At 35.8% G+C, this 570,207-nt stretch overlaps 15 protein-coding genes, 2 long non-coding RNA genes and 1 pseudogene across 22 annotated transcripts; 11 read left to right on the plus strand and 7 right to left on the minus strand.

The window, feature by feature from the left end:
• Positions 1-6,102: 6,102 nt before the first annotated feature.
• LOC128998354 (uncharacterized) lies at positions 6,103-14,556 on the plus strand. Its single transcript, XM_054424458.1, has 4 exons — positions 6,103-6,122; positions 7,940-8,130; positions 11,315-11,498; positions 11,821-14,556. The coding sequence occupies exons 2-4, from the start codon at positions 7,980-7,982 to the stop codon at positions 11,969-11,971; spliced, it is 486 nt and encodes a 161-aa protein (XP_054280433.1). The 5' UTR covers positions 6,103-6,122; positions 7,940-7,979; the 3' UTR covers positions 11,972-14,556.
• A 2,022-nt stretch (positions 14,557-16,578) lies between these two features.
• Positions 16,579-27,345, minus strand: LOC128998117 (procathepsin L-like). The gene is made up of 8 exons (XM_054424117.1): positions 27,218-27,345; positions 26,536-26,725; positions 25,576-25,725; positions 24,559-24,669; positions 24,040-24,173; positions 19,211-19,343; positions 18,804-18,964; positions 16,579-17,278 (listed from the first exon to the last, which is right to left on the minus strand). The coding sequence occupies exons 1-8, from the start codon at positions 27,343-27,345 to the stop codon at positions 17,083-17,085; spliced, it is 1,203 nt and encodes a 400-aa protein (XP_054280092.1). The 3' UTR covers positions 16,579-17,082.
• Positions 27,346-35,945: 8,600 nt separating this feature from the next.
• On the plus strand, positions 35,946-63,551 carry LOC128997922 (max-binding protein MNT-like). The gene is made up of 9 exons (XM_054423756.1): positions 35,946-36,537; positions 44,641-44,740; positions 48,030-48,186; positions 48,824-48,998; positions 49,615-49,766; positions 50,053-50,176; positions 51,334-51,405; positions 55,135-55,244; positions 57,023-63,551. The coding sequence occupies exons 1-9, from the start codon at positions 36,411-36,413 to the stop codon at positions 57,137-57,139; spliced, it is 1,134 nt and encodes a 377-aa protein (XP_054279731.1). The 5' UTR covers positions 35,946-36,410; the 3' UTR covers positions 57,140-63,551.
• Positions 63,552-65,031: 1,480 nt separating this feature from the next.
• LOC128997751 (flotillin-2) lies at positions 65,032-374,560 on the minus strand. Its single transcript, XM_054423408.1, has 9 exons — positions 374,325-374,560; positions 76,076-76,170; positions 74,268-74,469; positions 73,097-73,329; positions 71,770-71,889; positions 71,436-71,650; positions 70,704-70,887; positions 69,444-69,590; positions 65,032-67,141 (listed from the first exon to the last, which is right to left on the minus strand). The coding sequence occupies exons 1-9, from the start codon at positions 374,371-374,373 to the stop codon at positions 67,112-67,114; spliced, it is 1,275 nt and encodes a 424-aa protein (XP_054279383.1). The 5' UTR covers positions 374,374-374,560; the 3' UTR covers positions 65,032-67,111.
• Positions 78,268-106,631, plus strand: LOC128998087 (uncharacterized). Its single transcript, XM_054424080.1, has 13 exons — positions 78,268-78,337; positions 91,629-91,837; positions 92,294-92,464; positions 92,755-94,252; positions 98,749-99,004; positions 99,862-100,117; positions 100,651-100,826; positions 101,332-101,613; positions 102,197-102,474; positions 103,051-103,333; positions 105,347-105,481; positions 105,740-106,045; positions 106,242-106,631. Exons 1-13 carry the CDS (start codon positions 78,285-78,287, stop codon positions 106,590-106,592), a joined length of 4,254 nt encoding a protein of 1,417 aa, XP_054280055.1. The 5' UTR covers positions 78,268-78,284; the 3' UTR covers positions 106,593-106,631.
• On the plus strand, positions 123,543-127,023 carry LOC128997747 (glucose dehydrogenase [FAD, quinone]-like). The gene is made up of 2 exons (XM_054423403.1): positions 123,543-123,620; positions 124,978-127,023. Exon 2 carries the CDS (start codon positions 124,978-124,980, stop codon positions 126,892-126,894), a length of 1,917 nt encoding a protein of 638 aa, XP_054279378.1. The 5' UTR covers positions 123,543-123,620; the 3' UTR covers positions 126,895-127,023.
• Positions 164,547-180,006, plus strand: LOC128997752 (glucose dehydrogenase [FAD, quinone]-like). Its single transcript, XM_054423409.1, has 5 exons — positions 164,547-164,824; positions 166,238-166,427; positions 166,802-167,030; positions 168,902-169,234; positions 178,148-180,006. The coding sequence occupies exons 1-5, from the start codon at positions 164,595-164,597 to the stop codon at positions 179,083-179,085; spliced, it is 1,920 nt and encodes a 639-aa protein (XP_054279384.1). The 5' UTR covers positions 164,547-164,594; the 3' UTR covers positions 179,086-180,006.
• On the plus strand, positions 193,772-211,168 carry LOC128997749 (glucose dehydrogenase [FAD, quinone]-like). The gene is made up of 3 exons (XM_054423405.1): positions 193,772-193,820; positions 204,654-204,830; positions 207,984-211,168. The coding sequence occupies exons 2-3, from the start codon at positions 204,675-204,677 to the stop codon at positions 209,706-209,708; spliced, it is 1,881 nt and encodes a 626-aa protein (XP_054279380.1). The 5' UTR covers positions 193,772-193,820; positions 204,654-204,674; the 3' UTR covers positions 209,709-211,168.
• Positions 231,528-279,833, plus strand: LOC128997748 (glucose dehydrogenase [FAD, quinone]-like). The gene is made up of 9 exons (XM_054423404.1): positions 231,528-231,640; positions 256,664-256,839; positions 259,134-259,427; positions 259,938-260,098; positions 261,373-261,579; positions 271,580-271,771; positions 274,290-274,490; positions 275,793-276,194; positions 277,464-279,833. Exons 2-9 carry the CDS (start codon positions 256,776-256,778, stop codon positions 277,827-277,829), a joined length of 1,887 nt encoding a protein of 628 aa, XP_054279379.1. The 5' UTR covers positions 231,528-231,640; positions 256,664-256,775; the 3' UTR covers positions 277,830-279,833.
• LOC128997750 (glucose dehydrogenase [FAD, quinone]-like) lies at positions 345,652-371,913 on the plus strand. Its single transcript, XM_054423407.1, has 5 exons — positions 345,652-345,730; positions 366,503-366,716; positions 367,083-367,224; positions 368,350-368,705; positions 369,103-371,913. Exons 2-5 carry the CDS (start codon positions 366,504-366,506, stop codon positions 370,243-370,245), a joined length of 1,854 nt encoding a protein of 617 aa, XP_054279382.1. The 5' UTR covers positions 345,652-345,730; position 366,503; the 3' UTR covers positions 370,246-371,913.
• Positions 374,561-380,064: 5,504 nt separating the features above from the next.
• Positions 380,065-394,193, minus strand: LOC128998489 (nuclear cap-binding protein subunit 2-like). Of its 2 annotated transcripts, none has more exons than XM_054424641.1 (4): positions 393,833-394,193; positions 389,798-389,979; positions 386,525-386,663; positions 380,065-382,300 (listed from the first exon to the last, which is right to left on the minus strand). In XM_054424641.1, exons 1-4 carry the CDS (start codon positions 393,890-393,892, stop codon positions 382,199-382,201), a joined length of 483 nt encoding a protein of 160 aa, XP_054280616.1. In that variant the 5' UTR covers positions 393,893-394,193; the 3' UTR covers positions 380,065-382,198. The 2 variants fall into 2 exon arrangements, with proteins under 2 accessions (XP_054280616.1, XP_054280617.1); XM_054424642.1 differs by lacking the exon at positions 386,525-386,663 and adding an exon at positions 387,752-387,890.
• An 8,378-nt stretch (positions 394,194-402,571) lies between these two features.
• On the minus strand, positions 402,572-412,615 carry LOC128998380 (uncharacterized). Of its 2 annotated transcripts, XR_008491197.1 has the most exons (5): positions 412,020-412,615; positions 410,828-410,949; positions 409,516-409,589; positions 404,071-404,215; positions 402,572-402,717 (listed from the first exon to the last, which is right to left on the minus strand). It is a non-coding gene; the product is annotated as an uncharacterized LOC128998380 (long non-coding RNA). The 2 variants fall into 2 exon arrangements; XR_008491198.1 differs by lacking the exons at positions 409,516-409,589; positions 410,828-410,949 and having other exon boundaries at positions 412,020-412,572.
• On the plus strand, positions 412,062-423,258 carry LOC128998379 (uncharacterized). Of its 3 annotated transcripts, none has more exons than XM_054424490.1 (5): positions 412,062-412,400; positions 419,369-419,561; positions 420,373-420,591; positions 421,731-421,865; positions 423,072-423,258. In XM_054424490.1, the coding sequence occupies exons 1-5, from the start codon at positions 412,096-412,098 to the stop codon at positions 423,117-423,119; spliced, it is 900 nt and encodes a 299-aa protein (XP_054280465.1). In that variant the 5' UTR covers positions 412,062-412,095; the 3' UTR covers positions 423,120-423,258. The 3 variants fall into 3 exon arrangements, with proteins under 3 accessions (XP_054280465.1, XP_054280466.1, XP_054280468.1); XM_054424491.1 differs by lacking the exon at positions 412,062-412,400 and adding an exon at positions 415,397-415,697; XM_054424493.1 differs by lacking the exon at positions 412,062-412,400 and adding an exon at positions 415,739-417,825.
• Positions 423,259-476,916: 53,658 nt separating this feature from the next.
• Positions 476,917-493,536, plus strand: LOC128998119 (sodium channel protein 60E-like; annotated as a pseudogene).
• LOC128998267 (uncharacterized) lies at positions 481,553-485,578 on the minus strand. Its single transcript, XM_054424323.1, has 2 exons — positions 484,639-485,578; positions 481,553-481,586 (listed from the first exon to the last, which is right to left on the minus strand). Exon 1 carries the CDS (start codon positions 485,530-485,532, stop codon positions 484,753-484,755), a length of 780 nt encoding a protein of 259 aa, XP_054280298.1. The 5' UTR covers positions 485,533-485,578; the 3' UTR covers positions 481,553-481,586; positions 484,639-484,752.
• A 7,517-nt stretch (positions 493,537-501,053) lies between the features above and the next one.
• LOC128998048 (uncharacterized) lies at positions 501,054-522,842 on the minus strand. Of its 2 annotated transcripts, none has more exons than XM_054424006.1 (9): positions 522,307-522,842; positions 521,052-521,284; positions 516,795-517,069; positions 516,052-516,169; positions 514,453-514,587; positions 513,210-513,335; positions 508,169-508,291; positions 507,095-507,258; positions 501,054-506,112 (listed from the first exon to the last, which is right to left on the minus strand). In XM_054424006.1, exons 1-9 carry the CDS (start codon positions 522,443-522,445, stop codon positions 505,983-505,985), a joined length of 1,443 nt encoding a protein of 480 aa, XP_054279981.1. In that variant the 5' UTR covers positions 522,446-522,842; the 3' UTR covers positions 501,054-505,982. The 2 variants fall into 2 exon arrangements, with proteins under 2 accessions (XP_054279981.1, XP_054279980.1); XM_054424005.1 differs by having other exon boundaries at positions 501,054-506,124.
• A 3,354-nt stretch (positions 522,843-526,196) lies between these two features.
• On the plus strand, positions 526,197-527,748 carry LOC128998622 (uncharacterized). Its single transcript, XR_008491226.1, has 2 exons — positions 526,197-526,382; positions 527,592-527,748. It is a non-coding gene; the product is annotated as an uncharacterized LOC128998622 (long non-coding RNA).
• Positions 527,749-534,002: 6,254 nt separating this feature from the next.
• On the minus strand, positions 534,003-558,086 carry LOC128998246 (chaoptin-like). Its single transcript, XM_054424297.1, has 14 exons — positions 557,991-558,086; positions 556,480-556,718; positions 555,737-555,906; positions 554,031-554,386; positions 552,588-552,834; positions 550,065-550,319; positions 548,336-548,947; positions 547,254-547,437; positions 546,399-546,499; positions 545,820-546,015; positions 544,931-545,194; positions 539,921-540,155; positions 539,086-539,272; positions 534,003-534,486 (listed from the first exon to the last, which is right to left on the minus strand). Exons 1-14 carry the CDS (start codon positions 558,008-558,010, stop codon positions 534,313-534,315), a joined length of 3,240 nt encoding a protein of 1,079 aa, XP_054280272.1. The 5' UTR covers positions 558,011-558,086; the 3' UTR covers positions 534,003-534,312.
• Positions 558,087-570,207: the final 12,121 nt, after the last annotated feature.

A 570,207-nucleotide genomic window follows, 5' to 3' on the forward strand; every position in this document is an offset into this window, starting at 1 on the left:
GTTAAGGTGATAAACCTAATTAAAGCAGACTTTGATTACATACAGCAACATGCTGTTGTGCAATTTTTCAGAAGTGATAAGGAATACAAATTTATGTTAAATTTAGACGGCCTAACCAGGATTTGAAAAGAACCTCACCATTAAATTTGTATGATTACAATTACTGTAGGCTTAGACACCATAAGGTAGGCCTAAGACTAACTATTTACACCTAAACATATCCTAACATTATTTTAAAGTAAAATAAAAGCTACGGTAGGTTGGTCATATCAGACTATTTTTTTTAAATTGTAAATTAGGCTTCATTATAATTGTAAGAACTAAGTTAAGTTAGATAGGGTACTAAGTTAGCTAACCTTAGGCCTACCCTATTGAATTTTTAGGATCGCCGGATTTCTACCCCCGGATATTTACTCCCATGAAAAAACGCCTACGTCATTTTGACGTCACGAGGGGCAGGGCCTATACACGGTCGAGAAACAGCCCGCGACTGGAAATCTACCCCCGGACATCTACCCCCAGACAAGAGACATCTACCCCCGGACATCTACCCCCGAAAATCTACCCCCGGACATCTACCCCCGGACATCTACCCCCAGACATCTACCCCCTGAAATCTACCCCCAGAAATCTACCCCCGGACATCTACCCCCGTGGTCAGCTCTGTCACGTATCGGCCAATATTCATTGTTGTAATTGATTCTATTGACTGTTTTATGTAAATCAACGGCTCTTCGGTTAGTAAGTTAATTGCCCTCTAATATCTAGTACCGGTATTACGCATGTGATATGTCATTGTCTTGTTTTAACATTATCTATCTTCCAAATGAAATAGGCTGTAACAGCCCTTTTTCACCCGAACTACTTCTTTAAATCTTAAGATCTAGCGCAACGCAAAATGGTAATTAAAACGATATTTTGATAAAGGGCTTCAAAAGTTTGACCTTTAAGCATTTGATTTATTTCCAGACAGTGATTTAAATGTTTGGCCAACTTTCACATACAGTAACAGCTAACGGCGATGCACGAGCACAGATCGTGAAATTTTATACATATCATTGAAAGAGGCTATTTTCTGATTACTAGAGGTAAGAATACAGTGCAATCAAATGTTGATAAAAAGCCCGCCACTGGTTGATCAATTTCATTATTTTCATTATTATTCATGATTTCATTATTAATTCCTCTCTAGTAATATAGTTTTAATTACCATTTTGCGTTGCGCTAGATCTTAAGATTTAAAATTACACCTCGATCATAAAGATCTGTGAAGTAGTTCGGGTGAAAAAGGGCTGTTACAGCCTATTTCATTTGGAAGATAGATAATGTTAAACAAAACAATGACATATCACATGCGTAATACTATATATTAGAGGGCAATTACTAACCGTCAATAGAATCAATTACAACAATGAATATTGGCCGATACGTGACAGAGCTGACCACGGGGGTAGATGTCCGGGGGTAGATGTCCGGGGGTAGATGTCTGGGGGTAGATGTCCGGGGGTAGATTTCCAGTCTCGGACTGTTTCTCGACCGTGTATAGGCCCCGCCCCTCGTGACATCAAAATGACGTAGGCGTTTTTTCATGGGGGTAAATATCCGGGGTAAATTTAATACATTTCTCTGGGTACGCTAGGTGTAAGTTGGCTCTGGGGAGTGGGAATTTTTGACAGGACTTTTTTCCCTAATCGTTGCATTTCACTTATTTTCAGGGTAGCCTAAGACATTCCAAACCTTGTAACTTACACCCTCTATTTTTGGGGCGAGGAATTCAATTGAACCATCACCGTCCCCCTATGACCCCCCTGTTTCAGTTGCAATGGGGGGAAATGCCCCCTAAAAATTAGGGATGTAAAATTGGCACCAAAAATAGGGGGTGTACGTGGTTTGGAATGTCTTATCCTGAAAATAGGTGAAATAACAATGATTAGGGAGAAAGTCCCTGTCAAAAATACCTACTTCCCAGAGCCATACACCTACGGTACCGGACTCTGTTAGATGCCCTACATGTAGGCCTAACACGGACCACTGAACGTTTTACATTTATTTTGACTTTGGACTAGAAGGGGCTATTTTAACCCTAGAGTTGGCAGTCATTTTACTCTGTAGTGGCAAGGGTTTTTTAGACGCTGCGCACCCATTTTTTAAAACCCTTAAAAAATTATATAAACAACCCTGAAAAGATATTACCTATATTATATATAATTTCTTTCAGCAAAAAACAAGGAATAATACTTGATACTTGATACTTACTTGATACTTGATGTCTTCGTCTTTGACCCAGCTTGTGGGATTGACTGCGTCAAATGCCTTTCGGCTATTTCTTTCCCTTGAATAGTGGGATTCCTTCTGCATCGTTCAGGTTGTATACTGGCCATTCTAAAAGTTCATGTTTGATGTGGTTCTTGAAATTTGAGGTTGTGAGGCTTTTCACATCGGCTGGGAGGCTGTTGAATAGTTTTATGGCTGCAATTGGAAAGGATTTTTGTGTTTTGCTCAGCCTGCATCTTTGTACTTCCAGATTTTGAGCTTTACAAGTTCGATGTTGGTGTATGGTAGTTCTGTCATTAAAAAGATTGATATTCTGTTTGATGTAGTTGAGAGAGTTGAAAATATACTGGTTATATACTGTGAGGATTCTAAATTCTTTAAAAAGAGGTTTACAGTGTTCAAGGTCATGAGTCGATGCCATAACTCTTAGCGCCTTCTTCTGCAGAATAAGAGCACCACTGCAGGCAGCCGAGTGTCCCCAGTTCAAATGACTGTGGATGGAACAAGGCATGATTAATTCCTAGAAGGTGATCCACAGTTAAAGCCTTTGTCAATTTCCGTAGAAGGCAAATTACTCTTGATAATTTTGAACAGACCTTGGCCACATGAAAGTTCCAATCAAGCCTGTTATCTAGCCAGAAGCCTAGAATCTTGACTGGTTCATTGTTCCCCGCTGGAATTTCTCTTTTTAGAGACAATAATATTCTTTGAGTCTTATCTTCGTTAATTTTTAACTTATTGCTCTGAAACCAGTTTTTAGCAGAGGTGAATAGGTACTATAGGCCTATACATTTTTGATATGAAATTTAAATTTACAAAAAAGATTTTTTTGTATAATACTAAGCGGAAACCTTTTTTATTCATATGTACAGTATATGTAATTCCGTATTATAACACAAATCCATGAACTCAAAATAATTTTTAAAAATATACAAATTATTGTGCAGAGTTCTATAAGGAAAAGAATGATATATAATACAAGTAGGCCTACCTTGTTTCTAAAAAAATACATATATGTAACAATTTTTATTACCATGTACATATTCGGTGTTCAACCTACACTAGGCCTACCACATTTACCATAGATGTCTTCTCCCCCGTCCTCGTAGACAGCTGGGAATCGTCAATTTCTTGCGAAAGTGTATGTGTGTGAGAGTGTACTTGAGCATTGTTTTCCTATTTATTGTTTAGGCTATATTTGTGTTTGTTAATAAAGTCAGTTAATTTATAATATGGTCATTCAATTAGGTATTGTTTGAGTTGTTTTTTAAAAGTTTTATTTTCACTTATTTCTTTGAGTTTTTTGGAAAGATATTAAACATTTTGATCCCCATGTTGTTTGGAGTTTTGCTGGTTTTTTTAGCCTATGGTATCCTATGTCTAGGTTTGTTTTGTTTCTAATGTTGTAGTTGTGGCATTGGATTCTGAGTTAGGGAGAATTTGATTTGATTGAGGTAATACTTCAAAAAGGTAAACGGAGATTACAGTTAGGATTCAGTTTTCGATAAAAAGAGGTTTGCAGTGGGCTTGTGGTTCATCTTGATCGATTTGTTCTATTATTCGAATTGCTTTCTTCTGTAAGGTTATTATTTCCTTGATGTGGATTTCATTTGCAGAGCCCCAGGCTATGATGCCATATCTGATATACCCTAATGATGAAAAAATTGTATGATATGCAGTTATAGTGATTTCTTTGTTTGTTAGGCTTCTAATTCATCTTAACGCATATACAACTTGTGACAACTTTCCACCTAGTTTTGAAAGGTGATCATGCCATGTTAGGTCTTTGTCCAATATTATCCCAAGAAACTTAGTTAGTTTTCGTCTGCAGTTGAAATTTCATTGTTACGGTTTGTAGGTTTGAAGTTTATTACTATTGTGTTCTGTTTATTTATTGTTAAGTTTATTTTGTTGCAAGTAGCTGTAGAGATTTGCAGGGTTTTGTTAGTGTTGGATTTTTTAAATTCTGGACTTTTACTATCTGTTAGTGTGAAGATTGTTGTGTCGTCTGCAAACATTATACAGGCGCTGTCTTCTGTAAAATTGGTGGGAAATGAATTTATTAATGAATTTAGAAAAGCAGGGGGCCTAGTATGGAGCCCTGTGGAATACCTTGAACTTCCTGGAACAACCTACACTAGGGCAATACTTGAATTGATTTTCTCCTCGCTACTTAGAATTGGAACTCACTAGATCGGGCACAGTAGTTACAATCAGACATCATGAAGTGAAATCAACTCGCATTTCAATAAAAAATAAAACTTATAACGACAAAACACCAAAAATAACCAAACACAACGCGAAATAAACAACACAGACACTGGTAATAAGCGATTGCGTCACCATGACAATGTCGTCAGCTGATGCTTTATTTTCATTGAGTTTTAAGTTTTCCCAAAAGCGTTCAAATAGTTGAAATGCACATCAATTGAAGCCTAAGCTAATGTGGTCTAAGTACTCCCTTCAATGAGCAATAGGTTCTACCAACGAGCCAGGAATGAATTTTGGCCTTGAAACTAATGTCATCCAGGCATTTTATTACAGCTGGAAGCCTATTGAATATCTTGAGGTCGAGCAGCCTTGAGGACACGATAAAACGCCCCTTGTTTAAAAAAGACATTAACTTAATTACCACCGAAAAGTTCTTAGTCACTAAGAAGACTACAAGATTGCACCACTCATCTCCATTCATACTTGACTTAAAATACTACTTTGTATGGTCGCCATTTTATTGAAAAGTATTAAAGGGAGTAGGCAAGGCTATCATCTGCAATATATTGAGCACAATTACATTTAATTCCATAGACATCTGGGCTAAGTGAGTTCTTAAAAGATTTGATGACCGTCAATAGATGAGATAGACTAACATGTCTCCATTTGGTGAACTGATTGTTTGCATTAAATGCTTCCCCAAAGTTCAGATAGTAATTACTATCAACTAATGTATAGTAATTACTATACAATAATAGGTATGTAGGATTAACAATCCGATCCACTTCTCCAAAAATGAACTGTTTGAAGACATCAGGACTGGACTCGCTGGGCACTTCTTCCGCTGACCTTACTAGTCCTAATTACAAACTCCCAAGCTGCCTTAAATTTGTTTGTAGCCTTTTGGATTTGTTTAGTATTAGCCTGCCTTTTTGTATAATCAAATTGTTGCCTATTAAATTTTTACTGCTCTCGCAGAGTACAATATCTTGTTACGTCCTCAGCAGACTTGTGTGCCCTTTATTGTATATCGTATGGTGGATACTTACGAGCGAGATTTTGGCATTTAAAAAATACCAAAGTCCACAGCTAACTATGTTTTTCAGTTTTAGCTAAATTTCCATAGGGAATACAGTATTAGCAAATTGACTATATAGGGAATAAGCTATTATAGGTCTCATGGTAAGACCAATACTGGTGACCGATTTACTTTTTGTTTTGATGTAGGCCTATCCAGAGGCCATAAATACCAACCGTTCAAAAATTCTTGTAGGCTCCAGTATATACAAGAAAAATCTAACGTGTATGGACAAAGTTTTTAAATGCTTTGATGTCACAAAGATGCATGTGAGAGGTTGGCTGCTGACAAACAATTTGCGATTTAGCTTAATTTCACCGTGTCATCTAGTCATAATCAGACCTGGACTGGTCAGGACGCAGAGGGCGCCAGCATAAAGGTTGTTGTCTTGTTAGAAGTTATTTTGCGTTTGTAATTTGTTTTAAGGCTGTCTTAACTGGTATTTTATCTAAGTAGCCTAACTTATGTTTGGCCTATTAATTTTACACTATTTTAATTATTGAACGTTGTGTTCTCTCAGACATGGGCAACGAGGCTCATATCAGCAATACTCTAATGGGTATGTTCAAAATAATTCATGCGTAAAAAGTGTTGTGACTTTTGCTTGTACAGTTCACTCGTGATTATTCGAGCCTCGGTTATAATCCCCTGAGGCTATTATGCCTCGTCTTAGGACACTCTGGTTATCTGAAGTCGTTATAGACCTAAATAAGTTATATATTTTTCATTTTTAGTCGGAAACAATAATTACTTTATTATGGTAGATTCCAATCAAAACAATCTCATTGTTATCAGAGATCTTCGGTAACTGAGGTAATCTCTGTCCCAACAACCTCGGTTAATTGGGAGTGTTCTGTTCTGTGAGTGTTCAGAGCTTTTTATGTCTACTCAGCACCATTTTTTTAAAATTTATTATTAGTGCTTAAAGCTATTACTGTTTTGCTTTAATAGCTGTTGTATAGTCTGTTAATAGCTAGTTATTTCCTACCGTACACAAAAGCACCACTGTCACATGCTTGGTTAGTTTGTCTAGTGATGCACTTTTGTAACAATAAATTTGTAAGAAAAACAATTTCACACGTTGCATGGTATCCGTCACAAATATTACCTCACTAAAAATACATTTTATAACATAACTAATACCTATAACATGAATGACTAATACTTAACATAAAATCAATGATTACAACGGTAACCTGTTTAAATGGATCCAGAAACCCAGAGCAGCCAAACACGCTTCCTGTCCATTGGTATTAAGGAACTCACCCACAATGTAAATTTTGTTGGCAGGGCCGTATTCAGCATTTTGGCGTCCGTAGGCCCAAACATCTGCCCCTTAGTCTGGCTTAGGTTACTTAAGGCTGCTTGGGATTTCTTTTGAGCCAACCTATACAGTTCTCTGCCCCTTCAAATTCAAATAGTTTATTGCCATTAAGTATACATGTCATACAATAGGCCAGCTCAATGGAGATAATATACAATTCAAAGTACAATGTCGGGTATGAGTGTTGTCCTGGCATGGGTTGAGGCTGCATTTAAGTTAGGAAAACTTAACTACTTTCAGGAGATACAGGCAAGAGTAAGTAGACCCAATACCCTGAAGATGGAACTACAAGACTCATCCGCTCATTGCTTCAAGACGGAACACCCCTTGGAAGTCCATTTTTGCACATTCAACCCCCACATACCATGTTTTTGATTTTAAGTGTACATTTTGTTTTGTGGATTAGGCTCCCTATCTATTTATTTTATTATAAATAATTCTTTCAACCAATTTTAGTTGTATTGAGTCAAGTGATTTCTGAATAAGCCAGATCCAACCTAACTTAACGTCACAAAATATTAAATATCAAAATCTGGTATCATATATCAAATTAATACAAATTATTACAAATATTAAATATCAAAAGCTGACCTACTCTTAGTTCTTATTGACATTGCGTAAGTGTAGTAATGCTGGTGCAGAAAAAATGTAAACACTCAACTTACTGCAAACAAGAACTACCTAAAGTTTAACGAGTAAGTTTTACAGTTGTGCTCCACGTACATGTGTCGTCTTTGATTCCACTATTAATGTAATATGTTATTACCTATAAGTTGTCATTTGGCTTGATTTGTGTTTTAACCATCTCACCCGCTCCAACCTTGTTTATTTACAACTGGAACACATTTTATTAGCCTATCACCCCCCTCTCCAAAACTTCTCTACCCCACCAAACAGTTTTTGTTTTTGTTTTTTTTTCTTGTTGGTTCTTCTACCAAAATTGAACATTTTTATTGAAACTGTCTTTTAATGTGTTAGCTTTGTAAAAACATTTAGTTTAGTAATTCAAGTACGGTGCCTATAAGTAGCTGTCAATAATTTTTGTTATTTAGAGACCAGGATACTGACGCACCTAAATCAAGGTTTGGAGAGATGGACAGGAACGACAGCGGGAGCGGGTTTGGCAGGAGACCCAACAACTTCAACCAGCAGAGACCAGACCGCAGAAATGATGGCGGCGGAGACGGAGGTTTTGCTGGTGCGAGTAGGCCTTCAGCTAGAAGACCTCCTAAACTGGTACCATGTAAGGACATCATTTTTTTGTGTATGGTACCATAGTAGACTAACAAACACAAGTAGCCTTCTCATCCCATTGTAAATTTTGAAGCTTCTTTTTCGTGTCTAGTTCATGTACGGTGACATTGGGCGCTAGTGTCGACGAAATTCTGTTTCTAGTATTTTAAGGTTGAATTCATGATTGAGCTTTAATGTTTGTTGATATAACTAGGGAACACATTATCATTTATGATTAGATTGTATTATTTTGTTAAACAAGGTTTTAAATGACTGAAATAACAACAAATTGTAAACAAAACTCGACCTCTACAGTGCACCGTACAGAACTAGCAATAAAATTGGCTTCAGCTGTTCCATAAGGATGAGAAATCTACTAAGGGAGTATGTTATATCTATGGCGGTACTGATATTAGATATTATAAAACGTTATGTGCCACTGATAGTAAAAGCATATTTTTCTTTTCTTCTAGTAAAGGCTTTGTTATACAATGGTCATTCCTTAATGAAAAAACCTTTATATTATAAACTCACAATACTTATAAGAACCATAATACTCTTAGCAAATTCAAACTACAAATAAATTTCCTGTTGTGTTGTTTATTCTGTATCACGTTGGCAAATCGCAAATCTTGCAAATAGGTTTAAAGGCAGTGCCAAGGGTTTTAATCTATTTACAATACAAATTTTACTAATAAATATAGGATTTTTTACCAGCCAACCATAGATTTTCTTCTTAAAAACCTTGCCTTCAGTTCTAGCATATTCAATGGAAGTTTATTAACACAGTTATTTTGTGATATGACCAAGTTATAGCTAATCCGTGCATTGGGGTAACCTCTTGTGTTGTGGTTGTGTATATGCTCTCTTTTTTGATAAATAGGCCTACTGTAGGTTAATTTTAATTTTCATTAATGGACAGAAAATGTACAAATCAACAACAGTGAATACGGCATTTCAAGTCTACTCACATAACAACACAATTTCTGTCATAAGATCATGTTTTCATATCAGTAGCCTACTTCAACAAGCTTGGAGTGAAAAACTATTATTTATTTTAAATATGAAAGTTAATAATGACGAGCTGTTAGCCCATCCTACGTATGGGAATTGAGTAGTCAACTAAAACTCAATATTTAGAATATAGAATATAGAAAGTCATCTCTAATCCATGCAAAGTTTAAGTGGTTAAATATTTATTGTAACCAACAGCTGCCAAGATGAATTAAAAGTAAACATTGTTATTTTCCTGTTCTTTCCTCAAAAAGTTGAACAGAAAAATAATTTGCGTAACCTTTCCTTTGAAGACTCCTGGGCAGAGCCTCAATTTGTATACATCGGTGGTTATAGAATCATTTTCATTTCCTTTAATCAATGGCAAAATCACAGAATAATAAACTAACCTGATAGTTCTATAGAATATTTTTATATTCAACCAGCTTTTAGTTAAAACAAATTATATTGCACTAAAACAAACTTAAAATTGTAAAGACTGATCTAAAAATAAATTAGAACATCTAGCATTTCACCATGTTTATTTAAATAGTCTGTCATCCTCTTACCAAATAAATTAACGTTTTAATGAGTATAGCATTACACATAGTATAAATAAGTCAACCCTATGCATGTCGTTATTATCCAAATGCTGAATTTGTGTCACACATGCTTAATGTTTACAGCTGTTACGTTAAGCAAATGGTTAATACCCAAAGCTAGTGTAAAATGTTAGCGTCGGCTGCTATACTTTTTAATTTTAAACTTATTTTCTAAAAAAAACTGAAACCCTTAACTAAAATTATAGCTTCGGCATTTCCTAATTCTCGAAATTATCTTTCTTTCAACACAAAAATCATGAAAATCCGTCAAGTGGTTGATTCAGAATCATAAAATTAAAAAACCCTGTCACGTTTTAATATAGATGATGATAAACAACATGGCACATTTGATTAACATAAAAAAAACTAGGTTGTTAGGTTAGGGTGGTCTTGATCTTAATATTGAGAATTTAATTTTTAACTTAAGCACCTGGTTTAAAGAAAATGGATTAAAATTAAATGAAAACAAAACTGAAATAATCAAATTCAAAACTTGTGAACTTTTACAAAATTCAAGTAAAACCGAAAATATTTTTATAAATTTTTAAGGACAACCATCCATGCGAAATTAGAATTTTCTTTACATATTGATACTTTAAGTAAAAAATTAAATTCTTCTTGTTTTGCTCTTAAAGTACTATCAAACTCAGTTAATAAAAACATTTTAAAAACTGTTTACTTTGCAACTAGTCAATCTAGATTAACTTATGGATTGGTAATTTGGGCTAGTACTTCACGTGAAAATTTTAATAGAATATTCCGAATTCAGAAAAGGGCCATTAGAATTTTGCATCATATTCCTGTTGATGAGCACTGTCAACAAATATTTCAAGAATCAAAATTATTAACTTTACCTTGTCTTTATATTTATGAATTATGTAAATACTTCATGAAAAATAGAATCCTTTTTGAAAATCACACAAATGCGTATAATACAAGACATAATTTCATAATATATCCCTCGCACTCAACAGCAAAATTTGAAAAATCTCCTGATTATATGACTTGTAGGGTAATTAATAAATTCTTATTATTAGAAAAAGACACAGACTTTAACAAATTTTTTTTGAAGAAGGTCAGGCAATATACTTTGAATGACTTTTTTTAACAGTATTGCTAAGTTAGTTTAATCTTTGAAATGACATTGTACTTACTCATCATCAATGTATGACTATTCTCTATATACTACATATTTTTATATTTATGGAAAAATAAAACTCTTTCTTTCTTTTCTTTCTTTTATTGCCATTATTGGCCTCCATGGTAATGAAAAAGGGAAACCACACTACTTATTTTAATTTTTACTAACTTATTAATTATTGCATTACCGTATGTCAAACAGCTTGTGTTTTGACTCAAAGCAACAAGGGAATTTCAAGATAATTCAAATATGCAATCGAGTTTCTACTGTCTGGTGTCTAACTAAACTATTAGCCTATTCTTTTTCATGATCTCATCCTTAGGGCAAAAAGCTTTCCCATATAACTTTCTGCTTTAGTATCTTCACTTATAAATACTAAGTTAATTTAAATTAAATAAACAATCAATATATTTTGTAAAATTCTAGTTTTGTTTTAAATACTTACGGACGTGTTTCAGTCCCAGCACCACAGCCTACTGCTGATAAAAATGCTCCGCCTCCTCCTTCAGCAAAGGTGGCAGTAATCGGGAACCTTCACCCAAAGCTCATGCAAAGCAACATCTATGATCTTTGCAAGAAGGCGAAAGTTCACCCGCTAGAAGTATCCATGAAAAACTATGATAGGCCACCGTACCCAAAGCTGTGAGTATAAGTCGCTAAACAAATTATGATTGAAAATATTTCAGATTGTAATGTATCTTATAACTGGTTAAAATTTAAGTTTTTCAGCCTACTTTAGAACATGGCTGGTTTTCATAAAGTATAACCTCAATAACAAGTCCCTCATGGGAGCATCATTAGTAAATGGGCCAAAGGATTCAGGTTTGTTGGGAGTGCAAGGAAGATGAAAATCCCTCACAAATAAGGGGAAGGGGGCACAAATCTCTAAATATAAATAAATATCTAAATTTATAACTAAATATACTTGTATTAGTTATGAGTGCTTTGCGAACATTTGTTGCAGGCATTATGCGTTGGTGTACGTAAGGAACCAAGAAGAAGTCAAAGAGATAGTCATCTCACTGAAAGGCTTACAACTGAATGGTTATACGCTGATTGTGGGATCAGCAGATGAGTTGTTGGAAGAAGGACAGTTGTTAAAACAAACAAAGTAATTAAGTCATGACTTACGGTAATTACTTTGGTAATATTGTTGTTTGAGAAAACACAACCCAAAATTTTAATGATAATGATAATGATAATGAGTGGTGTGGATAAACCAGTAAATTTTTATTTCTTGTGTTGTAATGGTGTTGGGTTTTCTCAGTTGAGTACCATGTTAGGTTGTTCTTTACGTGGTTTAAAGTTTCATAAATATAAATACTTGGTACTGTAAGGATTTTCAAATTTCTAAATAGATTTTTGCATGTAGAACCTGGCCATGTTAAAGTCATTATTCTCAAGATTTTCTTTTGTGCTGTTAGTACTTCTTTAGAAAATTCAGTATTACCCCATAACACTATCCCATATTTTATTAATGAATAAAAATATCCGTAGTAGAGTGTCATTTTAGTTTCAATACTTGTGCAATGAGTTAGACAGCTCATGTTGTGACATATACTATTTAACTTCTTGCATAGCTGTGTCGTATGTTCCCGCCAATTTAAGTTCTGGTCACACACAACACCTAATAACTTTACTAAACTCTGGCATTTCACATCATTACCACTAATTCTTAGCTTCAACTCTCCTTCCCTACTCTGTAAGTTTCTAAAATGAACTAAACTCGTCTTACTAGTATTTAAATGAAGGCCATTAATAACAAACCAATGCTCTAGATCTTGTATCGTAGCCTCTGCGTTCTCCTTTATATCTAATAAATGCTTCCCTTTTATGAGTGCTGTTGTGTCATCAGCAAACATGATTATTTTGGCATTTACATTCTCTGGGAGGTCGTTGGTGTATATAGTAAATAAAACTGGGCCTAAAATTGAGCCTTGTGGCACTCCTGTTACAACTGTGTCATACTCAGATCATATTTATTGTTTTCTATTATTATTGATACTTTTTGCCTTCTTCCTGTTAGGTATGATTCAAACCACTTCCAACTCGACCCTCTGATCCCATATTTAGTTATTTTTTTTAAAAGGACTGCATGGTCTACACAGTCAAAAGCCTTTGATAGATCACAGCAAACTGCAAGAGTCGACTGTGATCCATCCATGGCCTTATATATATCATCTGTTAGTGATATTAGTGCTGAGTTTGTTGAGTGTGACTTCCTAAAACCATGCTGACTGTTTGTAATTAATCTGTTTGATTCTAAATATTCTTGTAGTTGTGTGTGTACCACCTTTTCAATTATTTTAGAAAACACAGGTAATAGTGAGACAGGGCGATAGTTTTCAATTAAATTTCTATTTCCTTTCTTAAAAATTGGCCTTACGATTGAAGTTTTAAGGTTTGTTGGAAATTCACCAGTTTTTAATGATTGATTTATTATTTTTGTAAGTGGTGCAGCTATGTACTCTTTACAGTCCTTAATTAATCTAACTGGAATTTCATCCCAACCTGTTGATCTCTTGTTCGATATTGACTTAATAATCTTTAATACATCTATCTCTTTTACTTCTTTAAATGTAAATTCTGTATTCTCTGGGATGGCTACCTTACTACAGCACTCAATTGCTCTATGTGGCAAACTTTGAACTTTCAGTTGTTGTTTTATTTTTAGGTAATGGTTGTTAAAGTAATTAGGAATAACTATGGGATTGTTGATAGTTTTTCCGTCAATTAATATTTCTTTTATGTCATTATTATTCTTTTGTATCATTCCCAACTCATTCTTTATTACCCTCCATGATGCTCTACTCTTACATTTAGATCTTGTAATAAAGTCATCATTTGCCTTACGTTTAGCTGCCCTTACAACTTTTCTAAATATTCGTCTATATATCTTGTAGTAATTTTGCAACTTGGCACTTTTATTAATCTTTATTTCACTGTGGAGAAGTCTTTTTTTCTTACTTGAAATTCTTATACCTTCTGTTATCCATTTTATTACTTTACCATTTTCTTGCCTCAAAGGTTTTACAGGACTCATTCATATTTAACATGAACTCTCTTAAAAAGTTATCATAATTTTCATTTGCTGACTTGTTTGATTCTACCTTCCAATCTGTTTGCTTTATTGACTCTTTAAATTCGTGAATAGCCTCTGGTGTAAATCTTCTCTTTAAGGTATACTTTTTTTTTTTACTACGCTTTTATGTTTCTTATGAGAAATAAAAATATTTGGGTTGTGTTTTCTAAGTTTTACACAACAGAGTTCTTAATCAAAGTGATTATAGATGTTTCAAAGTAGAATATCCACCTTGATTTGAAAATACATTTCTTGAAATCAGATTCCGTTGCATAAATATGTAGGTATTAGTGATGGTCGAAACCAGAAATCTCGAATCTCAAAACGTAAACGCAACTTGTTAACTTAAACTTGTTTACTTAGCTTTTACAAAAGCCAAAGTTACAAAAAATACAGGTACATTAATAATTAAATTTATAGGTAATGATTAAATTTTTAATGCAATCAAAACTGAAAGAGATTGAACCCTTATCCTGACATAATAACATAAAAATGTTATTAACTATGAATTAACTATGATTAAAATGTTATGTGATAAACTTGAAACCCAAAACATTTTTTTTTTAAACAACCAACATACAAATAAATTAAAATCCGGACACCAATATAAACATGTATATTAAATCAATTAAAACATTTAGTGGTCAATATTATCTTTGTGTTTCTGTTTATTAAATATTGTTATGAAACTGAATTGTATGTCGTTCCAGTTATAGTATTTTAAAATGCCTTTTGAAGTTCAGAATATAATTAACATGTTTCATTACTGTTCATTACTGTCTTCATTACTGTGTGATCTGTTTGCTCTATTGCTACCATCTTGTGTGAAAATAGTGTTAATAACAATGATAATGGGGCAAAAAATATCAGCAGTTTCAGAAATAAAACTGCCTAAATCCTCAATTTCGAAACTTTTGAATCTCAAAATTCACTGATCGAATCTCGAAACCGAAACATTTCCGAAGTTTTGATGGATTTGAGATTTAGTTTCTACACATCACTAGTAGCTTATTTTGCTTTCACAACTTATCTACCTCAATGATTGTACAAGTGTTCTCTCGTTTTTTTATTACTTGTTGTAAGATATGTTTAGTGTTATTTTTAAGAATTGTGCAATATTAGCCCTTAATTGCAGTATTTTTAGGTTTCTGCCTCTATAAAAGTAATGTATATTTGATTTATTTTACCAAGCTTCAATATTAGCAAACACTCTTAAAGTAAATTTAATTCTTGTATCTCTTCCATTTCATATTGTCATTTACATTTAGATATTAAACTGTTTTAGCTATGAAAGAAACAATTGATTTAAGTTACAGGTGCAGTTTTGAATTGATATAGATTCAGTGAATCACTATTCCTTTTTTATCTCTTAACTACCAGTAAAAAGAGATTAAACAGTTTTTTGGCGTTTTAGAAAAAAAACATTATCTATGGATTATATACGGTACAGTTTGCTGATGTATAGTACTAGAACAGTGTTAAACGTTTCTCTGTTAAATATAAAATTTTCTACGTTTATTTACTCTGTGTTTAAATGTTTCCCTCCTAATATTTTTTTTTTTCAAAATTTGATTACCAAGTAAAAACATTATAATATTCACCTCACTAACTAATGAGTTAGAGGACATAATAATATTCACCTGGTTGTCAGTTTCATCTAAACAGAAAGGGGTGATACTATACAGTTTGTAGGTATACAAAGCTGCATAAAACATTTCACTTCATTCTAAACCCCCTCAAAATTGTTTCCCTTCAATTGTGTTCAGGTTTAACACGCTCAGTTATCAATCAATCAAATTCTTTATTTCATAAAATGTACAGATTGGTACATGAAATTGTATCAACATAAGTTTTCTAATCTAGATCGCTAAAACTAGGGATTTTACAGCAGTCAAAACAGAATATATATAACAATTAATGACCTTCAAATTGATTTTCCTTTCTTGAAATAATAATAAGTCCAGCTGATTAATACATCAAATGCAAATTAAAGTAACAGAAAACAAACATAGAACAAATCAATTGAGATACTTAAATGTTTTAGTTTTTTAGTGATTTTCAATTACAAAAAAAAATCTTGAATGGAGTAAAATGCCGATTCAATTAAAAATCTTTTTAATGATTATAAAATTTTATTTGGATTTTTCTCCAATTTTAAAGTTTCTGGAAGGTGATGTAAAAATTTGTTTCCTAAATAACTAGTTTTTTTTCTTATAAAATTCCAAATTGTGCTGCTCTACCAATCGGTGTGATCTTATGTTATATTTATGAATATGGTTACCTATTGCAATTTTATCATTCATCAAAACAAATTTAATTGTCTCATAAATGAAAAGACTGTAGTCTGTGAATATTTTATGTATACAAAAGATTTGCCTTATTGAGGCTGTTGATCTTAAATTCAACATTATCCTCGATGCCCTTTTTTGCTGGAGCAAAACTCTGTCCATATTTTTTTTTGTGGTAGATCCATAGACACAGACGCCATAGGCAATATGTGAATGAATTAATGCATAATAGACTGCTTTAACGTTTCAATATTACATGATGTAGCAATTTTTCTCAATGTGTAAAGGCTGACGGATGTTATTCAAATAAGATTGTTAATATGAATATCCCATGCCAGATTTTCATCTATGATTAAACCTAAATATTTTGAGTGGTCTAATTGGGTCAATACATGATATCAACAAATATTGTAGGCTTTATTTTGTTCCTAGTTTGTTTTGTTGAAAATGATACAAAATTGGATTTTTCTGAATTTAGAAGGACATTTCTGCTATCTAAAAAGTCTTTAAATAATGATAAGCCAATATGGGATGATATTTCAATATTATTTTCAGTGTCAGCAGAGACAACCACACCTGTGTCATCTGCATAAAGACATACTCGTATTTTTGTATCTCTGTCCCAAGTGACAGTTGGGCTTCCATCCCAACAACACAACTTTAAGGCAACTCCCAAACAATAAGGCAACTTTAAAACAAAACTTAAACAATTCTATAAAAATATTTACTATGTAGATTAGCAACAAAATTTTTCATTATAAAGTTTCATATAGTGAATTTGTGCTTTTATAAGTTAAATATTATCATAAATCAGGTTACAGGTACAGTAGTTGTAGATGAGCCATTGTTTGATCTGTCAGATAACAGCGTAGGCAGCAAAGTTAGCGACTCCGCATCGGTTGGTCCCTCGCTCCAAGTACATGTAACCTTCCATTCCCCAGTGCTCACTCCACCAGTTCTTCAGTATCCAATACTGTGGAGTGTAGCCGACCAGCAGCATGGCGTGGTTCAATGCATCGGAGGAACACTCGGGATCGTGATATATGCCGCTGCTGTAACATGTACAAGTCCTGAGTCACGTCATCACGGGTAATTAAGCTTCGACAAGATTCAATTTGAATGTTTAGTTTCTGCTTGTAAAAGTAAACAAGTTAGTTTAGTTGATGGGTGGTTCTATACATTCGGTTGCACTTAACGTATGGCAAACGGATGTGTTAAACAGTGTATTTTAATCTGTGATATCGTTTATGTATGTTTTTTACTGTACAGTATTAGATTGTTTTCCGGGTGAAAGTTATGAGTAAGTGTGAGTTCTGTATGCGGGTTCACTGTTAGAAAAATGTTTTCTAAACTGAGTGAAAAAAGTAAGCTGCTGACATTGGAATTAAGATTCAGCATTATGGAGTATCTCGATAGGGCTGAATTAGTCCATTGTTGCAAAAACATATCTTTAAGTGGAGACAAGATAATGCAGAATGAGATCTCAAAAGGTAATTTTGGTAAGTTATGTTGTAAAAGGATGTTATTTGTTGATTTTTAGCATTGGTAATTAATTTATTAAGGTTATTTTAACCTTTGACAATACGTCTGTTTAGTCCAGGTATTTTGTAGTCTGGCTGGTGGTCTGGTACCCTACTGAGGTGGCCAAACTAGAGGAAGTCTACTTGAGGTTTTAAAGTGTTGTTTTAAAAAGTTAAGGTTCTTACTGATTAACTTAAAGCACTCAAATGAAGGATGAACTTGGAAAAAGATTTATAATCCAGTGAATTCTGGTTTAACTCTTACACCAAGTATGTTGTAGAATTTCGCCCCACAGGAGCCCAGCTGATAGCTTACGAGGGGTTGAATAATTTTTTGAGTTTAACCAGCGAGCGCTAGTGTGACATTTAGGCTTCAGAGGTACTCGTCCTGTCCGGCTAATGGTGCTACACAGTGGTTGAACTGCCACTGCGTTGCACTGACGAGTGTAGTTCTGCGATCTTTTACATGCACAGGTTCGATTACTATACATATGAAATTTGTATTGAGCTTACTGATGTGTGGCTCAGCCATTGGGAAAGCCCATCTTAATAAACAGTATCCAGCTTTGGTGGATGTTGAAGGTATTAGTGAGTTTAAAAGGGATCGCTCACAACACCTTTTTTGCTTCTTTTTATACAGTATAGAGGAGGAATAGGATCCTTTTTGGCTTTTATTTTGGTTAAATATGGACATTGATGATGTAAACATGATGCATTCCTATATCAATGATCTAATACTTCCACCTGACTAAGCTAATCCAATATTATGGTGCAAAGGTAAAATAAAACAACTATCCAAAGTACCGTAACTGAAGTAGACATTAGTTGGATTGCAATAGTTTTCTAATATAGATATTGCATTGTGAGGGGAGATTACTCTTAAACTGACTTCAAGTAAATTAGACTTCAATGAGCATAAAATATACCTATATATTTTAGAATACTTCAGCATTTAGATAAAAAAATAAATATTTTCCCGTCATAGAACACCCTATAACTTTGACAACTCAGATTCATAGATGAATTTTATTAGTATTTCATGTTACACATTACTTACTGGTAGAGCATGAAGGTGTGTGGGCTAGCGTTGACTGAGACAGCCACTGGTCCGATAGTTGCCACTGCCACCTTGAGCGCCTCTTCGTCCTTCGGAGGCAAAGTCCGCCAGTCTGTGATGTTAACGAGTGCAAGACTTGGACTGTACTTGCAAGATTTTTGCTATAAAATACATGAAATGGCCTTACACTCCAGTGTTACAGTGTTAATTTCAGTTTTATTTATTCCTAAAGGAAAGAATGGGACTGTATTGCCTGCATCCTTAAAAACTTTTGTTACAATCTTTAGATAGTGTGGTGTCCTATTTTCATCATAATTAGATTTGAATACCTCTTACTTTTAAACATTCCTGGATCCATGGAGTAGGACCTCCAAGGCATCCTTGACCATGAGTATAGCTGCATTTACCTGTGATATATAAGGGTAATCGTCATACTTCATAAGTCCGTGTTCCTTGACGTAACGCATCGTGTTGCGTAGAGATCCTCCTCTACAACCAAGATTCCCAGTGCGAACAGAACAATCCACTATTTGCTGCTCACTGACATAAAAAACAAGAAAATTATGAATAATGTGTTGAGATCTGGTGAGATAGTACCTATAACACAAATAAATTAACTGAAAAAACAATATAAAAATGGTTTATTTTACCTTTTTGCCTCAAACGATCCGTGTGTAGTTAGTGCAACTACAGCTGTTTCATACCACTAGGGTACATCTTCAGGTTGTTGGTAGAACATTAGATAAAACAGCATTCATTCATAAATGAACTTGTCGAAATAAATATGTCTAAATACACAAAATACACAAAATACCCTGCCGCAGCAAACCTGCCGACTAAGCGAATTTCCTTGTCTGAATTGATATTCAGTTAAATATATTTTAATAACATTAGGTTTAACGAGTACCTAGGTTTGCTGCTACAAGGAAACTAATAAAGTGTGTTTTTGAGTAAAATATTGATAGCTTAGTACAAAATAAATAAATTTGCCAAGTTTGATCAAAATATATCCATAAACAAGCAAACTACAACATTTGACAATATTCTCCATAAGACATGGATTAAATTTAGACATGGGAATTTTAAATTTACAATTTTTTTAATTTTCTCCGTTACTAGTAATCGAAGAAAAATACTTTTATATACTTAATTATTTGTTTTTTAAGCTCTTTAAAAAGGTCTAAAGAGAAATCGGGAAATTTTGTGTTTTGAGGGTCAAAAGTGAGAAAAACCAATTTTTACCCCATAAAACCCCCCGTAAAGCCCCGTTCCCATGGTCCGATCGTGCTGGTTCGCGAACTCATTCAAGTTTATCCCGCTTTACACCTTTAAACCAAATTTCATCAAAATCGGACAAAAATTACTCAAGTTAATGTTAATGACATATATATATATATACGTCCGTGAACGCGATAACTTGAGTAATTTTTGTCCGATTTTGATGAAATTTGGTTTAAAGGTGTAAAGCGGGATAAACTTGAATGAGTTCGCGAACCAGCACGATCAAACCATGGGAACGGGGCTTTACGGGGGGTTTTATGGGGTAAAAATTGGTTTTTCTCACTTTTGACCCTATGAGTGACCCTATATATATATATATGATATATATATATATATGTCTATATATATATACAGGGTTATTACAAATGATGTTCATGATTTCATACATACGTGAAATATAGTTTTATTTGTTATACAAAGAAATAAAATGGTTACAACTTTTGAAAAACTCAAAAAGTTTTGACACAGATACACAGAACTGTAAATACTCGACAGGGGAACCCCTTGTGGTACGATAGATGTCAATAATCGTCTAGCTCTTGCTAGACTTTGAAAAGTGTGTCTAGGTCTATTGTTTCGATAGCGTTGTTAATCCGTTGCTGGACCTCAAGTATGCTATCTGATAATGGTGGTGTGCACGCCTTATCTTTCTTGTACCCCCACAAGAAAAAAATCAGGGGGTGATGTCCGGAGATCTTGTAGGCCAGTTCAGGGGTGTGTCATTATTCGGACCACCGAGCTCGTTCCGAATCTCAGGCAGCACATTGTTAAGTTCAGCCCTACTACAAGTAACATTCAAATGCAGCCATTTCTCTTAAATTTCAAGTGTCACTTGCCAATATAGTGGTTACTAGGAGGATAATCGTTAAACCTGGTTCTAAAATGTCGTTGCACACTAATACCAGATTGGTTAATGTAATATTCCAACTGGCAAAAAGCTTTCCTGCCTCAAATTCAGCCATTACACAACACTTACAACAATTGCTTTACAAACAGCTAATATGCACCCAAACCAATGTAAATGAAACTTTATGAGTTTTTCTTTCCAATGGTACCAACTAAAATAGTCTTGAAACAAATTAACCCAGTAATATTTATAATCAAAACCAGGAACATCATTTGTAATAACCCTGTATATACATATATAAAAATTTGAACGAATGGTGTTTTTGGCCTCTGGGGACATCAAAATGAAAAAGTAAATCGGTCCCGGGTCTAGGTCTTACCGTGCCACCTACGGTAATAGCTACTTCCCTATAGGGAAATTCGCTAAAACATTTAAATAACACGAATTTACGAACTTGGCCAAGTGACGAACACACGAGACCAAGTTAATTGAGACCTTGGCCAAGATCGTAAATTCGTGTTATTTAAATGTTTTTTGTGTATTTCGTGTACATAGACATGCATGTGTGTTATTTCGACAAGTTCATCTATGAATGAATGCTGTTTTATCTAACGTACTACCAATAACCTGAAGATGTACCCTAGTGGTATGAAACAGCTGTAGTTGCACTAGCTACACACGGATCGTTTGACGCAAAAAGGTAAAATAAACTATTTTTATATTGAAATTTACGATCCAGAGGCTTACCCACCATGAAATAAAAAAAAAAACAGACATGATAAAAGCAAGGCACAGCATATTTTGTGGTTAGGAAATATATTAAAATAAATAATCACTAACGGATAATTATGCAAAGTACTCAATACAGTGGGATGAGTTAATGTACTTTCTATGAGCACCTCTATTCAATCAATAGGTTTGTCAGATTTGTCCTGTCAGGATGCAAAGCGTTCTGTCAAACCCTTGTTAAAATTCCATCGCTCAACCACTGGTGGCCCTAAAGGGAATTAGGGATAGGTAAGGTCAAGATGGGGAATCTGTTTCACCCTTTGAGAGACATGTTTTCCTTGACCCCACCCATTAGAACTTTTAAGGCGGTTTCACACTGGCGTCCGCGGACGATAATTTCGTCCGCGGACGGATGAAATGGTTCGGATGGATGTTACGCGCCCCCTTCACATTGCGAGCTACGTTTCAAACGTCCACTCATTCGCGCATGCGCATAGGGAAGTGGCCATTCCTACTAAAATCATAGATTAAACATACTTCCTCTTACAACTCAGTGAAGGTGTGCAAAATGTCTGAGCCTTCTGTCCCATGGTGTCAACCCGGATTCTCTGTTCCGTGGCTTGATTCAAGTAGTGATGATAGTGACGACGAGGTTGTACTTTTGTACTCATTATTGTAAACATAACCTCTCCTAGAGGTTATGACTAGTGATTTTTAGTCCTTTACTTAGTGGTAATATATAAGGATTTGGACAGATTTAGTAGTATAGCGTAAACTATCGTACGTAACTCGTGTGCAAAATGCAAAATGTGCAAAATGTGTTTAAAGGACTCGTATGGTACCTAATCCACACTTGTCCGGTAAACACTTAATTTCAGGACTAGTAACGTAGGCCTAATATAGGCTACTAATACCCTACAAATCATTTTAACAATGATTTACTGTACAGTAATTCGTATAAATATACATGGTTATTGGTTAGGATATCTATCTTTTTTATCTTTCTCTTGTTGATCCCTATAAATTTCTATAGTTGTATCCCAGATAACTGGGTAGGCACGGACAGCCTCAATTAATTCAGCCAACTATGACTGTAAACACAAACTACTAAACACTGTGATGCGAGTGACACATGCCTCGCTGAGAGCTACACGTGGTTTGGTGCTCAGTCTGCGCATGCGCGAGGGCGTGATCGTCCGCGGACGTTTTAGAAAAATCGCTCCCAGAGCGATTCTACCAAATCGTCCACGGACGAATTTCTGCATCCGCGGATGGACGCTACGTTTCAATGGGCGGTGTGAACGGTCCCATCTGATAACATGGGCAGCGATTTATTTTCGCATCCGTCCGCGGACGAAGAAATCGTCCGCGGATGCCAGTGTGAAACCGCCTTTACCCTATGACATTCCTGGCCGCTGGTTACAAAGCAAATATGAATGATCCAATTATTTAAGAGTAAGTTCGGACTCTGTGTCTATTCAATTCAGAACATCTTTATTCAATCATATTCATAAGCTCAGGGGTAGGCCCCACTTTGTATATGACTGAACTGTAGCCCAGGGCCCCCGAATTTTTATAGGAATAGAATTTTGGAAATAAATTTTACAATATTGTTTTAATTAGTTCGCAAAGAAATAATTTTAAAGACACAAATTTCCTCCAGTATTTTAGCTCCAAACAACGTTATAACTCTTTTTCAACTACTTTAATCTCAAAATCTTCCTGGACTAAAGCTATATTTTCAGCCCTAAACCAAGAGACTGTAAAATTCCCAAAAGAAACTCAGTAGCAAGCAAAGTTCAAAGGAAGCTGTCCACTATTTTTATATTCAAAGAGATTAAAGTGTTTCTTGAATTTATATACGTTCATCGACTCGTCAGGGCTCCAGCCTGTGCTTATAAATATTAGTGGCAAATCACTGCCATGGATTCACATTTTCTCATCAGGAGTACGGTAAAAAGTGTTTCACTGTGAGAACCAGTGGCGGATCTAGAACAGTCACAAGAGGGGGGGGGGGGGGGGGGCGAACCAGCGGGTCTGGGGTGTTCAGGGGCACCCTCCCTGAAGAATTTGTATAAAATAAGTCTCCAAAATGGCAGTTTTATAAAATTTCTTTGTCCAAAGTTATTGCGACAAATTATTTTACGCAATGTGTATGCACTACTGTATTACGTGGAGTAAAAAAATATGTATATGTATGTCCGAGGGGTTCCTACCACCTGGATCCACCACTGGTGAGAACGCTCACGATAGTTAAAAAAACAGGGGTCGCCTATCAACAGTTAGATATAGCTTTGGGAACAGGAGAGTGGGGACGGCATTATGCGTTGCCCCACTATACACGTGTTTGTCACACCTCCAGCTAATCTAACAGTTTACCTCAAAGGAATTAGTTTTCCAGTATATTTGAATATCTGAGCCTGAATCAAGGTTCCGATACTGAAGGCGTAGCAAGCACCGCAGTCCTCTTGGTTCATGGGAGGAGTAATGAATCCTTTCAGTCTCCAGTCCAGCTGAAACATGAATCTTTGGTTGGTATTTGACAACTACAGCTTATTGGGGGTTGCACTTGATTATGTAAACTATGATGACATTTAATGGCCTGTGTAGCAGAGTAATATTATAAAATCTAGATGATTCAAACTTCTCAATAAACAATTCTTAAGACTTTTTATCTTTTTATACAAAACTTTTAAGATGAGTTAGATTTGGGGATTTTTACTACCTGTTTCTTCAATTTTTACACAGTCAATGGGGCATGTTAAAAATATTGTAAGCCATAAGAGTGTACATAATAAAATCTTATATGCAGCTATACAAAGTATTGTAAGCAACTACTACTACTGCTGCTGACACACACAAAAATAGAAAAACTATGCAAGGGCAGATTATTGTTACCTCTTCAGGTATGGCCATTGGGTTGGCAGCCATTAGAATGTCAGAATCATCGCATTTCCTCCGTCGACTGAGTGTTAGTCTCACCATCTCTCTGATGTAGTCCTCTAAAGTCTGTGGTAAAAAACAAACTCACTTCAATTACATTTCATCGCTATAATCCCGTTTCACTTAAATAAATTCACGCTGTAATTAGTAGAAAGCTAAAATGAAATGTTTGATAAAAATGTAATCTACTGTATATTAGTTTTAGTTTCAAACATAATTTATAGTGCGATGTAGCCAGCACTAATAATACGTTTGGTTACCCGGAGAAACTTTCACATGTATAAATCGTAAAATAGGCTACCTTTACTAATAAAATTGTCTTAGCATCAAGAGCATCATATAAAATTGAATTATATATTAGTTAAGTACCTAATTTGTTATAGTTGTTGGTTTATTATCTATATCTATGTTATTCTGGTTCTAGTATTTCACTTTGTATTACATTACCTTCACACTGATTTTGTTTGTTTCTACATTATGCATTGGTAATAACAATAACTGTTAATATGCTAAGTAGTTTAACTTCTATTTACACTGTATACATTTTGCATCAATTCAAAACTTTTTTGTGCTCTTGAAAATGTTTACATTATGAGCCATCCTGAGTTTTGTACTATTTGATTATATATTTGTAATACATGGAGATGTCCGTTGAAATAAATAAATAAATAAAAGAGCAATACTGTAATGGCTGTTCAACAAAATGAGTCAAGACCTATTTGGAATTTACATTTATTGATGTCAGAGGTAGAAAATCAGTAAGTAAGCGTACATATGTGTATAAATACGGTATGGGCTAGAGGGAGATGTTAAGGATGGATCCAAAAACCAGAAATTGTTTCCAAAAACCCCAATTGTTTGGGGAGAAACTGAAGGATATATGGATCTAAAATACAGTGGCCAACCAGGCTCCTCTGGACAAATTTGAAGATTTAGGTACTCCTAGTAGGTATGGTGTATTTATGAACCTACCAGATCGGCCAAGTGGTTTTCTCTCAAGGTGTAGTTGTGCATTCCTCTAGCAGCCTCTTCATTATGCAGGTGGACCTTCAGTAAGTTCTCTTCCCAAGCCAGTCTCCTTAGAGGCTCAGACCGCGAAGAGTATGTTTTGTTGAACATATTCTGTTGTGACATGGAGGAGAAAGTTAAAAATGAAAAATCTCAACTGATAGAGATTTATAAATGGAAATGTCTACCAACACTTTAAACTATGTGAAAACTAAGAATTTGAATAACAGTAAAAATGGTGGTAAATAGTAATAGCTTCAATTGGCTTAAGAAAAGGCATAGCCATGAATGGAGGTGGAGGTGGACTTTTTTAATGAGTCAAAAACAAAGTGGATACTAATATCATCATCTTGAATACCTGATGCTTAAGTAATGAGGTTTATAAGTATCAGGCTAGAGATAAGATGTAGTTAGGGAAAATATTCATTATAAAGTGTGATGTTAATAGCTATGTAATTAATAAATAAATTTACCAAATACATCCAAACAACAAAACTACAACAGTTTATTTATTCTTTTAAGAATAACATAAGAATTTTCAGTTTAGAGTTTTTTGAAATGTTCTCTGCAACCATTTGGCATACAACAACGCCTTGAAAATACTAAATTATTTATTTCTTCTTAAGCTCTAGAAAATTATTTGGAAAGAAGTTGTCAAACTAAGTTTTTAAGTCAAAAATGTGGAAAGCCAAAGTTTTACCCACATGACCCCCCCCCCCCCCCCCCCTCCCCCAAAACCCCCCAATAATATGGTCTAATCGTACTGGTTAAAATAAATTTAGTTTTATACGTTTGTACTAAATTTAATCAATATCACATGATTTGTATTCAAGTTATCGTGCTAACAGAAAACATTTATTACAGTTAGGTGGGACAAAGTGGAATATCTGTCATAGGTGTTTGTGAAGTGGTAGGGAGATTTACCTTGAAGTCATCCCAGATATCATCCAACACCGCAGCATGCTCAGCATCGTAAACACTGGCCAGGAGATGGTCCTCCTCAGCATCCTGTACGAGATGATGGAAAGTGCTAAAGCAACAACGGCTCAGCATAAGGCACAACAGTAGTCTCAGCAACATAGTGACATAGCCACGACTGAGTGCTGATATAGCTCTATGTGTATAGATCAGCAACGGTTATGAAACTTGGCAACATGCTGATCCAACAATCAACATCCTACCTGTTTAGAGGTAGCGCACATTCTACACCTAAAAGATAACACTACCAGCTGTAAAAAAGTTCAGATGTGTTAAGAGTTGAATGATGTAATTTGCTTTGATTCTTTTTTACATACCACCATTACTCTGAATTAAAACAATAAAATAAATGTGTCTGTTTAAAACTAATCGCTAGAATTACCAAAGTAAATTGTCTTTTACTTGATCAAAAATGTTCATCAGTTTCATTTCAATGACTCATTCAGGGTAAAAGCACAGGAACTGGGAAAAATTAGGCATGACAGAATAAAGTTTGTAAAAATTTCTGTTAAAAGTATTATATTTGCCTTACAGAAACGCTGCACACATAATGCAAATTAAAGATAATTGTATACACCTAACCCACAGCCTGATACGTAAAGCTATAGAGCACGGCCAGGGTGAGTACCTGTGTGAGAGACTTCTCTCTCGTCGAGATGTCTCTGTCCGCAGCACGAGGCAGGACAAGTTGTTGCACTTTCCTAGAGTCAAACATGAAGTGGGGAGGCGCGCCTTCTCATACTTCGGCCCTACCATGTATAATGTTCTCTCTGATCAATGGCCAACTCTTTGAACGCGTTTAAAAAAGGTTAAAGAAATATTTGTTTGGTAAAAGTAGCAGTATCTAAAGTAAATGTATGTTTTTTATTGTTAATTGTCTGGTCTAGTCCTAGTATTACAGTGTCTGGTTGTTTTAGGTAATGTTTGTTATAGATTTTTTATTGTTATAGATTTTAGAATTATTAAATAGATTGTTGGTATGGATTGTTTTACATTGTTTTCATAGATTGTTTATATATTGTTTTATAGTTAGTTTTATGGATATTTTATTAGTATTAAGGACAAGAGAGTTGTTTTGAAAAGCAGAATGAATTATTGTAACTGAAAAACACTCGCTAAATAAGGACCTTTTTATTTATTTATTATTTATATATTATAGATATATATTTGCATGATACTAAATCTATATTTGAGTTAGGAAATAATAGTTTTATGATAACTTAGATTACAATTACATTTTATTTATTTACAAACTTTCCCTCCTCCATTTCACCCAAAAGTCAGGGAGGAGTCAATGTGGTATTTGGTGCAACCCCTAGTGGACACAATAGTGTCATATGGTTGAGCTTTGATTTTTATCAAATTTGGCACAAAAAAGTAAAACTACATTTATTCGAGAGTTAGCAAACCAGCATGATTGTACAATAGAAACGGGCTGTTATGGGGGGAATAAAAATAAAACATGGCAATTTCTTTCTTAATTAGATTTAAATTACCTGGTTTGGTTTTGGTTATTGTCAAAACGATCCTGTGTAGTTTAAACGACTACAGCTGTTTCGTGCTGCGAATTGAGAACATCAGAATGTCAGCTGATATGTACAAATTTGTGGTGGAGTTCGTCAGAAGTTTTAAATAACAAAGGTAATCTAATACAATAAGGTACAATCGAAACACGTGGTGCCTGTTAGGGTTAGTTGCGTCTGAACGATATTTCTAAAGTATCCAGTAGAGCTTAAAAAACAAATCATTTTGTAAAATGAAGCGTTACTCTACCATTGTTGCGGATAAAATCCCCAAAAATTATAGTAGTTTACGCAAAGATTGCTTAAAGATAGTGTTGATACGAGTAAAAAGTTTATGGAAAAAAACTACTTCTATGAGTGCCGTTTAACACTAATTACGCGAGTTGCGTACACTACTTTACCTACGACAGTGTTTTAATTACTAAAAATCACCTCTCATAACTTCTTTCTAAGAGAGGTTACCTTTTCGTTTATATTCTCATTGCCACTGACAGTGATGCAACGAAATATTGTACCAAACACTGCACCAATCAACAATTTAATTAGCCTGAACAGCTGATTAGTTGAAGTTAGAATCATTACAATTTTACTTCTTCTCTCTCAATCCTTTAACCTCATTGGTCCGTTACCCGTATTGTTATGAGTAAAACTATGCTGTTATGAGAAACTTTTGAATAATAAGAACTGAACTGAAACGGCTACTTTACAAAACGGTCGTAGGTAAAAATTGTAAAGTTATTTCTATCCATAAATCAACTGTTTGCTTGTTTAGGGATAAATTTGAATCATATTCGTCACATTTGTTTATTTAATATTTAGCTATTAACAGTATTAACACAATAAAAACATTATATTACCTTCCCTGAGGCAGCAACCCTGCCGATGATAAGTGCTCATTATAAATTAATGTTATTTAAATTGAAAATAAATCTCACAATTTAAAGAGAACATTTTTATAGATCCAGCAAAGTAGGATATTCGATAATGCGGATTTGCCGCGAAGGGTATGTCGTTCATTTATATTGTTTATGTATTCACATTGTTCATGCAGTCAGGTCGGAAAACGTGTCCGCTTCATGTGAGGTGGATGAACTGTTGGACAAAAGTCAAAGTCACTATGTCCTTCGCCGAAACTAGCACAATCCACCAAACTAGGCGGACAGTGGCGGTTCTAGGACCTTGTCAAGGAGGGGGCTCCCGGGGGGCTTGGAGCACGCCCCAATAAAGTAGGGGGTTCGGGGGTCCTCCCCTAACACATAAAACTGTGCCCAATTGTACATAAACTCCCATTTCACCTTTTGTTTCTCATGAGCAAGTAGACATTTTAAAAATTAAACTATAACGAACTATTCATGAATTTCAAAACATATGCCTATACCCTAGACTACGAAGCCATATTATCTTTAAAAAGCCATTCTTAACGTCTAGAATTGTGTCAAATTGTCCAAAAACGTCCTATTTCACCTGTTATATGTCATGCAAGCAAGAAGACGCATTTTTTAAACCTTACGTTTTCTCCATTTCATAGATCTGTCTATCAAATTCAGTAATAGCATTGGCTATGCTATATCAAGTATCAACTTAAAAACTAGTGTTTATATAGTCGATGAGGATACTGGTGCAACCGCTGATGGCTGATTCCTGTGTAAGTTAGTAATTAGCACTTAGCAGACAATTTGACAACTAGGAACATGAAATCAGCTGTTTCCCCGTCCTCGCCGTCGCGCTCGCTCGCGTCAGCTCACTGCTGTAAAAATCGGATGATGCGTACAACTTCCAATCCATAGCATATTGTTTTATTCGTCTTTGTCGTGCTATTGCCCCACAAAGTTTATCTATGTGGAACTTAATACCAACTTCTGCCAACGCTTATTTAGTTTAATAAAAACTATATTGATGTCTGTTTTATAGCATTGTGTGTTTTAAGGACGAAATGTGTGTTTAAATTTATTTTTCCAGAGTCCAAGGGGGGGCTTTAGCCCCTGTAGGCGCGCGGAGTACAATCACAACAAGTAGGCCTATATTCTGTGGACTTTTACGCTCTCATTGCTGGAATTTTCACAGTCCACAATATTTTACGTAAATGAGACTAATTCACGTTGTCATCAATTAAATTGTCACAATCCACAAAGATTTCACGAGTCGTACAATTTTCGGTTTCGTTCAACTGTCCACTCATCCTCATGGTCTACATTCCCCAGCACCTGAGTATGACACGTGACTAGGGTTGTCTTGACTGCAGCTGCGCATGCGCTGGTTGGGGAGTCTTCACTTCATGTATGACGTACAGTAACAGTACCTTTACCTTGAACTGTCGATTTCTGATTTAGCGTAGCCAAGACTAGCGGTGACACACTATTGATATTTTATCCGATCAAGACCGCGAACCGAGCAGGGTGAAGGGAGGTAAATATCAGCAAAATGTCAATCCGAACAAAACCAAGACCAGACGAGTTCTACCAAGCGCGGCAAAAGGGAGTTTAGAGAGAGATGGAGAGCGTGTGTGAGGAAGAGCGCTGATACAGAAAAAATAAAACATGAAATAACATGTTACGGAATCATCATTTTAATTGCCTTTAATAATATTAATGTTTTTATTCATTTTAAAAGAATTTAAGTATAACATCATTCAAGTTTAACATTATTGATATCATTGATTTAACGGTTTTAACTTAACTTTATAGGACGGTTGTAACGGGCTTTATAGGGGTTAATTGGGGTAAAATATAGATTTTCAATATCGAACCCTCAAAAATTTTACAATTTCTTTCAAAAGTATTCTGTGGAGCTCAAAATAATGATTTCGTGCCTTGAAGCGTTGTTGGACGATTATTGATAATTATGTTGGTGGTAAAAGAAAATAATAAAAACTGCGAATTTAAATTCTTACATTATTTTTTGGCGGGTAAATTAATTGTTGCAGTTAACTTGTTTATGAGAATACTTTAATCAAATAAGTCAATTTTATTTATTTAATAATGTACGAAGCTATTAACATTTCACTTAAATCCTACATTATTGAATCTTTTATTAGCAGCAAACCTAAGTACTTGTTAAAATCCATTGTTATTTAAAATGGAAATAAATCTGACATGTTTTAGGACTTATTTTAGTGAAAATCCATTCAGGGAAATGGAAAATTCACTTATGCTGCAGGTTTGCTGCGGTGGGGGTGTTTTACTTTATTTTATTGAAATTTTAAATGGAATCATGATAATGTATATTATTTGATATAATATTATAATACACGATACTTGTTCTTTAAGCGATTAAACCACGAATACTAGAACAATACCGGTATGGATCATAAACATAAACAAATGACGATTTTGGTCCGAAAGTAAACAAAACCATGTCAATTAATGGTTTTGTTTACTTTCTGGCTAAAAACGTAATTTGTTTATGTTTATGATCCATTCCGGTAGTGATAGTATTCGTGTATTAAACTTGGTCTTATGTGATCGTTGATTAAACCCATTGTTAAATTAACGCCCAACTGACACAACGCTATAAACACTTCAAATATTATTCGTATCGTAAAAGTAACATTCACATATGAAAATAAATTATTTGTATAAGGCTGTCATTATTTTACATCACTAAAAGTCTGCCGACTTCGAATTTTGGCGACCAATCCATATTTATTTAGGTTTAGGTTATGTTACTGATAGTTACTGTTAAATTGTATTTCGTTATCAGAAAAAAATTGAACAAATGAATGAAAATACTCATTTAATTAGACGAGAATTAGGACTACAGGGTACTACTATCTTACAGTTATACTCTTATATACAAAATATATACTAAACAATACGTTTGATTTATAACTAATTTTAAAACTCTAAACAAAATGAATAATTCACTATATGCATACGCAGCGGTTTCATTCCCAAACTTTTGGCCAAGTCTTGGATTTTTTTAGCGAATCATCTGTTAAATAATATTGCTACAAAATGTACTATTTATTACTATTTGTATTATCAGTCTAGTTCGATGTTATTTACGGCGAAGTGGTGGATTCCATCTTACAAATACGCCATTACCAATCCAACTACTGTACCTCTTTACAATACAACTGAATTAATACACGCACTAGGGCACATGGACAATGGTTATTCCATTGTTTAAAAAGGGCTCCAAATCTGATTATGCCAACTATCGTCCGATAACAATCGTACCAGTGATCTCAAAGGTTTTAGAAATGGTGCTAAACAAGCAGGTAGGTATTTTATTACTTTGAGGACAATTCAATGTTCACCCCCAAACAATATATGGTTTTAGGCCCAAGCTTGGAACGAAAGGCGCCATTGTTAATTTTATGAAAGAAGGAGTCGAGGAAATCAGCTGTAGGCCTATATTATTTTTATAGCTTACACGAAATTCATCCGCTTATTTTGCCGAAGAAACCAGATCGGATTAACAAATTCAGGTATCATGGTTGAATTGGTTATGTTTTGATCACAGTAATACATTATACGCTATAAATACGCTATAAATATTTTTTGTAAACTGGCATGTACCGTTTGGAAGAATAAATTAATTTGTATGCTCTGGAACTATTATTTTGTACAATGTTATTAAACCATATTCTTAAATAAGCTTTGCTCGGGGAATATCATTTATTGGTATACTTTATACTCTGAGAGCAGCTAGTCTTGCAATTGTAATTGACTTTATATATTATGTAAGCAGCAGTTACGATTTTTGTGTACGTTATACATTTTGTTGAATCTATTTATAAAAATAGTAGGTAAATGATAAAAATGTTTGGCACAGTAACGGCAATAGTTAAACATGCCATGAGACTCTTTTGGAGCTTATTCTAAAATACAAATACAATACAACGCAAAGTTAACATCCCAAAGACGAGTCAGAGTTCTACAAAGTGCAGCACATAAAGGTCATTGTGCCTTAATTTGGTTGTTAAAAATGAAATGAAAATCCTTCTTTATTGAGGTGAACTTAGGACCTCATTGTCCTTTCTTACAGTTAACCTCTAAAAAACTAATGATAACAACAAAATATTAACAAAAAAAGCGTTAAGTTAAGTAATTGTTAAGTTGTTTATAGCGTTTTAAGAAAATTCCAATAACATGAATTCAACAGTTTTACAGTTACATATGTAAATAATGTTTCCGTATTAAATAAATAAATATAAACACTTCTGACAGGTGATTTGATTTCCAAAATATTTTTGACCCTCAAAACAAAATAGTTTGCAGTTTAAATTGTGTTTCTGGCAAGTTAAAGCTATGACAAATGTTGTCTTCACAACGAAACGCTTAAACTACTGAACGTACAATCCTATCTCTAGTTATAGTTGATAGGCTACAATTTGATGGAGGATGTAAAATCTATTATTGGCTGAACCAAATTGTCCAGAAACGAAATAAGTTAGACATGTAGAGCAACAACCTTGCTAATATTTGGTAGGAGATCAGTGGTTGCGCAGAAAATTAGAATCTTTGTTTATTATGTGGTAGGCCCTAGTCGACAATTGTGCGATACAATGTTCTCTATGTTGTGGAGATGCAGGCCCCGAACTCTATCGGTCGAACAAGGCAACTAAGATTGTGTCGGTAATGCAGATTTTATACAAATAAACCCAGATTATTTGGGCATATTGAAGGAAAATAATATCACCAAGTCGTGTAGAAAAGTGTAAATATCAAAGGAATCATACTTTGCATGGTCTCTTGTAGGTGGTTGACGAGAAAAACGATGATCAAAGTGTTGGTTCTCGCACGGAAGAGTGTTTCTGTTCACTGCATATATACAACGGAGAGCCATTGGTTAAATGGGTGGATCCGATACTTGTGTCATTTGCTCGATTAAGGTGTTCTGTATGTGATAATGTCCGAGTTCAAGTCCAAGTTAGAATGACTGTGGCGACTAGCGCCTCTTCTCTCGAAGTTAACCGGTGTTTATCATGGGTATCGTGATCCACTTTTTGTAAAATTTTGCAAAAATTTCAGTTTAATTTTATACCATAACATGTACATACTTGCTGGCAAAGAAGTTGTGTTCTTTGTAAACTAAATTTTCACCACAAGATTCACGATCAGAGGTCTCCACGTCTGAACGCGATTCCCTTTTATCTCTTTTCTTTTCGATGGGTTAATTTTTATGAAGTTTTGAGTTTACGTGCCCCATAACAGTGCCTAATAAGTCATAACAGTCCATAATAGTTTCTACCCCTGGTTTCCTGGGATTGCTCTGTGACTGCTCGACTGCTGTCAGCTGAATCTTTGTACTTAGGCTACTGCACTGCACTATATACCGTACTTTCAAACCGGAGAATTTTATTGCCAAGCGTTGTTTTTGAAGAGCGTCAGTTGACCCACTTAAATCCCCTGTATCCGATTGTTTATTAATTTTTCCAGCTACTTCGTTCGAATTGATGAGGGATGGCATTATAGCTGGTATTTTCCTCTATTTCCCATAAGTTATCTTTTTTATAGATCTCAAATTTCTTCCCCGGACTGCTGAGAAGGAGCCAATAAAATCAAGTTAACGGTTTAAACTAATTAATTTTGTAAAACAATCTGTCCATTTTAAGAAGTTATGTTATGTTGATTTGTTGTTTTTTATTTAATGAAAAATTAAAATGTCCACACTATTAAATTCATAATGTAAATAATAACAAATACATGTTACATGTATAAAGATTTTCTCAATGTTTGCTTAGGGTATTCCTCACTGTCCTTATTAGGTTACGAGGTTAAGTATTTATTTGTGGAAAAAAAATACAAGTAAACCAAACCACATTTAATGGCAAAACTTTGTCGTTCTTCAACCACTTTTGAAAAGACAACACTTTAATGGATTTTGTTCGAGTTCACTGTCCAGTCAATAGTCAAATCATAGTTCCGCTGATCCTACATGAACTCATAGGCAACAAAAACAAAGTTAATAATCAAAGTATTATAGTTCTTCAAATTAATTTCAAGTCATTGTAAAAGAACATTCCAAAAATGTACATATAACTTTTTTCACCCTAATTCTTTTGGAGAATTGAGAAAATGTTGTGTTAGTTTGCTTGTTTTTGCCTTGCCAAATATATGATATGGCAAAAATATAATACATTTTTGATTTCATCCTAGTTAGTATTGACATTCAATCAAAAAATACCTTTTACCTGCCCCAACAGCAAACCTAAGTACTCGTCACATCTAATGTTATTAAATCAAATAGTGAATCAATTAATTAATTACTTATATACGTTTTTAAGAATACTATCACCATTATCAAACAAAGTTCAAATAGGGAACACATAAAATGACTTCTACTGGATTATACAAATATTTTAGTATAAATTCAATCAGACAAATTGAATTTGATTTTTAGTATCCTATAGTAATACTAGTAGCAGAATAAATGCAGGTTTGCTGCGGCGGGGATAATAGGTCTAAATGAATCTTTCAATCTTTGTGAATAAGTTTTTAAAATCTCCTCCTACAGGTTAAAAGCGTTCGATTTTATTTAGAGGTATACAGTTCAAATTTAGCGGTATACAGAAGTTAATCGGACTGTAGTAGACACAGTTAAACATGACAATGTGATAATGAAACAATACTGTAATCTGTAATAATAAGTTTAATCTGACGTACTGGACAGTCTTTCTTTTGACTTCAGTTGTCATTTTGACACGTCACATGCGATAGACATGATTCTCGCAATGGGGAGTATGTGCATTCTCGGGAACAGCTGTGGCAAAATGGTTGACGCCCTCGGGCATCACATGGTGCACTCCTATTGGTGGATTTCCTCCGTCTAGGCCACGTGATAGAGCCAACAACACGAGCACCGAGCAGACCACTGACCAACTGAGCAGATCACTACTTACACTTACAACACGACTCTACTCTACTCGCTATATCAGGGTGACAGGGTGTAGAACTTGGCTCCGCTATGTGATTGCAACTCAGTTTATCAGACATACGGTCTGTTATTAGTGCATTATAGGCACAATACGGGTTTCATGATTTTATAGGGGCAGTGGAAATGATTCAAAACGCGAGTCTTTGCAGTGGTGTTAAAATATGACAGAAGATCTAGTCGTGCGAAACGAAATTCGCCACCGTTTTACACCTAGACCTATATTGTCTCTGTCGAGTGCAGTTCTAGAACGATTACATAGGTTTAGCAATGTACCTATGACATTGGACGTTAATTCGACGAGTTAATGCGGTTTTTCGTGATGGTGGAACATTTAGCGATGCTATGGATAAGATAGCTGCTAATGAAAGTGGACGGTATTACTGGAGGACAATCAATCAGTGCACAAGAAGGTGAAGGATGAGTGGTAGTGGTAGTATTTTGACTAACGGAGGAGGTCTGGAAGCTTTATTGAAGGCAGCGAAATTTGTTGAAGAGCAGGAAAAACAAAAGCTCAGAAGACAATCGGTTACGCCGAGATTCAGTGGTAAGATAAACAATCAAAACTCATGAATTAATTATACCTAAGTTAGGGACTCTGGCCTCTAGGGTATGGCCTATCCTACTGATTTCATAATATTAAGAAATATAGCCCTTATTATGAACTCCATCAATACAATTAGCCTAATTTAGGTAGGCCTAAAGCACAAAGTCATGCAAAAATAAATTGGGTAGGCTATCTGACTTAGCCTAGTCATGTGTTTTATTTATCAAAGATTGCTTGAAGAATTCTAGTTACATTTTTCTTGACACTGAGAAGTGAGGAGAAAACTTATGCTGTCTTTATCTACTGTAGGAGATAACTTGGGCCTAAAACACATCATTAGCTAACTTAGGAGGTCTATTTAGCTGAATTTTGACATAAGGAAGCAAGTTTACGCCCTACTGTACAGGAATGACTTTGTGATCCCCAGTCTTTATAATATCCCAGGATTCCTGCTCATTAAAAATAGGCAGAGGATACGCGTCCGGTAACCGGACGTGGATTAGACGTCCGGCAATTACTGTCATAACCTAACCTAACCAACCAAACTTGCTGATAGTGAAAAAATCGAATTAAGGTGAAATTCTTTCTCTATAAAAAAAATTATAAATGCCAAAAATTCTAATAAAAGATGTACAGTTAAGAATAAATGGTATTCAATGCAAAACTCTTCGACAAAAAGTTAAAGTCATCAATGGGATTCGAACCCTGGACCTCTTGCATATCAGCCGAGCACCTTATCCACTACACCACGAACACCGATGGCTGGTCATTGTATTGTTGTGGTAAAGGCGTTCCAGGCTCCCGCAACCCCATGACGTCATTGCCGTACGCCTTATCCACGTCCGGTTACCGGACGCGTATCCTCTATGTTAAAAATAACTTAAAAGTAGCAAACTTTTAACTTACACACTGTTAGGTTAACTTGTAACATGATTCCTGAAGCCCCCAAATCCAAACTTACTGTTGACCTTGTAGGCCCTAAGCCCGATGGACAGTAAACTTACTGTAACCCTTTACTGTTCAAATTCAAATGTTGAATACCATCTGGGCAAATATTTACCGTATTTACACTGGGATATGATGTATTTTTTATATGTCTACTTACAGTATTTTTAACGCTGAATCCAAAAATGCAATCAGTTTTGGTCGGAGAGATTCCTAAGTGGCGGTAGCGGCCGTAAAACGAAGGTTAGGTTTACGAATCTAACAAGGAAAATTTAGCGGTACTGAAGGTAATGGTAATATGGCGCGGTCTGGACGGGTCCGTACTGAGTGAAGAGTGGAGGAGTGAGGACTGAGTGAGAAGAGCAAACATTTGTTTATACTTGATCTAATGCGGAATGAAATCAAATCAATTCGTTTTGAAACCAAATGATCAGTTCTTATTTAGGCATGTGAGGAAGGTAGGTCGGGTTTTATGCGGATTCGTGACTGTATTAAGTGTTTTGAAGTGAGTTTAGATTAGGAAGGTAAAGGTTAGGTTATAATGAACCGACTCATTAATTTATGCAACTTCCAGACTGTTTTTGCACAATTAAATAGTGGGTGAAACACAATGAAATAACGATATCAAAAATGCGCCAGCACTCAAATGATTTTGCACTCATGGCGTCGTCTGTGGTTTTGTCTGTTTAGTATAGAATGTAAACAACTGACAGCTGTTTCCACTCCACAAACCTTCCACCCCTTTTAGTTTAGTCGCCACTAGATTTTGGACTCGTCCATACCACAAATATGTTAATAAATCAACAAAACTGAAGCTTAATATTAATTATATAACTGTACGGCCACTTAGGAATCTCTCCGACCAAAACTGATTGCATTTTTGGATTCAGCGTTAAAAATACTGTAAGTAGACATATAAAAATTACATAAAATCCCAGTGTAAATAGGGTAAATAATTACCATAATCTGTTACATCTGAATTCAGAACTTTACAACTGTACTATTAATATGAAGTCTGGCACAGTAGCGTAGCCAGGATTATGTCAAGGGAGGGGGTTTCACAAAGCTGATCTGGAGGGGGGGGGGTTTGAGGGCCACAGCCGTAACCTAAGAAAAGAAATAATAAGGTTTGTTTAGGGCCATTTACAAAATAGCTTATGGCCGTAAAAAAACAAGTGTATGGTTATTTTATGGGCAAAATCCTTTTGTCAAGGGGGGGGGGTTATGACCCCCAAACCCCCCCCCCCTTGGCTACGCCACTAGTCTGGCAAAATATCACATACTAGGCCTAATCACATTGTTTAGCTGTTTAGGTTGGTTAATACATGTTGTTAAGGATAGGCTAGTCATTGCAAGACTACACACAGATTTTTATTAGTCATCCAGCAGGGGTTGGCAGAGCATTGTGCATTTGTCATCGAAGTGTGACCTTAATAAGTTAAGTTAAGTTAGTTAATTCCTGTTCAGCAAAAGTTTCAAAAGTCTTTTCAATGAGAAGCATCTGAACTGCTATTGTCAGCGTCCCAATTTAATAAACCTTTTAGGTCCAATTTGCGTACGGTAATTGTTTTTCATAAGTTAGGCGTTGTTTATTTAGTTATTGTACAATTCAGTACGGTACGGTACAGTAGACTCTCGCTCATCCGGATCGGCCTTGTCCGGACTCCCGGTAGTCCGGATCGGCAATCGTGATTTTTTTTAGTGGCTCAGTACAGTAGAAGTCCGATTATCTGAGCGAAACGGGACCGAGACTACCTCGAATGATGAAAAAACTCGGATAACACGGCGGTAAAAATTATTAGCGGTGGAAGTGCACATGCCCGGGCTACAATTACTGTGGACCTGGAACAAATTTCGGCCGAAAAAATTATTATTGGTTGAAGTGCATATGCCCGGGTTATAATTACTGTGGACCTGGAACAAATTTCGGCCGGAAAAATTATTACCGGTTGAAGTGCATATGCCCGGGTTATAATTAATGTGGACCTGGAACAAATATCGGCCGAAAAAATTATACCGGTGGAAGTGCATATGCCCGGGCTACAATTACTGTGGCCCTGGAACAAATTTCGGCCGAAAAAATTATTACCGGTTGAAGTGCATATGCCCGGGTTATAATTACTGTGGACCTGGAACAAATTTCGGCCGAAAAAATTATTACCGGTTGAAGTGCATATGCCCGGGTTATATATTTATTGTGGACCTGGAACGAAATTCGGCCGAAAAAATTATTACCGGTGGAAGTGCATATGCCCGGCTATCATTACTGTGGACCTGGAACAAAATTGAAAAAACGGCTATATACAGTGTAATTCCTCGACTCTCGATAGTCCGGATTTTTCGTAATCCGGACCGGACGTCCGCCACATTAGTCCGGATGAGCGAGAGTCTACTGTACCTATATTAGTTTAGACCGTTACTGCAGATAATGTGAACCTAACTTAATTGGCGCTGAAGTACAGTAGCTCTTTGAATATCATCTGAGTGCTCTTAGTTAGTGTTTCATTCAGTCTTTAAGTTATTCCACTTGACCCAGCCGGCTGAGTAACCAGTGACCGATGATATTGCAAGCAAAGTACGATGACCTATTGCTTTCGGTATCATCTGTCTGCCAGTGATAAGTCCATGGGTGCGTTCTGGAAACATCTACTGGTGCACCGGTGCAGATTAACCGCTGACTTACTCACCGGTACCGCCCCGGGGCAAGAGTCTTGGTATCCCAGAACGGTTAGTCACCGGTTTACGGTACACATCGGATTATAATTTACACATCCACCTTCTATTTGCTTCATAATATTTAAATCAAACAAACAGACTTACCCTCACGGAATAAATTATTTAAAAATTATTCGTTTATTACGTAATATAACCCCATTGAAATAATTGAACATTGAACAAATTATTCACTCATTACGCAACACAACCAATAAAACTAATGAACATTATTCAATGGACCCGCCATCTTGCCGTAGCTGCATGCTGTTGTCCAAGAAACTGACCAATCAGAGGCCGCCGGTGTATTATGCACCGTACAATTTCTCCGGAGGAAAAAAGAGGAAATAGCTGTCTGCTAGGTTAACTCACCAGTCTCCTAGAACGACACATTTTTTTGCATCGATGCATTGGTACATGTTCCCAGAACGCGCTCATTGTGGAACATAATAACGCGTGTAAGGTAACTTACACTTACTTTTCCAGACGTTAATTCTTTTCTCATTGATTTTTAAAGTTAGACATTGAGTTATTATAACTATTAAATCTAAAATAAATTAAATATTTACATTTTTTAATATTTCCTGATTTTGATCAGTCAATATTGATAAACTGGAAAACCTGGAAGAGTCAGGGAATTTTATTTTCCAAATTTAGTACCAACCCTGATATTGTTTATACCTATAACATACTTATCCCACAAAAGTCATCAAATTAATTAGGCTTAGGCCTATTTCATTTGATTTTTTTAAAGTTCGGTAGGGCCTAACCTAAAATTTACACACATTGAAAAAGAATCATAAAACTTAACCCGTCAATTGGTGTAATAAACAATGTCCACCAATGTATTTAAGTACCGGTACCTAGTCTAAATCTAACCATCTAACCAATTGGGACCAGCTGTCACCAATTTTTGTATTACCTAGTTTAGTTTAGTTTGGTGTGCCAGTCACAGAATGTGCTAGTGGACCTTATGCTGAGATAGTTGATGGGTCAACAGTTGCTATAGCTTATAATAAGTCTTTCATCAGTTTGACTTGGTAAAAACCGTTGTGTATTTGACAGAACTTAGGTAAGTACTAAGTTTATTTAGATCAGGGCAATTTGTCGGTGGTTCACTTCAACTACGACAAATTTGATGAAAAAGCTCATGACAATTTTAACACGGGGATGAAATGTCAAAGATCGTTTTAACTGAACCCAGGTTTTATACGTTGGTCTGCTGTCATAAAGGGCACTAACCTAATTGTTTTGTTTTATACCTACTAGAATCCTTTAAAATAAGAAGTCTTTGAATTTGTTGAATATAACCTATTTAAGTAACCAAGAACTTAAACTTATTGTTATGTTATTCAACAACATTTACAAGGCATTTACTAACTACAAGGTAGATGTCATCATCTTAAAAGCCAAATTTCTCTTCATCCCAATATGTTATCTCTTGTATGAAATTCAGATTATGAATCACTTTATCAATGCTCACCTATTGATGGCTATTTGTGGTAGAATACCCAATCTTTTTATTTGAAGTGAAGCTGAAATTCAATGGTTAGCATTGTTAAGGGGGATGGTGTTTTTGTTTTGTTTCAAAGTTGTAATTAGGAAAGACGTACTGACATACATCTTAGTATATTGAGTTGAAGTATTTTTGCAACTTAAATCACCTCACCGATTGACAGAAGGATTCATACGACATGTAGGCATATTCATATCTAAAATAAAGTGCTTTTAATCAGGCCCATTTTAAAAAGTTTATAAATTGGTAATTTTAAGAGAGTAAAGTGACATTATAAAAGGGAACCGGTGGAAGCATGCACTTTTGTTTCTGTCCTATATAGGCCTATATTGTTTTATCCTAAACTAACTTAATTGATAAATGATTAGGCGTATGAAAAAAATGTTACGTTGTCACGCCATTAGTTAAGTAGGCCTATTGGCCTATATATTATTTTAGTGTTAGCCTTGTGGTATGCCACGTTCTTCCTTTAGTACACCTATAGAGTAACATGCCAGCCCTTATTAAGTAAATTAAACCTTAAAAACATACCTTTGCAAAAAGGTAAATTACAAGTTTTTCCACAATTCACTGTTTTTACCACTTTAGGTTGAACATGTAAAACATGTTAATTTTTTTTGCTGTAATCTTGAGAGGTTGGTTTTTGAAGAATCATTTCCCACAGGCCTAAGAAAAAATTTCTTATTAGGCTAAATAAATTGGGCCAGTGCAGACGTACTGACAGTTTTAAGATTAAATCCTTATTGTTGGTTAAATAAGTTTTTAGAGAATGCAATATGACTTATGCAATTTAAGTAGCTAACAATAACTGTTTTGAACACCAATCCTTGCAGTTAAAATTTAAAGTTTTAAATTGCCTTTGCTGAAATGTAGGCCTATTAAATAAACCAGTTTAAAGTACTTATAAAAAGATTTAAGTAATTTTGCAAAAAAGGCTTCATCTACTGGGGTTCCTCCTGAGGTAGTTGTTGACCTTGGTTTCTTTCTGCAACAAAAGAAAGAGTCGGAGACCTGTGAAAGACACTTGCCAAACAATCTGAAACAATCACTACACATACTGAAACCAACAAATTTACATTAGGCATAGTACATTAACTGTCATGTAGGCCTATATTTCTATAAATGTACATACTAAACTATTATCCTTGTTTTAATAGTATTGACCTTTAGGATTTCATTTACAAACTTAATTTTTAATGACATCAAAAGTTTAAGTTTGTAGAACATATTTTAAATAAAACTCTACAGTAGCCTATATCTGATGACAAAACTAATTTATTTGTAATATGCTGAGAGTAAATTTTGTACATCTAAATTATGTTTAAAAAAATCATTTAATAGGTAGCTGAAATGTATTTTTTGTATTATATACAAAAGTTATGAAACCCTTGGCGAAAATTCCTTCCTTCAGCTTGAAATCTAAAAAGAAATCCTCACAGGCCTATGTAGATTAGAATTGCATTGTTTGATTGATATTTAATAGTTAGTAGGCCTAGTAAATTTCAAATCTGTTTAATAGGGATTTGAAATTTTTCCTCTGCTTATGAACGATCAATTAACAAGTCTCTAAAATACCTAAGCCATATCGAATCTATAAAATTACACAACGAGGATAAGTGGGGTTTCTACATTATTGTTGAGTTTTGTGTATTTTTGTAAAATAATTGTGTATTTTCTAAAATGAAATTCAATTTTAGAGGTGAAATACAGTTTTAAATGAACTTATTTCCTATTCTAAGTAAAATATACAATTAAAATATATCTTTTAAACTAAATCACTATTCTATAGGCCTAAACAATAATTAATTTATTTATTGATTCGGAAATTAAACCAATATTGATTGTGTAAGGCAATGGACAAATAATATTGGGACCATTACCTTTTCCTGTACGCCTAAAAGGTTAACGTACATTAAAAAAAAATGTCTACTCAGCTTAAATGTTGTGCAGTAATTTAAAATTTGATTTGTCAAATGAATTCCTGAAATCTGGGTGATATTAATAAATAACAGATGGTACGATATTGTTGGCAATGAGATTACAAACAAGCTTCTGGCAAAGGCACCGGCCAGCTTGCTAGCCTAAAAATATATTCACTAACATTCCTCAAACTTAGATAACTATCCACAAGCTGGAATACTCACAATTAATATTTAATTTTTTAAGCTTATGTTATCAAATATAATTTTTTAAGCTTATGTTATCAAATACAATTCCCTTGAGAAAATATATTTAAGCCTACATTCCCATTGAAGAATAACAACTAGTTTGGCTTTCAAATTTTCTAATTTTTATGTGTTATTTTTATTTTCAGTATTTAATAGTAGTAGGGTAAAACAAAAATAATTTTTAATATAAATAATATTTGTCTTTTAATAAATCTTTTGATATATAATAGTGGTACAGTATTTTATCAAATTTTCACACAGTAGGTGCCAGTAAGTTTATGTGGAGACAATATCACCGATAGCTAGTTTTTACCTCTTAATCTAAACAGAGCGCTAGGTTTAAAAACTAGGCCTGATGACTTAATCGTGTGTGTATAAGTTATTTTTTATATTCAACTAGCTAACAGCCAAGTAGGCCTGATAAACATTTATTATCTATTCTACCATACAATACATTTACATCTACAGCTGGTCACACACACAGAGCCATAATGTCAAACCTTGCAACGCTTCTACCTGAACATATGAGGGAGTTGAATTTATTCTTTTAGAAGGTTGGTTGGTTGGTTACCTTTTTACCACGATTCATTAAGTCTATACATTATTTTAGGATATAAGAAATCTAAAGAGAATGTTAGTGTGGTTTTGTCAAATAGATGTGTTTGCAATAACCGAAGTAAAGTTTTAGGAAATAATAAGCTAAAAAAACTACCTTAATGCACTCAAATTGATTAAACTGTTGGTTATTTGATTTTTTTTCAGAAGAATCAAATGAGCTGAAAGAAGTACCAGTTCATAATGGAGTTCACCCTCAAATCAATTCCAGCCGGATCCCTACTCCTCCCAATCTGCCAAAACATGGGTAAGGTTTACGTACAAAATATAAAATAAATAAATAAATAAGGTCTTTATTCATGAGCGAATTTCAGTAACAATACTGTTTTACAAATTGACTCAAGTCAGGATTAAAACTAAACAAAAATTCTTAACACTACAAAACAAAATAAAAATGTAATTACAAATTCTTCAGGCGAGTTTTAAATTGTTTGTAAGACAGTGCTTTTAGTGTACAAGGAAGTGCATTGTAGGGCAATTCCATAAAATGGTCAACCTCTATACTTTTTTGCCAACTTTATCAAACCCATTACTGTTATACATTTTTGGAAAGCTCGTTAGTGTAGCTTTCCACTCATAACATTGGTTACAAAAAAAATAAATAAATAAAAAATATATACATGTTTTTTTATGGACTACCGTTTTTTTTTTTTTCACTCCGATTTACAACCATGTTGGTTATTTTCATAACCAACAAACAAAATTTACTCAAATAAGCCTTATGAATTATTTTTTTGATAGTTTAAGAGTAAAGCTAAATATTAATGCAATTTAGAATTAAGAAAAAGGTTTTCTGTCCTCCCTACAGATGTTTAACATTAAGAAAGATTAAATTCTACGTCCGACACCAAAAATGTACGTTTAGTTTTACTGTGGCTAGAGGGATTTTTTTTAAAGCTTGAAAACTAGTATGCAAAGCAAGTTTACATAGGTCTAAATGATCCATGTTTGGAAAAAAATCTATCATGTATGGTTTTTTTTTAATCATGGTGTCGGACGTAGAAAATATTTCCTACGTCCGACTCTACGTCCGACACCAAAGTACTAAAATTGGGTAGTGTATGTTAAATACCGTAACATGCTGCATATACTATAAAACCATAAGTTGAGTTTTTATCATAGTACTCAATTAACCTGCACTAAGGAACCTTTCAGTTTAGTTAGATGTAAAATTTATCCCACACCCCCATTGTTAAACATAAATAAAAACATATCACCCAAATTTATAAGTTTTTGTAAGCTTCAAAAGTAAAAAAAAATACATAACATTTGCTAACTGTTGGTTATTAAATCTCTTAAATCTTCTTTAAATCTTCTTAATTGTAGGCGACACAAGCGACGATTTAGTAAAAAGAAAAGTAAAAATTGTTCAAAATCCGGAGTCTTCGGACAGTGATGACTCAGAACAGGAGTATGGCGAGCGTAGAAATAGAGAGAAATTACCTAAACCTTCAGGATTTAGTGCCTCAAAAAGACTGGGTTGTGGTTAAATACGATAATGATTACTATCCAGGTGAAGTACAGTGTGTTGAACAAAATGAAGCCAAAGTGAAAGTAATGCATTGCTCCAAGTCAGGTGCATACTATTTCTGGCCAACTGATGAAGACTGTATTATGTACAAAGCCAAAGACATTGTGAAGAAAATTGAGCCTCCTGAACCTTACGGAGGAACAAGAGACCACTATAAATTTAAAAGTATCATCGGTCCACTTCCAGATGTGCTCCCTTGAACACATTTTCTCATGTCTTACTTTTAGGCATATAACCCAAAGTGCCCATGAATTTTTCATTTCATTATTTTTTTTAAAGAGACTAATTTGTAGAGAATGGGTAATTTGTAGGAATTAAGAAGCTGTAACTTTTTTAAGTTAAATAAGCAAAATATCTAATAAAAGATGTAAAGTGTTTATCAGTCTTTTACTTTTTCCCTGAAGGTAAAATGTCAAACCATATTGTGCAACGTAAATGTTCGAAATTTAAATATTTTAAACCCAGGTATAGAGGATTTTAGTAATTTTATTTGCTCAGGCTCATTTAAATGCATGAATAAATGTTTAAAAGGGTTCATATAAAATTGTGAACGTTTTTTTACATTTAATTACTACCTATTATTTGTAAATCTAAAAAAAAATCACACAACCTACGTCCGACACCAAAAATTCTACGTCCGACACCGTAGGAGATTTTTTTTTGTGTCAAAACTATTGAACCAAAAAACTTGAACCTAGGCTCTTTTTAAAGCTAATAAGTTTCTTTACATCCATGATTTTTTCTGTTGTTTTATCTCTTTAAAATTCACAGATTTTTAAAGTCAAATAAGGAAAAAAGAAATATCGATTTTGTGCACTCTACGTCCGACACCGCAGAAAAAATTTTTTTTAGCCATTAAAGATTTTAAAATTTAAAAAATGTTACATATGAAAATGTTCTTAAAGAACTGTTCTTTCAAATAAAAATACTAAAGATTAAGGTTTTTTACAAAAAGTAATTTTAAAGCATTAAAATAGCAGAAAAATGTGTCTGAAATCTACGTCCGACACCGTGGAATTGCCCAGTACTGAGCCGGCCCGAAGTAAGAAAACCCCCTTCTACCAGCATCAAGAACAACCCTTGGTATGTCAAGCAACAAGTCCTGTCTAGTTCTGCGCTCTCTCACGGCCGACCTCGCTTTCAGTTTTCCCTTTAAATATTGCGGTGCCTCAGTGATAAGTGTCTTGTGGACGATACAGACAACCTGCTTATCACAGCTCTCCTGGACGGAAATTGTATTCGACATACTACGGTGACTTGTGATATGGTCATACTTTTTAAGGTTGTATACGAACCTTAGAGAGCAATTCTGTAGCCTGTGTAGTATAGTGATCTGTTCCTGTGATAAACTGTATCCAAAAACAGGTAGGCAGTAATTTAAGGTAGGGAAAATCAGGGATTTGACCAACCTCAACTTGATGTTTGCTGGGAGCAATGTTCTAAACCTATTAATAACTTTTAATTTTCCAACAACACTTTTGCTTATCTGTTTAACAATAACACACCGGGTGGTTTGCATCTGGCAAGGTGACAGGTTCGATCCCAGCTCATCTACAATAGTCAGAGGGGTTTATCTTATCTCATGTGGAAGGAGCCAGCTTGTTGCGCACCCCTCTTTCTGCGTTAGTTTGAACTATTTTCTTTTTAAATTTGTCATATCTCTAAAACATTTTAGTTGTAGGAAATAGACATTTTAATGAAAATTACTGGTTGCATCCCAATCAAAATGTTAGGTCCTTTGTGGCAGTTTCTAACTAGATCCCAGGTCTTTGATTTAAAAAAATCATAAAACATCAGCAATGATAACAATCTACAAATGCAGGTCTAAGACAAAGCATTACAAGGCATCTCGCTAGTTTTATACCTGTGATCGATATTTAATCTTTTATTGTTTGTATGAAATCTAAATCCTTTGAATGGCAAGCTGGATTTCATCTCTATTGTTGCAATTAGATGCAAGTTAATTTGAACATAAACTCTTATGGTTGTTGTTTTTGTGTTTTAGGTCAGTCATTAGAGAGGTTCACAACAAGTTGGAGAAGAACCGCAGAGCTCACCTCAAGGAATGCTTCGAGACTCTCAAGAAGCAACTCCCTCCCTCACCCGACGAGAAAAAAACTTCCAATCTTAGCATTCTACACAATGCCATTAGATACATCGCTGTAAGATTATTTATATTTATGGTTAAACTCCGTTTTACAACCTTTTTCTTTCTGGGATGTGATAAGAATCGTTACAAACAGGGTTCCTAAAATACTAGCTGCTCTTATATCCAGTTGTTTCAAGTATTCAATGTTTTTATCCGAACACTCAGCCTATTCTGGCCCTTCTGCGAATGTTCCTTTTAACAAACACACACACACAGGGATTCCCGCTTGTTCCTCTATGATTAAAGCTCACGCACACAAGTCACTACTTCTCTTTCCTCCCTGTTGAGGTCTGCTCCAAACCTTAAGATGAAGAATTTAAATATTGAGAATATTCAAACTATGCAGACTTTTATTTTAAGAGCTTTAGCTTGATTTATGGTTTGATGCTGGATCACTCTTGAGCTTTTAGCCGCTAGTATCTTAAATTAGCCAAAAATCACATCCGATCTGACTGGAACATTGTTGTGGTATCCCTACACTGTCTGAGGTCTGCTATGATACACTGTGATTCCACATTGCCTATGACCTTTGACCCTTATTAACAGCACAAAAAATATAAATTTGACTGTGACAACCCGTATACAACTGAGAATTATACTTAAACAACTTAGTGGGGATCTAGGGTAACTTTCAACTTGTGGATGTTCAGGTTCTGAAGAGGAAGGAGAGGGAGTTTGAGCATGAGATGGAGAGATTAGCTCGGGAGAAGATCGCTTATCAGCAGAAACTAGCGACCCTCAAAAAGGAACTGACAGCTCAGTGGGAGCACATTGATCTCAACACACTCCTGCCTGAGGTGGTGGAACCTGAGCCTAGGAGAGCTAGTGAGTATAATAACACAGGGAAGCCAAAAAACAGTAATATCCAAACAAAGTTATCGTATTTTAATCACGGCAACAGAGTGATTGTGGTGCACAGTCTCGCTCTTACTACATGTCTATGTACTAACAGAAAGCTGTTAATAAATTAATGCTCTTTCCTTGTCTAATTTCAAACCAATCACGGACACTGGTTTAAAAATTCATATAAGATTCTCAGTTTTTCTTGTCAGCTAACATTTCAAAAGCCTAGTTTTGTTTTCAATTTCAATACAGTAAACTTTTGTATTAGCCTGAAATCCAGACTAGCGGAACTGTAGGGTAGACTATTGGCTATACAACCTCAATACGTATACTATTGGCTTTGAAAACACACCAGAATAACACTTCTAAAACAGTAAATTTGCCATTAGGCATATACAAAGGTGATATATTGGACATTGTAAATTTATTAAATATATCGAAAAATGTTTAATTTGTATGTATTACAACACTATTTTTGCTATAATATAAATTTAGGATCATACATCCACACAAATATTGTTTAGGTGTTATTTTATGGGAACTGGAACTAGTTGTCATTGCAGCCGTGTTGGATTATTGATACTACCTGTCTGTGTAGGTGAACTGATGAACAGTCGGATGACGGAGACAGGCAGTGAAGATGAGTTGGTGAGAACCAGCACCATGTACAGTAGCACTTCGTCTCTGTCTAGTGCTTCTCCCCTCCACTCCGCAGTCCCTGAGATGCAATCTCATGTTCATCACCCACAGGTATGATCTAGACCGGCTACATAACTTATGCCAATGTCCTTCAATGCATTTTGTGTAAAATTATTTTTGTACCTCTTAGAATAATTATTGGGCAAACCCGGTCAGGTCAAGCCGAGCTCTTTTTGTGTTCTCAGAAAGCGCCTGTGAAGATTCCCTATCTAAAATTGACGATTCCTCCATGATTGTGTATGATGTAAGAGACGATGATGATGAAGCCGTGCCCCCAGAAGCTGTGTAGCTGACGTTTTCAGCTATGAGATGTCTTATGATTTTTGTTATGTTGTAGGTGATGAACAGTCCAGGACCTCCAAACCTCCTGATGAGTCCTATCCAGCAACTACTGCCTTCCACCACCATCCGTATGCTGCCAGCTGACACCCACTTTGTACATTCTCACATCCCCACTACCGGTAAACTCTCATAATCTGTTTAAAGTTATTCTCTTTTGGGTTGTATGAGTGACGGTTTTGGTCAAACCAATAAAAAAAAATAAAAAATATTTAACAAGGGTAGTTTAAAGGGTCCAAGCCTCCAGATTTAACGTAAAGAGGAAATCTGCTCTTAACTACTTCCGTTTAAATCACCTTATGAAAACTTAACGGTAAGGGATTCTCTGCTTATGTCTGTGTCAACTTTAGGGCTGTGAAGTCTTAGGGCGGTAAGACTCCCATTGCCACCCCTAGTAGCCCTTTGACCTCCTGATGAATTCTGATATTTCTATAGTTTCACTCAATAATAATCCATGCCTCCTTAATTGGTTTTTCCTTTCATTTTAATTTTTTTAACTAATGCTGGTCCCTATGAATTTGTTGTTACTTTATTTGACCAGCTAGTTTCCAAACAAACTCAACGAATATAGTTGTAGAATAATACAGCTGGTAGACATAAGTCTAATGCAAGCTGGTACCATCAGCTAACTAACTATTACTCTTTAAGCTGATGTATTGCACACCATCAATAGTGTTTTCAAAAACTAGATATTTTTTATAATACTTGGGTCGTGTAAATAAGCAGAAGTAAATTTTAAAAAACACTTTATTTTTTGTACATTATCTCATATCTGATAAAAGTCTGATCATCTACATAATTTTACAAGACAGTGAAATACAGTCAATCCAAATGTCAGTGTTATTTGGCTACTCCAAATGTAACTTTAACGGAGCTTATGAATTTTGTCAGTATTGATTGTAAAAAATCACTATAGAACCTTATGAATACAAGTAGAAGCCATGTTTAGTGAAATCAAACGTTTACAGATGTTTCTATTGAATTATTCCAATGCTAATGAAGCTCATGAATGTATAATTTCTTATGAAGCGTTAAAACTTTAATCCACCAGTAGGTTCTTCTCTTTCGTTGATTAAACAAATTATGAAAAGTTTCCAAATAAGTAAATTGGCTGAATAGATTAGGAGGAGTTGTGTAAAATATCAAATAATGGATACCTACCAATCATGTCTTTCATTTTATGGGAATTCCATATGCGTATTTTAGTTAATTTGTATTCATCTAATTTACATATACAAACTTTCTTTAAATTGATTAATATAGAATTTGTACATTTTAGGTATCACAATACAAAATGGAGTGATAAACCACAGCACAGTAACTCTGGCTGCCAAACACTCTGTCAGTTCAGGTATGGAGTAGCGACTATAATAATTAGTAGTAACTATAACATGTGAAACCCACATGAAGCTCTATGTACACCTCAGAAACAAAAATGATAGGAAATAGTGTTGTAATAATATTTAAAAATAGTATTTCTTTCTCCGCAAAGCTCTTCCAAATAATATTGAAGAATTTTTAAAAAGGAATAAAACTCAGCTAACTTATCAGAAGTTTGAGTCCAGGGGCTAATTTTAGTGAGTCGGTGGCTAAGTCGGTAGCGTCTTTTGGTAAGCTAGCTGCAATCCTCCTTTTTTTACAATTCAAAATCCTAGAGTCTTTCCTTGAACAAAACTAAACATAACACTGATATTTCGTTCTTATAAAGCCCTTCTAATATAATTTCTCTTCATTTTTCTTCAACCTGCTCTCTAAATAAGACTTACACAGAGTGAAAGTGAAATATCAGTGTTATGTTTTGTGACATTATATGTGTATCTATTTGCTCCTAGACTCCTAATCTTCTCAGGTTCGGTAGCTGAACTATATTCCTTAAAAAATCCCTAACTAGCCGCTTGGCCTTTTCTTTTGAGATTTTTAAGCATAATGATTTAAACTAGATAGTGAATTGTAAAACAGTACAAAGGTAACCAATTCAAATTGTATTAGCCTAAAACATCTTTTACCATCACCTATTTTTGTAGTAAGTTCAGGGGTAATTTAGTCTATTTCAGTATTATTTTTTTAATACAAGGGCTATTCGTAGACCAACATTGTGTTCCTTACCTAACCCAATACTATTTTAACCCCAATTTGAGGAAACTCTGTTTGCGATTAACACCTGAGACCATCAGAATCTAATCGCAGAATACGGTTAAACTCGGGGGGAGCGTTAATTTTGTTCTGCAAAGTTTTTAAATATAGTAGACTTCCGATTATTAGCGAGAGGAATAACCACGATCACTAATGATCAAAATAAAAAATGTATTGTGCAAGTTCAATGTACGTCACACAGTGCTGAACATGATGTTTAGCATGAGGAGGCCAATAGGGACTATAGAGATGTAGTTGTTTACTTCACTGACCACCAACAATTGATCGATTAATTACAACAAATAAAGTTACATTTTGTGTGCGTTTTGATTTTTGTCATTATCTTTACACATAGGATCTCCAGTATTACATTAGAACCTCAATTATAAGTCAAAGTTTCTAAATATTTAACCTCAATTAGTCAAATTTTAACTTTTGAACAGCAAAACTTTCTACCTCTGTAACTCGAATTTTCCCGTCATCGAGCCTCAGTAACTTGAAGTTTACCTTTATAGGTTGAAGTTCCCACGAATGTGTGTTTTTGATTCCTGTCGAGATGTGAAAATCCAACTTCCTGTGTCTGTTTGGCTAGGTACTGTAGTCAGTGTAGTCTGCCAGTTTTTGAGATAGTTTTGTGAGCGTCGGACGTCAGTAACATCACTGTCAGACCCCAACACCTCAGTATCTCAAACTTTTTCAAATGGAACCTTCGTAACTCGTACTTCACTAACTTGAAAAACTTGATAACTCGAATTTTTCTTCATAAAAAAATTTACGATACAAATTATTATTATTTATTATTCAATTTATAATTATTTATGATTCAAATTTTTATGATAAAATTTTATAATTATTTTGAGATTCGAGATATTGAGGTCCTACTGTATTTGCAAAAAATATAAGAGTGTGTGAAACTAAGTTACTTATATAAAGGTATCTAATCTAAATTGCAGTTAAATAGTTTTATTACTTAAACCTGTATTAAAGTTTGTTCAATTATTCATTCTAAGTCAATGCTAGTAATTTCTAATTTCCTTAGCATTTCAGGTACCGGTAATGTTTGCACTATCCACGTTTTTGATTATTCATGATCAGTCAGCCACTTATTATTGTTGATAATCGGAAGTCTACTGTACTATGATGAGACAAACTGTCCTGTTGGGTGGGAACTGACCAGAAAGGTGGATAAAGTAAGGGATATGACTTTTTAGCGAATTTCCCTATAGGGAAGTAGCTATTACCGTAGGTGGCACGGTAAGACCTAGACCCGGGACCGATTTACTTTTTCATTTTGATGTCCCCAGAGGCCAAAAACACCATTCGTTCAAATTTTTATATATGTATATATATATATATATACGTCCGTGAACGCGATAACTTGAGTAATTTTTGTCCGATTTTGATGAAATTTAGTTTAAAGGTGTAAAGCGGGATAAACTTGAATGAGTTCGCGAACCAGCACGATCGGACCATGGGAACGGGGCTTTACAAGGGGTTTTATGGGGTAAAAATTGGTTTTTCTCACTTTTGACCCTCAAAACACAAAATTTCCCGATTTCTCTTTAGACCTTTTTAAAGAGCTTAAAAAAACAAATAATTTAGTATGTAAAAGTATTTTTGTTCGATTGTTAGTAACGGAGAAAATTAAAAAAATTGTAAATTTAAAATTCCCATGTTATTCTTATGGAGAATATTGTCAAATGTTGTAGTTTGCTTGTTTATGGATATATTTTGATCAAACTTGGCAAATTTATTTATTTTGTACTAAGCTATCAATATTTTACTCAAAAACACACTTTATTAGTTTCCTTGTAGCAGCAAACCTAGGTACTCGTTAAACCTAATGTTATTAAAATATATTTAACTGAAAATCAATTCAGACAAATGGAAATTCGCTTAGTCGGCAGGTTTGCTGCGGCGGGGGTATTTATTTAATTCTTCATTTGAACTAGACTGCTTGGCTGAAACGGGAGTACGATGGAGACCTTAATTTAGAGACAGGACAACACTGTTAATAGCTCTAAATTCTAATTGGACCTTGTGGCACTGGGTTTATAATTTCAGACGTCATGATGTTTGCACTGTAGCCTATATTGAGCAGGATGTCTAGTAGTCGGGAAAAACAGGAATGTCGGGAATTAGTATTGCATTTCAAAATGGTCTTGAAAAGTCGGGAAAAGTTGGGAATTTTCATGATTTTACCGCGATCGCGAAAGACGACGATGACGTTTATGTGACCGCGAAAGACAATAATGTCTACACGGCCACCGAAAATGTTAAGGTTTTTGCCGCAATTGTGGACTGCGACGATGACGTTTCTGTGACTGCGGGAGATGACGGTGATGTCTACACAGCCGCGGGAAATGCTCATTCTTTTGCCGCGATTGCGGACGACGACAGTGACGTCTCCGTGAGTGTGGGAAATGACAATGATGTCTAAATGGCAGCGGAAAAAGGTTCATGATTTCGCCACGATTGTGGACGACGATGATAACGTTTCCGTGACCGCGGGAGATGACCGTGATGTCTTCACAGCCGTGGGAAATGCTCATGCTTTTGCCGCGATCAAGGACGACGACAGTGACGTTTCCGTGACCGCCGCAGTCAATGATGATGTCTACACGTCAGCAGAAGATTTCATGACCCAAAAAACCCCAAATTGGCTTGTTGGAATTTTTTCACTGCTGCATTTTTCTTTACTTGAAAACATCATATTATATTAATAATACTTTATGACCTAAAGACAGGGTTGTGTGTTGTATAACCAAATTGTATAGTTAATTTGGTTAAACTATAAATATTGGTATCGGTATCAAGAATTGAGAATCGATACACTTTGGTATCGACACTCACAAATTGTTAAAAACTAGTCTTGAAAAGTCTGGAATTAGTCTTGAATTTTAAAATGGAAATAAATTAGACACCCTGATTGAGTGTGGTGTTACAGAAAGCAGTAGTGGTACACTGGTAGCTCCAGGCATCCTGAACCATTCCCTGGTCATGCCCCAGTCCAGTGGTTCATTCCTCTTGGCTGCACCAACCCACCTGAGTGACAAGGTAAGATACTTAAATATTTATCAACTAGCTCAATAACTGGTGGTTTGCGAGTAAAAAACAATGTCAAACCTGGTTTGAGGCCAACAATCGGGTCTGCCAAAGTTGGGTTGCTTTGAAAAGTATCGATAAAAAAAAAAAATACTAATTGTAATGCTATTTGTACATAATATTTTACCTTAGCTCCCCATATCGTGGTGATATCATTAACAACTTCCGCGGTCACATCAAATCTCTGATCCTAGCAAAGTCATGAACATCTTTCACAGTCTCAGGCAAATCATGAACATCTTCCATGTTCACGGTAAAATAGAGAACATCTTCTACAGTTAATGGTAAAATCAAGAACATCTGCAGTTATCAGTAAAAACGAGAACCTCTTCTGCAGTTATCAGTAAAATCGAGAAAATCTTTAGCAGTTAACGGTGAAATTGAGAATATCTTCTGCAGTTAAGGGTGAAATCAAGAACATCTTCAGCAGTTAACAGTAATATCAATAACATTCCTTTAGTTGTCTTCTTATGACTAACATCTACTGCAGTTATTAGTAAAATCGAGAACCTTTTCTGCAGTCTTCCACAGCCTCGACGAAAATTGTGGGCATCCTTTGATATTATGGCAAAATCCTGAATCATCTTTCTTGGTTACACAGAGTAATAGTGAACATCCTTCGAGACTACGGCAAAGTCGTGAACAGACGTGTTCAGTGGGGAGACCCCACGATCGTCACTACACCGTACACCTCTGTTTTCATTGGGCATCTTAGCTGACGCTTCCTACAACCACAAAAATAAAATGTTGATTTAGCTCGACCTAACCCGAGAGACCTAACCTGCAGATCATTTCCAGTCCTAACCGATCCCCCGAGCCAATGCAATTGCATTTCAGCTGCGATGCAATCCCATGGTCTACTTATAAGCCTGGCCCAACCCACAGACCCTGCAGCACATACAATGCTCTCATATTGTGTTGTTTGTGAAGGTAATGGCAGCTCCTATACTCAATGTTCTCTTATTGTGTTGTTTGTGTAGGTGATGGCAGCTCCTATACTCAATGTTCTCTTATTGTGTTGTTTGTGTAGGTGATGGCAGCTCCTATACTCAATGTTCTCTTATTGTGTTGTTTGTGTAGGTGATGGCAGCTCCTATACTCAATGTTCTCTTATTGTGTTGTTTGTGTAGGTGATGGCAGCTCCTATACTCAATGTTCTCTTATTGTGTTGTTTGTGTAGGTGATGGCAGCTCCTATACTCAATGCTCTCATATTGTGTTGTTTGTGAAGGTAATGGCAGCTCCTATACTCAATGTTCTCTTATTGTGTTGTTTGTGTAGGTGATGGCAGCTCCTATACTCAATGTTCTCTTATTGTGTTGTTTGTGTAGGTGATGGCAGCTCCTATACTCAATGCTCTCATATTGTGTTGTTTGTGAAGGTAATGGCAGCTCCTATACTCAATGTTCTCTTATTGTGTTGTTTGTGTAGGTGATGGCAGCTCCTATACTCAATGTTCTCTTATTGTGTTGTTTGTGTAGGTGATGGCAGCTCCTATACTCAATGCTCTCATATTGTGTTGTTTGTGAAGGTAATGGCAGCTCCTATACTCAATGTTCTCTTATTGTGTTGTTTGTGTAGGTGATGGCAGCTCCTATACTCAATGTTCTCTTATTGTGTTGTTTGTGTAGGTGATGGCAGCTCCTATACTCAATGTTCTCTTATTGTGTTGTTTGTGTAGGTGATGGCAGCTCCTATACTCAATGTTCTCTTATTGTGTTGTTTGTGTAGGTGATGGCAGCTCCTATACTCAAGAGCATCAGTCAAGTCCCCCCAGTGATACAACCACAGTTTCTGGTAAAGCCTACCATGGTCGTAGTAAGCGCTGCTACCAATACTCCAAAGTGATATCACCGAACGTGTGCGGATTCCAAATATTTATATCGTCTTATTTATTAAACGTGGAGAGTCTTATGTAAATACCGACTCATAGAGTTTTTAAGTGTATCAAAATCTAGATTTGAGAATATTTTAAAATGTTTTACCAGTTATTATTGTTGTTGATCGTATCGTTAAGTGACACGTTCCCTTTTGTCCCGTTTTCTGCAAGATCGAGACAGGAGGGATCAAGTCTTATCTTTTTATTACCCGTCCAAATATTTTATTTTTTACTTTCGCTGTTCTAAACAGTTATAAGTCTGAAATTTTACCTTAGGTATTTGTATATTTGAATTCGTAAATAATTTAATGTGTATTACTTTAAGTAACGGACGGATCGGTCAGTCGGTGGAGAGAAGAGTCTTGTGCAATAACAGTAACGTAATTTGTAATGTACATAGTCGTTCTGTGTCGCGTAGCCTGATAGGACAATCACAGCGCCGCCTTACACGTCGTTTCATGTTTGCTCAATTTCTACTTCATTTTCACAATATTAATGCAATAAAACATTCATCATCCTACCGATTGTTTAGGTCAATATTGACTATCGGGTTCGTGGAGGAATTAACGGAGGACCCTGTAAAATTGAAATTAGTTACCACAGTAAAACTGAATGATAATAGAACAATTTACTCTCGCTCTTTTAGGCAAAACAGGGAAGTGTTTACATGTATTTGTTTTGTTGTGATTGTGTTGTATTGTAGATGGTTGATTCTCAAGTCCAATTATTTTAAAATTAGAAATGGAATTGAGAATAAATTTCCTTAAGTTAGGTCTGTTACCTCACCGCAAACAGTCACTATGTTAATTCGTTCTGTTGGATCAAATCTAAATAACCCTTAGAACTATGTTTATGAATCAGAATGTTTTAAAATGTTTAATTATTTATATTAATTCTGATTTAGCCTTTACGTTAAGATTGTTATTCCCTAGAACCTTTGTATAACACATTTAAAAAATATTAATCATTTAATATATGTAAACATTTATTTTTTATTTTATTTATAAACTGCTAGTGTAAAACACTACTAATACAATTTAGTTATGTGTATTAATGGTTGGATTTTAAAAATTCAGTCAAGTCTATTGTATATGTCAAACATAAAAAATCTAGTATTAGTTAAACGCTACCATTATACATTTGATTTCTTTCTTTGTCTTCTCTCTGATGTAATTGAATATTGTTGACTTTTCCCCCAATTCTCTAAAAAAATATTGTTTTTAAGCCCATCAGAAAGTTGATTAAGTCTTCTATAGTTTACTAACAGTAAAAATAAATTATTTGAGGTACTAAACTATCTCTAGGCCTATGCCAGCCAGTATCCAAAAACTTATGTCAGTGGTGGTTTTTATCCCATTAATCAAATAATTATGTATGTTATGTATGTTATGTATGACAATTTTTCCGTAAACTTTATGCCTTAGCTATTAGAAGAATGTCATAATAAATACAGCTTTAAGGACATTTAAATAAGGTAATATATTAGTCTAAATTGTAGTCTAAAAATAGCTTAACCATGGCAACTTCTTGGAAATTAACTCATAAACCCAATTAGTATTAAGTGTTCTTTTGAGTTTGTGGCAATGTGTCTTTTGTAAACATATTTCAAACTGTTTGGTTTGTTCAATTCCACCCTCAATATTAACTTGAACTATCACTTTGTATGGTAAAAATTAAAAACTGTATTCCATCCATAAATAAGCCAGCTAAAACAGGAAACTTATAAGTCTTCCAACTAGTACAATCTGCACACTGTCCCTCATAATATTTAGTTTTATAGAACGATTTATTATTATTGTAATAATTTTTTTACTCTGCATAATTTTGTTCGCCTAAAGACAAATCAAAATCTTAAACTGATAAAAGACAAATTTACATCCTTTGTAGGCTCATAATTCAAATATTCAAATGAATTATTTTATCTTATAAACATGATAGATTTGCTTTGTTACTTTTTAAGTGTTCGAGTGCTTGTTATTATTCAGGATGATTGGAGTTAAATTTTGACGCACATCACTAAACATGACACATACGCACATCTTGCCTTTACAACTGCGCACATTTAGAAGAGGCTTAATAGATTTGGGTCATTTGGGGTATTGTACCATGCTTGATGGCAAAACAATAAAATCAGACGCATGTATGAGTTACTACAAATTACTATTTATTGAAAACCTTGAACATTAATTAATCAAGCTCTATAATGTATAGTTATTTGTGCTACTAGTGAGCAAAGGGAGCAATTGACTCACTCGAGAGAAATACTCACGAGCCGTTGGCGAGTGAGGAATAATTTATCGAGTGAGGCAATTGCACTTTGCACTCGAGTTGCACATTATATTTTTCCTACAGTTACCATAAAACAAATAAATTAGTAGAGAAACGTGACATATTTTTACACAGAAGTGAACTTGTAATATTACATTTAATGATACAAGAGTACAACCAGCTGACCAGTTGATTTACAACCAGTGCTGCCAACGTATTTCGCGCGCATAAGACCTTGTCTGCATGTTACGCGCTCACTATTTCGTGCCTTCACGTTGCAAATCTGGAGTGAGTGAGACAAAGTAATATAGAGTGAGACAATGTTAACATTGTCTCACTGATGAGCGAATTGGCCACTTTGCTTTCTTAAATCAGTGAGAGAACATGTACATTGTTAGGTAACTGTATGAAAAAAATATTCAACTAATCAAAATGTAATGAAGCATTTTTAATACTCAAGCCTACAGCATTTTCCACCATTATTGGCCATCTTAATTATGTATATGTAACTCTCACTAATGCTAAATAAACAAAATCTCATTCATTTTGTAAACGTAGGACGAATATACCAATAGAAGAGAAATAGTTGTGAAATGGCACTCTGTAATTGTAACCCAAATTTCCTGGTCAACTTGGTATTTTAGGTGATCACAATTATTTTAGCCCTCCGAGTGTCCCTAGTTTTGGCCTTAATGTCTGCCTATTTTTTGCGCATTTGCAAGGTTTTATTAAAACGGATCTGAGAAGCTTAAAAACCATGTTAATTATACTGTTCTATATACCATTTTGTTTGGAAAATCATGGGCTTAAATATTATACATAAAACATAAGGAACATTTGTTAAAAAAAAAAAAAATTTAGGTAAAAAAATATATTTTGGAAAATTAAAAAAAAAAAATAAGTTTGCGCTCAATGAAATTGTATAAATTATAGGCCTATAAATATTTGAAAATAGCCACTTTGTTCTAAATTTTATGAGGATTCCAAAAATATAGTAATATAAGGAAGTAGATTTGCAAATAAATAAGTTATGGGCAAAAAACAGATTTCGGTACATAGCGTTTAGCTAAGAATGCATAGCCTAACCATAGCTAGGAATCTGGGTGATAATTTACATCAATATCACTACCTACTTCTTCAGGATCATCAACCAGCCCTTCAAAATCACTTAAATCTTCTTCTTATAATGCACCACGTATATCACCACTTTTGATTTTTAACACTAAAACAATGATAAACGTAATAAAACACATCAGTCATCGGTGCGAGGTTAACCAAGCTGTTTACGCACGTCAGCTGTCTGCTACAATTAAGATCGGCTCGAGAGAAAAAAGCGCTTAGTCTGCCAAATAAAACGATATCTAACTCGATCCAGTTCAATCCGATTTTGTCAGTCATAGAGCCTTCGCCGTAAACAGTGTTTGTGAGTCGAAAAATCGACACAAAACACTAAGAGGGTTAAGTTGCTCCATTACTGGAACAAAACAGCTTCTGCTCGATCGATCAGTTTTAATGCTTTTTAAACTGAATGAACACACCATCAGTTGATTTCATTTGTAACCACACATTCGTATTGTTTTATCTATTCTTTCTCTATGGTTGGAATTCTTTTGTCTTCATTTAGAACTTAAGCTCAATGTTAAACGTTTATACACATGATCCAGTAAATGAAGCACCATTGAAGCTAATTTGTTTGCTCACTGTATTAGAACATATAGTTCCCACGGATCTGTAAAGTCAGGGAAACATGTGTAGGGCCAGTGAAAGTTTTTAAAACAGACCGCAACTCAGGGTAAATTTTTGAAAGTAATGTCAAGGCAGGGAAATTTCATAAAACTTAAATGGATTGTGTTAATTTTTTTAATGATTTGTTATGTAGAAATGAGATAATCGCTGCAGAGATTACTTAAGTTCTGAAAAATATATGCCGTGGGCAGCAAGGGATTCACTATATATTTTATTGTGGGAACCCTGTAGATATGATATTTCAAAACTGTCATGAAAAACAGAATCAGTAAGCCCTATAAATGTTATACTCCGAACTGACATTTATTCCTGTATGTTGTTTTAATCGTAAGAAAATTCAAAAGACACATTGCTCAAACTTCTCAGTTCTCACCATATGTTATGTATCCTTTGCTTTTAACTTGCACTGTTTTATTTGTTGTTTATTAATTTTATTTACGGCATCTATTGGCCTATGTATATTGAACCTAATTATAATCCATGGAAAAGGGGTAAATTACTTTAAGACTTAATTTTGTTTAACAGTGTGGCTATGTCCTAAAGTGGTTCTAAGAATTAATTTATGTTCATCATTGTTCACTAAGAAATCATACAAAATCAGAATATTTGACAAAAACCCATAAAGATTGTTACTCTGTAAGACATCTAAGTAAATATTGTATTTGATTTATTTGTTAAGTTAGGACTGGATCTAAAGACGGATAAAAAAGTTGGAGTGGGTTAGGAGCAGAGATTTTTACATACGATAACAATATTGAGTGGTTGTTTGTAAATGTATTTTGTTGCTGTTTGGTTTTTCAGTAAATTTCCCATATAGGGAATAAGCAATTACTGTAGCTCTCATGGTAAGACCTGGACCCGGACCGATTTGCAGAGGCCAAAAACATCATCCGAAATTCAAACAGAGGTTCATAGTCTGGTTGTGGAGTTTGTTGTCTTCATTGCAATAGAGACAAGATTCCCAAGCTTGAATCTTTTTTCTCATTGTGTACGCCATTGTGGTTCTAGCAGTTTCTAGAACCTTGAGTGATATGCTACACAAACCTTCATTCACGTTATGCAGCCTGTGTCCACGACGCCTTCATGTCCCTCAGTCTCGATGATGGCTGTGTTTCCGAGTTGCCATAGTAGAACGTAGTACCAGATATCATCATCGGTGAAACAACCGAGAAGCACTAGACCACTAGCAACCCACCAACCTCCTCTTCAATATAATTTTTCATTTGTTGGAATCTGGTTATGTATCCCATAACCTCTGGATCATTTGAGCAAAAGACAAAGCACTTGAACTGGAAACTCCACCATCTGTCTGGCAGAATCAAGAATTTTGCATATTGGACATCGTACAAAGATGGGTGCTTCCTTTTTTTACTGGGAGAAAAGTTAACTAACATGGTCCTGACAAAGGAGGGGGTTGTCTGCCCCTTCTGTGCCAATACCACGTTAGTTTAGTTCCAATTCTACGTTATTCAGTGACGAACAAACGTTGATGATTTTCTCAGCCAAAACTCTAGATTGTGTTTGCTCGCCTACGGCTCGTGAGTAAGGATTTCTCTCGAGTGAGTCAATTGCTTAATTTGCTCACTAGTTGCACAAATAACTATTTAACTAATCTTTCAGTGTCAATAAAGTAATTAATAACTATCCAACAACGCTTCAATATACTAAATTATTTGTTTTTTTAACTTTAAGAAATAGTTTGGAAAGAAATTGTAAATATTTGAAGGTAAAATGCAAGAAAACCTATTGTTACCCCCATTAACCCTACCCATGGTAGTCTAGAAAACGAGGCCTACGCTAATACAATATTCCCCGTATGAGAAATCAGCTAAAAAGTAAATTTCAGAACCAATTCCGAACCCTAATATGAATAATTTAAATTTTACTTGAAAACTCAAAATCTTTAGACCCAGTCCTGCTTCTAGCTAAAAGTTGTACTAATCATAAGATCACCTGTGTACCAATCAATGTGTTTTATTATTTATTTGTCTCATCCTTAATTTATAAATGCTTCCTTGAAATGCCTACGAACAGCACCTAAACCGAGAGCCTTGAGGTCAAAAATAGATTTATTGTTCCGAGCAATGCCTTTTCTGTGCTCAAGTAGACGAAGGTGGAAAACCTATCTTTCTCTCTTCCTCATTGTACAAGTCGGTGTGTTATAGCTTGCAAAAATGGGGCATGCATGGAATATATGTATTTATTTATATCATAAATACAATTAATAGTATTAACTTTATTTATGAATTGGAGTTTAAAACATAGTCGATGTATACATTATTTCAAACTATTTTGTAATGATAATAGAGATTGTAAATTTTAATGTTTTAATTTAATAAATGTCAAATAAATTTATTTTAGTAATAACTACCTATGCCTCTTTTTACCTTTGCATACACTTTTGAAACTCTTACCCTCAACTTATTTAGTAATAGGCAAATAGTTTTCAGGGATAGAATTTATCACTAAAGAGATTAGTATATTGAGGGTTAGTTGTAGTTTCACTATGTTATTAGGTCACATTATGGGATCACAATTGTGAAATATTCTGCGTGCATTTTTATACCTTTAATTCCGTTATATTGTGGTATTTCTATAACAAAATATTTCCCAAGATTCAACCCCATTCATGTTGACCTGATGAAATCCTCTTGTAACTGTAATAGTAACTTTGACTAACCATTTTGAATAACTAACCGTACGATGCATGAACCTATCTAGGAATTGACCGCTTGCAAAATATATGGGTTGAAAACAGTTTTTGTATCATCTTAACTATGATGGCTAATACTAAGACAGCTGGAGAGTGAAGCTCGAGACAGAGTACAGGCACTAGCCACTCGTATGACGGAACTGTGTATAACATAGTAATTCCAACCTGGGCAAGTTGAATTACAGCTTGCGGGCGTGGGCTGCCGGCGGCTACGTAAGCTTAGTGTAGGCCTACCTTCCCATGCTTTCGTTCGTTACTATGCAGCGGCGCGTATGACATCTGTAATATGGACATACGGTACTGATGTAAATCAAGAGATGCAGGTGATCGATCTCTTCACTTATCAGATGTTGAAGATAGCTTCTTTTATGATGTTGTACACTAAATCCTGTATCGAAAGTGTCAAGACGAGACTTAAAAAATAAAGAAAACACCAGCTAAGATGAAAACCAAAACTGATATCAAACTCTTGAAGCCAAATGTTCAAGTTCAAAAACCTAACAAAATCACTCCGCTGAGGCTTTTGAAGGAAACCAGAGAAGAAGATCCATAAGATTTTCCAAATGTAGTTATAGCCAAAGCCATAGTGTTGAGGATATTTGCAAACACTAGTCAGATCTACTTACTTTTTTCTTTTGATTCATTCAGTTTTAAAATAAAACAGTTGCGTAAATAAACATATTTGTGTTTGTAATCTGACTAAAATTGTTCAATGAAAAGCGTTATAAGAAAACTTCTATGCTGACTTGTTTTCGAGCCGCAAAACGCGTTTATACAAAGTGATTGTGATCTAAATGTCTAGTTAAATGTGCGATTAGAAATATTCTTTGACAACCAAACAACTGCTTCGAAACTAGTCGCCTGAGACTAAACTAGGATAGACGACATAAACCTATTTTATATTGTCATATTTAGAGATTTTCCCACACTAAGTTTTCATCTACTATGGCCAGACTAATGATAATACATAGGATATTACCTTGACCTGAATTTACAAACAACCCTCGTCCTGGCTTGTAGGGCAGGGCAGTGTTAAAACTACTTTGTGATGGTCCATTCAAGAGGCTATATTTATATCGTATTGGTATATTCACAAGATACAGCTGGAAAGGGATTAAAAAAAGGTAAAAGTCAAAAAGATTATACCTTTATTAGAAAAACTGTACCAGATACTAAGGTATGAACACCATGATTGATTTACATCCTGTGTTGTCACAAACTATCACAACGTTACATTCAAGCTAAGATGAACACACATCGTAATCTTAATCGTGATGGTAGAGACATTTCTGTGCAGCTCTAGGCTTGGATCTGGTAAACTACAAACCGTACGATTATTGCAGTGGAGTATTATGGACCAAACTGCGTATAACTTTCACTTAACCTAAGGTAAAGAACAAAATTACACCACTCTCCCCTATTAACACGACATTAAACGAATGGCAGTGAATAAATTCATAGCGGTAGATGAAAAACACAAAACTTAAAGCAAATCAATTACATGGACGTGAGACATTTTTTATAAAGTGTTGAAAATGCTAATAAAAAAATACAAATCTTGAAATAAAAAAACTATGAACAAATTATGCAACCTATGCAAGGCAAATGATTTTGTTATCAGACTATGTAATTTTGTCTTCATTAAAATAAAGTTAGTTTCAAGAAATAGCCTACATTAGAGATGAGTGGTATAAACACTCCTAAGGTAACCAAAGTTTTGTTCACATGCCTAAAACAAAATGTCTTGTTGCATAATATTTAAGAAGAAATGAATACAAAATGAATGAATTGTTGACAATCTACAACATATTTACAGATAGTAAAATCCTCCAAAATATCTACTAGCGTATAAGAGAATTTATAAATCTGCAACTACAGAAAAATAGATGGGTGATTTGAAGAAACATTTAGAACAAGAATGACTCGTTTGTTTCCTCATGAACATTGTAAGGGAATACTTGTAATTTTCTTTTCCACCGCTGAATCTATCCTTAACTGTGAGTGAATATTAATGGGAGTTGTGAAGTTTGGTGTATCATTCCCGTGCTGTTTTTATTTTTATTTTTGTACAATAAGAACATTGTCTTCCTTTGGGCCCAAGCACAAACAAATTAATTTTATGTTACTTCATATTAGAATTAACTCCTTGCTAAGTTTTATGAGAATATATCAATAAGCAACCGTTAAGATAAATAGTAGGTGCTTTTTTGGGTATTTTGGTCTTGAGTAAAAAGAAGACACGTTCAACCAATGCTACATACACTAATGTTTTATACAAATGCACATAAAATAAGAGACAGCCATAAAATACTTAGCAGGATATTCCTTTGACATGTTTCCTGACTAGATTCATCTGTAATAACATGTACAAACACAGATCTATGTCGCTAGAGGCAAAAGATAATATGTGTTTGCAAGAAATTTATTAGTAAACTAATAGAAAATTATGACATTAGGTTTAAGAAGGGCTGTTGTTCTCATTTAAACTTGAAACACATTTTCACTAATATCAATTTAAGAATCAAAAGAACAAGAATCATTTACATTTAACAGCATTGCTTTATAAATTGTCCTGCCTCGTCAACATGAAATTGTACTCGAGTTCTAATGACACATATTTGTACATAATTTTAGTAACTATGTAAAAAGGCTAATGTTACTACGACATCTTCCAGGAAAAATCAATGATTTACAGTAAGGGGAAGAACATAAAAAAATTACATTGTCATGGCTTATTTCTAATAATATTTTGATACATACCTAAACCTTAATTGATAAAAATGCAGATTTCAGCATGTATGAAACAAAGACTGTTCTAGACAATACTTTACAATCAAATGTTTTTCTAAAATGTTTTAGATCAAGTTTACGAGTAAACATAGATTGTTATTTTAAGAGTTTCAATAAGAACTTTCAAACATTTTTCGACCTTAATAAGCTTTGTTGTGGTACAACAGCCAGGTATGAACAATTTTATAATCATTTCAACTACCATATTTATATTGTAGTGTTTTTGTGGCCTGTAATTTATGCATGATAAGTAAGATACACTTAAACTAAGGTTATTTTCTCTTTAGATAAAAGTAGCTCATATGGCAACAAAGCATATCCACTTAATATAACTATAGTAAGAAATATAAAAATAACTAATAGAAAAGGATAGTACTGGGTAAATGGTGAGAGAATTTGCTCTAAGCGCTATTGGTGAACTGCATTATTTCGCTCCTGGGACTTTGCTAAGGACCTGAAACAAAAGATTATTTTAAGTTCATGATTTCAAAGGACAATTATTTCAATGTCACAGTAAGATGGACTTATCATATTGCTAAATGTTCTGTTATGGGTTTTTCAGACTAGCTTGGTGGCTCTAAAGCCAACAACTCAGAAGTCTAAGCTGATCAGTATAGTTGTGTCCAGTTTCAGTTTCATGTTTTTTTATATCACGTATTTTGTTGTGTTATGCAGTATGTATGTAATCCATTTATAAATGAATGGTATAAATATATATCCATGTAAATATGAAAAGTAGGGATAGACGAGAATGGATTTTAAGTTCGAGATGAGATTCTTTGTTCTCAACATTAGTTTCCCTGTATCAGCAACGAACTCATTAAACCTATTGTTATTAAAAAAAGATTTTATCGAAAATCAATTCAGGCAAATGGAAATTCGCTAAGACAACAGGTTTGCTGTGGCAGGGGTATTTTTATAATCTCGTCTGGAAAAAGTCTCAGAGCAAAGAGTCAATCTCGCTGGAACTAACAAGATTATTTTAATCTCACAAATATCTAAAAAATTCCAGGCCCGTCGATCCGTAACTAAAAGAAAAGACTTCACTAGGTATGTTAAGTTAGATCGGGTATTTAGGTGAATGCAGATATTACAGTCACTTGAAAACATGAGGAGTATCTTACCTCCAGAAACAAAGTGTAGTGAAAAAAACCTAGGTATAGGAAAAGACCTACCTTAAAATTAAAACAACTATGTCAAACCAACATCAGACAAAACAACCCACTCTGGCTCCCCCTTAATATTTGTCTTACTTTTCCCACCCTGAACTTTCTAGTACAGAGTGGGGAAAGTTTCTTTTCATATTTATATGGATATATATTATTTATACCATTCATTTATAAATGGATTACATACATACTGCATTACACAAAAAAAATACAAGTGATATAAAAAAAAAAAACATTAACTGAAACTGGACACAACTATACTGATCAGCTTAGACTTTCCCCACTCTGTACTGGAAAGTACAGGGTGGGAAAGGTAAGACAAATATTTAGGAGAAGCCAGAGTGGGTTGTTTTGTCTGATGTTGGTTTGACATAGTTGTTTTAATTTTAAGGTAGGTATTTTTCTATATACCTAGGTTTTTTTCACTACACACTTTGTTTCTGGAGGTAGGATACTCCTCATGTAGCCTCATGCATGCCCTTGCAACCCCCATCACCTCACAGTTCTGGTTACTATTACCAGTTCAGTTCTCACCTTCAATTAAAGAGCTTTTGCCCTTCTTCATGGCTTATCTTCCGTAACAATCTAGTGCCAGTAGAGCCATGTGATCAGTGCCTAACAACAGGTGTAAGCAACTTAAGCTAGCAGAACCTCAGTCTTGTGGGGCTCCAATTATCGAGTCTTGCCTGAGCTTCAAGTCTTGCCTAGGATAGGAAGCTCTATCCGAGCAGTGTTACCTGGGCAATCATGCAGCCCTGCTCAGACAAGTGGGGCTGTAACTGAACAGTCCTGTATTGCCTTGATGGGTTCTACTTTAGCAGTCTTTTTGGGTTTGGGGCTCAACTCGAGCAGTCTTGACCAACTTAACATGCTCTAGGCCTAATTGAGAAGTCCTGCCCAAGCTGGAAGGTCTCTAATTGAGCATTCTTGACTTAAAGGGGCTCTCCTGGAGGCACAATTTTTATTTCAGGATTAGTTTTGCCAACAGTGTCATTTGAATGCTTCTGATTGACCGACGAAGGTTTACTACAAAAAAATAGTTTGGTTCATAAAATAAAACTATAAATTTCTTAAATTTAATTTTATAATGATGTAATTATAAAATTAAACTGTCATAACCTAACCAAACCAACCAAACTTGCTGATAATGAAAAAATTTAGACAAAAAGTTAGTGTTACTAGCGGGATTCAAACCCAGTACCTTCAGAATATCAGCACGGCACACTATCCACTAGACCACCGAGGCCAAAGTCGTACCACTGCATCGTTTTGGTAATAGTGTTCTCACAATTGATTGGCATCAGAAGCCTTCAAATGACAATGTTGGCAAAACTAATCCTGAAATAAAAATACAGCCTCCTGGAGCATACTTTTAAAATGCTCTTCTTCTTCTTCCAGGGGATAACTGATGGAAGTCATAATTATCTCCAATATAAATATACCAATTCACAATTTAGGAGACCATTTGGCAAATCTGAATCCACATATACACCTGCTATCACTTAGCACACTTAACACCTTCAGGAAGAGAGTATTTGATAGAATATGTATATTTCACATAAAGAGTCAAGAATAATGGATACTCACTTTGGAGAGGTCAACTCCGGTGAGCGCGTGGACTGAAGGCGGGATCTGACTGACCAGACGGTTCACTTCCCCGGTAATGTGATCACTGCCTCCCAGCAAGACAATCTCCTCTGTCTTGGCCAGTGGAGCACTTACTTCTGCAGCAATCTGAGACGACACAATAAAGGTTATCACTCAGTTGCAATACAAAGTGGTATTATTCATTTGACTTTATTTATAAAACAACTGATTTTTCAACATTTTATATGCTCACATTTCAAATGACAACTTAAGAACAAATTTTAGGCTTGATTTTAATAGTTTTTAAGTTGATTTTAATAAACATGAAATGGTCTGTATCTGAATTATGTTAACTCATTCAAGGTAATTACAGTATCAATGGAACAGTATGTGGACGGAGAGTATTTTGTGTTTACCGAGCAGTTTTGAGTTTGTCAATGAGCATTGCGCATCCTGACCTCTCAACAATGCAGCTCAGTTATAAAACATATTACTTCTACGATTTATTACATTGTGTTACAACTGAAATCAGATGTTTTGTTGTCACTTAACAATAAACAAAATATAATGTGCTTTTTGTGAGAAAAGTGTCTTTTTATATTTTGATCAAATTTACACACTTAGTTAGACCTGTGCATTAAACATTGTCTCTTGTTCAAAAAAGTGCCACTTGCCTCACTAGTATGCACAAATAACTATTTTACCCACATGATATTACAATAGCACTGGTGAATATACACAGTGGCGGTCCAAGGGGGGGGGATGGGAGGGATATATCCCCCCCAACATATTTTATATTTTATTAGCGAACATAAATACTATTAGCTTGAGCATATTTTAGAGCTCAAATTCATACAAAAAATCATTTTTAGGCTTTAAATTCCACATTTTCCAGGAGGGGATCTCTGGACCCCCCCTTTTTTTCTGGGGGATATTCCGGGCCCCCCCCCCAAATGAAATCCTGGGACCGCCACTGAATATACAAGACCAAAATTACTGTGGCCTAAGAAAGGGAAATTCAGCTGCAAGCACAAATAAAATCTTAAAATTTAATATTAAGTTTTATCTTAAGATGATAAAACATCTCGAAGATAAAAGATTTATCTTATTCTAATAACTGGGTTGTGTTGCTAGGACTTCGGTGCGGGAGGGACAGGTTCAATCCCCGGCACATCCACTAAACATTTATTCTCTTGTGACTCTCTCGTGAAATGCCACTAGAGTAGGAAAAAAAAACATGTAATGGAGATTGGAGCTTACCTTAGGCAGGGCGTCCAATACCAGAGACATGATGGCTGCGTCACCGTACTGTTTATACACTTGAGCCTTCACTCGCATCCTCTCGGCATCAGCTTTGCCCACACACTCGATGGCTTGGGCCTCAGCAGTTCCCAGCAACTTGATCTTCTCCCCTTCTGCCTTGGCTGCTTCCACTGCTTGCGTTCTAGGAGGAAAAGATATAAAGGTTTCAATAACAAAACCCTCCATGGCAAAAGCCTCTTGATAAGAAATTCATGTGGTAAACACTCTTGAATTTAACACATTATTTTGAATGAGTGAACCACTAAAAGAAATAAATGTTGATTATGAGTCAAATTCTTGTATATCCTTGAGACTCTTACAATAAATGTGAGCTTTAATGCATTTGGCAGTGTTAATTTTTCATCCTCTCAAGATTTTGGTAATGAGGAAAATTGACCTTGATGGTAAACATCTGATCATCCCATGGCTGGTGTTCTACAACAGTAACAATAAACAGTTTTTCCTACAACTGCATGGAATGACTATTCCCACTCGTTAAATCAGCTGATTTCACTGTTGGCGTTCCTACAAAACATAGGCATAATTGTTGCTGAGTAACTTATTGATGACAAATGGAAAAATATGTTACCCTTCGGCAGCCAAAATCTATATTTTTGAACTATTAATTGCTTGATCTGGGCATGACTGCTGATGTCAGAGAGTAAACTATATATCATTGTGTGCAATTACCTTTTACCCTCTGCGATTGTCTGAACCTTGTAACTCTCAGCCTCGGCAGGTAGTCGCACCAACGCCTTCAGTTCTCTATCCTTCCTCTGTACCTCTTGCTCTTCTACTTCGATTTGCTTTCTACGCTCGACGACTTCGATTTGTATTTCTTCGTTTCTGATCTTCTGGCGTACTTTGGCGGCTTGAAGTTCGTAAGCTAGTTGTGCTTCAGCTTTCTACAAAGTAAATGTGTTTTACATTTCCGAACCAAATACGATATATATTACACAGGCCAATGAAATCAGGTGGTGAAAAGTACTAAATTATCTATCTGATTCCTAATGATTGTACTTACCGCAGTGTTGATTTCCTTGTCGAAATTTGCCTTTTGTAGCTTGAACATTCTGGAGTTGTCTTCTATCTTGGTGTCAGTGTTGTACTTTATGTCCATTGCTGACTTCTCACATTCAGCTTCCTACAATTATAAGAAATGTATAAAAAAGTAAAAAACAACTCAAACAGATCTAACAACAAATTAAAAATTAAAATACTGAAAGAGAACTACATACGAGAATTTATCATTGTATTGTAGAATTATTTCAAGTCTATTCTATGAAGGCGTTTAGAATTTTGAGAGACTAAAAATTTATATTTTACCATAAAGTTAATTAAAAATATAAGAAGCAACCAGTCTAGTGGATAGAGCAGAGGACGTGTCTAGACATGTCCTAGAGACCAGATTTGAATCCTGCCTTTCACCTTAGGCTTTAAGGCTTTAGCAATGCCTTGATCTGGTGGATTGAAATCCCAGAAAGAAAGGATAGATATTTCATAGGTGAAGGACTGTCTCTAAAACTGGAAAACTCCTTCTACTAGGAGCAAATATGTATGCACAATCATTTAGTTAATATTCAAAACTTCATTAACAAAACAAGCCAAAACAGCCACACTCCTTTAGAAACTTTGCAAAACAGTTAGCAAGATATTTTACCATCGTGATTAAGAACTTTGTCCTTGGGTTAAACGGTTTATTTTCATTGTTAGTTTTTATTTTGATTACGCTACTGGCTACTGTACTGAAGTTCCTCTACTTGGGAAAAACTAGAAGACTTGTATTGTAGGAAGCTTTTATATAACTGCTTTGGAGCAGAACTTAAATAGAGACACACTATTGTATTGTAGCCTGTCGAGAGTGAATTTACTTTGGACAAGACAGTTAGTACACTTGTACAGTTGTAGCACACTTTTGCAGAAAATTCCTTTTAGTCCTTCATAGAAGGTCCACAGAAGCAGCCTGTTACTAAAATGGCCACACCAAATAAGTGCCTAGGATGAGAAGCTAATGTGTGGCTAAGGTGAGAGTAGTAAGAATGAGATGGTAGCTTTATGATTGGTTAAGAAAGATCAGCTGTTTCTTCGGCCATTCCCTGAAAGCCCAATGGATCAAGGACGCTAGGTTAACTTTCAAACGATAAAAAGCTACTGAATATAGGTTTTTTCCGTATTGAACCTAGTTTGTCGGTAAAGACAACATTTCCGTACTTGTCAAGATTGATGATTGTAATAGGAAATATTAAAGGTCCTGTAAAGGTTTGTGAAGATTAATATTAATGCACTAAGCTGTCACTTGTTTGTCCATCTACCAGATTAATAGATAGTACAACAAAAAATGATCTACTTACTCTAATTCCAGCGTCCCTGTTGGCCTGAGCAACACCGACGTCAGCATCACGTTTGACAGCTGCAGTCTGGGCTTTACCCAGCGAGGACAAGTATTGCACATCATCATAAACATCCTTGATGGTAAAGGACAAGATCTCAATGCCCATCCTGCCTACATCTGGGGCTGCAACTTCACGTACTAGTGCTGCAAACTGGTCTCTGTCCTTGTACACCTCTTCTACAGTCAATGTTCCTGAGACATCATAACAAACACATAATATACATCCTTGATGGTAAAGGATAAGATCTCAACGCCCATCCTGTCTCATCATACAAAATATTATATATGCCTGTGTAAATAAATGATTTTTCATTTCATTTCATTATAAGTTCTAAATGTTAAGATTTAAAATTTTGATCACTATGTAATTGTAAAGTGGTAACTAAGATCCTATGTTGAATTCCTCATACTGTATTAGGATATTACGTTATAAGGCTGTGATGTAGGTGTTTACAGTACAAGCATGATAGTTCCTGTGCAAATACTCTAAACACCTTCCTGGGTAAGTTGTGTACAACACTTTGTAGAGACTAACATAACCATAATATGTCTATAATTTTGACACTTTGTAAACATGAAGTACTCAAATTTCATACCTGTTTTTATATTTATCAGGCAGCAGATTTGAGCAAATTTCTTTCCACTTGTCTATTATTTCATGGGGAATTTCACAATATTTTCTATTGTAATGCATTTTCTATTACAGGTTAGTCAGTAAATGAGCACTCGCCAATCAAAATGATTCACACTATTGCAATTCATGCATTGTTGCGATGGAGAAGTATGTGCTGAGGAGGGGGGAGGTAGCTTTGTCAAAAGTACCTATACCATTGTTGTAGCATATTGCAAAACTGACCCGTAACTTTATTGTTGTGCTTCAGCTAACTTTACCAGTCCTTTTCTGTAAAAAAGAACTTTCTAGGCTAAAAAGAGTACAGAAATACGCTGCTTACTATTTACTGAGTCAGAAACATTTTTCATGAACAGTCAGTACCAACCTATTACACACACATATTACACAGCAATATGCAATTTTCCATATAGTATATCTTATGGTGGTTTTAATAGGGACTAAGACAAACTTCCTTGATAATAACAGGACAAGAACGGCAACAGAACAGTCAACTGACCCAGAATAGCTCTCAAGTGGCCCTCCAGTGTTTGCAGAACTGTAGACTTGATTTCCTTCACACTCTTGCCCAGGAACTGTTCAGAAGCAGTTTGCAACAGTTCGTCTGCCTTCATGATCTTACACTGGGCGACCCCAGTCACTGTGAGAGGAACACCTTGCGACGTCTCCACCATCTCACACATTGGGTTCAGCGTCATAACCTGCGACACATCAATCATTCAGTCGAATAACTAAAGCTCTTTGTAAGCTATCAAACTTGAAGTTGTAGGCCTATTTACTTCCGTCTTCAATCAACATTTTTCTCAAGTAGATGTTTTGATCTTAGGCCATCATCAGCACTCGTCGTACACTAGATTCACTTGCATTCTCTCTGTGTTGGAGTTGTAGGAGCTGTGTCGGTTGTTCTAAGCATATTTATTTTCACACATACATATAAATGACACAAATGATAAAAAAATTTACATGGCCTTGGGTCTGTGGTAGCACTCATTTGTGTCCTGAGCCCGCTCATGGCGCTCATACATGCGCATATTTTGTCCTTAATTTTTTATTGTCTGTGTTGTGTCTATATTTTCGTGCGAAAATGTGTATGAAAATACAAAGAATAGGCAACACAGCCGCTAAAACACCAACAATATTGCAACGGTATTGTCAGCCGAGATGCAAGTAAAACATCTTTGCCACCAAGACTGATAATCGAATATAATATAATAGGTTACGTACCTTATTCCGTCTTCAGTCTTAACTTAGTTCTGTCGTGTCCGCCGTGTAACCTGCGTCGGTTTGTCCCGTATTCAATGTGGCCGGCCTATCGTAATTGTTTTTGTAACTATATTTATGTAAAATGTGTAAACTTTATGTGTCGTCAACCTGCATGTATACATTGATGAAGACTTACGTCGGATATTTGACCATATTCAATTGATGTTTTAAATAAGGATTTGATAATGGGACTTTGTTCCCGAAACTAGTCATCCAGCATTGACTAAGTTAAGACTGAAGATGGAATAAGGTACGTAACCTATTATATTATATGCAAGTAAACCTAATGTAAGACAAGGAGCTGACGATGACATAAAGTTATAATAGGTACTTCTGAAAAATGTATATTGATGACACAAGTAAATACAATATTCAAGGTAGTAAATGCAATCAGTAGATAGCCTACTGCCTAATCTTTTTATTGTTTTTAAATCTTCTGAGTAACTACCCTCTATTTGTACTATCTGTTTTCCTTTATGATTTCTTGTTTCTTGTTTTGACTACTATAGTTCGGCCGCTTAGAAAACGACCTGCATTGGTTAATGCTAAACCAATGCTGGAGGAGGTCGCTTTCTAAGCGGCCGAACTATATACACTTCTATTTGAGTGGTTTTATTTTGTCATATTGCAGCTTTAGATACTGTAAGTTGTTATGTTTTAGGGGGATTTTCTCTATACCAGATCCCGATACGTAGTGAAAACCTTTTAAGAAATCTTGATGAAAAATGTCTACAATAGGCTAATCTCTTACCAGGAGTACATTAGGGCAATTAAAATGTAACTTACGATCATAATACAAACCTCACTCTCCTCATCTTTGTATCACATTTTTCCCACTATTGTTTGCCCATACAAAATATGTACAATGGAGGTTGTTGAGTTTGTTTGATTGTTCAAATTTTATAGTACAAAATTTGTCAACAGCGTTGTGCCAGTTTTACAACTTGCTTTTGCCAGGAATAGATTTCCTTCTATTATATATTTACTAAATTGTAAACAAAAAACATTTAAGCTTAAACAAACAATAAGTGTTTAGAGACTTACCTCCAATGAGAGATATTGAACATCGGTGACCAGCCACCAGGCCCAGGCCCATCCTCCAACTATGGTGGACTTCTTTTGGGACCCACAGCAACCCCCTGCAACACAGAACAAACACTTGAACTAGAAATGTGCCTTTCATACTACTTTACTTCATATTTCATCAACTTTACTTGAGATGTTACTCTAGATTTCAATCAAATCATCTGAAATATTACAAATCCTAAAACTTTATAGAATGGATAATGTGCAGAGTGCGGAACATAATGGGGGTCTATAAACTTTTTTTTAGAGTGCATTTTTGGGGATGGTATGCTCTATCTATGTGATTTTATTATTGCGGAAATGATCCATCTTGATTTCATGACTTTTTTGAATTAAAAAAAATCAAAACGTCTTAAAAACTTGCATTTTACCAATAGAAATGGAAAACTTTCCAAATAAAAGTCTATAAACTGTTACAGTATTTTAAACACTTGAACTTTTAACGATTACTTTTTTAAACAGGTCATTGATCTGGTTCACTGCCTCCCCTATCTCATCACTGCCTTGCCCATGTGATTTATACCAAGATGGTTATGGCATAGTTATATTAAAATTTATCTAATTCAACGGTACGGTTATGAATCATTTCATATTTAACGGTTATGAGAATATTGTAATTAAAAATACAACTTCTTCAAACATACATTTTGCATAGGTACACATTAAGTATCATATTGAATTCGGTCAACGCAACTCATCCACATGCTGTTGGAGGAAATAAAGTCAAAGAAATTAAAGTGTAACATATTTAAAAATATTTTATACCACCGAAGATTTACACTAACATAACAACTAGTTAAATCGCACATGAGTAAATCAACTTGACTCATTAGTTAATTTTGCACCAACTTAAAGTTCATCTATACTATAGGAAAAGCAACCTTGTTCAAAAAGTTGAGCAACAAAAATGCTGAGTTATCCCCAGACCACATATTTTCCACTAAATAAATCTGACGATACGTTTAAAATAAACCTTGGCAACCACAAAACTGCAAGATTTCTGATACCAAAAAAACATAACAGACATAAAAAATAATTGGTGAACATTAAAACTTGTGATTGCAATTTTTTCCCTTCAAAGTAATCCAAAACAAAGTAATTATAATTGAATATGTTCAAACAAATGAAAAATTTAATAGCCCAGCTGTTCTGTTACAATGATTAAGAGATTATCATTATCATACTTTAACCATATAGCAATACAGAAGTATTTATTCAGGGTGTTTCTTAGAATGTATACAGGTGCTACAGTTGTTAGTCCAAATATAAAGGGAAAGGAAAAATTAAATATATTATTTATAATTTTTGAATATTTGTTCTTAATAGTAAAATAAGAGCATAAGATTTGGATTCACATTGGTCCAGAAGTTACATACAAATTGGTGGGTTTAAAAGCTACCCACCATAAAAACATATATTCAGGTTCATCCCTCTCCAAAAAAATTTAGTATATTAATTTAAAATGCAATGGACTAGTTGTGTGATGCAGTGTTAATCATGTGATAAAAATAAAACTATAAAAAACAATTGAACCGAATTTTTCTTGCCTTAGATAGGTAAAACACTACTTAAGCATAGTGGCTTGACAAAACTAGGGCTTGTATAAACCTGAAATCCTTTATCACCGAGGAAAAATATTTCTCTGCACCTGCTACAGAAAGTAGACAAGAAGAACAAATACAGATGATTGAAAAAAATCTGTTTATATTAGACTATGTGACAAATTCACACTAAACATTCTCGGAGATTCAATTAGAATATTACAAACAATATTTGATTTTCCTTATTTCACACATAATATGTCAAATATAAACTAATTACTGACAAATAGAGAACATAATTCAAACAATAAAAAATTCATATCAGTATTCTTAAAGGTTATCTACCAATCTAACCATTTTACTACACAACTGCTCAGAACTTCATTGAAAAATTCAAATTCAATATACAGTATACACCAATAAAATCACCAAATGTATCGACTCAAATGTATAAAATGTTGGGGAGAGCAAGGTGCATAATTATATATTATATAGCAGAAAACTGGAATGAAACCTATAATCATTGGGAGGAGCTGAGATAGATGCAAGGTCAGTTACAGAGATAATCGGTTATCTGGGGCTTGTCTCAGTCAGTGTGTGTGTGTAGAGTTGAGTGTTGTACTACCATGGTTGTGTCTACAGATGCAGGACTCTACGCTAAAACTAAACACAAACTTAGGTAAAACCTGATGTAATATTAATTTTTAAATGTTGTACAATACCTCGATAACAAATCTCTAATGTATTATCTAACATATGGTTGGCTTCTTATAGGGGTTTGCAGTAGATATTTGGGGTAATATAAAATTGAAAGTATTTGAAAATGACACTTGATTGAGTTATTGAATAATGTATAGAATGTAACAACTATCACATGTGATACTTATATAATTCTATTTACTTATTTTTCTTTGTTTTAATCTTGCTAAGAAAAATGTTTATCCAAATTTTGCAAAATTAAAATTTTAAATGTAAATTTTTAAAAAATTCATTCATTCCATTAATCATACCAATGCATCAAGACTGTATTTAAATGTTATTTTCATGGATACTGTATTAGTAATTTACCTAGTTCTATTCAACAAAAAGAGGCATGTGGCATATTTACAGAAATGAATGTACATCATACCGATACATCAAAATTACATTAACACAGATAATAACTTGGGTTTATTACTATTTACATTATTGTTTCGGATTCTCCATGAATATTTCCCTAGTATAGCCTAAATAATATGCAACACAATACATAATGCCTAGTTATCTGTAATCTCTACATTTTCCATGTATGTTAAAAGTTTAAACTAGCTAAATTGTAATCAGTATTATGAGCCCGATTTAATTCACTTAATGTACCATTTAAAAGTATTAAATCCCAGCACAGAATACATTAAACCTATCTTCATGAGGAAACTAAAAGGTAGATAAGGAAATGAAATAATCTGCTTGAAAGGTTGCGACCGCATCAAATCCAATTGCATTACCTTAAAGTACATTAAAGTACTTTTAGAGTATGCCAGTTGTATTCTAGAGGTATATTTTGACTCAGGAACATAATAGTGTAACATATTAAGAGTATTCATTTCTAACTCTTAGCTAGAATGTATTAAGTGTTAAGTGAAATGTATATTATATTGACCATTCTCACTATATACAGGTTGATTGGTATAAGTGTGCCAGCTGTTTTATTTGAAAGTTATAAGATATATCAACAAATTTTAAACGGTAACTTCCTTGGATTTTAATTTTATTAATTTTGGTCAAGTTGAAAAAATAATTTTAGCCGCCATTTTTTAAATGGTCGCAAACTTTGATTTTTCTTATGGAAGACCCTATATTTTATGATTTCTTTAGGAAGTAAAGAACTGTATACAGAGTGGAAAAAAAGTCCCGACAAAGTTAAATACTTCAAAAAGTAATTAAGGTAGAGCTTTAAAAGTTGGTACACCGTTAATGGGCATTAAAATGATTTAAACACATTATTCAGTGATGTGCTAACTCCTCAGGGGGACGGCCTGCTAGGAGTCAAAAGAAAATCTCAAATGGAAGCATAAATTGATACGCACATCAAATTAATCACCCAAGTAATATAAGGATGGATGGAAAGCATTTAACTTTCACTAAGGGTTTCCATTTGACAAACAAAACATTCTATTTCCCTTCAGACTTAACGTTTTCAACATTCAGTTCATAAACGAACCAATGACTTTCATAGGGCATACAATGTTATTGATAATAAACGGGGTATTCAAAGTTTCCAATGTCAATACTAACACTATCACAATCTAATCTTAGCGTTTCAAAGAACAAACAAACAAAGTTATTCAAGAGAATTCTACGTAAACCGGTTCAATATCACAGCTGATTCTCTGTGGAATACATGATGTAGTTTGTTATCATTGGAAGTTTTAATAATTGTCACAAAAACAGCCATTACCGTAGTCTGGATATGAATTCTGTTTTGCTGCATAAAAAATTAAATAAATAAAATTATTTGCATGATCATGGTTGTTAATCATAAGGGATTAACGGGACAATAGTCCATACTTTTTATTAATTTTATGTTAACTTAAGGAGTTTTATTTGACACGTGAAAAACGCAACTGATGTGGCAAACATAGCGACAATCGGTGATTGAAGTACTTAATAATATCGTTAGCCCAAGAATATTTACTGTAAACACACGAAATGGATTACCACAACATTGATTCGCACCAATCTATCTCTAAACTAGGTCGCTAACTATGTATTACAGCCTCAAACTTCATAAACGCGTTGCTACATGAACAGATGTTTCGTTACTTGTATCTTGAATTGTTTTATTGCTGTCAATATAACATACTGCTGAAACTGATTCTTTTATAGATTCTGTCTACGAGCGCCGAGTCTCCCGAGCGCCGCGTCTCTCCAGCGCCGAGTCTCCCTAGCGCCGAGCAGGCTATCTGGCATAATCTGACAGTTTTGACAGCCGCTTTGGAATTCACAAAAGCAACGGACTGCGGTAAAGGCGTGTGACCAATTGAGCATTGTAGACAATCAGCACTGGAATGACGTGCGAATAGTCACTTCGTTAATTTTACATACATTTCATTGCAGACATAATACGTTTCCAATTCTAAATCAACATTTAATGAATATTTATTAATTCAGCTTACCGACTCTCGTACTTTTGAGATGCTCGCACTTAAACTTGAATGATTAACCTAACCTTTACTGCTTCACAGATTAAACTCATTGATACCATTTTAAAATAGAATGCAATAACCCTCGTCACTTCTGCATCACTGAGCACCCTTTGGTTATTTGTGGCCTCGGCGCTGGGGATACTCATTTGCCCTCGGCGCTGGGGAGACGCAACGCTTTTATATCCTCGTCCTCGTATTTTAGTTAACTGCAGTGAGCAGAAATTTGCATTTTGTTGTTTCCCGGCGTGACTTGACGAGTTTAGTGAAGAGCGAGGTTTACATGCGATTTTTATTATTGATCCTGGGATCCCACATTGAGACCCCTAGCTAGATGATGTGACGATACGCAGGTACGCCTCTGGTAGAAATGAAAAGTGAAAGAAAGGTGACGATGATACGGAGTGGAAGGTGGAAGGGACCGAGGACCGTTACCCGAGGCAAGGTATAAGAGGCCGTTATTCGCCGCAGCCCAGTTCCCATTGACCTCTCTAGTTCATAGTCAGTGCTTCACACACACACTAGCCGAGGATTACTACAAGGTAAGGCTAATTACTCACAACTTATACTGTAAGATCACTATGGTGGCGATAGTTGGACAATTTTAGTTTGACGTATTTTATAAGTTAGGGTCGCAGATTCCGTTTGTGATTGACATTTTGCTACTTCAATTGTTTACCTACATCCTCTAATTATCAAACCTCCTATATAAATTTTAACGCGGGGAAACATTCACAAATTGTGCATTTTAATGTGTACAACACTTGTCTCTAAAGCGTAACGTATACCCTTTTATATTTCAAAGACGACTTAAGCTAAAAAAACATTCCAACAAAAAACATTATATGAAAACCCAAATAACATAAACAGAATTCCGTTCCATTCATTGAAGAAGAATTACATTGAAGAGAATTAATAGATTATTGAACAGTTAATTAAAAATATTCTAACTACAGTATGTCGTTTGTATATCCATAACAAAATGAGTGATTTATCCCTAATCAGGCTTCAATTACTGTTTATCAATAAAAGTAGCCAATTAGGATAGTTTTATTTGAGATTTGCTTTATATAATAAAAAAAATCTTTCTTCTCTTGTGTTGAAATTTGACTGTGGTAAAAAATTCAACTGAAGGTATATTAACTGTTAAATTAAAATTAAAATCAAAACAATTTTTTAGCAACTTGATCAACAGCACCTGGACATTTGAAACCACTCTCGAGATGAGTCAAAAGCTAGGGGGCGAAGCCCTAGGGAAAATAACTATTTTAGTTGTCATTCGTCCCTTCGATGGATAATAAACTTAAAAAATGATACCTCAGTTTCAAAATTAAGTGGGACGGTTTACAAAGGGGTGTTAGAGAAGAACCCCTTATTGGATGAAGTATACAGAAAACAATACAGATTCATGTTGTGTTTGACATTGCCTAAAAATACTGTAATTGACGACGAGTTGACATTAAACCAGTTATAAACTTTTAATCACAAAATAAATACACAGGTTTAAGCAATGCTTTGAGCCAATGAGACTTTATTCATTTTTTGTAGGTTGTACAATACAGTACTGTAATTAGTATAGTTATTGTGTTACAGTCCACCCTATGGCGGTTGTTGATTAATTTAGACTGACATTACGTATGCAAATGTACGCATACAGTTATTTGAAAAATACTGTATTAGATTTGTTTAAGAGGTTAGACAATTGTTTTTTAAAGTATTTGCTCGAATAATCCCGTTGAAACAGCGTTCTTGGCTGATTAGACCGTGTATTTAGAGATAAACCTTTCATAGACAATGTATAAACTTAGTTACTTGTGATTTTCAACCAGTCTTACGTCGTATGTTGAGTTACAAACCCCTTTTCTGTCAAAGGCTCAATAACAATTAATTGCAGTTTGTGTAATGTTAGTGTGACGGACACTGCAATCAACTTATCGACCAATATTTGAAATGTTACGCCAAGCGTTTAAATACCGAAAGTATAAATTATAATCTATAATGGTAGACACAAACGCAAAATGTGAGCTCTTCCATTGAAAACGCCCCAGCGCACTAAAGGAGCATTTGGAAAAGTCTTGAAAGTTCTTTAATCTAGAATAATAACAAATTTAAAAGTTTTTAAGATCTTACAAAATAACCCAACCAATTTAGCATAACAATAGCATGAACTATTATAAGATATTTTGTACTAAACTCGTTCATAGAGTTTCTCTTTGCCAGGTAAAGACAAATTCAAAAAAATTGTAAGCAACTTAAAACGCAATAATTAAGGTTTATGCATATGATGCAATCTTTTGTTATAAGTTAGTTTTGATTGTTGTTAGCATTCTAAAATGACTTTAAATTCTACAAACCATAAAAGACTGATCCAACCCCCCCCCCTCATACCAGACCCCAACCTTACAACCCCCCCTCATACCAGACCCCAACCTTACAACCCCCCCCTCATACCAGACCCCAACCTTACAACCCCCCCCTCATACCAGACCCCAACCTTACAACCCCCCCTCATACCAGACCCCAACCTTACAACCCCCCCCCTCATACCAGACCCCAACCTTACAACCCCAACCCCCCCCCCCTCGTGATTAAATTATGCCACGATTATGACTCTCGACCGAACTAGGTAAATATTTATAACAACAACGAAGGAATTCTGATATAACGTGGCGAAAAAAACACGCCGGCAAGTGGCTCAAGACTCCATAAACTTTAATTGTTGTATTGGGAATGATGTTTGAATGAGAAGCTATAATACTACGGTGAATTCAGAGACCCCCTCTATATATCACTCATTACACATTAAAAAGCAGTACATATCGTTTCCTTCAGTTGGTTTATCATTTATGATTCTAAAATAAACATTGACTATAGATCAGATAAACGTTTGAACAATTTGGTAAGAAGGATCCACCAACGCTTTATGTCACTAGAACTTTGGTGATGTCATTATGAAATAGAAAGTAGAAACTTGCTAAACGAACGATGAGATATAAATAGAAACTTACACAAGTGTTCTAATAATACCGTTTGATAACATGGAGGCGCTAGCACGAATGAAAAGGGAAATCGTATTTCCATAAATCCTTGTTTCAGAGATGTTGCAAACGCCAAGATTAATAAACATATATTGAATCACTGGGCTCGTGAAAAAAATTCACCAAGATGTAAAGGAATATTTTTGTAATATAATTTACTACCACAAAGATAATTTATAACTTAACCCGTTAAAAAAACATGTGAGTCTTCTAGACATTTTACTGGTCAAATGTTCAAAAACTTGTTCTTTAGAAGGAAATCAGATGTATTCACGACCAAACATAAAATGACTATTGATTGCCAAACAAGTGGTTAACTGCAATATTTATAAATTATCAACAATAGCAATTATTGGTCTATGGAATAAAATAACATTTAAGATGGAAAAAACCCAGTTAACAACGACGAATGCACCACGTATAAGGAGTTAAAATGAAATAACATTGATTAAATACAACATCATTGATTAATTATCATACACAATTATAAGTAGCAAGTGAATTTTAAGCTCGAGATCAAGCGTAATACTAACAACTATACATGAAACGTTTAAAAAATTTGTAGACCGAGCAAAAAAATACAAAGATTTTTCTACCGTCTTGAACTATTTCCCATTCGATGAATTAGCGTATTTAGCTGATTTAATAAAATAAATATGACTACATTACCTTAACATGAGAATTTTGAAAGACAATAAGACAAGACCCTGTTGGCAAATTTAGTTATATTTTAGATAATAAACCTATTGAGTTGGAGATTTCATTATATACCAAATATGTCTAGTTAAATACAGTTAAAGCAACCATATAAAAGCCACCAAAAACAACCAATAAGTCTTAAAAATAGATAAATAATAATTTTGATGAGAAAGAATTAGTTTTGAAGAGTTTGGTGAATTTAATCTTAACATCGATGTAAATCAAATATACGATTATAGCTAAAATTATTTAGTATTTAGCTAAAATTCCTGTTGGACATATAGAGTTTGTTGTCAGAGAAAATTTACAATTTCTACCCACTTATTTGATCACTTAGTGTTCAGTGAAGGCTATAAAAATTTTTTAATGAATATAACGGCTCAGAAAACCAATGTCAACTCATGAAAGTTATGGGGTACTTAAAAGACACAAGTACTACAAAATGTGACTTTTGCAACCTATTCCCAGAAGATAGCCTACTAAAGGTTTTTGCGGTACGGACGTTGACAGTAAAAGACAGGACATTGACTACGGTGTTGGGTCTAAACCTAAGGAATGCCCAGACCCCTCCACTGTATAATCTGCATACAGACGAGCATAGGCTAAGTAGGGGGCAAAGAACCGTTGATGTTGATGCTTACGTCAGAGTAGCAATCATCTGAGGCGGAACATCTCATTGTTTGCAATATACACGAGGCTAGGAATTTAGAAGAAATTATTCATTTTGAAATCTATTTACTTACAAACTTCGCCATGAAAATCTGTTTAGGGCATGACTCTTAAGAGATCCACATTTCCCCATTGTATTAATACCTGATTTAAAGTAAACTTTTTCAATGAATATTATATGATTGTAACAGATATACTGCAATAAAATACTTTTTCGTACTGAAAGAATGCTGTTTTCATTACAGCGTTGTGGGGATAAAGTAGATATTTTTCTCCCTAGAGTGAAAAGAATAAGCCGTTGTAGAGGACATCAACTGTACATTTTATAGCTGTACAATTTATCCCCTGATTTTGCCAAAGAAAATAGTCAAGATTAACAAATATAATATAATCGTATGAAACATTTTTTTGTCCATTGTCATGTTATGTTGTACAATGCCCTGAAAATATACACTTTTATCAATGTTAAGACAAATAGAAATGTAAAATAATTACAGTAATGAAATAAAAATTGTTTTGGCGGACTAATACATATTGCTTTTTATTCCAAATAGCAGAGTGATATATTTTCGTTTGTAACGACAACACAAGAGGGAAATTATTATGGACGTTAATGTATTAAGCTTAAAACAATGTACAAAATTTACATTTGGTGAACTTTAGCTTAAAGATCCGGTGCAGCATGACGAAAAGTATAGTCTTTGGATAACGGACAAACACAAACAAACACACACACATGTATATGAATTTGACGGGTGGTGTTTTTGGCCTCTGGGGACATAAAAAAGTCAATCGGCGGTTCCAGGTCTTACAGTAAGAACTACGAATAGCTTATTCCCTATACAGAAATTCGCAAAAAATGTCCCAAAAAGGTAAAATCTGATGAATAAAAATCAGTAGTGAGGACAATGTACGGAGAGTAGCTTTGAGTGTCCTTGGATTTCAAGGTCCTTCACGAAGGCCACGGTCCTACCACAGAAGCCGCAGACCTACCACTACCTCACTACCAGACTACCAGTCCTGCTACCAGCATACCATGCTTCCTTTCAGGTAGGACCAGGAACATACAACATAGCCGCGATGCATAATACAACACACAACATTAGATTGAATATTAAATTTGACGCCACACTACATTATTTTGAAGAACTTCCCACGCAAGGATTTAGTCCAGAAAACAGCTGTTTGCCGCCAGCTTATTCAAATGGGGTTTCATTGCGTAATACTGTTCTGCAATGAGTTTTACCGGACACCAATCAGCTGATTATACTGTATTTTCGTGGCAATTAGTGGTTATAAACAAAAAAATAACCTCTCTCAGAGGTTATGACTAGTGATTTTTAGTCCTTTAGTTGGTGGAAATATATAAGGATTTGTACGGATTTAGTAGTATGGCGTAAACTATCGTACGTAACTCGTCCAAAATGTGTGTACCGGCCTCGTATGGTAATCCCGTACTCGACTTCGTCTCGCACGGGAACGACCACACTCGTCCGGTAAACACTTATTTTCAGGACTAGTAACGTAATATACTATTATACATTTAATATTGTACACATACAGTAATCAAAGACTTCAATAGGGATTGGTAAATAACGATTTTCATAAAATAGTCCATACAAATTCTTGTCCTTACGTATATCCAACAAAAAACAACAGACATTACATAATTTAACCCTTGTATATATTCGAATTGTCGACATAGGGAGGTGATTTCTTAGTAATTCGTATTGCAATAGAAATCAAATGCAAATGTGCCTTTTTTATAAAATACAGTCTTCTGGAGTTTCTTTTACAAACTAGAATTGAATTTGAACCATAGGTGTATAGATTTTAGATAAATAATGTTAATAATAAAACCAAAAATATGTAAAAATGTTTAGATTTTATCTTAAAACACCATTAGCTCAGTATATCAATTAGAAACTAAACACAAGAAGTGTGTCAGTGTTTTAAGACAAGTCGGGATGAAGAGGAAATTGTATGGATTGGGAAGTTATTGATGTACAAATTTACATGGAGCCGGCTGGTCTAGTAGTAGAGCGCGGGACTTAGGTCCACGAGATCCCGGGTTCAAATACCGCCCATCAACAAGGAGTTTATCTAAAGTTTAGAGTTTATCTTAAGTGGTAGTGCCGCACCTTCAAGCCTAGCCTGGAGTAACTTGAAAAGTAATTTCATAGTAGAACCTACTAAACAACTATACAAATTCAAAAATGCGTAATATATAAAACTCTTCGTTGAAGGTTTTGGACCTACGTGATATATTGCCACTACTGCATTGCTGCTGTTGAGGAGAGTGCAAACACAGACAAACTCTGTTGATAATGGATTAGACACGTTCACCACGCCAGGACTTTGCGTACGGAAACGTCTGTATTTCAACGTTCTACAGACCTCTACATAGCACGAACGAGGATTCTACAGCCAAGTTTTACACTTGTTTACTATTTTAAATCGGTTACATAATCTTTCTGAAACGTTTTTTTGCAGCAAAAACTCTTGTAGTTACTATGCGGTTGCGGTTCAGTCAAAACTCTTTTAGAGAATTTCCCATATAGGGAATAAGCTATTACCGTAGTACTCATGGTAAGACCCGGGACCGATTTATTTTTTCGTTTTGAGGTCCCTAAAAGCCCAAAACACCATCCGTTCCAATTTATGATATATACATGTCCGTTATCACGATAAATCGAGCAAAAATAATCAGATTTTGATTAAATTTCGAACAAACATGTAAAACTGCATTTGTTCGAACGAGTTCGCGAACCAGCATGATCGGACTATGGGAACCGAGGTTTACGGGGGGTTTTATGGGGTAAAAATAGGGGTTTCCCATTTTTGACCCTGAAAACACAAAATTTCGCAATTCCTTTCCAAACCATTTTGTAGAGCTTAAAGGAAAACAAATGATTTAGTATATTTAAGCGTTATTATGCGCCTAATGGTTACGGAGAAAATTCCAAAAAATTTAAATTTAAAATTCCTATGTTATTCTTATGGAGAATAAGTCAACTGTTTCATCAAATTTGGAAAATATATTCATTTCTTACTAAACTACAGTATTAACATTTTACAACAAAAAAAACACTTTTTTACCCTCCCTGTTGCAGCAAACCTAAGTACTCGTGAAACTAATTCTATTTAAATAGGGAATAAATGTGATAATTTAAAGGAGAAATTTTAGTGTAAATCCAATCAGGCAAATGGAAATTCGCTAAGTCTGCAGGTTTGTTGCTATGAAGTTCGCTTGAACGCATGATTTTAACAAGAGAAGAGACCAATGCCAAGAATCGCAACTTCCACAATCACATAACGACATACAGTATTCAGAATCGATCAATAAAAATCTCCGGACTTTAGTGTAAACACAATATCCACTCAGTCACCCATCCGAGTAACATTAAAAATCAATTTACATTACATTTATCGAAATTTAGTTCGTAGCTGGCAACGTGATTACCATGTAGAACATTTCCACTGATAGAACCATTGATTTTGACTCGAATATGAAATTCACAAATTGTATGTAATACTCATACGAGGAAATGGGGGTTTACAAACACTTAATTGTGTTTATGACGACTTAACAACGCAGGTAAACATAGGAGTCGAGTAAATAAATATCATTAACAACTTTCCACTGAATGCATTAATTTGTATGATTGGCGCGGGGAGATTATAATCAGTAATTAACATCCTAGTAAGGGTAAATTATTTATTTGAAAATAATAATTCTTATGTTTAGGAGTACGTACGGCAAATAAGCTCAAATATAACCACAATGATTGCATACATCTGTTAAAAATAGTAAAATAAGATACCTCAAAAGTCTTCCCTATACTGATCATTTATGAAATACAAATAATTTGATTCATACGAGCTAAATCTTAAAACTCCGATGCAAATAAGTTTGTATAATGTTTAAGTGGGTTTACAATTATATTATCAATGTGTATGTGATTATTTCGTTGAAAAACTTGCATTAAAAAAGAACTACAGTATCTCGAAAGTTTATTTAAAAAAAATGTTTCTCATGTTTATCGTAAAAAAAAACTCCCAAAGAACTAACATTCGTCGTCTTAGTTGTTCAAATATGAGTGTTAAATTACAATTCACAAAACATTTCTATAGATTCTAAGCTCTTGAGAAAAATAGTCCTATTATTATAATAATAATATATATAATTGAATGCCATTAAGCCATCAACAAGATGGGTCATGTGATCGACATTTCGACGTGTTATCAAGGTCGACCACCACAGTTATACGATAATATCTACTTTAACCGCTGAACACTGTTTCCTCGTTTGTTTATAATTGGTCAATTAAATTATTAACAACAGGGTGAATCAAATTAGGAAGATTTTTTTATGTTGAAAAATCACAATGCATAGTGTAAAACGTGGCTAGCACAACATTATGTAGTGTATAATTATTATGAAACTGTTAATGGTTAAATTGTAAAATTCATTGTTGGTCATAATAACACAACAAAATAATGCTGAAGGTTACGTAATATTATCAAAATAGGCATAGCTATAATATTTTTTCTTACAGTCACCTGACAAAGTGGACTTCTTTGCACAGAATATAGTACAGAAAGCCTTACTTTGGCGCACACCAGTATTCCAACCAAACAACAAAAAACAGCGTGCTTTTATTATGCATGAAATCCGTGTACGCTTGAAAATAAGTGGGCAACACTTGATATTACGACAACGATCAGCTGGTGCAGCGTTTCCTATTTCGTTCAATGTTTGGATTTAACCTAACCTAAAAATGTGTTGTACAGTGTTGGAAAGACTAATTATTTATATGATTTATATTAACTGTACGGAAAATATAATGTGTAAGACGAGTGCAAACTGCCTTTGCTGCACACGAGAAATTTTCCACACTCGCCTACGACTCGTGCGTAATTATTTATCTCCTGTGCAGCAAAGTGCCACTTCGCCCACTAGTTACACAAATAACTATACTATTTCATCAATAATATTTTTGCATCTACCACGGTGACATAAGGCGTAAGTACTTAAGGAAAATTGAATTAATCTAAAAATCAATACCATTTAATTGTTATTGACTCTGTCTTTATCTCCCAATGAATGGGTTTTTGACAATTGCCATAACAATTTATAAAATTCTGGAAGATTAGTCTTTTACATGTGAGTGTTGCTAGCCTGCTGGTCTTTGAGTTAGGTGCGAGAGAAAGACAGGTTCAATCCCAGCATGACCGCAAAACTTTAGGCGTTAGCGTATCTAATAATTGAAAATGCCGTTTTTGTACACTAGACTAAGCTAAGCTCGACTAAGCTGCACATAAAATAAACAACACCGTAAAACGACAACAAATACAAACAACAATAACAATGCGCCAACCAGTAGCATTTGGTGAGCGAGACAGACAGATATATAGAACACATTCACCTTTCTTAGCAACAGAGAAAGTATGACATGGTTTCACTGACAACTAGAGAGTCATTGGTAATTCAGAAATACCTCAACTGCAGAAAGCTACTCAGCAGAAGGCAATGGTTAAGGAAATTTGATTGTTGAGAAAACTATAGGCCAGAACACTAAGTAATGATATGGTGAGTTAAGTCCCAGCAAGTCGAGTTTCTATAAACTTTGAAGTCGTCAAAGTATTTGGACTTGTAAGTGACGAGTTAGAGTTGTATGACGTCAATAGTTACGGATCAAAACATACGTTATAAGTGTTGTAATAGCGACGAAGCAAACACATGTGAAACTAATAGAAATCTGACAAGGAACAGTTAATGGAAACATTCATTCAATCGACACCATCATCATCTTAGTCACTACTTAGAAACAATCGTTAATAAAAAAATAAGGTTTCGTTTTGGGGATTATTTAACATAATGAGATCGAGATGAATATCGAAACCGTAGAATATTTTCCATATTATCCATATTCGTAATAAATCACGGACAATACAAAGCGTAACCGTGGTGGATTATATAATGTTGACAAGTTTAAGTTGTTAAATTTATGTCACCTCTTTATTTATAATGTTCATTTAGTGCTGGATAAATTTTGGTCCATTATGTGGTTTGGATAATTCATTCCAAGCATTAGAGAACAGCCAACATTCCATTTTTTTTTTGTATTTCAACCAGTTCTTGATGCTCTATTATTTCTGTTACATGATCTCATAGCTTGTTTTTCTTTCTCTGATCTGATCTTCGTGACGTTCCAATCCAGTGAGCTGAAACCATGCTGGACTGAGGTTGTTTTAGGACTTAGTCCTCTTCAGCCGTCGTTTTTCTCCTCTAATACATTAGTCTAGTAGATCGAGCATTTTTAAGAGCAAGGAGCGTAAATTCAAGTAGTTATTGGTAAGTTTCTGATGGTTTGTGCAGGATGAGTGGTGTCGCGGCGTTGCCGGTGTCGCTAGCAGGAGCTGCAGTCAACGCCGCCTCCTCGGTCGCCTGGTTCGCTCCCCTCCTGGTCGCCGCCATGGCGTACTTCCACTACGAGATGTTAGACCCGGAGTCCAGACCCATTGACGTCCCTACGACCAACATACTTCGAGAATACGACTTTATCGTTATAGGGGGTGGTTCCGCAGGTAAGTTTATTATGTGTTGATAAGAAACTATCGATCATTATACCAATTATTTTTTTACTGTTTTTACACCTAATATTTTATTAGGGACATTAGAAGCATTTGAAACCAAACTTTAAGACACTCAGATGTTAAGCCTAAATGAAAATAATTAGACATAATTTAAAACTATTAATAAAACAAATTAAACAATAGTAATGTTAATGATATAATAACCAGTGATATTTTCCAAAATAGTAGTAATAATTCCAAAACATAGTCCAACCAAGTTATTTTATATGCAAACAACAATTAGAGATCTTTTCCAAACAACCTTTTATCGCTATGTAATGTTTACTATTAAAATCGAGAAATTTGATGTTCACAAAGTATTTTGATTCTAAAAAATGCGGTATAACAAAATTAAATTCAAGATGCACTGAGATTCACAGTGAAAGACATTTGCTTGTCCATGTGAAGGAGCGGTGTTGGCCAATAGACTGTCTGAGATGGAGGGTTGGACGGTGCTGCTACTAGAGGCTGGAGGGGATGAAACTGAGATCTCTGACGTGCCTTTGTTAGCGGCCTACCTACAACTGAGCCAACTCGACTGGAAGTACAAGACTGAGCCACAGGGCACCGCCTGCTTGGGTATGTACACTTTCGTACAGATAAATTTATTGCGTGAGTTTTAAGAGTGTCAGATGATTAGAAAAATAAGCTACACACTAGACTTGGAAAACTCAAAATGTACAAACACAACCTGGAATTGGATTAGGTCTTACCTGAAAATGAATCAAAGCCTGGATTGGAACCTGTATACAAACTTATACATAACGAATATTTGTATTGCTTGGTCTAAAATGTAAGTATTTTTATTATGTATCCATAAAGTTCAAATAAACAAATCCACAAATTAATGATTGTCTCTACTGTTCCAGGTATGAACAATCAGCGATGCAACTGGCCCAGGGGAAAAGTACTTGGAGGATCCAGTGTGCTCAATTACATGCTTTACGTACGAGGGAACAAGAAAGACTACGACATCTGGGAGTCTTTGGGCAACAAGGGATGGGGCTCAAAGGAGGCTCTCTATTACTTCAAAAAATCTGAGGACAACCGAAATCCCTACTTAGGACGGAACTATTACCACTCGACTGGAGGATACTTAACCGTGCAAGAGGCTCCGTGGCACACACCCTTGGCTGCAGCCTTCATACAAGCAGGCGTAGAGATGGGCTACGAGAACAGAGACATCAATGGAGAGTTCCAGACAGGATTTATGATTCCTCAAGGTACGATACGAAGAGGTGCGAGATGTAGTACAGGCAAGGCTTTCCTTAGATCAGCCAGACTTAGGAATAATCTACATGTAGCGATGAACTCTCAGGTGACAAGAGTCCTGATAGATCCAGTGTCAAAACTGGCTTTTGGCGTAGAGTATCTGAGGGAAGGTGAGAAAATAATCACACGAGCGAGGAAGGAAGTGATATTATCAGCAGGATCAGTGGGATCTCCTCAAATCCTCATGTTGTCAGGGATCGGTCCAAAGGAGCACTTGAGTGAACTGAACATTCCTGTCATACAGGATCTCCGAGTCGGCGAGAACTTGCAAGATCACATCGGTCTAGGAGGATTCACGTTCATGGTGAACCAAGAGGTATCCTTAGTTCAGGAGAGGTACGAGAACGTGCCGGCAGTCCTGAGGTATGCCACTATGGGAGACGGCCCACTGACGGTCCTAGGAGGTGTAGAAGGACTCGCGTTTGTCAACACCAAGTATGCCAACGCGTCCGATGACTTTCCTGACATCGAGTTCCACTTCTGTTCCGGATCTACCAGTTCTGATGGAGGAAATCAAATAAGGAAAGCTCACGGGATTACAGAGAACCTATACAACACCGTATACGAACCGATAAGCAACAAAGATGTCTGGTCAGCGATTCCGGTGCTGTTGAGACCGCGAAGTCGTGGCTTGATCAAACTGAGGAGCAAAAATCCTTTGGACTATCCTTTGATATACCCAAACTACTTCTTTGATGACTTTGACATGAAAACGTTGGTAGAAGGAGTTAAGATCATAATAGCCATGAGCCGGACAAAATCCTTCCAGAAATTTGGCAGCAGGTTGCACAATATTCCGTTCCCAGGATGCACCAAAGTACCTCTCTACACGGATGCCTACTGGGAGTGCATGATTAGGCACTACTCTGTGACCATCTACCATCCTGTAGGCACCTGCAAGATGGGACCTTATTGGGACCAGTCTGCTGTAGTAGATCCTGAACTTAAGGTGTACGGGGTGAGAGGGCTAAGAGTGATAGATGCTTCCATCATGCCCAACCTCGTCAGTGGCAACACAAACGCCCCAGTTATAATGATTGCGGAGAAAGGTGCGGATATGATCAAGGCGTATTGGGACAATCAAATACCCCTGAGGTAATATTTATTGTGATTGGAAAAGCATCCAATTTAATGCTAGCATTAAATAACACACTCGGACTGTCTGGAAAGACTTTCAAGCGATTTGCCTGTCCTGGTACCCTCCAAGGATATATGGATGATCTGAAGGAGTGCTTCTAGTTCTAGACTCCTGGAATGTCTACAACACACCAACCAAGGACAAACACATGATGATCACATCAGTCGGGCAAGAAGTAGAAACAAAAAGATGCCAGTAAATGTTTCTAAAATCCTCTTATTAAATTACAAATAAGAGATACTAAGTTCACTATTTATCATAAAAATTCAAAAAGACAGTGTCGAAACAATTTAAAAAGGTTTAGTGTCTCAAAAATATTTTCACATAACTTGAGTAATTTTATTGGGAAAATTGTAAACAATATAATTTATTATAGTTAGTGCCATTTAGTAATAAGCGTACCTCGAAATGCCAAAGGATTCTTTGACAAATGTAGATAGTATAATTTAGTTATGATCATGACATTTAGTAATTAATGCATACATGTAATGCAATTAAATGAACAATTTTATAATAATGAATGATGTACAATGTAAAAAACGGAAACGGTATGTTTTACTCAATAGAGTAGTGTAACTGGCCTTGAGTGTTTAAAGATTATTAGTCTTTGAGAAAAGCTTTGTTGTACAGAATACAGGAAATGTGACATAAGCAACTAAATAGCAAACAATAAGCAAGTTTAGATGTTAAGTTGCTGACAGACAGAGAATCCAATCAACATTGTCCATTGTAAAGACCTAAGTATGCATCTTATGTTCTCTTCTCTATTTCAGTATTTATCAGTCCTTTGTTCTCTTTGAAATCCTACTTGGTTCTTGGATACTACTTCAATCAATCAAAGGTAAATATCTCATCTGAATGAACTAATTGAGATTGAAAACATTCAATATTGTTTTGCAGCCCTAAAATTAGTGAAGTTGATTTTTTCAGTTCTATTTTGAGGTTAGGAGGTATTTTTATTTTATAGATTACTGTAAATTTTGTTTGGACAACAAATATTGTAAGAGCGTACCATTGCATTTATTGTACATAAACTGACTGGAATATTCACGTATACCAGCTCCCACACTGTGATAATTTTAAATATAGTAATATTATTGTTGCCTGTTTAATTATTGCCTCCAAAAACCTCGATAACCGATACATAACTTATATAGACTGCATAAAACGTGCTAACCATATTTGATGGACTGTGCAATGGAAATATGTGAATTTGTCGTCGAAATATTACAATACAATATCGTCAATTCCATACCGTACCTAGAACACAAAATTTCTCAGACTGAAACTTTATTTGATATCTGTAATTAACAATGTACAAAACCACAACTGATTTAAAACTTTTTATAATGTGCAAAGATTACCTATAACAAAATTGCATCATGAAAGGGACCAAATTGTGTTTGTATACAATATTTAGAACAAACACATGTCTGAGTCTAAAAAAACCTAACAATCAACACATGAATAAAATTGGAATCTTGCTTACTATTGTTTGAACACTAAAGTACCAAACTGTTCTGCTTCAGTATGGAAGCTGTTAAATTTTGTAATGCAAAAAAATTAAGTTTAGCTATGATATTAAAACAGCGCCACCTCGAAAGTAAAATCAATATTATAAAAGTACTATAATCCATTATTTAACATAACTGTGATTGCAATACTAAATAGAAGGCTTAATATGATGCTATCTGGTTTATGGGGACAAGGCCCTCAGCCCCATCTTCAAACCTGTTCACCTAGACTAAGCTGTGTTGGATTCCAATATACCTTGACAAGTGCTGAAAATAAGAGAACATAGCGAACACTGTAAGAGGTGTATGGTCTCATTCTTTTGACAATAAATAACTTGAATTCAGTAGAGATGTCGGTATGTATATAGAATTTTTAATATCCTTGGCGCTAGAACAGGAAAAAGTGGATACTAGTCACCAAGCACCAATTCAATAGCTAAGTCATTGATTGATGTGTATTGATGATAGGAAGAAAAGGGTTATTGCCATAGATTTTTGTGGCAGTGATAACAATTTTAAAAACTTGAAGAATATAAAAGTTTTAAAGCTCAATGGTAAACATCACCGCATGCTTGTGTGTGATCTTTGATTGTGTTGCATATATTTGCAAGTGTAAACTTTTTGATGTAATGTTACTTTCTATTTATGTTAGTGTCAAATCTTTGAACTCAACATTACGAAACAGCTTAACAATTTGTTTTGGACATGAAATATTCAGCCAAGAAGTAAACCAAACTTAGGTACAATACTATTTCATGTAATTTAACGTGGCGATTGTGTCATAGTCCATGAAGCGATTGAGTGGATCTTGTATATTTGGTAAAACAAATTGCCAAAACAGACAATTCAGTGTTTCTACTCACTATTCACGATGGCTGGACCATGAACAATCCAACCGTTTACTATAGACTGTCCCAAAAGCATTGTTCCATACTGAATCAGCTGTTTCCATTGTTGCATTGTTGTTTCGTTATGTTTTACAACAGTTCACTTCAGGTAGCATCTGTAGAGATCTCTACTTAAAGTGAATGTTTAATAACTCAGTATCAGGTTCTACATTATCTACATTATCTACATTGCTTTAAAATTTCTGAGACCAAACTATCCAAGTTGATACGGTAACCTAGGATATGTTCAGCATAATATGAGATAATATTTAATGTACCTCATGGTAAACAATCTCCTACTCTGGTTGAAAACACAATATCAAGGAAGACATTAATGAAGCAATCTTAAGCTAATTTTTTTACAATTCATGAAGTATGGTTAACCTAAGGTAGATGCTTTACATAACAGACTGTAGAGGGTGTTGAACTTGATATTGTTGTGATCAACATTGATATTATGAGACCGAGGCCTTGACTGAGCCAGGTAAGCGGTAATGGCTGCGGCTGTATTTGTATACAAACACGGTATGACACTACGTCAGCAATAGCTATGATGAAGCACCTCAGTCGCTGACACCCATTGGTCATTACTGCCCCGAGTGCTGATGCCATTCATGGTGAGTTGATAGTTTAAAGTTCATTTCATAGGGAAAACAGCATCAAAAGAGCAATATAATTATACTAAAGTTTAATTAATTATACTAGATTTTACTATTATATATGCTTTTATTTTTTTATTTTTTATCGTCACACTATTTGCTGCATAATTTGTTTTAATCAAACCATTTATAATTATGATTTGCAATTACGAAATAACAAGAAAATTGTTTCCCAGAATGCAGAGACCTATTGTCTTAAAAATATTGACAGTTGTGGTTTCCTTTACCAGCACTTAGATTTGCTTTGAATGCTTGTCAAGTTTCACAAACATAGCATTTTAGGACGTTTAAACAATATTAACTCATACATTGAAAATGTTTCTGGTGAGTATTCTTTAAACACTAACAAATCTTTATCTTTATTAACGACAACATACAAACAATTTTATTCACTTATAGAATTTTGTTTCTCCATAAGTCGTAAGCCCCCAAGTTCCCATGAGAAATAGACAAAACCTATAAATTATCTAGTGAGTAGAGAGAGGTCTGCAAAACCATGCCTCCATGATGGTTAACTTGGCTGTAAAAGGACTAAAATAGAAAATAAATATCAGTGTTTAAGATTGAGAAAATTGAACACAGAAAACTACCAGATTTCAAAAAAATTCTGGAAAAAAATAAACAATTGATTAGTTGAACAAAACCAGTTAATAATTGAATAAAATTACAACCTAATAAATGTTTAAGTGTTGTGTGTGTTATCAGGCTCACAAAACAGTTAGTTACCTATAGAAGTCACTGAACTCACCAAGTTCTGACTGAGTACCTGAGTTGAATTTGTTGGTATTAGGTCATCCTATGTGGATGTTTGGTATCAACACAGCACATATTTCACAATGAACACTCGATTAACTCCAATATACAAATCATAAAACATGGTTTAATGAAAACCACCATTCTATAGGTGCACCAACTTATTTAATAATCTTCAAAATTACATTTAAGTCATTAAAACCAGTTAATCTTCTAAACATAGGTTCTTCAGTTCTTTTTTAAAACTTTTCCTTCAGAACTTTTGACTTTTTAGCTGTAGTAACGGGACAGAATGTTCACAACAAGAAAACAACACATCAAAGGTACTGTGAAAATAATACTTTGGGAGTTGATGGAAAGAATACTTTTGTTTTTGTTATGTATAATTTTATTGTTTTAAGTTTTCAAATTTCTGTTTGTAATGTGATTAATAACATAGTTTTGCTAATGCTTTTCTATTGTTAAACTAAGAATACAATAATAATTGATTTTCAAGCCAATTATGTGATATGGTAATGATTAGCATTGGTGGTCCTAGAGTAGATGTATATGATGACAAAAAGTGAGCACTCTCTTCAGCTCACGAAACAAACTACTTTTGTTCAAAAACTCATTAAATCATTCGATAAAACTCTTTCAGCACCATGGACGGACAAACACTGCGAATGTACTCGACTTCGAGGATAGCAATGTCCTACGGTCCGAGCATCAGCTTTGTGATGTTGGTACGACTGACAATCTCTCTGTTCCGTCCGGACATAGAGGATACGGTAAACCGCAGACTGAGTGACCTGGGGCCTCTAACACTCAACGATGAGTATGACTTCATCATCGTAGGAGGAGGGTCAGCAGGGGCCGTCCTCGCCAACAGACTCTCCGAGAACCCGGAGTGGAAGGTGAGTTGTATAAAAAGTTTCAGGAAAATATTTACTAAGGAAAAAACGAGTATACTGATTTGGATACATACAGGTTTCCCAAATGATAGTCCCAGATGATATTTTAGTTTTGAACTGCTGCAGAGAATGTAGGGAGAATATTTATACTAAAGTATTATACCTAAAATTTACTTTTTGAATAAAATATAATATCTTTCTATCATACTGGGAAAAGATAACAAGAAGTCAGAAGGAAATCTTTAAAAAGGGCCAAGGTCGAGTAATACATTTTTAAATTAAAGGTCTCTGAGAAGAATAAAAAGTTCCGCGAATCTGTTTCATCCTAGCCGAAACAGTGACGGTTCTAAGTTAAAAAATTGAGGCTTAACAAAAAAATTATCTAGAACAACTGAAGTTTTGTCATGAAGTGACAAGCAGAAAATGTTCATAAGCTTCCTCCTTCACCGTTTTTGAATAGTGGTGTAGAGTAATTCACAATTCAGAAATGTTTTTTTTCACATGCACTATGGATTCCCAGGGTTTGACAACCAAGCTTTATTCGACACGTTAAAATTGGTCATTTTAAAATACTGCCATTTGGGCCAGGATTAATATTTTGGGGTCAGGTATCGAACTGAATTCTCCTAATACCTACTTTTTATTTACTCAAGCTATGATTTCATTCAAGATTCTTTACTAACTCCTTGTGGACTGTCCCCAGTAGGATGGAAAACTTGATAGGTTAAAATAGTAGATTTTAGGTATGATACTTGTTCGTGGACCTTCAAAGCATTATCTGCATTGGTTGAAAAAAATCAGTTCCTGTACTTCTTGGGGATGCTGTATAGTCTTTAATATAACTAACCACAACTGTCAAGGTGCTGCTGATTGAGGCTGGTGGAGAGGAGATTGTCCTGAGTGATCTTCCCTTTGCCTATCCTGCGCTGCAGCTGTCCCCACTTGACTGGCAATACAAGACAGAGCCCTCAGAGGCAGCCTGTCTAGGGATGAAGGAGCGACGCTGCAACTGGCCCAGGGGGAAGGTCATCGGAGGGTCAAGTGTGCTCAATGCTATGCTCTACATCAGAGGGAATGCCAGGGACTACGACTTGTGGGAACAGCTTGGCAATCCAGGTACAAACTCTAGAGAATGACGATTGATCCAACCGTTCAATATAAGAATAGTTTTTCTGTTATTTGAGCGATAAATTTTATGCAAATACTGTGATTTAACAATACAATTCCGAAATACTTGAGAGTGTATTTCCACAGTGTGAGAATTTAAAGAACCCTCTTTGATGTTTCAAGCCACTATAAAACAACTCCATCAAAAAATTATGGTTACATCCATTTCTAGATGAATTGATTTAATCAGCTGATCTAATTATTTAAATTATTTTTCTGATTTGCATCAATATTAATATAAAAACATTAAAAAGTACAATCAGAGAATCAAATGTTTAGTAGTTTGAATATTATTTACTTCAATATCATTATTGTATTACAAACTGAAGATTTCAGGAGCAACTTAAGGCATTTGGAAGACAAGTTTGAGAAGAATAGAATATAATTTTGATGACTGTTCAAGGTTAAAAAATATCAAAATGTTGGTGAATTTGTGTCCTTTCATTTTGACATTGTGACCAAAAGATTGATTGTTACTGCAGGATGGAGTTACCGCGATGTGCTTCCCTACTTCATGAAGTCCGAGGATATGAGAATCCCAGAGTTGAGGGACTCCTACTACCATGGCAAGGACGGCTACCTCACAGTGGAGCACTACAAGTTCTACTCACCGATCACCGATGTATTCCTAGAGGCCGGCCAGGAGATTGGCTACCAGGTAACAACTTACTTGGGCCATTAGTAATTTAATCTAGGTGCGTACCATGTGATGTCTCAAGTATCAACTTCCCTATCCTGGATTTCCCTATTTTGATACGCGATCTGTAAGAGCACTTTCAAGTCTCTTAAATTGTGTACTTAATTATACATCTTTTGATTTTTATAAAACTCGACAATAAGGTTAGGTTGGGAACAAGTGTAAACTCATCCTTTCAAAGCTCTACAATTGTTTCTATTTTTATTTTGCATATATTTAAATCATTGAAATGTGCATATTTTCAAATAATATTTTTTTTTTAAGTAATCCTTCAGACCTTCGTTTTGTTACTATCCAAGCTATCTAACATTACCCTTTTGTTAGAGAACATCATTAATTGATAGCCAAAATTGTACCTGAATCTAGAACCTACTCTGCTGGAATCAAATTAGAAATTTCAAATTTGAAAGTGAGCACTATGACCACTTGGCTAACAAGACAATTTTAGTTGTACAACCCTTTTTAGGTTCTAGACGTGAACGGCCCACGTCAGTTGGGGTTCACGCGGTCCCAGGGTACTCTGAAGGAAGGTTTACGTTGCAGCACAGCCAAGGGGTTCCTGCGACCCGTCGCTAAAAGACAAAACCTCCACATCACTCTCAACAGTCATGCGGAGAAGATAATACTGGAGGGTGAACATGAGCTGCGAGCCACGGGGGTGGTCATCAACAAGCAAGGGGTGGGAGTGGTGCGGACCAAGGCTAAGAGGGAGGTCATACTGTGTGCTGGCGCCATAGGGTCTCCTCAGGTATATGAACAATTTAAATTGAAGAAATTAAAATTACTTCCAGAAAGAGTCATGCTGCCTGTTGGTTGAATATAATAGATAACTTCTAACAGTCGTGGACATCAAATATACCCCAACAAAATGTTTAGGTTCCAAACATTTGACCTTTTGTTTGACAGAATCGTTGATTGATTGCCCAATGAAAAGTTGTATTTAAGTCTAGAATTTATCTTGTTTGGAATCAAACAACGGTGTTCAGAATTGAAGGTGAGCACTAACTACTCACTCGGCAACACAGACAAGTGCTGAGAGAAATGTTTTCAATGTAGAAACCCTAATAACTTTACCATATTAAGTACCGGTAGTCAAGGTGTACTTCTAGAAATTATGTAATCCTGTAAAATTGAAATTCTAAAACCCTAATGATGACTAATTTCTGAACAAATCCTAGTGAATGGTTGGCTGTAGCAAGGAGTAAATGCTTTTTAATATTTATCTCCTGTCTAAACCGAGGAAGTTGAAAGAACCTTGATAATTTTTTTTTCTTCTGGTCAAAAGTTCTTTATTCAGTTGCAGCTATTGATTGGCCTAGTTTTGTTACCAGCTTCTGATGCTGTCGGGTGTCGGACCAACTGAACATCTCGAGGAGAAGGACATCAAACCTCTGGTAGACCTGCCAGGGGTCGGCAGTAATCTCCAGGACCACATCGCCATGGGTGGTGCCACCTACCTCTTCGACTCCCCTGAAGACTCCAAGCCCCTCGGCTACGGCTGCGTCCTTCCCAGACTCATGACCCTAAACACCCTCCAACAGTTTCGTAACGGCACTGGCCCCTTGTATGGACTTCCGTTTGCTGAGGGGATGGCTTTTGTCAACACAGTGTAAGTAGCATTTCAGTTAGTTGGGCATCTCTCAGAGCGCATCAATTGTTTTGTTTGTGACACAACCTGATTGGTTTTATCCAAGAGATGAGAGAGTGTGCATATATTTTATTCTTGAACTAGGATTACAAAGCTTTCTCAGAAGATAAACAAGACACTTCAAATTAAAAATACAAAGTGTATAAATAAAAATAACTACATTAAAACAAATTTTGGTCCATTCAAATAGAGAAAAGTGGTAGTACATCTTGCATGACTCAAAATAATGCAACAAACTTCTTTATAATCCCTTACAAGACATTAGGTAGCATAGGTCTGAATCAAACAAAACAGAAATTAGCTACCTATCTGTTTATTTGCGATTTTTAATACAAGTGATATTACATATGATCTAAACAAAATATTCAGTTGTAAACGTATACGATCAAAAGTATAAATAAAATCGCAGATGATCTAAAGGCCTATTAAAAATAGAATAGCTGGGTGAGAAATAAAATTATAACTTAATACTGTAGATTAAAGCCAAATTATTGAAATTTTTATGCTAGCACCTAACCATTTTGGAATTTCCAAAAGGATGAACGACGCGGAGACTGAGTGGCCGGATATTCAGTTGTTCTTCGCCTCCGCGGCTGACAACACGGATGGGGGTCTGTTCAACAGACGCAACACAGGACTACAGGATGATCTTTATGCCTCAGTGTACGAGCCTATCCTGTACAAGGACGCCTTCACCATCGTGCCACTCCTGCTGAGGCCCAGAAGTAAAGGACATCTCCTGCTGAAAGACAACAGTGCCTACTCTCACCCTCTCATCCACCCTAACTATCTGGACGACCCTCACGACGTCATGACCTTGGTGAATACAGAATACCTAGAATATATTGAATGAATATACAGTATGCAAGTGTTTTGTACCATCTTCACAAAGACGTACGTTGTACACATTACTTCAGACTAGGCCCATAGGGTTTCGGCACTATCACTTGGATAAAATCCACTGGTGATTAGCGGGATTTGAACCAAAGACCTTGGATTTCCCCAGATGAAAATGTTTCTGACTTCATGGAGGAGCCATGTAACAGTTTTTGCTTGTTGCGCACTCTAAAGATATTTCTTTGGATAGAAAAAATAAGAAGTCAGAGAACCATCAAGGGCTGTCAAAGGAGCGTAAAGTAGTCCTTAATGGATAAATTAAGTTCAACAGTTGACAAAAATATGGCCACCAATCCATAGATTCCGGGATTTTAAGACGTTCCACAGTTTGCACTTAGTATTTTTGATTTTAGTGTCGGGGAAAATAGGTTCAATGAGAAGTGGGGCACTAGTTAGTTGTAACAATAGTTTAGCTCATTTTCTAGAACTCTGGGAGAGTTGGTCGAATACAATGGGACGATAGTTGTCACAAATATTTTCTCACTTCTTACACCTCTTTTAACGGTTAGTTGCGTTGCCGAAATGAAATAGGTATCTTAAATATTATCTTTGTTGTTGTTGAAAGAAAGCATTTAACTTAATCAAGACAGAACATAGAAATGTTGTTCAATCTAAAACAATGAATAAAAGTGAACTTAACTTTGTAATTAAAGTAATGAAGTGGAGCATTATTACATTGAAATTAAACTCAACATTCAATCCTCACAATTGTAAGTTGGCAAATGACATTAACGGCTATATTGGATTGCAATTATTTTAGCTAGTTGCTATGTAAGGAATGATCTTTCAACATTACCTGTACACGTATCATATAGTTTAATCAACTAGAGTAGTGGAAAAAAATATAAATCGAGAATAATAACGTTTCTTTTAGCAAAATAGTAGTTAATATCTCAGGTTTTTAACCGGGACTAATAATAATTAAAATTACTTCACTTCATCAACATTATGCAAATTCATTTATTTGATAAAAATACGAATAAAGTACTGATACAGAGTTTCAGTAGTTCTGCTGACAATACAACAATAGCGGGTACCGTGGCTGTCGGATTGTACTTGTCTAGAGTCCTTGAAGCCTAGACGTTCTAACTCATAAAACAATTAAAGAACTACAAAGAAAATTTATAATCACACTAGACATTTAAATAACAATCACTCTGGTGTTTGAAAAAATATTTTCGGACGGTAAATAACTCTTCAGAAGCTGTTTGAAATGATCCAAGATTTTTTTTTATTTATTTATTTTTTTTTTAAGAGGTTGGTGGCCTCTTTTAACCTTGTATTTGCACGTCCACATAGACTAAGCTAGCCATACATAACATACATCATGTATATAACATGTATACATAACATAGCATAAGATGGTCGCTAGCCTTCAAAGACTCGCCTGCAAACTCTTGACATATGTCCTAAGCGGGCTGCGTTCGACCAGAGGAAGGCGTACTAAACCTTCCTCCCCTCTCCTCAAGTTACAATAAAACGTATGATATGAATCATTTTAAAATATAATATACTCTAATAATATTGAGAGAAAAAACTGCAACCCAATGTAAGAAATATTCATTTTGGTAGGCCGATGGACGATAAAACGACAATTTCTATATCTAAGGTTTCAATTTAAATATCATGGCAAGTATCCATTAAAATGTTAATCTAATTTACATGTATCCTTGGAGTAACCAAACCATTTTAGTTACCCATTGTACAATGGATGGCTAAACATAATAAATGAGTAAATTGGATATTAATTTAATTTAAAGAAAATACATTATTTCCACTAGATGAGAGCACGTAGCCTATATCATACATAGATCGTGTTCACTAAACACACATTTAATGGTGGGTTTCCACTTAGCATATTGAATACTCCAGAGGACGGATTAGTATAGAACCTACTGTAATCTCAAATCAACCCATTGTATTAACCGTTTTTCAGGTGGAAGGGGCCAAGATAGGATACCGCTTGGCTCACACGAAAGCATTCCAAACTCTCAACACCCACATTCACAACATTAGTCTGCCGGCGTGTTCACATCTACCCTTCCTGTCTGACGCCTACTGGGAATGCCAGGTAAGGGCACTTACCAATAGTAATACAAGTGAAACGACTTGATAGTACGAAGAACGTTGTTCAAGTTAACAAAAACCTAAGAAAATAGGGTTGACTTATTGGCTAAGCATGTAAAAGAACTCTTAAGGGTTATACGAAATTATTTTAGACATGTTGAGACTACCTGAGTACTGTCCCAACCAACTGGAAAGCGCGAACTTTAATCGTTTCAAAGATTAGAACATCTTTCAACCCAATGACATGTTTTGTGATGTTCAGGTTCGCTTCTACACAATGACCATCTACCACCCAGTAGGGACGTGCAAGATGGGCACAGGAGAGGACCCAGAGGCCGTAGTGGACCCTGAGCTGAGGGTGTACGGAGTTCCGAACCTGAGGGTAGCAGACGCATCCATCATGCCGACCATCGTCAGTGGCAACACCAACGCTCCGGTCATCATGATAGCGGAGAAGGTGGCTGATATGATCAAGGCACATTGGGATCTCTACAAGCCAGGGTTCCTGGAGGAGAACGTGCTGGGCTCTGCTCCAGGGCCGGGTACCATGGCTTGGGACAAACAACAGGTGGGTGCCTCCACTTACAATACAAACACACCCACTTTCTCTTCAGAAAAGGTAAACAGCTTAGTTTTAACTTTAATTAATTCGAAATTAACCTTACTAGCAAGGCGTACGTATATTTATCAAGTAGGAACATTCTACCATTTCTCAAACAGAAAGTCGACGAAAAATAAAATACTAACAGTTCCTTTTTCTCCAGGAACAGACAACAAAAACAGACGAGGTGGCTGATCATATGTTCGGCGAGGTTCGTGATGAGACTTTCCACAAGCTGAACGCAGCCCTGGGGGGCGAAGACCTACACTACGCCGCGGACGACTTCCACTACAGGACCAGGCGTGAGGCTACTGAGGGTGAGGACATGGCGACCGTGGCGGACAGCATCATCAGGGACTTCATGGAGTCCAAGGAGATGGACATGAGGAACGGTTACATTCTGGACACTGAAAAGAGAAGGGCTACCGACTCGTCCTTAGAGATTCAACATTCTGAAGAATTTGAGGACGAAGATGTTTCTGTGACTGACGAAGATCAGCACAGGGACTTGTGATTTAAAGTCATACCTTTGTAAATATTATTTTAAAAAATAGTCGAGAATTTTTAATAAATTTTATACGTACTTAAGACTTAACTTTTCTTTACACCTACGTACCGACGAACAAGATTTCTAAGCTGTATTTTAGTTATTTACTAAATTTCTAAGAACATTTTCCCCTACAAAACAACCATCCAATGTCACGGAATTATTTAAAATCCCTCTGAACCGCGTACTGGGTAAATATCTAACACAATACAATGAATTTTAATAGCTCGAAACTGATGTTTCCAAAACTAAAGTTACTCAAACTTATTTAGATTTAACCACCAGACGTGGCGGCGTCCAATTGTCCATTCTGATACCATAGAAGCGTCTACTAAAATGTTAAATGTCGTATTACAAACCTCAGTGTAATTGCGAATCCATCGAGCGTACAGCAGGAAATCTTTTACTATCAATATCGCGACAGTTTCGATATCGGACACGACAAATCCATCAGGATTGCGTTGACGGTGGCGGGCGGTGTCGTGTGGCTGACATTACGTCATAGTGCCGGACCCTGCAACGTTGCGGCCACAGATGGAGGATGGGACAAATGCATGCGATGGTGGGTAGATTAGGTAAGGGATAACGAACAATTAATTAAACAATGTATATACAGATTAAATATGAAAGATGTAGTGTATATGAATGTATCAGGTTGTAGGATGTGGTAGAATGATTTAGAATGGCGAATGTATCCAGCGATAGATTATATATGAATTGAACCACAATTTATCGGATATATGAATGCCAGGAGTATATGATAGACGGGTGATGGGCCATCATGTAGGGAAGCAGGGGCAAGGGCGGCTTATCAATGTAGGCTAATGTCATTGTAATGAGGGCTCTGGATGTGCCGCAGCGTTCCCATGTTGCTAAATGTCGCTCCACGAGCCCGACACTGGCGTGCGTTGACTAGACAAGTTCGTGTAAACAAGTCACTATGGTAGAACATTTATTGGATCCGGGACTGATTCAATCTCAAATCACGCATAAAAGGAATAAAATTACTAGAGATTAGTTATTACAACCATGAAAACTAGAAAAGGTCATAATGAAAAATACTGTACTTTAGGCAATAAAAGAAGACTTTGGGATTATAAGTTTGAATGTCTGTGAAACAATACTAAACGTGAAAAAATTTAATTATAGTGAATATAAAAATGTCATTCGTCAAAGCAAACATGCAAAATAAGCGGGTTCCAGCTGTCTTGTAGGATTGTTTTGAAAAAGCTTATTAATAAATGTGAACTTAGTTCTATAGATAACTCAGGGAGTAAATGATTCAAGAAAACACGAAGATTTGATATATTGACATTTGACATTTTACGATATATTATTACCTGTAGCTGCAAGCCTGTAGAGTGTAGAATAAGCTTTGTTATGCGGTTGCTGTGTTGAGTTTATTCAAACAGATTCGTAATTAACGGGATTTGAATTTAAATCTACGCTCAGTCCAAACAATACTGTTCCAATGAATACATTAGAATGTGGAACGATACAACAAAATACAGGTTTCAGATCTAGGTCTCTCCATGGGGACTTCAGCAATACCGGTACTTCCTTTAAGCAAATTAGCTAGTAAAAGTTAAATCGAAGAGTGGTAGAGTACGCAGGTTGCTGCAGCGTGGTGTTGATCGATTACGTCAGCTCGTCTCTTCAGTTCACGGCGATGAGGAAACCACAGTTCCTACTCAGATGTCAACATATCTCGACCAGGACTAACATCTCACAGTGCAGTCTTGGATTTTGGAATATTGCGAGCAAACTTTCATCCTAATGCAAGATCTAAATCCTACTTTGTGTTTGTTCATGTCGACAATTGAGTTCACTGATGTCAACTAAATGGGTCGCTCTTATTTCAGGGTAGACTTAACGATTTCTTTTTTACTCTTTGGTAATGACATCAGAGGACGAATCGAGAAACTAATAGTATAAAAAGTTCCTCTATACCAGACAGAAATAACCTGTGAATTGTCTTCTGCTGACCCATAGCAAAATCAACAATGGAGTTTAATCTAAGTTTGTTGCTAATCTGTCTAACAATGCAATAGTATAAACTTATATTATTTAAAAAATGCTATAACACTAAAAAGCCAACTACTAAGTCAGTTGTCGGACCAGATGTAAAGACAATTTTATCTTCGTGGTACTGTAATAGCATTAATTTCCAAGTATTCATGTTTGTCAAATAATAGTAGTTTACGCAACGATTGCGTAAAGATAGTGTCGTTAACACTATTCACGCGAGTTGCGTACACTACTTTACCTACAACAGTGTTTAATTTATAAAAATCACTTCTCATAACTGCTAAGAGAGGTTATGTTTTCGTTTATAACCTCTCATTGCCACTGACAGTGATGCATCGAAGCGTTGTACCTTGTACCAAACACTAATTGCACCACTCAACAATTAAATTGGCATGAACAGCTGATTAGTTTAATTTAGAATTATTACAATTTTACTTATTCCCTCTCAATCCTTGAACCTCATTGGTCCGTTACCCGTGTTGTTATGAGTAAAACTATGCTGTTATGAGAAACTTTTAAATTCTAAGAAAACTGTATAGTCCAGGACCTGACTAGGGTTCTGTGTGCATGTCGTGTATAGTGAATTTTACTTTTGCATTTCAATATAGGTGTCTTAGGAAGTGTTTTCCACTCGGGTGTCAAGTTCGCACCTGGTACGTTTTCGAGCTATGACGTCATCAAAATGGCGGCCATTGATTTTTTTAAACTGTATATTTCGCAAACTATTTGTCGGATCGGAATGAATGTTTTTTTGTTTGAAAGATAATTTTAAATGCTACCTGTTTTACATTTACACATTTGTTGTATGTTTAGTACATTCTTCGTAATTTTGCAAAAACCTGTATTTTTAAATATTTTTGAGTTGTTTTTGTTTGTAACGTTTTATTGATACAATTTATAAAAAAGATTACGTCAAGAAACTAGATAAATCTCATAAAAACACCAATTTTGGCGCAAAAACGCCTATTAGTCCAGCATCTAGGGCAGTTCGCAAGTCTTATAAAGACAGTTTCGCCATTCAATGTTGATGTATGTGTCTAAAGAAGTGTTTTTAACTCGGGTGTCACGTCTGGACCCACTGCAGTTTCCGGTTATGATGTCTTAAAAATTGCTACATGTTACGATTTCACCAGCTATTTTACTTAAAATAAGACCATTACCCTCTTTTATGCAAATAAAAGCACAACAAATCAATGTAATTAGTCCATAGGAATGTTTCCACTATATAAATACCCCCGGTGCAGCAATCCTTTCGACTAAGCGAATTTCCATTTGCATGGATTGAGATTTATATGCGTTTTTGCGCAAAATTAGGTTGTTTTGTACGATTTTCTAGTTTCTTGACGTCATCTTTTTAGTAAATCATATCGAATTTGGTATTTTTGTAAAGCTCTTTTAACGTGCTACAACTTTGTTTTTAAGTTATTTCTGATATATTGTATCAATAAAACGTTATCGACAAAAATAACACAAAAATGTTTAAAAATATAGGTTTTTGCAAAATTACGAAAAATGTACTAAACATAAAACAAAAGTGCAAATGTAAGAAAGATAGCATGTAAACTTATCTTTCAAACAAAAAAAAGTTCATTCCGATCCAATACATGGTATGTAAAATATCGTTATTTTTAATATAGCCCTTTCCGCCATTTTAATGACGTCATAACCGGAAACTGCAGTGGGTGCAGACGTGACACCCGAGTTGAAAACCCTTATTTAGACACGTACATCAACATTGAATGGCGAAACTGTTTTTATAAGACTTGCGAACTGCCCTAGAGGCCGGACTAATAGGCGTTTTTGCGCCAAAATTGGTGTTTTTATGAGATTTATCTAGTTTCTTGACGTAATCTTTTGAGTAAAACATATCGAATTTGGTATTTTTGTAAAGATTTTTAAATGTTCTACAACTTTTTTCATTGGTGGTTTTTGATAAATTGTATCAATACAACGTTACAAACAAAAACAACTCAAAAATATTTAAAAATACAGGTTTTTGCAAAATTACGAAGAATGTACTAAACATACAACAAATGTGTAAATGTAAAACAGGTAGCATTTAAAATTATCTTTCAAACAAAAAAACATTCATTCCAATCCGACAAATAGTTTGCGAAATATACGATTTAAAAAAATCAATGGCCGCCATTTTGATGACGTCATAGCTCGAAAACGTACCAGGTGCGAACTTGACACCCGAGTGGAAAACACTTCCTAAGACACCTATATTGAAATGCAAAAGCAAAATTCACTATACACGACATGCACACAGAACCCTAGTCAGGTCCTGGACTAGTAGTAGGTAAAATAATTAGAGTAACATTGAAAAAAAACTTAATCGATTAGAAAAGATTGTCTTCTGATCAGTTTTCAAAATACATAAAACATGCGAAAATACAAAGCCAATACCTAAATTGCATACAATAACAAGTTTATAGGATATTTGATAAAAAGTACGTATGACCCAGGCTTACACCTGCACAGTCAATCATTTGTTTTCAATAAGCCAGTTACTTTATTTGTTAACACAACAGATACAATAGAATTAGGCACCAACAAAGCCACACTAAAATGGTGATGATAATACCAAACCCTTTGAACTAACATCAAAGGTAATTCCTTGTCGATGGACCTAATCATATTATACTCCCAATCAATAGTCAAACTTATGTACTTTCAGGATGAATGCTTGTATTCTTGTACCAACAAAACAAACTAAAATTTAAAGGTAACATAATTTATATCATCCGTAGAACTTCTCCTTATTTGCTTACAACATTTCAGAAACATAGTAATAATAATCTATTTTACCTGCAACCGTTTTTACAATTAGTGTTTGGTACAATGTTTCGTTGCATCACTGTCAGTGGCAATGAGAGGTTATAAACGAAAACATAACCTCTCTTAGTGAACCTATGAGTAGTGATTTTTAGTTATTTAAACACTCATAGGTAAAGTAGTGTACGCTACTCGCGTAAATAGTGTTAACGACACTCGTAGAAGATTTTTTAATTTTCTACTCGTGTCGTTTACACTATATTAACGCAATCGTTGAGTAAACTACTATAACTCCGGCCTTGCATAATTTAAAGGATAATATTATATATAATTTGTAAATAGGCCTAGTACAAAATTACTCACATTTTAAATATTTAAGACCACTGTCAAAAAAAAATTATAAATATACTTGTATGGAGGTTGTACTTGGATAAACAATAATTTGGACAAATATTTCACTAAAGTAAAAAAAAAAAAAAAAACTGTGACAATAACGATTTTTTGTTGCGCCACTGACAGATAAAAAACTAAGCAAACTTATATGTTTACAAAGGTAAAAATGTTATTAACTAAATGATTGATATAGAAATCTAACCTAGCCATATCACGATTACATACGTTGTGGTTTAATGGTACAAATAGATAAAATTAATGGAGCGAGTAGTGGAGAACATTGCCCAAGTAATGAAAACATACTGAACGGTTGAACAATCGGTGAAAGGTAAAGTTACGTCGATAGATCCGTCATGTCTCGTAGATTCCAACTTGGTTGAATATGTCCACAATTCGATATTCTCAAATACCGTATACATTCTGAGTTACATCATAATTACATTATTTTCTGAGAAACTGCGGCTATTTTTATCAATTGAGCAAAAAAGAACCGGATAGTACGGAAGACATCACCCGAACTTTATATAGCTGCAAAATCAGTCCGCTATACCGAAGAAAATAGTCCCGATAAACAAGTACATTTTCGTATCATTACTAACATTTGTTTGTGTTTATCATGGCGTTATGTTGTGTTTCACTACAATATACACTCCTTTATCAACATTTAGACAAATGGAAAATAATTTCAGTAAAGAAATAGGAATTTATTATTGTTTGCGGAGTAATTCATATTGAAAATAAATGAAGGTAACACATATTCCTGCACAACAGTAAAACAGAAACAAACCCGTTTTGGGAGCTTATTTATGAAGTAAAAATGGTCTTTTGTTGTATTTTGTTAATTCATTAGTCTTGTTTATCATTTAGCTTTAAGAATTGTGCAGTATGACAAATAAAATTAGTTCATCATACGGGCATTAAGCGTTTTTAGGCTCTCCTTTGGTAGGAAATATAGCGTACTATTATGTAAAAAATAAATGACCTACTATAAAATCCTCCTAATATACACCGAGTATGAACAGAAATCACGAATATTATAACTGAAACGGAGCATAAACATGAACAAATTACATTACTGACCCGAAAGTGTTTAGTATTTAAAGTATTTATACAAGCTTGCGTTGAAAACTGTTGCAAAGACAAAAAAATGACAGTGAAAATGTCTTGAGAAAATTAGTTAAGGTGTTTACTAAACAAGGGGAAAGTATCCAGATTCCAAGACGAATTTCTAAAAACGTCTTGAATATATGAGTAAAAAGGAGAAATATAAGAAAACAACGGTAGTCATAGCGTCGATAAGTAACTGAATTGGTGCAAAAATACAAGCAAACTCTCCACCTCAAACAGACTGGGACAAAGATGGGAACAACAGGTTGTGGAAACTAGGCGAAAACAACGTAAACAGGAGCGATTCATGTAAATTGGTTGAGACAATAAAATCTGTAATAATGCTGGGTTAAGAGGTTTTGATTAAACATGGAAAGCTCGGAAAAAACTGAATTAGCTCTTAAACCCAAGACAAACAACAATGCTTATATAAATTATTGTGGTTTAGTATACAGTGAGAAGGGTTGGGCCAAACTCAACGTCCAAAATAGTCAACGAAAAGTTTTACAATTACCTAGCTGTGAGAAGTTCCCCTAAAACCCTCACGAAATAATGGACTTCTTAGAGGAAGATGATAAGATTAATTCAAAAATTAATTTTGATTTGCAGTAATAAATTAATAAAACTACCAACTAAATATACATGTAAAAGAGTAAAATGACTAAAAATAGATTCACCAACTATCAACCAAACTTGAAGTTTAAAAACTATTTTATTCCATGAAATATTTGTTTCGAGGGAATACAAGCCTCATTATTTGGAGTCAAACTTGTCATCCCTGAAAATCCTTATCCCTTATATTGCAATAACAAGCCCTTAAGCCTCTAAACTTGAATTCATGACTTCTAAAATGGTCTTCGTAGTAGAAATCACTAGTAGAATCTCGCGTATTTCCCAACTCTTTAATTAATAGCATCTTTCGATTTTCCATAATATACAAGGTGAATCAGACCACTCGTACACATACTTAACGGGTTATAAAGCCGCTTGTGTAACTCACAGACTCACTGATCAGGTAAACAAAATGTTTACCCACGTCTAGAATAGCTTTAGGGATCTGAATTTCTTTTGGGAGGTCCGTCTCGTTCCCAGGACACCCAGGTAATCCCAAAAAGTTACATTTTCAAATTACAACCCCCCCCCCAAAAAAATCCCTTAAATACCCATTTCTTTTAGAAAAACACGTTTTTAACGGCTATAGCTTAAAACGGTAAGAGCTAAAAAAGATTTGAAAGAACTTTCATGGTCATGAAAAAAGAGAGTCTTAGGCGTTTTTCGAAAATCGAACTCCTTCACCTTTAAAAACCGCCCTACTTCTAAATTTGTAAAATGTCTTTGATTTCGACATGTTTTCAATTTTTAAAATTACTTTTCGGGCACATATTTGTTCTTTTAATGATCCCAACATTAAAAGAAAAGTGACATTTTAAAATTGTAACCCACTAAAACAATTTTTAATGGCGTATTTTTAATAAAAAGGTCGTTTTTAACGCTTGTTGGACCAAAACGTTGTGCACGGGTTTTCTGATTCACCCTGTATTACGTTCACAATAACTGGTAAATCCGAGTGTGCAGTGTTCAGGATTGCTGCAGCAGGGTAGTTTCCGTTGAGTAGATGCACCTATGGTGGAGGCCATGGCATTGATGCCTACTATTTAGTAGCTCATATGAGCTTGGCCCGCTCATGTCATTCTACACCACAGAGCTTAACAGGTAGGCCACCATAGATAAGATGCACACCCATAGACGCCCATATAGATCACCATAGAACACCGTGTAAATGTAACCTTTGGCAGTTGAATTTTGCAAATATGAAACATTTTAAGTAAATGTTCACACATGAATAATATAATATATTCTTTTGCTGAAATATTTTATTTGTTGTGTAATTTTAAGAGTTCGAGAATGAATAGCTAATGTGCACATCCTAAAACGAAATATTTTCGTAGCAGCAAACCTGCATAATAAGAGTTTTCTATACACTAAGACTTAAGTCTAAGTAACATTTTATTTAATGATTAATTATTTTTGCTTCTACAAGGATCTAAAACATTTTACGCCTACCCCTGAAACAGATAAATTTGGAAAATTTAATAATGATACTTCACTTAGTAACCATTATTAGTTAGTTTATTCACCGAATGATCAACATATGAGCCAAGTACTGCGTTCATAACTTCCTCAATAGACAAAGATTATAATTAAGATCATTGCATTGTTTGCATTGTTTGCCATAAGGCTGATTTCATTAGAGCAAAACACCCAAAAATCGGTTGCAAACCTCCTTATGGTAAAATCTGGCTAGTTCGTGATCTCGTACAACTTTTTTACACGTTAAATCTAAATTCTATCAAAATTGGAGACCTTTTACGAGAGTCACACTATTCATTTACTGGCCTAAAGGTTTTATGGACCTAGTTAATTTAATTAATATTGTTTAATTATTTGAAATGAAGAATTAGAAATTAAATATCTTTAAATAAATTTAAACAATTTCTGAGTAAAATAGGGAGCAATTCTAGTTATAAAGCCTAATTTAAAATATCACAATTCTAGTCTGAAGTACAGGGCAGTAAAGCGCAAAGAGGACTGCCCCTGACTGTTAAATTTATTACTTTTTGTTGTAAATATTCAAATTTCAATGGTTCAAATATTTCTATAACCCCTATATGACAGTTAAACTAAAATTGTGTTTTATATATACACTTTTAAACGATTGACATGGTAAAAATAACTAATTTTTGTTACTGTATGTGGATTGGTATGATTAAAGAGTATGTGGGGTTTGATAGGAAACTATATTTTAACCAAACACAAATAATGGTTTCAAAACAATATACAGGGTTAGTAAAAAGTGTGGAGACCCCCTGTCATTTTTTTAACGGCCCATACTAGAAAAACTAAACTCGGCACACCATTATGGCATGTTATGAAGTACTTTTTGGGCATAACCGCCACTTGGTGTTCATCCCCAAAATGGGGGATTTTGGGGAAAACTAAAAAATTTCAAATACAAAGACCCATCGAGTGACCCCTCATTTTGAAGGTCCTGGTAAAAGAAAACCAACAACGCAAACTAGAGGTCTCTATCTCAGTTCAGTACAAAATGGCAGCCGATTGAAATTCTCATAAGTTCCCAAACCCAAAATGGGGGATTTTGGGGGAAACTCAAAATTTTTTAATGATAAGCCCCATTGAGTGACCTCTCATTTTGAAGGTCATAATAAAAGAAAACTAACAACACAAATTATAGGTCTCTATCTTAACACAGTAAAATATGGCAGCCAGTTCAATATAAAATTGCAAGTTATTTCCGATTTTAAAGATTTCAATCACCTTCCATTTTTTACTGAATTGAAATAGAAACCTCTAGTTTGCGTTGTTAGTTTTCTTTTACCAGGACCTTCAAAATGAGGGGTCACTTGATGGGGCTTATCATTAAAAACTTTTGAGTTTCCCCCAAAATCCCCCATTTTGGGTTTGGTAAGCAAGTGGCTATTAGGCTTAAAAAGTACTTCATAACATGCCAAAAAGGTGTGTAGAGTTTAATTTTCCTAGTGTGAGCCGCTACAAAATTTACAGGGGGTCTCCAGACGGGTCGCCGGAATTTTATCCCCCTGGAATTTTACCCCCTGGGCAAAGCTGACGTCACTATGACGTAGTAACCTGAGTGGCCAAAAGTTTGTTCGCGGCCGGAATTTTACCCCCGCGGATTTAGAAGTCTAATGAAAGTAGTCAGAACGTGATTAATTAGATTAGCGATATAAACCGGAATTTTACCCCCGGATTTTTACCCCCCGGAATTTTACCCCCCGGAATTTTACCCCCCGGAATTTTACCCCCGGAATTTTGCCCCCCGGAATTTTACCCCCTGGCCGATTTTAGAAATGACATGATTGATTTCCTTATTTCTGTTTTTAATTAAATGTAAACAGTTCATTATTTAGTAGCCTATCTTTATTTATTTATTTTGTAATCTCAACTAAGTAAACAGAACTCGCTGTTTTATTTTGATCGTATTAACCAACAGTCCAGCAAGATCGAATCCTGATACTCGAATCTCATAATTAATATTATTAACATGTTCGATTTGTTAATGTTAGAAATAAATTAAGAGGCTACTTAATAATAAAATGTTTACTATTAAATTAAAACTGAATGAAGATAACTAATCATTCTCACTAATTTATACATCTGACTAGGGGGTAAAATTCCGGGGGGTAAAATTCCGGGGGGTAAAATTCCGGGGGTAAAATTCCGGGGGGTAAAAATCCGGGCCGTACATTTTAGGTTTTGATAATTTGATGTGTTCTGATTAAATTCACAACCGTGAAAATATATGTTTAATTCCATCGAGCTGATGTCGCGAAACTCAAAAGTTCGCGGCCGGAATTTTACCCCCTGGTTTGTGACGTCACGTTTGCCCAGGGGGTAAAATTCCAGGGGGATAAAAATCCGCTATCCCCTCCAGACTTGGAAAGCTGCAAGTTAAATTCAACTTCTGAGAATTTCAATTGGCTGCCATTTTTTACTGGATTGAGATAAAGACCTCTAGTTTGCGTTTTTGGTTTTCTTTTACCTAGACCTTCAAAATGAGGGGTCACTCGATAGGTCTTTGTATTTAAATTTTTTAGTTTCCCCCAAAATCCCCAATTTTGGGGATGTACACCAAGTGACGGTTATGCCCAAAAAGTACTTCATAACATGCCATAAAGGTGTGCCGAGTTTAGTTTTTCTAGTATGGGCCGTTAAAAAAATAACAGGGGGTCTCCACACTTTTTACTAACCCTGTATTTATGTCTTTGCAAATAATCGTTCCAAGGCTTATATTTATGTGTTTTGAGGATATCATTTGAAGAAAAGAGTATTATCAATTACAGTAATTGTGTATCTTAAACCCCAAAGCGACAAAGATTTTAACATTATAGATACATATTGTTCTATTTATTTGGCTTGATCAATGAAAAGTGGTGTACTGTACTGTAAATCATGAACTGATCTTAAAATAAAAACTTGCTATTGCAGATCCTAATATAATTAGACAACTCAATATAAATACATCAGGTTTAATAGTATATAATAAAGCAGAGTTTAGCTAATTAAAATTCGTCGACAGTAGACCTATTTTTGCTCTATTAAATTAAACCATAGTACTTTAAATGAATAGTTTTTAAATGAAACTTGGTCAAATTTTGTGGTCCTGGTGATTATTTTATTCTGTTTATACTGGGCAGAAAAGTAAATGTAACAAAATAGTAAAAAAAAAAGTAGGTTGATCTGAAACAATCTACGAGTAATTACCGATCTTTTTTTCAATATTAAAATAACAAATTAATATTGTTAAACATAATCCGACACACTCTGGTTTTATTATGTAACCCGTTTAAGTAACGATTTAAACGGAAAATATAAGGTAATTGATGGCTCGAACCACGAGTTGTAATAAAACAGCCAATCATACAAGGAAAGTACATTCACATTGAAACAACACGGGCCCTAATTCATCACCTTGAGGCACACCAAAACAATCCTCCGGATCAATGGTAGAGATTATCCCTGAGGACCCGAAAGTGGATCTCCAATATGTGATTGTAGAAAGTGTATGTGGCAGAGAGAATGTCGAGCACTTGTGACTGCAGCTTCGCGGACTCCTCTCATCTCGCCAACACATGTGGGGTGTCTGGGGGCTCCGCCAACCTGCCGCTGTTCATGTCTTTCGTGGACATCATGATCCGTACCCAGTGTGCCCTCGCCCAGCCCTGCTCTAGGTTCAAGGATGTCGACCTCATAGCCAAGAACGACAGAGCCTTCGACTTCATCGTCGTCGGTGGCGGAGTCGCAGGTAAATCAGTACTTCTTTTGTTACTCCCTCCATCAAGTTCACTTCCAAGGCCTTGCCCCTCCCCCAACTAAAAAAAACCAGGGGCGGCTGGGACACTTATGTTAAAGTAAATATTTTCGTATTTTAAGAGAGGAATCCCGTAGTAAATAAAATCTTAACCCGAATCTAGTAAAGAAGCAAGCTGCGTGATTCGCTTTTACAAGTATTTTTGTGTACACGTTAATTTTTTTATTGAGAAATTATTATTATAATTATTTTTTTTACTATTTGACGAAAAATTAACACCAAAGCTGTAATTTCTCGAGCTCTGGTTGCAACAATTTTTTTTCATGTCATTACTGAATTTTTTTTTTCCTCCATTAATGACCTTTTTGTAGATCAGAACATAATTAACCATAAGGGCTTTTCCAATTGAGTATAAAGGTTCGATTTTAATGTAATTTAATTATAGTTTGGTTTTAATTTAATTTAATTATTCATAGTTAAATTCACTAAACACATTAAATTGGTGTTTATGCACACATTGTTAGTACACATGGTTAATTTCAAGCAATATGCCGTCTCATTTGAGTTATTGATTTCCCTGCAATTTAGCAGCTCACTTTTTAATTCCATAAAGTTATTGCTTGACAAAGGCTTGCCAATCCATGATATTTTAACAACTAATATTAACAAGATATAATTTTACTACAGAATAGTAGTAATTAGATCACGTAGGGTGGTGTGTGAGGTCAAGAGTTTTTAAGTGTAATATTGTATACGAGTTCTTTGAACTCAGCACCCTTCGTATTGATCTCAATATATTCAGTTTTGTGCGAAGAACACAGCTCAGTTTATAAGGATGTACCAATCTGCATGTCCACTAATGATTCCTCAGCACTGACACTAAAGTAGACTGTGATGAGTTGCAGGCGCGGTGGTAGCGGGGCGGTTGAGCGAGAATCCTGCGTGGAAGGTGCTCCTCCTGGAGGCAGGACCAGAGGAGCCGACTACCTCAGCAGTGCCAGCGTTCGCCGTCAGCGCGGTAGGGACGGCCCTGGACTGGCAGTTCAGTACTGAACCTCAGCAACATGCATGTCGCAGAAGACAAGGTCTGTGTCGCTGGCCCCGCGGCAGGATGTTGGGCGGCACTGGGGCCATGACTGGTAAGTAAGATGGTCTAGTGATAGAACGCAGGATAAGTTCTCGAGGTCTCGTGTTAAAATCACGGAAATCACTTCATTTGATCAGGGATAATGCCGTAACTCTTAATGTGTAAAACGGTTTGCAGACTAGATCTTAGCGTCCTGGGACACGAAAACATAAATGCAAAAGCTGCGAGCCTCCCATGTTACAAATATGTAGGAGATTAGGCACTTGTTTTATATAGGATATTATACGTTTGGTTGTTGTTGGTTTGATGTTATTAATTGTCTATTTGTGGTACCTATGTCTTGAGAGTGATTAGATTTCACAGTGTTAATAGTTTTCACAGCGATGCGTCAATACAACTGCTAGTAAGATTTGAACATGAAAAGTTAAAACAAAAATCAAAGCTATTTTTGTGAGAAGTGCCTAGTGTACTTACTTACGGAAAGGATCAACTACAGATGTATCCATAAAACGTACCTGAAAAAGGAAAAAAATACAGTGATTAATTTTATTGAATTTGACAATAATACTGTAGTTATAGGAATTTTCTACCAAAAGATTACACATTAATTTTATGACTGATTTGTTGTATTAAAGACAATTGATAATATTCTAGGAATGATGTATACAAGAGGACACAGGGACATATTCAACGACTGGGCTCGTGCCGGCAACTCTGGCTGGAGCTATGACGAGCTTCTCCCGTACTTCATCAGGTCTGAGAACAACAAGAACCCGGAGTTTACAGAACTGAGATACCACGGATATCAAGGCCCACTTACTGTGCAGAGGTTAGTTCTAATAACTACTTAAAATATATTCAAGTCTTAATGGCTAGCAAACTAAATTGGATTGACAAAATTTTAGTCCAGGAGAAAATGAAACGATATGTGAATTTATTGAAATCCTCCTAAAATCGGGACAGATTAACAAGGTAAATTTTACCATTGATTGTATGCTCTGATTCTAGTGAGATAATTATTATTTTGCATTGTACTGGTTACAGATTCTCAAACCGACCGGCCATGTCTGAAGACATTCTAAGAGCGGCAGAAGAGCTAGGATACCGACGGGCAGACCTCAACGGCAGAAACCAGACAGGATTCTCGATCGCCCAGATGATGGTAGACTCTGGGATGCGCGCCAGCACTGCCAGGATGTACTTGAGAGCGAACAAGCACAGGAAGAATCTCGTGGTGAAGATAAACTCTCAAGTGACGAGGATAATCATAGACCCGGATAGCAAACAGGCGAGGGCTGTAGAATTCTTTGACGTGTTGGGAAGAACACAACAAGTGATTGCTTTGCGAGAGATAATTCTGTCCGCGGGCGCAGTAGGATCTCCACATCTCCTGATGCTGTCTGGGGTCGGCCCTAAGCAGGAGCTTGAACGAGTCGGAGTACCTGTGATACATGATCTTCCCGTTGGGAAAAATCTTCATAATCACGTTGCAACGTCACTGAAATTCTTCGTGAACGACAACGACGCGAGAGTGCTGACCGAGTCGACACTCAAGTGGTTCTTGGAGAAGCGTGACGGCCCCTTGGCTAGCACGGGGTTGACTCAAGTGACGGGGTTTGTCAAGAGTAAGTACGTCAAAGACGACGTTCCGGACCTTCAACTCTTCTTGGACGGCTTCTCGGCCAAGTGTTCACAAACTGGAAAAGAAGACGAATGTACCAACGGAACTGTAGGAGGGCCATGTGGAAAACGAATCATAACTATGAGGCCCACCAACATTCTAGCTAGGAGTTCGGGATATTTGACGCTAAAGAGTAAAAACCCTTTGGTCGCTCCGGCCATATTCCCGAACTATCTATCGGAGAAAATAGATGTAGACGTTTTGATAGAGGGAATCAAATTTTGCTTAAGAATGGCAAACACCAAAGCGATGAGGAAATGGGAGATGGAGTTGGATCGCACTCCGATGGAAGGATGCGAGGAGTTCATGTTTGGAACGGAGAACTACTGGAGATGTGTAATCAGAGAACACACCGGGCCGGAGAATCACCCGGCGGGGACCTGCAAGATGGGACCTGTCACTGACGAGAGTGCAGTGGTCGACCCGGAGTTGAGGGTTCACGGCATCACGAACCTGAGGGTAGCAGACGCCTCGGTGTTCCCTCTGGTACCCAACGGCAACCCCGTGGCCAGCGTGGTGATGGTCGGGGAGAAGGCAGCAGACATGATCAGAGGAGCGTGGACCGCCCCTGGAGCTGACTGGAAAACTACCAACCTGAACCTCGAGGAGAAGGATATCTATGAAACACAAGACGCAGACTACGCTGCAGACCACTCAGAAGACTAGATGGCATTCGTGAATCATTCAACGGAAACCCAACAAATCGTATCTTCTCTCGCTCAAATCAAGACTATAATTAGCATATATTCTGTACATTGTATTATATCAGTAAAAATCCAACACACCTAACTTGTGTTACAGTAACTTTTCCCCTACAACATGACAGAACAACAAACAACTGTTAGTCTTTAGATCCATGTTACAAATACTGTAAATTTATTAGATAAAGCTTGCCTGGTTAACAGTTTGTGTTTACACGTGACAATTAATGAGTGAGAAGAGATCATTAGGCGTGTAATAACGACCCTGACTGAACCAGTAACTGAGCTACCACGATCTCATCTCATTAATGCAACTCCACCTAAACCACACACTCTCGTTTTTCGAGGTCGAATTATTTTTCAAAATCTGTCAATCAATCAAAGGTGTTCAATCCATAACAAATACAGAAATTTTAAGCGACATATAATTTAGTGAGCATTACAAAGCATTTTATTCGACAGCTAACTCATTGCGCCATACATAAATTTGTACCTAATTCTCATTATGAGCCTAATACTACTCCAATAGGTCAATAAACGGATGCGAGTATGAATTTATAATATGTTAAGTGTGAAAGTGTGTGCCTTATTTTCAAAAACCTACTGCACAACATAGTAGTAAAATAATACTCTAAATACAAAATCAATGAGTCACGACGCCAACTAATGTCAATGGGACAAGTGTAACCTGCCAACTAAATCACAGAAATATGTAGACTACCTAATGGATAAAGACATCTGAACGTAGGTATTGCTGGTATTTAACGACAATCACTGTTAAGTAGTGTTTGAGATATAACACATTTCCCTTGCTAGTCCAATATTCTTCGTTTATCGATTACAGCAGTTATGACCGGCGATCATGTGGTCACATTGTATTTCATTCGTTTCAATATGTAAAACAATAAAACATTCTTCGTCGTTATTTTTGCATGTAAATAAGATCTTGACAGAAGCGAGCCTTACTTACAGGGCAGTTAGATAGATTAACAATTAGGTTTTATATCACGCTACATCTCACATAACCAATTATATAATAAAACCAATCAACCCGCCTTACATCGGCAATCTTCCTTAAATACTCATCCGGATTAACAAAAGCCATTTCAATGTTAAAACGTTTAAGACATGTCTTAAACATACTTTAAAATTTAGAATAACTATTGTTAACTTTGTGTGCTCGAAAACGATGATCAGTCATACTAAATATAAAAGTCCTCCAGAGTTTTCCTACTCAAGGTTGGTATCTGCGGTTATAAGATGTAAGATGAGATGAGATGAGCAGATTCAATGTCGAGGACATCCACTGACCGTCTGACCATTAGACATTAGACCTACAACAGTTCAACCGGTGCATCTCTCCTTGGACGTTGTAAGTATACAGCTCGATATTTGTTTGATCAAGGATCTAATTGCAAACACTGTTAACTGAGTGATTATTCTATTTCGGACTCTGTACTCTGGGTTTAAACTAACATTGAGACAAAGTGTCTTCACCATGTTTCCGCTAATGCTTACCTCGACCTTTAACTCTTGATAGTTTACTTATTTTTTACATTAGCTAAAATTCAACTTTTTTATCGTATGATTTTCAGTGCAACAAGATTTTCTCACCATTAAATACCTATATGATTGGTGGACCAACATCTTAAACTTTAAAACCATTGGGGCACGTGATTATCTAATGTATTGCTAATGGTGATAACTGTATTTGTTCTTGGTACTCACACCTAACCATCACACCAGCTTACAATAAAATCTATCCGGTCTAGGCCCGGATTTCTCTTATAAAGCTTTGTTCCTCGGTTGCGAAATCCATTTCAATTTCTTTCAAGCCTTTCAGTGTGGTAAGCTTACAAGAAATATAGACATCGAAACCTTAAACTGATAGTAGGCGTTCTGTAAAATGGTTACTGTGCAGTGGGTTTCGAAGATTTTTATCAAATAATTTTAGGAATAGAAAGTTCTTCTAAGTCTTTAAAAAAGTAATTTTTTTATCGAGTGTTATTGCTAAAAGTCTTTGTTATTCGAGATCTACCGTTTTTTGAACCTGTATCTATGATTACTAATATACTGTGGTAATATACTGTGGTGTGGTAGTAAACTGTGGATAAATCCCATGATCATGTTTATGAATATACTCAAAAAACTTTTTTGCTAAAATGTTTCAAAATCTGAAGTATTCACATCATGAGTACTCATGTACTCATAATGAACATTTCACTTTAGGAAGCCTTTAGCTTTGCTAAAAACAGTTCAGTACCGATACAAAATTCTGTATAATCATATTTTGTACATGACAGTTTCAATTTAAATAATTAAATATTTTGCCCAAAGGATGACTTAAAGAATTAATTATATTGTGCAGGAATGTAATTAAGTTACAAAAAATGCATTAGTTTGCCTGTGCTTAAGGTGGACTTGGGTTCTGGAATTTTAAATAACAAACCACCATTGGTGGTATTTCAAACAAAGATATGTCATTGCACCTTAACTGTTAGGTTAGCTATTCTCCAAGACACACGGTTTGTAAGAAGGGATTAAAAATAAAACTCGTTCTAAGGGATGTCAAATTGCTTAGAGATTACAGACAGTAATATTCAAGAACGCTTCATTAAGGCCCATCAATCATAAATAATAAAAGTAATGCAAGACTACAAGAAATAGTTTTTTCATCAGTATCCAAGGCTTTGTTTGCTCGCAACACTAAAATACGTAATACTTTACAGATGGACTACAGCGATGGGGGAGTGGTCGCGTCGTTCCCCAACCCTTGTCCCGAGTACTCCACGGTAGGGGCCACGGGTCAGCTGTTCACGGCTCTCATCACCACACTGGTGGGCTCCTACTGCAGCCTGGGAGGAACCCAGTACTACCCCCGAGACCGAGGGGATCTTCTGGACAGTGACGGTGGACCGTGGGAGTACGACTTCATCATCGTCGGTGCCGGGTCCGCGGGCTCCGTCCTGGCCAATAGACTTTCAGAGGTGCCGGACTGGAGAGTGCTTCTGCTGGAGGCGGGCGGAGACCCTACAGGGACCTCCGACATTCCAGGGGCCGCCTTCCTCATCCAGAAGGGCGAACACGACTGGGGGTACGTGGCAGAACATGATCCGACCATCTGTGGAGGTTTCATAAACGGGACATGCTACTGGCCACGAGGCAAAGGGATGGGGGGATCTACACTGATCAACTTTATGTTGTACGTGCGAGGAAACAAGAAAGACTACGACGGCTGGAAGTCCTTGGGAAATGACGGTTGGGGATATGAAGATGTTCTTCCGTACTTCAAAAAGTCCGAAGACATGAGAATGAATCGGTTGAAGGACAGTAAATACCACGGTGAAGGGGGTTATTTGAGTCTCGAGGACTTCCACGATCATTATTTCGATGGGTTGTCTCAATCCATCGTCGAAGCAGGCACGGAGCTCGGCTTCGGACCTTCCGAAGACGCAAACGGTGATGTTCAGTCAGGGTTCAACAATATACCCGGTACTCTGAACAACGGTGCGAGGATGAACATAGCTAGGGCGTTTCTCACACCAGTCAAGAACAGAGAAAACCTTCATGTAATAAAAAAGGCACACGTAACTAAGGTGCTAATTGACCAAGATAAACGCGTGTATGGCGTACAGTTTGTCAAGGACCAAAATACCTATGAAGTAAAAACCAGAAAAGAAGTAGTTCTGTCCGCTGGAACCGTTAACTCAGCACAATTATTGATGCTCTCCGGAATAGGACCTCAACAACATCTAGAAGAACTCGGAATAACGCCAGTACAAGATCTGCAAGTAGGGAAAAACCTTCAAGACCATTTCATATTTTTGGGAAACGCTTTTTCCACAGTCCCTTTACATCCCGAGGTGAAGGAACCGCTTTTGATGTTAGACGACTTATACGAGTATCTGACGCGTAGAACCGGGCAGTTTTCAAAAGTGAGGCTGGCCAATGTGGTAGCGTTTATCACCACAGATGAAACTAAGAAGACAGAGGACTATCCAGACGTAGAGTATCATCACGTATATTTCCCTGCTAACGACACACTCACGCTGCAACACGTACTCGTCATGTTCAACCTAGACTCTGAGCTGGGCGACGAGCTGTTGCGTCTAAACACTCAAAAGGACTTGATGATCATGTTCCCGCTGCTGCTAAGACCTAGGAGCCGAGGAGAAATCTTACTTAGGAGTACCGATCCTCACTCTCCTCCCAAGATCTTCCCTGGATACTTACAACACGAGGAGGACGTCGATACCGTCCTCCGTTCTGTGCGATTCACTGAGAAATTCATCGGGACAAAGGCGATGAAGAAGCACGAGCCTGAAATGTTGAGAGTCCGTTACAAAGTCTGCGAAGAGTTCCCGTGGGACGGCGATGACTACTGGAGGTGCGCCATGAGACAGGTAGGGACTACATGCTACCACGTGGTGGGGACTTGCAAGATGGGACCTGACGACGACCCAGAGGCCGTGGTCGACTCTAGGTTGAGGGTCCGAGGAGTCCAAGGTCTGAGAGTGGCTGATGCATCCATCATGCCGAGAGTGGTCAGCGGCAACACCAACGCCGCCACCATCATGATCGGGGAGAAGGCTGCGGACATGATCAAGGATGACCACATCGAGCCCAAGGGTCACAACGAACTATGATGACCTGTAGCACGGGGAGAGACTACATAAACTCATTCTCATTTCATCTGCAGCAAATATACCCGTAATTATAGATTTAGTTTACGCCTTTGTGTTCAGAAAATTTTAGCTTGAATATATTCATTCTTTGAGGAATATGACCATATATAAATTCCTTACTCCTTACGATTTATAACCTACCTTCGGATTAACCTAAAATAAATACATACTACTGCATTCCATTGTCATTCTAAAAATCAGGAGAGTATTATCATCATCCCTCTAATAACTTCTTGAACCGTATTTACATAGCTATTTGTCATCAAAGTTGAACCTGAGTTTCTAGTTACGGCGTGATGTAAAACCAAACAACTGTCATGCACGGCTTGACAGGTCTACTCGATTGTCGCCCGGATTGACGGTCGCGGCGCATTTCGTCATCACTGGCGTAAGAGCGCTGCCAAAATAAAATTGGCGCGGCCCACTTTCGCCGAAATATTGATAGAAAAAAGTGCGCTTGTTCTGTGGAATAATTACCGTCGGTGCCGGGTTGTACATCCTTCTTCCGTGGCGGAGGCATCGGACCACGACTCTGAGACACCGCGTCACTTTCACCGTTGATTGGCCAGAGTTGATTGAATCTTAATCAAAACACATGTAGTGGAATGAGTCTGAATCATCAAGCCCTGTTTTACTTAAATAGTAACTGATATAGGTTCTGCATGACCTATGAATTTCTTGAATGGGAAAATCAAAAATATAAAACCCGTTGCTACCCGTTTAATTTTTTTTCTATCAAACCACCATAACAATCTTAACCATCGTGAGATATGCACGGTAAATTGATCGCGTAAGCTTTCATTGCAAAACTATAAAATTATACAACAAATAACCAACCACAACCCAAAATATCATACGCTTTATGGTAAAAAGGTTATATACTTAGCCAACAGATAGCCACAGCACAAATAGCTGATAACTGTTGAACCTGAATAACAAAGACGCCTTTAGCAACATTCTTCGTTGACAAGATTACTACTTCAAGTTCCTTGGACTTAATATCCCATAAACTATCCGACGAAAAATACTCTTAGATAAGTTAACCATGACAACAATTTATACTAGGTGGCGTTCGCAGAGGCATCCACAAAATTGAGCGGAGTCATCAAGGGTTCATATTATATTGTTCTTGTCTTACTGCAGTAAAAACAGTATTTTTTCATGCATGCGCTGCGGGTCTAAAGTAGCATTTTTAATATTTAGGGAGTAAAAATCGTTTTTAGCCTCTATGGAGTAAAAATCAGCTGTTGTCAACTCAGTTGTAAATTTCGATTGTAAACGATTGCATGTATCGAAAATATGTATCGATTTGTGCTTCGTAATCATTTTTAACATATTACAGTCTACAGTCTCTTCCCGTAGCATTTTAGCATTGCAGATACATTAATCCATTCCCAAACTCAACACTGCTCACATTTACTACTTCCTTCACCACACTCTACGTCGTGGACCTGTTTCCCTCTCTTCCCATAGCATTTTAGGATTGCAGATACATTAATGTAATTGCCAAAGACAGTTCCCACACTCTGCGCTGTTAGCCTTACTACTTCCTTCACCATTTACTACGTCATTGGCCTGTTTCCTTCCTTTCTCATAGCATTTAAGTATTACAAATTCACTTATCCATCTGCTCAAACGGTTCCCCCACTCTGCACTGCCAGCCTTTACTACTTCCTTCACCACTTACGTCGTGGACCTGTATTCATCGCTTTCCATAGCATTTTAGTATTTTAGATACGTTAATCTAATTGCAACAAACATCCCCACTGTCCGTACTGCTAGACTTTACTACTTCTTTCACAATTTCCTATGTCTTGGGCATGCTTCCATCCCTTCTCATAGCATTTCAGCATTGCAGATACATTAAAACTGCTACAAACGGTTTCCAGTTCCCACACTCCACACTGCTCACCTTACTACTTCCTTCACCTGTTCCTACGTCGCGGACCTGTTTCCCTCTCTTCCCATAGCATTTTAAGATTGCAGATACCTGAATCTAATCGTCATAAACAGATCCCACACTCCGAACAGCTCGCCTTTACTACTTCCTTCATCACTTCCTACGTTGCGGACCTGTTTTCCTCCCTTCCCGTAGCATTTTAGGTTTGCTGATACCATAATCTAATTGTCATAAACATTTCCAACACTCCGGACAACTCGCCTAGACTACATCCTTCACCACTTCCTACGTCGCGGACCTATTTTCCTCCCTTTCCATAGCATTTTAGAATTGCAAATACCTTAATCTAATCGTCATAAACAGTTCCCACACTCCGGACAGCTCACCTTGACTACTTCCTTCATCACTTCCTACGTCGCGGACCTGTTTTCCTCCCTTCCCGTAGCATTTTAGGTTTGCTGATACCTTAATCTAATTGTCATAAACATTTCCAACACTCCGGACAACTCGCCTAGACTACTTCCTTCACCACTTCCTACGTCGCGGACCTATTTTCCTCCCTTTCCATAGCATTTTAGGATTGCAAATACCTTAATCTAATCATCATAAACAGTTCCCACGCTCCAGACAGCTCGCCTTGACTACTTCCTTCACCACTTCTTACGTCACGGACCTGTTTCCCTCCCTTCCCATAGCATTTTAGGATTGCCCATACCCTTATCTAATCGCCATAAACAGTTCCCTCACTCCTGACAGCTCGCCTTGACTACTTCCTTCACCACTTCTTACGTCGCGGACCTCTTTCCCTCCCTTCCCATAGCATTTTAGGATTGCCCATACCCTTATCTTATCGTCATAAACAGTTCCCACACTCCGGACAGCTCGCTTTGACTACTCCCTTCACCACTTCCTACGTCACGGGCCTGTTTCCCTCCCTTTCCCATAGCATTTTTGATTGCCCATACCCTTATCTAATCGTCATAATAGTTCCAACACTCCAGACAGCTCGCCTTGACTACTTCCTTCACCACTTCCTACGTCGCGGACCTGTTTCCCTCCCTTCCCATTGCACTTAAAGATTGCAGATACCTTAATCTAATCGTCATAAACAGTTCCCGCACTCCGGACTACTCGCCTTGACTACTTCCTTCACCACTACCTACGTCGCGGACCTGTTTTCCTCCCTTCCCATAGCATTTTAGGATTGCAGATACCCTAATCTAATCGTCATAAACAGTTTCCACACTCCAGACTGTTCACCTTTACTACTTCCTTAACCTCTTCATACGTCACGAACCTCAAGCTAGTGTCGTCATTTGATTATAGTACCTGGGGACCGAGCTTTGCTCGGGGGAAATCATTAGTTCACTCTGAAAGCACCGTAGTATTGGAGATACATAAATCCACACATCTACATCCTACACAATTTCCTACGTCATGGACCTGTTTCCCTCCATTCCATTGCATTTAAAGATTGCAGATACCTTAATCTAATCGTCATAAACAGTTCCCACACTCCGGACTACTCGCCTTGACTACTTCCTTCACCACTTCCTACGTCGCGGACCTGTTTCCCTCCCTTCCCATAGCATTTTAGGATTGCAAATACCTTTATCTAATCGTCATAAACAGTTCCCACACTCCGGACAGCTCACCTTGACTACTTCCTTCATCACTTCCTACGTTGCGGACCTGTTTTCCTCCCTTCCCGTAGCATTTTAGGTTTGCTGATACCATAATCTAATTGTCATAAACATTTCCAACACTCCGGACAACTCGCCTAGACTACTTCCTTCACCACTTCCTACGTCGCGGACCTATTTTCCTCCCTTTCCATAGCATTTTAGAATTGCAAATACCTTAATCTAATCGTCATAAACAGTTCCCACACTCCGGACAGCTTACCTTGACTACTTCCTTCATCACTTCCTACGTCGCGGACCTGTTTTCCTCCCTTCCCGTAGCATTTTAGGTTTGCTGATACCTTAATCTAATTGTCATAAACATTTCCAACACTCCGGACAACTCGCCTAGACTACTTCCTTCACCACGTCGCGGACCTATTTTCCTCCCTTTCCATAGCATTTTAGGATTGCAAATACCTTAATCTAATCATCATAAACAGTTCCCACGCTCCAGACAGCTCGCCTTGACTACTTCCTTCACCACTTCTTACGTCACGGACCTGTTTCCCTCCCTTCCCATAGCATTTTAGGATTGCCCATACCCTTATCTAATCGCCATAAACAGTTCCCTCACTCCTGACAGCTCGCCTTGACTACTTCCTTCACCACTTCTTACGTCGCGGACCTCTTTCCCTCCCTTCCCATAGCATTTTAGGATTGCCCATACCCTTATCTTATCGTCATAAACAGTTCCCACACTCCGGACAGCTCGCTTTGACTACTCCCTTCACCACTTCCTACGTCACGGGCCTGTTTCCCTCCCTTTCCCATAGCATTTTTGATTGCCCATACCCTTATCTAATCGTCATAATAGTTCCAACACTCCAGACAGCTCGCCTTGACTACTTCCTTCACCACTTCCTACGTCGCGGACCTGTTTCCCTCCCTTCCCATTGCACTTAAAGATTGCAGATACCTTAATCTAATCGTCATAAACAGTTCCCGCACTCCGGACTACTCGCCTTGACTACTTCCTTCACCACTACCTACGTCGCGGACCTGTTTTCCTCCCTTCCCATAGCATTTTAGGATTGCAGATACCCTAATCTTATCGTCATAAACAGTCCCCACACTCCGGACTGCTCGCATTTACTACTTCCTTCATATCACTTCCTACGTCACGGACCTGTTTCCCTCTATTCCCATAGCATTTTATGATTGCCTTTACTACTTCCTTCACTACTTCCTACGTCACGGACCTGTTTCCTTCCCTTCCCATAGCATTTTAGGATTGCAGATACCTTAATGTATTCGTCATAAACAGATCCTAGACTTCGCACTGCTACCCTTGACTACAATGTATCGAGTAATCTTAAGTATAATCTTTGCTCAATATTAACAAGTGATGTTTTTCCTTTTGTACTGTATTTGTAATTTCCTAGTATACTGTGGGTAGTTGGCTTATTATGAACACATGCTAAAACTTCAAATCTTTTGTTTACTTTTTACTTGTTATTTAATTCAGCCAACATGGTTACCTAGCAACCCATAAGACTAATGTTAAGAAAATGTGATTTTCAGTTTCATTTTTCTACGGATTCCTGAGATACTTTTTTAACGCCATATAGATGTTGGCACTCACCGATATGGTCTTTATCACCATGCAAAATTTGAAAACGATTGATTCAGCCGTCTAGGAGGAGTTTGCGTATTACGAAATGCATAAAAGTCGACGTATAAGAGCTTCGCTCGCTTCGCTCGCTCCGCTCAAAAAAAGTCATCGCCTAAGGTATCAACGTCTTTAACTAATCTAGACTAACCAAACTGAAATGCCTGGAGGAAATCGGAATTCCTTTAGCAACCGAGGAACAGAGCTCGGTTGATTAGGGAGGTCCGGGCCTAGACCTTCCTAGTCTGTGCTCCCCCTCCCCCCTCACCAGAAGGGGATGTGATTGTAGGCAGGCGCGCCGCAGTAGCGCTCGCACAGCGCAGTCGTACAACTCTGGGACGGGTGCCGTACAGTCGTGGCGTGTGGTCGAACTGGAGGTTGGAATTTATCTACCATGTGAGTTTTAATGAAAATTATAGTATGTTTACAGTCAACATATTTTGTAAGAATAGGTCATAGTATGCAACTTGATTAATTTTAAAAATCAATTCATTATATTGCATAATACTACCCGATGGTATTAAAAACTAATTACACAGCAATGGCTGTTTGAAAACAAAAACTAATAAAAAACAAAAAGTAGCCAGCGTCACTTCGTGACTTTAAAATCCGTGGTTATATTTCATATATAGTTGATAAGGGTGAAAACGATTATTTCTCAACATGTGCCTATAATTTTCATTGCGTGCGCGAACTCTTCGAGGCAACATTTTTTTCTTTGCATTTTAAACAAATGGCTTCACTAAAACTAAAACATCAATAAAACATACAATGAAAACAGAAAATCCTATTACAACACAAAATATAGCGTAAGTCATTTTCTTCTTAACATTTTATACAAATAACATAACAATATTTTACTTGAATTCACTAAAACCATTAAAACATCACCAACTGTAACGACAACCCCATTTTCGTATGTATTTAACAAAATTGTATCATGGCCATCGTTTTTGATACAAACAAATCTTAACTTTGAAGAAGTTCAGATGATTGACAACAGAATTGAGTACAAACTCTGAAATTTTTTAAGCTCTTAGGATGAAGGGCATCTTAGGATATCATACAAACCCGCAAAAGGCACATCTAGAGGATGGAGCTTTAAATTGATACCCATTATGCCTATAAATATATATATTTAGGGGCCAATTTGCTGCACACAAAAATCCAACAACCTCTTTTAATAATGTAGATGACATTTTGGGTTAAAATTGAAATTCGTGGTTCAGAGTTTCGAACAAACAAACGGTGTAGTAATTTTAATTAAATAGAAGACTTGCAAATATATTTAGACTTGCGTAAGAATGAATATCTAAACACAAGAGTCTTCAAACACATTTTAATCATTACAAATAACTTGGGGAAAACTACAAGTCTACTGACAAATCTATTCCCCGTGCGCTACCGGGTTAGAATAGCAAATCTATACATGGGTTATCTAATTTTTATTTTTAATAAAATAAACGAGCTGAGCGATGCAAGTGAATGATGAGTACGTTAATGTACACAGTATTGCAATTTATTTTGTGTGCTGATATAATGGTATTAAAGAGCTTAGTCCTGTACCAGCAAAGCCTTTAATAGGAATGTATCGTAACTAATCTCTAAAGATTGAAATTCAGTTTAAAATAAAGCTTTTTTACATTTTTGATCAAACTGAATGGATAAGGGCTTAAGGTATTTATAGAAATCACATTTCAAACTCTGCAAGCAATTAAGCTTGTTAATTTTCCACCTATGCGTTTTGATTTGATTGATTTGAACTCGGATATTAGTTTGATGGAATCTAAAGCCGAGCACAGTTATGTTATACATATTTATCCAAATAGAAAGCATACATTTTTCTTCTACAGCTATGTCACAGCCTAGTATTGATTGATGTAGTCTCTATTTTGTCACATTTCAACTATTGTAATTATTAAATTGATCCATGGCTGCAGTAAACTATCGCCACTATCGGTTATTTCTTCAACTTGCGGACGTCGATGATGCGATTGTGTGAATAAAATTATGATCATAGTCTTTAGTTTGTAAGGAGCCATGGCAATATTCTAGCATTAAACACATGGTCATGCGTTATGAACATAAAATGTTTAGAAACTACTCTAAGATAGAACCGATTGCGACGCAACGTTGTAAAATTCGCCCGAAAAGTATTTATCTGGTTCCAGACCAAGAAACACAGCCATGGCGGTGACAAAATTGAAAAATGGAATAACTAGACTATCGTGGGACAGAGTGGACAATAGATTATGTAAATCGGCAAAGTGAGCAAAGACCAAAAAATGTGGAACGGTCGCTGTAGAGTCTCGGTCTGACGGTCTGCAAGATGAAGATTGGAGGATTCGTCATGGAGTGAGGGATGTATAACACTCAGACTCAGCTTGTATATTTGGATATCTCAAAATATTGTATTTACTTCCATATAGTAAACCACGATGCAATCTATTTCCTTATCTCAGTGTCGGAGGTCGTGAAAATGCGCCAAAACAAAGTATACAGAACCATTTTAGACGTATTTTTTATATAGGGCATGGAAGTGGTGACGATGAGATTTCAAACCCTTTAGAGCATCTAAAGAATACGTTATGCAGGTTCGGGAACGGACACCGGCTGGTTTTAAACAGTAAACATTGTACATTTATAACCTACAATATAAGTTGATAAGATGAAGAAAACTATAATTCAAACTAATGTAATTATTGTCGTGCTACTTTTGCAGGAAACTTCGATTTAATTATATCGAAGTATGGAATAAATGTTTAGCGTGATGTTTAAACATGTTAAACATGTTAAGTTTGTAAAATATTCTAAATCGTAATGATGCACTAAGTGCAGAGGGAATAAATGTACTTGGTTTTTGTTGGTTATTGTGATTTTTCAATTTACGTACCTTTTAAAACAGGTTTTTGTCAATCTACTTGACATTTGTCCATTGCCTCTCATTGCTGTAAGCCTTTCGCAAAGTTAACAACGCTGTCTTAATAGATTAAAATATTTACACACGTAATGAGCTATCGTTCATAAGGCCTGTTGCAAGTTCAATAGATCAAAAGTAGGGCATGCTTAAGTAAGGAAAACGTATTAAGCAAATAATAGTGTTCATGCACTTTTCTTATTTGTATAGGTCGATTAATTTTGGTGATTGAAATTAACAATGGTAGACTGAGTGGGGTAGTTTCGTGTATGGCATTAATTCTCTGAAAGAGAATCTTTGTCAACCGCCTTCCACTGTAGTCACTTTAAATGGTATTTCTTGACATGATGAAACCTCTTGTGTTAGTTTGTATACAGAGAACAACAGAACTGAAGGTGAGAAATTAATTATTTTTTGCTATTCTACTGGTAATGCTTTTTGTTGCGAATTTGAAATATGGAGTTCGATACATAAGGTAAACACAGAGGTTCTTAATTACTGTAAAAGAAAGATGAATTCAAAAGGTTGTCACTTAATTGGCACTTAGAAGAACTAACAGGAAAGAGACTTCTACCATGGATGTCTTGGGAAAGGTATTGCTCGGGTTTGGTAGCCAAGAGCGGCTCTAGTAACACATTCGTATAAATAATTCGTTGCGTATAAGTAATAACTCGGTTCTGGGCTTTTCAGAATCTCTAAAATTAAGGAAATTGAAATTCGTTAAATGTGATCAATTAATAATATTCTTATAATAATATTATAATAATAATTCCTATCATAACATTTTCCAGAACACGCTACTCTACAGAGCCATGATAGTGTGTCAAAGGAGATGCATTGACCACTGAGGACAATCCTAGAGGAAGATGGACGAAGGAGGAGGGTCGATGATGATGGAGGTGTTCCGACCTCGGGACATGAGTGGAGCCTGCGAAGCCCATGTCCTGACTACATCTTGTACCCCAGGGTCGCTCATGTTCATGCGGCTGCTGGTGGAGATGTTTGGGTACCCACGGGACCAGGAGATCGACAAGAAGAGCTTCTCAAGGGGTCAATCCCGCAGATCCTCCCATCACCCCTACAGGTCCGGCTACTTCACGTACATCAATCACCCGGGGGACTTCTTCAGCAGGTCCTTCCAGTCACAGGAATATGGTGACTTTCCCTGGGAGGACCATTCTGGGGTCCAAAACGAGGAGGAGGAGGAGGAGGAAGAAGAAGAGTATGACTTTGTGGTCGTAGGTGCTGGATCAGCCGGGTGTGTGGTGGCTGCTAGACTATCGGAGGTGAAGAAATGGACGGTAAGAAACATTAGAGTTTAGGCTTAACTCGAGCATAGAAGTCTATATATATTTGTTACTAAACGATGCAAAGATTTGACTTTTAACCAGCTATGTTATAGGTTTTTAAATATTTCTCATTCATCGACCTCATCAATCATCATCATTAGTGGTGACCTAAAAGACAGATGTACATCAACCACTAACGCTTCTTGCACTTCCCTGAAAAGCCTTTAACTATATAATCCATTATCTACAAGCGTGATGAACTTGCATATCCCTTGATTAGATCGTCCCTATGTTTGTTGCGTAGTCAGTAGCTGGAGTCGGCCCTTACTAACTGTAGCTTTTAACAGTCAAAGAGCAGATGTGGTGGATTCTGGTGGTCTTATTCTGGAAACAGTTTTTCCATCGTAAGACCTACTAACATGAGCTCTCTAATGTGGCAACATCCTACGATAAAACCTACTCCTGTACCTTGTTGATACTTCCCCAGGTCTAAGAAAGGAGTCCTGCAGAAGTTTGTGCTGAGGAAAACTAAGTGTGATCCTAAAAGTAAGCCAATGATAGGAGGTAAAGAGTCCTGAGCAATCCATCAATCTCTTCTCATGTTCTTGTATTTGTCTTTCACGTCAAATATTTTGTTCTCGCTTATTTGATGATATATTTATGTTAACACTCCATTGCCATGGCGGTTGCAGGTGCTTCTACTAGAGGCTGGTGGTGAGGAGCCCATGTTGGCTGATGTACCCGCCTTGGCTCCCATGTTGCAGAGGAGCAGTGTAGACTGGGGCTACACCACCCAACCAGAGAAGCACGGGTGTAGGTCCAGACCCATGGGTGGCTGTAACTGGGCCAGAGGCAAGGTGATGGGTGGCTCTTCTACCATCAACTATATGATCTACACCCGAGGCAACCCTAGAGACTACGACGAGTGGGCGGAGATGGGCAACTATGGTAACTGACCAACTACCTACAAGTATTTAATATTCTACCTGAAAATGTATCTATATGTAGATAAAATAGAGGATAAATACATTAAAAGCTGCAAGGGGGAAGTGATACCTACCTTTTCCCTTTCATGCAATTTGAATTAGGTATTATAATAGAAAACAAAATATTAATTGTACGACAAGGACTAAAAATCAATTATTTTAGAATCATTTAGTTAAATAATGTATCAGTGCACATAATCTATTATGTTGAGTAGTACTGACTGCCATCCCAATTATTAATTTTATCACTCGATGTATTCACTATTAATGTTTCAAATAACTATTTATGAATGAATAATGTACTAATAATATATCTGTATCTTGACATTTTGTAGTACTTTAAAACTAAAAAGGTAAATAAACAGCTTGAGTGAGTGGTTTACTGGAATGAGAAGTTAGGTTTATTCTGGGATGACGGAAAACAACTGGAGCCCGTCAATCCCAGGATCAGACCGTGAAATGACTGCACCATGACCATGTAATCTTGGCCACACTTGACTGTTTTTACTTTGCTTCTTGTACAGTTTCATTCCTCCTTGAGTAACAAAGATTTCAATTGCCAAGATAATTAACTTATTTGAAAAGTAATTAGTATACCTTAGATGAGCGTATATTTGAGGTTTAGTAGTAAAAATTATTGATTTTATTGGTGTTGCAGGTTTATGGATTATTGAAATGGATTATCTTAAATTATTCTGGAAACTAGTTTGATTTTTAGTCAGGTCTGCTTCAGTAAATGGGCTCAATGGGCTTGTGCCGAGTGGCACAAGAGGTTTAAGGTTTTTTGAGGGCGCAAGGAGGTGAACAATTTCCCAGCCTGTTTTTTACAACATCAAATATATATTTTCAATTTGAATACTCTGAAGAGACCTTTGTTATTTGGTTTATTGTAAATTTGATTGCATTAAATTAAGTTTATATTGAGTCCTCTACAAATAATCTCTAATTACAATTAATTGAATGTTTTAACCTCTAAGAATAACTAACTTTGTTCATTAGCTATTCACTTTTTAAATCTTCAAACAAATTAAAAATAATTAAGGTTATACACCTATTCCAATTTTGTTCAGTTTCAAATTACTGGTACTGTAGTTAGCTTTTATGTGTCAAAATTAATATTTGCTTGAACTGATTAAGAGTTACTTATCTTCTACCAAATTATTGAAAATACTTTATTTAATTGCAATTAATATTTAGTAGCATACTTCCAAATTATAATCATAATTCTGTCAAAAAACCATATTCTAAAAATATTTAATCTGTGATCATATCCTTTGTTCAGGATGGGACTATGAATCTGTGCTATATTACTTCAAGAAGTCTGAAGATAATGAAGACAAAGAAGTATTGCACAAGAACCCAGAGTACCACGGTAAAGGTGGGCCTCTGACTGTAGAGTGGTTCCCTTACCTAGACCCCAACGTGCCATACATGATAAAGGCTTGGCGAGAGTTGGGATTGCCTGAGAGGGATGTCAATGCAGGGGATGAACAGATAGGTACAGTACTAAACTTTGTTGGTTTAAGTCCAGTAATGGCTAAGAAAATCATTGGATTAAGTTTTAGTATGTATTTTTAAAATACTCCTTTGCAGCAAAACTGCCGAGTATTTTGTTGCTTCGCTGAATTTAAGTCATAAAGTTTCAAGTAGGAAACTTACCCTTAGCTCCATGACCAGTGTAAATAAAATTTCTACTCTTTATTCTATGATAAAATAAACCCAATGAGTACTCACATACGTACCGTTAACACGCAAAATACAACAACACATGTATGCACCAGGGTAAAATCATTACTATTAGCTATGTGTGGATTGTATGAAACCAAAAAAATTAAAAAGTGTGGGCAGTATAAGAATGGATTTTTAGCAATTGCATCAAGGTGCCAACCCACAGTGGTCTCAAGTATTTAGTCTGTCAAACCACTAAATCCAACAAACTTAATTTAATTAAAACATGTAATTAGTCTTTCAACAGCATCAATTTACTGTAACAAACCACCCAAAGTGGAACAGACTTTCAACAACAAACATAACGAGTTGTAAATGATCAAATCAATTTCCAGGGGTGATGCATCTTCAGAGCACCGCAAGGCACGGAGAGCGCATGAGCACTAACGGAGCCTACATCCGACCCATCAGAAGGAAACGGAGGAACTTGACTGTGAGGACCAACGCTCACGTCACTCGGGTGATCCTTGACAAGAAGTACAAGGAGGCCAGGGGAGTGGAGTACCTCTGGAACAATCGGATGACTACAGTGAGGGTCCGCAAGGAAGTGATCCTGTGTGCAGGAGCTCTCAACTCTCCCAAGATCCTCATGTTGTCGGGGATAGGTCCTGCGGAGCATCTGAGGGAGAGAGGCATCAAGATCTACAAGGACTTGCCGGTGAGTGAGATAGAATATAGCTAAGTACTCACTAAACAAGAGTGGAGTTGAAATATAAGAAGCAAAATTGTGATTTCTTCTAAATATTAAGAACCGTTTTTGGTATATTTTAGAACTCAATAAGTTGGAAACTAGAGAATAGGTGTTGGATAGTTATTTGTTGGATAATGTAATAACATTTTATTTGTATTCATAACTAAAATCATTATCCTTCTAGAGGTCCACTTAAGTTGTGTATTCAAGGCTTTAGTTTTCCACAAATTGTTGAGCATAAGTCCAAAAGTCTATATTTAACATGTCTGTAGGTTTATACTATAACCAACAATTTTGCTTTGTTGGGCTTCCCAAAGATATCCTTGCTTAAGAATCTGACAAGAAAAGAGCAACAAAGATCCAATCTCTTGAAAAAGAATAAGCCTGAAGGGTCATTGTAGGATATTAAAAATAATTGTAATGTTATTGGGGGTTGTTATTATAATAGATACTTCTTTTTAACTCTGGATAGAAAATTAAATTTTGGCATAAGATATTTAAGGGTGTGAATGGTAATTCTGTAGTCCTCACTGAGAGGACTCATATTTTGCATATTTTCATTACTGAGTTTTAACATGAATGGTTTTTCCAGTTGTTAACTTTATGAAATTCAAATATAAATCTCCTACAGAGTGTTAGAATATGAAGACTCCAAAAACACAAGTTTCACTCAGAAGAATAGTTTATTGCATTTCACAGTAAGTAACTTAATATTTTAAACGCCAGGTGGGGAGAAATCTTCAAGACCATGTAACTACGGATGGGGTGGTGTTTGTCTTTAACAAGACAGCCACGGATAAACCTTGGAAAAAGAAGATCAAAGATGCCTACAAGTACAAAGAGAAGAGAAAAGGACCTTTGGCTTCCACAGGGCCGCTGCAATGTGGGGTCTTCGCACAGACTTGGTGAGTTCAAGGTGGAAGTCTGCTCAAGAGGACATACTCCTCAGTCCACAGTTCATAGTTTGGTTAAGCAAACAGAATCTACCAAAGCACTGGAGGTCGTATGAATTCCTTTCCCTTAATCTTAGTTCTTTGCATACACCCTCTGACCTGAATCATAATAAGCCGCAATCTAAAGTGAATTTCTAGATCCTTCTTGCTAGTACAGGATAAATAGGTAAAAATATGATCCTTACAGTTGCAGCAAAACAATTAAGGCATTTAAGGCTCTCTTGACATTCCATATCTTTTCTGGGAATTTTATAAATGTTTATGAAAATTGTAAGAATTCTTTAACCTTTATCCTCCCGATCAATTATTTTTGCAGACAATTTTTTAAATTGAAACTAAAGTACAATATATCTAGGAGGGAACACTCACACTCTCTGCCAGACATCCAGTACGCCTTTGATGCAGCGTCCCACCACGACTGGGTACATGCCCCAGAGAACGCCACGGCATCCAATCAGGAGCCTCTGGTGTACTACGACGCCATCAACGTTCGTCCCATCGTCCTCAAGCCCAAGAGTCGTGGGGTGATATTGCTCAACGACACAGACCCGTTGTGGGGGCAGCCACTCATATACCCAGGCTACTTCAGCGACGTGCGCGATCTGGAGGTCATCGTAGCAGGTGAGAGTATGAGGATTTTGTATTGTAAATATTGGTGGGAAAAGTGGTTAGGGGGATTATAAGATGAAGGAAGAGTGCAATCGTAAGAATTCAGAGAAGAAGTTTTAAGCTGAAGAATTTGAAGTGACAAGTTCAAAAAGAGGTTAAATTCAACAAATAGTACAAGTGCTGAAAAAAGCGTACATAAGAAAATTACTATTTACAATAACTATTAGTACTGAAAGCTTATAAAAGCTAGACTAATGATTTGGAAATAATTCAAACATCAGTGAAAGATGTACAAAACTGATTGGATGAAAAATGGTGGATTGTCAAAAAGTGTTTGAAAAAATGTCATTCTTGGTTTTCTAACTTATTTTCACCCATAGAACTATTTCCTGGGGTTCGCCTATTTACTTGTGATACTGTATTTGATTTTTTTATGGATTGTCACAATCTAAAGTTAGCTTTTTGTGTTATTTATTGGTTTGAGTCTTTTTTAATCCAAACTGTCCAGGTATCCAACTGGCGATAGAGACTCTTCACACGGAACCGATGAAGCACCTGGGAGTGATGCTGATGGACCATCCGCTGCCAGCCTGTGAGAAGTATAGGTTCGGCAGTGACGCCTACTGGGCTTGTGTGGTGATGGAGTACACTGCGACCATCTACCACCCGGTGGGCACCTGCCGCATGGGGCCCTTCTACGACGAGAGGTCCGTGGTCGACCCGAGACTACGGGTCCATGGCGTGGGCAAGCTACGAGTGGTGGACGCATCAATCATGCCAGAGATAGTCAGAGGAAACACCAACGCTCCTGTCATCATGATTGCGGAGAAGGCTTCTGACATGATCAAGGAAGACTGGCATCAGGACACACACAGCGAAGACAAGAAGAAATAAACACCCAGGACTAACAGCTGTTCAATACGGATTTTAGGATTCATATTGTATGATGGAGCCATAAAGCCAGACTCAGACGTCAGGGAATAACAGTTGTTAAGCCGCAGCTGACTCAACTCTCATGGAGTTGTTATCTCAGTTGCAATTTACAATCCTTAACAAGTGGAGAATATTACATCCATCTGTAAGATTAAATTTTATACCATTAGTGGCATAGAAGTGAATACTGAACTATTTATTTATGACATTCATAAATTTTACAATTCATTACTTTGTCTTTGTAAAAAATAAAATTATTTATTCCTAAGAGTGTCAAAGGTGACATTTCAAGCAAAAAACTTTTGATATTCTATATCAAATACTGTTTTGTCTGTTAAAAAAAATTGACCATGTAAACTTACAGACAAAAACATAGCACTTCACCAGGTAAATGTGGCATTTGAAATACATTCCGCATTTCCTCATATACCTCAGGATATAGCATTGAAATAAATAAATTGAAGCAACTTTTTTTACTGAAAGTTTAAAGAAACCCCTCATTTTTAAATAATATGGCATTTAGATAATTGTCAATCACAGTACATATTTCTATACTGTATGTATTATATTTATGTAGACATTATTAAAGTCCAAGTTTACACAAAGGTAAAAAAGAAAAGTGTAACGTTTTATCATAATTATAATCCAAAGAGAGACTTTTTCAAGGTGTTGGATTCAAAGTGTGCCAATGACATGGTTACCATTTATAGGATAATTTATCATACATTTTTTCTACAGTTTTTTTAAAATATATGAATATATTTTAGTGTTTAAAAAACTAGTCTATATGCTTTTAACGATTATTTTATATTCATTCAAGGATTTACTTTGTCAATAGTTTATTCAATATGTTTTGTTGATTACTATTGGATCATTTATTCGTCACACTTTAGTTAGTTAAAAATTGCTAATTAAGTTATAATAGTAATACAGAAATATGATTTTTACAAACATGACGCAACCGCCGCTTGCTTTAGTTTTAGTTAAAATATAGAATAAATGTAAATACTATTTAATATACTTTTCCTTCATTAATGTTACTACATTGGTGTTGTAGCTGGTTTAAAAAAAAGATTGTCATTCAATTCCAAGCTAAGTTTTAGTTGTAAATAACGTTGATTATTTATGATCAATTTCTATTTTGAAATCATATGTATTTTTGAAATCATATGTATTTATATTTCTGTAGTAAAACTAAGCCTACTTATATTCAATATAACTACTTATATTGATAGTTGTAATGAAAATTTTATTTTCTCTCCTTCATAAAAAAAATAAGTCAAAAGGAACTAAAAGATTAAATTGATTTAATGATCCCATTTTTGTAACTTTAAACATACTTTATCTACCACTTAATCTTACACTCCACAACAATGTCCACACATAATTTTGTGCTTAAATATATTCTTAATTTTTCAATTTATCCACTGAGTCTTCTTGTCCTTTAGAAACTCTTACTTTATCCACATCATAATATCAAATCTTATATTTGATCCCTTTCATAATCTTAAATTTCTGTCAAATGATATTTTTTATAATGGTATATGCAGTCCTGTACAGCACAATAACTCGCTCTTGCACGTATTGCAAAATGTCTCCACCAAAATATGTTGTAGTTTTTCTCCAAATATAATTTATTTTAATACAAAAAAGTTCAATAACCGTAACGATTGGGGCTATATACATCACAACCCAGGCACAAGAAGGAGTATTCCAACTGTATATTTTTAAGGGCTGAAAATAGACCTTTTTAACCGCGGTCGACTGACAAAAAACGGATCATCCTACAGTACAACAGGTATTTGACCTTTTTGTTTGTAAAAATGTAATCCAAAGGCTAAATATTTATTATAATTTGTAGTTGTCCTTAAAATAATATCATACATCAACCCGTACATACCCTACCCCTTCCACATTTAGGTTGCATAGAACCACAATGATTGCATACACTATACACAAGCCTGAGATGGTGTACAATGGTGGTGTATCTGCCTAATTCATTACACTTGCCCATTTCCCGCTGCCCAATCATCGGTATCGTGACGTAACCATTACCGCCATTAGCCTGATTATCACGGCCATTTGTGCGAGACGCTCCGGTGTTCCTAGGTAGACACAATGGTACACATTACACAATTACGTAGTCAGATTCACTAGAACATTACGTGTTTACACGATAAAGGCAAAGTTAGCAAATAATTACAATCACGGTCATGATATATCTTACAATTTTGATTTAAAACTATTTTCAAACGTTGAGATTATTTACTTGTGGGAAACCACTAACATACAGTTAAATTAAAAGTTGCAATAACGGTTAGATATTTGGAATTCCGGACTCTCACACTTAATTCCAACAATCTATTCCTATTATTTATGCAACGACATGTCGTTTACGTTAGCCTGAATTAAAATATTATTGAATCCAAAAAAAATAAATCCCCCCATGATGCAAAACTTTCAAATGCAAATTAACAACTAGTTTAGGCCTATTAACCTTATGTCATTTCAAAAGTGCAATGAATATACACTAGGGTACAGCATAACACCAATCCAAGATGTGTTTTATGTCAGCTATTGTTGAAAATTGTAATAGAGGAAATGTAACATCAATTCTATGTGACAGTGACGCGCCCTTGGGGCTGCATATGAATGTAGAAATGCTTTTACTGACCAAAATCAGCTGTTTCATTAGTCAGTAACTGAATTACTCTAAATTTAGCCAGATGACAATATACATGCATTAGCCAAGTCAACTTTACTAAGACTAACTATTAACTAACTTGTTGAATATAAATTAAAATAAAATTCATTAGGCCGTCAGCGAGAAATGTGCGGACACTGTAGTAGACGCGCGAGAAATGACCATCGATGTATAATAACTCCCTGTAATTATAATCGATGTAGAGTTATTATACATCGATGGAAATGACTTACATGCGCCTTTTGAGGCATTCCGGCCCCCGGGTAAAAAGCCCAATGATCAGGGACTTCTGAATCCAGATCCCGTGTAAAAGCCCACTAATCAGGGACGGCTGGGTCCAGATCCCGGGTAAAAGGCCAATGATCAGGGACAGCTGTTTCCAGTTGCGAACAATCATAAAGCTACGTTGACTTTTCACTGGATCAACCCGGCGCGGCTACCTTCTGCTAACTTATAAAACAACTCAGCTACCCAGCTATTTAAATAAATGTCTTCTTAATAATTTTAATAAATGTCCGAGAGATATTAAATTATAAAACATGTCAACAAAGTGTTAGTTGATTTATGAGTGGAATTTAATTCTGATTGCACCTACAGAAACATCTGTTGGTGAATAGTATACAATAGGGAAGCAAATTCCTCTATTCGTTTAAAGATAATAGGGTTTCCAATCGAAATCGATCACAGTTACCATTTTCATGTATATTTACTGTATTGTTTGTGCATGACATGTAACTGCGAATGTATGATTCAAGTAGTATTGGAGGCAATTAATTTACAATCTGTAAATCAAGACCAAGAAACACTATTACTTCATGACATGGCGATCTTGTAAAAAATAGTCACAGATAACTATGGGAAATTTTGTTGAATTTATTTTTTTAATGAGAATTATTAATGGTTTATACCGTACTTATAAGCAAAATGATGTAAACACAAAATACTACTTATACGTAATCTAATACTAAATATTGTTATAGAGGGTGGGGCAATGAAAGCGCCCCAATTTATAAACAGTACAAACTCAATAATATTCACCCTATGGATATAAATAGCACACCAAAACACAGCTTATCTTTTGCCATTTTAACTTAACAAAGTCATTTTTCCATTTCTTGAGAACAAAATCCTACAAGTGACTTCATTGTCCTACTTGACATTCCTTTTTAGCCACTTGAAACTCCATCAAATACTCCTCCAGCACTTCTTCAGGAATCACTTTAGTTTTTGGACTATCCTTAGCTTCGGTTCAAGCAAATCTGTGGGGTGACTTTGAAAAACCTAGAACGTCAAGTAGCTTATTAGAACAACCCCCCCCCCTCCCAAAAAAATTAGCCAACGTAAAGCTTTCAACAACAAAAGCTTCCTGGCAAATCTCTTCGGACTTTGAGTTACTGGGACTCATATTCTTTTAACATTTGCTGGTGTACAAAAAGTTTTGCGGCACCCACCGATTATTTTGTTGTTGTTGTTTAAACGATTGTCCTAACTAATTTTACCCAGTTCAACATTGTTTTCCAATCTGGAACAGCGCCATGTTGACCAAGGATGGAATACGGTCCAAACAATCTCTGGGTTTTTGCACAAGAACCACTATTTTATAAATAGGTTTCCACATCAAAATCTCAGTGTTAATAGCCTCAGGCATAATATTTACTAAAATGGCATAGTTTAATTGATGTTTTAAGCACAGCTGACCATTCATTGTTGCAACAATTAACATGTGACAGGTAAAAAAATTTTAGCGTTCTCATTGCCTCACCCTGTATAATAAACAAAAGTTAAAATCGTTAACGAATTAATCCAATGAAAATTATACAAAAACACTGTAGTGTCAAAAGATGATGTGTATATTAAAGAAAACTCCTACAATCACTTGTCCTACACAGGTACACAAGCATGTATGGCAAGAAGCATGCTGTAGTTGAAGGCACCCAACTCCTAAATTTATTATATTATTTTTCCTTTTTGATTGCGTAGGTACCAAAATTGTTTCCTTCGTGCTTTGCTATTAATACACAATCGTCTGTTACTCATATTTGCAATTTGTATCACCCCGCTAACTTAATAAAAATAGTAATTTTCTGACAAAACTAATTTAAATTTCAATTTGTTTAAATTTCGTGAAAGGGATATACTTAAAGTAAAACACAACGCTACACGATAATAAACACATATTTTTGTAATAATTCGCTTTATATTTTTTAATCGGGATTACTTTCTTTAGCGGACGAATTTTACAGCTGATGACCCTGACTCCCCAGCTGCTTCTTTTTTGCACTGAGGAAGAAATACCCATAGTAAAATAAAGAGGCTCTCTTGATTTTTTTCAGCTAAAAACTTTTATTTTTTCAGTGCCAGTGAAAAATCAGCTTGAGTCTAGTACATTAGCCGTATGATTTAACTTTTTTAAATTTCTATTGGTTTCGCCCAAGAAAATAGTCCCGGGTGATAAAGGCTCGTACCTTAAATTTTCTACTCGTGTCGTTAACACTATTTACGCGAGTTGCGTACACTACTTTACCTACGACGGTGTTTTAATTACTAAAAATCACTACTCATAACTTCTAAGGGAGGTTATGTTTTTGTTTATAACCTCGCATTGCCACTGACAGTTATGCAACGAAACATTGTATGAAATACTAATTGCACCAATCAACAATTAAATTGGCCTGAACAGCTGATTAGTTGAATTTCGAATCATTACAATTTTGCTTCTCCTCTCTCAATCCTTGAACTTCATTGGTCCGTTACTCGTGTTGTTATGAGTAAAACTATGCTGTTATGAAAGTAAACAATCCTGTTATGAGATACTTTTCAATTCTAAGAACTGTGCTGAAACAGAGACTTTAAAACACGGTCGTAGGTAAAAGTATTTTCGTATCGTTATTCAGTTCTGTGTGTGTTCATCGTCGTATTCCCTTATGGACAGCCAATCAAATTGACATGCAAATAGCAATCTGAAATTGAGTTTATTATTGTGTTGGCGGAGTAATACCTAATGCATATAGACAACGCTATCAATTGTTCGTACGTATTAGCAAAACTTGTTGGCAGCCATTTTTTAGCTGATAAACAAAGGTAAAAATGAGAAGAATTTAAGTTTTGTGAGTTGAATAGCGTAAAAAAAGTATATTATAATGATAAAATATATTTAATCACGCAGGCCGAAAACGTGTTAAACTATAGCTCGTATGGATTTGAGTCACTTTACACATACAGGATTATAAATTATTAGTAAGCAATTTTTCTGTTTGTTTCAATCGCAAAATCAAGAAACTAATTAATTTACTATTTCAACAGCTGACAACAAATTTACCATACAATGAATGAATTCGTCGGCAAGTATAATGATTTGGATATAAATGTGATGCAATTATTATTGACTTATTCGATTTTTCATTGCATACGCAAACCATTGACGTATGCATTCTGAACTCAATTTGCACGAGTTGAAACTCACACATTCACTCGGATAAAAAATAGGGTCAACGGACTGGCCCTAATCCGCATATAGAAGTTAGGTTATGTTAGGTTAGATTATATAAATATGGCCCCTGAATTTACGGCCAGTGGCCGGGACCCCTATACTCAAAAAATAGAACCTTTTTATGTTGTAGATCATTTCAGTAACTAAACCAGAAGAACGTCAACCATAGTACAAAGTAATTCTCGTTTGATTGTGTGAGACCTAAGTGTCAGGTGTCAAAGTACAGTACATTTCCATCAAACGGCAACCCTAGCCTTGTTTCTACACATCAGTTGCGACGTTGCATGCGCTACTCACTACTCACGACGTTTTGTTTCATCTCAGAGTTATATAACTACATCACGACCAGGACGACCCAGTACACCAGCCACAGTGGTAAACCCCAGTAGACAACAAAAATCTCACAATTCGTCGTAAAACCTAGACCCATCCCATACTCCAGAAAATCGTACCCACTCTCTCAATATACAGCACCCGGTTCATACACACTAGATAAATCATTCAAGACACATTTTACAAACTTGATAACAGATTCTCACGATTATTTCAGACCATCTCTCTACTCTACTCTCTTATAACAGATTCTCACGATTATTTCAGTCCATCTCTCTACTCTACTCTCTTATAACAGACTCTCACGATTATTTCAGACCATCTCTCTACTCTACTCTCTTATAACAGATTCTCACGATTATTTCAGTCCATCTCTCTACTCTACTCTCTTATAACAGATTCTCACGATTATTTCAGTCCATCTCTCCAACTGCACTTCTTCCCCATTTGATTCCATACTTGGTATAATACTAATATTAAACTGGTTTTCAACTATCGTGATTCTAACAAATGAAACATTACACCGTAAATATCCTTAAGCTCTCATGGGAACAAGCAAACTTAGGAATCTGTCATTTACTAAACTAATGTATGGAAACCAAACATTGTTGAAATGATTTGTATCATATCTTAAAGATTATACTAAACTAGTTGAATTTTGATCAGATTTGATACTGGTATGTTTAGTTTATGCGCAGAGAATTTATTTCAACGACTGACGTTTCAAATAGAACATACTTGAAGTTGAAATTGCAGCGAATTTTATAAAACAATTAAACAAAGTAAAAACGTTTCAAGTAGGCGTTGAAGCGTATTGGATTTGTAGAGGGGGGAGGGGGGGGGCAAAACAAGCAAACTCACCGCCCAATTACATCAAGTAATTAAGGTTTGTGGAGCCACAGCTGATCGCAATTAGTAATTAAACTATCGTTATAGAGGATGAATCTGAATATGTTGGATGTTTATGTCATCCTCTTGTGTCAGCACTTATGGTGAGATTGTGGCTTTCCCTTGAGTTTGTACTTTACTATTCATTACCTAATAAAAAAATGTGCTATCCCTACAACAATAGACGGTTGTGATTAATTAAATGATACCGAGCAATACTAAGCAAGTGGGGATGGACTAAACTAAACGAGCTTATTCTTGTCTATATTTATTAAAGATATTAAGAGTTTTCATCAATGGTAGCCATATTGGATTTTAGTCCTATAAGAGTAATGTTAAGTTAAATTTTACAGAAGATACCACCATTATTTGAATCAGCATGCCGGTGTTATTTATAAAAATATAGTTTTGAAAATTTATAATTAGGTTTAAAACATAGAGTATTAAGGAATAAGGAAATTATATTTCAAATATTTGTTTTCTTAATAAATTATTTAATTAAAGGCTTAATTAATTATAATTAGCTTATTAAGTGGAGGGAAACTGGCAAAACTAAAATCTTGACTCCCTAGAGGACCACTTGACCTTAATTTTAACACATCAATCATTATTTTATTACAACAGGTTTTTTAGAAATTTGGTTACAAAGTTAACATTGCTCTCTCTGGGACTACAATCCAATATGGCTACCACTGATGAAGACTCTCAAGTCATGGTCAAATTTGGGATAGCAACACTAGCTATACATCATATGATATCAAGTCATCTCTTAAGTTACGCAAACTTCGTACAGTCCCAACTTTCGCCTGGTTAGAACAACTCATGCGCGTTACAATCAACGTCATCTGCTTTAAACACGCAATGAACCTGATGGTCGTTATGCGCAACACGAGTTAAGTGATGAATCATGTGACTTTTATACTTGGAGATGGGGTTCGTCCAAAAATCCTAGTCATACTAGGCATGGTAGATGGAATTGTACAAATATTGATAATTAATACCACAGGATGTGTAGGAAGATACACTAAATAACACAAGAAGTTGATACAAAGGACCAGCACTTCATGAAAATCTTACATCCAAATTAAATGCCACACGACAAATATAGTTAAAATTAGTTCAATAGCCTTTTACTATATAAAAACCCCTTTTCTGAGTTTGACTAATATTGTTGTTTACTACCTTCATTCATTTGTTGCTATATAGAATATATTAAAAATCTTTGCTGCCAACTTTCAACACAAATCTAATTTAGGTCAAAGATTGGTTGCATAAACATCTCTTGTATATGTATTATTTTCAATCAGAGCATTAAATCAGTCAATTGCATTGCAGTCACCTCTTGGCCAAATCTGGCGAAATAAAATTTAAACACACTTTATTTTAGATAACTTACAGATGTTGCCATCCAGAATTTGAGCGCTAGTTGTGTGTAAGTAACCGGTAATGCTTTATTACTAGGATTTCCTGTTTCTTCAGTGAGGATCGTCTATTAGAAACCTAATTGAGGACAGCTGCGCACAATTTTACCCATCAAAAAGTCATATTAAACCTTTGATAAATAGTCAATAGAATGGTTATACGGGAACTCTCAACGTTTAGAGGTACATGCAGACTCGCACGTACACTTCTACACCGCTGAGCCGGTTCCCAACATAGCTACGCCAACCTCACTTCTGCTTTCAACATTGACATACGTAACATTTTTTGCTCACGACTAAGCTTCTGTTTTACCTATATCTTTCAATACAGACTCATAAAGGTAAATCTAGTAAACAGTCTGAACAATAAAAGAAAACAGAATTCGATTACGCTTTGCACTAGATTCAATTGTTGAACGCAGGAAACGTTTAAGTTAAGAACACACGAACAACACACATTTAGAACACACGTTTAGTTGTAGAACACACGAAATGAAACAATAGAAATTATAACACATTTTCAGCTAATGTATCCAATTTAAATTTTCAACGATCAATAAAATCTTGTGGGCCCCTTGAGCAGCCTTTCGTCGCAAAAGATTAAACAAGGTTTGAAAATTGACAAATGTTATCTACTGGTTGAAAGTTGAAACAATAACTTAGCACAATACCGCCACAAACAAATCGATAAAAAACTATCGAAGACCCCACAGTAAATACCTTTAGAGCACTACTGCAAGCTTCCTTTTCTAAACATGATTGTATTAAATGTATTGTACTTTATTTCAATCTCACTAAGTGGTTCGAACTGTAGCTAACGCCTTTGGACGGTTTAAATGGTACAAGTTGATTAATATAAACCTATAGCTGTAAAATATTTACATGTATTCCTTGTAAATGTATTTTGTTCGGATAAAGGTTTCACAGGACTTAAGGATAATTTATAAGTAGTGAAAAATAACACATTTCAAAACCTACAATAAAATCAAAGTGGCTGCTAAGAGTCTCAAAACTTACATCACCTCATTCTCCCTTGTCTATAGGATCATAAACCAGAGTAGCATACCTGAAAACAACAATACAAATGAATATTGCTTATAATGTACAACCGAAGAAACTTTACCTCTAAATTTACACAAAGGTAGTGATTATTTTTGTACATTTTAATACCCAAAACAATTCAACTAACTTAATCGAGATAATTAGGAAAGAAAAAAAAACACATTATATTCCATCGTGTATATGCAGACTGGAGTAAAATTACCAACTCCAGATCTTGGCCAACAAAATGACAGAAAATAACAAATTATGAATTGGTTAGATGGAAATATATTTTACAGAGTATATCATTTAGCTCAAGGCAGCTTTGCTAAACCCTAGCCCAAACGTGAGGAGCCCTGGGCTGATGAAATTGAGAAACCGTAATTGCATTCAATGGTTCTTAAACATTAAACGGAGGATAATGACTATATCCACAACATAACAGTTCTGGTTCAATAAGAATGGATTGGAATCAATCACAAGTGCTATTGCAAAATGCGGCTACCTTGAGGTAGTCTACTTTCCACAGAGTAATCTTCCAAAAGCAAGAGTCATGAACGACTTTCAATCAGCTTGCGTTCTCCGGGATGTTACAGGGAAATTGAATTGTAGTTTCCTTCAAGTTATATACATCAGTTTCAAATCACCTTTATTATCCCTTATCACCTTAATTACCCTTGTAATACTGTTACAACCACATACCTCTTCATTCTTCACGCTACACTTGTACAAAATCACCACAGCTTTACCATATACTTCCGACCACCCTTTAACCATAATCTGTCATAACCTTTAAATCCATTACACCTTAATCTACTCTTTAGACTGCGAAGTCATACAATCTACGTTCGAATCATATCTGCTCAGGATTCCCAATATCTATAACCAACTATTTTACGCAGTGAAAAGTAACTCACTTAAAACTTTGTTGTGTATCGACGTATCTTTAGTTTGTGGTATCCACCAATAACTATGCCAGGACAATGATTCAATCAGCGAAGTAATTGGCTATTATCATAGAGCTTAGTGATTAGGTATTGTCGAAGAGATAATTGGACCACCAAGTGCTATATAATTGGGTTGGTTACTAAATGTAGCCTCGGTCCCAGTACATCCCATGTTTTTAAACTAAGGTTCAATGACATAAAGTTAGTGAAGAAAATGGGCTTTAATTACCAGTGCACTCATAATGTCATTCACAAAAACCTAAACGACTACCTGGGCTTGATAAAATGTGTAAAAGTTTTAATTTTTTGGCAAGACAAAACCTGACCCTACCTGACCTATACAACCTAACATTCATTACCTAACCTTACCTAAACCCAGCCTTATACTATCTTAGCTAACACAACCAGAGCAGTTAACAAACAAACTACCACATAAATACTCCATTGTAAAAGAAATGGAAACTAAAAACTTATACAAAACTTGTGACATTCAATCTGCGTGAACTACAAAATTATAAATTCTAGTAATAAAGTTTATTAGATTTGGTATAGACTTTGTTGGTCGACGTTTAAATATTGTAAATTATAAACAGATATTATTTTTTAGTGACATGAAATACAATTAAAGTAAAAATAATATTTATTTTTAATTTGGTCACGCCATAAAACTTTCAAAACTTAAAAAGGAGGTAGATTACTTAATTTGAATAAAATCAAACGTGTATTTACATTGTTAGAATTTGTTCATGCAATACATATTGTGGTACATTTTAGAAGTACAGTGACAAAGTGAAGTTTAGTTGATAGTACAGTAAGATTACTTGGTCACTGGAGACACGGATAATACTTAAAGTAGATCAAAATGTCGCACAGGAAGCAAACTTTATCAGGAAAACTGGTTCGCTTTCTATGCTAAGCGAAGTGATGTAATGGTTCCGTCTGGTGTCAAAATTCATACTTCTGCGTCCAACCATATCATTCAATACCATTCGGACACGAGGCACGCCTGCCTTACTGGATAACCTAATTATAAAACAGTACCTGGGGCCAAACTATGGCTGCGTGTAGTTTATTGTGATTGTAAAAGCAATATAAAGGAAACTCACGTTTCATTTACAACTAATTCCGGCTTTCATTATTTCAGTTTTAGTGGAATTTAAATTTATTATGATATAAACTTTAACCAGGAAATCCACAACTCATTAATTATTTATCTTACAGTAGATGGTAAAAATCACTAGTTTATAATAGCCTAGGTACATGAACTTTGTTTTGAAATTTTGTTTAAATTAAAACAGCTGATTACTTTGGAGATTAAGCTTTGGTAGGAGAGAGCCTATTTTGTAATTTGCAAGTGTACCATGGATGACTTGTTGTTGGAACTAATTTACAGTTTTGTAACTAATTTACAAATATTTCCAAGCAATGTGCAAATAAAAAAACACTACTAATATATCTACAAAACTTGTGTAAACGAGATGAAATAAAATACTCTAGTACATTCATTATGGTATTAATTTGTAAAACTTTCTGGTACCAGTGGATATTTAACCGTTGTTATTAGGTAGTACATTGTTTTATATGGGAAATTCGTTAAACACACAATAAAAATCTACCAGCTGAGAAAATTGGTCAAAACGATTGAGCTATATTGTATTGTCTAAAATAAATATGAAAACATTTAAAATACAAGCGTTATAGCCGTTAATTTAGCCATTAAAAAGTTGGTTCTCGCAGGAATCATTGCGCGACCGCTCAGCATATAAGCAACGCGGCTCCGTAGCGCTAGTGGAGGACCGATGGCCCCAGGTGTCGAAAGCCTTCACTGGCTTAGCGAAAAGCCCTAGGCACAAAAAAATCCACAAAATTAGCTCCAAGCAAAAACTCACAAAAATAGCAGCATGAGTTGAATGAGCATTACACCTCGGGGTCAACATTTGTTCTCCAATTTTTTATTTTGTTTTGTAAATATGTTTTAAAGTGCAGTACTAAACTAGGCCAGTCCGTATCCCCCTCCACTCGGCGCTATAGTGCGTTTCCTAATAATTCGCAATATTGTATATAGTTTTTTATAGGTTTTAACCTATTATCGAACTTGTGTTCATGAGTACCCATAGCTCTTGTATTGTTTGTTATAAAGTTTGTAAAAGAATGTAAACCGTGAGTTGTATTTGGTTTTTGTTTCAAAATTGGAATATTGTGAAACCATTCATTTAGTTTCAATTGAGTAGTAATAACATTCATAAAAAACAAATTAAAATTATGTTTATGTAAAAGGTAACTGCCACAATTTTTTGTTTTTACATTTCGTAATCGTCAAAAACTGGAAATAGGTTTAAAGTGAAACGACCACTTTGATACTTTTGTCTTTTAATTTAAGAGCGTTAATTAGAGAATTACAATAAAGAATTAGGCTAATTTAAATATTGCCTACAGGTACCATACAATAACACTGCTGTGTTGGTTGTTTTCGGAACTATCTGTGCCAAAATTGAAATTTATACTTCTTTGTTTCGGAATTCTTACGTCTAATAAAACTTTGAAAATCGTTCAATCAAATAAAATTAAATATTTCACTACATTAGGTATACATAATGATTGCTGTGACCCTGTAAAATGACTAGTGGTATGCATGGAGTTTATATTTCTTGACTCTAAAGGTTAAAGTTGCGAATGTGTCGCATCAACAGAGATTATACATCCATCAGTCATAGCTATATAGCTATAGTAGTGAGCAATGAGTAATGAGCGTCATAGCTATATAGCTATAGTAGTGAGAAATGAGCAATCGCCACTGATGTATCTGTTGAGACAATGATTGATGAAGTTGCTGTATGATTACCTTTACCTAATGTAAATATTGATATGAGAAGTGGAAGTGGATTCTTCCGTGTTAATCAGTAATCATTCACTCACTGATTGCTTGTACATCATTGGACAATTAACCTTAATACTTTATAGGGTGTCAAAAGGTTTATGTATTTTAGATAAGAATAAGACGAGTTAGAACATATTCCTCGGGAAGGTATATTCTTTAACTAATGTTTGTTTCTATAACACTCCGATCAATACTGTAGCATCCTAAGGTATATTTTAGAGCAATTGTACAATTTTTTATTTTTGAATGAATACTCTGGTAAAAAACATTCGATATTCTCACTTCAAAGAAGTTCGGATCGTTTTCACGGTTCTAGTCTGGAACAATAGCTCACTTCTTCAGTGGAAACTTTTGAATCGACTGACTACTTTCTAAAGAAATGCATCTTAGAGCAATAGTATGGAAAAACCTCAGAGGAGAAAATATAAAACATTTTAAAGGTTTAAAGTTCCCAGGTACGAGTTCCTCTTTAAACAGGTTACCGATAAAAACTGTGTTTAAAGCTAAATAGGATTTTATTGGAGTGCATTTACCAGTCATAACTATGTAGCCTTTATTCAAATTGAGAGGTATGGACGCCTAACGCCAAAAACTCATTTTCAGATTACTTTATTTGCATTGTACCAGTAACAATTAACAGTTTGAAGTAAGTCACGAGTAATTTGTATTTTCCTGGAGAAGATCGAATTTAATGGAGTTTGCTGCATTATGTCGCCACCTACTTGAACCAATGATAAGTTGCGGAATGAAGAAATTAGACTCGTGACTCCCCGAGATGACCGAATATAAAACAAATCTTTGCTGGAAAATATAATTTAGGTATGCGTAACCAGTACTGGGGTTTACCAGTAATGAACAATTAAGCCCAGGACTCAACATGTACACATACAGAAATAGTTTTAAATAGTCATTTCGGCACCATTAACAAAAAGATCTGGACCAAAAATCCTTGATTAGTATACCATTTATTTTTTACACAAATTTTTCACATATTGAGTTTTAGTTTCACTGTACATGTTGTATCATACCTGACATGCTTGTTGTGAATAACCAAAACAAATCATTCAATCTGTAAATCAAAGTTTTACGAATAGAGTGCACACATCCAGTCAAAATGTTTGCAATACATCTACTATAACTATGATATTATCATAGTTATACAATTTATTTGCGCCCTGATCCTGGTTGGACTTAGGCGAACGTGGAAATATACTTAAATATTTTAACCACAACAACTAATTGATGATCAGCTGGCAAACTTCAATCGTCTTGATAGAAAGGTCACTTAAAGATGGTTGTTTCTTTGTATAAATTTTGTTTCCTTTTTTAGGAATACTAAGATTTATCTTAGAGAGTAGCGACGTTATCCCTAAACTAGCCATAGGACGGGATTCGAACCCTTGACCTCGAGGACCGAAGGCAACTCGCTAGAGTTACTTGGTAAACACGATTTGTATCAACAGTAAATATAGAATTTGTGGAAAATTTACACGACACAACTCTTTTGCGGAACATCTTGTCCGACAATGAGATAACGAGGATTAGGTGTAAGATTATCGGCCAGGTTGAAGGTTGGTAGTTACAACAGTTAAGTAACCTGCTTGACCTTGAGTCTTGGGATGGGAGATGGGTGATGCGCGGTACATGGGAAGGTAGAAAGTGGGGAGAGCTTTCACTAACACTAGCGCACCTCTGCACCGCGCCGTAGTACATTCGTGGTCCTTAGTGTGCGCGACTGCACATGCGCAGTCTGATCTGGATATACGATCAAGGTAACAATCTTATCTTAAATCTACATCTAAGACAAATTCAGTTTATAGAAGGTACGGACAGTGTGTAAATTTAATTCAGTGAATGATTTAATAGATTTTTCATGTGACAAAAATGTGTATACTGTCCATACATTTCAGAATTTTGCACACTTTATACATTACTGATACTTTACCATTTACACTATCTACAGCTAAGGCGGTAACAATTCATAACAGAAATGAATTATCAAAATATTCCTCAATAAAAAAGAGTTTAAACACGTATAAGCGCTGGTAAAATGTAAAGTTAAAGACACACTGTGAGTCAAAGTTTTTGAAATCTGTAAAACATCTACGTACATTAAAATCCATACATCAGCTGCATTGCATACTTCTATCATGAGGGTAGGGTGGACTCTAGGTACAGATACCAACCATGGCTTATTGTGCATGTCGTAATATGTGGGTCACAGACTAAATAAAGTGCTGTGAAGAATGTAATTAATCACAAGCAGGATTTAGAACATACATTTGTAATGTAATACGTAATAAGTTATAGATATTATAAGGCATTCGTGAAATGTATAAGGAAAAGCATATGTTTTCTTAAAAGATAACTTTAGTTTTCAATGATACCCAACCAGACTAAAAGAATGTCTTGAATATAATATGGACATTTTAATCGAGGAAAATTAATGATCCCGTAGTAAATAGCTAACTTACAGGGTGAAACAATTAATTGTTCCATAGCTGAAATTATAGACCAATTATTTTTCTCTTAAAAAACATGCAGTAATTTTGAATAAGGTCTTCTTATTAAACACAAAAACTGATCGGTAAATATTTATAAGGTACGTGATTGAAATAGTAAAATAGGCAGTATAAAACGCAACAATCTTGACCCGATTTGAATAGTCAAGTCTTTAAACACACCATGACAAGTGCAATAGAAACAATGGACTGTTCAATTTTTCCTAAATACTGTAACCCTAAAATAAAAAGTAATAATCTCCCTAAGAATTATATAAGAAACTTGTTAATCATCATAAACGTTAGTTCATGTTAATGAATTCATGTAATATAACAAGATATCAGTGACGAAATTCTGTTGTCTCTAATGACTAATTTAACCACTCACTGAATTTTGTTAGAATAATCAAACTTGGCTTTGGCGCTCTCCGATGATCCCGTGTAATAGTTCTCGGATGAGAAATTCTTTACAGGCCTTGCATCAGTCCTTAAACACTCCAGGCAGCAACAATAGTCAATTATCGTACGGTCGTAAAATATTCCCTACACAAAACTACAAACAGTACCGCCATCTCCATAAACGCAAGAGCGAATGACCACGGACTTGCTGGAAATGATGCATTGCAATTTTGTAGCGGTTAGGAATTTCCGAGGTTTCATAAATGAAAACCTTCAGCACTTGTACTTAAGCTTTACTTTTGATTGCTTTTCTCAAATAATTTGAGGGGACTTCATTTTCTTTAACGTGTTCCAACAAGTACAATTTCAATAAATACTTTATGTTTTTGTTGTAAGTTCCTTAACAATATTAATCGACTTAATATGGACTTAGACAAAGCTTTATTATGGAATCTCGACAGATTCAGATACATTTTTAAAACACGTATGCTGCAAGTTGATCAATGATGATCATAAATACGTCTGTTCAAATACAGTATGTTCAAAACATTAAACACCTGCCTAGGTCGTGAAATGTAGGTGATTTCAAACGATTTAGTCCCAAACTAAGAAACAAAAGCTATGATCAATACACATCAATACACATGTAATATAATAGATAAATATGTTTCAGAGAGGCAATGTCGGGTGATAGCAATTTGAGATCACATAAAAAAGACAATTCAGTTAATTATTTTAACTCGCTTTATATTATCTTACAGTGTGAAAAAATTTAATACTGGGTTAAGAAATCTTTTTTGAGCCATAATTTCAGAAGAAAAAGTGCTATTGGAATCTCTAAATCAACTGTTAAAAAATTCGTTTTGTATTATTTAATCGAAGTTAAATGTAGTCGCAGAAACCTAAGGGCTGTATTCCTAAGGGGATTCAAATATTAACATCCTAAAACAAAAGGGGTAAAGTGCAGCCCGAAGTTTTTAGAAGTTTCAGTAATAAAGATAAACTTGTGATCTGAACAATGGGTTATACTTTATATAATTTAGACTGGGTGTTATGGTCTACAGTAGCTTGGATATTTGCTTCTATGTGTTCTACATGGCGTGGTTTTATTAATTTGCTGTCCCCACACTTTACTGCATACCAGAGATGAGTGAGGACGTTATGAGAGAAAGAGAATGAGAGAGAGGGAGGGAGAGGGAGGAGAGAGAGAGAGAGAGAGAGAGAGAGAGAGAGAGAGAGAGAGAGAGAGAGAGAGAGAATGAGAGAGAGAGATGTGAGAGCCGAGAGATGTGTCAACCTCACCAACTTCCGCCATTGCAACTGTATCCGCCAACCCACGTTCACGAATACCACGTCACATGTGCCAAACTTGTTTGATCGAAAACCCTCCTTCCCAACACAAAATGCAAAACAAATTTGAAGGTAGAGAACCAACATCGGTAGTACTGCAATGGTGGGGTCTGATAGTAAATATATTCAGGGTGTTTACAAAACATTTGTCATTAATTTCCATGACTTTCCATGACCATTTACCATTGATTTCCATGACTCACGAACTTTACACGCAAATTATAATATAACATACACACGCAAATAATACTGCCTGGACATGTTATTTTGCAGAAAATACTGAAATATGTAATAATAGATAACAATGGAGTACAATAGGTACAACAATGAACTAAAACAAACCGAAAACTCATGAAATAATACAACTGTAATAAATTGAATTGTCGAACATTTGTGAAAAATCCTGAAAAATGCTACAACAGTCCGGGTTACGGCCGACTAGAGCATTGAATGGTCCCCTCAAATCTATCCATAATTTGAAATTTCTATGACTTTCCATGACTTCTTGCCTATTTCCCTGACTTTCAATGACCAAAAAATTTTTCCCATGACTTTCCAGAATGTGGACGCCCTGATATTGCTTGGACGATTAAATTGGTCCTTTAAACCAGATAAAGCTTGCTTCTGCCTAATGAGAACAATGTATTGGAGAGTATGTGTATTGAGAACCTATGTATGTATTCAATCAAACAAGTCACCATTACCTAATTCGAATACCCAAGAAACAGGATTTTGATAATGTCATTTTAAAACCTTTTTAAGAAGAGCGTTGAGACATTTTTCCCTAAAATCTAAAAAAAATCTATAGAAAACCCTAAATAGCAAAAGTATGAATAAGGGATAATGATTCTGGACTAACGTTACACTAAGTTCGTACTGAGTTGTAAATAAAGATTCCAGTTTAAGGCAAAATTCAAAAGTAACTTTAATCTACTTTCGTTGTGAAAAGGTTCCTTCAATCGAGAGTCTTTTGTCCTCAAGTTCTTTCACACTCCTTTTTAAATCACATCAAAATTATTTTCATTTTTAAAAATACGAAATATAAGAGTCAAGTTTTAACGTTTAACTGGAGTTTTAATGACTTCTCTAATATTTCTATTCACTGACATATTAGCAGCATTATCGGATCAATATTTCATAAAAAAAAGATAAAAGAACTATTACATTTGTCACACTATAGACCATAAGAAGAATATGAACTTAAAGTTAAACAAATATCTTACCCTGACCCTCGTCACTTTAATTTAAGGTTTTAAATGTAATAAACATCATTAAACATACTTTATACCAAACGTCCTTCCCTTTAAGTTAAATTTAAAAATAGACTATGCAGCCGGAAAATACACTTACAGAAAAAATGACTACTGAACCAAGAAGTATACCTGAACGATCTATCGAAAACTACGACTTAAATAAGAATCAATAAAGAAATTAAATAGAATACTTTTAAGCTACCCTTGTACGTACAGTGGTGGTCTAGAATTTAATTTAAAGGGAGGCATGTCCCTACCTTTCAACACGTAGTCCTGCCTCAATTGTACTTTAAAACATGTCTTAGAATGACATAAAACAAGATTTACAAATTCAACAGGCGTTTAAACGTTAAAACAAATCAATTGTTTACATTATAATAGCGAAAGTTATATTTTAACTTTACCCTATTATATTAGGAGAAGGGTGTAAGTAGCAAAGTAATGTTTTGTTGACAGCTCGAACTGACTTTATTTAGAGTACAGCCTCAAGCATCTGATGGTTGGCGAGGTGAAGAATCCACAAAACAACAAGATTTACATTTATTTCGGACTAACCTTGACCAAGGATGTGCGGCCAATATGAGAGAGGGGAGGTCTCTACTATTACCCCTTGTTACGGTCAAAAATGTAAAAAATAAGGGTACATTTATCGTAACAGCCTACATTAAAATGCTTATAATACGTGTCACACAGATTACCTTTTCATGCGGACTTTCAGTTAGCTTTAGTACAACATAGCTAAACACAGCCGCACATTTAAATTGTTTAATTCCGTACATTAAGAATAGGAAATAGTTTAAGTAGAATGTTTTTACAAAATTATACAGTTAGAAATGATTATTTCCGCTCGATTTCTGCACTTAGAAATGCTCATTGTTGGTAATGTTGAATTTAAAGCCTTTTTTGGTTATGTTCACTAATCACTACAGTATTAAATTGTTTATTAAGTTATTTAATCGTTTGTGAAATGTTTAGATAAAAAGCTTTAGTAGACCCAACATACAGAACACGATGCGAACATGGTGACTGAGCTGAGAGCACGATATTGTTTGTAAGACAAGGTTTACTTTCTACAAACAAGAGTTAAGCTTTGAAGGTCGACTGATGCTAGGTGATTTGTCCGAACAAGCGTGTCCTGCGCGTTGTTTGAAGTGTTTGAACTTGTTGTTTAGTGTTTGGTGTTTAGTTGGTTGTGCTTGGTCCTCCTCCCACTAGGCTGATGTAACTTTTGACATTTTCACTCTTACACCTCTTGCATTACATCATTGACCAGGCCCCAATTTACTTGGACGCTTAGGGACATTCACTCACAGATGGTTTCTGGTTCCCAACATTATAAGACGCTTACAAGTTAGGCGGTCAAGATATTTGAGCTTTTTTGCTATTTAAGCTTCCCGTGGCGCTTGTATGAGCTTCTTTATGACACTCATGCTTACTGGACCTTTGAAGCAAGAGAGTCGGTACTGAACAACAAATGATAGTGAAGATAAAATAGATTGCCCTATTGACATATTACAATGAATGATTAGATGAAGACTGGTCTCAGTATGTAAATACCCCCGTTGCAGCATACCTTCAAACCACACTTATGTATAGTTGCATTAAAGATATTCCAATAAAATTAGCAATAACGCCCGTATACTTTATAACCTATTTGACTTCGAGTACTTAACCTTTCAATGTTTTGGAAAATTTGAAGATTAAAATTAGACAACACGAATTTTCCAAAATCTAACAAAATATTTATAAACAATAGGGTCTATAGCCGAAACTATCCTACAACTAAAATAAGCGTTATTGGTAAATTAAAACGTGGTTAAAAAACTCTTGCCTTCATTCGTCACAACCTAACCAAACCACAACCAAGCAATTTGCAAGGAAACCCTAACCATTCATTTTGTTACAGGGTGTTCTATCAGGCTGCAAACACAGTAAGTACAATCAACTACAGTTGCAGAAACTACTTAGTTTCCCCGGCCAACTAATTAATTTAGAGTAATTTAAATTGCTTTACATGCGCAATTCATATTTAATAACTAGGTAACGACATTCTTTGGTCGCTTCGGCCTACTTCTCTCGTTATATAACTGAAGCAGTGGAGTAGGTTGGTAGCGGAGACAGCACGGATATACTGCTTGGACCGGCTGTCACACCTTCACTTGAAAATACTGATATTCGATCAAACTGATTGTTTTCATAGTCATTCTAGCTACGTTCAAACATACATTATGAAAGTTATTAATAAACATAAATAATCGAGCAATTTAGTGTAGTCCGATTAACGGCTAGAACAAATTCACCATTTTACATTTACAATGAACCAGGTAATACAGGGTGTACCAATCCACGTATACGGTATTTAGCCTACAATGTTTTGGCACTGTGTTACATTGGGAAGAGGTAACGTGTGGGTAGACCTATCTTGTAGTAGCTATAGTTAGTACTCCCTATGTTTTACTAGAGTTATGGTGTTTGATGGCCTAGCACGCCATACATGGGTTTCAATTACTATCCAAATTTACAGGCTAATTTCTTAAAACACTAAGAAATATATAAACATTTCTAAGGTTCCTTGTGAGAATGGTTCAAGTATCTTTACATTCATTTCAATATATGAGTTAGTTCACACATAACTAGTATATTTAACAGCTTAAGGACCCGCTTCCTCAATACGATTAATTTTTTAATAAAAGAGACCACAGGGTTTCAACAAATATCTAAAGAAAAATACCAAGAACCATAGCATCGTCTAGAATGTCGAAAATATATGGGGCTTAAAGCTAATCGTGCTGCACAAAGCATCTATTCTTGCTGTTGTACAGTTTTAATGAAAAATGAATAATTAAAATACTTGATCGACTACGAGTAGTGCTTTATTCCACAAACGTCTTCTTTCAAACAAAACATGGGTGTATGTCGTTGACCAAAATTGTTTGAAATCTACTGGTTCTTCATTATGTCCCAGTAAATTATTCTTGTAATACATGGTAGACCCTTTTTAAATGACAATTTTAGCTATGTTTGTATCTTGTATTGTATTGCCCCAGATGACACTGCGAGGTCCACCAACTACATAGAAGCAGACATGGCTCGTGGGACAGTGTTGATACACCGCTACATCACGGGGGACTGACAGTGTATAGTGTATAGTGTAGCATGGTGGACCTGAGCACAGTGGTAGTGACGTCCCTCAAGGCCGCAACAGGTCTTGTAGGCATCAACAAGCTCTGGTTCATCCCTACGTTCCTAGCGGCCCTCGCCTACTACAACTATGACTTGTACGACCCGGAGAACAGACCCATCAACATCAAGACGGCAGAGATTCGAGCCGAGTATGACTTCATCGTCATCGGCGGAGGCTCTGCAGGCTCCGTCATGGCTAACAGGTCAGTCACACCTTGACTAAGCAAGTTTTCTTTCATAGGGATTGTTTTGGCAATGGTAAACTCGTCGGTCAAGGGGTTTATATGGGGTATATACCTCAGAAGATTTGAACGATTCTTTTTCTTACATCTCTACCTTTGTCGATCCTTTTTCTTCATGGGGATTTTCCAAAGGCCACCATAAAAGCCGTATAAGAGGTCAGTCAAAATTTGATAGAACAAAATGTATACTCGAAAATACTTAAATGAATTTCGGCACCAAATAAAGCTATCAACACAATCTAGATTAAATTTTCACTGTTTAATACACTGATTAAAACACTGTTGTGTCAAATAAATAAAATTAACACAACAAGTTTAGAGGTTAATTGTAAGAAAGGGCCATGAGGTCCTAAGTTCGCCTCAATAAAGAAGTATTTTAATTTAATTTCATTAAAAAAAAGGCGCCAAATAATAATACAATTCCAATTTATGTTGAATAATGATAACCACTACATTCTAAATATTGACAAAACAGAAAATATGATTCTTCTTTCACAAAGCCTCAGTCCAAATGCTTGTTTTTTTATATCTATAGTAAAAAAATACATAGGAAACATTATAGTTGTTCGCTATATGTAATTAACTTGATTGCCCCTTATAACAATCACAATTTTAATGCGATTAAATGACGAAACTGTTAGATGGAAAGGTGTTGGTCAATGATTATACACTCTTTCTGATATGTGTGTCAGCTTTCAATAGACGAGTGTCAGTTTGCCGTCTGGACTGACAAATGGAAAATTAAACACGTCTTTGTTACTCACAGTTGCTGAGCCAAGAGCCCGGCGTAGGATGGGAATCTTACGCAACTATGTCTAATGAAGCATGGGCTGTGATTGATTTCGAAAATAATATTTTCTCTTTCAGCCAAGTCCGAGTAAAAAAGAGGCTTTACCGGAGACATAATCGTAATATCTTACACCTGAACCACTTTCTTTCGTCTTTAGAGTTTCTACAAGTCAAATTCGTTCGAAGAAAAGATAAAAACTCTTTTGATTTTAATGCAATTTGAAGGAAACATGTAAATAAAAACAATTTGATTCGGTTCACGAACTAGCCAGGCCTGACCATTGGGAGAGGGCTTGAAGGGCAATGCTGTACCTCAACAAGGAGCTTTTGACTTGAACTTTTGGATTTGGCAGATTTAAAGGGAAAGACAACTTGAACTTCACCGATGTTCAAACATCTTCACTAAAACCACATCCTGTCCCTATTTCAAAAAATGATAGTCTATGATGTGTTTATAATTATTCTACTTTCTCGAGAAGAGAAGAACGTGGATGTTAACTTTTATATAATATAACTACCAGTATGATTATTATCTCTTCTCCTCCACCAAGTGTTGTTCGCTAACCAGCTGTTTGACCTGTCCAGGTTGTCAGCGATCCCGGAGTGGAACGTCCTACTCCTGGAGGCTGGTGGACAAGAGACAGAACTGACAGACGTCCCTGCCTTGTCCCTGTATCTCCACAAGAGTCGCTTTGACTGGAAGTATCGCACACAACCCCAGCCTACAGCTTGCCAAGCCATGAAGGACCATAGGTGCTGCTGGACCAGAGGAAAGGTAAGGAGAACCAATATCAGTCGGTATGCCACACAGAATAGAAAATATATATCCTTTCATAACCATTTTTCTCATAAAGAGATCTTATGGATTGATGAAGGCTCTAAAGAAGCACAAAAAGTAAGAATCAATAAACTATATTTATAGATAATACACCTGGCGCTTTTGTAATGCTTCCCTAACAAAATTTAAATTTCCCTTCTTACTATCACAAAAGGGTTCAAAACTAGTTATTTCATGATTTACTGACGTTGTGTCTTATGGGATAGCAAAGAAGCTACTCATACATCTAAATTATTCATCTATCAACAAATATGTCATCACGCTCATTATCTTTCATTTCGAGAAATTGTTTAAATGTCTTTTGGCCCAAGGTGATCGGAGGGTCGAGTGTCCTGAACACGATGCTGTACGTCCGCGGCAACAGGAGGGACTACGACAACTGGGCAGCGATGGGCAACGAGGGATGGAGCTACGAGGAGGTGCTCCCGTACTTCATCAAGAGCGAGGACCAGAGGAACCCCTACTTGGCTCGGAACACCAAGTATCACGGGACCGGGGGATACCTGACGGTCCAGGACGCACCATGGAACACGCCTCTAGGTCAGTACCTCTAGGAAACGATGGAATAGTGTATTTCTATCTAATAAACTTTAGGAGAGAGGCATTAGAGTGTCTCTGGCTTGATAACTATAGGAGAGGATGAGAAAGCCTGTCTCTATGTCAGTAAATTATACTATCAAAGAATGCAATAGTGTATTTCTAGGCCAGTGTCAGTGTATTACTCTAGGAGAGGATGGAGTAATGTTTTCATAGGGCACTTACTGTAGGAAAAGACGCAATAGTGTGTCTCAAGGTCATTAACTCTAGGAGAGGATGCAATAGTGTGTCTCTAGATCACTAACTCTAGGAGAGGATGCGATAGCCTGTCTCTATGTCAGTAAATTATACTATTAAAGGATGCAATAGTGTATTTCTAGGCCAGTGTCAGTGTATTACTCTAGGAGAGGATGCAATAGTGTGCATCTAGGTCACTTTTCTAATATAATTTTGATTGCATTATTTCTTTACATCCAATACCGGTAGTTCACCCACGAAGATACATGGTTCTAAATCCGGAATGGCATTTGTGGCAACCCCACCAGTGAGACATTTACCACCACCGATGCCACGTAGCAGGGTTCCATATCATCAACCCAGTATAACCCCAATTACAACAAAACATGGCGAGAATGAATCTGTTGCATGATGGAAATGTAATTGCTCCGGAATTATAACGCAATTACAGCTGCAACAACATAGTTGCAACTGCATCCTAGGTGCAGGGAAAGTGTGAGGTCAATCGTTGCAGGTGTCCGTTGCAATTATTGCAATGGGAGGATCTTCTTGCAATAATAATAGGAAGAAGATTATGACACAGTGGATGCAAATAATGACACCTTCATTACGTGCATGTTACAAACAATCATCCAGGGGATTAGCAAACTTAATAATACTTTAAAGCAGGAGAGTATGGTAAATCTGAACTCATGTGTGTTTTAAAATTTTCATTATTAGAAATTGAGTCTATATTCGTGGATTTGGATGTCTTACTACCAGGGAACTTTGTGATTTGGGTGCAATGAATAATTTAAAAGTTATAGAAAATGTCCCTTAAACGCACCAACCTTTTTAAATAAACTATGCTAAACGAGTTTTAACTCCCTACACTTAAGTTGGTCAATACTATTTACAAAATTTTCCTTTACAGACCCGTTTATAAAGGTTACAATACTTTGTCGTGCTTCATTTATATCGGTCTAAATACAAAAAAATCGTATTACAACGACTTATTACACGTATTACAAATTTACTAAAAACCTAGCGAGTAAACTAAATCATCGCAAAACCACAAGGTTATCTTCACAGACTTTTGGGAGATGATTCGGTCGTTGAATCGTTGGCACTGCCACATTTTCTGTTTTCAGAGGTAGCTTCCTGCATACACAGCGTAGAAGAAATCTTCTTCTACTCTGAGCTGCATAGTGTATAGCATCCGACACACTGTCCAAGTGTTAGTATTTCATCAACGATCGTCTATCGCAGACCGATAGAGCAAGCAAACACATTCACCATTATACGTCTTGTTGCAGGCATAGCGTTTCTACAAGCCGGCGAGGAGATGGGCTACGAGATCCGTGATGTGAATGGTGAGCAACAGACAGGGTACGCGTTGTACCAGTTCACCATTATACGTCTTGTTGCAGGCATAGCGTTTCTACAAGCCGGCGAGGAGATGGGCTACGAGATCCGTGATGTGAATGGTGAGCAACAGACAGGGTACGCGTTGTACCAGTTCACCATTATACGTCTTGTTGCAGGCATAGCGTTTCTACAAGCCGGCGAGGAAATGGGCTACGAGATCCGTGATGTGAATGGTGAGCAACAGACAGGGTACGCGTTGTACCAGTTCACCATTATACGTCTTGTTGCAGGCATAGCGTTTCTACAAGCCGGCGAGGAAATGGGCTACGAGATCCGTGATGTGAATGGTGAGCAACAGACAGGGTACGCGTTGTACCAGTTCACCATGAGGCGCGGTTACCGCTGCAGCGCCGCCAAGGCCTTCATCAACCCTATCAGACTGAGGAGGAACCTCCACGTGGCGCTGTGGACCCACGTCACTCGTATCCTCATAGACCCGGACACCAAACGTGCCTACGGGGTGGAGTTTGTCCGTGAGGGTGTCAAGAGGACGGTGTTGGCCCGGCGGGAGGTCATCTTGTCTGCAGGAGCGATCAACTCTCCACAACTGCTCATGTTGTCAGGTAAGTCTGGGTTTAGGACTTCACGGTCAAAGTAGACTTGCCAAAACGGGAAATTTCTCTTATATACCTTGGTACAAATTCACCAAAAACTGATGGAGAGTTACTGAGTGATAACAACGTGACTTAGAAGTTAAGATCTCATTGGACAAAAACCACAACAATCATGGTACGGTCTGACTTGAACTGTCATCGAATGCAGTGTTCACCTAGTTTGATAGTGTATTTGTTTCATCGGTTAGTCGGTTAATATTATTATTATTCTATGATAAATGATCACTAGTTTATATCATTAAACATGTATTCCCGTCTGCAATTACGTCCTACCTTTATCGAAAGCATAAAACCTTCGGGCCCAAAACTTGTTACACTAAATTGTCTACATACAATGTAGGTTTATTTTTTTTGTTAATAACATATCCGAAAGGAGAAAACTAATTTTGTAAACCGAAATGACAGACGCCCCAGTAAATATAATTTTAAAAGACACGCTGTAATAAACACCGACAGGAAGTTATTATACACTCATTTCTATATTCCTTTGTATAAAAAGAAAGTGCGCTCACGGAACAAACGATGATAAAACGCGAAGCCCCCACCTCGGCAAACCTGCATACGAATGAAGGTATACGTACATGACTGATATTTATACAACTAATATCGCTAAACAGTTAGATTTTCATGGAATTCCCCTTCTGACGTTGGGATTCACATTTAAAACTGAGGAAGAAATATATTCTATACATAACAAATAAATAGTTAATAAGCATTTTAACGCTGTATTGAAAAGCATTAATCGTAAGCACGTTGTACAGGTCATACACCATTGTAGAGTTTATTAAACAGAGTGACAGTATCGGAAAGGTTACGGTAGTAGGCCTATAGATGAGACTAAGTGAAACATTGAAATATTTAGTAAATTTATAGATTGTTCTAAATAACACACATGTACCCAGCCATATATAAAAATAACATATTACAATTATTTTTCCCCTTAAGTTCCCTTACACATGCATAAATGCCTAGCCTTTTAAAACATGTACTTTACACTATGTCAGAAGAATTTGTTTACAATATATATCAACGGTGGAGGGGGGGGGGGGGCTTGAAATGTATTTCCTTAACATTGAGGTCAAAGTAGGGGACATACTCAAACACGAGATTTTACCAATTCTTGTGCCGTTTAAATTCTGAACGTTTAAATAATAGTATGGATGTTTTTAGAACAGCTTGAAAATCAAGTATTAAATTTACACACTGTACACCTCCCTTGGGTAGTTTAAATTCAACTGAACATTGATGAACCGCTGCCAAAACCGCAAGGGTCATTGGCGGGCAGTGAGTGGTGCCGTGGTAAAGGGAAAGTTCAGGACATCTACTAGGAGCAAGGACAAGGCCGAAGTGAAGAGTTGTTGGGAACAGACAACAAAAGATGCAAACTCACAATGCCAATGTCACCCAACCCCTGACTTGACTATCACTGTGTCTAGGATATCTACTGACATCACCGGACTAATCAGCTGACTACAATGACCCCACAGGGAGGTCGCTAATCATTTGTTTCAACTCGCTAATGATTCTTATCTACAGATTTGATCGTGAGGGATTTAATGAGAGATTACTGTCACTAGAGTTATCAAATTTAGTTTTCAAACTTTAAAAAGGCTTTTTTATCATGAAATTGGTTTCATGGAAAGTATACCTTAAAGTATCTTCAAACGCGACTAAATCCTAGAGCGTTCTAAAGGTATTATAAGACATAATCAGAGGCTATAGAAATATTTTTATAGAAAAGGTCAAATGTTTTAAATTATCAAAGAAATGTTGAAGCAAATTTAGTAATTCATATTGTGATTCATTATAGCAATAAAAGATACAAGAATCTCCAAAACTCCATCATCCATCTCTAGGTTTTATTCATCAATCCTCATACGAGACGATTTGGAAATATGACACCAATGCTATAAACTCCCATTGGAACAGTTAACCTAAAAAAATTGGAAAACCTACATGAATCAGCGGGATACCGTAACAATCTTATACGGAGTAAAGCCTTTTGGAATGAGGAACAGAAACAAACGTCCGGCTTAGTGAGGCAACGAAGGAAAGTTCGGAACAAACTGGAAATGCAAACGAGCAAACATGGTGTGTAACCTGTGACCAGCCTGGTGTGACTAATAGGTGAGTCACGGGGGGATTTGACACCTTTACTAGTGTGTCTTCTGATGGGGCTGCATCACTTTTGTTCCGCGGTTGAAGGCTAATTTCTTCACATCACTTTTGTCCGGTGGTCAGCAGGTAGATTTTGAGACCGGCCTAAACATCGCTTTTGTTCCGCGGACATCTCTCTAGTTCCGCGAGGGAGGGGTCTCTACTCCTCCTCCCCCAAATCCTCTCATTCATCCTCCTCCTAATTCTTTCTTACATACGGGATTTTAATCTCGTTAAATTATCATTTTTTCTTTAACAAAAATATCAATAATTTAAATACATAGCCTAACCTAACCTACAAAAGAAAGAATTAGGAGGAGAGCGAAAGAGAGAATTTGGGGGAGGGAGAGTGCAGCCCCCTCTCGCGGAACAAGAGAGATGTCCGCGGAATAAACTATGTTTCGGCCGGTCCCGAAATCTACGGGCCCTTTCACACGAGGCCACTGGTTTCCCGCCACAGCTTTAACATTATTTTAAATGGGACCTTTCACACGCAGCCACTGTAGTTGCCCGCCACTACACAGTGGCCGAGCAGTGTCTCCTCGCGCAACTGCTAGTCGGCAACCGCCGGCAACTCGTCGCGGGGCATTGAATTAAATGGGAGCTTTCCGAGCTTTCACACGTAGCAACCAGTGGCCGCCACCGTGGATGAGCGCGCAGCTACTATTTTGAATCAGTTCACGTGCAGACTGCAAAGACAAACGCACTATGGTAGTTGTTGATTGTTTTCGTGTTGAATTGTTTGTTTTTGAAAATGAGTGATCAGAAGAAAAATATAGAGGACGTTGCTGAAAAAGAAAAAGACTAAGGAAAACAACAGAATAAGAGAATAAACGAAATAATAGAAGACAAAGTGGATACTGACGATCTAATTTGCTAAATTGAAAAGTAACCGGCAATTTGGTATAGTACACCTGTGTCTTTGCCTTATTTTCTTTATTATAACCGCGAGAAGAAGGAGATGTTCTTTGTTCAACAGCATTTTCACAACTACCATTGTACAGTGGCTGTAGTAGAGTGGCTTGTAAGTTGCCTGTACCATCCACTGCAGTTTCCCGGCCGGTAACTGGTGGCGGACACCGGTGGCCGCCACCAGTGGCCTCGTGTGAAAGGGCCCTACCTGCTATCATAGTTTTAAAGAAATATAAAAAATTGCTTTAAAAATAATATCAAAATCACTTTGCGAAGGTACAGCAGCTGAACGCACTACTATAAAATACTAAGATTATAAAATGAAACTTTTATTCAGTACCTTCTAATCGTTAGTTAAGGACGATTTTGTACTGTTAAGCGATAAAATGAAAAATCTGAATCAATAGAATGTAAGGAATATATCTTTTCCTTATCATGACTTTTTATAAATTGTTTACATGTTGATAACAGTTGTAGGTAGCTATTAGATATACTCTTGAACTCTGGCTAGTGAGAAACAAGGGGAATATTTAGATAAGGATTGTCAGAACAAATAACTTTAGATTGTAGTATACTATAAGGATGTTAATACAAAATCCATTTAAAGTATACAAAAATTAACAACATTAAACTTAAACTATTGTACAGCAAACTTATCAATGATGCGTTATGGACCATGTTTTGAAAACGTTTAGAGATTATAGCCTTATTTTATTTAACACAACGTATTCATAAATTCACGTTTTAATGAATAATCTTAAATGATTGACAAGTAGAAACAGACAATTAACAGTGTACGAACAACGGCCCAGGGAGTTAGTTTTATAATATTCAAAATCTACAAACAAAATGTACAAAAGGTTTGATCGGCAGATGAGATGAATCGACTAATCCATCCATGTAGAACAAGATGAACACACGCACACAACACTAGATAACAGTCCCAATACACCGAGTTAAAGTAAAAGTAAAACACGTGTCCTGCGAGTGATAAAACACAATCAGAGTTTGTATACTTGAGTAGACACTAGACAAGGCTATTGACGAATTAGCAATCTCTTACAGTTATGCAACGACCTACGTGGAGACCTATGGAGTATTATGTAAAGGTCCTGGGTGAAGATAGTTGACTTCCTACAACAGTGTCCTCTTGATACCACAAGATGAACACAGCAAACCACTAAGTAGCTTTGACTTCTGCCCCGCTGGAGCTTGTAAGGACTATAGAAAGTTAAAAGAAATTACAGCATTCATGGTTCTCACTATTAGCGGTCCAATATACAGGGTGAACCAGACCACCCGTGCACAACGGTTTGGCCAAACAATCTTTTTTTTTAATCCACCATTAAACATTTTTTAGTAGGCTACTTACATTAAATTTCATAATGTCACTTTAGGCTCTTTTCTTTCAATGTTGGGATCATTAAAAGTACAAATATATGTACGAAAAGTAATATTAAGAATTAAAAACACGTCGAAAATCTAAGACATTTGACAAATTTTAGAAGTAGAGCGGATTTTGAAGGTGAATGAGTGCGATGTAAAATGCCTAAGAGTGTCTTGTAGGAAATGTAATTCTTGACCATGATAATTCTTTCAAATCTTTGATTGAAGAGGCCATTCTCTTTCCGTTTTCAAGCTAAAGCTGTTAAAACCCGTGTTTTTCTAAAAAAAAAGGGGGATTTAAGATAATTTTTTTAGGGGGGGGGGGGCTGTAGTTTAAAAATGTAACTTTTTGGAATTTTCTGGGTGGTTTGGGACCGAGATGGACTTCCATAAATAATTTCAGATCCCTAGCTATTCTAGAAGTTGGTAAACATTTGTATACAAGATCAGTGAGTTACACAAGCGTCTGTATATCCCGTAAGTATGTGCACGGGTGGTATGATTCACCCTGTATACAACGGTGCTCAAAATTTATAAAATATACATCAACAACCATAGCAGTGTGTAAAGTAAAATTACTTGTTTGAGTATCTACTGAATTTCACTTCGAAGATGACGGTTGGATTTATGATGCACGAATGTGTGAATTGGAAGACAACATGACGATCTGAAGTTATTGATGCTTGTTATTGTCATATGATGCGGACGTAACATCATATAGAAGCTGACTGGTTCCCATTCCCAGGAAAATTACTCTACATATAATAATTCAATATTTGCAGTAAAGCTCTAAAATTTTCAGAGGTACCAAGTGTAGCTGAATTTGTATACAGGGTGTTTTTTTAAAAACTTGCATCTTTATTTATGTAATAACCGCAATAGATAGAAATATGCAGTTTGCGGGAATCATCTATTGACGTAGGGGGGCCCAATTGTTTTGAATTCAACGTTACATTCACATTCCCCCCCTTTCCCCCCCTGCCTCCAACTTATTTTTTTTAAATAGCAAGGTACCGCTTGTGACATATCAAATGAAAGAGCATAAAAAAAGAAAATGTTTGATGAAAAAAAATTAAAAATCGGTTCATAAATTTGCGAGATATTTCCCCCCCCCCTTCCCCGGAACTTGATTTTTTTTAATAGCAAAGTACCCCTTGTGACATATCAAATGAAAGAGCATGAAAAAAGAAAATTTTTGGTGAAATTTATTTTTCATTTGATATGTCACAAGGGCGGGTACCTTGCTATTAAAAAACAAGTTATGGGTAGGGGTAAAAGGGGGGGGATTATCTCACAAATTCAAAAGCCGATTTTAAATTTTTTTCCACCAAAAATTTTCTTTTTTCATGCTCTTTCATTTGATACGTCACAAGGGGTACTTTGCTATTAAAAAAATAATCAAGTTCCGGGGAAGGGGGGGGGAAATATCTCGCAAATTTATGAACCGATTTTTAATTTTTTTTCATCAAACATTTTCTTTTTTCATGCTCATTCATTTGATATGTCACAAGGGGTACCTTGCTATTTAAAAAAAATAAGTTGGGGGCAGGGGGGGAAATGGGGGGGAATGTGAATGTAACGTTGAACTCAAAACAATTGGGCCCCCTACTTCAATAGATGATTCCCGCAAACTGCATATTTCTATCTATTGCGGTTTTTACATAAATAAAGATGCAAGTTTTTAAAAAAACACCCTGTATATTAGTTTCACATATTGAAGATTTTATGTGATGAAGAATTAATAATACATATTAGGTCCTCATAAACGTAAGTAAATTTGACAACGATTATATCCGTAAAATTTTTACAAAATCAGACGATTTTCATACATACTTCATTTTTTTTTATGAACAACTTAAGTAAATATCGATGACAATTATTCATTTATCATATCACAATAATAATGGTGGTTTAATGGTGTAGATGACCAGACTCATTGTAGTCACAGTCATTGATGGTGTAGATGACTAGACTCATTGTAGTCACAGTCAGAGGCAGGTGAATGACTAGACTGTGACCGGTCAGTTGAAGGAGCAGGAAGCCCGACCCCAACAAGGCCAAGCTTTCTCTCACTTACACAACGCTAACTCGTCAGCCTTGGGTACGTTTTGCACGTGCGCAGCCCATTTCACTTTCTTACTGATATCATTTTCAGTTTCGAGAAGCTTATTCATCAGAAAATCCACAAGATGTATTAATTCATGGTTTTGAAATTAAGACTGGCACAGAATCCAGTGTTATATGAAATGAAAAAGAATTTCGCAATTGAACCAGATATGAAGAGGCTGCTGTTATCAAGGAATTCATGAATGAGTTTGTACTTAAACGAACTTTTAAATCTCTGGCAGTTATATTTTGAATCAGAATAGAAAATAAAGTGTGTATCCTACTGAACGTATGGGTCGCTTTCAAGTAAGATTAAGAATATAATTCTTTTATTCTTTTTTTCGTGGTTAAATCTATATCCCTCTTAATAAAGGAATGAAGCTCTATGGAACTGAAATACATATATCCAATCAAAAATACATACGTTATGGTAAAATTGGTGTATACATCGTTAAAATTGGTGAACTTGGTATAAAATGTCATAAAAAGGTTTTAACCTCAAAATCATATCATGATTGATCAGAATAATCGAATAACGACCGTATCCACTCGTATATAAATTTAAAGGGTAAATGAAAATACTACAATGTGTAAAGTTGCCAAAGCTCTGTAGCCAATTCACACCAAACTGTGGTTGGTCGCACTGATTCTGTTTGCTTGACGGCTGAGTATTTTAATGTAAATCATCATGTAAATGTGGCTGAGTCAGCAGGTAACATTCAACTTGTAACTGCCAAACAGAACCTTCGCAAATCTCAACATTATAACATCTAACTCTTCAAGAACCATGACAATTCCCCCAAGTTAATAATGGGCTACAGTGGTAGCAAAACGGGAGTGCCGATGGAGACCTGTGGGGGTGCGTGCGTTTGAAGGTACTTGACCTGGTCTCCATCGGCACTCCCGTTTTGCTACCACTGTAAGCATGACGAAACTAGTAAAATTTGTTAATCTCCGAACAGACGAAAATATAACTGAACGAAAATAATATAATAATTTTATAGCAAACTGAGATTTTACAATCACTAAACTACGTAATTACGAGAACATACTTTTCCCCGTAAGTATGGTTAATATTTCTGACTGCTCTCCATCACAATAGGCACGGAATGCGTTTTCCAAGGTCACCGCTTATAAGTTAGAATCAACGAGTTACTTCAACTCTAGGAACACAACAAAACAAAATAAAACAGAATATAACTGTTCGTGTCCTCGGTAGGATTTGCAGATGCATGTGAACAAATTAAAATTCAGACGAACAGATATAAATAATCAAATAAATAACTGACAACCATCATAGCTTAAAGTAAAGAATTCGAAAGTCAAATCTAGTCTAAGATGTGAAATGTATTTAATGTTTTTTAATTTTAAAACTAAGACATATATATTTTTATCGACATTGTTGATTATACGAGCACTTCCGTTTTTTTTTTTTTTATCTTAGTGAATACCTAGATGTACACTCTGAAGGAATTTCGTTTGTTATAATTTTATTAGAGCGAAACAAGTCCCTATGGGAAACCGCAGGAATATAGTGTTTCTTGTGGTCGCAAGAGGTTGACAAACATTCTATACCAGGCTATATTTCACTTTGATGATTTCTTTATATCAACACTATTGCTAAATTACTGACATCTGTTTGGTTAGATAAAAAGATAGTAGATTGGTACAGTTAAAATAGAATAACAATTGCTGCCTGTAAATAATATTAAAGGCAATACAACATTTCTAACTAATTTACGAGAAAATGTTAATATATTTTGAAAGGACCGTGAACCCTGCTCTTACAATCATTGTAAGATTGTATGATTACATGTATAAGAGCAGAGCTCAGAATCAACACTTGTTATTGTTGTTCATTGGTATATTTTAGCGTGTAACTGGAAGATAAGTGTGATAAAAATCTATATGGTACAATAGAACGTTCTTTAAGAGTTTTGCGGAATAACAAAAATTCGTATTATTTTGAGCAATAGCAAGTACATTTTTAATTTACAAGTTTGTGGATTTTAAGTTAAATTCAAGTTTAGACTATTTAGGGTTGAGTTTGGGCTAAGTGTTGAATTTTCGTCGATTCATTTTTAATAGCAATAAAACATTTATATTTACAAATATAACTAACGTCAGTATTTATTCAAGAAATGTAAAATAAAGACTCTTTGTCTCTTTTGATAGACAGGTGTAAATATCGAATGTTAAAATGTGTATTATGTGTAAACTAGAATTCACTTTAAACTACGATTTGTCCAAGACAATTGAGATTAGGTTTGTAATTGGACTAAATGTTTCATCTACTTGCAGGTATCGGACCAGCAGAGCACCTGCAGTCTGTGGGCGTGCCTGTGATCCACGACTCGCCAGGAGTGGGACGCAACCTGATGGACCACATCGCCGTGGGAGGGATCATCTTCCTGGTGGACTACCCGGTGTCTCTGGTGCTGCAGAGAGTGATGAACATCAACTCTGCACTGCGCTACGCCATCACGGGGGACGGCCCTCTCACCAGCTCCGTGGGTCTGGAGACTGTGGCGTTCATCACGACCAAGTACGGCAACGTGACCGACGACTGGCCAGACATGGAGTTCATGTTGACGTCCACCAGCACCATCAGTGACGGAGGGACTGTGGCCAAGCGCGCCCACGGGCTCAGGCAGGAGTTCTTCGACGAGTACATGGGAGACATTGTCAACAAGGACGCGTTCGGAGTGTTCCCCATGATATTACGGCCTAAGAGTCGCGGATACATCAAGCTGAGGAGTAACGACCCAATGCAGTACCCTCTACTGTACCACAACTACCTGACAGACCCTGATGACGTCAGAGTGTTGCGGGAGGGAGTCAAGGCCGGGTTGGCCATCGGAGAGACTGCGGCGATGAAGAGGTTCGGAGCGAGGTTCCACCGCAGGCCTGTCCCAGGGTGTAAGCAACTCCCACTCTTCACTGACGAGTACTGGGAGTGCTTCATCAGACAATACACTATGACTATATACCACATGTCGGGTACGTGCAAGATGGGGCCGTCTAGTGACCCGGCGGCCGTCGTCGACCCCAAGCTGAGGGTGTACGGGGTCCAGGGTCTCAGAGTGATAGACGCGTCCATCATGCCACAGATCACCAGCGGCAACATCAACGCCCCTGTCATCATGATCGCGGAGAAGGGGGCGGACATGGTCGTCAACTACTGGAAGGGATACGACACCTCCAGGAAGAGGAGGGCGACTGACACCCCCGAGGACTGAGCACGGTCAAGTCTACAATTACTTGGTCAACCCCACACCCTTAAATTGACACCATCATCATATTCACTAAACAATATTATACTTTTCTCGAAAACATTATAAATGTACACGTCAATAACCTGGACATACATTTATATTGGGAAATTGTCATTCAAACTCACAACCTGTATTGTTCCATTCTATTAGTCATAAACATTTCAAATGTAATCAATGTAATTTTAACATAAACTTAGTTTACAATAACTGCCAGCACGGCACAAAACATATGCAAAGTCAGATGAGGTAGGAACAAAATTTAAAAACATATTCTTTAGTATGAGCATGACATGAACTCCTCCAACCCCTAGTCGGTCAAGTTTCATACCGTAGATGACCGTGGAAGTATATACAACGAATATGAAGAGTAAATAACTAAAAGTGACGATCATTGCGCAAAAGTGACAAAAACTCTTAAACTGACAACTTGCTCAATGTGACACCCGACAGTGGCATGTTACCATTAGAGTTAAGGGCGATTTGCGAACAACGCTTACAGATTATACAAAGTGTTTCGCGACTAGTGTTATTTAAAATATTTTTTGTAAACCATAGATAGAGCTCCGTTGTGTATATGTTCTGCGTAGATGGGAACCGTTAGTGGTTTTAGTCAGATGACCAAAGATGGGCTCAAGATTTACAAAGTTAACTTAGAACATTAATGTAAAAGAATAGAACTGTAACAACGGTTGTAAAAATGTTATAAATTATGTAACGTTTTAAAACACTCATTAAACATGAGCGTGACGTAGTGTTGGTACGAACAGCAGCTTTTTATAACGTAAGAAGTGTAATGTTATTTTTTTAAAGGAAAATAAACAAGTGTTTATTGAAAATTTCAAGGTTTTAATAATAAGATAACTGGAAGTTATAAAATGATGAACGTATTCAAACAATCAATATTGTGTTTTTTTTCTGGTCTTGAAACCCTCGACAACAATTGTGTATGCACCATCATATCATCAACATAATGTAATAACATTATAATAATCATATGATCATCAAAATTACAAAATAAACTGGTACCTCAACTGGTAAGAAGTCAACAGTTAACATAACGAAGAAATCATTACTCACTCAAATTTTAACTAGGTAATAACATGGACTAAGGTAAAAAAACTGTTGTTTCCTTAGTCTATGGTAATACAGATAAAAAATAAATTATATTAAAGAAAGGTATAGGTTTGAGTATTTCCCAACTTTCTAAATGACAAAATATGATGATGGAAAAGTATGAACACACTAGTATTTAGACTACAAACTAAGTTAATATTTGTAAGCCAAATCTGTGAAGTAGTTTTAAAAGAAAATATGATAAAAAGTTTTTTTTTACAATCCTCCTCCTGCTGAAACACCCTAATTCTAAGTCGGCTTGTGAACTCAATCGAAAAACGAAAAAGTATAGTGGTCCCAGGTTTTAGTCTTACCAAACATACTACTAATAGCTACACCCCTAGAGAAAAATTCTTTATATAATGTAAACTATCTTACTTGGATGTGTCTTCATCAATTACTTCAGTTGCGTATTGTAAAGTACTCAAAATACTTTCATACCTGAAAAATACAATTTATATCAGAAATAAGTATAAGTACGACTGTTTACCAGTAAGTTAGTGTAAAGGTGGGATTGAAATGTAATGTAAATGCCGTAAATACAACAATTATTAAACACAAAACCACCCTTGCTCATATGAAAAGTTGAAAGTTGTTGTCATATGCAAAGTTGTACATATATACAAAGTTTAATTTTTAAAGGTATTCATATGTAGTTTTCAATGTCTTAACTACTCTCTTCTATCTGACGACAAACCTAAAACAGTGTTTTATCATTCGGAATGTAGACCCTATGTTTGCGTACCAAACGATGTAACATATCCTCATTACAACTACAGTAAGGACTTGCGACCATTTGTATCGTTTGAGAGTAAAACCTTTGGTAAATAAAAGTAAAAAATCGTTAAATTCCTTCAAAATACTTCATTTCAACAATAATTTTAATGTTAAATATAAATTTATTGGTGCAACAAAAAACTAACTCTACCAAAGATACATGTACAAAATTATTATTCAGTTTATTGATATCGTTTTACTATCAATAACTTTATCGCTAGCATTCTCATTAAAAAATAATGGTTGTCCTCCATGCAAACCTTGATTTATAATAAATAATAATCATTCATTAAATACTAAATAACTATATGATAGTTTCCCACCTTGAACATTTTTTGCTGAAAATATTATTGAACTAGGAATTGAAACCAACACAATACACAGACAAAACCAAACAGTCATTCATAATAACCAAACATCAATGATGAGTTCATCGCAACAATGCTCGTGCATGCGTGTCGCTACAAGATCATCAGCTGTTGAGTGAGAGAGAGAGAGACAACATTGCTAATCAGCTGACTATATTCTGGACCTGTCATTGGTTTATACGGGAGTTTACATTATGTATTAAGAATTAATATTTTTGATTTAAATGGGTTGTAAATCACTTTTGTACACTCATTATAAAAATAATTTTACTTTACAAAGACAACAAAACACGAAATTTACCAATTTCTCTCTAGACCTTTTTAAAGAGCTTAAAAACAAACAATTTCGCATATCAAAGTGTTTTTGTACGATTATTGGTAACTGATAAAATTGAAAAAATTGTTAATTACAAATTCCCATGTTTTCCTTATGGAGAATATTGTAAAATGTTGTAGTTTGCTTGTTTATGGATATATTTTGTTAAAACTTGGCAAATTTATTTATTTTATACTAAACTATTACATTACAACTATAACATTTTACCAAAACACACTTTATTAGTTTCCTTGTAGCAGAAAACCTAGGTACTCGTTAAAACTAATGTTATTTAAATAGATTTAATTGAAAATCAATTCAGACAAATGGAAATTCGCTTAGTCGATAGGTTTGCTGTGGCGAGGGTATTATTGATATTTAGGTTAAAATGCGCTTAGTTTGTGAACACTATAAATATAATCTTTAGGACAATCTTCATCTATAACTAACCACTCAAGTAAAGACGAAAACAGATTAAACGTATATGATATGATTTTTTAAATAGTCACTAAAGTTACATTGCAATTACTTTCACTATATTATACTATTAATACTATCATTTTAATGTTTCAGATATACAGTTATTTTACAAACCTATACTGATTAATTTGACAAAGCAAGAATTATCTAAAATTATTGATAACATCAATTATATAGAATTTATTTATAATCTTATTTTACTACATTTTACGTTATATACTCAAGGGTAAACTTAGCAATTTTAGTATCAATATTTATATTACTTTGTATGGTATTTATTTGTTTGCAAAGCTTGTCACAGACAGAACACAACAGAAGAAACCCGAACTATACAGCTAGCTCAAGTCAGGAACAATCAACGATCACATAAGACCAAATTGGTCTTATGTGATCGTTGGGAACAATGAACCACTATGACAAATTAAATACCACGTTGGGAGATTTAAAAATTAAATAGAAAGGAATGCGCGATAACGGGCATTTAAACAACGATAAGCGAAGGCAGCGATAGACCAGGTAAACGTTTAAATGCCCGCCTCGCTGTGTTGTATCTCTACTAGCGTCTGTGCAATTGAAGGCGTTGGCTACGCGTACCAAATATCAGGAAATTCACGCTGCATGGTTAAAACTGAAAGCTTTCAATATTAGTTAAATACCCCCATCGCAGCAAACCTGCAGACTGAGGGAATTTCCATTTACCTGGCTGAATTTATACCAAAATATTTCCTTAAAAGTGTCAGATTTATTTCCTATTTAAATAATATAAATTTTAATGAGTACTTAGGTTTGCTACTACAGGGACTGTAGTGAGGTGTGTTTCTTATTGAGACGTTGACAGCTTAATATGTAATAAATAAAATGCCAAAATTTGATGAAGATATATCCATAAATAAGCAAACTACAACAGTTTATAATAAATATTCAGTTGTTTGCTTGTGCGAGTATAAGAATAACATGGGAATTTTAAATTAAATATATTTTTACTATCTCCGTTACCGTTAGGCATACAACAACGCTCCAATATACAAAATTATTTATTTTTTAAGCTCTACAATGGTTTGGAGAGAAATTAAAAAATTGTGTGTTTTAGAGTCAAAAATGGGGAAAACCTATTTTTACCCCATAGAACCCCCCATGAACCCCCGTTCCCATAGTCCAATCATGCTGGTTCGCGAACTCGTTCGAATAAATGTAGGTTTACACGTTGGTACCAAATTTCATAAAAATCCGATAATTTTTGCTCTAGTTATCGCGCTAACTAGATATATATGTGTATATATGAATTTAAACGGAGGGTGTTTTTGGCCTCTGGGGACCTCAAAACGAAAAAGTCAATCGGTCTCAAGTCCAGGTCTTACCAAGTCATCATGTGGTCCACGAGACCCACGGTAATAGCTTATTATCTATATGGGAATTTCGTTAAAACAAATTTAGTTAACACAGCTAGAGTAGGATCCCAATAGTCACTAATTTTCCTTGCAATAAGCCACAGAAGTATCTCAATATTTATTGCATTATCTATGACCTACAGATGAAATTCTCTTTTCCCCTGACTAACGCTTAACTATCGACCATATCACGTTACACTGTTAAGAATAAATCCACGGTGGATGCAATGTTTACTTTAACCAATAAAATAGTTGAATCATTGGATAAAGGAGAATCAGCATCAGGTATTTTCTTTGATCTTCGAAAGGCATTTGACATGGTTCCTCATAAAATTCTTTTAGATAAACGAAGAGATTTGTGTTAGAGGGGTGGCCAACAAATGGTTTCGCTCCTTTAGCTGGACGTCGTCAGACCGTTGTGGGATATTGACGAAATGTAGCCCTAATGTCAAATTGGTAAAAGCAGGTGTACCCCAGGGTTTAATTTTAGGTCCCTTATTATTTTTCATATTCATAAATGATATTCCAAAAAGTGTGTCTGATGCTGAGATATTTTTTAGTTTAACGGCAATAAACACCAATTCATTTAATTTAATTTCACCGACAAACTCGTTCCAATCTGACCCAAGGCAGTTAGTACTGAGTTCAACAAAGACAAGACCAGACAGGTATATGTCACATGGGAAGTCCAACTGTAAACCGAGCAAACCCTAAATGGAATCCGAGTTACATAAGGAGTGTCAGTTAAGGAGCGAGTATTAAAATAATTGCTGGAGCTGCTGTGAAAGCAGAACTAAGTAGTGGAGGGGAGAACTCAAAACTGGAACCTTCCTAAAAACATTGAAAAAGTCAACGTGTGACATTACAAATTAATTACGCCGCCTTAGACATCTCAAAACACCATACACTACGGAGGGTATAGAGCCACTTTCAGCACGTCATCTTAATTCATTTGTTGAAGTAAAATACTTAGTAATTTAAATTCAGTTTATCAATTTAACTTTATGAATTCAGTTTGCGTGCGATGGCATGAATACAAATATGTGACTTTAAACAGCATTACAGTATTTTAATAATTACAATACAAGTAAGTTACAAATTCGCAAACCATCGATTTTGTAGTATTCATTGAATATTAAGAAGATATTAAAGTGATGAGTTGCTAAAGTAATACTACATTTGAAAACGTAATAGTTGTTTACGCAACGATAGCGTTGAAGATGGTGTTAACGACACGAGTAGAAAATTTAAGGTATGAGCTTTGGCGAGTGCCTTAAAAACTTCTACGAGTGTCGTTAACACTATTAACGCGAGTTGCGTACAATACTTGGCTTTAAACATCATTACAGTATTTTAATAATTACAATACAAGTAAGTTACAAATTCGCAAACAATCGATTTTGTAGTATTCATTGAATATTAAGAAGATATTAAAGTGATGAGTTACTAAAGTAATACTACATTTGAAAACGTAATAGTTGTTTACGCAACGATAGCGTTAAAGATGGTGTTAACGACACGAGTAGAAAATTTTAGGTATGGGCTTTGGCAAGTGCCTTAAAAACTTCTACGAGTGTCGTTAACACTATTAACGCGAGTTGCGTACAATACTTTACCTACGACAGTGTGTTAGTAATTAAACTTAAAAAATCATTAATCATAACTTTTAAGAGACGTTATGTTTTCGTTTATAACCTCACATTGCCACTGACAGTGATGCAACGAAACAATGTACCAAACACTAATTACACCACTCAATAATTCAATTGGCCTGAACAGCTGATTAGTTGAAGTTAGAATCATTGCACATTTTACTTCTCTTTCAATCCTTGAACCACATTTTTCCGTTACCCGTGTTGATATGAGTAAAACTATGCTGTTATGAAATTAACATTCCTCTTATGGTGGGCAAATCCAAGATGGCCGTTAGCTTTCATGGAATCTTAAGAACAATTTAATTATTCATTTTTAACCATCAGCTGAGTTAATCAGTCAGTCTCTACTACGGCGACGCCTGCTTATGTGTTAACGCGCGGAGTGATACACTACTGTTCTGCTCATAGCGGACTGGACTTGCAGGCGACTATAAAATGCTCCAAACCATATTGGTATACTGGCACTGGCGAGAATTTGTAAAATTATACTTTAGAGATGATAATGGTTGTATAATATTAAATAATTGTACTGTTTGCATGTATGAATGCATCATGTTAATTCCAAATACAATACTACAAAGTGTTTTGTATTTTATTTTGATTTGTTTATGATATTATGTAAAATAAGAAAAAAATCTGAACAGACATATTCTTACACATGAATTTTATTTCGTTGCCATATAATGGTAATACAATATCTAAAACTACAAAGATTGGGAAAAATTAAAAAGTACCCATTTAAAGTTTTCCAAAATTTAGTGAGAATAGGTGAAATGCGTAGATTTTTTTCATATCGAAAATCGGAAAATAAACCGGAAAAGAACCACAACAGCCTAAAAAAGATTGCCACATAGCCATAAAGCAACACTTCTAAGCGTTTGTTAACAGCTGTTAGAAAGTATTGATCCATAATAGAATTTTTATATTATAAATTAAGCATACCTATTGGACTTGCTGGTTTTAGTTATACTAAAAGTTATACTTAAGTTATAGTTATACTTACTACCTTCATCAAGTAAAGGTTTGGTATACCTCTGCTACTTACATAGATTGATCTAACGACATCTCACAATGTTTTGAAAAGATACATTTTTGTAAGTTCATATTATGATTCCGTTTTCAAGATTTCAAGGTATAGCCCATCACCCACTGCAGGTAGATGAACATAAATTTGAAAAAGTAGAACATTTTAAGTACTTAGGGGTTATCTCATCCAGGGAAAACAAAGAAGAAAAGGAAATTGAAAATAGACTAAATCTGGCAAACAGATGTTTCTACGCTTGCAACATACTGATTTCCTCTAAGTTACTGTCTAAAAACACCAAAGTTAGAATTTACAAGACAATAATAAGCCCAGTATTATTATACGGAGCTGAAACATGGAAACCAAATAAAAAAGAAGAAAAGAAGTTAATCACATTTGAAAATAAGATTTTAAGAACAATCTATGGACCAATTTATGAAGGTGGTGAATGGAGGAAGAGACACAACAGAGAACTGAGAGAACTCTACAGAGATCCAGATGTGGTGTGTGAATTTAAGTGTAGAAGAGTTAGATGGGCTGGACATGTTTTACGAAAAGAGGAGCAAAATTAGTTTTACTAAGAAATCCCGAAGGAAGGCGACCGAGAGGAAGGCCAAAACAAAAATGGTGGAGCCAAGTAAAGAAAGACATGGAGCAACTAGGAGCAACTGAGGAGGATGCAGAGGATAGAGCAAGATGGAGAGGCTTTGTTGGTGCGGCCAAATATCTTCTTAGATATGCATGGCGCTGAGAGTAAGAGTAAGATATTATGATTCCGTACCTCAAATTCTGTCCCTTCTTCACTACAGACATCGATTTCAGGGAAAAGGGGGTGACTTTGCTTGACAGGGAAAGTACTTTTAGGTATTTCAAAGACCGTATCTCATACAAGGGTCGGCGATAGGTCCAAATCACAAGGAAATCTGACCAGTTGAAAAACTAACGTACAACGCTTTAAACATAAACAATATGAACCTAGAAACGATACACAACCCCGTATTAAACAGAGATTCTTGTTTTTCACCTGTACTAGGTTGGCCGATCCTAATCTAAAAATAGTACACGATTGTATACGTTAATCTGACCATCTAAAGTACCTGGGAACCACTTCACATGTTCACTCAAGTTTGAGAGCCACTTAAAGGCAGCTAACGATCCAGAACTAACATTGAACATTAACTCAGTTGGTTACACAAAGCTACCAGGTTACTCCATTGTCTGCCGTACGTTTTGTTGAAGTGTTTACGTTCGTGAGAGCGATTAGTGGAACTCTTGTAGTAAACCTCTCTCTCTTTACCGGCTCTTTGCTATATCGCTCTACAGTACAAAGAGTATAAAAAGATTCGTACAACCCCAAAGCTCTCTACCTCAGAAAGTTAGTCGATTGAGGTCACATAAACCCCCTTTCATGTGGCAACAGCTGAAGGAAACCAACTTTTCGTCCAAGTCGGGTTGGACTTAGTTATGCCTCTTCAAGGTTCGGTCTGAACACAGCTGCAACAGTGGTTGAAGCGAAGGTTACGACTGCCCTTACTTCTTTGCAAACAGTAGTTTATACTAAACAGTTTCCGCACTGGGGTTGGTAGATATAATTATTGGACAAGTTCAAATGGAGACATACAGGGTGAATATACAGTGTGAATCAGACCACCAGTGCACATACTTTAACGGAATAACTGTTTTAGCTTGTGAATCACTGACTAACTGATAAGGTAAATAAGTTTACCAACTTCTGGAATAGCTAGGGATCTGAAATTTTTGTGGAGGTACCCAGAAAATACAAAAAAGTTACATTTTAAAATTACAACCCCCCTCCCTTCCAAAAAATCCCTTAAATCCTTTTTTTAAACACCTTTTTTCGGCTATAGCTCGAAAACAGCAAGAGCTATCAAAGATTTGAAAGAATGTTCAAAGTCAGGAATAACATTTTCTACAAGAGACTCATAGGCATTTTTCGCAAATCGCACTCGTTCACCTTAAAAAACGCCCTACTTATAAAATGACTAGGATTTTCGACGTGTTTTTAATTATTTAAATTACTTTTCTGACACATAGTTGTACTTTTAATGATCCCAACATTGTAGTAGAGTGCCTAAAGTGACATTATAAAATTGTAACCCATAAAAAAAATTAAATGACGGATTTGCAATAAAATTGGTTCCTTATTAACGCTTGTTTGGCCAAACCGTTGTGCACGGGTGGTCTGATTCACCCTGTATAAGTGTGGCGAAGTCTTAATCATGGAGCACATTATCAAAGAGTGCTGTCACTGTTTTTCCTTCGACCTTCTTGTCAAAGGAAGCAACCAACATCCAACATAATCTAAACCCGAGTTTAAACATTTACTGGATAACCACGGAGAAATAACTTTATACGCGTAATTTAAGATTTTAAAGCCTTAAATCATGTTTACACGATTAACTTAGGCACTTGTTTTGAATTCCAACTAGGTTTTACCTACAAGACTTCATTACAACCATGTGAATTGCTGTACTTGTATAACAAACAAGACGTTAAATATTGGACCTTTATTAGAGCGCAAGGATATCAGGGCAAAATAAGTGTTGGAAGAGATAGTTGAAATCATGAAATATATTTTCCCTCCAGCAGACGACTGCAACTACGCTATTCGTAAATCTGGCAAAATTATTTTACCATATTGATCTTAATTAATCAAATAGTTCCTATCTAATAACAGCTTCAATTTAAAATTGAAACCTAACGAAACACATGATCTGTAAAGAGTTATGCAATATTTACCGTTGAGTTCATTCAATATTATTTCAAATACCGTATACTTTGATTGCATAGTCAAATTTACACTCCAATACGACACAGTTTGTATATATTCCCACGGTTGTCGAGGTCGTGACTAAGATCACGTAGACGAGTAGACGTCGTGGTGCTAAGTGACGTCACGTACACAGGTCACGCTCATGCTTCCACTTCCACTTCCGAGGATGTGATATCTTGAGAGCATCACAGTATGCAGTCCTAGACGTTTATGTAGCCAATAGCTAAGCATCGCACGGTATGAAGTATCTAACAACACTCTTGTAACTGATGAATCTGTTAATGATCGAGACATGCATTTTGTTTATTTTTTCAGTTTATAGATCCTACTGTCACTGGTGTAGGCCTTGAGTCCTCTTCGGTATCAAATAAGGTAGGAACTTTGAGAGCTATTGTTTTACGAAACAGAGGTTTTGAAGCCAGTCGAGTTACGGGCAACCTGTCGCAGCTGTTGACGAGGAAGAGGTTGTAGGATCCCGAGTTTTGGGCCGGTAATTAAACATTTAGCCGTGAATCCGTTCCATAACATTATGAATTGATGTAAAACCACACTTGAAACTCCCATACCTCTAAATAGAGCTGGGAACATTGTGCGAGGAATCAAGGAGATGACTGCGAAGTTTCCTCCTGAGTATCAAGCAATTCCCTCGAATGTGAAAGGAAAATCGTACATGAAGCTGTCCAATTTCAGAATTGGTTCGTTGCCATTTTCTGTTTAAATTTTTCTCAAATAGACTGGTATATTTCCTGTTCTCATACAAATCTTAAAACTTTTACTTCTGAAAACATTGGAGGACGCATGATGCCAACACCGTGACACGAGCGCATCATTTACACAGTAGCGCGGCTCGACTGTGCCTTAGCGTAAGCGGGTTAAAGGGTGTCATGGGATGAAAGTGGTTACTAATGTCGCCGGTTAACCTTGTCCGCGCCATAGCCGCAACAGTGAAAGCATTTGTTATGAAACGTCTCAGCATTAAAAAGAAAGTAGCCCCATCGTGCCCGCGTGCTCAGGCGGCGGGCCTTTGGGTGATCAGTGCTAGGACTTGGAGTTTGTGGATTATATGTGCCAAGGGCAGGGGTTTGTGGACTATCCATGCCAGAACCAGGAGTTTGTTGGTTATCTGTGCCAAGGACAGGGGTTTGTGTATTATCTATGACAGAACTTGAGGTTTGTGGATTATCCTTGCCAGGATTAGGGGTTTGTGGGATTATTTGTGCCAAGGGCAGGGGTTTGTGGATTATCTGTGCCAAGGGCAGGAGTTTGTGGATTATCTATGACAGAACTTGGGGTTTGTGGATTATCATTGCCAGGATTAGGGGTTTGCGGATTATCTGTGCCATGGACAGGGGTTTGTGGGATTATCTGAGCCATGGGCAGGGGTTTGTTGTTTATCTGTGCCAAGGGCAGGAGTTTGTGGATTATCTATGACAGAACTTGGGGTTTGTGGATTATCCTTGCCAGGATTAGGGGTTTGTGGATTATCTGTGCCATGGGCAGGGGTTTGTGGGATTATCTGTGCCATGGGCAGGGGTTTGTGGATTATCTGTGCCAAGGGCAGGAGTTTGTGGATTATCTATGACAGAACTTGGGGTTTGTGGATTATCCTTGCCAGGATTAGGGGTTTGTGGGATTATCTGTGCCATGGGCAGGAATTGTGGATTATCCGTGACAGGATCAAGGGTTTGTTGGTTATATGTGCCAGAACAATGGTTTGTGGTGTATCTGTTGCAGAAAGATCGGGTTTGTGGAAAATCAGTGAAAAATTACGGGTTCGTTGTTATCATCGTACATCATAGAGCTTGGAACGTATTACACACAGACCCAATCAATTTTCCTTTAAACAGAGTTTTAGTATTTTGACATGAGTTGAAGTGATGTGGCAGTGAGTAGTGACACTAGAGGCGTCGAGTAACATGTGTAAGCAGGCGACACTCGCGTGTCAGTAATGTGGCGGAAATACACAACTCAGGAAGTGGATTTAGAGACTAGACATGAGTGCAGTTGCATTGTTCTAATGACTTATCCCTAAGGATTATAATTTAACATCAAATAATCATTAACCATTCATAAACATAAATTAAATATTTAAGTACCAGAACCAAATATTGGCCCTGAATACATAAACTATCACTCAAGATTGTTGATCCATAATTCTTGATTTAGGATTTAGTGTAAAATGTTTGATGGCAAGAATTCAAGAGCCAATTCTCTAGATATAGGATATAATACAAGATCAAATCACCCTGACAACTGAATCGCGTGTCTTAGTGAACGAACATTCAATTTTCAAATTTAAATCTACCAGTTGTGTCCTAAAATGCATTTGATCCAGTTTACACCCATACGTCTAAATGTCCGAAGAAGATGTACAATCCCGTAATAAGCAAATCACTCTATTATGCGAATACAAGTAGTAACTTCACAACATAACTACGTACGTTACGGATATAGTAGGAAAATTATCGATTTACACGATTGTTAGACAATTTCGTTCTACTTCTGATTATCTAAATCTCCAGGAATGGTGGCAAGTCTGACCCACAAACGATTCCTCTTCCACTGGTGTTCTCTCCGATTAGCAATCTAACTCCGCCATCGACCTCGTTGTACGTTCACTGCTTCGATCTCTCCTTATCTCCATTCTGTCACACATCCCCAGCCGGACCAACTACATCCGGGCGAATGTTTATGTAGAGGAAACTATGCACCGAGATGAATCTATATCCATTTGAAAAATCAATAATTATTAGAAAATTAATACATCCATGCAATGTGTAAGGGTAGAAATCCGTTTTCTGAAAGGAGACAAACATCGAAGTATTGGAGACAAACAACAATGATTACATTAAGGTCGATTCACAGTTCCAGTTCCGTCACCTTCAGATTCCAGTCACAGTTCCGTTACAGTCTAGTCACAGTTTAGTCTCAGTTGCATCCGAAATTTCTCAGTCAACTTTCCGTCAATTGGTTTCAGTCAGTCTTCCGTCCCTAATATTTACAGTGATGTTACAGTCAAAAATTTTAAATTATCCCTATATTCTATCAAATTATCATAGTCCATCTTGTTGATTGTTACAAACATTACTCAAAATATAAACATAATCATTTATAAATAACAAAAACGGTATTTTCTAACCTCAAACATATCCGTCAGGCGTCCGAACAATCCAAAAATGTACACAATAGTAAATACATTAAAGAATATTTTTCTAAAATTTTCAGTTGAATAGTTTAACAGAGTTCCAGTTTTAGAACACTATAATTTACTTTTGAGTTTTTTTTTCGATTAGCTAACAAAACTGGGTCTTAAATATGATTGTATTAATAAAACAACAAACTGGTAGCATACTGTGAGAATCAATGTTTAAAGTTTGAATGTATGGACTGGTTAAATAAAAGTGAAAAGCTATATTTTTAGGAGTCAAATCTAACATTTTTTTAATATATTTTCCAGTTTTTAACTAAAAATAATTTTTTATTTAAAATACTATTTGTTAATTTAAAATATCAAAAATGTTTATCTCCGCTGAAACGAGGAAATAAATGTTTTAATGTAAAAATTTGTTTTCTGAAGAAAGGCCAGACACCTCATGATCTACATAAAAATTAATAAAATGGATGTTAAGGTATTTAACTGATTGATTGGGTCACCGGAAGACTGCCCCCGGACAACTACCCCCAAGTTTCGTTGTCAAACTATTCTAAACTAACCTAACCTAACCAACCAAACTTGCTGTAACATTTCAAAATTCTGTGTGATATTCCCCACATGCCTTTTCTGTTATCCAACGGAATTACTCAAATTAAATTACAATTACATAGCATCACATTTTGCTAGGGGGGAGATAATATTCCAGTCGCGGACACGGCTCTCATATTGGTTATTTGGCAGATTTCGTGACGTCACGTTTCACCTGGGGGTGGTTTTCCGGGGATAGTATCTCACATCCCCGATTGATTGACCTTGAATCATTTTAAGAACGTGTTTATTTTACAGCTATCGTATCTCTAGAAACAAATAAGAGTAAGCAAAAGGTACATTTTTAAACAGCACACAACAAAAATGAAAAGCAATATTATTATATAAACAACAATACCGACTTGAAAAGCTCTTGAACTTAATTAGCTTTTTGCAAATGAGGAAAGTCTTTGTTATTCATGGCTGTTACTTCCAAAATCTCGTTAAGACTTTCAAATTTAAATACAAAATACATATATTGTAATAGGTTTACAGTAACTTAAACAATTAGTAAACATCTAATTAGTAGTAATTAATTAATTGGTAGTTAGTAATTAGTAGTTCATATTTACCGCTTGAATGATATTCACAACTATCTAAAATAGTTCAAACAATGTTGTTGAGTAAAGTTTTTAGCGTAACATTGCACATGTCAAAATTATTATTGCTCAGAAATTCCTCGTTTCAACAACTTCCTCCAAGGCAAGTGACATTATATACCCTCCAGAAAGTTAATCCTAATTTCTTCAGGCGCGTGAGAATCTGCGAAGTATTTGGGAGCTCTAGAAATTGACAAGATTATTATTCAAGCGGTCACCCTTTAGTCAGGCGTCCCTAAGAGGGTAATTTGGCAGACACAAAAGGCTTTAGAAAAGTCTTGATGGGAGGTTGAGCCGTTGAGGTTGACGATGAAAACGAAAGCAGAGTCGAAGGAGTCGCTGGAGTGGGGTGGCCTTGAGTGAAAGTGTTGAGTTCAGTGGTGTTCTTCTGACTGAAGGATCAGGACATGATGGGTACAGTCGGTGCTGCTCATGAGAACATAGTAAGTACACTCTGGTTAGATAACTGTAGACCATGGGATGAATGCGAGGAATAAATCAAAAATAGGTGTAGGAAAAACTAGCACAAGAGCTGGAACTCATATTTAGTTTAAACTCAAAATCTAGGGGAAAGCCTCCAATTCGTATGTAATGGTAAAGCATGTAATAACAGTATCATAAATATTTCCAGCTAAACGTCTAGCCGAGATTAAAGTTACCAAGAATATTATAAAACAGTAAAAGTTGTTGTCCTCTCAACCAGTTTATAAAGACATTTCATATCCTTTAAACTCATTCATGAAACATTCATAGAAACATTAAGAAATTATTTTACGATACCCTGTTTGATGAATCAAAGACTTCCCCTGCCCCTAACCTCTTTATTGCTGCAACCATCAAAAATTTAATAATCGTTCTAATCAAATGTTTGGGTCTTAATGACTCACATGTTTCCCTAGTCAAATTACCTGTACTTTTAAGTGTCCTCTTCTAGGTTCATCTGTTAAATATGATTTATACCATCAGGAAGTTGTTGTAAACATTTAGTACCCTACACAGTAAGTTTAACTTGATGTGGGTATTATGAAGTTGCGTTCAGTTTCATCAATGTTAAACGATTAGTGGCCGACCGCCTTGGTGAACCAATCTCTTACCATAGTAAATCAAAATAGTTCATACAGTGTTATTCGTACGGAAACAAAACAAAACATATAACAGAACAGATTAAACCCACCCATTATACAGAGTGTACAGAGAGTATTGACTTGAGAACATTGAGGAAGAAGTCTCCTACACGGACCAGCTGTAAGGCTGTAAATATAATGATTAAAGAACATAGTCAAATAATCATTTCATAGATCTCGCCACTGTTTCCATTTTACTTTAATCCTTAATTTATAATACTTCAATAGTTAAATATTACATGAAGTTGAAGTTTCGTTTGGCTAGGTTAAAAAGTTGAAGCAGGCTATCCGACAAAATCGGTGATACATCAACGATCATTTTCACACTAAGGAATCGGACGTATATTTTTATCATTGGGCTAAGGTAATCTCGATGGTGTATAAAATAGTACCACTAGTACATAGAGTGATACTAACAACGCATAGAGTAATATCGTCAGATTGCACTACAAGAGTAAGGAAAGTTGCACAGTACTTCCGATGGTGATAACAACTTAACCATTACGCCAGCCAGCGTCATGGCCGCCGTTGCATCACATAGTGATGCGCTCACACAACATAACAAATAACTTTCTAGTAATCCAAATGTTAGCTAACGACTCACTAACTTGTTACACTTCGGACATGCAATGTGTTGGGTCACCTTGTGTCCACTCATGTTTGCGTTTACGTTATTTTCAACAATGCACGGCAGGGAATGCACGGATTAAAAATTCTGCTTTATGTTTAATGTAAAATCAACGTTAATATCTAGACTCCTAAGCAGGGCCAAGTTTTTGAACAATTAAAACCTAGGATACATTCATTCTACTACGGAATGAAATGTTTCACCTTCCAAGCACTATTAAAAACGCTCAAAGTAAAAAATTAAAAAAAATATCAAATAGTGTTTTTGTATTCAACCATCCCCCAAATGATAACATTATATGTTGTAAAAAAAATACTCTATGAAGTTTAAGCTGTTCTTCGTTTTGACATGCATTTGTAGTATTCGTGACTGGATGGTTTCCACAAAATAAAAATTCTGTTAGTCATAGTGTAGCGATAACGGCGGGTTTCAATACATACACTGAAGTCGTAAAGAAGTATTTCCATGGGCGATAAAGAATCAGTAGTACGTATCTGACATTAAAATTCGTCCACCAATTTAGCGGGAGAAAATAGTCCCGATTGGTAAAAATATCATTTTGTCGTAAAATGTGTTATTATTATCTTCTCATATTGCTTGTTTCACTCAAATAACTTAAAACATTTTCCCTTCAACTAAAAATAGGCTAATGTAACGAATTTGAGTAGATTGGTGTGTTGGCAGAGTAATACAAGTTACTTATAAATAACGGTAACAACTGTTTGCATACAGTAACGAAACAAGATTTAAATAGTTTGGTGGGCAATTTTAAAACGTAAATAATGTACGCAATCATTGTTTTGTGATTTACTTAGCTTAAATAATCAATCCCGGGAGCAAGACATTTTACATGATTATTTGATTGACACGAACTCAGCGCAACAATTTTGGTCGTATTCAAAACCGGAATATCCAAATTGCTTAACATTTTTTATTGATATAGTTAGGGAAACAAAAATATTATTAGAAATGGGTTGAACATAACTAAAAAATTACCAAACCGTCAACTCAAATAAACTATACTAAAAATAAAATAACGCATTTACGGAGTGACCAGTTTCGGAGTAATGCAGTAGCTAATATTTCGAAGTAACGCATTTTCGGAGCGACAAAGTGTCGGAGCTGTGCAGTAGTTATTGGTGTTGAGGTGTTCGTTAGAGAATCATTGTACAGAAGCCTAACGACTGTACTAACTAGCTTGTCACTTGCCACTATAACTGAACTACTGAACGTCCAGGCTGGACATTTGTCAAACAAGACGTCACCTCAATGGTTGCTGACCGTTTGTTCAGCGGCGGACCCTAACCTAACCTAACCTAACGACTGTACTAACTAGCTTGTCACTTGCCACTATAACTGAACTACTGAACGTCCAGGCTGGACATTTGTCAAACAAGACGTCACCTCAATGGTTGCTGACCGTTTGTTCAGCGGCGAACCCTAACCTAACCTAACCTAACGACTGTACTAACTAGCTTGTCACTTGCCACTATAACTGAACTACTGAACGTCCAGGCTGGACGTTTGTCAAACAAGACGTCACCTCAATGGTTACTGACCGTTTGTTCAGCGGCGGACCCCAACCTAACCTAACCTAACGACTGTACTAACTAGCTTGTCACTTGCCACTATAACTGAACTACTGAACGTCCAGGCTGGACATTTGTCAAACAAGACGTCACCTCAATGGTTGCTGACCGTTTGTTCAGCGGCGAACCCTAACCTAACCTAACCTAACGACTGTACTAACTAGCTTGTCACTTGCCACTATAACTGAACTACTGAACGTCCAGGCTGGACGTTTGTCAAACAAGACGTCACCTCAATGGTTACTGACCGTTTGTTCAGCGGCGGACCCTAACCTAACCTAACCTAACGACTGTACTAACTAGCTTGTCACTTGCCACTATAACTGAACTACTGAACGTCCAGGCTGGACATTTGTCAAACAAGACGTCACCTCAATGGTTGCTGACCGTTTGTTCAGCGGCGGACCCTAACCTAACCTAACCTAACGACTGTACTAACTAGCTTGTCACTTGCCACTATAACTGAACTACTGAACGTCCAGGCTGGTCATTTGTCAAACAAGACGTCACCTCAATGGTTACTGACCGTTTGTTCAGCGGCGGACAGTGATTTTACTGTGTAAAACATATACCAATCTCCAGTGACTATTTAGAGCATTAATCTTGTTTGTAATAATTCTAATACACAACTTAAGAAGTGCATTTTTGTGTATAACATCTGATTGATTGGTGATTTTCGTGCATTCGTCAGGTTCTTCTGACAAAAATGAATATAGTACTCTCCGTTTAAAGTAATTTTGTCGTTAATGAAACTGACTTTAATATCAGCAGCGTTTTGCCGATTGTTATTTTCCTCCTGGAGGTATTTTAAGTCCAGTACAATTAGACTACACAAAATCGATATGGTTTCATCGTCTGCGTATCTATTACTATTTAAAGTATTTCAATCATTTGTACAACATTGCCTAAGTACGGTAAAGTACATATATCACCTTGAAACAATGCTTTTACAATTATTTTATGTTAATACAAAATTCACATAAACTTATTAGGTGCAACGGTCAAAATCGTAATGAACATTGCAATTTTCTTAAAATTAAACTCACAAAAATGCAATATAGTTAAATAATTAAATAGATAAATAAAACATATAATTTCAACAGCTAAACCTTTCTAACGTCGAGGTCAAATTAAATATTAAAAAATTGAGCGAACCATTTTTTAACCAGATATTTAAATAACTGTTTATCTTCATGTAAACAACCTTTATTTTCCTGTATATCTAAATCCTAACAGACCATTCATAATGGTCGATTGTTCTGCTCAAGTGTAGGAACATGAATGACAATTAATTTTAAGGCCGTTGTCGATAGCAGCGACGCACGCGCCGTCGCCTCAGCCCCATCCTTCCCTTCACATCATTCACTTTTCCTCTTCATTAACAGTGAAAGTGTTTAACACTATTCGTGCTATCGACATGTTTGAACATAAAAGTTGCATTTATTTCAATGTTAAGCAATTGCGGGAATTCCCGTCATCAGCACCCAACGTGTTAATCAGCTGTTAGTCGCGGCACACGGGATATTCCGTATTTTAGGATCCACAATTTGCCGTTCTTTCATATATTTGGGGTTTGCAGACATTAAGTAATCAGCTGTATTTGTAGTTTTGTCCGTTCTGACGACAATTCCTACTGTAATCAATATATTTCTAAACAACTACAAACAGGGGTCAGCTGTCGCCAAACGCTTTTTTCAAAAATGCCTGAAATGGGCGATTTAAAGTTATCGCACCCTGCAACATAGCACCGAAATAAATGAAATTCCAATGAAATTAGGCACGTTAAGGGTCTATTTTTAAACTATTAGAATGTCCGTGGAATATATTCAAATAACTAGTGAATATGTAGATTTAAACCCCCTTAGGAGGCACTAAGTGCTAATTTGGTTGTTACTATGTTCATATGTAGTATTAATAATGGTTTTTTTAATTCTCGATATGACTAGCCTCACCAAAGAAAGTTTATCTTATTTCTTCCTATTCTCGATAGCTCCGTGCCGCGATTCGATTGTTAAGTAGATTAGTAATGAATCTTTCCATGTAGTTATTCACATACCAAATTACTTTCATAGAGTTAGACAAATTTAATTCGTCCATTAATTATTTTAATTAATACAGAGAACAAAACAAGTTGCAAATATTCCAAATTGTGACATGACGTGATTGAACTCGCCGCAACCGCAAGATTATCATTGGTCAATCGTCGACCATCTAGCTCGGCCTAGTTTGTCTGGCTATCATAAAGATCTGTTAAAAAAACTTTGTACAAGCATTTTATAGTTTTGTTAAACGTGAATATGAGATTGATCGAGACTTTAATTAACCTTAAGGTATTATGTAAAAACATTTGGAAATAATTAAGTACGTGTATAGGATATACGTCATGGGAGATCATTTAAAATATTTAATGAGCCTTAAGGCGTTGCATGTGAATACTAAATTTAAGTTTAAATAAAACTTTAATGTGTTATTAGGTTTTATAAAAAATAACAATAGATAGGAAATAGTAGTTCAAGCAAATTTGTTTTGAAAATAAAATAAAAATGACCTCGTAATAAGAAGATAAGTTCTCTGCTAGTTTACATTCTAAAAGGCTATCTTACTTCAAACTAGCCTACATAAAGAAAACTTTAGACTGAATGAGCCAAAATAGTTTTAGGATGCAGCGATCCAAATCCAAGGGACGGGAATGAAACGCGTCATTTTCCGTGAATTTCAAAACTGACAAATCTCAGGTGTGTTCGCTAAAACATGTTTTAAATATTTTTAACTCGGACCCAAACTGTTGAAATGTGTATTTGACCCTTTCATCATCAGCGATCGCACAAACCTATTCCACCTTGATTACACCATTACACCATATTACACCCATCAAACATTACACAATCTGGAATTGTCTGCCAGACAATGTGATGAAGTCTGCCAGTAGTCATTGTCTATTACGACCTCATCACCAGTCACCACTACCTAACCTAACCTAACCTAACATAACCTACAGTCCAGAATACTGTTCAACATATCCATAAAACTAGGAGAGCGGTCTGCGATTGCGAGAAAGCTTTACCTGTTCAAGTAAAATAATTACTACAATTGCTCAACAGACATTTCAACACAGAATTACTCACTCGACAGCTAATACACTGTTATACCACAAGTGGTAGGCTTTGCCTTGCTTTAGGACATACTTCATAGCTAAAACACCCTAATACTCTTTTACAGGCTTTACCTTTCTTTGTGTTAAAATGGTCTTAGGGTCTCTTAAATATTTATTACTGTGTTCATCAAGTATCAACTACAATAGACGATTACCTCAGATAACCGATAGACTACAGATTTGGATAATTTACATTGACTAAATACTGCTCTCAGATATACTAATGATTTTACCTGAGCATAGCTCGGTCCCCTGGTACTGTGATATAAAAATTATAATAAAGGAGTTATGTTCCAGAGGTCTTGGATTCCAGCGTGTAATATTCTACCCGATAACTTTAAACACGTGAAATGCCACTAACTAGTGGTTCTGAGCCTAAGATGAATCTATTTTCAAAAAGATTTTCTTCCGGTAGGACAATTTTTTTCGAAATTCAAGAATATTCTCCACCAATGGCCATACACAATGCAGACCGCTCCTAGAAAACACCTTTATTCCACCTGCGCCATATCCTTGTTGGCTCGTACAGCGATTATGTAGGATTCTAAACACAAAACCGATAAAAGCTATTGCAATTCTGTTGCCGTCCCGCATAGCAATGGTCTTCCGTTCTCCTTGGTTGTGGTTGCTACTCGGGCACTTCACTTCTATACAGGTTGAATATGTATTATTCTGTGGATGGAATGTACCTTCAAGTTTTATAATTTGCTTATTAGGACGGACTATGCCACCGGCGCTGCCATATACCATCATTGACTACAGGTTGCTGATGTGTCCACAGGTAGAGTCAAGGTGATGAGGGATGCCGCCTATGCCACCGGCGCTGCCATATACCATCATTGACTACAGATTGCTGATGTGTCCACAGGTAGAGTCAAGGTGATGAGGGATGCCGCCTATGCCACCGGCTCTGCCATATACCATCATTGACTACAGATTGCTGATGTGTCCACAGGTAGAGTCAAGGTGATGAGGGATGCCGCCTATGCCACCGGCTCTGCCATATACCGTCATTGACTACAGATTACTGATGTATCCACAGGTAGAGTCAAGGTGATGAGGGATGCCGCCTATGCCACCGGCGCTGCCATATACCATCATTGACTACAGGTTGCTGATGTGTCCACAGGTAGAGTCAAGGTGATGAGGGATGCCGCCTATGCCACCAGCTCTGCCATCTACCATCATTGACTACAGATTACGGTTGTGTCCACAGGAAGAGTCAAGGTGATGAGGGATGCCGCCTATGCCACCAGCTCTGCCATCTACCATCATTGACTACAGATTACGGTTGTGTCCACAGGAAGAGTCAAGGTGATGAGGGATGCCGCCTATGCCACCAGCTCTGCCATCTACCATCATTGACTACAGATTACGGTTGTGTCCACAGGAAGAGTCAAGGTGATGAGGGATGCCGCCTATGCCACCAGCTCTGCCATCTACCATCATTGACTACAGATTGTTGCTGTGTCCACAGGTAGAGTCAAGGTGATGAGGGATGCCGCCTATGCCACCAGCGCTGCCATATACCATCATTGACTACAGATTACTGTTGTGTCCACAGGTAGAGTCAAGGTGATGAGGGATGCCGCCTATGCCACCAGCTCTGCCATCTACCATCATTGACTACAGATTACGGTTGTGTCCACAGGTAGAGTCAAGGTGATGAGGTATGCCGCCTATGCCACCGGCGCTGCCATATACCGTCATTGACTACAGATTGCTGATGTGTCCACAGGTAGAGTCAAGGTGATGAGGGATGCCGCCTATGCCACCGGCGCTGCCATATACCATCATTGACTACAGATTGCTGATGTGTCCACAGGTAGAGTCAAGGTGATCAGGGATGCCGCCTATGCCACCGGCGCTGCCATCTACCATCATTGACTACAGATTACTGATGTGTCCACAGGTAGAGTCAAGGTGATGAGGGATGCCGCCTATGCCACCGGCGCTACCATCTACCATCATTGACTACAGATTACTGTTGTGTCCACAGGTAGAGTCAAGGTGATGAGGGATGCCGCCTATGCCACCGGCGCTGCCATCTACCATCATTGACTACAGATTACTGTTGTGTCCACAGGTAGAGTCAAGGTGATGAGGGATGCCGCCTATGCCACCGGCGCTGCCATCTACCATCATTGACTACAGATTACTGTTGTGTCCACAGGTAGAGTCAAGGTGATGAGGGATGCCGCCTATGCCACCGGCGCTGCCATATACCGTCATTGACTACAGATTGCTGATGTGTCCACAGGTAGAGTCAAGGTGATGAGGGATGCCGCCTATGCCACCAGCTCTGCCATATACCATCATTGACTACATATTGCTGCTGTGTCCACAGGTAGAGTCAAGGTGATGAGGGATGCCGCCTATGCCACCGGCTCTGCCATATACCATCATTGACTACAGATTGCTGATGTGTCCACAGGTAGAGTCAAGGTGATGAGGGATGCCGCCTATGCCACCAGCTCTGCCATCTACCATCATTGACTACAGATTGCTGATGTGTCCACAGGTAGAGTCAAGGTGATGAGGGATGCCGCCTATGCCACCAGCTCTGCCATATACCATCATTGACTACAGATTGCTGATGTGTCCACAGGTAGAGTCAAGGTGATGAGGGATGCCGCCTATGCCACCAGCTCTGCCATATACCATCATTGACTACAGATTGCTGATGTGTCCACAGGTAGAGTCAAGGTGATGAGGGATGCCGCCTATGCCACCGGCGCTGCCATATACCGTCATTGACTACAGATTGCTGATGTCTCCACAGGTAGAGTCAAGGTGATGAGGGATGCCGCCTATGCCACCTGCGCTGCCATCTACCATCATTGACTACAGATTACTGATGTGTCCACAGGTAGAGTCAAGGTGATGAGGGATGCCGCCTATGCCACCGGCGCTGCCATCTAACATCATTGACTACAGGTTGCTGATGTGTCCACAGGTAGAGTCAAGGTGATGAGGGATGCCGCCTATGCCACCGGCTCTGCCATATACCATCATTGACTACAGGTTGCTGATGTGTCCACAGGTAGAGTCAAGGTGATGAGGGATGCCGCCTATGCCACCGGCGCTGCCATATACCATCATTGACTACAGATTGCTGATGTGTCCACAGGTAGAGTCAAGGTGATGAGGGATGCCGCCTATGCCACCGGCGCTGCCATCTACCACCATTGACTACAGATTACTGATGTGTCCACAGGTAGAGTCAAGGTGATGAGGGATGCCGCCTAAGTCACCAGCTCTGCCATATACCATCATTGACTACAGGTTGCTGATGTGTCCACAGGTAGAGTCAAGGTGATGAGGGATGCCGCCTATGCCACCGGCTCTGCCATATACCATCATTGACTACAGATTGCTGATGTGTCCACAGGTAGAGTCAAGGTGATGAGGGATGCCGCCTATGCCACCGGCGCTGCCATATACCATCATTGACTACAGATTGCTGATGTGTCCACAGGTAGAGTCAAGGTGATGAGGGATGCCGCCTATGCCACCGGCTCTGCCATATACCATCATTGACTACAGGTTGCTGATGTGTCCACAGGTAGAGTCAAGGTGATGAGGGATGCCGCCTATGCCACCGGCGCTGCCATATACCATCATTGACTACAGGTTGCTGATGTGTCCACAGGTAGAGTTAAGGTGATGAGGGATGCCGCCTATGCCACCGGCGCTGCCATATATCATCATTGACTACGGGTTGCTGATGTGTCCACAGGTAGAGTCAAGATGATGAGGGATGCCGCCTAGGCCACCGGCGCTGCCATATACCATCATTGACTACAGATTACGGTTGTGTCCACAGGTAGAGTCAAGGTGATGAAGATGCCGCCTATGCCACCGGCGCTGCCATATACCATCATTGACTACGGGTTGCTGATGTGTCCACAGGTAGAGTCAAGGTGATGAGGGATGCCGCCTATGCACCGGCGCTGCTATACACCTTCATTGACTACAGGTTGCTGATGTGTCCACAGGTAGAGTCAAGGTGATGAGGGATGCCGCCTATGCCACCGGCGCTGCTATACACCATCATTGACTACAGATTGCTGCTGTGTCCACAGGTAGAGTCAAGGTGATGAGGGATGCCGCCTATGCCACCGGCGCTGCTATACACCATCATTGACTACAGGTTGCTGATGTGTCCACAGGTAGAGTCAAGGTGATGAGGGATGCCGCCTATGCCACCGGCGCTGCTATACACCATCATTGACTACAGATTGCTGCTGTGTCCACAGGTAGAGTCAAGGTGATGAGGGATGCCGCCTATGCCACCGGCGCTGCTATACACCGTCATTGACTACAGATTGCTGCTGTGTCCACAGGTAGAGTCAAGGTGATGAGGGATGCCGCCTATGCCACCGGCGCTGCCATATACCATCATTGACTACAGGTTGCTGATGTGTCCACAGGTAGAGTCAAGGTGATGAGGGATGCCGCCTATGCCACCGGCTCTGCCATATACCATCATTGACTACAGGTTGCTGATGTGTCCACAGGTAGAGTCAAGGTGATGAGGGATGCCGCCTATGCCACCGGCGCTGCTATACACCATCATTGACTACAGATTACTGATGTGTCCACAGGTAGAGTCAAGGTGATGAGGGATGCCGCCTATGCCACCGGCGCTGCTATACACCATCATTGACTACAGGTTGCTGATGTGTCCACAGGTAGAGTCAAGGTGATGAGGGATGCCGCCTATGCCACCGGCGCTGCTATACACCATCATTGACTACAGGTTACTGATGTGTCCACAGGTAGAGTCAAGGTGATGAGGGATGCCGCCTATGCCACCGGCTCTGCCCTCGCTGGGCTCCTTGGTCAGTGGCTCGGGTCTGTTGGGTCTTGGGCTCATCCCCCTCTTCGTCATGGGCCTCACGTTTTTCCGGTACAGTGCTGTGGACCCGGAGTCTAGACCGATCGATACGAAACAGGTTTGTTGAGCAATAAATACTGGTTGTACCTGTTTAGAAAATTATTGAGCAACAAATCATTGAGTTGGATTTGCTTGAAGAAGAAAATCGATAACAGTATTTTAGTACTATTTTAGGGTGGAATCCTTTCTTGTGTATGTATGAACTCGTTTATGACTACTCTAGGATTTGTTGGTTAGGTACAGGTAATTGATTTAATGTGCTACTACGATAACTTCAATTATATACAGTTTGTGGAAAGCAACACTTTTCGATATAACAGTTCTCTGTATTAAACAGTTTAACCTATTCACATTACACAAGAATCACACTCACTTTACACAGTCGTCATGAACTTCCCACTCCGTTCTCTTACCTGAAAATAAAAAAGATTTACAATATCATAAAACATATCCGCCAAAGGATGTAGAACTACACTGATTGTGCAAAATCTATTGCTAAACTACAACCCTCAAACGTCAAATGGCTTTTCAAAGATATTTTCTTATCATTAATTTTTCACATTTTACAAAGTCAGTAAATTTTCAAGGCACTGATAATGTAAAATGTGTTGTTATGAGACAAAGCTGTGAGCCTCATAAATTCACTAATGAAATATAGAATCTAAATCCAAGTACGAATGCGTTTGATAAACTCCAATTTAATAAGTAATTACTAAATACATCTTGGTATGATTTCAACTTATAGTGTGAAAGATTGTTCAATTCTCAATTAAAGGTTAGCCATGGGATAGTTCTGCTGAAATGAAATGAATTATTAAAAAGGATTTAATTTAACAGGCAAACCGGCAGAGCTGACAGTTCTGCTGAGTCATCTCATGTTATTATACAGTGTGATTGAAAAGTCCGGGAACGGTGTAATATATATATTTTTTTAATTACAAACCCGAACTCAAACGGACAAGCAAGTAAAAAAAGGGTGTCCGGACAGTTGCTGACACGGACAATTGGGGACACCTCTTAAAAGCGGACAATTGCGGACACTAGGGATTAATGTTATTATTATACTGTGTGATTGAAAAGTCCGGGAACGATGTAATATATCTTTTTTATGTTAGGTTAGGTTAGTTTAGTGCGAAAAGTGTGATGGAAATCAGTCTTAAATCATATATCATGTATGTATCTGTTCTTTTGGTGGAAATCAAATTCTTTCCAGAACATGTGTGTCCGCAGTTGTCCGGTAGTGATATATTTTTAGAGACATGTCAAACCCTTGTCAGTGTCCGCAATTGTCCGCTTTTAAGAGGTGTCCCCAATTGTCCGTGTCCAAAATTGTCCGGTATTCAAAAAATGGTAGCCGTTAAAATATTTCTTTAATATGCCATTTTGAATCTTAGAACGGCTGCCATTTTTTTACCCAGCTGTTAATTTGAGCTCAATTTTGGGGCATGGTATTATAATTGTGATTTGCATATCGACCTATGCATAAGTTAATGATATTCTTCTAGAGGGCGCCCCACAGTATAATATCCCTTCCAAATTCAAGGAATCTTTGAACAGCTGTCATTTTTTACTCCACTGTCCATTGAGTTCGGGTCTGTGGCATTGTGTTTTACCTACGGAGATCTTTAATTTAATACCAAATTCGACCTATGCTGCTATTTACGAATGTCTGAATCCTCGTAGGCCACCCCCCTTATGGATAAAAAAGCAATAACAGCTTAAAAGAGTACACATTTATGGCAATAATTGATTAACCAAGTTTCATTCCTTTATCCATAAAAGTATAAAATATATTACACTGTTTCGGGACTATTCAATCACACTGTATAATTATTGTAGTTAGATATAATTTTTTTATCGGGGAGAGGGGAGGTAAATTAGCTAGGTTAACATGAGAAATAGGTTAATATAGCTTATTCCTTGTGTAGGAAATTTACTAAAACGGTTACCAAGGTTACACTGAATAAAAGGCATCGAGGGACTAAAATTAGGGATAAAAATATAAACACGCGTTTGGGATTAATCATCATAGTTATTTAAGAGTGGGCTGTTACACCAAAGCTTAAACGTATACAATTACTAGCCCTTTAAGCTAAAGGTTAAATGTCTATGTTAATTTATTGAGATAAACTCTCTGTTAAACAATTCACAAATTAACAAAACTCATAACTTTAATTTTTTACAACACTAAAAAGGATATTATGATTGCAAATATAAAATACATTGTAAGATTTTGGATGAAGAAAAATATTACAAGGTTATATACTAAGATTAAATGTAATATATTATTGCGACGAACCGCCTGCATCTTGCAGAATACCAACCGCACAACAGATATGTCCCGCTGTGGGCAGGCCTACCAACACGGGCGAAACAGAACTTTATTTCTCGCTCTTACGGTAATAACGTAATAAATAGTAGGCCTGATTATATTTTTTTATATATTTATCAACCTTTTGACCATGTATTTCGTAAAAAATATATATAGCCAACGAATGTCGCATTAATTTGAAGAAAAATCTGTATTGTAATAATCGCTTGGATACCAAATTATGTTTGTATAGTGACCACAGTTTTAAATTGGTTTGATATTAATTTAACCATTTTAAAAAGGACGCAAACAACTTTGTACTATTTTTTTTTTACTATTTTTTTAAAATACCGGATGTACTTATTGTACTTCGACTATATTGAGCCTTCATAGCAGGAATATTTGAGTTGAAATATTATACAGAATATTATTAGTAATATTATATCTTAATTGAATTAATATTTATAAATTATAAATTTAGTCAATAGCCTTTTGGTGTAGACAGTCATTACATAAGAGAATACAATCAAAAAGATCAATCAAATCCTAAAATCACACATCATAAAACATAGTAGCCTATAAACCATTCTACAACCTCTAACATTTCAAATCTTTGATAGAGATGAAGTCAAGCTCCGATAGGTAGTGGTTACAAGTATAATCGCAGACAATCGAAGCAATTCTCATGGGTCAATCACAGAGTAGGAACCTCGCAGTTGTAAGAATGCCGGTCACGATCCCAAGTGTATATAACATCGCTTCCTATCCTAGTTTACCGTAGCCTACATTTCTCATCGTACATTATGAACAAAACATTACTAATCATAAAATAACATTGTCGAGTTTTAAATTCATACCCTCGTAATCTGTAACGATGATTAACGGAGAATTAAATTGCAGGTGCTGCCGGAGTACGACTTCATCGTGGTCGGCGCTGGGTCTGCGGGCGCGGTGGTCGCCAACCGTCTGTCCGAGGTACGCAACTGGACTGTGTTGCTGATAGAGGCCGGGGGAGACGAAACTGAGATATCCGACGTACCTTCCCTGGCTGGGTATCTACAACTGACCAACCTGGACTGGCAGTACCGGACCTCGCCTCCGCCCCCCGAGACATCCTACTGTCTCGCTATGAACGGCGACCGCTGCTTCTGGCCCAGAGGCAAGGTACTGGGCGGCTCCAGCGTTCTCAACGCCATGATCTACGTCCGAGGGAACAAGAGAGACTACGACCAATGGGCCGCTCTAGGCAACCCCGGCTGGAGCTACGACGACGTTCTTCCGTACTTCAAGAAGTCTGAAGACAACCGTAACCCTTACCTGACTAAGACGCCGTACCACAGTCGAGGAGGTTATCTCACCGTGCAAGAGTCTCCTTGGAGAACTCCATTAGCCGTAGCGTTCGTCAAGGCCGGAGAAGAGCTGGGCTATCTGAACCGAGATATCAACGGAGAAGAACAGACGGGATTCATGATCGCCCAAGGTACCATCAGAAGAGGTTCTCGCTGCAGCACTTCCAAGGCGTTCCTCAGGCCGATACGGTTGAGGAAGAACCTTCACATCAGCATGCACAGCCAGGCCACTCAGGTGATGTTCGACAACGCTCGTGACGACGAGCCGATGGCGACCGGTGTGCGCTTCGTGCGAGAGGGACGTGTACACACGGTGAAGGCGAGGAAGGAGGTGATTCTGTCGTCGGGGGCGATAGGGTCGCCGCAGATACTGATGTTGTCTGGAGTAGGACCTGCTGATGACCTGGCACAACACGACATCCCAGTAGTCCGCGACCTCAAGGTGGGACATCACCTCCAGGACCACATCGGACTGGGAGGTCTCACCTTCCTCATCGACGACCCCGTCACCTTCAAGAAGTCCCGATATCAGACTCTGTCCGTCGCGTTGGACTACATCATCAACGAGCGAGGTCCGATGACGTCTCTCGGTGGTGTGGAAGGCCTCGCGTTCGTCAACACCAAGTACGCGGACAGTTCGGGTCTGTGGCCGGACATACAGTTCCACTTCGCGCCGAGCTCCATCAACTCCGACGGCGGCGAGCAGATCCGTCGCATCCTCAATCTACGCGACCGCGTCTACAACACCATGTACAAACCTCTGGTAGACGCAGAGACGTGGACCATCCTGCCGCTCCTACTGAGGCCGAAGAGCAGCGGCTACGTCAAATTGAAAAGTAGAAACCCTATGATACATCCGGTGATAGAACCCAACTACTTCACACATCGAGAAGACGTAGACACTCTGATAGAAGGTATCCGGATAGCGCTGAACGTGTCTGCGACCCGCGCCTTCCAGAAGTACGGCTCCAGGCCGCTGCTGACCAAGATGCCGGGGTGTCGCAAACACGCGTTCGACTCTGACGAGTACTGGGAGTGCGCCCTGAGGCACTTCACGTTCACCATATACCACCCTACGGGCACCTGCAAGATGGGACCCTCCAATGACCCAGACGCCGTCGTCGACCCGAGACTTAGGGTCCACGGCGTCAAGGGGCTCCGGGTGATTGATGCCTCCATCATGCCGGAGATCGTCAGTGGTAACCCCAACGCGCCGACCATCATGATCGGGGAGAAGGGAGCTGACATGATCAAGGAAGACTGGGGCTTCCTGTGACAGATGACAACTACTTCAATATTGCGATGGGGCGGATGACTTTCCAGGACTGTGTCATTCTATAACTGTAATGCCATTGAAATTTGTGATTGACAACTCCATGAAGTACAGGGTGTTTTTTTAAATCGGTGTTTCAATGCTTTATACTGGTAAAATTTGAGTTTTAATTTAACTTGTAGGTATATAATTGAACTCAAAGTTTTGTTTTCCCGTTGTAACAAGGCGCGCATGACAATTGCAAAATAGTTCTCCCAGAATGTCGACCAGGGACTTGGGAGTAGTTGTTGCATTACATGTTCCTTCACACCGAGCGGTGCCCTGGTAGTATAGGCACACATTTACACTTTAACCAACCTCTGAAGGTACAAACGCAATGTGTCAGATCAAACAATGACTATTTGCCTACTACTCATATCTAATTAAATTTGTATAAAGTATAAAGCATTAAAACCCAGATATTTTATACTAAACAACCTGTATAACAATAAAATAAATCATGATATGATCGTCCACAAAATTCGGTTGAATGTGCAACATTCTCTCAACGAAAGTACTTGTAGTTCATTCAAGTTCATAAAATTGAAATGTTTCTGCTAAGACGTAAGGTTACATGAATAGCATAACGCTTTTAGCTGCTCTTAAAAGTATTTATTGCTTTTAGACTACTGCAATTCTACTTGTGCTCATATAGATTGTTAATATATTTAACCTAAACGCTCAATCAGATTAGTTCATTTTTATTATTCAAATGAAAACTCGAAGATTTATTTGAGTCTAAGTACAAAAACTTAATTTCCCCCCATGTTAGTACTTTCACGCGGTTGTTAATTTGGTAAATATTGTACATATGTTATATAGTCCATACTGTAAAGATGCGATGTGCTGCCAACACAACTTCGGCAACAATTGAAAAATGAATTAATTAGAAAATCGCCACAGAGCAATAAGAGAAACCCAATTGAATGATTTTAACAACCCATTAAACACAACAATCAGTTCCACCACGGGGAATTGAGAGGCAAATGACGGTGTATTACTACTTCTGTGATCATCATGCCGTGTGTGTTACTAACCTTCATACTTGTGTTAAGATTTAGAGGAAATTCTACCATAACTTTTCACCCTATTTGTCTGGATAAAAAGTCATGGGAATGAAACGGTTTGCAATTTTAACTTAATCGATTATTGCTGGACATTGAAACTGGTTACAGTAAGATTCCCCTGCTCGGGTGTGTTTTGACATTGAGATATTTGTACGGAAAATCAACTGCAATCATGAGTCAAGGTTAAATTACTATGGAAAGTAATGCAGAGAGTTGACAATTCTATCTAAAGTGCTCCAGCTGCTCAAAAGTGATGTTATTTGCTCACCATTCAGACTGTTCGCTACCAAGGTTGTATTTTGTACTTATTTACACACTTTGTATTTATAAGTTTTATACATTATGTACATATGAAAATATTTGTAATAATAGCGTTTTATTATTCTATCCAAATCCACCTATTAAATTGAACTGAAAAACTTGCTAGTTTACAGTTGCAAAATAATAATAATAATAATAATAACAAGTAGACTTATGCTGTAATACATTTTAATTAATCATACTATTGTCCACTATTTTAATGTAACAATCTTGGGGTAGACTTCCGTATTTGTTGGTACAAACATCCGAATGAAAATATCGATCTATATATCGTTTGGTTGGTTAGGTAAGGTTAACCTAACCTAACTAACCAAACGATGTATCGAATAAAACAATCAAATAATCAAATATTTTCATTCGGTTGTTTCTTTCAACAGATATGGGAGTCTATCCCAATCGTGGAAAGAATCTCTTGCTGATTCCTAAAAGTGGAATCAGTGAAATCCCTCAAAAGATGGTTATTAGTGCAAAGTCTTCCTTTAAACACAAGTCTGACTTCAGATGATTCCCAATTGTAACAGTAATATTATTTCGAATTTAAGATCAGACAATCAATACAACATTGACTATTCACTATAACAACTGATTTCGCTTTGTATGTAGGGTCTTGGGCAAGAAACACTCAGTCCAGTGTGCATTTATAGAGAATCTGTGTATTCTTCATGCTTGATAAGTTATCAGAGTTATAGACAAGTACCAAATAAGCTGTCACAGAACAGGTAAAACTTTTGGTTGTGAAGCGTGAACAGACTTCTTGTATTTTTGGGGTACTCAACCATCTGAATTTGAACGTCCAATTCGGGATTTACTTGTAGAGGGAAGCTGGTTAATATACCAGGTTACGAACTACTAGGGTTGTCTTTCACACTGAGGTCAGATGTTTACAGGGTGTCCCGTAAATAAGAACAAACAATTCAGGAAAAGGTTTGTAAAATGAAAATCAAGAATAACATTTTTCAAAAAAATCCTCGTTAGCGAAATATCCACTATTTTGTTGTGTTTATGCCTAAATAATTATTTAAGATTTATGAAATTTAACATACACTTTTATTAAGTAAAATTTTAGTTGTGTAGGTCAGGCAAAGCAAGGCCATGCAGTAAGGATTCGCCCCATTTTGTGCAATAAATATTTGCCTCCAGGATTGATTAATTTACATAAAATGAGGTTACTAACCTGTCGTCAATCAAACCTATATGTTGTCGTGATGACTATAGTTTCGGGGTTGAAACCCCATTTACAAATCTTCAGTAGTCAAATCGTCAAAAAATGAAAATGAAAATGATTTATTTAGTCAGGCAAAGTTAGGGCCACATGGCCCTCTCTTACACTTAACCTGTTAAACATATCTGCTTGCGAAAATTGTGATTTCTAAGTTATTCAGTCTCTCAAACTTGGTGTCGTTTCATAGGGAAATGCAAATGCTAAATAAAAATGTTCTTGATTTTTTATCAGCCGTATTTTAGTAATTTAAGTTATAAAAGCTAAAATTACCGTCATTTTGAAACAAAGAAATATTCATTATTGATTATTTTCTGAGATAGATTGTGACTTGATAAAAGTGTATACTAAGTTTCATAAAGATATCTAATATAGTTTTTGAGCAAACATTAAAAACCCCAAAAGATTGCACATGTTGCTAAAAACGCATTTTTGGAAAATGTTATCCTTCGTTTTCGTTTTACAAACCTATTCCTGAATGTTACGTCACTAACGGGACGCCCCGTATATGTACCATTTATTCATAGTGCTTTATAGTTTTTCTGAGTCATGAAGTATAAAATCTGGAATTAATTAATTTACTTTTACTTGAGTTGTGTGTTTGTGGGTTAGGGAAAATGTAAAAGTCCCCCAGTTGTTGCTTGAGCAATGCTTTCTACAGTACTTGTCTTAATGACGTGTCGTTACCCTATATAATAAATATTAATTCATAAGATTAATTTATTTTGTTATTTTTAACTGAGTATACGTTATACCTCTTGTACATATCTTAAAAAGTAGTCAAATGAAAAGTATCAAAACTAGCTTAACATTTGACATTGTTGGATAATGTCAAACTGATTTTTTATAAACATCCTTAAATCTTTGTGTGTATTAATTGTTTTTTTACATTAATTTTCTGCTTTAAGGAGGCTGAACAATGAAATGGTAGCCGATAAAAAAAGGGGAAACGGAGACCGGCCACCTCTGGCCCTGTTTGGTTAGGTTGTGTAAAATATGGCCCCTGGATTTACGACCATTGGCTGGGACCCCTACACTAAAAGGATCGTTTAGTCTTAAAATGATAAAAAGCTTAATATAAGACAGATCATTCCCGTTTGTATAGTCAGTTTAAGAAGAGTTGTCAAATCTATTTTTGATGTCTATATTTACGAGAAAGTAAACAAGGACAGACTAAAACGCATACTGAACATTAATAATTTAATTTGTAATGGAAGCTTTAAATTTCAGTCACAAACATTAGTACTTTAAAGCCCGCAGTGTCTTATATGTAGAAATTATCAAAAACATCACTAATCTTGGTAGTAATGATGTTATAGTAAACCTATTGTGGATGAAAATAATGTTTAGTTTGTTTGCATTTACTCTTATTTGATAATGTTTATTTGGATTTACTGTCTAGAGTTTGCAAAAACTAAGGCTTGTGGTTCGATGTTCAAAATTTCAGATTGAGTAATTTTTAGTTGCAACCAAATACAAGTTACCAAACAGAGACGGTTGTGTAACAATGAAAAAAGGCCCGCCAAACCCATTGGCCCGCCTTTCAGAATCATTTTCTTGTTTACGATCTTTACAAGGAAAACAATGCGACAACAAACTTGCACTTTCACTTATTGTTTCGCAAACCATTTACTCTTTACTGGAGGTGTTAAATTTATAGTTCAAAACGATTTAAAAAACAAGACATTGTAACTTATAGGTAAAAGAAATTACAAAATAGAAATAAGTATGTATGTCTCTAATATTTTATTTAACAATACACCTTACTGAAGTTTCATTATTGATCAAGGATGCCATTTAAGCTATAGGGTGTGATTTGAAGCATAATCTATTTAGGCACCCATAGATCGTTTTATAAATTACCATATGATAGAGGAACTCATACAGTTTTTTCAACATGATTTGCATGTATCAGCTGTATCAATGTTGTCACTCAAAGCTTTAAACTTCAAAACATAACCTGCAATAAGTCAAACATCACACCATGAACGTGCCAGAGAAAGCTCAGTGTGTTGAATGGTACAATGAAACAAAAACATTCGTCTGGGGTTTTGTCAAAGACCAAGTCGAAAGCCCCCAATGTTCGAATTGAGATTGAGAGTCAATGCCACCTTCAACAACATCACTGATGAAATGCGACATGGAGTGTGGTCAGAGTTAGACAACCGTATTGAATGTCTTTTGCCAACAATGGAAGCCATGTTGAATTTTTAAATCACACACATATTCAGAAAAAAATTATATATGTGTGCTAATTAAAATTTGTGTAAGCCTGTTAATAAAATATTTACACTACGACAAAGTTGTTAAGTTTTTTTGGGGGGACACCCATTATAATCAAGCTATAAGGCAACATATCGTCATAAAATACTACAATGCAAATCGTGAATATATTTACAAAACATAGTGGATGTACAGAATCTTAATCTGTAGATTTTAGGGATACAAATTCATTAACATGGTACACTAAAGTAGATAGTAAAATACATATACAGCTCACCTGATATATTTGAAAATAATAAAATAAGTTATACGAAAATTAAGTACACAATACTCCTGAATAAAAACATTTTAATTTCCGCGTCAAACATTGTTTTCAAAAAGCTTATTAAGTCCATCACACACAAGAACCTCAATAAGAAAATTATTTTGTAACGCAAGCAAAGTACATCCCCTAACTTTCAGCCGGGACGTTGATATAATTTAACCTTTATAGAGAAGCGTAAATTGATAAAAAGTATAATCGTCGATACCCTCGCTATTTGGGTTCACCTGTTTTTCACTTTCATAGGATGTAGAATGGAGTGAGATGATATGTGTAGCTTTGTTACTGACCAAACAAAATCAGCTGTTCGTACTATCAGCTGTTTGTTGTTTTGGTTGTATCAGCTGTTGCATTAACCATACGAGCATACATCATTTAATAAGGCCTGTAACTCAATAACGAAACTAATTTTACCACACTATAACTACTATCAAGCTTATACATGTTGAGGTACTGTATTTTCTTGAGACAGGTTTGGTCCTGTCGAAATGTAGCAATCAACAACCGAACGACTACGAGAAGACACTTTCTCCAGTAGGACGAAGGCCGAAAGCTGCAAGGACACGGGACCTGTGTTACCAGATGATATAACACTGACCACACCACCTGAATGCTGCCTCCGTTACTTAATTCTTCAGAAGGAATTCCTAAGTTGACCACCAGACGGACCGGTCAGTAATAATAATGTGGTTCGTGGCCCAAGGTGTGTATTACGTTAGTCTATAATAAGGGCGTAGCCTATATGACGAGTGTAGGACTACGTAGTGGGGTAGTAGCTGTGTTGTGTTGTATTATTATCGTGCGGTTTTTCTCGACGATGTTTCGTAACCGGAAATATCATTGTCGATGATATTTGAAGGTCCCAAAGGTTAAATAGAGTAACAGAGTAGTTTTGGTCAGTTACAATGTTTCAATGTACCCTCTCTAGTACTCCACTTGTAAATAATTCGTTTCTAGGTCAGACGCGTTCTATTGTTGCATCCCCATCCAACATAATGGACACACTTAAGGGAAATATAATTTACTTCCTACTTTTTCTAACATAGTTTCTACTCTTTGATTTTAACCAAAAGGCCGAGAAGCGATATTAAGTATTGCTAAGTCACAAAAAATGGGAGAGCGAGCTGTTCTAGTGATTAGAGCGCGGGACTTCGGTGCCTGAGGTCCCGGGTTCAAATCCCGCCAAATCACCAATGGATTTTATATTAGTGATAATGCCGCAGCCCCTAGGTCTAGCCTGAAGTAATGTGAGAAACAATCCCGGGCTCGTGCCTAGCGTCTTAGGACAAAAAAAACATAGTTTCTACATCAAAAGTAAGCTTGTTGATGAATCGGGGCTTTTGGGGTGGTGAAATGACTATTCGTATATTACTATTACGTCTAATATAAAGGAATCTCATTTGAAATACCTTCGTCGCTCTTATCGTTCATCTTCATCTAAATACTTGAGTGTTCTATGAGGAATTGAAGTGTTAAAATGTTTTTTTACAACCCGAGCATGACTGACCTAATGAATCGATTATAATTTGAAGAACTTACAATAACTCTACATAGCTATACACTCATGACAGGTTTCAATCAGATGACTACTATTATCTGGAAACTATTATCTGAACCTATTACTAAGACTATTCACTAAAAAACTTAGTAAAACACTGGTAATGTGATACGTATGTTACACTTTGAGATGTAAAAACATTCGTTTTGGACTGCACAGAGACAAATCTTCAGCCCTCGTTGCAGGTTCAAATCACACCAATCACCAATGAATTTTGAAAAGCATAACCTAACCTAACCTATTTTAACATAACCTAACCTAACAATAGAAAAAAGAATATAAGCGAGAATATATAGCGGGATCGCTCTTCAAGAACAGAGGTACGATGGCAAATTACTTAACAGTAAATTGAGGAAATGCATGAACCAATTATTAAACTTCTTTCCAATTAAAACTGTACGATGCATTTCTGGTGTTTATTTTATTAAAGTGAGTTCTTCGATATATAGAAAAATCTCATCTGATAACCCGGTAATGGTATTATCACATATCTAAACCAATGGGTTATTAGTCTAATATGAACCAAGACCACAAATAACGAGGTAACAGTCTGTAAGAATTGCCCCATATATTATAATGCTGTACACCACGCATTGTTATATAAACGACCGCCTTACTGGGCACTGGGCACGTGTATTGGGCACGTAACCGGTGTGTTGGAACTGACCCATGCCCAGTAACTTACTGTAGTACGTAAGACAAGACACTTTTTACAAAACACTCATTAAATTTAAATTATACGAATGTTAGGGGAGTTTCATTTTTTTTATTCGGTATATACAAATTCGTAAACAACAATATTGCAAAATAATGTGATATACTTTAAATTGAAACGTATAGTCATTAAAAATAATTATGGAAAACTCGGAAAATACATAATATTCCATTCTTAAAACGCGTTTTATTTACAAGGTGTGACTGAAATTATCAAAGGACATTAAAAATTGATATAACGAAATAAATGTTTGTTCCTATATTTTCGTAAAAATACTCAACCAGTCACTAATACAACTATCAACAGTAGACCTAGAATCTCCGTTGAGTATCCTAATCGGCTTATGTACAATTTACTCACAATCCCTAATCCAACCATCGGAATGGATAAAAGGATTGTCGGGGCGCTTGCTCCTGATGGATTTTACATTGTCAATGTCCATTCCTGCACGCTTCATCCCAGTCATTTTGAGCCGCCCCGAGTAGCGAGTAGTAAATAGTAAATCAAATTGAATCTACGCTTCAGACAGCCTGAATCCTATACATTGTATGGGAGAATGTCCTTGGTGTAGTGGACACGCGACAAGATTAGGCAACTGTTGTGCAATAGGGGGTTGGGAGAAAGCGGCAGACGGCAGACGTAGGTAAGGTAGACCCTGCCGTGTAGGCCTACGTGATGTAGGACAGGTGACTCGGCTGGCTGGTGCTTCATACCTCGGGGGTTCTAGTGGCTTGGGATGCCATTGTCGTATGTAAAATAGAGGCATACGATATAAACCTTCATGAGGGAAAATTTTTTTAGTGTCGGTCTTGATTATTAATGTGTAAAATGTATAAATTATGAATTTCGATTAAAAAAAAGGGATTTCCCTCAGATCCGTCAAACTACCGCCCCATATCTTTCTTGCCTGTATTTTGTAAGGTACTTGAGACTGTAATGAAGAGGCAGCTGATTGAATATTTTGATGGAAACAACTTGCTCTAGGATGCGCCCAGCACGGCGTTCGAAGCGGGCGCTCAACTACTACAACCCTAATGAATCTGACTGACCTCATCTCAGATGCCTTCGAGTGTAATTACTCTGACATGCTGAGGTTATGTGATCTGAGTAAGGCGTTTGATGTTGTTTTCCATAACATCCTTCTAGGGTTACTGAAAAAAATATGACATTGACGGTCCAGTGTTGTGCTCCCTGCAACTATTTAGAAAATCGTAGGCAACTGGTGTCAGTGAATGGAATCTCCTCAAATGTCCAAGGTATCCCCAATGGCGATCCTCAAGGTTCGGTGTTACGTCCCATTTGTTTAGCATAACGATAAATGAATTTTGGCTGAACGGCTGCACCCTCCTTTTAGCAGATGACACCAACCATGCACCATCATGGTGACCAGAGGGAAAGACACTACCCTGTTGAGAGAAACAGATTACTTGTTGAGGCCATGTTCTTGTTTGCTGCGAGTCGCTTCAAAATAAACGAAGAAAAGACTTAATCATTTATGTGCTCCCTCAAATTGAGGGCTGATCATGAGGAAGCCGTTAAGCTGCTTGGGTTTTGGCTGGACTCTAGGTTGAACTGGTCCAACCACATTGATAAGGTATGTGTTAGGTTATCTAGAACTATCTATTTACTAAGGAATCTCTGAGATGAAATCACTAAGACTTATCTGATAACCATATACCATGCCTTATCCATAGCCGTTGTGACGTACGGGATAGTGCTCTAAACACTCCTCTGCATGCCATGAAATACTGTTTCTCCATAAAAAGGCTGTGAGGGTCAATTCGTATTCGTGTCCTCTTATTTCATATGTTTAGAACAGCGCATATAATGTAAATGGTAGGCATACCTTGTTTGTCATTAACATACTAAAATGAACCAACTTTACCTAACCTATTCTAAACGCCACACCACATCATGCAAGGATAGTGGTATATTTTTGAATAGACGCGATAATTTTCTGCCTGTTGTAAGTTTTGCAAACATTTTGTTTCAGAAATACCCAAGCTCCAAAAGGTAGCCCACATTACTGTGACAGAGGACTATCACGTTCGGACTACATACCCTCCCTAGGCGAAGTGAGACGCATGTCAATGAGGACTAATGACAGGAAATATACAGTGTGAGCCATAAGTTATGTCACTTGCTGCACCGTGCAGCCTACGTATGAACCGTTGCGTTGCGTAATAACGGAGAAAGCTCCCCACCTGGTACCGCTCTACTGCTCAGGCTCAGCGCAGGCGCACTCAGCAACGGTCACCAGATCATCACAGTCCACCGCTCTACAATTAGCACGAAGCGCGGTAACAGTGAAACTACAAGGTCATAGTTCGACTTTCTTAGTTAGCGTCTGGAGCGGTGAGCGCCAACAGTCTACACGATGTCGAGGGCTTTCACAGACTCACAACAAGGCTTGTGCGTGAGTACGAGTCTCACACGACCAGTCATTGTGTGGACTCATCACAGTCAACACGTCTCACAATGGTCTCACACTGTCGGCCTCGGCGTGTGTTGTATAACATCAACATTGTGTGAACAGGCAAATTAGAGGTTCATCACTGACAAACACGGTGTAAAAGTACACTTCTCGGTCCGTAGCAACGTTACTTATTGACCCGAACATGTAGGGTAAGAACAGTTTGAATAAAGGTCCATTAATTAAGAAAAACGTTCAATCGGCGAAACATTATCATCTTCGTCAAAGTCATAATCTTGGGAATTCAAAGGACTTTTTGATGGAAAGAAAGAATTCCTCTCTTGAATCCCAATCTAGCATTGAGAGATGGGAATTTGACAGGTAGTAAAGTGAATGTGCATTTGTTGGTTGGAATGTTGAAATAATACTCGTATTTGAAATTTTGAGGGTATTTATAAGAAGAGATTTGAGGATATTTTTAAGAAGAGGGCCGCCACTCTTATACAGTGCACTGCAGTGGTTAGGAGGTTTACGGCAAACATTTACACTTTAATTTATACTCGTCATTGATTTTCATGTTTTTAGAAAAGAGGTAAATATTTGAAATTGAATACTGTTAGTGACTATCATAAACTAAACTTGACTCCTAACCGCAACACTGTAAACGAGTAGTGGCCCTTTTCTTGAAAAGACCTCCTTTTGAAATCTTAGGAATATTTGCTAAACTCTGAGACAAAAAATATTTTTATCATGCTGAGTCAAGTTAAGACTTTTAATCAATCAACCAATCAACTTTCATAATTTTAAAAACACTAAACACTAACACCCGACACATTTGAAACACTTTTAAGATTTTTAATAAAAACAAATACAGTTAATTTGCCGTCCAAAGGGATTATTGTGTTTAACAAACTAAAACTTCATTGGATTATGTTTCAATAAAGCGTTTCTTGTAAGTCTCAGAGATAGTGTAATTTTGGCCAATGTCTTCTGAGAAGCCATGTTATGCTGGTGAGAAGTCTACATGGGCCTACTCTGGCTGACATTACCAATAAAGTCCCCGCGGAAAAGAAAGGGGTAATGGTAATGGTGCCCAAAGTGATGAGTTCTGCGTCGCAAACAGATCGCTTTCTGTGGACAATTTGCATTTCTGACCCCGGAAGCTCAACGAATATATCATTATGTCCGAAGATCTCTATTCTTGGATTGCTCAACAGAAGAAACTCGGTAAATGGACTCATCATGGTTTCACCAACAGGTCAGATTATTTTCCCGATAAATGTAGGGAATGAATGGTCTAAACATTAGTTCAACTGACATTTAAGTACAAATTACTTTAGTGTTACATTGCTTTAGTTATAGTAACAAATGTTACTACTAGTTATAAATACCGGGTGTCCCATAATAGTCCCCCATGTTTAATTTTTTAACGGCTGCATATATTTAAACGAGCTTCGATACACGTTACTAGGATAATGTGAAGTACTTTTTTGGGGTATTTAGAAATTCACCCCCCACCCCATTCCCATTCCCATGCTATTCTAATTTTCTTGTTTTTTGATATATTTTGATCAAATTTGGCAAATTTATTTTTTATTTCATACTAAGCTTTTTCGTTTTTACTAGAAACGCACTTTACTACCTTTCCTGTAGCAGCAAATTTAAGGAAATATAGTAAAAATCCGATCAGGCAAATAGAAATTCGGTTGGTTTGTAGGTTTCCTATGGTAAGGGTGTTATTTTAATCTCATATACAACTTAATTGGGTGGATAACATTCTTTCATCGGTACAACTCAACTATACACATGTATCCCATCACAAATTGATTTAATACACTGATTGAGGTCAGAAATACAATAAATGTTTCAAGCTATTTTTGGTTGCATTGGACAAAGGTATAGGCATATCTCTAGGTACTCATCTAAATAACAGAGCCTAGACAAGCTAACTCAACTAATTATAGTTGAGATTGGAAATGTTTAAAAGACAATTCGTCCAAATACTCTACCTCGTGACTCCATCTAGCATCTAAAGCTTGTTGTAAGATAATGATGTGTGATCTCGGCGACGAAGGAGGAAATTGGGTGACGAGAAAGCATGGGATTGGGTAGACCTTTACAGTGGCATGCGCGTGCGCACCTCGTTAAGCTCACGAGTAGGTAGAGATAATTCAATTACAGAGGAACCTTTGCCACTGCTGAACTGGCGAGGTGAGAAAAATGTTCTTACATTCAGATGAGTGAAATTTAAAATAACAGGGTTTTGCCTGTGAATACAGGAAGTCGTCATTGGACTATCGATAGAAGTAAGTTGGAGGAAGTTAGGCATTTGCGCAAAGAGCAAAAGAACATTTAATAATTGATACGAAAAGTCTAAGGAAAACAGCATTATTTGAAAGCTCATTGCAGTTCGCCTTTACAGACGGAAGTTTCAATGGTATCGGATCTCCACAAAAACTCAGAGAGGAAAAGACGCGAATAAATTATTTAATAAATATAACGATAATGGTATGTTTAATAAACTCCAAGAGAGGAAAAGACGTCAGGATATGTAGAAGAAACCCCTTGGAGAGGAAGAGGAATACTTAAAAAGGAAGATCTAGCTTATAGCGAAAAGTGGGTGTGTTTATGCAATCTATAAGAGAGAAAAGGGTTCAAGGATATCCTTGAAAAAGAAGATATTGCGAAGAGGTATGTTTATGAGAACCCTAAAAATCTAATAGAAAAAAGACTTACTGTAAAAGGAAGGGCACGTGCTGATTTTTTAACGTTCACAAATCACCTTAACATTAATAATACTGTTCAGCCCTTTATTTTCAAAAAGGTTGGTATAATGAGCTTACTCGGGCCACAATAATTGATGAGAAAGATAACATTGGTGATTTATTAATCTTGTTTCATTAAAATTAAACTAGCAAGGATGGTTTCTCAGAATTATAATTACAAAAGAAAAGCCGACGTGGCGCAGTTGCGGTACGTTTAGGGGAAGTTGATTTAGATGGTGGCGCAGTCCTGGTAGGCTACCTAGACCGTTTGTCACAATTCCGGGGGTCCAAATATTACACGAATGCCTCTGCATTTATTACTAGTGGTGGCAAAGATTAAATATTTTATCTACGAAAAGAACCTTTGTCTAAAGAGATGGATTCATTTTGCAGAGATAGCGGTGTTGTCTGCACAAACCCATTCCAAACATTCCTTAACAGTTCCATAGTGCTAATGAACCAAACAAGCAAAGACTTGTAAGTTTATTTGTAGGTAGAGAGTCCTTCGAACCTTTGTTAGCACAAGACACATTCTCCGGTGTAACTTTCTAATCAAATTGACCTCTTTAAAATTAAAATACTCTTCTCTTCCGAGCGACACCTAAACCTATCATGGTTATTTAGTTTAAACCCTCATCTCCAAATGGGTTAATTCACAATCTTAAAAAGATAGATTATCAAATGGAACAGAATTATGTTTTAAAGGGAATTTTGAAACCTTTCTGTGCTGCTTTTTTATTTGCTCACATTGCAAGCTTCATCAAATTAAATGCTTCAGATTTGTCTTTAAAAAAAAAACAATCCACAAGCAATTTGTTTTACAATAAAACCTTTACGAAACATTTGCAGTTTGCATGCCTAATGTACCGTATATTGTAGTTGGGGAGACGGACAGCAGACCAGACCTTTGTCTGGGTTAATCCCCTGATTTATGGCCTGAGGGTAGTGGTCACCGGAGGAGGGATGAGGAATCGAGAATTCTGAATCCCACCGGAGGCGTTAACTTTTTGTCAAAGATTTCGCTTAGAATGCGATTACTTCTTAACTGTACATCTTTTGTTAGAATTTATAATTTTATGATCAGAAATATTTTCGATCAGGAAACCTTTATTCGATTTTTTCATTATCAGCAAGTTTGGTTGGTTTGGTTAGGTTATGATAGTTTAATTTTATAATAAAAAAAATTAAAAATGGGATTTTAGGCATTTGTAATTTTATTTTATGAACAGAACTATTTTTTTATTTGTAAACCTTCATTCGATTTTTCATTATCAGCAAGTTTGGTTAGTTCGGTTAGGTTATGATAGTTAAATTTAATTTAATTAAAATTTAACCTACAACGGAAACGTTTTGACAGCGACGGTGATAGAGCTAACAATTTGCCGCGAACAGTTCGGATATGCACTGTATGATGCGGAAGCGTTCGACACGAACCTAGAACTGACAGGTCAACCGACCGTGATTAAGAGGATTACAGCCTGGGTCAAGTGCCTACACCCATTGTAGTTGGTCTTCCTTTTTAATTTAAAAGCATCTCACAATAGTTTAGCAACAGTATATTTAGATCCAAGTTTTGTTTATAGGTTACTACCTTCAATAAAGACTTGATTAGCACATGAAGTTGGAGGTACAGGTTGTACAACACGCACTAACGTCGCTTGCCTGGGCTACGTGCCTCTGACAGCGTGTGCGCATGCGTATTACTTGATTTCCTGAGTCAAAACCCTCATCGCAGAAACCGTGGGAGATTTGGCGAGAGAAATGCCAGATGAAACCTCCCAGTGAACATTTTACAACTGAATATTCGCATACTGAGCGGTTTTTTTGGAAAAATGTTGCCTTCGCACCTTTCACCGACGCTATGGGGTCCTCGTGATGTCTGCAATAAAAAGAGAAAACATTTTAAAGGTCGTCTTCGAAATTTCCTAACTGGTTATCTCAATTTTAAATAGTATATAAAACAAGGTAACTTAAATTCATGTTTAAGCTTATGTTTAATACTGTTGCTAACATGACAAGCTACAGTATATTATAAAAAAAATTTATTAAATTTCGAAGGTTAAATTTTCTGCCTTCTTTTCTACTATTGTAAGTCTCACACAGGGAGGATGGCCTCATTGGCTTTTAACGTTCTTATATTTTTGTAAAGAAGTCATCAGCTTTGAATAACCCGTATGCGGGTACAAAGGAGTTGTAGAATAATTAGAAGTCGTAAAACGAGTAGGGAATATAAGTTGAGTTAACTTTGTTGACTGCAGTTACTCAATTTTTAATTACTCGAGTAAATTTTGGCTTTAAAGTGATTTTACTCGTATTAATTAATGACCTCATGCATTAAAGGAAAAATTACGCGATAAAAATTTCCTTCCGCGACAAAACATTTCATTAAAATAAATTAAAAAGAGGAATAGCTCCGATTCACAAAACTCGCTGATTTCGTGGATTCGTCAATCATTTAATTGTCAGTAATTAATCTAGCCTTACAACAAGGTGGCGTTGGATCACCTTCGACGTGAAGGAATTAAACTGTTCCCAGAACCCTAACATATTCCTTACGGTGAAAGTGTTCCGAAGGTACTTCCGCGTCGTCCCAGGAGATGCTAGATAGCAAACACATGACTGCGACTTCCCACGAGCGTCCGATTCGTACTGGTAGTATTAAAATGGTCGAGTGGAAATCGTCAGTGACTTTCCCGAGGAGGAAAGTACCTCTGTGATAAAGTGATCCACCGTGGAACAGCTGATGTGTTGACAATAATAACCCGCTGGGCAACAACAACATACAGCTGTTGGGAATGGGATGCTATGTCGAGAACTGGAGTGGGCGACGGACGTATATTACATGATGTACGCTACAATCTAACTTGACAATGAGAAAGATTTACGAAATATTTGATCATTTATACCTAAAATAACTACGATAAAAGATGCAACTCCGTGATTTGTATTGTTTTAGAACTATTTGCCAAGGTCATACTTGTTCTAAAACATCTGACGCGTCTACGGACCATTTATACTAATTATTTCTAACTAATCACTCAATGTTAGTTTTTAATTGATGGATACTATTTTTCTTAACATATCAAATGGTGTGGTTGTTTAACACGAATCTCCGTTTATCATAAACAGGCTTCAATACTTTCCCTGATACTTCAAATCGGAAGTGACGGCAGTTTTGATGGTCACTAATATCACCAGCAGAGCGGAACTCTGGGACATTCACTTCGATTGTCCGGTCGAAAAACTAAATGATCGGATACTTTATGAGGAGGGAATGAGTGAAAGACCAAACATCCTGATAAAGTTATTATCAATAAACTAAGCCAGGCTCCGTTAAGAAAACATAGAGGCAGAGCTAAGAATACTATGTTACAGAATACTACGTCGATGAACTTTAAATTAACTGTTCGATGGTTAAAGCCTATAAGTAATAGAAAGGTGCTCAGAAATTAAGATACTTAAGAATGAACCATTAAATATTTGCCTTAAATAAAACTTTGATTCATCAAGACATTTCTTTTAGTTGAGTTATAACCTTAAGGGCGTGATCATCTGGAACTAAACATTGAGCTTCTTTAAATAACAGCTCGGATAAAATGCATCTTCCGTTAGGTGAAATTCTAGTATTGTCCAAATCCTCACTCCAAATACACATTTCACAATGTCTTCATGGTTCATCAACATACGAGAGATACAGTATATGGTAAACATGTTATTATGAGCTCAAACATTCACATGTCAAAGCAAATGTACTGTAATGACGATTCATTCCTAAAGATTCGTCAATACCATTCCGTCCCCTGGGAAAGGGTTTATTGGACAACTACAAGCAATTTTGTCTGTAGGGTTCCCTACTATGTGGGTCACAAATGGTGTTTCTAAACTCAAACTACAAAAGAGGCACCGCAGAATGAAGGAGTGCAGCTCATCAGACCTTCCACAGTTTTCCTAACAATCTTTGGACGAAGAAGAATTTCCAGAATAAAATCATCTTTACAATGATCAACTGAGGAAGAAACAAATACAAAACACAAACTGTTTCAAGCAAAATATAAGATTAGTGTTTGTGTACTGTCGTTTAGAAAACATAAATCTGACGAGTACCAACTCGAACGGCGTGACACGGGTGATGAAGAGCCACCAAACACCATTCAAGTTGTGCACGGAAGCAGGAAGCAATGACTGGCAGTCAATGAAAGGCACACGTACAATAGAGAGCGTTTATCAAGTATACATTGGGCAGCCGCAAGCCAGCAACCATGCACCGTCGCCCGTGCTTTCCATCTGTCATTTTTGCCCTGCGGTACAACTGCTTCGTGATCCGGCTGTCTTAACTCATCCGAACTTACCTATTTGGCGTGACTATGAGGATCGGCACTTCCTCATCATATGTCTGAGTGCTTTCTTCTACTGAGATATTCAGAACGATTCACACTCCTAGTCTGAACACTATCAAGTTGTGATCTTAGGAGCTGGACGAGTACAAACCTTTATTTTCGTGATGTATAGAGCACAACATAAGATAAGGTTCCATTAATGTTACACCACACTTAGTCACGCCAATCAATACGGTGTGAATCTTCACCTGCCATAAAACAATAAACCTTCAAAGTATTGCATTTCAACGGAGGAGACTTATCAAAATGTTAATGATATAAGGCAAGAATGGCTTATCAAAGATGCCGATCTGAAAAAGGTGTCCAAACATAACTTTGGAGAAAAGAAGTGAAAATCTATCGAGGAAATACCTAACGTTGTTTAACACTTGTTTAAGAGAACCTCTTAGAATTCTTTCATGGAAGTATGTGTTCTGATCACGATTGCTACAAGTATAACGGTAACCGAAATACGAGGTGGCGATCCATATGCTGACCTTCTGATAAACATAAAATTTTAATTCAATCAATCCACCTGCTCCAGAGAAACTAACAGTTCGACTCAAAAATAATCATAAAACTTTTCGGCAACCATTACTATTTGATTGGAATAACAATATTCTTTGCGAATATTTTTTGTTTGGCCAACCAAGAACACGAAATTCAAACGCCAAACGATCCAACAAATCATGATCGCTGTTTCTTTACAAGAAAGTCTTCGCTGCCAAATCATTTGAACAAGATACTAACGGGTATTTACCCTTATCATCTCCGCTACATCAGCATCTTCTAGTTGGGTGCAGTGCTGAGGACTCGCTGAAGACAGATTGATGGAACTGGAGGATTCATTAGTTAAGATATTATCTCCAGTGGTCTGCCACGACTGCTCGGGTCGTGACACCTCACCACAACTACAACTCATCATCTCAGGCCACAACGATTGGCATTTCTCTAGTATGGAATATTCCAGTTATCATAACAACAAACTTTATATCATAATTTTGATGCTAGGAACCGGCTTCTTCATTTAAGATGTACTCTATAGATGTAAGTCATTAAAAGACTTCACGGGTAGATAATTACAGAACACCGTACTTATGCACCACTTTACAAACGTAAAGTTAGGTACAATTTAAAGAAACGACAGGGTTTGAAGAATTTCTTTTAATTGTAAGTGTATAGACGGAATTATAAACAAGGGTACACCAAACTTTAGTTCTCGACCTCATCGACAAACTATAACATAATCCAATTCTTAATCTTCGAGATTATAAAAAAAATAATTACCCAACCAAGGACAAACCTAATAACTACCTACAACTCTAAAAATAATAAAACAAAGTAAATCTTCCGAGATAAAAACTAATTAAATAAAGAATACTCAACGAATTACTAGACACTGAAACAACAGCAACTTCATACACGATTCTAAATGGTTATCTGACTCATCAAACATAGACCATCAGCAATACCAAAACCAAATGAGATAAGGAATACTCAGCAACCTTATAGATGTTAAGCCCCTGCAACTTCAACATCCAACAGGTTTGATACAGTACGACGCATTCTTCAACGATTGCGCTTCAATTACAAACCACAACTGTAGGAGAAGATGCACCAAAGATGTTGAACAATCTACCACTCAAGTCTCTGTCCCTGTCGGTTAGATTCAGCTATCTAAAACTAGCTGTCTCCATGACTCAAATTCGCCTCTCTCAAGTATTTGCTCTCGAAATGTTTACACTCACAGCCACTAGCTTTTAGGGGGTCTGACTATTTCATTCAATGTTTTAACTGGCTTACTGCGAATGTTTTTATAAATACACACTGTTCCATTAGAGAGACTATCAGTAAAACCTACTGTACAGAATACTTGCGTCTTCAGGCTAAGTTTAGCATTTCTCTAATATAAAGGGTTACTATAACATATTGTAGTTGCTCATTGTAACGCTGAGGGTCAACCCTTCCGTTATAGTTAAACTAAGTTATATGATGGTATAATTCATCACTAGAGAATCGCAAAAGAAATATCGTTTTCAAGACTACTTTCAGTTAACGAACTAAGACAAGTCGAGATTGGAAAATGAATGAGGGTTGAAAATACAGTAACATCCCGTGCGATTAACTGCTACTATAGACATTTATTTTTTTAATAATTTTTTTATAAAAGTAGAGTGAAAATTGTGGAAATGTTTACTCCTGTATAATTCAAATGAAAAAAAATATTAACCATATCGATAAAAGATATGTAATGATTTATATTATATTATTGTTAAGTATGAGATTATTAAGGTAACACAGTACTCAAATATAAAATTTAAAAATTTTTTTTTTTATTATTTAGTTTTGTAGAACAGACTTTTCTGAACACGTAGATAATAAAAATTAAGGAAGAACATTTTTTTAATTTTCAACTACTTTTATAAACTATTGCAGCCTAATTTAGCATGTCCAAGGTCCTACTACTAATCAAGATGCAGAGGGTACGCCGTCAAATATTATTTTTTTTTATTATTTAGTTTTGTAGAACACACTTTCCTGAACACGTACATACCAAATATTATGGAAGAAAAAATTATTTTAAGCTATACAGTGACTTTTATACACTCTTACTTTAGCATGCCCAAGGGTCCTACTACTACCCGTGACAGGGAGTACTTTTGTCGTTTTCAGAAAGTCAAGTGGTTTTTAGTCAGGTACACTTTTCTTCCTCAATTATAATCCAATTTCAATAAAAATTGGTGTGTGTGTTCCTCATATGATAAGGAACAATAATAGGCCTACGAACCAGTTTCCATGACAACCAAAAACCTTTGAAATAAAAAATATTTTATGTTAAAAAATTACAAAATATTTTATAAAACTTTTAAACCCATACCAAACAATTTAATTTTGTTCAAAAACTTTTTTTGCTTCATATTATTGTTGTTAATAATGTGTTAAACTTAGTACAAAAATTTCAAGTTGATAGGTTAATATTTGTAAAAGTTATGTGTACCTAAAAACTGCAATTTTAACATGGACGGGATAGGGAGTACTGTGTCACCTTGATTAATTCATTGATGTAAATGATTGAGGATGAACACAAACAACAGAAAATCCTTAATGTGACTATTTATTGATTGTATTAACTTTATATGGTTTTTATTGTAAATGGCATTGTCGTGGAGTAAAAAATAAATATATTTAAATCATATTCGCATTTATTTCACCTTATTGCATTTATTGCTTGCTGTGTTGATATTGTTACGATGACATCCAAGTAATTTAAGTAGTAAACCATGTTTGATTTTTTGACCATGGCAAAGACAAACATTGCAAGAGCTACACTGAACAAATAGAACCTGAGGTATGAATGGAAATGAAAGTAAGCGAAGGTGAATGGCTTGTCAATTAATCTCTGTATTTACCAAACCACGGACGACCACAAGCTCAGTCTCTGGCGTACCGCAACATACCAACATCGTCATCACGGATACAAGTTAGATTAACAAGAGTGACAGAAAATGCCAATATTTTATGACGATAAGTAAGAATTTCTTGGACAACAATAAGGGATTTCGTCGGTAGGATTTTCTAATAAAATAGACAAAACTTGTGTTTTTATCAAAAGAGGTATTGCAGGTCAAAGGTAGATTGCAATGTTATTGTAGTGGAACATACAGGGTGAATAAAAAGGCAAGACTATCATGTAGTATTTTTCTACTTAAATATACAGAGATGTCCTTTTGGTGGTCGTGCAAACTTAGCAGGAAGTTTCTTTTTCTGATTTTGAAATTTTGAGTATCCCCCAAAAATAGGAGGTTTTGGGGGCAACTCAAAATATTTAAATGAACACCCCCTTCAAGTGACATCTAATTTTGAAGGGTTTACAAAAACTTAAGGAATGGTGAAAACCAGAGCAGGCTCTTTCCTCTATCCAAAATAGTAGCCATTATTACCATTACATTGATTATTTCTTATATTTTTAAAGTATAGACTTCAATAGATTTGACGGGCTGCCATTTTGGATAGAGGAAAGATAGCGTGTTGTGGTTTTCACCATTCTTATTTTTTTTTAACACTTCAAAATGATTTGTCACTTGAAGAGGGTTTACATCTACCCCAAAAATCCACCATTTTTGGGGGCCACTCAAAATTTTCAAAATCACAAAATGAATCTTTGTGCTAAGTTCCCACGACCACCAAAAGGATATCTCTGTATATTTAATTAGAAAAATATTAAATGGGGGTCTTGACTTTTTATTCCCCTTTTATAATGTAACTTGATAGTACATACAGAGGTATTTACATTTTGATGCAGTAAAATTGTATCAATCTGGACTTCAGCGCAACATCAGTGGAACAATTAAAATCTGAATAATTTCCAGATAACATCCTAGACTCTAGGTAATTCTTGTCTAATGGAGAAAAGGAACTACTTTTGGCCCGGAACTTAAAGTACTGAAAACAGCAGTTTTCATTGCAGTAAAGGGGAAATTATTTTCAAACCTGTAAAGTATTATCGGTAATCCAATATGGTAGCGGTGGCAATCGGATCATATTTATCGCTTCGTAGGAAAGCCGTAATATTGTCAAATAACTAAGTACACACGTAATATAAAATCATGCTATAAAGTAGCCAGTGCAACCACGGTTTGAGGTAAATCACTTTGTGAGAGTGTTTGTCCTCAATATTCGGTCTACCGCAATCTAGTTGTACACTCGTGGTCCAGTGGTATGGTGTTGTGATGTAACAAGAAGGACTGTGGTGCTAAGGTGAAGGTGAGGTAACCCGGCTATAGTCGCTAGTCGCCAGTCGTCAGTCGTCAGTGGCAGCAGTGAGAGTGTAGCTCTGTAGTCTGTAGTGTGGCTGTAGGTGTGCGCAGGACGAGTGTACAGTGAGTTACTACGCATGCGCCGCTGTGTCTCAGCCGGGTAAATACTTTCATCTATGTTTATTGTACATGCACAATACAGATTAAACATTTATGTTTTAATTCGAATCTTTGACATTTGGGTTAAGGGTAAACGAGTCACAAAACATTAAGGAACTATTTCCCCAATTCGCCAAATACTCATCCGAAAAACTACGTTTTTAAAGATTTCAATAATTGTAAATTGAGATTTAAAAATATTGAATGACTGGAAATTAGATGGATCTTACTAGGTTTTTATGTTGGGGTTATATTACAATAATAAGTTCTATGAAAAACATAAACATTAATAAATGACGTAGGTTAGTTTATGAATAAATTAAAATGTATTTATTAATGAACAAAAAAATATTGTTGGTTTAAGAATTAAGACAAAAATAATGATAGTATAATCGTAATTTAAAGCCCTACCTGTACATATTCTCCCAATAAAGTACATATAACATTTTACATAGAAATCAAACATATCAATTATATATTTATTAAATATTATAATGACATACCAAGACAACAAATAATTGAAACAAAAGTAATGGATGACGAGAAAATACTTAGAAGGGATCTTTGCAAGTAAAACTATAATTTACAAATTTAATAGAACATTTAAACGTTGTGAGACGATAGTTCGATTAAATAAAATATAATTGTATAAGGGTTTAAAATCAAATTCCATTCCGATAAGCTTGATCTCAATAATCGCGGAACATGATTTAATCAAGCGCTTAGTTTTACCATATCAATCGCAATAGCATTGAGGATAACAATCCGTTACGAAATGTGCAAAAGTATCTTACAAATCAAATCAAATATAATAATCCAGGTATCAAATTTGACGTGACATTGAAGTTAATAAACAACATAATTGGATTTGTTAAAGTATATTGTTACTCTTATCGCAATTCAAGATCACTGAAAATCAATGTGTAAAAGAAAAAAAAACAGTTTTAATCGTTTATTAGGTTTAGTATTTCCGTTGGTTTTAGTCGTTATGTTTTAATTGTCTTTGGCAAATTACAATAAAGACACCCTGTAGAGTTCCACAATTTATATAATTCTCAATTAAATTTCCACACGTAAATGGCTTCTGGATATAAAACAATTGACCAGTAGGCCAACAAATTACCATCCCCTGGATCCATATTCGTTTTTGAATGCGGTGGTGTAAAAATTAATTGCATTTGGCAATAATAAGTTGAAAATTTCCTACTCAGTTCCCTCCAAACGGTCCATAATCGTGTAGGTAAATTAAGGGCAGTAGCAGGGGTTGACACAATTTGCGGTTGCCAGGCAACTGTTAATCCGATGTTATTTGATATAGGTACTTCACATTATTTTGTCATAGTTCTAATTATTCTAATACATCTTTTGCCTAAAGTAAACGGTTACGGTATTATTACAATCTATGAATGACAAACCAATATTTTTGATTTATATTTTTCAATGTAGTGGAGCTTTTGTTCGAAACGCATAATTTCGCATTGAAATATTATATATTTCACTTAATTTAAATTTATTTGGGTGGACGAGTCAGATTAAAAATAAACTAGCCGTAATAGAATATTTATATTGAATTGAGCTAGTCTGTAACTGTTAATAAACTCATGTAAAAGCCGGGTACTTAAATGGCCTAAGTGGCCAATGGTCTTTTACAGCATTATGGTTACCTTTGAATTGGCCTATTGTATCCACTAATATCAATAGGTCAAATTTTTAATTCGTATTTCTTCGATGTATTTGTTTCTGTATTAACTTTATGTCGTCATATTTGCACTAAGGGTTGGGTATAATATAAGATCGGAATGAGATAAGTTTTGTCATTTGACCATCCAAAATTCCTCACATAAATATTGTTGACATTTGTTCATTGTGGAATATATTTCCACGATGAATGTACATGGCCATAACGATATAGTTTCAAATAGCCGCACTTAGGATACACCTTCCAGGTGTCCAGTTTCATAACCTTCGAAAGGCTTTCAAGAGAGTTGATAATCAACAGAAAACATTAAAACAAACACTTAATCCTTGCAACAGCGATAATAAATTGCCAATGGATCATCGATTTACCAACTGTACACAATATTTAAGTTATACAGGGTCATCAGTGTTACAAAACTTTTTTGGTGTAAGTACAAAGTAAGTGAAGTGTGATGCATAAGAGGTTTCGAGTCTAAAAACTAGCTTCCCAAAAAATTATTTTTAGTTTTTCAAAAATAACCATTTTTTAAACAAAATACAGAAATTTCTTAATTACCTGTAAATGGATTTGAGTAGATGATGTCAATTTTGGTGTCTTACATTAAATTTTGAATAAGAATAATATAAAATGATGGAGGATCAATAGTACAAACTCCATTGTTAATAGCTCCAAAGATTTAAATTAAAATCTATGATAAAAATTTAAAATTCATTGCTCTATTGAATTTGTCTACACCCTGTATACAAGAAGGTAGCAAAATATATAAGAAACTGCGCCATGTTATAAGCTTACCAACCATATGCCACATCACCGATGTTTAGATTATTATTGTTTTGATAATAATAATGTTTTGAGTCGTTTGAATACTAGAAAACAGAGAACTTTTTTCACAGTTTTTACTGTTGTGAAAATACAAGTTTTGCTGAATACATGCCGACTATTGTTTACAAATGTAAAAAAAAAACACCATGTTTTAGATTCTTCAAACCATCAAAGCGAACATAAGCAGATATAAAGCTCAATAGTTTAGTATATGGTTGGGAAGCTTATAAAATGGTACAGTTTTCAACATATTTTGCTACATTTTTGTTTACAGGGTGTAGAAAAATGCAATAGAGCAATGTTTTTATTTTTTATTTAATCATAGACCTAATCTTTGGTTGGTCTTCCATCATTTTATATTATTCTTATTCACAATTTAATGTAGAACTCGAAAATGACATCATCTACTCAAATCAATATACTGTACAGGTAATTGAGAAATTGATTATGCTTAAAACATGGTAATTTTTTTTTAAACTAAAAAAAATTGTTTGGGATGCATTTTTTTTTAACCTCTTATATGCATCATCACACTTCATCTACTTTGTACTTGTACCAAGATAATTTTGTAACACCGATGACCAGACACCCTGTACATAAATATTACTTTGCCGGCATTCTAATGTGGTAATCTTTATTTACAATAACATTAAGGATAAAATTATCGAATATTTAAAGGAACATAGCCTTAACGGTTGGTCTTAAAAACCCTTATTGACTGTCTTGGGGAATCGTCTCAAAAAGTATACTATTTTAGCTGCCCATATATTTTTAAAGGGTATATTAATATAATCCTGTTCGAGGAAAGCTATTTTTGAGAAGTTTAAAGCTGCATCTCTTCACCCTAAGTTCACACCTAGATATTTAGTTACAGGGAGGAAGTGTATACCAAATAGACTCTAGCCGGAAGTTTTATCTTAAGAATGATAAGAGTTAATGCACCAGGAAGACTAGGTCTATCTGAAGTACCCTGTAGGCTTCAATGATGCAATCTAAGTGCGAACCGATGTCTCGCCATTCCTCAATGATACCGTTCGAGAGCACCACGAATCGTGACAGTCCATCTTTGAATACCTCCGTGAAGAAAGGCATCAAAAACTGCCATAGCGATGTTGACAGATAACGAGAAATGAGTTCGCAGCAGGATTTGAACTTTGGTCCTCCGTGTCAGAGTTGAGCGTAACAACCTCCTCTGCCAAAAGTGAAGAGGTTAAACATGAGCTTATAGGAGGTTATTACACAATCTACAGGCCATACTTAAAGTCTTGAGGGATATTTTTATGCAACTGGTTTTGGCATTTCAAACAGATGACCTCTTACAAAACGAATTTCTCTTTAACCCCGCCTGGCCTTTCACCTATTAGGATCCTACACTTCTCGTTCGGTCTTCCATTGTTTGGATCACTGTCAGATTTGGACTCTAGAGTTTGGACAAACCTATGCTTTGAGAATACGGGCAAAAGTAGTATGTAATTTCTTAAAAAAATTTTTGCAACGTTGGGAGGTTAACGCGACAAGGTTTCTGTTTAATGTATCTTTTATTTGATTGGTGATTATATCGTTTGTCCGATTCATTATAAGTATTGCAGTTGTTCTACAAAATACTTTAGATGCCACGACTATTATAGATTAGTTATCAAAAAGGAAAAAAACAAATTCAGCTTCAGAGTGTTGTCGGATGAGCATTTCGAAGTTTTAAAAAATTAATTTAATGGTCAAGGTTAACATGCATGCGTAATTAAAACTTTGGAATAGTTTGAAGTGATTTGTTCGGATATTAATTTGCATTGCATAAGAGAAATGAAAAATAACGAGGATCTGTCATAGAAAAGTGCAGAAACTTTTAAAAGCTATATACGCTATGAAGAATCCAGGTTAGAAAGGATAATCAACCGATTCAAAGGGACAGTCATATATTATCCGATTTAGTTCAGAAGAAGGCACGCACGTCAAGCACTATACAACCTAAAGGTGATTCTAGCAAACATAAGTTTTAAAGTTAACTGGTTTCGTAATGTATTAATCTGTAAAAGGAGATTTCAAGAGTAATTTTGTTGTCATGCTTCGAACAATTAGTATTTATAGAATTACACCGACCGAGGCAATTTTGGCATGAGCATTGGATCTCTATTTTATTCTAAAAACGTGGGTCAGAATTTAATCCTCCGGTGGTTAGGGGCGTGTATATAAAGTGATATCCCACTGTACGCAGAGAACAATTCAAGCAGATTAGGCCTACTTGGAGAAGATTCACTTTCTATTTAGGGAACAGTATATAATTAATTTTAATTGTAATACATTTTTATAAGCTACACAATCAAAACAAAGAGAATGTGACTATAGCCAGATGTGTACAGTTAGGCCACATACATGCAGCGCGGTGCGCATACAACACAATAACAGGTAAAAGCACAGCCAATCTTCCCTTTGTGCCGTTGTCACAGCGACTACAGTATTGTCTTCCACTTAGAGGGCCATTCTACAGCACAAGTAGGTTAGGCCTCCACGTACCACACGTGCTCAGATAGCTTGCATAACTGTATTACAATGGATAAGTGATTGTGTTGTCAAATAGGATAAACATGCATATGCCTCGTTAACGGTCATACTAGACTAGACCCAGTCGCCAAGATAGGCGAGTAGTCTACAAGAGTGTCAGTGTAGCACAAGAACTCAACTTCGTAAGTACAATAATCTATACAGGGTGATTGGTACTCAGTGTGACAAACATTTTTTGGTGTAAGTACAAAGTAAATGAAGTGTGATGATGCATATCAAATGTTTCAAGTCTAAAAGTTAGTTTCCCAATTTATGTTTTTCCAAAATAACCATTGTTTTAAACTTAATACAGCAATTTCTCAATTACCTGTATATGGATTTGAGTAGATAATGCCATTTTCGTGTTCTAAATTAAATTTTGAACAAGAATAATAGGAAAATGACTGAGGATCAGTTGTAAAAACTACAATGTAAATAGATTCAAAGATAAAAAAAAAAAAAAAACAAAGGTCTATTGCATTTTTCACACCCTGTATACAAGAAAGTGTCGGAATATGTTAAAACTGCGGTATTTCATACGCTTTCCAACCATAAGCTACCCTATTGAGGTTTAGTTTTTTTTTTATTTGTTTTAGTGTTTTGAATACCAGAAAACATGGATGTTTTTTACTGTTTTTACTGTTCAAGCAGAGAAAAATACAACCTGTGCTTAATACATACCGACTTTCTATGTTTTAAATGTTAAAGAAGCCATGCTTTGTAGTCTTCAAACCACTAAAGCGTACATAAGCAGACATAAAGCTCAATGGTGTAGCATATGGTTGGAAAGCTTATAAAATGCCGCAGTTTTTAACATATTCCGACACTTTCTTGTATACAGGGTGTGAAAAATGCAATAGACCATTGTTTTTTAAATTTTAATCAAACATATTAATTTTTATCTTTGAATCTATTGACAATGTAGTTTTTACAACTGATTCTCCGTCATTTTCTATTATTCTTGTTCAAAATTTAATGTAGAACACGAAAATGACATTATCTACTCAAATCCATATACGGGTAATTGAGAAATCGCTGTATTAAGTTTAAAAGCGTGGTTATTTTTGAAAATCATAAAATAATTTTTTGGGAAGCTAATTTTTAGACTTGGAACATTTGATATGCATCTTCACATTTCATTGACTTTGTACTTACACCAAAAAATTGTTGTCACACTGAGTACTAATCACCCTGTATTGCGTTGCTAAACATTACGGAATCAAAGTGGGGTTTAAAATACACCCTGCCATTCAAACCTCCCGCTACATGGATGATTGAATTTATAAACTTACAAATTCATAGCTCGTAATTTCTTCTGATCACAGAATCATTAAATAGACCTGATACTAAGTACGAAACGAGTAAATAAATGTCAACCAATTCGAAGCGAGGTCTCCAATCAGCCCACAGCCAACTTTCCAGCGATGACAAGCAGGATAAATATTTCCTGTGGCATTTAACTGTGTGACATAACTGAGGCATGGCCACAGAGAAACCTGTGGGGCTCTACCGGTGCCTATGTGATAAATAGAAATTACACACGAGCAAGTCCAGCTCGCTTCCTGTTTACTAGCGGAACCGGTCCCAGTATTAACGCCCTTGACACAACTCACAACTTTCTTCCTCTACCAGAGTCCTCCAGTGCTTCTCGCGGCTCGACAATGACTGGAGGATGTTACACTTTCTCTGGTAAGTGCGCGTGTCCTGCCACTGCCAAAGGGTGCAATGACGAGTGCAGGAGTACACGCTAATAGGAAGGTATACGTTTCCCAATCCATCTGAGGAACATTGGAACCTAGTACTGATCCAACAATCCCCTATCTTACTCTCCCATGTTTTAAATGCTGATGCTAAAATCCTACCGGTTTAAGGCAACCAGATAGGTCATTCAGCCCTCTACACCCATGGGTCTGACGGAGCGAGCTGAAGCGTTTTAGAATGTACTCATATTTCTAAGCAAGCCTGAAATTGTCAAGAGGATAGAGAATATTCCTTATCTGGATTTCAGAAGCTTACTGATTTTTATTTCGTCTTCGAGGGTCTTCAATTTAGCGGGATCACACAAAAGTGGGAATCAAAACTACGGGCTATATTATGATTTTAGGCCTATTTCTATGTTGGATGTTAGTTTGAAAAGTTCACCTGATTACCAGAATTAGACGTATGCATTTCGGAATATATTTTGATAAAAAGGTTCCCACATATGCAATCCGTCACATGTCGGGCAACATCTTTAAGAGTTTTTCCCTTGCAACAGCATTTCCATCTTTAACCAACGCGCGTGTGCAAAAAGCAACACAAAGCAACAACAGTAATTCTTCGGTTTACTTGCATCAAGTCAGAAACAATGTATACTAACGAGATGGAGGGAGTTCGAGTCAGTTCCAAGTTTCACCAGGTACTATACTACTGTATCGAGGGTGGCCGGCGTGGTGTGGTGAAGGGACCAGGTGGTAGGCGGGCTCTGCTAGACGAGCCATGCACTTCCCTACCGTCGTCGATCATAGAAAGTGGAGTTTTTCTAGTGTGTTGTGTTCTACTAAATCATTAAAGATTGATAATTTCAAAACACTTTGTAGAGTAAAACAAGTATATTAAGTTAATATTCCACGGATATACGAGTAACAGGCATTACAGCCCATATAACTTACGCGTCAATAATAACTGCGAACATGGACCATGTAGTTTCAATATTTTTATACATACAGAATAAGAGTAACTTACTGATTAGGACTAGATCACTGCATTACCTGTAACAAACAAGTTTTTCATTAGGTTATATTTTGAAAGAAAATATTTCATAGTTCAGTACTTAAAGGACAATTAGGTTTGATTACTTATAATATTAAGACAGTTAATTGACATGGGCTTTACAATGACAATACACTTCATCCAAAAGTTTCTGCCTCAGTCACCTCTTCATTAAGTTTCTGGTGTACCCACTATAATATTAATATATGGTTTTTAATTTAATATGGATTAGGTTATATACTTCAATTTACTTAAACACCGATGAAATCATAAACAATTCCAGAAGTGGAGGGTGATTAATCAAGAGGGGCTGGTTACCACGTAAACATGGTCCTATAAAAAGAACGTCGTGGCAAAGTGTTTGTCAAGTTGAAATAAACTGAAAAATATTCACAAACATCCAAAGTATGTCCTGGATGAACTTAATTTCGTAAATAATTCTTTTAAGTATTTACAAAATCATTACATGTAATTTTAGCTTCTAAATAATAGTTAAACATTAATATATCCCCATCCATTGCAAGCTCTGATATGTTAAGAGCACAAAAGCACACAATCATTGGAAACAAATTAGTTTTAGAATGTTGAGAGCCTTAGAGACATGTTTAGAAACGTTAGCATGTTTAGCCGCCAACTTGAATTGACACGGTAGAACCCTCTTAACATATGTATATATACATAATGTAATCACAGTTTGGGGTAGGGGCTCTCTAAATAGACACAAGTAATCCTTTAACCTCCAACCCCCAAATTGTACCAATCTATTACGCTCGAAAGATAATACATCCATTTTATTCAAAACTAACAACAAACATTTTGACACAGGTTTTATACTAATTGTCTTATCTTCTGTATACAACCCCTTCCTCCTAAATCATTTATCTTGTATGAATCAATGATAATAATTTATTTATTAGTTTATTTGATAGTTAATTCTCTAATATAATAAATTGTTCAATTTAAAATATTATATAAGGTTCCAATAATAATGAACAATGGTATAAGGAATGAAGGGTTGTTCTTTCCATTTTAAGAATCGCTCTTTCCATAATATTATTTTATTCACTGATTATGCTCTTTTACAGTTTATGAAAATATGTGTTTATATCATTCACTATAATGGATATATTTTTACAAATCATTCTTTATTATCATTATCTTTTAAAATAAATTGTTTATGGCTACATTACTTCTATAGATCATTTTTATTCGCGGGCACTCCCTATTTTAAATTGTTTCTATTTTATTTAATCAATCCCTTCTATAAAACACCATCGACGAAGGACCACTCTCTTCCAAAAGATAATTCTCTGCTGAAAACAATTTTCCTCCACAACAAATTATGCTAGAGATAATTATCTTCCAAGAAATATTCTCTCCCAATGACCATTCTCTTCCAAGGACTATCCTCTTCCATTGACCATTCATTGTCTTCCAAGAACCGTTTTATTCCGAGGACTATTCTCTTCCAGGACCCATACTCTTTCAGGGACTACTCTAGAAAGACCATTATCCTCCAGGATCCATTATCTTCTAAAGATCATAGTCTTCCATTGACCATTCATTGTCTTCCAAGAACCGTTTTATTCCGAGGACTATTCCCTTTTAGTAACCATTCTCTTCTAGGGGCCACGCTCTTGCAATGACCATTCTCTTCAAGCATCAACACATCAAATTTGTATCGATCTCAAAATGGTACAAGCCAAATTGCTATCACAGATCTTTGACATCGGTCAATTCTTTTGTCTTCAGTGACGAACTAAGCTTGGTATTTCTTTATTCAAAAAGTACGAAGTTAAAGAAATTCAATCCTCTAGTGGTGTAACGTACCATAACTTTGGTAGAGCAGCTCTCTCCTAGCAATAGCGGGCATCATTAACACGTCCATCGTCCACCTGCTGGACTGCTGGAGCGGCTCACGTATAGATGGGCGAGGACGTGATGAAGGACATGTTTATACCCACACGTGCTTCCCTGCTCAAGTATCACTGTCCTCCTTCTTGGGTTCTCTTGTTCGGAATTCAAGATAGAAGATTTACCAATTAAGTAAGATCATACAACTTCAGATACTGACGTAGGCATTCGAACCGGATCGACCGGATGAAGCAAATACTTTATAGAAATCACAGAGAGCCTCAGTAAAAAGTCTGGCGTAGTAAAAAATGGCGTATACGACAGTAACCGGTGATTACTTTAGGACATTGTCCACTTGTCGATGGCTCTATTATCAGTATTCTGAAACCGGCTACAAAACATTTGAATGGCATGTCTGAATTGTCTTATGAGAATACTTATGAGAAAAGTGGAATACTTCAAAAGTTTTCTGGAAGATTTTAAACTTCTGATCAGTACGGAATGGATAATGCACAGAGAAGTAATATATGTTTATTTAAGCCTCTTTACTCAAATTTCAGATCTGTTTTCAAAACTAACTATAAAAAGAGATTGCGAGTTTTAAGAGAATAATAACATAGAGATATTGACTCCTTGTGCTTTTCAATTACTCTTATAAATCATTAATGACATTATTCTACATAACACTGTTTAAAATATCTTTGTAACTTTAATTATCAAGGAATATTTTAGGTGGATCTACTTTTCAAGACCAACTTGTTTACCAGAATTCATCTCAAAAAGTGTTCTAAAATTTGGCAATGATAATATATTATAAAGGGTATAATTAGCTGTTTGAGGTCTAGCCTCGGTCTTCAATATAGATAAACCCAGTAAATACTATTACTATACTACTACTATGAATACTATAACTTGGTTTAAAATAAGGAGGGTGTATCAACTGAGCTTAGCATACAACCTCTCCCCTACGCCCTTCCATTGCCTTATTAAGTATTTTACATTACATTTGTGAGGAAAGTCAAGGAAGTAAGCGTTACAGATGACGATGACAGTAGACAGTATCCTAACACAGAAGACAAGTTAGATGACAAAGAGTGTTTGTGTACGTGACTATGGTCAATGTGAACGTACAACTCTACGTGACTATACTACAAGGAAATGCCTCCAACATTGGGTTTAGCTCTCAGTAGGTCGACCTACTGCATTATTATGGGCATATCTAAATATAACAACTCTTAATTTTTAAAAGGAAATAAAATACAATTCAAACATTTTTTTAAAGTGTCTCTTTAAATAAAGCTAAGATCTCGTTTGGAGATTTGGGTGAAGAATACTTGATTATTTTTAGTAACGGAATTAAAAAGTGTTACGCTGTCTAACACAGTAGGGACTATGTAGTAAATCTGTTGAGAACAAATCACTACATATTTGAAGTAAACATTCTTATAAATAAACACCTAATGTTTTAACGCATCAAATACTGAAAGCAAAGCCACTGAAGACTGAGATTCTTCCAATAAAACACTTGCCAACGATTCACTCCTTCTTCAATTGAATATCTGATGAACTTTCATGTTTTACAAATTTAGTAGACGATTCTGCTCTAAAGAATGTGATGCAGATTACTCATTTTAACTCAACAAAATGGCAATACAGTATTAGTTCTGTTCTTTCTCCTAGACTGTATGTAAACTCAAGCATTCCTTTCCGAATAAATGTTAGTTTGAAAAGAAACCAACACCAGTTCGAAAATAACCGTGGATGGAAACTGGATTTATTTCTAGACTAAAGAAAGTGACTTAGCACGTAGTGACGTAACTGAACGTTCTCCCTCAAAATTTTGTCCCCAGAGCGGAGTAATTTTAAAATATTTTATTCTTAAACATGAACGAACACCGCTAGCATAACATATATAATTGAGTTTAAGAAAATAAGTTAACGATGACGATCAAAGATAAAATAAGGAGTAATTAGTCTACCTTTCCAGAGTCAACGGAGAATGGGATGGAAGGTCTAATTGGATGCAAATTGTGCAAGGAGAAGATCACTGAGAGAAAGATCACCGCTTGACAGATTGTGAAAGGTCACAATGACGTCATTGGAATTGGACAGAGAGAGATAGAGTAATTGTGACGTAATGTGTGAGAGAGAGAAGGCGAGAGGTGCTTACGACGACAAAGGTGTAAACTGTTGAGGTAGAAAATTATAGTCATGAGATAAGTTTATGTGGAGATAAATTATCTTGAAAGTTTTGAAAAGTGTTACGTAAATCCTCGTCTACATGATGGCTTAGTCAGCACGAGTCCTGGATTTAAAATTGTCGTTATCCGGCGCGCGTAGCTGCGCTTAATATCTATTATTTTATATCTTAATTTGTTCTTTACGATGAATAATAAAAGTGTATAACAAAAATAAAAATAGAATATTTTACTTCATTGCCAGTGGATAGACAAAGTTTTTTGTTTTTTCATTAGGCGTATAAATATATACGTTTTTAGGCGTACCTACCACCACGTGAGCACGCAACATACAGCTGTGAGTGTGAAAAGCATGAATTTTCTAAATTTAAACCGACGATAGTCAGGGATTGCCCTAGTGTCTTATAATGGTGATTGCGAAAGCAAGACACAAAGGAAATTGTAGTTGCTTAAATTCAGAGGGTAATTCGGATGAAATCATCAGTATTCTTGGAATTAAGACGATTTCTCCTTTAAACTTACCACTGATAATTTTTGCTTCAATCAATTTTGGTGTCATTTTTTATATTGTCAGTCTGGTAACGTTGCATACCTTCGGTGGATTTAAGTTTCGCATTAGTATTATTGGAGTTCCTTCTTTTAATGACAGTAATGTGGTGGGTTAATGACAAATTGAGAGTCATTTGAATACATGAGATAGCACTCACGATTATTATTCTCTTAATAATTTATGTTAGATTGTGTGGGTATAGAACAAAAGATAATAATATTAAGGCATTGCCATCCCTTTTATTGTTTATACATTACAAAATGATACATAAATACCGCATGACTTAGTTTATGAATTAATAGGTGAAGATTTTTGCAAAAAGACCACATACACATTCATTCCAACATTCATAGTGTTATAAAACTGTTCCTAAATGTGCCAAAAAAATTTTTTGACTTGGCGTAGGATGTCGGCAAGCACGATTATGTAACTTAAGGCAAACTACGCCAGAACCCTACAAAGCATGTCAAAATGTTTGAGTACATACTAGATTAGTTTAAGATAAAGTAAACTAAATCATAGTAAAAATATGATAAAGTAACCTTGTAACTAGGTCAAGTTTGTATGGCAAAGTATGATGTTTTTCTAGAAATATATTTGTACAATTTTGACAACCGTTTCCCTAAAATAATGGATAAGATAAAAAAAAGATAAAAGTAATCAATGGATAACCGATGAGATCGTTCTTAAGAAAAATGAAATTATTAGATTGGAACATAGCTTTAGGTTAAGTAAAAATGAAAATACTAAGGTACGAGTTAAAGATTTGAAGAAGGATCTGAAAAGATGTATTTTCAACGAAAAAAGTAATTTTTTTGATAGTAAAATTATGAATTAAAAAAATAAAACGAAAACCACCTGGAACGTAATTAGAACATAAGTTAAGAAAGAATCAACTTATACTTCGAATAAATCTATTGTGCAATCTGGAAAAATATTAACAGATCCAATTGAAGTTGCTAATGCTTTCAACCAATTTTTTGTCTCTGTAGTTGAAGATTCAGTTTTGCCAAAGATTCCTCAAAGTACAGAATCTACACAACTAAATAAAAATTCCGATAAACCGCGTTTTAAATTTCATCCAGTGACTGAAGAAGACGTAAAGAAAATAATTATTTCTTTTGAAAATAAATTTCCAACGGGATATGACGAAATTTCCATTGATATCATAAAAAAAAACTCTTCCTAGTATTTTAAAACCACTTGTACATTCAATAAATTCCTCTTTAATATCAAGTATTATAAACAAGGGTCAAACTAAAACCAGAAATCTATTTAGATGACAATCAATTAGACCAAGTAGAAGTTACAAAATTTCTGGGACTCTTCATTGATGCTAATCATAGCTGGGACGATCATACAAAACATGTTGTTAACAAAATGCCAACAGGTTTGTCTGCCTTGAGACAAACTACTTAATTTTGTAAATTAGAAACATTAAAAACAGTTTATTATTCTTTGAATCATTCTCACCTGTCCTACGGAATAAGCATTTACGGAGCAACAACGCAGACAAATTTAGATAAAATCTTGCGGAAACAAAAAAAACGCGTTAAGAATTATGTTTAAGTTGAAAAGGGGTAAATCTGTTAAACATTTATTTATTTCCACAAAAATCCTAACGGTTTATGCTCTCTACATTTTAGAGACTGTAATGTATGTGAAACAACTTGAAAATCAAAATTTTTTAAACAACGTTCACCCGTACAACACCAGATTAAATAGACCGGTAGAACCACATAATTTAGAATTTTTAAAAAGAAAACGAAATATATGGAACAAAATTTTTGTTTCATTTACCAAGGTAATTTCTTGGTGAACAAAACTTAAGTAAATGCAAGAATGACTTAAAGGAATATTTGGTAAAATTAGCCCCATACTCTTTAACAATTTTTTTTGAAAACCACAGAGTTTAGAGTAATTGATGAGTAACAAATCAAAATCAGTTGATAAGAAAATGTACGTTCCGTTCACATTAATTAATTTACTTTTAATTTAGACGAAATTAGTGTAACTGTTTATATATATAGGATTATTGTCATTACTATTTCTTTTTGTAAACATTGACACTATTTGTTGTACCATTGTACAAATTTATAAATAAAGTATATTTGAATTGAATTGAATTGAATTAATTAATATTAAAGCCTCAGTTTTTTGATGGGTTAAACTACTAACTCGATTATCCGCCCAAGACATCCTCTTGCTACCTTCTCTATCTGCTATTTTCTCCCATATACATTGCCCTCTACACACACGGGAATTAGTGGACCCTTCAAGATCCTAATTAAAATCGGGTTGCTTCTCCAATTTGCGCGGGTGGGCGCAAGTATTTTCTCAATTCTGTTAATTGTGCCAACTGACCTAAAGGCTAGTACTCACTAGGACACCCGGTCGCTTATCAACCGGCGATCTGGTTGACGAGCGACCAAATTGCACAAATATCGCCGTGTGTGTACGTGTCTGTCAATTTGGTTGACGGCGATTTGTAGGTTGCCAGGCAACTTTTTGGTTTTCGGACATGTATCGAAAACCTGGGGGTTTCCAATCAACCATTTTATCGCCGGGCAATCAGATTTCTCAAAAAACTAGAGTGTGTACGCTTCAGCGACCAAGTTGATCAACTAAAGACGGCTAGCGCATGCGCAGTACAACGAAAAATGAACTGACGAAACAAAACCATGCTAAAATCTCAATCTGACGTCCTTTTTTCTATGTGAAGTGTCACGGGTGTCACTGGTTGCTTAGTAATGACGGAAACTGTCATCTGACATATGTAAATAGTTTTTAAAATCCTGAGGATTTTTAAGTCGAAAAGCTCGTAGGAGTGCCGATGTGGCTGGCTGTAACTATTTCTACGTTAAAGCCACCCTTTAACCCAAAATCTTCTAAACAATTTCTTTCTTCTTCTCTACTTCCCACAGTTTTAAATATAATCAAAACTTCGGCAGCTATTTCCTCTTCGTCGGGGGCATGGTGTTGTCATTTAGGTTCACACTTTGGTAGGCTTAAGCGTGAACCAGAACAAAACAAATTGTCTATCCCCACCAAATTTTGATTGATTTCCAGCTTGGTTGAAAGTGCTAGGTATCCTAGTCTGTACCACCCATCAATAAAACGTTCAATCACCAACTTACTAGTAGTCGCTCGTCAACCAGGTCGCCGGTTGATAAGCGCCCGGGTGTCCTAGTGAGTACTAGCCTTTTACGCCAACTACTCCAGGGAGCCACCCGATACGTTCATTAACTGCACAAAGTGGCGGCCCTCTTTGACGGTATACTTGAGTAGCTTAGGTTAGGTTAGGTTTGGTTAGGATAGGTTAGGATGACACGTAAACAAGAACATCCCTTCTGCCGGGACTCACCCCTTTTTGGCTTGGGCTTGGCGCAACTAAGGAACATTTTTGCGGAATTAATGCACGACCATTTGCGCCTACACAAAGAAGGGATACATAGCCGAAAATTGACCCGTTCAGCCAGTTTTAAGATAGCAATTTCTAAGCCAAGTTTAGTAATTTAGAATTGAGATCCGTAGACTTTTAAGTTTTAAAAACGTTTAGAAACGACAATGAGAACCGTCTACGTTTTACGTCTGCAGGAAAATACTTGCGTCATGTTTACTTCATCATCATTCTTTATTGATTTTTCCCACAAGGGGTACATAAAAAAAATATATTTCTAAAATACAATTACATGCAAAAAAAACCAAGGTTGGTAAATTAGTTTTACTAATAACTAGGTAAATAAATAATTATATACACATTAACATGCAATAAATAATTCAATAAATAACCAATAAATTTATTGGTCATGTTTACTTGTAATAAATTATTTTATCACTTATCAAGTTGACTTCTTTTATCAGTATTTTGTTTGCTGATCAGAGTTGCAACTTGCATTATACGAGTGGTTCTTCCTAGTTCATCATGAAGACCCAACATGCAGTTTTGTTATTTGGTGAGTGATAATGCAGTTTTTGGTTGACAGCGGTATGCATTGATAGTTTTAACTGCATAAGTAAATATTATTAAAAATTTAAGGTGGGGACGTCTAGGTGCGTATTTTAACCCAAATACGAGTGAAAAATTAGTGTAAAATCGTTTACCATCGGATACTGAAGTGGACTTCCCATCCATCTGGACCAACTTTATTGAAAAAGAACATAGTTGTGTGAGCCAGTCTAAAATTCTATTTTGTAGCTTAAATTGTGTTGCTGACATAATGGGTCACCGTTGCTATAGCTCACAATAAGTCGTTCAACCTTGGTAAAAAAGTTCTTGTACTCAACAGAAATCAGTAATTTAGATTAGCGCTATCTGTTGGTGGCTCACATCAAATACGACGATTTTGTTTAAAAAACTGCTGACAACTTTAACATGGGGACGGAATGTGTAGTTGTATTACAACAATAAAGGAAACCAGTTCGATCCTGAGAAAATTAGCTTTTTGATAGTTCGAAACTGGACCCAGCTGTTCTTGATCACTGGGCTAGTAAATACTGGCTACATAAACAGCTGATCTTAGTCAGTAATGCTACAAAGATCCCTCCATCACCATTCTAAACACATCCTCCACTCATTTTTGGTTAAAATACGCACCTAGGTGGCGTCCCCATCTCAATCAATTGATTATTTAATTTAAACCAAGCTTATTTGATTCCAAAACAGGGATTAAACTTATCATGAGAAAACGATATACAGGTGTTTCCGTAAGTAAGTACAAAGAATTTAGGAATAAGTTTATCGGGTCAAAATAAAACGAAAATCAAGAATAACATGTTTTTTTTTTTAATGCCTCGATACCAAAATAGCCCTTTTGTTTTATTGTGTTTTACATTTATATCTCAAGAACTGTTTACGATATATTTATGAAACTACACAATTTTATTAAAACATAATGTGTTTACGAAAAACACAATTTTTGGCGCAAAATGAGGTGAATCCTGACTAGTGACTGTAAGGCCTTTTTTCTGACATGTAGCCTACATCTAAAAATCGTGATTTCTCGGCAATTTTTTTATTCGATCTTTTTCAACTTGGTATCGTTTGATAGTGCACTTTCAATGCCAAATAATAGCATATGTGAATAAAATCAGCCCTATTTTCGTAATTTAAGTTACCTATAAGAGTTAAAATGGCCGCCTTTTTTTAACAAACAAATATTTTGTGATGATTATTTTTTGTCAACACATTATGACTTGATAAATTTGTATACCAAGTTTCATTAATAAATAGTTCTTTGGATATAGAATCAAAACCCAAGAAAAACAAAACGGTCGACATCTCGCTAACGAAGCATTTTTGCAAACAATGTTATTCTTGATCTTTGTGTTATTTTGACACAATACAACTATTCCTGAATTATTTGTACTTACGGTACACCTTGTATAGTTGAAGATTAATCTAAAACGGACCCAGCTGTTCTTGATCATTGAGTATTTAACGGTCCAGGCCTAGGAAACTGCTTATTTTAGTCGGTAGCATCATCATAGCCTTTACTACAAGGCGTTGGTGTGTGGCAACGTTGCAGTGGCCGGCCTATTGCAAACGTTAAGCATAATCTTTACCCAGAAGATCCATTATGAATGAGTGCAACAGCTATTTCGGTAGGCCGGGGCTGCGACGTTGCCACTTTTGTCTCGCCACGATCTATTATTAGAGAAGGCCGTGCCATCATTCGCTAAACACTAGTCCTCCCTCCACTCAACATTGCCTTCATGATGTTTACCGTATCGGATTAGTACTGTATGTCAAATCTAATGTAAACCATGTGCATAAGTTGTAACTTGTATCTAGTCTCGAAGTATTTCCTCTGAGGTGCAAGTTCTGTTGCAGGAGTTCTGTTGGTCGTACAATGTCTAAGAGGAGTTTTAGCGGAGGCCGAGGCTGAAGCTGACGCGTCTTGGCAGGTCGCCTCTGGTCCCCTCGCTGGTAAAACCATCCACGGCCCCCGCTCCGCCCCTGCCCCCGCTGCTGCCCCCGCTGCCGCCCCCAAACCTGACGATGAAGATGACCTTCGCCTGGCTGGCGATTCTATGGACTGAATTTTAAAACCCCCAAAGTCCACATACCCATAGTGTTTGTGTTCATTATGATCATATACTAACTGTTTCCTAGTACTCATGCTGTCAAATACCAAACTTACATTATTCAAAGCATCGTTTGTTCCTACATTACATTTTAAATACTCGAATACTTCACTCAAAAGTCCTGGTGAACAATTGAATTTTTGGAGCCCTCGTCTAATTGTTGCAGGATTAGGCAAACAAATTTTAATTTTTCTTAAAAAGGTGTACGCTTTAGGCGAATAAAAGTAGAGGGTCAATGCGAATTCTTTCATTTTTTCAAAATAACGCATTTTTCCTTTAGCTACTTGGTTGTTTTTAAAATTTGAAATAAGTAATTCTAATGGTAGTCCTTAAAAATTCTCCTGTAACTTTTTAATAACAGTGTCAGTGCTATTGATCTTTTTTTTTAAGCGTAATGATGTCACTTAACTTTCTAATTTTTTCTTCTCGACGTTTCAGCCGTTGTTGCAGAATCTTTACCTTTCTTCTTAATTTCAGCTCCGTAGGTGTAACTGTAACCTGTAATAAATAAATACCAGAATGTTAGTCTAATTTTTAAGCATTTGCGTGGTTCTCGTATGACGTTATGATACAGTACAGTAGGAAATGCAGCATAGTGTTAATTCAGTTTTCTTTTTAGTTTTTCAAACTGTTCAGGCTTTCTCGTTTCTGCATAGTAATATTTATGCCAACCCAAATTCAAATTGTAAATATTTCATTTCAACCGCGTCAGTAAATGTTTGCTGCACACGTTTCCTTTAATTGAAATTGAACTGTTTGAACTGATACAACACTTTGAAACTTACCTTAAAAACACCTATAAAGATATAGGTGTTTTTTTGTTTTCACATTCTTTAGTTTTGCTTCCAAGTTTAGTTCTGCAATTCGAATGGTCTTCAATGGCGCTAATCTGCAGTAAGTTCTCTTGAATTGACGCATTTTTGATTGTTGTAATCTAAAAAAGTTTACTTTTGAATTTAATATTGTCAAAGCATTATTTTACAAATACTTTACTGCATTCAATATTTTTAAACCTTAAGCAAAATATATTGCAATTAACTTACATTTTTTAACGAACATGTCTGATTTTCGAGCTAGGACTTACTATTAAATTCTTAAAAATGTAAATAAATGTTGGTGGTCGATGGGTTCCTATATTCTATCGTTTCCCTTCAGAATGCAGGATATTAATTTAGTAAGGAGCCTAATCGATTGATGAACAGTTTTGTACGTTATATTGAGTACGAATAGGCTTGGTTATTAAAAGTATATATGTTTGGTACGTTTGAAACTTACCTTCTTTATACGTGTTTTCTTGTTTTCATGTTCTTTAGTTTTGTTTTTATTTTATTTTTCTAGAATTTGAATCGTCTTTAATGGTGCTATTCTTGCCTAAGTCCTCTTGAATTGAAGCGTCTCTGGTTGAAGGAACATAAAAAATAAGTTTTGAATTAAATCTTGTCAAACTAGTAACTGACAAATAAGTTACTTCACAGCTTTTACTAATATAATGAATGTTTCAGTTTGAATGTTTGTAAGTATTCCATATTAAGCTTCACGTGAAAACTACTGGACCAATCAAGTCGAGATTTTGCAAAAATGCTGTATAACAAAGATATCGCTGATGGACATCTGTTTTAAGTTTGAAACTCTCCCATAGTCCCGCCCAACTGGCTCCCAAAGTTACAGGCAATTAGCTTACCTCGGTTCTGAATAACACTCTTCTCACTTTTGGCTCATTTCTTTGCAAATGGGGCGGACAATTGAATTTAGTAGGTACAGCATATTGCTTCAGCTTCCTTCTAAGGAGACCAACTTCAAATTGACCCTCCTCAAAGTGTGTACTATATAAAACGGAGTGATGAGTAGGATTACAGTTTTTTTTCTTTTTGTAGCAGCAACCCATTTGCTTCTAAGAACTGGATCTTTGGGGGAACTGAAATTACGTAAGAAAAATCAGCAACAACTGTAGTAAAACTTTTGACGGGCTCTATTTGTTACTATAAAATTCTGTCAATTCAAAACATTAAAAAAGCTAAACGAACTGACTTAACTAAATACATTTTTACTTAACATTTTTATTTTGCAAAGTAGCAACATTTTTGGATCGTTAACATACTTTGCCCAGTCGTTAAACTTAGCAAATTTACTAACACATAAAGATAATGGTTTCATTTACAAATATAATCCTAAAATTAAGGTTGTTTGCCAATCGACTCGTAAAAAGATTCTCATAGAAATGTTCGAGAAACCAACGTCTAAAGTTATGATTATGCCTAGATTGTTTACATGATGCAAATAAAATACAGGGTCAGCAAACATTTGTGAACAGTCCAAAAATGTCCATGAGATGTGTGGGCAGTACACGAGTTGACCACAAAACCCTCTACCGTACACAAAATCCCCAAATTACATAAATTCCAATTCAAATTACAAACTTCAAATGTTGCTGTAACAAAATTTCTTATTCTAGTTCATGTTTGGTCCATAACTGGAATTTACACTTTATTATTTGCGTGCAAATAATGACAAACACATTTCATGGCTTTTAGATGAAAATAAAAGGTTTATTGTTGTTTAAAGTTGTAGAGTATTATATAAACACCTTGTATAAACTACAATATACAATAACCAAACAATAAGAGTGTAACTGTGATTTTGGGTTTAACGTTTATACTTATATAACTAGGTATGGTAAAAAACGCGTACCTTGTCAGACAATCCTTGACATGTTTTGTAGTGTCGAAAATGTCAAAACATGTCAAGGATTGTCTGACAAGGTACGCGTATTTTACCATAATTAGTCTTAAAACGCAATCCTGGGGCTATAAAAATGAATTATAATAAAAATGTAGTTTTAACAAGTCTTCTTAACATACACTTACCTGTGAAACGATTACGTCTTGTCCATAGAATTTGTTGTACGCCGTGCAGTATCTCGCCATAATGAAGTATTAGGCATATTGTGTTGTCAAACTGAATTGAACAGTGTTACCAACAAACCTGAGCGAAATTTCCCAAGACCATCATAATTTTCCCCCAGAATTCCCTAATGTCCTAAAATGTCCCTAAATACGTTCCTTTGATTGTGGCAATAAATTGTATAATTTCGAAAACTTAAAACTATAATTGTGACTTAACTTCACTAATCCCGGACGCTTTCGTCATTAAATCAATTTTAATCGGAAGGATTTGTTTGTAAGTACACAATTGTTTAAAATACATAAATGCGATGGCGATGAAAGATAAAATAAGGAGTAATTAGTCTACCTTTCCAGAGTCAACGGAGAATGGGATGGAAGGTCTAATTGGATGCAAATTGTGCAAGGAGAAGATCACTGAGAGAAAGATCACCGCTTGACAGATTGTGAAAGGTCACAATGACGTCATTGGAATTGGACACAGAGAGAGATAGAGTAATTGTGACGTAATGTGTGAGAGAGAGAAGGCGAGAGGTGCTTACGACGACAAAGGTGTAAACTGTTGAGGTAGAAAATTATAGTCATGAGATAAGTTTATGTGGAGATAAATTATCTTGAAAGTTTTGAAAAGTGTTACGTAAATCCTCGTCTACATGATGGCTTAGTCAGCACGAGTCCTGGATTTAAAATGCGTGATATTGAAGAGTTATTATTTAATAGGCTCTAGCTTGGGATTGTTTTTCACATTATTTCAGGCTAGGTCTAGAGTATGCGGCTTTATCACTAAGATCTACATTGGCGATTGGCGGGATTTGAACTGGGGAACCGAAATCCCGCGCTCTGCCACTAGATCAGCTCGCTCCCCAATGAAGGAACATTGGTATAGATTCATCGATCAATCTATGCAAACATATGTATCTTTTCAATATTGGTTGGCATACAAATGAGCCAACAGCTATCAGATTTTAACTGGTAAGATACGCTTCGAGTATGTAAGCTACACCTACACCTACTTACACCTAGATCCGACCACATTTGAGTAAAGAGTATTATATTTGTAAGTTAATGGTCTGTCAAGAAACCTAGCGACTTCTGTTTGCATAAATGGATTAAATCCTAGGCGGCGTTTCAGCAATAGGCTCTTATGTCCACAGATGTGTTTTTCCAAATGTCGAACTTAAGTTTATGACAAAAAAGTCGTGTTGAATGGATTTCAAATTTCTTTTCAACAAACTTACTTTCTATCCAAAGGTTGACGTAGTATTTTGAATAATATATTTTAAAAAATAATTTTTTGACGAATAAATTACAGTAGTTTAGCTCCTCAAACGCAGTATTAAGTGCTATTCTGTAATCACAAAATATCATGAGACGCGGTACACGGAAGTGGACCTTTCTTCACCAATTCTTGCTCAACACTATCTGACGAATGTATATCCATAGACTTCTATTTATGATTTCATCGTTACGCATTCGCAAGTGAGGCATTCATAGAACAAAACACAGGAAATAGAAATCTTAGAATCTTATTATTGCATGGCAGGGATATGGCTGCGTAAAGATTCGAGTTTTAATACATTAAAATAAATCCAAAACTACAAAGTAAAGTTTATGGACAAATTAATTCTACGATAGTAGATTTTGATGTCAACAAGATCAAAATAATTTATCTGTTATAAAAGATACTTAATATATATAACCTAACTTAGTTGTCTTCTGCTCCCAGGCTTAAGTAAAACCGTCTTACTAAACTAATGTTTGGTGTTGTATTGCATTTTTTTCCAAAATTGTTTAGTAAAAAGCGATTTTGTCAAAACCAGATCAATTATTCGAGGGAGCTCGTTCCTACGTCAAATATCGATTTGCATACGATTCAAGATACAAGTTTAAAATACGGCAGAGTGAAACCGTGGCACCTCAATAACAAGAACCTCCTAATAAGTTTACCTTAATAAAAAATCTCCTTGATTTTATCTTTCCCATAACATGTTGAGTGCTGATGACAGGGATTTCCACCATTGCTTAAGATCGAAATAAATGCAACTTAAGTTTAAGCACGCCAACCACAGTGGAAGTGTTAACTAAACCTCGACAAGAAGTCAACAAATGATAATAATAAGTCTTATTTGACAATCCCCATGGAGACTTGTTATCGAGGTTCTACTGTGATAGCTAATTCCTTACAGGGCAATTCTCGTAAAGAGAATCATTCGGGAAATTCAGCCTAAAAATAACTTTTTCATCTTGACTAATTAATATTTCATCAGCCCTGTCCAATCTAAATGTCCTTGCCAACGCAAAAACTGCCTTAAGCATTCAACTACAATGATTTTAATCTATTGAAATTGGGTCGTTATGACTAGCGCTCTCTTTTCATCATCTAGAGCTCTTTGTTGAGTGTCAGTCGTAACCAGTAGCACTGCCTGCAGCGGCTGCTAATACAATCCTGGACCACTTCAATCAGTCCAATCAAGTCCAGTAGCCGACCACTGGGCCAAAGCTGATTTGTGACCAGTTGAGGCTGATCGCTGATTGCTTGACTGATTGCCTTCATCAGCCTACAATTACTTCCGATCCCTTCTCTTCCGGCCAATCTACATTTTTGTCCCAGAAAACCCCTTGCATCAGGATAGTCCTGTAGTAAACATAACCTAGTGAAAGCATAGTTCTTAGGGAAATGGAATTTCGTTTTATAAATGTTACCTAATGCGAGAGAAACTTGTAACGTAGCATTTCAGAAATATGATTTGGTTTAGTAATAGTTTCTGTTGATGGTTGGATCCTTACATTGAGCATTTTATACAACACACTGTCCGGTTCAAAGGACCAAATTGAATCATAGGACGAAAGTGAAACTAATCAAGTCAATAAACCTTTTTTTCCAAAAGAAAAGACTCGATGAGATATTTTTTCTTTATCATACAATTGTTTTTTGAACATAGGTCTCAAACATTGTCCTCATCAGCATGGACCTTTGATAATTAAATGTGGTATTCATTTTCCAATGGCCATCAACATTTAACCACTAGAGCAGTACAACAGCCTCAAGACTATCCAATCATATAAAGAGGTCAACCTGGGCCGATAACACAAAAGATCCTTATAAATAGCGTTAAACGGAATATTTTTACCCACACAAGATAAATTTGACTCGTCTTAATGAATAATTAACTATTTTAGATTAAGAAAATGTCGGCAACATTCTAAAAAAACTGACGTGGCATTGAATATGAATATACCTGATTAGATTTGAAATCACCTCAGTGATTGACTCATTAGGCGCAATGAGAAATAGAACTAAGACCCAAAATTCGCTCGCTATTTCGCCGCCCGATGTCCCAATTTACGTTATACACGGTACACGTTACGTTATTTACGGTACACACAGTACCGTAATTATCTTCATTTGGGAAGTTCACCGCGGGATTGGAGTTTAAATACAGGGCGCGTGTTCATTAGAAACCTCAACCAGTCACAACTACAACTCACGGCTCTTGGAAAGGAAAATCCTACATTCGTAGATAAGAAAATTAGCATGATGTACTACGTAGTGGCAATTTTACGGTACCTGACTATCAGGTGGATGAACAAACTCATTATGATAATTAATGTATGTGTGTTACAGGAGTGAAGATGCTCAGGGTCGAAGTATAGCTGCCACACCATGGTCGTCCCATCGCTTCTGATCCCCGTCACACCCGTTCAGCTAAGATGTCCCCGCTCAAGTGCCATACACAATGATATTTACTCTGATCGCAGTCACCACAGCATTAAAAACTGGGCTGACTATCCTCGGAACAGGTAATATTTCTTCTAATTCATATTTCCTATTTCAAATTCACCAAATGATAACTACAGTAAATCATATCCTTCTGTCGGTGAAGGTAACTTAACACAACTGGAAAATGCGTATTTCATCTTTTTCATTCTACCAAGGTTTTATCCAGAGTTTGTACGAATTTCACATTTTTGAAATACAGTAATGTATTAGTTAAATATGATACTTATCATAATTTACACTGTTGTCATATCGCTTAAGATCGTCGTAACTGTATAACATACTTTGTTTTAACCAAAACCACATTTCATTACCTTCCCTGTAGCAGTAAACTTAAGTGTTTATTAAAACCTAATGTTATTTAAAGAAGGAATAAATGAAACGTGTGAAAGATTTTACTTAACATCTAATCAGCCATGTGGAAATTCGTATGGTCCGCAGGTTTGCTGTGACGGTGAAGTGGTCCACATAACTGACATCCGAAACAAACTAATATACTATATACAACTTGACCAAACTAATCAAATGCTTGAGGTCAATGTCTTCCTCCATATCGTAAAAAGCAATTTTATACGATTAGTAAAAAAGAACTGAAGGAACCAACTGCACTTAGTCACTGATAGACTGATCCACGTACGGGCGCAATGAGAACTGTCCGCATAGGTGTGGACGTGTGGATGGGCCCGGTTGGTAGTTCGTCCGGGCGCATCCGCTATTGTAGTGTGACTATGAACCCATAAGACTAAATGGTCAAAACAGTTTCGTCCGATCACGCTTGAGCCCGAAACAAACAGGAATGGAATTAGGCTGATATTTCAACTGAATCGTTTCGTCTGTTTTATTAATACAATCTGGAAATATAGAGGATCGGACACTCAAATCTGCCTGAACGTATAATTATACAATTAGCTTCTTTCATGGCCAATCATTCGTTAGTTTCACGTATCGTAAATGACATTTGTAGCCGTAAATCCAGATAATGCGAAACTATATCCATAATCTACTGTAAAGAGATCCTCTAAACATATACGGTTGTTAGACCAATCTATCTGATTACATCTTTATCGATTCTGAAGATCGTCAAGCTCTGATTCCGCATCCTCCCGTTCTCCGGAATCGGATGTACGAAGAACAGCTGTGATGCATCAGTACACCTGCATGTGTGATGAGAAAGTGGTTGTTATGAAGACTCGGTCAAAGGCATTCTCGCATAAAACTAATAAAATTATTATACTATCGTGTGATCTTGGGGCTATTATAATGTGTTTAATTACATACTTGGGCACGGATGAGTGAGCTCATGTTGGATAACGTAGTACGATTCAGTTCAGCCTTTTCTGTGTCACAGTTCAGGGATTTATTCCAGAGGACAAATTCATAGTCTATAAACACATATTTTTTTTAAATACTTATTAAGTCGTTGATATGGCCATGAACGTAAAACGGATTGCAAATATAGCGGGCAGATAGACAATGATTCTCATCTTTAGGTTAACACATTTAGATTGACATGTGTTTAATATTATTATTAATCCGTGGAAATACAAATTCTACGTTTACAATGTGCCGCTAACAAAAACAAACTATACCTAAACACAATTTAAATGAATTGTCCCAGTAAAAAACCAGTAGACTACCTGACCAACAAGCAAACGTATCTTTTCAAGAGAGAGCAACCAATGTTAATTCCCCTATGCATGTTTGGTCGGGTTTGTCTCCATAACCACTGAAACCACTGTAACATATTTACACCAACATTTACACCGCCTCCTACAGACATAGGTAGGTAAGTGATTTACCTAAATATTAATTAACAAGAAGGTCGAGTTGATGTGAGAGCAGAGCATGCCGAGATTCAATTAGAAGAGGAAACACGCATAATGATCTAAATACAATGTGTGGCACTGTCACAGTGCGCGGTGGTGATCAAACGATTAACAATGATGACCTTATGTGCTCTTGTACGCAAAATATGACACACAATAATAGATAGCTATGGCAACAATACTGGAGTAATAGAAATTCCATGATGGCTTAAAGGTTAAGACACAAAAATATGATTAGACATGTAAGTAAATCAAATATGACGCTAACTGATGTGCAAGAGAAAGATCTTCAATAGCGTATAACCTCGGTTTTAGTTTTCCGAAGGAAATGTGTTATCACATATTGACACTGAAACATTAAGTCCATTCGTGTATTTATAATTTGCCGTTTTAATTAGCTGCAGTAGATTTTTAAAGCCGTGATGTTAATGTTGTGACATAATTAAGCAAGAAAATGACTCATGATTAACAACAGTGGGAAACTGTTTCAGGCATCTGGCTGATTCCTCTGCTGTTGGCGGGTCTTGCCTACTATCGCTACGACACCTTCGACCCGGAGTCCCGACCCATCAACCAACGCCAGCTACACCGCGAGTATGACTTCATCGTGGTCGGCGCTGGGTCTGCGGGCGCGGTGGTCGCCAACCGTCTGTCCGAGGTCCCCCACTGGTCCGTGCTGCTACTGGAGGCTGGGCCAGATGAGAACGAGATCTCAGACGTGCCTTCTCTCGCAGCCTACCTGCAGCTCTCAGGGCTCGACTGGCAGTACAAGACTGAGCCGACAGGTAGGCACAACCCTAGATAATTGGTACGTTTACACGGATTTGTCAAATGATGAGATTCCAAAATGCTATTAAAATTAACTGGATCCCCTTCCCAACAACTAGTTGTAAATCCTTGTAATCCTTTCTCCTTCATGTTTGTGTTATATGTACTGAGCTTTAATACGTACGTGGATTATTATTTTGAACATACTTGAACGCGCAAGTACAAGTAGAACTAACTCGTGCTTTAAAATATTCCCCACTGATAGCTGTATTCCGTAAATAATTCCTTATACACAGTGAAACTAGGTTGAAATTATTATACCTAAAATAATCGAACACAACGTTGGCGATGACAAACCCCTCCACTAAATTACCACCTCTAATATCGAAGACATTTTAGAAGTTTTGCCAGAAAGTAGTTTGGTTGAATGTATTCGTGCTAACCTAACCAAGTAAATCTCATGTATCTGGATATATGAATTGTCTCAGAATAGAGATAGCAACTGTTATGCATGTTACTACCCTCAGGTCGAGCATGTCTGGGGATGAAGGGAGGTCGGTGCAACTGGCCGAGAGGGAAGGTGCTTGGAGGGTCGAGTGTGCTCAACTACATGTTGTACGTGAGAGGCAACCGCCAGGACTACGACAACTGGGAAGCGATGGGCAACCCGGGCTGGGGGTACAATGAGGTAAGTCAACATCACATCTTTGACCAAACAAGAAATATTATGTAGGAACTAGAATATATGGGGGGGTTACTCGTTTCTGTTCCACACGATATATCTTAGTTGATCTATTTAGTTTCTCTAATAACTTCATATAATGTAATTCGTAATGAAAAATATCAGTAGCACTTTTGTACACGTGATTAAGTTTACTGAACGCCATACTCGTAAAATAGGAATGGAAATATGTCCAAACTAAATTTCCGCATGGAACTAAAAAATGTAGCTTATAGAACTTACCACAAAATAAAGTTCAGTAATAACAAAAATAATTATCTACAAGCTCTTAACATCAATTTCAATTTCATATAAATTATACAACACTTTATAGGCGATTTGTATTAGTTTTATTAATTTACATTCTGTGGTGCTTTGGAAGAAGGGATAGGAGGGGTCGCTATTCGCTACCTACTGTGATAGCTAAAGAATGTCGTCCTCGACCACATTCCAACTAACGGCCTTATATAAATCTCCATAAAGGTCTAGGTATCTAAAATAGACACAACTGCAATCAGAATTCAATCAACGAGATGCTGATGCAACTAGGCAAAGCAAGTCCGCTAAAGAAGCGGTTACATCAGTTGTCAGAGCTGAAGAAACTACGTGTTATTGCATAACTGGAGACAAAGGGCTCTGAGAAACTCCCAATTAATTATTAAATCACCCCGCAATAAACTGCGACCATTAATTAAATCTCGCTCTCAGCGGCTTCCGGTCTTTCTCTGGCGGAAGTGAGAGAATTGTTTGTCTAGAGTCTGCGTGCGATCTCTGCTTTGTCTAGGACTCCATGACCGCTTCTGCATACGTAATGTACCTTGTACTACTGTACGTGGTGTGTACAGTTGTGACAGACTATTGTGCTGTGTAGAGTTGTGACAGACCATTGTACTACTGTACGTGGTGTGTACTAATGTACTTGGCGTGGATAGTTGTGATGGCCAAGTGCTTATAGCGTATTAGATACATACCAAAACTTGTGAGTGCGAAGTAAAAAGAACTCAGTACCTGAAAACAAAAATAATTTATTAGTAAATGTACAGTATTTAAAGGTTAGGCGATGTGTTTTGATTGTAAACTGTAAACCTCTATACAGATATAAACTGCAGGAGGAACAAAGAAAGGCATAATCAAGGTATGTACTATAAAGTACTATCAAGACCAACCTAAGAGTAATGCACGAACTGGTACAAAGGAACCTTTTCTCATCGAGGGTTTAAATTTGACTGTACGTTCCGCAGGTTCTCCATTACTTCAAGAAGTCGGAGGATAACCGTAACCCGTACTTGGCCCGTAGTCCGTACCACGGCCGTGGAGGATACATGACGGTGCAGGAAGCGCCATGGAGGACTCCACTGGTGCTGGCGTTCGTGCAGAGTGGCGAGGAACTCGGCTACCAGAACAGGGACATCAATGGAGAGATACAGGCTGGCTTCATGGTAGCTCAGGTAGGTCATTGAACCTCTGAAGCTATACTTAAGTCGATCTAAGACGCTGTTGAGATTAAAGAAATTATCAATCGTTGAGTTTCTATTTGGTCATGCTTGATGACGCCTTGATGTTGCACATCACAAACGATGTCATATCATTACGAAGTACAATACCTAATGTACCTAAATACTTTTAGCGCATAACGAATACAGTGGCATATGAAACTGTCCAAATACTCAACTACATGAAGTAAAACAGTCCTACTACTTCAAAAACTGCAAATGAGATGGTTGAAAGACCAAATAGGATACAAGTAATAAATGTAGTAAATTTTAACATTAATCAAATACCAGTACTCAAGCGTGTAAAATGTTTTGGGAATTCCATACAACAATGATCTCATCACAATTTACCAGCTAGGCTTAAAGAGAAGAATATTAATGATTTTGTTTGAGTTTTTGTATCAAAACCAAGTGAACTAAAAGATTAGAGCTGTCGTAAAGGACCCTCAACACTTTAAAAAGTTGGAGGGAATACAATTATTGTTCTATGATAGACAATATTTAATGTTTGTAGACACAACAGAGTCTTTCAAATTAAGTTCGTCTGAGTTCACTGCATCAACCACATATTTGACTAGGTAGGTTTTTTGTGTATTTGTAATATATATATTGTAATATTTTGAATATAATATGATATATTTAGTAATCATCAATGTGAATCTCAACCTATAGCTATCTCTTTTTTCTTTTCAACAGGAAAGTAATATACAGAAGTTAATAATAAACGTAATACCATTATTGTAAATAAAAACACAAGAACGTCACTAAGGTAAAACAGTTAAGGGCTGGGAGCTTCCATTTTTATATAAATTGTAGCCTAAGCTTACTAAGCGTGGCGAAGACTGATTTATTAACAAAAAAAAAAGGAAAATTAATGCAGGCTATGCGAGTCTGAAGTTGGAATTATAGTTGACATTAATTTGTGATCATGCCAAGAAGATAAACAACGTGTTGCATGTTACCGTGTTAGAACATGATAATACATAAATGGAGAATTCACGCAGGCTATGCGAGTCTGAAGAAGGAATTATAGTTGACATTTGTGATCATGCAAAAAAGATAAACAACGTGTTCCATGTTACCGTGCTAGAACATGATAATACATAAATGGAGAATTCACGCAGGCTATGCGAGTCTGAAGAAGGAATTATAGTTGACATTTGTGATCATGCCACGAAGATAAACAACGTGTTGCATGTTACTGTGCTGGAACATGATAAATGGAGAATTCACGCAGGCTATGCGAGTCTGAAGAAGGAATTATAGTTGACATTTGTGATCATGCCACGAAGATAAACAACGTGTTGCATGTTACTGTGCTAGAACATGATAATACATAAATGGAGAATTCACGCAGGCTATGCGAGTCTGAAGAAGGGATTAAAGTCGACATTTGTGATCATGCTACGAAGATAAACAACGTGTTCCATGTTACTGTGCTAGAACATGATAATACATAAATGGAGAATTCACGCAGGCTATGCGAGTCTGAAGAAGGGATTAAAGTCGACATTTGTGATCATGCCAAGAAGATAAACAACGTGTTGCATGTTACTGTGCTAGAACATGATAATACATAAATAGAGAATTCACGCAGGCTGTGCGGGTCTGAAGAAGGGATTAAAGTTGACATTCTTCGCTCAAATTAACCTAAACACAAATGAAATTGAACCAGTCGACTAATCAGTAATACTAATATCTGCAAAGACATTTGGTTGGTAACTCTGTAGAAAAAGATGGAATTTCAGTTATGCAACAAGTGGTTGGCATTTCAAAAGAAGAACCTATTGCAGTACCTATATGAGTTTTTTTGTTGATGAACAGAAGTACAAAACAAAATTTCCATTTTTTTACCAGGTGACAAACAAAATCCAATTAAAAAACATGTCCAACACAAGAAATATAATGACGCAACAGTATTATGACATTGACACAGTATGGTAATGTGTAATGGAAATAAGCTAAGCATTTATAATAATAATAGTAATAGGAATTAATATAACATTACTGCTTTGTTAAATAAATAATACGAAGATGTCATTGACGAAAAACTATACTAGTATGTTGCGTAAATTACAATATAAATATATTTAAAACGGTTGACGTATTTAATGTAGATGAAGGTAGCAAATAGAAGCCAGTAAGTATATTGAAATAAGTAATAGTAAGATAAATAATCAATATCAAATTACAAAACCCATTTTTACGAATTGATACAGCTTGATATCAGAAATTTGCTTCTGAAATTGATCAAAACTTATTTTCAACCGATTAAAGACTGATATTTCCAAAACGCTTATCGATAAAGATTCCTAAATTATAAGCATCTACTTTCACCCTTTGAAATACAAGACCAAATGATCCTCATCAAAGTTTACCGTCAGATCTACGCAATAAACCTTGATCCAATTGAGATAAGAAATACATAGAGGAACTGGAAAAGAAAGTCAAGAATCTCATGAACTGCGTGCAAAAGTATCATGCAAACAAGAAAATGACATGTCGTCCACAAAAGGAGAAAAAAATCATATGGAGATTAAGAATGCATAAAAACCAAGCCATTAGAAGGGTGGATGTGACAAATCCAGAGAGACTGGTGAGACAGGACCATTGAACGAACCATGAACCATCAGGACTGTGCCAAGGTACGAGAGTTGGATAGAGAAGACCTCACTCAAGCCTACACTAGAGACTAATAAGACAAGAACATTGAAGGAACCATTAACTATCAGGACTGTGCCAAGGTACGAGAGTTGGATAGAGAAGACTTCACTCAAGCCTACACTAGAGACTAATAAGACAATAACATTGAAGGAACCACTAACTATCAGGACTGTGCCAAGGTACGAGAGTTGGATAGAGAAGAACTCACTCAAGCCTACACTAGAGACTAATAAGACAAGAACATTGAAGGAACCATTAACCATTCCAAACCAAACAAAGCTTGTTTAATTAGTTATACGTAACTAAGTTTACAATAACCTTCAACACTAACCAGGATTAGGATGAAGAACGAGTTTGGTTTGAAGAAATTTGCTGACAGACTTCATGAATTGAAAGTTTGTTTTAATGATCACTCTAGACTCTACAATAGCAGATCAGAACAGAGAATCAACCAAGGTACGAGAGTTGGATAGAGAAGACTTCACTCAAGTCTACACCAGAGACTAATAAGACAAGAACATTGAAGGAACCATTAACCATCAGGACTGTGCCAAGGTACGAGAGTTGGATAGAGAAGACTTCACTCAAGCCTACACTAGAGACTAATAAGACAAGAACATTGAAGGAACCATTAACCATCAGGACTGTGCCAAGGTACGAGAGTTGGATAGAGAAGACTTCACTCAAGTCTACACCAGAGACTAATAAGACAAGAACATTGAAGGAACCATTAACCATCAGGACTGTGCCAAGGTACGAGAGTTGGATAGAGAACCCTTCACTCAAGCCTACACTAGAGACTAATAAGACAAGAACATTGAAGGAACCATTAACCATCAGGACTGTGCCAAGGTACGAGAGTTGGATAGAGAAGACTTCACTCAAGCCTACACTAGAGACTAATAAGACAAGAACATTGAAGGAACCATTAACCATCAGGACTGTGCCAAGGTACGAGAGTTGGATAGAGAAGACCTCACTCAAGCCTACACTAGAGACTAATAAGACAAGAACATTGAAGGAACCATTAACCATCAGGACTGTGCCAAGGTACGAGAGTTGGATAGAGAAGACTTCACTCAAGCCTACACTAGAGACTAATAAGACAAGAACATTGAAGGAACCATGAACCATCAGGACTGTGCCAAGGTACGAGAGTTGGATAGAGAAGACTTCACTCAAGCCTACACTAGAGACTAATAAGACAAGAACATTGAAGGAACCATGAACCATCAGGACTGTGCCAAGGTACGAGAGTTGGATAGAGAAGACCTCACTCAAGCCTACACTAGAGACTAATAAGACAAGAACATTGAAGGAACCATGAACCATCAGGACTGTGCCAAGGTACGAGAGTTGGATAGAGAAGACTTCACTCAAGCCTACACTAGAGACTAATAAGACAAGAACATTGAAGGAACCATGAACCATCAGGACTGTGCCAAGGTACGAGAGTTGGATAGAGAAGACTTCACTCAAGCCTACACTAGAGACTAATAAGACAAGAACATTGAAGGAACCATGAACCATCAGGACTGTGCCAAGGTACGAGAGTTGGATAGAGAAGACCTCACTCAAGCCTACACTAGAGACTAATAAGACAAGAACATTGAAGGAACCATGAACCATCAGGACTGTGCCAAGGTACGAGAGTTGGATAGAGAAGACTTCACTCAAGCCTACACTAGAGACTAATAAGACAAGAACATTGAAGGAACCATGAACCATCAGGACTGTGCCAAGGTACGAGAGTTGGATAGAGAAGACCTCACTCAAGCCTACACTAGACACTAATAAGACAAGAACATTGAAGGAACCATTAACCATCAGGACTGTGCCAAGGTACGAGTGTTGGATAGAGAAGACTTCACTCAAGCCTACACTAGAGACTAATAAGACAAGAACATTGAAGGAACCATGAACCATCAGGACTGTGCCAAGGTACGAGAGTTGGATAGAGAAGACTTCACTCAAGCCTACACTAGAGACTAATAAGACAAGAACATTGAAGGAACCATGAACCATCAGGACTGTGCCAAGGTACGAGAGTTGGATAGAGAAGACTTCACTCAAGCCTACACTAGAGACTAATAAGACAAGAACATTGAAGGAACCATTAACCATCAGGACTGTGCCAAGGTACGAGAGTTGTATAGAGAAGACCTCACTCAAGCCTACACTAGAGACTAATAAGACAAGAACATTGAAGGAACCATCAACCAAACAAAGCTTGTTTAATTAGTTATACGTAACTAAGTTTACAATAACCTTCAACACTAACCAGGATTAGGATGAAGAACGAGTTTGGTTTGAAGAAATTTGCTGACAGACTTCATGAATTGAAAGTTTGTTTTAATGATCACTCTAGACTCTACAATAGCAGATCAGAACAGAGAATCAAGGATCGTGAAGATTATAGCTGAAGAGCAAAACCTAAGACCAGATAAGAAACCAATCACAGTTTTAACATTTGATAAACATGAGTACAAAACAAAACGTGCATTGCATTCTAGAGGATCAAAACAAAAATCCATTTTAGAAACATATTCAACACAAAAGGATAAAACCAAACATGTCAGATTCAACTTCCCAAAAGATAAAGAAACTGTAATATTTTATTTATTTTTTTTTTTAATACACGTACGGAAAACGTCAATTTCAAAACAGTGTTATGGTAATGCATAGGATAAACATTTTTCAGAATAATAGTACATAAATAAATATAACATTACTGCTTTGAGGAATAAATAATACAAAGATTTATTAGGACGTAAAAAATAAACAAGTATGTTGCATGAATAAAAAAATATCAATATATGTATAACTGTGGTTGTCTTTATTGTGGATGAAGGTCGCAAATTGAAGCCAGAAACGAATAATGTGTAGGAAGAGTTTAATATCAAACCAAATAAACCAATTTTAGGGCAAATATGAGACCAAACATGAATTGATTATTTTGACGGGACCATATATGCGGTTTCTATGTGGAATGTTTGATTTAATGCAAAAAACAACTCTTGCTTAACATTTTTTGACAAATAAATGCATGTCATATAGTCAATGATAATATTAAAAAGATACTAAATAACGAGGACAAAGTGTCACATAAAGATAGCGTTAAAAGAAAAACTCCAGTTAATAAATTACAGCAACAAACTGTTCAAAAACCTTTGAACCACTATACGAATACAAATTCTATTTAGATAACATTTCAATATTTAATAAGCTTGATCGAACTATAAATAAAGAAAGTGACGACTTAAATCGGGAGAATTATAGAACAAAACACCAGAAGACCAATATCAATATGAGAAGTAACTTGCCGCCACACACACGGTGGCTACGGGTCAGGTGTTCAGTTAGCTTCTTGTTAAATCTGAACGCAAGGTTCCCTGCGAGAACCAAAGTAGCCCAGGTGTATTAGGTAAATCAACCTCTCTCTCTCTCTCTACCTTGAAATTATTCCCTGAATGAGGAAACTTTGCATAAGTTTAGTACATGCACCCAGTTAACAATATATTAAATTCAACATTTGTTGTGCCTAGGCCGCCATCTTGGAAAATGGCGGCCAATTATCACTTTTAGCGAATTTCTCGTATAGGGAATAAGCTATTACCATAGTACTCACGGTAAGACCTAGACCTGGGATCAATTAACTTTTTTTTTGAGGTTCCCAAAGGTTAAAAACACCATACACACAAATTCATATATATTAAAACATATATTTATATATATATATTTGTGTATGTGTGTATGTATATAGCCTATATGTTTGTTAGCACGATAACTCGATTAAAAATCATCCGATCTTGATGAAATTTGGTATAAACGTGTAAACCTACATTTATGTAAACGAGTTAGAGAACCAACATGATCTGACTATAGCAATTTGGGTTTATGGGGGTTTTATGGGTAAAAAAATTGACTTTCTCATTTTTACTATAAAAATATATTATTTACTCTATAAATAAAACTCATTTAACCTAATTTTGTAGAGCTTAAAAACAAATAACGTAGTATATTGAAGCTTTATTCTGCATTCTTATGGATAATAGGTAAACATATTCATATTCGCATGTTAAAGACCAAGTTTTAATCAAATTTGGAAAATGTATTCATTTAATTCTAAATTAATAACTTTAAAAAAACAAGTTTTGCGCTCCCTTTTGCAGCAAATCTAAGTATTTGTTAAGCCAATGCTATTCAAATATGGAATGCATGTGCTATTTCTAAGGAGATAAATTAGGGTAAATACAATCAGACAAACGTAAATACACTTAGTTTGCAGGTTTGCTGCGGCGGGGGGTATTTTCACCATATTTCACTTACAGTTTGAAATACAGAACTTGTGTCCAAACAAAGGTTAAAGAACACACAAAAGTACATCTTTAAGTCTTTAAACTATGTACACTATCTCTCACGGCTATTGAGAAAACCCGAAATTTATAACAAATTTAAAATCCTAATGTTATTCTTATAGAGAATAAGAAAACTTTGCATTTTGCTTGTTTATAGATATCTTTTGATCAATCTTGACAAATGTGTTTAATTTATACTTAGTTACTAACAACATTTTACTACAAACAAGCCTTGTAATTCTCCCTGTAGTAGCAAAACTTAGTACAGTACTTGTTAAACATATTGTTTTTCAAACAGGAAATCAGTCTTACGTTTTTAAGAAAATATTAAAAAATTGAAGTGAAAATCAAATCAGGAAAGTGAGCATTAATATTTTAGAAGAATAAAACCCCTTTTTGTTTATTAGTTAAAAGTTTAGAGCCACTATGTTGCCACTACTATGTAACTAGCAACGTACGTTATTAATGACGGTATAGTGTTTATTTTTTTTACAATAGCTATGTATATTTTTAATGTAGGCCTATACATTTTATATCTAAACCCTGCGCTGCAAAAATAATGTCCACGTAGTAGGGCCACTGAAAAATAGTAAAAATAATTTAAATACAAAGAGTTTATCGAAATGTTCTTTGTTTCATTCTACGCATTCTCCTGTGTAAATTTCTCGACAGTCGAATCAGAACGTAAAATACCCCTTGTTTGAGGAGTTTTATAAACCATCTTATGACTTAAAAGATTAGCACAATGTGAATTAAACGGGAGAACTACATAAAACGTAATACAATATAGACATTTAGATAATAGGTTGTAAGTGGTTTTCATACTTTTTACTTTGCCCAAAAGGTTTGTGCTGTTAATTCTGTAAATTTTGTTCGCTTGCTTTAGAGTACAGATTGTTGGTGCCAACGGCATTTTAGTTTACTGGCCAAACGTTAAAGCCCAACATCAATGTAAAAATACGCAAATATTTAAAATCGCTTCAAAAATGCAAATAACAATGTAATAAAGTGTATACAGTTAATCCTACGGCAAAAGTTAAGAATTCATCTGTCTTTACATAAGTAAACTTTATTATGGAACAAGCAGGAATAGCCAAAGTACTGGATAAGGCTGATTTATAAATTGTATACAAACCCAAATTAATATTGATAAGTTAAGCTTAAGAATGAAGAAGATTATTAGCCATTAACAAATGTTCAAACATTAAGTGAATGTACAATGTTTTGTCAAGATTAAGATCACCTAGCTAATGTTCGTTTGTTTTCAAAAGGCTAAGTTCCTAACTAAGGCTAAGTTTACACTGGATCAGTAGTTGTGATATAAAGCAATGTTTGAAGCCAGCTTGATAAGAGTTCATTGAAGTTATCGATGGGTAAATTTTAAACTTTAATTGCTATATAGGTAACTAAAGTTAAAGGTGTATACTTTTATAGGTTGTTATAGGTGTAACACTTACGGTAATTAAAGCTATTGCCGTATATAGGTAATAAGTATAACACTAATTGTGGGTAACTTTGAACCAGTTAAAAACACGAGATAATCATTTCTTTATGAACCATAAAACAAGGAATACAGAGGAAGAAAGTAATAATCGGTTCCAGACCGACGAAGTTACAAGGAACAAAATTAATATCATAACACAAAGCTTTCACTTGGCTCTGTAAAACTGTCCTGAGCTTATGTAACCGTTGCAATAAACTGTAAACAATAAACATACCTCAACAATAACACTTAAACACATTGGACTTCTAGCTGCTTTAGAAGAGTGAGGATAAAACAAAGAACGGTTGATCGTGAACCTACCATATAAAGTCTAAGTTAATAGCGAAGAACGGGAGATATGGTAATTATGATTTTCACAGGTTGTAAAACTGTTCCAAGTTCATTTTATGGTGTTCCAACTAGCTAAAACTCAACAACGGTTTTCTTCCTTCTTTAAGTAACATTAATTGATCATCTCACCTTAATGCAGTCAAAAAAGAAGAAATTAATACTTTATACTTTAATACTTTCTTATTAAATGACGACCATACTAAGTAGGTATTTTAAGCCAAGTATGAATGGAGATGAGAGTAGGATGAGTGGCGCGATCTTGTAGTAAGGCCGACATTCCTTAGACACAGCTGTTAATTAATAGCCCATACAGCTAATGGCAACTAAGGGACCAACAGTTTATAGTGGAATCCGAACCACATTTTTGCCTTGGTATATACGAATTGGTCTAATTATCAGGATAGTACTGCGGATAGTCGTAGTACTCACTAGTGCGGACGTTAATCCACACCAGGGATTACCGCATCCACAGTGCATGCCTATCCACAATTTGCGACCTCCTAGTAGCTGGATTACAGGACGACGCCACCCGTCCCAGTCGATTACAAACGACTAAATTACGACTACAAACAATTGATGAACCCTTAGACTGAAGACTGCTCATAAAATTGTAAGAAATTGAACCCATGCCAAAACAGGCCACAGCTGTAACAACCATCAAAAACTACTATGTACACAAACATCCGTCTTTGCGTCGGTTCCAAAATGTTCAATAGTTTTACTTGCTACGTGTCCCAACAAAATAATTATTTTGTTTATTCTCGTTATTATCTAGTCAACTCTTCAAAGAACGATATGATCCTAGCGTATAAAAGGTGAATATCATTAATCTATCCAAGCAAATGTATTGGTCGAGAAAACCTAGAAAAAGTAAAGAAAATTTGTAAAATATTAACTATAAAATAAAGTAGTAGTAAAGGAAGTTTGTTTATGTTGATGGATAGAGTAAAAGGAATATTAGTTAAGTTGATGGATACATACAGAAAATAATTTTGTTTTACTGAAATGTATTTCTTGCGACGACAAACCGTTTGCCATTGTACTATGATTCTATAAGTGTATTTAGAACCGTACTAAGTGTCTGCATGTTTGACCACAGGGGACGATCCGTCGCGGCAGTCGCTGCAGCACCGCCAAGGCATTCCTGAGACCCGTCAGGCGAAGACCTAACTTGCACATCGCCATGAACGCTCATGTCACCCGTATACTCATCAACCCCAAGAACAGGAAGGCGTACGGCGTGCAGTTCTACAGGGACGGCATCCTGCAGATGGCCATGGCTAGGAGAGAGGTAACGATAATCTGAGTTCTTCATTCTGTGGTTTTAGAGCATATGACACCATCAAAAAGGAGTATAAGATAGGTAAAGGCATTAGTTTATAGGCCTTCTGTAACCGGATTATATAATTAACTTATGCGGTTGTATCATTTGTACAATGACGACAGATAACGGACAAGGAGTGCGGTTTGGTGTAGAAAGTATGTTGTGTTTTATTTCGGCGGATTTAAAATGGTCCAGTTTATTACATTTATAGTTAAATAGTTTGATTAAGGGACAAGATAATTTGTTTGGTCCAAAGCACAATGTTTGGTTTATTAAATCACTGAAAATTGCCTATCCTCCACATGCAAAGCACCTCAACTCATTTTTGTACGCTTAATAATTATTGGTATGGAAAAGTTTATTTAACAAAAATATGCAATCTCTATATATTGTGTCATTTTAAAAGATTTCAAGTATTCTCTAAGTCAACATTCTTTGGTTTTATGGGGTTTGTGAACCGTAGTTTTTATGGAAATGGAATTTGTACCAATTTGTTTAAAATTTAAAGGGCCATAACACTAATAATTTTAATCGAAACCGGTTTTTGATAAATTCTGGTTTTTTATTATAATATAGGAAAATAATATAAGTAAAAATCCCATTGCATTGGGATTTGTAATACTCTAAGTCAACATTCTTTGGTTTTATGGGGTTTGTGAACCGTAGTTTTTATGGAAATGGAATTTGTACCAATTTGTTTAAAATTTAAAGGGCCATAACACTAATAATTTTAATCGAAACCGGTTTTTGATAAATTCTGGTTTTTTATTATAATATAGGAAAATAATATAAGTAAAAATCCCATTGCATTGGGATTTGTAATACATTTTGTTCAGGATTTAAAGGACTATAACATACTAAGCTTTTTATCAAAATCGTTCGGGCCATTTGTGATAAAATTATGTTTTCCGTTATTTTATGAGGGTTTATAGGTAAATAAGCATCAAAAATAAAAATTTCGAAAGAATAAAAAAAGTATGGAGATACTATGGAATAGTTCCCACATACAAAATTACATCAGAATCAGACAACAGGTATGGTCTGTGGCTCTGTGCACATCCACACACACACAGACATCACTTCGAAAACCACATTTTTGGGTTCAGGGGGGCACAAAACGTATATATCCACTCAAAACTCAAACTCGAACATTTCGATCAAAACATAATATATACTATACTATGTGGAGGAAGTAAAAAGAGGAAAAGACTCATTCAAACACAAGGAAATGTTTCAGAAAGGTATTTGTCAGTACACTTTATCTACAATTTATCAGACGAATCAACAAAACTATTCGTAATGGAACCAGTAGTTCTTCTAACTAATTTGTCAGTAACAACATTAAACCATAACATGAACATGATGTGTTATCCACTCGTACCAGTACGTGCCTAAGTAAACTTTCACAACAATCATGTTATTGTATATTCATTACACCAGCTGCACCTGCATTACAATAATAACACCTGAAATTACAGCATGCAGCGCCTACGACCTGTTCAAGTCGTTTTCTACCCTCATTAGCATCAATGATTCCTAGAGAAAACAATAATAGCGTTTGTATTTCACCCGACCGTGATTGCACTGAAAATATTGTAAACATTTTGTACGTAGAATAGTAAGATCAAATATTTCTTGCTCGAATAATTTGTAAAACAAATCTTTATAGTGTTCCAAATAAGATTGCTTCATAACAACCGACTGAGGATAGAAGAACCTCTGTTATGAATAGATAATGTAATTAGTAACAATGTCATTATCAATATTCCAAGCGTACCATCATGCTTAGATTCATTCTGGTACTTGTTCGTATTTTAACTTAAGTTAGTTATAACTTTTATTAGAATCATTAATGTTTTATTCATGTTTGATTAAAAACCTAAAAGATCCATGATTCATGCCACGAGGATAATTTATAGATACTATAATAATCTATAGATATTTATAGATAGATTTATAGATTGAGTGGTTTAAACTCGTTAAATGTGTTCTACATGTCAACATTTTGGTCAGTATTAAACTCAAAATATACCATATTTAATATTTAGCCTCTGGGTTGCATGATAAGACAAACAATGGCTTAAAAGATATCTCGTTAAATCCTTAACATTTAGTTAACTTCGCCAACGTCAGGCTACAAACAAAACATGAGTGATCTGATAAGCTTGTCTGTGGTCGGTTTTTTCTGTTAAGTGCAAACAGTTCGAGTTTAACTTATTTTTACAACTCAAGAAGGAATTAGGCCTAAGTCTTTTGTATCAAGTTTACACCCAGTACTTTTCTACATATCAATGTTTGTTTGTCAATGATTGTTTGGCAAGATATGTTTGAAGCATTATTTGTTGTCAATTTCCAAGTCAACGAGAAGAGCCAAGACTATATACCAACGGCCGTAAAACGAGCTACACTTTTGACACTTTTGAGATATTGTCGTCTCTAAAGTAATCTAGTAGAAAATATCAATACATATGATGAGTATATGCAGGTGGTGCTGTCGGCTGGTACCATCAACTCCGCGCAGATCCTGATGTTGTCTGGGGTAGGACCAAGGCCACATCTTCAGCAGATGGGAGTGCCTGTCATACATGACCTCAAGGTAGGGTACAACCTCCAGGACCACGCGGGGTTCGCCGGACTCACCTTCGTCGTGGACAAGCCAGTGGCCATCGTCCAGAACCGACTGCAGGTAAGGTTACATAACACAGCAAACAAACATCACCTTGGCAAATATTACCTTGGTATTAGCTATAGAAAAACTTACAAGTCATTACATTTACGATACCGCTTCAATTCAAAGACAAATGATTCAGAAACAATAGCTTTGGGAAATAGATTGTGGTATGTCTAGGTGTGGACGACTTTCTACTGAAGAAGTAGGGATAATAGTAGAGAATGTTATGCTGGACAAACAATAGGATATAGCGTAGTATTGGCGAGGCTTTGACCTTACAGATGGATTTCCTTATACCGATGGCCATAAAATGCAATTACACACCAAAAACAAATTAGAATGGTTACAAGTCATAACAGATTATATTTTATGCATTTGGAGTCCCTTCTTGTATTGAGCCAAAATCCTATTTTATCTCTTATAAGTAAACTGAATGGTTCATCAATTGTTTTCTTAATTACCGGTATATCATAGGTTTATATATTTGCCCGTTGGATGCTAACCTTATGATTTCTGTTGATATCTTTAGGTGGTAATGACCAAGGTATTGCCCAACATTAGCAAACTAGTGAAGTAACGGACGCAAATCATCTCTATAATGAATTTCAGTAAATATATTCTAACTGGACACGAATTGGTCTTCAGTGATACATGTATTATTGGCTATAAAAAAAAAAAAAAAAAAAAAAAAAATTGAGGTTGTAAGATATTTCACAAATTGAAGGTAGGTATACCACAAGGTTAATTGAATTTGAGGTAATTATTTACCTCAAAGAATTTATAGTATGTATTTCTTCACTTAACAAACTTAAATATTTTTTAGCTATGTAGGCAGATAGCGTTGTTCTGTTTCTCCCCTTCCGTCCTCTGATTTGCTAATCAATAAATTAAACTCATTATTAAATCTAACAATTACGAACACACACAACAATAGGTTAGAAGACACTTTCTTTTCTATTCGGCTTGGACAACTGCTACTTACAAGAGACAAATAGAAAGGAATGCAGTAGTGGTATTGAGAAAGGGAAAGTAATGATTGATTCGATCACAATCCGTGTTATTTCTTATAACTTTTGACTTGTGTTTTGTGAGATGTTTTATCTTAAGGTTCCCTGACTGCTAAATATATCGTGAATTACAATGGAAGAATAGTTTACTAACAATATTAGTCTCTTCTTAAACACCCCATGCAAAATAGATTTGGGATTTAAGTATTAAAAAATTATACATAATGCCACATATATTTCTTTATTTGTTTTCTAGAATACTCTTTTAGATATTTTGATGATTTAAGTGATGTTCCATGTCGTGTCACAGGCGGTACCGGTGACGATGGAGTACGTGATCAGAGAGAGAGGTCCCATGACAACTCTGGGAGGTGTAGAGGGCCTCGCCTTCGTCAACACTAGGTACGCCAACCGCTCAGGTCTCTACCCGGACATTCAGTTCCACATGGCTCCTGCCTCCATCAACTCTGACGCCGGTGCGAGAGTCAAGGACATTCTGGGCATTACAGACAAGATCTTCAACGTGGTCTACCGTCCTCTGGCTACGACGGACACCTGGACCATCCTACCTCTGCTACTGAGGCCAAGGTCTAGAGGGTGGGTGAGACTACGGTCCCGGAACCCCTTCCACTACCCTCTCATCGACGCCAACTACTTCGACGACCCTGCGGATATCGCCACTTTGGTGGAGGGGGTGAAAATAGCACTGAGGGTAAGAAGTGGGAATCTTATAGATTGGGCGATTAACAATAGTGATTAGGAAGTTTAGAAGTAAATTTACTAAGGGGCTATTATAGCCAATTAACACATTTTTACTGGTTCCGTCATTCAATTAATTAATACTCTACTTTATTTTGTCAACGAAATATAGCATAATCATTCCAAGCATGATTTCAAGAAGCGACAGTTGATTGGAGTTTCTAATGTAGCCTACATGGTCGTTTAAAATACTTTAACTTTATTAAAAGAGCAACTATACAGGGTGATTCAAAAAGGACTTTACAGCTTTGAAAATTCATATAAACCTTATTAAACAAGGCACAGAGCTGGTTTTGGTGTTGTTTTAAAGGAAAACACTTCAAGTTTTTTGACCTTAAACTAAAGATATTCTATGTGACTTCCGTTGGATTTGGGGAAAAATATTACTTAGGTATGAAAAAATAGTGAAAACCCGTAAAAATTTGAGAGAAATTTACAAAATTTTGAAATTAGGGCGTTTTTTGACGGTGAAGGAGTGCGATACACCCACTTCTAGATGTGCTAGGGAGTTGAAATTATTGAAATTAGTGAAGTCCACACTTGTAGTTCTTGGTCCCAAACCACCCATAAAATTCCAAAAAGTCGCATTTTCAAATTTTAACCCCCCAAAAATCCAAAATGGCGGACCTCTGAAAACGACAAAACACGTTTTTTTCAAACGGCTATGGCTCGAAAACGGTAAGAGCTAGAAAAGATTTCAGGAAAAAACGTAGGTTCGGAATTAAATTTCCTACAAGACACGTAATATGCATTTTTCGAAAATCGCACTCCTTCACCGTCAAAAAACGCCCTACTTTCAAAATTTGTAAATTTCTCTCAAATTTTTACGGGTTTTCACTATTTTTTCATACCTAAATAATTATTTTCCCCAAATCCAACGGAAGTCACATAGAACATCTTTAGTTAAGGGTAAAAAAACTTGAAGTGTTTTCCTTTAAAACAACACCAAAATCAGCTCTGTACCTTGTTTAATAAGATTTATATGAATTTTCAAAGTTGTAAAGTCCTTTTTGAATCGCCCTGTATTGCCATTTCAAAGAGATGGGCTTATGGTATTCCAAAAAGTTATCCATAAGCTGAACACAAATTTAAACAATTGTTTTGTTTTTGTGTGGGTATATAAAGATAACACTTTTTTAATATTGCTCGAATTTCAAGATGTCAATATGATCGACTGAACATAGCAAAAATCCTCGATCTAATTCTGTAATGCCTTCAACAGGTAAGCAAGGGATCAGCGTTCCGGCAATTCAACTCTCGTCTTCATCGAATTCCTCTCCCTGGCTGCAAGAAGTTTCTCTTCGGCACCGACGCCTACTGGGAGTGCGCAATCCGCCACCTGACCATGACTATCTACCATCCGGTAGGCACCTGCAAGATGGGACCCACCGGGGACCCTGAGGCCGTCGTCGACCCGAGACTCCGCGTCCACGGCATCACCAACCTCCGTGTGATCGATGCCTCCATCATGCCGGAGATCGTCAGCGGCAACACCAACGCTCCGACCATCATGATCGGGGAGAAGGGAGCTGACATGATCAAGGAAGACTGGCTCAGCGGTCGGCGCTGGGACTACAGGGGAGGTTGACAAAAACTCATTGGCTTCTCATTAAAAACCTTGAGAATGGACAAATCTTGAGATGGTTGTCCAATGTTGTCTGAAAACTAAACCGGAGCAATGTTTATGGGTAGAGTTTGATGAGATAGGAAAAACACTGTCTCATCTCGTTACGATTCGATGGCGGAAATGTTTAGCCACTGCCAATAACCTCAACCAAGGAACAAGGAAACAAGAGTATTTAGCCATCCTTATTAGGATAGTTTTAAATATTAGATCATCTGGACAGCATAGATAATGTTGTCTAAAAATGTCCTATAGGATCGTATTAAATATGAAATTGTGGCAGAAGGTTCTAATATGACAATTCAGAAATTGTTGACTACATATAATGATGTTTATTAATAATGATAAATCATTGAGAAAACTGCCATAAACCTAGCTATTGTAACCCCCATTGCCAAAAAAGGTTAATTATTTCACATAAAGCCAAATGTCTGTAAACTATACACATTCATTAATTCTCAGTTGAACTTAATCAAAACGAGACTCAGAACCTGGAAACACGTCCACTTATGCCAATATATTTTTCGTAACGGTTTTTGCCATATAACGGTTAAGTTCGATGAATTGGTGAATATATCACTACATGTGATACTGGACATTTAGTGGAAAACATAAGGAATAATATGCCAAACTACACTGAGCGGACCATACGCACAAATATGTTTTGAACGTGCCATAGCACCAAACATGTTAAAAGAATGGTGATTCATACATGAGATTAAATTAGAAATGTTCAATCGCTCCATGGTGCTGATAACATAATATACCAACAAGGTGTATGGATTTTCACGAATATTATACATTACCAGCCAAGTTTGAGTGTTGGCCACATATTGATCCATAAACAACACGACTCTTGGTTCCTACAGGAATGTATGACTCATAAAACATAACAGATTAAATATCAAATTAAAAGACTACTTGAACGAACTGGTTCTAAATAACGAATGGATAACCATAATACACGGGAATGTAATTTGTTACGTGGACTAAGTTGTCGGTATTTTCCATAGTGAGTAAAATTCAGTTTTAGATAATTGCATTACTATTACTTGGTGATCATTTTTAAACGTTCTATTCATTTTTCTCAGGGTCAATAACTTATAATATATTCTGAACAGAATTGAGAATCTAAATTAAACGAATGGACTAAATTTATTAGATAAGTAATTTGTACATTCTATGTAACTATATGTACTGTATTCAATGATAAAACAAAATAACTAGTGTTGATGTATATCTAGTCAATACTTTATGTGAAAAGTGGCGAAATTACCTTAGTAGTTCTGGATAAGGAGATTGATAGCATCTTAAATAAGATAATATTGTAATAAATGTTGTTTTAGGCTAAAAAATTGCGGGTTTTTATTTCCAACTATTGTAGTACAAAATTAAATACCCCCGCCGCAGCAAACCTGTCGTCTAAGCGAATTTCCATTTGGCCGAATTGATTTTCAATTGATCTATTTAAATAACATAGATTTAACAATACAAGGTTTAACGAGTACCTAGGTTTGCTGCTACAAGGAAACTAATAAAGTAGTGTGTTTTAGTAAAATATTTATAGCTTACTATAAAATGAATAAATTTGCCAAGTTTGATCAAAATATATCCATAAACAAGCAAACTACAACATTTTACAATATTCTCCATAAGAATAACATGGGAATTTTAAATTTACCATTTTTTTAGTTTTCTCCGTAACCAATAACCGTACAAAAACACTTTGATATACTGAATTGTTTGTTTTTTTAAGCTCTTTAAGAAGGTTTAGAGAAAAATTGGGAAATTTTGTGTTTTGAGGGTAAGAAGTGAGAAAAACCAATTTTTACCCCATAAAACCCCCCATAAAACCCTGTTCCCATAGTCCGATCATGCTGGATCGCGAACTCATTCAAGTTTATCCCGCCTTACACCTTCAAACCAAAATTCATCAAAATCGGATAAAAATTACTCAAGTTATCGTGTTCACGGACACATATATATATAAATCTATATATATATATATATATATATATATATATATATAAACATTTGAACGAATGGTGTTTTTGGCCTCTGGGGACATTAAAATGAAAAAGTAAATCGGTCCCGGGCCTAAGTCTTACCATGAGACCTACGGTAATAGCTACTTCCCTATAGGGAAATTCGCTAATACACGTTTCAACAATTCAAAAATAAAAACTATACAAGTATGTTTCGTGAAGTAAAATATGAATAAATACAGGGTGACACAAAGGAACCGGACGTTTTTTAAACAGCTGTTTTATTGTTGTTGCACGTGGTAGGAAGATTGAAGTTATGTCATTACCTTCAGTGAGGCTTGCCATTTTTGTTGAAATGGCTCAGTGGACCCTAGACCATCGCGTTTTCGCATACAATACTTTAGTCCGAAATGTTGAATCCGTCGTCAAATCCAGCGGGAATTTACAACATTCTAATATTGAACGCCATGGAACGGTTCCAAGCCGAAATACACTATTAAGATGGGTTTCAGGGTTCCGAACAACTGGGAATATAACAAGAAAGCAACCACCAGGCCTTGTTAGAACTTCGAGAACACCCGAAAACATCGCCAGAGTGAGAGCAGTATTGAATGAATGTTTCCTAACAAGGTGATTTCTCGCTTTGGTGACATGCCGTGGCCGCCAAGATCATCTGGCTTGTCCACTAGTGATTAAATCCTTTAGGGGTTTCTTAAGGAGCGTGTCCATGCTCACAAACCACGCACTCTAGAGGATTGGAAGTTTGCAATCACAGAGGATATCAATGGCATTCAACCTCCTTACCCGAGTTTCAGAAGATTTTCAGACCAGAATACACATTTGTAGATAAGTACATGGCAGCCGTATGCATGACGTCAATTTCAAAAAATGACGGTTTTGTAACAAATGGCAAATGTTTACCTCACTATGTACAGTATTAAAACCAGTTTATTCCTTTTAACTACTGTGTACTACTTATTTAAAAAACGTCCGGTTCCTTTGTGTCACCCTGTATAAACATAAATAAAGAAAATGGCGACTCAAATCAGCAGAATAATAAAACAAAAGACCAGAAGACCAATATACCCAACATCCCCAAAACGCTCATCGATGGAGATTGTAAATTATGAGCACCAACTCTCTCCCTTCGAAGTACAAGACCAAATGATCCTCAACAAAGTCTACCATTTCATCTACGCTATAAGACTTGATACAGTAGAGATAAGAAGTACATAGAGGAACTAGTAAAGAAAGTCAAGAATCTCATGAACAGAGGGTTAAATATATCTCCAAGAGAAAGGGAGAGTGTTAAATGACAGCAATTACAAACCAAACAGAGCTTGGTTTACAACAACAGCTATGCAGCAGCATATATGCATATATGTTGTAGTACTAACACCCAGTAACATATTACCCAGCATATTACCCTTTGGAGAGACTGGAGACAGGACCATTGAACGAACCATTAACCATCAGGACAGTGCCAAGGTACGAGAGTTGGATAAAGAAGACCTCACTAATTCAACACAAAAGGATGAAACCAAAAATGTCAGATTCAATTTCCCAAAAGATAAAGAAACTGTAAGATAGTTTTTTATTTATTTACTCAGTACACGTACGATAAATGGCATTTTTTTTTTTTTAAATTGGTACAGTATGGTAATGTATAAGATAAATATTTTAATAATAATAGTTGCATAAATAGATATAACAATACTGCTTTGTTGAATAAATACTACAAATATGTAATAGAACGTACCCACTATACGAGTATGCTGTGTGAATTGAATATTATATTATTAATACAGTATATATAAAGCAGTTCATGTCTTTAATGTAGATGAAGGTAGCAAATTGAAGCCAGTAAAGAATAATGCGAAGAAAGAATTCAATTTCATGTCAATCCATCGACGGATCTAAACAACTTGCAGGAGCAGCTAGTCCTCCTTGCCATACGATGATGGTACACTGCGCTCTTACACCATCCGTGGAGCAGACGGAGGGTAGAACTGTGTTTGAGAAAGGAGACAGCCAAGAACTTGCAGACAAAGAATCAATCCGAAGCAAAAACAAGCCAGATGGTACACTGCGCTCTTACACCATCCATGGAGCAGACGGAGGGTAGAACTGTGTTTGAGAAAGGAGACAGCCACGAACTTGCAGACAAAGAATCAATCCGAAGCAAAAACAAGCCAGATGGTACACTGCGCTCTTACACCATCCATGGAGCAGACAGAGGGTAGAACTGTGTTTGAGAAAGGAGACAGCCACGAACTTGCAGACAAAGAATCAATCCGAAGCAAAAACAAGCCAGATGGTACACTGCGCTCTAACACCATCCATGGAGCAGACAGAGGGTAGAACTGTGTTTGAGAAAGGAGACAACCACGAACTTGCAGACAAAGAATCAATCCGAAGCAAAAACAAGCCAGATGGTACACTGCGCTCTTACACCATCCATGGAGCAGACGGAGGGTAGAACTGTGTTTGAGAAAGGAGACAGCCACGAACTTGCAGACAAAGAATCAATCCGAAGCAAAAACAAGCCAGATGGTACACTGCGCTCTTACACCATCCATGGAGCAGACAGAGGGTAGAACTGTGTTTGAGAAAGGAGACAGCCACGAACTAGCAGACAAAGAATCAATCCGAAGCAAAAACAAGCCAGATGGTACACTGCGCTCTAACACCATCCATGGAGCAGACAGAGGGTAGAACTGTGTTTGAGAAAGGAGACAACCACGAACTTGCAGACAAATACACCATCCATGGAGCAGACAGAGGGTAGAACTGTGTTTGAGAAAGGAGACAACCACGAACTTGCAGACAAATACACCATCCATGGAGCAGACAGAGGGTAGAACTGTGTTTGAGAAAGGAGACAGCCACGAACTTGCAGACAAAGAATCAATCCGAAGCAAAAACAAGCCAGATGGTACACTGCGCTCTAACACCATCCGTGGAGCAGACGGAGGGTAGAACTGTGTTTGAGAAAGGAGACAGCCACGAACTTGCAGACAAAGAATCAATCCGAAGAAAAAACATGCCAGATGGTACACTGCGCTCTTACACCATCCATGGAGCAGACAGAGGGTAGAACTGTGTTTGAGAAAGGAGACAGCCACGAACTTGCAGACAAAGAATCAATCCGAAGCAGAAACAAGCCAGATTTACTGAATACAATAGAACATTGTTGTAAAGGAATTACGAGGAAGATCAGTGGAGAGAGGAATATTGGAAATCATGTACCAAATGTGAGACAACCAACTGCATTGAAGAATAGCACCACATTAACAAACAGTAAAGAAAAACATACAAAGTCAAGATTACCAATTCCTGCGGCAAGACAGGGATTCTTATGTAACAATAAAAAGGTAATAAAGTCTCAATATGCAAGTTACTTTCGACCGGACACTGCGCCTCTATATAAAGATAGCGTTAAAAAGAAAACTCCAGTTAATAGATTACAGCAACAAGAACAAACTCTGTTCAAAAACCTTTAAACTACTAGACGAATATAAAGGACGTCAAAATATGACGAATGAACAATCAAACAGACCCAGAATGTAGAACGTATTTGTTTCGTGAACTAAGACAAATTCTTCAGAAATGTCCAAGAAAAGCCATCATAAAGCAATACCCGACAACGAATCTGTTGATTCAGACGATGATGTTTATAACGAAACACTGTCAAAGAGCCCAGGACGTCGCAATATTACTTGAAATACGGATAATTTATAATTATAGTACAAAAATAAATATCACATACTGTTTCGTTGAAAAAATAATACAAATATGTAATAAAACATAAACACTATTCTAGTATGTTGTGTGAATTAAAAAATGAAAATATATACAATTATTGTTGATGTCTTAAATGTAGATGAAGGTAGCAAATTGACGCCAATAACGAATAATGTGAAGGAAGAATTCAATATCAAATCAAATAAACCATTTTAACGGAACGCTAATAACATTAATACTAACATTAGTTGATTATTTTGAAGATAACATATATGCAGAATTCATGTGAAATGATTCAAAGCAAATAATAACTCTTTCATAACATTTGTTTATTAACACATAAATGCTATATCCAATTGCAATATTAAAAATATACTAAATCATGCGGACAAATCGACAGATAAAGATTGCGTTGAAAGAAAAACTCTAGTTAATATAGTACAGCAACAAACCGTTCAAAAACCTTGAAACACTAGACGAATGCAAATTCTATTTAGATGATATTTAAATATTTCATACGATTGACCAAAACATAAATAAAGAAAGTGACGATTAAAATCAGCAGAATTATACAACAAAAGACCAGAAGACCAATATCAATGAAGAACAATATAAGAGATGTTTGTAATTAGCCACCCACACGGTAGCGACGACTCCGAGGTGTCAATAAGCTATATGGAAATGAGAACGCCAACATTCCTGCGAGTACCAAAGTAGCCTAGTCATATAGGTAAAAATAACACTCTCTCTATCTGGAAATAATTCCCTGAATAAGGAAACCTTGCAATGTATAGTACATGCACCCAGTAACAACTTATTAAAAATCAACATTCGTATATTTTGTGTTACGGCCGCCATCTTGGAAAATGGCGGCCAATTTTCACTTTTAGCGAATTTACCATATAGAGTTCAAGCTATTGCTGTAGTACGCATTGTAAAACTGGGACCTGGGACCGATTTACTTTTTCCCTTTTAGGTCCCCAGTAGCCAAAAACACTATACGTTCAAATTCATATATATGATTATATATACATGTACATATATACTTATATATTTATAAATATTGCATATTATAGACTAATATAAGCTAATTCCGCTCATTGAAGTCCTGGACCTGGAACCGATTTACTTTTTCCTTTTCAGATCCCAAAAGGCAAAAAACTCCATACGTTCAAATTGATATATATTAATATATATATATATAAGTGTAATTATATATGTGTGTTCGTTAGCTCAATAACTCGAGAAAAAATGGTCCGATTTTGATGAAATTCAAGACGAACGTGTAAACCAAAATTTGTTCGAACGGGTTCGCGAACCAGCATCATCGAACTATGGGTACGAGGGTTTCTGTGAGGTTTCACGGGGTAAAATAGTTTTTCCCCATTTCTGACCATTTACACATAGAATTTTTCAATATATTCTTCTCTTTGAGCTACTGAAACGGGGAATAAATAAATTATATCACTAATATTATGAAGTCTAAAAAGTCCACTCTCCAAAAAAAGTGTTCAAGCTTAATAAATGAACAAAAACACAACAGAAACAGCAATCTTACATGAGATTCTACCCTGGCAAAAAAGCACAGTTTGACAATTTTATTAATGCTGAATGAGCAATTAAAGCCATCCCAGATTAAGATAACCGCAATTCCGCTCGTGTAATAGTGACTAATAAATTAAATAGGATACATGATAATGCAAAATCAACCTCACACTCGGTTAATATACATAAGAATTAGACATTAGCTCTAAGTAGTATTGAGGAGAAGCTAAATTTATTACCGTCTTGTTATGCAAAGCTGATAAGGGCAATGCAGCAGTACTAATCTGCATAGATGATTATAATAACAAAGTCAACGATTTCATCCAGAGTAATGGTGTAATAGAATTGAAAAAAGATCCTACTAACAATTATCAGAAGACAATAAGGAAAACTATAAACAGTAGCAGGAGGAAATAAAACGCCTTCGTGTTATGAACCCCAACGCACCAATGTTACGAGGGTTGCCTAAAGTACATAAGGGAGGCACCCGAATAAGACCACTGGTCGATTACACGTCAGCCCCAACAGCCAACAAATAGTTCTACATAATAGTTACAGCCTTATCAACACCTATGATTTTATCGACAAAGCCAAAAATGTACAAGTAAACCCTCATGATTTACTAGTTTCATTCGATAGCCTATACGGAATCTCTTTAATAATGTCCCTGTCGACCAAACTCTAGACATAGTCAAAGACCACCTGAACAAAGATAACTGAATTACTAACTTTGTTAAAAGCAGTACTTAAACAATATTATTTCAAAATCATTAATAAATATTACAATCAACCAAATGGCCTAGCAATGGGCTCTCCTTTATCAAGTTTACTCGCCAACGTATATCTGAACCATATTGAAAATAAGTATATATTCTCAGACCTAAACAAACAGAAAAACTAGATAATAGAATATCACTGTTATGTTGATGACACTATTTTTATTTTCAAGGGTAACACAAGACAGCTCGACCTCTTGCACAAATTCCTCAACAATATAGCGCCTGATTTGAAGTTTACTATGGATACTGGGCAATCAAGTAAAATATATTTCCTGGACATCACAATAGAAAAGATTGATAACAGATTAGATTTTAGTATATATAGAAAGCCTACTACGTTAAACCAAACCATCCCCAGCACTTCTTACCACCCCGTATCACACAAACTAGCCGCCTACAATAGCATGGTATATCGCCTATTAAATGTACCAATGACGGAACAGAACTGCAATAGAGAACTCAAAGTCATCAAGCAAATCGCTCTATCTAATGGGTATGACATTAGAATAATCGATAACTTAGTAAAGAAGAACAAAAATAAAGAAAATCAAAATCAGAATTTAACCCAGCATAACAAAAAAATCGTCTGCGTAGATTATTCTCAACCCCTGCAACACTGCCTAAAGAATGTGTTGAAAAAGCGTGGAACTAAACTAGATTTCTGAGCAGCAATAAAGTTATAAAAACGTAAAAACCTAAGATTAATAAAAATAAAGCTAACCAATCAGTAAAGAGGTGTCTTGCAAGACTCTAGTGGCATAGACAAAACAAGAATTTTGTTTAAGTTTTTGTATCAAAACCAAATAAACTTAAACGAATGATGGCTATCATGAAATATCATCAACACTTTAAAAGGTTGAAGGAAACAATGCATTATTGTTCTATGATGGACAGGATTCAATATTTGTAGACACCACAGAGTCTTTCGAAGGATGTTTGTCGACTTCACTGCATCAAATAAGTATTAGATTAATTGTAATATTTTTAATATAGTGTATAATATGTTTATTATCAATGAACGTGCCAACTTATCTCTTTCTTGCTTTTTCTACCAGCAATAAACGTACCGAAGTTAAAAAGATATCAAATACCACTTATAGTAATAAAAACAAATAACCAACTTTAAGGTAAAAGTGTGAGGGAATGAAGGTTCCATTTTCGCTTATATAAATTATAGCCTAAGTCTACTAAGCCTGACACAGAGTTAATAAACCTTTGAGAATTAATGCAGGCTACGTGAGTCTGAAGAAGGAATAAAAGTTGACATTTGTGATCATGCTAAGAAGATTAACAACGTGTAGCATGTTACTGTGCTAGAGCAGGATTCAATCCCTGAATTCAAGGTAGAGCAAGATTATTAATTTTACATTACTTCCAGTTAAACTCAAGATAAACTACGGAATAAGGTTTCTTAGCCAACAGAAAAATAAATGTCTCTCAAGACTCTCATAATATGAATAAAAAGAATAAGATCTTCATGCAAACAATATAATTCAGTTAAATGGAGAAGATGAAGAGGATCACGCAATGTGATTGATGCTTCGCCTAATGAAGATTCTCAAATTAACATAAATAACAGCCGAAGACACACAAAAGATTTTACCACAAGAAATTGAAATTGAGTAATACTCAAATGTAGCAAATTGGTTGGTAACTCTATAGAAAAAGATGGTATATAGGGGTTGCAACAAGTGGTTGAGATTGAATATAAGCAACCCATAACAGTTGCCTTTTTATTCTCGTCAATCAGTGGTACAAAACAAAATTTCCATTTTTTACCAGGAAACAAACATAAATCCAATTTGAAAACCAAAAATGTCAGATTTAACTTTTAAAAAAATATATAAAAACTGTTATATAATAAAAAAAAAATTTTATAGATATAATGTACAGCAAAAGCTACTTTACAATAGTATTATGACATCGGAACAGTATGGTGATGTGTAATAGATATAAGCTAGGCATTTATAATAGTAATACAAATAATAACAATACTTTTTGATAAATAAATAATGGATGAGATTGGACGTAAAATACTAGTAAGTTGCGTGAATGGAATATGAATGTGAATATATAACAGATGGTGTCTTTGATGTGGATAAAGGTAGCTGATTGAAGCCAGTAACGAATAATGCGAAGGAAGAGTTCAAAATCAAATCAGATAAACCATTTTTACGAATTGAAATACAGCTTGATAGAGAAAATTTGCTACTGAAATTGATCTAAACTTATTTTCAACCAATTAAAGAGAGACATGTCCAAAACGCTCAACGAAAAAGATTTGTAAATTATGAGCATCTGACCATCGAAGAACAAGACCAAATGATCCTCGACAAAGTCTACCATCTGATCTACGCCATAAACTTTGATCCAGTTGAGTTAGAAATACATAGAGGAACTGGTAAAGAAAGTCAAGAGTCTCATGAACTGCGTGTAAAAGGAAAAGGACCTTGCCCATCAAATAAACAAATTTTACTGCAACCGGAAGACCAAAAAAATTTGTTTTTCTTTTATCTGCTTTATAGTTGATTATTTTGACGATAACATACATGCAGTTTCTATGTGGAATATAATAAAATTAAAATAAACATACAATTTTGCAATAACTTGATGCTAATCTTTTTTCTAATGCTTGATATTTTAAGATTCATAAATGGCGGTTAGTTGTGATTTTTTAAGGAGATATGTTAGATTAAACCCAATCAGGAAATGTAAATTCGCTTAGTCTGCAGGTTTGCTGCGCCGGCTGTATCTTGACCATATTTCACTAAACCTTGGAAATACAGAACTTTAGTCCAAACAATGGTAAAAGAACACACAAAAGTGCATCAGTCCATACTATATTCACGTTATCCCTCAAAGTTATTGAAAATCTTAAATCTAAATTTTATATTCTTATGTTATGACAAATGTATATATTTAATACTAAATTATTAAATATTTTTACTAAAATACACTTAATTATTTTCCCTGTTCAGCTTTACAGTCTTTATAGATACAATCTACTAGACATTGCATATTGAGTAGTTAAACTTATAAGATAGTAAATCAGGGCAAAGAAACATTATCTTTCAAAGATGTTGAAACATTAAATTTGTTAATTATTGTTTTGTTGTTAGTTCTAAAAGTCAATTGAATGTCGTGTTTCTTCAGCTCTTTCGTGAGCGCGTGTTGAATGAAATGGGAGTATTCCACACATACTATTTTTTTTTTCCTTTTGTAAATGATTATCTCCAAGCCTTTTGTTTTTCTTTTTAGTTATCAATCCACCAATCATGTTACTTTTATAACCAATAGCTACTACTGTATATGTTTAATTATATTAAGTTCCTTATTATAATTGTTGTCAGACAACGGTACATTTCACAATCTATACACCATAATGTTGTAAGCAGCAAATATTTGTGATGACGGATGATAAGACGTGTTGTGGATGGTTTGGTCGGAAGTGGTTGGTTTGTGATATATACTGAAGTCTCTAATCATCGTCTATTTTTTCAATAGTCAATTAAAAAAAAAAATATTTTATTTGCTTCTTCCGTTTCAATTGTGAATTTTAGGTTTGGCGTGATGCTGTTGGGGTATTTATGTAAGAAATCAAGTTGTCCAACATTTCCATTAAAACAAGAAAGGTGTCATCAACCAATGTTTATGGTTATACTATAATATTTTTTGTTTTCATTTGTTTTGGTCTGAGAGTATGAACTCATTTTCTATGTAGTTTAAATAAATATCAGCAAGTATACAGGATAAGGGGGAACCCATTGCTAGGCTCTTGGACTGTGAATAGTATTTATTGTCAAATTTAAAGTAGGTCTAATTCCGTTTGAGTACTTCTTTTGAAAGTGCTAAAAATTCATTGATTGCTTCTGGTAAGATGTTTGAGCTGGTTGTCAGGTGATTATTAACTAATTCTAAAGTTTTTTCAACCGAAACATTGGTTTATAAATTGACAATGTCAAATTAAATCAACAAATCATGCATCCTTACATATAAATCCTTTGTTTTATCAATAAAATCGTAGGTATTGCTTAACTGATATTATTCTAGAATTGTATCTGATTTCTTAAAATATTTTTTTCGCGACTGTGTAGGATGGTGCAGAGGTGTGGTCCACCAACGGTCTTGTAGGGAAGCCTTCCTTGTGCACTTTAGGCAATCCTCGCAACACTGGTGCAGTGGGGTTGGTAACCATCAGGCGCTTTATTTCCTCATTGCTAAAAACTACTTTACCATTAGGAACAAGTTTCCTGATTTTTCTCTGATATACTTCGGTGGAATTTTTTTTCATTTCTACAATCTTATCATTTTTATTTAACTCAATGAACTTATTGATATACTCTGATTTGCACATTATACCACTGGTATCGCATTTATCTGGTTCACATACCTTTATAAAAGCAGACGCAGAATTTTAAACGTAAAAATACAAATCCAGTTCATTTTCCTATATGTTCAGCGGCACATATAGGAAAATGTAAAGAAGTCGAAAACAATCAGAATTGCAGGATTCTTAGCTAAACATCAAACTTATGATAACATATACAACTACATATACAACTAATAATGATAACAAATGAATGACAAACAAATGAAACAAAAAATACAACAAACAACAAATGAAACAAATGAAACAAATGAATAACAAATGATAACTAATGATAACATATACAACTTATAGTGCACATTATTCGAAATCAAGGCTGGCACTTAAGATTATAGAAAAGAGAGGTTGAAAGACATCGCATTAAAATAAGAACAAGAAAACACAATATAAGGGACTCAAAACATTTACATACAAGGCTGAAATGAGGCAATTGAAACATCAAGTAGGGTAGTGGCCATAATTGTATTGAAGTTTAACAGAAATCAAACACCAGAACTCAAACGGGTAAAATTATTTTGAAAATCCATACAACAAGGATCTCATCACAATTCACTAGCCAGACATAGAGAGAAATAGATGAATACTTTTGTTTGAGGTTTTGTATGAAAACCAAATGAACCTAAACAAATGAGAGCTATCGTAAACGGTTCTAAACTCTTTAAAAAGTTGAAAAATACAATACAATTGATCTATAATAGACAGGATTGAATGTTTGTAGACACCAAAGAGTGTTTTGAAGGATGGCTATCTATGGTCCGTCTGAGTTCACTGCATCTTTGACTAAAGGTTGTTTTATATGTATTTGTATTAGATATATTCTATTATATTTAATATATATAATAAATGTTATCAGTGTGCATGCCAACTTATAGTCATAACTTTTCAACAACAATTAATGTACTGAAGATAAAAAGATATCTAGTACCATTATTGTAAATAGAAACAAAATACCATCCCAAGGTAAAAAGTATAAGGGCTGGGCGCTTCAATCTTTTCTTAAAAGATTTATAGCCTAAGCCTAAAGAGCGTGGCACAGACTGAGCAACTAACCGATTAATTTTATTAGAAAAATGGTAAATTCATTAAGGCTATGCGAGTCTGAAGAAGGAATTAAACTTGAAATTTGTGAACATGTCACGAAGATTAACAACGTGTTGCATGTTACCATGCTAGAACATGATTAGACATAAATTATAAGTTAATTAAGAGTGAAACTTAAGATATGATATGGAGTAAAGGTCCTTAGCTAAAAGACAAAAAAATGTATTGCAACACTCTCAGATATCTTCATGCAAACAATATCATTCAGATGAATGGAGCAGATGAAGAGGATAACGCAATGTGATTGATGCCTCTCCCAATCAAGATTCTACTATACAAGAAGGCACCATACTCTCCAATTGAGATTAAATTATATGGCTCAAATTAACCTAAACACAAAATAAATTGAACTAGTAGACCGATCACATCTGCACAGACAAATTCATTGATAACTCTGTAGAAAAGATGGAATCCAAGTGAAGCGGTCAGTGGTTTTAGTTAAAAACAAGGAATCTATCACAGTTGACTTATTATTCTTGATGAACAGAAGGTGCAGTTAGTGACACATACTAGAGGCAGAATATAAAACGTTCACTGATACAAATCCAGATCATTGTGGAACACGAAGAAGAGAAAGACTACTGGAGGTGAAGTTGTATGGCTCAAATTAACCTAAACATAAAAGAAATTAAACTAGTCCACCAATCAATAATACTAATATCTAAATTTGTTGTTAACTCTGTAGAAAAATATGCAATCCAAGTGAAGCAGTCAGTGTTTTTGGGTAAAAATAATGAACCAATTCCAGTTGATTTGTTATTCATAATGAACAGAAGTATAACAGAAAGTATTTTTGTATTCTCGAGGAACATAAACAAAATCCCATTAAAAACGTCTCCAAACTAAAAGGATATAAAAACAAAGCATATTCAAGTTCACAAAATATTTAGAAACTGTTAAATATATTTTTATATTTATTTAATCCATTTAATGTACGGAACACGTCATTTAACTAAAGTATTGTTTAAATTTGTACAGTATGGTGATGTATGATAGAAAATAGCTAAGCATTTATGGTAATAATAGTAACAGATTGAATAAATAATACAAAGATATAATAGCACTTAAAACTATACTAGTATGTTCCGCGAATAACAATATGAATAATATATATTTGTACGTGCCTATAGTTATCCTTTTTTTCTTTCCAACAAACAATTTTTTTTTAAGAATTACAATTAGCTTCAGTAAGTTAAAAAGAAATCTAATACCTCCATTGTAAATAGAAACAAACAATCATCCAAAAGTAAAAAGAATAAGGGCTAGAAGCTTCAATCTTTTCTTAAAAATTTTATAGCCTAGCTACTTCGTTGTAGAGACTAGATTATTAGTCGATAATTTTTATTACAAATATTTACAATTCATGCAGGTTATTTGAGTCTGAAGAAGGAATTAAAGTTGATATTTTATATGGTGCCACGAAGACTAACAACTTGTGCATGTTATCATGATTAAACATGGTTCATTCCTGACGATCCTGACGACTAGTCATTAATACGTCAGGGTAATATAATAATACATAATTGGTTTATTCTCCAATCACAATTGAAGCAGCAAATACATTGCAACATAGTAAACTTAGAGAAACAGGAGACAAATAGAGAAAATAGAAGGTATAAAACCATGCAGAATATGAGAAGTCATCTTGTGGGACACAAAAGAGAGAAAGAAAAGTGGTAGAAAACATGCAGAATAACAGAATTCATCAAAGTAAACATCAATTAATGCACAAGTCAACGCTGACACTTAAGCTTGTAGAAAAGAGAGGTTAAAGACCTTGTATTAAAAGAAGCACAAGAAATACTCAACGAAACAGACCAGTTGAACATGAATAAAATACCAGTATTAAAGCAGGTAAAATGTTCTTGGAAGTTCCAGACAACAATGACCCTATCACAATTCACAAGCCAGACATAGAGGAGAGAATATAAATGTTTAACATGAATCAAATACCAGTAATCAAGCAGGTAAAATGTTCTTGGAAGTTCCAGACAACAATGATCTTATCACAATTCACAAGCCAGACATAGAGGAGAGAATATAAATGTTTAACATGAATCAAATACCAGTAATCAAGCAGGTAACATGTTCTTGGAAGTTCCAGACAACAATGATCTTATCACAATTCACAAGCCAGACATAGAGGAGAGAATATAAATGTTTAACATGAATCAAATACCAGTAATCAAGCAGGTAAAATGTTCTTGGAAGTTCCAGACAACAATGACCTTATCACAATTCACTAGCCAGACATATAGGAGAGGATATAAATGTTTAACATGAATCAAATACCAGTAATCAAGCAGGTTAAATGTTCTTGGAAGTTCCAGACGACAATGACCTTATCACAATTCACAAGCCAGACATAGAGGAGAGAATATAAATGTTTGACATGAATCAAATACCAGTAATCAAGCAGGTAAAATGTTCTTGGAAGTTCCAGACAACAATGACCTTATCACAATTCACAAGCCAGACATAGAGGAGAGAATATAAATGTTTAACATGAATCAAATACCAGTAATCAAGCAGGTAAAATGTTCTTGGAAGTTCCAGACAACAATGACCTTATCACAATTCACTAGCCAGACATATAGGAGAGGATATTAATGTTTAACATGAATAAAATACCAGTATTAAAGCAGGTAAAATGTTCTTTGAAGTTCCAGACAACAATGACCCTATCACAATTCACAAGCCAGACATAGAGGAGAGAATATAAATGTTTAACATGAATCAAATACCAGTAATCAAGCAGGTAAAATGTTCTTGGAAGTTCCAGACAACAATGACCCTATCACAATTCACAAGCCAGACATAGAGGAGAGAATATAAATGATAAACATGAATCAAATACCAGTAATCAAGCAGGTAAAATGTTCTTGGAAGTTCCAGACAACAATGACCTTATCACAATTCACAAGCCAGACATAGAGGAGAGAATATAAATGTTTAACATGAATCAAATACCAGTAATCAAGCAGGTAAAATGTTCTTGGAAGTTCCAGACAACAATGACCTTATCACAATTCACTAGCCAGACATGGGGGAGACAATATTAATGCTTTGTTTGAGTTTTTGTAACAAAACCAAATGAACCTAAACGAATGAGAGCTATCGTACAGGATCCTCAATACTTTAAAAGGTTTATGGAAACAACGCAATTGTTCTATGATAGACAGGAATGTATGTATACACAACAGAGTCATTCGAAGGAAGGCTATAGTCTGTCTGAGTTCACTGAATCAACCAAGTATTTGACTAAAGGTGGTTTTTTGTATTTGTATTATATATATTGACATATTTGTAGTATGATATATTATTTACTATATTTATCAACAATCTGCGTATCTTATAATCATCCTTTACTGCATAATAGATCCAAGACATATACTCCCAACAGCAAAACAAAAACCACAACGAAGAGTCGAAGAGATATCACTTCATTATCTAGTTTCACCAGATATTGTGTTTCTTGGGAAAAAACTAATAAATCAATAAAGATGATCATTTAGCAACTTAAAAAATCCTTCGCTGTCCTTCCAAAGCAGAACACAATGTTGATACACATGACAGCATCGACCTCAAATAAATCTGATTCACAACGTAAAACACAGCGCATTGAACCAGTCGACCTGTCAGTAATACTAACAATTGTAGGGCCAAACATTTGCTGGCAACTCGGTAAAAAAAGTTGGAATCCAAGTGAAGCAATCAGTGTTTGAAGTTGACAATGAGAAACCTCTCAAAAATAAACATGAGTACAAAACAAAATGTTGATTGTGTTCTTGAGGTTCAAAACAGAAATCCAATTTAGAATCATCTTTAACACAAAAGGTAAAACCAAAAATGTTAGATTCAACTTCCCAAAGGATCGAGAAATTGTCAGATTTAATACGATTGGGCCAAACGCCATTTTAACAATAGTTTAATGAAATTGGTACAATATAGTAATGTTTAAAATAAATACTATTTAGATCAGGTACATAAATCAATTTAACGATACTGCGTTGTAGAATAAATAATACAAAGATGTTATAGAACATAAAAACTATACAACTATGTTTCGTGAAGTAAAATATGAATAAATATAAACATAAATAAAGAAAATGGCGACTCAAATCAGCAGAATTATAAAACAAAAGACCAGAAGACCAATATACCCAACATCCCCAAAACGCTCATCGATGGAGATTGTAAATTATGAGCACCAACTCTCTCCCTTCGAAGTACAAGACCAAATGATCCTCAACAAAGTCTACCATGTGATCTACGCTATAAGACTTGATACAGTCGAGATAAGAAGTACATAGAGGAACTAGTAAAGAAAGTCAAGAATCTCACGAACTGAGTGTTAAATATATCTGCAAGAGAAAGGGAGAGTGCTAAATGACAGCAATTACAAACCAAACAGAGCTTGGTTTACAACAGCAGCTATGCAGCAGCATATATGCATATATGTTTTATTACTAACATCCAGTAACAGCATACAGTTATAACCTTTGGAGAGACTATAGAGACAGGACCATTGAAGGAACCATTAACCATTAGGACTGTGCCAAGGTACGAGAGTTGGATAAAGAAGACCTCACTTCAATTAAGAATCATCTTCAACACAAAAGGATAAAACCAAAAATGTCAGATTCAATTTCCCAAAAGATAAAGAAACTGTAAGATTTTTTTTATTTTTTTATTTATTCAATACACGTACGGTAAATGGCATTTTTTTTATGTTATGAAATTGGTACAGTATGGTAATGTATAAGATAAATATTTTTATAGTAATAGTTGCATAAATAGATATAACAATACTGCTTTGTTGAATAAATACTACAAATATGTAATAGAACGTACACACTATACGAGTATGCAGTGTGAATTGAATATTATATTATATTATTAATACAGTATATATAAAGCAGTTCATGTCTTTAATGTAGATGAAGGTAGCGAATTGAAGCCAGTAAATAATAATGCGAAGAAAGAATTCAATGACTATCTTTCATGTCAATCCATCGACGGATCTAAACAACTTGCAGGAGCAGCTAGTCCTCCTTGCCATACGATTATGGTACACTGCGCTCTTACACCATCCATGGAGCAGACAGAGGGTAGAACTGTGTCTGAGAAAGGAGACAACCACGAACTTGCAGACAAATACACCATCCATGGAGCAGACAGAGGGTAGAACTGTGTTTGAGAAAGGAGACAACCACGAACTTGCAGACAAATACACCATCCATGGAGCAGACAGAGGGTAGAACTGTGTTTGACAAAGGAGACAACCACGAACTTGCAGACAAATACACCATCCATGGAGCAGACAGAGGGTAGAACTGTGTTTGAGAAAGGAGACAACCACGAACTTGCAGACAAATACACCATCCATGGAGCAGACGGAGGGTAGAACTGTGTTTGAGAAAGGAGACAACCACGAACTTGCAGACAAATACACCATCCATGGAGCAGACAGAGGGTAGAACTGTGTTTGAGAAAGGAGACAACCACGAACTTGCAGACAAAGAATCAATCCGAAGAAAAAACAAGCCAGATGGTACACTGCGCTCTTACACCATCCATGGAGCAGACAGAGGGTAGAACTGTGTCTGAGAAAGGAGACAGCCACGAACTTGCAGACAAAGAATCAATCCGAAGCAAAAACAAGCCAGATTTAATGAATATAATAGAACATTGTTGTAAAGGAATTACGAGGAAGATCAGAGGAAGATCAGTGGAGAGAGGAATAATGGTAATCATGTACCAAATGTGAGACAACCAACTGCATTGAAAAATGTCACCACATCAACAAACAGTAAAGAAAAACATACAAAGTCAAGATTACCAATTCCTGCGGCAAGACAGGGATTGGTACGTAACAATAAAAAGGTAATAGAGTCTCAATATGCAAGTTACTTTCGACCGGACACTACGCCTCTGTATAACGTAAACACTATTCTAGTATGTTGTGTGAATTAAAATATGAATATATATACAATTGTTGATGTCTTAAATGTAGATGAAGGTAGCAAATTGACGCCAGTAACGAATAATGTGAAGGAAGAATTCAATATCAAATCAAATAAACCATATAAAATCTATAAAATCGAATATGAAATATAAAATATACGAATATAAAATCTATTTAAATAACATGTTAATATTTAATACGCTTGTTCAACAAATAAATAAGGAAAGTGAACACTCATAACCACAGAATTATACAACAGTAGACCAGAAGACCAATATCAATGAAGTTCAATATAAGATATGTTTGTTACTAGCCACCAACACAGTAGCGACGACTCGGGGGTGTCAATAACCTATATCGAAATGAGAACGCCAACAATCCTGCGAGTACCAAACGCGTGACAGCGGGGCGGGTGTCCCATTATAGTCCCCACCGGCTAATTGTTAAACGGCTGCATATATTCAAACGAGCTTCGGTACACGTTTCTAGGGTAATGTAAAGTACTTTTTGGGGGTATTTTGAAATTAACCCCCTACCCCCAAATAGGGGTTGATGAGGGTTACTTATTTTTACTTTCTCCCCCTATACCATAGTATATGGAGAAAGTATTGTTTTCGTCAAAATTTTCGAGTTTGAGTTTTGAGAGGATATGTTCGTTTCGGGTCCCCCTGGACCCAAAAAAGTGGTTTTCGATGTGATGTCTGTGTGTGTGTTGGTGTGTCTGTGTGTGTGTCTGTTATCTGTGTGTGTGTAATAAAATGTGTACAGAGCTAGAGACTACACCTGTGGTCCGATTTCGATGAAATTTGGTATGTAAGTTCTAATCCATGGTATCTCCAGGCGTTTTTTTAATTTTTTTGAAATTTTGATTTTTAATGGGGATTTTCCCATAAAAACCGGAAAATCAGATTTTCTTAAAAATGGCCCAAACGATTTTGATAACAATTTAGTATGTTATAGTCCTTTAAATTCTGAACAAAATTGTCCAAATCCCATTTCCGTATATTTACTCCCACCGCTTACACATGATAAAGGTTGTTGACAAACTTATGGGAGAAAGTATGTGTCAGAATGCTGATACCGTTTATTTTAAATGGAAACCCCTATCAAGTAGCCCATCATTTTAAAGGTTAGTTAAATAAAAAGAATATCGGCGAAAATCAGAAGTCTCTATATCAACCCATTACAGAATGGCGGCAATTTTAGCGAATTTCCCTATAGGCCGGGATTTCTATAGTAACGGTATACACGTATACATGTATACTCAATGTCTATAGGTGTGAACGCGATAACTCGAGTAATTATTGTCCGATTTTGATGAAATTTGGCTTAAAGGTGTAGGGTGCGATAAAGTTGAATACGTTTGAAAACCAGCATAATTGGACCATGGGAACGGGGTTTTACCGGGGCTTTTATAGGGTAAAAATTGGATTTTCACATTTTTTAACAGTGAAAATACAAAATTTCCCAATTTTTCTCGATACTTTTTAAGGGCTAAAAAAAAATATAATTTTATTTATCAAAGTGTTTTTGTACAATCATTGGTAGGCCTAACAGAAAAAAATTGTAAATTTTAAAGTCCCATGTTATTCTTAAGTTGAATATTGTAAAATTTTGCAGTTTGCGTGTTATGTAGATATTTTTATCAAACTTGGCAAATTTATTTATTATATTATAACCTATTAATATTTTACTAAAAACCAGACTTAATTAGTTTTCTTATGGCAGCAAAACTAGGTACTTTAGACAAATGGAATTTAGCTTAGAGTACAGGTATGCTAGGGGGAGGGTATTTTTTATCATATTTTACTATCCGTAGGAAATACAGAACTTTTGTACAAACAAGGGTTAATAAACATTGAAATGTTCATCTTTAAGACATTACAATATTTACTCTTATCTCTCCCACGGTTATTGGGAAACCCCGAAAATAGTATTCTAATGTTATGACAAATCGATATATTTCATACCAAGTTACTAAACATTTACTATCCTGCCTGAACATCTTTATAGTCTTCGTAGATACAATATACTGGACATTGCATATTGAGAAGTTAAACTTGAAGCTAGTGAATCAGGGCAAAGAAACATTCTCTTTCAAAGATGATTGTTATGTATATTTTGGTGTGATATTATTCTTTACACACAATGTGTAACTCTGAGCACCATTATGATAAACCGTGTCGACATTTGTATAAGTATTTTACCTACGACCGTTGTTTAAAGTAGCCGTTTCAGTATAGTTCTTAAAAGTATCTCATAACAGCATTGTTTACTTTCATAACAGCATAGTTTTTCATACCAACACAGGTAACGGACCAATGAGGTTCAAGGGTTGAGAGAGAATAAGTAAAATTGTAATGATTCTAACTTCAACTAATCAGCTGTTCAGGCCAATGTCATTGTTAAGGGGTGCAATTAGTGTTTGGTACAATGTTTCGTTGTATCACTGTCAGTGGCAATGAGAGGTTATAAACGAAAACATAACCTCTCTTAGAAGTTATGAGTAGTGATTTTTAATACTTAAAACACTGTCGTAGGTAAAGTAGTGTACGCAACTCGCGTAAATAGTGTTAACGACACTCGTAGAAGTTTTTAAGGCACTCGCCAAAGCTCGTACCTTAAATTTTCTACTCGTGTCGTTAACACTACCTTTACGCAATCGTTGCGTAAACTACTATAAACAATCATTTTAGCATGCAGTCATTCTTGTAGCTTAATTTCATGTTGGTTGGACGAAGGGTGGTGTGATTAGTGTTGTCAGTATATCAATATGTTTGTTTATAATTTTAAATTCTAGTTTTATATACGTCTGGATTCTGGACGTAAAGCTAGGTCGTGAACCAAACTTTGGTCGTAAGTTAACCACTTGCCTATTTTACAGAAACCTCAAAACTTTAAAAGGGATAAGAAAACAGTGCAGTTAATGGACATGGCTTAGTGAACATTTGTGTTGTTTGTACTTCAGGGCAATGGTATTTTACCCACAATCTATTCCTATGTTCAGTTATTACTCAAATGAAACATGTATTAACATTCAAACTGCATTTAAACTACAACCCTTAAAAAAACATCAAGAGCAAAAAGAGCTAGAGACTTATTCGGTGATGCGTTAAAATGGTGCAGTAATACCGCTACAGCTAAGTAGAGTATCTATGTCTTCTACATCAGAATATAAAATGGACTTTATTCTATTCCCGGTCCACCTATAAAGGAATTTGGACCATCTACGTCTACCACATAATACGAAGAAAAAGAAAATTAATGGGAGAAAAAAGACCACAAGGACACAAATTGAGTAAGATTTTTTCTAATGGTCCAAGAAAAATCAGTAGCTTTAAAAGAATCACAAAACAATTGAAAACCAGAAAAAGTAAAACTGACTCATATAATAGTTAAAACCTGCCAATGGGTTAAAATAGAGTAGCTTTATGTGAAGATAAAGTGATTATAATACAGATAGAGGAAAAACTCTTGTTAAGGAAACCAAATGTCAATTAAATGCTGCAATAAATATTAGTGACAAATTATAGAGATCTAATGTAAGTGAGAAACCATTGCGTATTAAAGAACCTATTGATATTTCATCTACAAAAAACCGCCGATGAGACAATTTACACAACAAATAAAGGTTCGAGCAAACAGCCCAAGAAAAGCAAAATTGAAGCGGTATACCAAGAACAAACTAGAGAACACTCCAATAGTAGACACTTGGTAAAGTTAATATCTCAAGGAAACAAATCCCAAAGTAAAAATCATACACAATACGAAAAAAGCTTTTGCATAGACAAAAGTAACTTCTCGTACTACAGTCTATAATCTTGTTGGAACCAGGGAAACATTCTCTCAGAGATTAATGAGTGTCGCGCGGTCTAAAGGATGCACTCAAGGTAAAGTCAACGTTTGGATCAGATGGATACAAGAAAATGAGTTGACAGGGTATGAAAAACTCGAAGAAGTCCCATACGAGTTCCACGTATCGCTCTGGACGGCGAGATTGTTTGCAGGAATGAAAGTAGCCAACATGGCCTTAATAAACATCGTTGGATCCTCGATATTCCAAACCTTCGAGCAAACTCAATACTAAGTCAATATTGTCTGGATTCAGCCCAGAGAAATATCTTACAGAGTAAAAAATATCGTTCAAACATCTTCGTAAGGTCTCTAACAGTCATATAACCTCGAAAACCACCCTTAAGGTTTCCTTATTACTATACTGTTAATCGGAGACCAAATATCCCCATAAAATCAGATGAGTATTGATCCAAAGAAAAAAAAGAGATCAATAATCAACAAAGAACATTTAAGATATTGCAACTGGCAGATAACTAGTTTACAAAAGTAACCAAACTAACACATAGAAAAAGATGGAATTCAAGTGAAGCAGTTTGAGGTTGTAGGTAAAATTGAGGAACCAATCCCAGTTGACTTGTTATTGTTGTTATTGTCTTGTAACAGGAGTACAAAATGAAATGTTTATAGTATTGTCGACGAACATAACCAAAATGCAATTTCAAAACATCTCCAAACTAAATAAAACAATAATTCATATTCAAGTTCACAAAAGATTTAAAAGCTGTCATGAATATTTTTATTATACTATCCATTCAATGTGCGGCAAACGTCATTTAACTATAGTATTATGAAATCTGTACAGTATGGTGATGTAATCCTTTATAATAATAATAGTAACAGAATAATCCATTGTTGAATAAATAATACAAAGATATAATAGCACGTAAAAACTAAACTAATATATTCCGTGAAAAACAATATAAATAATTATATATTAGTACGTGTCTTTGATGTAGATGAAGGTAGAAAATTAAAACCATTACAGTAACAAATGATGTAAATGAATTTTTCAATATAAAATCAAATTATACATTTTAAATTTTATTATTATATATACGGAATACAGCAAAATATTAGAAATATCATTCTGAAATATTTTTAAACTTATCGTCAACCGACCAAACAATTCCATTACGCTCATCGAGGAGATTGTAAATTTTTAAATTTACTCTCTTCCTTCGAGGTACCAAATTCCTCAACAAAGTCTACCATCAAATTAACATATTTAGATAATAAAACATAGATGAGAAATACATAGAGGAACTTGTAAAGAAAGTCAAGCACAGCAGGGAAAATATGCTAAATACGTTAGCTTACTAGAAAAATAAACAACGGTAGGAGAAAGATTATATGGAGATTTAAAATGCTTAACCAAGGCACTAGAAGGGTTGATGTGACAAATGTAGACTAATGAGACAGGACCATTGAACGAACCATGAACAAGACCACAAGATTTAATGCTTGTAGACACCACAGAGTCTGTCTATATTCACTGCATAAACGTACAAGAGTTGGATAGAGAATACTTCACTCAAGTCTACACCAGATATCAGGTTGACCCTGTGGAGTAGCATTGAATTCTAGACATTGAAACATTTCAACATAGAATCTTTAGAGTTAATAGAGAATCATACATGGTAGAAAACCATGCAGAATATCAGAAGTCATCACGGCTAACAATCAAAATTACCATATGTTAACATTTGGTGTAGTCAGTGACGACACATACGAACAATCAAACCAGACCCAGAATGTAAAACGTTACATATGTAAATCCAGATCTTTGTGGCTCACAAAGAAGAGAAAGTAAAGAAGTCGAAAAACAAACAGAATTGCAGAATTCTTAGTTAAAAATCAACAAATCACATTCATCGAAAATCAAGCAGGATTCTAAGGCTTATAGAAGAGAGATGTTGAAAGACCTCGTATTCAAAGAAACACAATAAAAACACAACATAACAGATCAAAAAACATTTACATACAAAAGCTGCCAATGACACAAATGAAACACCAAATAGAGCAGTGGCCATAATTGGTTCAACATAAATCAACTAGAAGTAATCAAGCAGGTAAAATGTCTCTTGAAGTTCCAGACGACAATGATATCATCACAATTCACTTGCGAGACATAGAGGGAAGAATATAAATGCTTCTGTTTGAGTTTTTGTATCAAAACCAAATGAACCTAAACGAATGAGAGCTATCATAAAGGATTCCAAACACTTTAAAAGGTTGAAAGAAGCAATGCAATTATTGTTTTATAATGGACAGGATTCAATTTTTGTAGACACCACAGAGTCTTTCGAAGGATAGCAATGGCCTGTCTGAGTTCACTGCATCAACCAAGTATTTGACTAAAGTTTGTTTTTTGTTAATTTGTATTAGATATATTGTAATATTTTTAATATAATAAATTAATGTATCATTAATGTGCATGCCAAATTATAGTTGTATCTTTCTTTTTTTTTCAACAAACAATTAATGTTTGTAGAATTATAATTAACTTCAGTAAGTTGCAAATAAATCTAATAGCATCATTGTAAATAAAAAACTAAGAACCGTACTAGGGTAAAAAGTTAAAGGGCTGGAAGCGTCAATCTTTTCTTTAAAAATGTATATCCTAAGCCGGATAAGCGTGGCGCAGCCTAAGTTAATAGCCGATCATTTTTATTTAAACAACTGGGAATTCACGCAGGCTATGTGAGTCTGAAGAAGGAATTAAAGTTGGCATTTTTTATGGTTCCACAAGGATTAACAACGTGTAGCATGTTACCATGATAGAACATGATTCATTTCTTGAATACAATGTAGTGTGATATTATGAATTTTACACTATTTCAAGTGAAACTCAATATATGCTACGGAGTAAAGTTCCTTAGCTAAAATACAGAGAGGTGTTTAGCAACACTCGCAGATATCTTCGAGCAAACAATATCATTCAGTTAAATGAAGAAGATGAAGAGAATGACGCAATGTGAATGATGCCTCTCCCAATCAAGATTCCAATACAGAGGAAGGTACCGTACTCTCCTTTAAAGATTAAGTTGTGATAACCATACAACTTATTTCTCCTTATTATTCTCCATTCACAAGTAAAGCAGCAGAAACATTGCAAAATAGTAAAATTAGTGAATCATAAGAAAAATAGAGAAAATAGAGGGAAATAGATGAGAAAACCATGCAGAATATCAGCAGTCATCTCAACGAAGAAATTTACCATGTGTTACCAATGGTGTAGTTAGTGACAACACAAATGAACAATAAAACCAGACGCAGAATGTTAAACGTAAAAGATACGAATCCAGATCATTGTAGGACACAAAATAGAGAAAGAAAATAAACCGATACAAAACACCAGAAATATTCAAATAAAACATAAACGTGCACTCCTCTAACATCAAGGACGACAATAATACTTACAGAAAAAAAAGTTATAAGACATCGCATATAAAGAAGCTCAATAAAATGAAGAACACAACAGACTCAAGGAATTTACAGGACATTTACATTTACTCCATTATCTAGTTTCATCAGATTGTTGGAATATTGAAAAAACACTAAATCAATGAATCTGATAAAGATGATCATTAAACATCTCGTAAAATCCGTCGCTGTCCTTCCAAAGCAGACGATTATGTTGATTCATCATCAACTGCATTGACATCATAATAACCTGATTAATAACTTAAAACACAGTATATTGAACCAGTGGACCGGTCAGTAATGCCAACAACTGTGGAGGTAAAATTGGCTGGTAACTCTGCAAAAAAATATTGAATCCGAGTTAGCAACTAGTGTTTGAAGTGGAAAATGAAAAACCAATCACAGTTGTAACATAAACATGAGTACAAAACAAAACGTTCATTGCATTCTGGAGGATCAGAACAGAAATCCATTTTAGAATCATCTTCAACATGAAGAGATAAAACCAAAAATGTCAGATTCAACTTCTCAAAAGAGAAAGAAATTGTAAGATAGTTTTTATTTATTTATTTAGTACACGTATGGCAAACGTCATTTTTACAACAGTGTTCTGAAATTTGTACAGTATGGTAATGTATAAGATAAATATTTTTTATAATAACAGTTGCATAAATAAATATTGCAATACTGCTTTGTTTGATAAATGATACAAATATGTAATAGGACGAACACACTATACAAATATGTTGCGTAAGTTAAAATATCACTTTATATAATTGTTGTTGTCTTTAATGTAGATGAAGTAGCAAATTGAAGCCAGTAAAGAATTATACAATTTCAGGATTCATGCAGGCTATGCGAGTCTGAAGAAGGAATTATAGTTGACATTTGTGACCATGCCAAGAACATAAACAACGTGTTGCATGTTAGTGTGCTGGAACATGATAAATGGAGAATTCACGCAGGATATGCGAGTCTGAAGAAGGAATTATAGTTGGCATTTGTGATCATGCCAAGAAGATAAACAACGTGTTGCATGTTACTGTGCTGGAACATGATAAATGGAGAATTCACGCAGGCTATGCGAGTCTGAAGAAGGAATTATAGTTGACATTTGTGATCATGCCAAGAAGATAAACAACGTGTTGCATGTTACTGTGCTGGAACATGATAAATGGAGAATTCACGCAGGCTATGCGAGTCTGAAGAAGGAATTATAGTTGACATTTGTGATCATGCCAAGAAGATAAACAACGTGTTGCATGTTACTGTGCTGGAACATGATAAATGGAGAATTCACGCAGGCTATGCGAGTCTGAAGAAGGAATTGTAGTTGACATTTGTGATCATGCCACGAAGATAAACAACGTGTTGCATGTTACTGTGCTGGAACATGATAAATGGAGAATTCACGCAGGCTATGCGAGTCTGAAGAAGAAATTATAGTTGACATTTGTGATCATGCCAAGAAGATAAACAACGTGTTGCATGTTACTGTGCTGGAACATGATAAATGGAGAATTCACGCAGGCTATGCGAGTCTGAAGAAGGAATTATAGTTGACATTTGTGATCATGCCAAGAAGATAAACAACGTGTTGCATGTTACTGTGCTGGAACATGATAAATGGAGAATTCACGCAGGCTATGCGAGTCTGAAGAAGGAATTATAGTTGACATTTGTGATCATGCCAAGAAGATAAACAACGTGTTGCATGTTACTGTGCTGGAACATGATAAATGGAGAATTCACACAGGCTATGCGAGTCTGAAGAAGGGATTATAGTTGACATTTGTGATCATGCCAATAAGATACAAAACGTCCATTGCATTCTAGAGGGGAAAAAATCCATATTAGAAACATATTCAACACAAAAGGATAAAACCAAACATGTCAGATTCAACTTCCAAAAAGATAAAGAAACTGTAATATTTTATTTTTTATTTTTTTTAATACACGTACGGCAAACGTCAATTTTAAAACAGTGTTATGGTAATGTATAGGATAAACATTTTTTTAGAATAATAGTACATAAATAAATATAACATTACTGCTTTGTGGAATAAATAATACAATGATGTAATAGGACGTAAAAACTATACAAGTATGTTGCATAAATTAAAATATCAATATATATATATATATAACTGTGGTTGTCTTTATTGTGGATGAAGCCAGAGCTTTATCAAATTGAAGCCAGAAACGATTAATGTGAAGGAAGAGTTTAATATCAAATCAAATAAACCAATTTTATGACAACCTGAAGACCAAACATGAATTGATTATTTTCACGAGACCATATATGCAGTTTATATGTGGAATGTTTAGTTTAAGGCAAAGAACAACACTTTCATAACATTTCTTGATAACTACATTTCTGCTATATAGTCACTGGTAATATTAAAAATATACTAAATCATGAGGACAATGTGTCAAATAAAGTTTGCGTTAGAAGAAAGGAATCCAATTAATAGATTACAGCAACAAACTGTTCAAAAACCTTTATGCCACTAGACCAAGTCAAATTGTCACTATTGACGTTAAATTTTAATATTTAATAAGCTTGATCGAGCTATAAACAAAGAAAGTAACGACTATAATCAGCAGAATAATAGAGCAAAAGACCAGAAGACCAAAATCAATGTAGTTTCATATGAGGGAGAGATAACTTGCCGCCACACACACTGTGGCAACGAGTCGGGTGTTAGTTAGCTACTTGTCAAATGAGAACACGATGATCCCTGCGAGTACCAAAGTAGCCTAGTCATATTGGGTAAAATTGCACCTATCTCTGGAACCTGGAAAAATATCCCTGAATAAGACAACTTTGCATGCGTGTAATACATACACCCAGTAGCAACTTATTAAAAATCATTTTTTTTAATTTACATATTTTGTGTTACGGCCGCCATCTTGGAAAATGGCGGCCAATTTTCACTTTTAGCTAATTGCCCATAGGGTTTAAGCTATAACTGTAGTACGCATTGTAAAACTGGGACCTGGGACCGATTTACTTTTTCCTTTTGAGGTCCCCAGTAGTCAAAACACGATACGTTTAAATTCATAAATATAATTATACATATATACATATATACATACATATATAAATATTGCATATTATAGCCTAATATAAGCCAATTTCCGTAGAGCTCTTGGAAGTCCTGGACCTGGAACCGATTTACTTTTTCCTTTTCAGATCCCCAAAGGCAAAAAACACCATACGTTCAAATTGATATATATTAAAATATATACATATACAACACCCTGTTGTAAGTGTATTTATATATATGTGTTCGTTAGCTCAATAACTCGAGAAAAAATTGTCCGATTTTGATAAAATTCGGTATAAACGTGTAAACCTACATTTGTTCGAACGGGTTCGCGAACCAGCATCATCGAACTATGGGAACGAGGGTTTCTGTGAGGTTTCACGGGGTAAAACCAGTTTTTTTTTTTTTTTTTTTTTTCAATTTCTGACCATTTACACATAGAATTTTTCAATATCTTCTTCTCTTTAAGCTTCTCAAATGGGGAATGAATGTCATTTTTTTTTTTTTTTGAAATATTTTAGATTTAATCAATAATAGTCTGCAGGTATGCTGCGGCGGGGGTATTTTTACCATATTTCACTATTCGTATGAAATAGCTAGCTTTTGTCTAATCACAGGTTAAAGAACTCTCAAATGTAGACCTTTAAGTTTTTACAATATTAATGCTATCTCTTACGGTAATTGGGAAAACCCGAAATGTATATTTAATTCTCATCATGACAAATGTATGTTTTATACTAAGTTGCCAAACATTTTTTGCCTAAAAAGACACTTTATTATTCTGCATGTACTGCTTTACAGTCTTTATAGATACAATCTACTAGACATTAGATATTGAGTAGTTAAACTTAAAGGTAGTAAATCAGGGCAAATTGACATTCTCTTTCAAAGATGATTTTCATGTATATTTAGGTTGACAATATTCTTCACACACAAAGTGTAAATGTAAGCACCATAATGAAAAATCGTGTCGACATTTGTATAGGTTTTAGAACAATAATTTTAGCATCCAGTCATCCTGTAACTTGATATCATGTTGGTTGGTATTTATATATATAGGGTGTCCCACGAAGGGGTTTAAACGTTTGATTTTATATAACGGGCCCATTCTTGCACCGAACATTTTTAAACTTTACACAGTTTACGAAGTAGGTTCTAAAAATATTCTGGAAAAATTTCAACTCCCTAACCTTAGTAGAAACAAAATGGCGGTATATTAAAAAAATTACCAATTTGCTTTCTATAAAACTACTTTCATGATTTATTATCTGATATGTGTGATACGTTGTGGTTCTAACGCTCATTGTCGAAGAACAGCTGTTTGATTGTTAAGTGTAATGATTGTAATGAATAAGGTATAAGGAAAACCATATATTTTTGTGTATAAAATTGTATTAGAAGTTTATAATAGTATTTTGTTTTACAATAGTAGTAAGACATTGGAATAGTATGCGTAAAGAGAGTGTGATTGCGAAGACCTCACTCACGTCTACACCAGACATCGGTTTGACTATAGAAATTCCATTGAACAGCTGGAAAACCTTCACAACATAAATAAGGGATACTATATAACAGCTTTTTATAAAATGTGCGTCATCAATGGACAAACTATATGTGGAAAACGTAAACAGATTCCCCAAGTCATAAGAGAAGCAGCAGTAACATTGCAACATAGTAAACTTGGTGAATCAGTAAAGAAATAAAAAAGTATAACACCATGCAGAATAGCAGAAGTCTTTCAACTAACGAAAAAATTTACCATATGTTTCCTATGTTACAATTTGTAACACGGATGAACATTCAAACCAGATATGACATATAAAAATTCAGATCATTGCAGACACTAAAGCTTATTGAAAAGAGAGTTTGAAAGATCTTCAAACCTTTTAGCTCAAGAAAAACACAGCACAAGAAACCCAAAGAATTTACATACAACAGCTGCCATTGGAGACAATTAAAACACCAAAAAGGGCCCTACCAATAATTGTAGTAAAGCGACTTTAAAAAAATCAATGTAGCTGCTGAGCAATGAGAATTGGATAGAGAAGGCCTCGCTCAAGACAAAGATAGAGAGAACATACATGATTTGATTAGAGTTTTTGTATCAAAAGCAAATTATGGCTATCACACAATATCCTCATCACTTTAAATGGTTGAAGGAATCAATTCCATTGTTCTGTGATGGACAGGATTTAATGTTTGTAGATTGTAATATTTGTAATATAGTATATAATATGTTTATTATAAATGGACGTGTGTGAACATATATTTATCTCTTTCTTGTTTTTCTTACCAGCAATAAATATACTTAAGTAAAAAATATATCAAATCCCACTAATAGTAATAAAAAACAAATTCCAACTGAAGGTAAAAGGATAAGGGAAGAAAGCTTCCATTTTCGGTCAAATAAATTATAGCCTAAGTCTACTAAGCATGACACAGAGTTAATAACCTTTGAGGATTCATGCAGGCTATGCGAGTCTGAAGAAGGAATTAAAGTTGACATTTTTTATTGTGCCACGAAGATTAACAACGTGTTGCATGTTACTGTGCTAGAGCAGGATTTAATCCCTGAACGATTACAAGGTAAAGTAATATTATACATTACTGTACCTGAAGCGAAACTCAAGACATGCTAGGGAGTAAGGTTCCTTAGCTAAACGACAAAATGTGTCTTGCAAGCTTCCCAAATCAAATAATACCATTCAGTTGAGTGGAGAAGATGAAGAGGGTGACGAAATGTGATTGATGTCTCTCCCAATGAAGATTATAGTAAAGAAGAAGGTGTCATACTTTCAACAGATATGAAGTTGAACGGTTCAAGTTAACCAAAATCACAGCCGAACACACAAACAATAGAACCAGTCCGTCCCTCGTTAATACTAATATCTGCGGAGGCTAATAAAATGGTTCGTAATTCGTTAGCCTAGCAATGACCCGTAAATATAGAGGTAGAACACGATGCAGAATAGCAGAAATCATCTCGACTAACAAACAAGTTTACCATGGGTTACCAATGGTGCAGTTATAACCAGATGCAGAATATTAAACATAACAGATATAAATTCAGATCATTGTGCGACGCAAGGAAGAGAAAGTAAAGATATTGAAAAACATACAGAATCGCGGATTTCTTAGTTAAACCTTAACAAATGTAAATTAATCGAGAATCAAGCCTGACCTAAAGCTTTTAGAAAAGAGAGGTTGAAAGACTTTGTATTAAAAGGAGCACAAGAAAAACACAGCATAACAGATCAAAAACATTTACATACAAGGCTGCAAATGAGACAATTGATTCACCAAGTAGGCTAGTGGCCATAATTGAATTGAAGTTTAACAGAAATCAAACACCAGAACTCAACCGGGTAAAATTATTATGGAAGTTCCATACAACAAAGATATCATCACAATTCACTAGCCAGACATAGAGGGATGAATATAAATGCTTTTGTTTGAGTTTTTGTATCAAAACCAAATAAACCTAAACGAATGAGAGCTATCGTAAGCGATCCCCAACGCTTTAAAAGTTTGGTCAAAAAACAATACAATTATTATTCTATGGTAGACAGGATTTAATATTTGTAGACACAACAGAGTCATTCGAATAAAGGCTATGGTCTATCTGAAATCACTGGAAGGATGGCTGGAAGCTTGCATTTTTTTCTTAGAAGATTTACAACGTGTTGCAAGTTACCATGCTAGAGCAAGATTCATTCGAATTTACAATTCACAAACAATCGAATTTGTATTGCGATATAATGAATTTAACATTACTTAAAGTGAATCTCAAGATATGCTATGGAGTAAAGTTACTTAGCTAAAAGACAAAAACATGTCTTGCAAGAGACTCACATATCCTCTAGCAAACAATATCATTCAGTTGAACGGAGAAGATGAAGAGGATAACGCAATGTGATTGATGATCTCTCAATGAAGATTCTCAAATTACTATAAATCACAGCCGAAAACACAAAACAAATTGAACCACAAGATATCGTAATTGAGTAATACTAAAATCTGGCAGATTTTTTGGTAACTCTGTAGACAAAGAGGGAGTTCAAGTCATGCAACAAGTGGTTGAGATTGAAAATAAGCGACTTATCACAGGAAACAAACAAAAATCCTATTTGAAATCCAAAGATGTCAGATTTAACTTCCCAAAATATGTAAAAACTGTAATATAATTTTTAAGTTTATTTTATAGATAGATGTATAGTAAAACATAGTTTAGAGTAGTATCATGACATCTGTACAATATGGTGATGTGTAATAGATATAAGCTAGGCATTTATAATAGTAATACAAATAAATATAACAATACTGCTTTGATAAATATGTGATTAGACGTAAATCTATATTAGTATGTTTCGTGAATCAAATATGAATATGAATATATAACCGATGGTGTCTTTTATGTGGATAAAGGTAGCTAATTGAAGCTAGTAACGAATAATGTGAAGGAAGAGTTCAATATCAAAACAAAACAAACCATTTTTACGAATTCAAGTACAGCTTGATATACGAAATTTGCTTCTGAAATTGATCTCAACTTATTTTCAACCGATTACAGACAGACTTTTCCAAATCGCTCAACGATAAAGATTTGTAAATTATGAAAATCCACTTTCACCCTTTGAAGATCAAGACCAAATTATCCTTAACAAAGTCAACCGTCTGATCTACGTCATAAACCTTGATCCAGTTGAGATAAGAAGTACATAGAGGAACTGGAAAAGAAAGTCAAGAATCTCATGAACTGCATACAAAAGGACCTTACAACATACTTACAACCAAGAACATGACGTGTGGTCCAAATATGACTCACCGCAGGGAAAAGGTGCTGAATACGTTCCCTCATTAAAACCAAACCAAAAAAGGAGAAAGATTATATGGAGATAAAGAATATCTAAAAACCAAGGCATTAAAAGGGTTGATGTGACAAATGGAAAGACTAATAAGACAGGACCATTGAACGAACCATTAACCATCAGAATTGTGCCAGCGTACGAGAGCTGGATAGAGAAGAACTCACTCAAGCCTACACCAGAGACTAATAAGACAAGAACATTGAAGGAACCATGAACCATCAGGACTGTGCCAAGGTACGAGAGTTGGATAGAGAAGACTTCACTCAAGTCTACACCAGAGACTAATAAGACAAGAACATTGAAGGAACCATTAACCATCAGGACTGTGCCAAGGTACGAGAGTTGGATAGAGAAGACTTCACTCAAGCCTACACTAGAGACTAATAAGACAAGAACATTGAAGGAACCATTAACTATCAGGACTGTGCCAAGGTACGAGAGTTGGATAGAGAAGAACTCACTCAAGCCTACACTAGAGACTAATAAGACAAGAACATTGAAGGAACCATTAACTATCAGGACTGTGCCAGGGTACGAGAGTTGGAAAGAGAAGACTTCACTCAAGCCTACACTAGAGACTAATAAGACAAGAACATTGAAGGAACCATTAACTATCAGGACTGTGCCAAGGTACGAGAGTTGGAAAGAGAAGACTTCACTCAAGCCTACACTAGAGACTAATAAGACAAGAACATTGAAGGAACCATTAACTATCAGGACTGTGCCAGGGTACGAGAGTTGGATAGAGAAGACCTCACTCAAGCCTACACTAGAGACTAATAAGACAAGAACATTGAAGGAACCATGAACCATCAGGACTGTGCCAAGGTACGAGAGTTGGATAGAGAAGACCTCACTCAAGCCTACACTAGAGACTAATAAGACAAGAACATTGAAGGAACCATGAACCATCAGGACTGTGCCAAGGTACGAGAGTTGTATAGAGAAGACCTCACTCAAGCCTACACTAGAGACTAATAAGACAAGAACATTGAAGGAACCATTAACTATCAGGACTGTGCCAAGGTACGAGAGTTGGATAGAGAAGACTTCACTCAAGCCTACACTAGAGACTAATAAGACAAGAACATTGAAGGAACCATGAACCATCAGGACTGTGCCAAGGTACGAGAGTTGTATAGAGAAGACTTCACTCAAGCCTACACTAGAGACTAATAAGACAAGAACATTGAAGGAACCATGAACCATCAGGACTGTGCCAAGGTACGAGAGTTGTATAGAGAAGACCTCACTCAAGTCTACACTAGAGACTAATAAGACAAGAACATTGAAGGAACCATGAACCATCAGGACTGTGCCAAGGTACGAGAGTTGTATAGAGAAGACTTCACTCAAGCCTACACTAGAGACTAATAAGACAAGAACATTGAAGGAACCATTAACTATCAGGACTGTGCCAAGGTACGAGAGTTGTATAGAGAAGACTTCACTCAAGCCTACACTAGAGACTAATAAGACAAGAACATTGAAGGAACTATTAACTATCAGGACTGTGCCAAGGTACGAGAGTTGTATAGAGAAGACCTCACTCAAGCCTACACTAGAGACTAATAAGACAAGAACATTGAAGGAACCATTAACCATCAGGACTGTGCCAAGGTACGAGAGTTGGATAGAGAAGACTTCACTCAAGCCTACACTAGAGACTAATAAGACAAGAACATTGAAGGAACCATGAACCATCAGGACTGTGCCAAGGTACGAGAGTTGTATAGAGAAGACTTCACTCAAGCCTACACTAGAGACTAATAAGACAAGAACATTGAAGGAACCATTAACCATCAGGACTGTGCCAAGGTACGAGAGTTGGATAGAGAAGACTTCACTCAAGTCTACACCAGAGACTAATAAGACAAGAACATTGAAGGAACCATTAACCATCAGGACTGTGCCAAGGTACGAGAGTTGGATAGAGAAGACCTCACTCAAGCCTACACTAGAGACTAATAAGACAAGAACATTGAAGGAACCATTAACCATCAGGACTGTGCCAAGGTACGAGAGTTGGATAGAGAAGACTTCACTCAAGTCTACACCAGAGACTATTAAGACAAGAACATTGAAGGAACCATTAACCATCAGGACTGTGCCAAGGTACGAGAGTTGGATAGAGAAGACCTCACTCAAGTCTACACCAGAGACTAATAAGACAAGAACATTGAAGGAACCATTAACTATCAGGACTGTGCCAAGGTACGAGAGTTGTATAGAGAAGACCTCACTCAAGCCTACACTAGAGACTAATAAGACAAGAACATTGAAGGAACCATTAACCATCAGGACTGTGCCAAGGTACGAGAGTTGGATAGAGAAGACTTCACTCAAGCCTACACTAGAGACTAATAAGACAAGAACATTGAAGGAACCATGAACCATCAGGACTGTGCCAAGGTACGAGAGTTGTATAGAGAAGACCTCACTCAAGTCTACACCAGAGACTAATAAGACAAGAACATTGAAGGAACCATTAACCATCAGGACTGTGCCAAGGTACGAGAGTTGGATAGAGAAGACCTCACTCAAGTCTACACCAGAGACTAATAAGACAAGAACATTGAAGGAACCATGAACCATCAGGACTGTGCCAAGGTACGAGAGTTGTATAGAGAAGACCTCACTCAAGTCTACACTAGAGACTAATAAGACAAGAACATTGAAGGAACCATTAACCATCAGGACTGTGCCAAGGTACGAGAGTTGGATAGAGAAGACTTCACTCAAGTCTACACCAGAGACTATTAAGACAAGAACATTGAAGGAACCATTAACCATCAGGACTGTGCCAAGGTACGAGAGTTGGATAGAGAAGACCTCACTCAAGTCTACACCAGAGACTAATAAGACAAGAACATTGAAGGAACCATTAACCATCAGGACTGTGCCAAGGTACGAGAGTTGGATAGAGAAGACCTCACTCAAGCCTACACTAGAGACTAATAAGACAAGAACATTGAAGGAACCATTAACCATCAGGACTGTGCCAAGGTACGAGAGTTGGATAGAGAAGACCTCACTCAAGCCTACACTAGAGACTAATAAGACAAGAACATTGAAGGAACCATTAACCATCAGGACTGTGCCAAGGTACGAGAGTTGGATAGAGAAGACCTCACTCAAGCCTACACTAGAGACTAATAAGACAAGAACATTGAAGGAACCATTAACCATCAGGACTGTGCCAAGGTACGAGAGTTGGATAGAGAAGACTTCACTCAAGTCTACACCAGAGACTATTAAGACAAGAACATTGAAGGAACCATTAACCATCAGGACTGTGCCAAGGTACGAGAGTTGGATAGAGAAGACCTCACTCAAGCCTACACTAGAGACTAATAAGACAAGAACATTGAAGGAACCATTAACCATCAGGACTGTGCCAAGGTACGAGAGTTGGATAGAGAAGACTTCATTCAAGTCTACACCAGAGACTATTAAGACAAGAACATTGAAGGAACCATTAACCATCAGGACTGTGCCAAGGTACGAGAGTTGGATAGAGAAGACTTCACTCAAGTCTACACCAGAGACTATTAAGACAAGAACATTGAAGGAACCATTAACCATCAGGACTGTGCCAAGGTACGAGAGTTGGATAGAGAAGACCTCACTCAAGCCTACACTAGAGACTAATAAGACAGGACCATTGAAGGAACCATTAACCATCAGGACTGTGCCAAGGTACGAGAGTTGGATAGAGAAGACTTCACTCAAGCCTACACTAGAGACTAATAAGACAGGAACATTGAAGGAACCATTAACCATCAGGACTGTGCCAAGGTACGAGAGTTGGATAGAGAAGACTTCACTCAAGCCTACACCAGAGACTAATAAGACAAGAACATTGAAGGAACCATTAACCATCAGGACTGTGCCAAGGTACGAGAGTTGGATAGAGAAGACTTCACTCAAGTCTACACCAGAGACTATTAAGACAAGAACATTGAAGGAACCATTAACCATCAGGACTGTGCCAAGGTACGAGAGTTGGATAGAGAAGACCTCACTCAAGCCTACACTAGAGACTAATAAGACAGGACCATTGAAGGAACCATTAACCATCAGGACTGTGCCAAGGTATGAGAGTTGGATAGAGAAGACTTCACTCCAGCCTACACTAGAGACTAATAAGACAGGAACATTGAAGGAACCATTAACCATCAGGACTGTGCCAAGGTACGAGAGTTGGATAGAGAAGACTTCACTCAAGCCTACACCAGAGACTAATAAGACAAGAACATTGAAGGAACCATTAACCATCAGGACTGTGCCAAGGTACGAGAGTTGGATAGAGAAGACTTCACTCAAGTCTACACCAGAGACTATTAAGACAAGAACATTGAAGGAACCATTAACCATCAGGACTGTGCCAAGGTACGAGAGTTGGATAGAGAAGACCTCACTCAAGCCTACACTAGAGACTAATAAGACAGGACCATTGAAGGAACCATTAACCATCAGGACTGTGCCAAGGTATGAGAGTTGGATAGAGAAGACTTCACTCCAGCCTACACTAGAGACTAATAAGACAGGAACATTGAAGGAACCATTAACCATCAGGACTGTGCCAAGGTACGAGAGTTGGATAGAGAAGACTTCACTCAAGCCTACACCAGAGACTAATAAGACAAGAACATTGAAGGAACCATTAACCATCAGGACTGTGCCAAGGTACGAGAGTTGGATAGAGAAGACTTCACTCAAGTCTACACCAGAGACTATTAAGACAAGAACATTGAAGGAACCATTAACCATCAGGACTGTGCCAAGGTACGAGAGTTGGATAGAGAAGACCTCACTCAAGCCTACACTAGAGACTTATAAGACAGGACCATTGAACGAACCATTAACCATCAGGACTAAGTCAGGGTAACACTAATCAGGATCCAGAATGAAAAACGAGTTTGGTTTGAAGAAATTTGCTGATAGGCTTCTTCAATTCAAAGTTTGTTTCAACGAAAAATCCCCAAACTAACTCCAAGAATCAAGGATCGTGAAGATTATAGCTGATGAGCAAAACCCAAGACCAGATGCTACTGTAAAAAAGATGAATTATTTGAAAAATATATCTCAAAGAAAAACTTACAAACAAATTTACCATGGGTTACCAATGGTGCAGTTCAATCCAGATGCAGAATATAAGACTCAACCGATACAAATCCAGATCATTGTGCGACGCAAAGAAGAGAAAGAAGTCGAAACCAATAAAAAATACCAGAAATATTCAAGTAAAACATAAACATGCATTCCTCTAACATCATGGATAACAATAATGCTTATAGAAAAGAAACTTTGTAAGATATCGCGTCGTTACACTCATGAAAATAAACAACATAACAGACCCAAGATATTTACTGTCACCATAAAAAAACCACAATGAAGAGTCGAAGATATACATCAATTATCTAAAACGACAAGTCATTGAACCAGTCGACCGAGAGTAATACTAACAACTGCGGAGACAGAATTGGGTGTTAACTCTGTAAGTAAAGTTGGAATTCAAGTGAAGCAACCAGTGTTAGGAGTTGAAAATGAGAAAACAATCACAGATAAACACATGAGTAATAAACAAAACATTCATTGCATTCTAGAGGATTAAAACAAAAATCCAATTTAAAAACATCTTCAACACAAAAAGATAAAACCAAAAATATCAGATCCAACTTCCCAAAAGATAAAGAAACTGTAAGATAGTTTTTTATTTATTTAGTATACGTACGATAAACGCCAATTTGACAACAGCGTTATGAAATTGGTACTGTATGGTAATGTATAAGATAAACATATTAACAATAATTGTTACGTAAGTAAATACTGCGTTGTTAAATAAATAATAAAAATATGTAATAGGACGTAAAAAACTATACGAGTGTGTTGCGTGAATTAAAATATGAATATATATATTTACTGTTGTTCTCTTTGAATGATTAATGTAATGAAAAAGCGTAATATCAATTAAAATAAACTAATTTTATGGAGTTCTGAAGACCAAACATGAATTGATAAGTTTAACGGGAACATATATGCCGTTTCTATGTGGAATGTTTAGTTTAAGGCAAAGAACAACTATTTCTTAACATTTGTTTATAAATACATAAATGCTATATAGTCACTGGCAATATTAAAAATATACTAAATCATGCAGACAAATCGACAGATAAAGATTGCGTTAAAAGTATAACTCTATGTTAATATAGTGTAGCAACAAACAGTTCAAAAACGTTGAAACCACTATACGAATATAAATTCTATTTGGATAACATATTAATATTCAATACGCTTAATCAAAATATAAATAATGAAAGTGATTACTAAAATCAGCAGAATTAAAGAACAAAAGACCAGAAGACCAATATCCATGTAGTTCAATATGATAGATAACTTGCCGCCGCCGCCACTCACACGGCAGCGACGAGACGGGTCTTAAGCTGTGGTTTCCTAGACGCGTAATAGATGCGCTGCGTGTGCGCATCTAATACGCAGCACACTTGTCTTATGGAGTTTCGTGTAAGCGGTTTCCAAGGCTGCGTATCTAATGCGCGCGCATCTAATACGCGCGCACCAATAGCTGCGTATTTGACCGACTGCTTTCAGAGCAGTCGAATCTGAGTTACGCTGCGTTTTAGACATGTCTTGTGCAATGGATTCGGAAGTAAATGTTGTACATAAGGGGAAATTCTCCAACAACGACGAAAAATTATTTGAATTTGTATCTTATAATGATATATTATTGAAGTACTTTGTTCATACAATTAAAATTTTATAGTATTATATTTCTTTCATATCACTCGTTATGTAGTGTTAATTTCCCTATAATGTGTGATTTTATTATTGAATTCCCTTGTTACATGTTCCCTACAATTAATTTGTCCTTACATATTTTCTTATTGTTGTTATTAGTAAATAAACCTAATGTTGACAAATATTCTTTTCATATCAGCACAACACCAACTCCCAAATATAAGAGCCCCCATAATTATTTTAAGAACTCCTGAACATCTTAGTAATAAGCCAATATTAATTACTAGCATAGTACCCAAACTTCTTACGGGGTTGGCGTACTGTATAAGTATAAAATGCTTATTGCAGTTATACTTGTAAAAGGTATTTTCATCGATTCGGTAAATCCCGAATAGGTAAATATAATAACAGTAAAAGCAAAGTTGGACAGGGTGAATTAAGATTTATTGTTTACATTTTAAATTGAGATGTTTGCTTTAACACTACAGTTAAAATATCCGTGAGGGCCACACAGTTCCTAATCATGCACTTTTCCCTGCTTACGCTTCTTCAAAGCTTTTAATGCCAACATATAGATATCATTATCTAAATCATCGTATTAATCATAGTAGCCACTATTAATCTCTCCCGTGAACTTATGTTACGCACCAACCGTGTGTATTGTACGCAGTCTAGGAAACCACTCACGGCGGCTGCGTTTTGGGACCTGGATAAAAGACGCAGCGCATCTAAACCGCTGCGCATCTATTACGCGTCTAGGAAACCACAGCCTTAGTTAGCTTCTTGTTAAATCTGAACGCACAGATTACTGCGAGTACCAAGTAGCCCAGGTGTATTAGGTCAAATTGCACCTCTCTCTACCTGGAAATGATTCCGTGAAAGAGGTAACTTTGCATTTGTGTATTTCATGCACCCAATAAGAAAATATTAAAAATTAACAATAGTGCATGTTGTGCTACGGCCGCCATTTTGGAAAATGGCAGCTAATTTTCACTATATACTTATACAGGGTGTCCCATGATAGTCCGCCCCCTGGTTAACTTTTAAACGGCTGCACGTATTCAAACGAGCTTCGGTACAAGTTTTTAGGGTAACGTAAAGTACTTTATGGGGTTATTTTGAAATTCACCCCTTACCCCAAAATAGGGGTTGCTGGGGGTAACTTATTTTTTTAAAATAACAACCCCTATCAAGTAGCCCATCATTTTAAAGGCAATTAGTTAAATAGAATATCGGAGAAAACCAGAGGTCTCTATCTCAACCCATTAAAAAATGGCGGCCATTTTAGCGAATTTCCCTATAGGGAGGTTTCTATTACCGTAGGTAGCACGGTAATACCTAGGCCCGGGACGCAATAACTCGAGCAATTTTTGTCCGATTTTGATGAAATTTGGTTTAAAGGTGTTAGGCGGGATAAAACTAGAATGAGTTTGCGAACCAGCATGATCGGACCATGGGAACGGGGCTTTACGGGAGGTTTATGGAGTAAAAATTGGTTTTCCTCATTTTTGAAAATCAAAATACAAAATTTCCCAATTTCTCTCTAGACCATTTTAAAGAGTTTAAAAACACAAACAACTTTTTATATCAAAGTGTTTTTGTACAATTATTGGTACCGGATAATATAAAAAAAGATTTTAATTAAAAATGTCCATGTTATTCTATAGAGAATATTGTAAAATTTTGTAGTTTGCTTGTTTATGTAAGTTTTTTTATCGAACTTAAAGAGCCCATGTAAAAATCGACACCAAGATCCCCTAATAATAGCGTTTTATGTGTTACCAGGGCAACTAAACTCATTGTTATTGTAATAAGAAAGTAAAAAGAACTTTTTGATTAGGATGACAATTATGTTCGGGACCCCAAAACTGGGTATTTTGGTGGCAGCTAAAATTTTTAAATTTAAAGCCCCATCAACTGTCACCTTATTTTTAAGGTAATCAGTTAAAAATAATATCGGTGAAATTTATATAACCCTATCCCTGCCCAATTACAATTAACCAAACGTATTCGTACTATCAAGTTACTTGTTTAAAATTCCTTGCGTTATGTAAGTAAACTCCGTAGCCAAGCTAAAGCTGAACATGCAAAAATAGTAATCAGATGGTTAAACAATAGATTGTTGACCAGCAAGTATTGATGGTAACAACTCACCCCCTTCAATATAACTGGACATTGATTGATTATTGAGTAGTTAAACTTCCAGCTGGTGAATCAGGGCAAATTAACATTTTATTCCTAGAATGAGTTCTAATGTATATTTTCATTAAAAGCTATTCTTAACACAGATAATGTAAGTAAAATATCACAATGATGTATTTTAGCAACAGTTTTACAAGTTATAAAGCATTGCTTTTGGCTTACAGTTATTTCTGTAACTTAGTATCATATTGGTTAGTTTTCCTTGTTACTTTATCTTGACAAATATTTATATTGGACGTAAAGTTTCAAAGAACGGTATTTATTTATATAAAATTACACAAAAAGAGAACGAATTTCCTTGTTTTGGCAAACAGTAAATGATAACATTGTTACAATCGGGAATTTAAGGGTTGAAAATCTTTCCCGGATGTTTAAGGCCACAATACACGAAGTTAAGGTTTTAGATGCGCATAACAAAGTAAGCAACTCTCTATGATATTCTTCATAAGATTAACATCGAGGGGGGGTTCTAAATTTCAAGAAGGTAACAACAGAAAAATGTTACTTTTGGGGATTCAATGGGTGGTTTGGGACCAATACCTACAACCGTGCCAAATTTCAGATCTCAAACTATTCTAGTTGGTAAACATCTGTATCCGCAGTCAGTGAGTAACACATGCGACTCAGACTTGTATCCACATGTACCATACCGATGCAATAACAACATGCAACATGCAACATGCAACATGCAACATGCAACATGCAGCATGCAACATGCAACATGCAACATGCAACATGCAACATGCAACATGCAGCATGCAACATGCAACATGCAACATGCAACATGCAACATGCAGCATGCAACATGCAACATGCAACATGCAACATGCAGCATGCAGCATGCAACATGCAACATGCAACATGCAACATGCAGCATGCAGCATGCAACATGCAACATGCAACATGCAACATGCAACATGCAGCATGCAACATGCAACATGCAACATGCAACATGCAGCATGCAACATGCAACATGCAACATGCAGCATGCAACATGCAACATGCAGCATGCAACATGCAACATGCAACATGCAACATGCAACATGCAACATGCAACATGCAACATGCAACATGCAACATGCAACATGCAGCATGCAGCATGCAACATGCAACATGCAACATGCAGCATGCAACATGCAACATGCAGCATGCAACATGCAACATGCAGCATGCAACATGCAACATGATGCAAGTGAGAACCGAAACTACTTGAACATCTTTTGAGGAGACCAAATCAAAATTTTAAATACTAATCTATGTAGTATCTGTTTTTCAGACTGGGGAAGCAACTGCTGCTCCTTGTCAACAGAAATACTCTGAAATACAATTGGTTTTGAAATCAAGTCTATGTTTCCAACGAACGACTTAATTCTACTTTCACAGAAAATTAAAAAAAACTTCCCAAAATGTATGAAGCGTGGTTTAGGCGGGAAGCCGCTGGTTTCAAAGAAACCTTATTTGTGATCAGATCAATGGACGCCCCTGTCCCTGTGTTGACATCTTCTATGCTTCAGTTAATTACACGTGATGAACCTCAGCGGTCTAGTGAGGCTAATAAACTTATCAATCACATCAGTTTATATTTAGTTCAATCTCGACCAAACGTCTACAGACAACACAGTAATTTTCTTAGTAAACGAACGTAATCGTCTATTTTACAATATCCATATGCAATAGATGCAAAGTATAAGTAAGATTCAAGATCTTACTAAAGTAACAATACTTCCATTACCAAATAATACAAAAACACATTTACATGAATAATTATTTGTTACGTATTTCGTAGGAGACTTAGCTCAAATGTTGTTCTGCTATGTTATACATTAGTGACTTTCGTAACGTGTCCAACATGTATTATAATCATATAAGAGAGAATATTTGAATACAGTATTGACAAAAAAAGTAGATTGTTACTGAGTTGTCAATTTTAAACTAAGATTCAAGCGATACAAAATAAATAAAAGTAGAACCAACAATTGATGAATACGACAGAAATAGACTCTGGAAATTGCATTTAAATTATTTTAAGTTTGAAATATGTCTCCAACATTACATTATGTTGACAATGACCAATGACGCCTTCAGTAGACACAGTCTTCCGCTGTAGCGATCAACACGAGTTGGGCCTCGAAGCTTTGAAGGCACTCGTTAACTTCCCGATCCTGTCAAGTGATCCACTAAAGAACAGCAGAGGTTTAAAATACGATTTCATCTTGTTAGCATGTCTAATAATATTGTGTTTATGTTTCTACAGGGTGTTCAAAGAGTTTTTTGTTATAAAAAGGTGTAGAATAAGGCAGAAGCTAGTCATGTTTGCCCCTAGGTTCCTTAGTCAAATAGTTTCAAATTCAAGTAAAGGAATAAGGACAAAAGGGAACAGTAAACATTTATTGGAATCTGGAATGTATAATATAGACCGCTCTGACGATTGATACTCTGACTTTAGTGTGAAGTTGTGTTCCGGGATGTCTTTATCATACAACAGATGAAGTTCATGTCGAAATGTAACCTTGGATAAGCATCGCCAAGACGCCAGCATTAAAACAGCATTAGTCCGATGAAGTCACATTTCAATGGACCTTGGTCAGACATGACCGCCGAGGTCCCCGGGCTACCTAATGTTGAACCTCAGTCACCGAGTGCCGAAAACTGACAACAATATTTCGTCACTTTATTTCGGTTTATTAAAAAGTATATTTCGGCCTAAAGTGACGTCTTCATCCGAAAAAGGCTATTTTTTATTTTTTTAGCTAGTATTGAACTCTTTGTCCAATATTTGTCAATCCGCCATTATTTAAGTTAATTAACTGTCCAACATAAACTTCGTACAATGTTTACCTTCATAAATTAGTCCTCAAAAAGATTTCCTTTATGTTTTGCTATAAGGATTACATTATGAGGAACAGCTATTACCGGTATAAATATACAAAAGTAGTACTCCAACGAAATAATAAATTCATATATGATCCCTTACTATTTTACATTTGATTTTGTCTCGATAAAAGTGTATATTTGTAGTGAAACATACAGTATAACACGATGATAAACAGAATACGATAGTAGGACTATATTCAACGACAAATCAGCTGAGTTTATAACAACAATGCAGATGTGCAGCTGATTGTTTATCTCAAGACTCGCTCCGCGACGTATGTATTGAAAACACCCGAATTTGCTGCAGTATGATTACAATAATGTTAACGAGTTTCCAGTGGGTTTCATAAAAAGTGTTAATTATGTGATCGTCTCAAGCAGCACACATCTGTCAACTGCAGAAGTCGACATTAGGAACCGTTATCCCAGTTATCCCTTCTTAAATCTAAATCGTACAAGTAAATATTACTGACAAAAGAGGATGAAACTTCTAAAAATAATTGACAACTCACTCCCACAACGAATGGTTTCTTGCCAATAAAAAGTAAATAATTATTATTTAACGTTAGTGATATGTTTTGTAAGTAAGGAAAAATTTAAAATCTTGATTTTGTTACTTACTTATGTCAATATTTTAATGGAAGTCGCAATTAATAATGTAATGACCAATGACTTTCTCCAGAATTCATCTTTCGCCTTCAAATCGCCAACTGTATTAAGGACGAGCACCTATACAAATCATTACCAATTAGTTAATTTTAGAAGGATAACGATTTCTTTTGGTGTAGTTTAGTTAAAGTCTCGTATACAAATCCTCCTTTACACTTTCGTTATTTATACAGTCAGGAGGCATAAATACGCAATTAAAAATAAATTGTTTGTCTTTTAGTAGGTTCAACAATAGCTATGCCATGTAGTTGAGTGTAAAGCCCTCTGGCAATACAGGCCTTGATAATGAGTTCACTCTCCTTAAGTTTCGATAATACCTCGAGTACGGCCAAAATAGAACATTCTGTAATGATAAGTAGCCTACAACAGGAGCGTGTCCACACGACAATGAAGTGCTGTTGGTAGCTCCTGGTTGCTAAATGATTAGCATGGATGTAGAGACTCGGTGATAAAATCACTCAAACAACCATAAACTCATCTAATGACTCCTTAAACAAACCGGCTACGAAACTGGTAGTAAATCATTAGAACGCAGAGTTACTCACGTCATAATTACTAAAACTAAACAGATAACAAGTAAACAAGAGATAAAAATCGTGGACAGATTCACTATAATCTTGAAAACAATTGAAATAAACAATGATCCAATGTCCTTTTCCTTTTCCAAATAAAAAATTTCAACTACTATGACTCTATTTCGTGTATCTAAGTTTAAATGTAGTGGTTTAAAAGACACTTTGATTTATTTATAAGTAATTGTAAATATTAATGGTACTTAAATAGGAAATCTGACAATTTTAAAGTAATATAGTGGATTTCCAGCCAGGTAGATGGAAACTCGCGTAGTCTGCAGGTTTGCTGCGGGGGGTATTTCTAAAAAAATCGTTTAACAGTTACAAAGGGGAGGTAACCAAATAAAATATTCTTAAAGTGAGGACGACATAGACATTCGACAGAGTGGAGATGTGTATGCGATTTTTAAAGTGTCAATTGTACTAACATTTTGGATATTAATTAAGAAAAGTGTTGGAAACATTATAATAGGAAATGGCATAATAGTCATGTTAAGACACGAAGTTATGATAAGCTCTTGCAAAGACACAAGAGTATTTAAAATTCAATATCACGTAAATATTTGATAGCAGTGATCGTGTAAGGCACAATAACATAACGATATAATATAATGATATTTTCACTTTTCAAAAGACGATCTCGTAAGGAATCATTTAGATCAGCTGCTTTTTTGACTCTTCCCTCACTATACATCCTTGAAACTCTTTCCTTTGTAAAAAAACACCAGTCAATATTTAACACCAGCACTGACTGCAGTGCATACTCCTTACGCACATCTCACAACCTGAAAATTCCTGTCCATTCAACCTCATTTTTTCAAAAACATCTTTTGTATAATGGCATTAAACTGTTTAACCAACTTCCCCAACAGCTAAAACTTAGAGACTGATTTACTTAGGCTTGCTACAGCGTCCGCGATTTCTCAGCTGACATGTTGTCAGTCATTCCTGTTAGATTAAAGATTAACCAAAACTCAAATTGTTAGTCTTTGTACATATTATTTAGCCTACCTTGATAAGAATTTTTCAGTTTTTACTATTGTTTATTTTAATGACTTTTCCAATACAATGTGTTATTTGTTATTTTGGAATAAAGAACTTATGACTTATGACTTATGATATAATGCATGAATGAACACGCGATATCGCTGCAACATCTTTCCTAGAAACAATAAGGTAAGATTCCAAATTGTAATGAGGTATATCATTCATAGCAAGATTCACATAAAAAACAGCTGCGAGATCTTTTTGCGAAAGAAACATGTGATGGCTAGTGAATTGTCGATGACGTGAATAAACATTATCTAAAACAAAGCAAGCATGCCTCCATCGCAGATACTAAACTGGTATATCTTCCAAAGCAAGATTCTACCTTGAAATGCACACGGTGTATACCAATAATAATGACGACCCTTGTAGAATTGACAATAGAAGTCTACTTGCACTTAGTTAATGGGGTTTGCAATTCACTAATTGTTGGACGACCTTTCACCAAGTTTGCGCTCCGAGGTAGAGTCCAAACGAATGCATTGTTAGATACCCTTGAATTGTTCAAGGTCACCAATGACCTTTCCTAAGATTTCGCCCACTACGGTTTCCTGGAGTAGTCATCTGCTCGACTGACCCCAATATTAGCAGTAATAGTAACTTTTAGTTTTACAGCAGAATAAAACACCACAGGTGGATTTGTTATTCGAAACCGTGTAATTTGAGAATATAAACGTAAATGGTTGGGTCTTGGTAGGAAACATGCAAGGAGAACAATTACAACTGTTATGTAACGGTTTGATAAATTTATAGTCTCAAAACATCCGGATATTTAAGAGAAATCATAGGAATTTCAACTGACTGAGCTAAATAAATCAATGTTTATCAAGAGTTGAATGTAATTGCAATATTCAGAAACTTCCAGAACCACAGCACAGCCGCAACTGTATGACGAGCAATGAGAATAATCAAGAGTTGGTGAGTTGACTCATACTAAGGAAAAATCCAAGATTGTAATGTAGAATAGTGACTGTATAAATATCGTCTTCCAAAGATACATCTCATCTTTACTGGAGAGCATCTTTTTTGTTTAATGTGATTTGGTTTAAACTAATTACCTAAAAAAATCACATATTATAGCATCTAATAACAACTACAGACATCTATGAATAAATAACACTGCAAATTACAATCTCAAGAAATCTTGTATATCATAAGTGTATAGTATGTAAAACTTCCAACATTAAAACTGCATATGTTTGGTCCTGAAGAGATGAACATTGGATTCTTCATACGGTTCATCTATGAACACGTTTATTTGTGTGTATTGTATAGTGACTCGAGCTCGCATCTTTGGTCAAGAGGCTTCGAGTTCAAATCGTACTAATCACAAATGGGATTTCACCATTGATAATGTCCACGATCTACTATGTCTAGTGTCTGACCACGAAAGTGTTAAAGCAACGAAATTTCCCCCAAACTTAGTGTAAATTTCAGACTGAGTGTTTTCGTGAATCTTCGTAGAATGGTATGTTTGAGAATGTTACAATCTAGAATATAAATATATTGATTTATTACTGTTTGGTGTTATGAATTCATCGTCTTGTATTCTTAAACATTACTGTTACTGTCTTCAAATTATTTTATACAAAACTGAATCCTTGCAATTCTTACAAGACTGTCAATAACACCATTTCCAATAAAATCGCATTTTTTCAATTTATAAAAAAAATTGCTTCAGTAAAACTCTACAAACAATAACAAGCACATTGACCTTAACCTCGATTTAAAACTCTGCATAGTGAAATGTAAAAAAGCTAAAATCCTCAGCCAAGGATTCACAAAAACTAGCGGATAAGTGGGGTAACCGGTCCGGTGTTAGTTGTGGTTCATCTGAATTTTCAGAAACAGGTTCAGAGACAACAGTTAGGTGACCGAAGCTTTGATGAGCTTTTATCAATATTTAGAAATTATGGGCACATTTCCGCCTGTGGAAATTTCTTATTTTAACATGTAAATTTTTTTAATTTTTTTTTCATTTTCGGTACTTCTTCAAATCAAAAGATGGATAATTATGAGAATCCAATGTAATACAATTTTATCCTTATACTATTGGCGGATTTTAAAATTTTTCAATAAATGGTTCCTCAATCATATCAGTGATTCAACATACTACATAAACAATATTGTTGTTAAATGTACAATTATGAAAAGACACTCAAAATCTTCTTTAGATAACGGTCTAACAGCACTGTATTTTCTACTCTACCAACCTACTGGTATACCAGTAGTTCTACCAATCGTCCAGACTACCACAATACCAGACCACCAAACTATAAATAGCAGCCGTCCTCACCTAACCTGACCAACACTGGACCGAGTGGCTGAGTGCAGTGTGGTGCAGTTCACGCTAAACCTGTTTTGCAAGTTAAACGATTCCGGGAACATCAGAGCGTAGCGTCGTCAGTCGTCGACCGGTGTTATAGATCTGCCGCGGGTCTGTCGCGTTTTTTACCCGCCATCCTTGGCACACTTGCCCGCCAAAATCTCTCAAAAGTAAATGAAGGTCAAAAGAAAGTCGTCATTGAAATCCAGTTACAGTCAAAATGTATATCTTTGTTTTAGGATACCAAGTTGAGATTAATAAACATGTTACACCTTAAAGTTCCTTGAAATAATGTTAAAATCTACTACGTATGGCCAAGGAGAAAATTGAATAAATTTATATTCTTTCAAATCCCAAATAATGAAAACTCTTTTCATTGTGTCTATTTTCAGCAACTTCGATGGATACAATTTGTGCGACCCTCCAATTTCATTTCAACTGCGATAATCGTGGCTTACAATCATAGCGAACAGTTAACTATTTCACGTGGAAAAACATATTTGTAACAAGTTGAACAATAGATCCAGAAAAAATAAAATTCCGATGGTAAACGATTGTATTATCAAGTCAAGTGATATTAATACTGGGTGTTGACGTTTTTTTATATTTCATTCGGGCATAAATAAAGGTAGACGTAATAAAAATACGAGATGAAAATTGCTTTGAAAATAATTTCACAGTAGCTTCTAAAGTACTTGTAATTTTTTCACTCAATTCAAATTACAAGTACTGTGAGACACTGTTTAACGAGAAACTAACTGATATGTTGATATCCCTGTTTTCTTTACTTCATTGCCAATCAGCTGATATGCATTGTTGCATAGTTTTTTACGAGGTTAAGTGTTATTGAGAATGTATTGTTAATAAGACTCAACATGGGGTTTTCGCAAGTTTATACAAAATAGGTATTGTATTTGTCTACAGATCCGGTTTTCTTAAATGTTGTAAAAATCTATTTATTTGGTACTGAAATCATACCAGGAAATTTGATTTCAAACCTTTCTTGGCATAAAATCAATTATTTACTTTACATGTATTATTCTACAATAGCCTACATACCCTTTGAGCTTAGGAAAACACCATGTTTAGTCATTTAACAATATATTCCCAATAACACTAAACCTCATAGATAATCATGCAACAATGCATATCAGCTGATTGGCAATGAGGCAAACAACACAGGGATGCCAACATCACATCAGCTAGTTTTGTCGTCGAAAGGTATCTTACGGTAGTTGTAGCTTGGGTTGTGTTTAAAACAGAACACCGTGTATTACCTTATATAATAGAATTTATGTTGACATATATAACTGAACAATTATTGTTTCAGAAATATACGATGTGTTACGTAAACGGTGTATACAGTAATAAGCAAATTAATCTTTAGATTAGTCCAATAAGTCGTTTACTTTTACTAACAGATTTTTAAGCCAGTCAGTTTGCTCAGCTTTTAAAACTTACCACATAATATTCCAACTAATCACGCTTAACGAAATCTGCCAATACAAATTAAATTCAACATATAGACAGAGTCGAAGTTTCCAAACGATTTCAATGCCTCTTTATGACGTGCCTGTGTACCCGTCCCCTCTCTGTAGTACTTTTCCGAGTTTTTATAATTCACGACTCCGGATGGAAAGTCCCCGTGGGCATGAGCAGCTCTTGGCCTGGGTCGGGACACTGGGTCGGTATTCCCATTGACGTCCTTCCCCCATGACTTTGAGATTGACCTTTAGATATCCCATGAGAATCCTGCTTGACTCGTCAATAAGTCATCAGACTGCGGTGGATTGTGTAACAACTTGATGAAATTTGTCAAGGTTTGGAAATCCAATTAGGCTGCACAAACTGTTAAAAGGACTGTTTGTTGTATGTAAAAATAGATGGTATCGATTTAAAGTTAGGTATCATTTCAAGTTGAAGCGTGGTATCAAAACTGAATGACCATGCACTATAGACATCGTTAAAAATACGTGATAACGGAATCTAACGATTTAGAAGGCTCTGATTACTCAACAAATTGTTTCATCAATAAGCTTTGTACGATATCATTTTATGGTTAAAGGATATATTTGATAGAAAATTTGTGATAAAGCATAAAAATTTAACAATCTAACTACTGCAGTTGGCGAGTTAGAAAATTACACTAAATACAAAAGTAAACGTTATACTATTGTCCCTATTGATCGAATTCGAGCAATTGCTAAGTAATACATGCGTTATTTTAAAACGAATAACAGTCATAATTTCTGATGACTTTAAACGATTCGACTCAAAAATTATGGGTCTACCCAAGATGTACATAGCATGGATCGATATAATCAACATTTTTTGTAAATATAAATATTCATAATCTGATCTTGTTTTGTAAATATTTCATTTCAACCAAATAAGTAAATGTTTGTAGCAAGCTGTTAAATTGACAAACTTATTGGCTGTTTACAATTAACATATGTTCTTCTTCTCACTTTTAATTTCTGGCAACAGCTGGAGTTTCATAACAATGTTTGTTTCCCCATGTTAATCTTATGGAGAAACATATTATATTAAATAATATATTATAGTATAAAATATATAAGTATTAAATAAGTATAGATTATTTAACAGATCCGTAATTGAATTATGGTAAAGAATATTTGTAGACAACCTATACCCCAACATGACAAAACAGTAAATCAATATATATCTCAGTATCTCTTCCTGAGGAGCGAGCTGGTCTATTGGTTGGAGCGCGGACTTCGGTCCCCGAGGCCCCGGGTTCAAATCCTGCCAAATCACCAATGGGTTTTATCTAACTGATAATCTCGCAACCCCTTGGTCTAAACCTGATTAATGTGAAAAACAATCCTGAACTCGTGCCTAGCGTCCTAGGACAAAAAAGGAAAAGAAGTATCTCTTCCTACTCTTTATTATAGAATACTTGTAATATGTAAATGTACAGTATTGATAAAAACATCAAAAACACTTAAATAGACCCATAAAATATGCTCTCGTCAAAATCATGATTGAAGTGAACAAATCGACAAACTAATAACCATATGATGAAATTAATAGGATGCTAATGGGGAAAAGTGTTAGCAAAACATTATATTTCTAACCCTGATTTAATAAGGCTCATAATCAAAACTGTAGACAGTAGACAGTGCAATACCAATCAAAACCCAATTGATTTAATACTATTAAAACTAACCTCATGTGCAAGATATTTTGCTTGACTACATACTCTACAATAGTGTTACAACATGGACAACACAATAGTTCAAAAGTATGTCAAATTGAATTCTAAAGAAATTCGCGTCGTATACAGTTACCATCAACCGTGGGCGCTTGTTTTTGTATACAAAATTTCCGGAAACCGAGGTTACACTTTTTGTTCCGGTGCCGTAACAAAGGAAGGTTGAGGCCCTTTGCGGCCCAAAAGTCAAGGATTGCTTTCAATTTTTTTCGAAGGGAGTAGGCGGTAAGGATGAACATGGCAACGGTCCAAGCGATATAGGCCTAACTGTGTTTAAAAAGTCCCGGAAGGGGATATTTTTTACCATTATGGATAAGGAGTGAGATTTGATTTATCTATAATAGTTATAAAAGTGTACTATTTTAAGCTATTATTACTTTTTTATCTCTTAAAGGGGACGGCCCACGAGGAGTCATACAACATTCTTAAATAGCAGCATAGGTCAAGTTTGGTATCGAATTAAATGTCTTAGTAGAACACATTGCTGAAAATTAAAATAAAGAACCTAGCACCTACAGCTGCGGTTTAAAAAAAATAAAACTCTAGATTATGTCTCAGGATGGCTGGGTGGTTACGAAGTCGAGTATTGTGCTTATGTGCGGCTCCCTATATTGGAAATGTATTCTGAGCCTTTAGTAAAACATACGAACAAAATTTGAATTAGTTACGCAACATAAATTATACCAGAGGAAACTTTACTTCATAATTTGTCTATATGATCAACCAAGATAAATATTTATCAATTAACTAACTGAATACTAACACCTAAAATTGTACAACTTGACTACCCTATGATCTATGACTAATCAAACTTAGTATAAACAATTCCTATTTTAATAATACAAAAGCCACCAAGTCAAACAAGTAAAGTAAGATTTATACTGACGGCTAGGTAGTATTTCAAACAACATTAATTCTGCGTAAACACGGAATAAATAATAAACCAATAGATTCAAGCAATAGTTTCGAGCTAAAACTTCCTCAATGGTGGTCAAATGGAGTAATAAAGTGCAGAGCGTGAACCATGTCATTCTGTGGGTGTAGTCAATTCTGGATGCAAAAATCAAAGCGAGAACCAACCGTGTGTAGGTGTACGGCACTGCCGACATCTAACTCTATACTGGGTGACAATTGTTTCAAGATGACTTTCTAACTTTAAAACGAAAAGAGATATCACAACCAAATTTGGCATATCATTACTGGTAATACTAAGCTACTTTTTTGTGTACATGGTGATCGGAAGTCACCTATGGGGGACGGCCCATAGGGAGTAAGTTGAAAATCTTAAGGGTAAGCATAGGTCGATATGCACATCAAATTAAAGGTCTTTATTAGTAGAATACAATGCCACAAATTTTAGATCCAAAGAACGACTGAGTAAAAAATGCCGGCCGTTTAAAGATTCAAAATTGCAGATTCAATAGATCTTTGAACGGCTTCAATGTTTGACTCGGTTGTCCATTTGAGGTCCGGTTTGCGGCATTGTTTTTAGTTCAATAAGATGTTTAATTTCACGTATATATCAACATATGCTTATACTTAACATTTTCAACTTACTCCCTATGGGCCGTCCCTCATAGGTGATATACGATCACTATGTACACAAAAGCTAAAACTTCCTCAATGGTGGTCAAATGGAGTAATAAAGTGCAGAGCGTGAACCATGTCATTCTGTGGGTGTAGTCAATTCTGGATGCAAAAATCAAAGCGAGAACCAACCGTGTGTAGGTGTACGGCACTGCCGACATCTAACTCTATACTGGGTGACAATTGTTTCAAGATGACTTTCTAACTTTAAAACGTTTTGATCAGAATCTTCTGATTCTGACGTTTAATCAGAATTTTCTGATTCTGATTCTGAAAAAAAAGAGCAGCTTACTATTACTAGTAACGCAAAATTTGGTTGTGAAATCTCTTTTTGTTTTTAAGTTATAAATAGTCCTAGGACTTAATTTCCATCCTGTATATGGAGTTTGTAGCTAATTCTAAAGTAGTTAATTCAATGTTACGTGTATTTCATAGCTATTTATTGAAAGTTCAAATTTTTTGCGTTGGTTATTAAAACTCCAGATCAGATGTTAAGTATCTGGCACGTCTGAATTTTATTTGAGTAGGGGAATCGTAATAAGATACGTTTCAGAGTCAGACCTTGGTTTGAAATCAAGTCTGAAAAATAAGCAAAGTTTCAATTTCCTTGCATCCACAGAATTGGCAAACCTCATAAAACCTAGTAAAAAAATCAGATCCTGGCATTAACTTCAATTTAAAGGGTTAAGGAGTAGAGTTACGAAAAAACATGTAAGGTCCAAAATTAAAGATACGGTCATGCATGAAACGAAGACAAGTTTAATACACTAATAAGTTCAGCAAGAGAATTCTTAAGTTAGAAAAATGTTGCGAAAACTACTGAAACATAAATAAAATTTGCCAAATTATTAAAACTATTAAAGCAAATTAGTTAAAACATACCATTTCAGAATACTGGCCTTACACTCAGTAATTTGCTATAAAAGCGTGCTATGGCCAGGGCCCACGATGTATATATCTGGACAATAAATCAGGCGTAGTGATAAAGAAGCTTGTGTTGTTCCTCGTCTTAATGAACGAAAATCGTCGCAGCAATTTGAGGTAATCAGCAACATTTGACGGTCATTCAGTTTGATGTAGTTAATTACCAGCCGGTTCACACTCTGCACAACATCCACATTCTTCGGAACGTTAAAGTTTATTCATTGTTTGGCCAAGAAAACAAAAAAGATTTTTGAGATATTCGTTTAAACTGCTTGCGAAAGATTATACAGGGTGTATAGAATCTTTCACAAGAAGTCCCGCACCGGCTTAATATTTTCTAAACGACAACAGATTAATCAATAAGATTTCGGTACATCAACACCACACCTAAAAATCTACTTTTTTAAGGAACCATCAATTTTCTGTCATATCATGGGGACGTCCTGCAAGGAGTCAGAAGAAAATCTTAAATATAAGCATAGGTTGATATGTACATCAAATTAAAGACATTTACTAACAGAATATAATGCCACAAATTTGAACTCAAACGGATAACTGAGTAAAAATGTTAGCCGTTCAAAGATTTCTTGAATCAGCCATTTTGAATCTTTGAACGACTGCCATTTTTTACTCAGTCGTTCTTTTGAGCTTGAATTTGCGGCAATGTAATCCACTAATAAAGACCTTTAATTTGATGTGCACATCAACCTATGCTTACGTTAACGATTTTCTTTCGATTCCTAGGGCTGACCCCCTGAGGAGTTAGCGTATAATAGCAATGCACAGAAAATTCCTTAACGTTCCTTAAAAAAGGTAGATTTTTAGGTATGGTGTTGATGTACCAAATCTTATTGATCTGTTGTCGTTTATAAAATATTAAACCAGTGTGGGACTTTATATGCGCTCTGTATGAAAAGACAAAGTCAGTAACATTATTTACTTGTGGCATGGACTTTGGAGAGTTTACAAGTTCATATATGAGTTCTTAATGTATATTTTTAAATTCAACTGTCCACAGCAGCACTGAATGTGAGAGTATGTAATACCCAACACCTCATAGTTGTACTTATATGAGTTGCCTCATCGACACCGATGGCCGAGGAAGTCGTCGTGGAGCAACGTCCGGAACTGAACCTTGAGCCTTCGCGTTGCCTTGATACAATTCTTCAATTCGGAGAAATATTTCGGATTGGGATACTTTGTGTTGAGTGGTAATTCATTTGAAATCGATGAGTCATTAAAACTGTTCTTTTACTTGGATTGATGATTTATCATGAATCAGTTCATGTTTAATGATTATCCAATTTGAGAGTTATACAGGGTGTTTCCTAAATTTTATGGACATATTTTGTGGAATGGTTGCTTGGGCTAAGACAAACATAAAATGTCGGAGAAGTATGGGCCTAAAATGCCTAGATTTCTGTCGGTCTGTTTGTGATTTTTATAAAAACTATTTTATATCTTGGACATTTTTCAAAATACAAATTTCAAATTTGTATAAATGTGTGTGTAGTTTAGAAGGTAAAAATACACAAATGTCGTTCCAAGCCATTTCAATATGGCGGTCATTTAAAATCTGTAATGCCAAATTTCATAAAAACCGTATTATTTAAAAAATTGTTTTTATAGTAAAAAAAGATAAAAAAATTTAATCCAAATCTAATGAGACCTTGTTTGTTAAAATCGGATGACAAATAACCGAGTTATCAGGATTTTTCTACATTTGGTTACGCAATTTAAAATGACTTCCATACTGCTCATAAGTTAGGTTTTATTAAAATTTGCGTAACCAAATGAAGAAAAAAACTGATAACTCGGTTGTTTGTCATCCCATTTGGTCAAACAAGGTTTCATTTAATTCGGATTTAAAATATATATATTTTTTATTATGAAGACAGTTTTCTAAATACCTACGGTCTTCTTGAAATTTTGCATTTATGATTTTAAACGGCTGCCATATTGAAATGGCTTGAGATGTTATAACTTATAACGAACATTTTAAACTCTTCTTAACTTTTAAACTACACATTAATACAAATTTTGTACTTCATATCTAGAAAAACTCCTAAGATATACAATATTTTTTTAAAATCATAAACATACCGACAGAGAGAAATGCAGGCATTTAGAGCCATACTCATACGGTATGGCATTTTAGGTTCAAGGAACAAGTCCACAAAATATGTCCAGCCAATTTGGAAACACCCTAGTATGTTATGTCTCTTAGTAAGCTAATTGGGTGGTAACTTTTTCATTTTTTTAGTGTTATATTAAATTTTGTTAATTTTCTATTTCTATGATATTTTTGCAAGAAACTTCTTTCTGAACGCTTTTCAAAAAGCATGGTGTTTTAGCAATCTTAGAACATCAAAAAAATATATCAAAACGACCTGCGCGCTAATCCTAACCAATGCTAGAGGAGGTCGCTTTCTAAGCGGCCGAACTAAACTAATATGGTTTCGGGTGTAGCTCTTACCACGAGGCTTACGGTAACCATAGCTTTTCCCCTAAAGGAAATTCTCTAAAACTCACAGAGAAAGCAAAAATATCCTAGGAAATCAAGTTTACCAACATTTAGTGGATGTCGTGACATTGTACAGTCACCCAAACCACATTCGTGCGAAGATAGGTCAAACACAGCGACAACGGAACTAGTCAAGTAAAAAATGAAGAGCAAGGTCTCTCACACCAGGGCAAGGTCAAAGAGCTAATCCAGCTAAAGTAAATACATAACATTATGGATATTGAACTAAAACTGGTCCCATTTAATTAAATAACACTCAATTAGATCGTTTTACACTTCGTATTTCATATCAGTTTCAAATAACTTAATTATACAAGGTGTAAAAAGTAAACTTAAAAAATGATTAACTTGTTACTATAGTATTTCAAAATGTGTTTTATTATACGTAAGATTAGAAAAACGGTCCTATGAAGAAACTCAAAGAATTGATCAAATTTAATTTATATACAGGGTGTTTCTAAATTGTCTGGACTTGTTCCTTGGACTAAGACAAACATAAAATTCCACATAAGTATGGGTCTAAACATCCTAGATTTCTGTTTGTCGATATGTTTGTGGTTTTTAAGAAGTATTTTATATCTGGAGCATTTTTCACTATAGAAATTTCAAAATTTGTATAAATGTGTATTTTAGTAGGTAAAAAGAGCTTATAAAGTTTCGGTCGAATATCTCAAGCAGTTTTTTTTCGGTAATTAAAAATCTTTAGTGCCAAATTTCATGAAATCCGCAAAAATTAAAAGAATCGTTCTTCATATCAAAAATATTGAGAGTTTGAATCCAAATCAAATAAGACCTTGTTTGTTAAAATCAGATGACAAACAACCCAGTTATCAGTGTTTTTTCTACATTCGAATCACAATTGAATAGGACTTCCATATTGTTTATAATTTGTTATTTTACAGAGCAGTAATGGTAGGCCTATTAAATTGCGTATCCGAACGTAGAAAAAAACTGATAACTTTGTTGCTTGTCATCCGATTTTAACAAACAAGGTCTTATTTGATTTGGATTTAAATTCTCAATATCTTTTATTCAAAGAACGAATTTATCAATATTTACGGTTTTTATGAAATTTGGCACTAAAGATTTTAAATGACTGCCATATTAAAACGGCTTGAGATATTGGACCAAAACTTTGTAAGCTCTTTTTACCTTCTTAAATACACATTTATACTAATTTTGAAATGTTTAAAAATCAATGCCACAATCAATGCATGTTTCAAATCTCGAAAAATTCCTAAGATATCAATAATTCTTAAAAATCACAAACAGAACGACAAACATAAATCTAGGAATTTACTCATTATAAGGCATTTTATGTCTGTCTTAGCCCAAGGAACAAGTCCAGAAATTATGTCCAGACAATTTAGAAACACCCTGTATAAAAGGTTTGACCAGTTAAGTCTCTGGAAAAAGTAAAGGTATTTCCAACGGGTTGCTCCCGTGGGCGTATAAAATACCTGGCTTTCAGGGTAACTAGTTATGTCATGGTTGGCGCAAAGCCCTCAATTACTTCAGATAATCACCTTTAATGGCAGCAGTGAACTTGAGATCGAAGTCCCCAGATAACGAGTTCATCTTGGAAGTGGTTTACTCATTTACACGTGCGGTTAAACTGGACTTAACTATTACATCCGCTGGAAATGTACAGGATTTGTAAATCCGGTTCAAAAATACAAACAAATGCGCTACCATGGGTGTCTTGCAAACATATAAACAAAGTTTGTCACGTTATTCAGCATGTCAAAAGAAACGAAAAATTTAATATAACATGTGTCCTATCTCATTCCGTTTTCGGTCTATCTGTATATATGTGATTTTACAAAAACATTTATTACTTCTTAAATGCTTGATTTATAGCGTTGAAATGCTGTAAACGTGTGTTTTTATTGACCACTCTTTTTGCGCAAAATTTGAACATAAACCGTTGAAACGTTTAAAAATGGCGGCTTTTCAAAATATATCATGTCAAATTCCACGAAAACCATGAATTTAACAAAATATTTGAAGGCTATGTAGAATTTAATAAATTTTACGCAAATTACAATATCTTATAAGCTTAGTTTGAACAAAGAATAACTGAGAAATATTTTTTGCCATAGGCCTACCTTCAGTTTTCTTCATTTAAACAATGTTAAATCGATTAACCTACTTTTTAACATTGTTTATATGGAGAAAACTGAAGGTATGGTAAGAACAAAATTAATTTCTTTTAAGCTTATAAGATATCGTTGTAATTTGCATGAAAGTTACTAGATTTGACCTGCCCTGCACATATTTGGTAAAATTAACGGTTTCCATGGAATTTGGCATAACATATTTGGTAAAACCGCCATTTTTAAATGGTTCAAGGGGTTTAATTCATATTTTACACAAACATAGAGATCAATAAGATACAAATTTTACAGAATTCCCAAGCTGTAGATCAAACAGATAATGAGTTATGAATGTTTTTTAAACATCACACACATACAGATAGACCGAAAACGGATTGAGATAGGACACATGTTATGTTACATTTTTTGTTCCTTTTTGACACGCTGAATAACGTGACGAAGTTTGTTCATGTGGTTGCAAGACAACCTGTATTAGTAAGTAAATGTAATTGGTGTGAATCAAAACTTGAAAACCGAATGTCGGATTGGCCAGGTGACTGAAACCAATCCCTCATCACACAGTCATGTAAAACTAAGAGTAGAAATAGTTTATCGTCAAATCGCTCTAGGGGTAAGTCATTCCTCAATTTATAATCTATATTGGTTTGTACAACCTCCCCTGTAACACTGTCTGCATCTTTCAGGCCTAGAGGTCTAAGATTTGAAGTATAGTTTCAGAAATATCCTCATAGGCGCACTGAGAAATGACATTATATGAAATGGATTTTAATGGAACGTAAAAAAACCCTAATTATTGGTATCTGCCACATTCATTATAGTATATATTGTAACTTATTTCGATCAAACACTCAAGGCCTATGAAGTAGTTTTGATCTGCTATGGCTTATTTCCTAGGGCTTTTAATGTGACTAGGCAAGAGGTTGCGTTACTATCACTTAGACAAAATACATTCATTATTGGCAGGATTTGAACCTGGGACCTCTAGGACCGATGTCCCGCGCTCTACCACTACTAAATACCAGCTCACTCTCCCTATTTCCTAAGTAGAATTACATCTGTTAGTGACAAATATGCGGTGTGCGGAATAAATTAAAAAAACTATACTGTACTTACATGTTATACTGTACTGTGGTTCAAACATAAGTAAAGACGAATTACCTGCAAAAGAACAAATATGTAAGTAATACATTAAAAAATATATATAATATAATGACATAAGAACTGAGATCAATAATACTTAGTTGAGACTTGATATGCAGTCTCCTGATTTTATAATCATTTTACTGCGATTGCCAATTACATAATACTGTACACCTTGGATTACCTTGGTTACAGCAATTAAGATCGATATTAATTACAATACTACTTATCGGTGCAAATAATAAAAAAACCCGTAACTAATCAATTTTTTGTTGAGAAAATGAACTATCCATGTAAACTAAAACTAAACAATTTAATCGAAAAAAGTAACTAAGGACAAACGCCTTCTGACTAGGAGAAAAAAGACTTACGCAACTAGAATGAACAAATTTCCTTAGAAATCAAACAAGTCAAATGCACTTAATATTCTAGATGGCGTAACACAGATAGGACTTACTTTGTTTGTAATCCTTGAGATGAATAACAATAATGGAAACAATTATGTTCGAATTGTTATCTTATTTGAAATACTACCAAATATGGAAGGATTTTTTGTCCAAGGTCGCTAGGCACGAGCCCGGAATTATATAAATCTCTATGAGTTAGTATGTGCTTTAACAATGAGAATGAAACTGCGACTATTGGAAAAATAATGTTCATACGAGAATCACATCGTCGTATGTTGTAATTAAGATATTCCCAATTCTGTTCTATATATTTTCATAGATATTTTAATAACATGCAGCACCTATTAATGAATTGCATTTTTTTATTCTTTCTGATTGCCATCAATCAGAGAGACGAAATGGTATACAAAACTGAAGATTTTATCTGCTACAGCAATACTTGAAATCATAATTTATACACAGTCGTTTGGTAAAATATCGATGTATTCAAATATTTAGAGGAATATGTAACATATCAGTAGACATTCGTTTGTACCAAACTCATTTACATTTTGTTTTCAAATTATTTTTTAACTCCATTGATGTCGGACACTTGAAAGCACTTTTTGCAGTTTTCTCGTTTTAAGAATGTATTTGGGGATGTAAAGAGGTGGTACTCAACCACCACAACCGGCCTCCTCTCAGCTAACCACCCGAGACAGAGGATTATGAAGCCTCAGAACTGTCAAATCCACTGATGAAAACGATGTCGTCTATCAGCCTTTACACTCTCATTGATAATGTTGAATTACAACTTAAATCCACATTGCTTCCAATTCACAATCATTATAACTCAACATGAATAAAGGATAAACAACCCCCAGATAAACTATACTATAAGCTACAAGATTTTTCCTATAATTTGGAGTAAAGTAGAAAAGGTTGTCAAAACAATTGAAAAGTTTATGAAAGCTTCCAATGTTTGAAAAACTTAGCGCCACCTAAGTTAAAGAGCGTCAAAAATGAGCAATGCTGTCAATTTTACGATACAACTTCCCTTTAGTCACCGGAATCCGTCGAAAAAACATATTATGTCGTTTTCAGATGTCCGCCTTTTTGGATTTTTAAAAGGGTTAATTTTTTTTTAAGTCACTTTTAGGAATTACCTAGATTTTTCGAGATTATTTTCTACATCTTTGCCATATTGTTTGTCTTTTCACGTTCCTAAATCGTTTATATCCGCAAACCAAAGTCACTTTCCATGGGGGATTCGAAATTTCGGAGTGGTTAATAATGGAAATTGACAATGTTTGGAATATTTCAGGGGAGTTGTGACCAAGACTTGCAATAGAATCAAATTTCAAATCTCTAGCTGATCTAGAAGTGGGGTATGGAACGTGACAGGAACCCAGGACCCGGGACATCTTTCTGTGAGATCGCGCTGTTCAACTTCTGTGATCACCAAACCACTATTTAACGCCAGTTATAAACCTGATTGGATTCATACATGAAAACAAATCCATTACAGTCAAGAGTTCTGAGTTTATTCACACCCAACGGCTTTGGTTGATTACAAGTTTAAATTACACGCGACTGCCTCAGAATAAATGTTCGATGACAAGAATATCGTCGATCAGCAATATATGTATCGCTTTAGCTAAATTCACTGAAACTTTAGTTCGACCATTTAAATACCCTCGCCACAGCAAACCTGCAGACTAAGCGAATTTCCATTTACCCGGCTTGATTTCTTATAAAATATTCGCTAAAAAGTTTCAGATTTATTTCTTATTTAAATAACATTAATTTTAGTGAGTACTTAGGTTTGCTGCTACGGGGAAAATATTGAGGTGTCTTTATTTATTAAAATGTTGATAGCTTAGTATGAAATAAACAAAATGGGCCAAATTTGATTTAAATATATCCATAAGCAAGCAAACTACAACAATTTATTTACATGGGAATTTTAAATTTAAATTTTATTTTTTATTATTATCTCCGTGACCGTTGGGCATACAACGACGCTTCAATATACAAAATTATCTCTTTTTTAAGCTCTACAAAATGGTTTGAAGAGAAATCTATGAAATCTTGCGTCTTTAAGGTCAAAAATGGGAAAAACAATTTCCCCCCTATAAATCCCCCCATAAACCCCCGTTCCCATAATCCGATCATGCTGGTTCGCGAACTCGTTCGAATATACGTAGGTTCACACAATTGTACAAAATTTAATCAAAATTGGCAAATTTTTGCACGAGTTATCGCGCTAATGGACACATACATATATTTATGAATTTGAAAGAATGGTGTTTTTGGCCTCTGGTGACCTCAAAACGAAAAAGTAAAGTAAACGCTTATACCCTATATGGAAAATTCGCTAAAAGAAAGGTTTTTAATATAATTGAAAGGGTTCAGATGTGAATTTGTGGCTATGCCAGCCGGTCGTAGCAATATTTCCGTGTCCATTGGTGATTCGCTATAGATTGGTAGTAATTCGTTACAGCTTACTACGTACGTTTCTACCCCTACTGCTCTGGACGTTTTGCGCAAGAACAGAAGTGTGTACGTAGACGATCTAATGAATGAAACATGGTTAAAACTGAATGCATGATTATAATTGCGTGAATACTAGATGTGGCTTCACTTTCTCTAACGGAGACGTAATTTGAGGTCTGATCAAAGATGATGAACTTAAAGGTGATTATGACTACTGTAGTGATTGTTATATCGATACATGTGATAAAACGTAACTGGATGCTTCACAAAACTTGCAGTGACTCCGATTCCGTCACAGAAATTACACAGCCAGGGTACAGCAATCAAAATGGTAGATTGGATCTATCTACATAATTTTACCTCTATTCATCTACTAAAAGGGGTAAAATCATGCCATTTTAATTTCCCAAAAGCTATTCCCGTAATTAGCACGGTAAGACCTATGACCGGGACCGAATTACTTTTTAACTTCGGTGTTCTTGAGACTAAAAACACTTATGGTACAAGTCCGTGGGGAACAACACTTATAACTCGATGGGGACGGGATGTTTAGAGATTTTACAGGTTGGTTTTTTTTACCCTTAAAACAACAAAATGTCCAGTCTACATTACAGCCATTGTGAAGGGCTAAAGAGGAACAATTTTGAATCTCAAAGCATCGTTTTACAATTATTAAGGTTACAAGTAAAATAAAATAAACCGTAAATTTCAAATTCCAACGTTATTCTTATGGATAATTAGTACACTCTTAGGCCCGCCGCACATTGAAGCGAGGCGAGGTGCAGGCGAGATGCAGGCTAGGTGCAGGTGGGAGCGAAGACTTTTTCGTGTCACCGCACATTGAAGCGAGGCGGGACAGAGGTTTCCTAGCTTTGGTCGTACTTTCGGAAGTAGGGGAAGCTTTTTTGACATTTACTGATTCTAATTGTTAGTTGAATAATTTAGTTTTACTCTATTCGCTATCCGAAAAACGATTTGTTTTTGGAAATGTGATTACGGTAGATGAAAAAAGATTAAGTCGTGGAGATTATGTTTTAACTACTTAACTGCCATACCGGTCTTTTTACGAGCATTTTTTCGTGTGAACAAACAACAGTTTGATGATATCCATAATTTTCTTAAAAGTGCCACTAGCGAAAATGAATGCAATGCTCAACAAATATAGCCATCTGAATAAAATGCTCCTACTATATCTTTCACGAACAAAACACTAGAAAACCAACGCAGGCGCGAGCGAGGTGCAGGAAAACTGTATTCCAACCACAACGCCGCGGAGGCCTGACAGAGGCTGCAGCTGTGCTGCGCGGAGGCTGCGCGCAGCCTCTGCTCAATGTGCGGTGCTCCATATAAACACGTGTATTACAGAATCAGCCGCGCCCGCCTGCACCTCGCCTGCACCTAGCCTGCACCTCGCCTCGCTCCAATGTGCGGCGGGCCTTATAGTCTGCTTGTTTAAATGGGAAATATATCTTACATATTCGGGTAAATATTTTAATAAAACTCCAAACAGACAAATGCAAATTTCCTTAGTCTGTAGGTTTCTGCGGCCGGAGTTTTTGGGGTTCGGTCCGTCACCTTCAAGAGAGTCTACAGGGTGTCCCAGAACTCTACCAATATTGCAGGGCATTGTTCCTGAGTAAGAAATATATCTATATATCATATTTTAATTGTCCGGAAGTCCATAGTTACTTACACAGCTACCATTTTGTTTTTTTTCACTTATTACTTTGTTCCAAAGCGTGGTTAAGGATACTAAATTAAAACTTTGCAAAAACATTTATGACAAATAGAAAAGGCCACAAAACAGTTATGACAATTTTTCAAACTCATAAAATAAAATGGCGGCTATTTAAAATTTTGTTTCTTAAATAGCTCAAAAACCATAGATTTTACGTAAGTTTTAAATGGCCACCATTTTTTTGTATGAATTTGAACCACTTAAAAATATAATAAGTGAAAAAACAAAATGGCGGCTGTGTGAATAACTAAGGATATCCGGACAATTTCTATATTATATTTATATTTGTTTCTTACTCAGGAACAATACACTAAATATTGGTTGAGTTCCGATATACCCTGTATAAAACGTATGGTCCAAATTAATTATTTTACTGCCCTAAACTTGATCACGTAGAGTAAGTCGTGGCGAGTCAATGGTCCAAGGCCGCGTGCGCAATGCACTAGAGGTTCGCGCAGTCGTAGTGAGAGGGGTGGGGGGTGAAGGTTATCACTGTATCAGTTAGGTGCCGGGGTGTGAGTGCAGTGGCAACCTGACCATCATCAGCTGCTCACCTAACAACAGGTAACTTAAACTAGCATTTGTAAACAATAAACAACATAAACATTTGATATTTTACACGAAGAGCAACTTTATGTCATCTTGAAAATCACATTTTAAATTAGATGTTGACGATTTTAGTGATTTAATTTGTCTCGTGTATGCGCAGTATTTATTTCATTAGTAATAAGTTAAATACTAAATTAATTGGCCTTTTTCAGACGAGGGCCGCAACAATTTCAACAGTGGAATAACCACAGTCTAGGTTAGGTTAGGTTAGTTTGTAGCTTTACTCACACGATTGTTTCTATTTACTGAACAAAAATAATCACAAAACTAATCGTGAAGGGAAACTTTATAGTTTCAGCCCTCTACTGAAAAAATCCCAATTAATTTACAACATTTTTCGGAAGTCCAAGAATATAAATGATGTTTATTTTTGTGCTATTTATTGTTTACAGTCTTTAATAGCTCTGTTAGCTTAAACATAAAAATATGATGAATTAGAAGTTGTCCTTGTAAATTGTAAAAGTTCAATTTTGTTCAGAATTATCAATTATAACACTTATTTATCTAAATCTAAATCTTCGTAATTGTATGGGGACAACACTGGTGAGGCAAACTGAAAAAAGACACGATGACTCTTAAATTTGAAAATGGCAATGGTAATACGAGTGTTTGTACAAAATGATGGTAGTCCGTAAAATATTGAAAATGTACGTGCTACCAATATGTTTTGTTCGTTTACTGACTTTCTCCACAATTTTATGATATATTCAATAGTGAATAGTTTTTTTAACGCTCACAAGAAATACAATGAGAATACAGAACCAGCAAGAACCTATTGTATTAAACCTCTTTTAACGTTCCCTTAATCAATATTACGGTGTTATTATTTGATTCACCCCACATTTTCACACAAGAATTATATTTATATTTAGTCCCTGAATTTCACATTTACCAATTCAATGAACACAAATGTTTCCTATTATTTAGGCAGTACATCTTAAACAAATTGCATGATTAACTAGCATGACAACAAACTGGTAGCATTCTGGTTACCATATCAGTTGAAGGTCTCTATATTCCAATAGTTCAAGTGTTCCATACCAATATTCACTCAGTGATGTATTCAATACAATAATAGTTTTCTTGTTAACCCTTTTTTGGCCGTCCTACTTAACCGATTTTTACGATTAGGGCGTCATTTTAACGGAAAGTAAATAATTAGTTAGTATTGTTATTTTAAAGCTTATAATCTCGCTGAGGTCGTAACTAAAAAGGTAATATAATTTAGGGCTTCGCCCCACCGGCGTTTGATTTTTTTCTAGAGTTCCAAAGATCAGGTGATGCCTAATATCTCTATAATGGGGTTATAATATTAACTGTAATTTCGTAACGGTTAATCCTTAAGCTGAATGCTTAACCACTATCAGATTTTAGGCAATAGACGAAACAGTTTATGAAAATGGATTTTAAATGACCTAAACAAATTTGGATGATTATCGTAACCTGATTGAGATAAGTTGATAACTCGTTCTGGTATATTTATAAAACCAACAAATATAATTTCTTTTATTAGGTAGTAGTTTTTTACATAAAACAAACACAATCTTTAAGAGGTAAAAGGGTGTTGCATTATTCGGTTTGCACTAAGTTCTGAACTCTATTAAACCGCACAATATGCGCACGGGTCCCCTCGTAATATTTCAGTTATTCAATAAAATATGAACAACAAATAATTTCGTCTACACAATATACAATGTAATAGGAAAGTAATTAATTTAACGATTCCCTAACTTGGTTATGCACATACTAATAAGAGCATGATTGGATGGTTAGCAATATGAGGAAAACTGGCGCAATGGTAATGTAGTTGTGGGCGCAGCAACAGTGAAACTTGACCCTGGATACTGGGCAGATGGATGTTATCCAACAAACTCCTATACTAAACTACTCAAGTGTCACTGGCCCCGGGTACGATACGAGCGGCGAGCGGCATGGGCGGCGCCGCTCTGACATCGGGTCTCATTCTCATAGTTGCGTTTTGTTGAGGGTGGCCACGATACGTCTGAGCGGCGAGCGACGGTATAAGCGGCACCGCTCATGGTTCCAAGTCAAAACCGATTTTCGCGAAAACGCCGCTCGCCGCTCAGGTGAGTCATGCTTCAGTTCGGCCTAAAATGACAGAGAAACAGCAGCAAACATCCGATACGGGTCGATACGTGAGGTGCAGTCTAGGGAATGTTTGTGGAATGACCAGCACGGAATTTTTAAAACACTCATGTCACCCGAAAAGTATGGGACGAAGTAAAGGATAAGTTGTTTCTAAAACCAAAGTTTTTCTTTAAAGGCGAACAATTTTTAGATAGCAAGAATAGTCGCAATAAGTCTTGCTGCAGGTAAGCACTGTTTGCCATTTTCGACTAAACTGACTCCTACAATTGGGGAAATTTGATGAGCTATAAAATGTGCCCCTTGTATCGTAGCCACCACTGCCGCTTGCCGTTCACCGCTCGCCGCTCGTATCGTACCCGACGCTTTGGTACATCCAGATCCGTGTGTCTTGTTTATTGTAATAATGTAGTTAATATTGAACATTAACAGCTGTCATATAACATCTTAACTAAGCAATATTTCTAAAGAAAGGTTTGAGAGCTAATCATATCATCTTTTATAAGCAAAACGTTGAATATGTTAAGAGTTAAAATATGAAAACTAATGGGAACTTGACGTCCGTCTTCCCTGAGAGTTTTTCCACTCCATCCCTAATCTGTAAATGCTGCAGGGATATCCCTGAGGTTTAATCTTGACATAGTTGTCGAGAAACACACATTAACATGTTTGGTTTCTGTATCCACGGGGGCAAATTATATGTCATTATGTAGCCTATTATAACTACACCTTGCATTTTAAATGTCAAAAACAGCGTCATTAATACCCTTAATGTTCTAATTTGTTGACCAAGCCAAGGAACGCTTAAATGGTCACCAAGTCTGCAATTATATTTATGAAGATAATGAATTCTCGGTACTGTATTTGTGTATTACAACGACCACAGTATCGTTTACATTGAAATAACCACGTCAACAAAGATGTTACTGGCTGCTTCGATACCTCTGTATTTAAGATTAAAATTAAAATAAAATGAAATTATTATTTCAATTGTTTTCGCTCGGTTGGGTATGATCTTAATTTGCTATTTGAAAGTCTCAAAAAGCTAGCAGCTCGTATAGTAGTTGAATTTTATTATCAGCAGGTCAAAGCTGTTGATAGACAATAATTTCAAGCTATTCAGTTCTGGTTTGTGTGTACTGTATTTAGTGAAGTAATCCTAAGTGAAATCCATCTGATTTCGTATAAAATCTGAGCATCATACAATGTGAGGTCATATCTATTAGGCACCAATGTTATTCGATTCAAAAAATACATTATGTCGTGAATTTTCACAACAGCAGTGAAATATCAACCAAGGGAACACCTACTTTTCAAAACAATAACTGCTTGCGAAATCTACTAGTAGATTTTTGTTCAAAGACAACCGATTTTTATCCGATTCAGATGATAATCTTCTAAACACTCGGTTAACCAAAGACCTCGATCGTTTAGCAGTACAATAGTGATCTTGTCCCAGTCGCAGCCGAATCTACCGACGGTTATGGTGAGAGTGTTGGTAAGTGTTCCAGATACAGCGAGGCCTTCACGGTAATCAGCTGCCTTTGTCGCACTTCGCACTCGCCACTCGGGCAAAGCCCTCAGTTATAGGTCGACCCGGGTGTACCTGTACAACAGCACGTCACCATCGTCCAACCAACCAAAGGGGCAAAGCCCTCAGTTATAGGTCGACCCGGGTGTACCTGTACAACAGCACGTCACCATCGTCCAACCAACCAAAGGGGCAAAGCCCTCAGTTATAGGTCGACCCGGGTGTACCTGTACAACAGCACGTCACCGACGTCCAACCAACCAAAGGGGCAAAGCCCTCAGTTATAGGTCGACCCGGGTGTACCTGTACAACAGCACGTCACCGACGTCCAACCAACCAAAGGGGCAAAGCCCTCAGTTATAGGTCGACCCGGGTGTACCTGTACAACAGCACGTCACCATCGTCCAACCAACCAAAGGGGCAAAGCCCTCAGTTATAGGTCGACCCGGGTGCACCTGTACAACAGCACGTCACCATCGTCCAACCAACCAAAGGGGCAAAGCCCTCAGTTATAGGTCGACCCGGGTGTACCTGTACAACAGCACGTCACCATCGTCCAACCAACCAAAGGGGCAAAGCCCTCAGTTATAGGTCGACCCGGGTGCACCTGTACAACAGCACGTCACCATCGTCCAACCAACCAAAGGGGCAAAGCCCTCAGTTATAGGTCGACCCGGGTGCACCTGTACAACAGCACTTCACCATCGTCCAACCAACCAAAGGGGCAAAGCCCTCAGTTATAGGTCGACCCGGGTGTACCTGTACAACAGCACGTCACCATCGTCCAACCAACCAAAGGGGCAAAGCCCTCAGTTATAGGTCGACCCGGGTGCACCTGTACAACAGCACGTCACCATCGTCCAACCAACCAAAGGGGCAAAGCCCTCAGTTATAGGTCGACCCGGGTGTACCTGTACAACAGCACGTCACCATCGTCCAACCAACCAAAGGGGCAAAGCCCTCAGTTATAGGTCGACCCGGGTGCACCTGTACAACAGCACGTCACCATCGTCCAACCAACCAAAGGGGCAAAGCCCTCAGTTATAGGTCGACCCGGGTGTACCTGTACAACAGCACGTCACCATCGTCCAACCAACCAAAGGGGCAAAGCCCTCAGTTATAGGTCGACCCGGGTGTACCTGTACAACAGCACGTCACCGACGTCCAACCAACCAAAGGGGCAAAGCCCTCAGTTATAGGTCGACCCGGGTGTACCTGTACAACAGCACGTCACCGACGTCCAACCAACCAAAGGGGCAAAGCCCTCAGTTATAGGTCGACCCGGGTGTACCTGTACAACAGCACGTCACCATCGTCCAACCAACCAAAGGGGCAAAGCCCTCAGTTATAGGTCGACCCGGGTGTACCTGTACAACAGCACGTCACCGACGTCCAACCAACCAAAGGGGCAAAGCCCTCAGTTATAGGTCGACCCGGGTGCACCTGTACAACAGCACGTCACCATCGTCCAACCAACCAAAGGGGCAAAGCCCTCAGTTATAGGTCGACCCGGGTGCACCTGTACAACAGCACGTCACCGACGTCCAACCAACCAAAGGGGCAAAGCCCTCAGTTATAGGTCGACCCGGGTGCACCTGTACAACAGCACGTCACCATCGTCCAACCAACCAAAGGGGCAAAGCCCTCAGTCATAGGTCGACCCGGGTGCACCTGTACAACAGCACGTCACCATCGTCCAACCAACCAAAGGGGCAAAGCCCTCAGTTATAGGTCGACCCGGGTGTACCTGTACAACAGCACGTCACCATCGTCCAACCAACCAAAGGGGCAAAGCCCTCAGTCATAGGTCGACCCGGGTGCACCTGTACAACAGCACGTCACCATCGTCCAACCAACCAAAGGGGCAAAGCCCTCAGTCATAGGTCGACCCGGGTGCACCTGTACAACAGCACGTCACCGACGTCCAACCAACCAAAGGGTCAAAGCCCTCAGTCATAGGTCGACCCGGGTGCACCTGTACAACAGCACGTCACCATCGTCCAACCAACCAAAGGGGCAAAGCCCTCAGTCATAGGTCGACCCGGGTGTACCTGTACAACAGCACGTCACCGACGTCCAACCAACCAAAGGGGCAAAGCCCTCAGTTATAGGTCGACCCGGGTGCACCTGTACAACAGCACGTCACCATCGTCCAACCAACCAAAGGGGCAAAGCCCTCAGTTATAGGTCGACCCGGGTGTACCTGTACAACAGCACGTCACCGACGTCCAACCAACCAAAGGGGCAAAGCCCTCAGTTATAGGTCGACCCGGGTGCACCTGTACAACAGCACGTCACCGACGTCCAACCAACCAAAGGGGCAAAGCCTTCGAACACCCCCAGGAAGCTCATGGCTCTTCGCCCACTGCAACTTTACGATTAGTCACGCCTCAATCCCCGTAAGACGCACAGTTCCGAGTATATTAAATATACATTGATGTATTATGAGAAAGACAAAAACATAGTAATTGTATTGGAGGTGCTAGTTGGTCACGCGCCGAGGTGATATAAAGGCCGACCCGGGTAGCTGATAGACCCGTGCGCCATACCGTATTCACACCAGTCAAATGAAAGATTACTGTGTATGTAATAGCATGTGTGTATGTGTCAAAGATCCAACTGGGTGCTAAATCAACCAAAGAGACTGCTATGAATAGTAAACAATATGGAAATGTTGTCATTATAGATAAATATTGTGGCCCGGGAGCAGACGGGATAGATGGTGGCCAGCGTTTGTTGTGTACTGTTGTGTAGGTACTCTCCTGCCCAAGCTAGTGTGTGGTGTCTTGTCATTGGGTGTGGAATGCGGTTGCATTAAGTTAAAAAAAACTTCATGATCCTTCTCTATCAAGTTGCAAACGAACTCCAACTGGTTCTTCGAAAGTCTAAAATAGAGAGCGCACTAAATACACCACAGTAGCATAGACAGCAACAAACCGTTTAAGTTATTTGACAAGTTCTTTGACAATTGGCTATAAAGCGATCACTAGCCAGACGAGTCTTGGACATAGCATTACGATTTGTCTCACACCCATGTGTGGTGTTGTGTTATTTGGGATTGAGCTGGTCCACTAAGCCGCATATGTTAATATTGATTCAACAATTTATAACGAATTTAAGGAGTTAGAAACGGACTAACACACGAATTACTATGGACTGATCTATTTCCTTTTGATTTTTGCGTTTTAAATACCGTTTCAATAAATTAGTGATAGAATCAGATTTAAATAAGATTCTAAAAGCTCAAACACATAACCTACAAACAAATTGAACAGTATTTATAGGCTGCGTCCACACTTGGCGAACGTCATTTAAGCTGTTCGACGGACAAAGTAAGGTGTTCGCTCTAAACTCAGAATGTTTAGCTTTTCGAGTGAATATGGATGTACTTGCTTGTACTGTTGTTTCTGCTGATATTACATCACCAGCTATCAACGGTGTCATCGGTGGTGGCAGAGACAGTTATTAAGAAGACTATGTGAATATACTGGAGAGCACTTCAGAACGGACTTGGTAGCTGTTTGGCTACCAAAGTCTGATTTATAATTTCTGGAAAAAATTATAGGTCCTGAAACTACAAAAAGAACACGTTTTGTCGTGAAGCAATTAGTGTAATAGATTAGTTGGCCTTGAGATTTTTCGCGAATGAGGATTCTTATCATTCTCTAATGTATTTGTAAAATATCCAGGCAAAGTATATAAAATATTGTTCCGGAAGTATGTACAGCATTAGTTCGTGCATTATCTAGCTATTGTAAAGTCGATGCCTTCTGCTGAAGAACGGATTGTGGTTGCCGATGAATATCGAAGAAAGTGGGAAGTTGTGTTGCAGTCACCATCTTATAGCGAGTAGAACAGAGTTTCACAATTACAAAGGAGAATTAGGATAGTGTTAATGGCTCTTGTTGAAGACAATTAATTGTCTGTTTTTGCACGTGGGATGTCAAGACATGATGCTACTGCTGACACTGATCAAGACATCCGTCAACACTTGCTTCAGATTCATCACGACACCGGATTGTCTAAAGTTTGACCTTTGGACCATTCACTCGTCAACTTAAATAATCTGCATTTTTGTCATGGATCGTCACCTAGTAATTCTAGCAGGAAACAGTTTTTGTTAGTTAAACAACTTAATCGTTTGTTAGATATAAATAATCATGGCTTCTCTAAGCAAAAAATAAACAAAAAAATGCAATATTTTAAAATTATATACCACATGGATCATATCCCAGTTTAATTTATACTTAAATATCCTCTTTTGCTGACTACTAAATTAATCTTAAAACCTAATACACTACAAATAAATAGATTAACTGTCTTCTAAACGTATTATTAAATATGTCACACTTGCTGACTTCGAATTTGAATGATAAAGATTTATCAAACTACTTAAAAGTCCTACAAGCGTGGGTATTGTGTTAATTTCAATTGGATTCTGGTTTCCTGATACTGTATGTAATTTGTTCGTTAAGAAACGTGTTATGTTGAATTTTCATGACAATCCATTAAATAGTTAAAAAATATAAAAAAAGAAAATTAACAATAACAAGAGATCCTTTTGAACATTGTTGGCGAATTTAGTTTACAATTCCAGAAACAATGGCCCTCAAGGTTTATATCTGCATATCATTTACATTTACATTCATGACCTTGTTGTATGTTATCCCGCCAACTATTTATCTTTTGAGGTAGTCCCTTAATATTTCTACTTCGATTGTCCTTTTTTACCAACGAATCTTTTCTATGAATCCAGATCCCAAATAAAAAAATCTGTAATTTTTAGCCCTTACACTTTATATCACGTGCATCAAAAGTTCAGAACCTGAAAGGAGACCTGCTCACAGACATGGATATAGTAAAAATGAAATGAAATGAAAAAAGTAAGGATAAGACGCTCATGCCATAAAAAATAAATAATGCGCAATAGGCATGTTAATCCTACCTACTCACATATGAGGAAATAAGATATAGCAATAAATATACGTATTAAATTATCAAGGTTGGGCCAAGAAAGTAACTAAACGTAGCGTGGGTTTTGTATCCATAAAAACGGCTGTAAATATTAACTTTAATTATCGTACGACTTATCGTGCCAGATAGCAAAACAGTATTGGTGATTGGTAGAATTTGAACCCTCTACCTGAGGACAAAAACGCCGCTCTGTAGAGTAAAACAGTCGTACCCCTAGAGAGAGAAAGTGACAAAACTGATCAAGAATGGTGGAAATCATTGAAAAACTTGAGGATGGATGGACCTGCAAAATTCATATCCGCATAATATAAACAAAGGCTTATAAAATAATGGCATTGTCGAGGCTTGCGCGTGTCACGTATAAGGAGTTCCAAGGTGAACCGCCCAGCCCGAGACTCATGTAAATGAAGAGCAGTTGGAACTTACATATGGGGTCAAAGGTGCATTGTAAGAAGCTGGTAGAAAAACACTGCTTCATACAATTGACGACCGATTTGAGAAATCGGAACATTTTAATTTTTTACAATCGTTGTATAAGGTGAGAGCAGCACTGTGCAAGGGGAAGAGTTTTTTATAACCATTTTTCCAAGTTTGTTCATCAAAATTACGATTGTGACCTAAAATTAACTTTTTTGACTAGCAAATACACAACGACAAGGTTGGTAACAACTCCCCTCTTTTCCCGGCATGGCCATTGGCATTTCTCATAAGAAAAGATTCATACAGAGCAAAAGCACCGAGCAGACTATGAACTAAGAACAAAACTGATCAAGCCTTTGTCCGAAATTCCAACTAAATGTCATTTTCAGTTTAATATGATGATGATGGAAATCCTTCTTTATTGAGGCGAACTCACAAGATTGTGTAAAATGTGGTTTTATCATTTGATTGAAATCCTGGAGAAAATGCCTCAATAATTTCCTCTATTAGATCAAAAACTGATATTTTTTTGCTGGTGGGCGATGTCCTTTATTGAATTCCTGGAGAAAATGCCTCAATAATTTCCTCTCTTAAGTCAGAAACGGATGTGCCTTTTTCCTGGTGGGCGATGTCCTTTATTGACCCCGTAAAAATAAGCCAGACGGGAAATGTGTAATCTGTTGTGTCCAAACGTCGTCTATTGTATCTACTTGTCAACAACTGTATTTTTAGATCACGTCGCACGTAGCTTCAGTATGACATACTGTACTGTACTACCCTGTCGCTCCATCTACATTAGGCACAACCACGGACACAATGTTGTACGAGCCTCGCTATACAGATACACTTGACTGAACATTGAACAATGCGTCAACCAATGTTACGGAAGGAGCGTAGGTGAAGGCTTTAACTTTGAACCAAAGCCAACCGATGACATTGGCCCAGCCCGACAATCCATTGCACCTACGAAAACTATACGTGGAATGATGTATAATATTGGTAACCATTGGCTACCTTAAAAATAGCTGACTGTATGAAAACAAATTGTCTATAACACTTTTATTTAGCATTTGAAACTTACTATCAAACTACATCAAGTTCAAAAAGATCAAATAACATATAGCCGAAATATGACGATTTTAGTTTTGAAATTAGGCGCATCCTGACTGGCTTAGCCTTATTCTGTCGTTTTGTGGGAAATTGTTTAGATGGGGGTGACCAAGTGTTCTATAGTAAGTTATATATCATTGGAAACTAGATTTTCACCTGAAAATAATGGTGCAAAAATTTTTCTGCTGCCACAAAAACTGAATTTACTACGATTTTTTAAAGTTTATTACTGTAATGCATCTTGTCGGCTGGTCTCTGTCGCCATAACAGAAAATATCCTCATAACTTTACTGTGAATTGACAAAGAGGACAAGGAGGTAGAGGCATTTATAAATTTAACTGAGCGTTGATTATGAACTACTTCAGTTCTTATTTAGACATGTGAGGTGGGTAGGTTGGGTGTTATGCGGACTCGTGACTGTATTAAGTGTTTTGAAGTTAGGTTAGATTAGGAAGGTAAAGTTTAGGTTATAATGAATCGAGTTGTTGATTTATATTATCTCCAGACTGTTTATGCACTTTGTTAAAAGTACTACTAACAGAATAAATAATAATTTCATTATAACCTAAACTTTAACTTCCCTAATCTAACCTACCTTCAAAGGACTTAATACAGTCACGAGTCCACATAACATCCAACCTACCAACCTCACATGTCTTTTTCAACTAATAGAATCTTAAACTGTACGAGAAGTTTGGTTAGGTTAGGTTAGGTTAGAATAGTGTCAATTTGTTGTTTATTCATTTTATTAAAACTGCCACTACACTAAATACTTATGGGACATAACGGTTACATGGTCAAAACCTAAGCTAAGCCATTCGGTTAAGTGAAGAGAAGAACTAAATGAATTCCTTCTTCAATGTTCATAATCCAGTCCCCAGATCCAGATTAAATCAGAACTAGAGGTGTTTATTAATGTTAATTAATTTTAATCAAATAATACATAAGTTATAGCCTACTTAAATTAACATAATCACCTTTCTAAGTGTGGGTTGTGAGGGTAATATTTACATTAAAATGGCATATAATCAATCAATAAAAATGTTAATTGTGCTATTAACTTCGATTATACAGTTTAAACATTGTAGGTAGTGCAGATTCAATGTTCCTAATATAAAACATTAAAATAAACTTCAAAAAATCGTAGTAAATTCAGTTTTTGTGGCAGCAGAAAAATTTTTGCACCATTATTTTCAGGTAAAAATCTAGTTTCTAATGATATATAGCTTACTATAAAACGCTTGGTCACCCTCATCTAAATAATTACCGTTTTGTGATATTTCAGCTAATTTATATGCTATCTTTTTTAACTTGATGTGGTTTGGTAGGAAATTCTAAATCTATACTATTATAAAATTGAGATGGTGTCTATCTGTCCGGTTGCCACGACTAAAATACTAAACCGATACAGCGCAAATTAAGCACACACATTTTCCACATATCTAGGAATGTCATAGGACTATTAACTTCCCCGAGTTCCTCTCGGGCTACGCCCCTTGGGTGTCCAAAGTTTTGAGTTAATGTTTTCAAAAGTAAATTAATATTGGTCTCCATGGAATCATGAGAAAATTCACAATCTTTGTTTACCTTTGCGTTGACATTTCAATGTAAACAATCAGAACTGCTAAATGCTTATTTCACAATTTCCAACAGCTGATCCAAACAAATAAAATAAAATATTTTACACAATCATGTGGTAGGGTTATTTATGTGATTGATTATAGAAATAAAGAAAGATTCTATAATCATAAGTTATGAAAATTGTGTGATTAATATATTTTAATGTAAACATTAGAAAAATTACAGTGTAGGTCAAATTTTTCTGTAAAAATGTTGTGGCTCTTTGTTTATAAATTCGACCTATTTAACAAGAATTTGGATTAGGCGGTATAGTACATCTTCCCGTTGCGAAGCACGGGTACAGCAGCTAGTGCTAAATTAAAGTGATCTTAATTTTTTTTTATAAAATCAACCATTAGATTTCATGTGGTAATTTAAAATTAAAAATTGCACCCGCCAATTTGAAATTTTTAGTTTGACCTAGTTGTCTCTTCTATACATACCGGTACCAAGTTTCATCAAGATCAGTTGGAACGTTCCAAATATAGAAATGCTTATGTAAACAATACAAAATGGCGGATATCTGGTTAACAAAGCGATTTTGGAAAAAGTTTTATTCATGATTGTCTCTTTATTTTGACCCATAGAACCATTTCCTCAAGTTTTGCCGTTTACTTACGGGACGTTCTGTATAACGTAAATCTTTAAATAGGGGTTCTGATTCTGAAAACAAGTATTTTTAAAGCCGGAATCGCGGTAATATCTAAGGATATAAAAACTACATTGGGAAGCTTAGGTATCCTTATCATCTTCATCCTAATCTTATCTTTGATGGACCAACGTTATTTTGAAGGCTGATAGTTCTCTCGCGAGCTTAACGATGTTATCAGATGTTATCGTTAAGTAGGCCTATTATATCATCGTCAAGTCATCTTACTGACAATGATAGTAATGTTTTAAAGGCGATCTGTCAATATTGTATTAAACATATTGCATTGGTTATATTAAAAATACCATAATTAATATTACAACTACCATGCAGTAGGGAGCTTGCTAAAACTTAACATACAACTCAAATCAAGTACAAAGGCTATATGGCACTATTCAATATTATCTGCTATGAATAATCCTAAATGTGAAACTATTCATGAATAGTCATAATCGTGTAAAATGTTGTAGTTATTTAGGTAAACTCTACCACCAGTTTTCCAATTTACTACAACAAGTAAAATTAAAGGAATGTGTCTTGGACTTAGCAACCCAGAATACAGACCGAAGAGAACCAAAAACTGATTAGAAAGAGAGGTTGATCAAAATTGACTCCCTCAAAATTGATATTCTGTTAATGTTGTACCTAATAATAATTACTGTAAGCGTTAAAACAAGTCAGAGATCAATTCAAAGACATATTTCACTAAGGTAACACAAACGAATCCCAAAGAATTCATTTTTTAAACAAAAGGAAATATAACCGAGGGCCAATGTAGAGGTACTTGCCGACCGATATTTCAGGAACTGGGAATTCTGATATCACCTAGTACAAGAAGATTGAAATCCACTACACACATTGCCTACATAGTCCTAGGATCAAGAAAGTATTTTTTCCCTAGTACGCTATGCTCGGACCCGGGATTGTATTTCACATGTTCAGGCTAGACCTAGAGGTTGCGGCATTATCACTAAGATAAAATCCATTGGTGATTTGGCGGCATTAGAACCCGGCGTGTGCTTCCACTATCTCCGCGTTCCGCCATCTCCGAATTCTTGAGTGACCTTTATAATCCCGTCACTGCCTGCGTTGTTAGCTGTCATTGCATCCACGGCTACGAAGCCCCGTGGATGGAAGATTTAATGAAAATTTAACCCGTGGGTTAGGTTAGGTTAAGTTAAGTTAAGTTAGGTTAGGTTTGGACGGAAAGTCTTAACGCAGGAAGTAACCGAGGATTATAGGGGTCACTCTGAAATTCGGAGGTAGCGGTACACGGAGGTGGCGGGACGCGGAGATAGCGGGAGGTAACTGAACCCGGGACCTCAAGGGCTGATGTCTCGCGCTCTAATATTAGACCACCTTGCCCCCCATCAAGAAAGTACATAATGGTACCACACAAGAATATATGTTAAAGCTAAGTTGATGAATACCCAATGATCATAATTACAGTAGAACCGCCAACCAACCACTGTGAAGTAGGTTTACTCACTAAGCATGTATCGACTCAACATCATTATGTAACAATTCTAGGAACTTAGGGACTGGTACGCGGATCCAGTTGTTGATGGCTTGTTGACGATTTGCTCCTGCCTCTGGCTGATCTCCGGAACAGAATGGCACAGATCGCACGCCACTTTCCCCTTCTTCTCACGTGGTTGAAACAATTTCTCGCAAAGTTGAGTCAAACCATAATCTTTCTTCACCCGTAAGCTCTTCCGGCTCTTTCAGATGTTACATTTACCATACCAATCATCTGATTGTAATTTTAATTTCTAGATTCACTTTTTACCCATGAATTGCCAGTCCATAAAGTATCCCACGTTTAGATCCGAAGGAATACTATTATTATTCTTATTACGCAAACCTATTCAACACAAAACAATCGGAATTATGAAACAACGAAAACGTCAATCATAAAACAAGATAAACGTTATGATAATTACATAAACAATAACAAACCCTCGATTACGAATACAAATAGTTTGGTTTCCTAGGTGGACCTATAATTTTTTATAAATGGATTTTTCAACAATTTTGAATCTTATTGCTCGTTGGTTTAAATATTGTAAAAACGACTCGTGCACGTGCAGACGTGATAGCGGAGTTGTGGCTTATCCGTGTGTATCATTACTCAACAGGACGGACGGATAAGAGATAAGTTGAAAGTAGGTGAGGACCATAGTCTGCGGCCTCCTCGATGTAGGAGTGGCCCTCTGTCGTCCTCAGTCTTGATGAAACAATCATATTTGAGCCTAGTTCAGCCTACAGAACGGAGAGATGCTCGTACTTTATACTTTTCAATGAAATGGCGACCATACAAAGTAGGTATTTTAAGCCAAGTATGAACGGAGATAAGTGTAGGATGGGTGGCGCGATCTTGTAGTCTTGTTAGTGACTAAGGCCGTCATATTACTTAGACACAACTGTTAATTAATAGCCCATACAGCTAATGGCAACTAAGGGACCTGCAGTATATAGTGGAATCCAAACCACATTTTTGCCATTGATTTATACGAATTGGTCTAATTATAAGAATAGTACTGCGGATAGACGTAGTACTAAACCCGTGCGGACGTTAATCCACACCAGGGAGTATCGCATCCACAGTGCATGCCTATAAATATCCACAATTCGTGACTTCCAAGTAGCTGGATGTGGATTACAGGACAACGCCACAGTCCCAGACCCAGATTTAACCTATAATGTATAACGGTGTAACTCTAAAAGATTGTACCTACGCTGATATAACACTCATTGAATCTTAGTCGGTATTACAGTTGTATGGTGTGATGTAAATTCTAGTAGGCCTTAACACACCGGGAAAAGTTTAGCTAACTTATTTGAGCCACAGAATAAAAATAAACATCTCTTTAATACCATGGTTCAGCAATAAATAAAAATAAGCGGTTATTACAGCAAGCAAATTAAATCAATAGTTGACTACTATTTTGAATATACATAGACAACATTATAGTCAATAATTTATTTATTTGGGTACATGAATAAATAATTCTATTTGGTGTACAAATTATTCATGTATTCGAGCAAAAGACATTTTTACGTTATAAAGTACACATAAAATACGATGACAAGATGTGATAATACGTGTTTGACCTATACGGCGTAACTCGGATAAGGAATACAACAATAAATACATAGGACCATGTGTTCGCAACAATGTGAGCGATTAGTGATTGATAGGTCTTAGAAATTAAAGGACTGTGGAGCAATACAGTGGTATAGAGTAGGACTTAGATATCATGATTGATTGTTCACAAAACTACATTTTTAATTGAGAATTTTTCTCTAGCTCATAACATAAAACTACACGTTCGCCTAAACCAATATTTTTTAGGAGGACAGTTCAGATAGGTCAGTAGATAAAATACCAGTAATATAACACACTTTTGACTCTGAAATCCCTAAAACTCATGAGCTTGGTCAAGTCGTAGGTCATTGAAGACCTTTCGTGTAAGAAACTCACTCCATTCATTTATATTTACTTCGAGTAGGACACTAAATCGACGCAAGGTGATATGAGAAGCGAGAAGGCGACTGTTGACTGGGACGAGACAGCAGAAGTCCAAATGTAGCTATCATCCAGCTAACGAGCCGAGATCTGTTGCTGTTCTGGTGTCCGATAGTTAAGATGTCGGTGGGAAGCGAGATAAAAACCACAACCTATTTTCATGTCTCAAATTCAAATTAAATCAATAAATATTACAGTTTTTTTCCACAGACTTTTTCGTGCAGAGACTGAGATGAGTTTAACTAAATACAAAAAAAACTAAATAGAGACGAAAGTTGGCTTTCTTATGAAATAAATATTTAGATTGGATAAAAGCATACAAATGAACAAAAAAGGCGGGATTTAATACGTATCGCGGAGAATATTTCAAACCGACAGTTTAGTTTGGCCAAAACTTCAGTGCGCACGGACGGGTCGCTACTAGCCGAACAATGGAACAAAAACAAAACATACGGGTTCCGGTTTATTAGCAGTGCTGGGGGGTAGGGGTGAGTCACAAAAGTACCCCCGCCAACCCCACCCCCCCCCCCCCCACCCCCGCCAACCCCCTCGCCTAGACACGACCGGATTCGGCCGTGCGCACAGAAACTTAGGCCGAACTGTACCACATGCGTAAAACTAGACAGGTTTAGATCCAATGTGTAGTCAAAGATCATAATCACAACCTCCTTAGACAGCTATTTCCATTAAAATTCATTTGGTACACATACAGATTAATAAAACAATTCGACACACCCTCTGCCACAATTTCACCAAACGCTTTCTGTACACCTAACTTCAAAACCTTAGCCAAACACACAGTGTACGCCAATGTCTCTATAATCATTCGAGTCTCCCTATTTGTATGGCTTCCCAAAACATCATTAAACACACATTTTACTAGAACTTCGCCAAATCGTTTACCAACAAACACATTACCAAATGGATTAGTCACCTCTTCACCAAAAAACCTTCTTTTGAGCATCCATTACTCTATTATAAACCCCTCATAAAACCTCCGTTTTTAAACACCAGTCATCCAAACCTTCACCAAACCCTCCTTTTTATCGTCCGTTATTCTAAACCCCCACTAAACCTCCATAAACAACTGTCACCAATACCTTCACCAAACCCTCCTTTTGAGCGTGTGCCAACCCCTTCTTTTCAGCATCCGTTATTCTAAGTCCTTATTAAACCTCCCTTAAACAATTATCGGCCAAACCTTCGCCGAACTTTATTTTATAACGTCCGTTATTCCACACCCTATAACAACACACCGCCGTGGCTGCATCAACAGTTGCAACAGAGCGAAAGTGCCAACATGTTCGCATCGACGCATTTAAGGGTCTTTTTGAACCAAGGACAAACCCAAGTCTGGCGCAACTTGGAGGAATCATTTACCATTTAGTAGTCGACGTGTCTTCAGTCTCATAATGCCAACATGATTCAGCTAAACTGAAGCGGTCGGGGTCAAGCAACAGGGGTTCCCTGAGCCAACAGTCATAGTTGTTACATCCACATTAAGATATTAGGGTTGTTTACCAAAATCCGAAAAGATTTTATATTGATTGTAAAATTAATTGAGGGGATAAACATATAATTTTGTATCGATAAAAATCATACTAGATACAAGTTTTCCATTTAGATTCGGTTATAACATTTGATCGGGGGGGGGGGGGGTTAGATCGGGAAAACATTTGTTTCAACCATTCACTGAGTAAACATAGAACACTCATAAGTGATAATTGTAGTGTTCTTCACAACTCTAAAAACATGATATTCATGTTTCAATATATTTCGTCTATATTAACAACCATCGTCCATTAAAGGGAGGAAATGAAGGTTGCGAGTTGGAACATTCTTACACCACGACAGACTAATGGAGTTAGAAAAAAGGAAATATACAAGGCCACCAATACGCGACCTTGGGAAAAATATTTGAAATTACTACAAAATGAAATAATATGGGTAATATCCCTACTTTTTGTTTCAAAACAAATTCCCCAAAACTAATTTCCAGTTGTTATCTCTAGCTTCTGGTGGTTTGACAGAGCAACGACACAAGCAGCTCTATTGACAGCGAAGAGCCGCTAAAGAATGTATGTTTAAACTGGTTTATCAACATGCATGCATGGGAAATTGTTATTTACTTCCAACTTCAAACCCATGGGGCCTGTATCTATTATAAAACTAACTGATGGAATAACATCTCTGTGGATACACTTCATCCTTAACTCCTCGTGTTAAAAAAATTAGTATAAATAATTGGGTTTAAATATACTTCATCGGACTGTTTGGACGACATTTTTAAAAACGGGAAACCTCCTGAAAAGTTCTAATTCACTAGAAATAATCATTGCCAAATTCCCATCGGTAAAAATTTGGTAATATATATAATATTTCAATCATGTTTTTTTACTCCGTTCAAACAAACGATGCCTTCCTTCCCCTTCACCCTAACTTGGAAACAGCAGTCGACAGATGATCAGCTGATGTAGGTGATACCCTATACATTACGCTAAAAAAAGTGGTGGGGGCCCAGAAACCTTCCTCTTAAACCGCCTAAATTTTGTGAACTGACTAAAGATATGCTCTGCGTGTTCGCTCATCGTTCAAAGTATCCAAAATCCCTTAGCACGATCTAGAATTTATTTAGTAAGCAGATACCAGCGTACGGCTGCTAATAGAGAATTATCCCCCAATCTGTGACTGTGATACATAATTAAAACTGCGTGTGAAACCGTTGAAATTCTAAAAATATATTTTCAATACCATTAAATAGAGATTACAAATTGGATAAAGATATATTTTTAATGAATTGCGTTGGTCAAATAGGAAACATATCTGGAGAACAAATCATATGTCACGCATATCCTATGTCTTGTGGGAGATTAAATCAAAACCAAAACACGGAAATCGAAAAGGTTCGTGGTAATTCCTTATCCATACGAAAATCGTCAAATCATTCTTAATTATGGCTCAAAATTTAGTTATAAAAATTCTCTTTTCGGGTTTGTTTACATGAAATCCCTATAAATAAAATAATATCATTTTAGCGAGTTTCCCAAATAGGGAATAAGCTATTTTTAAAATTTCGTTCACAATGTACAACTGTTTTAGTCTAATGTTGAGCTTTGATTGTTTCGCAACATTTGTATTGAAACCGGCTTTATGTAGCAACCCAAAGATAAAGATTTGAATAATCCATCTATATCCAGACGCCAAATTAATTTTAAAACAGTTACGTCTAAAATACGGGTTACTGACTATAGGAAGAGACCGCAAACCATACTAAATACTTAGTGATACAATTAGCATGATTGTTAACAAAGCAAGAGCTCCAGCCTGCACACAGTTCGCACAGCTGTGGGTGCCGTGTTGTATCGCTAACTTGTAGGAACATACACACAACCTTTGTGTTCATTTCGTGATAACATACTACAAAAGAAGTTTTCTAAATATAAAAATCTGTATTTACAATGCATTGTTTAGCTAATACGGAAGAATTAATACAAGGCAACACATTCTATAGCACTTTAAATTGTAGTATGTATCCTCCCCTCACTCCATAGAAGCCAAAACCACGGCATAGAAGAACAAAATGATAGTCACGAAAAGTGTTTGATGACAAGGATTGTTTAAGAAGTAAAAGAAAATTGTTTGGAACAAGTTTAAACTAATAAATATAATTCCTTTAACACTTTTTTTGCTTCATAATGGAATTGGACGTTTTAGCTAATTCAGGTGGCTTTAAAATACCGCCTCTAATAGACACCATAATTGTAATTGATGTAGTTTCAAGATTTATTTCGGCCATAAGTTGTTTACAATAGGCCTTGTCTAACATGTTGAACATGTACAGAAGTCAAAATGTTTGTTGAACAACCCCATATTTACTTTTCAATAGATACTCTCACACAAAACATCTTGAACCTTATGAACCTAGTCCCTTCCACTTCAACTATGGTTCTAGCAAGCAAAAATGGACTAATGGAAGCTTGAAATAAAACTGATTAATAAACAAGTAGGCTATACAATAAAATGTAACTAGTCTAATTTTTTAGTTTGACTTTTGGAATGTAAATATCCGATTTTCGCCCCCTTGAATAAAAAAAGGTGGCTTTTGAAGTGATGTGTGGATATCTACAGAGCTACAGACTGCAAGTGTGATCAGATTTTGAATTTGGTATGTGGCTACTATTCCACCGCTGTTTGCTTTAAATGTTAAACCTAAAACTTTTTTAATGTTAATTTTCAATGGTGGACATTTTGGTCTTGATCTGAAACATTATGCCGCGTAGTTAAGTTTGATCTTTTCGAAAACACGATGCAGCACTACTGTGAACAACTCCATTAGGTGATCAGTTCTCTTGACTGTGTGTGTGAGTAGGGAGAATGGAGCTGGTCACGGGGAAACGGGAAGAAACTGATGCGGCGAGGGAAATTTCCCTCAGTCCTATTGTCGTACCCCCGAAACTATCGGCATAGCTGCCCCTGCAGACCCAAGCTCGACTGAGTCAAATTTTGTCCTGTTGTCACACCACAAAAACCCGATAAAATAACGGGAAATCTGATTTTCACAAAATCTCCTCTAACGACTTTGATTGAAATTTAGTATGTTACAGTCCTTTGAACTCCAAACAATACTGCACAGCCCCCAACACTGTAAAATTTACAGTTAAAAAGTGTATGCACCATTTGTGATATCCCACCATACGATTTCATAAGAAATGCACAGCTACAGACTACGCCTGTGATAGATTTGGTTATGTCAGTTAGCTTCTAGTGTTATGTACTGTTTGTCTCAGGATGAGGGTGGTCTGGAGTGTAGTGTATTTCTGCTCCTGGGTAGTTCTGGAGGTGAACTGTCAGAGTTTAGCAGGACTACTCAAGTTCCTGGGTGAGGGGATCCAACATAGCAACAAGGAGCCTCGAGACTACAATACCTTCCTCAAGGAGTACGACTTCATCATAGTAGGCGCAGGATCAGCTGGGTGTGTTGTCGCCAACAGACTGACTGAGGTAACAGAAAATAATATGGCTAGTATGCCTTTAACAGAGATAAAAAATTGCCTGAGCCAAGTGTGGTGTGTAGGAGAGCACGATTATTAGTGGTTGTGATCAGTGTTATGTAGAGTAGTAAACACCACATAACTGACATCCGTTAATCTCAAATCTTGAATCATTGAAGGTATTCTCTACAAAACTTAATGAACTTTGAAGAGTTATATTTCTTAAAATTAATTCTCATATTAACTCATAGCTGATGTAGTCAGCCGCTCAAAGTAATATTACTGTCGTGGTAAAATCCTTCAGTGTGTACGGCTAGTTAATATAATTTACTTGTAAGTTAATTTACTTTATGTGAATTTCTATATTTTTCCCCAGAACCCCGACTGGAAAGTTCTTCTTATAGAGGCTGGAATGGAGGAGAACTACTTGATGGATATTCCCATCGTTGCTAACCTTTTACAATTTTCTGATGCCAACTGGAAGTATACCACTATTTCCTCCAACTCATACTGCCTCGGTAAGTCATTTCATCTCAACTGCCTGTCACTATAGAAAACTGATCTCAATTTGTTGAAGTAAAATGTAACTTACCTTTTAACACTACAATCAATTTAAATCTGATTTTAATTAATTGCCTGGTAACATCACTTTGTCTGTTCCAATATTTTTCCAGTTTTATTTTTATTTTTGATATTTTTTTACAAAAATAACAACTATTAAATGTAAAGGGAAACATTATGCAAGAGGAGCTATGTAACTTTATATATATTTTATACATTGTAGACCCAATAAATATTTTTCCTGGAGTACTTGCAAGAAACAAATACTTTCAAAGTGTTAATTGTTTCAAAAACTGAGCACATTAAGAGAATTGTTAGCTCCATAAATTAAGTGAAAGTGTTTTGGGGCACACCCTTCATTTCCTAATGCCCAGCCCTAGTTAATTACTAAAACATATTTGGTGAGGACTACTCCAGTCAAATCGAACAGGTAAACATGAAGATAGGATTAACTTATATTTGTACCGGTAATCATTTTATGACTTCATAGAAAAACAAAATTGCGTGAAAAATTATTTAAAGTCAAAAGTAATTATGAATTGTAAATACAAACAAGTAATACAGTTTGAAATTTTGGATAAGTAATATTTTTAAACTAACTATGTAAATTTAAGCCTCCTCTTAAATTTAAATCTTCACAATCCAAGCATTCACTAATCTAAATGTCTCTTGGATGCACGCAGACAAGTTAAAAAAATAATCACCTCTATTGGGATAAAGCTTATTAAAAACCCTTTTTTTGTATCATGATACCATATTTTGTTTAATGTAACATCCACCGTTTATATACTGTAATATTCTATGTTTGCTACCAGTAACAATGTAAACACTTATAATTAATTTAACTTAGTTTTTAGTTTTATACACACTATTATGTAGGCTACACACACTATAATTTTTTTATATCACAACTCCTGATTTTTTTAAGATTGATGAGGGTTAACTATATTTATTATTAAAGTTGGTTTGGTTTAGTGTTGTTTGTGAAGTAAAGCAAAAACATATAAATCTTTTGATTTTTCACCAGCTGCCAAAGATTATCTCACTAAATATTTAGATGTTATCAAAGTTGTATGTTTTAGCGATGGACAAACATCGGTGTAAAATCCCTCGAGGCAAGGTGATGGGAGGCAGCAGTGTACTAAACTACATGATCTTCACCAGAGGCAACCGTCGAGACTACGACTACTGGGCGGCCATCGGCAACAAAGGGTGGAGCTACAACCAAGTCCTTCCGTACTTCAAAAAGTCAGAGGACATCGTCATCCCAGATATGATGGAAGACACAGTTTATCATCACCGCGGAGGTCCTCTCACTGTCAGCAATCCTCCCTTCCGTTCTCCCCTCGGCCAAGCCTTCGTACAAGCTGGTCTAGAGACTGGACAGCGATACGTAGACTACAACGGAGCTGTGCAGTCTGGCTTTGCTTATCATCAGGTATTGAATAAAATCGGGTAAAACGCTTACTTTGACAGTTGTCTTTTTTTGGCCATCAAACAATTTCTCTCTAATTTTTTTAAAACTCACGATGAGCCTTCATGAAATTCACTCTATTTTTAACAGCCAATTATGGGTCGGTATATAATGGTAAAGCCTAACATTTTTTTAAAGAATACAGTAATACTACAATACAGAATCCAGCTTTTGAGAAATTTAGTTTGAAAAACAAACAATGCATGAACAAGGGTGTGTAAAAATGGTGTTCTTGATAGTTAGTAGAAGCTTGTTTGAAAACATGTTAAGGTTATACAGTATTAAACACTCTAAACAAAATTTGTAGTAGATTTTGTCCACAAATATATTGTATGATATAACATTTTGTTATCTGTTTCAGGCTAGTATGAAAAATGGAACACGATGGAGCACATCACGAGCATTTTTACATCCCATCAACAACCGTAAAAACCTTTTTGTAACAAAGAATACTCAAGTGACCAAAGTACTCATAGATCCCACGACAAAACAAGCCTACGGAGTCGAATTTGTCAAGAACGGCCGCAAATACTTTGTTCGAGCTCGTAAGGAAGTTGTTCTCAGTGCTGGTGCAATCAATTCTCCACAACTCCTGATGTTGTCTGGAGTAGGACCTAGGAAACATCTGCAGACCTTTGACATCCCTGTGATACAGGATCTACCTGTGGGAGAAAACTTGCAAGACCACGTAGCTTTGGGTGGGCTAACCTTCTTGGTAAATGACTCTGTGAGTATAAAGGTGGACAGAGTTCTTGAAAATCCTAGAACTGTCAACAACTTTATCAACTACCACAAAGGCTGGCCTTCCATCCCAGGAGGTACTGAGGCCATCGGCTTCTACGACCTGCAAGACCCCGGCAATCCTGACGGTTATCCAGACCTAGAACTACTCTTCATTGCCGGGACACTCTCTGCAGAGCCGACACTCAAGAAAAACTTTGGCATATCAGACACTATATACAACTCTATGTACAGAAGCACGGAGAAAATGGACGGCTTCATGATCTTCCCGATGGTGCTTCGTCCCGGTAGTAAAGGGTCTGTCAAGCTGCGTTCAAAGAATCCATTCCACAGTCCAGTCATAGACATGGGCTACTTCACCGATCCTGCTGACCTCGACGTATTGGTCGCAGGAGTGAGGAAGTCACAGGAACTAGCCAAGACAAGAGCGTTCAAGAAGTACAACGCACGTCTACTCAAGTCAGTCATCCCCGGATGCAGACAGTTCAAGTTTGACTCGGATGACTACTGGAAGTGCCACGCTAGACACTTTTCCTTCACTATATACCACCAGTCGTGTACATGCAAGATGGGGCCTATTGGGGACCCTACAGCTGTGGTGGACCCCAGACTCAGAGTTCAGGGTATCCGAGGTCTGAGAGTAATTGATGCCTCCGTGATGCCCAAGATTCCCGCAGCTCACACCAACTCCCCGACCATCATGATAGGTGAGAAAGGAGCCGACCTCATCAAACAAGACTGGGGATTCTCCACCCCAAAATGACATGTGATACGAGACAAACTCTTCTGAATACTCTGAGCAAGTGATATGTTAAACTAAATTGCCACATAAGTTAGGATCCTTGATTTAGTAGTCAAGAGGCTGTGTTATTATTAATATTATTAGCTTTAAGTCAATCTTTTTAGTCATATGACGTATGAATATCCTATTTAGAAAATAACTTAGTCAAATATTGTTTTAGATCTAGGCTAATATTTATTACTCACATTTCAGTAAACTTTTAGTGTTTTTAATATGTAAATTATTGTTAGCATTTGTTTTTGACAAGAAAACCTTTGAAACTGTATTATTGAGGAAACGATTGTTGAAATTAGTATTACTGTTACAACTCTGCTTTTCATTAAAAATTAAAGATCACTAATTAATCAATAATCACCCTAAAAAGCCAAAATTAGACTCATTTGTATAAATATTGTTACCTGAAAGTACAAAAAATATGTCAAATTGCACTTGTAATAATATATTTTATACTTAAACTGTTTACTCACAAAACGATAAATATATTATTACAAGTGTTATTTGACATATTTTTTGTACTTTTAGGTAATTTAATAACACTGACGATGCTGATCAAGAAGTTATTTAATATTGTTACATATTCAGTTAAAAAGTTAAATGCTCAACAATGGTATCAATGTTTTAGCTACCGTAACTATAAAATCAGCTGATTATACTTTAAATTGTTAACTCAAAAGCATAGAACAGTTTCCATAGTAGGTATTAACACTAATACCGAAACCCCGGTCTGACAGGCCCACGGGAATTTTCAAAAACACATGTTGGCAACACTGTTTACTCGGTAGATTCCATTCCCCCAATACCTTCCCCCTTTTCCTCCCCTAACTATTGATATATCATTTGTTCATTTTGCATGGGTGCCGTGACCTTGACAGGTCGTCTGTTCATAACATGTCCGTCTCAGAAGTCCAGCGTTAGTGTATTTTAAAGCGAGGTCTCACAGACCGAGGGTTTCGGTTTGTGTGTTTCTAAGCGGGGTCCATTATTTTTCAAATGGGGTCTCACAGACCGGGGGTTTCGGTTAACGTCAGCCTAGGTGGGGTTTTGGTATTAGTGTTAATCTGCTTTTTTATGAGAATACACTAGTGCATATTATTTAAATGTAATTTTGATAAATGTTAGCACAAAAAAGCAACCAAAACATGTGGCAGGGAAGAAAACATATAATTAAGTCCTAAACAAGATTTCAGGCCATTTGGTGTGTGCCTGTGTTTAGTACATTCTGTATGCGTATGAACACTCTTACAGAACACAAATACTCATTTGCTGCAGTTGTTGTTTATAAAGTACGAAATTACCACTCAACTTATCACACATTCAGATGCACACATCAGGTTCGTTTTCTCTTCAAGTAAACCTTTTGGTTACTGTAGTCTGAATTTCAGATAACTTATCAGATGGAGGTTATACAGAAGTGTAAATTATAATTAGATTGTAAATGTTAGCTGTACAATAGTAAATAAAATTATTTAGATCACTATTGCTACCCGTCCCTATCAGATGTATTCATAATGTATGGTTGAAACAGGTTCAAACAGTTAGTTATATATCTAGCTGAATTCATTTTTAAGTTTTTAACTCTTAGAACTGTAAAAAAAATATATATTGTTGATAGAGATTGAGAACAAGACACTAGACTGAAATGGTTTGGCATTATTACAAGTAGTTTTCCTCATTCCTTTCTTATCAGCAGTTGTCAGCTTATTCTCTTGATGTATAAACAACATAGGCCTATGGTACAAATATGAAGCCATACTTAGGATATTTTTTTACTCATGAGAAAATCATTCCCTAGGTACCTTATTTAGCCTATATAACTTTTGGATATTTATTTATCCAATTGCTCGATTGATGATGTCGGTTAAAAGAATTAGGTACACAAATTTGAAAATATAAAATAAGTAAAATTTTAAACTTATAGTCTTACACAAAAACCTACTAAACTTTGAGACCAAACGTATCGCTAGACTTAAGATATTGGAAACTGATGATCCGCTGCAGACCTTGTTATACCACAGAAAACATACTACTATAACCCAGAATGCCAACCGCATGGTAAAAAGCGTTAAGTACTTTAAGAGAGCTTTGCCTGTCAATTTGTAGGCAGCGCCACCAGCACTGCTAGGCAGTAGGCCTACTCAGGTAATTTTATACCTTTTATAGTTTGTTCACAGAACACATGAGAGACAAAACAAGTCAAAATATGAAGGTAATCATTCCATTGGAGTGGAAACTGGCTCGAATAGTAGTGGGTGAAGTACGAAACGTAATGTTAAATCTTAAATTTGGACTAGCTGTTTGGCTGTGACAGGAGCTTGATTGTGACCTTAATTTGAGGAAAGCCTGGTATTTTTTAAGCCATTCAGAATTTTTATAACAATAAGAAAACAGACTTTTGAATAGCAAAAAAGGTGGAAAAAGTAACTGGAGAAAGTTACCGTTGGATCACGTAGAGCTCATGACTCAGATATGCCTCGCTTACTGTCTCAGTCTTATACTAAAGAGCTTCCCGCATCCTGCTATTTGATTTTCAGAGATCTTCACCAAAACAATGCTGTGAAACTACTTATTTGAAAGGACAATGTTCAGGAGCTTCTAGGAACCTCTTTGCAAGAATGAGAGGGAAACATATTATTTGCGCAACAACCATTGTCTTTAATGTGTTTTTTCTTTTGAATGTCTTAAATATGTAGCTCCAAATTGTTGGTCAAAGATAAAGTAAGTTAAATAGTAAAGAAGTAGGTACCGGTACCATAGACTCTAGACTTCTTAACCTAAAAGGGTTGTTTTTTAAGCGTTGTTTTAAAAACTTATTTAGCATATTTAAGAACTAATTTAATATAAAAATGCAGACATTCAACATTTAAGTAAATTAAGTTAGTAATTTAAATTTTCATTAAAATAGTGGAAGAATAAGAATAATTATTTCCTGTTAAACAAATAACGCTTAGTATAATGAGTATTGTGTTATTTTTAGCTGTGTTTTAACTGCAATAGGCTACTGTATTTTTAAATAAATAATATTGCCTTAAACAGTATAGCCTACTATAATTTTGTATGAGCAGAGAAATATTGAAGGTAATGGATGCTCGCTGCATCCGGGTGTTATTTGAAAAAAATTGCGGTAAGAAACTTAGGTGCCTCGCACCACAAAATAGATACTCAATGCCATAAAATGCATCGACCAAATATTGATAACAATACCATACATAACCTTAATATGATATGCTGCATCGTTATATTACCCAGCATCATTATTGCTTAAAATGGTAAGTTAAGGCCTCCTTTAAACCTGTTGAGATTCAATATTAAAGTTATTGAGCAGATAAAACATCAATTGGCCAAGTCACTAAATATAAAATTTACAAAAACAGACTAGACGTGTTCCTAACAAAATGGTACCGTGTAAACAATACATGAGAAAGTTGAAAAGAGCTGTTCCTGATCATTGGGCTTTAAATAATTGATCCTGACTAATGAAACCGCAGATCTTAGTCAGTAACAAAGCTACACAGATCGTCTCACACCATTCTACACTCATCCTTCACTCATATTTTGGTTAAAATACGCACCTAGGTGGCGTCCCCATCTCAATGATTGATGATTGATAATTGAGAGATAGGCTAAAAAATTATTACTTTAAAGAGTTTTGGGTTAAGTTAGAACATTATTTTGGCACTTTTCAATTTCAATAGAATTGAAATCTTTGAAGATATTTAGGCCTTAGAAGCTAACTAATGTGCTGTTCCGTCCATTAAATCATACCAATCATCATTCTTTCCGGTTTAATAAAACATTAAAATTAAAATATTGAGTAAGTTACTACTGTGTATGCTGTGCAGCCTGCAGGCCCTAGCAGTAAACTCCGAAACCAAACAAAACCGAGTCAAGTTAAATCTAAACGCATGTAAACAGACCAATACTTCGAAATAAAAACATTACTTAAAGTTGTGCATATTTGAAACCCAAACATATCAGTCGGTTTAACAAATATTGCGCGATAATTAGCAGGAAATATCAGGAAAATACAAACATTAACTAACCTGAAACGATTAGGGCCTCATTTGGTCCAACTGTGTATATGTTTCCCATTGCACTTATATAATTATTTCAGTAGAGTACTTTAGTTACGCGTTAATCCAGATTTACTACTGAATATAAAGTTCCTAAATTTGTATTCACAAAACACACAAAATTACAAAATAATAATAACTAACATACACTTATCATTGTTTACATTACATTCCTTTAACACACCGCCGACAACGACAGATGACGTTTCCCATGATGCTTTTCGGCAAGCGGCAGCGCGGCGGGCGATCGTCTGCACTGCACTATTGAGTGGCGGGAAGATTTAAAATTACTATCTTCAAAGAGGAATCTATGTTATCATATAAGGTAAAAAATATGATTGGCAAGCTTACCTCAGCATACTAACATGTATACCAAACTACCTTAATGGATCTGTTTTACAATATTTTATCTGCACTATAAAAGGTTATTATTAATTATCCACCTAATTAGCAAATCTCATGGACCACACTGGCCCTAACAAACATCCCTTGCCACAGTACAATCAACCACATACCCAGACCGACCTGCCGGCAAGATAGGTGCTTTGAAATGAAATGAAATGAAATGAAACCAGTGCTTTATTTTCATTAAAACAATGCATTACAAAATAATAAGATTTTTTCATAAATAACTCTTCCATATACAAAGAAAATATCTACATACAACCTTGAATCACACTTATTCTATCGTGTTTTACCTTAATATCATTTTGTTTTGTTTAACTGCACTATATCAGCATTAGCCCAAAGGACTGTCAGCTGGGCTGGCAGCTTTCATACAAAATATTTTTATTTTCTCCTTATTTTCCATATTCCCTGCAACACGTTAGGATGGCAAACAATGTATTTTTGTGTTTTTTTTATGCAAAATTAAATTCTGACACAAGCTCATATCTATATTTCCATGCATTAATTAAATAACATCCTAGACTTTGCCAGTCCCTACCATTTAAATATGAGTGTAAATCTTCCCTAGTAAGTTCTTTTTTTTGAAGAAAACGTTTCCTTATACCTGCAAGGATTGGACACCTACAGACATAATGAAATACATCCTCGTTTTCCCTTAAATTACATAAACTGCACACGTAATTTTGATCACCTATCCAAGGCTTGTAGTTTAGATAAATTACTCCAACTCGTGCTTTGTAAATCCATTTTATCGCCCTTAGAGATAAATTAGCATTGATATAGGACGAGTTACCCAATTCCAAGTTCAAAGTTGCATATGTTTGGTGATAACGTGATCCTAAAGCCGATTCCAAGATAGGTGCTTTGTTGCAGCCAAATGAAGTACTGTATGTACATGTTCTATACGTACTCAATTTTTTCAAACAAAGATGTAAGAACGGATCATTCTTTTTCCACGGATGAGCGTTTTTCAACTAAATAATTTTTTTAATATATATTGTCCTGGTAAAAAAATTCAATGATTTGCTGACATTGTTATCAGATAGGTTCTATATTTTCGGAATGTAAAAAGAAATCTAATAACATTTTAAATAATTTGTATACATAAAATGTTTACATGTACTGTATAAGACAGTGGACATAAATACAAGATGATACGAAGTATCGGATATATTTATGTTTACTATCTTCTGTATAATAGGGTAAATTCATTTAACTGCCCTTGAGAAAATTTATCTTTAGGAACATTAAAAAGAATAGGTACTGTTTATATATGGCAGTTGTATACAAAACTCTATCATGAGATTCGTTGAAGCAGGTGATGACGTTGATCTGAACACAAGAAATTAAACAATCTCCAAAATGTTGACCAAAACCCAAAGGTATTTTTTGAAAAATAATACACAGAATTGAATAGCTTAAGTGGTAAGGAAATTTGCTCTTGAAATCATATATGAGGAATGTTATTTAAAGTTATTTAAGATATTTAAAGCTGATCAAGGTAATTAAGCTACGCTCATTTTATAAATTTTGTTATATTTTTTTAGACAGGTTCAATAACTTGAATTATATTAGATTTCTTTTATTGTTGTTGCCTCTGTTTTTGAGAGGGTAAGATGCTTGTGTTACCCCAAATAAATCAACTGAAAAATCTGGATACATACGCGGATATAAAGTAAAAAGCAACTCTATTTCAAATTACCAGAAAAAAGACAGGCTAATTAAAAATGAAAGAGGTATGTACAGTAGACTCCCTCTTATCCGGACTCCTCGGGAACGAGTCCAGTCCGGATGACGGGTTTTCCGGTTAAGCCGACATCACCAAAAACTCGACCGTTTACGGTGATTCGACTTAAATTTAGGAGAGCATTATATTTTAGACATGTGATTACTGGTTTCAAATCATTCCCACGAGAACAGTCGTTTTTTTACCACCCACTTCCTGCCGATCTAGTCCGGTTAAACCAATGTGCTGATAAAAATTGTCCAGTTAAAGAGATGTCATTTCCGTCGAGTGTAGTTTGGTTAAACCGATGTCCGGTTAAAAGGTGTCCGGATAAGAGGGAGTCTACTGTACAAAATTTCCTTTAAACCACCATGTACAGCTCATGACACGTAAGCTGGCACTTGGGCCTAGCGCGGGCAGTGTAGGCAGGGGGTGGGTGGAGGCAATGAAAAGACCGGACTGCAAATATTTCCGCTGACTCGCAGGGTTGACTCCCCATGTATCATGTACTGGAGCGCCTACACAAAGACGGCAAGGACAGATGTCAACCCGCATGATGGCAACTCAAAGATGTGAATACACACTTCATTACTTGCCCTGTAGCAGCAAACCTCAGTACTCATGAAATTAGAAATTTTATTTAAATAGGACATAAATCTGACATTTTTAGAGATGTATTTGAGTGAAAATCCAACTAGGCAGACGAGGATTAAAAAAATGATAGGTTGTATTCGCCTAGGCGGACTCTAAGCCACTAAGAAATGAATTATCACATAGCAAATTGTGTTTTGTGATTGGCTGGATTTGAACCACACTTCCATGAGAATAGTGCCAAAGTCTTTTGTTCAGGGCCAGCTACAGAGGGTGTTTTATACTGTAACACTCAACTGTCTATGGTTCACAGTAGCTTATTCGGCTTATCAGATGGACAAGCCAATTCGAATTGTAAAATTGTTCAATATCAAATATTTGCATTGAGGTTATGAATGTAACATAGACATAGAGCACAAGACAATTGGGTTTTTAGGATTTTTAGTGAAGATAAAAGGCTTGCCTGAATGGGAAAGAGTCTAAACTGGCACAGGAAACACAAGACATCACTAGCCTATAACACAAAACATAAGAATATTTCACTGTTATTCAGGAAGAGCATGTTTAACATGTATGTTTCAGGAAGAGGGTGGTTTTTTTTTAAGCCTAGTTACGCTTAGTGAAAACTCTTTCTTCCTTAGTTGAAAATGATGTCAGTTATAATGAAATATTATAATATTTTGTTTTTGTTTAATGGTGTGTTTTGTATTCCTTGTGACAGTTTGGACTCTTTCCCATTCGAGTAAACCTAAGCTCACAAGAGAAATCCTAAAAATATTTGCATTGTAATTTATTGTAAAAATGTATAATTCTGAATAAATATCCACTTTAAAAGCTAAGTCCAATGTTCAACCCCCTCTCAACCCTTCTCAGCAGTAGGTCAGTGAACAAAGACGGTGACGGTACTAGTGTGATCCCCTACAGGTGACCGTCGCGGGTCCGCGCCCGTGTTACAATCATAATCAGTCAGAAGAACTTTTGAGGAGAAATTTGTATCATGACGGTTACATTTTTGTAATTCCATAGCGAAAGTGTTTGTTTTTACTTGAAAAATGTGCCAAGAATTGCAATTTAATTTTGAAACCCAGTGTATAACGCTTTGGATGTGTTTGTCAATACTAATTCGTCAGTGTTTGAAATAACGTTAATTGTTTCGAAATATCCTTAAACAATAGAACTTGACTATTAATGTGTAATAAAATTACTATTATGAATATGGGGAGCGAGCTGGTTTAGTGGTAGAGTGTGGGGCTTCAGTGCACGAAGTCCCGGGTTCAAACCCCGCCAATCACCAATGGATTTAATCTAAGTGATAATGCCGCAACCATATAGGACTAGCCTGAAGTAATGTGTAAGTAAGTCCCGCGAAGTCGCCGGGACGTAAGCGAACGATCTTTTGATACGTATATAAACTATGTATAAAATTTGTAAATAGTTCTTTTCGTCTCCCTGATGATGCCACACACTGTGGCGAAATATTTTGGAGGATTTTAACATCTTTCTACAAGAACAAAGGCTATAAGGTAACAAACGTTCAATAATCAAATATTCTAGTTCTTGTCACTGGGAAATACATCAAATAAGTCCAATGTGCTAAAGGCTCGATTACACAGGGCAAGTTTGGAATATACCAGCTAGATCTTTTAGCTCGTAAACAAGCTGAGTATCCTTGCCGCACTGGCTTGATAGCTGCTATTTAAAAGCGCCAGAATCATTAACTCTGTAAACATGCCACTAGTAGGCCTATGGTTTGTGTGGGCTTTGGAGCGAACTAGGTCATAACTATGTTAGTGTCTTGATGATGCCATCGGATTTCGTTAAGAGCAGGAGCCAGCTATTAGTTTAAAAAAATCATTCATTTTGTTATTGAACCTTACATCTTGCAAGTTCCGCTTTCACCTATTTCACTGATGTCCATGGAATAGTTATCTAACTAGTGCACAAAGTGCGTTTGATCACTCTAGAAACTTAACACACTCATATTTCTCTCATGTGCAGAAAAGACACTTTGCGCTCGTATTCCTCATTATATTTTTCCTACAGTAAAGGAATAAAATAATTGGTCTTTCAAACAATAACCAACACGTTTAGGATAGGTTAAATCCAAGCTAAGTCGTAGAATCAATAGGCTGGGAAAGTCACAGTATAAGTCAGTACGTGCTTGATATCCTGACCCTACTAAAGGATAATTTAAGTGCTCACACTAGGAGAGAGGAGATGCATGAGTACTACACCAGGAAGGCCCAAAATATTGACTATCCCCACTGCCATCTCATTTGTACCTTGAGTAGTATCCTCGTTCAGCTATTAAAATTTATAATACTCTACCTACCCGGATACGGGAGATGGATGCACCCTCCTTCAAGAAAGCGCTGAAAGGGATATTAGTAAATAGGCCACTGTACTCCCTAAAAGAACTTTAGGATGAGCCCCTCGTGAGATATGTCCGCCATGCCATTCGTTAAACGGCCTAGTTATTTTTAAAGTAGCCTATGGTTTTTGTTATTGTATATAGTTTTATTATTTTCTTATAAATTATGATGCAATCTATCGGACTAGATCTGGCAATGATTCAAAATTATCTTTAAGTGTTTCCAACTTATTTTTAAGGATACACGTATTATGTGGCTAATAAAAGCACACTGTTTTGTGTTGTTTGGTTGGAGTACTGGAGTGCGGCAGAGTAAAATGAGTGTGACAAAAGTCAAATCAAATAAAATCATTTTATTTTGCCTAAGTAACAATAATACAGTTTGCATTAGCCAGATCACAACAGTACAAAAATATATCTTTAAGTGTTGCCAGATTATTTTCAAGCGTACACGGATTACGTGCATAATAAAAGCAAAGTACGCCATTTTTGTTGTTTGGTTGGAATACTGGTGTGCGCTAAAGTAAGGCTTTCTGTACTATAATCTGTGCAAGGAAGCCCACTTTGTCAGGTGACTGTAGGAAAAAGTAATTTGCTATGAATAAAAAGTCCCATTTGAAAATTACAAAACTTTATTTTCACTATACCTAAATAAATACAACACAACACAATTCAGTACACACCATACTCGTAATATTTACAAAGACCGCAAAATAAAAATCATCAAACAACAAAGATAAAGATATCAGCATCCAAACCTTGGGGAAACATTAGCTTAGTTTGTATGAGGTATGTTTTCCAAAATCAGCTGTTTTCAGTAGATTTTTGAAGAGACCAATATTTGCTATGATTTGGATGCAATGAGGAAGGAAGTTATTGAATAAATCCTGTAATGATGATTTCAAAAACTTCTCACTAAATATTTCCTCTAAATTGTTAGAAACATCTTAGTTTACGACTAATATCATGTGATTGTCATTGAGAGTTGTAAAAATAAAAATGTTTGTTAGTTAAATAAAGAACAAGGAGGGTTTGTTCACAGATGAGAAATTCACATTCTTGTTTCTTACTTCATTAAATATAGCTAAATTGAAAATGAGGCCAATTTCCAGGTGGAACCAATAAATAATATAATTACAATTACTGTTGGTTGAAAGTTATATAGAAATTAAATTTGTGTGCAGGTTTTCTGCAGCGAGGGTATTTTATAGGGATGTGCGATGCTTCGAAATTCTGATTCAATGTGTCAAATTGCGATTCCATTCAGTGGTGGTCAAAAAACTATTTGATTCATGGGGGTATCAGTATCCATATACGAAAAACGCCTGCAGAAAGTCAACGCAATACCCGCAATACAGGAGCGTGTTGCTGTTGCGTTTCCTTTACGAAGGCGTTCTTGTTTAATTAATTATTTTCATGTAAATATTGCTTTAACTGTTTTATAATTTTTTTAGTTTGACATTGCAAATGATGATAAATCTTGTTAAGTGTAAGCAGTGTGAGACATGTTTTACTACTGTGAACATAGCCAAAACAAGATAGGCTACTCCAAAATCATTCTAAAAATAAGTCTGAAAAATTGTTACTTGATACTTAACTAGTAAGATTGATGTTTTAGAGTGATGAATTTGGTATTTTTGTAGATTCTATCCTCTCATTTCATCAATGCAAACCAATTGAAAGTTGTATAAATCATACAAATGTTTTTATTTGTTTACACCAAAACATATATCTTTATTTGTAAAATCAATATTATAAAATATGTAACATGCTTAACAATATGATTCTGTAAGTAAAAGTTATGAAATAGGCAAGTTAAGCAGCTCACTGACATTTCCAGCAATACAGGTTATTCTAATATATGTTTGAAAATAAATATTTTTTCCCATAAAATTCATATGTTATATTATGAATAGGCCTAATACCACATCAACAAAAATTTGCATTACACAAATGTAATAAATTAAAGTATTGTTAATCCACTCCATTGACAAGTAAGAATAGAAAAATGCCGTATTGCTTCGAATCGAATATCTTTTGAATCGAATTACTGCTTCAAATTAAAAATATTTTGATGCTTCGCACACCTCCCTAGTATTTTATAACTATTTAGTATTTTTGTAGGTTTACATGTCAATATATTTATAAGAATAGATTTCTCATTGCTGGGTAAGTAAATTACATTTTCTGTAGGCTCAGAACAAAACTGTACGATATGTATATTGTCTAGAATGCATGATTGACAAAGGGGTAGTAGCTCGATGTCATATAAAGTATAGGCCTATAAACCTACATGCTGTTTTCAAATACTGTTTTTGTTGGCTTTATCAGTAATGCATGTTTATTTACAATGGTTTTGAATTATGTACAATGACAAAATGTTGTATAGATAGCACCAATACTTAAATATGATAAGATGATTGTTTGATTGATTGATTGGTTGATAGTTTTGTTTCATGTAATTCATTTGATTACTTATTTTAGAGAGTATTCGGTGATATCATTGTATTATTGACTATTGTTGTACTCGTATGTTTTATGATTTGTAACCTCAACAAAGCAACATCAATCAATGCTCATTCCCCGGTACAAATAATAGATGCTACAATACAACAGTATCTTTCTCTATGTTTTTGGATGATATTTAGTAAAAAGTTACTGTATAAAAATGTTTGAGTATGGAGTATCATACTTTAATACAATCGATATTGATGTCTGAAGTCGTCAGTCGGGATTGATGTCAGATGATTATCGGAAAGCTGCAACTTCAGGTGTGGCTACCTTCTGCTGGATGATCTTCCCATAGCCGCCTCGGCCGCCGTCAAAGTCTGTGCGGTATTCATCACGCACCTGCGAAATACAACATGAACATAAAGGTAATCAATAATTTAAAAAATGGAAATTAAAATTAAATACCATGTGTTCCTAACTGCAAAAACTTCATGTGGCATTGAAACTTAAAGGAGAATATGAATCCAATCATCATAACTTGAACTTTTAAAACTTCAAATCTGCATTGATAATCTAAAAAAAAACTTAAAGTGGTTTAAAATACCTGCATTGAAGTAATCCAATTCGTTGCTTGTGTTGCAACCGGTTTCAACTCCGTGGAGTCATCTTCAGGCGTCCAAGGATATAAGTTATCACTTCATTTTAAGGTTGTCATAGTTTTTAAAAAACGAATATACACGTGACACGAATATTGAACACTGAACACTGACGTTTAACATTTAAAAGACATACAAAGTTGCTGAGTCTAGACTTTACATCCGGCCGGTACGCGTCGCTAACCTTCTCAGCAACTTTGTATGTCTTTTAAATGTTAAACGTCAGTGTTCAGTGTTCAATGTTCGTGTCACGTGTATATTCGTTTTTTAAAAACTATGACGACCTTCAAATGAAGTGATAACTTATATCCTTGGACGCCTGAAGATGACTCCACGGAGTTGAAACCGGTTGCAACACAAGCAACGAATTGGATTACTTAAATGCAGGTATTTTAAACCACTTTAAGTATTATACAGTAATCCGGAGGCTAACATTCATCAATATAAAAAAAAGAGAGATCTTATTGTTCTTGTTTCCTCTTTAATATTCAATGTAGATCAAGAAGATCATTAAACAGGGATATAGATAGTCACACAGTTTGTATTAGCCTATCCTATATGAAGAAAACATAGATGTAGTATATTGCTAAACAGAAATTTTTGACATATCAAATCAAATTTACGTGAGTAGTTGTTTATGGTATAGTGTAGTTTAATATGAATAAACTCAAGCTCAATGACGAGAAACCCAGTCGATTGTATGTATCCAGCAGACGGATGCAAGGTAGGAAAGTGCCGTTAAGCTCTTAGAGAAATCAAATCTGTGTTGACTGAGTCACATTTGGTAACTGTCTACCACACGCTCTTTTACAGCCACCTTATTTATGAGATTGTGGTCTGGGGACATTCTGTAGATACTCAGGACCTACTACTCCTTCAGAAGAGGGCAGTCCATTTGGACCCCTCTAGGCCTTTATTCATAGACTTGAATATCCTCACGGTTTTCAGTCAGTGCGTCTACAGCATTATAACTACGCCAAGAGTAAACCTTGAATACTAAGAAAAGAGGGAGCCATCATGTCCATGGTACCCGTAGATTTGTACATACCCCGATGTCACCTTAGTACGACACAGCGAGCCTATCCTCCGTCAGTTCTGAAGATCTACCTAAGTAAAGGACCTGAATCTGAAGGCTTTTAAGAAACAACTGAAGGAGTACTTAGTGAAGTATAAGAACTCAGAAGAACTCTTAGAAAGTTAAAGATGGAACACCTCTATTTAGGCAGTAAATAGCCACAACACTCTTCTGACGCAGTCAATCCAATTTTCATTGGTCAACAACGAAGAGACAAGTATAACATGCGCGATGCTGGGGCACCCAGTTCTGGTATCTGCCTAGAGAGGCTTACTACGATGTCCTTTTTTGTGTTTTCTACACCATACGTTTATGAAAGTGACCAGTCCAAATCCTGGTCTTGTTATTGAGTTTTTGTATCAACAAGTTTAAATAGGCTAAATTATACATCAGAGTTTTAGTAGGCCTACTTACACTCTGATAAAAGCAACAATATCGAGAAAGCGCTCGTGAAAAGGCCGTTGTACTCGTTAGCCGAGCTTGAAGAGTCATTCTTTCCATCCTGACGAATATTCAAACTAGCCCTAAAGAATCCAAACCGCCTTTCCACAAAGTTTCTGTAGTGTTTGTAAATATTAGTTTTGTAAAAAATTGTATATTGTAATTAAATTGACGCAATCTATCCGATAATGTCGGTCAAAGATGAGGACATCAAGTAGTCAAGTATACAAGTATAGAAAAGTACACTTTTCACAGCCTTAGCTTAAGCAGGTCCAAACAGCCTTCCTCTTAATCTCAATATTTTCAAAATGTGTTCTGTAGAAGAGTAGTTTTAAGGGTTTAAGAACTATGTTTTTTTTTTATTACTGACACAAAATGTCTAGCTTGAGTGAGTTGGGGATAAATTAATAAAGTGACAAGTTGAGTTAACAATTCAAGTCAACTCGAGTTTAGAACAGACTCGAGCCAGTTTGTTTTCAACTCCAGTCAGACCCAAACTCATATGCAGGATGCCAAACTTATACGAACTCAAGAAACCTACAGTTCGACTTGCAAAACTGAAACCTTATTGGCTGATAGAGTCTGAATAACTAAACTTACATGCCATTGGCCGAAAAAAAGTTGATTGTCTCTATCGATTAAAGATAGGTGTGGTCTGACTTAACTTGCAACCCGTTAAACCACGAATCCACACTAACTCAGAACCAGCCGCGATCAGACTTGTAACTAGAGTCAGGGGCAGCTTACGAGTTTAGTGAATCTATTAAAGAACGTAGCCTACTCGACTTTTCAAATGTCTAAAATAAATTAAAAACAAACACATCGTTTGGATTTTTCTGTATGTCAACATGAATTATAATGTATGCAATAGGGCACTGCATGTTTGCAATAGATTATTTAAATAAAAAAGAATGTAGGCCTATTTTTCAGGTATACCTAAGAAGTTATTTATATTACTAAAATTAGTGAACAATACTTTTAGATTAGTTGAACAAATAAAATGTAAGCTACCAGCTACCTAATAAAAAATAAGTCCATAAGTAATTGTAATAGTAGTTTACTCTGACAATCGCGTAAAGATAGTGTTAAAGACACAAGTAGAAATTTAAGGTACGAGCTGTGACGAGTGCCTTAAAAACTTCTAAGAGTGTCGTTAAGACTATTTACACGAGTTGCATAGTACACTACTTTAACTACAACGTTTTTTAATTACAACAATAACTACTCAATTCCAGGGGAGGTTATGTTTTAGTTTATAACCTCTCAATGCCACTGACAGTGATGCAAGGACTGATTGTACCAACCTCTAATTGCACAGATCATTGGCAATTAAATTGGTAACACCTGATTAGTTTAAGTTTGAAGGATTACAATTTTATTTCTTTTCTCTCAATCCTTGAACCTCATTGGACCGTTACTCGTGTTGTTAAGTAAAAAATGCTGTTAGGTGAATCTTTTCACATAACCACATCTTGATTTGGGCATAACCCAATTGATAAAAAAATATATCTCAATACTTAAAGCCCTAAGCCCGAATACAGCTCGGGGCATTAGTTCCTTGAATCTAGCCTGTGAGTGCTTGTGCGTTCGGTGGACAGTGGCATGGTAGTTTAGTTGGCTAAGGTGTAGCACTGAGGAATGTAGCGTTGAGGTCTTTCTACATGTGCAGATTCAAACCCCGTACATGTTCAATCCATATGTAGCTTAGCTGTGTGTAAATACTGGGCTGCAACAGAAGGTTGCATGCAGCTCCCGATGTTTTTGTAACTACTTTAGGATAGGCCTAGAGGTTGTGGCATTATCAATGAGATAAACCCCAATGGTGATTGGCAAGATTGGTCCAGGCTCTATCGTTAGACCAGCTCGCTCCTCTCAGCCCCCCTTAAAAGAGAGAACTTTGTTGAACCAATTACATTTATAAAAGCTTTGGATTAGTCATAATTGTGATGATTCTCTTTACAATCAATACCAGATGGATTGGCTCAACTACATAGAACTCAGATTATTGCTATTTATTCTTACATGTTATTTATTATTGTTACCGTCAAATTTTTACAGATATTTTTGTCATTGTTGTCTTTTTTTATTGTTATTAATTGATCAAGAGATAGTGAAGGACTCAGAAAACTGCATGCTACTGGTTTGAACCGACAAAACTATATAGTATACAAGTAATAATAATTTTAGCACAGACAAAACATTTATGGTTTATGCATTTTGACTTTTGCATTGGTAATTATTGTGTTAAATAAATTTCTTAATCGATTAATTGATTGCAATGAAGCAGAGATAACTTGGAGTTGATTTGGCTTTCTTGAACAAGGACAAAATTGAAATCCAATTAAATAATAATAAGAATACAAGTTAATGATAAAAATTAACAAGAAGTATATCACTATGACACCAATATATTTTATTCATTCACAAACTCATCTGAACTGATTGATTTACCTGTCCGCCAGTTTTACCACGTCCATATTGTCTGCCCTCCACGAACCCTGCATCCCAGTCAGTTCGGACAATCCGATCGTCAAGTCGTGTTCCGTTGATATATCTAATGCAGTTCTCCGCATCAGGTCTTGTGTAGTACCTGATTCTGAGTCAAGTACAGACACAAGTTTGGCAGATCAAACACAGGGAAACAGTTTTCTCTAATTGTAGTGATGGTAGAATTTTAATAATCCCTGTGTTGCGACATAAACGTTTCGGAATTCAACCTAGAGAGTGATACTCAACAGAACCAAACTGTCACTTTGTTCTCCAATCCGACAACGGAATGCACAAGCAGCAGTGATAGGATTAGGATTCTAACTAGGAAGAAAAATGCCACTTTTACAAAACTAAATTTCGTGAGAACAGATTAGTCTGAGCACACAAGAAAAACTAATTTCAACGTTTTACATAAAGTCTAAAACCATATTGCAAAACTTAAGCCTACTAATACTACTGTATTTTGGATCTTTCAATCCGAAATAGTATAGCAAATTGTTTAGATTATATTACTTTGACCAAGATTAGTATGGACCATGTGTTAGAATGGATGAAGGAAATCTAACCATCGAGATATGGAATGCGTTCTAACTAGGGAAAGTATGAAGGGGGGTCAATGAGGCAAAAGATGAAGGTTTTCATAAAGCTAAATAGTATGTAGAAAATCAATAGAGTATATTTTCATTTACAAGCCTACTGCTATCCTCATGTGGCTTGGGAGAACGGAACAGTCAGAACTTCTTGAAATTTGTTGGCGACTTTCCGAGCAATATGTTAAATATCCTAACCTAAAGACCTTTTCACACCGGCGTACTGGACATACTGTACGTAGAGTACGTACTGTACGCGGTCCTTTCACACCACACAGAAACTTCCAAAACGTACACTTGTTCGTTTGCAGTCAGACAAGTAACACTGGCTGAGCACGTGGTTTGGAAGTGTTCACTGTGCATGCGCGACCCCATGTACGCCACGTACGTTTTAGAAAAATCGCTCTCCGAACGATTCACACAAAACCATCGCGTACATACTGGACGTACAGTACGTTCTGTACGCGCGGTGTGAACGAGCTCATATGATAACATGGGCAATTTGTTGAAAAAAAAACGTACCACACGTACAGTACGTCCAGTACGCCGGTGTGAAAAGGCCTTAACCATTACAAATGATTATCTTGGAGGTAATCACCTGTCCGCCTGTTTTCCCGCGCCCGTATTGTCTGCCCTCCACAAACCCAGCGTCCCAGTCAGTTCGGACTATCCGATCGTCCAGTCGGGTCCCATTAATATACCTCATGCAGTTCTCCGCATCGGCTCTTCTGTAGTACCTGGTACTCTGTCAAGGACTTACGCAAGTGACACTCACTAGCAAGTAGACTAGTTATGTATCAATTAACACATATTTAGAACCTGTACAACCAAATTATGAATTAAATTACCAAGAAAAGATTATAAAAAGTGCAAAAAAAGTTGATGGTACGTGACATTGCCCTTATCAGGGCCAGATTTAAGCATAGGTGAATTAGACGCATGTCTAGGGAATTGCGCCACAAAGTGGCCTGAACCAAAGTTACAATTTAAAAAATAATGTTACTGCTAATGTTTTATTATCGTAAATGGTAAGATAGTTCAGTGGTGTAGTCGAAAATTTTTGAGTGTAAATGCTCACCATTGTATGAGAACTTACTAACATCGGATATTTTGATGTGTTCGCGAAGGTGTTCATGATTTTCTGGCGATCGTGAAGGTTGTAAGGTATCATAATTTCACTGCGATCACAGGAGATGTTCACCATTTCATCACCATCACGGGAGACATTTACAATTTCTCCGCCATTGGAGGAGAGGTATAACTGATTTCAATACTATTCAAAATTGTTAAAACCCATACAGTTATTGTTGAGTTATTGGAAAAACACTGGTCCCATGTGTTAATTTATGTAATATCCTAAAAAAAAAGTAGGTACCGTATCGTCCTGTCCCACGACTACACATGTACATACCTGATACAAGACTATATAAAATATGCCTACTAATTATTGATTCGTTATTTTCTTGATGACTTAAAAGTAGGCCTTCGCCATTTTAAGTTAAAGTTCTGTTAAATTTTGTTTTGATCTAAAATAATATGCCTCATTTCTGGGCCAGATGCACCGTTCCACCATTGCAAAAATGTCCATGACACCACTGTTTGATATGTAATTATAGTCATTATGAGGACCTCGTCGGAGTGAATTTATGTTCTTTTATCGCGTTAAGATTGAAACTTGTAGCCGCTCATCAGTGAAGATTAAAACCGGTCGCTGCTCATCGGCGACGTCGACCACACTGACAGATTAAAGGTATTTTATAACCTCTAGTATCAACATAATATTTGACTTCCTTAGAATTAGAAATCACTTTTTGCACCTATCTTCACATTTCCACCCCCTTTTATTGGGAGGTTAATAATAACCTTATTACCTTTATTTGGGTTTTATTGGTAGGGGTATTCCCCTCTAACTACAAGCATATAGCTTTCTGCAACATTGGAGCCTAATTGCCTGTATTTTGTAAATCCAGCCCTGGTGCTTATGCAGAGTTTTACGGAGACGTTCATTTAGAGATACGAGATAGGCCTTAAGAAAATGATCTGTCAAGTGTTGGTAAGCACAGGTGATAATCTCTTTTGACCTTTGGATTTTCACAGTGGTGCGTGTGGAACTTGTCAATGAAACTCAAGGGAAGTTGTTGTGGTGTTAGGATGTGCAGAACTGATTAACTATTTGTAAGAAAGCATCCATGATTCCACAGTCTGTCTTCTTATTTGTAATAAGAATTATCAAGTAAAGGTATTACATCCGAACAAGAAACCCATTAATATTGAATAAAGACAAAAACTTAACAAAAAATTAATAAGAAATAAAATTGAGAAAGGTTTCTGTCTAAGGACTACAATGGATTGATTATGTTGTAGTACAGAGGAGTACTATTGTTATGGAATGCAGTGTTAATTTTTTAATGAAGAAAAGGGGGTTATTGTTGCAAAACTCAAACTACAAGAATTACTAAATGATATTGTTGGCTTTCAGCAATAAATTAATTGAACAGCCTAATTTTATTTTTATAAAATATTGGAACAACCATAATCTATTAGGTACTTGATTGAGACGTAGTCTAGAGGTGTGAGCACAGGTAGAATATTTAGGATTAAACTTCACAAACTCTGCTACTATCTGCTTTGGTCAAAAGGATACTCGACAAAACAGAAGCCACACGGTGTCTTTTTGTATTTGTCCAACCCCATGATGATTCGTTTGATATCTCCACATTTTGAAAAGAGTTCGTAAATTTGTTCTTCGGTTGTGAAGAAAGACAAATTTCCAACATAAAGCGTTGAAGAAACTCTTAACAGTCTTTCTTGTTCACCTCTTGAACCCTGGAAAAGAATTTGTAGATTAAAACAATTTATCAGTAGGATAATTTTTGAGCATCAGAAAATTTTGAGATAGGCTATAGGTAGAGGTTAAGAACCACTTAACAGATTAATTGGGAAGGAACAAAATCACAATTAGGCCTAAATAACCTAAGAAAAAGAGTTTGGTGCAGTTAATAGCATACAAAAGGTTTACAACACACTAAACTACCCTAGCTGATGTGGTGGTAAGTCGGGCTGATACAGTAGGTACTGTACCATGCAGTCACTGGTTCTGTCCGTGTTTACATATTGTCTCCCTGCTTATGGAAACAGCATCTCTGGAGAAGACATGTACCGAATGCAAAAACTGCAAAATTCTGCAATTCGTTTCATTTTTGGGCTCAAAAGATTTGAACATGTCTCTCCATTTAGAGCTGTAGCGGGGATGACAACAGTAGACACTGTTTGCAGGATTATGACGTGCTGCATGGTGCACAAGGCTCTAGTCCTACAGGAGCCACAGTACCTTCTTGAGAGGCTCTCTTTCCGGGAGGAGGTCTCTCAGCGCAGTACCCGCCATGGAGGTCTCCAGCTTCACTTTCCAAGAGTGAGGCTTGAGTTTGGAAGGAGTTAAGCTTCTCGTACTTCGGCCCAAAGCTGTACAACGACCTCCCCTCTGGCCTCAAAAAATATGCCTTGCCATCTTTTAGAGCCAAAATTAAGGAATTGTACTGTTATGATTAGTTGTTATTGATACTTTCTTGTTCTGTTTTGTTATTGTTTCTATTTATTTGTTTGTTAGTTATTGTTTGTTATAAGTTATCACGAGAGTTGTTCTGAAAAGCAGTTGTACTGAGAAACGCTTGATCAATAAAGGCATTTTTATTTATTATTATTTATTTATTTATTTAGGTACGCCCCACATTGCCGAGTCAGAGCCAACACTGGCTTGCCCAATTAACTTATCATCACACTGTCTCACAAGCATTTAAAAAACTATAATTTACTAAGATTGACCCACTACTTCAATACTAGTGCAAAAACAGTCTGGAAGTAACATGGATTAACAACACGGATCTAGTTATAACCTAAACTTTCCCTAATCTAACCTACCAAAGTAGGCCCAGGCCTACCCTTTTTCCCAAGGATGTACCTACTTGAGTTTTTCTTTTAAAATTTCTTCCGCATGGTTTGCTAACTTAAGTAGGCTATGATTTGCAACCATTATTTATTTCATCGCTAAGACAGTTTAATTGTTTTGAGATGAATTGTCATATTTATTTATTTTATGATAGCCTTAAACTTAACTTACTTTATTTTATAGGCCTAAATGTATTAGGGCAGAAATATAAAGCCAAGGTAATTATTGCGATGAACGTGACCATGGGAACCTACATAGATTTATATATCACCAGAAACTAGATTTTTTGCTGAAAATAACGGTGCAAAAATTTTTCCGCGCTCACAAATATTAATGGAGTTACGGCTGTTTTAAGTTTTATTTACCTTTGTAAGTCTACTGACTAGTCTATTTTAATTGACAATATTTCCTCACCAGAAACTTTGTATAACTATTAAATTTATGTAATATGTAAGTGATTTTAAGTAAATATTAGACTCACACTAACAATCAATAGGTTAAATTAACACAAACTTATTAATTTCAGCATAAAGAACGTTCGGGAAACAAGATAGCTAATCTGTACGCAGATAAGTGAAATGGTTAGTGGAGTGGCGGCTGGCGGAGGCATGATGGAATTGACAAAATCCAGTTCCAAGTTCCAGTAATCCAATTCACTCCACAAAATAGGCCAACATTGTTACTTTAACCATGTAGCTTTTATGCCCTTTTGAATCCTTATACCTAGAATAAGGATTTTTATGTAGGGATACTTCTAAAGCCTAACAACTAGCTAACAACTACTATTAAACATACGCCAACAAACAATGTTAGACTTCTCATTCCATTCTAAAATCTGAAGTTTTTTCCATGTCTAGTTCATGTTGGTGACACTTGAGTGCTAGTGTCATAACACTTTGTTAAATATAATAAGAGAGTACTACAGTAAAGTATTATTAAACATATTAGTAATGAACTGTGCTTTACATTTGGTAATATAACCAGGGGATGAGTAATTGTGTTATTGACTTAAATAACACGTTGATTAGGTAGTCTATGAATCATTTTATTATTAAAATTAAACGATTCTAAACTAACCTAACCAAACCAAACTTGCTGTGTAAAACGACAAATTATCTTAAGTTAGGCCTACCTTAGTTAATATTCGTGGCGTCGGAGACATTTTTGCACTGTTATTTCCTGGTAAAAAGTGATTCTTCTACTTTAATTACTTACAATTAACATTTTAATATCAATAGGCTTATAAATAGGTTAGGTCAAAAAACAAAATAGGTACCAGTAAATAAAGCTTAAAACAGCCGTAACTCCGTTAATATTTGAGAGCGCAGACAAATTTTTGCACCATTGGTAATTATTTAGATGAGGGTGACCAAGCGTTTTATAGTAAGCTATATATCATTAGAAACTAGATTTTTACCTGAAAATAATGGTGCAAAAATTTTTCTGCTGCCACAAAAACTGAATTTACTACGATTTTTTGAAGTTTATTTTAATGTTTTATATTAGGAACATTGAATCTGCACTACCTACAATGTTTAAACTGTATAATCGAAGTTAATAGCACAATTAACATTTTTATTGATTGATTATATGCCATTTTAATGTAAATATTACCCTCACAACCCACACTTAGAAAGGTGATTATGTTAATTTAAGTAGGCTATAACTTATGTATTATTTGATTAAAATTAATTAACATTAATAAACACCTCTAGTTCTGATTTAATCTGGATCTGGGGACTGGATTATGAACATTGAAGAAGGAATTCATTTAGTTCTTCTCTTCACTTAACCGAATGGCTTAGCTTAGGTTTTGACCATGTAACCGTTATGTCCCATAAGTATTTAGTGTAGTGGCAGTTTTAATAAAATGAATAAACAACAAATTGACACTATTCTAACCTAACCTAACCTAACCAAACTTCTCGTACAGTTTAAGATTCTATTAGTTGAAAAAGACATGTGAGGTTGGTAGGTTGGATGTTATGTGGACTCGTGACTGTATTAAGTCCTTTGAAGGTAGGTTAGATTAGGGAAGTTAAAGTTTAGGTTATAATGAAATTATTATTTATTCTGTTAGTAGTACTTTTAACAAAGTGCATAAACAGTCTGGAGATAATATAAATCAACAACTCGATTCATTATAACCTAAACTTTACCTTCCTAATCTAACCTAACTTCAAAACACTTAATACAGTCACGAGTCCGCATAACACCCAACCTACCCACCTCACATGTCTAAATAAGAACTGAAGTAGTTCATAATCAACGCTCAGTTAAATTTATAAATGCCTCTACCTCCTTGTCCTCTTTGTCAATTCACAGTAAAGTTATGAGGATATTTTCTGTTATGGCGACAGAGACCAGCCGACAAGATGCATTACAGTAATAAACTTTAAAAAATCGTAGTAAATTCAGTTTTTGTGGCAGCAGAAAAATTTTTGCACCATTATTTTCAGGTGAAAATCTAGTTTCCAATGATATATAACTTACTATAGAACACTTGGTCACCCCCATCTAAACAATTTCCCTATAGAGGTTCCCATGGTCACGTTCGTCGCAACAAATAGCCTACCAAAGCCAAAATTATTGTATTTTTGTACTCAATGGCAAATGAATCCATTGAATCCTTTGAAAGTAAATAGGGTAATTTACAAGTTAAGACAATTTTGAAAACATTAGGCTAATTAATTCATCATAGGCTACTGACCACTCGACTGGTCACTGACTTACCTTAAAGTGTTGATCTCTGTAAGAGCTTAGTTCAACGGAGGGAGATGAAACCGATGTCATTTTAATTTAGGAGTTTTAACTGTAGGCCCAATGTAGCTTAATTACAGGTAGGACTACTTGGTTTTTATATTCCTTAAAGGCGAGGATACACTTTACTTTACAGCTTGTATGTTGTACACTTAACACTGGGGATATCAACTACGGATTAATATCCCCATGAAACTATTACTGGAAAAAATACCAGTCCTTAAGAAATGATAGTTAAATAATTTTAAAAATTGTATCGCCTCGTAAAAAGTTAATTCTTCTATGGACAATCAAAATAAATTTCGATAGGCCTTCGAACAAGACGTTAAGAACACCAACACCAACCAACCAGTGTTTCCATCCGCAAGAAAAAAATATCCCTGGGCCAACGTCAAAAAATCCCTAGTTATCCCTAGTCCGTGTTCTAATAATCCCTCCAATTATCCCTCTATATCAAATCTAGATAATTTATTATTTTTGCAGCAATACCAATGGATATCATGTATAGCCACCTAAAATATGGTAACTGGTGATATTATTCTTCAATAACCCATATTATTTATAAAGTAATAGGTACTATATAAAAAACATTTTTGTAGCATTAAAACCACGGCCATCTTTAACTCCAGGCAGGCCGCGGCCTGGTAGAATTGGCAACGTTGCAAGTACTGTAGTAGGTATTGTCATAGATTAAACATACTCCTTGAGGAGTATGTTTAATCTATGGTATTGTTTAGCGCAAGACGTCCCATAAGTTAACATGGAAATAAAACATAATATAGAATCGAAAACCAAAACAATATAAATTGAAAATCTATTTCTGTACATTCAATGTGGAGTCAATATTTTCATAGCTCAGTAACCAAGCTTTCGTATTCTTAAAAAAATACATAAATATCATTAGCTTAGCGTTCTCCAAACAAACACCTTTACAACAATATACTTGCAACTTGCAACGTTTCCACTTCGAAGGCCGCGGCCTCCGGCCTGGAATTAAAGGTAGTCGTGATTAAAAACTGTCTATGTGGTACAAAACAAGATTAATATTGGTATACAATCGTTTCAAAAATATTATTTAAGTGTCCAATTTTCAAACTCAATAGTCTTTTTCAAACATGGCCATCATGCCTTGGTGAAAAGGTTACACCAAGTTACTTACTAACCAAAGAACATCACAGACATCACAGAAATCACCGGCAAACAAAATCAAAACGAAAACAAACATTCGTCATTGACACAGGGCACAGGGCTACTAAAAAAAATACAGTAATCTAGATCCGCCATTCCATTCCACCGACCAACTCCAACTTCGCTTGTTTCCTGCAGTGTTGGTTGTTTGTTACTCTTCCCCGTGAGTGTCCCGACTTTGAAACACTACGTTACTACCATACCACTACCTACAACCATAGATAAAACATCCTCCTTGAAGAGTATCTTTTATCTATGCTACAATCGATTTGTTAGCAAAACCTAGGGAAAAAGTAGTATAATCAATGTGTTATTAATACCTTGGAAAATTAGCCAAAAGGTCCTTAACGTTGTTGAAATACAGCCATAATGTATTATTTTATCAATATTTCAATTTTATAATGTCAAAGGCCTGAAATCCCTAGAAAATCTCAAAAATCCTTCAATTTCGCTGATTATCCCTAGTTATCCCTCAATCCCTTTTCAATCCCTCGAAGGCCCTAAATATCCCTAGAAAGGGATTTTTATCCCTCAAATGGAAACACTGCAACCAACTAACAAACAAAACAACACGAATCCACAAACAAAACAAACATAACCTGCAGGCAGGAGAAGAAGTAGTTTTTACAGTGCTCACAACCCAAAAGTCTGGAGCAATAAACATTCCCATACAAGGGTAATGTGGGTAATTCCGATATTTACGGCTACAAAGTAGGCAGTATAAATGCCGAAGGAAATTATATGTATAAAATATCTAGTTTGAACTTTTCATAGGTGAAATACTGTAAATAACAAAATACGATATTAAGTCGATCATCTTGCGAACCTGTTTCTCTCCATGCCCCTGGGTCACTGCTAGCATCTGCTAGGCTACTTTCTATTGTAACTAAATCTACAGTATTAACGGGTCAGATTTTATTAATTAACTAGCTGTTGCCGTTGGCATCGTCCGACATACTTTTTCGTCTTTTATTCTTTACTATAAGCCTGCTGAAGTTGTCACTGGATTCGCTACGGAACGGAACTACCCTCTCTGGAACAACCTGAATGATGTTTTTACCAAAAATACTAAAGTATTCATATCTCCTTTCATTCATAATCATACTCCAAGCCAAATTTTCCAATGGTACAGTTAGTTTTCTCTTACTTTATTGAAAAGTATTTCAGATAGTCTAAAGTAGGATTAAAAGTAACACAAAAACATTATTTTATTTAGTGATATATACTGTATTATGATGTTCCCCGTTACTGTCTCGGCATGCTCTTGATTTGATATTATTCTTGAATTTCGTTGTCCCTTCTGTACATTTAAAATAACTAATAGAGGGCCCATGCTACTCTACAACGTTGAAAATTAAAATCATATTCGAGCAATAATCAAATTTAGAAATGTTTATTGAGTATCTTGATCTTAACTGATTCAAACGATAAATAGTTCAAATTAAAACCTTTAATTAACTTACTATTTTGCGTAGTGGAACTATTGATTTTTAATCATAGAAAACCCTTATAAAAAATAATTTATACAGTATGTTGGTTGTTCACATTGCAATTGCTTGTAGTCCATCCGATTTGGATAACTAATTAATAGCTTAAATGAAAGCTGGCATTTCACTGAAGGTTCTTAGACCAAAATATGTAGGATTATATAACTATAACTGGTGAAATGCATATTAAATTGAAGTAAGAATTCGAAATGTTTGATATATGTTTTTGGACGAGTAATACAGTAAATGCTTAGAGTGAAATCTGTGCACACCTTCAATTTGAGACCTCAATCATGAAAATCGGTTAAATTTATTTTTAAATATAAGAAGATTGACTCTATTAACGTTTAACGAAAACTATCACCGTTTTACAACAAATTGTGTAGCAGCTGTTCCGGTTAATGATAACAACCTATACTGAATTGAAGCTTTAGAATAGAAGATTTCAAATGTTTACGGGAGCAAGCTCCTAAAATGTAATAATGTCGGTAGCTATACTTGCGATAGTACACTTGGTAGGTTTTTAACAGCTTTTATTGATTTATGCATTATTATTATATAATAAATAATGCTATTTAATAAAATAAAAGATTGGTAATCATATGGTTAAACGTACGGACACTGACTAGTTTTTATGTGGAGGAACAAGCAAATTTTCACAGTTTTGAATGTAAACCTATTTTACTCGAAAGATGTTTGAGATAGAAAAACACTCTTGAAGTAAAAAAGTTGTGGATAATTTAATTCTACACTACCGATCTTCCATAAGATTTAAGATCCAAGCATTGTAGCTTATAAGTTTTCAGACCAAAATATAATATCTTGCATACTCGAATTTCTTCTGAAATAGCTTTAATCCCCTAAACCACCCTTGAATTTAGAACTTTGCAAAATCCCAACTTTGTACATCTACACCGTATACATGGATTGTCGTCCCAATGCAAAATGTTATTATTCTAGTGTTTTCCTATTAAATATATTGGGTATCTATATTTAATATATGGATACCCAATATGCCTATAAACATTCAAACTTATAGGCCAATTTGCTGCACACAAAATCCAACAAAGTCTTTTAATAATATAGATACTTATAAGGTTAACAAGGAAACTCCAGAACCACTTGGGTGGAACCCAAAAGTCGGATCAGGATAAAAACTACTTAGTTTTCCTATTTAATGCCTGAAGAATCAGTACACCAAATTTCAACGTTCTAGCTAGTCTGGAAGTTGAATTAGTAATGAATCATTGAGTGAGTGCTTTTTTACTTTTATATGTTAAGATTACTAGCTAAATATAACACATATGAAAGGTACAAAATAAAATCCATAAGTTAAATACAGTAGTAGAATATATAAAAACGGAGCTCCAGACAAAGCTGTCTTTAAAATTTGAAATAGGTAGGTGTTGCTGCAGACTTTTAATTTTATTCAGCGAGATTACGCCCCTGAATTTAGTGTTACTCCCTCAATATGACAACACTGTTGGATAAATCTAGCTAAGTGGGATAAATGCAGGGATGCAGCAGGCACTTGTAGAGCAAAATTTCCCACAATTTCCATGTAACCGTTTGACTGGTTTTCAGGTTATCCACATTGACACAATTGAACATAGCTTGCACAATAAATCGGATGTGTTTACTTTTGGGCTATTGACTTAATTATTACATCAAACAATTAAATGTGTTCTGAACTTGTGTACCCGTTGCGAAATAGACTAGGTTGGATAGAGGTAGGCTAGCCGCCATACCCGTGCTTCGCTAAGGAACGCTAAAGAGAATAATTTATTGTCATGTTCCATAGATATGTTGTATGAAAAATTAAATAACTCATAAAATAAATGCCTAACATTTTCATTTAAAGCATCAAACGAATTACTTTCAAACACGTGTTTTATATCAACTAGACAGCTCTAGCTGTTACCCACGGGCTTCACCCCGTTCCGTTTGACTTCATAAGTATTAATAACACTATTGATTGGATAAAGCACGGGTCACACTAGGCTGGCATCAGCGGCGAATTGAAAGAAGCCGCTACTGTCAGCTTGATGTGACCACAAAATTCGCAGCTGGCACCGTCAGCCGGCGAGTATTTGTCAGCGGCTGGCAAAGTTGGACATGTTCAACTTTTGGTAGCGAGGCAGCAGCGACTAGAGGTCACGTGACCACTCGCACTCGCTGACGCCAGCGAGCAGCGTAGTCTGAACACTTCTAGAAGCGTGCCAGCGGCGACCAAAGATAGTTTCCAACTTGTTTAACCCAAAAGGACAAAAGCAACTGTCTCAATTTTTTAATTAGAGGCTTAACTACTAGTAAGTTAATGCCTGGAATGTATGTGGTGACTGGCGACATTCGTAAAACATTTTGGTATGTTTCTTCTGATTCTTTTTTTTAGTGTGTTTAAAAAGTGGTATTTTTAAAAAGTATTTTTATTTATAAATTATTTGTAGGCATATCCATGGCCTGATCCACTAACGTCTATTTCTTGCACGTTCTTGCAGTTAAGCATATTTTAATAAAATTATTTCTCTTTCACATACATCCTCAATATTAAGTAGTGCTGGATGAGGACCCAAAAAAGGACGAAATGGCGACAAGAACTGAGCTTTAAACTAGGCGATTAAAGTAGTGTAGGAGTGTAGCATAGAAATTACTGAGCTTAGGTGGTCGGGGAAGCACGTTATTGATTTCTTGATTCCAAAACTAAACATACAGTAATTGTGGGACGTTTCTTTAAAGAAGTAATACATCAAATAAGCAGCTACAGTGATTTGTTACAAAACCTCAAAGCTGTTCTTTTCCTTCTCACACATCGTTAATATCGCGATCACCAGCGGCTAACAAGCAGCCTAGTGTGACCCGTGGAAAAGCCGCTGCTTGGTGGTGCTGGTGCCAGCCGCTGATTACCAGCGGCTGCCGAGCAGCCTAGTGTGACCCGTGCTTAAAGCACGGGTCACACTAGGCTGGCATCAGCGGCGATATGAAAAAAGCTGCTACTGTCAGCTTGATGTGACCACAAAATTCGCAGCTGGCACCGTCAGCCGGCGAGTATTTGTCAGCGGCTGGCGAAGTTGGACATGTTCAACTTTTGATAGCGAGGCAGCGGCGAATAGAGGTCACGTGACCACTCGCACTCGCTGACGCCAGCGAGCAGCGTAGTCTGAAGCACGGGTCACACTAGGCTGCTCGGCAGCCGCTGGTGATCAGCGGCTGGCACCAGCACCACCAAGCAGCGGCTTTTCCACGGGTCACACTAGAGGCTGCTTGTTAGCCGCTGGTGATCGTGATATCAACGGATGTGTGAGAAGGAACAGGAACAGCTGTGAGGTTTTGTAACAAATCACTGTAAGCTGCTTATTTGACGTTTTAAATTTACGTTTAAATACGTTTTCTTATTTTACTTCTTTAAAGAAACGTCCCACAAGTACTGTACGTTTAGTTTTGGAATAAAAAAAAAACAATAACCTGCTTCCCCGACCACCTAAGCTCAGTAATTTCTATGCTACAAATACTACTTTAATCGCCTAGTTTAAAGCTCAGTTCTTGTCGTCATTTTTTTGGGTCTTCATCCAGCACTACTTAATATTGAATTGAGGATGTATGAAAGAGAAATAATTTTATTATAAGATGCTTTACCGCAAGAAGATACGTTAGTGGATCAGGCCATGGATACAAATAATTTATAAATAAAAATACTTTTTAAAAATGCCACGTTTTTAAACGCACTAAAAAAGAATCAGAAACATACCGAAATGTTTTACGAATGTCAGTCACCACCACATACATTCCAGGCATTACTACAATTAGTTAAACCTCTAATTAAAAAATTTAAACAGTTGCTTTTGTCCTTTTGTCTTGTTAAACCAAGTTGGAAATTATCTTTGGTCGCCGCTAGCACGCTTCTAGAAGTGGTCAGACTGCGTTGCTCGCTGGCGTCAGCGAGTGCGAGTGGTCACGTGACCTCTATTCGCCGCTGCCTCGCTACCAAAAGTTGAACATGTCCAACTTCACCAGCCGCTGACAAATACTCGCTTGCTGACGGTGCCAGCTGCGAATGTTGTGGTCACATCAAGCTGACAGTAGCGGCTTATTCTTTCAATTCGCCGCTGATGCCAGCCTAGTGTGACCCGTGCTTGACCACCTCAGAAGCGTGCCAGCGGCGACCAAAGATAATTTCCAGCTTGGTTTAACACAAAAAAGGACAAAAGCAACCGTCTAATTTTTTAATAATTAGAGGTTTAACTAATTCTAGTACCTAATTCCTGGAATGTGTGTAGTGATATTCGTAAAACCTTTTTGTATGTTTCTGATTCATTTTTTAGTGCGGTTAAACACGTGGTATTTTTTAAAAAGTATTTCTATTTATAAATTATTTTTATCCAATGCCTGATGCCTGATGGTCCACTAACGTCTCTTCTTGTGGTTAAGCATCTTTTAATAAAATTATTTATTTTTCACACACATCCTCAATATTAAGTGCTGGTTTGAGCACCCAAAAAGGACGAAATGGAAAGAACTGAGCTTTAAACTAGGCGATTAAAATTAGTATTTGTAGCATAAGTAAGAACATCTAATCAAGCAGCTTATAGTGATTTGTTGCAAAACCTCACATCTGTGCCAAGACCTCTGGCATTCTCAAAATGATCTGCTGTGCAAGACACTGTTTGAGCATCCATGATTTTTGTATCCATACCTGCTATATATCCAGTATAATTTTTACTGTGTATTCTGGTCGCTTTTACCAGCACAGCCTTTTTCAATGTCTTAGGCCCCCAATACAGGAAGAATGAGCGTACGCCTAGTATAAATTGTCCTTAAAGCAGTTCTCGTATGTCAAGAAGTTTACAACATAGATTTACATTGTAAGAAAGGGGATTAACCCTGTACCCACGGTGCTTATCTAAGCAGATACTGTACTCTGTTTACATTACACTTATAGTCCTCGCCACCCTAAGTTGAGGCAGCCCAAGGCCGCACGGCGTATATCTAGTGCGGCCTTTGGCTGCCTCAACTTAGGGTGGTGAGGACTATGGTCGACTAGTTGGTGTGAAGAGAGTTGAACAGTAGCATGAGTATCGATTTACAAATTCCTTTCCCAGCTGACGTGAGCTAGGCGATGACTGGTAGGGCTGACTTCCAAGAAACATCGTTAACCTATAAGTCAAACACCCAATCAGCCAATGAGAAGGGCTAATGAAGAAAATGGAGGGGTGAGGAGTTTTGGAGCTGGAGGACCTGAAGAAACAAATCAAGGAGTTCACCACGGGCCACTGGACCAAGAAGATCGAGAGTTTTGGAGTGTGTGTATCGGTGCGTGTGCTTCTGGGACAATAAACAGTATGTAAAAAGAATAAAATATATAACTTAAGTTTTGTAAAACAAACAAGTCATATAGTTTGTCAGTAACTCATTCTTTTACATTTTTAATTGATTTTCTTTTCTTGTAAATTATAGCGTTGTAAATTTATTTATCTTATTATTGTTGATCTTTGCCTTTTCAAAGTTTTCTTTTGCTTTACTTTTGTTGTTTTTCTTAATTTAATTTTGTTCATTACACGTTGAGCAACACCCTTAAGCAGTCTTATGTCTCATTGACCTAACACCTCTAGACTACGAAGTTCAAACATTTATTCAGAGGAAAATTCTTGAGTGATTTTATTGGGTTGGCTAAATAGAGTTTTTGTTTCAACTTTTGAATTACTTATTTCATTTTTACAGTACACTCATTAGTCATTAAACACCAACATTATTTTATTTTACTAGCTATATATTAACTTTGCTTCTTAAGATTGACACTGACATATATAATATATATAATATATTTATAATATATAAATATAATTTTATCTTTATGTATAGTTATCTGAGACATGTACGAACAAGAACAATAAAAAAAATATATCTAAAAAAAGAATATTTTATCTATAAAACTGTCAAAATAGTTAGAAGATCAAAATAAAATATATAATCATTTTTACATTTTTTCTTTACAAATTACAGAGAAGTTTACTGGTAAGAATTTTAACAAAATTTACTGCTCTAGATAAATATAAGGTTTATTGGTAAAGTATAAAAACAGTACATAACAATAAAAGGCAACATATAATAATAACTATAGGCTGCCCTGTACAGCGGCCAACCTTCTCCATAATATTTTTGTCCAGAGCTGGGGCTACATCTTTCTTCCTGAAACAAACATTTTAATCTTGGTAAAGAAAGTCACAATTTTAAAATACTCGGGGGTACCAAATTATGCGGGTTGGTGTAGTTGGTAGTTTCAAATAAAAAGGTCTTATTTTACAATAAATTACCATAGGTACCCTTAACTAAAAGTTTTTAACTGGTTTATTCCACCTACAAACGTGCGACACAAACTCGATCTTTGAGGGACTTTCATTGCTTGTTAAAGACACATGTTAACCTCTTGCCACATTACCAAGAGGTAGATATCTTCCTGAGGAGGATGTAATTGGGAAGCTACAGGCTTTTATCGGACGCATGAACTTGTAACTTCAAGAAAACAAATGTATGGGGTGCGCAATAATTTTATTTTTGGATGAAGTGCTTTATGGTCTTGGCCTGCCCCTGTTAACAGTTTTAACAAGATCAGCAACAGGTAAATTAAACCTTTTATATTTTGTCTAGGCCTATATTTCCCTGATCAAGTTAGCGCAAAGAAGTTTTTGTTGAATAATAGTTGTAAAGGCTTTAATTTCCTGAATTGAAATAAGTACCTGGGGACCGAGCCATGGCGTAGTTTATTTTGAATTTTAAAGCAATATACATGAATGGATGCTTTAGAAGAATTTGAAATTTATAAAACAATCAAAATTCAAGCTAACACATTACTAAGCGACAAAATCAGTTTACAGTCTAACGCTCTGTATGATAATCTAATAAAAAAACAAGAACAGCTGATGAACAAGGAGCCGAGCTGTACAAAGTCCACCGCCCAACCATCTTCCGCATCGCAGTCATGACCCTCATCTGCAACTGTGCGCACGAGGTTGGGGTTGGACATTGTTAAGTTTTTGTCAGTAAGCCTACTCGTTTTGTTCATAAAACGTCTATGACTGTAAATAGTATATGTCCGTGTTTCACATTTAAACTCTTGATGACCCTTTCGAAGTTACAGTGTTAAATGTTCTTGTACAAGATCTCATGATGAGGACTCAAGTCCTTAAAACCCGTAATCCATAAGGACTTAACAGGATCAATCTGGCAGTACTGAGGTAATTTTATACCTTTTATAGTTGGTTCATTGATCTTGCGACAAAACAACTCAAATATGAAAATGAATATTATGTTATTGATATATTTTAACGTAAACAGTAGGGCAATTACAATGTTGGTCATAATTGTTTTTATACAGTAGGCCAACATTTGGTGGCTTTTGTTCATAAATTCGGACTACTTAACAACTGTTTGGATTAGGCGGTATAGTTCATCTTCCCGTTGCAAAGCACGGGCACAGAAGATAGTGAATTATTAAGTGATTTAATAAATAACTCTATATATAATATTTACAATAAACTATACCTTCAAAAACCTGGCTGTTTAACGGATGATATGGCAGACATACACTTATCTCACTAGGTGCTCTTCCTTAAGTTCTTTTACGGAGTACAGCGGCCTATAATTAGTATTTCTTTCAGCGCCTTCTGAAGAAGGGTGCATCCATCTCCTGCAAATGAGTAGGCAGTTATGAGTTGTAGTTAATAGTAGAACGAGGATAGCTATTCTAGGTAAGTTTGAGACGACAGCAGGAAAAGTCTATATTTTGTGCTCTTCTGGTATAGTACTCCTGCACCCCAGTGGCGGATCCAGAGTGGGGGGGGGGGGCAGTCGCAGTTTGGAAATATATGTCATATATTTTTGACTGCATGTAATACAGTAGTGCATACAAATTGTGTAAAATAATTTGTCACACTAACTTAGGACAAAAAAATGCCATACAACTGCCATTTTTGAAGACTTAGTTTAAACAAATTTTTGGGGAGGGAGGGGGTACCCCCGAACCTCTCAGACACCCTGGTCCCCCCCCTTGTGACTGTTCTAGATCCACCACTGCCTGCACCTGGTTTATTGAAGTTTTCTAGGGTCAGGATATCAAGCACTACGCCGTGAGTACCCTTAAGCTACATTTCCATTCCTACAAGTCGCAGGCACAAGTCGAGGCACATGTCGCACGTAGTTTGTCATGCCCTTTCCATTCCATGCACAAGTCCCGCCACTTCAACTGGCAGACAAGGCAGTGTTCTCTTTTATTGTGATGTGGTGAGGTTCGGTGGATGATTTTGATTATATTGTGTTCTACAAATCACCATGGATGACATAACAGCCTCTGCTTTTTTTATTTATGGCTGGTGCATACAATGAACTTAGAAGAAAACTACCTAGATAGAGGATAAGAAGTTTTTTGGCTAAAAGAGCATTGGAAGGTGCATTTAATCAATTGATGAGAGATTTGCGCCGCGACTTGAGCCAGGATGTTTCCATTCCTACAAATTTGGAGATTTGTGCCGGCACAAATTTGCAGGAATGGAAACGTAGCTTAAGATCCTTTAAGATTAGCCGGCAATGATCCAAATGCCGAACAACTGTAATAATCCTAAAGGTTCTGGACAGCATCGTTGTATCATCTGCAAATAATAATGTTTTCCCATTCAGATTAAGGCATGATTTTGTATAGGTTAGGCCTAACTTATACCCTTAACCTCATTGACGGGTAGGGCAGTCAAAATTGAAGCAAAAATTAAAAGCCGAGTAGGCTAAGTTTATGGGAAGATTTCATTAGCTTAGTGTAGCCTAATGTTTTTAATATCATAAAATAAAAATGTCTTAAAATATTATTAGACTAGCCTAGGCTAATCATGGGGTTACAGCTCTTTTGCTTGATGCATTAAAATGGATTTGGTGAAGTAGAACTACAAATTACAACAAGTACTATTACCCTTGATTTATTTAACTGCACAACTATACTTATTATTTATTTTAACGTCTGTGATAGAGCCTATTTATTTGATAGGCTATGCATAAAAAATGTGACTGTGATAATAGGCCTATATCGCTATTAATCAAGTAGCCTATATACCGTGAGTTAATGTATCTCAGACGAAGTCTATAGTAATCAGTGATAATTCAACGAGCAATAAAATGGGCCTACTTAATTACTTGATGTCTTTAACCCTCCGAGCGTCACTCGTTGAAAAATCGACGCGCTACACACTTTGTGTAGTGTCACGCGTCGATTTTTCGACGCCCGAACATCGTTTACGGCGAAGGCTCTATAACTGACTGAATCGGATTGAACTGGATCAAGTTAGGTATCGTTCTTTCCGTTATATTCTAAGCTTTCTCCAGAGGTCTGTCTCAGCGCTGTATGTTCTCCGAGCCGATCGTAATTGTGGCAGACAGCTGACGTGCGTATTTGTAAATAGCTAGGTTACCCTCGGACCGATGACTGATTTTAGTGTTTTAGTGTTAAAAATCAAAAGTAGTGATATACGTGGTGCATTATAAGAAGATTTAAGTGATTTTGAAGGGCTGGTTGATGATCCTGAAGAAGTAGGTAGTGATATTGATGTAAATTATCAGCCAGATTCCTAGCTATGGTTAGGCTATGTATTCTTAGCTAAACGCTATGTACTGAAATCTGTTTTTTGCCCATAACTTATTTATTTGCAAATATACTTCCTTATATTATTATATATTTGTAATCCTCATAAAATTTAGAACAAAGTGGCTATTTTCAAATATTTATAGGCCTATAATTTATACAATTTCATTTGGCGCAAACTTATTTTTTTTTTCAATTTTTCCAAAATAATTTTTTTTTACCTAAAAAATTTTTTTTAAACAAATATTCCTTATGTTTTATGTATGATATTGAAGCCCATGATTTTCCAAACAAAATGGTATATAGAACAGTAGAATTAACATTGTTTTAAGCTTCTCAGATCCGTTTTAATAAAACCTTGCAAATGCGCCAAAAATAGGTGGACATTAAGGCCTAAACTATGGACACTTGGAGGGTTAAGATAGCTAAGTAATTTTGTTAGTAGTATCAACTAAGTTTAGACTAACCTACAAGGTTTATTATCACGCATAAAAATGTTTTGATGGCCGTTGCCCTGGCGGTAGGTTAGGCCCTGTACACATGAGGGCGGCAGCCGCCGCGGTTGCCATAGTGCGGGAACCGCGGCGGTTGAAAGTACAAGGGAGCAAATGGCACCGTTCACATGCAACCGCCCACTTCCAATCAACCGCAACGAACCGCGGCGGTCGTAGATTTCCCTTCGACCGCCGCGGCTCCCGTGCGGTTGAAGTTACTAGAGTTGGCATGAGAGCGTACACATGAGGGTGGTAGCTGCCGCGGTTGACTGCAGTTGCTACTATAAGATCACAGACATCTGCGCGCTTGCCCTGTGGACATCGCTCTCTCTCTCTCTCTCTCTCCGTGTGGGGGTAGCGGATTTTTATCCCCCTGGAATTTTACCCCCTGGGCAAACGTGACGTCACAAACCAGGGGGTAAAATTCCAGCCGTGAACATTTGAGTTTCGCGACATCAGCTCGATGGATTAAACGCGGAATTAAACATATATTTTCACGGTTGTGAGTTTAATCAGAACACATCAAATTATAAAAACCTAGAATGTACGGCCCGGAATTTTACCCCCGGAATTTTACCCCCCGGAATTTTACCTCCTGGCCAGATATAAATTAGTGAGAATGATTAATTATCGTCATTCAGTTTTAATTTAGGTAATGGTAAACATTTTATTATTAAGTAGCCTATCTTAATTTATATGTAACATTAACTAATCGAACAGGGTTTTAATATTAATTTTGAGATTCGAGTGTCAGGATTCGATCTTTGAAGCCAACTGTTGGTTAATATGATCAAAATAAAACAGCGAATTCTGTTTACTCAGTTGAGATTACAAAATAAATAAATAAAGATAAGCTACTAAATAATGAAATGTTTACAATTAATTAAAAACAGAAATTAAGAAAATCAATCATTCAATTTCTAAAATCAGCCAGGGGGTAAAATTCCGGGGGGTAAAATTCCGGGGGTAAAATTCCGGGGGGTAAAATTCCGGCCCGTACATCTTCAGTTGCCTAAACGCTAGTTATATGGACAGGGGGTAAAATTCCGGTTTTTATCGCTAATCTAATTAATCACGCTCTGACTATTTTCATTAGACTTCCAAATCCGCGGGGGTAAAATTCCGGCCGCGAACAAACTTTTGGCCACTCAGGTTACTACGTCATAGTGACGCCAGCTTTGCCCAGGGGGTAAAATTCCAGGGGGTAAAATTCCAGGGGGATAAAATTCCGGCGACCCTCCGTGTGTTGGTGAAGTGCGTGTAGCTGTGGCTGGAGTTGATGTAGTGCTCGTAGTGTAAGTTTACAATGGCCATGCGTGCTGCTGTGGAACCAGAAAACTTTGACTCTGAACTGTCCATTATAGAAGTACAAAAAGAGGATACGTTTAGGCTCAGAGTAATAAAACAAAATTTTGTTTTATTACTCTGAGGTTTAGGACATAAACTAAAAAAGAATGCGTGGCAAAGAGTTAGTTGAGTTTTTTGCTGAAATGAATTATCAAGCGTTACGCGTTTAAAAGAAAAATAATTGGGTAAATACAGTACTGGCTGTCGAGCGACGGTCAATTCGAACCGCGGCGGCCACCGCGGCGGCTGCCGCCCTCATGTGTACAGGGCCTTAGTTGCGCATTTGCTACCTACAAAATCCGGGCCCTGTAGGGTGGGTTATAATGCGGTAGAATGGCGATAAACTTAAGTTAGTTGCCCATTGACGCCTTGAACAATAGATCTCTTGAAATTGTAAAGAGCAATGAAGCATAGGCCTACGAAAAAGCCAGTCTACCGAAATAGGCAAATCATTATGAATTTAATGTGTAGGTACCATGTAACCTTGTAAGTTATAGCCATCCACCTCCACCTGTCAGGTAAAGCCACAATAATCAAAGAAAAAATCACACTACTCCAGCTGCTGAGAGTATCAGATATGTATAGGCTATGTTATAAAATGCTAAAAACTCAAATGGTAAACTAAAACTGTCATATGAAAAACTTAATACTTTGTCAGCATCTTATAAAAAATAAAAATATAAAAAAAAACTAGTGCACTTGTTGCTCGAAATCGATCAATAGTCTAGTACCGGAAGTTATATTAAAACTAATAGTCATAATTTTCTATGAGTTTAAAAATCCAACTAAAAGCGTAGGCCTAGTATGCAACTAATGGATAGACTAGGCCTATTTGATGTACGGTATCGATTCATTCGGTTAGCTAAGTTAGGTTAGGTTAACTTTACTAACCAAACTTGATATATTGAATGAAATAGCCTAATCGATTTATCGATCGATATATTTATTCGAATTATAGTGTAGGACGTAAGGCCTGAAGTGCAGTTTAATTTTAAAATAGATATATTTTAAATAACGATTATTAATCAATATTTTCAATTTGATAGTTTCAATCGATATTAGCGAAGCCCAGGAAACTGTACCCCCAATTTATTTGATAGGCTACCAGAAACTAATTTGAATTTGCTTGAAACGTTAATATTCTAATGACCATGTCCATGTCAATAAGTTACACCTTTCAATAAGAATAAGAATAAGAATAAGAAAGTTTATTGCCGTTGACCAGGTTGTATACAGGAATAGGCATTGTCAAATTACATTAAATATTAAATTACATTAAACAGAATATCAACATCAACAAGTGTGTTATATCTATAGCTAACAAAGATTGAGAATTCCTAACTTACAGTGTGAATGATTCCATTGTAATTTTATGTTTCAAAAAGACCTTGACTGAATAGAACGGATTTGCTACAAGCCAGTTATGAATTTTGGATTTGAAAAGAGAAAGAGAAAGGCTGTCTGCCTGAAGAGGCTCAGGCAGCTTATTATAAAATTTCACACAGTTGAGTTTGAAAGAATTACCTGTGATGGCTAGCCTGTGATGTGGTATATCCAGTTGTTCCTTACTTCGTGTATGCTGAGAATGGTAATTCTGCCTGGTGGAAAACTCATTGAGATTAGCTCTAGTGTATATAAGTACATTGTAGATGTATAAGTTAATGATTGTGCAAATGTTTAGTTTGATAAAAAGTGGTTTGCAGTGCTCCGCAGGGTCAGCCCCTAACATTGTGCGAATGACTTCTTTTTGTATTAGTAGAAGCTCATGGACAAGGGGGGAATGGCCCCAAAGTTGGATTCCATATTGAATATGGGATTGAAACAGCCCAAAATAGGCTAGTTTGAGATATTCAATATCGACAAAAGGCTTGAGTTTCCAGAATAAACATGAAACTCTCGATAGTTTTTTGCTCAAATTTGTGATGTGAGTTTTCCAGTTTAATTTACTACTCGAGGTGGAAGCCAAGAATTTTTACTGAGTGGTCTGATTGTTTAATAGAGAGTGAGAAATCAATTTTCTGGGTCTTGGATTGATTACAGATCAGTTTATTTGCAGAAAACCAGTTTAAAACACTCTTTTCTGCTTTAGAAAGAGCTTCTGAGAGCTTTGTTTGGTCTTTATCAGAAGTAAAATCTGTGGTATCGTCTGCGTAAATTACACATTCGATAGGAGTGTTACATGGAAGATCATTTACTGCGATTATAAAAAGGAAAGGGCCTAGGACCGAGCTCTGCGGAACTCCTGCTTTAACTGTGGTCAATGTTGAGTGTTTACCCTCCACACTAACATATTGATTCCTATTAGTCAAATATGATTCAAGCATTTCTATTGTGTTTTTGCTAAGTCCATAGAATTTGAGTTTAGCCAGCAAGATGTCAAACGGGATGCAGTCGAAAGCTTTTGTTAAATCAAAAAGTAGCATGGAAACAGTATTTTTATTTTCAAAAGCATTAATAATATAATTGGAAATGTGAGAGACTGCCATCATAGTTGATCTGCCAGCTCTAAACCCAAATTGAGAATCAGTCATCAAGTTATTAGAGTAAAAAAAATATTTAACTGTTTTAACATGAGAGCTTCGAAAACCTTAGATAAGATTGGTACTATCGAGATTGGGCGATAGTTTTGACATAGATTCTTGTCACCCTTTTTATAAATTGGAGTTACTTTTGAGACTTTACGTTGGTCAGGAAAATAGCCATTACGGAGACAACTATTAAATACAGTGGAGAGGGGTGTAGATATGTAGTGTATAATATTCTTGATTATGTAGTTTGAAAGCCAAAAGTGATCCATAGATTTAGAATTTGAAAATTTTGAGACTGTTTTTGTTACCTCATTTGGTGTGATAGGTATCCATTCAAATTTAGAGACGTCCAATTTTTGTGTAGATTCCAGTAGTTCTCTTGGTGTGTCTTGAGTCTGGCCCACTTGATTGACCAGTTCCTCAACTGAATCTGTAAAGTGCCTATGTGTTTAATTTGTTAGGGTCAAGAGTAACATAAGATGTGCGTGTGGTTGTATTTTCCTGTGTTATTATGTCCCAGGCGGCCTTGCATTTGTTCTTTGAATTGTTAATGTATTTTGCACAGGCTAATTTTTTAGCAAGGTTTGAATCCTTCCTATACTGTTTTTTTTAAGCTATTGTAGATATTATTATAAGCTGCCTGAGCCTTTACAGAATCAATTTAAAAAAAATGTTTGTACAAAGAATTAAGCCATCATGGTTTCCTTACTTTTTTTTAACTATCACTATAATAGGTGATTTTATTTTTCACTAGATTAGTCTTAATATCTGATCTTTAGGAAAAGCTTAGAAGCTTTTCCTAACAGGTGGAGAACAATAGTACCAGAGGTTAACAAACCTTTCAAAAAAACTATCAAACAATGTTACTGGGCTACTCTCATTTTCTGTTATGTCTTCCCATGACTCGCTCTGCAGTACCTCACGGAAAAGATTGAGATTTTGTTTATTTTGTTTCCTAACAAGAACACTAGGCTGCTCAATAGATAGGCCTACATTTTGTGAGCTTTTGCAGGCAGGTCTATGGTATTTAAAAAGCAGTGGATCATGATCGGCCAAAGCGCCTTGCAAAATTGAAACTTTGTAAAAATTTTGAGAAAAATTGACTAATATGTTATCTAAACAGGCATCGTTTCTTGTAGGGAATTTATTACTACATTTTAGGTCAAGTGATCGTAGTAGGTTCGTGAAATTAATTGAGATTTGTTCCTCCATCTTGGCCATTTCAATGTTAAAGTCCCCACAGACTATGGGCACTTATTGTGACTATCATTATTGTGGTTCTGGCACTTCAACATGAAAGGAAGAGTAGCCCTCGTATTTAGTCCTAATTTGGGTACACTTGAACAATGGACATTGAGGAAAATAGAATCAGACGAACAAAGGCTAGGAATATAGTTACAATCAGTGAGGTCAAACAGTTTAAAATTACGGGACCAAAGAGGAAACATGGTAGCAATTATGATACACTTCCATATGGGTTTAAAATTCAAAAAAACTCACCAAAATCTCAACTTCTGAATCACTATCACTATCAATCCAGTCCTCCCAGTCCTCAATCTTTGTTGCCGAGTCCTTGATGACAGTTTACAATCTCTTCATTTTGCAGTGTCTCATGTCATGTAAGAGGAAGCTTGGCACTCTCGAGCTCAGAGGAGGGGTCCACCACTACAACACTAGGAATAAGCAGGATCTAGACATACCTTATGTTAGACTAAAGAAAACCCAGGCTAGTAAGGAAATCTTAAGCTTGAAATTAATGAACAAATTGCCTTGTACAGTTCGGAACCTGCCAATCACTAAATTCCAAAAGAGGGTGAGGGAGTTCCTATTGGCTAACCCACTTTACTCAATCCATGAGTTTTTTGAACTTCCTGACAACTTGTAAGTATGTTTTTTTATGAGTTTTGCAAGTGTGGTTTTATTTTATTTTCTATGCATGGAGTGTTGCAGGAACAAACAAATCATGTAATTTTTGCAATTTTTTAGTACTCTAACCTAGTATTAGTTTATTTGACTTTTTCCATACATGTATCATGTTCACGGAAATAAAGCATTTCATTTCATTTCATTCATTTCATTTCATTTCATTTCATTTCATCTCAATATCCACCTTCATTCCACCCATTTTGTGATGACAAAAATGGTTCTTTAAACTGTAGTAGTTGTAACTTAGGCTTAAATTGTAAATACACACCTAAAATACAAATTTGTATGACAATTTGACATTTGAAATTGACAAACAATAAATTCCCCAAAATCCAACCTCAAACTCACTACACTAGAGCTAGAGCTAGAGCTAGTTAGCTAAGCTAGAGCAGCAGCAGCAGCAGATCTAAAAGAGAAGAAGAAGAAGAAACGCAGAACAGAACAAGAAACGAGACGAAGGAAGGCTGAAATTTAGGTGGAGTAGAGGAGTAGAGGTAATTCAAAGAAGTCGCGGGAATTTTCAGAAGTGTAGAGGGTAAGCGACCGCACCGCGAAACACGAGACCACGGCGAAGCCCACTGAGCTAAAATTTAAAAATTATAACTGGAGGTAGCACTGCCATGGCAGAAGTCTGTCAAAAGCGAGTCGTTGATTTTGTTAGGTTGGTATAGCATAGCAGTAAGTTTTCTTACCATAGCAATAACATGGCTTCTTATAACTAGGTTGTATAGCAGTGAGTTTTTTTGTCATAGCAATAACATGGCTTCTTATGGACACCCACCTCACGCAAACATGGCGGCTGGCGACACGCATCTTTGACATTCAGTGCTACCTCCAGTTAGAATTATAGCTCAGTGGCGAAGCCACGCCCTTCTCCCAGAAGCCAGAAGGGAGGGGCCGGGACCTAGCTGACCGATTTGAGTTGTCGGTACCAACTTCATTTGATATGTGATTTAAGTGAAATGGTACCTAGGTGAAAGGTTGCCTAAAAGAAGGCCTCCCTTGCCTAGTACCCTAGGCCACTGCCGCCTTTAACACCAGGCCGCGGCCTTCGAAGTGGCAACTTCCCCAGTAGTGTTGTAACAGCTGTTTGGTTTGGAAGCAACTAATGATATTTGTGTATTTACGAAGGCTTTTTTACTGGTCTATGAAAATATTGACTCTACTTAAAATGTACACATATAGATTTTAAATTCATATTGTTTCGGTTTTCGATTCTGTATGTTTTATATTCAATCATTTAATAAATTTATTTTTATACTGACAATTTAAATTTAAATCAATAAAGTGCAAATTAATGAGCTGATTTCGCCTGTCTGCTATGTTATCTTACGGTACGTATGACCATTGACACACTAAACAACCCCACTTGTGACGTTGCCAATTCTACCAGGCCGTGTGGCCATCTGGATTTAAAGGTGGCCGTGTCTAAGCACGAGCCTACCATGTCTATTCGGTAAATCGACCCCGAAATTTATCGTCCATTTACATTTTGGTAACATTATTGTTTATTAAGGAAAACCAAATATCGTATATAGCTCTCCAAGAATCCATAGTTATCCCTTATTTCAATTTCAGTCAACAACAATTTCAATCTTACAGTACACCACGAACACGACACACAACCACTTTCTGTTAGAAAAACTTCCCTTCAATGCAGTAAAACTGTTTAATGACCTCCCTCTCCCTTTGAAAGCCGAACAGGACATCGGAAAATTCAGGAAATGTCTTAAGTCCATCTTGAGGTCTGCTACAGCGTCCGGGAACTGCTTTTGCTGGTATAGTCTTTATTGAACATCAGAAGGAACTGTGTGTCGCAACTGAACGATATGATATGTTATATATATGAGAACCATTTTCTCTCTAAAAGAGCGTTAATCATGCCGTAAATATTTTTTAAATTAAAAAAACTTTTACATTCCCATCTAAATTCTTGAATCTTTAACATTTGTCAAACATAAATTTTCTAAATTTGACTTTTAATTCTGTAAAAAACCTATGCACATTGCGCAATTCCTAAACATTCAACAACTCAAAGAATCACTTACTCAAATAAGTTTCAAGAAGCACTTACTGTACAATTGCATAACACTTTTTAATTCACTTCCACTTTCTTTTAAACTTGAACTAAACTTGTTAAAATAAAAAAAAGTTAAAATCTTTGTTGATAAAGTTTACCTGTTACAGCGTCCAATAATTTGCAACTAAAACCACTTCCAAGAATAGTGATGTAAATATTTATAATAAAACTTTTGTAAGTATATTAAGACACGTTCACTGACATCCATCTACAGACCAATCTCAATTCTATCCACTTTAGCCAAAGTGTTTGAAGATCTTTTCCTCATCCGTATTAAATATAAAGTGCCAGTTTCCATCGCTGTGCTTCACCTCTTCAATTATCGGGTTCGAGGGGGGAGTTCTTTCCAGAGTTCAGGAAATAAAGGATCTTAGTGTAATTTCCACACCAACACTAAGCCCTGAGATGAACGATGGTATCCTTAAAAATTGGGTTATCCCCACTGCATTGACCCCAAAAAAGTATAAAATCCCCGGTTTACTGGCCTCAAAATTACCCGAACTGTAAAAACTTATAAAAAAAAAATTTATCAAAACCAGAATTTTAACTAAACGGCTTTCTTTCTATTTAATCTATTTATTGAAAGTGTCAAATGCCCAAAGACAACCACAGAAGGATTCAGTGAGTAATAGTCTTCATCAGAAATCTAATAGGCTACGTGGAGTAATTATCCAAGCCTTAAGTCTTAAGGGCTCAGAAAAAAAAATAAAATAATAATCTATTTATTTACAGTACACCTCAATAAACGAATGGAACCGGTGACATAAAAGAAGCAGCCACAAAAATAGTGAACCTCGAGGCTGCAGGATTTTTAAGAGCTACTACACAGCCTAGCCACTGGGTAAAAAATGGAAAAAAAACTTTGATTTGAGGTTAGAAACAGAAACTGAACGTTGAATGAAATAATTGAAAGTCTTATATAGGTTATAGGCCAGGCCTAACTCATCCATCATTTATCTCTCACTCTCACTCTCTCTACTCTCTCTACTTGTACCATTTGAGTAACGTACTTAGGAAAGGAAGGAATAGGAGGACGGAGGACCTGCTCTTTACCTTGTTTGGCTGGACTTGTAGTGTTTTGCAAATCACTAAATTGACAAAGTTCTCAGTTGAATGTAGGCCTACATGTCTACATTAGATTAGATTTCACACAGCCACAAGACTGACTATCAGTAAGTACTTGAATTGGGTAAAATTCCACCTTGCTTTAAGACTAGCCTACACTAACTACCTTTGTATGAAAAAAGGGTGATACAAAATGCGGTAACAACTACAGGCCCATGGTCTAAGTGCCTGTAATGTCAAAGGTAGTAGAGTTGACTATGAAATTTCAGCTGGAAAACATTTTCGGGTCCAATCACCTTCTTTCATTTGCCCAGTACAAGCTTAGAAGTGGGCTTAACTTACATTGGGGAATCATCATGATTCCAGAAAGGTTGTCCTTTTCAGCTCCACCAACCTTAACAGGGAACACACCATTACTGATTCACCTCATTGACCTAACATTGGATGTTATTGAAAATTCTCCAGCCAGAATTATTCCTATGAAGATTGGACCTGACGTTGAAGACGTGCACGTAAAGCAAGAATGCTCGTCCGATGATGGATAATAACGAACAATCTGATCAATGTAATAGAAGTAAAACAGAGCTGGAGGTAAACCCAGAACACACTAAGTTTAAACAACACACTTAGGCCTATGTCGTACCGTATTAGAGTTAGGCCTAATGAAACTTTAGTGTGCAACCAAGTGACCACATTCATTTTTTCTACGCTGAAGATCACGGGTATCCTGTACAAAGCCTGACCAATCCAAACATAGCAACATAATCCTTATCCAGGGAAAATTGTAGGGAAAATTGTAGGGCATTGTAGGTTAGAAAAACTAAAAGGTGTGAAAAAAAACATGCGTTCCCTGTGAAAAATGCTTATATATGAATATAAGTACCTTCTCGTACTACATTTGAGAATCTTGTCAGTAGCATTTGGGGGAATTTTCACTCAGAGAATTATGAGTGTTGTTATCGACTCGTGCAGTCTAAAGGATACACTCATGGTAAAGTCAACGTTTATAGCTGATTAAATACAACAGAAAATGACTTGAGAGGGTTTACAAAACTCGAATGAACTCCTAAACGAAATATTGTCGCTCTGGACTGTGAGATGGTGTATACCTTTACAGGAATGGAAGTAACCAACATGGCCTTTCTATACATCTTTGGAGCTCTGATATTTGAAACACTAGTGCACACTCAAAAGAAATCGTGGATATTAACTTAAGATTGTCTGGATTCACCCCAGAGCAATGTCTACAGAGAAAAGGATATTGTTCAATCAAACATCTTTGAAATGTCCAGTCATATAAACTCGTAAACCATCATAGTCGGCCACGGACAAGTGAATGATTTGAGGCTGATATAAATAACCCATCATCTCGTGGTGGACTCGGCTACATTGTATCCTCATCCTAATGGTTTCCTGGTTCCAGTACTGCTAAAAACTTGTTAATTGGTGTCTTCAAACAAATTCAACTGGTATCTCATCGTCATCCTCACAGTCGAGCTCCTCCCACTCATCAAAACACAGCAGAATAAAAACCCAACTTAAAACAAGCAGACAGTTGCCTTAAACCAACAACACATCAGAGTAGCGTCAAATCAATACTTGATATCTCCTTCACCTTATCCAGTCAATGCTGCAGCAGCCAACTTGTGGCTACCGAGGAGGGTAGAACTATTACCAACCCACAGCTACAAACTAATCACCAAAATATCCTCACAAAATCAGGCAGGGAATTGAGGCAATGAAAAAAGGGATGAATAATCAACAAGGAACATGAAAGATGTTGCAACTAAAAGACCACAATTTTGTTAAAGTAACCGAACTAACACATTATGAAATTGCATTAAGATGTACCTGTGACTGTTGGATCTGAAGAGGCAGAGATAGATAGGAACAATAACACAGTGTTTGATAACGACAGCTTTGAAACTGTTAGTGAAGATGACAAAACTCGGGAGACTCATAAGTAAACAGTGACACAAATTGAGTGATATTTATTGCACTGATCCAAGATGAATCTCAACAAATATGCAAACTTGCCGGCTCTGAAGAGAATTAATATACAGACTCATGAAAAGTTTGATACCTGCCAGGGAGTTACAACAGAGTAGCCCTATGTGAAGATCGGGTGAACAAGTCGATTATAATACAGATAGAGAAAACACTCTTGTTGCAGAAGAAATTGAATGTCAATCAAATGATGCAATAAATATTAGAGACGAATCATAAATTGCATAGGTAAGTGGGAACTATTAATATTTTACCAACAAAAACTGCCAATGAACCGATTAAAATTTAATTACAGTTATAATGGTCTACAGATTTGACAAATCAAATGAGACTAACCTACAACTTGACTCTATAGGCTACATAGCCTCCTCTAACACAAGGCCATGGCGTTAGTGTGTGGCAACATCGCAGGATCATGCATGTTAAAAGTGTAAACATAAACATTTGCTATACTGTCTATAATGCTATAATTATGGATTAGTGTAGCAGCTGTTTCAATTTGACGGGACAGCGGTGTTGCAACTTTTGTCTTGCCGCAGCATTGTGTTAGAGGAGGCTACTTTCTCTATTATAATCAATGTTCAGAAAAATCATAACTATAAATAGCATTATATATGTATTCTAACTCTTATATTTGCTGAGCTTACTTGCTAACAATTTAGAAACATTGTCAGCACACGTAAAGTTAACTAATGGTCAGATCGGCACATTCTTCTTGTGTATTTTCAGGGTCCCCTTTCAGCCTTTGAATTCAGGATGTTCATCTTCTGTTGTCATTCTTCGGGAATCACTCTGGTGCGTTTCTTCATGACGATGGATAGCTCTTTTTAGTATTTCTACTTTAGATCCTTGATAAACATATTGAAGTTATCTTGTTTGATAAAATATTCTGTCTTTTTGAAGCTTTTTAAATGATGACGATGGTGTTACTTTTGTCTGCTTTTTCAGCGATTTGACTATTCTCTTCCGATTTCTTCTTTATTTTAATGCATGTATTTAGTTCTTTACTTTTTCTTGGATCTACGGTCCTTGGCTGGTGTGAGCATTGTAGACTATGCCATTTCTTTCCGAATTGTGTAATGATCTACATCTGTAATTGGATTTATATTTGTCTCATCCTTGGCGGCTTGTAGTTTGTTTTCGTCCATCATTGTGAAATTGTGATAATTATTTGTTTTTTTGCCAATATGAACATGTTGATAGTTTGATTTTGATTTGTAACCACATCATCTATAGCCTAATAAGAACAGTTAAAACAAAGCAAACAACACCTCATGACAGGCTCATTCAGCTACTAGTTTCATAAAAACCCTTTAGTCAGGTTTTCAATATTTTAAAGAATATGGTCATTGAACATGAAATACAGTAATAGACCTCTTCAGATTATTAAGTTAGGCTACATAATAAATACATTACATATCAGGTACATGGTGGGTAGACATTTTAGTTGACTAGTTTTAAGTAGGCTATAACATTTAAGCTGTAAATGCTATACACAAAGGAAATAAGAACAAATAGATTACTAGACAATAATAAACATGTGAAAAGCCTATATAGTATTTTAACAGAAAACTGGTTTTAATTTGGATGAAGGTACATACAAAAATTCTTGGATATTATAAAATGGCCTGGATTCTAAACAGCTGGATACTACAGCTGGTTCATACTACTCCAATTTCCAAATGTGGTAGTAGACACCTTGACACACACTTAGGAATCAGAATACACAAATATATCAGTGGACAACTTGACCAGAGTTGTGTGTTTGCAGGATTGCAACCAGCAACTGGCGTCTCAACCTAAGGATAGACTACAGTGTCGCTCAAATAAAGACAAGGATGGCTGACCCGTGCGACGAAGTCTATACTGGTAGTCCTGAACAGTTAGACATTCTCAGCAGGGGTGTGGAAATAGCACTGAGGTACAAGGAACTGCAGGCTTCCGTGGCTAAGCTGACGAGTGAGGTAAATTCAGGGTGTATATCTAGCAATCAGAAGGAAGAGTCTTTGTATAGTTATAAGTTCATGGTAGGCTATCTAATTTTCCTTGTATGCTAGCACAGCCTAAATTGTTAAATGGCGTAATCCATGCCTTTTTTTGCAATTTATTGAATAGGCCTAGCCTTATTTTATAAAAATACGGCTACTCTTTGTTTATTTAGCGAATTTCCCATATAGGGAATACTTTATTATCGTAGGTGTCATGGTAAGATTTTTCGTTTTGATTGGCCAAAAACACCACCTGTTCAAATTCATATATAGTATATGTCCGTTAGCACGATTACTCATGCAAAAATGATCCGATTTCAAAGAAATTTATTTCTTAGGTGTAAACCAAAAAACCTACATTTTGTTCTAGCAAATTGGTGAACCAGCGTTATCGGACCATGGAAACAGGGTTATATGGGGGAGATTTATAGGTTAAAAATTGGTTTTTCTTTGAGCATCAAATCATAATTAGCTTGTTTATGGATATATTTTATAAAACTTGGCAAATTTGTTTTTTTATGCTAAGCTATTTTCATTTCAATTGAATACATTTCTTTACCCTCCCTGTAGCAGCAAGCCTAAACCCAAACTAAAATTAATTTTATAAAAAAATTGACTTTTTTAAGGGAATATTTAAGTGAAAATCTAACCAGGTAAATGGAAATTTGCTTAGTCTGCAGGTTTTCTGCAGCAGGGGTATTCCAATGTATAGTATTAAAAATTTAATTTCATATGCACCGATTAAGAAGAAAATCGAAGCTCTACTAGCGTTACTTGGGTTATTTAGGTGGCGTACTTAGAAAGGAAGGTTTTCAAGCAGGACAGAGAGTGGAAAGAGAAGCTGATCATGACGGGGAGAATAATGGGGTTGCAGACGCCTCTGACACGCAATCAACTGCTGAAAGAGGTGTCCAACACCATGAGTCAGAACAAGAAACTTAAGTGCCGTGTAAACAAACTGCAGTGTGAAGTGACAGCACTTAAGAAAAAACGTCTACAGCGGTTTGTGAGTAGCCCATGTTGGCCTAGTATTGTTACTAGGTTTGTGAGTAGTTTGAGAAGACCTAGTATTGTAGCTAGGTATATGTGAGTATACCTACATAGAAGTATTAAAGTCAACATTAAAATCGACTTTGCCCTAGCCCATGTAGGCCTAGGGCGAAGGGAGCCAGATCCCCGGGGCCCGGTCAAATGTAATTTTTTCTGTTCATGTAATCTCCTTAAGTTAAAAAGATGAGTATGGTTTTCCAGTTCACTTAGTATTTAGAAATTTAGGTATTGTTATTTGTGTAACAAAACGGCACAGAGGCGGCTGGATACCACCATTAGTGCACAACTACTAATATTTGATTGATATTTGCCGATGCACGGTAAACTACTGCGCGTTTTGTTTGGGTAGAGGTTATGTTTCACAGTCAGTCACTGGATGTAAGCTCCGACTTGTATATAGTATGGTTTAGAAACCTAATTAATACATTAAGAAAATGCAAAATAGGTAGCCCGGAACCGCTCAACCCAGGGGCCCGTGACAGCTCTCGCCGGCCCTGAGTATTGTAGGCCTAGTATTGTAGCTAGGTTTGTGTGTAGCCCATGTAGGCCTAGTATTGCAGCATTGCAGCCTATGTAGGCCTAGTGTTGTAGCCCATGTAGGCCTAGTGTTGTAGCCCATGTAGGCCTAGTATTGTAGCCCATGTAGGCCTAGTGTTGTAGCATTGCAGCCTATGTAGGCCTAGTATTGCAGCATTGCAGCCTATGTAGGCCTAGTATTGCAGCATTGCAGCCTATGTAGGCCTAGTATTGCAGCATTGCAGCCTATGTAGGCCTAGTATTGCAGCCCATGTAGGCCTAGTGTTGTAGCCCATGTAGGCCTAGTATTGTAGCCCATGTAGGCCTAGTGTTGTAGCTAGTTTTAGATTCATAATCAATGATTTGTTATTCTATAAATAACGTAGGCTGCACTCAACGTGTTAAAACAACAACTACATACATAGCTGTGGTACTACTTGTATACATAGTTGTGGGCTGTGGTACTACTCGTATACATAGCTGTGGCACTTCTCATATTCAAAGTTGTAGAACCACTCTTATACACAGTTGTAGCAGTACTCGTATTCATATTTGTGTGACAAGTTGTGTGTTGTGCAGGTATCCCCAGCTAAGTTGGCGCTGCGCAAATACTTGCCACCGGAGAAGCTAGTGGCGCAAGACCAGAAAGATGCAGTACAGACTCGCGACATGGTCAGAGGCGAGATGGAGCGAATGATAGAGAAGCCCAATGAGGTTAGTTAACAAAACATGCATTTTAGTTTACTAGCTCATTTGAAATTGTATTCAATGTTAGACTATTGATGTAAGTAGAAGTCACATCCCATGTTAAAATTTCAACCATTATTTCCTTAGGAGTGACGTAGTTGAATCGATCCACCGACTGAGACAGACAAACTTGTCCAACTAAGACTAATTAAAAAAACATCCTGATACAAAAACACGTTTCGGAGGGAAGAACAACTAGTTGGGGGGTGTAATTTTTACACTAGTGTCTTTTATTTACATCAAATTTATGAGAGTCAAGTGAGGATAAGGAGAAAACCAAATGTTAACTTCTCCGTACTAATTCAACTATGTTCTATTTTAATAAAAATTAGCTCTTTTTCATTATCTAAAAGTCAATGGTGAGTATAGGCCTACCTTGGGGTTAAAGGATTTAGCATGATAACTCGACTCGAGCAATTATCATCAGATTTTGATGAAATTTTGTACAAATGTGTAAACTTGATCGGATAATGGAAACGGATGTTTATGGGGTAAAAATTGGTTTTTCTAATTTTTTAGTCACAAAACATATAATTTCCCAATTCGTCTCCAAACCATTAAGGGGCATCATATGCAAAAAAAGAATTAATTGTTTTTATTTTGGTTTCAGATTAAAGCCTGTTTGTTACTTCCTGAACAAAATGACACCTTATTAATAGTTCTAAAACGATTCCTAAATGAAACCTTACTCGGTCGTTTTTCCTTACATTTGAGTAATATGTGATCTAGTAATCTCGACTTATAAGCCCACTGAAGAGTTTTTGTAGGCTATTTGTTAAAGCAGAAGTTCAAAATCCCCATGTTATTCTTATTGTGAATACGTGAAACTGTTTTAGTTTCCTTGTTTATGGATATATTTTTATGAAACGTGGCTAATTTATTTATTTTATCCTAAGCTATTAATATTTTACTAAAAACGCATTTTATTACCCTCTTTGTAGGAGCAAACCTAGGTATGTGTTAACTTAATGTCATTTATATATATGTGAATATCCAATCAATCAAATAGAAATTCACTTATCATATCCACCATTTTGAATATGAACCTTTTTTGAGATTAAAGATTTTTTTATGACACTTTACTAATTTTTATTATTGAGTAAAAAATCTAAGGAGCTCCAAAGAGATTAAGATTAAGTTCTCTCCCTATAATTCTGTGTGTTTTCTTCACAGGATCCATGTGACAGTATCCGTGATTCTCACTGTGGATTGCGTCATTGAGGATGTCAAGCAAGAGTGTAACAAATTATGACATCAACTGATCTTCAAGAGTTGACCAAAGGAGGAGAGGTGTTTATAAAGTTTATGTTGAGTTTATAAAGTTTTTCCAAGTGTTCAATTACAGAGGTTCTTTTTTGCCGTTGCAGATACAGTTTTTTTTCCTAAAAGACCTTTACTTTACCTGATAAATGATCCAGCTTAAGTTAGGTCCGCACATGTGGCATTCACTAAGCATTGATAACAAATTTCCATCTACACTAGAGGTGAACGTCAGTTCTCTTTGTTTCTTGCTCCATGTCAGTGTTGTTATACAAAGCACTTAAATATTCCCTACCGACCCAGAAAGTGACAAATGTGGCGTCATACCAACACAAGAAGCTCGCCACTAGTCAAATAAGTTAAATCAAATTATCTTTATTCACATGTGTGGCATTTCCAGGGAGATTGTAGAGTTTTCTTTTTACATTGTATACACAGATTGATTTGGTATCTCTCTGAAGGTACCAAACACCGTGGTAAAATAGTATATAGAAGAAAACCCAACAATTTCTGCTAGAACAAAGACTCCAAATAATGTACCTTAAATAATTCAATTTTCTAGATCTTGCCACTGGGAAAATAAATAAAAATACATATTTAGTAAATAGTGTCAAATATGTCAATACATACAAGAGTGTTTAAAATGTACAAGAACCATAATATGGTTCTTGTTGTGCATTTTAAAAATCTATGTATCACACAAGGTATGTTAAAATTTGCAAAATTTCTCAAAAAGCACCCCTACCCTTGACGCGAAATTATAGGTGTGGATTGAGTTTTTTCTTGTGTAGTAAGAAGTTTTAGTGTGGAAGCGTGCATATAAATTTAGTTGAATAAAGTTCAGTAATTTAGTTTAAAGTTTCTTGTTAGTTAGTAAATATAAGTTAGGAATTGGATTAGTTTTATGTATACAATTTAGTTTAAGTTAAAAGAATAAAATGCACTTGTTTCTTCCAGTTTAGTTTTCATTCAAACATTCAATATAGTTGATTTACAATCACAAAAAATCATCTGCAGGGTTGGTACGGTCAGGGAAAACCTGGAAAACCTGGAAATGTCAGGGAATTTTGTTGGTCTGGAAAAGTCAGGGAAAAGTCAGGGAATTTTGGAAAAAATCTGGAATTTCTCTTGAAAGACTACATTTTTTACAGATATGCTACATTTTGCATCTAGGTCTCAATACTTGGTCAAAAACATCGAAGTTTGACGAAAACATCGATGTAACAAAAACATCTGGAACCTACCATCGATATAAAAAACATCGAACATTGACAGACATTCTATCATCACCCTCTGATTACTGGCTTAATTGAACGCACCGAGCTCCCAGTGTTTCTACACGACCAAAAGAATATAATCCCGGTCACTTGGTTAAGAAATCCCGTTTAATCCCTTAAGATTTTTGATGTTAAATTCTGAGTGTTGAATTGGACATATTTCGTTTAAATAGTTGTTTTAACTTTGCTATTATATTTTGTTAAGGTAATTTTTTCGATTGGGGTTAGTTTTTCACTAAAATAAAAGCATAGTAAATAAAAACGGACGTCATAGCCAAAACTCCTGTTTTATCCCACATCCCCTTCAAATCCCGCTCATGCTCTAAAAATCCTGTTTTCGGGATCTTATCTTATCTTATCTGTCAGGGGCAGGTCTTTAAGAGACCTTTAAGCACTTCATCCGAAATTGAATTATTTGGGGTGCGCAATAATTGCTTTCTTCTTGACCTACAAGTTAAGGCGCCCAATGAATGCCTGTAGCTTCCCAATTAGTTCATCCTCAGGAAGGTATCTACCTCTAGCCATATTTCCAAGAGTTATCGATCTAGCGTCAAAGAGCTCGTTACAATCAAAGAGTAAGTGATCAGCTGTCTCTTCTGACCTATCACAGTACCTACAGATCGGTTCACCATCATATAAGCCCATCCGTTGTAGATCTTTCCTGAATCTTCCATGACCAGTTATCAGTTCAACAATTAATTTAATTCTTCGTCTGTCTAGTCTCAAGAGGTCACAGGCAACCTTTTTAGAAGGCCTAAACAGAGTAAGCTGGCTGACCCTAAGAAGGGGAACATCGACCCAGCGTTTGCGATGCTTTTCCTTGGCCCATGACGCAATCGCAGAACATGCACTGTTTCGTGAGATGCCACAGAAGGGTTGTGGGCCTATCATTGAAGTCGCAGAGGCAGTATTTGCCAATCTGTCTGCAGCTTCATTTCCTTTAATGCCTGAGTGTCCTGGCACCCAGCAAAGCGTAAGGTCATTTCTCCTACCCAACTCAGACACAGAAGCAAAACAATCCCACACGAGCCTGGAGTTGAATTCGTAAGAGTTTAATGCTTTTAAGGTCGCTTGACTATCAGTATAGATATTGATTGTTGTGTCTCTGATATCTTTGTTAAGATGTTCTTGAGCACAAACTAGAATGGCAGTGACCTCCGCTTGAAAGACAGTTGGGTACACCCCCATTGGAAGACAAATGCCAGTGCCTCCATTCATCCAATGCACACCTACTCCAGTGCCCCCATTTTTGATCTTAGAAACATCATTATAGCATTCTAAATCACCTGTGGGTATGGGTCCTTTTCCGCCAGACCAATCCTTCCTATCTGGTATTAGTACTTTGAAAGGCTTTCCAAAGGAGTATTTTTTGGACATGTGATCTGAAGGCAAGTGCAATTCATCATTATGTACCACCTGAACAATTTTGGAGTGCCCTTTATTGTTTCCTGAGGTTATCCATAAGTATTCGCATCTAAGGCGTTGGGCTGTTTTACTTGCTACCACCTTGATGTAAATGTCGATAGGTAGCATATCAAGCAGACAGTCAAGAGCCGCTCCAGGACAGCTGCTTACTGCCCCAGTTATCATTATAAGAGCAAGCCTCTGAACTCCTGCTAAAGCTTTGACAGCTATAGTAGATTCCATCTTTGGCCACCACACGAGCGAACCATATGTAAGGGCGGGTCGAACAACAGATACATACAGCCAGTGCATAAAAGTTTAGGCTGTAACCCCCATGTGCCACTTACCATCCGCCTGCATGCCATAAGGGACCATTTGCCCCGCTCAGTGACTTTTTGAAGATGTGGTCCCCAGTGAAGTGATCTGTCCAAAATTACACAAAGATACTTCACCTGATTCTGCAGCTCTATTACAGTGCCCTGCAGTCTTAGTGGGCCGATCCCATCCAGTTTCCTCCTTCTTGTGAAGGGTACTATTACAACTTTCCTGGGATTTATAGAGAGCCCATCTTCCTGGTACCAACGGTCCACTACCCTTAAAGCTCTATTCATAAGGTCAGTTATGGTTCCGTGGAACTTTCCAACCACAAGGATTGCAACATCATCAGCATAACCTAAGGCGAAAACCCCACTTTTGTTGAGTGTCCTTATAAGGTCGTCTGCTACCAAATTCCAAAGGAGAGGAGAGAGAACCCCCCCCCCTGAGGGCATCCTCGAGTAGTTCTTGCCTCGATCGTGTCATTATGGAGTGAGAGCCTAACCTTCCTACTGTGAAGCAAGGATTCAATCCATCTACATATTATACCGTGAAAACCTCTTCCTCTCACCGCATTAAGAATTGCTGGAGTACCAGTATTATCAAAAGCACCTTGAATATCGAGAAAGGCACCCAGGGCCACTTCACTGCTCTCTAGAGCTTTCTCAATCTTGCTTACAAGTTGGTGCAACACAGTCTCGCATGATCTTCCTGAGACATACACATGCTGATTATTATGAAAAGGATGTGTCCTAAGAGCTGTATCCATCATATATCTTGAGACCAACTTTTCTAGGATCTTAAGGAAGAAAGAAGATAGAGAAATGGGTCTAAATGACTTAGGATCAGTGTAACTATCCCTTCCTGGTTTAGGAATAAATGCGATACGTGAATTACACCACCCTAAGGGAATGTGTCCTAAGGCTAAGCTGGCTCTGAAAAGTTTTCGGGATAAGTTAATAATCCCACGTATGGAAACACTGCTAGTACCGGGATGCGCGGAAGGATAGGCCTACATTCATCGTTTCAATTTCAATACGATACTGAATACAATTCCTCATTGAATTTATAAAAAGAGAAAAGAATTTATTTATAAAAATAAATACATCTGCCTTAAAAAATAAGGTTGCCAATGACACAGAAAAAATTATACAAGATAAAATTGTATAAGACTGATTAATTTTGATGTTTGCCATATAGATGATTTCTCATTATGCTCAATGAACCTCTTAATGTTTCATGAGTAATAATTTTCAAAAAGGATCTGTCCAAATCATATTGTTTCCAAAAGTTCACAAAAAACTTTGATAATGTTCCTCTTGAACCAATAAACAATCCAATCACCTCAACTTTCCAAATTTTAAAATTTTGCTTGAAATATTCAAAGGTAGGATCATATTTTTTTTTCTTTTCTTCATTTACTTCGTTAGGTTGATTTATGTTTATTTCAAATCGAATTGTTGAATCGAGAATTATGCCTTTGTTAGTTTCTCTTTCTATCAATAAAATATTTACTCTTCTGGTGCTTCCTTTAGAAGAAAGACAGTGTACTTCTTCTTGCACTTCCCATGTGTTATACCTTTTTCGGAAGGCATTTGCTATGATACTTCTTATTTTGTGATGCCTAGTGATTCTTAGAAGTTCACCAAACGGACAGAAGCCAAGGGCATGTGCAAGGGTTTCAATCTCACCACAGGCATGCCTGCAGCGGTTATTGCCCTGACTTCTGCTGTGGAGAACACGCACTGGCACCACATTTGCAATCATTTTTATACTATCTTTCCACTCAGATTCTGACAAGCCTTCTTTATTAATAATACTTTTATTTCCTGGAGTATAGTCTTTGAAAAGTTCAACACCTTTACCCTTTCAATACTGATTCAACCTTTAATAAACTAAAAAAAACTGCACTTGTAGGAGTTTATAAAAAAAATGTTATCCTGTTAGTTGAAACATTTAATAGTTTAGTTTGGTATTACTTTTTGTCTCCGGTACAAGCATGGTAGTTATTTTTCCTATATCACATGTTTCTTCCGATATAAGCCGATGATATCGCAAGCAAAATATCGATATATATATCAGTATCAGAAGCACCGTATCGTCTATCTGCTAGTGTCAAGTCAAGGCCAAGTAGAACATAAAGTGTGAGGTTAAGTTAGTTGGTACTCTTAATTTTCCAGATTCCAGATGTTTAATTCTTTTCTTATTGGTTTTATGAGTAAACTATTTAGGCCTACATTTTTTCTAATAATTCTCGATTCTGACTATTCGATATTTTGACTGATATTATACTTGACTGATATTAGACTGATATTATACTTTTTCCTGGAAAAAGTATAATATCAGTCTGGAAAACCTGGAAAAGTCAGGGAATTTCATTTTCCAAAATCAGTACCAACCCTGAAACCAGATGTAAATAAAAACATTTTTTATATACGGTCTCATGGCTTAGCCACAACCCCTCCCGAATTGGGCCTTTTTGGGAATTTTTTCAAAATTGAATATAACTTTGTTGGATTTGGCAAGGCCAAATTAGGGGGAAATGAGAACGAAAGTGTTCAAAACCTTTGTACTCAACAGATAAGGAAAGTTTTCAAATGAACACCCTGTATATATAATCATGCTTCAGACAAAAAAGTTTGTTTTTAAAGATGGTACACCCTTATCCACCTTATCTTAGTTTCTGGAAAACATGTAAGAAAATAAAATAAAATTTAGTTTGTGTTTCAAAAGTGACTTTTAATATGATCCAGTAGCCAATATTTTAATAAAGCCTTTTCTAAATCAAAATGTGCCTCAATAATTATAAAAGTTTCAAATTTACTCTAAATGAGGTTACAAAGTGTGCAACTCTGCTTCTCTTTATTAATTATGACTACTGAAGTAAATAGTGCAGTGTTAACCGTTTCTGTAAAAAAAGCAAGATGCCTCCGAAAGTAGACTTTTTAACTAAAAATGAAATAATAAATAATCGTCTTTAGCTAAAGACGAGCTTATTTATGAACTTAAAATAAGAAATGCTCAAGTTGACAAAACATGGACAGTGCAAACTCTTAGAAAGAAATTAAGAGCATTAATTAGTTTAAATGTTTCACTAAGTGCATCAAACATCCAGAAGGATATTGTGATTGCGGATGAAATCAGTTTTCTAAGTGAAAAAATCGAACAAATAGAGGCTTGTATAGATGATATTTTAGTTAGAAATAGACCTGTAGACATTGTAAGATACGAAGAAAAATTAATACATATCAATGATAGGGTTAGTTTTCTAAAGGAGTTTTGGCTAGAAGCAAGTGTTGAGACTGAAATTAATAAAATGTCAAAAGCTTTGAATGCCATTAAAGGCAAACTCTGAGTCAGCAAGTGTAGAAAGTAGTGCTAAGGAGGAGGTAGTTTGTAAATTAAGTGAATCAAACATAGAAGAAGAGGAGTTAGACACAGTTTTTGATAACAAACTTAATTTAAGTAATAATCGGGACAAAAGTGATCAAGTGGTTAAGAGTAATATGGGGAAGTATGTTTTCAAAGTTGAAAAATCCGATCGAAGAACATTTGAAAAGGTTTAAAATAACTAATTGGTTAAATGTCAGTGAGCTACTAGACTTTTTGTGAAATGTATTAAAGCTTAAAGAGACCACTGATTTGTCAGACGGACAGATCCTAGACCTACCTTTAAACAGTGGCGTATCCAGGGAGGGGGCCGGGCCCCCCCCCCGAAATTTTTTTTATTTTAGTTACCCTGTACACAAGGCACACGGAAGCGTTGCAAAGCGCGTTCTAGAAACAGTCAAATGAGTGCACAGACTACACAATACGTGTTTTTATTATATAAAATGCCGGATTGCTGGAATGTTATCAATAAAAACACTTAAAAATGCAATTAAAACACGTCACCGAAGATTGCGCGATCGGAAACCGCTATTGCCGCGATCGGGCATGACGAAGATGACGTGTGACCGCGGGAGACGATGATAACGTGTACACGTCCGGCGGGAGATTTTCGTGATTTTGACGTGATCGCGCAAGACGACGATGACGTTTCCGTGACCGCGGGAGTAGACAATGATGTTTACACGGCCGCGGGAGATGATACAATATTTTGCCACAACCGCGGAAGACAACACTAATGTCTACATGACCGTGGGAGATGTTTATGATTTTGCCGTGATCACGCAAGTCGACGATGACGTTTATGTGACTGCGGGAGTAGACAATGATGTTTACATGGCCGCGGGAAATGATAAAATCTTTGCCGCGACTGTGAAAGACCACAATAATGTCTACATGACCGCGGGAGATGTTCATGATTTTGCCACGATCACACAAGACGACGATGGCGTTTCCGTGACCGCGGGAGTAGACAATGATGTTTACACGGCCGCGGGAGATGATACAATATTTTTCCACGACCGCGGAAGACAACGATAATGTCTACATGACCGCGGGAGATGTTCATGATTTTGCCACGATCACGCAAGACGAAGATGACGTTTCCGTAACCGTGGGAGGCGATGATAACGTCCATACGTCCGCGGGAGATGTTCATGATATTGCCGCGATCGCGCAGCGCGGGAGAGAATGATGATATCTAAACGGCCGTTAATCAGAATTTTGCCCCGACTGTGGAAGACCTCCCGCCAAAAGACGCCGGATTACTGGAGTGTCGGAGTGGTACAGTGCCGATTATATAGGGTCTTAAAAAAATGACGGCAGCTGGTACATATAGTGTCTACTTTAGTATCCAATAGTCATTGTGTGTACACTACATATTTTTGGTCGAGTTTTCGATCACTGGACGACCACTAGTATGCTTTATTCTATAAGTTGAGTGTAGTTTTATTAGCTTGATTTATTTTATTAAAATTACATCACGCAGATTAATAGTAGTTTAGGCAACTTGTTTAGATTTCAGAACAGTAAAAAACTAATTTTTAGTAGTAATACACCAATATTATTCTCTACTTTAGAGCCTCCAGAGGTGTTGTAAACCGCAATTTAGCACCATAAAATACCAAAATTTTTCGGTCCTGGGGGGTATTTCATACCCCCCAGACCCCCCGGATCGGGCCCCCCCAAAACAGAATCCTGGCTACGCCACTGCCTTTAAATTATGCGACAGAGCGTTTATTATCTAAGATAGTGGAATGTAAGGGTACAAGTAAAAGTGTCAAGGGTTTACACAGTGCATTGTTACAATACTTTATTCCAATTGGTTTACGGGAAAATCTGAAGAGGGACCTAGTAACTAGGGCACAAAGAAGGAATGAAGCTTTAACTATTTACATAACTGAAGTCAGGGACAATTGTAAGGTGTTAGACTGTAAGTTCAATGAAGGTGAACTAGTGGAAATTATTAAACTGGGGATACACGAAGATGATAGGGCAAAGCTAGTGTTTATGGGGGACCCTAAAAGATTCGAAGACTTAGAAAAGTTATGCATTCATGCGCAAAATGTGTGGTGCGTAGAGTTGCAGGGCAAAAGCTTAGAGGTTCGCGGTAACCGGTACCATGGGGCAAACAACGTTCAAGAGGGAAGAGTTTGTTTCAACTGTAACCGGCCTGGTCTCCTAGCCCGTAATTGCTACAGGCCTGTAAACAAATGGAATAACCGAGAGTCAAAAAACTGGGTTTTAGGGGGAACCTCTCCCAAGTAAAAACAGACGTTAAACATAATGTATCTAAATTAGAAAAACAAAGGGTTAAGAGGGTCATATGTAAAATAAGAAGGAGGTTAAGTAGGTGAGTACAGGGAATCCTTAAATAACAGCAACAGCTCAAAGTTCAATTTGCCAACAGTGGAAATAGAATTTAGTAAGAAGATCAGGGAAATGTTTTAATAGATACAGGTAGCAGTGTAAATTTAATCAATGAAATTATGTTAGAGAAGTTAAAACATGAAAAGTTAGTTAAACATGTGTATCCAGCATCCGAAAACTGTTTTTCTGCAAATAATGAACAGATCGAAATACGTGGGGTTTGTTATGTTAGGTTAAAATTGGGTAGATTTTCTTGGAATGTAAGATTTTTAATAGGTAAAACTGTAACATGGAATGTTATTTTGGGATCAGATTTCATTAGGGACACTGGAATGGTAATAGATTTACAGGAGGATCAGTGTTACTTTAATTTTGACGAAATGTAAAAATGATTTTGGTAAATAATGTTTCAGTAATGAGTAACAATGTAAATTAACGTAAATGAACAATGTAATCTCTAACTATGCAAGTCCAACTTTCATTGTACAGAAGGGTAATACTGATAACAATAAATGGAGAATGGTTGTTAATTACTCCAAGTTAAATTCAAAGGTTGAAAGAGTGAATCATCCGATTGGGGATTTACATAATAGTTATCATTATTTACAAGGGGCAGAATATTTTACAGTGCTTGACCTGTGTAATAGTTTCCATCAGATAAAACTTTCTGAGAGAAGTAAACATATAACCGGTTTTGTAACACCCTTTCAAAGCTTTGAATTTAACAGGATATGGTCTGCATTGTGGTTCAGGACTGTTAAGCTCATACTTAAATAAGGTATTTCATGATATTAAGTTTAAGAACGTTATGAATTTTGTCGATGATTTAATCATTTATTCAAAGAGTTTGGAAGAACATATTGCTCATTTGACAGAGGTAATTAAGGGTGCGCTTTACCTCAGCTTGGAAATGTCAGCTCGGGCTTCAGTAGCTATGTTTCACCATTGGACAGCGCTGCGAGAAGCGCTTACAGACGTTTCCAAGATTACTGTTTTAGAATTGACAAATAATGATAGCTACACACTCTAAACGGCTTATAGTACTAAAAAGACCAATCTATAGTTCTGCGTTTTTCAAATGTTCAAAAAACTTTTTTTTATTAAAGTTAAGGCTAGTTGAAAAGACTCTTTTTTTCTTGTACTACAACTCAAGTTTATAAGGTGTGTATTTAAAATAATTGAAATATAGAAACAAAGAACTATAGAAAATTGCATCCTCTTTAATATGAGGACTTTGATTCTACCTTCAATGTAGCAGGTGAAAACAGAAATCTTTAAGCGCAGGTAAAGCGCTTTAAGAGGTTAAGTCGACACAATTTAACAGTCAATCCTGAAAAAGTCAGTTTTGCTTTCAAAGAAGTTAGTTTTTGGGTCACTAAATAAGCAAGAACCACATTAAAATCGATCCTGAAAGAACAAGAGCCATAAGGGAGTTTCAAATCCCAAAAACCGCAAAAGAAGTGGGTCGTTTTGTGGGAATGGTTAATTACTTTTCTAAGTATATTAAGGATTTTAGTAAGATTTGTAGTCCTTTGAATGACTTATGATACAAGAAAGCAAAGTTTAAGTGGACAGAGGAGTGTAACAATAGTTTTTTGAAACTAAAAGAATGCATAATGAACCCACCTGTTCTTAAGATAGCTGATTTTAGTAAACCATTTATTTTGATGTGTGATGCTTCAGAAATAGGTTGTGGTAGTGTTCTCTTACAGGAGTATGATGGTGACAGATTACCTGTAGGATATTATTCAAAGAAATTTACAGATGCTGAAAGGGCAATGTCAGTGTATGAAAAAGAGGCTTTGTCCATTATTTTAGGCATAAAGAAGTTTCACTCATTTTTAGATGTACAACCGTTTTTGTTAATCATAACAATGAATTGTCATGGGCACTAGGCCATTTTAGGAAGTTAGGGCGTTGGGTTGAACGCATATTAAGTTTGCCATTTACAATTGAACATGTTAAAGGTACTGAGAATAAAGTGGCTGACTGTTTATCCAGAATGTTTGAACAAAAACAAGAATCATGTAGTGTTATGTTATGAGTAAAACTAGGCAAGCATCTCATATAAGAACAGGTGTGATGTAAACAGAGAAAGGTCTAATAAGCTAGAGAGAAATCAGGTAAACATTGTAAAAAATTTTCCCTTAGCTTTTAAGTCAATTTTAGACCAACAAACTAAAGATAAGGAAGTAAAAAACATTGTAAGTAGCATTAAGGCGGGTAAAAATTCAGATAAGTACTCTTGAGCAAAGGTGTTTTAATGTGTAAACTTAATGACAAGTGTAAGGGTAAAATTTATCTGCCAAATGTGTTAATTGGGGACCGCGCCAAAGTTGGACAACGACACACGCGGACAACGATAAAGTTGGACAGATTAAGTTTCAGTGACTTAGCGGGGGGGGGGGGGGGGGTCCGGACCCCCCCCTTTCCGGTCTTAAATATAATATTTTTTTGTTAAATTACATGTAAAATTATATAATCATACTGTATTGACGTTGCGGTTGATTATTTTCAATGCCAAAAGAGCTAAAAAAGACCGTTTTAGGGTCTATATTTTTGAAATTTTTCCCGGACGCCTTCTTTTACCAGACCCCCCCTATTTTGAAATCCTGGCTACGTCACTGTAAGTTTCCAGGATTGTCGTTTGCGTGCAATGTTACACTTGGACACTTTTAAGTGTGTCCAGTTTTGTCGTGTCGTGCAACGCCACCCTTGGCCAACTTAAAAACGTGTCCAGGTTCGTCGTTTGCGTGCAACGTTAAACTTGGACTGATGGAATTCCAAAAAACTACCAGAAATCAGACCCATTAACAAAATTAAATTTGAATCTTCCTCTAAATTCAGTAAGCTCAGTGAAATTCTTAGGCATCACAGTGGATCAAAAATTGACGTGGCAAAATCATATTGGTGAAGTAGTAAACAAATTAAATAAAGCACATTTTATGTTCATTATTTTATCTAAATCTGTTGACATATCCACTCTCATGATGGTTTATTATGGTTATGTCTATCACTTATTTAATTATGGTGTGATCTTCTGGGGAAATTCAGATAGGAGAAAAAACGGTTTTTAAAACGCAAAAGAGAATTATCCGTATTATTTTTGGACTTAAAGGGAAAAAATCCTGTAAGAGTATTTTTAAAAATCATAACATTCTTACTTTTCCCAGTATATACTACTAAAAACTATATATATAGTTTTATTTTGTACATAAGACAAAATTTAGCAAATTTTCCAAATAACTCTGATTTTCACAACTAGGCCAATAACAAAAGACAAAAGAATAGCCTTACATACCCTAGACATAACACCTCCACCATTGAACATTCTCCATATGGTGAGTCGGTAGCGTTACGGACTTCGGGGCCAAGGCAGTAGTGTCGTGGGTTCGGATCCTGGTCACTGCCACTAACTTTTATCAGTACAGTACACCTTTGTACTGTACCGGCTCACCCCTTGCTTTCCTGGATACGTTCCACGCACAGATCTGTAGTCTATGTGGACGGGCAATTGCAAGGTTAAAAGAGGCCGCCAACCTCTTAAAAAAAAATATTACTCTGGTATAAAATTGTATAATAGCCTGCCTAGCACCATAAAGGGTTTGACAGATTTTAAAAGATTTAAAACCAGTTTATTCAAATTGTTGTCAGATAAATGCTGCTACAAGATCGGGGACTTTTTCAATTAGCTATTAGTATGTCAAATCAATAGTTATGTATATCAATGTATAGCTATGTTTATTCTTGACTTGACACAACTCATGTATACAAATGTACTGTTTGAATAGAGGATTTTTTATTTGATTTGATTTGATTTTCGTCGTGTCGTGCAACGCCACCCCTGGACAACTTAAAACGTGTCCAGGTTCGTCGTTTGCGTTCAACGTTAAACTTGGACACATTTGAATGTGTCCAGTTTCGTCGTGTCGTGCAACGACGAATCTGGACTTATGTCTTAAGTCTCTTGTTTTGCGACCTGACTGTACATTCTACCTGTCAAAGTCCATTGGTTGGGATTTCGACCAAGGCCCCACTAGAAAAACAGGCCTGCTGAAGGTTCATGACGTCACACTAGTGGATAGATTCACCGCAATATCCCATATGTTTTAGGTAATAAATCTGGCTGTTTTAAGATTTCACGGTTACATTTTCGTAAAACTATCCACCACTGTGACATAGTGTTGCGCATTGACGGTATTTTAGCATACATAAAAGTAAATGAATATTTTCTTTTCCCTACGGATGGAAAACTAACACTTACTCGGAAAACAACACATGTATGTGTGTAGTATAAGTCTACTTTTTAATCTGTGAATAGCAAGACAACTAAATCGCTGAACGTTAATATGTGCTTGGCGACTGGCGCATGTCTGGAACCGCCTTTTGGATAAAGAAAATGCATCCCTCAGGCTTTGTTATGCGTTGTCCATGTTCGTCGCCAATCGCCATATCTTTCAGATCAGTTGAACTATACCTATTCTGTTTTCATAGCTTAATATTACTTTTTTTGATATTATAGATTAAATATGAATGAAATAATCATGACAGTATTAATAAGATTAGTTTAAAAATATCTTATATATTTAAAAAAATTTGGTTTTTTTTTCCGAGTTCGTTTGGCTGTTCTACCAAACAGATTTTCATGATTGAGGTCTCAAATTGAAGGTATACATACCCAGATTTGCCATCAAGCATCGGCATATATTTATCTATAACCCCACTCGGCTTATACGTAAACGAAATATGATCCCCATGTATTTCTTATGGGAGATAAATTTGGGTTTTCTTTTCCGAGTTTCTGATTCTCTCTTAATCAGGATTATTATTTCAACCTATGTAGGTACGATATGTGATCGTTGGGTACGATAGACTTGCACATTGTGAAACAGGTTTAGTCGAGCAGGATCCATTTACACATCTATATAATTAATACGCGAACACAAAGTTTGTCGGTTGAACTCCTCCGCCATTGACGTCTCATTGGAAAGAGCGTGTCGCGTAGATTTGCAAACTGGCTTTACATTTTTGAAAGAGCCCCTTGGGCTCTGCCCCAGTGGCTTTTAAAGTTCCAATGTTATACTTATGAAGAACATAATTGTTTACATTTTGATCAGTTGTATAATTTAATTGCTGTTATTTATTTTTCAATTCAACGAAACACATATTGTACATTTACTGATTTTGTTGAAATTAAATATTTACTGTTTTAATTTACATTCGTACATATTACAATGTAAACAATCGAGAAAGCCTGGGAAATTTGATATATTTTACCAAATAAGAAAAATAAATTGACAGGTTAGGTACTGTAATTCTTGAGCAATCATTGAAAGAACCGATATGTTACCCATGGAAACATAGGAACGCCACCAAGTAGAAAAAATAGATTAAAAAAACTTTATCTTCCTATATAATGAAGAACACCTACAATATGAAGATTCCCACAAACTATGAACAAGGATGTTAGCCGAAGTGCTACTATTTTGTAGGAAACACGGACTCAACTTTATGATGATTGGCAAAGGAAAGGCCGAATTAAACTGTTATGGCAAGGACATTAAATATATGTTTTCATAAAAGTAAAGTGATTTTAAAATAATATGACTACATCCAAGAAACCTTATTAAAAATGTCATTGAAGGATTCACATTCAAGTAAATATATCTATATATACAAAAGAGAAACTATGTATGTATGTATGTATTATGTTTCGACTCTTAGAGAATCTAAATCTTGCTCAATATTGCTTATTTAAGCGCCTTAGAAAAATAGTATTAAACATACAAATTACTTTTTATTTTGTGTCTCTAGTAGTTAAGTTTAACTAAATAAAAGTATCTTCTTTTGATTTTTTTGATGTTACAGTATCTTTCTTTGTTTCTGATGCTCGCAAGAGTTCTTTTTATTTCTATTTTAAATGTATATTTTTGTGTTACAAAATTAGTTTTTGTACTGGATGAACTTAATCTTAATAGTGTATCATTAAGTGATGGTAACCTCAACACAGGGTTCCCCCTAAAGAGGTACCTATATTTTCCACAAATGTTTGTAAAGCTTGTACCTATGTACAATTTGTAAATATGGAAAATAAACAGATTTCTTTCTTTCTTTCTTTAGATGTATGTATATATGTATATACGTTATGGACTCCGAAACCGCTGGACAGATTGTAATGAAACTTTTAGGCATTATTAAGCATCTTTCAAGGATGGTTTGTGTGAAGTTTGGTGCAGATCCTTCAAAAGGGCTCTGCCCCAGAGGGTTTTAAATGGGCCAATGTCAGACTTTTTGAACTACAATGTTTACAAATAAATATTTTTTAAAAGCAGATGTTTACTTTAACCAACTATTTTGTAGGTTTGAATAATCAAAATATTCTATTTTCTATCATGATTTTAAATAGTACCACAATTTTTCTACAGAGTGCAGCACCCAAAACTATTTTACTTTTGAATAAGTCCAAATACATTAAACCCTAATCGCACCACACCTGTGCACTCGACAACGTTTAAATTCTCCAATGTTAAATATGTAAACATAAAAAACTTTATCAAAGTATCATAATCAATAAAAGGGATGGCAATACCTTAATATTTTTATCTTTTGTTCTATACCCACTATCAAGATCAAGCAAATAATAATCGTGCGTGACATCTTGGGTATTCAAATGCCTCTCAATTGGTCATCAACCCACCACATTACTGTCATTAAATGAAGGAACTCCAATAATACTAATGTGAAACTTAAATCCACCGAAGCTGTGCAACATTACCAGACTGACAATTTAAAAAATAACACCAAAATTGATTGGAGCAAAATTATCAGTGGCAAGTTTAAAGGAGAAATAGTCTTAATCCCAAGAATACTGATGATTTCATCAGAATTACCCTCTGAATTTATGCTGTTGCGTGCTCACGTGGTGGTAGGTACACCTGAAAACTTGTATATTTATACACCTAATGCAAAAACAAAAAAAAAAACATTGTTTATCCACTAGCAATTAAGTAAAATATTCTATTTTTAGTTTTGCTATACACTTTTATTATTCATCACAATGAACCAATCTTATATATTAAAACGTGACATTGTTTTTTTATTTCACGATTCTGAATCAACCACTTGACGGATTTTCATGATTTTTGTGTTAAAAGAAAGATAATTTTGAGAACTAGGGAATGTCGAAGCTATAACTATAGTTTAGGGTTTCAGTTTTTTTAGAAATTTAGTTTAAAACTTTAAAAAGTCTAGCAGCCGACGCTAACATTCTACTCTAGCTTTGGTGTAATATCATTTGCAACAGCTGTAAATATTCAGCGTTTTCGACACAAATTCAGCATTTTTTTTCATTTATTTGGAAAAACACAAAATCTTACGACATTTTATAAACAAAACTTGCAGCAAAAGCCAGGAAAAATTGGCTTGTCTGCAGCTCATAGAGATAAACTTGTTCTAGATAACAATGTACTTTGTCCCTTGGTCATTCCTTCTCCATATTACACTTTGGTTTTCCTTGTTTCCTGTCAAGATCTGCAATAATTGTTGTTTTGACTTATTCTCTTCCTTTCTATAGAAGACTAACTTGCTTTAAAAACAACTTGAAACAATTATTTTAAACAAATAAAATAAAAAAACAATAAATAACATGCATTAAATACTTCTCACATTTAACAATAATATAATGAAATAATTTACATAACAATACAACAGTACATAACTAAATAAATAATAAATAATTTATAATAACAACAATATTAAACCAGTTTTAATGGATTCCTTGAGATGACAATACTAAAATAAATAACGGGCATTAAATGATTTAACTTTAACAATAATATAATAAGTAAGTATTGGATGAAATTTGGATGTATTAAGTATTAAGTAATTTGGATGAAAAGGAAATGTCATGTGTAGAATCGACTTATTTAATGCTATAATCATTGATACGTTCATTTATTCAGTAAGAGGAGATGAGAGTTTATTTAAATATACATAGTAAAATACTAGATGCTCTAATTTATTTTTTGAGCAGTCTTAACTAAAATATTTAGTTTCTTTTATTGCAATATGATTTGTTATAACTAACAACTGGTTGAATAAAAAATATTCTATAGAACTATGAGGTTAGTTTATTTAAACTCTGTTACTTTGTCATTGATTATAGGAAATAAGTAAGATTCTATAACCATTGCTGTATACGAATCGAAGCTTGCGAATCTTGAAAAGAAAGCTCATGAAAATTATTTTACTACTTGACTTTTTGAGGTAAGGTTGGCAAAATAAAAATGAAAACATGTTTTAATTAATCTTGGCAGCTTTTTCTTTACTATAAATTTTGAGCTCCTTACACTATGCTTAAATTAGTAATAAACACACTATATACAGGTTTAATGGATTACTCGATTCCCGTATGTAGGACGGGCCAACAGCCCGTTACTATTTAAAATAATAGTTGTTATGCGCAGCAACGCGCTCCGGGTAACCGCTAGTGTTTTCATAAAAATCAAGGGATTTTAAAATAATATGACTACATCCAAGAAACCTTAATAAAAATTGCATTGAAGGATTCACATTATTCAAATTCAAGGGAAACAAAACACCATCTGAACATCATTAGGCCTTTCAATTCTGCATTTTTTCAGGTAATTATAGCTTACAGCAGCCAGTAACTAGCCAAATTAATGCCAATTGAAGCAAATAAAATTGTGACAGAGAGGTTATGCAGAAAATCAAGCACTTCTTAAGTAATACAATATTTTATAGTACAATATTTTTTTCCTACAGTTACCTAACAATGTACATGTTCTCTCACTGATTTGAGAAAGCAAAGTGGCCAATTCGCTCATCAGTGAGACAATGTTAACTTTGTCTCACTCCAGATTTGCAACGTGAAGGCGCGAAATAGTGAGCGCGCAACATGCAGGCAACGTCGTATGCGCCCGAAATACGTTGGCAGCACTGGCTGTAAATCAGCTGGTCAGCTGTTGTACTGTTGTATTTGTCACTTCACGTTAAATTTTATATTAAAAGTTCACTTCTGTGTAAAAATAGGTTATGTTTGTTCACCAATTTATTTGTTTTATGGTAACTGTAGGAAAAGTATAATGTGCAACTCGAGTTCAAAGTACAATTGCCTCACTCAACAAACCATTCCTCACTCGCCTACGGCTCGTGAGTAAGGATTTCTCTCGAGTGAGTCAATTGCTCACTTTTCTCACTAGTTGCACAAATAACTAATCTTTATAAAAATGACTAAAATTTGTAAACGAACTGGTGACAATGGGTAGTACCATGGAGACTACATTATCATTGACGAAGATCGACCTGGACAACCTAATGCGGCTATAAGTGGGAAACATATTGTAGAATACACTAAAAACCAGATCAGCTTTTGAAAAATGACAAAATATTTACAAGAAATGTTTATTATATGGAACTGTTAGGTACGTAATCTATGAGATGAGTCTTTTAAACTCATCGGAATTTGTGACTTTTATTCGTTTTTAAATAGCTACTTTACTTCTTTGCAGTTGCTCGATTTCGGGCAACTCGTACACTAGTAATAAAATAATCCATAACAATTTGACTGCTCTATTGCAGCTGTTTGGCCACGAAAACGTTAAAATTCTCAAGGCATCTGTTTGCTTCATTTTGTTAGTTTATCCATGTTAGAGGTTGACAAGTGGTACGTTTAATCATTGAAAAACCAAGGACAAACCCCCAGACAAAAACACTCCACATATTTGGTTTCTATAAAACATTAACAAATTTTGCTGGCAGCTGCAGCTCCATATTGCAAATATACGTTTTGAACATTCAAACTTGCCAAAAACGATGGACAGCTAATTATTATTGAAGGGCACTAAACATCACTTAAATATGACAGCTTTAAAATGAGCCTTGATTAACTTTTCTACGACCCTTAGCGACACATATATTAAGCTGTAGAGATTTGATCCATTCATTTGGGACACGGTGTATACTGGCCCAAAGGCTTTAATTTTTTTATTAATATCCAGCAGACGTTTCTAACAACCAAATAAACTGTAATTAAATTACCGAATTTATAATGTGCAATGTGTTTTGCGGACTATGAGTCACTACAACACAGTGTATTAGTTACAGTGTGTTAGAAAGATGCCTTGTAACAATAAGGCGTATTCACGGCATTTCTGTATTAGAAAGCTCATTCAGAGTTTACCAACCGAGCGAGACTGAGAATTTGATGAGCCTGGTGTACAGTCTGTTCAAAAACTAAGAGTGTCCGGGTTCGTCGTTTGCGCGCAACGTTCAACTTGGACACATTTGAATGTGTCCAGTTTCGTCGTGTCGTGAAACGCCACCCCTAGACAACTTAAGAATGTGTCCAGGTTCGTCGTTTGCGTGCAACGTTAAACTTAAGCACATTTGAATGTGTCCAGTTTCGTCATGTCGTGAAACGCCACCCCTGGACCACTTAAAAATGTGTCCAGGTTCGTCGTGTGCGTGAAAAGAAAAGTTGAGGAAAATTATTTTTGGCAATTTTTCTTGTTGTAAGCAGATTATTTCAGACAATGGTGCTTGTTTTACGAGTAATGAGTTTAAGAACTTTTGTTTCCAGTATGGAATTGAACACCATACTATTGTACCCTATAAGCCGTCTGGTAATCGCTCAGAACGTTACCTAAGAAATGTTAAAGTCTATGTTACAGGTATTCTATCATGACAAACAAAATGTGTGGGACAAGGACTTAAACTATTAGCAGATGAGCCTTAACACTGCCCTAAATGAAAGTGTTAACAGTGTTCCTTTTAAATTAATGTTTAATAGGAGTCCAAACCATGGTTTAAGCAACTTATGGAAGCTTAACGAGTTTGGTAGACAGCAAGTTAAACAAAGACGAGGTGCAAGAAAATATTAAAAGGGCAATCAATGTGGTATGATGGTGTATATCGAATAATTCATTTTCTGAATGATGCTGTGTGTTTAATACAGAAAGTAGACAATTTGCAGGAAGTGAAGAGAATACACATCAGCCAACTAAAGCTTGGGTGATAACAAGATGTTATCAAAGATGTATGTCCCACAATTAGGGGTAACTAAAGATAACAAAAATGATCTTTTCTAGGTAATGATGACTCATTTGTAAATATTTTGATAGAAATGTAAATATGTAGAAATATAAGGTGTAAATATAATTAGAATAAGCTCCAACCGGTTATTGTGAACATAAAAAAATATCTTTTATGTGGGTAAATGATATTTTAAAGCAATCAGAGATAAAAGTTTGAATATTGACAAATATTATCTCTAAGTTGCATAAAGCTGGTTTATAATAATCTTGTGCTTGTGAAGTTTAAGATTGCAGGTATAATAAGAAAATATAAACATGAGCCAGTGACGTAGCCAGGGGGGGGGGGTCCAGACCCCCCCTTCCGGTCTTAAATATAATATTTTTTTGTTAAATTAAATTTAAAATTATATAATTATACTGTATTGACGTTGCGGTTGATTATTTTCAATGCCAAGAGAGCTAAAAAAGACTGTTTTAGGGCCTATATTTTTAAAAATTTTCCCTGACCCCTGTTTGATCGACCCCCCCCTATTTTGAAATCCTGGCTACGTTACTGCATGAGCAATCATTGGTCACCAGGAAACGAAGTAGCGCATTTTAGAGTGCAGATTTATTCATGAAGGGAAACAAAACATGGTTGGTGGGGTGAGTATGATATGTTTGTGATTACATGTGAAAGGAAATTATGTAGCTTTATCTGGTAGGTAAAGGGTAAAAATAATGTTTTTACAATATTTACAGGAACCAGAAGGAATAAAGCTTAAAATGAATACAGTATTGATTTTGTTTGTTAATAAGGAGTTGATAATATTTTGCTGTAGAGCAAAAAAAAGGGGAGTTGTTGATTTACACAAATAATGTTTGATTTCTTTGCATGCATTTGGGGAAGTTAATACAATAGAAAAATAAATGAACTTGTTAAAATTTTATACTGGGTTGTGTTGTTTAACGGAATAAAGCATCAATCTGGGATAACTGAGAGCTACTTGACTTTACTGTACTGATTACTTCTTTGATAAACGAATGAATGTGGTGTGAATGGCGCGCAAAAGTACAAATGAGTGTATGAATGATTCACTTTAATACTTCACAAACTACTAGACAAATCAAGATTTTACAATACTGACTCACTCACTTAGTTGATGGACAGATAACAAAACTTGATCAGTTATCTCAGGTCAATGTTTGGGTAAAGGAGGAAGTTTGCTAATAGTAGGGTTGAAGATAACACACAATTCTATTGTATTACCTGACCTAAATATTTTCACTCAAATATTCTATTCTAAAGACATGGGTTTTACTTGATTGTATTTTCAGTTCAGTTTGAAGAATAAATATGAATAAAAATCACACTTTGTGGATTATGATTTTGGAAGTTGAAATATTTTGTTTGTTACCTATTTTATTTTTATATTTCTTGTATTAGTACTTTGTTTGTAACATGTTAAACAGTTTTATTGGTGGCGAATTGTAAACGGGGTGTGATATTTTGTTGAGATCTCGGCTTCTACGAACCGAGGTTTTCGCTCCAATGCACTACCTAGCGCCATGATGAGACTTAGTCATGTTGGAAGAATTAATTTTTATTTAAATTCTGTAATGGAGGTGGGAAGATGTAACAATTTTGTAATTTTGTTTAAAAGTTAAAATGTAAAAAAAATAATTTTGTAGCGGTCAACATAATTTAAATAAATATTTGAAATGTCAGTTACAGTTGTAGGGTTTAATCATGCTTGTTATTTAAAATCAGACTGTTTGAGACAGGAAAAGTCAAATAATGTAATGATGGACTAAAGCTGGTCTGTGATTGGTTACTTTCAACCAATCAGAGAAGATCTTCTTCATATGAATAAATACTAACGGTTCCTTGCTCTAGGCCTCAGTTGGTGGACAGAAAGAAACAAATTGTGATTATAGTTCCTAGACATGTGCTCCCAGGATGATCTGGTATGTACCTACTAATTGATATTTTAGCTTTAGTTCATCAATTTCAAAATCATAAATTCAAATATGGTAGGTTTTAAAGTAAATAAATTTATAAAACATGCTTGTTAAAACATAAGAACATCACTGACTCAGTTGTTTCATTTCTTTTTTTTAGGGTTAAGTTTCATGGGAGAATAGTAATAAATACTGAGATGAACTTTTTTTATTTTAAACTAAGAAAGAAATTGTTGACCGTTATAAAGAAAATATGTAAGAAGAAAATAATAAAATTTAGTTTGTGTTTCAAAAGTGACTTAATAAGATCCAGTAGCCAATATTTTAATAAAGCCTTTTCTAAATTCTAAATCAAAATGTGCCTCAATAATTATAAAAGTTTCAAATTTACTCTAAATGAGGTTAAAAATTGTGAGCAATCAATAATGATCTTCATTGTAATATACATGACATTATTTAAATTAAATTCTTCCTTTCTCGGTGCATTACTTCTTTTAACTAATTACTTTCTAATACAAATAAGAACAGTCTTACTTTTGTCAGTAGACTTGCAAATATAGGACCGTACTGGTACCCCAGGGCTCGGATTCGAGTTGCCAATTTAGTATCCTGAGCACACTTGAAACTTGTTCTGGAAATATGTCCAGAAAATACTAGTAAATGGTACACAACCTATGAACATTACTTAACTCTATTTGTGAATTTTTTCACAAAGATTTTGGGAAGAACTTTTTTATAAGTTTAGGTTAGAAGAATACTGCAAGACTATCATTCCCAGAAATTTAACATTTTTAGACTTTTACTCATCATATAAACTTTAGCAAAACCAAGGCCACACTAAAAAAAACAGTCCGTAATGCTCGTCAAGCATGACATCACTATAGAAGACGGCAATGACGTAATGTTTGCCGTTTGTGATCAGCTGCTTGTTTTAATTTTTCATTGGAAAATAAATAAATAAATACCTACGTCATTGCTGTCTTCTATCGTGACGTCATGCTTGACGAGCATCATGGCCTAAGTTAACAATTTGTTTCTAAATGTGAAAACAATTTTTACAAGTTTTTACCTAACCCGCCATGTTAAACTTCCCTGTCCCAAGCGTGATGTATACAACTTCTTTACTTCACGAGTGATGTAAAGTTGAAAAAACTCACTCGGTGAGGTAATGAAACCTATTCAAATAACTTTGAGTGCTTAAATAAAAAAATATACCTATATGGAGCCAACGTGCAACGCTAGAAATCAGCTGTGCGCTTAAATGTTATTGTTATGCTAATGCTTTAAAGTATTTTCCTAAGTCCTAACCTAGCTTTTGTTTGTAAAAGAACGTTACTGTTAGAAGATGAGTGAAATGGATAGTGAAAAATATTGTACGTGGCCCCATATTGTCAGGTCAGGTAAAATCTTGTACGTTACGCGCTATGCAAGAGCGTGTTTACATCACTTTAGTTGAATTATGGATTCACCTGCGTGATGTTAAAACGCTCTTACTACACTTGTAATGTAAATAGCGATTATAAAGCCTATTACAATGAAAAACAAGTGTAGGTAGTGTACCATATTTGATTGTATTACTATTGTAAACTCAGGTTACTTAAAAAACTTTACTTTGAAATTAACAAGTCACTGCAACTCACAAAACTACTAGACTGCATTATTCATTTATTCATATCAACGGATACACCATTTACAAAATATGTGTTTTAAGCACGTGAACAGAATGAAAAGATAACAAAAAAAATACAAGATAAGTAACATAATGACCATGAAACAAAGCAGCATTGCAACAAAATTATAACAAGAAAATAACAACGTGGCAAAAATTACAGATAATAACATTAACAAAGTATTGTACAGATAATAACAAAAAAAAAAATTTAATATTAATTTGGACTTCAGAAAAAGCATATGATTTTGAAAGCAACAACAACAAATATCTCCTCAAGATTTAACAAAATTATGTTCAGAAGCAAACAAGGAAGGTTTGAGCAAGAAGTGCCTTTAAATAGGTAGTCAGTAGGCATCTCCTGATTGGTTTACAACTTGAATCTTCTAGAACATTCTGACCAATCAGAAGACACCTACCCTACATCTTACTTGCAAATCCTGTACAAGCTGAAATTTAAATAAAAACGGTTATTTTCTTGTTGAATTTACATTTTAAAATTGATCTGAATATTTTACTTTAAAATCATTATTTATTGGAATAATTTTTTTTATTTATTAATTACTACCTACTACTTTTGTCTTAAAACGGTACAGTAGTTGACAAGAGAGGAATTTTTAATTGAACACATTTAAACATGTAAAAAACATGAAAAACCAAATTTATTACCTTGACAAAAATACAAAATTTTCAATTTGAACAGTTCAAAAGCTCTTAGCAGTTAAAAATTAATTCTCCAAGCTTTGATCTTGGCAAATTCTTTAATTGCCGAGTCGGTATCAATCTGGTTCAGAACAGGTGTCCCCGTATACAACTAAAAGAGTGCAATACAATACAACGTAATGCTCTTCTCTAGGAGTTATCAGAAGTAGAAGGGAGGGGGAAGTTTCTTGTTGTGACAAGTGGCGCTGCGCTTGCTTATCTCGAGCATGAGTCATGAAGATGAAATGGAACCCAAAGGCGCCGTGCTGTACGCTGCGAGCGTCAGCTCACTACAAATCAAAACTGCAAATGGAATTAAGTCCTTGAGTTGTAGTGCTGTACAAATAGGCTATACACATTTATCAAGTGGTTTTGTACAAACAGAATAAATGCCTTTATTGTGGTGCTTTGAATACTTGAACTTAAAATGTATGACTTTGCATTTTTATCTATTTCAATTGCATTGTTATAGCTGGTGTATAACGCAAATCCAGTTATGTTTACTTCTGGTTCATCATCAGAAACTTCTTGAGTAAAAGATCCATCATTATGACAAAGTCTAGACACTAAGCTCACTTGTATCTAGGCATTTTCCTTGCTCTGAGTCTTGGCATTTATTCCATCTTTGCATTACATTTTTAGCATCCCTCTTGGAAAATAAAGATGCCATTTTCTTCTTTCAACCCATTTTGAAGCATTCAAATTCAACTAAATAGAACAATATTTTCACCATAACCCCACATAAACAACAACAGCATAAACAATCCAAACAAACATCTGAGACTGAGAGGAGAGCAGTAAAAAGTAACACATGTCAAATGTCAGCTGTTTTTTTCTAGCTTGCATCTGTGTTCCAAAGACCCCTAAGCATCATATCATATTCTAAGCAGACCTATGTACTATAACGCATGAACCTAAAGATGGTATTATTATATTTTCTTACTTAGTAATGGCAATTAAAACACTACGTGCCGAGCGCTCTTGTGGGCCTATGACGCTCGCGAGAAATCAAGGTGTGTTTCACTTTATAATTGTAAATCAAACACCAAAATATTATTGTAAACAGTTTTTACCATGGGATGGTCCATGGCCACGTTTGTCCTTTAACATTGTACAGAACACAAAAGTAAATGCCACGGTCAGGTGATCGTGGATGATTTTTAACGGGCAGTTTTTATGTAAATCGTTGGGAATGTGATTTTTTAGTAAAATTTAGCTATAATTAATTGACGAAATAATTAATAGAACATCTTTATGTAGAGACAGTGAATTTTATTCTTATAAATCGTGTCTTTAATTGATACTAATATTATTAAGTGTAATAGGATATATTAGCAGGGGGAAAGTAAACTTAAAAGCCACATGTAAATAATTAATGCTTAAGTTGAGTTTGCAAGAAAGCTCTTTTTTTGTTTGGATCCAAGTGAAAAAGACGAGCGACGAGGACAAAATTTTGAATTTTGGATGGAGATGGAGATGGAACTAGAGATGGGAATTATCGTTCATTTGGTGGAGTCGTTCACTCCGGAGTTATTGAGTTGTCGGAACTAGTTCCGCGGAGTAGTTCCAACTCCGTTTAGAAGAGCGCTGAACACCGGACTTTCGGAGTGAGGAGCGCTTCCATTCAGACTCACTCACCAACCATTTTGGTTCAGAGCTCATAGTTCCAGTCCATCGTTCCTCTTCGCATCACCTCTGGATGATAGTTCTTGGTTCCATTCCAGTAATCGTTATTGAACAAGCGGAACGAATAATGATTAAGCTAGGTTAGGATAGGACCATAGTTAGTGGAGTCGGAGTGAGGAATGACAAAACAGTAGGGCAGTGAGTGAGTAGTTCCAGTCGTATTCTTGTGATGTTTGGTGTTCCGCTGCTCCCCTCTCATTAGTCGATTACTGTTCATTATAGCCTACATTCATTTTAAACAGATTTTCAAAAAATTTCAATATTTATTTACTACAACAACCTCTAATTTATTACATAATGTATCTTAACCAATGACGGTCTCTTGACTATCTTTAGTTCCGAAAGGAACTAGCTCCGATCCAAGAGCCGGAGTTGGACTTGTCGTTCCGGAGTCGGAGTAGTTCTTTCGGAGTAGTTCGTTCCGGAGTTACTCACCTCTAGATGGAACTTTAACTTAGAACTATAGAAGTTGTAATTTAGAATAACTTCACTTAAAACAACCAGAAATAGACAAATTCGTTGATTATGTATGATGGCAGAGCCACCCGGACCCCAATCGACCAACGATAGGATGCTGGTAAGTAACCTTAAAATATTTTTGGGCCTAAAACTACGGATAAAATTATAAACCCTAAAATTACATTTTGCTAGGCCTAGTAAGGCTGGTGTGTTACTCAGCCAACTGGCAGACAAGTCATACACCCAAGTAGGCCTATTTAAAATTTGTTCAACGGCTTAGTTTTTGAGAGAGTTAGGCCTAGTTTGCATAATAGCCTAGTTGTTTTTATTGTTATGTCCATATGACTCCCTTGCACTCAGATAACTTACAGTTTAAGATTGTTAGAAGTGTCTGTAAGTTAAAGCTTTAACCCTCCGAGTGTCCCTTGTTTTGGCCTTAATGTCTGCAAATTTTTTGCTCATTTGCAAGGTTTTATTAAAACGGAGCTTGAAAACAATGTTAATTATACTGTTCTATATACCATTTTGTTTGGAAAATCATGGGCTTCAATATTATACATAGAACATAAGGAACATTTGTTTCAAAACAATTTTTTAGGTAAAAAAAAAAATATTTTGGAAAATTTTCAAAAAAAATAAGTTTGCGCTCAATGAAATTGTTTAATTATAGGCCTATAAATATTTGAAAATAGCCACTTTGTTCTAAACTTTATGAGGATTACAAATATATAATAAGTAGATTTGCAAATAAAAAAGTTATGGGCAAAAAACAGATTTCAGTACATAGCGTTTAGTTAAGAATGCATAGCCTAACCATAGCTAGGAATCTGGCTGATAATTTACATCAATATCACTACCTACTTCTTCAGGATCATCAACCAGCCCTTCAAAATCACTTAAATATTCTTATAATGCACCACGTATATCACTACTTTTGATTTTTAACACTAAAACAATGATAAACGTAATAAAACACATCAGTCATCAGTCCGAGGTTAACCAAGCTGTTTATACGCACGTTAGCTGTCTGCTACAATATTTTCGGAACTAAAATGAAAAGCGCTTAGAGACAGACCTCTGGAGAAAGCTCTGAATCTGTCAAATAAAACGATACCTAACTCGATCCAGTTCAATCCGATTTTGTCAGTCATAGAGCCTTCGCCGTAAACAGTGTTTGTGAGTCGCTGCAGCGACATAAAACACTACACAAAGTGTGTTATGTGTCACTGCAGCGACAAATAACACTCGGAGGGTTAAGGGCGTTTAAAGCCAAACCGAATAAATATTAGCCTACTCTGCATTTTGACAAAACTTTAGAATAGGCAAATGGGTTTGTAGATCCTCGTTGATCATAAGATTCAGTGAGCCTTGCTTGGTTTATGAAACTTTGTATACCAAGATTTGTCAAGATCAGTTGAAAAAAATATTCCCTTTATTTTGAACCAAAAGGAATCAACTTAAACTTAATAGAATGGTTTTAAATACCTTCAGTTACCAGGTCAAATTAAGTTAGCTGTTGCGACCTAGGTTTCGGCACAAAGTTCTTCCATCATCAGACGGGCCAGTTTGAAATCTTCAGTCCAATGGACATCGTTTGGTTACTGTAAAACTACTAACGGTTCAAGATACAACACAAAAACGCACACGAACATATATACATTAACGAACAATACCGGTACGGTATTTACAGAAAAAGTTTAGTTACGACGGTAATTATTGCGATGAGGGTGACCAAGAGTACTATAGTAAGGCTGCTGCTACAAAAACTGAATTTACCAAGATTTTTTTAAAGTTTATTTTAATGTTTTATTAGGAACATTGAATCTGCGCTACAATTTTTACGCTGTAAAATCAAAGTTATTACACAATTCACATTTATTGATTAATTATATGCCATTTTCATGTAAATATTACCCTCACAGTCCACACTTAGAAAGGTAATTACGTTAATTTTACTATAATATACGAACTATAGAACATTAAGTTTTTCACGTTATAGCCTATTTACTAATATTTAGTTATGATTAAACTGCTACAAAACCAATTGGCCTAACTATTAAAATCAAATGATTTTTTTTTCAAAATTCTCAAAAATGTATGTAGGCCCTAACTTATAAGGCATTATGTACCTTACTCACCAAAAAACAACCAAAGGTCAATACACTCTCATCTCCCCTTACTTGATTCATATCCCAGGGAATACCTAACCAAAACAAAAACTGACCCAAGAAGATTAGCCACCCACATACTAGTACTTATTTGAAACTGTTTATTTTATTTTGCAAATAACTCCTTTATGAAGCAAAACATACATATTTTTACATATTTTATGTACATAGGTTTAAATATGTAACATAGGTTTACATATTTTTTTAGCAATCCAGCAGACGCACAGGCAGCACTTGCCTATGTCTGTTGTATTTCTTAAATAAATCAATTAAGGTGATACAGTCCACTCTTGGTAATTCAAACACTTGATAATTCAAAACTTTCGATAATTCAAAATGAAGGCTCAGTCCCTAGAGAATCTCTCAATATTTCAAATTTTTACCATGCATTTTGATACACTCGGTATTTCAAAGTCCAAATAGAGGGTAGGTCAATTTGTAACACGCAGTAATTCAAAATTTCTTTTGAAAAACACTCTATAATTCGAAGTAACTCAGTAATTCGAAGTTTCGTCGGTTAACACTATAATTCGAAGTCATGCTGTAATTCGAAGTTTTGTCACAAAAAAACTCTATAAATCAAAGTCACGCAGAAATTCAAAGTTTAGTCGGCAAAACACTCTATAAAATTCGAAGTGCTCTCTTCCTGTTATAACAGGAACTCTTCCTGTTATACAGTACAGTACATCCTGTTCCCATGGTAGGCTAGTGGCTAGTGTTGGACGTTTTGATGTTTGTTTAGTTAGAGCAGTAGTCTGAGTTAGTTCGCTGACTTATATTTCTAAGTTGGCAATCCAATCTCTAGATTGCGCGACATCTCCTTGAGCACAAACGTAGTTGTCGACAGCGGATAGTTCAGCTATTGGTGAAATATATAGCGCTAAATAACAGATTTCTTTGCAACTACAGTAACTGAAAAATAAGCCGTTGATTGTTTGAAAGTGTACTAAAATACGGTATGATGTTTTATTGTATCGTACTGTACTTTTGTATGTATTAACCCTTTGAGTGCCAACGTCCGGGGAACCGGACGTTTTGAAAACGAGCCAAAAGTGCCGACGTCCGGCCGACCGGACGTTTTTAGAACGAGCCAAAAGTGCCAACGTCCGGTTGACCGGACGTTTCGTAATGATCGAACAGTTGTCATAACAACCGAATGGATACTCGGATTCTTTTAACCCATATATTAACATTGAGTCGAAAGTTACTAGATGCGATACATCGATTTTCGTTGGTCGAAATATCAAAAATTTGATTTTTACGAAATTTTAACCTAAAAATCGCCAGATCGCGCTCGGCATTTTTAGCGCGACCTTCGGGGAAAATCATCGGCATTTTTTGAGCGTTACTTTTATTTCTCGCCTGGCACTCTGAGGGTTAAACAAATTAACTCTCTGTAATTCGAATGGTTTGTTTTTCTCCCGATAAATCGAACTCTTGATAATTCAAAACTCTTGATAATTCAAATTTATATGCTTGGCCCACCAATTTCGAATTATCAAGAGTCTACTGTATAGACAATGTTGATTTTATTTTGTAACTTTGTGTATTGTAAGTATGTATTTTGTTAATTCTGTACATAATGTGAAAAATAAACATTTCATTCATTCATTTCATTCAAATTCTTTGACTTCTGTCCGCCCTTGTTATTTTTTATCTGTCAATCTTGTGTGAGATATAATTTGAGAATTTAATGAAAATAAAAATATCTTCAACCTGTTTTCTGGTTTTCCTGAGCACTGGTGGTATTGCCGTTCGGTATTAGGAAGATTTGTAATTTTTAAATTGGGTTGAGAAAATAACTTACAAAGCATTTTTTTGCTACATTTGCTGAAAATAGGTCTAGAAAATATCAACAATAAATAATATATGAAAAATAATTGGAGGACACATGTTAGAATAAAATAATTCTTCTTGCCCAACCTAATCTTAAAGGCCAAGTCACACCAAGCTCGCTCAAAATTCGCTCACCATGTTATCAAATGTGCCAAGTCATACCGCACTATTGCACGCTGTGCGGTAGTGTCCATCTGCTCAGCGATTTTTTTAGACTACTGCGGTGGCAGTTTTGTCTGGCGCATGCGCAAAGGGGCATCTCGAATGGCCAAGCTATAAAGGTTAAAAGTAATACAGATTAATACAGTTTGAAAGTAAATTTAACATGTTTCTTTTATTTTATGATGTACGGTATGTTGTTTTGTTATTATCTTCGTAGTAGGCCTATTATGTAAATCACCAGAGAAAATAATTTTTATTTACCATGCAAAAATAATGTTTTCAGTAAAAATTTGTTGTTTCCTATCAAATTGTTTATTGTCCATGTAAACAAACATTTATTGTTTCATCAACTGTTTCAACTTGCAACTCAAACAAAACTATACAATTAATGTAAACTTGAACTTTTTTGAAATTGAATGGTCGTACATGTTTTTATTAAAAAAGTAGATATCTTTGTAATGTAGCAAAAAATAACGCTAAAAACCCTGAAATTGGATAATTTATCCTCAACCATATTTAAAATGGTTGAACTTCCAACACAAGGTCCAAATTAAGTTTTAAAAAATACTTACAGACAACTTTTTAATTTACAACGCTAACAAATAAATAAACACATTCAATGCTTCTTAAACACTTTACTCCTTTAAAAACCAGAAAACTTACATGCCATACCAAACAGGTTAGTGTTTCTTATGTAAAACAAATTGTAATGAAATAATCTCAAAACTCCCGCCTCGGACGCAAACTCTTGGTGTGACATGGCTCGAGGAAAAACATCCGCGCGCGGTACTCCCGCGGCGGATGTCGGTGTGTCACTCATGGCCTTAACTGTTCGGTTATTGGTATGTTTACCCTGTTGATTAAGTTATTTTGAATATTACCGCCAGAGTCTATACAGTATGAAACTTGTGGATATAAATTAAGTAGATGTAGTTTTCAATAAACTTAGATTGGATCTTATTGCTTTTTAGAATTGCTTTAACTTTTTTTAAATTAATTGTGTTTTTATCTTTCCACAGCCAGATGTATACCTGCCTCGATGTTCAGAAAAATTCTATGGAATTTTTCCACCAAATTTGTTCCTCTGTCCTGACAATCTTCATTGCATGCATTTTGTACTGTCTTTAAAGCATAAAAAAGGCGCAGAATTAAAAGCTCTTACAGAGCTTCTCCTGGTAAGTACTTTAAACTTTGATCAATATATGGTTATGTTACGGTTTTGTGTTAATTTAAATAGAATGCTTTCCATACTGAAATATGGCGCCCAAAAACTTTTAGCTGATCTTAATCAATAACAAAGTTATAGCCAAGTTGGCTATAAAATATTTTATCAGTCATTGATGATAGAGATATTTTAATATTTTCAAAAATGAAGTAGGCCTACATTAAAATTCATCCTGCTAACTAACATTTTGTGTATCGATTTAGTTGGACGAGTTAAGCAATTTCTACAGAAAGTAAATTAAAGTACCTTACGTCTAATAACACTTTAAATACCAATACTGTCGACTCAAAAGACGGTAAATAGGCCTAGATATAAAAGATTGTAACTGGCAGGATAACCGGAATCACCACTTTAAGACTAATGGGAAGTATTAATCTTATAGCAGTTGATGTTGTTACAGCGATGTATACCTCATACTACCGTCAATATAATAATACCTAAGTAAAAGACTCAAATTTTATCCATATAAAGTACAAATTGTCCAATCTTTAGAGCATATTACCTGTCCCAAACTGCTTATGCAGTTGAAATGATAAACCACATAAATTTAGAAATAAGTGTGTTTATTGGTCGAAGCTATTTTTTACGTAAGCGGTATGTTAAACAGACATAATATCTGGATTTGGGATGGTAAAAACTTTTTTTTAAGAGGTTGGGGGCTTTTTTTGACCTTGCATTTGCTCATCAACATAGACTTACTGCCCGCGTGTGGATTGTATACAGCAAAGCAAGGGGTGAGGCGATACAGCACGAAGGTGAACTGTACTGATAAAATGATAACAGCAGTGACTAGGGTCCGAACCCACGACATCGTTGCCTTGGGCCCGAGGTCCATGACGCTACCGACTGAGCCATCGACTCACCTAAACCCGAGGATTGTTTTAAACCAGGACAGCAATCAGTAGCGGCTTGCCTGTAAGGACTCTCAGACGCGGCCCTTCCAACATTACATAAATAAATTAAATTTTAATATTCTTCCTTTAAATTAAATTAAAATTACTTTAACAAGCATTTAAAACAATATAAATATATCAAATAATTGGTTAATTCAATTCAGTAATGACTTATTTTTAATCGTCGCTTGCTTAGACGGCGGCCAGACCATCCCAATCCCAATACATTTAGTCTTATGGCAGAACAGCCGGCGCTGTTCAGTTGTTGTGCCATAAGACTATATGTATTGGAATTAGGACGGTCTGGCCGCCAACCGCGCCGTCCTTACTAAGCAACTTATAAAAAAACTAATGCAAAAAAAATGTCATCAAATAAGCTTTTAAATGATTGATGTAAAACAAGTTTATCAGAGCCGCTTCTAAGTGGAAAATGGTTTCTTAATCCGGCCCAGACTTAATGTACTGTCTTTATATTTGGAGTGTTATTAGACATATTGTTATGTACTTTCTGTAACTTTAATTTATTAATTTAATAACACGTACAATGCTCTTCAAGAAGTTATTAAGTAATTTCCCACTTGATTCTCCTGCTGTCCAGGCCCAGTTTGTGTTACAAAGTTTGACCATATAATGTAATGTAATAATATAATGTAATGTAATGTAAGGTGTGAATATGGTGTGGGTAGAGTCATAATAGTAAACCTTAAATGTTTAAATTTGACATAGGCCTGATTAGAATTAACCTACAGGTAATAAATAATTTTCCACTGCTACACAAATGTGCCTGTCGAATAATAATGAGAGAAGATGACTCAATTATATTGACTGAACTTAATGCACTTATTTTTTTCAGCACTGTGGAGCCCATTTGAGTTTTAACATTGAAGAGACTTCTGATTTTTCAGCGATTATTGTGGACCATAATGAAATAGTTAGTTTTAAAGCTCCTGCATTTACAATAGAATATTTAGAAACATGTTTGAAAGAATCAAAACTATCACAAATATCAAGTACAAATTACAGGTAAGAATAAAGACAAGAACAGAATCTTATGGTTACCAAAATAATCTACCAGCTGCCTAAAGTTTAGCAATTTATCTTAATGAAGCAGTGTAACCTATATACAAGGTAGCTAAAAGTATCTTGCACCCACCTTAGCTTTTTAACTATTTGAGATATTTGACATAAAGGGTGTAAATAAAGTCCTGCACAGGTTCAATATGTTCTGAATGATAACAGATAAATCAATAAGATTTGGTACATCAACACGAAACCTAAAAATCTACTTTTTGAAGGAACTATCAGTTTCTGTAATATCATTGAGACCAGAAGGAAATCCTAAATAGGAGTATAGGTCAATATATACATTGAATTAAAGGTCTTTACTAACAGAATACTATGCCTTTAATTTGATCTTAATTGGACAACCGTCGTTCGAAGATTTCTTGAATCAGCCATTTTGAATCTTTGAACGGCTGCCATTTTTTACACAGTTGCTTGTTTGAGCTTGAATTCAAAGCAACGTAATCTACAAATAAAGACCTTTAATTTGGTGTGCTTATCGACCTATGATTACTTTTTCGACTTTCTTCTGATTCCTAGTTGGCGCTCCTGAGGAGGTAGCGTGTAATAGCATAGCAAATTCATCTTTGAACCACTGTCATTTTTGGCTCGGCCGTCCGTTTGAGTTCAAACCTGCGGCATTGTATTCTTTTACTAAAGGACTTTAATTTGATTTAATTACATATAATTTTACGTTCCCGTTTAAAATTTCCTTCTGACTCCTTGCGGGACAGACTCCTCTGTTGGTTTCTTAAATAAGAAGATTTAGGTGTCGTGTTGATGAACCAAATCTTATTGATTTATCTGTTCAGAACATATTAAATCCTGTATATTGTGGCAACCTTTTTAGACATGAGGGGCTACAATTATAATTATTAATTAACAAACTAAACCACCCTTAGGGGTGGGGGTTGAAATGTGTGTGAGGGAGATCCTTTAAAAAAAGTGATTCAGTACAAAGGTGAACTGTACTGATAAAATGTTTTCGGTAGTGACCAGGATCCAAACCCACGACATCGCTGCCTTGGGCCTGAAGTCCGTGACGCTATTGACTGAGCCACCGACACACCATAATTATAATAAATTTTAGTCTTTGAGTAAAGGCAATGGGAACCTTGACTGCCGGTCTAGTGAGAAGGCCACTCTTTGTACACAGGACAACTCTAGTGACCAACCAACTCTTTGTGGTTGTGTGTTGAACCAGGGCGAGTTTCAACAATCCTAGCCAGTGGCCAACACATCGGAGGTGTAAGGATGTCTTGAATCACAACAAGATCTCCAACTTTCAAGTTTGGTGTTTGCTTTTTCTATTTGTTAGGATCTTTCAGATTATGAAGGTAGTCTCCAGGATTGCTCTTTCCTAGTAGGGCACCCTGTTTAGTATTTCAGAATACATAGTTTTGATTTAGATTTAAATACAGTTAACTTTTTTCTCCTACAAGACGTTCAGAGTCGCTGGGTTTGATTAGTAGGACCCTAGTGTACAATTATGGTAGCCCATATATTGAAGGCATGAAACTGGCGAGTAAATCTTAAGCCTAGTCCACACATGGAGACTGAGTCGGCCGACTCAGTTGGTGTTTGGTTTTTTTCCGAGTCTGACAACACAGTTTCAGATACAAGTTCCCGATGTGTTTTGCGTCCACACTAGCCAGTCAGTGTTTCCATGTTTGTTGGTATGGTGACCGAGGAGGATGTAATTATATCCTGTGCGGGCTTCATTTTTCTGAGCCATGGGCCTAATGAATCTAGGAAGAGACTGTGATGAACTTAACATTTTCTCGAGCAAGGTTCGTACAATGGTCGCAATCTTCTGTCAGACCTTCAGATTAGGTTGAGGATTTAGGAACTTCACGAGGTTGACTTCTAAAGATTTTGAAATTTCGCTGGGCTTTGTTGGTCTTAAGATTTTAAACTTGAAGAGTTGAACAATTCAATCAAATGTCATATAACCATATTAAACTAATTCCAAAACTTTCAAGAAACTTAATCCAGCTCTTTTATTACCGCCCAAAAATCGTAATATTACCGCTTTGCAGTCTAACTAAATGGGCTGAATGTTGAACACCTTCGGCTTGTATCCAGTCTCCTGTCTCCAGACATGTCCACACATGCAGATTTGAGACAAAAGTTTTGTCTCTTGTCTCCGTGTTTCCTTTCCCCCATTCGAACGGGAAACGGAAAACACTGTATTTTGTCTCCAGAAACACCGAAATTTGTCTGCCGACATACTGGAGACAAAATAGCAACATTCTGGAGATGGTCGGCACACAATGTTTCCGCAGAGAAATCGCCATGTGTGGACGAGGCATTACACATTCTAAAAACACTTTTATAAGTCAGTTGAATTCTATCTTGTTAGGTTTGCTATATTAATCCCAACCTTGCTTAAACCAGTTGTATATTGTATTCAACACATTAAACCAAAGTATTTGAATGCTCTACAACATGCAAGTAACTTTGACTAAAAATATTTTCCAGACAAGCTGCAACGAGCCATATAGCACAAGGTGTTGACTGCATGAATGTGGTTTTCTTCCGTCAGAGTGCTTGGGAAGACTTACTGTCAGAGGCCGATAAACTTTGGTAAATCCCTTTAGAAAATTTATTATGTTAAGAAAAAAAATTGTGTTTGGTTTCAACTGTACAAGTATACATTAGGCCCGGTTCACACGAACGACAAACCTAGCAGACTAGGCTTGGACTAGGTAAGCACTAGGTAAGCACGACTGGGTAGCGGACCACAGGATCAAATGGAGCCGTTCACACAAGCCTAGGACGCCGACTAGCTAGTTGTGTTCGAGCTTGATGTCCCAAAACCTAGTCGGGCCCCGCTTCCCAGTCCGTCGTGGCAACTACCCAGTCGCCCAGTCGAACTGCGTAGCAGTACATGTAGCCTTATGGGAGCGTTCACACGAGCGATCGGGTAGTCGAGCTGCAGCTCGCATTCTTACCTTTGTTCTCATTGTGCACCAGTGATGGAACCGAGTGGTTTGATATTGATATTTTCACCTAGTCCGTAGACATGTCGCTCGTGTGAACGGGTGTGATCCTGTGGTCCGTTACCCAGTCGTGCTTACCTAGTGCTTACCTAGTCCAAGCCTAGTTTGCTAGGTATGTCGTTCGTGTGAACCGGGCCTTATTCCTTACTGTACCTAACCATTGTAGTTGATGATGTTAAGTTTTGATTTTGGCTTGTATTGTATTGCGAACCTAGGGAGTTTCGCTGTCAGATAAAATAGTTCTCTAAAAGGTTTTACAGGTAAGTAAAATTAAAATATGTTGGTGTTGGTAAGAGTGTTTTTATGACAGCCAATAGTTTTATGATAGAGACATGTGCAAAAATGGGTAATTGGCCTCATTTTAATTTTGTTTATGTATTTGCTTTTTTTACCAAAAGTAGATAAACAATCTGTATAAAATGATAAGATTATATTTGGGAAATAATTTGCTGCTTGAAGTTTGAATATTTGCTGTCACATTCACTCTAACTTGTAGGGTGAAAACCCTCTTTATGTAACGTACTCCAGACTGTACGGTAAATAAACAAAACATTTCTCTCAAGATTACAGAATGTTAACCATGCATTAGTTTTACATGTCAAAGGACATATCATATTTGTCTAGGCATAGGTATTAACATGTTTTATTACAATGTCAGTTACCAGATGTCTCACCCATAATCTTATGTACCTCGGATTTAGTTTTTGGTTTTAAAACTAAACAGATTGATGAAAGTGTGAAATGGGTATTAAAATACTAAATAATTCAATTTAACCTAAATTAAAACTCGTTAAATAAATAAACAAAAAAATTTCAGGTTTGCAACGAACTTGAGGGAAAGCAGGAAAGTGGAAGTTTCAAACCCTAGATGTACTTGTAATCCGGTTCCACCAGCGGATCTGTAAGTTGGCACAATGTGTACTTTGTATTCATATTTTAATTTTAACGCCTAAAAACGAGGGCTGTTCAGTATATAACGGAGCACCTCACAACTGTCAGCACAATGACGCTTCTGCTGAGATGTAAATTTCGTTCATTTGAATATTGAATGCAACTGTAAATTATTAATAAAATCTACCAATAATTAGATATTTTATATTAATAATCACTTATTAAAGCAACATTTTTTATATATTGAGTTAAAAGTTTGATTCAAAAGCCTAAAAGCTGTATCTTTATACTGCGATGATGGATTTGACACAGTGGAGAGTATACCATGTTAAAACTACCCAAAGGTTTCTTAACCCTTTCAGTGCTAGGCCAATAATTCATATTTTGTAAGACTTTTTTGTTTGCCTTTTGATTCCATTATCTGTTGTTGAATTTTAACTGTCATGTTGTCACTATTTTATTAATTAGGCTAATTTTGAATAATAACACAATAAGAAAATATATAAGAAAGATAAATCCCGGTATTTGTAGTAAACATTAAATAAAACTTAGTTTTTGTTGTAATTTTTTTGGTTTTCCTATAAATTTTTATGTTCTGATAGCATTATTTGAAACCAAAATTTCATAAAATCAAAAGACATATAGTTTACAATGTAATATTGAATTTAACCTCGATTTAGTTGGACGAGGTTATCGTAATGTAGCCATTTTAGGGAAACTAATGTTTTGCAGCAAAGTCTCAGGAACACATTTATGATCAGTGTTGTGTAGTGATGGGCGATACGGACGCGTATCGCGATACAGCGATATGATACGTATCGGAAAAAAATATCGTATCGCCGTATCGAATCGGGCGTCTGTATCGCGATACGCGAATCGTATCGTCAAAAATATCGAAAAACGATACGTATCGTATCGTTTCCCCCCTCCCCTACCTAACCTAGAAACGGCAAATTTATATAAGTACCTGGGGACCAAGCTTTGCTCGAGGAAAATCATTAGTTTTATTCTGAAAACAGTCTTAGTATTGCAGATACATATTTCCATTTCCACACTGCTCGCCTTTACTACTTCCTTCACAACTCCCTACGTCTTGGACCTGTTTCCCTATCCTTCCCATAGCATTTTAGGATTGCAGATACATTAATGTAATTGCCACAGACAGTTCCCACACTCTGCAGTCTGCACTGCTAGTGCTAGATAGCACGCTAGTGGAAATGGACTGGACTGGGATGGACCACTGAGCTATAATATTCTAACTGGAGGTAGCACCATAGATAAAACATACTCCCTGTATGAGGTAGCACTGAATGTCAAAGATGCGTGTTGCCAGCCGCCATGTTTGCGTGAGGCGGGTGTCATGTCATAAGAAGCCATGTTATTGCTATGACAAGACAACTCACTGCTATACCAACCTAGTTATAAGAAGCCATGTTATTGCTAAGATAAGAAAACCCACTGCTATACCAACCTAACAAAATCAGCGACACGCTTTTGACAGACTTCTGCCATGGCAGTGCTACCTCCAGATATAATTTTAGCTCAGTGGATGGGACTGGTACATTATCAAGTAAAAACCAAAAATACAGACGTCAAAAACTCCTATTTCAAACTACACATCCACAGAGAGTACAGTGCTCGGCCTGCGCAAAAAAAGCTTAAAAATATCGTTTTGACATGAATCGTATCGCTCTATGTGCCGATATAAATACAAATATCGTTTTAGGCGATACGATACGTATCGTTTTTCAAATATCGTATCGAAATATCGTATCGTCCCTCGCGTATCGCGATATTCCGATACGGTACGATACGTATCGCACATCACTAGTGTTGTGTTTAAACTAAAAGATTTCATCTAAATAGTCCGTGACTAACTGATGCTGCTACCTAGTAACGCATTGAACAACCATCTGTAGCGCTGTCTGTTTGCAATCGGTGGCGACAGCTTGAATACCGGTTTTTGACTCCTCAGTCTTCAAGCACAGATAGCCGAGAAGGCATTCGTCTGCTCGGGTTCGAATCCCGTCCTGTGTGGCAAATAATTGGTGACCTGTGTGTTTGTAGCGATATACTACAACCACTGGGGCATAGTGAGGTGTTCATAATCCTTGGTTTAGACATACACCTCGAAATCATCGGATTGGGCGAATCTTTTAGCTAAGTGGTTATTAGTGTATCCTATAAACATGCAGATCACCAATGGCTGTTTTGCTATTTTTTTAAAAAATAACCTTCCTCTCTATATCCCTTAGAGATTTTTTAAAACAACGATATATCGTTTCATAGCACTGAAAGGGTTAAGGCACAAACAACACCTCATGGTATAGATCACTAATACTCACTTCAACTTTTTATTTTTTACTTTCCGTTCCTCCTTCCTCTCATCTTCTGCTGCTACAGAACTTTCATCTTCATCTGTACTATTTGATCTCTTTCTCTTGCAGGTTAGATCTCTTTTAGAACTATTTCCTGTTTCATCATCTTGATCTTCTTGGATTGTTTTATCTAGTTCTGATGAATCAGAATGGGAAGTAGTATGCTCATCCGAAAGGGTGACAACTGGTGTGAAATTATGGCTTTGTTTGTTAGAAGAAGTTTTTTTAGCCTTTCTTGATCTCTGGCTAGATTTAGGAGCAGTGCTAGGTTGATTTCTGAAACAAATGTATTAATTTCTCTTGTTATACTAGTAAAGTAAAAATGTTTACTACAAATACCGGGATTTATCTTTCTTATATATTTTCTTATTGTGTTATTATTCAAAATTAGCCTAATTAATAAAATAGTGACAACATGACAGTTAAAATTCAACAACAGATAATGGAATCAAAAGGCAAACAAAAAAGTCTTACAAAATATGAATTATTGGCCTAGCACTGAAAGGGTTAAGAAACCTTTGGGTAGTTTTAACATGGTATACTCTCCACTGTGTCAAATCCATCATCGCAGTATAAAGATACAGCTTTTAGGCTTTTGAATCAAACTTTTAACTCAATTTATATAAAAAATGTTGCTTTAATAAGTGATTATTAATATAAAATATCTAATTATTGGTAGATTTTATTAATAATTTATAGGGATGGACGGGATTGAATTTTTAGTTCGGGACGGGACGGGACGGGAATTTTATTTCCTTCCCAAATTTCGGGACAGGACGGGACGGGATTTTTTCTGTGCATAAAAAGAAAGTCTTGAGTATTGCAGTTACCAAAAAAAAAAATACAAAATCAATTTTTACCGTTTGTGGTACTGATCTATAAAAACCAAAAAAATGGGTAACAATATACAGGCACCTATAGAAACTTGTGACTCACGGTCACGGTGCGATCGTCGGTTTGACTCGCGCTCACGGCATGATCGACAGTATGACTCACGGTCACGGCGCGATCGTCGGCATGACTCCGCGGTCACGGCGCGATCGTCGGCATGACTCCGCGGTCACGGCGCGATCGTCGGTATGACTCGCGGTCACGGCATGATCGACAGTATGACTCACGGTCACGGTGCGATCGTCGGTTTGACTCCGCGGTCACGGGGTGATCGCCGGCATGACTCGCGGTCATGGCGCGATCGTCGGCATGTCTCCGCGGTCACGGCGCGATCGTCGGTATGACTCGCGGTCACGGCATGATCGACAGTATGACTCACGGTCACGGCGCGATCGTTGGCATGACTCCGCGGTCACGGCGCGATCGTCAGTAGGACTCCACGGTCACGTCGTAATCGTCGGTATGACTCCGCGGTCACGGCATGATCGACAGTATGACTCACGGTCACGGCGCGATCGTCGGTTTGACTCCGCGGTCACGGGGTGATCGCCGGCATGACTCGCGGTCACGGCGCGATCGTCGGTATGACTCCGCGGTCACGGCGCGATCGTCGGTAGGACTCCGCGGTCACGGCGCGATCGTCGGTAGGACTCCGCGGTCACGGCGCGATCGTCGGTAGGACTCCGCGGTCACGGCGCGATCGTTGGTATAACTCGCGGTCACGGTGCGATCGTCGGTATGACTCGCGGTCACGGCGCGATCGTCGGTATGAATCGCGGTCACGGCGCGATCGTCGGTATGAATCGCGGTCACGGCGCGATCGTCGGTAGGACTCCGCGGTCACGGCGCGATCGTCGGTAGGACTCCGCGGTCACGGCGCGATCGTCGGTAGGACTCCGCGGTCACGGCGCGATCGTCGGTAGGACTCCGCGGTCACGGCGCGATCGTCGAAATGACTTCGTCTCCTGCGTTCGCGGACCAATCGCTCGCAATAGAGGCGTCATCGGCACTCGCGAAGCGGCAAAATCGCCGACGATCGGACCAAATCCCGTCTCGAAAAATTCCCGAATCAAATGTAATCCCGTCCCGATAATCGGGAATATTTTTTTCCTGAAAAATTCCCGCAATTTCGGGACCCGTTCATCCCTAATAATTTACAGTTGCATTCAATATTCAAATGAACAAAATTTGCAATATACTGACAAAACTCTAATTTTATTTATATAGATTGTGTCATTGCGTGAATATATGTATTATTGATACCAGGGGACCGAGCAGTGTTTGGAGTGTTTAATTCGTTTTAAAGGTTTGAAAAATAAAAATCACTTGTGCTATTTTTTACTATAACATTAGCCTACAAAATACAGTCTAAAAACAAATAATATAATAACATTTTATCATGCTCTAGCATTAATAATAATAAAACGTCTTTTATTATTATTAGTGCTATTTATACAGGGTTTAATCTGTGGTAGCATTTTAGGCATTTTGCTATACACAACTTATATATTACTTTGTTTTTGCAGGCCATAGCCAATATGCTACAAATAAAATGATGTAATGTTTAAAAATTTGATAGTACTGGAAATTTTTTTTAAAATTCTTAAAGAATTATATTTATGCTACAGTTGTCTGATAATTAGTAGCATTTTTGCAAAAACAAATTTCATCCCAGCCTATACCCTGTTTTTATATAACATTCACGATCTTAATCACGAGCAGAGCCGTAATGAAACACCACACTGGTTACTCAGGTTAGGTCTGGTAGATATCAGTTAACAGGACAACAAAGCTGCAGGATAATGGGTGAGCCATTATGGCAACATCGGGTGGAATCGAGTCATGTATCAGCAGAAAGACTCTAGTCGTACTGAATGTTATTACTTAACCAGTTTTATAAACAAATCTACATATTTTAATACACTGCTCGGCAACTATTAGACCTAATTACCCTCGGTAAATACCATACCCAAAATAATTCTTGATTGGCGTTGCAATAGATTGGGGATATAACTACATTTTGGTGAAACATAGTATGGCTTGTTTGAATTTAATCATATTAGGCAGGCCTGTGTGAAACGGAAATGGGAAATGGGAACGATATTGCTATCGTCAGTTTGGACATCGTAGTACTAGAACTAGGCTGGCAAGCAATGATAATTTGCTAGCATTTAAAAACTAACACAAAATAAAATGTTAAAGGTAGAAAAATTGTTTTTTTTAACTTATAATCGCTAACAAAGACACTCTTTAATACGGCGTTCGAATCATTATTTTTTACATAGTCAGTAATCTTATTTACAAAATTATTAATTTTCTGATATTTAGGTTAAATAGCGGTATTATAACTATCCTACTTCTTAGTTTGATTACTATTCACATTTTTTCTGGTATTTGTGAACAACAACAATTTAGAAACCCGCATTGTCTTGAAAACAGGGAATTTTAAGTTGTGCTTATGTTAAACTGACGCCCACAGCCAGGAGCTGCTTAACTATGTTCGGCCACCTCCTAAGACTCAAAACATGTGACCGTTTGTGCCAACATTTTTAATGTTTCTTACTGACAGTATAGACTCTTTATTTTTCAGAAGGGCTTTCAACTATGATTGTGGCAAGAGCGATACGAAAAAACCCAAGGATGCTAAACAGTAAGTACTGTTTTTTGTGAGTTTTTTAAGTTATCAATATAACTAAATTTTTTTAAACCTAAGGCTTACCTTACGATCCAATTGATTTATTGTGGAGACCTAGGTTCTTACGCCGGAGTGTTATCGCCAGTCCTATGTCATCTTACTTGTGATATTGTCGGTTGGATAGAATTTTTACAAATACAATCACTGAATATACATAAGTGTTTACAAAGATATAATGGAGAACCTAGATGCATGGCAATGATCTTTGTAATCCTAACCCCCAAAGTTGGGACGTGATAAGGATCGTAAGGTAAGCCTTAGATTATAACAATGCTTAATAGAATCCAAAGGCTATTTCTAAAAAAAAATTGTTAATCCTTAAGCACAGGGCTGTTGCATGGTTTATTGCCGAGCAATGCTCATGGCAGGTTGCATCGGTCGTTCATCTTGAGCTCGATTTTCTTACTTGGTGCTCGATCCCTCGAGCTTGAAGGCTATGCTCAGCTTGGTTCGGAATTCAAGCGACTGGCACACCTCTACCTTATGTACATCTAATAAAAAAAGTTTAGAAACTGTTGTTATCTCTTACTTATTTGCTTTTTAAAAATACATTTTCTTATTTAGTAACTGCAAATAATAACCATAAATATTGCAGATCGCAAACTGAAATCAATTTGTAAATGAATTTAGAAGCAATACAATATAAGAAAGATGTGTCCTAACAAACTTGATCTGCTCTTTGAACTTCCACCGTTGTCTAGTTTGTGATAAGCTCTTCCACTCGGTCCCTTTTCCATACATTTAAGATGTTATATTTTTCATCATGAATAAGAAAAGAAATTAACCATATTTAAATTGTATTGAAATAGAATAATAATTGAGAAATTTAAACTGACTCATCTATCATGTATTATCTGAAAGATGTTTTATGGTGTTTTTAAATATTTCACAGCTCAAGGATGCCTTATTCATACAATGAACAAGTGAATATATTAAAATATATCACTGTTCATAGAGAATACTCAAGAATTAAAGGCCGGAAACTATGGACTGTTATGGAGAGAAGAAAAGTAAGTGGAGAATTTTGTATGTACTTTAATTGATTTATTTTACTGTAAATGTTTAAAAGTTTTGTCAGATTTACAGGAATAGTTTGACAATGACTTACGTTTTACTCCTTATTAAAATGTACAAATACTTAATGAATGCCTAATGATTTGCTACTACATTTTGTACGTCTTACGTCAATCATGATTGCTCAACTGACGCTAACCCTGACATTAATGCTGACGCTGACGCTAACGATGAACACTGAATGAATTTTAGATAGAAATTTTCACTTGCTAAAACTCTACATGATTATTTATGCCTTATTTTTCCAAAATTATTGAATGTGAAAAATGGAAATCATTTGGTGAGTTGGTTAGGTGACTTACGAGTAAGGCAGTGTTGTCCACCACTTCAGTTGACTTATACTGTATGGACTCACTCCTTGCTTAACTTGGTACATTTGAAAAGTAAAAGAAGCTATGAACCTCTTTTAAATAATAAGAACATTTTGAACATTAACATTATGTGATAATTAAAAGCAGGAAATGATTCTAAATTTAGGATCTATTTAATTTTATATTTTGCAGTTAGTGATGTTGGTACAGTTTGTAATATTATTATCAACAATTGTGATGGAGGACACTACCTTACCTAATATGGGTGAATATTTAATTTTTAACCCAAATATGAGTGTAGAATGATGTGAGATGATCTGTGTAGCTTTGTTACTGACTAAGACCAGCTGTGGGTCAAGTTTCAAACCATCATGTACACATTTTTCTCAATAGTACATTCTATGGTTAGCTATGTTGTTGTGCCTATAATATGACATTTTTATTTTCAGATTTGCCCTAATAGAACATGGCAGAGCATGAAGGAACATTTCATTAAGAAAATTATCAAACATTTAGAAGAATTTGACTTTTTAACAGAAAATGATAAAACTAAATTAAGAAAGGGTTTTTACTGAAGAAAGAAAATCTTCATAATGACAAACAAATGGCATTGTGAATTTTTAAGTGAAAGTGACCAATCTAAATTGTGAACTGACTCATCTATCATGTATTATCTGAAAGATGTTTTATAGCGTTTTTAAATATTTCACAGCTCAAGGATGCCTTATTCATACAATGAACAAGTGAATATATTAAAATATATCACTGTTGTTAGAGAATACTCAAGAATTAAAGGCCGGGAACTATGGACTGTTATGGAGAGACGAAAAGTAAGTGGAGAATTTTGTATGTACTTTAATTGATTTATTTTACAATAATTGTTTAAAAGTTTTGTCAGATTTACAGGAATAGTTTGACAAAGACTTACGTTTTACTCCTCTTTGAAATGTACAAATACTTAATGAATGCCTATCTCTAACTATCCCTTGCACAAATTAAATAAAGGATTCATTAAGGACTTAGGATTTGTTAATTTTGTGTTTTGTTCAAGTTTTCATTTGTTAATTTTAATTTGTCTCCCCAGCTTGTAAACCCAGCTATTAAATCTCAATTTTTAAAAATTATGTTTTTGGCATTATATTTAGTTTGCTACATCTTGATTATTTACATAATTTGAATTGGCAAGATTAGTATTATTGGTATACTTGACATTTCATTGAGTGAACGTAGCCTATACTGTAATATTGTTATATTTTTTCACTACACAAGTTGGTAGTTGAAACAGCTGACAAAATTCTTTTATTCCTTTTAAATACGAGTACTCATATAAGGTTAACATGGGAAACTCCAGAGCCACTGGGGCGGAGCCCGAAAGGACTTTTAAGATAAGAATGTGTCTATATGTTAATTGGGAATGTGAGCTATCACCATACCAAATCTCAGACCAATCCGACCAGTATTTTTCGCGTTTAATTGTCACAAACATACATCCATCCATCCATACATCCAAACTTTCTCATTTATAACAAATTTATAACAAGTAGGATAACAAATCTGTAATATATAACAAATCTGATACAATATATGATACATGTATGGCAGTTAAGGACAGTACAGTAGGTACTGACATAGTTTCGAGTCTTAAGGTATCTTCACAAAGCTTGTGTAGGTATCAAACCGAAATTTATCGTACACACAAACTTTATTATGCAGCATTGCTACAAAAACAGGAGAAATGTTATAACTGGTTAATCTTACATCCTGACGTTGCAAAAAAATAAAAACAAATAACAAAGTATTTTACTAATCAGGGTTCACTTATTAGCGAGGGCTGGATAGCCAATTGGTTGAAGTACTCCTCTATCAATTAAATGGTCGCCGGTTTGATCCTGAGGAAGGTCAGGACCGAGGAAACTGGATCGATTCCAGCTTTTTGATTGTTCGAAACTGGACCCAGTTTTGTTTCTGGTAATTTTTGAAGCAAAAAATGATCCTGACTGATGAAACAGCTGAATCTTAGTCAGCAACAAATCAGTTTAGCTACACAGATCACCTCACAACATTCTACACTCATCCTTTACTTATTTTTGGGTTAAAATACCTAGGATGCAGCACCATCTCATAATGAATATGATAATACCCATTGATAGATTTTATCTTGTATGATGTTGCTCAGGTCACACTGCTGTGATGACTGTATGAACACCTGTCTCGGTCAGTGGTAGGCCAACATGAGAACCTCTGTACTACAAGTGGTGGACACTCCAGCCTTTGAGTGGGTCATCCTCGTACTCATCCTGTATGTTGTTGCTCAGGCCACACTGCTGTGATGACTGTATAACACCTGTCTGGGTCAGTGGTAGACCAACATGAGAACCTCTGTACTACAAGTGGTGGACACTCCAGCCTTTGAGTGGGTCATCCTCGTACTCATCCTGTATGTTGTTGCTCAGGTCACACTGCTGTGATGACTGTATGAACACCTGTCTCGGTCAGTGGTAGGCCAACATGAGAACCTCTGTACTACAAGTGGTGGACACTCCAGCCTTTGAGTGGGTCATCCTCGTACTCATCTTGTATGTTGTTGCTCAGGCCACACTGCTGTGATGACTGTATAACACCTGTCTGGGTCAGTGGTAGACCAACATGAGAACCTTTGTACTACAAGTGGTGGGCACTCCAGCCTTTGAGTGGGTCATCCTCGTACTCATCTTGTATGTTGTTGCTCAGGCCACACTGCTGTGATGACTGTATGAACACCTGTCTGGGTCAGTGGTAGACCAACATGAGAACCTCTGTACTACAAGTGGTGGACACTCCAGCCTTTGAGTGGGTCATCCTCGTACTCATCTTGTATGTTGTTGCTCAGGTCACACTGCTGTGATGACTGTATGAACACCTGTCTGGGTCAGTGGTAGACCAACATGAGAACGTCTGTACTACAAGTGGTGGACACTCCAGCATTTGAGTGGGTCATCCTCGTACTCATCTTGTATGTTGTTGCTCAGGCCACACTGCTGTGATGACTGTATAACACCTGTCTGGGTCAGTGGTAGACCAACATGAGAACCTCTGTACTACAAGTGGTGGACACTCCAGCCTTTGAGTGGGTCATCCTCGTACTCATCTTGTATGTTGTTGCTCAGGCCACACTGCTGTGATGACTGTATGAACACCTGTCTGGGTCAGTGGTAGACCAACATGAGAACCTCTGTACTACAAGTGGTGGACACTCCAGCATTTGAGTGGGTCATCCTCGTACTCATCTTGTATGTTGTTGCTCAGGTCACACTGCTGTGATGACTGTATAACACCTGTCTGGGTCAGTGGTAGACCAACATGAGAACCTCTGTACTACAAGTGGTGGGCACTCCAGCCTTTGAGTGGGTCATCCTCGTACTCATCTTGTATGTTGTTGCTCAGGCCACACTGCTGTGATGACTGTATGAACACCTGTCTGGGTCAGTGGTAGACCAACATGAGAACCTCTGTACTACAAGTGGTGGACACTCCAGCCTTTGAGTGGGTCATCCTCGTACTCATCTTGTATGTTGTTGCTCAGGCCACACTGCTGTGATGACTGTATGAACACCTGTCTGGGTCAGTGGTAGACCAACATGAGAACCTCTGTACTACAAGTGGTGGACACTCCAGCCTTTGAGTGGGTCATCCTCGTACTCATCTTGTATGTTGTTGCTCAGGCCACACTGCTGTGATGACTGTATGAACACCTGTCTGGGTCAGTGGTAGACCAACATGAGAACCTCTGTACTACAAGTGGTGGGCACTCCAGCCTTTGAGTGGGTCATCCTCGTACTCATCTTGTATGTTGTTGCTCAGGCCACACTGCTGTGATGACTGTATGAACACCTGTCTGGGTCAGTGGTAGACCAACATGAGAACCTCTGTACTACAAGTGGTGGACACTCCAGCCTTTGAGTGGGTCATCCTCGTACTCATCTTGTATGTTGTTGCTCAGGTCACACTGCTGTGATGACTGTATGAACACCTGTCTGGGTCAGTGGTAGGCCAACATGAGAACCTCTGTACTACAAGTGGTGGACACTCCAGCCTTTGAGTGGGTCATCCTCGTACTCATCCTGTATGTTGTTGCTCAGGCCACACTGCTGTGATGACTGTATAACACCTGTCTGGGTCAGTGGTAGACCAACATGAGAACCTCTGTACTACAAGTGGTGGGCACTCCAGCCTTTGAGTGGGTCATCCTCGTACTCATCTTGTATGTTGTTGCTCAGGCCACACTGCTGTGATGACTGTATGAACACCTGTCTGGGTCAGTGGTAGACCAACATGAGAACCTCTGTACTACAAGTGGTGGACACTCCAGCCTTTGAGTGGGTCATCCTCGTACTCATCTTGTATGTTGTTGCTCAGGCCACACTGCTGTGATGACTGTATGAACACCTGTCTGGGTCAGTGGTAGACCAACATGAGAACGTCTGTACTACAAGTGGTGGACACTCCAGCCTTTGAGTGGGTCATCCTCGTACTCATCTTGTATGTTGTTGCTCAGGCCACACTGCTGTGATGACTGTATGAACACCTGTCTGGGTCAGTGGTAGACCAACATGAGAACCTCTGTACTACAAGTGGTGGACACTCCAGCCTTTGAGTGGGTCATCCTCGTACTCATCTTGTATGTTGTTGCTCAGGCCACACTGCTGTGATGACTGTATGAACACCTGTCTGGGTCAGTGGTAGACCAACATGAGAACCTCTGTACTACAAGTGGTGGACACTCCAGCCTTTGAGTGGGCCATCCTCGTACTCATCTTGTATGTTGTTGCTCAGGCCACACTGCTGTGATGACTGTATAACACCTGTCTGGGTCAGTGGTAGACCAACATGAGAACCTTTGTACTACAAGTGGTGGGCACTCCAGCCTTTGAGTGGGTCATCCTCGTACTCATCTTGTATGTTGTTGCTCAGGCCACACTGCTGTGATGTATGAACACCTGTCTGGGTCAGTGGTAGACCAACATGAGAACCTCTGTACTACAAGTGGTGGACACTCCAGCCTTTGAGTGGGTCATCCTCGTACTCATCTTGTATGTTGTTGCTCAGGCCACACTGCTGTGATGTATGAACACCTGTCTGGGTCAGTGGTAGACCAACATGAGAACGTCTGTACTACAAGTGGTGGACACTCCAGCCTTTGAGTGGGTCATCCTCGTACTCATCTTGTATGTTGTTGCTCAGGTCACACTGCTGTGATGACTGTATAACACCTGTCTGGGTCAGTGGTAGACCAACATGAGAACCTCTGTACTACAAGTGGTGGACACTCCAGCCTTTGAGTGGGTCATCCTTGTACTCATCTTGTATGCTTTTGCTCAGGTCACACTGCTGTGATGACTGTATAACACCTGTCTGGGTCAGTGGTAGACCAACATGAGAACCTTTGTACTACAAGTGGTGGACACTCCAGCCTTTGAGTGGGTCATCCTCGTACTCATCTTGTATGTTGTTGCTCAGGTCACACTGCTGTGATGACTGTATGAACACCTGTCTGGGTCAGTGGTAGACCAACATGAGAACCTCTGTACTACAAGTGGTGGGCACTCCAGCCTTTGAGTGGGTCATCCTCGTACTCATCTTGTATGCTTTTGCTCAGGTCACACTGCTGTGATGACTGTATAACACCTGTCTGGGTCAGTGGTAGACCAACATGAGAACCTCTGTACTACAAGTGGTGGGCACTCCAGCCTTTGAGTGGGTCATCCTTGTACTCATCCTGTATGTTGTTGCTCAGGTCACACTGCTGTGATGACTGTATGAACACCTGTCTCGGTCAGTGGTAGACCAACATGAGAACGTCTGTACTACAAGTGGTGGACACTCCAGCCTTTGAGTGGGTCATCCTCGTACTCATCTTGTATGTTGTTGCTCAGGCCACACTGCTGTGATGTATGAACACCTGTCTGGGTCAGTGGTAGACCAACATGAGAACCTCTGTACTACAAGTGGTGGGCACTCCAGCCTTTGAGTGGGTCATCCTTGTACTCATCCTGTATGTTGTTGCTCAGGTCACACTGCTGTGATGACTGTATGAACACCTGTCTGGGTCAGTGGTAGGCCAACATGAGAACCTCTGTACTACAAGTGGTGGACACTCCAGCCTTTGAGTGGGTCATCCTCGTACTCATCTTGTATGTTGTTGCTCAGGCCACACTGCTGTGATGACTGTATAACACCTGTCTGGGTCAGTGGTAGACCAACATGAGAACCTTTGTACTACAAGTGGTGGACACTCCAGCCTTTGAGTGGGTCATCCTCGTACTCATCTTGTATGTTGTTGCTCAGGTCACACTGCTGTGATGACTGTATGAACACCTGTCTGGGTCAGTGGTAGGCCAACATGAGAACCTCTGTACTACAAGTGGTGGACACTCCAGCCTTTGAGTGGGTCATCCTCGTACTCATCTTGTATGTTGTTGCTCAGGTCACACTGCTGTGATGACTGTATGAACACCTGTCTCGGTCAGTGGTAGGCCAACATGAGAACCTCTGTACTACAAGTGGTGGACACTCCAGCCTTTGAGTGGGTCATCCTCGTACTCATCTTGTATGTTGTTGCTCAGGTCACACTGCTGTGATGACTGTATGAACACCTGTCTGGGTCAGTGGTAGACCAACATGAGAACCTCTGTACTACAAGTGGTGGGCACTCCAGCCTTTGAGTGGGTCATCCTCGTACTCATCTTTGCGTCGAGTATCACCCTCTGCTTCAAGGACATCTACCTCGACAGAAACGGCTTCCTCAAAACCATTCTTTACTGGACTAATTTAGGGTTCTGTTTGCTGTTTTTCGTTGAAATGGTGCTTAAGTGGATCGCATTGGGGTTTTATAGTTACTTCACTGGACAGCTTTAGATTTTACTATTGCTTTTGTAAGTATAACTCATCGATTATTCTATTATGTGGGATGTGTTGTGTTAATTTAGATTGAATTTTACAATTAAAGTACAAGCATAGGAAACAGCGCAGGTTTAAGCTATGGTTCCACAGACTGCGGAAATAACGTTGCGGAAATTCAGTTGTGTCCAAACTAGCAACGAGTATAGATACGAAGATGAAAGCCCTCGTTGCTTTGATGCTGTATGTTGTATTGATGATGATGTAGTCGATCTTTTATCTTTATTGGTGTCAAGTCATAGTGATTGAAGTGATATTTTTAAGATTCTGGACAGTGAAGGAGCTTTCAACATACTCGTTCGTAAACGTTTAGTAGACAACAAAACAAAGTTTAAGCGGTACTTCCTTATGTCAAAGGACCAATTTTTCTTTTTGGTTGATCTCATCAAAGATCACTTACCCACCAACGCTACTAATCGAGACAAACAACCTTTGAATGCCGAGATTAAACTAGTGGTAACATTATGGTATGTACCAACATTTAGTATTTTCGTCATTTATTTAACAAAACAGCACAAGACATAATGAAATTGCACGGTCACAATAATTGATGGCTCTTCTCCGCTGGCGGAATCCACACTGCCACTGCTCTCAGACCAGTATGATTTGTCCTACATGTGGAACCGAAAATTCGGGATGCGGAAACTCACGTCAGGAAGCGCACACAGGGGAACTCCATTAAACCAGTGTCGTTGTAATTCCGCAGCAGAAAAAATCGCACCGCATGGCGGAGATTGTCTGTGGAACCATAGCTTTAAGTGATGCAAATAATGAGCTGGAGAATAAATAAATATTCATTATCAGAGGGTTTTAACATGTTATAACAACACATAACTTGGTTTCCTTGTTTGTATTTCTTGGAATTAATTAGAAGTGGTAATAGTAATCCAAAGATTTATTTTCAATAATTTAACACACAAAATAGTGTTTTACCGCATACAGGGAAATCAGAGAAGTGTTGTTTTAGAAAATAAAATATAAGTGCAGTAACAATTTTAACATTTTTTAGTGTTTTGATAACTGTTATACAAACATACAATTATGGATTTTAAGTTTATTATCATTACAAATTTTTTTACTTAGTTGTTAAAACCAACTATTGGATTCAGGTTTAATGTATAGAAAATCAATCTATTCTGTTGGAGTAAGGTTTAATAAATAATAAAATGTATATGTCTTTGTTTCCAGGTATCAATATTTAGTTTATTAATAGAAGAAAATGAAAATCTCGAAGTACTGAGGTATTTAAGGACGTTAAGAGCAATATCTAGATGGCAGGAAATGAGGGTATGTGGTGTCTGCTTCAATTCCAGATTTTGGTTCTAATTACATTTAATTTAAATTTGGTTTATTTTTCTTTCTTTTATTCTTCACAATAGTTCAGAGTAGAGTTACTGAGTAATTTTATTTGTGGTGAGTAGGTAGCAAACATTTTTGCATTTTGCACATTCTTAACCAACTAGGTAACATATCTATAGAGTTCTGTGAAATTATTTTTTGTTTTCAACTCCTATGATAGGAAATACAATTGAATCGTTTATTGCAGAAACCCATAACCAACTTTATTCCCCAGTTGTGTGATTTCTGCACAAAACATTGTAGGTGTAGGCCTATTTCAATTTTTACATCAATAATATAGGCTACTGAAAAGTAAAAATTGAAAAATTGTTGCTTATGGAGTTTTCGCAGTAAAGAATTCAATTATATTCCAAAGCTGAAACTGGAAAAAAATGTAGGATTACTGTATTACTATAATTATAATCAACATAAAAATTGTTTTACAAAAAAGTCAAAATAAAAGTGACTTTAAATTGAATTTTTCATAATGTTGTGTTGGGTAATTTAAGAAAATTGAAATGCTCAACGAATGCTTCTGTTCACATATAGTTGTGAATGCGTTGATGTATGCCATTCCCTCCATCTTCAACGTCCTGTTAGTGTGTTTGGTGTTTTGGCTCATTTTTTCTATTATGGGTGTTCAATTTTTTGGAGGAAAGTTTTTCAAATGTGTTGATGATGACGAAGAGCTTCTTCCAGTATCTGTAAGTCACTTCTAAGACTAAGAGAAAGACGTTATATCCATAAGTTTTTCTTTTGATTTTTGTTTACATCCTTTCTTGACTTAAACAAATTAGTTTTAATACATTTACATGACATTTAAAAAATCAAATATTACTAGGCATGAAATGTGGATTTCATTTTGCATTACCATTGATAAGATTTACTTGAGCAAAACTATTATTAGTGAAGTACTGATGTACAACATAAGATTTGGTAAAAATAAATTTCCCTTTCTTAATCATAAACCCACATACATTACCCAAATTACTAAAAAAATTTAAATACTGGTAAATATCAAGAAAACATAATTTTCTATGTAATATAACGATACACAGAAAATTATGTTTTCTTTATTTTTACCAGTATTTTAAACATTTTTCAGTGGTTTGTGTACTGAAAATGTATTTATATGTATTTGTATTTATGTGAATGTATTCATGGCTAATAACTGTTGTTGTTCCAGGTTGTAAAAAACATTCATGAGTGTAAAGATAATAATTTTACTTGGATAAATTCCAAAATTACTTTTGACAATGTTGGAAACGCTTACTTAGCTTTATTTCAAGTGGTGAGTAGAAACTTGTTTGTTAAAAATACAGGGTGAATCAACCCACCCGTGTACAACGGTTTGGCCCAACAAGCGTAAAAAAACCTTTTTTATTGAAAATCCCCTATTTAAATTTTTTTCTGTGGGTTGCAATTTAAAAATGTTACTTAAGCACTTTTCTTTCAATGTTAGGATCATTAAAAGTAGAAATATATGTCCAAAAAGTAATTTAAAAAAATAAATAACAGGTTGAAATTTCAAGACATTTTACAAATTTTAGTAGGTAGTTTTTTGAAGGTGAAGGAGTACGATTTTCAAAAAAAAAGGAAATACGGATCTTGTAGAAAATTTAATTACTGACCATGAAAATTACAGTATTTCAAATCTTTTGCTTGCCCTTACCGTTTTTGAGCTATAGCCGTTAAATAACATGTTTTTTTTATAAAAGGGGGATTTAAGGGAATTTTTTTAGGGGGCTGTAATTTGGAAATTTACCTTTTTTAATTTTCTGGGAGGTTTGGGACCGAGACTGACCTCCTCAAAAAATTTCAGATCCCTAGCTGTTGTAGAAGTGGGTAAACATTTGTATAACTGATCAGTGAGAATATGACTGTATATGCTGTTAAAGTATGTGCACGGGTGGTCTGATTCACCCTGTATTAATACTGTAAATACATAGCTGTCAATAGACACCCTTAGAACAGTTTACATGTTTTTTAACACAGCAAAAAACTGCATATGCCTACACAGGCTTATAGAATAATTACATCTTTAGATAAGCAAAAGTTCTGAAATGTCTTTAGTAGGTTTAGTTTAACAGGAGGAAGTTGTGTGTGAACATTTAACTTTTGCAATCTTACCTAAAATTTCAATGATAGGGTCATATACTGTATACTTATTTGTTTTTATGCTAGGTAAGAAATAGACATCTTTTGAACTCTTGACCTTTGAACACAAATAATTTTCAGAATACCTATTGGTTACAAACTATGTTTATTTATTGCTTAATGGTAATATCTATGGAGACAATTCTGTAGACAGCTGGGTAGCGGATAATAAATAATGCTCGCCTAGTATTCACAGGGTTAACAGTTCAATCCTAAGAGAAGTCAAAATCAGTGGCGTAACTAGTCTGACTATGCCCCAATAATGCAAGTATTCCCAGTGCACCCCTATTCATAGACTCATTCCCCCTGCCCATAACCTCCAAACGAAACTAACAACAACATTTCTCCGTACTTCCACACTTCCTAAATACTATTTCACTACACACAATATTATAATTATAATTCAATTCAATTCAATTCGTTTATTCACGGCAGAAGCCATTGTACAATAATGCCATTACATACGGTAGATAACAAGCAATAATAAATACTAAATAATACAACAAGCAATAATTTGCTTTTCAATATTTAGTTTATTAATAGAAGAAAATGAAAATCTCGAAGTACTGAGGTATTTAAGGACGTTAAGAGCAATATCTAGATGGCAGGAAATGAGGGTATGTGGTGTCTGCTTCAATTCCAGATTTTGGTTCTAATTACATTTAATTTAAATTTGATTTATTTTTCTTTCTTTTATTCTTCACAATAGTTCAGAGTAGAGTTACTGAGTAATTTTATTTGTGGTGAGTAGGTAGCAAACATTTTTGCATTTTGCACATTCTTAACCAACTAGGTAACATATCTATAGAGTTCTGTGAAATTATTTTTTGTTTTCAACTCCTATGATAGGAAATACAATTGAATCGTTTATTGCAGAAACCCCATAACCAACTTTATTCCCCAGTTGTGTGATTTCTGCACAAAACATTGTAGGTGTAGGCCTATTTCAATTTTTACATCAATAATATAGGCTACTGAAAAGTAAAAATTGAAAAATTGTTGCTTATGGAGTTTTCGCAGTAAAGAATTCAATTATATTCCAAAGCTGAAACTGGAAAAAAATGTAGGATTACTGTATTACTATAATTATAATCAACATAAAAATTGTTTTACAAAAAAGTCAAAATAAAAGTAACTTTAAATTGAATTTTTCATAATGTTGTGTTGGGTAATTTAAGAAAATTGAAATGCTCAACGAATGCTTCTGTTCACATATAGTTGTGAATGCGTTGATGTATGCCATTCCCTCCATCTTCAACGTCCTGTTAGTGTGTTTGGTGTTTTGGCTCATTTTTTCTATTATGGGTGTTCAATTTTTTGGAGGAAAGTTTTTCAAATGTGTTGATGATGACGAAGAGCTTCTTCCAGTATCTGTAAGTCACTTCTAAGACTAAGAGAAAGACGTTATATCCATAAGTTTTTCTTTTGATTTTTGTTTACATCCTTTCTTGACTTAAACAAATTAGTTTTAATACATTTACATGACATTTAAAAAATCAAATATTACTAGGCATGAAATGTGGATTTCATTTTGCATTACCATTGATAAGATTTACTTGAGCAAAACTATTATTAGTGAAGTACTGATGTACAACATAAGATTTGGTAAAAATAAATTTCCCTTTCTTAATCATAAACCCACATACATTACCCAAATTACTAAAAAAATTTAAATACTGGTAAATATCAAGAAAACATAATTTTCTATGTAATATAACGATACACAGAAAATTATGTTTTCTTTATTTTTACCAGTATTTTAAACATTTTTCAGTGGTTTGTGTACTGAAAATGTATTTATATGTATTTGTATTTATGTGAATGTATTCATGGCTAATAACTGTTGTTGTTCCAGGTTGTAAAAAACATTCATGAGTGTAAAGATAATAATTTTACTTGGATAAATTCCAAAATTACTTTTGACAATGTTGGAAACGCTTACTTAGCTTTATTTCAAGTGGTGAGTAGAAACTTGTTTGTTAAAAATACAGGGTGAATCAACCCACCCGTGTACAACGGTTTGGCCCAACAAGCGTAAAAAAACCTTTTTTATTGAAAATCCCCTATTTAAATTTTTTTCTGTGGGTTGCAATTTAAAAATGTCACTTAAGCACTTTTCTTTCAATGTTAGGATCATTAAAAGTAGAAATATATGTCCAAAAAGTAATTTAAAAAAATAAATAACAGGTTGAAATTTCAAGACATTTTACAAATTTTAGTAGGTAGTTTTTTGAAGGTGAAGGAGTACGATTTTCAAAAAAAAGGAAATACGGATCTTGTAGAAAATTTAATTCCTGACCATGAAAATTACAGTATTTCAAATCTTTTGCTTGCCCTTACCGTTTTTGAGCTATAGCCGTTAAATAACATGTTTTTTTTATAAAAGGGGGATTTAAGGGAATTTTTTTAGGGGGCTGTAATTTGGAAATTTACCTTTTTTAATTTTCTGGGAGGTTTGGGACCGAGACTGACCTCCTCAAAAAATTTCAGATCCCTAGCTGTTGTAGAAGTGGGTAAACATTTGTATAACTGATCAGTGAGAATATGACTGAATGAATGAATGAATGAATAAAGTGCTTTATTTTAACATAAACATTCCTCTTATAACACAAGCATACACTCAATTAAACAATGGTCTACGACCGTCTGTTTGGTTGGCACACCTGGAAAACACATTTATGAAAATTAAGTTGAAACAAAATACACTTACTAACATACACAAATTTACATACAATTTTACATCCATTTTCAACAAAACTAAAAAAAAAAAAAATACCTTTTTCATAATATTGTTTACATAACTTTTATTATTTTATTTTTTTAAATTATTAGAATTTAAAAGGTTTACGCATAATGAAAACTATGAAAATTACTATGAATATTTAAGAAGACAGGCTGACAAGTTGTTTGACATAATTATTGTTTTGATTTAATTTATAAATTAGAAAGATAATAAAACAATTTTGAATTTGAAAAAATAATCATTTTATTTATTCGTAATTAAATTCTCTAATTAACTCCCACCTCCTTCTCCACGCCTCCCTCATAAAGTTTGCTAATTTACGCCAATCTCTACCATTTATGTATTCTATGTGTTCTTCCCAATGCATGCTTCGTTTTCCAAACCAATACTCCCTGATATCACCTAAAATTGGGCAAATAGAAACAAAATGAAAAACTGTTTCAAATTCACGCAAATTGCACAAACTACAGAAATGATTTTTATTCGTTATCCATGGTTTGTGATTCAAATCAACCAGCTCTGCTCGGGCCTTAATGACCCATGAGATAAGATTTATATTGATGTTATCAGTGAGAAAACTCCTGGGCCCTAGGTCAAGGTCAACGGCAAGCAGTTGTTGGTGATATTGCGATGTACGCGCTCTGCCAACCATATCAATTCTCCAGCTATCTCTTTCCGCCTCAATTGTCTTCACTAATCCCTCAAAAACATCTGCTGACTCGAAATTAATGTCCAAACCGTGTTTTCGCCTTAGACATTTCCACTCTTTGGCCCAAAAAATACCTTTTCCAATTACAGATTTAGCAATAATTTTTGGTAGGCGTGATTCTGGCATATTAAAAACCTTAAAAATGTATGTTGCGTTAATTTGTAGATTAAAGAAATACAACTTTTCAAAACATGTTTCTAAGTAAACAATATAGTTGGGAGTGTTATGTGGCAATCTAAACATCCTTTTAATAAACGTTTTCTGAGCATTTTCTAACTGAGAAATTTCTGAAAACCCCCAAACTTGTGCGCCGTAACACAAAATAGCTCTGAGAATAGATTCGAAGCATAATATTTTAATCTGCATCGGGACTTTGTTGTTGTCTACTAGCCTTTGCCATACTGAATTAATTGCATAATTAGTTAGCCTCCTCTTCTCTATGAAATGTTTTTCCCATGACAATGTTGTTGTAAATAACATTCCCAAATATTTATAACTATCTACCACTTCAACCTGTTTGCCCTTATACCACCATCTATCATGTCCTGATAATCTACCACCTTTCCTGAAAACCATTATTTTGGATTTGGATATATTTACTGTAAGGTTCCAAATTGAACTGTAACACTCCAAGTTTTTAATCATCATTTGTAATGCTGTTGCTGTGGGGGCCAACAATACGATGTCGTCTGCATACATCAAAACATTTACTCTCTTTCCACCGAAATTACAGCCACCTTCCAGCACCTCTGGCAAATCATTTACGAATAAGCTGAACAGGAGAGGACTTCCTATACATCCTTGTCTTAAACCTGTCTTTGTCTCAAACTCATCTGAAATGCCGCCCTTACACCAAACCGCTGCAGATGTGTTACAATAATAACTCCTCAAAACATCTAAAACGTGCGTTGATACGCCGATTGATGAAAGTTTTAACATAAGCGATCGTCTATCAATAGTGTCAAACGCACTTGAAAAATCCACAAAAAATGCATACAATTTGCCACCTTTCTCCGCTAAACGTAGTTTGATCATCGATGCCAAATTAAAAATATTATCTATAGTGGAATAGTTTTGTCTGAAACCCGCCTGGAACTCCGATAAGATGTGGTTTTCATTGACCCAATTTGTAAGTCTATTATTTAGCATTCCTATAAATATTTTACCAATACAATTTATAAAAGACAATCCTCTATAATTTTGAACTGAATTAATATCACCCTTTTTAAACAATGGAAAAACTATCGATTTCTTAAAGCTTTCAGGTATGACCTTATTCCGAAAAATGTCATTATAAATACTAAGTAGTTTAGTCAAAAATAGGTCTGGGGCATTCTTATAAAACTCATATGGGACTCTATCTAGGCCCGGTGCTTTATTATTTTTCAAGCTGGACAAAACAACTTTTAATTCTAGGAAATCAAAGTCTTTATCAAGATAATCATCGGCAATAAAAGGTTCTGCAAACGAGATAGTACTCTCCACCAGAGGATTTAGTAAAGTTTGAAAGTGTGTAACCCATTCTTCAGGTTTTATATTTCCTACTCGGTTTATGTTGTTTTTACACTTAAACGAGTTTATTGCTCGCCAACACGTTTTGGAATCTTTAGACACAGTAAGAGTTGAGATTAAAGAATAGTTGTATTCGTTCTTCTTTCCTGTACATAGCTGTTTATATTTCCTCTGCTCCTCAACATACTTAGCCTTTATTTCAGTTGAATTGGTTTGTCTAAAAAGCTGTAACAGTTTAAACACTCTCTTTCTGGCGTTTAAACAGTGATAGTCAAACCAAGGTTGTTTACCAACAAAAGGTGTATTACTCTTTGAACCTAGCTTATAATGTGCAGAATTAGTTATAACATTTAATACATCATTAACAGTTTGCGGCGAAAAAGATTTCATACTTTCCTCAACTTTGCTAGTATAGTTCAGACAATCAAAATTCGTCCATTTCAGCTTTGGCAACAATGGTATAATTTTCCCCTCCCCTGAACCCCCTCCCACAGGCCCAGGAGTCTCTACATTTAAACTTACTTCTATTGGCATATGATCTGATCCGGGAAAACCAACAACTTTGAAGTCGTGAATCGAATGTAAACAATTAAAAGTGACCGCTGCTATATCTATGACTGAGTTACCCCTATGTCCAACAAAAGTAAATTCACCCTCTTTGTCCCCTATGGACCTTCCGTTTAAAACTACTAATCCTAAATTGTCACACAAATCTAATATTTTACGTCCATTTGAATTTAAAATGTTGTCTTTTGAATGTCTAATGTCCTCAATCCTATTATTCGAAATGCTAATTATATTTTCAGAAAAACTCTGTTCTATTCCAATACGCCCATTTAAATCCCCTATAAGGACTATATTCTGGAAACAGCTATTATCAAAGAAACTTTGAAGCCTATTATAATCTATTTGCCAACAATTGAAATTTATGTAAACAGGCACTATAAACAATTGCTCGCAGCCAACAACAATATTGTCGAGCCTAACCACATTAAAATATTCAAAGTTTACAAAAGTTACATCGCTTATAAAATGAGAGTTACGATTTAATGCGTAAACTAGACCACCTGAATATCTACCAACATTAGCAGTTCTCACTGCGAAAGTAAAAGTTAAATCAAAGTTACTTAACCTATTTACAATAATATCTTGATCATTTTCCGCGACAAATGTCTCTAAAAATATAATTAAATCAAACTCCTTTATGAACTCTAAAAATAATAAATCATTTACCTTATTTTTTAATCCACAAACGTTATAAGATAAAACCTTGAATTGAGTAAGCCCGGTCGTCGTTGGGTTGTGGTTTGGAGTTAGTCCCTCTGTAGATGGATTGGCGTCACCTCCTCACTCATTGTCGTGGTTGGAAACGCGAGGCGACTGCGTAGGTGTTGAAACTGACACGTTCTTCGACGTACCCGTAGCACTCGCCGACCCCTGCGTTGTTGAAGCTGTTGTCCTCTCTGTCGATATGTCCATCACTACTGTTGATCTGGGTACTTTAAGATCACGTAAGAAGTCTGAAAAATCACGTTTGAAGAGTGTCTGCAACAATTGAGCACCATCCTGGTTGCCTGCCTTTAGTTCACCTCCCTCCCATGTGAACCGATGTCCTTTGAAAGTCATATGGTCGAAATATAATGATATCTTATTCTTTTGTTTCCCCGCCACACTTTCAATTTCGTCTCTAAGCTTTGACAGACATGCTCGTTTTTCACGCACTTCTTTAGGATAGTCTCTATGCACTGAATAACCGGTGCCTTTTAACTCTCTTACACGTGACATAATATAGTAGATGTCGGCGTCATTTGGTAGGTGTGCAATGATTGCATTGTTACTTCCCCCTAGAGGGTGGGCTCTATTTACAAATATAGTATCCGCACTCCCGAAAACATCGTTGCAAAACTTTCGCACGATTTCATTGAAGTTACGAGTTTCCTTGGACCACTTCAACCCCCTAAATATGAGGTTGTTACGCCTAGATCTTCCTTCAAGATCGACTAACCTAGACATAACCACACTCTCTCTCTGTTGTAAGTCCTCTATTTGTTTCCTTAGTACAATATTCTCCTTTTGTAACTCCGACACTTGCCCCGTGAGTTGAGAGAACTCCTTTTTGGTTGCCATATTTTCTAATTTACTATCAAGCAACTGGCCCAAGTCCTTCAGAAGTTGGGATCGTGTAATATCGCCTACCTTTTCTTCGCTGCCCATGTTGGCCGTTACCGTCTCGGCGTCGTCTGCACACTCCGGTGACGAATAAGATCTCTGCCGTTTGAATGACCTATTTACTGGTGTAAAATATTTATCAATTTTTGATTCTGTCATATGACCACTTAACACGCACCACAATTGTAATAATTAGATGGTAAATCCACTAGTCACTGTCCACTATCGAGTCCACACTGGTTTATATAGTTGTGAATGCGTTGATGTATGCCATTCCCTCCATCTTCAACGTCCTGTTAGTGTGTTTGGTGTTTTGGCTCATTTTTTCTATTATGGGTGTTCAATTTTTTGGAGGAAAGTTTTTCAAATGTGTTGATGATGACGAAGAGCTTCTTCCAGTATCTGTAAGTCACTTCTAAGACTAAGAGAAAGACGTTATATCCATAAGTTTTTCTTTTGATTTTTGTTTACATCCTTTCTTGACTTAAACAAATTAGTTTTAATACATTTACATGACATTTAAAAAATCAAATATTACTAGGCATGAAATGTGGATTTCATTTTGCATTACCATTGATAAGATTTACTTGAGCAAAACTATTATTAGTGAAGTACTGATGTACAACATAAGATTTGGTAAAAATAAATTTCCCTTTCTTAATCATAAACCCACATACATTACCCAAATTACTAAAAAAATTTAAATACTGGTAAATATCAAGAAAACATAATTTTCTATGTAATATAACGATACACAGAAAATTATGTTTTCTTTATTTTTACCAGTATTTTAAACATTTTTCAGTGGTTTGTGTACTGAAAATGTATTTATATGTATTTGTATTTATGTGAATGTATTCATGGCTAATAACTGTTGTTGTTCCAGGTTGTAAAAAACATTCATGAGTGTAAAGATAATAATTTTACTTGGATAAATTCCAAAATTACTTTTGACAATGTTGGAAACGCTTACTTAGCTTTATTTCAAGTGGTGAGTAGAAACTTGTTTGTTAAAAATACAGGGTGAATCAACCCACCCGTGTACAACGGTTTGGCCCAACAAGCGTAAAAAAACCTTTTTTATTGAAAATCCCCTATTTAAATTTTTTTCTGTGGGTTGCAATTTAAAAATGTCACTTAAGCACTTTTCTTTCAATGTTAGGATCATTAAAAGTAGAAATATATGTCCAAAAAGTAATTTAAAAAAATAAATAACAGGTTGAAATTTCAAGACATTTTACAAATTTTAGTAGGTAGTTTTTTGAAGGTGAAGGAGTACGATTTTCAAAAAAAAGGAAATACGGATCTTGTAGAAAATTTAATTCCTGACCATGAAAATTACAGTATTTCAAATCTTTTGCTTGCCCTTACCGTTTTTGAGCTATAGCCGTTAAATAACATGTTTTTTTTATAAAAGGGGGATTTAAGGGAATTTTTTTAGGGGGCTGTAATTTGGAAATTTACCTTTTTTAATTTTCTGGGAGGTTTGGGACCGAGACTGACCTCCTCAAAAAATTTCAGATCCCTAGCTGTTGTAGAAGTGGGTAAACATTTGTATAACTGATCAGTGAGAATATGACTGTATATGCTGTTAAAGTATGTGCACGGGTGGTCTGATTCACCCTGTATTAATACTGTAAATACATAGCTGTCAATAGACACCCTTAGAACAGTTTACATGTTTTTTAACACAGCAAAAAACTGCATATGCCTACACAGGCTTATAGAATAATTACATCTTTAGATAAGCAAAAGTTCTGAAATGTCTTTAGTAGGTTTAGTTTAACAGGAGGAAGTTGTGTGTGAACATTTAACTTTTGCAATCTTACCTAAAATTTCAATGATAGGGTCATATACTGTATACTTATTTGTTTTTATGCTAGGTAAGAAATAGACATCTTTTGAACTCTTGACCTTTGAACACAAATAATTTTCAGAATACCTATTGGTTACAGACTATGTTTATTTATTGCTTAATGGTAATATCTATGGAGACAATTCTGTAGACAGCTGGGTAGCGGATAATAAATAATGCTCGCCTAGTATTCACAGGGTTAACAGTTCAATCCTAAGAGAAGTCAAAATCAGTGGCGTAACTAGTCTGACTATGCCCCAATAATGCAAGTATTCCCAGTGCACCCCTATTCATAGACTCATTCCCCCTGCCCATAACCTCCAAACGAAACTAACAACAACATTTCTCCGTACTTCCACACTTCCTAAATACTATTTCACTACACACAATATTATAATTATAATTCAATTCAATTCAATTCGTTTATTCACGGCAGAAGCCATTGTACAATAATGCCATTACATACGGTAGATAACAAGCAATAATAAATACTAAATAATACAACAAGCAATAATAAATACTAAATAATACAATAGGTGAATACAAGATGCATAAGATAGTAATACTACTGAATAGAACATACAAAATTAGTAACAGGTGGACTATGAACAAAAAAGAAGCTAGCATTACAAAAAGATATGCAAGAGGATATCAGGTAACGTGCAAAAGGCATAATAATAATACTGAAAGAGAAACAAGATGCATACAAATCATAATTCATCATGTAGAGTAAATTTAAAGTTAATTATTAAAAAAATTATTCAAAAATTAATTGACAGTAAAATTAAGCTACTCAACATTTCCAAACACCATAACTGAAGTTAGCATCACATTACATACTTACAATTAATTAGTGTACTTTTAACCCATTGGCGCCGACTTATGAGCGTTACTCGTACGGCCGCTGCAGACCTTTCTTATCCTTCTCTTTAAGAAAATCGAGGTTGAAAAACACTTTTTTGCTAGACTACTGTGAATGGCCTATTTTCGTTACATGTTTATTACCTGCAAAAATTCATCATTACATTGTTTACTATGAAAAAGTAATGTGTACTATCTTTTTTGGATTTTGCCGAAGTAAACAAAGATTTGTTAATTATGTTTAACTGTTTCAATTTTCAACAATCAAAATTAGTATTGACAACCTAAAAAGGACTGTGAGTTTTGTAATGTTAATGTTCTTAACTGAAATAAAAAAATATACAATTTATGTTTTAGTTAATAAAATAAGTCTTTGTAGTGTATCAAAAAGTAACATTCAAAACACAAGTGAAAATGGGTCAATACATATTCTCAACAATTTAAAGTGCTTGATAAATCTCACACTACAAACATTGTCTCAAATATGTAATGACTTACTTTCTACTCTTGTTATGAAATATACTATTTTAGACTACTTATCTGATGCAAGATGGAACGTTTCAGGCTACATTCGAGGGATTGATGGAGGTGATGGCAGATGCTGTGGATGCTAGAGGAGTTGATGAGCAACCTGAGTACGAGGCCAATCTGTACGCCTACTTTGTTATATTCATCGTATGCGGATCCTTCTTTACGCTTAATTTGTTCATAGGAGTAATTATAGACAATTTCAATATGCTCAAGAAAAAGGTATGTAAGGGGCGATTTTCTATTTTGTTAGTGAATTTTACATGCATATTGCTGGTTTCAAACTTACAATACCAGTGTTGTATTAATGTCTACAACTTAAGTCATGTCCAAGTGAGCTAGTTCTGATCTGACAGACAGCAGTGTGGATGTATAGGGTAGCGTCTCATTTTCCTGGTCAGGAACCGATGAGAACCTCTTTAACGAACGAGTGGGGGGGGGGGGCGTGACATCACTCTTCTCTTGAGGGAACACCGTTACCGCAACGATACAAGGTGAAGCCATCGGTGTTTGTGGCGTAGTGGTTAGCGTACTCGACTAATGTCCATGAGGTATCCAGATCGAATCCCACCGGTGACATTAGCTTTTTGTCAAATATTTTGCTTAGAATGCGTTTACTTCTTAACTACTGTACATCTTTTGTTAGGATTTGAAGCATTTTATTTTATTTTATGAACAGAAATATTTTTTTAAATTAATAAGTAAACCTTGATTCGATTTTTATCTTGTATTACTTTCTCCCCCTATACCATAGTATATGGAGAAAGTATTGTTTTCGTCAAAATTTTCGAGTTTGAGTTTTGAGTGGATATATTCGTTTTGGGTCCCCCTGGACCCAAAAAAGTAGTTTTCGAAGTGATGTCTGTGTGTGTGTGTGTGTGTGTGTGTCTGTGTGTCTGGATGTGTACAGAGCTAGAGACCACACCTGCAGTCCGATTTCGATGAAATTTGGTATGTAGGTTCTAATCCATGGTATCTCCAGGCGTTTTTTCATTTTTTTGAAATTTTTATTTTTAATGGGAATTTCCCCATAAAAACCCATAAAAAACCAGAAAAATCGGATTTTATCGAAAATGGCCTGAACGATTTTGATAAAAATTTAGTATGTTGTAGCCCTTTAAGTTCTGAATAAAATGGTATAAATCCCATATCTGTAAAAATTACGGTTCAAAAGTTATGGTCAAATATGTTATTTTCCCATAAAAACCCCATAAATTAACAAAAAATAGGATTTTAGAAAAAAATCCGGTTTTGATTTAACAAAGTATGTTATAATCCTTACAATTTTATAGTTTTTTTTATTTTTTAGAAATTTTTATTTTTAATGGGGATTTTCCCATAAAACCCCATAAAATATCGGAAAAATATGATTTTCCCAAAAATGGCCTGAACGATTTTGATAAACATTTAGTATGTTATAGTCCTTTATATTCTGAACAAAATGGCACAAATCCCATTTCTGTAAAATTTACGGTTATTGTAAATTATGTTATTTTCCCATAAAACCCCCATAAAATAACAGAAAAATCGGATTTTCCCAAAAATGGCCCGAACGATTTTGATAAAAATTTAGCATGTTATAGTCCTTTAAATTCTTAACAAAAAATTACAAATCCCATTTGCGTATATTTACTCTCACCACTTACATATGGTAAAGGTTTTTGACAAACTTATGGGAGAAAGTATGTGTCAGAATGCTGATACCGTTTATTTTTTTATATCATCAGCAAGTTTGATTGGTTAGGCTAGGTTATGGCAGTTTAATTTTATAACTAAAAAGTTAATTTTATGATTAAAAAATTAATTTTATAACTAAAAAATTCTAAAATTAACTATCTAAAAATCTAAAAATTAAATTAATCTTAAAAAATTAATTATAAAATCTTAAAATTAAATCTAAAAATTAATTTTTCCTAAATCGACGTGAGTGGCGCTCCCACAATCCCCCACTCCTTGGCAGAAGAGGTTCTCATGGGTTCCTGACCAGGAAACTGAGACGCTAGTCTGTGTTCTTTTATTTTTTCCCCGCTATTCCAGCTGTTTCTCACCCTGTGCAACTATTGTCATCATAGTAACTGTAAAAAATGCCGGGGAAAATTTAGACTCTGGTCAAGGAAAATTTGATTTGGTCTCTGTGTAAAGTGAATCAATCCTTAAACAAATATTTTGCCAGCTGACAGATGTACATGCAGAAAAGTGCTTAGACGAAAAGAATGTTCAAGTGGGTTAAAAGTGTGCAGAAGGCTATGCGCATTTGTACAAGTAGCTGGTGTTGATCAGTTTACTATCGTGACAGAGATTTCAGTTGGGATTAAACTTTGCTTACTGATTGACCTCATTAGGTTTACGATACTTGGTAGTGTTAGTGGCGTTCCTATCAAAAAGGTAATGTACAGTACACTAGTACAGTAACAAGCTCTAGATCAAGAAAAATTCATTTACATACAACCCGTGTACAAATATGTAATGTCAGTAGTTACTAAATAAAGTAGTGATTACATTTTTCATACTAGTACTTTTGGAAGTCTAAAGCGATACAAACATGTATTTATGGTCTAATAACATATGATCGTTGTATTTATGACAAAGATAGTTTAAAATCAATCGTTCCTTATATTTCAGATTCTCTCTTTTGTTCCAGTATGAAGGAGGAGTGTTAGAAATGTTCCTCACAGAAAGTCAAAAACATTATTACACAGCGATGAAGAAACTGGGCAGAACGAAGCCACAGAAAGTTATAAAGAGACCTTTGAATCAGTTCCTAGCAATGTTTTATGATTTATCAAATTCTAGAAGGTAATGCTATTGGTTTGTTCTACTTTTGTTGCTTTGAGCAAATACACTTTTGACTATGTTAGCATAACATTCCAAGTTCCAACCTAGCTAAACATTTAAACCTAGCTATTTTAGTTTTGTTGGTTTGAAGCAAAAACATTTCAATAGAACATGGTGTTCCACAAAGGTACGTTTTGGGACTCCTTTTGTTTACATAAATGATCTGCCATGGCCTATTTGCTTCAGTTTTGTGATGATACTTTATACTGACGTGCCCAATAATTTTAGTGAACTTAAAAACTCGACAAATTAATACCTGTGTAATCTAGCAGAGAAAACAAATACAGTATATTTTGTCATGAACTCTTATTATTTAAATATATACCTGTTCTTAGATGTTGTATGGATCCAATAATGTAAATTATACATGATACAATATACTGTCAAGATTGAAGTAGCACGATGTTCAATCTTTTTCAGGTTTGAGATTGCAATATTTCTGTTGATCTTCCTCAACGGGTATCGAGCACCATAACCAACACCATACAATATTCTTTGTGTTGGAAGTTAGAAATGCCTTCTTCACCACTGTTTTCGGCTTAGGTCAGTATGAAAAATTGAAGTGGTACTAGCGATAAGCTTACTGGATACAGTAGAGCACTGGTTTTTTCATTGGAAACAAAAGAATATTTTACATCAAGTTATCTTAAAACTAGTGATGTTGAACATAATTAGGTGAGGTCCACAAGTTTTATGAAAATATTTGTATGAAACAGATCAGGAATCATCAGTGAACTAACTCTCCTCTACCATTCCATTATCTTGTAGGTTATTGACTAGAATTTTGGTCTGTTGATAGACGTCCTATTTCCATGTTCAAGGTAAAACGTTGCTGTTTTAAGTGAAAATATATGTAATTTTGTTGAGCTGCTGCCAGTGTGTAGCTATCAACTAATTACTGATTACTTTTGTCTAAACAGACTTCTTAACCAATCCAATCTGAAAGGATGATTTAATAAGCTATATCATCCTTAATTAAACTAGTTTATAATTTTAGTGCAAACATGATTAAATTGTTTATAGGCTTAGATGGAAAGTTAATACTCAAGTAGAATACGAGAGATAGTACTGATGTAATGTAAAACTTTTCAGAGGCGATAGTGAAGATAATCGGGCTTAGGTATCACTACTTCACCGTCCCTTGGAACATGTTTGACTTCCTCTTGGATCTGGCTTCTATCCTCGGGATTCTCATGGAGGATATCATGATTGACTTTCCAGTCTCACCAACACTGCTCAGAGTTGTCAGGGTCTTCCGAATCGGCCGGATATTGCGGCTGATTAAGGTATCGTGTGTCTCATAGAAACACTATTAATTAGAATAACAGAGATCTGAATTTAATTATTATGGTCTGGTACCAAGATTATATTTGTTTGAATATTATGTCCTCGCAAATCATTGTACAAAAAATATGTGTTATGATGTCAATTGAAGCCTACAATCGTTTACATTAATTTGACTACAATTCATAGCTTATTTAAAACTGTTAATGCCAAAATTATTTCTGGACCGTTGTCTTCATACTCCACTGTGTTATTTCACAACTCAGAACACTGCAGAGGATCTAATTTTGATTTATTTTGTTTTGCCTCTTTTCTATAAAAACAATTACAGCTCTGCATCCTACTAGTATGTTTGGTTTTAGTGTATGATGTTTGGTCCATGTTTGTTTGCAGGCTGCCAAGGGTATACAGAAGTTACTGATTGCACTCGTAGTTTCTTTGCCAGCCTTGTTCAACATCGGAGCCCTCCTGGCTCTGATAACGTCATCTACGCGATCATTGGAATGTCAGTGTTTGGTCATGTGAAGCAGCAACGAGCACTCAATGACATGGTCAACTTTGAGACATTCGGACGCAGTATGCAGCTTTTGTTCAGGTAATTCTCAGTTACGTGGAGAACCCACCATTGCCATTAGTGGTGATTTTTTAATTTTGATGAGTTAGATTTTTTAGCTCAGGTAAAAAAGTAGTATCAACTTACAGACAAATTATTTCAAAAATACTCAACCCCATGAAATGCAGTTTTGCTTCACTATACTAGCAACAGTAGCAATAGCAACTACTATAAATTCACCCCCCTACCCCACCCCCACCCGCCAAAGGATGGCAACTGCCATTTAAATCTTTCAAAATTTAACATGATGGCTGTCTTAATGTTATAAGAATGTGTGAATGTTTTACTCTACTCTTTTTAATGATACTATGATTAATTCTTTGTCTTCTAAATCCTTTTGTCCTGTAACCCTTTGACTAGACTGATAGCTTTGGCAGGATTTCACGAGTAATCGTTTCCACTAGTGATGTGTCGAATCCGAATCTCGAATCTCGATTCCATAGAATCTTTAGGAAATATTCGGATTCGAGATTCGGTCAACGAGATTCGACTTTCGAATCCTTCGAACGGCGTTGGTCAAAACACACGCCAATGCGACGACGCGGCGGGAAGACTGTTCAAGGTCAGTTAGAGACACAGTCGTCTGCTTGTGCAATTACGTAATATTTTGAAACAGCCAACTATTTGTGGTGAACGTAAACATAAGATTTTATATGTCATTTCAATGTTAAAACTCAAAATAAGATCTAATAATTAAATTTAAGTCTCGGATTTTGTCTTGTAATATATAATAATAAAAACACAATTGAATATATTACACCTGTTAACAACATTACAATTTACTAAATAAAAACAATCACAATAAAAAATCATACAAAAGAATTAATATAATTGGCTTTAATATAAATTGGAATTAATATAATTCCAATTTAAATTTAGGCCATTGTCCTAAATATCATGATTGTGCAATGTTGTATTTTGATGTTATAAATGCAAATCATGGCATTAATTTGAATATATTTGTAGTTAATTCAAATTATATGTTTGATGATTCAAAGTTTCTACATGATAAAAGAGAATCTAAAGTCAAACCGAAAATACAACTTTTATCATATCATTGTCCTGCTAATTAGAATCCCCCCAAGCCAGCCCTCTAGTCTAAATATAGCTTCAAGGTTGCACCCTAGTTCCCGATAACCCGGCATTTCACAAACTCGGCACCCTTCCAGTCCACATTATGCTGAGTTTGCGGGACTCTACTGTAATTGTTATAGTCTGTACCGAACCGAAAATGTACTGAGGAAAATAATGTACCGTACCCGACTTAAACGGTGCAACGCAGACCCCTAATTTTTTAATCTTCTTTCTTGTCTCGTTATCATACAGAGTGTATGCAATTTGAGCATCGTGTAGAAAACGGGTGGTGAGTCGAGGGTCTTTGACCTTGAGAATGCCTGATCCTTGCTGGAGTAGAGACAATGGTTTATGGTTTGTTTACATCCTACTACCCTCTTTTATTTACTTCGATGACTTAAACGCGATGCCAGTCTATTATATTCTTTGGTCGCTGGTATTACCGCAGATTATGATAATTTTCTCAAATTGTAAAGTTCATCAATATTTCTGGTACTTTAATTTAATCTTGATTGATCCATTTTAAAACGAATTTGTTAATGTTTTACAATAATTTTGAGTGTCATGCCATGAAAAGTAATCCAGTTTTTACATTAGACTCTTGACCAAAGAGGATGTTTTAAACGGTTTAAGTTACTTCATTGTGTATTGTTTCACTTTTGTTTGTTTAGTTGAGTTGTTATTGACTATTAATTGCTGAATATTTTTCCTTAATTAGATAACTATCCCTTGAACAAATTAAATAAAGAATTCATTAAGGACTTAGGATTTGTTAATTTTAATTTGTCTCACCAGATTGTAAACCCAGCTGTTAAATTTCAATTTTTAAAAATTATGTTTTTGTCATTATTTAATTTTCTACACCTTGATTATTTACATAATTTGAATTGGCAAGATTGGTATTATTGGTATACTTGACATTTCATTGAGTGAACGTAGCCTAAACTGTAGGCCCTAATAATTTTCTTAATCACGCACAAAAAGATTCGATTTTTGAAAAATCTATAAGATTTGAGGTTCGATTTTTTGAAGATTCGGATTCGAGATTCGAAATTTCCGGATTCGACCATCACTAATGAAAATCATTTGGTGAGTTGGTTAGGTGACTTACGAGTAAGGCAGTGTTGTCCACCACTTCAGTTGACTTATACTGTATGGACTCACTCCTTGCTTAACTTGGTACATTTGAAAAGTAAAAGAAGCTATGAACCTCTTTTAAATAATAAGAACATTTTGAACATTAACATTATGTGATAATTAAAAGCAGGAAATGATTCTAAATTTAGGATCTATTTAATTTTATATTTTGCAGTTAGTGATGTTGGTACAGTTTGTAATATTATTATCAACAATTGTGATGGAGGACACTACCTCACCTAATATGGGTGAATATTTAATTTTTAACCCAAATATGAGTGTAGAATGATGTGAGATGATCTGTGTAGCTTTGTTACTGACTAAGACCAGCTGTGGGTCAAGTTTCAAACCATCATGTACACATTTTTCTCAATAGTACATTCTATGGTTAGCTATGTTGTTGTGCCTATAATATGACATTTTCATTTTCAGATTTGCCCTAATAGAACATGGCAGAGCATGAAGGAACATTTCATTAAGAAAATTATTATTATGCTTTGCAACGGGAAGAAAATGTGACATAGAGGGTTATTAAAGTAATTCTGATGTCTGTTATAAAATACGGCAACTCTATGATTTAGTTTGAAAATATAAACTGATTTAAAAGTGTAAACCTGCTTACTTTCAAACCCCTACTTTTCATGTTAATAGATCCAAAAGAATATGACAACATACCTTTAGTGTAGCAATAGCACCAATTGCTTCATATTGATGCTTCACGAATGACATGTTTTACCATAATTCTTCAACTTTAGTCAAGCCTCTTTACATATAGCTTACTATATAAATTACAAATGAAACTTTGAGCAATTCTTTACAAAACGTATACAAACCTACAAACTTTCTTTAAAACCAAACATAACCCTCCTAAATCTACATAAAGCATCACAAACATCTTTTTCGAGTAAATAAACAAACACCAGTTCATTGTACTGACCACCTGTTTCATTACTAGCGTCTAGATACTCAGAGCAACGAGTCGGCTCACCGGAGCAACAGTCGGGGCTGCACAATTTTTATTTCAGCTGCAGTTTTTTAATACGGACAAAATGAGAGTTTAAAATTAGAAATAAAATAAAAATATTATAAAACTAAAAAAATATAAAATTAATTTTTTAATTATAAAATTAAACTGTCATAACCTAACCAAACTTGCTGATAATGAAAAAATTGAATGAATGTTTACTAATCGAAAAAATAAGTTCTATTCATAAAATAAAACTATAAATAGCTAAAATTCAATTTTATAAGGTTTTAATTATAAAATTAAACTGTCATAACCTAACAAAACTAACCAAACTTGCTGATAATGCAATAATCTTAGACAAAAAGTTTGTGCCATCGATGGGATTCGAACCTGGTACCATCAGATTCTCAGCCCGGCACGCTATCCATTTGACCACCGAGGCCGATGGCTCCAAGCCGTATCGTTGTGGTAATGGTGTTCCCTCAGCCAATAGAATGCTCTCATTTTGTCTTGCTCCGGTGAGCCGACTCGTTGCTCTGAGTATCTAGACGCTAGTTGTTTACTAAACTAAATTAAATTAAATCATGCAAACTTAGGAAGCATGCCAGGCGTAGCCCTTTGGAAAATAGCCTGTGGGGTAGAGCCCTTAGGACATTCGTCCATATCAATACTTTTCGGCAAATCTACACACTCTAAGCTTCATTTTCATGTGCCATAAGGCTATATTTTTATTTGGTAAATGGCCTTAACCGTTTACATAAAATTTGATTGTATCACTTTAATAATATAATAGATTTAGAAGTATTTGAGTTTTCATGGACATCTTCATGATGAAAAAAAAGTGTATTGTGACTTTTTAGAGAAAGTGATAAATCTAAATTGAGAAACCCTTCTTACTGAGCATGGACATCTTCATGATGAGAAACATTGTATTGTACTGTAAATAATATTTTTTACTGAATTTTTTACCAAAGAAATACACAATTTTCCTTAAACCTCTTATTTAACCTTGCCTGATTTCCTTTGTTTCTTCTGTATTGTGGTGTTGGTGTATAGTTGGTTTACAGGGTTTTTATAACAGAAACAGAACATAAACAAATGAGTCATCAAGTATACATGTTTGTATCATTTATTAAAATAAATATTGTTTAGTTATTTATTATTATTAGCCGCTAAACCAGTGATTTGCAACGGGGTCAGGATGCGGAAGAGACCATGTAGGTTCTTTGAAAAAAAATTATTTTACATTCACCATTTAATTCAGAAACGGAATGCAACTGTACCACTTATCTTGATAAATGTTTGTTTTTGTTAACTCAGGGGGCAAACACTTTTCGCTTGCGACCCCATGCGATGGCTTGGAGTTAAATCAGGCACTTAATGAAATATCAATACACAAGTAATTGTACTTACTTAGGGCTCAACATCAACTATCGTTTGGCAAGTTTTTATAGATAAAAATAAGGCTTATATACTGTAACCTGGAAATTCAATTTATTTATGCAAGGGATCCATTTATCAATGATGAAAAATCTGTCAAAACTTAAAATAATATTGATAAAATAAAAGGATTACCTTATCCAACCACAGTTGCTGGTATGACAACTAGTTTCATTGCTTAGAACTTTGTTAGGTCATTGTATGCAACTACATCATCAATGTATTAATACATTGTGGCATGTCAGAAGATTCTTCAAAACACTATCAGAATCACAATAGTCAAAACTAATCATGTTGATCAAATGATTAAAATAGAATAACAAATTATAAAACTGGTTAAAACTGTACAGGCTGACCAGCTCTGTTTCATCACTGTCACTGACTAAATAAAACTAACTGAATAATTGAATTTTAGGTGTCTTCTTCTCTCCAGTGCCACCTGTATTTCAGTTTGTTTTGTTCTTCTTATGTTATAGGCACTTCTTTGATTTGAAGGTTGTCAATATATGTATGAAATATAATATTTAACTGGAAAGAAGTTTGATAATTTAAAATGTTAAATGAGTAGAGTTTTTTAGGTTTGTAGATTGTGAATTATTCTTTAACTTCAAGCTTAAAACTTTTTGGTAATACTTAAACTATTTCCATGTTCTTATCATTAGATGTGTAGTTGTGCGATTCTGATATTAAGTTGTCATACCAGCAACTGTGGTTGGATAAGGTAATGCTTATCAATAATTTATTGTTATTCCAACCAAGGGTCACAAGAAATAACTTAAAATAATAAAATACTATGATTAAAAACAAACAATAGAGAAATGACAAGTGTGATTTGAGTTGATTAATTGTGTTAAAAGACTAATACGGGGTATAAAATCCACAAATTTACTACCTCAATGTCACTCTCTCAATCATTTATTCATTGCTATCTGCTTGGAAAAAATGTGAAATAAGTCAGATTAGGACAACGTTTTTGTAAATATCTACCAATCTAAGAGGACCAAATACATCACGGTTGAAGATTAAATTAAACCAATTTTTGGTTAACTAGTAAAAAGAACTACATAAAATTAATGTAAAAAAAACATTAAATTTGTTTCAACATTGAATTACCATCATTAACTCAGATCACCAACACTAGTTACAAGATAAAGCCAAGTTTCTGGAATTTCTTTTTGGAAACATACAACTTTGTCCATGAATTAAATGCAAATGGCTTCTTTTTATCATGTTAGCAGATTGGGCTCCGGAATAATTTCTCTTGGGGTAAGAACATTGCCTAGCATTTTGTTTTATTTATTTCCCCAAACAATTTTAATAACATTTAATGATTACACACAGTAAAAAACAACCCTTTCTATTTGAGAATGGAAAATATGCTAAACCCACTCTACCGATGCCCTCTGTAGGCCACTATTTGCTACAAAGTTTTTCTCACTAGCCAAATTGGGTGTCTTAAGAGATATACTAACAGACCCTTTTGACTGGAAAAGCGAATGCAAATTAGGAATGAATGAGCAAATACAAAGGTAAATTAGATTGAGGCAAAGTCAATGAAGACAAGCCAAATTGAGGCTATTTAATGGAATCACACTTAGACTTGACTACCAAGGGTGAAAACACAGTGGAGTGGGTCATTAAACTAGATTAGAGTAGTTTAGAATATACATAAAACCTAATTCATCATATTATGAGGGTGAAATGTCCTGATCTTGTAAAGAAACCAATTGATGGCAAAACTAGTAAAATACAGCAAATTGAAATTAGTAATTTATATACAACTGCTTGGCCCCTCCACTATGTTTTCACACTAAAGGAATACATATGAAACAAGTATCAACATTTAAATATTTAGGCTCAGTTATCGCGGAAAACGGAAAAAATAGAAGAAGAAATAAACAGAAGGGTTGCAGCAGCAAGTCGCCTCTTTTGGTGCATAAGAAACCAATTTCTAGGCAAGAGAGAAATCTCAAATAAAACCAAATTAGCAGTCTATAAATCTACCTTCGTGCCTACTTTGACCTATGAATGTGAATCCTGGACTTTGACCAAAAGACTCAAAAGCAAGCTCCAAGCAATGGAGATGAGGTATCTTAAGAAAGTAGAGAACAAACCTAGAAGGGGTAGGATAAGGAATGTTGCAATAAGAAACACTTTAGATGTTAAGAGACCTTAAGTACCACAATACAGGAACAGCAACTTAAGTGGTTTGGGCATGTTCATCGTATGCCCACAACTCGGCTTCCGAAGATGATGAAAGAGGTCAAAGTCGAGGGAAAGTGCAAGAGAGGTAGACCGAGAAGGAAAAGGGAGGAAGAGTAGAGGATGCTCTGCGTGAGAGGGGCAGCTCCATTCGTGAAGCTCTACCACTCATTGACGACAGAAAGTCATGGAGGCGCCTTGTTACCTCGACACCAACCGGTAGAAGAGGACAGGATTAAGTAAGTAAGCTTAGTGAGCTGTGTATTGTATAATGGCCATAAAATTAAATTAATTCATAGCAAAACATAGTTATAAAAATAATACTAACTGTTTTTAATTTCCAGTTTTATGTCCGTGATGGTCGTGACAATATTTTCAAAGATGCTCTATTAATAAAAAATCACCAAAGATATTGCGTTACCATGGATATTTTATGAAACTTAAATGTCAATGAAATAAAAAATAAAAAAAAATTTTAAAAGCGCTTTTCCTGAAAACGTGCGTTTTTAAATTTTCACTCAACTACACTTGTTTTGTTTTTAACTTATAGCAAACTCATTTTTATCATTGAAAAACTTTGCTGTTACGTATGTCATTTACTTGGTTGTCCAATTCTTAAAACGAAAATTCATCATCTCTACTGATGTATAAAAAGGGTAAAAAATAGTAAATAAAAACAAAGGTACAGTATATGTAATGTCGTTGTCACCAAAATATTTATTTCTAAATAATGTACAATAATAAACAAGTGTCACAAGCCACAAATAATAAACCCTGAGGAACTTAACAACCAACAATACATGAGAAATGCTAAGTCATACAAGTAAACTGAAAATAATATATATCAGCATGTGATTAGAATTTGTAAAGGTTTAAAGCCTATTTAAGCTGTACAGCAACTAAAAGTTAAACAATTTTAACCATACATTTGCCCTTAGCAATACCCTTTGCCTATGATCCAAAAGTTGCAAATAATGGAAGTATGCAAGAAAATTAGGTACAAAGTTAAGAATAATTAACGGCAGTGATGACATTTTCGAGAACTATTATGATTTACACTAATGGCATTGCTGCTTAGGCTACTAAGCTGATCTGTGACATATGTGAGAGAAATTTGAAATTTGTAATAAATTAAGGCATATGTAGTTTAAATATTGCCTGGCATGTCTTTGAGCTTTTTCTAGAAAAAAGATTATGGCTTATATATTTATGAGGAAAAATGTAAAAATAGAAATAAGTTGATTAATGAACAAGTAAATTTCGATTCCAGTTGTACTTATAAAAATGTATTGGCCGGTGTTTCCGGTAGCCCATTGGGTATAATTAGGTACGCCATTCAAGATTCTTGTCATTCGCCTATTGGGTCTGATGATGATTGGAGTGTCCAATCAAAATCAATCACCACTTACCATCTTTTGTATATTTACCGTCTTGTGAGTAACAGTATAAGCATAAATATAAGTTTTAAGTGTTATAAGATGTATCTTTATTTACTTTACGTAAATTTAATAACACGTACAATGCTGATCAAGAAGTTATTTATATATCTTTGTCAGTTTCCAAAAATGTTCACACAAGTGATGGGCTCTTAAGTAATCGTATATCATCTTACTTTTTCTATTAAAAATTATTTTCATTGTTTTATTGTGCAAAAACAAAGCAGAACAAGATCTTTGCCTTGTGTTCATGTTACAGGAAGGAAAATGTTTGTAAATGACTATAATTATTGATCATGAACTGAGTGGTTTGTGAGAGATCGGTAACACCAAAAGCTGAAGCAAAGCAAGGTTTGTTGAGTACAAAACTATAATTAACAACTCATGATCAAAGTAAAAAGCACATGTTTGCAGTTTAATTAACTATACTCCAATCTCTGAAATGTTTCTGGATATGCTGAGATCAAACCCTTTACTTCTAGGCCAGCAACATCCCCAAACTTTTACACTTAGTACTAGAGCAACTCTGTTAAAAGGGCTTTCAAAAGGGATGTAGCTTTAATTTAAACTCTGTAGATTAAGTATGTTATGTTTTAAAACAATTAAAACTATTCAAATAGAAGAATTGATTCTTTAAAATATATCATAAATATAAATGATCTTTTTTATATTTAAGTATACGAAATATTGTTTTAACTTAAAGGCTTAAAGGAACCAAAGTCAAAACACATACTCAATCTGAACGCTTGACCAAATCAATAACTTAATAAATAATTAAACAAGTTTTCGTACTTTACAATTTTAAGTCTTGCCTTAGCACCTTTTTAAAACAAATACAAGCCCTACGTACATTAACAAAAATCTAAATAATGAGTAGCGGTAATGTCAGATAGGTACTCAAATTACACTGTAAGCAACAAAATATTGCTAATTAAATATTTCTAAACAACGGTAAATTAACAGTAGGACATACATAAACAACATCAGTAAATTTAGCATGTTCTTGTTTTAATCTCGAAAAACTTTCATTTATCCTGTTTCAATCAAATAGCAAAATCAGAATAGCAACTTTAACTATGCCTTATGAGGAAGGTCTACAGAAACCTAACGTCTTGCCATCAGAAAGAAATTTTAGGTTATCTTAGTCAGTGACCAGCAGTGTTGGCCAAAAATTTTAAACATAAAAAGTAATTGGTTTTGATGTCTTCCAAGTAGTGCTGGAAGAAGTGGCCATGAAGGCTGTCAGCCGATGTTAATGTGGCCAACAAATTTACAAAGGGTTAAGAAGAAGTAACACTTACTGAGTTTGAACTGAGGTCTGAAAGTAATGATAACAAACAATTTAAAACCTATTTTGTTGCAAAAAGCTTGAAGCATTCTAAATTAAATTGATGAGTTTCGCTGCCTAAGACATGATGACAAAAAGGGCCTTGAAATATTTGCCGTTTTAAATGCCACTGGAATCATCTTGAATGATGTAATTGTTAGGTAGACAATAGTTGTTATTAACTAGTGTGAGTGTGTACAGTGGCACTTTGCTGCACACGAGAGAAACGTTTATGCATAAGCCGCAGGCAAGTATGGAAAGTTTCTCAAGTGCAGCAGAGGGCACTTTGCGCTCACGTTACACATCATATTTTACCTACAGTTACTATAAAGCATATAAATAATTAGTCTTTCAAACCTACACAACACGTTTTAGGTTAGGTTAAATGCAAATATTGAAACAAAGTCTGTTTTGTGTTTGGTTGGAATACTGGAGTGCGGAAAAAAAATGAGTGTGGCAAAAGTAAATGCAGCAATTACCTACTTTGCGTGCTATAATCAGTGCAAGGAAGCCTGCTTTGTCAGGTAATTGTAGGAAAAGATAATAAAATAATTGCTGAAGGACTAAATGTCTGATGATGCGATTTAACACAAGTTAAACAAAAATAGATTAGGCCTACTTCAACAGGTAATGGAATTGCTGGATGGGTTTAATTGATAACGATATTGTAGCCATCCAATAGCTCAGCTGGGAACCGAAGCAACCAGATAGCACCTTCTAGTCCCCTTGCAGTCAATATTTTCACACTCGTGTCTAAATTTTAATGATGTAATTTATGTATAATCGCCAAAAATTAGTTGGATGCACTAACCTTATCAATAATTTAAACTCGGTTAAGCTTAAGCTAAAATGATTTAAATTGACTTATTTACACTTATTTATTACACTACTAGATTTCCAAGTGATCTAAACTGTGTAAGATTACAGGCTGAAATATTTCTGGATAATCTCGGTATTGCTTAGAAATATTTCCAAACTCTGTGATGAGAAGCCTAATGAGTGGGAAAGCGATCACAGTACACTGCTTGAGAGAAAATACATCAATAACAAGTTAAAAATAGCTTCTATCTCAGGAATACAAGAATATAACATTGAAATGTCAACAAATGTGAACGAATCCACTACTGGTAGCACTGATCACTGATCTAGCTTCTTGCTATTTTCACCCGCATAAAACTCCCTCAAATTTCAACATTTAACAACACAGTTTACAAAAATAAAACATTTTAAAAATATGACTTTTCACTTAAACGCATAATTTAATTATCACAACATACAATATATACAATAAATACCAAAACAATGGTGTACAAATTGTGCAGAATAATCAACGGTCTGCAGGGCACACGACATGGTTAAACAAATGGAGAAAAATTAGGTCTTTTGGTGTAGGCCTACATATCCAGTTTGCTATAAAACATCCTAAGCATGACACTAGTTTGTATCTAAACTAAGAACAAAATGTAACAAAAGAAATATGCCAAAGGCCAATTGTACAACTAGCTTAGCAGAGATTCAAATGATTTAAAAATTGCTTTGTAAGCGTAACAAATTAATCAGTTAAAGAAATAAGGATGAGTTTGCTTTTAAGCTTTAAGTCTAGTACTTGTATGAAATAAATCTAGAGCTGCAATGACATTCAGAATCAGCAAGTTCACTAACCTTCCTGACACTCGGTAATTGAAAACAGAAAAACAGCAGTTAAGACAAAACTGTCTAAATGTCTGGAATTACGTGACTTAAAATAAACCAAAAACCTAAATAATTAAAAGGAAAACTCAAAAATTATGGAATTTTATTAAATTCAAATATAACTTTGAGTGGCTTACATATGCTATAAGAATTGTTTGCACAATGTGCAATTAAACATTTGAAGTTGTATATGTTACATTATTAATTTGTGCAATTAAAATACTCGTAGTTATATTATAGTGAACATAATTTTACTGTTGAAATTAAAGTCAAATTAAAACTCAAGGACAAAGATCATTTAACACGTTGCTGATAGAAACACAGTTTCAGGGTCACAAACATAGAGTAGTCATAGTGCATCAATGTCATCAATACAACTTTGTTTAAAGGAATGTTTGGAATGGATTTTCTTTCACAAGTCTTGATGGAAAAAATAAGTTTACAGAACAATACTTTTTTTTGTTCCAAGTTCTTTATTTTGCTTTACTGTGTTTTGATTTCACTTTCCACGTTAATCTTCAGAATTAGTTTGACAATGCTCAATGTCAAATGAAAATTGTTATTTTCAGAAGATAAAACTCAATGGTTGGGAAGGTTTTACTCAAAACTAAAATATGTTATGACCCCCTTTGTTAACCTCTGAGAAATTAAGCAATTTTAAGATATGGCGTAACAGTGATGTGTTACTTACGTGAATATTATTGAGTGTGTATCAATATGTTTACAACCTATCACTTGTAAACCAATTCATCACTGTACAATGGAGGGTATGTGTTATCTCATGAAACATAAAACAGTCAAAGTATACCTTTAAATCTTTAAAAGCAATAAATACTTTGTTATACAAGTATACTGATAAAAAGGTAATCCTGCAAAATAATGCGTTGTAACTTAATACATCTGTGACTGTATCATACTAATTTCGATAAATGTGATTCATAATTATAAGCAATGCCTTAAATAAGTGAATGCTACATAATTCATACCATTAATTTTGTACATTTAACATCAAAACCATGTTCTGAAAGCAAATTATTCTATCTTCACTAGTCAACAAGCAGACCTCAATGGTTGGTTACGACGATGGAGGGACGAGCCCGGCGGAACGGGGTCCAAGGGGGTGGAGGACCGACGGGGCTGCATGGGCCATCGTGCCCTCAGGACTTGAGGGCTTCATACATCTTTCTTGCCTGAACTCGAATATCCTCGTTAGGATGTTGGTTCATCAGGACAAACACCTTACTTCTCATCTTCTCGAGGATGTTGACACCGAAAATAGCAGCATACCTGCTGACAGGCCTAACCATTACTTCAGTAACACTGCTCTAACTGGGCACAAATACACTGCAATACATGGGCTGACATGAGGTACAGAGCTATGTAGCATACCTGCTGACTGGCCTAACATTACTTCAGTAACACTGCTCTAACTGGGCACACATACACTGCAATACATAGGCTGACATTAGGTACAGAGCTATGTAGCATACCTGCTGATAGGCCTAACAATACTTCAGTAACACTGCTGTAACTGGGCACACATACACTGCAATACATAGGCTGACATTAGGTACAGAGCTATGTAGCATACCTGCTGATAGGCCTAACAATACTTCAGTAACACTGCTGTAACTGGGCACAAATACACTGCAATACATGGGCTGACATGAGGTACAGAGCTATGTAGCATACCTGCTGATAGGCCTAACAATACTTCAGTAACACTGCTGTAACTGGGCACAAATACACTGCAATACATAGGCTGACATGAGGTACAGAGCTATGTAGCATACCTGCTGATAGGCCTAACAATACTTCAGTAACACTGCTGTAACTGGGCACACATACACTGCAATACATAGGCTGACATGAGGTACAGAGCTATGTAGCATACCTGCTGAAAGGCCTAATATTACTTCAGTAACACTGCTGTAACTGGGCACACATACACTGCAATACATCGGCTGGCATGAGGTACAGACCATGATTGGTGTGCAAGTTTTAAGCTAGCATCAATGAAATTTGTAGAAACCAAGATTTACAAATTAACACCCTCAAATTATACGATTTTAGTTGAAGTCTAATCTACTATAAGTTGTTATATATTGATTACCTAAAGTCAAAAGATCCTCTTTGCATCAAGCTCTTCTAGCACTCTAATACCAACCTGCTGTTAAGGATGTAATCCCTTTATTTAGAGCTAATAACCTATTCTCCTCAAGAATGACAAAGTGTCCATTCCTTATTTCCCTACTGCTACAAATCTTACATTGTGTCAGGAGAGGCTGCCTTATCCTCCGCGGGAAGGTCTATTGCAGGGTCGATGTTCATGTCTCGTGCAGTCTTAGACAAGTTGGCCAACAGCGTAACCACTCTTAGTAAGATTTCCTCTTTGGTAGTTAAGTCTAGAAGGTGAATCAGCCGACGCGGAGCCTGTGAAAAATTACTACAAATTATAAATCTAAACCTATAATCTTTTTAAAAATGTATATATACAGCAGTTTAAACAGAGTATTTATTATAATGAAGTTCTGAAGTAAACTTCATACATACAATTTTGACACAAATAACTGACATAAATTTGATAACCACATTTATAAGTTTATTGAGCACCAAATAATATAGATTATTATTATTCCTAAAGTGACCCTTTTCAGGTTAGGAATCAAGTTTAATGATCAAAACCAGGTCAAAAAGTCACTTTGTGCCCGTGTGGCAAACTAAATTTAAAAAATTAATAACTTTTGGATTAATATTAGACTGGTGTGTGACTGGTTGAAATTGATAACCATTGTAGCATACTCTTATTTACTGTCTTGTGAATGTTTACAGTCTAAGTGTAAATACATTGCAATTGGAAGAAGTATTTAATTTATTACATTCCTAAAATTATATTTTTATAATACTTAACCAGTTTTAAACTAAATGTGTCCGAAAACTAAATTTCCAAATGATTATTCAGTTCATAAATTAGCTTCCAAAATGATTTTCTTCTTGTTTTTCTATCATTAAAAGAGCTTTTACAGTAATTCAGATGCAATATGTATTATCCCACCAAGACAATAATACTTTCATAATTCCTGCTTTAAATTTGTTTATATTCTAATTGCTCTAAATGCCGATTAAATGTTGCATTAGTGAAATTTACAACACTGATGATAAACAATACAATATCTTGTTTGTTCATTGTTGTTGTTGTTGTTATTCAGAACTACTTTCCTTGTCAAAATATGGAATTTTACAAGCATACAAAACAGCTGATGTTCTAGACTCCAGCTGATTTTTGTTGGCCTAGCCTGAAAAATGACTACTTAACTGTACTGCATGTTTTGCTGCAATATACCTGAGCAGCTAGGAGGCTAGGCACCATGTCTTGGTTACAGGATAGGTTGATGAGCAGTTTGAGGGCTTGTAGCTTGATCTGTGGTGAAGCTGAATCCACCAGGTGATACAAGTTGTGCAAGACCTGTAAGTGTACAATCATATAATGTAACATTAACACAATAGACCAGTCAGTAGAGGTTCAAATAGGGTTCAAATTGCAAACGGTGGAGTAGTAAATTTTATTTTTGCAACTTGTATATATGGGTATCAGGAAGCAAATACCAAAAATGGTAGCACCAAATATGTCGGGGCAACTTTTGGCAGGCTAAAAACCTTAAAATATGGAGGTTTTATGGGATAAAAATGGATTATTCCCATTTTTGACCCTAAATACACAAAATTTCATGATTTCTCTCCAAACCATTTTGTAGATCTTAAAAAAAATTAATAATTTTGTGTATTGAAGCGTTTTTGTATTCCCAATGGTTACGAGTTAATTAAAAAAAAAATGTTATTTTAAAATTCCCATGTTATTCTTATGGAGAATAAATAAAAAGCTGTAGCTTGTTTATTTATTTATGTAACTAAACCAAATTTGGAAATTGTGTTAATTCAATACTAAGCTATTGACATTGCAATAAAAACACGTTTAATATCTTCCCTGTAGCAGCAAACCTAAGTACTCACTAAAATTAATGTTAATTAAATAGGAAATGGATTTGACAATTTTTAGTGCATATTTAATTATAAATTTAGCCAGGTAAATTGAAATTCACATAGTCTGCAGGTTTGCTGTGGCGAGGGTATTTTATTTTTTCCATTTTATTATCAGTAAGTATGCACAGTAGTGCGTTTTAACAAAAAGGTTACTAAGTAACAAATTAAAAACCCATAAAAAACTTACAGACGTTGTTCAAGTCGTTTATAGTGGCGTCTGAAGGTACTGATGAGTCATAAGTTACATAGTTTTGACAGTACAAATGCACATCGTGGTGAGTCACACTTTTTTAAGAGGCCTTAAACCCACAATTAATCATAGATTAAGTGTATGATTAAATAAACTTCTTTGCATTAATCACACAACTTTGGTCAATGTATTTAAAAGTTAATTTAACAAATTTACTATTTAGGGCCTACATAAATTCTCTTTTAAGACGTTGCAATAACCTCATACTTTTCTTTTTAAAGGGTCACTAATCCTCACTCTTTTGGATGGTCCTGGTTTGTCTTCGGACAATTGTGGAGGTTGCATGAATGTCTCACACAGGTCTCGTTCTCCACACTTAGTCAGCAGGTTTGCTGCGGCGAGGGTATATTGTTGATTTCCATTTTTTATCAGTAAGTATGCACAGTAGTGCGTTCTAGCAAAAAGGTTACTAAGTACCAATTAAAAAACCTATAAAATACTTACAGAAGTCGTCCAAGTCGTTCATAGTGCCGTTTGACGGTACTCATGAGTTACATAGTGTCGACAGTAAAATGCACATCCTGGTGAGTCACACCTTCTTAAGAGGCATTATAATAATCATACAACAATGGTCAATGTATTTAAAAGTTTATTTAACAAATTTATTATTTAAATAATTATTTTTTTAAGCTGTTGTAATGACCTCATATTTTCCTTTCCAAGGGGTCGTTTATCCTCACTCTTTTGGATGGCCCCTTGTCACTGCTAAAAACCATTTCCTGCGCTTGCAAGAAGGATTGTGCTGGAGCGTGCTCTTGTCACAAAGCTGGTCTGAAATGCTCTTCGATCTGCAAGCACTGTTGTGACCAACAGTGCGAACATGTCATGCCAGCTAGTTGACGATGAAGACAATTCATACCTAGTATTGGAATGTGGAGAACGAGACCTGTGTGAGACATTCATGCAACCTCCACAATTGTCCGAAGACAAACCAGGACCATCCAAAAGAGTGAGGATTAGTGACCCTTTAAAAAGGAAAGTATGAGGTTATTGCAACGTCTTAAAAGAGAATTTATTTAGGCCCTAAATAGTAAATTTGTTAAATAAACTTTTAAATACATTGACCAATGTTGTATGATAAATGCAAAGAGGTTTATTTAATCATACACTTAATCTATGATTAATTGTGGGTTTAATGCCTCTTAAAAAAGTGTGACTCACCACCATGTGCATTTGTACTGTCAAAACTATGTAACTTATGACTCATCAGTACCTTCAGACGCCACCATAAACGACTTGAACAACTTCTGTAAGTTTTTTATGGGTTTTTAATTTGTTACTTAGTAACCTTTTTGTTAGAACGCTCTACTGTGCATACTTGCTGATAATAAAATGGAAAAAATAAAATACCCTCGCCACAGCAAACCTGCAGACTATGTGAATTTCAATTTACCTGGCAAAATTTCTAATTAAATATGCACTAAAAATTGTCAAATTCATTTCCTATTTAATTAACATTAATTTTAGTGAGTACTTAGGTTTGCTGCTACAGGGAAGATATTAAACGTGTTTTTTTATTGCAATGTCAATAGCTTAGTATTGAATTAACACAATTTCCAAATTTGGTTTAGTTACATAAATAAATAAACAAACTACTGCTTTTTATTTATTCTCCATAAGAATAACATGGGAATTTTAAAATAACAATTTTTTTAACTAACTCCGTAACCATTGGGAATACAACAACGCTTCAATACACAACATTATTTATTTTTTTAAGATCTACAAAATGGTTTGGAGAGAAATTATGAAATTTTGTGTATTTAGGGTCAAAAATGGGAATAATCCATTTTTATCCCATAAAACCTCCATATTTTAAGGTTTTTAGCCTGCCAAAAGTTGCCCCGACATATTTGGTGCTACCATTTTTGGTATTTACTTCCTAGTACACATATATACAAGTTGCAAAAATAAAATTTACTACCCCACCGTTTGCAACAATCAACTCCTTTATTGACTGGTCTACAAACACTTTACCAGTGTCAAAATGCCTGTACCTAAACACAACTCTCAGAAGAACCAATACCAGTACCAACAGGGCAAGAACTTACAGTGAATCTGTTCCTGTGTCTGAACACCGAATCTCGAAACTGCCGAAACATTGAAAAGGCAATCCTACTAATAACGGTTGCAATAATCTCCTACCTACTTTAATAGCACAGTTGTAATATTTTCCCTCAATCTTTGGGATTTTCATAGGGTGTAAATAGCGAAACAACAAAACACCAAGAATAAATGGACACAAGATGATTAGGCCATTAGCGGCAATTATGTAAAAATTAAAAATTCCTAGTCCTGTATAAAATTAACAAACCATTCCCGGTTTTTCCAGTTAGCTAGATACCCTGAATGTTAATTTTTTTGTAGCTACAATGTAATCTATTATTTAAGACTAAAACTTATTTACACAACTTGGTTTTGGATTTTCAAATAAATCAGAAAACCCAAAGCTTTGTGACAGTAAAACTAGTCCCTGTAGATATTATATTGCTGCACCTCAGTTTCTGAAACCAGACGCTCCCAATTTCTCAAATACACCATACATTTTCTCACAAATAAGACGGCTCAATGTATGTACGGTAACTTACATTTAACAAGTTAGTATTATTTAGTTGGGTGCTAACGGTACCAATAACGAGAGTCGAGAATCGATTCTGATTGAGAATTCTTTTGTATTAGAGACCCTTAAGATTTTCACTAAAACTTCCGTCCTAAATTAATAGGTTGTTTATGATGTAAGTGTATTTAGTAACAATCGAAAACACCCTTTAAAAATAGTATTAAAAGCACGGTTTCTTTAACTTTTTTTAAAACCTGTTCATACATTTTTTGTTTCCTTTTTTGTATATTTTGGAATTTTTTACAAATTTTGATCTATAACAATGCTGTGACCTGATAATAACTGCACTATAATAAAAGAACCATCCTAACATTACAAAAAAAAGCCAAAAAACAAAAGATTCAACAAGAAAAACTAAAACCTTATAAAATAATAATAATAACATGGAAAAGTTAAATAATTCAAAGAATCCTACAACATTAAAACTTTCTTGAGAACATGAGTTTTTCTAATGAATCTTAATTTTATCTAACCTCATCAATATTTGCAAGCAGACAATGTGTTATATTTAAAGCATAAATAATATTATAGAAAATCATCGCATGGTTTTATTGTTTTTAATATAGGCCTATTCCAAAAAGAAACACATCACTATAAAAGACCAAGTTTTACGTGAGCCCTTTCGAGTGACATAAGTATTGAATGGATCCAAGCAGTCCTTTGAACTAATATCTGCTAAGTCCATTAGAGAAATTGTTGAGTTTCTACAATGAAACCATGTTGCATAATATGAAACACAGAACCCAAAAACTGTTTCCTATGTTTCAATAATATGCTTTATAATGTCTATTACAGAAGACATAGCTTAAGCATATGAAGACGCTTACTCCTCTCTCTAGCATTTATAAATATAAGAAGGAATTACTATAATTTTGTATCTATAACATGGTGAAAATATGCAAGGAGTGTTACTGAATGAAAATTTCTTAAACACTTTCATTAATCTCATCTCTGTTAGCTCTTTTTTGCCTCAGATGGTTCTAGTTATCAAATTAATTTTTGTTTACCTCAGTAATCTGATCTTTTGTTCTATTTCCAACAATTGATTTAACCCTTCCCGAGCGGCAGCTGCGGAGCAATGCCCTACTCACTAAGCGATCAATAATTACATTTTGATAGGATAAGCAGACTTACCTTAAGAAATGTAGGCATCCCACTTCACTACAGTAACACAAAAGAAAACACAAAAGAGATACCTACTGAAAATTTTGACATTGAACATTATTGTGAACATTGAATGTGACTCTAAATGTTGAGAAAGGGGCCAGTGACCTCAAAATATTATTCAGTATTTATTTTGTGTTTACTTCTGTGTTACTGTCTGTAGTGAAGTGGGATGCCTACATTTCTAAGTTAAGCCTGCTTATCCTATCCTTTGTTCCTTGATTCTCAGGCAATAAGCCCTTTCTATTCAAACCTAATAATTAAATAAAATTATATTGAGAAAGCTTGAGAATTCAATAAAATACTTACCGGGTAAAACTCGTCGTGCCACTCCGTCAACACTGCGATGTTGGTAAGAGTAACAAGAGCACACAACACTAGCTTCTCTAACGGTTGCTCCTTGTTGATGAAGGACAAAAGCACTGGGATAGCATCCTGCAAAAACATAATTCTTAACAGAGACCTTAGATTACTTAGCCTATTTATTATTTTTTAAACAAAAGAATGGTTTTATTCACATCACTTGAGTCAAATTAATGTTTGAAGATCACAATTCAATATTCAAATCTGTCAAAAAAGTTAAAATCTATGTATGGATTAGGTGCAATTATCAATACAACATCAACGGATGAAGTAAAATAGTGCATCATCTCTATCTGTATTTTAAAAGTTGCGAATCTTCTTAATTGAAATTGATTTTTATATAAATAATTCAAAAAGTGTTTTTTCTGGTCATTATGTCACAAAAACCTTAATTTTTAGGCCTAATAATAGAGAGTGCACTTGATTAGACCACACATTTTGACAAGATTAGCACAAAATTTAGCTCTGAAATTTTTGCAATTAGAAGCCTATGTCCATAATACAGTAGAGAAATCAAATGTTGCGAACAATTGACTTTGCAAACATACACTCTCATATTTCTTATGGTATAGAAATTCTTACAGTACCGGTAAAGCTTTCCAGAAAATATTAAAATAAGTAAGAGGCTTGAAAATAAAACAGTTGTTTCAAAACTAGTCACACAAGATTAAACTAGGATTGACAACGTAGGGTTTGTACAAACCTATTTTATATGGTCTTAAATCAATCATGGAGGCAATGCTGAATAAAATAAGTTATTTACGAACACACATATGTTACATATAGAAATGTGAACAAACACTGTTTTTCTCCTGTGGGGCCATCAAAACAAAAAAAATTTCTTCCCGGGTCTAGGGGTTACGGTGCCAACTAGAGTAATAGCTCTATAGGGAGAAATTCACTCAAACAAAAGTAATATTCCAACTAGAGATGGGAAATACCGTTAATTTTCAGTAACAGTCAGGAACGTTTTTTAGTATTTTGGTTTGGTTTAAATTACACAATTATTTTTGTCACCTAGTATTTCCCATTGCAGTGTTATTTCACTAGCTCGTTCTAACGTTACAGAACACGTTACAAAAATAATAGGGTATCCTCAGTAACCTGTTACCAAGGTAATAGGTGAGTCTTCAGTAAGTGTTACTTATTCTATTACGTTACATAATGCCCACCACTAATTCCCACCCACCTTCAATTCCTTCTGGTTGTCCTCATTCAGAGCTAAGTTTCCAAGAGCCTTGATAGCTGCAAGTTGAACATTTGGTTTCGGATATGTAAGAAGCTTGGTGAGTCTGAACAGACAGCCAGCTTCCCTCAGCATGTCCTGAACATTCAATCCACACATAGAAATCAAATTTCACGAGAAAAATTTAAATACAAAAACAGGATTTTACTTAGCCACTCTGCTGATCCACCAGTTAAGATAATTAAACTAGATGGTTCAACTATTAGAATAAAATTATTAAATTAGTGAAAAATTTAGTGTAGCTTTAAATATGCTTATGAATTAATAATATCCAGAATAACTTCTCTTGAATAATCTTTTGAATGGTAAAATTAGGAGAAATTATCAGAACTGGGAGAGCTGGATATGGTTTGATACATGGTTTAAACTTTGATCCACATATTCAAGTTGATCAAGGTTATTGAATCTTATCTTAATATACTTTTAAACTTTAAAATGTTTACCTGTTATTGTCTGTGATATTAGCTTATTAATCTAGTCTGACTGGGTTACTGTGTAACCCTATTTTACCATAATATGTGACTATGTCTATTGCAAGATTGTTTTGCTTAAGGACAATAAAGGATTTCTGATTTCTGATATCCATTTAAAACAATTACGTCTACAAAAATGTTCTTGGAACATAAACTACATTTGATTTTCCAATTCCATTGAGCCTACCTTTTACAAAACCTTTTTTTAATCGAGATCCGTGAAAATTTTACATTTTTAGATTCAGGTATCAATAGATTTAGTTGTTTGGGATTGGGACTGATAACTAATGTTTTTATATATTTTTTATCAGCATTGTTAGGTTAAACATGAAAAACCTGTACAAAGTGCTACCGGTAACAAAAAGTGTGCCACCTAGCATAGTACCGGTAGTTCAATAGCAGTGTCAAGGGTTCAAGACTGATGACGTACAATATCTTATCGCTGTAGTGACTGTAGTCGCCACTTGCCTGCTTATGTCACTTATACTATAATTACTGTACTTCACTTCACAGATCAGTAATCTGAGGTGACTAGTAATCGGACTACTCATTGCCAACACTAACATAATTATACTAGGGCCCACAAGGGTCTGCAGTTGGCAGCAACCAATACCAAGACTGGACTAGGGCGACGTTGCAACATCACCCGTTCACTACTTTTCAACACTAATTAAAATATACTAAACAATATTTTCAAATCAGCTGGTATTATTAGATTTTGCAACACCGCACTGTCCTCTTTGGCTCCTTGGAAGTCACATGGTAAATAGGCTCCTCTCTCAACTGCAGACTCTCGTGGACTGTACTATAGCTGTTTTATGTGTGTAATAAACTGCTTATATAATTAGCCTAATATTTTAGCAGGTAAAAACTCATTACCATAAAGTAGTACTTAATCAAAACCCATTTGATTAAGCTGGTGGGAAACATATATTTTCCCGATCAATTCCTTGTGGGGAATGTTCGATAAAACAGTGTGGTGTGGCAACAAATATTATGTATGGTCTATAATGCAGTGAAAAATGAGAGAATGTAAACACAGCACACATAACTATACAAGCCTCAATACCTGATTTCCAGCAAATGTTCCACAATTAGCGATCGTGATTAACGTTCTCTCTAGCAAGATCTCATCATTGCTGTGCAGCAGCGCGACCAAACTCTTTGCTTCAGTGGCAGCCATTACCCTAAATCATAAGATTCATTAGTTTAAATTAATGCTTGGATTGAAATTAACTAGCTAATTGAAATTGAACTTGCCAAACCTGTTATGGATTGCTTCTTTCCTTCTTGTAGTAGTTGTAAAAATATCCCTTTATAGGCCTACATTCACATCAGGTTAAATGCATCTAGTAGGCCTACTCATCAAGAAGTCCCATGCTGCCTTCTCTTTTAAGATTCCGGCCACCATCCAGTCAATTATAACATAGGTGGGATTTTTATTTAAGGTTTAAGCTAAAGGATAACACTTTTTTACTCTGCAATTAAAATAGCTGATGTGGTCGATTATTTAAATAAAGAAATATTTACACAGCTAGGTTTTAAAATGGCATTTATAAAAATAGCCTTTTAAATTAATGTTTAGTAAATTTGAAATAATTTCAAAATTCTAACCATTGATTTAACCTAGTAAACTGAAATACATGATCCAAAACAGCTTTGCCCCCTTTATTTGAGTTATTCAGGATTTTTTTGTATTTTGATTTTATCCTGAATGTTACCCTAAAACCCATACAACTAAATGTAGAATTAGCCTAAAAAAGAAATTGTCCTAAAAGTGAAGTAACTGGTCAAAAGACTGGAGAAGATTACCTTTGCCTATGATTGATGGCGTCCAGTCGCAGTCGCAGCTCGTCTTCTGTGTCTCGTAACAACTTCTCCGCCTCCTCCTGTTGGCTGGCACGGTGAGCGCTCTGTGCACTAGGTGAACGCTGGCGCCGTAGTGAGCGCCGAGTCCACCGACGTTTGACAGGTGAAGGTGCCGGGGAACCAAGCCCCAACATCACTAAGTTCTCTGATGATCGACTTGACAAGATGTGTCTAACGTCCACAGGACTCAGAATACGAGGAGATCCCCAAGGTGAACACTGCAACATTGTGAAAAATCTATATATGGTTGTGTACTAAAAGGTTCTTTATATTGTTGATGTAAGAACATTTGAATATAGGCTTAATACAAACCATGTGTGTAACAAGGGGATGGTTAACTAAAAATTTTTAACTAAAAATATTACTTCCATGGTAAATGGAAGTAGGCCTAAGTTGTTAAAAGGGAAGCAAAAATACGTTTCCACTGAGTATGGCACAGTTTTGAACAATAGCCTTAAATCTGAAATGACCAAAAACAATTTTAAAATGTCATTTAAAACGTCAAATAAACTATCTCATCTCCTAAAACCACGAATTGTACAAAACACTGCTAATTTTGATAAGACAGGAATTTACAAAATTAAATTCAATGACTGTCCCAGTTACTACATTGGACAAACAGCTCGCTTGTTTACACAAAGATTTAAAGAACACCTGCCTAAAAAATCTACTAAATCTGCCTTCGCAAATCATTTGATAGACACAAACCATAATTACACCGACATTAATACCAATCTGGACATATTGCATTATTGCAGAAAAGGCAAACATATGAACACCATCGAAGAGTTCGAAATATACCGATCATCTAAAAACAGTCCTACCCATTTGCTCAATGAAAAATTATCCTTCGAGTCAAATTTAATCTACAATACAGCAATAGATATGATAGATGGCAGTGTCAATGTGATGCGAGGATCTGACGACAACGGGAGTGGGAGGGGGCACATACGTCACGCTCCGACATCAACGCGTACGCGTGCCCAGTCATGACTCATCTTTTGCCGGCTACACCACGCACGCTACCGTACCAGTATTATTTTAATTGGCCAATTTTGTTAAATGTTTGTGTTTTCGTGTTCATATTCGTGTCTTCAACGACTCTTCACAGTTATGAAGAGGATTTATGTGTTTAGAAGGAGTTTAACCATGGTATCAGCTTGAAAATGAACCTTTAGGTTCGAAACCTGGGTCGCTGACCTAAAACACAGGATCACGGACAAGTACTACAGGTATTTAACCTTTTATTAAAAAAGTAATGCATTTGAAACAATACAGTAATGTGCTAGATAATAACAACTAGGTCTACTACAATGTTTGTAAACTAAATATTACTGCACACAGTTTAAACAACAGATTCAAACAGGTTCCAGTAATACTACACATTTTATTTCAACACAAGACTACAAATGGTTTACTTAACAGGTAAGGTAACAAAGATTGCTGACATTGATATGTATGTTGTTATTGTTACTATGTTTAACTCTAGCTGTGGGAGAGCAGTCAAACGCATACTTCTAGAACGAGCTTCCTACACTATAAAACATCTTTTTAAATTGCCAAATTAAGATATATGCTAATATGTGATGTGGGAAGCAAATAGGGACCTCTTGTCGGGAATTTAAGATTTTGAGTTGTATACATATTTGAATTCCTTATTAAATAATATAATGGTTTAATTACCTTCAGTCTCCAGTTCAAAGTAAGTCGATTGCGACCTAGGTTTCAGCACGACGTTGTGCTATCATCAGGCTTGCAGTCGAAAAATGTTCAGTCCATTGGACGTCGTTTAGTAAAAACTATATACAGTTCACAAGACACAAACACATACACATTTACCGATCGGTATTGACAAGGGGAGAACGAGTACATTTTTGTCGAATCACTGGCCGCGACGAGTGACATCCAAGCCACAACTAGCTAGATAATTCTTGTGGTCTACCTGACCTTTGTCCTTTGTATTGTCTTGATCCTTGGCTAATAGGATTCGTCAGTGTCGCTTATTATATTATTATGTTTCTCGATTATGTCTCGATTATTTTGTTGGAAATTAAATTGGAGCTGTGGTAGATTTGATCGTTCATTAAGTTGTCAGCATCTTGTTTTAATGACTTGTAGATGTGAAACTCTTCTAATGTATCTAATAAAAAGCCTTTTTTGCAATAGCTGAGAATGGTAACATTTTCGTCAAATTTCCCCGCTCTATGGTCGTTTTCAATTATGTGTTGGGCGAATGTAGATTTTTGTTGGATAAGTCGGGGGTTTGGTTTGTGTTCTTTCAACCGGGTTGTAAATGACCGACCTGTTTGGCCGATATAGTATTTTTCACATTCACTACATTTTAGCTTATATACACCAGTTTTTTCCAGTTTCCCATTGTCATTGGAGGTTCTAGGAGCGGGTAATAAATTGTATGGTTTTAATTCTTTGTTCAATAAGTTATACAATCGGTGGCCATATTTGATTGGAATGTACTTAAGGGTCTGTTGGTTCGAGTTTAGATGTTTGTTTATGTTTTTATTTCGATGTTTTTTAACCAATCTATCAACCATTCTACTTTCATATCCATTGGAGGCTGCAATATACTTTATGGTGTCTAATTCTTTTTCATAGTTTGATGGTGATAATGGCACATTCAAGAGGCGGTGAACCATGCTATTATAAGCCGCTGTTTTGTGGCTTTGGGGATGGTATGAGGAAGCGTGTATCGTCTGAGAGGTTGTGGTAGGCTTTCTGAAAATGTCGAACTCAAAACTGTTATTATTTTTCTTGATAGTGAGGTCAAGGAAGTTTATTTGGTTGTTACTTTCTATTTCTAATGTAAACTGTAATTTCGGGGCTATGTTGTTCAGGTGGTTATTTAAGACCTGTAGCTGTCGGGCGTTCCCATCGAACAAGACCAACGTGTCATCAACATATCTATGGTAGAAAATGATTTTACTCCTTATTAAATTCCAAATCGATTGGTGCAAGTTCCACGTATGTATGATTTTTTTTGTTAAAGTTGTAGGACTCTGAAATTTTTTCATGGAAAAGGGTCATTTTGAGAAAAACTGTTTTGAAAATTTCAAATACGCATAAATAGGCTACTGTGTTTTTCGTATTTAAGAAACGATTTTGGTATCAAAAGAAAGCTTATAATGTCCTCTTTAAAAGAAATTCAATTTTTGTTCTTAACCCACAGTAGTTTTCATGTAAATAATTGTTTTATTGAAGCATGTCGTAAAAATCACATTTCAGAAAAGGGACCTCTTGTCGGCCCTATGTTATTTCACCATAAGATAAGAAAAGGTACCTCTTGTCGGGACCGCAAAATTTGTGAGATATTTTGTTCGTCGTGAACTGAACTTTGTTGTAGTTCTCTAAATTTCCGCTAAAATGCAGGCCAATTCATTTTTTAGACTAAAATCTGTTTAAAAAGTGAATATTAGAAATGGCGCTCTTGTCGTTATGGCGAAATAACATTGAGCGACAAGAGGTAACTTTTCTCAGGCCGTGCAGAGGCTAACAAAATTATTTATTTCGACCTTTTGCATCTTCAATTCGAGATTTTAACCGATACTGTCATGTTCTATGTTAAATGAGGTATAATAATTAATAAAAACCCGAAATTCAATATTTTGGACCTTAAAATTACTTATATAGGCCGTACTGAAAATTTTGCATCTCCGACAAGAGGTCCCTTTTCGCTTTCCACATCACATATACTGTTCTGTTATAGTCGTGTTTAGCTCTTATAGTAGGCTACGGTACTATGTATTTAGAACTAAGTTTTTATTTTATATTCTTGTGTTGTTTTATATATACGTTTTCTGTGATAGATAAAGATGATTTGATTTTGATTTGTGTAAAATGTTGATGATTTGTTGAAAGTAGTAAACCTTTTCATTTTAGGACAACTAAAATGTTTAAAGGCTCTTTAAAAATAAGAATAGCCTACACAGTGGTCCTGTATCTAGGTCTTTCCATGAAGACTGAAGTAGAGAGCCCTACTTCCTATGGGGAATTTTGATAAAACTATAAGTTATGATCCAATAGCTATATATATAGTATTTCACACCAAGACCCCAAAAGTATAAATTAGCACACAGACCTAGTAATAAAACTTAAAATTGTTGTTCAAAACCAAATTTCTCCCATTGGGCCAAAACAAATTGAGTGCAGTAGATAGTGAGATGACTAGCCTAGTTTGGCACACACCTGTAAACTACGAGCACTGTGTCGAGGTGATGGTCCGGATGTCGCTTGTATTGCCAACATAGTGTCAGTAAACATTCGAGCCTTCAGGTTCAGTTCTCTGATACGATCTTGGACAGTGAGCGGCCGCAGAACTACTTTCCCGTTGTCCGTCAGGTCGAGGTTGCCCAACAACACGTCTGTCTGGGTCGTCTGTGACAACCGTCTAAAGTATATCCTGTGCTCTTCCGGATATCCTGTAACATTCAAACCTTTCATTTAGAATTAAATCCATCCATTAAACAGAATATACCTTTATAATCAGCCACATACTTAACGTTAAAGGATACAGAACCATGTGTGAAAAACCTGGAAGGAACCTATTTAGATTAATTTACTTTTTACATTCTGTAACTTAGCCTAGGCCTACTTAGAATTACTTTGAGTCATTAGAGTTAATATTTTATGTTGACTGCTATAAAGGAGAACATAAAATAGCCTATTTCATCTGCATCAAATAAACATAAATTAGAGCCTGGTGTGTTCTTAAGGTAAGTGATAAGTTAATATTTAAAAAAAAAACAGGCATTTTTGGAGGAATAGCATTTATTATTTACTTAGGCCTGGACTCTAAATTAAGTTAACTTTTGTACCTATTTAAAGTAAGTAAGTTAAGTTAGTCTATGTTTAAAATGATTAAATTGTTTTTGCATCAATGCTTTTTTTACTTTTTTACAGTAATCTGATACGCTAATTGGACGACATTGTCACCTCCTTTGAAAGAATAAACAAATAAAGAATTGAATCAATAAAAATTGGTGCACCTCTTAACACAAAGAAGGGTTAAACAATTATGAATGTTAAAACGGTTAATTTAAACCTGTGGTTTTGAAAATAGCTTATGCCATGTCGTGTAGTTATAGATGTTCTGTAGGGTACAGTAAATTGATTCAGTAGCATTCCTGTGGTAGGCTATTAACTGAACATAATTGACAATAATTTCAAACTATGCTAAGGCCCAGTCAGGTTAGAGAAATTGTTTACCTAGGTCTACTGCTCAAAATTCAATCATGATAATAAAAACCAGCAATTTTCTTGATAAGCTTATTAGGCTAGATTAAGATTATAAGGTTATTAGTTCATAAAGGCCCATTTCAGATTTGGGAGTCAAGGCTTAAGTTAACTTATAATGACTGGTTTGTGAGTAAAACATTCTTATGTGGTAAGCCTTAGCTAATTGTAAGTAGTGTTACGGTTGATTATCTAAACTAAGTCATACCTTCACCATCTCTTCTGCCGAGTTTTCTACAAAAAGCCGTCCTAACAACTGAGTATCCAACATAGGCAAATCCAGCAAAAATTGCTGAGCACAATGCAACTTTATTCACTGTCTTGTCATTAGGTGCTGTGTTCGCCATTATTTTATAGTAGTTTTATGTTTGTATTTGGCGAATTAAATCTGCTAAAAGACTTGATAAGCACTTCCAGGTAAGAATCGTAGCAGTTCTTGATCATTTTAAAATGGTCATATTTCGTTAAATGAAACGGGGATGAATTAATGCTGAATATTTTTATTAAAAAGACCGAACACAAAATGGACAACTAGTTCCCTGCAACAACATTTTAAGATTCCAATAGATGCCCTCAGAAATAATATAACGTTGATCAATTTTCAGTGTTGTGATTTAGGAATATAATTAATGAAATATATTACAAATAAGAACAAATTTAGATGGAAAGTGACACAGACACGAATAACGTTTAGATTACAATGAGTTCAGTCAGTCAACACTTAGCTCAACACAACGACAGGGACAGAGACGACGACGACACGACAGAGATCTGGGTTAACTTTAGTCTGCCTGCAGACGACTAAACTGATGAGAAAAGAAGAACAAAAAAAAGAACAACAGGGAAAGTTATAAACTCACGCAATGACTCTATGAATATAGTTTATATTATACTGTACTAAAGCAACACTCATTATTTGTGTTAGCGAATACCAAAGATAGACAATAGTAATGGACTTAATACATCCTGTGATTTTGATTAAAAAAAGTATAAAAAAATAAATAAATAATACGAAAAGAGTTTTAAATGTAGCAACAAAAAAAAAAATTAATCGAATCAGATTTCTTTTCTATCAGGTAATTTAGTTCGTGACTGTTTGATTTGGACCCTTCCTTTTGATAATTTATGTAATTTAACCTTAAATGTATTTTTTTTAAATAATATATTAACTTAATTTTAGTTCCGATGACTATTTCATATAACTACATGATGGCGATATTTTTATTTGATTGATTGATGACCAGAATGTCTGGGTGTACTCTGTCAAAAACTTAATACCACTATTCACATAATTTACTAAATCTATTTTATATTTACTATTACTTATATACTTGAAGAGATGGAGGCAGCCGTCCTATCTCTGAAGAACAATAAGGCTCCTGGATCCGATGGGATCACCGGTGAAGTCCTCAAGAAGGTTTTAACTACTAACTCCTTGATAGTTTTGAGCATGTACAACGCCTGCCTTGTCTAAGGGGAAAATAGTCCTTTCCTTCGTGCTGGAAAATAGCTAGGCTTGTGCTTGTTGGGAAGGAGGAGGGAGACCCAGACCTGTAATCCTCTTACATACCTCCGACGCAAAGACCTTGAGAAGTTGATCCGTTCCCGACTGAATTCAGCCGTGGTAATTGCATCACGGTCAATAACAGAACAGGTCACTGCGGAGGACCTCTGTTCCCTCGTCATTATGGATTCAGGAAGGGGCGATCAACAGTCGATTCTATTGAGAAGGTGAAACAAGCCGTGATAAAAGCTGAGAGGGTCTTAATTACTACTCTCGTAGGGCTGTGCTGCTCGTAATACTCGATGTGCAAAATGCATTTAATTCTGCAAGATTGTGTGATATGCTGGACACTTTGGAGAATACCTTCCAGGTACCGGCAAACCTCATGTGCATCAAAGAGGATTATCTCAGGTTCCACCTCCTCATGTATGACACTATACGGAAGGCCCGTGGACGATTAGTGTGTCACTTCTGGACCTTCTGGTGCCGCCCAAAGTTCCATACTCGGCCCAGACATCTGGATGAATGTGACAGCCTTCTGAGGTCTGAAATGCCTGAGGAAACTATTTTGGTTGGGTAGACGACATTGCAGCTTTGATAGCTGCACGTAGCTCAGCTAAAGCTGAATCAATTAAGCTATGGATGCGTGTACCATCGGCGCATCACATCGCAGTGAGGGAATCTTCGCTCACTTTGAGCAAAACCATAAGATCGTGATTTTGTAAACAAACAACAAATGGATAAACACCATTGTGCTGATGATGGAAGGGGCCACCTAAGTCCAAACCGTTCGTACTGGCAAGTACCTTGGAATCATGGTTGACAGTAAGCTTAGCTAGTGGGATCAGATCTTCTGTAGGGCGGACAAGGCCGAAAAGGGTGGTTTCTTCTCTTAGCGGGTCGATGGCCAATGTCGGAGGGCCTCGATCTAGTCGTAGAAGGCTGTTTATGTCAGCAGATCTCTCCACAAGGATTTATGGTATAAAGAATGTGGCTAGTCTGTGTGCAGCATCAGGCAGCACTAAGGGGAGCATCTGCCTACTGAATAGTGTAAAACCTGCTGTCCTGGTGGTTGCTGATGGAGTCATCCGCATCAAATTTTTGGTGGCGGAGAGGAAGGCAATTTATCAGAGTGACTTTTCTGGTCATAAACCGTGACACCCGATCGCATATACTGCCTAAATGATGATGTGTACAGAAAGTGATGTAGGTAAATCTGAAAATGAACTTTGATGATGTTAAGTTATTGACGAGTTGGCCGAAAAAAAATGTAGAAATACCCCCGCCGCAGCAAACCTGCAGACTTAGCGAATTTCCATCTGCCTGATTGGATTTAAACTAAAAAGTCTCCTTAAAAATATCACATTTATTCCCTATTTAAACAGAATTAGTTTAATGAGTACTTAGGTTTGCTGCAACAGGGAGGGTAGAAAAGTTTTTTTTAAATGTAAAATATTAAAAGGTACTGTGGTTTATTAAGCCATTTTACGGTATTGACTTTTTGGAGTTTTAAATGTTTGCAATTATAACTTATATAAATTAAAACTATGTTTTAATTCACACTTTTTTACAACTAAACCAATTTTACTTTTAAGAACGCACCATTGGAATTATAAGTGTGTACGGTATGTAAGTAACAGTTAAACTTTAATTGATGGTTTACGTTTTTAGTTACTAAGCGGGTAATTCAATTAACAATCAAAAGTAAACACAATGAGTCTTCTTATATTTGTTAGGCCTATATTGCAGATGCGCGAGCAACTCATAAAATGTCTATATTCATTTTATAATTCAAATCAATGTCGGCAGGGTGGGGGGGGGCTATGAGCGCAACTATGACTTGGCCCCATAGGTAGCGTATCACATAACTGACCGCGGGCCTGAACTTACCCCCGAGTGTAGATATAACTTAACCTAAAAATACAGAGGAGTGTGACGGCTGGGACTGAACCTGCTAAGGGAAAAACTTAAGAATTGAACTCACAGTCAACTGTGTATAAAATATAATTTGCCCGTTGATTTTCAGTGGCGTAACAGAAGGGCCCGCAATGCGGGGTGCCCGGGAGCTGGGGGGGGAGCGGTGGGCAGAGAGACCCACTAATTTGTTTAGGGTACCACTCTTTTTATGATTAATCTGTTTGATCATTGTATCGGTGGTCCTAAAATAGCTCTGGGGGGAGGGGGAGGGCGATTCACTATGTTGAATCGGTGGTCTAAAAATAACTCATAAGAGGGGGGCCCAAAAAATAAGTTTACAGGGGGGCCCGTAAAGATTTGTTACGCCACTGTTGATTTTGTTGTGCTAAATAATGTATGGAATCTCGAACGTTTCTTTTTCTAAATGCTGGGCCCAAATACACTACTTTACTTCTTTGCATTTGCCCGATTTTGAGCAACATGTATGCTAGGCCTACACTAGTTTATTATAAATGAAGGTCCTATAATCTAAGCTTCTTACAAACAGATTTGTAAACTTAAACTTTCCTGCCATCCTTGTTGAAAATAATAACATACCGTACCTTTAAACAAAAAAGCTTTTTATAAAACACCAGACTTGTTAAACTAATATAATAGTAATAGAGGTTGAAGAGTTAAGCATTTTTATAATGTGTTTCAGGTCAGTTATCTTCGCACGGTTGGCAGGGCCAGTGTTGAGGACTCAACAAGACGGATCCTTGTAAGACTATTCAAAAATGAGCTTGCGAGAGAATTTAGTTGGGAAGGAAGAGGAGGAAAGAATTGGAGTCTGCAGAACTCTGCACTGGTGCAGTTGATTTGCCGTAAGTTTTTAACATTTGGTTTATAATGTTACTTTTATTTATTCTTTCAATGATAGGCCTATATTTGACATTTATTTATTTTTCTATAAAGTCAACTCAACCAAAGTAAGTAATTTATTTTTTAACCCTGTTTTTACCATCATAAGTTTTATTATTTAACTAATAATTGGTATGTACATATACGTCATACAGTAGCCTACATTTACTTCATACCCCCACTTGAAAATGCCATTCTGGCGAAACATCTTGTTATTCTTTACATACATTTTTAGCAGTATGGCGTAAAGTTACGTAACAATTATTAGTCAATAAAAAGGTTCAGGGGCTAGATCAATGGATTTTAATTATATTAATTTATCATCTTATAATTAATTATCATAGGCTATATGATATTAATTTATGATGTTACACACATTTTTTGTCTGTAGAATGTACCGTACCTATCCTTTTTTTCTGCACTGTACTCTTTAAACCTCTTCAATCCTTTGATTTCTTGATTGCAACTTGTTAGTTTAGCTCAAAAAGAAACGATTTTGCTTAATTCAGTGCGGCAGGCATTCCAACAGGCGCTCGCCAATGGCGGCGAAGCCCCGGCGCGGTGCCGTACCAACAGCAAACGCAATTGGCATTCAAATATTTCAATCTGACCAAAAACAAAAGAGCAGCGGCGATTGTACTACGATACCCCGAGATTGAACGTAGTTCCCTAAAACACCCAAAGGTAGCAGCACTGCCTGGATCAGTAGTCAGTGGCTTTGTAATATGGCTTGAAGAGAGAAAATCCCCAAAACCGGTACAAAAGCATTGTCAGACGGGATTTTACGGGAAATTTTAGTACCAACCTACACCAAAATAAAGCTTACATTCTAAGCTACGGGCTAGCAACGATTTTAACGTTCCCCGGCAATGGCTGAGCGCATACTGAACTAATGTAGTGGGGGTTGCGCAACTACATCAATTGATGTAGGCCGCTCGTGTCGCGACTACATCAATTGATGTAGTCGGCACTAAACGTGTTAAAAAAATGTTAAAAATGAAAACGTTAAAAATGAAAACGTTAAAAATGAATTAATCTAAGTTTTACCATCAAGAAAACAAAGGATTGATTACCAAAAGATATGTTGCTCTAAGCGTGAATCTTGTGCGTACCCTAATATTACCTTATACACAGGAATACAGACATTGACACAAGTGTGAATTTTGTTTCAGGTGTAGTTCGTCAACAACACCCGTCCTCATTCGATCTCACAACGTTTGAGAAAAAAACCAGCGAATGGTTACGCCAAGCAGGAACAAGGATTTATGTCAAAAATAAAAATTTAGGCCTACCGCAGATGATCAATTAAATAGTTTTTTCTTGACATTTCTTCATTGTTTCATTAATATGTTCCTTTAAAAAGTGTGTTAATAAACAACAGAAACAATTTTATAAAAACAACTTTTATACTTGAATGTATTAGGGTACTTGTGATTACATCTGAACAAATATTTTTACTCATTTTTTGTATTTTTGTGCAATTATTTTTTGTTTTTGTTGTGCAAGTATTTTTTGTGCACAATTTAGAATAGGTCTAAAAAGTTACTACAAAATCTATTATTATTTGTTGAGCCTAGCCTTCTTGTTTACTCACATTAAATAAACAACAGGGAAAATGGGAAACTAAAAAAACAACATTTTCATGTAAGAATAAGATTCAGTTAAAAAAAACTAGAAATTATTCATCAGTTGTGAGAAGTGAGTTAGTATTTTTTTTTACACTTTCAGTTGTTATAATCATACTGTATTATTATTATTAATAATAAGTTATTTTTCTAAACTATTTCAACTTAATCTTCTTAACATTCAAGCTAGTTATTACTATTAATTATTATCAGCTGAATAATGCTTGGTAATATAAACACTAATGTAATAATTAACATTATTATTTACTTTTTTAGTGCAAATAAATGCACTATCCAAAATGCTTGTTAAGTGGTACCTATTCTCAACAAGGTAATTTAATAAGTTTTTCTCAAATAATCTTCAATGTACGATAATTAAAAAAATTTAAAGCTGTCTTGGTCTAATATTTGTTAAGGTAGTTGCCATATTCTTTATCTTCCCTACTTCATTAAAACACATATTCATTAAAGGTAAAATCATTTGTTTTTTTGTGGCTGCTACAATTTTTAAGGAAGTCTACAAAAATTGCATAATTCTCTCATATGCTAGTGTGTGATAGCTAGCCTACACCAACAATATAACATTACATTTTGCATACTGTATTGTAATGATGTAGTAACTGTAATAGGTGCTCTTTCCCCTTCTAGACTTTCACTAGGGCCCATCTGGTTCACCTTAGGAGCCTCGGATGTGATCCGTACCCGAGGTCCTACGGGCCTGCTTCAGATGAAACTACTGAACAGCAGTAGGTTGTCCCTAAACTAGATCAATTATGTATTTACCTGACAAATCACAAAACACATATTTCTAATGAAGACTTAAAATATTGTTTTACCATCATACAACACACCAACCCTCATGACACATAGTTCACCTCCCATAACAAATGCCTTCAAAGAAAACTGTTAGTAAAAATCAATGTATATAATTTTATATATTGATTTTTATGACAATTGTATTTTGAGCCACTTTTTATTAATATGGCATCAAATATGTATCATCTATGTATAAAATATGTATTTTATACATTTAAGGTATGCATCAATTTCTATCAAAATTTACAGATTATATACAGATGTATAATATGTATCATATCTGTAGTTGGATCCTTATACAATATGCAAATAATACATATTTAGGTGGGACATATTTACAGATACAATCTGTATTGTATACATTTCTATACAGATTGTATACAAAAGCTATACCATGCCGGTAGGTAAATTATACGTATTATATACATATTTGTGCTACTTGGGAAGGCATTCCCAATGATGTGGAACATACTTTTTTCCACTGCCAGCTTTGGGATGAAAGGCCCCGCCTGGAGGCTCAACAATTTGTAGGTCTGCTGTCGGTGGAGACGATCATACCGATGATGACGGAGGGTAAAGAAAGGAAAATTAAAACTGTGTGTCACATTTCATCCAGAGTATTCTCCGTGCCAAGAGCTCAACCTTGACTTGGATGCGGTGTAGGTTATAAGAATCTAAATGCCAGGAACGGTGCGAGCCCTAAGGGGGTAGGGCACATGTTGGCCTGACTTGAAGTTATGTGACAAATAATTCCAGGTCTGTGTCCAACAGAGTACAGGGTTTTTTTGTGAGTAGTCTAAATTCAGGAGTCTCCACTACATACAGGCTGGCTACCTGTGTGTGTAAAAGCATTTTCCCTCCTTCCCTAAAAAAAAAAAAAAATACCCCCGCCGCAGCAAACCTGCCGACTAAGCGAATTTACATTTGTCTGAATTGATTTTCAGTTAAATATATTTTAATAACATTAGGTTTAACGAGTACCTAGGTTTGCTGCTACAAGGAAACTAATAAAGTGTGTTTTTGAGTAAAATATTGATAGCTTAGTACAAAATAAATAAATTTGCCAAGTTTGATCAAAATATATTCATAAACAAGCAAACTACAACATTTGACAATATTCTCCATAAGAATAACATGGGAATTTTAAATTTACAATTTTTTTAATTTTCTCCGTTACTAATATTCAAACAAAAATACTTTTATATACTAAATTATTTGTTTTTTTAAGCTCTTTAAAAAGGTCTAAAGAGAAATTGGGAAATTTTGTGTTTTGAGGGTCAAAAGTGAGAAAAACCAATTTTTACCCCATAAAACCCCCCGTAAAGCCCCGTTCCCATGGTCCGATCATGCTGGTTCGCGAACTCATTCAAGTTTATCCCGCTTTACACCTTTAAACCAAATTTCATCAAAATCGGACAAAAATTACTCAAGTTATCGTGTTCACGGACGTATATATATATATATATAAGTCTATATATATATATATATATATACATATATAAAAATTTGAACGAATAGTGTTTTTGGCCTCTGGGGACATAAAAATGAAAAAGTAAATCGGTCCCGGGTCTAGGTCTTACCGTGCCACCTACGGTAATAGCTACTTCCCTATAGGGAAATTCGCTAATACCTCCTGTGATGTTGATGACCAGAATGTCTGGGTATACTCTGTCAAAAACTAAAAATACTAATCACACTATTTACTAGTCATACGACAGTCAAGGGCAATAATCAATAGATATTGGCATTCTTTACGGGGTAGTGGAATTTTATCCCCCTCATATTTTACCCCCTGAGCAAAACTGATGTCACAGCCTGGGGGTTCAAATTCCTGTTGCAAATTTTAAGCTGCACACAACATGATTTAGATAAATTAAAAGTGGAACTAAAAGTATCTTTAACGGTTGTAAATTTTATCAGAATTATAACAATCAATACATAATTCATATCATAACTATACAAATAAAAATTATAAAATCTAAAGTGTACGGACAGGAATTTTACACCCGTCATGATTTCAATCCAGACAATATGATACAGCCAAGACCTTTACCCTTGGAATTTTACCCCCGGAATTCTATTCCCTGGCCACCCAGATACAGAATTTGGTGAGAATAATTAATTTTGTACATAAAGGGTGATTTAAAAACTATTATTTAACACTGTTTATTTTAAATGTTGTAGTCAAAATTAGATAGTACATAGGGTATACAAACTTTAGTTTTCCTACTGTTTCCGTGAAAATATCAATAAAACAATTGTCATTTCCTGTACACTTTGAAAATTTGGGGGAAAAGCCTAGGTTGATACACATTTAAGGCTGTGGAATCTTACTTAACTCTATAATCAATGACTCATAATCTAGAACAAATAAATCAGTGCTGGTAGTAGTTAATTGTGCTAAATGTGAAATTTAATTTGTATAGATCAGCTGTCTGAAATTATGAAATGAGGTGAGGTTTGCAAAATTAAATATGATTTGTGTTCATAGTAGGATAAGAAAGCTCACAATGTTTATCTTTGCATTGAAATTTCAATGTAAATTAGCATAACTGCATAACTGGAACCAGTTTGCAACTGAAACAAAACTTCTGTCTGCACGTGACTGTTTTACAACTACAGTTGCGTCTATTGTGCAATCAGTGGAGTGCAAATTTAGTGCAGTTACGTTGTTTTAAGGCCTTAAGTGCGCTTACTACGTGGGACTCAGACGAAAAAGACGTCATTAGCTATTAGAATATAACAATGTAGCCAAAATTAGGATGTAGTTATTTTTCGACGAAATAAATCACAATATTGTATTGTTTAAAGATGGAATAAATGACTATTCATTGACTATTATCAGTACCGAAGACAGCGAAGGGTACTGAGAGAGCATTGGGTCCACCCTTATTTGAACAAGAATGTTAGTACTAGGCTGTTAGAGCTATTCGGATAGGAAATTATAAACACTAAAAACACTATACGGCCGTCAAAATTCCACCAAACACCACAAAAACACCCCGTGGTCTCGTGCAACTGAAGTCTGCAACGCAACTGCAACGTCGGGCCCACGGTTGTATGTGACTGGTTTCAAACTTTTTTTGAAATCGCATACTGTAGCGTACTAGGCCCACATGATCTACTTTATGTATTAATATATTTTAATGTCTTGACTTGTAAAAATTTGTGTAAATGCCAAAAGCAGGTAAAGATAATATCCTCTTGAAAATGATTGAACAAAACTTTTATTTTAAAATCTTCATTTTTCCATAATAACATTGAACTTAAATTCTTGAAAATAAGCTCTGCTCATCAAAATTATATTAAGATTCAATCTATTAAAAATTCCTTCTTGATATACTATACTTAAACAAATCTTGACTTTTTTTTAAATTTTTAAATTGCTTCTTAATCATGAGCCCTAAAAGAAATAAAAATTAATTAGAATCTTTGTGAATTGAGATTTAATCAAAATCTGAAAAAGAGAGGACATCTGTTAACATATCTAAAATAAAACTAACTAAATTTTTAAATTTTTAAAAGACTTACCCAAAACGTGGGGTAACTGACCAAAAGAACAAACAAACTGTACTTTACTAATCAACTGGTTTTGCACAACAGAGGCCGGACAAGAAGGGTGATTAAGTTTTGTCTGACCAAGGCAACCCTGTGATTGGCTGAAGACCATGTGCTTCAAACAATCACTGAGTTACCCTGGCCAATCAAATTGTCCTCTCGTTTCCTTACAGGATCTTGCAAATATTTAAATTTCTGTTTTAACTGACAAAATTGAACTAACATGTTTGAATCTTTCATGACTGAGCAGAGCTAAAAAAAAAAAAAAAAAATACTAACTTGAATTTGTTTTTTAAAGAGTAACAAAAAAATACCAAATATAAAATGCTACAATACAATCAGTTGCCTCGCGCCTCCCCACTGCAATACATTGCCGAGGTCTCAAAACAGTTGCACGCGCAACTGGTTTGCAACCATAGTTGTAAAACAGTCACACCGTGTGCGCTGGGCCTTAGCCTCTCTGAGTAGCATACACTGGTTGAGTTGGAACTGTGCTTGGATGCTTTAGTCTTATGCAGTAGGCATCTGAAGCATACATTATACATTGTCTGGCAACTAAACTAGAAAATAAGCATGACGATGCATTAGTTATTCCAATGAAACAATGGATAGGAAATAAAATTAAACAGGAAATACAAAATTATAAAAATATCTTTATTTTTTAAATACCTCTTTAGTTTGTCGTAGACTAAACTGATAAAAAACTAACAATCACCATTTTGGACACAGGTAACTAGTATATAAAAGTATTGCACATCGAGGGTAAAACTAGTTCTTCTAAACATATAAAAATATAATCAATGAACAATCTTTCTTGTAAAAAAATACTTTCTTGAAACTATTCTGATGTAAGAAAAAAACAGTGTCTTGTGGAATGTACCCAACAAACCAAGTTTTTGTGAGCATAGAAATATAAAAGTATAAAAAATAAAACTTAAACTTATAAAACAGCAATTATTGATCATTTATTGATCCCAAACATTTCTTAGTTTATAGATATTTATAGTAAGAAGTTTTAATATCAACTTCATTTTTTTTATTGACTTGGCAAATGCGAGTTTTTGTTAATCCAGCCCAATAAATGACTATTGACTTATTGCTTATTTCTGATAATAAGCTCAATAACAATACTCGATGTAATATCCATACTTAATTCCCAATACCATTGATATCACAGAAGAAAAGAGTATCATTATCCACATTTAAAGAAAAATATTATAAAAAAATCTCACAACCGGTAATATATATTACAAAAGTTAAAATCTCTTTAAGATCAAAATCACTTGAGGTACAATCATATTATTCATTCTGATAGCCCCTGGACTACGAATAATGACTTATATAGGCTTACCTCCGTCAGTAGTCCAAAATTGTGTCTTAATTCAACTAATGTTGATCAAAGCTGACATGTTTCGTTGCATTGCAACATCGTCGGAGCTTTACGTCAAAAACATCAAATAATTTAAACATAAAATACAACACGGGACACGGAACATTTAAACACGAAATAACACGATAGCGCTATCATGACACGGCATGATAGCGCTATCGTGTTATTTCGTGTTTAAATGTTCCGTGTCCCGTGTTGTATTTTATGTTTAAATTATTTGATGTTTTTGACGTAAAGCTCCGACGATGTTGCAATGCAACGAAACATGTCAGCTTTGATCAACATTAGTTGAATTAAGACACAATTTTGGACTACTGACGGAGGTAAGCCTATATAAGTGAGGTACAATGCATTTGTTTTTGAGTTATCTCAGTCGACACAAAAATATAACAAAAACACTTTTTTAATTTACTTGTAAGAGTGTAAAAAATGTAGTAGGTAAAAACTACCACTTTCATCACAGTAAAAGATTGCACCAGCACATTCGTTACTAAGTTCATTCACTCATAAATATAAATTTTGTGTGTAAGGTACATAAAGGACGGCCAAAATAATAGTCCAAAAGGATAGATGGTTAGAAGCAGAGTTGAGGTAGGGCAGTTCTGTACATTGAGAAGGCAAGACGGGTCTAGCCGAGCCTTCGCTGGACACTGCCTCAATACAAAGCTTCAGATCCGCCTGAAACATGTAAATGTATTGTCACAAGACAGACCAAACAAACTAGGACCATTAGAAGTCTCCAGGCCTTTTACTTACGTAAAGTAATCACGTTACGTGAGATAAAAGTGATCACTTGCAAAATATGATTATGTTCAAGGTCAGCAAATTTTCTTGATATCCAAATCAACAACATCATTTGGTGAAACAAACCTTCAACATTAGGGTGGGCTGAAAAAAAAAATTATTTTTTTTTCTTAATGCTATACCGAAAAAAACTTGTCTCTATGATGGGTTATCAAAATGCAACAAAGAAAAAAAATCTATACCTAACCTCTAGCTAGCGCATTACACTTGAAATTTCAAAATTTCACTCAAATTATAAGCTTTTGTAAATATAATTAAATCATCTAAATACCTGCATATTGGACTGCTATAGTGATATTACGTTAGAACAGAGCCTTGGAAATACAATAAGTAATTGCAGAAGTTTAATTGTATTAATCTGAGGTAGCGCAATAGTCATTACAATGACGCATTTTTGAGTCAAGTGCGGGATGACAGCTGCGAGTTCGGGCGATGACCCGGCGGCCTTGCCGGGCTCCCCCACCCATACTCTCCACACACCCACAATGCACTTCGCGGGGAGACGTTGAGACGGCCTGTCACTCGGCAGTTTACATCTGTGTACGATTTTGGACTGACGTTTGAGTTGATCTTGTAAATTATGTTTATAATTTTTTGAGTTAAGTTTATTGTGCGTGATGGCCGTTGCCAAGAAAGTGACTCGGAGTGACTTTGATTGTCCTTTGTTTGGCTGTCCAAGGGAATTGCCTGTGAGTAAGCTTCCAAATTACCAGGATGTTATTAGGAGCTGTTTCCATGAACAGTATGTACTAGCATTAGAAAGTAACAAGCCTGTTAGTTTCTCTCAGATATCAAATATTGTTGCTCCAAAAGTAAAAGCAGTCTTTGACAAAGCATCAATACCAACAGTGACGCCTTACAGAATCGTTCAGTTAATAAACTCATACCATGATAGCTACCGTAATCTAATGAAGTCCTTTAAGCGTGACAAGGAAAAAGAGAAGTACAAACAAAAAGTTGAGGAGTTCAGGCAAAAGGCTTTATCACTATTTGATGTATCTGCATGTAAATGTAAAATAACATACTCATGCAACTGCAAAAAAGTCCCTGAGATCTGTGAGTGCCCTTTGTCAATTTCATGTAAATGTGAAAAAGACAAAAAGATTCCCGTGCTTGAACTTAAGTTTATGTATTTCCAAAGATATCTTGGACAAGGAAAAATTGGAAATGTAGACAAGAAGGAGTCGAAAAAAATAATCAAAAGACTGCAACGTAAGGAAATAAAAAATCGGGTTGTGTCGTCTAACATTCCACCAGTTTCATATTCCCAGCCTACATGCTCTAAGAATGTGACGGAGTCAAACATAGATCCAGACAAAATCTTAATGGAAAAAGAAAAGTCTGATGATTCTGATGACGACTACATTCCTATTCCGAGTTCTACTAAACAGCAGTGGCAAATGCGTATACAATTAAAAAATACCGTATTGGCAAGTGACCGATTTGGGGTTTCGGACAGAGCAACAGCTGCTATTGCCTCTAGTGTACTTCATGACCTAGGTCTTGCAACTAAAGAGGACGATTCCCTCATAATAGATAAGAACAAGGTTAGAAGGGAAAAACAATCATTCAGATCGAATCTCCAAGATAGAATAAAAAATGAGCCGGACGTAATTCAAGGGCTATATTTTGATGGCCGAAAGGATAACACATTGAAGATTGACAAACTGAATCAAAAGTGTTTTAGAAGAACTGTAAAAGAGGAACACTACTCTATCATTCAGGAACCTGGCTCAATTTATGTTGGCCATGTATCACCAACTACTGGAACTTCAAAGGACATTGCCAGTGCTGTCTTGGACTATTTACATGAGCAAAATTTTTCGCTGGATGAGCTTGATGTGATTGGATGTGATGGTACTGTCACAAACACCGGCTGGAAAACTGGTGTAATTCGCAAAATCGAAGAGAAAATTAAAAGACCACTGCAGTGGGGAGTTTGCCTTTTGCACCTAAATGAATTACCATTTAGGCACTTGTTTCAAACTTTGGATGGTGAAACGACTGGTCCTACATCTTTTAGTGGTTATATTGGCTCGAAACTCAAAAATTGTGAAAAACTTCCAGTTGTGCAGTTTCAAAGCATTGATTGTGACATACCAGAAATTGATAGGAAAATCTTAAGTAAAGACCAACAGTATCTTCTGGACATAAGTTCGGCTATAAAATCAGGCACCTGCTTGGCAGACTTGGCAGTTCGTGAACCAGGTCCTATTTCTCATTCTCGATGGCTGACAACAGCAAACAGAGTACTGCGTCTCTATTTAAGTGTTGAGAATCCATCTGAAGAACACCAAACTTTGGTACAATTTATACTTAAATCATACATGCCTGTATGGTTTAAGATTAAAAAAAGTAAATACCTTACTGATGGACCAAAACATGTTTTCGATTTAATAACATCATCAAGATTCCTGCCAGAAAACTTGATTAAGGTGGTTGATCCTGTGATCGAAAGAAATGCTTTTTTCGCACATCCAGAAAACTTGCTACTGAGTATGATCGTTGATGAAAGGGCTCATATCAGAGAGTTGGGGTTTAGAAGAGTTATTAAATCAAGGGCCGTGGCTTCCAAAGAAAAGCTAGTCCGAACTTTTAAACCTCCAAAACTCAACTTCCAGGCAAAAGAATATTACGAAATTATTGATTGGACTACTACAGCTATTTATCCACCACCTCTGTTACGAAGAGTAACCGAAGAAGAAATGTGGGCCAAGATTTCAACTGCCAGTACAGCAGAAGAATGGAACTTTCATAAATTCCCGTGTCACACACAAGCAGTTGAGCGCTGTGTGAAATTGGTAACTGAAGCCTCCTCAAAAGTTGTTGGCGTCAAGAACAGAGATGGTTTCATCCAAACAACACTGCTTTCACGAGCTTCAATGCCAAGTTTTACAAGCAAACATGATTTCAAGGTTCCAAATATGTAAATAACTATTCAGTGAGAGTCAAATAGACTACAATTTTGCAGCTTGGGAATCGAAATTTGTATTTAACAATCTATTTTGTATTCATTAAATCCATTTTGATATATGTATGTAAATTGCTTATATCTTTATTTAATTTTCCAAGAGGTTTTCTTAATTTAAGTACCAACATTATAGATCTAAAAACACAATAGTAGTGGGTACAAAAAAGTTAGAGAATGTACTGCACTGCAGTTGGTTAGCATTAAAAACGTCACAAATTTACTATATTGAAGGCCTTTGCGCCACCTCAAATTTAAAAATTACAAAACTTCCTATAGTTTATTGACTATTTGTAACTCTAAAATATATTATTTTCACTATAGCAAACTAATATATAAAGGTTTAGATACTTTTAAAAAATTTTAAAAATCCTATGATTTGAGTGAAATTTTGAAATTTCAAGTGTAATGCGCTAGCTGGAGGTTAGGTATAGATTTTTTTTCTTTGTTGCATTTTGATAACCCATCATAGAGACAAGTTTTTTTCGGTATAGCATTAAGAAAAAAAAATAATTTTTTTTTTCAGCCCACCCTATTCAACATAGTTCGGTTGGTGGATAGATATAGTGTTCACCTATTAATCAAAAGATTGATAATTCGTCCAAAACTAGGCCCAGACGAACTTGATGATGGGGCTTTTGATAAATGATCCTGGTAAAAGAACCAGGTGGTCTTAGTCAGCAACAAAGCTGTCATCTCATTCATTGAACACTCATCGTTCAGTCTTCTTCGACTTAAAATATACACCTTTTGGTGTTTCAGCATTGTCAAACTCTAATCATGTTAATATTTCTAATCTCCATAAAATTTTTACTGAAACTGAGATAAATACAGGGTAGGCCTAATCAGATATTGAATGAAAGACAATAATTCTATCATTTCAGCCTCTGGATTGCTTATATAAGCAAATAAATAGTAGTCTTACCTTAGCAATCCTTATTATGGTGGTCCGATATTAATTTCAAACCCGTAGGTTCATCATCAGTCGGAAGTTTAGGTAGACCAAATGTTTGTTATAAAATCCACCGGATGGGTTTCGTAGAGATGTTGACATTTAACACGAAGACGACACACATTACAATTGACATAAATAATATTCGTAGTTTAGGGATAAAAACCATGGTTTTATAAAACAGTGGGATAACCTCACTTCAGTCAGGGAACACGCTGCCGGCAGAACTGTCAAAATATAGTCAGGATTGTGCAACCCTCACCTCAAACCTCAACCCACATTGTCATACAAAATACAGCAGAACAGCAGATTGCCTTGGATTTGGGCCAGTGGAGAAGTCTTCTTTTAAATTGATTGTATCCTTTTTGATTTTTTTATAGTTAACTAAATTGACATAGGTACTCTTAACTTAACCTGTCTTAGATAATTTTGACCAAACTGTAGACTGCAAAAGCCACATGATTAATATCTATAGTGTACCTACAAGGGGTTGGACATTAAAGTGTGCTTGAAGCTCATTTAAAGCCCAATGAATACAAATGAAGCTATTTACCTTATTCTTTGGCAACGTATATAAAACATCACTCCTAGTGTTGTAGGATGCAAGTTTTTCCCACAGTGGTGTTTCTTCTTCAGTTGTATCATTGTCTTGTTTCTGCTCTTTCACAATCAACCTGAAGTCTGCAATGTCCAGTTTTGTGTTGACAAACCAAGTGATTTTCACTCCACCGTCTCGAGTTCTGAAAGAAGCAAACAATTTTACAATGTTTCTTGTATTATTGCCTTAAGCATAATAAATAACCCATAAAAGATTATTCTAGCTTGAAATCTCACATGAATACAGCTCTTGTAAGTGGAAATGTCGGAGGATAAATTGAACGGAGAATTTTAAAATAAATTACAAAATCTTACAATGTAATAAAGAAATTAATTGTCATTAATCTATATCCATTAACCAGAATAATGGAACGTAATAATGGAACTTACCATCCAAAACTTCAAATATTATACTGTGTTTAGCATCATACCCAATTAGCGTAGATCAATAATTTAATCTAGTGAATTTTTTGTGTTTTTGACCTGATTTGCAAGGTAATCAAATAGATTTTTATTTGTGATATTCCACCTTCGGCTGGGTTTGTGTACAGTACAGGTACTTTCTCACTTTAGAACAGGATTATATTCCAGATCCCGAAACGAAATGTAAACTTTGTTTCTAATTCTAACTAATCGTGATAAATAATGACCACAATAATATCTTAAATAACTAACAGATAGTCATTTTGACTTTTAAGACCCTAAGAGAAAACACTTATGGTTCTGGAACCAATCTTAAAATAGCGACTACGGCAATAGCTCCTTTCTTTAAATGGACTCTGCTCACTCACTTTTGCAACTGCCTGAATTTGACATCAGGAGTGAGTTGTAGGTCTTCATCTTCCTCTTCTTCTTTTGAGTTGCATGGGAGAGATTCCTCTGACAGTTCGAGGAGTGTAGAGTTAGTTAGTTGCTGCTCAACAAGGTCCAGACAATGAAACTCGCTCCAGACTCCGTCAGCCTCCACAGAGTTCACGGCCCATCTTCTCACAGGTCTCAGTCTGCAGTCGCAGCTCACAGGGTTACCTTGACAGAAAAATTAAATTTTAACTTGTCCCTTGTGACCAGGGATAGGTCTCCAAATTTCAGGAATTTTTGGAGAAAAACATATTCTAACTATCCTGGCTGGCAGAGTTACGTATATACCAGATTTTCTCAAGACAAAATTCGTTCCAGCCGTCAGCGACTTTGCTTTGATCTTGATTGTTGATGATGTTACTGCGATGGCAAGAGATATAAACAATTTCGCAGGTCGCCGGGATAGTGAAAATACAGTGGTTCTACTGTAGATAGAGTGTGATAAATTAGATTAGCAATAAAAACCGGAATTTTACCCCCGTCCATTTAACTAATGTTTGGCGACTGTAGATGTGCGGCCTGAATTTTTACCCCCTGTGCAGATATAGAAATTAGTGATATTAATTAACATTCTGATTTCAGTTTTGATTGAATAGTAAACATTTTATTATTAAGTAGCCTATCTTAATTTATTTTTAACCTCAACTAAGTAAACAGTTTCGCTGTTTAGTTTTCATATTAGAGTTAGTTAATATGTATGTAAACAAACTGAGTAGCCCATTTAAGTGATAATTGGGTGAACATTTCTTAAACGGTTTACTATAACAACTGTGGAAAAACAATTTTTTTTTTGTTTCTGCTGTACAATAACACAATATGCCTTTTTGTTTCTTCATGCACAAACCATGGGTTTCCTTACAGTAGTGAACCCATCAATTGGTGTAATACTTTGTACCGGATGCCTTCAACTAGATTTTAAAACAGGTACCTTTTTTTAGTACAAACTATCAATAGCTCATGGTTTGTGTTTGTAGAAACAATAAGGCATACTTTGTTATTGTTACAATACCAAAAAGAATTGTTTTTGCACGGCTGTATAATAAATCGTCACACAAATGTTCAAAACAATTATTATTCATTATGGGCTACTCAGTTTGTTTACATACATATTAACTAAGAGTTGACCCCAGAAATCAAATTTCTAAGCTCGACTCTCAAAATTAAAATGCAAAACCAGTTTCATTAGTGGAGGCATTGACTATTGGATACTGAAGTACACATCCAATCTATATGGACCAGCTGTCGAAAATTATTTATTAAAAGAGAACTTAGTTTTGTGAGCTAGTCACAGAATGCACTAGCTTGTATAATTCTATTAGACAATAGACAATAGACAATAGACAAAATCTTTATTGAAATATTCCTAGAGAACATTCATGCGTCAGGTACATAAAATGTACAGTATGTACGTAAACTATTACAGTAATTCTTTTTTTCATGGTAGCTTATTGTTTAAGAATTCATCCTCAGAGTAGAACGGCCGGTCCATAAGCCATGTTGTCAGGTGCTTCTTGAGCAGATTGGGTTGTTCTCTCTTGAGGTGCTCTGGTAGGTTGTTAAAGTACAGAGCACCTTTGTAGGATGGTTTCTTCTCGTACAGACTCAGATGGTGTTGTGGGAGGGAAAAATTGGCGGCATGTCGTGTGTTGTGCTGGTGTATGTCTCTGTGTCTTGGCTGGGCTGTTTTAGTGGTGTGGATAATGACTTCTCTTATGTAGAGTGAAATTGATGTGAGAATTTTAAGGTTCTTGAAGGCTTCTCGGCAACTGTCTCTGTAGTTCAGGTCGGCAAGGCATCTAATTGCTCTTTTTTGCTTTAGGAGTACTCTTTCCAGGTTGCCTTTTGATGTTCCACCCCAAGTCGCAATGCCATATCTGAGGTGGGACTCGAATAGAGCAAAATATGCAACTTTGGCTACTTCTGGGCTGCAAGCTTGCTTGATCCTACGTATAACGTAGAGACTTGAACTTAGCTTTTTGCAGAGCTGGTCTATGTGGGGTTTCCATGATAGCTTGGAGTCAATTATGATGCCTAGGTATTTTGTGGTATTTTGTGTTTGTAGTCCCGGTATTGTAATGTCTGTGTTGTTGCGTTTGGTGGTGAAAGTCATTTGAACGGTTTTGCTTTCGTTTAGAACTAGGTCGTTGGAGGTACAGTATTGCTTTGTTCTCTGGAGTTGTGTGTTGGTTTTCTCTTCCAGATTTTCCATTGTTTTGTCCGCAAATGTGAGAACCGTGTCATCTGCGTACATGGTGGTGTGTCCATCTTCCCCAATCCAACTAGGTAGGTCATTCGTGAGAAGGAGGAAAAGGACTGGGCCAAGTACTGATCCTTGGGGTACTCCTCTTTGCACGTCTACAGCTTTGGATTGGGCCTTATACTTTGTGTTGTTCTTTATGTAGGCTATTTCCACAAGCTGTTTCCGGTTACTAATGTAGCTTTTAAACCATTCTGCTGCTCTTCCTCTCACGCCTAGTGTTTCCAGCTTGAGTAGAAGAAGTTCGTGGTTTAGGCAGTCGAAAGCTTTACTAAAATCTAGGAAGAGGCTTGTTGAAGTGCTGCCTTCTTCTAGTTGGTCTAGTATGTGCTCCGTCAGTTGTATTAAGGCTGTGGCTGTCGATCTGCCTTTGATGAATCCATGCTGTTGACTATTGAGAAGGTTGTGTTCTTGAAGATGGTGTAGGAGTTGGGCTAGTACTATCTTTTCGATTATTTTTGAAAATGTTGATATTAGGGAGATTGGCCTGTAGCTGTTTCTTTCTATCGTTGGTCCATTTTTGTATTTTGGGTAGACTTTAGCTATTTTTAATTTATCTGGGAATTTTCCTTGTGAGAGTGATTTATTTATGAGGTCTGTCAGGGGTATTACTATTTCATTTTTACAGTTTTTTAGAAGTTTAGCTGATACCTCATCAGTTCCGGATGAATTTTTCATCTTTAGAGATTGAATGGCCTTTTGCACTTCTTCTTGTGTGACCCGTCTGAACTGGAGTGTGTGATGTGTTGCTGGTAAGTGGTCTGTTAAGGCATTGGTTCTAGAGTTATTGTTATTTTGGAGTGTTCGGTCGGCTATTGATGAGAAAAAATCATTAAAACAGTTTGAAACTTCTATTGGGTCGTCTATTGTTTTATTGTTGACTTGAAGATGGATTTGGTTTTCAGTATTTGATCTCGCTTCTCTTTCTCGGTTTATTGTTTGCCACAGTGCTTTAGACTTGTTTTCAGCCTGGTTTATGTGAGCTGTGTTGTTTTCTTTCCGAAGCATTTTCAAATGCTGGTCGTACTCCCTTTTTTTAATAGTTGTTCTGGCTTTGTCTTCCATAAGTCTGGTTGTTTGTTCCTTTTCTAAGGCCTTTATATATTCATTTTTAAGTCTAGCCGATTCTTGATTCCAACACTGTCTCCTTTTATGTTGTTTAACTCTTGACGTTTTAAGAGGGCAGGCGTGGTTTAGTGTTGTCTGGATGATGTTGCTGAAATTGTTGTAGGCTTCATCTACGTCATGAGTTTGTATTATAGTTTCCCAGTCTTGTTCTTGTAGCTGTGTCTTAAAGTTATCTATTGTTGTTCTGTTGAAGATTCGTTTATTTTCTTTGATGTTGTTGATGATCGGTTTTCTAGTGATGATTTTTGCGATTTGTGCGGTATGGTCAGATAGTCCTGATGTTATAACTGAGGTTTCTATTTGTTGATTATCAATGTTTGAGCATATCCAGTCTATTGATGTTTCTGAGTCACTTGTAATTCGAGTGGGAGGTAGCCTCAGTCTTGAGATATTGAAGGAGGTTAGGAGTTCTTCAATTTTTTCGTTTTCATTGTCATCAACTAGGTTGTTTACATTGATGTCTCCCATTATTAATATTTGCTTATCCGTAGTGAGCACTGTTTCCAGTTGTTCAGAGAGTATATCGATGGCTTGGTCTAGGTTTGCACTTGGTGGCCTGTATACTCCGAGGACCAGCAGTGGATTCCTGTTTAGCTTCAGTTCAAAGAGCACAGTTTCGCAAATTAGTTCTGTTTCCTCGCTACTTGTGCATATGAGTGATACATGCTTTTCCCAGCCACTTCTTACATAAGCGACCACTCCTCCTTTGACATGGTCGCTTATGTAAGAAGTGGCTGGGAAAAGCATGTATCACTCATATGCACAAGAAGCGAGGAAACAGAACTAATTTATTTTCTGCCTTATTCTTTGTTGCTGACCAAGTTGACGGGTCATAACAGCTGCTATAGCTCATAATAAGTCGTTTCATCAGTTTGACTTGGTAAAAAACCGTTTATTTGACATACATTAGTAATTTAGATCAGCACAATCTGTCAGTGGCTCACATCAACTACTATGATTTTGATTAAAATTCTGGCTACAAATTTAACATGGGGATGGAATGACTAGTTGAATTAATAGTCAAAGATTTAATACTTTACTATTAAATTAAAACTGAAAGAAAAAATTAATTATTCTCACTAGTTTTTATATATAGCCAGGGGTAAAATCCGGAGCTAAAAATCCGGGGAGTACATTTTAAACTTACCTCATGAAAGGGGTTAAAGTTCGGGTATAAAATTCCGGCCAGTACACTCAAGGTTTTATAATTTGATGTGTTCTGATTAAATTCACAACCATGAAAATATACATTTAATTCCACCCTTAATTTATTGAACTGTTGTTGTGCAACCCAAAAGTTCGCAGCCTGAATTTTACCCCTGGTTTGTGACGTCAGTTTTGCTCAAGTGGTAAAATTTCACTACCCCGATTTCGCTACTACTGTGGGAAACGATAATAATGCCGTGATCACAGAATACAGTAACAATCACAGATTATAGTCATGATGATATAATTATTAACAGACGTTATATTCAATCAATATTCATTAGTTTAGCTGAATTAAAATACTTTTTCTTACTTTTTAAAGAATAATACTAACCATGTTTAAATCATTTACCTTCATAGTAGATCTGAGTGCCGTTTTTAACCATCGGCATAAGCTCATTGTAGAAGGACTCTAACTGGTTATAGCGAAGATCGAGGTGTTTCAACGTGTTGGTTTTCAGGATGGGTTTCAAAGGGAAAGTATGCAGAGAGTTGTGAGATAGAGACAGATAAGAGAGGTTTGTCGGGAGAATAAACACATTAGGAGCAATGACATCATCAATGAGATTGTGGGACAAATCCAACACTTGCAGAGATGTTAAGTTGCCAAGAACAGCTGAAACAAAGAGCAAAAATATCTAGCTCACATGCACACTAATGTCAGGAATATTCCTAGCCTAGGTCATACACTTATAAATGTGAGTGTCAGTTGTAGAACTATTGTAACAGACCTAACTATAAAATCAAAAACATCTAACATATCAATGCACTTTAGATGAAAAGAAGCAAAAATGTTTACATAACCAGGATTGTGTTGTATTGAATTTTGTATTCGGAACCTGTTCTTGCTGGCTGTATTGAGCTGGCATTATAGTTAAAACATCCAGTAATAGTGTTAACTAAAAGGGTGAATATACTACAGAACAACCCTAAATACAGGATGTTATCTAATAATGTTTATGCAAATGACACATTCATTGAAGGAAATACTTTGGAACTGAATCTGTGAATTGTCTTTGTCAGGATCTCTGATAGTAAAATATCGCAGATTCAGTATTGTTTTATCAGAATTATTTTCAACTTTTGGTAATTTTGGTGATTAATTATAAAAATTTTGATTGTCAACAAAACTGAAGGTCAAATTTCACTAAAAATCTATTATACTACTTATACTTACACTTTCTAATCTATTATACTACATATACTTACACTTTCTAATCTATTATACTACATATACTTACACTTTCTAATCTCATTCACCATGTTGTGGCTGATATTTAAATAAAACAATGTTTTGGTTCCAAATGTTAGTTCATAGGTCAACACTGGCATTTCATTGAAACTCAAATCCAAATGACGGAGGCGGTAGGGGACCCACTGACTGCTCGGGAATGACTTACGAGTCAAGAACGATATTTTGTTGTGACTAATGTTGAGCTGTAAAATAAGAGTCACATAAAAAATAGAATAAACTTATATGCTGGATAACTAAATCTATTATATTTACGCTAACATTTTTCATGTATAATTTCATTACATGTATGATTAAGAATATGGTGCTGATTACCAGCGTATTGTAATTTAAAATATCTGAGGTCTAATGGACTATGTCTGTTTGAAGTCAAATTTAAATTTAAAAATAAAACTGCTGAAGCTTTGGTTCGGTTTTGGAATCCTAGTTATTGCTATCTGTTTTGGGTTATGGAGTCCAGGTAACCCACCGAAAAATGCATTTTAACCTGGGTAAATCTAAGTTTGGTTAATAAAGACTCTACTGTATACTAAAACCGTATAGTACATCTTCTAGAATAGGTACTCACATTTTCTAGGGACAAAAGATATTCAAATATGCTATTGGTTTTGTTGTCTAATGACTCTATTTGGTTATGAGACAGATCCAACGTCCTCAATGCGACAAGATCTGGAAAATAGATAGGATTACTCACAGGGTAGAGTTAACAGTTAAAAACTTACACCAAATATCATAGAGTTATTACTCTAGAAGTTAAAATACCTTGTCGCCAACGTAATCCTTGGTAGTCTTAATGGCTACCGGTTACGACAGACTTATGGTGTCAATGTCAAGCCTTAGACGTGGTTGTCGCTCCTAGGAGGTTGTCAAAAAGTCTTTAAAACACATATACGAGACGAATACACAACGAACATGAACATAACAAACATTTTTCCTAATAAATACTCTATGGCGATACAACTTATTAGGTACAATTGCAGGTCTAGACTTACCGTCGCTGTTTCCTTTTCATCCCCTCATACCCCTCGCACTGATGTTATCAGCTCCGTTGTCTTTTGATAATTTTTCTACGAATGAGGCTGCTTCGTAAATTATGACTGACTCAAAACCACTTTTTTTGTTGAAAATGTGTCTGGGGTTTTTTTTTTCGGCCTTAAAAATCTCAAACTCTTTTTTTTCTTTTTTAATGTAAGTTGCTACCAGATCTATTAAAAAATATAAATGTTTGGTTTTCAATGCATTTCTATTTTCAAAAAATATTGAACAAGTAAGAAAAGGCCTAGTCATAACAATTGTATATTACAAGTTGTTCAAGGATTATTTAGGATTGAAAGGGTTAAAACGGATGTATAGGATCAATTATGATCATGTGTTTATACATCTAACAACTGAGGTGTATCCAAGATAAATAAGAGTAGTTTACCTCTAAACGCAGCACTTGAGATGGAGGTGATATTGTTTGAAGTAATGTTTAGCACGATGAGTTGCGTGAGTCCTTTGAAAGCATCACTATTCAACACTTCAATCTGGTTGTTTGCAAGATTTAGCACGGACACGATTGGTAACACACCAAACCCTTGCTTCTCCAGTTCAGTCACTTCATTATTCTGTAAAACATGACAAACATTATGTAGTCCTTATCAAGCTATAAAGCTTTGTTGATATGTTGTAATACCGTATTTGACTTACGGTTTGTTTATCTGCTTTTTATTTGGATACAAAACTAATTTTATGTAAAACGAGGAAAACATAGAAATGGGTCTACACTTCTCATTACTTCACCAGCAATATAAATTTATAACCTTTTCCGTCAATTCACTACCTACCTCAAATTACTATATTAGGTTAGGTTAGGACTATGCTAATGGAAAAAGTCCGTAAACATAGTCCTAACCTAATCCAAACTAACCTAACCTAATATACTAATTAGTGGTAGTGAATTAATCAAAGTGATACTGAATTAGCGAAAAAGGTCATAAATTTTATTTTTAATATTTTTCAATGTGAACCTTATTTACAAGGCTTGTAAGGTTCCATGGAAATCAATATTATGAGTTGTTTTTATTTTACTGTTTTACCGCCTTATTATGCAATTTTTACAGCAGCCATACTGATTCTTCGACTTTAACTATATTGAATAATTGAAGTTTAAGAAAATGGACAGAAAGGGGTTGGAGGTGAGAATATTTTGTAAAATAAAAAGACATCAAGATTAATTGGTGGATTTGAATTGCCAACACGTATAAATACTTTTCCAGTCTTCTATCAAAACCATAAGTCCTGATACAGTTGTTGTGCCACTTTGTTTTGACTTTGACACCTTAAATTTACCTGCAGGTGCTGTTTTCAAGCCTTAATGTTGAAGTATTACATAGGCTATCACTAGAGTGATAACTTTAGGGCTACCTAATGAAAATACAAGACTCGTATCATAATAAAAGCAACTGATACAAATCAGCATAAATACCCAACCATTTTTACTAGGTAATTTATAACAAACTTTACCTCCATGTTCAAGTGTTGCAATGATGGAAGAGCACTCAGAGCCTCTTTAGGAGGGATCGAAATACCGTTGAAACTTAAATCCAAGCTCTGAAGTGTCAACAACGGGGAAAGACTTTCGCCGACTAAGTTGTCACCGATGGAGTTGAAGCTGAGATCCAGGGACAGCAAGGAGTTCATAGAAGGCCACTTGTTGGGAGTCTCGAATGAGATGAGGTTGTGACTGACGTCTAAATGAGACAGAGACTGAGGAATCTCAAACAACTCTGACAATAGGTTACCCTTCAATGACATAGTACGAAGAGAAGGTAGTCTCGTGAACGCTTGTCTGTTCAAACGAGACATTTGGTTGTAGCTGAGGTCCATGTGGAGGAGGGTCGGTAATGTTCCGAAGGTACCGGATTTGACCTCCTCAAGAGCGTTGTGGTCCAAGAGTAACGTCCGTAGACTAAACAGCGTCTGGAACACTGCGACTGCTATGTTGGAGATCTCGTTGTGACTGAGGTCGATCGTGTGAAGCTCGTACAGTTTGGGAAACGTGTTACGTGGCACCACTGCCAACTTGTTGTGACTAACGTTCAACACTTTAATGCCTGTCATGTTTGCCAACGGAACCTGGAAAGTTTAGTAATGTGAGTGAATTATTCACCAAACGTAAAGGTTAAGATTGTGTCAACTATTCTGGAGAGTGGGAGGGATGGGGGAAAGTCTTTCCATTTCAACACTCAGAGTCACACACCACCAGACAGTTAGTAGTGGTATTAAATTAATCAAACAGCAATTAACTCTTTAAGATGACTGTAAAAATAACAACAGTGACGGTGGTGGGGAAGAGTGTTTGGGTGTGTCCACATTATGCTCGCCACTCTAACTGACACAACTTATCTTTATTTAATTTTTTAGTTGGGCTAGGCAATATGAAATAATGAGTTTATTCCTTCAAAACAAATAAATACAAAATAATACATTCACTTGGAACTACGTTGCCACATTATCCAGTAATCGTGACAAACGTAAAACAAAAAATTAAACAAAATATACTTCTTACAGGTTTATACATTTTCTTTTATTAGTACTAGATCCTTGTTGAGACTTATTTAGTTTTCAGGGGGACCATTACAAATATCCAAAGAAGAATGGCAAAGCACTTGTACATTTATCTATAAGCACTGACACTATTTGCTAATAAACTTGAGTAAGATGATGCAACATTTTAATTTAACACTATTTCAACTCCTAAAATCTTCAAGATTTATCGATGAGATTCAAACAAAAAAGTTTATTAACTTTAACTTTAGCAAAACGATTTCATATTAACAACGATCTAAAATTGTTTGTATGTGAGCTGTGGTAATATCATACTAAACATTATGGATTTGTTTTAGAACAATAAATATAAACTAAATTTTCAATTTATACCTCAACAATTGTTATTTTCAATGGATAAGAAGTATTTACACTATACTGACTACTTTAACAAAATTGTATACTTCTAAACATATTTCAAATAGAGTTCTAATTAAATTCAAACACATAAACTTAGAGGAGTATTCTGCCTAATTATTTTTAACACCATCTTAAGCAAACTTTCAGGCTTTTCAAGTTTTAACATTTTACTACCTGTTTATGTTAAAAGCAGTATTTTGATTCAACAACTCCTTTATTTTAAAGGGCATGGTGAAATTTACACATACGCTGAACATTAATCAGTAGATGAACTGATTTTACTTACTTGAGAGAGATCTGTCAGATCATTGTAGGAAAGTTGTAGTTCAGTCGCGTAGGTGATTTCATCAAATCCGTTTTTGGGAATATCTGCTATTTTGTTGTGAGACATATCCAACACGGTAATGTTTGCACAATTATCAAAAGCGTTTGATTCAATCTTGTTTATGGCATTGTGTGACAAGTTTATATGTACCAGATACAGTTCTTTGAAAGCGTGTTTCTGGATGTTCGTTACAAGATTTGAGGAAACATCGATCACCTGAAAAAGATAAAAGTATTTTAGATACAATTATCAACTACTGAAAAAAATTTACTCACATAGGCTAATTTCTATCCTCTTTTATAAACTCAAACTCTTTATTTGCCATAAAAAACATTACAAATTTGAGCATAGCTCACGTAACAGATGGCATGTCAATTATAACTAGAGTGTAAATTAATTATTACAATTAATTACAATTACAATTATTACAATTAATTATTAAAAAATCAAATATAATGGATAAGATATAGTCTAACAAAATGAGAATATATACAGTACAACACCCCTTAAAAAAAATCGTCCACTTTATAAGGACATGTTGCAGCTAGATGAGTTTCCAGTTTTTTTCTTTTTTTATCTCTGGTGGAAGGTGATTAAACAGTTTAATATGGACCCTTTTCCAAAAGAGACAATCTATGTTTAGGGTACCGCAGAGTGTCTGTGTTTCTTGTACCCTGAGTCCCCAGACTGTTATTTGAAAAATATTGTTGATGTTTTTTAAAGAATTTCAGAACTTCAAAAATATAAAGAGCTAGTACAGTTAATAGTTTAGAATTTTTGAAATATTGTTTACATGATTTTCTAAATTTTAGTTTAAACATTGCTCGAATGGCCTCTTTTTGTAACTTGAATATCTTGTCAAGTACTGATGTCCCACCCCAAAGGATGATGCTGTACCTAACAATTGATAAAAAATAACCATGATAAACCTGAAGACATGTCTTTATATCTGAGATGTTTATTATCTCCAAAGCTATCCAAGTATTTTTATTTCCTCATTTAATACTTAATAATTGGAATATGTTTCAAATTTCTGTGATGGTGGTGAAGAATTAAATGAAAACATAACAAGCAATACACTTAAAAAAATGTATGACAGTATTTATTTAATAATTTACTGATTTACTTTAAACTTAGGCCTAGCCAAATTTTAGCCTAAATAATTTTTTTAATGGAAAAGTTGCATTCAAAATATGTATTGAAAGTACAGTAGAACCTCGATAGTTTGACACTTGTGGACTTAAGGGATGTCGAACTATCGAAATGTCAAACTATAGGGAGTAAATGGAGTTTAATACACGAGAAAGTAAAAAAGGCTTATATAGAAACCCAAATTTATTAAATACTAAAAAGCTTAACAATTAATATCACTGTTCATTAGTTAAGTCTCAAGTCAATATTAAATGACAAATGATGTTTAAGTTAGCTTACATCACAATAGTAACCTAACCATTAAATATCAATTGACAAAATAGCTCAGCCCATGTCGAACTACAAGGAGTGTCGAACTATCGAAGGTTTACTGTACAAAATTATTTGATTCGGAAAAATGGATGATTTTGGGTGCGATTGAATTCAGAAGCAGGAATCAAGGTTTAACGTATGTGATACAATATTAATTAAATTACTAACACATAAAAAGTTTTTCATACTTGTAGTAATATAATGAAAGAGGACTATTGATTGATTTACCATCACATATTAGTCAGATAGTTCTATGCTGTGTTTGCTTAGTTCAATAGAGCACACACATTAGAGGGGTTTCACCCTGCCAAAGGTGTTATAGATCCTAAACAATGTTGTTTCCAAAAATTAGCCTTATAGTTATAATATCACCTCACCATACAATCTGCACAATATATACTTTGCCATAATCCCTTCTGCAACTTTAGTCTTGTACATTGTATGTATCTCAAACATTACTTCATTGTAGTATACGTCACAAGATAAGTTTAAAATTAATACCCTGGAAGAACCTAAGATATATAGAGCCGTTATTAAATCAGACAAGGACAATGTTTTAAATGACTAACTTTATTTTAGTTGAAACAGCATCTACAACACCGCAATAGAAATACTGGAGAGGGGAGGGGAGGACAGATACAATGGAACCGGCGAGTGATAAGGAAATGTGTGTGATATCTGACCAGCTGTGTATCATACAGTCTAGACTCAACTCCCGCATTAATAACACCAGTCCGCTCGTCGTGTTAACGATTTAATTTTATCGGCCGTATGTGTGTGCGTGCTATGTGTTTGTCTATGTGTATATGTCAAAAACTTTTAATCCTAACGACCTTCATGTGAAGTAAGCATCCTTGTACTCACCTGATGAAGATCTCTTAGCAGATTGAAACTAGTTGTGAACACAAAAATGGGATTGCCTGAATCAGCTATTTAAACCATTATTACCAGTTACTAATTATCAGGTCAAACATTACACTAAACCTTACAAATCTAAGATACATACACTACAGCACTTGCCTCAACGTATTGTAGCTTATTGAACATTTGAAAATCAATCTTTTTTATACGATTCCGTGCAAGGTCGATAGTTCCAATTCTACCAAGGCTGTCGAATGTTCCTCGACCAACGTCAGTAATGTTGTTGTCGCTCAGGTAGAGCCGACGAATCAGACGCATACCACGGAATGAGTTAGAGTCCAACTTGCGCAGTTTGTTGTGACTGAGGTTCAGGGAGCGAAGCACAGCGTTTCGAGCAAACGCTCCCCTAGGAAAAAGTCTCTTTTAAAATCGTAATTTAATTTGTACTTATAAAATTACATTATTTTTCTCTTTTCAACAAATTTAAATACACCATCAATTTTTAAGAAAGTAAAAGTGTTTTATGTCAGTGATGTAAAATACCCAGGTATAAATATAATTATAAGTCCGGGTAAATATCTATTTTTCATAAGTAGGTACCCGAATATTTATCATTATTCAGCTATTTGTTCAAACAAAGTTAAATTTAGTATTTTTCCTTTATAACAGGCAACTAACAACTAGGCAATTAAGAAATATTTTCTGAATTAGGCACATTAGGTGTTGTCAAGATTATTTTTTAGACTTTTTTTGCCAACTTCATAACACAATAACAATGCATGTAAATTCACTTTCTACAAAAATGTAACACATGCGAATAAGTAGGCATGAATAAAAGGATTCAGTATTTTGTATTTAGGACATACATTGTACGTAGGCCTACTCTTTTGTAAACATTTAAGTTTTTTAAGCTATACAAATTTTATAGTTATTAAATTAAGTTTTTTAAGCTATACAAATTTTATAGTTATTAAATTAAACATAATGTTTTACAATTGGTCCTCCAGAAAATCTTTAAAAACAGTCAGTTAGGTATGAAAATCATAAATACTCGGTTTAGATCCATAATTAACTAGATGTGTGGGTATTTATAGCGAGTTTGAGTTTTTATTTTTAATTCACTATACAGTATAGGCCATCATGACATGACAAATCCATTGAACCATACAAAACACTTCATTTTCCATCCCAGTTTGAAGAATTTGACTTATATTAGATAAACTTGATGTTGTAGCCTGTAGTTCTTAAGTAAGTAAGATGTTGTGTTAATGCATAGGGTAACACAAACAAGTTACTTACTCAAGAAGTACAGGCTATAACAAAAAAGGTAATCTGATATACGAAACACTGCTATTAGTTTTTGTTTTTATAAATATCCACACTTTTGGATATTCACCTAGGCCGGGGGCAAACAACCATTAATTAACAACCTACCCAATGGCTATTTATCCGGCCCACATCACTATTTGCACATAATGTAAAGTTTAAAAGAAAAGTAAACGCAGACTTTATTTTTAATCACAAAATGAAACATAGATCTTCTAGTAGGTACTTGTTTGGCAGTGGGCCTAAAGATATATTTAATGTATTCTGTTGTTTTACCTGGTCACCTCAGGCAAGGCGTTGTGTGACAAGTTACACCAACCCATCTTGATGAGGTCAGACATGTGCGTTCCATCCACTTTTGTAAGATTGTTATACGACAAGTCTAAAAATTCGGTGTCCCGAAGCCCCTTGAACTGCCCCTTTTTCAACGTTGAGATTGAATTGTTATGGAGGTCTAGACGCTTCAGTTTCTGACAACTGGTAAGAGTTTCTGCCGGAAACTCCTCCAAAGGTCCATTGACAATCGTTAGACGCTGCAACTGACTTGGCACACTAGTTGAGCTGAAGGAATCTTTCTCTAACTTTTTCATTTTATGGCCATCTATGTTGAGTGCAGTAAGATTTCCTAAATTCTGCAAAAAAATTAGAATATTCAAGTGATTCTAAACAAATGTCTCAATAAAACTTGAACTAAATAAGTTCTAATGCAAGAAATTTATATTTATCTATTTACAATCATCACATTTCTTGAGTGGTGATTCGTCATAAATTATTTATAATACTACAATTAATAATCCACACAATCTAAAAAAATCTAGTAGGCTAATCTATAAAAACTTATAGGAGAAGTAATACCTTTTAAATTCACACATGTTCCAAGTGTGTTTCTAATGAGTAAAATAAATGCCCTCTTCAAAAGAATTTTCAGAGATAATTTGAATTTAGAGGAGCCAATGTTCTTAACACCCTAACAGCGTGTGGGCCACTGGCTTCCCATCGCGGTCCTGCGGAACATGCAAATGGGTTTCTCAACCAACTTGCCTAACAACAAGAGCTAAGTATGAGCTCAGGTTCATTTTGAGGAGGGTGATATTTTGTACGCCTGGAGAAAAATTCTTCTCAGTTTGCGGTGCGCAATCCATTGTAAGCTAGTGGGATTTGTTGTCTGTCAGCCAAACCATTATTTTTATGTGTGTGTTACTGTGTAGGGAACAAAGTGTGTGTTTTTCTTGTACTATAGTAGTTAATTTAATTAATTTTGGCATATAATAGTTAAATATGGTACATTTCAGAGAGATTTGATTTAGTGATCAGTGTGTGTGTTTATGAACTTCAACAGTGTTCGTGGAACCCTGGCATCCCTCGGAAACACCCTCGGTGCTTATGGGTCATAAGCACCGACCCATAATCATGGTCGGCATCCCATGATTAGATGACGTCACTTCCTCCTAAGTTTATATTTATATACATTTTTTTTTTACTGAATAAGTGTTCTGTATTGATATTCAATATAAATTTCATAACAAAACATTTCATGTCTGCCCAAAAGATTTGTAAATTTTATTAGCAGTCAATGATATTAAGTTAGGCTATAGCTTGTTATTTGTTATAAATCTTTTTCCCCTTATAGTGTAGAGATAAACGAAAGATTTTAAATCTATGTTGAACCGGTTTTATGAAGTGTTTGAATCTTGTATTATACTCAGTACAGTACCAGTGATCTTTATTCTATTTGTAGACCTATGTGAAAGACAATGTATGTAAAAAACGTTTTAACCTATTTTACTTAAAGTAATACTGTATTAAGCTCTTAACTTAATATTACTTAAGTTAGTAGTATTTAATAGTACTTAAGATGAAGAAGACTTGGTTTTCATAAGCGTAGTTGACTCATTTGGGACACACGAACTTGTGTAGTTTTAGGAATCTGGGTTTAATTGCCAAGTTGTAAATGAGCCTAAAGATAGTGTTGATATATTTACCTTAAAGGCTTGTTTTGGGAAGTCTTCTAGAGCGGAGTTGACGATGTGGAGCTCTTGCAACGTTCGGTTCACTCCAAGGAATGAGAAAGGTTCGATTGTTCTGATTGGTGTGTCTGAGATCTTCAGTATTCGGACCTTCAACGGATACAGCAGATCCCCGTAGAGATGGGCTGAAGTCAAATTAGAAATTTTACAATGTAGTAACTCCAACATTATAGGTTTTGTAACAGCTGTTTGTTGGATGTAGAGTAATTGTGAATTTCCATTGTGGGAATGTTATAAGGGTTGGCTCTGAGTGTAGCATTTGGGGGGGTAAAGAATACATTATTTTCAAGAAAAGAAAAGCAAGAGAATGCCATTTATCATGTTTCTCTTACTACAAGACCACGGACTTTAATAAAGTTTTTGGCCTTGAAACATTGTTAAACATGAAATCAAAATAATCCTAGCTTATTCATTTAAGATTATATTGATTTTAAAACCTTATAATTTTTAGAAAATATCAGTAGGCCTAAATGAATCTTTGCTTTTCTTATATTTTCTTACCTTGCTAAAACATAGGTCTACTTTAAATCATGCTAACAGCACAAATTCAATTGGTTCCAAATCACTAGATTTGGCCATTAAAATGTTGTCAGTTATCAATTGAGAAAATGTTTAATGGAGTTTTTAAAAACATGGTTTAAAAGTTGCCTATACTAAATATCCAAATATTTAATAAAATCTTCATCCACAATACTAACCAAAGTTACTAGATGTTATGGTTAACTCTTCTATCGGCACATTTAAACTTCCAAGGTTGGCTAGGCCGATGGAGAGTGATGCGAGGTTAGTCTTTGTGCAGACGACGTACAAACCAGCGTCTGAGCCAGCGACACATGAGCACGGGTAGAGGAACTGTGGTTGTTGCGGACACGGATATCGAGGTCCTGGCGGAATGTAGCCTGCCAGCGACAATGAGAACAACGTCACCAGCACAGGCCTAGAAAAGGTATCATTCTGCATTACTGGCTTAGAATTAAAGTAATGAAAAATATATAGTATTATTTATGATGTTATTGATTGGGGCAGAGTTCACTCTCAAACCTATCAACTACAACTTAAAACAGAGGCTTCTTGGGTTGCTATTCCAGTTTATTGGAAAAAGTTACAGTAGCCTATTAACAATTACTTAGCCTATCTAACAACTTTTTCTCCCTGCTGAGTTAACAATAACTAAATTTTACCTTAGGCAAACACGGTATGTGTTGCTTCTACTTAAACATCTTTTAAAAATCAAGTGATTAACTGTTAAATATAACGATTGGGTTGAGATGCAAGTCTATTGCACAACTAGGTAGCCTGCAACTGTGCTGTACCATCGAGAGAATGATACAGTGAGCCATAGGCGACAAATAAGCTGTTAGCTCCTGATTTCATAATGCAAGATTATAACCTAACGTTATCAAATTTTGACTTTGCAAGAACGAATTGAATTGCAAGAACGCATATGTGCTCGCTGGCCCATATGAATGAAACATTTAGTACTATTGCAGTAGCGAACGGTTGAAGGCTTAACACTACAAGTGTTTAACCTACAAGTAATCTGCTTTCTCCAAACTTCTAGGTCTATATCTAGCATTGGCTTTAAGATGCAAAAAGGCTTCTTTCCAGTAATCAACCAATCCAAGGACTCACAAACTGTGAGGCTGTTTGCATTTAGACTGTTTAACCTACAAGTAATCTGCTTTCTCCAAACTTCTAGGGCTATATCTAGCATTGGCTTTAAGATGCAAAAGGGCTTCTTTCTAGTTATCATCCAATCCAAGGACTCACAACTGTGAGGCTGTTTGCATTTAGCCTACCTTTTTATGACATAATTAGTATGAAGTACATGTGAGAGGCTCATTTATATTAGACCTTAAGAGATTACCTATAGTTAAAATTTTCACAGGATAGGCCTAATGTAAGCCTAGCCATATAGGCCTACGCTTGTTTCTTTGTTAGCCTATCCAAACTTTGAAAATATAATTGTGACCACTAGTCATAACAGTTTTAATATAAAACACTACAGTAAACTATCTACTATCGGTAAATTTATACCTTGAAAAGAGAATGTGATTTGATAAGGAGGACCAATAGTCCAATACTGTACCAAGGACCTTCAACTAATAGATATAAAATAAAAGATTATTTAAAAGATGACAATATACTTATATAAACTATTGATTTGAGTCAGGTACCAAAGATATTATTGTCAATCTAATTAACTTACCAAATAAACACATTCATCATTCTCTAACGTTAAAGTCACTCAGTTTAGAAAAGGAAAAGCCCATTATTCTGTTTTATTTCCTACCTACGAGTCTTAACCTCAAAAACTACTGAGAGAAATTTCGAAATGGCAGCTGCAGACAACCAAACATACATATGGTATTGGCTTTACCTTTTTTTGCCTTAGTTCATATATCTAAGGACATGTCAGTGGAAAAGTTATATATTATAGTAATAGTATGCCTATAACAAATTAAGTACATTATCCCCCAATTTTCATTCACTAAACGCACCATTAAAAACCATGTTAAATACAACATATTAACTATTTATCTAAGTACTGTAGCTCTTATTCGTGTGTTGAAGTATTTGCACACATTTAATATTTTCTAATTTTACCATAGGCATAGGTTTAACATGTAATAGTTCGTGCATATTAGTAGTGCCATTGAGTATAAACCTAACCTTGAGCACAGAAAACGTACTACTATAGTAGTACGTTTTCTGTGCCTTGAGTTAGGTTTATACTCAATGGTAGTGCTGACTATGTATATTATTTTATTTATAGTTTCGTTACCTTTTAGTTTAATAAAATAGCAGTGATTATTGTTGCCAAACCTCTACCTGCAAATTGTATTCCTACTTACTCAAATGTAAAATGACACATTGCCGTAAATAAATAAATACCCTCGCCACACAGCAAACCTGCAGACTAAGCGAATTTCCATTTGCCTGTTTTGATTTTCATAAATGTATTTAAACATTAGGTTTAACGAGTACCTATAGGTTCGCTGCTACAGGGAGGGTAAAGTGCGATTTTAGTAAAACATAAAATAGCTTAATAGCTAAGTATAAAATATTAAAATTTTCCAGGTTTGCTCAATCTATCCATAAACATGCAAACTACAATAATTTACTTATTCCCAATAAGAATAAAGTGGGAATTTTATATTTACAATTTTTTGAAATTTCCCAGGAGCTGATAATCTTACGAAAACTTCAAGATACTAAATTATTATATTGTCCTTGATACCTGTGTTTGGTAAGATTTTATTGGTAAGATTTGTGTTTGTCAATTGAGTGATTTCCCTTTTAAGAAACTTATCTCATGAATTGCCATTTCATTTCTTGAGGCTGGCTTTTTTCTCATTCTTTCAGGCACATGTTGTCTATGGTACGTGGCTCTGGGGTCACTCCTCACATGCTAAGAAAGTGTTGTTACTTCAGAAAAGAGCAATTCGAGTCATGTGTCAGACTCATTTTATAGAGCACCACAAACCTGTATTTACCGAACTTCGGATCATGACTGTAGTCAATGTGTACATACTGTATATCAATGTTTGATAGCAATTAAAGATATGGAGGCTGTTCTTGTATATAATAAGGACGTTCACTCATACATGACCAGAAATTGCTCAAATTGTACATATAAGTAGAAATAGATTAAGTAAATCACAAAACTGTTTTCCTGTTACAGGTATTAGGTTTTTCAATGCCCTCCCTGGTATTGTCCGTTCCCAGAGAGGAAATCAAAATTTGTATCTATTGTGAGAAATTGGCTTGAGTTGAACCCATATTACAAATTTGAGGATTTTTTTAATGCCATGAAGGCTGCACAAAACTTAAATGCTTAATAAGTCATGTACGTCTACTGAAAGGTATGTTTGTTTGACAATTATATTTTGCATGGTTTTGCTCTGTGAAGATTTTGACAGAAGTGCTGATGTTTGGTTTGCAGTGGATTATTTTATATGTTTTATTTTTTCAGGAAAAGACTGAAATATAATTTTTAGCTCAACATGTTATGTTAGACAAAGCCTATTGTAAATAACTTAATGGCCGAAATAAATCTTAAATCTTGAATCTATTTGTTTCTGTAATCTCTAAAAAATCCTTAAAAGAAAAAAACTGTGAAATTTTATGTTTTGAGGGTCAAAAATAAGGAAAACCTATTTTTACCCCATCAAACCCCATAGGTCCAATCATGCTGGATGGTTCGCTAACTCTATCAAATAAATAATTAGGGTTTACACGTTCATACCAAATTTCATCAAGATCGGATGATTTTTACAACGGACACACACATACATTACATATATATATATTATAGTGTGTATATATGGGGACCTCAAAACGATATTACATGCTAGGGCTAAGGGCAATTATTACTACAGTACTGTGTTCAAGCATATATTACATAGGACGCGTCAAGGTGCCACTCAGAATATCTGCCACCTCTCTCGCAAGTGGTAAAGGGTTAATGGGTTGGAACCTCGTCAGGGTGACACCTTTACTGTATCCTGCACGAGAACCCACAAGTTATTAAAATTCATTGTAGCACCCCGGAACTGTAATAATGACTAATATTGGCTTTTTATTACCTGTCTTCAGTGCCAAATTTTAACTTCCGTAGATGCTACATGTTTCGGCGAGATACCATTGTCAAGCATACAGTCCAGCAATGTACATTAAAAAATTCGCTTTTATAGCTTCGTTATTGGTTTACATACATGACACATGACACACGACACATAAAATGGCTTGACAATGGCATCTCGCTGAAACGTAGCATCTACAGAAGTTAAAATTTGGAACTGACGACAGGTAATAAAAAACTAATATTAGTCACAAGAACTTGCGGGCACGTTGTCAGCGTACTGGGAACGTAAACGAAACGTCACCTCCGAAATAAAGTAGTAGCGGGCACTACTGCAAAAGAAAAAAATATTAGTATTGCTTGTCCTACTGTATTATATAACCAAAGAGTAGACGACATCAACAACCCTAAAACATAATAAAAAAAAACTTTAGTTGGGGCTACTTTTTTATGGATTAAACAACATCACACCATATATACCTCAAAATAACAAGACATCCCTCCAAATAACAAGGCATACCTCTAAATAAAAAGACACCTCTCCATATAACAAGATAACCCTTTAAAAAAACATCTCTCCAAATTACAAGACATCCCTCCAAATAAAAAGACAAGTATTTCCAGGGTACAATGGAGGGATACCCCCCTTTGAGACCCATAGCCCACCCTTCCCCCTCTTGGAACCGCCACTGAATCTACCCTCATCCAATGAAGACTGTGACAATAACTACTTCTCTACAGGAAAAAAAAATGTCTAAATGTTAAGTGACAATCCTCAAACAAATCGTGGAGTATTTTTTCTTAACTACTCTAATGAGTTCTCAAAGCACGGAACAATAAACTAATGCAATTCAGTAGGTAAAAACATAGTAGCCTATAATGAAGAGAGAAGCATTTAATCCACGGTAAAAACAATTAAAACATTAATTTAATTAGTTGTCTTATCATTTTGTTGAAAAAGTATTATTTCCTTCAAATATCTTGATTAATGCACTTAAATGCTTGTTTCTTCGAACATTAAGAAAACAATTTATACTTGAAAGGCAGAATCTGAGAAAGATGATTAGATTAGTGCGAGGGGAGTTGTTTGAAATCTCCAGCCAATATGAGAATCTTAACAACTAGGCTATTACACTTTTAATATAATTTTTGATTGTTTTTTTTTTTTGTTTAGTTCAACACTACGTCAAATATCTACTGTACTGCAGTATAATTGAAGAATTAAAAAACCGTTTCCTTGTTTATTTTTGTTTAGAATATTCACTGAGAATGAGGGGAAAAATTGTTCATCCATACTAACATGCTGCGGAAAGTGTATTTTATTGTTGCTGAAGATAATTATTAATAGTTGTATGTAAAAATTTATTCTTTAGATGAGTTTTTCCACCTTTGTTCACAAAAGAACTAAAAGTATATTTCAGGACAAATTATGTTAAGGTTCGGAGACTGATGTATTTTTAATGTAATTGTTTGACACTATTTATGTGTACCTATGTGCATGAAATAAATAAATAATTTTTGATTTGATTTGATTTGAAACAAGATATTGTTAAATTTAAATTACCAGATGTATTTTGGACAGTAAATTTTATGTATTATTTTACAATCGTAGTCGATATTTTAAGATCTTATCTCATCATTCAATGTCAAGGTTACAAATTGTTGAATGGTGATAGTTAAAAAAAAACTTGTTTTATTTTACACTAAATAGTTTCAATGCACACTATTGTAACACTAACTTTTCTTTGAATCAAATTGTCACAACACGTTCATACAAATGTTCTTAGCTCTCAATGAACATTTTTAAATATTTAAAGGGCATATCTTAATAAGAGGATAGCCAATTAATAAATTGCTTTAATAGGTAGTCGTTTTGTAATTTATATTTGCACGGTCAAGTTTCAATTTATATTTGTAATTCAATCATCTTGATTCCTGTTCATATCAATTTTGTCAACATTTACCACTATAGCACTCTAGTCAAAATCATTGCCAAACCCTCACTGTCCATACTTGTTATTGTTAAGATTTTCATATACATATATATATATACAGTGTGTAAATTAAGTATGGAAACAAATCTGTATTTTTAAAACCGAAATAGATAGAAATATTCTGTTTGTGGCAATAATAGTTAACAAAGGTTCCGCAATTTTTTACATAAAAAATATTTTTTTACCCCCCTAACAGGGTAGGGGGTAAGGGGTGACTTATTTTTTTCAAATAGCAACCCCTATTGAGTGACCCCTCATTTTGAAGGGTTTGTCAAAAGAAACACAATGACGCAAATCCGGGCTGAATATCTCACCCCTAGCCAAAATGGCGGATATTAAAAAATGGGTGTTTTTTTACAAAAATTAAATTTTGGAATACCCGCCATTTATGCAAGGGGTGAGATATCTACCTCGGGTTTGCGTCATTGTTTTTCTTTTAACAAACACTTCAAAATGAGGGGTCACTCAATAGGGGTTGCCATTTAAAAAAAATAAGTCACCCCCTACCCCCACCCTGTTAGGGGGGTTGAAAAATATTTTTGATGTAAAAATTGCGGAACATTTGTTAGCAATTATTGTCACAAACAGAATAATTCTATCTATTTCGGTTTTTAAAATACAGATTTATTTCCATTATTTGTGAAATTTGTGCTTTTTCACATCAGTAAACCAAATTTTGGAATACCTGCCATTTTGGCTAGGGATGAGATATTTACCTCGGATTTGCGTCATTGTGTTTGTTTTAACAAACACTTTAAAATGAGGGGTCACTCAATAGGGGTTGCTATTTAAAAAAAATAAGTCACCCCCTACCCCCTACCCTGTTAGGGAGGTAAACAAATATTTTTGATGTAAAAAATTGCGGAACCTTTGTTAACAATTTTAGCCACAAACAGAATATTTCCATCTATTTCGGTTTAAAAAATACAGATTTGTTTCCATACTTAATTTACACACTGTATATATATTTGTACTGTTAAGTTTTCTAATTTTTGATGTTTTCCTTTTTGTTCCCTGTTATATCGCTAGGCTGATAATGTTTAGTTCAAATTCAAGACCATTATTGCATGTTTTTCTTGTTTGCTTTGCTGTTACTTTGCTTGTTTGCTTGTTTCTTTGTTGTTGTTATAGCATAATGTAAAACTTATTGCATGTATATAGCATTAATAACCCACGAATTGTAATGCATGTAATTGATTGTAAAAATGATGAATTTGCCGTGAATAAATAAATATATGGAATAGGTAACACTATAAATAGCATGTAACTACCAAAAATTGAAGTAATACTGTACCACCAAACGCAGGCCATTGAGGTTGTTGATTCTGTTAGTTTGTGCTTCACAAAGGGGTGAGAATACAGAAAATAATAATAAACAGTACAGGGCATATTTTTTAAATGCAACCCAAAAAAATTACAACTACTGTGAGACACCTTTTGACAACAAAACGATTGGCGTTTATATCTGTGTGTTTATTTACTTCAATGAGATTTGGAGAGAAGGAAAATTAACAAGGGACCTATCACAGAAATATTTTACAATAGAATGAAAATCATTACAAATTGTCATTATTGATATAGGTTAAGGAATAGATTTACACTTCCAACAAAAATAATTTACTTTTGTATCAAGTTAATCATTTTTCTGTATAATCTCCTAACAAAACTCTTTTCCTCTTGCTCTCTTTAATGTGTTGGTTATTTATTAAAACTCTACAAATACCGGTAACATGAATGAACTGCATACAATATTCACTGAAATAGTTATTTGCCAACAAGTCAATCATCTAGATTTACTTAGTTACAACATAATGCCACTTCTTTAGGTGATGATAATTGATTGTGCCATCTTCCAATACAACAATTATTCCTCAATACTCCATCTCGCGGCCGATCACAGTTTAGTGGTTGAAAGCTTGCTAATTTTGTTAGGCGAACATCGAACTTATAACTTTATTACCTTAATGGTTTTGCTGGCGTTAATTTGTCCACTTAGAGCTTCTATCAGTTGGCAAACATTGCCACGCAGTACCAAACACCATTGAACAGTTATTATTTCAACAGCACCTGCCGTACTTTTTTGTTATAGCAAGATTAGTATTTATTGAATCATAACTTAATTTCACAGAACAGCTTTTATTCAACAAAAAAAACCTTGACTATATATATAAAATACAAGATTCAAAAATATTTTCCAGTACCCAAAACATAATTTAAAATTAGTAGAAAAATCACCACCACACATGAGGAAAAGGTGTTTTGGTAACTTTCTACAAATCAGAAATTGTAAATTCATTTTAAAACTGTTAGAAGCGTCAGCGTAGCCTTAGATTATAGTTATAGATTAAACTAGTTTAAGTAATTAAGAATTAGTTTTCTCTCCATTATATTTGTAGCAGTGCAATTTTTACTAACAATGTCACCTGTATATACGCTGACCACTAGACATGAGACATACCTGCTTGTTGACTATATGGATATAGTTCCATCCACGGATATTAGAACGAAAAACTGTATGGATCTGGATCATAAACTCATAAACATAAACTATATACATCACTGGCCCGTATCTATACTATTAGCCGTAACACCTGGACTTTTTTCTTTACAGCTAGCATTGATTGCACGGAAAGTAAATATAAATACATCTAAAAACACTCAAAACTGGGGAGCGAGCTGGTATAGTGGTTAGTGCGCAGGACGTCGGTCCCGGGTTCAAATCCCGCAGAATCACCAATAGATTTTATCTAAGTGATAATGCCGCAACTCCTAGGTCTAGCCTGAAGTAATGTGATAAACAATACCGGAATTAGATTGATTTGCCTATTGGGTCTGATGATGATGGAGTGTCCAATCGAAATCATTCACCACTTACCATATTCTATTCATAGCTTTCTTGTGAGTCAACAGTATAAGTGTAAATATATGTGTCATGTGTTATTAGACATATTTATATTTACTTTCCACACCTGGTTTTGAAGTTTTTTTTTACAATTTTCTATTTAAATAATAATACAAAAGTCAGTTTGGCCTTTGGGCCAAAATGTCGTTTGTTTATGGTCCATACCACTTCAGAACTAGTATCCGTGGTTCCATCACACATGAAAGTGTATACTTCGTTTTCGGAATAAACTCACGGTTATAAATTAAATAATCTATAATCTAACTGTAGAGGATAACAAAGATTAAACTTGTTACGTTCATCTTTATTAAAACAGAACAGATTCATCTAGGCAAAATATGGCATCTTCATAAGCAATAAAATAATATCAAAATGATATGGTAACAAAATATTATAGTTTCCTTCAGAACAGAAAACAAGCTTCGTCCATTGTTAAAGGAGTGAAATCCTAACTCATACTTTTGATAATTTTGGCAGATAGAAAATCAATGTTGAACCGAAATTCCAAGGAAAATCTACAAAAAAGCCATCAGTACATCAAACATTATCTTTTGCTGAACATTTGATTTTCCAAGGCCACAATTATACTAACTTCAATGGAAATATGGATATCTTACATTGTTCTAGAGACATATTGAAATTAAACGCATTGGGATAGTTTGAGATATACAAGGCAGTGAAATCCGACCACCAAAATGTGCTAAGTGACCATATCTAGTTATCGGCCAATTGTATGTATGACAATGCTATCAGGAAACTTAATTTTTGTCCTAGGACGCTAGGGACGAGCCCAGGATTGTTTTTCACATTAGGCTAGATCTAGGGGTTGTGGCATTATCACTTAGATAAAATCCATTGGTGATTTGGCTGGATTTGAACCTGGATAATGCAAACTGTCATTACTACAGGTCTAGACCCGCCGCCGTGTAGTAATGCCTGTTTGCATTGACATGCATTTTATCGTTATTTATTTATTTTTGTGACTACGCGCTTTTTAAGACTTCTGACGACCTCCTTCGAGTGATAGGTTCTATGTCTAGCTTGACAATGATACCATAGGCATCAAAACCGGTCGCCTTACAGACAACTTTAGGATTACTCTGCCGGAAATAAGGTAATCTAACCTCTTGTAATATTATTTTTCCGTGTTAAAAATATGACGCTCTCCATATGAAGAAAGAACACGTGCTTTACCGCCTCATGATGGCTCCATGTAGGACCTGAAACTAGTTGCGTTTGCAATTTTGAATGGATTGCCTCGTCATTGTACAGTATGTTTTCTATTGGGAGGTGTAAAATGTAGTTACACACACTCGGTCCTTGAGGGTAGTAGTGTGGGATTTACCACACACAGCCATCCAATCCAACTAGACATACCCTCTAAAAGCACCTCCCCCTCCACTCGGCGGAAATCCACACTGTATCTGCTGAAATGTAACAACATGGCTGCTAGTATGACTCTGCAAGCCACATCGTGCGGTTGGAATGATGACTGATTGGCGACTTGAAGGCCTACTGAGCAATGAGCATGCTATGAGGGCAGGTGATTGTTCCTACTGAGCAATGAGCATGCTATGAGGGCAGGTGATTGTTCCTACTGAGCAATGAGCATGCTATGAGGGCAGGTGATTGTTCCTACTGAGCAATGAGCATGCTATGAGGGCAGGTGATTGTTCCTACTGAGCAATGAGCATGCTATGAGGGCAGGTGATTGTTCCTACTGACTGAGCTTCTTCACCTAGTTGAGGTCCAAGTCAATCAATGGTCTGACCAGACTATAGTGGATCGTCCAGGACTTGGCTCCAGTCCCGGGTACTGTACTGTTACTGTACAGAATGCCCATTGGCACTACATGTAAAGTATCAAATACCCTGTTGTATAAAATGTCATCTTTTTAGACATTAGTTTCCTTGTTCAGCTTTAATTAATCTAATCCAAAAACTATCATAACCTAGACATACAAAATGTTTCAATATATTCTGAATGACATTTTTATACTACTTTTGATTTCTTTTTTTAATGATCTAATATAGTTTCAAATAAAATAAACTTAACTAAAACCTAACATAACCATTCACAAATTATTTCAAAATGTAAAGTATAGTTTGTTTTGCACAAATATCTTTATTGTAGCCTGACACACCAGTGGGCAATTGTCTATATGCTTTATACATAATGCCTACTCAAAGTGTATGCAAACCTATTAGTAATACTAAAATTCTTACTTTCCCTAAAAGCTTCATAGGCAAAGCATACAAATCTCTGTATTATATAGTTTTCCGGCAACTCAAGAGTTTTCGATCTCGCCTTCAAATGGCAGAGGCTTGTGTTCAGTGTGGGATTTTAGGACCTGGGAAAGTCGTGGAGTCCAACAGCCCTAAAGATTTATATCGGTATTTGGAGTCTAAAATGCATTCAAATAATAATTAGATTTCAACCTATTTTATATTTAACTTTGTTGATTATTTACTAATGCCGGTAAAGTCAACCCCCTCCAGAGTTTAAAATATAGGATTTCCCCAGTATATCGATTCTCTGATGAAATATCCACTCCAAAACAATCATAAACTTGTTTATGGACTAGAATTTTGTTAGAAATGAGGACTAGATTCGTGCAATCAATGTTTTATGATCACGGATGTCGACGTCGATATCGATGCAAATCTCTAAATCTAAATTGGTTGTTTTATGACGTGTCAGAGATAGGGAACGCCGCCATTTATATATGCCACACTTAAAACTACTTATGTGCTTAATGCAACTTACAACTATTATTAAGCGTCTTCTTGATTAGTGTCGTTCGTGTTATTAAATCCCCTGAAAGTACAATAGTAGTTTACAATGATTGCGTAAAGATAGTGTTAACGACACGAGTAGAAAATTTAAGGTACGAGCCTTGGCGAGTGCTTTAAAAACTTCTACGAGTGTCGTTAACACTATCGATCACTATTTACGCGAGTTGCGTACCTACACTACTTCACCTACGACGGTGTTTTAATTACTAAAAATCAATACTCATAACTTCTAAGAGAGGTTATGTTTTTGTTTATAACCTCTCATTGCCACTGACAGTGAAGCAAGGAATATCGAACACTAATTCACTAATTGCACCAACCAACAATTAAATTGGCCTGAACAGCTGATTAGTTGAATTTCGAATCATTACAATGTTGCTTCTCCTCTCTCAATCTTTGAACCTCATTGGTCCGTTACCCGTGTTGTTATGAGTAAAACTATGCTGTTATGAAAGTAAAACAATGCTGTTATAAAATACTTATCAATTCTAAGATCTGTAACTGTACTGAAACGGCTACTTTAAAAACGGTCGTAGGTAAAAATACAAAACCATTTGAATACAAAAAATAACACTTGTAAATATGATTAAGGTATTATTTAAGTATAAAACGGATTACATAATATTATTATTAAACATATGTTAGTTTTTTACAAGCGTGGAACCAGTAGTGTGCCTTTTAATTAGTTATTTGCTTGCAAATAGATAAATCAATCTTTGTTCATTTCATTCATTCATTACACCGTAACTATACAGGCTGTCCAGTAAGTAAGCACAAAAACGTCAGTATACATTATAATACGTTTTAAATTGTTCAAAAATGAAACATTTTGTATTTTATGATTGGTAATGTATATATTTTAAACGGTTATAGATATCTTATTATCTCTTCAACATAGGTATATGCAATCTAGGTAAGGTAGCAATAAGTTTATTGAAAAAAATAATTATTAAACCATTTTTATTCCAAAATGGTGGCAGTTCAAATTTCATAACTAAAATTTTAAAAAGTTGGCTGATTTTCTGAAATAAAGTCAGCGAATAATTTCATCAGCATTTAACATTTAAATCAATTTATATAACATTCAGAAATATCATAAATGAATAGCTGAACAATCGGGAGTTGTACGGGACTTGTAATTACCTAATTACAAACCCTAAAGTGGTTTAAGTGCTCGTTCAGGTCCATCGAATAGTGGCGGAGATGTCCGAAGGTGGGTTGGACACCTCCGGCCAGTACACGACCGGACACTTTTCATATTTTTGCAAGGATTTATCCATTTACTAATTTATGTGTCAAAATAAGTTAAAGAAATCGACACATGTCCTGAATTGTATACCTTTACTTTCAGGAGATTCTGATGTTTGTTTTTGTAAAGTTGCTATATAACACAAACAAATAACAATAAGCAATGTTGTTGTTCGGTTGAGTTACACAATTTGTTCTGACATTTTAGCGAATTTCCAAGGTAAATGTCGTCTCATGGCACAGGATTATCATGACATCTCCTCAATGTGCATGGCCTGAGCAACCGCCATATTTTATTGATTTTCCCACAAATAGTCCATTGCTATTCGAAAGCCTGTACCAAGTTTCGTTAAGAGTCGGTTTTATAGTTATATGGTAAGTTTTAAATACAAAAGCACAAAATAGTAGATATCTTGGTAACAAAGTGGTTTTGAAAAATGTAGTCTCAATCATCTTTTTATTTTGAACTGCAAAACTTGTTTCTTAAGTTTTTTGTTTCGGTTTACGGGAGACCATGTCTATAACACGACTTTGGGGTCTTCGGCTCTACAATCGACCTAAACTGATCAACGTTCCACTATCATCAAATAAGTGGAAAGGCAATTTTTGTGATAAACACTTCTAAAAGTAATTTATACTTTGAATTTATTTTATAAAAATAAATTCATTATTATAAATATAATATTGTTAAATTAAATACATCAATGTTTTGGTAATGAACATTTAGTTTATTCTTAGAGTGTTCGTTTTACTGTAAAAATTATTTACCATTCTTCAGCACAAAACTATGAAGAAATCATCAACAAAAGAGCTACCCTTTATATACAATATCTACTCGTAGGACGTAGAAGTCCTCAATTTAAACACTTAAACGCACGTTATCCAATGGAATGCATGTTTGG

Source organism: Macrosteles quadrilineatus, unplaced genomic scaffold, assembly GCF_028750875.1.
Source record: "Macrosteles quadrilineatus isolate MER2022 unplaced genomic scaffold, UCM_ALF_1.0 Scaffold_7__1_contigs__length_78375512, whole genome shotgun sequence".
Taxonomy (NCBI): domain Eukaryota; kingdom Metazoa; phylum Arthropoda; class Insecta; order Hemiptera; family Cicadellidae; genus Macrosteles; species Macrosteles quadrilineatus.

Bases quoted from the DNA above. Each gene is read 5' to 3' on its own strand.
- LOC128997748 (XM_054423404.1), top strand. From the start codon at position 256,776: ATGATATTTACTCTGATCGCAGTCACCACAGCATTAAAAACTGGGCTG. The intron at 259,428-259,937 runs GTAGGCACAACC...TACTACCCTCAG, and splicing joins GTACAAGACTGAGCCGACAG to GTCGAGCATGTCTGGGGATG. The intron at 261,580-271,579 runs GTAGGTCATTGA...GTTTGACCACAG, and splicing joins CTGGCTTCATGGTAGCTCAG to GGGACGATCCGTCGCGGCAG.
- LOC128998048 (XM_054424005.1), bottom strand. From the start codon at position 522,445: ATGGCGAACACAGCACCTAATGACAAGACAGTGAATAAAGTTGCATTG. The intron at 517,070-521,051 runs GTGTGTGCCAAA...ACAATGTTGCAG, and splicing joins ACAGTGCTCGTAGTTTACAG to TGTTCACCTTGGGGATCTCC. The intron at 514,588-516,051 runs GTATTGAGGCTT...TTGAATGTTCAG, and splicing joins GAACATTTGCTGGAAATCAG to GACATGCTGAGGGAAGCTGG.
- LOC128997750 (XM_054423407.1), top strand. From the start codon at position 366,504: ATGAGGGTGGTCTGGAGTGTAGTGTATTTCTGCTCCTGGGTAGTTCTG. The intron at 367,225-368,349 runs GTAAGTCATTTC...TGTATGTTTTAG, and splicing joins CTCCAACTCATACTGCCTCG to CGATGGACAAACATCGGTGT. The intron at 368,706-369,102 runs GTATTGAATAAA...TATCTGTTTCAG, and splicing joins CTGGCTTTGCTTATCATCAG to GCTAGTATGAAAAATGGAAC.
- LOC128998117 (XM_054424117.1), bottom strand. From the start codon at position 27,345: ATGGTAGGGCCGAAGTATGAGAAGGCGCGCCTCCCCACTTCATGTTTG. The intron at 26,726-27,217 runs GTACTCACCCTG...CTATACACATAG, and splicing joins GAGAGAAGTCTCTCACACAG to AGCTATATCAGCACTCAGTC. The intron at 17,279-18,803 runs GTAAGTAATGTG...TACATGTTACAG, and splicing joins CACACCTTCATGCTCTACCA to CAGCGGCATATATCACGATC.
- LOC128998379 (XM_054424490.1), top strand. From the start codon at position 412,096: ATGACAGTTTACAATCTCTTCATTTTGCAGTGTCTCATGTCATGTAAG. The intron at 412,401-419,368 runs GTAAGTATGTTT...GTGTGTTTGCAG, and splicing joins TTTGAACTTCCTGACAACTT to GATTGCAACCAGCAACTGGC. The intron at 420,592-421,730 runs GTGAGTAGCCCA...TGTGTTGTGCAG, and splicing joins AAAAACGTCTACAGCGGTTT to GTATCCCCAGCTAAGTTGGC.
- LOC128998246 (XM_054424297.1), bottom strand. From the start codon at position 558,010: ATGATGAATGTGTTTATTTG. The intron at 556,719-557,990 runs GTAAGTTAATTA...TACCTTTTCTAG, and splicing joins ATGATGAATGTGTTTATTTG to GCCTGTGCTGGTGACGTTGT. The intron at 534,487-539,085 runs GTAAATAGCTTC...TACATGTTTCAG, and splicing joins ATACGTTGCCAAAGAATAAG to GCGGATCTGAAGCTTTGTAT.
- LOC128997751 (XM_054423408.1), bottom strand. From the start codon at position 374,373: ATGGGAAACATATACACAGTTGGACCAAATGAGGCCCTAATCGTTTCA. The intron at 76,171-374,324 runs GTTAGTTAATGT...TCTGTGTTGCAG, and splicing joins TGAGGCCCTAATCGTTTCAG to GGGGTTGCTGTGGGTCCCAA. The intron at 73,330-74,267 runs GTCAGTTGACTG...ATGATGTCTCAG, and splicing joins CCACTTGAGAGCTATTCTGG to GAACATTGACTGTAGAAGAG.
- LOC128997749 (XM_054423405.1), top strand. From the start codon at position 204,675: ATGCCGCCTATGCCACCGGCTCTGCCCTCGCTGGGCTCCTTGGTCAGT. The intron at 204,831-207,983 runs GTTTGTTGAGCA...ATTAAATTGCAG, and splicing joins GACCGATCGATACGAAACAG to GTGCTGCCGGAGTACGACTT.
- LOC128998267 (XM_054424323.1), bottom strand. From the start codon at position 485,532: ATGGCAACCAAAAAGGAGTTCTCTCAACTCACGGGGCAAGTGTCGGAG.
- LOC128998087 (XM_054424080.1), top strand. From the start codon at position 78,285: ATGGTTGTGTCTACAGATGCAGGACTCTACGCTAAAACTAAACACAAA. The intron at 94,253-98,748 runs GTAATATTTATT...AAACTCTTTCAG, and splicing joins GACAATCAAATACCCCTGAG to CACCATGGACGGACAAACAC. The intron at 100,827-101,331 runs GTAACAACTTAC...AACCCTTTTTAG, and splicing joins GCCAGGAGATTGGCTACCAG to GTTCTAGACGTGAACGGCCC.
- LOC128997922 (XM_054423756.1), top strand. From the start codon at position 36,411: ATGAGTGGTAGTGGTAGTATTTTGACTAACGGAGGAGGTCTGGAAGCT. The intron at 44,741-48,029 runs GTAAGGTTTACG...TTTGTGTTTTAG, and splicing joins CCCAATCTGCCAAAACATGG to GTCAGTCATTAGAGAGGTTC. The intron at 48,187-48,823 runs GTAAGATTATTT...GTGGATGTTCAG, and splicing joins ATGCCATTAGATACATCGCT to GTTCTGAAGAGGAAGGAGAG.
- LOC128998354 (XM_054424458.1), top strand. From the start codon at position 7,980: ATGGACAGGAACGACAGCGGGAGCGGGTTTGGCAGGAGACCCAACAAC. The intron at 8,131-11,314 runs GTAAGGACATCA...GACGTGTTTCAG, and splicing joins ACCTCCTAAACTGGTACCAT to TCCCAGCACCACAGCCTACT. The intron at 11,499-11,820 runs GTGAGTATAAGT...CATTTGTTGCAG, and splicing joins AGGCCACCGTACCCAAAGCT to GCATTATGCGTTGGTGTACG.
- LOC128997752 (XM_054423409.1), top strand. From the start codon at position 164,595: ATGGTGGACCTGAGCACAGTGGTAGTGACGTCCCTCAAGGCCGCAACA. The intron at 164,825-166,237 runs GTCAGTCACACC...TGACCTGTCCAG, and splicing joins GGCTCCGTCATGGCTAACAG to GTTGTCAGCGATCCCGGAGT. The intron at 167,031-168,901 runs GTCAGTACCTCT...GTCTTGTTGCAG, and splicing joins ACCATGGAACACGCCTCTAG to GCATAGCGTTTCTACAAGCC.
- LOC128998489 (XM_054424641.1), bottom strand. From the start codon at position 393,892: ATGACATCGGTTTCATCTCCCTCCGTTGAACTAAGCTCTTACAGAGAT. The intron at 386,664-389,797 runs GTATCCTTTTGA...ACTCAGAATCAG, and splicing joins TGTGGCTTCTGTTTTGTCGA to GTACTACACAAGACCTGATG. The intron at 382,301-386,524 runs GTAAATCAATCA...TGTATTTCGCAG, and splicing joins GTGGTAAAACTGGCGGACAG to GTGCGTGATGAATACCGCAC.
- LOC128997747 (XM_054423403.1), top strand. From the start codon at position 124,978: ATGGACTACAGCGATGGGGGAGTGGTCGCGTCGTTCCCCAACCCTTGT.